Genomic DNA, 576,716 nt, shown 5'->3' with positions numbered 1-576,716 from the left:
CTGCCCCAGCTGACTGCAGAAACCAACTGAACAGTAGGAGGTGCCAAATTAGTACAGTATAAGCTGATGAGAGTGTAGAGGTCACCAGCCATGCCAAAACAGCCACTGCAGAGTGCATATATCCATCTAATACTAATGTTGCAGAAGTTACCAAAGCAATACAAGAACTTGAAGGCTGATCAGACCAGTTTATAACTATGCATTTTTGCAAATGTAAAAATTAATTAAGATACAACATTTTGCTTGGTTTTCATGAAAAGTTAAGGGAGACCAAAGGAACTTATTTCCTTCATCTTCACCCAAAGTCAGCAAAGGACCAGCAAATCAGACACATGATGTGGGAAGTTCTTTTTATTTACAATTTACAGGAATTAGTGTGGGTAGTCAGAAGAAAAAGATCCAGCAGCATCTTCAGGATTTCTAGCAGACTGAACAAAACATTGAAAATTAGGCCTACCTAACATTTTTTTAAAGAGTTATCTACAATAGAATAATTAATGACTTGTTTCTGTTTATCCAAATCCCCAGGTTGCAGGGGAAATCGCCTAACAATCTGGAAAATTCCATGTCAGCAGGGCTGTGTAAAGTCAAGCTGAACAGTGTTTGTATTTCAGCACACAACTGGATAGAGGGGCTACACCTTAATAATACAGGCTTCTGGGACCTTCAGACACCACTGTTCCAAACGAACTGATCTTTCCTTCAGTTTTGTCAGTTGGCTATGATTTCAGAGTTCTCAAGATATCAATAGCAATTACCTACTGTATGAGAGTTTTCATCTTCTGTTGAAAATAACTTTTTAGCACTCTGTAACTAAAAAAAAAACATAAAAATTATTCTATTTTCTTGCTCACAGGTGGCTTAACCACTTGCCGACCGCACGCTTATACCGTGCGTCGGCAAAGTGGCAGCTGCAGGACCAGCGACGCAGTTCTGCGTCGCCGGCTGCAGGCTAATTAACTAGGAAGCAGCCGCTCGCGCGAGCGGCTGCTTCCTGTCAATTCACGGCGGGGGGCTCCGTGAATAGCCTGCGGGCCGCCGATGGCGGCTCGCAGGCTAAATGTAAACACAAGCGGAAATAATCCGCTTTGTTTACATTGTACGGCGCTGCTGCGCAGCAGCGCCGTAAGGCAGATCGGCGATCCCCGGCCAATCAGTGGCCGGGGATCGCCGCCATGTGACAGGGGACGTCCTGTCACTATATTGAATGAAGGAGGCACTCAAATGGCGTATAAACTTGCGTTTATCAAATAGTAGCAAAACACATGTTTCGGGGAAATCCCCTTCCTCAGGTGTACATGCAACCACGACTAACACAGCAAACTTATGAACAACAGTAGTGCACCACACCCAATTGAAAGCTCCTCCTCTTTGGTCACATGACCAGCATACATATTAACCCCTCAGGGTAAGTCCAAGTCCAAATTAACCCATCAGGGTTAAGTCCATCTTGTTGGGCACTACACATAGGTGTCTACCCAAAAGAAATAAACACCTAAGCATCATAAGTGTAAGCAAACATCAGGTAGCATCAGATAGCGTCCTGTGCAGCCCGGATCACTGGGCATGACAGGTAGGAGAGGGAGGGGGGAAATTTCGCCGCGGAGGGGGGCTTTGAGGTGCCCCCCCGCAACATGCCTGCAGGCAGGAGCGATCAGACCCCCCCTGCACATCATCCCCATAGGGGGGAAAAAAGGGGGCGATCTGATCGCTCTGCGTGCCCGCTGATCTGTGCTGGGGGCTGCAGAGCCCACCCAGCACAGATCCCAACAAACAGCGCTGGTCCTTAAGGGGGGGTAAAGGGTGGGTCCTCAAGTGGTTAAAGAGACACTGAAGCAAAAAAAAAATTATGATATAATGAATTGGTTGTGTAGTACGGATAATTACTAGAACATTAGTAGCAAAGAAAATATTCTTATATTTTTATTTTCAGTTACATAGTGTTTTTTATAACATTGCATCATACTCTAATATTTGCAGTTTACACCAGTGCTGGTCGTAATGGAAAAATCTACGCTTACGGATCATTACGCATAATTTTACGCTATTGCGCATTACGCAATTACGGTTACGGCGTAGGAAATTATCTATGGTTCATCACTGTAATTACGCGTTAACTTACGCAGTTACGCGTAAGGATACCGTAATGTAGGCGCTTACACTACGATGTTATGCGTAGTGCCGTAATACCCATTCATGCGTATTTTTTGACGCATACAGACGATGTGTACGCAATAGCCGTCAATGTGACAGCTATTGCGTACACATCATTCGTATGCGTCAAAACGTACGCTTATATACTGAAGGGCGGGAGAAGATACTATTGGTTGCTTAGGATGTTGACTGATTGGCTACTCTTAGAAAAGGGTAGTTTTATCGTTAGTAATTACGCGTAAAATTACGCGTAAGTCTTCGTAAAATTACGCATACCTAGCAATTACGGTAGACAGCATAATTACGATACCACTTAACTGCTTACGCGTAAATAATTACGCGTAAGACCGTAAGTTACGCATAGCGCTTACGCGTAAATTTACATTGAATTACGATGCGTAATTACGCTCATGCGTAATTTCGGCCCAGCACTGGTTTACATACTACTCAGCATTCTAAATGATTTTGCAGAGCAGCCCAGTAAACTTTTGACTTGTCCTCAGGAGAGAAAAAGAAAATACAGTGACTGACACTTGAGATAATAGGCTTCAGAAGACAAAGCTCTCTGCGAATTTGAAAGTCATGGAGCTCAATGGCTTTTTTGCATAGATAACAACTGGAGTTTCTTAACTCTTCCTGTACTGGAAACATTAGACGTATGTCTCTGCTCCTATTGCTTTATTTCTTAGCTGTACTACACATACAAATCATTATATCCTAATTTTTTTTTTCGCTTCAGTGTCTCTTTAAAAGGTGTGAAAGGTGTGAAAATTTCACTTGGGAAAAAACTTAGGAGACAAAGTGAATTACATATGGCCCATTGACTTGATGATAATTTTGTTGTATAATTATATGGCAATTATGCGTTATGTGTCTTTTATTGACTCTAAAAAAAAGCTTAAAAGAAAAAAAAATAATAAAAAGAAATAGTGAATTAGATTGGGCACATTGGCCCTTTTTCAATTCACTTTTTGTCCCAATTTTTTTCTTAGGAGATCATTTTTTATCTTTTGTTGAAAATAAGGTAATACTTTGCAACTGAAAAACTATCAAAAAGTAGGTGAAAATGAACTGTCAAAATTATGCTAGTATTTTCTTTCTTGATGGTGGCTTAAAAGCCATTTTATTAATAAAGTGTAAAAATATCACCTGGGAGAAACCTTAGGAGAAAAAGTTAGTTGCATAAGTGCAAACTTAGCCCTAAGCTTTGTATACACTTGCACTGTTAGCTGAAACAGTCATTTGTGATCATTCTGGGTGACAGTTTAGTATCAATGGCAGTAAATTCATGCTCACAGCACAGATTATGCAGTAATGCAAGACTATGGGGATGCAGAATAATTAAACGATGGGAGCAAGGTGCAGCGTCTACATGCAGACCAACAGGGGAGCCAGGCCTATGCATATGACCCTGTTGGCGCACTCAGCTTCAGGGTTATATGAAGTATGGAATTGTAAGGTGTGGGGATGATCCCGTGTTAGGCTCTCCTGCTGTGGAATCACTGCACTAATGTAAAAGTGGCCTCAAACATCAGGTCAGCAACTGCAGTTCTGATGTTACTTTTACAGCAGGTCATATTTAATAAGTCAAATGAAAGTTCCCATATTAACCTTCCTGGCGGTAAGCCCGAGCTGAGCTCGGGTTATGCCGCGCAGGAGGATTTCTCAGGCCCTGCTGGGCCGATTTGCATATTTTTTTTTGCAACACGCAGCTAGCACTTTGCTAGCTGCGTGTGCATTCCGATCGCCGCCGCTACCCGCCGATTAACCGCCGATCGCCCGATCGCCGCGCCGCCCCCCCCCCCCCCCCCCCAGACCCCGTGCGCTGCCTGGCCAATCAGTGCCAGGCAGCGCTGAGGGGTGGATCGGGACTCCCTCTGATGTCACGACGTCGATGACGTCCTCCCGCCCGTTGCCATGGCGACGGGGGAAGCCCTCCAGGAAATCCCGTTCTTTGCCCTATGCTCGCTACATGATTTAACAAAAAAAAGAATTAAAAAAACAATGCTGCGCTGCCCCCTGGCGGTTTCTAATAGACCGCCAGGAGGGTTAAAAGTAGTGCTGCTATGATTTTTGTGGCCCCAAGCGGCACATAAATGGATCCACTCCCCCTCCCCTTGGAGTCTGTTCTCCCATTATAATTGGTACTCCTCAGTATAGATAGCCACCCCCATTAAAGGTTGCCAAAAGTGTCTCCTCCCGTAGAAGGCATTGGTGTCAGTGGGGTTGTGTTACTTCATGCCACCTCTCCATTCCCAAGACTCACAGACCTGCAGAACAGCGGCAACCCAAGGAGAGGGGAGCAGGGCACAGTAACTGTGTGGGAATGCAGGAAATGAGCAATGACCTCTTTTCTGCATCTGAAGTGTACTCTGTGGTCACTGCACCGCTGAGATCTGTGTGTGTGATGGGGAGGCAGCGGCGGCCATACAAGTCACAGACATGTCGGCCTTGGTAGCATGGGAGGCCTCTGCTGTGGGTGAGGCCCCAGGCAGCTGCTTGATTTGCCTGGGCCAAGCATCACCCCCTGTGATTATTTATTGGGTTACCAATAGCGCAGAGAGATACCTGCCATCACCAAACTGTGAGAGCCTTTAAAAGGTTAGCTGGAGTCTCAGCAATTGGTTCGGCAGTCATCAGGCACGGGATCCTCTACAGGGTTAACAATGAACAGCAATGTGCCAGGCGGATGTGAAACTGAAGATTGCAGATTCAGACATATGCTGGTGGGCAGCAGTTTGCAGACGCATGTGTCACAGTTGGATCTGATTGGCGATGTTTGAGAAACAGCACTGCCATAAAATATTATACTTCATTTCCCTCAGCATATCTTTTTGCTGTAAAAATAATTGTAAAGATTGCAGAGACTTACAGATGGCATGTAAACACTTTCAACGCTCAGATCTGGCTTTGTTAAGAAGTTGAGAAGAGATATGATACGACGCGAGTTTTAGTGGGATTTAAAGCGCCGTCATATTTTATTAAGACTTTTCCATGGATGCCCGTGCTTTGCACACATTGCGATTACTGAATAAAGCTGTTTGCCAATCAAGCAGACATCCTGATGAACTCTTCCCCTGCGGAGGAACATCTGCAGTTTCTTGGGCTAATACAATGGCCATGTTACAGCAGAAAGTGACTGGATAGTATTTAAGGCCAGTTGTTCCTCTGTCATCTAAATCAGTGCTTACATCTATGATGACTTATTGGAAAATATTAACAGGAATCCTACAGACAGACATTAGCCGACTGTCACCCTAAAGTATCAAAGTCAGCAGCCCTTATTCAATTAACTATTTCTCTTAAAGCAGGAGGGACAGCCATACTATCCCAGGAAAAAAAACACACATATATAAGTAGATAAATACTTGTTCTACTTACATAACATATTTGTTGTGTATCAGAAGAGATTGAACAACCGGCACCAGATGCTTAGACCGGCAGGTCGGGAGCCTTGGGTGCAACACCAATGTGCCTCCAGACGAAGGTAGACCAAAGTGCACAAGAGAAAACAATGGTTCCGGGCACCAATGGTTTGCAGTCACCCTTTAATCAGTTCCCGACACCTTCCCAACATATACATCAGTCTTAGGCCTTACAGCCGTTTCGCAGGATAACCTGCTTCTTCAGAGGCAAGATAGTTACAAAATTGTGATAAGTTACAAACATTATATATACATATAGGTAGCGTAGATCAGGTCTTACCCACCTCTTCCAGATCCTCCCACTGCCGAGCGCGCGTCCCATGTGAGGCGCCGCCCCGAGCCGGGCCGTCCGTTTGCGAGGGAGAGACACGCCCCCTTGACTGGGAGCGTGCATCGGGATTTCCCCGTACGTCACATGACAGCCGTCATGTGACCACAAAGACTTACGTCACTTCCCTCTTTTGCTGATAGGTCGCCGGTATATGTGAGAGGCTGGAGCGTAGTAGCGTAGCCTAGCAACCAGGCACGCTGGTAAGACCTAGAACGAGAAAATACATACATTTAAAAACATTAAAATCACTGAAGCTAATAACATGAAAGGAAACATTTGGTTATAAGTTATAATGCCCAATAAATATCAATAAAGATTAGACCGTAGCATAGATAAGGAGGAAAAGGTAATGTTAACCCTTACCATACCAAGAGTTACAAAAAAGAGATAGAACTAAAAACGAATTCCTTACACAAATAACCAGCAATGAAAGAAAGCCAGAGCATGAGCATATAATTAGGATAAAGGGGAGAGATTACAATTCACAAAATAGCAACCGGGACATTACACTGCTGGATGTCATATACACATGTATATATCGCCTTGCCATTAAAGTCTTTAAGGAGATGAAAGGACCAGTAGTGTGAACTCCTGGAGGACCGTGGATCCCCTTTTATCCCATGCAAATCCACTAGGGATTTCCCTGTGACCCCGGGATCTGATTTTGAAGCATTTGACATTAAGACAAGGGAGGAACTCAAAGCCCTGATATACCCAACGAGTGTGGCCAATTTGACTCGGCAGGAAACCATTGCACTCAAATGGCTGAGTGAGAACCCCCAGGTCATAGTAAAAAAGGCTGACAAGGGGGGTAACCTGGTCCTAATGTCCAGAGAATATTATTTGAAGGAAGGTACTAGACAACTGGAAGGCCCTGAAGGTTTTTATGATAAGTTGAGGGGGGACCCTACCCACCAATATAAGAATATCTTAAGAACCCTACTCAGACAGGGGGTGGAAAGGGGCTAGTTGACTAAGAAATTGGGGGAAGGTTTGTTTTCTGAGTTCCCAAATAAACCGGTCTGGTATTTTCTACCTAAGGTCCACAAAAACCTAAAACAGCCTCCGGGTCGTCCAATTGTGTCTGCCAGAGGGTCGATTACTGAGCCGTTGTCCAGATATCTTGATTTTTTTTGCTAAGACCTCATCTAGAGGAAGTTCCATCTTATCTGGCAGACACATTGGTGGTACTAAGGTTGTTATCAACTATCGATTGGAAAGATCACTACAGATTAGTGTCTTTCGATGTTGAAAGTCTATATACGCATATCCCCCAAATCTTGGGGGTAGAAGTAATTAAATCCCTCTTGATCAACAAGGGGAAGGATTCCGATTGGGTGGAGTATATTGGTGAATGTCTATTATATGTTCTTACTCATAATGCTTTTCTCTTCAATGACAGGTGGTATAGACAGGCCTTGGGCGTTGCTATGGGGACCTCGGTAGCACCAACATTTGCAAATTTGTTTCTGGCGTATTGGGAGGACCAATTCGTCTATAGCCGAGACAACCCCTACTGCAATGCAATTATATCCTGGCATCGTTACATGGACGATGTACTCCTGATTTGGAATGGGAGTGAATCCCTTTTCCATGCTTTTGTGGATTGGCTGTGTGTCAATAGCCTGAACATGCGATTTACTGGCGTATGAGGGGGGTACGGGTTTGGAGTTTTTGGATCTGGTCATCTTTGTGGATGAGGGGCGTCTCTTATCCATACTAACTCCATTCTAGCATATAACAGCTATCACCCCCGCCACGTGGTCGATGGCATCCCATACAGCCAGTTCCTTCGCCTAAAAAGAAAAAACAGCAAACAGGGGGATTTTATCTTTCAGAGTAGAGAGCTGGGTTATAGGTTGCTGGCCTGGGGCTATCCTCTCCCTCTGTTGGTAAAAGCCTTTAACAAGGCAGATGGCCATAGGAGAGAGGATGTCTTGAGAAAGAGTAAGAAAAAGAAAAAAGACATTGGTAACAATCCCAATCAGGAGAAGAACAATACCCCCCTGATTTTCGATTTTTCACCTATGGCCAAAAGGATTTGTAGTGCTATTTCCCGTAATTGGGCGGAATTGCGCAGCGGTCGGGAGTGGGAAAATCGTCTCACTGAGATCCCGGGGTCACAGGGAAATCCCTAGTGGATTTGCATGGGATAAAAGGGGATCCACGGTCCTCCAGGAGTTCACACTACTGGTCCTTTCATCTCCTTAAAGACTTTAATGGCAAGGCGATATATACATGTGTATATGACATCCAGCAGTGTAATGTCCCGGTTGCTATTTTGTGAATTGTAATCTCTCCCCTTTATCCTAATTATATGCTCATGCTTTGGCTTTCTTTCATTGCTGGTTATTTGTGTAAGGAATTCGTTTTTAGTTCTATCTCTTTTTTGTAACTCTTGGTATGGTAAGGGTTAACATTACCTTTTCCTCCTTATCTATGCTACGGTCTAATCTTTATTGATATTTATTGGGCATTATAACTTATAACCAAATGTTTCCTTTCATGTTATTAGCTTCAGTGATTTTAATGTTTTTAAATGTATGTATTTTCTCGTTCTAGGTCTTACCAGCGTGCCTGGTTGCTAGGCTACGCTACTACGCTCCAGCCTCTCACATATACCGGCGACCTATCAGCAAAAGAGGGAAGTGACGTAAGTCTTTGTGGTCACATGACGGCTGTCATGTGACGTACGGGGAAATCCCGATACACGCTCCCGGTCAAGGGGGCGTGTCTCTCCCTCGCAAACGGACGGCCCAGCTTGGGGCGGCGCCTCACATGGGACGCGCGCTCGGCAGTGGGAGGATCTGGAAGCGGTGGGTAAGACCTGATCTACGCTACCTATATGTATATATAATGTTTGTAACTTATCACAATTTTGTAACTATCTTGCCTCTGAAGAAGCAGGTTATCCTGCGAAACGGCTGTAAGGCCTAAGATTGATGTATATGTTGGGAAGGTGTCGGGAACTGATTAAAGGGTGACTGCAAACCATTGGTGCCCGGAACCTTTGTTTTCTCTTGTGCACTTACATAACATATGTATTGTACTGTCCACATTTTGATTTCAATTAATTTTATACAGTAAATAAAGTGAAAACTGTTCCAGTCATTTTCCATCTTTAATGTCTCTCACTGAAGCCAATCCTGATGTCATTCCCTCCCTTACTCTTTTTTTTCCCCTAGAAACTGCACTATCATATCTAGCTTGCATTGTAAACACATGTGAGCACAGCATAGATTGTATTTCAACAGCTTCTGCAGAGGGGTGAGGTGTATTTCCCTTCTCAGCCTCGTGTCACACTGAACTGCCCTCAGCCAATCAGTGAGGAGCAGGAATGTGGGGAGGGAGATTAACAAGCTTCTCTCTCCCTGGCAATGTACCAGGAGCCAGGCTGACTGAGATAAGATTAATTACAGCAGAAACATTTATGATTATATTGGAATGCTTGCAATGCATACTGCATGTAGACCTCATAATAAACACAGAGCAGTGGACAAGGGCATATTCACAGTGGGACGTTGCGTTGTAATGTGACGTTAAAGTCACAATGCAGCATTACAGGGCAACTAAAAAAAAAGGTGGTAACGCACATTAACGCTGCGTTACCATGGCATACAGTAGAGCATACAGGCAATGAAAAGTATGCCTCTCTGTATCTGCTATTGTCTGCATTTAGAGGTAACGCACTGCAAGCAGTGAGTTACCATAACGCAACATTTACAACGCAACATTAACGTCCCACTGTGAATGTCACATAACCTACGTTAACCTACGTTGCGTTAACCTGCGTTATAATGACTTTATAATGCAGGACAAAAACTTCCCACTGTGAATGCGACTTTAATGGAATTTTATTTTGTGGCTGACAGTCCCACCTTAACCACATAAAGACCGCCTAATGCTGATAGGCGGCGGCAGGTCGTTTGGGGTTTTACATGGGAACGGCCTTTTGATGTCAGTTCACGGAGGGTGTCTCCGTGAACAGCCTGCGAACCTCCGATCGCGGCTCGCAGGTGAAATGTAAACACGCGAGGAAGAAATCCCCTGTGTTTACATCATACGGCGCTGCTGTCGCAGCAGCGCCGTAAAGGAGCTCGGCGATCCCCGGCCTCTGATTGACAGGGGATCACCGCCGTCTGATAGGCTAAAGCCTATTAGAGGCGGTACAGGACAAATCTCTGACCTGTGCCGCCCATAGCCAGAGGGAGAGGGAGGGAAGGAGAGGGAGGGAGGAAAATCGCTGCAGAGGGGGGCTTTAAGGAGAGCCCCCCCCCCCGCTCGTCCACACATAGCGGCGGCGATCAGACCCTCCCAGCAGGACATCCCCCTAGTGGGGAAAAAAGGGGGGAAGTCTGATCGCCCTGCAGCAATCCTGATCTGTGCTGCGGGCTGGAGAGCCCACGCAGCGCAGATTAGTGAAAAATCCAGTGGTCCTTAAGTGGTTAAAGGGAACCTGAATTGAGTTAAAATATTTAGAATAAACACATGACGTAGCTGCAAATTAATATTACATACTAACCTCACCGTCAGTTCCTCTCAGAAGCTCACCATTTTTTTTCTTACAGTGATCCCTTCCAGTTCTGACAATATTTTGTCAGAATTTAAATATACCCGTTGCTGTCAGTTATATATCAATTGCTGTCAGTTACCGCTGAATGTGCAAGGTAATGTCCATGTTTCCCTATGGCTCAAGTGGGTGATATTACAGTTTAACAGTGTGCTGACTAGGAAGCTGTTATGGGGTAATGGCCATTTTTAAAATGGAAGACTGAGCATTCAATCGATCACAGTGGACAAATGGGACACAGGAGATTAGAAAGAGATTGAGTAGTAGACTACACAGCAGGTAAGTATAACCTGTGTATGTTTATTTTGACTTTTTATTTTCAGTTCAGGTTCTCTTTAAGTTTTCTTCTAGCAGATCATTTTTCATCTTCTGTTTAAAATAAAATTTCCGTACCCTGCAATAGAAAAAGATCTACAAAGTAGGTGGCAAAGTACTGTCAGAAATTGTACTGAGTATTTGCTTGCTTGCTGGTGGCTTAAAGCACATTTGAACTCAGACCTCTCTGCTCTAAAAGATACACACGAGTATAATAACCTTTGACCAAAAAACATTTCCTTGTTACAGCTGATATGAATCCTAAAATAAATCTGAACCATTTCTACTTCCTGCTTTCATGGAAGCAGACATATTGTAAACATCCTGTACTTTTAAATGAGCTTATCTGCTATCTCTGCCATGGCAGTCAGGTGACACAGGGGACAGATCAAATTACAACTTGTGATTAGACACAAATGACAGGGAATTAAACGGGCTAAACGTTCCAAATACATACAGGTTGCAATTATCTGTTTTCCTTCTGTCCTGTGCAAGAGTTCAGATCCACTTTAAAGTACACTTGAACTGAGCAGTATTTGGAGGCTAACATTCGTAGCGCACCCGTAGGTGTAGCTGTGTTAGATGGGTCCTGCTCTTGGTCAACTCCGGTAACACCCCCAACCTCCAGTGATACACATGAACCAGCAGTATGATGCTAAGCAATTTTATTGGATCCGGAGACCCAGTAATAAAGATAAAATTAACAATTGACCTTCTAGCGATATGTTTTAACAGATAGGTCAAAGCATCGGAACTCACAGTTATGGCAATAATGGAATACCAACAGTTGCTTGAAAAGCAATGCAATAGAAAATGATACCTCCAAAGTCTCTGGAAAGGGTTTGGACCAAAGAAGCACCAGAAAATCCAGAAATGTCAAATCCCAAAAATCACAGTAACTCATTAAGTGCACTTTAAATGGCAAATGTACAAACGGTCTGTTATAAACTCAGATAAACATTTAAGCTAATTTCTCTCAGTCCAATGTTAAGGCTTGTACACACTTCCAACATTTACATAACCACATGACCAACACAACATACCACACAACCTGACGAACCACATGACCTGTATGTCCACACACCTAGACGGCTAAATAACCAACTCAACTGACATACTGCGCATGCAAGAGGAATGACAGACTACACATTCAAAACAAGTACAAGTCTTTCAAACAACTTGTACTCACGCACCAACTGCATAATATCAGACCAACATAAATCCTACAGTTGGATCGGACAAACCGCCTGTTATCAGTTGCTCGTCAAGTTGTTTGCACACGTACACATGCCTGATTATCGTCCAACAGACTAAAGTCAGATGATAATCAGGCTGCAGGTCGGTCCGTGTTTACTTAACTTTAGTCTAATCAGCAGGCCGGCAGTTGAAGCTCATATATAAAACAGTATTTGTAATCGACAAGGAGCTTCACTTAGGAGAGTTAAGGTGTAAAAAAATAAAATAAAATATATATATATATATATATATATATATATCCTACTAATATAATAAATGGGAAAGTTCGGATGTTTGGATGTTTGGATATTTGGATGTTTGGATGTTTGGATCTTTGGATGTTTGTTACTCGATCACGCACAAACGGCTGAATGGATTTGAATGAAATTTGGCACACACATAGTACATTACCTGGAATAAAGTATAGGATACTTTTTATTCCCATCACCAAAAAGGGGGCGGAGACAAATACAAATTTCACTGGAAAATGTAAACTGCAGCCATTCTTACACTGTTAATGGCAGGGTTCTCAAACTTTGCACAGTTGGTCGCTTGGTGACTGGGATTAATATTCAGAAAAGTGGGTGGAGTCTATAAAAGCCAATCAAAATTAACCTATTGATTTTAAAGGGGAATATATACATTGCTGCCATTCTTGCACTGTTAATGGCACAAGCCTCAAACCTGGTACAGTTGTTCATTGCGTGACTGGGGTTTAAATTTATAAAAGGGTGTGGAGCCACAAACGTATGATTTGTTTCATTTTAATGCAGGTTATTGATGCCAAAGACCGCAAAGCTCACAAATGTGGTCATTGAGTTATTGATTAAATGTGTGTTAGGGTTAGGAAAAGTGGGCGCAGCCAGCACCTGCAAAATATATAATCGGGCAATGCCGGGTCATCAGTAGGCAGAGACAAATGCAAATTTCACTGAGAAAATGTAAACTGCAGCAATTCTTACGCTTGTAATGGTAGGGTTCTCAAACTTTGCACAATTGGTCACTGGGTGACTGGGATTAATATTCAGAGAAGTGGATGGAGCCTACAAAAGCCAATTAAAATTCACCTATTGATTTTCAAGGGGAATATGTAATTGCTACCATTCTTGCACTGTTAATGGCACAAGCCTTAAACCTGGTACAGTTGATCATTGGGTGACTGGGGTTCAAATTCAGACAAAGGGGTGGAGCCACAAACAGCCAATCAGATTTGTTTAACCTCAATGCAAATTATTGATGCCAAAGACTGCAAAGCGAAAAACTTGGTCATTGAGTAATTGTGTTTTAGGGTTAGAAAAAATAGACGCAGCCAACACCAGCCAATTAGCGAAATACATACCCGAACAATGTTAGGAAATCAGTGGGTGGAGAAAAATACAAATTTCATTGGGAAAATGTAAACTGCAGCCATTCTTACACTGTTAATGGCAAGGTTCTCAAACTTTGCACAATTGGTCCCTGGGTGACTGGGATTAATATTCAGAAAGGTGGGTGGAGCGTACAAAAGCCAATCAAAATCCACCTATTGATTTTCAAGGGGAATATTTAATTGCTGTCATTCTTGCACTGTTAATGGCACAAGCCTCTTGCACTGTTAATCACCTGTACCTGGTACACTTGGCCATTGGGTGATTTGGGTTCAAATTCAGAAAAGGGGTGGAGCCACAGCCAATCAGATTAATTTTATTTCAATGCAAATTATTGATGCCAAAGGCTGCAAAGCTCACAAACTTGGTCATTAAGTAATTAATTAATTGTGTGTTAGGGTTAGGAAAAGGGGGCGGGGCCAACATCAGCCAAATACATACCCGGGCAACGCTGGGCGTCCAGCTAGTATATATATATATATATATATATATATATATATATATATATATATATATATATATATATATATATATATATATATATTGCCATATATTACATTCTTTGTACAAAGTACACAATTCACATTGATAGACTTTTATGTTATGTGTTTGTATGTAATAGAGATGAGCGAGATCTGTAAGCTAAATCTCGCTGCAAATTAGAGCCTTTCTCACTTACCGAATTCTCTGCGAGAAAGGCCGTATTGATTCGCCTTGCTGCCACTTTTTTGCTGAATGGTCGCAGACAAAACTTGAAGGTGGTACAGAGCCAAAATGTTGCTGGGAAGCGCAGAATCATCGTGCTGTGAGTGAATCATTTTCTACCAGAATGCACAGCAAGCCCCAGAAGCCCCAGGCAGGCAGATATAAGGAGAGTGGATGTTTGTGGATGTCTTGAGATGTCTGTGTGATAGGAGCTAGAGACAGAGACCCATATGCAATTACATTTTTCACCTGTGTTATCTCCTAGGAGATACTTTTTATTTTCTCTTTAAAGGGATACTGTAGGGGGGTCAGGGGAAAATGAGTTGAACTTACCCGGGGCTTCTAACGGTCCCCCGCAGACATCCTGTGCCCGCGCAGCCGCTCACCGATGCTCCGGCCCCGCCTCCGGTTCACTTCTGGAATTTCAGACTTTAAAGTCTGAAAACCACTGCGCCTGCGTCGCCGTGTCCTCGATCCCGCTGATGTCACCAAGAGCGCACAGCGCAGTCCCAGTATGGTCTGTGTCTGCGCAGTACACTCCTGGTGACATCAGCGGGAGTGAGGACATGGCAACGCAGGCGCAGTGGTTTTCTGACTTTAAAGTCAGAAATTCCAGAAGTGAACCGGAGGCAGGGCCGGAGCATCGGTGAGAGGCTGCGCCAACACAGGATGTCTGCGGGGGACCATTAGAAGCCCCGGGTAAGTTCAACTAATTTTCCCCCGACCCCCTACAGTATCCCTTTAAACTAACTTTTCAGCATTTTACAATTGAAAAAGTAGCCAAATGTTGATGAAAAAGTACTATCAAGACTATTTGGAGTATTTTCTTGCCTGCCGGTGGTTTAAAATGGATTCTATGAGAGGGTGTGAAAAGTCAGGAGAAAAAGTGAATTGCATATGGGCTATTGTGTACATAGGTTATAACTATGTGTGCTTAGTGATGAATTACAGCAAGGTGCCTATAGGCCTCTATAACGTTCCTTGAGTGCTGCTGTGCTAAGGTAGAAGAGTGTGTACACATTGGTTAGGCACTGTACTGCAGGGTTACATTGTCCCGTAATTAGCTGTATTGTACTACCAACATAGAAAACTGTCCTTTCTAGGAGCTATTACATACTACTTTAGTACGTATTTAAATTACTGTACAAGTCCGACATAGCAGTTGTGTTATACTGTGTCCATTGAAAAAAAAAATCCACCCACCCAAAAAATAACCTTGACTTCATTCCATTTTTACATTTTCACTTAGGGTGACTGATAGTTGCATATTGTGGCTTTTAGCCTTCCACAAATTATCACCCCAAACATTACACCTCTGCCAGGTGTTGAAAAAAACTGTATTTTACTGTTTGAGACACTGAAGTCTTGGATAACACTGCACCAGCACTGATCACACTAGATAGGTGTTAATAATTCTTGCTTTATTTACTACCTGAAACCTGACTGGTCATTCTAGGCAGCTGTTCTACTTTTGCTCTAGTTTTCTTTGCACCCCTCTAAAATTGACTATAGACTATGGAAGGGATTAGATAGAGTGACCAGACGTCCTGGATTGGGGTCCGCTGTCCCAGGCTGCATGAGGTCCCGGGAAACGTCCCGCTTTTAGCAGCGGGACGTCCTGGCCTCGGGACTCTGGCCACTGTTTCTGCATGAACTGGCAGCGGCGTCTATAGATGCCGTGACAGTTCATTGCCTGCAGCCCCGCTCCAGCCTCCTTAGTCTTCCGGTGTTCCGACCCCGGCAGGCGAGCAGGGCTACGGCAAGATGGCTGCGGAAGCCCTGTACTGGAGACTATTTGTGTCTCCAGTACAGGGCTTCGGGCGCCATCTTGCCGTAGCCCTGTCAGCGCAGGAGACAAGAGCAGGAGGAAGGTGGTCCCGGGAGCAGCGCGCCAGAGGCCGGAGACTTCTGCCAGGTGAGTAAATGCTTTCTTTTTCAGGTGAAATGTGCTCCCATTGCATTTATTTTCTGGTGAAATGTTTGCCTGCATTGCGTTTATTTTGTACTGACATGTTTGCCCGCTTCGCGTTTATTTTGTACTGACATGTTTGCCCGCATTGCGTTTGTTTTGTACTGACATGTTTGCCCGCATTGCATTTATTTTGTACTGACATGTTTGCCCGCATTGCGTTTATTTTGTACTGACATGTTTGCCCGCATTGCGTTTATTTTGTACTGACATGTTTGCCCACATTGCGTTTATTTTGTACTGACATGTTGCCCGCATTGCGTTTATTTTGTACTGACATGTTGCCCGCATTGCAGTTATTTTGAGCTGACATGTTGCCCATTGCGTTTATTTTGTGCTGACATGTTGCCCATTGCGTTTATTTTCTGATGTCTGGGGTAACTGTTACTGCATTTATTATTTAATGGTCATAGATGGCTATGTTTGCTGCTTTGTGGTTACGGTATACTATTAGCATCACACAGTGCCTGCACACACTTATGATGCGAATCCTCGTTTGACCACATCATGGTGTAAACACTGCTTTCTTATGCCTCGCTGTTACATAATTATGTTAGCTCCGCCCATACAATGTCATGGCCACGCCCCCCCCCCCCCCAGTCTTCGTCGCTGCGCGCTCCTCAGTCTCCCCACTTGTCGCCATGGCGCGCTGCGCGCCGCCCCCATCCCGGATTGGTCCCGCAAAATTCTGGTCACTCTAGATTAGATTGAGAGCCGATTTGAGGAACCGTTAGTGATATGATTATAAACGCACTGCGGAAGATGTCAGTGCTATATAAATACTAAATAATAATATATTATTCTCATGTACTGTAAAATTACTTTTTGCACAATACCATATAATACCATATAACTGAAATAGAATGCAGATGCATTTCAACATTCTGGTTCATCAAATATTCCTGTGTCCAGCTTCCAGCTGTGGCTAACAACATTTTCCAATTATATCCTGCAGTTGAGTGTATTTATTTATCAGACTCTAATAACTATGATTGACAGGCATAGAATCATTCTAAGAGCCAGGCAGGTAGCATTTTTTAGAAAGAGATCAGCAGTAACAATGTACATAAATGTACATAAATCTGTAAAGGACACATTTCCTTTGAATAAAGAAACAATTTCTTAAAGCAAACCTGAACTGAAAATAAAAAGTTAAAATAAACATACACACATCATACTTACCTCCTGTGTAGTCTACTCATCCATCTCTTTCTCCTCTCCTACGTCCTGTTTGTCCACTGTGATCAAAGGAATTGTCCATCCTCCATTTTTAAAATTGCTGTTACCCCATAACAGCTTCCTGGTCAGCACACTGTTCAACTGTAACATCGTCCATTAGAGCAATAAGGAAACATGGACATTACCTTGCTCATCAGTTGTCCCTTCAGTTATAACTGACAACAACTAATATAAACCTGACAGCAACTGATGTATTTCAGTTCTGAATCATTAGGAATGATTAGGAATCATTTTAAGAAGAAAACGGTGAGCTTCTGAAAGGAACTGATACAAGGTAAGTATGCAATATTCCTTTGCAGGTATATCGTGTGTTTATTTTAAATAATTTTACTTGGTTCAGGTTCACTTTAAGTATTCACTTCTTCATTTCACCCTTTACTTTAACTGTTGCTACCATTTTCATATTTGTTACTTATAACATTTTTTCGGTAGCTTTAGTTCAATTATTTAATTTTAATAAAATGACAAAAAGTCATTTTTTTTTTGCAAATAACATTTTATTGAAGATTTTTACACAAAAACATTTCAACAGGAAGGAAACCATACTGGTCAAAATGTCATTTTCTGGCTGTTACCTGTTACCACAGATCGAAATCTTGTCTTTCTGGAGAGATGCTACCCAGAGAATCGTATTGCTTTAGTAAAAATAGGTTGTGTTAACCTTTTTCTTTCTGCAGTCTTAGAATCAGTCAGAAGCGACCTTTACCCTTATAATTGAAAGGTGGTGGCAGTGTGCCCATAAAATTGTGCACAGTAAATTGTTGGTGTTTACACATGTTCCCTCCTGGCCTGTCTGTTTGCCCAATTCCAGCTACTCTGGCACATCGACTGCATCCACGGGATTGGATGGTATGTGGGCTGATACAGATTGGGAGGCACTAAGCGGTCTGGCCAGTATGTTGTGTGTGACATAGCCTGTTATCCAAAATCAGTGGATACTAAAACAGAAGTCCAGAGACCCTAAACTTCAGGGTTTTGTTTTTATTTGTGGAACCTATTTACATAGTTAGCTTGGTAAGAAAAAAACAATATAAATAAAAACTACTTAGAATGCTTCTTCAGAATTCGAAACCACAATTAATTAAGAGGGGGAGAAAAACCCTAAGCATGGGCCATTTATTTTATAATGGATGAACAATTGGTGTCTCCATATGTAACCCAGATCCCTGTATCAACACATTGATATTTTTATTTTAACATAGACATATCAAACATATACATCACATTTATTTAAAAATGAGACAGATCCCCCCCCCCCCCTTACCCACTCCCACCACCAATCCCTCATCTCCCTTTTCTACATCTCTCTCTCCTCTCTTTGGAAGTAGGTGTCTCCTGACAGATTTGATGAACTTATGATTTGTCATATGTTTGGCTACAGGTACATGCATCCATATGCCAAATAAGAGCCAGGCACACCTCATGAGGAAGTAAATGTACACTGTAGTTCACGAATCACACTGAGCCAAGTGTTAATGATTGTTCTTGGTGGCATTATATGTAGGGGGTCTGTTTATCCCTCCCTAAGACCAGGAAGAATACATGATTGTCTTACCTATATAGGGTTTGTAAAGATGAGTACTTTGTATGTGACATGTAAATGTATTATGACACTGAGTATTGGTAATTTTTAAATAAATGTGATGTATATGTTTGCTCTGCCTATGTTAAAGTTTTATATGGTTTTATCACAAATGAAGGATATGTGACTATTTATACAGATTGTGTTTATTAACATGGCCATACATGCACTTTGAAGTCCTGGAGACCTTGACCTCCTACATATGCTCTGAAGATGTCCCAAGCTCTTCAGATACTGGTTGTGTAAGATCCTCTTATTGGCCAAGTCTTTGTGGTCCAGCTGCGAGAGATGAATTCTCCCATTTGCTGTCTTCTTTGGCCATTGTGGCAGCAGATGACTTCACCTCTCAAGCAATATTTGATTGCAGGCAAGGTTACTCATTTTATGCCATTGGAACGATGAGCTTCACCTGTCCTATGATATGTGGACCTCTATTGTTAACAATGGAAAAGTTAATTTATCTGCATTGGAATTGTCCAGCCAAATTCGAGAAGATCTGGTGGTCCTGGCTAGACACTCCTGGTTTGGTTGATTGGGATCTTGTCAAAGACAGATTGGGTCTGTAGTAGTTTTTGCTTTAGTGCCATTTTCTGTGCCAGCGATAAAATGGGGTTTTGGAGTATCCCCTTTTGGCGCGATCAGGCAATCCTGCTCATATGCAGCTCTGTGATCTAGTGAACATGGCTAAAACAAACAAACAAACAAACAGAGTGCTCTGAGACTGGCAGTAAGTTACCCTCACACTGTCCTATCCAGGACAGGTCTAACCTGGAATGTAGTGGCTGTCGGTAAGCATCAGCCTGAGTCAGCTTGTGTCCCTCTTAGATGGTAGCCGAGGACTGGACTCTCCAATCAGCAGCGGGCACTCAGCGAGGAGTCCAGGATGCAGGAAGGGAGGTGCGGTGTAGCTAGATGTAGCTAACAGCTGTAAGGAGGGCTGATAAGTCAAGCAGTTGCAAAGCAACGCTTACCATGACTGTATCAAAGGACTAAAGGGTAACAGAAAGGGACTAAAAAGTTGCTTTGTTGGGCTGACAGACGACGCGTTTCCCGGAGGAGACACCCTCCGTTTCTTCAGGTCAAGACATTATATATATATATTTTCTGTGCTAGGTTCTTCCACTCTAGGCACACTCCTTGCTTGCTCATTGTTCTGCTGCTTTCTCTTTATTACAAGGCTGTATGGTGCTACCTTTTCCCTGACCCATCTTCTTTGCTGTTTGCTGTTTTATCTTTGTTAGAATTGCTTTGTGTACTCTGAGTGATTGGTTTCGTTATTCCTATATGTACTCAACTCTTGTGTGGAGTAGGTGTATTTTATTATATCTTTTCTCTAACCTGGGGGGGGAGGTTTAATCAATAAAACAGGAATCAGGAAAAAAGGGCAACTGGGGCTAACGGACTGTTTGGGCGCCCCTAGGCACTAATGCAAAATATTAGTTATTGGGCACCAAGGAAGAAATTAGGGCGCCCGATAAATTTTGTTTTGATAATTTGATAATTTGTAAATTATCGGTTTAAGTTAGTATACCATTTCTTCATTTTTATAATTCGTAAAATATCATTTAAATTTTTTTTATATCATTTTCATTTGTTTTGATAATTTGTAAATTATCATTATAACTTTGTATAGCAGTTTGAAATTTGTTTTGAGAGTTATAATTTCATTAAATATCATTTTTTGTATTAACGTTATTTGCAGCGGAGAAAGGGGGTGTTAGGGTTAGGTGTCAGGACGGGTATTTTAGTGTTAGGCACCACCAGGGGGGGGCCTTAGGGTTAGGCACCACCAGGGGAATCTTAGGGTTAGGCATCACCAGGGGGCGGGTGTTAGGGTTAGGCACAAACAGGGGTGTCTTAGGGTTAGGCACCACCAGGGGAATCTTCTTAGGGTTATGCACCAACAGGGAAGTCTTAGGGTTAGGCAGTAGGCACCAACGGGGGGGGGGGGGGGGTCTAAGGGTTAGGGATAGGTAGAGGGAGGGTTCTGTTTGAGAGTAGGGTTAGGTTTAGTTGTAGTCAAATATCGGTAATATTTACCAATGTTTTACTATAGCTATTATGATTGTACATATATTTTCATTTCATTGTTATAGACAATATTTTCAGATTTTATTACATGAAGAAATGCTAAAATATGGTTATAGACAATTATTATTATAACATTTCGGCTATACCCTGCGCCCTTTTATCCAGACGTCCTTATTTGATGTATACAATAAAATGTGTTTCTGGTTGAAAAAAGTCCAGGTGACTTACTGCAAACTACATGGGTTTAAATAGGGTGTGAGGAAAAATGTACTCAGCTATAAAATTGTTTTTTTCTGGTTGAAAAAAGTCCAGGAGACTTACTGCAAACTACATGGATTTAAATAGGGTGTAAGGAAAAATGTACTCAGCTATAAAATTGGTGTAAACGCGTTCATAAAATAGGGATGCGAAGAAAAATGAGTGCCCCTTTTCGTTCGAAAAATTATCAATAATATCTACCGATATTCTTTGTTTTTAAAGTATAATTAGTGTAAATTACCGTAATAAATATATATTGTATTTTACTACAACTTAACCTAACCCTGCTCTCACACAGAAACGTCCCTTCCTGATGCCTAACCCTAAAACTCCCTTCCTGAAGCCTAACCCTAAAACCACCCTTCCTGGTGCATAACCCTAAAACCTCCCTACAACTTAACCTATCCCTACTCTCACACAGAACCCTCCCTTCTTGACACCTAACCCTAAAATCCCCTTCCTGAAACCTCACCCTAAAACCCTCCCTTCTTGACACCTAACTCTAAAACCCCCCTTCTTGATGCCTAACCCTGAAACCCCCTTCCTGACGCCTAACCCTAAAATCCCTTCCAAACCTTATAATATTGAAAACGATACATTTCAAAACAATAGCTTTCAAAATTAATGATTTATAAATACTAGACATTAAAAACTATAATGTTTGAAATTTTAGAACAGTACAAAATTACAAAAACTATAATGTTCTAATTGTTAAAATTATAATTATCATGTGTCCACATTTCTGCTTTGGTTGCCTTATAGCCAATATTCGCCCAAATCGTCCCAAATTTCATGCTCCGGGTGTAGATTACCTTGGGTCTTACACATATTCCTTTCTACAATAACCAATTTTTTTGTAATGGATGTAGGCTATAAATACAAAATGGCAAACTGATGAAAATCTATTACATTAATAATTAGTAGTAGTAGTACAATACAATAATACAATACAATAACATTTGTAAAGCGCTTTTCTCCCATAGGACTCAAAGCGCATTAGTAGTAGTAGTAGTAGTAGTAGTAGTAGTAGTAGTAGTAGTAGTAGTAGTAGTAGTAGTAGTAGTAGTAGTAGTAGTAGTAGTAGTAGTAGTAGTAGAAAGAGCAGTATTATCAGTAGTAGTTTTATAAGCGTATTCTATATGAGAGATAGGCCCTCCGCCACTTATCTTGCCAATCCCGTCCAAATATCTCCAGTGAAGGTGATTTATTGAGTGTAATATCAGCACATTATTTGTTAAAAGCCTTGTTCTCCAGACTCTTTCTGGCTTTCCTATCTGAAGGCTTTCTGTTGTGAATATTTCTTTAGCAAATCTGCATCTTTCAGAGACTTATAAGAATATCACTCTAGAGGAGTTTAAGACCTGACTCATAAACGTCACTCACAGTATCCACTGCTGTGAATTTTCCCATTTATTCCTCAGCAATAAAATGCAAAACGCTCTGTAAAATGTTATCATTTCCTTTAATGTGATCAGATGGCGCTGGGATCCTGATCCATCAGATTGGAACAGGTCTGTGACTATACAGCTTTTCTCCCTTTCACTTCAAACAGTCTGACCCCTCCTTTATGGAGAAGCTCATACTATGAATGAATTTGATTTATTAATGCACAAGTTTTGCTTTGGTTGTCAGAGCTGCTCTGTCAAGGCAGAAAATCATGTATTCATTTTGTTGTGATTCCTGCACTGACTTTTTTTTTGTTTATGTGTCATTTTTCTTTTTTTTTTAAGTTGACATGGTAGTCAACTCAACTGCCAAGTGCCAACAAAATGGATAAGTTTCTTCAAAATTAGATATACCAAAGTTTCTTTCACCACCTGGCCTACCTTGAGCCAGTGCTTGTCTTGTACTCTTAGTTTACTCCTGACTACTTTAAAGAGAACCTGTGATGAAGACAACCCAGGGATTGATACTTACCTGTGGCTTCCTACAGACCCCTGTAGTCCATGGGCTCCTTGTTGTCCGTCTGGTCCTGTTCTCCTACAATGAGCCAGTTGGGGACTACTATGCATGGGCATCCCTGGCCACACACCTCCTTACTCTCTGCACCTTCTCTTTTACAAGCCTTGACTAAGTGTGCAGGCCCAGAACACTCATGGCCAGTTGACCACAGGAGCATGAACAAGGAGGTGCATGGCCAGGGCTGTGCATGTGTAGCAGTCCCCGACTATCAGGGCTCACTGTAGGAGAATGGATGGGAGCAGACGCACACTGAGGGTGGCCACGGGCTACAGGAGGCTGGAGGAAGTCCCAGACAAGTATAAATTCTTATGCTACCTTCGTTACATGTTTATTATAAGAGTTCTTTTACATGGGTGGCTGACTGTACAGTTTGCCATCTGTCAAGCTCTTGCAGGAAACTGGAAGCATCCAGCACCAGCAATTATCCCATGTTTGTACATCTGAGCAGACAGCAGCTGTCCTCTAGACATGTCAAGCAAATTTTTTTTAACAGACAATAATTTTACCACATGTCAAATGCCGACATGCGTGTGGTTACAAATGCTCCCATTCAGCTGCATTATAGCAGTTGAATAGTGTGGTGAACACGTTATTTTGCTGTCCATGGGGAAAAGCCTTACTGCCTAGATTTGAGGAGTTCGAAATGGTAGATTTTTAACAGAAGCTTGTAGTGGAAGGAATATGGAGGCTGACATCTTTAAAGAAATGCTGGTTGCCTGACTCTCATGCTGAACTTTTAACTTCAATAACTTCTGAGTTAAACACCTGCCATAAACATTTAGCCAGTGAAGTCCCAGATTTGAGTCTGAGGAAGATATATGGATTCTTATTTTGGGTCAGTCGTCCAAATACGGTACCATTAGAGTTAGAGGATCAGTATGTCGATCAGTATGTCAATCAGTCAACAACCACAACTCAAAAAGAAAGCATCAGCAGCATCCACATTTCCTTTACATCATGTTTCCTTTAGGGCTCTTTCACACACAGACGTTGCGTTAGAGGGGACGTTAAGGTCGCATAACGTTCCCCTAACGCAACACATGGTGATGCTAATAGTGGACGCTAAATTGAGCCGCGTTACGTGGCTCTTGGTGCGCCGTTAGACTGTGGAGACCACGTGATCGGAACACTCCACATCACGTGATCCCGCTAGTGACGTCTGCACAGTGCAGTGAATAATAATTAGCCATGTGCCTACTCACAATAGACATTACTGCACATGTGCACACAGTCTAACGCAGCCGAATACGAGTATAACGCACAGCACGCTGCACTTTCCTTTACCGTGCTGCGTTATACTCCAACGCAACGTAGGCACTGTGAACAGCCCATTGATTTACTATTGCTGTGAGTTGGGCTGTGTTACAGGCTGCTGTAACGTCAGCCTGTAACGTCCAACTGTGAAAGCAGCCATAAAGTGTGTAAGGTTGGATAACTGTGCAAGATTATCAAAAACTGGTCATGTCTGAGGAAAACAGACCCCACTGTGCTGGGTGGTTCCAAATACACAGGTTTAATAGGTACTAAATAGCAATCTAGATTGTGCAAGGACATGGTCCATCTTAGGTAGGAGAATGTTAAGGGGCTAGGACCTTTTTGGGGTCTTTTTCTGTCTGTGAAAATTTACATAACTTTCTCCCTACCTATAAACGAAGGAGGGAAATTACTGCAAAAACGATACAGACAAAAACAAATAAGCCTTTTTTATACAGTGGAGTAGGGCAAAGCCCCCATAGATACGATACATAGAAGCTGTTCAGGGCCATCTCAACGTAGAATCTAGTGTGTGCACAATTGTCCTCTGTGCTCATTTAAAGATCAGGCACTCCTCAAATTTCGGTCCTATACTGGATGAGACCTGGCAGGGGATTCTGCAAGCAGTACCTAGTGTGTCTCTAAATGCTTTCCAGAATCTTTCTCAACTCAATATCGTACATAGATCCCTCTTGAATATTGACCCCAAAGAGGCTTCATCACATGGGATATACTGCTAACTTTCTTTGTTCTCGATGCACATCCCATACTGGAGGCCAAATTCTCAAGCTCTACAGATGTCCTAAGCAATACATGTCAAATGGGGGGCTGTATAGAGGAGAAAAGGGGCCACTAAACACCAGGTAACTGTGTAAGTGAGTGAGGTGGCCACTAGACATTGAGGTTAGGGAATGTGATAACGAGAGGCGCGTGGCATGCCTGTGCAGGCACAGAAATTCTCGACCCATCTATGGGTCACGATCTTACAGAGGGCATAGCGGGGAAAAGCCCTAGGTGATTAATACTTTTTTATTTTGTCACTTCAGAGCTTCACTGACTGCTGTGACCATGCAAGTCACATGAAGAAGGCTGATGGGAGAATGGCCGATGATGTGCACAGGACAAACTGCAGTCTCCAGGCTATGAAAGAGCTTTTACTGCGCATGTGTGAATACTTTTGGTCCGATACTTTGTTCCGACCAGCTGGGTCAGGGCCTATGGAGCCTTTTACAAGAAAACGGGGGGGGGGGGGGGGGGGAACAGAGGCCGTGGTCCTCCACTGCTGTACATCACAAATACATGGAGGTAATAAGGGCTCATTCACATTAGTCAGTGACTAGAGTGCATGGAAATGCATGAATAAGAACTCATGAATGGGTGTGAATGGGTTTGTGAGTTGCTCTGCATTTCCATGGATTTTAACCCCCGACAAGTTGAAATGCACTGCACAGCAACTCACTGTTGGGCCTAGTGCACACCAGAGCGGTTCTGCTGCGGTTTGCGATCCGCTTGCGGGTGCGGATCCGCTAGGGTAATGTATTTCAATGGGCTGGTGCACACCAGAGCGGGAGGCGTTTTGCAGAAACGCATACTCCCGGGCTGCTGCAGATTTTGGATTGCGGATGCGTTTCTGCCTCAATGTTAAGTATAGGAAAAACGCAAACCGCTCTGAAAAACGGCACTTCAGAGCGCTTTGCCAGGCGTTTTTTGTTACAGTAGCTGCTCAGTAACAGTTTTACTGTAACAATACATGAAATCTACTACACCAAAAACGCTTCACAAAACCGCAAAATGCTAGCTTAAACGCTACAGAAAAATAACAAAAAGCGTTTCAAAATCTGCTAGCATTTTGCGGATCTGCTAGCGGTTTTTGGTGTGCACCAGGCCTTGTAGTGTGAATGATATCATGAAAGTCTATGGACTTTCATGTTCCATTGTAAAATGCACACTATGGCCTGGTGCACACCAAAATCCGCTAGCAGATCCGCAAAATGCTAGCAGATTTTGAAACGCTTTTTCTTCTTTTTCTGTAGCGTTTCAGCTAGCGTTTTGCGGTTTTCTGAAGCGTTTTTGGTGTAGTAGATTTCATGTATTATTACAGTAAAGCTGTTACTGAACAGCTACTGTAACAAAAAACGCCTGGCAAACCGCTCTGAAGTGCCATTTTTCAGAGCGGTTTGCGTTTTTCCTATACTTAACATTGAGGCAGAAACGCATCCGCAATCCAAAATCTGCAGCAGCCCGGGAGTATGCAAAACGCCTCCCGCTCTGGTGTGCACCAGCCCATTGAAATACATTACCCTAGCGGATCCGCACCCGCAAGCAGATCGCAAACCGCAGCAGAACCGCTCTGGTGTGCACTAGGCCTAAGTGCAGCGAGTCAAAACTCACTGCAACTCACTAGTTTGAATGAGCCCTTATTCCATATGCCCGCCTCTTGTATCCTAATCCTAATCATTGGTGTCCCTAATTTTATTGGTATCCTGCAATATAGAGCCACGCATGCTGATCGCGATTCAAACCTTGCGCTAACAAATGTTCTGCATGTGAACCTGTGCAGTGCCTCAGACCACAGACTTTCAACCTTTCCAGACTTTGCAAGGAATAGGAGCACAGCCATATTTGATTATTGCATTTTTACTTTATTTATTCTCCTTCATGGGCATCACACATATGCATTGTAAAAAATAATTAATAACATGTCACTTTTAAGCAATTTATCTTCAAAAGTCCTACATATATTTCACAGATTCTATATTACAAACTGTAGAGGGTTTAGTAAGTAAAGGCTGCTTCCAAAAGTACAGCTTCAACGATTATGCAATGCTATAAGTTTTCAGTCTGTGACAGAAAAAAACTTTCAATGCCTTGTATATATTATACATTATAATTATTATAAGACATTTTTACAGCTGAAATGATTTAGTTATTGTTAAAATTATTTGCGGCGTTTAACCACTTAACGACTGACTAACGCCGATAGACGTCAGCAGGTCGAAGTGGTGTTTCAATGGGTTCCATGTCAGTTCACGGAGGGTGTCTCTGTGAACAGTCTGCGCGCCGCCGATCGCGGCTCGCAGGCTAATTGTAAACACGTGGGGAAGAAATCCCCGCTGTTTACATCAATACGGCGCTGCTGGCGATCCTTGGACTCTGATTGGCTGGGGATCGCCGTCATTTGATAGGCTGAAGATTTCCGTCCTGGGCAGCCCATAGGGAAAGGGAGAGGGCGGGAGAGGAAGGGAGCGCAGAAAACGCTGCGGCAGGGGGCTTTGAGGAGCCCCCCCGCTCGGCCACACGGAGCGGTGGCGATCAGACCCCCCCAGCAGGTCATCCCCCTAGGGGGGGAAAAAGAGGGGAAGTCTGATTGCCCTGCCTTGTACACGATCGGTGCTGTGGGCTGGAGAGCCCGCGCAGCACCGATCATCCACAAATCCCCTGGTCCTTAAGTGGTTAAAGAACCTAGTCCCATTATTTATCTGTTTATTCATTTATTTTAGTTTTCAGTAGTGTGAAAACAGATAATAAATGTTTGGAGGTTTTATTGATGTCTATACCCTCAGTGGGGAGATTTCCCCCTGTCCCCTGGGTCTCCATGGAGATTTCTGACTTTAATAATACTAATGATGCTTTATTTACTGCTGTCTCTGTCACTCTTGAAAGATAGTCTCACTTTCTGGATGGAAATTCTCAAAGATGGGGACCCAGGGGGAGTAATAAGGATTTAACCCTTTGACAGTCAAATTATTTAGAGGCTTACTAGTGCTCCAGGCCAATTTAGTTTAGCACATTTTTTATTTCTTGTTTGTTACATTTCCCTTATTCTAATTAGTACTGCTGTTATTTGTATTCATGGAGACTTGTCACTATGGGGCAGTGTGAGACAATAACTGCTTCCTGCTTTCAGTTTCTATATTTTCTGTTAAAGAGGAGCTGTCATCCATACTATCTCAGTGAAAAAACACTTATATAAGTAGATAAATACTTGCTCTACTTACATAACATATGTATTGCACTGTCCATGTTTTGATTTTAGTGATTTTTCTACAGTAAAAAAAGAGAAAATCCTTCTTAGCATTTCCAAATTTAAGTGTGGCTATTTTGAAGCCAATTCTGATGTCATTTCCTGCCCTACTCTCCTCTGCCTAAATTTGCCTGCCCTTCACTATAGAAAGTGCATTGCCTCAGCATGAGAAATATTGGCCAATCAGAGAGGAACAGAGGTGTGGGAGGGGAAAACAGAAGGGAAAGAGGCTTCAGCAAATCAGGCTGCATTAGATGTCTGAGGGGAAATAGAGAATGTAAAAAAGTACAACCCAGCATGCCCTGCAACTTCCTTTTTGTGTACCAAATTTTGTGTGTACCAAATAAGAGTCAGGTAAACTGGGGAATGATCATTTATCAACAAGAAAAGTAATAGTGATTTTAACTTTTGGATTGCCTGGTTAGCATTCTTATTACTTGTTTACCAGATAAAAATAAAGAATTGATTTTTGATTTTATGCTCGACAGTTATACTTTAATGGAGAGAGATCAAAGCATTCCAAGAATTTGCAGTGCAACAAGTTCTGCCCACTGAGGTCAAATGCAGTGCACTTATCTCAAATGAGATGACTCTATTAAAGCTGCTAATGGGTTAAAAGAGGTTGTAGCCATTTACCACACTATTCAAAACTATTAGGCTAGTTTCACATGTGAGGTGTGATTTTCCTGTGGCATAAGAGCCCATCGCATGACAATTGCACTGTACCATTTTGTACTTAAAGGAAACCTGAGATGCCAAAAAGAAACAAATTAGACATAACTGGGGCTTCCTTCAGCCCCCTTTAGGCTTATTGTTCCCTTGCTGTCTTCCCATGACGCCTGGATCTTCCGCTAGGCGGCCCGGTAATTCTGGCAGGCGGGGCATTCTGCGCATGCGTGGCCCAGCGTAGAATAATACCGCCCACGGGATCCCAACAGGGGAGCGCGTGATGCTGAACAGCGCCTGCACCGACTGATGCCGACTAGTAGAATTACTGGGCTGCCTAGCGGAGGATCCAGGCAGCATGGGAAGACAGTGAGGGACCGATCAGCCTGAAGGGGGCTGGAGGAAGCCCCAGGAATGTATATTTTTTTCTTTTTTTGGCATCTAAGGTACACTTTAGGACACCCTGCAGCAGACTGTGCTGATAGGGTAATTTTACTGCAGAGCGTGCATCACATACAAGGAAGGGGGTCTATGCTCACCCTGCTCAGGGACCATGATTTTAAATGGAAACACAGGTGCTGAGGTTAGTGGTCCATTTACATACAAACAATAATTAACCCTCTACATTCATGACATCAAGCTGGGACACTGGAAGCATTAAAAACAGCTAGGTTGCAAAAATATGCAGTTGAAGAAAGGGAACATTCACTTCCAAAATGGATAGCATGCAATAGCATTCTGTACTAGACCCTTAACCCAGCAATGAGTTTTTGCCGTTATGGTAAGGGATCCTACTCTACCTATACCAATGTTTGCTTGCATGCTGACTGGTATACATAGAGTAGGGTCCCTTACCATAATGGGAAAACCTCATTTCTGGTGTAAGGGTCTAGTACAGAATGCTATTGCATGCTATCCATTTTGGAAGTGAATGTTCCCTTTCTTCAACTGCATAATTGTGTTGCTCCTAGTGTTCCAGCAGCTTTTTTTGAGTGTCATAAGTGCAGAGGGTTAATGACTGTTTGTATGTAAACTGACCATTGCAATTAAAATTATGGTCCCTATTCAGGATGAAAAAGTACCTGGAATGGAGCAATGTTTTATCATGTGATTGACTAACAGTGAATAGTGTCCGAACTGACGGATCAGTCTACATGGACAATAATTGTTGCAATTTACCGTATTTGGAACACTTTTTTTTAATGTTGTTTGGCCGACCCGTCATTCCTTGCCAGCTTTGAATAGTGATGGTTGAACACATGTACAGAGCTTAAAGCATAACAAAACATGTGACATGATGCGATAAACATGTGTTTGAACAGTGCAAAACATATTAAGAACCAGGCTGTTTTACTTGCTTTTTTTGCTGCCTGAAAGAGTTAATTTTTAGGCATGGAGGTGACAGCTTCCTGTCTTGTTGGTACCTTGTCAGGAATATAGTAAACATCACTGATAAGCTAATTACAGCCATAAAGTTTTCCTGGCAGATTACAACTTCTGAGAGCAGAGGGAGATAAAATACTTTTTCTAACTCTGGAACACTTATTAGGGTGCCACGGAGCAAAAGCAAAAAAAAAAATCAATGTAGTTTGTAAATGTTTAAATATAAAATAAAACCATTGGATATCTAAAAAAAAGGTCATTTTTAGGAGTAGGAGCATAAGTACAATTGTTGATATCATCATTTTATTTTCACCTCGGGTCCCTTTAAGGAGAAACGCTATGAGTTTTATATCATCCCATTCATCTATCAGATTTGTTTGACTAAGTGTATCAGTTTAAATGACAATGCTATTTGCATGGAGGAGATGCCTACCCCTAGTGTTCCTCAAACTTTGTCCTCCCACTCCTTACTTGCACCTCTTCTGGCTTCTGGCTTGTGTCATTGTTTTCTTTTCACTTTGAGGACTGACTGTGTTTGAGCCCCCTCACATGAAGTCTTATGTTTTGGAATTCTTTTGCAGTATTTACAACTTTTTATATTCTGCACTTTTACGCTCTTTGTATTCTTGCATTAAAATGTATTGTTAAAGGGTTGAAATATAACATTTCCAATGCAAAAGATGCTTCGGAAAAAGATACTACAACTACTACGGTAAAGTCTACATGCACAAATAGCTTACTGGGAGTTATGCAGATTGCATAGCACGTGTTAGGGCCCGTTTCCACTAGGGCGGTTTTGCCGGCGATTCGGCAGAGTTTCCCCGCACATCATTCGCACGGGGAAACTCTGCCATAGGGGATGACGGCGCCGCGGCGGAATCGCTTGCGGGAGTGATTCGCCCGGAACCCCCCGCAGATTTCGCCACGGAGGCTGCGAATCCCATAGCCGTGCATGGCACGGCTCATGGGATTCGCCTGCGATCCCGCCCACCGGCTCAGTGCGGTGTGCGTCTGCGAGACGCACGCCGCACTAGTGGAAACGGGCCCTACATAAAGGCACTACTCATTCTATACACACAACAACAACAACAATGAAACATTTGTAAAGCACTTTTCTCCCATATGACCCAAAACACATAAGCTTGTCTCAGATCAGTACATACAGGTGAAAAAGTTACGTGATCATAAATGCAAAACTAAACAGGTGGCTTTTCAGTCTAGATTTAAATGTGTCCAGGGTTGGAGCTGTCTTAATTAAGTTTGGCAAGGCATTCAACAGGGTAGGGGCAGCATGACAGTAAGCTCTGGCTCCAAAGCTTTTTAGTTGGACTCTGGGGGTGGTCAAGTTATTGGATCCTTTTGATGTGAGGTTGTGTGTGGTGTGACACCTTCAGGTATCCAGGGTCACAACATATACAGTACATTGGTTGTGTAAGGTGCGTTTCTGGCTGTCTTACTCTGACCAAGTCAGCTAGTAATGAATGTTATACAACCAACATATCCATTCTGTGTATAATGCATTGTGTAGTTTGTGTGACTCCCAGTAAACTTTACTTAGGCTGTCTATGCAGGGATTTAATAGCACACACAAGGTGAAAGGCCGTTTTGATTAATACACAAGGCAAAAGGCCAATATCTTGCTCATCCAATGTCAAATATCTAATCGATATCTGTCTTACATGATTATTAACTACTTAAAGGGCCAGCCTAAAAGTCGTCATAATCAATATTAGCCAGTAGTGGATGCGTAGCTCACTATAAACAGAATATTTATAGGTTAACAGGTTTGCCTCTGGAAAAAATATGCAACACTCATCAGTTGAATTTTATAAAATTGTATTGATATATAAAATAGATAAAGCATATTTACGGGGATATACATCTCTCCAGTTGTTGTCCATCATCCACTATACATTGTCAAAACAAATCCATATTAATATAGCTACTCTTCTTTAGATTTTATCCTCCATCGATAATTGTTATCTTAAGATTGTACAATGTATGGTGCACACAAATATAGCTTTATCCTTATCAGTAGTATATAGAGTTCTAGTCTTGTATAAAGAACTTTAAGTAGTTATATCTTAATCAAACAAAGCTAGGTAGTTGTCCCTAAGCTTGCAATTGCATTTAAATAGTAATGCTTACTGATTGGTATATAACAATAACATAAACAAGTTATCTAAAAAACTTTAAAACTGCTGAAGTTTGAAATGACAAGTCTTTAGCGTTTATATAAGTTATTTTCAATTTATATACTGTAAGTTATTGTCAATAAATTCACCAAGAATAATGCATATTACCTCTCTTGGGTTCTAGAATCACAGTGGAAGGTAGTCTCTAGGCCTCAGTCGATCTCAGTAGAGTTTCAGGCTCAATGAAAAAGATATACAGCCTGGTAGGCCTTCTTATAGTAAAGTTTCTAAGATTGTGTCTGTTAGGGGGTGTTATGGTAATGCAAAAAAATTCAAACTTATTTTTAACTAGACATTTTAAACTATTGGGTTATCTGAGTAGGTGCGTACATGTATGACGCTACTTGGCTTATTAACGTAAGAAGTCTACGTCTTTTCTAATCAAAATTACATCAATAACATTTTAAATAGATCTTATGACCCACGTGGAGTTCTTATGACTTCTTTCTAGATCTGATACTCCTAACTGGAGTGAGGTAAACCAAAATATATCACGTATGTTCTTATCTTATTCTAGGAAATTCGCATGTTCTTTGGTATATCATTAATTAATGGGGATTTCCTGCCCGCCCCCCGTGGTCACAGGTTGTAGTGTTTTGATCATATGCTTTATTGTTTTCATAACAAACAGCGATTTGTTTTAATTCATGCTAAAAATATATAGAAAACAAACGTATTTACCTTAATATATAAGTCTATGATCAACTCATTAATAACGATGATCACTTTACATGATTAATATATCAGCGTATAGCAGGTTTAGTTACTGCTGTGCATGTGGTTGGCCTTGCATTGCATTGCAGCAAGAACTGAGTAAAGTCAGAACATTTCTCCAGCGCTATCTTAATATAAACATAACCTTGTACAGGGAACAGACGGCCTACTGCAGAAAATGACACTAAGGATTACTCTAACCAAGAATCTAACGCTGATTAAAGAATAACTCTGCTTATAATCATAAAATCTTGAAATTCACTCCAATAATTTGCAAAACATTTTAAACATATATTATCAATATAAAGCAAGATGGGGATCATTTCTCTACATTAATGTGAGATTTTCTGACACCATGAATCCCACTTTGCTAAAGAATGTTTTCTTACATTTTTGAATAATATCCATTAAAGATTGTACTCTGTCATATATACCATTGAGTCTTGTGGCACAGCCAACAGGGTTCCAGAAGAAGTCTATAAAGTCTGCAGAGTTGCCATAAATAAGTAAATGTTGAAAGGCATCTGAATAGTATTCCCTGCAGTCTTCCCCAGCTCAGTTTTACAGTGACTTTTCTTTTTATAGAGTATAGATCTTTACTCCACTCAACACATAATTATGGTAGTCAATTATAAAGGGGTCTGTAATTGTTATTTGGATAGAAGTAAAGGTTTCCCTCACCAAAATAAATAAATAATGACTAATATGAGGATGCAGGGAATACAACAGACGATTGTTAATATGGTTGTTTATACTTTACAAGGATCAAGAACATTGACTATGGCTATTGGTAAAAAGACAGATCCAGTTTAAAGAATATATGAGATGACCGTATACCTGTAAAGCTGCATAATCCTTCTAGAATGCATCCTTCTTTTTCCCCAGATTGTATCCAAAACCTGTTTAATGACCAGGCCCCGACTCTCTCCTGGGTCAGCATCCTTAACCCGGAAGAAGAATTCTGACATAGTTGCCCGAGCCTGCACAGTTCGCATTGTTTCTTGTGCACAGCGCAAGTCGGGAGTTATCTGCCACCACTACCTCACTCCCAGTGGCCTCCAGGACGCACTGAGCGTGCAAGCTCCCGATCTGCGCAGGATTATGCAACGTTACGGGTATTTTTCTTTTTCTTTACCCCGGTCACCTCGTATATCCCTTAAGACTATGGGCCTGATTCACAAAGCGGCGATAACCAAGTTATCACGCCTAAAAGACTTTAGGCGTGATAACCTTTGCACCGCTGAGTTAGCACCGCTTTGTGCTGGTGATCGCGCGCAAAGTCCCGCGTGCAATCGCGCAATTCCGCGCGCAATGCCCATAGGGTTTAATGGCCGCATCGCGCGCACTGTGCGCTGCACCTTTGCGCGTGGAAATTTCGCGCGAGTTTCTTCTTATCACGCCTAAACTGAGTTTAGGCGTGATAAAGGGCTTTTCACTGCCGTGCAAACAGTTTGCACCGCTTTGTGAATCAGGCCCTATGAGTGACAACATGGAGAGTAGTGGCTTCTGACAGAAATGCCTGGAGAATAACTGTGAATGAGGCCAATACCAGCGGGGAGATAGTGATGACTGATGAGCATAATGACCTAATTACGATTACAGGGAATTTCACGTAATTTGCAAAATTACGATTATGGCCGTAATCAAAATTTCGTGAATTTCATGAAATTACGCAAAATTTTGCATTTATGGGGAATTTCGTAATTATGATCTTTTTGTAATTATGATCGTTTATGTAACACAAAAAAAATCAGAATTTCGTGTTTAACATGGAAATTCGTCCGTTTTTTGAAATTGTGTTCCAGTCCAGAGCCTCCTGATACATTTAAAGCGACAGCACTTGCAGATACCTTTTGCATTATCAGATATTGTAAGGCCCAAAACCAAGTGTCTCAACATGACCGCTAAGTGCACCATGACAAAGAGCACCTGTCTTATAAGTGGCTGCAGATAGGGCCTCCTGATACATTTAAAGTGACAGCATGTGCAGGGGCCTTTGCATTATCAGTAATTGCAATCAATGAGTGACTTTCCTGAGTTTAGTCATTACCTAAATGTGCATAATTACTATTAGATATGAAATTACACCCATTTTCATAACTAAAATAACTTTGTTTCTATAGAAAACATGAAATTATGACATTTTGCGTTAAACACAAATTTACGCCAAAACGCGAAATGTGTGTGGAACAGGGTTAGTATCAGAACTTTATATAATAGAGCTATATTTTATTTTAATAATGTAATTTGGTTTATAGGTTCCGATCACCTTACTTCCAGGTCTCACCCCCTTCCACTGTCCTAATTCCTACTTTCTAGTCTACTATGATGTAGTATCACATGGGAACCACTGTGAGGGTGCTGCATGCTTGTTCAGAGTCTATGGCTGAAAGTATTAGAGGCAGAGGATTGGCAGGACAGCCAGGCAATTTGTATTGTTTAAAAGGAAATAAATACAGAAGCCTCTATCTCCAGTTCAGTTGTCCTTTGAGCTGAAATTCATGTTAGCAAAATATTTGGTTGATCAATGTGTAGATTAGACTAAAACACACTGAAAGGTGACTTACACTGGAGGTGCAGCTTTTCTCTTTCTCTGCCAGCAAAGTCAGTTTACTGCATCCACACAAAGGTGTTTTAGAGAGTGATAGTTAACTGCAAATCATTTTAAAAGTTATATAAAACATCAATTTATGATGAAGAAACTTTATAAGCAAACCAAATAAAAATGTTGTAAAAGATTACACACTTTAAAGCTTAAGTTGAAGCACAGATTTTATAAAAATTGAATACAACCTACTTTGAAATTAATTATGTATAAAAAAAATGCTTGCTGCACTGAAGCCTTGTAAACAGGTTCTATCAATATCCCCAGGGGTGTAACTAGAAACAGGCGGGCTCCCTAAAAACACTGAGCTGGCTGGCCCTACTGCAAAACCCTCTTCCCCTCCCCATCAACATTTTTGCCGGGCCACCTACACTTGCTCACTCCTCTCCTTGGCTGTACAGTGTAAATCCTTGTGGCTCCTGTCTCCCATCTATGCAGCTGTGTCACTAGGGGGTTAGATCTGGGGCTTGTGCCCCGGAAGTATTGCAGAGTGCCCCCCATATATGTCCCAAATATTTTGGAGATGCAGCGACGATTGCGCCACCATCGTGGGTGGCACCCAGAAGTTTACTCTCCCACATCACCGGTGCCACCCATTGCATGTTGGCACCACCCCCTGCCCAATTGTTTGTAATTGAAGCCAGGTGAGGGAACTCTAATCCTTACTCTCGCCTACAAAGCTCTACAACATAGCTCCTTCCTATCTAAATCAACTTATTTCCAGATACCATCTTACACGCAATCTCCGCTCTGCTAAAGATATCCTTCTGTCTCCTTCCCTGATCACCTCTTCCCACTCCCGCTTGCAAGACTTCTCTCGATCCTCTCCCCCTCCTCTGGAACACTCTCCCTCAACACATCTGCCACTCACCCACACTTACTATTTTTAGACGCAATCTGAAAACTCACCTCTTCAGGCAAGCATACTCTCCTACCTAGGACCCTGCCCACTTACCACCATTTTTACTACTCCACACACAGCTTCCCTTTACTTACTGTCCTATACCTTAAATGTTTAGACTGTAAGGCCTTTTAGCCAGGGCTCTCTTCCCCTTTGTCTCACAATGCTGTGTAATGGGTGTACATACCCCCCACCTTTTGTAAAAACATGTAGTTAATTTGTTCGCTGTATTAGCTGTTATACCCTCTTGTCTTGTATCAAATGTTGTATTGTATACTCTGTATTGTTATACCTTGTATGCTATTGTACAACACCACGGAAGATGCTGGCGCTATATAAATCAAAATTTATATTCACATATATATATATATACATGGTGGTGCATAGAACACCGGCCCAGGCTGCCTGAATATACTATATTTTTGGGACTATACGATAGACTTTTTCTCCCCCAAAAGTGGGGAGAAAAAGTCCAAATGTGCCAAGTGTGCTCCAAGTCCTTTGTCACTCACCTCCATCTGCAGCCGCTAGCAAGATTCCCTACATGCCGATGCCCAGATCCTCCTGTTTGCCCTTAGTCTGGAGAAGGAAGTGAACCGTGGGTCTGTGTGATGCTGAGCCCCGACCCTCCTGACAGACTGACAGACAGGCTGCCCGCCACACTGCTGATGCACACATAGCATAACTACCAATCAGAAGGGGGGGGGCGGCCAGACCACCTATCACAGCACTCACTGCTCCCTGCTCGTTTAATAACAGGCACAGATGGTCTTAAGGCCGGGACCATTGGGGCCAATCGAGCAGGGAGCAGTGAGCGCTGTGATAGGTGGTTTGGGGCAGCGCCCCCCACCTGATTGGTATTTGAGCTAAGTATATATCGGCAGTGTGGAGTGTCTGCACGGATTCGTACTGGCTCCTCATTTACGAGCAGGCAGCACAGGGGGGAAAACAGGGTACTTTGAGCTGGAGTCTGCGAGTATGTGGAAAGTGGATTTGTGGTGGGTCCAGGTGGGGTGTCAGAGATGTTCTGCCTCACACAGATCTCGCCGGCTCCATGCACCCAGAGGTTTCCACAGCGTCTCCAACTGCTGGAAGACAATATTCTCACAGCCCTGCCTGGCCCACTCACACAGCGAACAGCACTAGGGGATGTGCATGTGGAAAGACTACTTTCTTGGATCCATGGAGCACGTGACTGCTGTGTAATTATGTGCAGTGGGACAGAGACAAACTATGGGAATGGGGACAATGGAGAACACAGGGAAAGAAGACGGGAGTGGTGGCACTGGACACAGGGGGACACTGGACACAGGGGACACAGGAGGACACTGGACACAGGAGGACACTGGACACAAGGGACACTGGACACAGGAAGACACTGGACACCAGGTTTAGTATATATTTTTTCCCTTGGTTTTTGTCCTTGGTTTTTGTCCTCTAAACCTAAGTGCATTTTATAATCCAGAGCGTCTTATAGTCTGAAAAATACGGTAGTGGGATGCTGGCCAGTCCATCCCTGCTTGCCTTTTCCACTCTTCCACCCTGGTGTGTGTGGTTTTAATTGCAGCCTGTGTCACCTGTATTCGCTGCCACATAGACAACTTGGCAGCAAATAAAGGAAACACAGGCTACAATAAAGCCAGAGAACACACACACAGCAGGGAGGGAGAGAGTACAGGCGTGCAGGGACAGGGCTGGCCACCTTCTGCTGATATGTACACACATGCTGGAGGCAGGTAGCCTGGCTTTAAATGTGCCATCCTGTATTTTGAGTGTAATGCAGAGCTGTCCCATTCAGTGTAGTTGAATGGCATCAGCTCTGTAACAGAGAGTAATGTAGGTGCCCAGTGTTTCCAGAAAACTCCCTGCCACCTGTTGCACAGCAATGCAATTGTGTGCAGCATGAATGCAACAGATCGTGAAAGAGGCGCAGCATGTAGCCACGCGTTGCATCAATAAAAAGTATGCTTCACTGTTACTGTTAACAACTGCATCTTGCTGTAATGCACTGCATGCCATTATACCGCACCTCACTGGCTGCACTGTGAACATTACACTGGAGGTGCCATGCAGCAAGCCGCGTTACAAAGCAGGCGTTATGCAGCACCATAATCAGGGGCGTACCTAGAAATCCCCGGGCCCCTCTGCCAAAAAAAAAAATCTGGGCCCCCCCACCTCCCGCTCAGGGACTTTTGTGGGGCAGGAGGGGTCGCAGCATAAGAGGAGAGCGTGGCCGCAGATCGGTGGGGAGGGGGGACATTCGTCCCCCCCCTCCCTCACCTCGGGCTCTCCTCTCAGCGCTCCCCCTCCTGCAATCATTGGTGGAAGCGGGCAGGGAGCGGCGGCGGCAGGCTGAACACATTACCTCCTTCTCGCCGGAGGTCTTCCGATCTCTAAGAGCTGCATGCAACTTCCTGTGTAAACAGGAAGTTGCTCTTAGAGATCGGAAGACCTCCAGCGAGAAGGAGGTAATGTGTTCAGCCTGCCGCCGCCGCTGCCTGACCGCTGCCACCAATTATTGCAGGAGGGGGAACGCTGAGAGGAGAGCCCGGGTGAGGGAGGGGGGGGGGGGGAATGTCCCCCCTCCCCACCGATCTGCGGCCACGCTCTCCTCTTATGCTGCGACCCCTCCTGCCCCACAAAAGTCCCTGAGCGGGCCCTAGGGGGGCCCGGGGCCCCCCGCAGCAGCAGGGGTCGCATCCCCTATTGTTACGCCAGTGACCATAATGCACCACTGTAACCATAGCCTAAAGACGAGCTGCGGATCCACAGAATGACACGGCAGATGTTTTCCTTTATCTTTCTTTTTTTAACACTATGCTTTTTGCAAAAAAATTTTTGCAGAAGTAGTTTAAAGTAATGTTCTTTTAGGCTCCTTTTCACTATGGCCATTGCGTTGTGGCACAACAGACAATATAAATCAGGGATGGTCGTAGTCAGCCAACTTTGCTATGCTGGAACTACACATAGTTTTACGCAATTACGCTTTGCCAAACTATGGCTTCAAAAGCAAATATTCGCTTTGTATGCATTTTGTAGACTACGCGTTAAAATACGCAATTACGCGTACTGCGAAGCGTAGTGTATGCGGATGCTTATGCTCGTATGCATAAAATTGTACACATTAATTCCACTTTAAACTCTTATACTGGGGACTCTTCAATGCGTACATTCCCCTTTCCAATGCGTAAATTTGTAAGCATACAATCGCACGCGGAAAATTAGACGCGAGTAACGCATTTGTAGTTCACTATGCATTACACATGTTAACTACGCATAGTGGGCGTAAGCGTAGTTTTGAAACTTCACCTACGAACTACGATGCATTAGATGCGAACTACGATGCGTAAATTCGCACTGGCGTAGTTTCTGCTCATCCTTTCTATAATTGCTTCAAAATGCGATGCAATTATATTTCAATGGTGTTTTTCCACTTGCATGTTTGGGGTGTGGTGCGATGCATCCCTTCAGAATAATGCTCTGCTGGCATTGCGTTACAGAGCGACGAGCATGTTACTGGGTGCAATGCAAGCATACATCTATGTACTCTATGCTGCACTGTATGTGTCGCATTGCATTAAAATTGTGTGATGGAATTTTGCATAATCATTTTGTTTAATACATTTAGAATTAGCATCACGTGAATGTTTACATGCCATATGCACATTTTCTGCATTTTCCATTGCTAATGTGATTATTGCATTGTATGCAAAAAAAAAAAAATACAGCATTGCCCATCATTTTATAAATGCAGAAAATCTGGATCCAAAAATTATAAGTACAATGCAGAAAACCAATCCTACCATAAAACCCTGTCTCCCATCTCCTAACATGCCTTTGACTCAAAGTAATGTAATTTTTATAAAAATCGCAATTCACTGTGGTCACATTCCACTAGCTCTGGAAGCTGCCATCTTGCATAGTAATGTAATTTCCAGTTCACTCTGTAAGCACCCCACTTTTATTTTTAGACTGCACAGCCTTGCACACCAAAGCTCTTTAAGGCTGCATGCACACTGTATTTTTTATGGCCCTTTTCTCATCAGTTTTCCCTAATGAAAAAACATCCAATGTATTTAAGTGGCACTAGAACAGCACTTTTTTAAACGCACTGCCGATGGGATTTTGTGTAAGTTGTCTGTACAGCACCATTCAAAAGGCTGAAGAGGGAACACAAAAAGTAACTGCAAAACAGATAGGGCGGTGTTTCTCAGTCCTTATCAGTATCTGATATGTACAGGGTGCAGTTCAAGACTTATCTCCTAAATTCAGAGATAAAAATACAATCTTGGCAGCATGTAGAGCTCAGTGTTGTGGCTCAGTACCACACAGTTCAGCAGGCAAAACTAAAAGTAAACCTATTAACCCTTTCAGGCAGGTTTTAACCAAGAGTTTGTTCTTAGAACTTAGAATACTAATTTGTTGGAAAAGAGGAAACAGTTTAACTATTTTTGTTTTAATTGCAGACAATGGGGATCGGGAAGCAAGCAAGTGGTAGAACAGAAATTGTCAATACGCTTTGTAAAATACTTGTAAAGTAGATAAACTTTCACAACTAGTTCTGTTTCAGCAAAACTATAGGAGAGCGCACACTGACAAAGCCTATTCTTTGAACTCTGCAAACAACTGCCAAGGATCATGTGACTCAATTTTTTTTTTAATGTTCTTGCTGTGAGAATTATACATTTAATGCTTAAACTATTGATATTGGTATCTTGCATTTTAACAGCAACAGATCTAAGGATGATACTCATGTTTTTTTCCTAGAACGAGACAAATGGGACACAGACTTGACACTCTTTGCTGCCATGTACACCACACGCAAGAAAGTTTTTAAAATACATCTCCGAGTTCAGCATGCAGAGCCTCTCCAAAGAAATGTGTCCATATAAAAATGATGAAGGTGAAATTATGCAGACAGAGGAGGTAAGGCGACCACAGGGGCATGAAGTGGGAATGAGGCAACGAGACAGAGAGCGAAATAGACACAACCGCGGAAGGAGAGATACAGCGAGCCGAGCGTGTAGGTAAAAATAAAACATGAGAAAACCCAGGTGGATTTTGGGCAAGCTGTTCTCATCAACTCTGCTACTCCCTCCTGTCACAGCAACTGTCAGACAGGCCCTGCTCGTAATGAAAGGAAAAATATTTTATTCAGATTTATTAATTTGAAAATGAAGCACGCCTGTCGGCGGAGGGACAGCTCCTCTCAATCTGTCATCGTTGAACCACGCGGCGCTGACACGGGGAATCATTCGTCTTGTCTACACTGACAGGCGGATCTCTCCCTTAGCTCTTCCTGGGGGATCGCCCTGGGATTAAAAAAAAAATACGAATAAAACACATTCCGACGCAGAACAGCCTCTTTATTAATGCAAATTACACGGGGAGGGGAAACGGGTAGCTGGAGAAAAAAATAAATAAATAAATAGGGGAGTGACAATATAAATAAATAATTGCGCCGTGCGCAGCAGAGGTGTTCGTGCCTGGCGTCCGTCCTTTCTCATTTATATCTAGAGATGTTTTGGAGGCTTTAATAAAAGCAGAGAGCTTAATGTGACACTAATGGACAGTTTCTTATTTACAATGATGTCGCTAGCAGCTCTGCATACGAATGAAAGGTGTCCACGCCGCTCCTGATGTCACCGCGCTGGCTTCTCTACTGATGTGCCAAGGGACATCTGTAAATAAAAATGAAAAGGGAAACTTGCAAAAGGATTGTTACGCGGGAACCTTATAAATATAAATGGGTGCCTTAAATTAAAGCGCCTTGCAGGTTTATTCTACCATAAACTATATATATTACCTTCTAATCATAACAGTATAATTACAGGTCTGTTCCAGTTAGTGCACTCCTCCCTCTCAAATTCTGAGGAATATAAAATATAAACTTGCGTGCCAATGGTATGGAACTAGAGGTCTCATATCTCCAACCTGACTTACATCAATTAACCCAAACAAGGCATATAGCGGATTTATGCATTGTGTATTAGCTTCATTGTATTTCTGCGTATTGCCATCTGTTATAGTTGTGCACCAACAGGTTGTGGATACTTTGGGCCATATGCAATTCACCTTTTTTCCTGAGTTTTCTCCTAGGTGACATTTTTACACCTTATCAATAAAATACCATTTAAACCACCAGCAAGCAAGAAAATACTCTAAATGATTTTGTAGTACTTTTTCACCAATATTTGGGTACCTTTGTAATGGCAAAGTGCTAAAATTACTTTAAAGAGAAGATGAAAATTATCTCCCAGGAGTCTAAAGCTATATACAATTCTTCCAATACACTTTTGTTGCCTGAGATGATTATCCATGATTATATCTGGTGACAGTACACTATCTTTACAGTGACCCCCTGATGTTGTTCTCTGAAATATTGTGTGGTCTTCCTTGTTCCTGCTCTTCCATTCATGTACTGCACCTGAACTCCTGATATCACCACATGAATATGTATGAGAACTCATAGGACAGTGCAGTTCTGGGGAACTTTGATCCTGAAAGGATTGCAGTCCGACATAGGGCTGCAGTACACATGGGAGTGCCGTGGACCTAAATAGTTTAGTGTGATAAAGTTTAAGATTTTCTTAACCTTCTAGAAGATGCTGTTGCTGGGGGATACTGCAGGAGGAGGAGCTCTTGTGGTAGCTGAGAAGTGGTAGTTACCTGGGATTGGGTGATTCAATTAGTCCCTCCAAAAATGTTCTTGCAATAACAATTAGTTTAAGTTAACTCATATTACTTTCACATCTGTCCAGTGTCACATAGTTCTAAACTTATGGTGGTTGCTTGAGTCATGTGACCAAGCACTTGTTTTTACAAGTTAATGGTTGGTTAATATTTGTCTATTATATTCTGGTTGATGTTTTGTGAACCCCCAATAACCAAATGTCCGCAGCTTTATAAATGGCAAATAAATTAAGTGCAGTTAAATGCATCATGAAGCATACACATGCATTCCCATGTCCATATGATCACTTCCTGCTCCCACACTGGAAGCAGGAAGTGATCATATGTAAACATTGGGAAGATAGGGAGGATACCTTGATCAACACTTTATTAGCTGTTGAAGAATAAAGACAAGGGGCTGAGCTTAGAAGAAAAGAACATTATGGCAGGTATGTATTTTTTTATATAATCATTGTTATCCTCCCATATCAATGTCAGTATCAAAGCAGCTATCAAAAATTGCAGAAACAATGCAAGTTCAAAGATGTTTTAAGACAATAAACTGTACCAAATTTCATGACAGTGTCAGCATGCTGATGCTGAAGGGTTGATGGGTTTGCTTTTGTTCTTGAAATGCATGACAATATGAACCATAGTTACATGTCCCATTAACAATTAACAAAATATTATTTTAGAATTATTCATATTTTACAGAGTAACCACAGCAACATATAGAACAATGTAGTAAATTATTCAGGATACCCAGTTTACATGAATTATCCTGGTTTCAGGATCAGAAACACTTCCTATATTTATATATTGCTGAATGTTGGTATGTAACCCCGCCCACCTTGTGATGTTAAGCTAGGATGTGACTCCTCCCGGTGCATTCTGGGAGACGAGATGTTGTTTCTGCTCACTTCGAAACACACAAAAACAAAAAGTTTAGCTCCTTGCCAGTAGTAAACATGTCACTATCTGTGATAAATATAAGAATGTACATCAGAGTGAGGAAAGATTTTTACAATGGACACATATATCGGCTGATTTCTAAAGTAATATTGTAAAAAATAAGCAATTTTTTTATTAAGTTATATTTAGATAAGCTCATCCTTAAAACGTCAACATGTGCGACAACACAGAAAAATGTAAGATACAAATATGGGAAAGCGCGTACGTTAAAAAGGGGCGCTGGGAAAAAAGGGCGCCGGGTTTTAAACGATAAACATGGATAACGTTTAAAAATATAATGTACTATATTTCGTTTAAAAATAATGTTTTATAAAGTTATAAATCATTAAATAATGTGCATGAAATTGGCAATTGTGAAAACGTTAATCTTCCGTTTAAAAAGTGAAACGTATAATAACGTTTAAAAAAAAATAGTAAGTAACCCTCCCTGTACCTACCCCTAACCCCTAGACCCCCGTGTTGGTGCCTAAACCTAAGACCCCCCTGGTGGTGCCTAAACCTAAGACTCCCCTGATGGTGCCTAAACCTAAGACTCCCCTGGTGGTGCCTAAACCTAAGACTCCCCTGGTGGTGCCTAAACCTAAGACTCCCCTGGTGGTGCCTAAACCTAAGACCCCCCTGTTGATGCCTAAACCTAAGACCCCCCTGGTGGTGCCTAAACCTAAGACCCCCCTGTGATAAGCATTAATAACGTGTGAAAAAAATATTGTGCTGTTTTTCGTTTAAAAATAATGTTTTAAAAAAGATTGTACTGTTTTTCGTTTAAAAATAATGTTTAAAAAATTATAAATCATAAAATAATGTGTAATCATGAGAAGCAGTTATAAAACAGTAAAAGTCTCCGGGCGCCCCTTATAAAACGTTATTTTTCTCCGGCGCCCTTTTTTCCTGTCGGGCGCCCATTAAACGATATTTATTATGGGAGTGAATGGCGGCGCCCGATTTGTCCACTTGCCTCAGGCGCCCGAATTTACTGTTCCCATGGGAAAGCTGGGTGGCTAATACTGATAATACAAATATGTAAATATTATAGTGAAAATTAAATGAAAGTTGCAAATGTAAGTTGAACAGCAAGGCTCGGTTAAGATTTGTATGCAAATCATTCAGTTTGCTGCATTGGAGAACAGTGGATAAATATTAGACATATTAACCGATCATATGTTAAGTGCAGGATCCATTCTTACATCTACATTGACAATGGCTCCACTATCTCTGCTCAGGTGAGCTCAGGTGCAATACACAATTTCAAACACTGGACGAAAGTCAGACATGTCATAGGATACACACACCTCCATCTCAGGTCTCTGGGTTCCCCTCTGTGAACATATGATTTTGTGGGTTGAGGGTGCTGGCCACTTACATAGTCACATGTGGGAACAGGGTTGGCCATTTTGGGGGCAGCAGCACTGCAGGACAACCCGGCAAAGCCTACATGAAAAAGAGTACTTATAACAAGTATGGGTCTGCTGTAGCTGTTGCATCCTGTAGAGGGCACTACCACAGCATTGCCTATCCAATAAACGTAATGTTTGATGCTAAATTTCTAGGCTGTGGCCTAGGGTGGCTGCTACACAAAGAGGTGACTGGATATAGTACAGTGGGCTACTGAATATGGAACTGGGGGCTGCAAATGGGAAGCACCACATGGAGGAGAAGAGCTGCCATGAAAAAGAGGGGCTACTGTACATAGATCTTATATATTGAACAGAGGGGTGCACATGGACTGGAAGAAGGAATATACATTTATTTATTTTTTAAATTGCCCCTGGACAACTATTTTTGGGGGTGATTTTTTTATCCACAGAAGATTGTTCCTTTTCATAGTGCAGTGAAGACCTTAATGTCTAGGTTTGTGTACATCTAGAGCTAAGCTAAGATGAGATGATGTCATCATACCGTACGTCTAGACCTAAGTGTGATAGTGTCATCATACTAACCTTCTCTGGTCTAGCTGGAAAGGCATTCTGGTGAAGAAGTAAATGAAGTAAATCATTGTGGGAGGTACAGTTTTACAGATTTTCTGAAATAGTGCAAATACAATTGTGGTATTTCTATTTTAAATACAGATTGTTTCTAAAGAAAGATCGCTGTTTAATATCAATAATTGACCTTTGATCTTTTATCTGTAAAAAATCAGTCCTATAAATTAGTTTATTTATAATAAGCAGCTGGAACTACCATTTTAGATTCCATCTATTGATTTGTTTTCCATATATCTTTGACATTAACTTCCTAATGACATTGTTGACATCAACTGTCAATATATGGAACTGTGACCACTTATAGTGACAAGTCAATGGAGGCAGGGCAGTATTGAGCTGTACACAGGGCTAAGCTGCAGAGATCAAAAGGAACAGTCTCTGTAGGATCATGGTATAAAATTCTCAAAATTTTACTTTCAACTATACACAGATTGATAGCTTATTGAAGAATACATTTTATAAAATTGTTAAAATTGGTTTAACCAGACGCTGGTAGATAGGAAGTTGTCAAAACAATCTATTGAAGAATGGGGGAAGGATTTAAGTCTATTGTCTGACTAGGATAACCCCCCTAACTCACTCACTATATTAATTACAAAACACATATAAAAACACCACCAACCCAACATGTTTCACCCCCTCAAATGAGGGGCTTTGACAGGGGAAAATAATGCAAAAGAACACAGTGTCAAAATCACATTAAATATACATTTCAATCACAGACAGACAGCCTTGCAGCTCTATCAGCAGCCGCTGAAACGAGGGGACTGAGAGTTCTCCAAAACTGGTTGTCAATGACTACCCCCCACTGAGTTTACAGAGTACAGCAAGTTGAGCATGATGGTAATTTCTCAAAGGAAATCAACATGGGAAATGCTAGAACATACCGTATACAAACCTAATGTCTCCCTAGTCTCACAAAGAACCCTCCCATGCTGGTGCCTAACCCTAAGACTCCCCCTAGTGATGCCTAACCCTAAGACCCCCCTTGTGGTGCCTAACCCTAACCCCCCCTTGGTGGTGCCTGACCCTAAGACCCCCGCCCCAGTGGTGCCTAAACCTAAGACCCCCATCTGGTGCCTAACCCTAACCCCCCTGGTGGTGCCTAACCCTAACCCCCCTGGTGGTGCTTAACCCTAACCCCTCCCTGGGGTTGACCTAATGTCTCCCTAGTCTCACAAAGAACCCTCCCATGGTGGTTCCTAACCCTAACACCCCCTGAGGATGACTAACCCTAACCCCCCCCCCCCTGGTGGTGCCTAACCTAAGACCCCACCTGGTGATTATTATGACCTAACCTCTCCCTACTCTCACACAGAACTCTCCCCTGGTGGTGCCTAACCCTAAGACCCCCCTAGTGGTGCCTTAACCTAAGACCCCCCCCACACACACACACACACACTTGTGATGCCTATACCTACACCCCCCCCCCGCACCCCCGAATCAAAAATCTTACCTATAAGAGGGTGCCCTTTTGTAGCAGAATCAAAAACCTTGTAGCTGTAGACCTTGTTGCTGAATCAAAAATCTCTGTACAAATGGGCGCCCTTTTGTAGCCGAATTAAAAACCTTGTAGCCAAAAACCTTGTAGCCGAATCAAAAATCTCAGCTATAAAAGGGCACCCTTTTGTAGCTGAATTAAAAACCTTGTAGCCGAATCAAAAATCTTGCTACAAAGGGGCACCCTTTTGTAGCCAAATAAAAAACCTTGTAGCCGAAAACCTTGTAGTCGAATCAAAAATCTCGCTACAAAGGAGCTCCCTTTTGTAGCAGAATCAAAAACCTTGTTGCCGAAAACTTTGTAGCCGAATTAAAAATCTCAGCTACAAAGGGGCGCCCTTTTGTAGCGGATTCAAAAACTTGTAGCCGAAAACCTTGTAGCCGGATAGAAAATATTAGTTCAACCTAATAAAAATACTTTTATACAATTTTCCTTAGAAGACCTAATAAAAATTCCAAAAATACTTCAAAACAGAATCTGCATGAATTGGCATATGTCCTTTATCTCAATGTGCAGATATGACCATAAGAGCAATCTCTGGGGTGCATATATATCCCACCAAAGGGTCAGAGCTTGATTATGCACACTAATGATTAATAGTGTCCGCTATCCAAAAAACAATTACTATATTATCCTCACCAACCAGGTTCTCCGAATGGCCACTCCTGAGGGATGTGTTCTGGATGCGTACTGTCTGGAGTTGCCGCTCTCGTAGCCGCAGCTTCACTAGTGTCTCGCCGTCCCGGCTCAGATAGTGGACTTCCGTTCTTCCGGTCCCAGTGATGACGTCACTTCCTCCAGTGCGTCTCACTGTGCTGTTGTAAGCACTTCCTTGCGGTTCACCTCAATTCTCTATATGCCGTCCGTGGCAATATTAGTTTTTCAGGTCTAAGGAATAACTCACTACTTGGTAGATAGAATGGGGCACCCCACTTCTCCCACAGAACAGCTTTAGATTGACATGTTTCGACGGAAACTCGGCCGTCTTCATCAGAATCTATTGGACCATTCAGACCAGTCACCATATTTATATCCCACAACTCTTAATACATGCTCCTCCCCTCTCTCTTCCTTAAAGGGACATCCATATCCATATTCTTGCCATTCCATGTCCAGGATTCTTCTTTCTTCTTTATGATAACAACTCTCACACTGATAATAATGCATATGTTCCTATCCAGAGTGTATCATTCCTAATTTCTGCTACTATCCTTAAGACACTCCATATTATCTAAAAAATAGGAATAAAAAATAATAAAAATAATCCAACAGGGGACCAGTTGCTCAATGAGGAACCAGGAAGCTCTTTTATACCTATTTCATAAAACCAAAAAGTTCCATCTCTTCATTCAGACCTCTGGGTACAAGGGTATCCAAATTAAAAATCCACCTGCTTTCTTGTCTTGACATTTTGGCCATATAATCGCCGCCTCTGCTATCCCTATGTACTATCTCTAATCCAAAATAAATGACATTTCTTGCACAACAATTATGTAAAGTGGCAAAATGTTTGGAGAGTGGTTGTCCCTGCCACCCCTTCCCTATATTGTTAAGGTGCTCACCAATCCTGCTGGAGAGCACCCTTTTTGTACATCCTATATATTTCTTTCCACAGGGGCAGACCAAGCAATAAATAACCCCTCTGGTGTCATGTAATTAATTCTCTTATTTTAAAAATGTCACCTCCCCCTACAACCTCAGTGATCTTACTATAATCCCTAGTTTTCCTGCAATTAATACACCTCCTGCACCTCACAAATCCCCGCTATTACTAACCAAGGGTCTATGAATACAGTCGCCAGCCGCCAATGCCACCCAGAAGCTCACATTTTGAGACTTCCTATAAGTGATTGCTGGTCTTGGAGGTAAGATCTCATTAAGGACCTTATCCCCCCTAAGTGTGGCCCAATGTCTCATAATGATGTTCTGCACCAATCCACTACGTGGGCCATACCTTAAATTTAATTTGAGGGAGTGGTCCTGCCTATCCTTCTACCCCCTTTTAACCAATAGTTCTATTCTGTCTATTCCCTCTACTTTTTTAATGGCTCCTTCTATAATAGCCTGCGAATTCATGCAGATTCTGTTTTGAAGTATTTTTGGAATTTTTATTAGGTCTTCTAAGGAAAATTGTATAAAAGTATTTTTATTAGGTTTTTTTGCCCTAAATTTTTCTTTTTAGGGGGAACCAGCATGCTCTACAGTGAATGTGGATGGATGGATGTGAATGGAGTGTGAAATTATTTGTACTTTTCAACATTTTAGTATGACAATAAAGTCTCCTATTGCGGAAAGAATTGACTGTGATTTTTATATCCAACGCACCTTTTTAATTATTTGGTTATGTTTTTTGAGGTGGGGGTAAGAGGTTAACCCCATCTGGTAAGGTTGCAGCAGGAGGAAGGCTTTTCTGTATATTATTATATTTTGGGCAGCGCCCTCCCTCCACTATCTATTGCTGGATAGAAAATATTGGCTACAAAGGGGAACCCCATCAAAGACCTTGTAGCCGAAACAAAACCTAGGGTGCCCTTTTCACCACCTTGTAGACACATTTTTCAGAAATAACACTGAAGTCTATGGCGGCGCCCTTTTAAAACAGATGGCTTTTCAACTGATTCCATGTTTGGGTCAGTAGATCCTTGGCAATGACTATAAGTCGGGGTCCACTTAATCTATATTTTAAAGGAACAAAATCAAGCAACCACCACTCTTTGAGGGAAAAAAAACAATAACATAATGTAGTGGCAATGACTATTGTTGAGAAATTGTGAAGCTTGCAATCAATCACAAGCAGGAATGCATGATAGGTGGAACATAAAGACATTAAGGGCCTGGGTGCAATGTCGCATTTTAATACAATGCAGGTTGATGCATTGTAATTGACACTGTTTTGCACACTGTAATGCAGTGCTATTCAAAGTCTATGAACCTCATCAGTTGTGATGGGATGCAAAGGATTTCATTGCTACAACATGGAGCATGCAGTGCTTTGCTATAATTGGTGTATACAATGTGAGTCAATGGAGGATCACATTGGTTAATTTCTAGTTTGTGTATGTTACGTCACATGCCACTGCAGATATTGTTTTTGGTTGTGTTATGTGCACATTATAGCACAATATAATGCAACGCATTGCACCCAGTGTGAAACTAGCGTAACTGAAACATGGCACCTATGCTGCTCTCCATTGCCTCCATTCAACTACATTCAATGGGGCATCGCTGCATTGTGCACATAAATGCATGCAGTAGTGCATTGTCAGAATGTACTGCTGTGCAGCACATAATTGTGTCTATCAGACAGTGCTGTCTATGCACCGTCTGATGTCCCATCACATCGCTTAATGATACACTTTGCTGAAATCAGCTCAGCAATCCAACAGTGTGTCTAGGCCCTAAAATCTCTATCACCACAATAAATGTGTCGCATGTAATAGGTGATTTAATGAAGAGATGTGCAGTAAAGAGAAAAAAATGAAGCAATAACCATCCAATCGTGGAGGGTTGGATATCACACATCCAATCGTGAAGAATTTTGATTAACAAAAAACTCTTTCCACGTAACTGGATGTGTGAATAGAGCATAGCCACTTCTGTGTATCTCCCTTAAAATCTATAGCAATACTCCTAAAAACACTCCACAACCATAGGGGCTGCAGTCCCCTACGTGAAAAAAGGAACCTGTACCATGAATAGGATGAACATTGGCACAAAATGATGAATGTGGTACCACTGTTATTGATGAAATGGAGAGGCAGTGAAGTTTAAATCAAACATGCAAAAAAGCAGCAGATGGCACACGGATGCAAGCATGACACACTATTGGTTTTCCTGAAGCGTGAAGTAGACATAGGTACATGGTACAGGTTCCTTTTTTCATGTAGGGGACTGCAGCCCCTATGGTGGTGGAGTGTTTTGAGGAGTATTGCTATAGATTTTTATTGGGATTTCTAGGTTTTTATGGGATTTTGTATTCATGTTATGTGTTTGATATATGGGATCTATATTAATAAAGGTTTCTATCTTTTTCATGCACCCAAGAGCCAATTCTCATTTAATTTTGGTTTGATATTCAGTCATGTTGGCATGTGCATGAGAGGGATATATATTTATATATTTTACAAGGGGCTTTGTTGAGAGGTGGAGAGAAGCTTTTTTGACCTGTCCCTACTCCTTTTGGCCATGCTACAGTGGGATGAGATTGTGCAACAGGTTGGGGAAGAATGTGCACGGGAGAGAGGGGCTAGGGGGGCAGAGCAGCTGATTAATTCAGGCTTTAGGAAACTAGAGAAACTTTATGAACAAAAAAGCAGAATATGGTGGAATATTAAATTTAATAAGAATTACTTGTCTGAGGGCAAAGTTCCCTTGTGGCTACGTATCCAGATTTTTCCCTTCAAGAAAAATCTACCTGATGGTTTTAAATCAAGATGGGAAGATAATTTAGAAAAATGCTCTAGGGTGATGCTGGAGCTGATGCAGGAGCTTGAGGAGGTGGATTTAGTTGATATTGAGAAAAACATTAATGTGACTTTAGAGTCCCTCCAGGTTGTGAAGGAACTTCCTTTGTACATTACAAGGAATAATAATTTAAAAATTCATATTGCAAAATATAACAAAGAGATTGTCACTAGAAAGGACAATAAATTTGAGCGCGACATGGTCGCGTATAAGTTTGGCCACGCTTACAGGTGGGATAAATTGCCTTTATCACATAGACATCCTCCTAAAAAGCCATCACCGCAGGCGCCTGCTGAGGGTCCAGTTAGCTCTAGTGCTGTTGAAGATTCTGATTCATCAGTTGGGGGCGTCGATAAAAGTTTGGTGTCCTCTACTGATCCACATCCTGACGTTCCGCACCGCCCGGTAACAAGATCAGTTGGTGGCAAACACTTACCAAAAACTATCAAAGATAAGGATAGCAAGAAAAAGAGACAGAAGCAAAGCAAAAATAAACAGGTGGGCCCGATTAACAAGTATCTCACAAGTGCTACAGATTCCCAGGGGGAGGAGAGTGAATCCGATCTAGGGGCATGTGGGCCTTCTGGTTCCCAGTCCTCCTCTGCGGGTTTTTTAGGGGAGGACGGGGAACGGTATGCACAGATGTAGTATATCCTTCACTTCAGACCCAATCCACACTTTCTGGTAATTTACAAGTGATCAACATTTCAGGCTATAATTTATCTCAGGGCACTATAGACCTTTTAAGTAAGGGCCTTGGTTATTGTCCCAACAATAGTCTGGATAGGTTTGAATTTGTGAAGGACCTACACCTGTTTGGCTGAAATCTGACATTGAGAACCCTGCACAAAAGGAAGAATGATGCCCCATTGGGGGGAGCTATTACAGATTGGAAAGATTGGTCTAATCAGGACTACAGAGCGCTAATGGATTTGGTAAAGTTGAGTGAGGAAACTGATCAGAGTGACAAAGAAGATCTTTTTGGGTTCACTGTCCCCAGGAGGACTGTGAGTGAACAAATCAATCAACAATTTAAGCCCTGGCCCGCCTCGTTCCCTCCCTTTTCCCTGTGTCCATACGTTTGTCTCGCTGGTTGAGAGGGACATCCGTAATTTATGGATAACGAATAACCAAACACCTAACTTGTCTGACGATGAGCGCCGTGCACTAATGGAGTTGCGTGACAGTAAGCACATTGCCATTAAACCTTCAGATAAGGGAGGGAATGTGGTGGTCATGAGGGCAGAACAGTTTACATGTGCCAAAAGATTCTCAACAACAAGGAGTGGTACCGGAGGGTTTCCGCATCCAGGGTCATCACCAACCAGCGTATGCTATTTGATTTCATCGACACCGCGATTGGTCGGGGCGTTATCACGGCGGAGGTGGGATCCACTCTCAAAGTAGAGAATCCGACTATGCCCACGTTTTACGCCCTGCCCAAGATACACAAAAACGTCAATAGAACACCGGGACGACCCATTGTCTCTGGCAATGGGTCATTAACCGAGCGCATAAGTGTATATGTGGACAAGCATTTGCAGCCACATGTCCACCGGCTACCCTCATACGTTCGTGATACGTTGCACCTTTTGGGTATTCTCGAGGGGTTGCAGCTGCCTACTGGTTCCTTGTTGGTGACCCTGGATGTGGAGGCCCTCTATTCCAGTATCCCACAGGAAAGGGGGGTTGAGGTTGTGGGTAAATTCCTTTCAGAGATGGAGATTGGTGAGATGCCCCACAATCAATTCATCCTTGACCTATTGACATTCATTTTACAGAACAATGTGTTTGTTTTTGATGGCGTTTACTACCTCCAGGTGCAGGGAGCCGCGATGGGGACCACATGTGCCCCCTCGCTGGCAAACCTGTACCTGGGGGATTGGGAGCGTCACCTTTTTGGGAATGATGCCCTCGTCATGTATCTGTGCCACATTGTTGCGTGGCACAGGTACATAGACGATGTGCTCATGTTCTGGACAGGCGGCATGGATCTGTTGTGTGACTTTGTTGCCACACTTAATCACAATAGTTGGAATCTAAAATTTACGATGGAATGCAATGAACGCTCTATAGCATTCCTTGATCTCATGATCAGTGCCGGGATGGATGGCTCCTTGTCAACCAATCTGTATCGTAAACCTACTGCATCTAATGCTTACCTTCATGCCAGTAGTGCACATCCCATCCACACTATCCGCGGGATTCCCACGGGTCAATACCTGAGGGCACGCCGCAACTGTAGTGACGAAATTACTTTTGAAAAAGAAGCAAAATTACTACGCTCTCGTTTTAGAGAGAGGGGTTATAAGGATCGTTGGCTGAAAAAGGCCTATAAACGAGCGAAGACGGCGGATCGCACGGCCCTTTTGACTAAAAAAAGTGAAAAAAGTAAGGATCTCTCTAGTAGTAACTATACACGTTTAATTACCCGGTTTAACGATCAAAACAGAGAGGATGATAGGATACTCCGCCGACACTGGCATGTGCTGACAAATGATAAAGTGGTAAGGGATTTTGTATCACCTCTTCCACAGGTGACGTTTAAACGTAGTAAAACATTGCGAAACCTTGTAACATCCAGTCACTTCTGGGGCAAAAATGGTCCCCAGAGGCACTGTACAGTTACGGGTACATACAGTATAGCTGTGGAGAGTGTGTTTATTGTCGTTATTTACAAATGGGTAAGGTTGTAACGTTACCCAATGGGCGACAATGGAAATTAAAGCATTTTGTTAACTGCAATACTGTGGGTGTTATTTACCTAATGTACTGCAGATGTGGATGCTTTTACGTTGGTAAAACATCAAGAGCTTTTAAGGAAAGGATTCAAAATCATGTGGGTGACGTTACCAACTGCAACTTCAAATCCCCAATTTCCAGACATGTGCATCTGGAACATAGAGGGGATCCCAGTTTCATTAAATTCATAGGCTTGGATAGAGTCCATGCTCACCCTAGAGGTGGCGACATTGATAAAGCCCTCTTACAGCTCGAATCCCGCTGGATCTTCAATCTTAAAGCCTCCGAACCAAAGGGTTTAAATGACAGCATCAACTATCGGGTGTTTTTGCCCAGTTAACTCCCTAAGACCGTTTACAAAGTTCCTGGAGTTTGATAGTATGTCTCTGCTTTGGTCCTCCCATACTGCTTCTTCCTTTTCTTCTTTTCTCCTCTCTTCCTCTCCCGTTTCCCGTCTGTTCTTTTTCTTTCTCTTCCTTCTTCTTCTTCCTTTTCTCCCTTTTTTTTTTTTTCTTCCTCTCTCCCTACTCCTGTGCACGTTTACTACCATCTACAAGGGTCCCGTTCTTTTTTGAGCCCTATGATCCCCTCCTGTTTTGCTCTCTCTTCCTGTCTGTGGCAAAATTTAGATTTTTGGCCAATATATATACGTGTGGGTGTGTATGATTACACCCACGCAGGTGCTATTATTATATGGGCTGGTCTCTCTTCGCCTCTTATATATATATATATATATATGCATTATGGGGTTTATCAGGACCCGCGTTTGTGGACATGGCGCCCCTGATTTTACGGGGTGTCCGTGCCTGCAGCACGGATCTCTGTATTGTTAGATTGGAATTTATAATTATTCATTTTTAGAATTTGATATATTTTTTCTCCCCGTGTCCTGCCATTGCTATTTAAGGGATGGGGGTGTTATTTTGTATTTATTCTGTATTTTCTGTGTTTATTTACATGTATCATATGCTCTATGCGGCTGCTCTGCCCGCACTTGCCCGCTGCTCCACTCCTCCGTCTTCCCCATTGGGCGGCTACTCCTCTGACGTCATCCTTTCGGCGCCTGCGACGCCGTCTGTGATGTCTGTTGGTGGAGCACATCCGTGGGCGTGTGGCGATGGCGGGCGGGACTGGGGGCGGGGTGGGTGTGGCTGCGCAGCCGCATTCAGTATTTATGGACGCCATAACGCTGTCTGCCTTTGAAAAGGACACCAGGTGCGGCGAAACATGTCAGGCCCTTCCTGACAGCGACTCCTCTCCTCCACACCCTTCGGAACCTGTACCCATCTGCACTTACAACATTCGGATGACTCTTGGCAAGTTTGGCAGTATTCGGGACCTCCAAGCTCATATCCACACCTCTGTCCGGATCTCTCCATTCAAAGTCTGGTAAATATGAGAGGACAGCGCTACAGGCATTCACTGTTTTTGATCAGCTGCACATTCCCTGCGAGCGGGGGACTGCTTGTTTGACCTGTTACATGTGCCCACACTTTGTGAAGATTGTCTGTCCTGCATCAGCCTATACCCTGCGATTAGGGGGACTCCGTGCATACTTATGCATGTTGCATGCCATCAGCTTGCCCTATATGCCATTAGCTTGCTTCAAGTCTGTGCTCATCAATGTTGCAATTCTATATGGACCTGCCTTCCTATGTCTACTTCACGCTTTAGGAAAACCAATAGTGTGTCATGCTTGCATCCGTGTGCCATCTGCTGCTTTTTTGCATGTTTGATTTAAACTTCACTGCCTCTCCATTTCATCAATAACAGTGGTACCACATTCATCATTTTGTGCCAATGTTCATCCTATTCATGGTACAGGTTCCTTTTTTCACGTAGGGGACTGCAGCACCTATGGTGGTGGAGTGTTTTGAGGAGTATTGCTATAGATTTTTATTGGGATTTCTAGGTTTTTATGGGATTTTGTATTCATGGTATGTGTTTGATATATGGGATCTATATTAATAAAGGTTTCCATCTTTTTCATGCACCCAAGAGCCAATTCTCATTTAATTTTGATTTGATATTCAGTCATGTTGGCATGTGCATGAGAGGGATATAGATTTATATATTTTCAGTATTTTTCTATTCATGGTTAAGAGTAATTATTTCCCTAATTGACGCTGCCCTTTAGGTTTGAGGTATTTTTCGCATATATATATATATATATATATATATATATATATATATATATATATATATATATATATATATATATATATATTATTTTGGTAACTATGGGAAAGTGTGGAAGGTGTAAACTTTAATAATTTTATATCTTTTTGTTTAATTGAATGTACTAGGGTGCAATTTTACTATTTGAGCACTAGATGTCCCGCACTTTATATTCCTGGTACTGTTAACAGTACACAGGAAATAGTTAGTGTATGTTTTTACTTTCACTTTCTCAATGATCACCAACATCTCATTGATGCTGGTGATCATTGATCACAGGCACTTTGACCAGTGAATGGAAACATGCATTCCCATTCACCGATCAGTCTTTTAATGGGTGGTGACATGAACGCGTGCGGTAGTGCACGTGGGACTGTGCGCAGTGGTGATTGCGGGGAGGTATGTATATCTACAACCTTGGGGGCATATCCGGATCTCCGGTGCTTTAGATATACTGTATGAAATACATTAAGTGATTAAATCCACTTTTTAAGTTTTTGCAGTTTCCCTGTCTCTACTTAATGAAACATTCATTGAGGTATGCCAGAGCTAAAATGTATGGACTATTGAACCTTTTTATCTCTTTTCTGCTCTCATGTGCCATTTTATGGTATGAAAGTGTTTTATGGTTGTAATTCCTTATCATTGGGGGTTATGGTATAGTCCGTCCCAGTCCTGACCCAGCTATATACATATAATTGGGTACAGTCCTTTATAAAGTGAAGGATCTAAAACACATAGTCCTTTTAAAGGCAGTCCACCTTGCCTACATGTACATCAGTTAGGTTATAGAAAGGACTCAGGTTCAAAGACGAGGAACTAGAGTGCAGTCTTGTAGTATCAAAACTTTGTAGAAAAAACTTTATTAACACATATAGCAAAAAACATTAAAATGGTTTCTTCAATTCCACATAATTGACCTCCATATAATCAATAATATATCAAGGAACATCAAAAAATTGAGACTGATGGAACTGGTAATATTGTGATCTGGCTTGACTTGACTGTGACCTTAAATAGATGTTGTGTTTTTAAAGGCAACGACACATGTTCGTTTCGGGCTCTCTATACAATATATGTGCCCTTCATCAGGCCGCAACACAAAAATTCAAAAAAATAAACAGTAAAGAAAAAACATTAAAATCACAATTCCATACAAATATCTTAAAAAGAAAAAGAAGACCCACCGAAATGATTGAAGGTATGTATTGCACCTGGTTCACACAAATTCTATGAACCAACATACCAGTCAGAAAATGTGTTAAGTTATAAGATTCAGATCCTAAAAAACCAGAGATAGATGCTACAAGACTTCCACCGAGAGACCAAAAAGATGACTCTCCACAACAGGTAAAGAAAAGAGAAGAGGAAGAAATCCATTAGAAAGTCAATAGCCATAGAGGCTTGCATCATGGGCTAGTAAATATCAGTCCATGTATCCATGCACATGCCTGAAAAATAACACAGAAGGCTGCATGAAGTCTTAGGTGAAAGACAAGAAATGACCTTAAGATACCAAGGCATCAGTTATCAAGAGATGCACATTTAAAGAAATAAATAATATATAATGCAGAGCATAAAGGGTACAAACCTGCATGGCTCAATCAAGAGGCACAAAGGCCAGATGTATATAAAGAACAGGCATCTGAGCTCACCAAATGCACAAAAACGGTCTGAAAAAATGCATACAAAAGATATCTATAAAAGACTGTAACAAATAAATCTATGTCTCAACATATATTGCCCAAAGTAATCCCCCTAGAACAGGGCGGATCCATGTGCAAATGCATCTATGTCCACCATGATATCACAATGCAGCCCCTCATATATGCGGCAACAACATGTGCCCTCAAATACATTAGGGTAAGTCCACATGCCATATGTATATCACAATATTATAATGCAACCCCTCATAAATGTGGCAACAGCATGTGCCATCAAACAAATAAGGGTAAATCCACATACAAATAAAACTACGTATTCCACCATATTGTAACATAGTTCCATATCTAGAGAGCCCCCACAACAAGTAGCATGGCTATTATGAAATATTCCCTAAATGGGACACATAAAAGAGGTATATACTTACTCTCCCAGGGCGAAATGAAGAGGAACGCTGCTAAGTTGGGAGTCCTATGGAAAATGGCGTTCAGCGCTGTTTAAATATTGTGCTCGGCGTCCTACGCATCGCTCTGCGCCTGTGCCGTTGTAAACCAATCAAGGGAGTCCACAGTACTTTCCTTCCGGATTGGATACCAACGTAACCACGTTGGAATGCAGCGTCACATGCCTAGAAGTGACGTCGGCGCAAGGATGCGCCAATAGGAAAGGGGCACGGTGAGAAGTGGAAATAGAGCAGTAACCATGGCGAGGGGAAAGAGGAGGCCACCACAATTACCAGGCAGCTCCTCCCTACGCCGGATGACGTGAATGGAACTAGCAGCGCCCATAGAAACCTGCCTGAGAGGCAGGAAGTGGCATATGATCCACGGTGGAACGCATAATAGCAGCGCAAATGCGTACAGTGACATAAAGTCACAAAATAGGGCACGCCATAAACATATATCAGCCCAAGGACAAAAACTCACCAACAATGGGGGACATAGCAATGAAACATATCATGAAGTTAAGGACTTATCAAAAAATAAAATATATAATAGAAACGTGGCATCATAAATGGAAACATCCCAATTAGTATTTAAACTAGGTTGCATATCCAAGATACAATGGTGGAACAATCAGATACACTTAAAAAATGTGAAATAGGCACTATACATCGAGACACAAAATCAGAAAGGAAAAAATTACCACATATCGAGCCATACAGTTGTACCGATGTAACTCCTCATAGATGATCCAATTTTCTAAAAGACACAAAGATAAAGAACAAAAAATCAAATAATAATAAACATTTCCACGGTCACTCATTGGGGTCTATAAACAATATTTAATCCAGCGGGGCGTAAGGTTTGTAAAAACCTAATCCACCAAGCCTCCTTATGAAGCAAGATCGACCCAGACAGAAGCTGTCACTTGCATACCTGATGTTTAACTCTTTTAGGCTGAGAAAGAAAAAAAAGGAACACAGCACATTTATTTGTGTGCTTTACACTGTATATACACATGTCTATCTCATCATGTCACATGTCACCCAGTCTACCTGATAATTTGTCCTGTAGCCAGCAATAATATCAGCCAGGTGTGAATGAGGTGTAAATATGCAGTCAAATGACATCAGGCCATTCTTACAGTGTTTTATATTCTTTTTTTTTTTTTTGCTGATGTTTTAAAGCAAAAATGTAATTTTGAGTTAAAACCCACGTTATATCTTTAATATCAGTGCTAGCATTATAGTCCCATTAATGATATGACTTGGTAACTGATTTTATTTCTGCCACCACTCTACTTACTTAAGCTCACTCTAGAATACCTCTCTCCCCTGCTAGATCTCTATTATTAGCCCACAAGTATCACTTTAATTATGCTGTGTGCTAGTAAAATGTTCCTGTTGCTTTTTAGCAGCTGAGCTAGAACAAAGCTTGGAGATTGAATCAGCTGGGTGGTTTTGTTCAGAAACCTGTGCTGGTAAAAACACGAGCGTAACAAGGTCTCCATGGACTGAGGAATTAATATTTAATGCAGCTTGTCAGCAAGATCTTATACTTTTCAAAAAATTCTTGTTAACACAGGAGTCCTTTACCCTCCTCTATTTGACGTATTGCTTTCTATACGCTGCTGTTTGCACTGTATTTATTTGCATTACAATAGGAAAGCCACAGATATGGAGCCTGAAAATCAGATGTCTTTCTCACACCTTGCAGAATGTGTTATGAGCTATTTATACCTTCCCATGAAGGGAATTGAACAGCCTTCGGAGCGCAGAGTTATCTGCACTTTCTACTCCTCAAGTGCTAGATGTCTACACATATATATCTCACTGCATTGTGATATCTACACACTCCCGCCTCTTGTTAGGTATTGATATCTACAGCCCAGACTGCTGCTCAGCTGCCATTCTTATCATACCTGTACACACCTGCTTGTTAGAGCTTGTCGAAGCAGGCACTCCAGAAACATTTCACAAATCTTTTCATGTTCCGTTACTAAAAGAACAAAGAAGGTATATGAAAAGACCTATGTAGTGGGTCCTTAAAGGGAAGCTCCGCTAATGTACGTTGTCAAGGGAGGAAATAATGGAAATGGTCAATGGTTATTATCTACTCTCTGAAGAGGCGGAATTATTCGTCATAAAAGTCCACAGCCAAATACTGCTACAAGCTAAGATAATGACTAAGACCCCTTTTCCAGCAAGAAACGCATTTCTATTTTCCACTGCCGTGATTACACCGCAATCCGTCAGGTGTGCAACACCATTGTGGTCTGTTTGCATTTGCAATTTGCGATAGGAAAACCAAAAGGAGCAGGAATATATTTTGAATTACAGAATCACGGAAAAATCGCATAGCAGTGCAATTTCTATTCAAATTTTTTCTGCGCTCCTATTGAAAGTATAGGAGCTTGAGCACACTAAAAATGTAGCAGGATGGCAATTGTGATCAGGAAAAAAAATCACATCACAAATGTATTGCACTAATGGAAACAATTACCGCAGATTTGATTTACTTCCCTGTACCTTGTGGCTCTTTCTCTGGCACGGGTTCAAATCTCAGCTCTTCCTGTTCAGTAAGTGTCCTTTTACATGTAATCAGTTACTCTCAGTTATAACTGGCAGACAACTGATTTTCAAAGTAATGTCCATGTTTACCTATAGCTCATTTCCTCCTATACATGTTTTAACTGAAAGCTTTTTCACAATGCACTGCTATGGAGAAAAAAAACTGTACTAACGCACACCAATGCATTAAATGTAAAAGGGCCCTAAGCCAGTACTTATTCAGTAAGGAGTCCTTGTGCTAGACTCCCCAACACTACAAATGCCTACTGAGCCCGCCCTAGTAGTTGCAGCTCAAGCTCTTTGAGTCGATCAGGAGAAAAGAGCATTATAAATGTTATTTGACTTGCTGTGCTTTTTGATCCACAAGCGATCAGAAATCATATTGCAAAACGCTGATGGTGGACTACTTGATATTATTACTGATTTCAATCTATATATAAAATATACAGCATGTTTACTATTGTTGTGCAACATGTTGCAGACAGTGCACACATACCGATACAATGTATACATGCTTCTGTCCCCTATGATTACCTGCTGTCCGTTATCTAAGGAAGCATAATATAACGGGCTCTAGGTCTGTCTCACAACCCCCCTCCTCTCACTCCCTTGTGACCGCCGCCACCGCCCAAACGCGCCCGCCGCACACAAGTCTGCCAGCACACAGGCCCGACCGGCCCCCTGGCCCTGTCCTCCTCCTGTCCTAATGGCTGTCCGTGCTGCACATGCACAGTAGTGCAAACACACGGACACGGGGACAGGGGACGCAGAGACACTTGAGGATTATTATAAAGGATTGTATCTCAATATTATTATTGAGTAGAGAGAGCAATTTATATTAGAGAAATACTTCTATCTGTACGGTGAAATTACAGAGATGATTGATTCGTTTCTTAGTTATATTTATATATCTGTTCTACATTCTATGTTGCTTGAGAAATTGATCCAGTTGCATAACACTGGGCTATTTATACTGAGATGGATCAGAGCTCCTTTTTGTTTCTTTTAACGTTTATTTACCTGATGAAGTGGCTTCAGGTTACAAAATGCATTGTTTTGTCATTAATAAAACTGTCTAAACTTTGAAAGTTCTCATCATCGAAGGATTGAAGGTAAGCTTATAGTTACCTTCCTTTTAAGCAGTTTTTAGTTTTTTATAAGTCACTAGCCACATATGTTTACAGAATAGGATGCGCTTACATGTAGGTGTAAGCTAACAAAAAAGACTCACAGATGTACAAACTAAATAGGAAGTCAAACCTGAAACCCAAGTGCTAGCCACACAGATCAGTCACCCATCTGTCCGGCAACAGGCACTGTCCAAATGCATAGTAATGCAATTGAGATTGACAAGGATATGCGGGATGTTACGTCTAGGGGCAGTTGCCGTCAGGATCGAATGAATGTACATGCCTGGATGGAAGACACCAACAATTGCATGTAGCTGCCCAAAAGCCAATCCACAGGAGAAGCTGATAGGTGGCAGATCCACTGATGTGAAAGAAGCCTAAAGTAGGTCCAGGCCAGGCACTCAGGACATGCCCATACATCCATCCACCACACCACAAACAGGCATATTGGACAATTATCAACTGATATTTATATTTAGCAAAAGTATATAAGAACAATCAGAAGTCTGTTTCTTTTTTTTTTCCTACAAAACCAGCATACTAAAAAATATTATACCCAACCTAAACATTCTCGGCTTTATCGCAACCCTCTTATGTTGGGTAAGCTTTTGCATTGTTTGGTTGTCTCTCTTAAGTGTTTACTCCTTTCCCTTATTAATTGTTTTGTTTTACAGAAATGTACACAAAACACGGCTCATCACCATCAGGTGTGCTTACCTCATTGGGCCACATAAAAAAGAAAAAGAAGAAGAGAAAAGAAAAGCAAAAAAAGAGACCCCTTGAATAGCCTATATCATGCAAACTCTCCTACAGTCACACGCTCTTTTCACAAGCACCTTTTCCTCAGTTCATATCATCCCCTCTCATTATTGCCCTTAGTTATTAGATTTTCCCAGATACGCTTCCACCCAATATGTCTCCAGGGGAAAAAAACATCTTCCTGGTTGCATGCTACTCCTATTAGCCATTCTATTATAGTAGGTGCCTCTGGGCTCTTCGACTTCTCTACAATCAAGTCATCAGCATCCAATCTCAGCATCTCTTTGAGTATTTTAATTACACTACTGTCTTCCCCTTGTGACATACTAAAACTTGCTGATTTTTATATTAGCTTAAAGGGATACTGTAGGGGGGTCGGAGGAAAATGAGTTGAACTTACCCGGGGCTTCTAATGGTCCCCCGCAGACATCCTGTGTTGGCGCAGCCACTCACCGATTCTCCGGCCCCGCCTCCGGTTCACTTCTGGAATTTCAGACTTTAAAGTCTGAAAACCACTGCGCTTGCTTTGCCATGTCCTCGCTTCCCCTGATGTCACCAGGACCGTACTGCGCAGGCACAGACCATACTGGGCTTGTGCAATACACTCCTGGTGACATCAGCGGGAGTGAGGACACGACAACGCAGGCGCATTGGTTTTCTGACTTTAAAGTCTGAAATTCCAGAAGTGAACCAGAGGCGGGGCCGGAGCATCGGTGAGTGGCTGCGCGGGCACAGGATGTCTGTGGGGGACCATTAGAAGCCCCGGGTAAGTTCAACTCATTTTCCCCAACCCCCCTACAGTATCCCTTTAACTTTACTTGTTCCCAAGTTCCTACCAAATTTCATTAACTTCTCCCAAAATGTTTGAATAATTTGCCATTTCTCCACTTATGCAATTCTGATCCCTTATACTCTTACACGTTCAACACAAAACACCGTGAAGCCTGTTTCCTGAGGTCATAATCATAAAAAAATAATTGTGACTGGCCAACATGATCACTTCATTTTCCACTTAAGCTACCTATACAGTCATTGATCACCCAAGCCAATCATTTATGAACAGATTAGGCAATGATTGCTTATGCTTCCATTTCCTGGCATCTGGAGCCAACTCTCTTTGGGGGATTATCGAAACCACTGAGTAAGATTTGACTAATTTTTACTGTATTCCCCCCAGTGATAAATCTCCTGCCTCTTTTGTTGTGTGTCTGGTTATTATATCTAGCATCCATACGTAGCTTGAGAACTTCCCTCTATCTCATTTCTCCCATTCATCTGCTTCCTAAACAATAATGGCAATAAAAGAACACTCAGTTGACGATTCACACGTGAAAGCACAGCCACTGATTGAGTGCTTTAGCTAATGCCTCCTTCAAGAAGGTTAAAGCAGTAGGATTAGCCATATTATGCCAGGGAAAAAACACATACATAAATAGATAAATACTTGATCTACTTGCATAACGCATGTATTGTACTGTCCATGTTTTGATTTCAGTTAATTTTATATAGTAAATGAAGAGAATTCTGTTGCTGGTTGGAACCATGTCTTTTGCCCACAGTTTAGCCTAAATCCTGATGTCATTTCTGCCCTTTTTTTTCTTTTCTCCTCACTTGTAAGCACAAGTGAGCAGAGGATCGTGTTTCAGATAGGCAGCTAGGCAGGGAAATAAACGGAAGAGGAGGAATATATTATAGATAAAAAGAACCCCTAGCATGCAACTGTTTGGCACTGACTACTAAAGGGCCAGTGCTCCTAAAGTATGTGATAACTCCAAACCATAACAGCAGAAAAACCTTTGAAAGTTTTCAATGCATGATTAGCATCTTTATCACTTTATACACTTAGACCAGTTGCTGTTGAAATTTGATTTTTATGGTGACAATGCCACTTTAAAGCCAAAGTTAAAGTCCAGGCAGAAACAAAACTTAAAATATGAAATGTTGAATTGTGCTGTTGTCAGCATGGTTAAATGCTCTTTATGACTTTCTATATAATAATTCCATCAATGTCTTCACATTGTCTCAACTGTTACCTGGTCCAAACCTCCAGAGTTCTGACACCAGTGATTAAAGTATGATTACAGTTATCATACAGTATGTGCTTTTGTGCACAAGTATTGTCTGTTTACAAATTACAAGTTCCCAAAGTACAGTTTATCTGCACTGAAAGTTATCATTGCATTTTATTGCACAGCTGCTGTATTTATATATTAAAATGTATCCAGTGAGAATGTGTCTTCTCCTGTGCACACTTTTGGCTTGTATTCGACACTGCTAGCAGTATTTATATTAGCTTGTTTGTTTTCTTATCAGCTACTTTTGTAATCACTTTCTCAAGTTCGGCAATGGTGCTAAGCTTCCCACTGAAGAAGAAAGTGCTGTGTTTAACTGTTTGAATGCTGTCTTCTACCAGTGTTTTTTTCTGGTAGTTCTTTTTTTTTTTTGCTGTAAAGAATCTTTTAGAGCAAAGAAGAAATGCTAAGTTTCATACCATTTTAATGGCTGTTTAACTTCCTGCAGTGGTAACAGATTTATTACACTGCAAAGCATTATGGGAGCTGAGTATCTAGAGAGCTATAGATTGTCCATGATGAGACAGTGTTCAGCATTTCCGTGCAGAGATTAGTGCAGTGACTGATAGTATGCAACAGCCGGAAAATCCTGCCCATCCCCAAACTGAGCATATCTATCAAGACAGATGTGAAGACACCGCAGCAAAAGTGGAGCAGTTGACAAGAGCAGCCAATGAAGTTCACCTTATAAATGAAATCAGGATCCTGATTGGCTGTCGTAAATATTTGCTTCCCTTTCACGCCAATTGTCTTTACAGTTCTCATGATAAATCAGCCTCAATACTTCCTCCTAGATAGCATTATTTAAATGAAGAACAGAACATTTGACCATTAAAGTATTTCATAGCCTTTATTAACCTTTATTTTATTTTTTGTATTAGGCCCTGTTCACACTTGCGTTTTGGCAAATAAACGGACCGGATCCTGACCTGATCCTGATCAGAACCGTACGGTTCCGATCCGGATCCGGTCCGTTTGTATCAGGCATGCATCAGGCTGCCATCCGGATCCGTGGGCAAAAAATAGCGAAATTTGAAAAAAAAAATGTTGGGGTCAGCAGAAGGTGCACCTGGTGCACGTGTAGAATCAGGTTCCTCCGCTGTAGGCCTCACCTCCACCTCCGACATTCTGCCAAACAGCTCCAGCACGTCTGTCACTGCTGCTCCACTCCAGACATGCTTGGCCCATGTGTCCCCATCCGAAATGGCCGCTTGCATACGCATAGGAAGTGGGGTAGAACATCAGGTTTTTGTAGGCAGTGTGTTCTGTGCCTTCCGTTGCCCATTGGTTTCTGTGTTCCTGATGGTGCTGTCAGGCTCAGGTCCGGCTCCGGTCCGGGTGCGTGGGCCGGAGATCCAGACCCAAAAAATAGCGCATGTTGGAAAAGAGTCCGGAGTCCGGATCTGATCCGGCTCCGTACTGTACGGAACGGACGCGTGTGAATGTCCGCATAGACTTTACATTGCTATGCGGAACGTACGTTCCGTTTGTACAGTATGCGGTCCGGATCAGATCCGGAAAATCCGGATAGCGAACACTAATGTGAACCGGGCCTTACTGTCAATAGAAGGAATATTTGACCCTGGCTCATATGCAATTATTTTTTTCTCCTGAGTCCTCTCCTATGGGATAATTGTTTATCTTCTCTTTAAAATAACTTTCAGCACTTTGCAATTGAAAAAAGTACTAAAAAGTAGTTAAATAGGTATCGTGAAAAATTATTTTGAGTATTTCCTTGCTTGCTGGGGTTTAAAGGGCATTTTATTGACAATGTGTAAAAATAACACCTAGGAGAACACACAGGAGAAAAAGTTAATTGGATATGAGCTACTGAGTGATTGTGTATGTGACAGGTGCTCCTTATGGAAACATCAGAACTCTAATTAGATGATCGATCTCTCCATGGTATGCAACAAAAGAGACTGAGAATAGGGTTATGTGTAGCTTCTGTTGCCTAGTAACCAATGAAATTGCGGCAGCCACCTAAAGTGGAAATAGTTAGGACTGACAACTTCCTGTTACATGAACTACCCCACAGGGCAATGTCTTTCTCAGCTTTACTGAACTGCCTCCTTTTCTCTCACCTATTCCACTGGCTGCTCTAGTCCTTACTACTGTGTCTTTTGCACACATATGTGCATGTGCATGTCAATGATAATTTGCCAGGCTGTGCTAGCACTTCTGCTGTATCCTCTGCATCAGTCCAAGCATGAGGGGGCATTATATCAAGGAAAGGGTGGGCCACACACCAGGGAAAGACAAGACAAGACAAATAACATTTATATTGCGCTTTTCTCCTGGCGGACTCAAAGCACCACAGCTGCAGCCACAAGGACGCGCTCTATAGGCAGTAGCAGTGTTAGGGAGACTTGCCTAAGGTCTCCTACTAAATAGGTGCTGGCTTACTGAACATGCAGAGCTAAGATTCGAACCCTGGTCTCCAGTGTCAGAGGCAGAGCCCTTAACCATTACACAGCCCAGGCACCTACACCATACAGCCACTGAGACCATTTGCTTTGGGTGGCTACAAGTGGCCCTTATAGAAGGGTGAATTGATGGTAAATGACGGGTGCCAAGAAAGTGGATAATGCCACAAAGTTCCACTGCACCAGCTTTTCAGTTGTCATATGAGCTTAAAGTATGAGTCTAGACCACAGGTGCCGAACTCCAGGCCTGGAGGGCCAGATCCGTGCCAGTATTTAGGATGGACTGAGAAAGAGAGGAATGTGTTCTACCTGATGGACCACACCGTTCCTAATTCAGACCCATCAATTAATTTAAGCTGTGTCAAAAATATGTGAGGACCTCGGCCCTTGAAGGACCACTTTGACATCCCTGGTCTAGACATAGTTAATAGTAATATTGTACATAATAAGGTCGACATGCCTGTACCTAAAAAAAAGATACGAAGTTAAACAAAAATATTGGAAAATTATTAACCACGTTTTCTGTGTGAAATTTTTTGCACTCGTGCAGTTTTCATATTGCTGCAAAATACATTAAAATTCAAGACCTGCATCCAATTTTTCAACACAAAAAAAACATTGGACGAACATAAAAAATATGCAATTTCAAAGCAGCCCATCGACTTCAATAACCAGTGCGGCATTGTGCAGCATGCAAATCTAGTAAATGTGTTCCCTGCCTTATATAGAAACAACATATTTCATGGCACTTTACAATAGCAGTTACACCGATGAGCTATACATACAGCTACATGATACAGACATGGGTAAAAGAGAGTAATAAAAAGTATACTTCGCTGCAACTATAAATGTGCATGCTGTCCGGTAATGCTCTGCATGCCTTGCGTTATGCCAACAGATCCGTCGCACCACACTATTACAATATGCTTTTGATTGTAAGCTCCCAAGGGCAGGGATCTCTAGCCCTTTTGTGGCGTGGAATGTGTTAGTCATTTTGTTTCTTGCAATCTGTTATACATTTTATTCATCATAGTGGGCAGCACGGTGGCGTAGTGGTTAGCTCTCTCGCCTTGCAGCGCTGGGTCCCTGGTTTGAATCCCAGCCAGGGCACTATCTGCAAAGAGTTTGTATGTTCTCTGCGTGTCTGCGTGGGTTTCCTCCGGGCACTCCGGTTTCCTCCCACATTCCAAAAACATACAGATAAGTTAATTGGCTCCCTCTAAAAATTGGCCCTAGACTACAGTACTTACACTACATAATATAGACATATGGCAATGGTAGGGATAAGATTGTGAGCTCCTTTGAGGGACAGTTAGTGACGAGATATATATATATATATATATATATATATATATATATATACACTGTACAGCGCTGCGTAATATGTCGGCGCTATATAAATACTAAATAATAATAATAATAATCATGTTACATTTGTCACTGTAATTACCAATTCTGTATCGGTCTCCATATTGGGTGTGTACCATTCTGTATTATTATACACTTCATGTTTGCTTCTCTTACTTTGTACAGCACCATGGAATATGTTGGCACTTTATACATCAATAATAATAATACGCGAGTGTATTGTCCGATGCAATGCACAGCAACATGCTAGTGGGAATGTAGATCTACAGGTATTGGCCAATGTTCCTGGCTACCTTCTAGCACTTCAGCAGGATGGCTGTCACATGTTTTCTACTGTCTGTGCATGTATGAATGTGCAAATGTTTGTGTTGTTTGGAATCTCATCTAGTCCCTTTAGTCTCTTTTCCCAATTTACCCTAATTAATACTAACATTAGGGGAATAAACCTACATGTTTTGTATCCAGTTATTATGTATTCAGATTGCATTTGGTGTTCTTCTCTAGACCCATTAGGCCATTGGTATGCATCAACATAGTTTTCTGTATTATATACATTATATGGTGGTACATATGATGCTTCCTAAAAATTGGTGAAAATGTCCTAAATTCAATTTTTGTATTAGGCTAAACGTATGTACACACGTGCAATAATTGTTGGACAAAGTGGCCAATAACAACCGTTTTATGGGTTACTAAGGATCATGCTAGAACCTCAACGAACCCCGATGCCTGAGCCAGACCAATCGCAATGTTATTTCTGCACCCTCCACCCTCAGGAATACTCTCCGTCATGCGCTGATCATTGTCCCTCCACCCACTCCATTGCAACAGAATTCTTTTCTAGCCTAAAGTGTAACAATACGTCTGTATAGCATTGGTCCCAGATTTGTTGCCCAAGAGATCATTTCCTGATCCCCAATGGGCGACAACTATCCCATATTTGTACTTAGCTTAAGAGTCTGGATATGTGCTTGTTATAAGGTTGATGCATTTCACTTTTGCGTCGAGTACTTTACAAGTTAAGTGTTAGACTAACAAACGTTCTTTAGCATGGCATGCACAACTACACGGAATAATGCCTCTCTCTCTCTTATTTAGCTTAGCTGAATTTTTCAAGTTATAGTGGTTGTGCGTTTGTTTGTTATACGGATGGGTTAATGAAATGTGCTGTCTGAAAAACTGGATGTCTGTTGGGAGCTAATTAGTACATTTTACAGACACATTTACCAAAATGCAATTTTAAGAAATCTCAGGCACGTAATATATATTATTTACATTTACATTTTTATTGTAACTTGAATACTTTAGCAAGAAATAATACAAATGGAAATGTCTTAAGCAGAATAGATGCAACTCTCTATCCTAAGTTCAGCCAGTGATTTTCTATAAGCAAAGCAAAACCCCCAAAAGTGACAGGGGCTCTAAATAGAACTACAACATGGAAATAATTGGTTGAAAATTCCAGTAAGGTTCGAGTCCAGATTGGATTGTATGTGTATGGAAGGGGCTCGAAATATGCCATCCACAGTGAGGGAAAGGCTCACCCACCGGTTTTTATTCCTTTCAAGTGCAAATGCCAATCAGTGGCATAACTACAATTCATGGGCTCCCCCAGCGAAATTTTGTTGCCTCCCCCCCAATGTTATTATTATTATTATTTATTGTATTTATAAAGCGCCAACATATTAAGCAGCGCTGGACAATAAATATATACAATGATACAAGGATGACAGACATAACAAGGTTATGCAACATAGAACAAAGTTATACATGCAAATTGTACAAAATACATGATCATGCAATATGGGCTGGTTAGGTAGGCCCAGTAATACAAGTACAGGCTGCATAGGACAGGAGTACATGATCCTGTAGATTACACTAGGGAATGGAGGACCCTGACAGAGGGTTACAATCTAAAGGGTGGGGTGGAAAAACTAGGTGGGGCTGTTAAATATTCAGTAGAGAGTTACTGTGTGGTAGGAGGTGGGTAGGCCATCATAAAGAGGTGGGTTTTGAGGGCTTGCTTGAATGTGTTGAAAGAGGGAGCAAGTCTGATGGGTGGTGGAAGGGCATTCCAGAGGGTGGGGGCAGCTCTTGAGAAATCCTGCAGGCGGGCATGGGAGTGTGAAATGCGTGGGGTGGTGAAGGGGGTGTTAACACCCCTTTCCTTGCCCCCCTTTCCCCCTTGGTTCCCTTCATGGCCCATCTGACGAGGGTCATAAAACAAGTGTGGCCATCGTGATATTTACGCCCATAACAAGTGTAGCCACAAAAATACATGGTCTGGAGTATAGTCCCCTGTATCTGAGGAAGGGAAGGTTAGTAGTTGGGCCCCTCACAGCCCTGGGCCCTCCTGCTGATCTCTTTTAGTTACACCCCTGATGCCAATAGAGCTTCATATGATCTGAGGACCACAGGGAATTAAACAGTAGGAATGATGGCGCCGAATATCTGTGAAATTTAAGGAAAACATAACAGAGATAATCAGTGAGATGCAAATCATTTTGACTTGCATACAAATTTCTAAGCAGATTGAACGCAGCTTCAAATTGGACAAATCAGATTGACTTCCTGCTGAAAGTGATTGGGCTAGTTTCAAGATGCATATAATCTGCATGTAAATCAAAATTATGTGAACTTATTTGTCCATCTCAGTCCAGCAGGTGTACATTATTCATCGTCCCTTTTGTTTTGTTTTTTTTACTTTGTGCCAAGTTACTTTTTTCAGCAATATCTCTGCCATATTGAAGTTGTAGCTTGGACCCCCTTATAGCTCTGGTCCCCATTGCGGTTGCAGAGACTGCTACCCTGTAGATAGGCCCCTGCGCCAGGAGCCATCCGTCTGAGCCGGCCTTTAGGCATTTACAACTAAACTTTCTAAGTTTCTAGAGTGATCACCATGGTGATGAGGCATGTCGTATTCAGGAAACATTTTACCTCAGGCAAACCTAAAGTTAACTCTTTTGTCTTTAAGTTAACTCTTCAATCCATAAAATAACTCCACAGTTAAAGACAGGCTGTTTATTAACTGCGTGTGAAAATAGCTACAGAGGAGGTAAATTAACTACAGAGGAGGTAAATTAACTACAGAGGAGGTAACTGAAGGAATGAAGACATAAGATAACTCTCTCACTGTGTGGAGGTAAGTTTTCTCGTGCCTTATTATCTCCAGCATGATCTTAGTGAATTGAGGCCAATGACTTGCAGTACTGACACATAACATAGCAATGTCATTATGAAAACAAAATTTCATTTTCAATTGGATCATGCAGACTTGGATAATGCAAGATGCAGTAAGGCACAGCAAGTTATCAGAATGTATCCATCAGTCATCAGGCCCGAAGGAACCCATTGCTATGGATAATCGTGAAACACGTAATTTAGGTGCTGCACGGAGCCTGGTGGTTTGGCCATTGGGTGGTGTTACATGTAAAAAAGACACCCACTGTAACCCTCTTAAAGAGAGTATTGTAATGTGGGAGTTTAATGTACATGTGTAATGTGAAATTAGCATGTTAAGTGAACTGTGCCTTTAAAAAGGGGTATTGTGAAGTAGGAATGTAATTTGCCTTTATTCTGGGAAATTGACATACTGTGTGCACTGCGCCTTTAACAGCAGTATTGTAGAATTGAAATGGCGCACAGAGAGAGACCAGGCGCTCAGATAGTCACATAGACTGGGTTGCTAGGCAACCCAGTACACAGAGCGGGGAACCTTCTAGAAAGAGGGAGGAGAGGACAGAGCAGAGGCAGAGGGGGCATGGCAGAGGCTGAGGGAACTGGTTTAAACCAGTTTTCCTCACAGATTTTCAGTCAGTCGGGAGGCAGTGGTGAGGGAGGAAGGAAGCCAGTGAGAGCAGCCGTAGCAGCCACCCCATGAGGCAAAGCGGGGGTCCAGCAGCAGCATACAGACCACCAGCAGAGCGGAGGGCAGCGGTGACAGAACCAGGCAGTTACCGGAGACCAGGTTGAGGTGACAGCAGGCAAGATCCGAGCTAGTGCGGAAGGAGAGAAACCCGGTCAGGCCAGATGAGTATAGGTCTTGCGCCAGCATCAAGTCACAGTTGTGTTCAGAAAAGGGCCAGCGTTCAGTGGAGGTTTTCTGAGTATAGAGGCAGTTAACCTAAGTTACTGAAGGGCATATAATGATGGAAGTGTGTGACTAAAATCTGCCTGTCTGAAAAAGCCTTAAAGAGATAGTAACATTGTGATGATAATCAGCTTATTGGTGCAAGATAGTGCTGCCCTGCCAAAGAAACAATGACTGTAGCTAAGTATATTAAGTGTGAGTGCCTTTTTGTCATCAGAAAAGTGAATAGGCTCTAATAGCCCCCTCAGAACTAATAAAGCTCTAGCAATGATCCTGACTCAGAGACATTTTTCGTGTCAGCTTGCTCAGTTATAAGTCATCAGTTCTCCAGTTGATGTGTTCATCAGTTGTTTACTAAAAGCCTGATATGAAAAGTGAACCAAATGGCTATTTATGTGTTACCTAAGTGCACGGCTTAAGAGAGTGAAAGAGAGCAAAAGCCGTGGAGATAAAGAGAACCTGTCAGTGAGAAATAATTAAATCTGTTAACCTGTCAGCATTAAAGAAGAAGATTGGAGGAGGAGATTCACTGCATCTTGTGTAACTAAGTGAACTACAGTGAAAAAGCGGAGTGACATCTGAAAGAGATAAAGAGTCAACAGAGTGAAGATACAAGATTTGCAATATAACAAAATTAGAGCTTATTCAGCATAGTTCAAATAACATAAGAAAAGAGAGAGATTGAAGGAGTGAGATATTGATGGTATAGCTGGGTGCATTTGGTCAATTTTGTGATTTTATTTTGTTTAGTTTTGTTTCTCTAACCACTTTTTGATTATTTGACTCTTTCTTTATTTTGTTTATTATTTTGGGATTCCCTATGCAAGAAAGTGGTGCCTAAGAGATACAGTAGTTTGAGTATTATGGTACAAAGAGCAAATGTCTGAGAGATTTTCTGAGTAAAAGTGAACATTCTTGTGGATGCCAAATTGCCAACCAACGAACTGTGGAAATTTCTTCAGTACCATAGTAAAGAGAGTCACGAGTCCCCTAAGATTTTGCTGAGCAATATAGCTTGAACTTGGCTACAAGGGACTGAGACTGTATAGGAACTTATTTGCTCAGTAGACCTGTCCCTACCCAAATCCATATGCCACAATGAAGGGTACTGTGATAAAAAAGTGTTGTATTGTAAAGTGGTTGATGATTGTACAAGAAGACCTGTTGTAACTCAAATATTATTTAAAAGTTTCTGTGTAACTTAACTTTTTTATACTGCAGCTTTTACTGGTGCACTGACTGTGAAGATTGTATTTTGACCTGTGATGTGCAAGGAAAGTGTATTTTTGTGTTGAGAGTTACGCTGGTTGTGAGAAGTTGCCAGTTGACCACTGTTAGGTCACAAATAAATCCTTGATATTCGCATCTGAGTCAGTGTCTGGTGGATTCCTCTCAGACGGGGCCGAGTGATAAGGATAAATCAGGTTACACCGCTACCAGTAAACACTATCCATGCCACCAACCGAGTGATAATTGATAAGTTGCGTAAGTGGAGGTGGTACCTACAGCGAAGTATGACATGCATGTTTACAGTTACAGTGAAACATATGCAGGGCCGGATTTCTGGAAAGGCCTCAAGGGCCTCGGGCGACTGCAAGCCAAGGGGCACCTGGACATGAAGGAGGGGTTACTACATATGAAAGAGGAGGCTGAAAATGAAGAGTGTTATAATTTAAGTAGGCCTCAGTTATTTGGCCTGAGTTTAGGTAAAAGGCTTGGTGTGCAGAATATACCTTTAAGACGGGTTTCTCACAGAAGGGATAATGCAAGCAGTTACCAGGAACATGTCCCTGGTGAAAGGCCACAGGCCTAAACTGCCCCAGACCAGTAGACGGCAGAAGGGTAAACATAGCCAATATTTACCAAACATGGCATACCTTGTATGTAGGGTAAAAAGCACTCAGAATATTAATTAAGTAGGTGTGTGTCAGGACACCACAAGGGGTCTGAGCCAATTGTAGGTTTGGGAGGATGGCTCAGATGATGTCACATTTAACTCTTTGGTGACCGGTATTAAAAGGGGGTCACAGGCTGAAGAGAGACACGTCTTCTCTTTGCTGGCCTCCAACCCTTGACTTCTATTTATTTATGTTGTGTAATGTTATAACGTATGCTGTATATACATAGTGTAGATGGAACGTAGGATAGACATAAGAAGATAACCTGATTACCATTCACCAGGAAGGTAATCAAGAAGCTGCAACGCAAAAGACTTACTACAGAATAATCTGCTTGGCTAAAGATGTAACAAACTGTATCTGTTTATCTGTTTACTGAATAAACACCTGAAACTTTGAAGACGCCTTATGCTGGATACACACCATGCGTTTCCGCGTTCGATGCGGCCGTCGATACGCGTCGATTTGATTATTTCCGACATGTCCGATTCAAACTTTGATGGATCGTTAGGTCGATTTGCCATACTTTACATGGCAATCGACCTAAAAATCATCGAAATTCGTTCGGAAATGCTCGGAAATAATTGAATCGACGCGTATCGACGGACGCATTCGACGCGGAAACTCATGGTGTGTATCCAGCATAAGAAGTTCTATCTCCTATACTGCTTGCTGTGATGAGAGTCGTGTTTGCAGCTCTTACTAATGAGTTGCTGGTGCCAAACAAAGGTGTTGTGTTGTGTTGTTGCCCATAGCAACCAACATATAGTTTCTTACAAAGAGGAACATATGAAAAGGAGAAACGGATGCCCAAGGGAGCTGCTCATAAAAGAAAGGGGATACAGTACATGGATGATACACATGAAAGAGGGGGCTGCACATGGAATGGAGGAGATCTGCTGCACATAGAAGGGGACCCACAACATACTTGGCCTAGGAGCACAATAATTATAAATACGGCCTTGAACATGCGTGAAGATGCCAGGAGCGCAGCCAGAGCGGCATCACTGACACACTGTGCATGTGCAGACAAAACTAGATCCGAGTCAAAGGATCTTTGGAAATCAAACGCCGCAGTCAGTGTCTGGAAATCTTCAGGAAACTATGCAAGGGCTTTTATCCACCTTTATTATCCTTAAACTCCATGAAACGATGCAAATGTTCAAATCACAAGTTGTGAAATGCTGCTAAAACCCCTGGATAAAGAAGGTAATCCATGCTGTCCTAATTGTATTTAAAAAATACATAAATAAATAATAAAAAAAAAAGGTTCATTGCGTGAGTGAGCATGTGACTGCAATATCACAATAACCACTTCTCCAACCTTTGCATTTCTCATTCTGGTCTGATATGACCCAGCATGCGAGGGTTTTGCTGGGCAAGTTTTGCTGGTTCATTTATGTTTACCAGTGATTCCCAGCCCAGCAGAAAGATGACAATCTGCCTGACTGCGGCACTAAATGTCTTTAGTGGTCTACTTATCACATGAGGATAACACAACGCATTGTGAAACGGCTTTGTCTTGTTTCCCAGATAAAGAGACACAAGACACAAAATGTCTTTGTTTTACTCATCACTGTACAGCTGTCAGTTTTCAGGCATTCATATGTAGCTGGATTCCTAATCCTCCAATCTTCCCATGATTCTTCACATGCTGCTTCCTCACAGAGATGAAAAAAGAAGCACTCTCCAGTCCTTGCTGCTAGGGTGGCTAATGGATCAGTAGAGGATTGCTGAACGAGCGTCATTAAGATACAGCATTTATTGAATACACATTAAAGGGAACATTTCTCAGTTACTTAGTAGCTCCTTTCACAATGGATCTTTGTAGCTAAGACATGCTGAGTCGACTAGAGCTGTTAACATAGCAGCACTCAGAATAGATTGGGTTTTGTTCTCGAGATGTTCTTCTGGCATCATTACCTAGATCTAAATAAAACCTACTGTTTCCTCTGCACCTTTATTATGCCCATATTTTTCTCCATCTACACTAAGCTTCATTCACGTAAACCTCCCGGCCAAAAATCAAACAGCTATCTCAAGATTCTTACAGTGGTGAGAAACTCAACCAACACATCATTTGGAAGGAGGAAATGAGCTAACGGGGCATTTAGTTCTGTCTGCTCACTATTTAATTAAAACTTCAACATGTACCTGCTATCATCATTTTATATCTTCTGATTCAGTTGTACCACAAATCACTGTATATTATACTATTCGTGTCTAGCTTTTCCTACGGTCTCTTTCTTGTTTTGGTTAGTTATTTCTGTTTGTATCTCAAGTGTGGGAGACGTAAAAAACATATACAATGGAAACACTGATTAAAGATGAAACAAAAAAGCCAAAATTCTTAAAATACTTATGTACAAAATAGGACAGAAGTATTAGGAAGTTACTAGCACTACTGTCTGCATATAGAGACTGGACATCTCCCAAATTCCCAATAATGAATATGAGTATCAGAGTAGCTGCTCAGTCTGCACTGAGCTCTCTGTTGTTTCGCCAATGGGAGGGTTAGGCTTTACCAATACTACAATGCAAAACAGAAATTCTTTGGACATATTGCAGGATCGGAGCCAACACAAACATGGAGATGACAATGGATCCTGTTATACACAGCATTTATTCACATCTACCCTTTACTAGTGGATCCACTGCTTCCGTTCTGGTAATTGAGACGCAACTGGAATGCAGTTCCGAAATGCATGATAATTTCCTGGTGTGGATGCATCCTCAATAGACTAGACTGCAAATTACAATATAAGTATTGCTTGTGTTGTTATGGAAACGTGACTTGCATGACGCACATTACTTTAGCAATGTGGACGTTACCAATGTAATACTCTACTGTATTGGCATAAGTACCTTCTGTTTTACTGTACATTTGTGAATTAACCCCAATGTAACGTGTCAGAGTGAAAGTACCCTAAAGGTGGCTATGTACGACATATATAAAAATCCATTGCATAGCACAAAATAAAAGAGTGTTCAACTGTATAAAGGGGGAAGGGGGGACCAAGTGCATATTAAAGTTTGTTGTTTAGTATTTGAATTTGTCATCTTTGAGGTAAGCCACCTCATTTTTTTTTAATTTTAGTCGTTTTTAACCCAGTTTTATCATACCCTAGGCACCTCGTTTCCCCCCTTTCTGTTACGTACCCTCCGTTAGGAGGGATATTCTATTTGGTCAGATGGCTTATACCATCCCCACGACCATCTAGAACCTTTTGCATCAAGAGAGCGACGGTGTCCAGTTTGACTGGACACCTAAGTGGAATCATGTTTGTGCATCTCCACCTGCCTACCATGGTTGGTTGCCACCCTGCAACCTCCCTTTGTGAGTACCTCTACACGCTCTACTTCCATTGTCCATTTTTGTGACTTACTGCACCATCAGGGCTCCCGTTGTCTCTGTGTTTTTTGTTTCCATCCATGGTGTTTTCTGTTCACCCTACCCACCCGTGTTCAACCATATGGATGTTTGTATAACACCTACTAACATCTTAGGTACAACTCAACTTGTCAGTCTCAGATTTCAACTGTGTTTGAAAAGTTTTGTATTTTGTAGTTATTGCTATGCAGCAATTGTCTATGAGGGATTCACCTGATGACTAAAAACACCAGTGCACATAAGCACCGATATACTAAATAATAATGATAATATTTAGGAGGCCTACAAAAATATAATTGTACAGTAGAATCCCTTTATAGAAAACTCCAAAGGACCTGGCCAAAAAGTTTACTGTATGGGAAGTTTATTATACAGTGTCAGGATTCGTCATAGATTGAATATTCATACAGGTGCATGGTCGGGACCTGACCTGGGGATTTAGATTACTATAACCAGTGGTTTACTGTATCAGAGTTTACTACAATGAGATTCTACTACACAGGGAGTTAAACAGTCAGGGATATTTGTGAATTATAACTATTAAATTTTTTTGTCCTTCAAAAATAAATTACTGCATAGCCTCTGTCTTTAGTCAGAATTGAGCTAATACCTGCAAATTAGTCAGAGAGATAAAGTGAGAAACATACTTGACTAAAGGGGCCCATACACTGGTCTAATCAGCTAGAAATCAATGCAGCAGAAAACATAATCGATCTGCAGATCGATCGATTTCCGGCCGATTACAATCGATTTGCTCGATCGGTCCAGACGGAAAATCTGGGTCGATCGGCTACTGGCAGCCGATCGATGGCCCATAGGGTTGCATTGGATCGAATGGGGCAACACTGCATTTCTATCGAATTTCAATAGATTTCATTCTGAAATCTATTGGAAATCTGTTCCTACTGTGTGGCACACATCAGATACATTCCTGTCCGATTTGACCTGATAGGCATCTGACAGAAATCTATGTGGTGGTCGAATCTGCTGCAAATCTATAAGTGTATGGCCACCTGAACAGATCCAAAGATAATAGAGTCTCTCTGAGAAACCATAGATCCTGGCTGAGAGAACTTGCTTATCTTTGTTATGATAGCAAAAGGTATAGAAAACAATTTTCACAGGTCATTTAAAATGATGAAGCAGATTATTTAAGTGATGTTTTTACAAAGAAAAAAACTTTGTTTGAAAACGAATTGCAATAATTTACATAATGTAGGCAGACTTTTAATTAATGCTTAACGTTGGAATTATTCTCTAAAACATCACCAGCATAAAATATTTGAACCATTATGTTACATATGTTGCAGACAACTACAGTGCACTCTGGTTGCATATCATTATTATTTAAACAACTTCTGCATACGGTTACTCCACTAGTATGCACAACCGTTATTTAGTAGCATTTGAGTGGTATTGGCAGATTGCAGTGCTTATCCTGTGCTGTGTCACTGCAAATTGTTCAGTGACTTGATACATAAACTATGCAATATACCCTTGGCTTAAGAACTGGCACCATAATTCTCCTAGCTTGTTTCCTCTCTACGCATCCTGCGTGTCAGTTCCCAGAAGCCCTCAGGATTTGCCCTGTGACCCTGAAATATAAATCCTGCATCGTGTTTATTTTTACTTTAAGCAATAGGGCTTTTTCCCCTCTCCCCACAGGATAGTTATTCTTAACAGGGTCAGCGACTCCTACCCAACTAAATTGCTCTATAAAAACTGAATTTTATTGCACACAACTTTTGCAAGCTCCACTGGGGGCATTTTTGGCTATCGATCTGCACCTGAAATGGTGGCTGTATTTTCTCTCAGAAATAGAGCTGAAATAGGCTTTGCGTAGCAGGAGAGGCATTGTGCGCAATGCAGTTCAGTAGTAATATATATCTGAAAAGACTATACATAAGTTTTCTGCCACATAAACACTGTATACACACTGGAAGATTATTATGGTAAACTGGGAACCTAATATGTATTAAGTAATCACTTTGTAAGTTTGAAAAATCCAGTAGGCAATTGGCATTAAAAAGCTAAGCATGGAAAATATAAACAGTTAATGTCTATCTAAGTTTACAGTGTTTGGCCAACTCCCTGAACTTTCTCCCGACATGGAGGAATTAAGAGTAGAATGTCCTGAGCATCTGGTTTTATTTTTTTTTTTTTTTTTAAATTTCTAGGATACTATATCTAAACAACCCCCCCACATACACATACACCTCAAACTAGGTTGGTTACCCCACCCTCTAGAACCTTACTAACAGGATCCTCTCAAAACTCCAGTAATGACGTCATGTTGTGGCTTCCAGATCCATCTTCTTTTGGAGAAGGACCACATCATTGCAACAGCCCAGCCTCCCTATTTTAGTACTTACCAGGTCCACAAACCAGTGTTGTCCCATTCATGCACATTTCCTGCTGCCACATGCTGGACATGTATAAATACAGTAGTAGTGTGCTGTGACTGCTTTTATATGCTGGGCAGCTCAAAGAAGGGCAGGAGCCCGAAACAGCGGTCTGTTCTGCCACTCAGCATGCTTCTGCCTATGAGAGCCGATCGCTCTCTTGTCCCCCAGGGGGACAGCTGTGTCACACGGCTGTCCCCAGTACATCGCTGCCGCTGATCGCAGCACTGTACATGGAAATAGATGGTGATTACGCCATCTCACAGTCTTCCAAGCGGCGCCGCTCGGAGACTGAAGAGGGGGCGGTGCTCCGCCCCCCCGAGCAGCAGATGCGCGCACATCCTGCGTGCGATCTCCTGCAAACTGCTGCCCCAGGACTTGACGCCAATCAGCGTTAGGCGTTCCTGGGGCTGCCGCCGCAACCACGCCCATGGGTGTGGAGCAGTCTCAAGGTAGTTAAAGAACACACAGATGATAGAGAGGTCCTACTTTTTTTGAACCCTTCTCCCTCCCCCAGGATGTTGCTGTTGTTCAACTTCCCATTCCCCTGCCCAGTGCTCTGCTGGTGCCTTGCTTAAACTGATGTTAGGTCACGCACAATACTACCCCCTTCTTCTCTTGCCACCCCTTCTTCTTTTTTGCCAAGAGGTGGTACCTATTTCTTCATGCTTGTGGTCCCTCCCCTGTGTCATGAGAGGGAGAGAAAGAAGACACAGCTTAATTCCAGAAGGAGTAAATAGGTTGAGTCAGTTGCTCTTAGAGATGAGCGTAATGACCTAATTACGATTTTGCGAAATTCCGCGTAATTAGTGTAATTACGATTATGGCCGTAAGTACATAATCGTAATGAAGAAGGATTTCGCGAAACTTCGCATAAGCGTAATTTTCGCATTACAGTCGTATCATGCCGTAATTTCGCATTAAACGCTACCGTAATTTCGCGTTAAACCGTAACGCTCCGTATAATGTAAAAAAGCCGCCGACTTTAAGGGTTAATAGCAAAGCCCCCTTAAATGCTAAGAGCCTCAAATTTGGAGAATATATTAAGGAGATCAGGAGGAATAAGAGGAAAACATTTTTTTTCAAAAAGACCTTATAGTTTTTGAGAAAATCGATGTTAAAGTTTCAAAGGAAAAATGTAAACATTTAAAAACCCGCCGACTTTAACGGTTAATAGCTAAGCCTGCTTAAAGTTTAGGAACACCAAATTCCCAGGGTATATTAAGGGGATCAGTGGGAATAAGAGGAAAAAAATTTTTTCAAAAAGACTTTATAGTTTTTGAGAAAATCGATTTTTAAGTTTCAAGGGCGAAAATGTCTTTTAAATGCGGAAAATGTCAGTTTTTTTTGCACAGGTAACAATAGTGTATTATTTTCATAGATTCCCCCAAGTGGGAAGAGTTTTACTTACTTCGTTCTGAGTGTGGGAAATATAAAAAAAAACGACGTGGGGTCCCCCCTCCCAGACCTCTTTAACCCCTTGTCCCCCATGCAGGCTGGGATAGCCAGAATGCGGAGCACCGGCCGCGTGGGGCTCCGCACCCTGACTATACCAGCCCGCATGGTCCATGGATTGGGGGGTCTCGGAAGGGGAGGGGCAGCCAAGCTTTCCCCTCCCCCTCCGAGCCCTTGTCCAATCCAAGGACAAGGGGCTCTTCTCCACCTCCGATGGGCGGTGGAGGTGGAGGCCGCGATTTCCTGGGGGGGAGGTTCATGGTGGAATCTGGGAGTCCCCTTTAAAAAGCGGTCCCCCAGATGCCCACCCCCCCTCCCAGGAGAAATGAGTATAGAGGTACTTGTACCCCATACCCATTTCCTTTAAGAGTTAAAGTAAATAAACACACAGACACTTAGAAAAAGTATTTTAATTGAACAAAAAACATAACCACGAAAAAAGTCCTTTAATATTCTTAATTAACCATTAATACTTACCTGTCCCTTTAAATAAATGATCCCTCGCAATATCCTCGGAAATGTTCTATCAGTTACAATGTAACAAAGTTATTACAATGTAACAACTTTGTTACATTGTAACTACACCGCACCCGACGCCACTCGCCACTCAGCCGCCGCATACGCGTCCGTGCGGGACGCTAAGTCCCCGCAGCTCCCGCTGTCCACCCCGCCCACATCTGTCACCCACATGTCACCCACATGTGGGTGACATGTGGGTGACATGTGGGAGAGGCGGGGAGGGCAGCGGAGCCGGCGGGGACTTAGCGTCCTGCACGGACCCGACAGAGCTCTGAGCTATAGCTCAGAGCTCTCTAAAGCATCTTTGTATTTGGGCTCCAAGGAGCCCCATTGGTCCTTAGCAGACCAATGGGGTTCCTTCAAATCAGAAGGAACCCCATTGGTCTGCTAAGGACCAATGGGGCTCCTTGGAGCCCAAATACAAAGATGCTTTCGAGAGCTCTGAGCTATAGCTCAGAGCTCTGTCGGGTCCTGCAGCGCAGACGCAGCGGCGGCGGTGAGTGACGTCGGGTGCGGCGTAGTTACAATGTAACAAATTTGTTACATTGTAATAACTTTGTTACATTGTAACTGATAGAACATTTCCGAGGATATTGCGTGGGATCATTTATTTAAAGGGACAGGTAAGTATTAATGGTTAATTAAGAATATTAAAGGACTTTTTTCGTGGTTATGTTTTTTGTTCAATTAAAATACTTTTTCTATGTGTTTGTGTGTTTATTTACTTTTAACTCTTAAAGGAAATGGGTAAGGGGTACAAGTACCTCTATACTCATTTCTCCTGGGAGGGGGGGTGGGCATCTGGGGGACCCCTTTTTAAAGGGGACTCCCAGATTCCACCATGAACCCCCCACCCAGGAAATCGCGGCCTCCACCTCCACCGCCCATCGGAGGTGGAGAAGAGCCCCTTGTCCTTGGATTGGACAAGGGCTCGGAGGGGGAGGGGAAAGCTTGGCTGCCCCTCCCCTTCCGAGACCCCCCAATCCATGGACCATGCGGGCTGGTATAGTCAGGGTGCGGAGCCCCACGCGGCCGGTGCTCCGCATTCTGGCTATCCCAGTCTGCATGGGGGACAAGGGGTTAAAGAGGTCTGGGAGGGGGGACCCCACGTCGTTTTTTTTTTATATTTCCCACACTCAGAACGAAGTAAGTAAAACTCTTCCCACTTGGGGGAATCTATGAAAATAATACACTATTGTTACCTGTGCAAAAAAAACTGACATTTTCCGCATTTAAAAGACATTTTCGCCCTTGAAACTTAAAAATCGATTTTCTCAAAAACTATAAGGTCTTTTTGAAAAAAAAAAATTTCCTCTTATTCCCACTGATCCCCTTAATATACCCTGGGAATTTGGTGTTCCTAAACTTTAAGCAGGCTTTGCTATTAACCGTTAAAGTCGGCGGGTTTTTAAATGTTTACATTTTTCCTTTGAAACTTTAACATCGATTTTCTCAAAAACTATAAGGTCTTTTTGAAAAAAAAAATTTTTCCTCTTATTCCTCCTGATCTCCTTAATATATTCTCCAAATTTGAGGCTCTTAGCATTTAAGGGGGCTTTGCTATTAACCCTTAAAGTCGGCGGCTTTTTTATATTATACGGAGCGTTACGGTTTAACGCGAAATTACGGTAGCGTTTAATGCGAAATTACGGCATGAACGAAACGCGAAATTTCGCGTTGAAAATTACGCTTACGGTATTTTCAATTACGATTTTAATGGCAATTTCGCTACGCTAATTTCGCATCGTAATCGCAAATTTCGCATGCGTAATTATAGTAATGCGAAATTACGAAAATTTCAGCTCAACTCTAGTTGCTCTGCCTCACAGTCAAGTGTCTTTCACTCAGCTGTGTGGTAGACCCTCATACTCACGAACACAGAGCCCAGGTGAAGGAACATTCTTTCCCCATTTAAAATGCCACCAACAGATACTGGAGATGACCATGGTTTGATAAGAGTGTGCTACGTATTGGTTCCATTCCTCTAGCTAGTTCTTTCAATTCCACCTACCCTACCACCCCCACGTTTACCACTGTAACATCTTAGGTTTGGTTTGCCTAACAAGGCATTTGATTAAGTGCTGAATGTCTCTAGATTGTAAGCTTGCAATGGCATGGACCTCCTCCTAGTGTTTCTCATACTGCTTTAATTTTAACTTATGCACATGTACCAACTACATATCAACTATGTATGGATTTGCATTTTCACTATTCAATGTCATGACTGTACAGTGTCTTGTAATTCTTATGTAGCACGGTGGCGTAGTGGTTAGCTCTCTCGCCTTGCAGCGCTGGGTCCCTGGTTCGATTCCCAGCCAGGGCACTATCTGCAAAGAGTTTGTATGTTCTCTCCGTGTCTGCATGGGTTTCCTCTGGGCACTCCGGTTTCCTCCCACATTCCAAAAACATACAGATAAGTTAATTGGCTCCCCCTAAAAAATTGGCCCTAGACTACAGTATTTACACTACATAATATAGACATATGGCAATGGTAGGGATTAGATTGTGAGCTCCTTTAAAGGACAGTTAGTGACAAGACAATATATATATACACTGTACAGCGCTGCATAATATGTTGGCGCTATATAATTAAATAATAATAATAATAATAGTAATAATGTATATTTGTTCCCCATTATTTGATTGTACTATGTACAGTGCTATGGAAGATGTTGGCGCTATATAAATAAAAAATAATAATAAATAATAATAATAATAATGTACAGTATTATAAAAATAGGATGGCCTCCAAGAGATGCGTACTTTATTGTTGTAGTTTTTTTTTTTTTCCTAACACTAAAGATTATTTTCTGTTGCCTGACTGCCTGACCGACAGCTATACTGCTTGTTTGTTTGTCAGACAGTTCTGCCTCCCTCCTTCCGGCCAGGCGCTCACATCCGCCATCAGGCTGCAATTACATGCAGCCAAATGACAGCATTTTGTAACACCACACATGTCACGTTTAACACGCAGTGGTATTATTCGGCAGTAAAAAGAAAAAGTCTCATGCTGTGTCTTAGGATGGCAACCACTTTGCTCAGATGCAACTCCGTAGGAAGATGCCTGTTCAATGCCCATGCTGTGGGCTAGCAAGCACATGGTCGGTGAATGGGAGCAGCTGACAGGTGGTGAATTCACTGCTTTCCTGGAAAAGAGGCCTAACTTGTGTTAGCAGTCTGAGAATGGTAAGAATGGTAACAATAACCTGCAAGTAAGACACTAAGCAATTGATAGGAACCTATGCATAATTGGATGAAATGTTTTTTTTAATAAAAAAAAATAAGTTTATTAACACAAAGTGCTATTAACTTGTCATACAGTGATTAGTAACATATACTGTAAGCATGCATTTAAAAATATACAGTAACAATAGTAAAAGAAAAAAAATAAAACATTTTCATTCATTTCACTTTATTCAGAATAACAAGTATAAAGGCAGTAAGGGCGAGGGCATAAATCAATAAATCAATACCATGCAAAGTGAGAAGTAAAAAAATAGAAGTTAGCTCAAGAAGTTTTTGATACTCACTGTGTAATTCATTTATGTTGTTTGATCCACCGTGACCTTGCAGGTTATCATCATTACTGCTGGCAGACAAGAAAAAAGATACAGCAAGCACCAACTGCCATTGTCTATATAAACACCCACTAACAATGTAATAGGCTAAGAGGATATATATATATATATATATATATATATATATATATATATATATATATATATATATATATATATATATGTATATATATATATATATATATATATATATATACAGGATCTCCTCAAAAAATTAGCATACTGTGATAAAGTTCATTATTTTCTGTAATGTACTGATAGACATTAGACTTTCATATATTTTAGATTCAAATACACACAACTGAAGTAGTTCAAGCCTTTTATTGTTTTAATATTGATGATTTTGGCATACAGCTCATGAAAACCCAAAATTCCTATCTCAAAAAATTAGCATGTTTCATCCGACCAATACAAGAAAAGTGTTTTTACAACAAAAAAAGTCAACCTTCAAATAATTATGTTCAGTTATGCTTCAATACTTGGTCGGGAATCCTTTTGCAGAAATGACTGCTTCAATGCGGCGTGGCATGGAGACAATCAGCCTGTGGCACTGCTCAGGTGTTATGGAGGCCCAGGATGCTTCGATAGCGGCCTTAAGCTCATCCAGAGTGTTGGGTCTTGCGTCTCTCAACTATCTCTTCACAATATCCCACAGATTCTCTATGGGGTTCAGGTCAGGAGAGTTGGCCGGCTAATTGAGCACAGTAATACCATGGTCAGTAAACCATTTACCAGTGGTTTTGGCACTGTGAGCAGGTGCCAGGTCGTGCTGAAAAATGAAATCTTCATCTCCATAAAGCATTTCAGCAGATCGAAGCATGAACCCACTTTTGAACCAGAAACAGCGGCAGAAGCGCCAGACCTGGGCTACAGAGAAGCAGCACTGGACTGTTGCTCAGTGGTCCAAAGTACTTTATTCTGATGAAAGCAACTTTTACATGTCATTCGGAAATCAAGGTCTGGAGGAAGACTGGGGAGAGGGAAATGCCAAAATGCCTGAAGTCCAGTGTCAAGTACCCACAGTCAGTGATGGTCTGGGGTGCCATGCCAGCTGCTGGTGTTGGTCCACTGTGTTTTATCAAGGGCAGGGTCAATGCAGCTAGCTATCAGGAGATTTTGGAGCACTTCATGCTTTCATCTGCTGAAAAGCTTTATTGAGATGAAGATTTCATTTTTCAGCACGACCTGGCACCTGCTCACAGTGCCAAAACCACTGGTAAATGGTTTACTGACCATGGTATTACTGTGCTCAATTGGCCGGACCACTCTCCTGACCTGAATCCCATAGAGAATCTGTGGGCTATTGTGAAGAGAAAGTTGAGAGACGCAAGACCCAACACTCTGGATGAGCTTAAGGCCGCTATCAAAGCATCCTGGGCCTCCATAACACCTGAGCAGTGCCACAGGCTGATTGCCTCCATGCCAAGCCGCATTGAAGCAGTCATTTCTGCAAAAGGATTCCCGACTAAGTATTGAGTGCATAACTGAACATAATTATTTGAAGGTTGACTTTTTTTGTTTTAAAAACACTTTTCTTATTGGTCGGATGAAATATGCTAATTTTTTGAGATAGGAATTTTGGGTTTTCGTGAGCTGTATGCCAAAATCATGAATATTAAAACAATAAAAGGCTTGAACTACTTCAGTTGTGTTTATTTGAATCTAAAATATATGAAAGTCTAATGTTTATCAGTGCATTACAGAAAATAATGAACTTTATCACAGTATGCTAATTTTTTGAGAAGATCCTGTATATATATATATATATATATATATATATATATATATATATATATATATATATATTACTAGCTGGTCGCCCGGCGTTGCCCGGGTATGTAATTGGCTAGTGTTAGCTCTGTCCACTTTTTCTAATCCTAACACACAATTACTCAATGATGACCTAGTTTGTGTGCTTTGCAGTCTTTGGCATCAATAATTGGCATTGAAATGAAATATATCTAATTGGCTGTGGCTCCACTCCTTTGAAAATCAATAGGTGAATTTTGATTAGCTTTTGTAGGCTCCACCCACTTTTCTGAATATTAATCCCAGTCACCCAGTGACCAACTGTGCAAAGTTTAAGAACCCTGCCATTGACAGACAGTGTAAGAATGGCTGCAGTTTACATTCTGGCAGTGAAATTTGTATTTTTCTCCACCCACTGATGTCCTAATGTTTCCCGGGTATGTATTTGGCTGCTGTTGGCTGTGGCCACTTTTTCTAACCCTAACACACAATTGTCAATAGTCAATTACCAAGTTTGTGAGATTTGTGGTCTTTGGCATGAATAATTTTCATTGAAATGAAACACATTTGATTCGCTGTTTGTGGCCCCACCCCTTTTCTAAATATTTAACCCCAGTCACCCAATGATCAACTGTACCAGGTTTGAGGCTTGTGCCATTAACAGTGCAAAAATGGCAGCAATTAAATATTTGCCTTGAAAATCAATAGGTGAATTGTGATTTGTTTTTGTAGGCTCCACCCACTTTTCTGAATATTAATCCCAGTCACCCAGTGACCAACTGTGCAAAGTTTTAGAACCCTACAATTAATAGTGTAAGAATGGCTGCAGTTTACATTTTCCCAGTGAAATTTGTGTTTGTCTCCACCCACTGAAGACTCGTCATTGCCCAGGTATGTATTTGGCTGGTGCTGGCTCCGCCCACTTTTTCTAACCCTAACATAAAATTACTTAATGAACAAGTTTGTGAGCTTTGCGGTCTTTGGCTTCAATAATTTGCATTGAAATAAAATAAATGTGATTGGCTGTGGCTCCACCCCTTTTCTGAATTTGAACCCCAATCACCCAATGGCCAACTGTACCAGGTACAGATGATTAACAGTGCAAGAATGGCATCAATTAAATATTCCGCTTAAAGATTAATAGGTGGATTTTGATTGGCTTTTGTAGGCTCCACCCACTTTTCTGAATATTAATCTCAGTCACCCAGTGATCAACTGTGCAAAGTTTGAGAACCCTACCATTAGATCAAACACAAACCGAAAAGGAGGTACCAGGGAAAGAAGATTACAAACACACTTGTCAATATGACAAACCCTATAGGTACTGTACAGGTATTATATACCCGCTAATTATTAAAAATAAATGTAAAACATTTTTTATTTTTAATAATTAGCGGGTATATAACACCTGTACAGTACCTATAGGGTTTGTCATATTGACAAGTGTGTTTGGAACCCTACCATTACCAGTGTAAGAATGTCTCCGCCTACTGATGACCCAGCATTGCCCGATTATGTATTTGGCTGGTGTTGGCTGCACCCACTTTTCCTAACCCTAACACACAATTACTCAATTACTCAATGACCAAGTTTGTGAGCTTTGCGGTCTTTGGCATCAATAACCTGCATTAAAATGAAACAAATCAGATTGGCTGTTTGGGGCTCCACCCCTTATATAAATTTAAACCCCAGTCACGCAATGATCAACTGTATGTACCAGGTTTTAGGCTTGTGCCATTAACAGTGCAAGAATGGCAGCAATGAAATATTCCCCTCAAAAAAATCAATAGGTAATTTTTGATTGTTTTTTGTAGGCTCTACCCACTTTTCTGAATATTAACCTCAGTCACACAGTAACCAACTGTGCAAAGTTTGAGAACCCTACCATTACCAGTGTAAGAATGGCTGCTGTTTACATTTTCCCAGTAAAATTTGTATTTGTCTCCGCCCACTTATGACCCTGCGTTGCCCGCTTATGTATTTGGCTGGTGTTGGCCTAACCCTAACACACAATTAATCAATTACTCAATTACCAAGTTTGTGTGCTTTGCGGTGTTTGGCAACAATAATTTGCATTGGAATGAAACAAATCTGATTGGCTATTTGTGGCTCCGCCCTCTTTCTGAAATTGAACCTCAGTCACCCAATGATCAACTATACCAGGTTTGAGGCTTGTGCCATTAACATTGCAAGAATGGCAGAAATGTAAATATTCCCCTTGAAAATCAAAAGGTAAATTTTGATTGGCTTTTATAGGCTCCAACCACTTTTCTGAATAATAATCCTAGTCACCCAACGACCAACTGTGCAAAGTTTGAGAACCCTACCCTTAACAGTGTAAGAAAAACAAAAGTTTGCTTTCTTAAAACAGAAAGAATTTGCGATAATTCAGGTTGGAATGAGCTTGAGATGTCTCCCAGGGCATCACTGCTGAATATATGCAAATTTACCATTGATACCCTTAGAAGCTAAACACACCTTCAGAACCGCTGGAATGCAATGATGTGTCAGTTTGTTAATTTGTACAGAGCCATAACAATCCAACATGCATACAGACTGTTTTGGATTGTTTGATCCTCATCAGTGCATGGCATGGATTAATTTGGCTCTATGCAGTAGGGCTTGTAACACCGAGGGGTACAGACTAACCAGCAAGCTCATGGTGACCCAGAACTGATTGGAGTGTGTAGGGGACTACAATGGTCCTAAAAGCCCCTTTACTAAGATGTTAAGAAAAACAAAAGTTTGCTTTCTTAAAACAGAAACAATTTGCGATAATTCAGGTTGGAGTGAGCTTGAGATGTCTCCCAGAGCACCACTGCTAAATATATGCAAATTAACCATTCTACTCTTAGAAGCTAAACACACCTCCAGTGTAACAGTGTAAGAATGGCTGCAGTTTACATTTTCCAGTGAAATTTGTATTTGTCTCTTTTTAGTTATGGGAATAAAAAGTACCCTATACTTTATTCCAGGTAATGTACTATGTGTGTGCCAAATTTCATTCAAATCCGTTCAGCCGTTTTTGCGTGATCGAGTAACAAACATCCAAACATCCGAACATCCAAACATCCGAACTTTCCCATTTATTATATTAGTAGGATACCTGGGGGTTGTCTCATTTGTTCAGTGCTTCAAAAGCAATAATCTGCTTGGGAGAAGGTCTGTGTGTGTATGGCTAGGTCTTTTGTGTTTTAGAACTGCAAAGTCCTTCAAACTGAGAATACACATGTCAACTGAATTACTGATTTCAGCCTGAAATATTAAACTGAGAATATTAGCAATCTTAACCTAATATCTATGTGACTTGGGACATTTCCATATCCACATTTCCACCCATCAGTACCCCATCAGCATACTAAAAGACACCAAACTTAAGTCTCATCTACACCATACAATTTTTTGTGTTGATTCAATCTGACATGTCCGATTGGGATTCGTTTTGATAGTGTGGTTGAATGTCATTGTAAAACAATGGCAAATCGAATCCCGATCAGACATGTCGGATTGCATTGAATCGAATCGATGAATCGAATCACACAAAAAATTGTATGTATGTGTAGATGGGGCTTAACATTTTACTATAGTCTATCTTTAGTAATGTTAAATATCATTTCAGATTAGACACCAGCTTTTTTCATCTGTACTTTTTACCCAGGTAGCTGGTGCTTACATGTACATTGTGTACCTGTGCATTGTGCGTGTTTGCAGAGCGTTGAGACAGTCAACAAAACTAAAACAATTACAAGGTTAATTAGCACATAAATTTTGCCGGCCACACCATTGTTGCTGTCACCAGAATGCCTTGTAACACAAATACAAAATACCCATTTAGGTGTTAACAAATTACTGGGCTGGTCAGGTGTTATAGTATATTTTGTGAACTTTCTGCCCATCGCTGACACCATGTAATCAGCACAGCAGCAGTGTAATTAAATGAAAAATATTGGGTTTAGCATTAATCAGGTAGTGCCCTAGGCAACTGCTTAGCTTGTAAATGCATAAAATGGCAGCTATTATATAATCAGTGTTCCTCCCCTGTCTGTCTGCAGTACAGAATTAATTTTGAGGTACTGAAAATGCAATATGTTCAGTAAGATGGTTTTCAGTAAAGTAAAAAGTATTTTTTGAAGATGTTTAATTCCACCTAAATTCCTTCATGGGGGCATGACGCTGCAGCTCTGGCTCTGTGCTTCTCATCACAGAGCACAGACTGTAGACAGGTGAAGAGAGGTGGACTTAGGCAGGGGTCTAGTCCTGGAAAAAGAAGTGAGTGGACTCACCCTAAAAACCTCTCAGAAATGGGCGTGGTTAAGCATAACGTGGGCGTGGCCATGGGTGGGGCCAAATATACATGGCCTTAGCAGTGGTATAAAAGGTCTGCCAGGGGAAGTTTGAGCTCTGTCGTAGAGTATCCCCAAAAAGTAGATGTAATCTGACAGCATTTCACCAAAAATACACAATCTGGCAGAGGTTCCTCCAAAATACAGATAATATGGCAGTGGTTCCCCCAAAATAGACAATCTGGCAGCAGCAGTTCCCCCTACATACACATAATCTGGAAGCAGTTCCCCCAAATACGTGTAACCTGGTAGTGGATCACCCAAAATACATGTAACACCCAAAATACATGTAATCTGGCAGTAGTGGTCCCCAACATACACAATCTGGCAGCGGTTCCCCAAAATACACGTAATCTGGCATCAGCGGTTCCCCAAAAATATAGATCTGACAGCAGTTCTCCCAAAATAGGTACCCCCAGTATAGCTAGCCAGGTCTATATGTGTCCCCAGTATAAGTAGCCATGTGTATAGTTGTCCCCAGAATAGGTGGCCAGATGTAGAGATGTCACCAGAATAGGTAGCCAGGTGTATAGATGTCCTTAGAATAGGTGGTCAGGTGTAAAGATATTCCCAGAATAGGTGGCCAAGTGTATAGATGTCCCCAGAATAGGTAGCCAGGTCTATAGGTGTCCCCAGTATAGCCATGTGTCCCCAGTATATCTAAACAGGTGTTCAGGTGTCCCCAGTATAGCCAGGTGTATAGGTGCTCCCAGTATAGCCAGGTGTATACTGTAGGTGTCCCCAGTATAGCCAGGTGTGTAGGTGCTCGCAGTGTAAGTAGCCAGGTGTATAGGTGTCCCCAGTATATGTAGCCAGGTGTATATGTGCCCAGTATATGTAGCCAGGGGTATATGTGCCCACTATATGTAGCCAGGTGTATAGTGGCCCCCAGTATATGTAGCCAGGTGTTTAGTGGCCACCAGTATATGTAGCCAGGCGTATAGTGGCCCCCAGTATATGTAGCCAGGTGTATAGTGGCCCCCAGTATATGTAGCCAGGTGTATAGTGGCCCCCAGTATATGTAGCCAAATGTTTAGTGGCCCTCAGTATATGTAGCCAGGTATATAGTGGCCCCCAGTATATGTAGCCAGGTGTATAATGGCCCCCAGTATATGTAGCCAGGTGTATAGTGGCCCCCAGTATATGTAGCCAGGTGTATAGTGGCCCCCAGTATATGTAGCCAGGTGTTTAGTGGCCCCCAGTATATGTAGCCAGGTATATAGTGGCCCCCAGTATATGTAGCCAGGTGTATAGTGGCCCCCAGTATATGTAGCCAGGTGTATAGTGGCCCCCAGTATATGTAACCAGGTGTATAGTGGCCCCCAGTATATGTAGCCAGGTGTTTAGTGGCCCCCAGTATATGTAGCCAGGTATATAGTGGCCCCCATTATATGTAGCCAGGTGTATAGTGGCCCTCAGTATATGTAGCCAGGTGTTTAGTGGCCCCCAGTATATGTAGCCAGGTATATAGTGGCCCCCAGTATATGTAGCCAGGTATATAGTGGCCCCCAGTATATGTAGCCAGGTATATAGTGGCCCCCAGTATATGTAGACAGGTGTATAGTGGCCCCCAGTATATGTAGCCAGGTGTTTAGTGGCCCCCAGTATATGTAGCCAGGTATATAGTGGCCCCCAGTATATGTAGCCAGGTATATAGTGGCCCCCAGTATATGTAGCCAGGTGTTTAGTGGCCCCCAGTATATGTAGCCAGGTATATAGTGGCCCCCAGTATATGTAGCCAGGTATATAGTGGCCCCCAGTATATGTAGCCAGGTATATAGTGGCCCCCAGTATATGTAGCCAGTTGTCCCCCCCTCCCCCTCCCCGGCTGGAGGGAAGCAGCGCAGCAGAGAGGAACATTGCGCGCAGCGTGGGGAAGGGCGGACGTTTCCCCCCCCCCCATCCCTCACCTTGGGGCTCCTCTCCCTGGCTCTCCCCTCCATAAAGATGCGGCGGCGGTGACTGGCAGCGGCATCGGTGGGCGGGACTTACCTCCTCCAGTGTTCCGGGTGGCCTCTGTGCGTGCAGCTACTCTGGTCTAGTGAAGACCAGAGCAGCGGCACGCACAGCGTCCACCCGGAACACTGGAGGAGGTAAGTCCCACCCACCGATGCCGCTGCCAGTCACCGCCGCCGCCGCCGCATCTTTATGGAGGGGAGAGCCAGGGAGAGGAGCCCCAAGGTGAGGGATGGGGGGGAAACGTCCGCCCTTCCCCACGCTGCGCACAATGCTCCTCTCTGCTGCGCTGCTCCCCTCCAGGGTGCTAGGGGGGACGGCGTTCACTGTCTAAAAAAAGTAAGTGGACGCCGTCCCCCCGTGTTCACGCAGGACTCGACCCCTGGACTTAGGCCTGGAACCCACTAGCAGTGCTTTTCTGAGCGCTTTGCTATGTGAAAAGCTCATACTAATGCCATGCTAAGGGTGTGATCCCACTTGAGCGATGTGATTTTATAAATATCCCCCATAGCATTGCATTAGCAAGAGCTGTTTCAAATCACTAGCGCTTCTAGCGGGTTGGAGCCCTGAGGCCTGGAACCCACTAGAGCGCTTTTTTGAGTGTTTAAGGAGCGCTGTAAATTGCTAGTGATTTCCCTAAACGCTCTGCCAATGTAAATACATGTAATAAATTCCACAGTAGCGATTGCAATTAACAAAATAGCAATCACAGGGTATGCAGCATTTTGGGAGCGTTTTCCCTTCAATGTAAAGTATTGAAGCGCTGGCAAATCGCTCATAAATCACTACACATAGCAATTTGTGTGCAAGTTTAAATTACTGCAAACTGTAAAAAAATGATAATAATTTGAAAGGACCAATCAGAATTAGAATCACTAATCGCAAATCGCTACACAATCACAGGCAAAAAGCTTACACTTTTTAAAATTGCTACCAAAATCGCCAGAAAACGCTCATGAAATCGCTTACAAAACGCTAATTAAAAATGCTAGCGATTGCGCTAGTGGTTTGCGATTTGTAGTGGGTTCCAAGCCTGAGAGTTTCTATGCAGCTGCTATGTGTATACTATTGAAGTTTTATGTATAGGATAACAAGTTATGTTTAGATGTGATAGGACATATCCTCAGGAAAGTGTTTATAATATATTTCCCAGCATCAACCGAAGCATTTTTACATTATTTGAGGCTAAGTTTCACGGGTGTAACTAGAAATCACTGGTCCCCCTGCAAAACTTTGGATGCAACCCTCTCTCCCTGCCCCCCCCCCCCCCCCCCCCATCCTTGCTTTCTGCACCGGTAAACTGAGAACCAGTGTTATCCACTGACTGTGTTTTCCCTATGCAGAAAAAAAAAACAAGCACTGCAGGCATTTTCTCTGCCACTTACATTAGCTCCTGTGATAAAACATGCATGTTTTCACACATACAGACAAACTTGGTGTGCAGAAAAAAACATACAGAAAACCGACAGATGAGTGTGCTCCCAGCCTCAGCTTATTACACTCACTCTGTCCATCTCTGATGAAGCAGAACTGGCTCAGCAGACTTCTCCAGCATCACTAAAGTACACAGCACTAAGGGAGGGGTAGAGAGTTTGGGGGCTGGGCACTGTACACAAGAGACTGCTGCACATTCAATAGGGACTGTCTACAAAACTTTGTATGATTTGTTATCAGTGGCTGAGCGGACGCAGTCATTAGGACTATGTTTAGATGTGATAGGGCATATCCTCAGGATCGTGTTTATGATCTATTTCCCAGCAGAGATCAGAAAGTTGTGCAGAGATCAGAACGTGTTTTCTCTCTGTGCCTTTAGTTGTCAGTCTTTCAGGACAGGGAAAAGAAAACTGTTCATACTTTATGTCCAAATCCAGAGCTGTCCAAAAGTAAATCATTTATCTACGTTTCACCATGTTTAATATATGACAGGACAGGACTCAATTTCGGGAGTATTAGGGATGGTCAGTGAGATGCAAATAACTCAGAACTGAAACAGAATTGTGCAAGTTCTGAATTCAAATTTATGTAGCTTGAATAAGGACCAGCCAAATGTCACCTTGGTGGGCGACTATATACAGTTATGATCATAAATATTAGCACTCTTGCAGTTATGTCAGAAAAATCTCCCAACATGCATCTTTCTAGGCAATATCATGTAGAAATAAACACGTGATCAAGAGCACAGACAGAAGATTTTAACTTTTTTTTTACCATTATAGGTAAGGAAAATGACTGATTAAAAACTGTGTACCAACAAGTTACTGATGTTATGTGCTGTGCACATAAGTCCGCTTTAAAGCCAGATAAATGAACAGCACTTTTCAGGTAAGCTGTGTCTTGCTATCCATTTGAATGTCATGTAGCTTGTATTTTTAGTATACTGCCCATTTTACAAAGTTTGTTTTTTATATAGACTTTCCTTCAGTCATGGTACAACTCAAAGGATAAACCTACAAGTCTTGAAGTCACATAACTATACTGTTATTGGGGCTATTCTCTTATAAAATATTTATTGCCATGTTAGCACGGGATGTTGAATTTTTTACACTTATCACCCTTAGGAGAGGCACATTTTAGATATGTGTACATTAAACTCCTCAGAGCCTCTGAGTTCATGTCAGGTTTAGTGATGCATCTAAAGTGTGCTAGGGAGATATGCCGTCGACAGAATGATTCCCAGAATGCCCTGGGCACCTGACACAGCAGAATTCTCTCCCCAGTTAATCAGCGTTGCTTCAGCTGGTTCTGTCAGTGTGGCTGTATGTGAGAAGAGCAAACGAGATCCAGCACAAGAAGGGTCTCCTTACACCTCTGTCTTTTTATATTATTATTATGCTAAGTCTTGGTGCAGTTTTTTATAGCATCCTCAGGGCTGAGTGAATAGTGACTGATCGATCTAGCATGTAAAACCAGTAAGATATGGAAATCTTATATGTAAATTTGCTCCCCTGTTTCTTCGAGATTAGTGTAAGAACACTTGTGATTCTGTCCAATGGGCACTGAGAGTACTCTGCATGCTGATTACATCGTTAGCGTTTCTTTTTTGAACAAATGATTGGCTCTGTAAGCCTAGCACACACACAGACCAGTAGTCAGGTCCAGTCTGATCAGCAATCTGGTCAAACCATCGGCTTGCATGAGAATCAGATGTGAGTTCAATTGAAGGCAAATCAAAACAACTGATAATTGAGTCTTTGGTCTGTTGTTGACTGACCGGATATGCTGGTAAATATCGATTGATAGTATTCAAGGTGCATGGAGGGTGAACAATTAACTCAGTATGATGGGAACAGGATTTTGCTTTGGAACAAAAGTCCAGATGGTGGTGCTATTATACACATGTGTAGGTTGATAAGGCATTCTGGTCTGATCGATTACCAATTGGAAAATGCTGTGCAATGCAATGGTGAATCCTCCATAACACTGAATGTGGATTTGCCTATGACTACAAATAGTAAAGAATGCCACTCACAGCTAGCTGAGCCAATTTATTTCATGGAAGATTTGGTCATTTTGATAGGCTCTGCTAGAAATGTGTGCCCTGTATCAGTGGCGTAACTACAATTCATGGGGCCCTTCAGCAGAACTTTGATGCGGCCCTCACAATGTTCACACCCCTTCCATTGCCTCCCCTTGGTGCCCTTCATGGTTTGAGGGCCCATCTCACAAGTTGTACGTGTTATGTGGCCGGAGAGTTGGGCGCAGGGCGAGCTGAATGGTGGCTCTCCCTGCTGATGCTAAACTCCCCAGTGGCGTTACATACTATTCCCCCGTCAAGTTGTAGCAGCACAGAGGGAGATGTAATGCAGGGTCTGGCGATCGCCGGATCCCAAAATTACTCTTGCACATCATAGAGTTGTTGCTAAGACTGTGCCCAGCTTCGGCCCTCGGAGATAAGTTACCTGCTTCACTCACAAGGGTCATAAGTGTGGCCATCATTATCTTCACATCGATAACAAGTGTAGCCACAAAAACGCCTGATATGAAGCATAGTCCCCTGTATCGGAGAAAGGGAAGCAGTAGTTGGGGTAGCTCTGGAACCCCCTGCCAGGTTCTGCTTCCCTCTAGTTATACTCCTAGCCTGTATCAAAACTGATAAGTGACGTTGAGTATTTGAGTACAAATGTAATTTTTGAAGATGGGTCGTTTCATTGCATCAAGCAGCACTTAATCTTACAAAGTTTGCATAACCAGTCGCATCACACCATAGCAAGGGCTACTGACAGATCAGTGATTTATTGGTTATGCAACTGCAGTTGTGAGCACTCACCCATAGCAAGAACTTCTTTTTCAGTACAGCCAGTCATTGTATTATTTAACCACTTTAGTACCAGCTTCCATTTACATACAGGGATCTTCTGACAGTTATCAGCTATTCGGCTGTGTGCATGATGGTGGTACTACTACTGATGCTACATCCAAAGATGTATAAAGAGCAGCTATTTGGTGCCCTGCATATCATGTAATCTCATTTTCACAGTGAGATCACATGATAAGGAGACACAAACGCTGTTCCAAGTATGTTCTTCCCTTAGTACTTTGTAGTATAAGGAGAGAACAGGCAGCTGGAAACAGCATATGTGTTTATTTGCTAAAAGTAATACAAAATACATTTTAAAAAAAATAAAATAAAATAAATACTCCTTAGTCCAAAACATAATAAAAAAAATATTAATTTATTAGTAAAATCAAAAACAAAAAATAAATAAATGGACTTTACTTTCTAAATATACAGTATCAAATTAAATATCTTCCCTTGATGTTTAATGTATGTCGGGTAATCAATGTACGAAGTTTGAGGGGTAAAAAGTGTCATGTTGCTTCATATAACATAGCCAAAAGACAAAAAGGCTTAGTTCCCTATTGGCCCTCACAGTAAGAAATCCATATCCTATTGCAAAACGATATGCCTGTAGTTAAAAAATGCCTTAAAGAGACAAAATGTTGATAGCAGAAAAAAAAAGAGCTTGAGAAGGTGTGTGTATGTGTGTGTTTGTGTGTGTGTGTGTGTGTGTGTGTGTGGGAGGGGGGGGGCAGTTTAGCTTCCCTATTCCCTATCCCCTTTTTCTGATCCTGTAACAGTCCATCAATTTTCTCGGGGAGTGTGCTCTCACATGACACTCTAACCATTACCCATACAGCCTTGAAATGAAATGAAATGAATTTCCTAAATTAAATTTGACTCAGCTTGTTTGTAACAAAGCAAACAGATCTCAAAGTACACAATTATACTGATTTTCTGTGGACCTATGAGTGCAAATAAAGGCTTAGCCACCCCGATGTAGTAAAAAGTAGAGTACCTGCATTTAGATCTATCCAAAATGTAACAGTTGTTTTCTGCCATGGTCTACTTCCCTTATTTACAAAGCGTTTGTTTCTCCTTCAGTCTAAGGAATTATTTTGTCATTTTTATCCCACAGCACAGTCCAACACACTGATTTTTTTAAGCACCAGTCTTTCTGACAATCGAAATCTCACTGCCCTCTATATTCACTGGGGCGCCTACAATTCTGAGTGTAAAGATAAAGACTGTGTACTTTATGAAGCTTTTATGCTGATCCTTATTCTGAATTATTATTATTATTAATAATAATAATAATAATAATAATATTGACTTATATGGCACAGTGATCTTCTTTAACGATGTACAGAATAAAGAACAAACAAGAGCACAGAAAAATATAAACACTGTATGTAAATAGTGTTAGCAGATAATATAGATATCACAGAATCAGAATTATTTGTTTCGCCAAGTACAGAGGAGCTGTACCCGGAATTGGTTTTGGCTCATACAGGTTCTGGAAAGAGGGTGGAGCTGGGGGGGGGGGGGAGTTGGACTAATACATTGTGACCAACAAAATGTGTAGTAAGTTACAAGTAACAAAAATGCTGAAACTTTCAAAGACAACAACCCTTGAGTGCGGTGTTCTCCCCAGAAATGTTTCCCAGCCAGGTGGCATGAAAAAGTAGCCGGGTGGGAAGTGACTGAGGAATACAGGGCTGGCACATGTCTGCTTACAGCATAGGAGGAGGATGAGGATGGAAATTAGCCAGATGGAACAACCAGCTAGCAGAGCCTGGGGAGAATACTGTAGTGTAGTGTATTGTTTCCCTTATTACCGCACCCACTAGAAGCTCCTACATCTTGCATCATGCAATCCTCCCTCCTCCCCTCGCAATAGCAACATTAGGTGTCACTCTGCTATAATGATACCCAAGAAGAGTGGTGCCCTTTATACCTAGCTATGAGAGTATTTGGAGGAGTACAGTGTAGTCAACACTATAAAACGTTGCCATCAGAACATGTGGAGAAATGGGCTTTAGATTTAACTGTTTGGGGATCACCGGCTACTTTAGTAGGGGTCATTTCTGTGGAGTGGTTGAAGCCACAGCCAGACTAGAGCTGATCAAACAACTTGAAGATAGATAATTAGCTAATTCCACATGGACATTCCAGTAATTTGAATGGAAATGAGTAAAGTAAAACAGGCCAGTAGCTTGGGATGGCTGCGGGATCTAGAGATGGTTTTTAAGGCTGGTTTCACACCAGGACGTTGCATTTTAGGGGACGTTATGGTCGCATAACGTGCCCCTAACACAACGCCTGGTGCTCCCTGCTTTGGACGTCCGAGTGAGCCGCGTTGTGCACCTCACTCTGGTGTCCGTGATGCCGTGATGCGTACTCTTGTGCGCATGCGGCATCACGTGGTCCCGCCGGCCAATCGCTGCACAGAGAGGCCGCTCCAGGAAGTAAGCACTGCACGTCACTGAGTGCAGTGAATATTAATTAGCCATGTGCCTGGCCGCTCTCCGCTCCTCCCCAACGTTACTGAGCATGTGCAAGCAGTCTAACGCGGCTCTGCCGCTTAGATAGTACTGAATGCAGTACGTTTTCTGCTGGCGCAGCGTTACTATGTAACGCAACGTGGGCACTGTGAACAGCCCATTGATTTTTCATTGCTGTGCAGTGGGGTGCGTTACAGGCTGCTCTAGCATGCGCATGTAACGTCCCACTGTGAAACCAGCCTAAAAGCATAATAAAAAACAAAAATTTCACCTTAGAATAATTGTGATTTAGCAAGATGTGTCAAAAGACGGCAATGATAATAATAACATTGAAATTGACTCCAATCATTCAGTTCAGCACCAGTTGAAAAGAAAAAAAAGTAGCGAAGATCTTACCTTTCTGATGGAAGCACTGCAATCATTATGTCAACCTGATAGAAATAAAATGAATGGTAGCATTGCCTGCACGAGACTTCTGTGTGTGTTCATTATTGGTGCTCTCTGCATTCCTTATAGTCGCCCCATGCATACATGTAGTGATGTAGAAATTCATGTACATGCAGAAATAAGCATAATCATAATTTCACTTCATAATTGTAACGCAAAATTTTGGGAAAAATTGTAATGCATTTTGTATGTAAACGTAATCGGGAACCCTAATTTTACAGAATTTTTGCATCATTTTGTGTTTATTTTAGAGGTTAATAGCAAATCCTCCATATATACTATCATCACCAAAATCACTACATATGTTAAGAGGAAGAGTGGTAATAATACAAAACAATAATAATTTTTCAAAAAGACCTTATTAATTTTTGAGATAATCAATTGAAAAAGCAAAGAAAAAATGTTTTTTAAACTCAAAAAATATTACAGTTTAAAAAACATGTTTCCTTTGCATTTTTAAAATCAATTTTCTCAAAAACTACAAGGCTTTTTTTGAAAAATAATTTTATGACTTGTTCCTAACATTGCCCTTAACAGACGTAGCAAATGTTGATGATAGCATATACAGGGGCTTTGCTATAAACCACTACAGTCATCACAAAATTAAGTGAAACTTTGCATATATACGTGAAATTGCAAATGGGTTACGCAAAATCAATTGAATGTCCAAATCGTAATTAGCTATGACCGTAATTGGGAAAAATTTTGCAAAATTTTGCATAATCATAATTAGCAGATTACGATCACTACATATATGTTCTCTTACCAGGGAGCCACTTCATTTGGTCTTATATCAGTGGGGAACTTTATGAATTACTCCACTACATCTGCAAATTCTTACAACCCATCTACTAGGAATCTGAATCATATCGCCACCTGGAGACCCTGGGACAAGCCCATGAAAGATAATTATTATTATTATTATCATCACTTCCCCTATTATAAGTAGAGAAATTGGGTAGTATCCCCACATCCTGTATTAGTTTATATTGTATATATTTCATATGTCTAAACAGCATTTTAACAGGGATCAATTATAGCAACAGAAGATAATTAGGCTAAAATGGATGTTTCATTTTCCTGCACCACACACACCGTGTTACAGGGTAAAGGGCATATTCTCCAAAACAGGGCGGATTTGCACATATCCAGCGGTCACCCCAAATTTGGAGTAGTGAGCCCATCCATTAACCATAAATCAAATACACTATTTAAAGCCGAGGTATTACAAAAATAAAAAGACTCAATGGGTTTTGTGAACTAAACAATAAAGTGATGTGTACTTCTCTAGAAGTATAATTCCAGCTTGGGAAGTTCTTGAACCAACTCTTGTTTCTTCAATCAAACAAATCAAATAAATATGATTTCCCAAGGAATACGCCGTGGCATAGATTGGGTGCCATCTTGTGAGTACAAAATTAAAGGTATTTTAAAACAATGTCCAACCTATTGACACCATATACTCCTACTTCTGATTATTCCCTGTGAATGTCTGTTGGATAGTTGGCTAAAAGGTATGGCATTGAATATACATATCACTCAATTCTAGGGATGCTTATTTGGATTCTGCGGAAACAAAATCAGAAAAACGGAAAACAGAAATCGGATTTCTGAAGAAATCCTGCATTACCGTAACTTGGTCATTTTAGCTCAATCACAGATCATTGGACCAATCAGAGAATGCAGATTCAACTCCAAAGTGTTTTAAAACAATCAGAGATTGCAAAAATGACCAAATAAAGACCTCAGAAATTGGAAAACGGAAAGTTGATCTCTGCACAAATACCGCATAACCACAACTCCGAATACAGAGTCAACTTGGGAGTATTTGGCCAATCAGAGAATGCAAAAAATGACCAAAAAAGGACTCCTCAGAAATCCGAAATCCGTCGAATCTGTAATCAGCATTGTCAGAAATCGGAATTTCGCAGAATTGGAAATCGTCATTTCTAACCGTCCTCACTTAATTCCTTTTTTTTTTTTACATTAGAAACTTTCCTGTAAAATACAAGACAAAAAGACACTTTCAGTAAAGCCGATTGCAGTTAGAGAAATGTATATTTCCATTTAAAAGAAGATAAAGCTAAGGTAGTTAATAGCACAAGAGAAGGAGAGACAAAGCTGAAGCTAATTTAAGTGCCACGAGCTCAGAAAGGGTAATGCAATACAAAAGGTCTTATTATATTATCAGGATATGAAGTATAGAAGGAGATGTGTGCCAAGGGCTGAGGCTTCTGGGATGCCATCACAGAGCCAGAGCTCCACCTCTGGTGAATTCTCCTGCTTGGAAGGAGCTACATTTACCCACAAACACAGCATCAGCTGCCACTCGGCCTCTTCCTTACGTTAATCTCTCTCTTTCCACTTCATCTCTCTGTGACTTTCTCAATTATGTTTCTGGTAACAGGCTGGTGAGAATGTAGCAGCAGCTTCATTAGGCCCTGCTGCCTGTAGCAATGTGTGTGTGCTGCACATATTGATCCCCTGCCACAGAACTGAGCAGCACAGCGATCTTCGCTCACTGTGCCCAGAATTGGCACAACTTACAAGTGGAAACATTTTGGCTTCAGCACAATTTGCAATTCTAACCCTTTCAGTACTTTATTATATGTGTAACAGGACTCCTGCCAGAACAGACAGATGCAAAGGCAGAAACTTATTTGCATATTTTTTGCTGGGATATTCTGCTTTCTGTGGGGTGTTAGTGAGAAGGACTAAATGAATGAATATTGCCATTCCTGGGGTAACAAATCCGACCAAATCACATGTATGGTCAAACCTAAAAGAATCTTGCTACGAAAAGAATATAAAACCGAAAATGAGATCCAAGATAAAAAGTAAAAACACAAACTCCACCAACCATTTTGTAAGTATTTTGTACTTTCCTGACTGGAACAAATTATATACATTTACATAATTTACTCTATAATAACACTTGAACCTCTTTGCATATTAACATTTAAAAAATGTTTATTGTTCAAAGAAATACTAAGGACGTTTAGGACGGTAATACATTTTTGTTAAATTTCTCCTACAAGATGTAATCAACAGTTATATGTAAGGCGGCCATATATTGTCAGATGGTCACCAGATTCGTCCATCTAATGGATCTCTCTATGATCGAATCTGATCAGAGAGGTATCTATTGCTGCCACACGTTGCAAACAGATTTCCAACAGATTTCAGCATGAAATCTATTGGAAATCTGTGGAGCTGCCTCGATCTGCTGGCCCTCCAGATCTCACCACAGGTAATATGTATCCCGTGACCCTTCACATGTACTAATGTCACATACATATGAAGTGGTACAGGTGCCCCCAGTGGGACAGAGGAGGAGACATGCCATTGGGTCCATTAGTCCTCAGGAAATCGAACGCTGGTACTGCCATGCAGCGATCGGGAGCTTTCGAAATACATTTTTCCAGCATGCTGAATCGATCATTTCAATTGATTTCAGCCGGAAATTAATCAAAATGACAATCGGGCAGCCATATTGTGCACCAGTCTCCGCCAAAGTCAATCATTATGATCAATTTGGTCAGATATGGATGCCGCAAATCCAGTAATGTATGGGAATCTTTATTATCCAGGTACAACTGCTAGGGGCTCATTTATAAAGCAGTGATCAGATTGTCTGCCACAAAAATAGCATTATTTGTTCTGAAATAACAGCATTTAGATATATATTGTAATATATTGGAATGTTTGTGCTAACAATTGTCACATGTGTAAAACAGTGAATTCGCAAGTGTACCAGAACCCCGGGAAACAAATCAGGGTTCTTTGCATTTCACGGGGCCCTGCAAAGTTTTCAGAAGCTCAATGCTGTTCTCTACTTTGAATTTGTGAAATGCTGGATGCTTAAAGGGACTCCGAGCTCACAATAAAAAAGAAAGTTGAACTCACCTGGGGCTTTCTCCAGCCCAGTGCTGGTCGGGAGGTCCCACGACGGCGTCCTGGCTCCTCTCCAACACCCCGATCCGGAATGGCTGACAGGCCGCAGCCCGGGCGACACTCTCCCGAGTGTCGGGCTGCTCCTTCCGCGTATGACGCGGATGCCGTCACACGCCGGCCGCCTCGCGTCATCACGGCGGCCGGCGTGAAAGTACTGTGCATGCGCGCTTTAATCGCGCATGCGCAGTACTTTCACGCCGGCCACCGTGATGACGCGAGGCGGCCGGCGTGTGACGGCATCCGCGTCATACGCGGAAGGAGCAGCCCGACACTCGGGAGAGTGTCGCCCGGGCTGCGGCCTGTCAGCCATTCCGGATCGGGGTGTTGGAGAGGAGCCAGGACGCCGTCGTGGGACCTCCCGACCAGCACTGGGCTGGAGAAAGCCCCAGGTGAGTTCAACTTTCTTTTTTATTGTGAGCTCGGAGTCCCTTTAAGTTGATCCTTAAAATGGTGTGAAAATCAGATTTAATCTATGATATAAAGCAGTGGCTTCCCAAGCCAATCCTCAACTAGCATCAACAGGGCATGTTTTGTGGAAACCCACAGAGGTAGTTATTTAGCACTAGAGGCCCAAACAGTTCACCGGCAAACATTTCCTGGTGAACTTGGGCTGTTCAGATTTAATGCAAATTTAAAAAATAATAATAATTTGTGTGCGAATTTTTTTAATCAAAGTCAATGGCCGCTGACTTTAAAGGTTAATAGCAAAGCTAGAAACACCAATTTTGCAGGGTATGTTTATCTTTCAAAAAGACCTTATATTTTTGGAGAAAACTTTAAAGCTACAATAGTAAAAAAGTATATATTTAAATGCGGTAATTTAAATGTGTGTGATGGAATGCATTGCCACAGGAAGTAGTTATGGCAAATTCTGTATCTGCGTTTAAAGGGGGCTTAAATGCTTTCCTTGCATTGAAAGACATCCCTGGCTATAATTACTAGGTAATGCCCAGTGGTGTTGGTCTAGCTATTAAGAAGATAATAAAGTTCATATATAAAGTTCAATCCAATCTGGGTAAACTCTTCCACAGCCGAAAACAGTATATGCAAGTACGCTCACCAACAGTGATGGCTTGATTAAATGACAGATCAGCATATCAGGCAAAATGTTGCAGCAAAAATCTTCAATTATCTCCTCTTGTAGTTAGCAGTCTTCCCTAGGTGTTGTACTTTGTTTTCTGGTTGAACTCGATGGACATATGTCTTTTTTTTAAACCCAAATATCTATGTAACTATGTAACGAAGTGACAGATAATGTATCAACCTAACCGTATTGTAAATTCTCATGTTTCAAAAAAAAGAGCAGTGGATTTCATGACATGGTTTCCAAGGGGTCCATATACACCCTCTGGAAACCCTGTGTAGGTGGCAACGATTTGGCCAGGGATCACTATATAGTCGCAATATGGCTGTATAAGGATCCCTGGCAACTTTACCTATTTTTGGACCATTTTTTTTTTGCTCAGAGTGTGGGAAGTTACAAAAAATTATGTAGGCCCCTCCTCATGAGCCTCTTTAATCCCTTGTCCCTCATGCAGGCCGGGATAGCCAGAATACGGAGCCCCAACCACGTGGGGCTTTGCACCCTGGGCTATGCCAGCCTGCATGGTCCATGGAATGGGGGGTCCAATCCATGGACAAGGGGCTTTTCCCCACCTCCGTTGCCCCAGGAGGAGGTGGGGCCCGAGACACCCTGGGGGGGATTCATGGTGGTATCTGGGAGTCCCCTTTAAGAAATGCTGTGGGTGCTCCACGGTGATGGCGTGGGTGGGAGCGCTATATGTGCGGTGGGAGAAGGGGGAGCAGCTTTAGCTATACTAAGCAGTGGCGTAGCATTCACTATAGCTACCATAGCATTGCTATGGGGCCCCTACACCACAGGGGGCCCGTGCGAGTCAGGGGATTTTTTTTTTATTTTTTTTAATTTTATTTTTATTATTATGCCGTCCGGACACCCCCCCCCCCCCCCTGGGCCCCCCCGCCCCCCGACTAATTTCAGAATAGCACCAGGCTCCCCCGGCCCCCCTCCTCTGATAAGGTGGCTGGGGAGGAGGGGGACTATGTGGCGGCGCATTGATCCTCCCTGGCGGCCGGGCCAACACTTACTGTATAGTTCCGGCCAGCCAGGGAGGTAGAAGGAGGAGGACTCGAGCTGCGAGCCTGCGACCAGGAGAGCTGCGAAGCTGCGAGCCTGCGACCAGGAGAGCTGCGAAGCTGCGAGCCTGCGACCAGGAGAGCTGCGAGCCTGCAACCAGGAGAGCTGCGAGCCTGCGACGAGGCTGCGAGGAGCGGAGCACTGACCCGACCCCATGCGCAAGGCGTGGTTGTGCTGATTGAGCAGAGCTGCAGCAGTGGACGGAGGTGGGTGGAAATGGGGGCTGCCCGACCCGGGGAACTTTCTGGCTACATCTACTGGGCACATATATGCCTGACTACATATACTGGGCGCACATATAGCCCTGACTAGCATATACTGGGGACATATAACCCTGACTACATATACTGGGCACATATAAACCCTGGCTACATATACTGGGCACATATACCTCTGACTACATATACTGGGCACATATACCCCTGACTACATATACTGGGCACATATACCCCTGACTACATATACTGGGCACATATACCCCTGCCTACATATACTGGGGACATACCTCTGGCTACATATACTGGGCACATATACCTCTGGTTACATATACTGGGCACATATACCTCTGGCTACATATACTGGGCACATATACCTCTGGCTACATATACTGGGCACATATACCTCTGGCTACATATACTGGGCACATATACCTCTGGCTACATATAATGGGCACATATACCTCTGGCTACATATACTGGACACATATACCTCTGGCTACATATACTGGGCACATATACCTCTGGCTACACATACTGGGCACATACTGTATACCTCTGGCTACATATACTGGGCACATATACCTCTGGCTACATATACTGGGCACATATACCTCTGGCTACATATACTGGGCACATATACCTCTGGCTACATATACTGGGCACATATACCTCTGGCTACATATACTGGGCACATATACCCCTGGCTACATATACTGGGCACATATACCCCTGGCTACATATACTGGGCACATATACCCCTGGCTACATATACTGGGCACATATACCCCTGGCTACATATACTGGGCACATATACCCCTGGCTACATATACTGGGCACATATACCCATGGCTACATATACTGGGCACATTACATATACCCCTGACTACATATACTGGGGACATACATCTGGCTACATATACTGGGCACATATACCCCTGGCTACATATACTGGGCACATTACATATACCCCTGACTACATATACTGGGCACATATACCCCTGGCTACATATACTGGGCACATATACTCCTGGCTACATATACTGGGGACATATACCTCTGGCTACATATACTGGGCACATATACCCCTGACTACATATACTGGGCACATATACCCCTGACTACATATACTGGGCACATATACCCCTGACTACATATACTGGGCACATATACCCCTGACTACATATACTGGGCACATACCCCTGACTACATATACTGGGCACATATACCCCTGGCTACATATACTGGGGACACTGGCTGTTTGTCATTATGTGCATTTACTTGTGAAAAGCTGTCTCTTATTATGTGCATTTACTGGTGAAAAGCTGTCTCTTATTATGTGCATTTACTGGTGAAAAGCTGTCTCTTATTATGTGCATTTACTGGTGAAAAGCGGTCTTATTATGTGCATTTACTGGGGAAACGCTGTCTCTCATTACGTGCATTTACTGGTGAAAGGCTGTGTGTCATTACGTGCATTTACTGGTGAAACGCTGTCTCTTATGTGCATTTAGTGGGGAAACGCTGTCTCTCATTACATATATTTACTGGGGAAACGCTGTCTGTCATTATGTGCATTTACGTCATTTTTTTTTATTTTTTTATTTTTTTATTTTTTTTAATGTAACTACACTAGCTAGTATAACTACATGTTGCCCCTACCCATTTCTGACTGCCCCCTCATATGTGCCAGTCTAGAACCGGCCCTGTACCCCTGCCTACATATACTGGACACATATACCCCTGGCTACCTGCTCTGGGGACATCTCTACCCCTGGCTACCTGTTCTGGGGACATCTCTCCCCCTGGCCACCTATTCTGGGGACATCTATAGACCTGGCTACTTATACTGTACTTAGAGGGGTGTGGGAATGTTGGGGTGGAGGGTCCTGGAGGAATGTTTGTGTGAGAGGTCCGTGGGGTTGGAAGGTCGGGGGGGGGGGGGGGGCATAAAAATGTTTTGATGTGGGGCCCAGTCATTTCTAGCTACGCCCCTGATACTGAGTACAGCTAAAGCACAAGGCATCTTTAAATTTGGCTCCAAGGCTCCCCATTGGTCTATTAACAGATGAATGGGAAGCCTTGGAGGCAAATTTAAAGATGCTTTTGCTCTAGCTATACTTAATATAGCTAGAGCTACGTGGGGAACAGCAGTGTGTGACGTTGGATACACGGCCGAGATCTTCAATCAAGGTACCAGATGATATTGACGTGGGATCATTTCCGGGGCTATTGGCGTGGGAACTTTTTTTAAAGGTAAGTATTCATGGTTAATTAAGATTAATAAAGGACTTTTCTTGTTATGTTTTTATTTCTTTAACCCTTTGTGGAAGTGAGTAAGAGGTACTATGTACCCCTTTACTCATTTCTCCTGAGGAGGGGGCTGGGGGGACTCCCAGATGCCACCATGAACCCCCCAGGCGTCATTGGCCCCCACCTCCTCCTAAGGCCCCCGGAGGTGAGGAAGAGCCCTTTGCCCATGGATTGGACAAGGGCTCTGGGGGAGAGGGGACCATGCGGGCTGGTATAGCTCAGGGAGTGCAGCCCCACGGGGCCAGGGCTCCGCATTCTGGCTATCCCAGCCTGCATGGGGAATAAAGGGTTAAAGAGGCTTGGGAGGGGGGACCCCACATATTTTTTTTATTTCCCATATGCCAAACATATAAAAAATAAATAAATACATTTATATACATTGATAATAATAAATTCATTTATATACGTCTGTCATACGTCTAGACGTTTTCCCTTTAACTTTAATATCAATTTTCTCAAAAACGATAAGGTCTTTTTGAAAAAAAAATTTGCTTGTTTGGGATCTTTGCTATAAACCACTAAAGTCAGCAGCCATTAAACTTTAAAAAACAACCATAACAAAAAATACATATTTATTTGGTGAATATTTTACAGTTGATCCACCTTTGCCATGCCACAGTCCGGGTTTTGGTACACTTTTTTCACCTTTCTTAAAGAAATTGTGGCTACAAACATGCCCTGAAAGTTTTGAAGTTCTCCTACCCATTAAAGTCTATGGAGCCCACTGCCATTTCACTCAACCGCTAATTGATACATTGAACATTTTATGCTGTATCCGAGGGGAGCAGAGAAAGTACGCTTTATTTGCTCAGCAATTACCTAATTACAAAACAATCTGATAATTTGCCCTGCAATTTGCAGTGTTATCAATTAGCTTTAGTGAGGTATAATTTAGCCTTCCAGTGATATTCAGTGATATTATACCCATCTTTTTTATGTTTTCTATTAGTTTGTTTTGTTTTGTTTTTTGTGTTTAATGTTTTACAACAACAAAAAATCAAATTTAGAGTTTAATAATTAGGTTTCCTAACCCAGTCCTCCAGGCCCATCAAGAGTGTATCTTTTTGTGGAAATCCACAGAGGTAGTTATTCAACACTGCTGAAACACTTATTACTCCACCTGTGAATATGTGCAGTTTCCTGTAAAACATGGTGAACTTTGAGGACAAGTTTGGGAAACACTGTCGTAAACCGAAACATTCTTGTGAAGAAACGCGGAAAAGCCGCCGCATGGACGCAGGATGGGGCGGCTGGCATAGCGGTACGCGGAGAAACCGCCGCATCGGACGCGGCAGTTTGTACGCATAGGCCTGCTTCTCTCAGTGGGGCGGGATGCGGAGGAAACGCCGCACGCTCAGACACCGTGGCGGCGGATTCCGCATCCCATACAGCAACAACATTACAACACATGACTGGTGTGGCTGGGACTGATAGTCCACACTGGTTTAGGAGGACGCGTGCGCGCGCAGAGAGGCAGGGCCTTTATGGCAGTCAGAGGAGGGTCAGCTGACCAGGCCAGTCAGCTGACAATTGCAGCAACTTTCATTGGTCCAGCACTTAAGGGAGGTGCTGGAGAGCACTGGTGTATATATACTGGGTGCTGGTCATTTCTCTGGTGTCTGGCGTTGTGATCACTACGTGGTAGCACTCAGGCCTTGTCTGTATCTGTGTTCTAGCATAGTTTCCAAAGGTGTTGACGATCATAGACCTCACACCTTAGCGTTAGGAATAGTGTACTGTATTATTTGTTATGACCTTCTGCCTGCCTGACTATTCTCCTGTACTCTGATCCTACCTTGCTATCTCTGATATCCTGTTGCCAAACTCTGCTCGTTCCTGGACTCTGTATTTGCCTTCTGATTCTGTACCCAGCTATTCTGATACTCCGTTGCCAAACCCTGCCTGTTTATTGGATTCCGTATCTGTCTCCTGAATCTGTGCCGTATCTGTCTGTGTGTTAACGACCTGGATTGCCCGACCTCGAGAACAGGCCTTACTTACGGTTCAGCAGTAGTACGGTACTACTGCTGAACCGCCCGCTGCCCGGCCTCCCTCAACGCGTCACTCTCCGGACTCCTCCTCCTCAGTCACTCACTTCACAGTGCCGCCCACTGCCAGCCACCCACTACCACCGGACCGGTACTTCCTGAAACTTTTGTATGGGGAAGCGGGCAGAGGGGGGAGCGCTAGCGGAGGGGGTGGGGGGAATTTCCGACACCCCCCCCCCCCCGCGATCGGGGCATGCTCCCCCCTTATGCCTGCGACCCCATAGGGGGGCAGTATTCGGCCGAACAGTGCCCTGTTCGGCCGAACAGGCGCCCTGTTCGGCCCTGTTCGGTGGCCATTTAGTAGTTCGGGGCGAACCCGAACTTAAAAGGCCGAACACCATCAGGTGTTCGGCCGAACGCGAACATCACCCGAACAGGGTGATGTTCTGCAGAACCCGAACAGTGGCGAACACTGTTCGCCCAACACTACTGCAGATCATCAATAATCGGGTATATTCTGTATTCTCGGTGATACTGCAGTTCACCGGTAATCAGACCCTCTCTGTGTTACACCGATCGTTACAATTCTACATTACTACTTTGGTTAAGTAGGAAAATAGAGTGTAAGCAGGATAAAAGATGCCCAATGGAGTGATACACTAATATGGGCATCAAAATAAAAATTGTGGCTTACCTCAAGAAAGGTGTCTGAGCTTGTGGCTTGTGTTCACAGTATTTATTTGCAGGATAAAAGACAATGCATTTTTTGAGCTATAAGGCCCATACACACGTCGGATTTTTCCGCCTGGCGGATCGCTCGAAATCAGTCTTATCACCCGAACAACGGACTGTACACACGCCCGATTTGGCGTGCGGACGACTGAACGACGGGACGTTCAAATGACCCGTCGTTCGGAAAAATCTGACGTGTGTATGGGCCTATACACTCACTTTGTCAGGTCAATACTGTCACAGGATTACGGTGCTGAGGTAACTATGAGGTGGAACCTGGAGTCGGAGCAGTGCTTTTCAGCGCTGGAGACTTGGGTGCAGCCGGCGCCACCATAGGCTATAATAGGAATTACGGCTATAGTAGCGCACAGGGAGTAACTTCGGCGCTGTCAGAAGACGGAACTGAAGTCGCTTTTAAAACACAATAATTAGGCTTCCAGCAATTGCTGGAAGCCGAATTATTTCATTCCCTACCATCCATGGTGGCCTGGAGGGGGAATAGTATTTAATGGCTGGGAACTTGTGCAGCAGCAGGATCAGCCATATACTGGCTGTATCCAGCGCCCAAGTTTTCCTGCACCGATTTCAAATGTATGCCCTGGAGTGCCTCTAAAGTCAATGTATACATGTGAATGTGATACTAATATTCTACAAATATTCTCAAAAAGGTACTGGAGTACCTTTCAAGGACATTAGTAAAATATTAGTATTCTACTAATATTCTAAAGTCTATCAAGAAATTATGTTTAGTCCCTTTCTGTTTTCCATTACAGGAAGAGTTAAAATTGCTGTTATTATAAAGCACCAACAGATTCCGCTGTTATCTGTGCAAAAGAGCTTCTCTTCTTAACTAGTCGACTAAATTAGTGGAAGTCAGTCCCATTTTCTGAAGAGTGTAAACAGCCAGGAAATGGTAAAAGACAGCTTGAAATAAGATTGTACTGCAGGAAAGTTCAAAGGGTCATTAGCTGTGCTTGTTTTACAGCTTAACCTCCCCGGCGGTATGATTATTTCTGGATTTTTAGTTGTTTTTTTTAAACGTTTAACCCTAAAATCAGGAAAAAATTATGCCAGAGTCTCTGCAGCAGCCCCGGCTCTCAGACACCTGCCTGGGCTCCAGCACTGCAATTTTATCTCCGTCCTCCGGGTGGCACTATAACTCTGTAGTGAGATTGATGACAGCAATCTCACCAGAGTGATTTAGAGCCTCGGAGTACAGGAAGGAGAACGGCTACAGACATCTGGATCTGGTCTGGATCCCCCGGGAGGTGAGTAAAAGCGTCCACTGCGTGCTATACTCTGCATTGAGCTTCCGGCTGCTAGCCCGAGCTACACTTGGGATTACCGCCAGGGAGGTTAAACAACAAGGGCCCATATACTATTCATTTTTTCTCTTAAGTTTTCTCCTAGGTGATACTTTCACAACTTGTCATAAAATGCCTTTTTAGCCCCCAGCAAGCAAGAAAATACTCAAAATAAATGTTATTGTACTTTTCACCAACTTTTGGGTACTTTTTCTATTGTAAAATGCTGAAAAGTTAGTTTAAAGAGAAGATGGAAATTATCTCCTAAGAGATAATTCAGGTGAAAAGATTAATTGCATATGGATGAAAGTGTGGATTTTAATGTGCAACTGTGACAGTCTGATGCAATATTATAAACAAAGCTATATAACTGCAAATAAAAATATGAAACTCTTTTCTTTGCTACTAATGTTTTATTTATTATCCATACTGCACATACAATTCATTATCTTTTATCTCATAAGTTTATTTTCACTTCAGGTTAGCTTAAATGTATCTATTGTCTCCATTGCAATAGCAGGTTCTCTCTTACACAACTTTTCTGTACTCCATTCGGAAAACAGGCATGATGAACGTCGCAAAAATCCACCCCCTCACCAAATCAGGTTTACCGTGTCAAAAAGCTCAACAGACACCAAAATATATATGGGTGAACACAATGGATGGTACATTATACTCACTGTCACTGTTTACATTTCCAATCCAGCATAGTGTGGACCTATACTAATTTATAGGAATAGGATCCATCACCCCCTATATACAGTGGGTTGCAAAAGTATTCGGCCCCTTTGAAGTTTTCCACATTTTGTCACATTACTGCCACAAACATGAATCAATTTTATTGGAATTCCACGTGAAAGCCCAATACAAAGTGGTGTACATGTGAGAAGTGGATTGAAGATCATACATCATTCCAAACATTTTTTACAAATAAATAACTGCAAAGTGGGGTGTGCGTAATTATTCGGCCCCCTGAGTCAATACTTTGCAGAACCTCCTTTTGCTGCAATTGCAGCTGCCAGTCTTTTAGGGTATGTCTCTACCAGCTTTGCACATCTAGAGACTGAAATCCTTGCCCATTCTTCTTTGCAAAACAGCTCCAGCTCAGTCAGATTAGATGGACAGCTTTTGTGAACAGCAGTTTTCAGATCTTGCCACAGATTCTCGATTGGATTTAGATCTGGACTTTGACTGGGCCATTCTAACACATAGATATGCTTTGTTTTAAACCATTACATTGTTGCCCTAGCTGTATGTTTAGGGTCATTGTCCTGCTGGAAGGTGAACCTCCGCCCCAGTCTCAAGTCTTTTGCAGTCTCCAAGAGGATTTCTTCCAAGTTTGCCCTGTATTTGGCTCCATCCATCTTCCCATCAACTCTGACCAGTTTCCCTGTCCCTGCTGAAGAGATGCACCCCCCGAGCATGATGCTGCCACCACCATATTTGACAGTGGGGATGGTGTGTTCAGAGTGATGTGCAGTGTTAGTTTTCCGCCACACATAGCGTTTTGCATTTTGGCCAAAAAGTTCCATTTTGGTCTCATCTGACCAAAGCACCTTCTTCCACATGGTTGCTGTGTCCCCCACATGGCTTGTGGCAAACTGCAAACGGGACTTCTTATGCTTTCTGTTAACAATGCCTTTCTTCTTGCCACTCTTCCACAAAAGCCAACTTTGTACAGTGCATGACTAATAGTTGTCCTATGGACAGAGTCTCCCACCTGAGCTGTAGATCTCTGCAGCTCGTCCAGAGTCACCACGGGCCTCTTGACTGCATTTCTGATCAGAGATCTCCTTGTTCGGCCTGTGAGTTTAGGTGGACGGCCTTGTCTTGCTAGGTTTACAGTTGTGCCATAGTCCTTCCATTTCCGAATGATCGCTTGAACAGTGCTCCGTGGGATGTTCAAGGCTTTGGAAATCTTTGTGTAGCCTAAGCCTGCTTTAAATTTCTCAATAACTTGATCCCTGACCTGTCTTGTGTGTTCTTTGGACTTCACGGTGTTGTTGCTCCTAATATTCTCTTAGACTACCTCTGAGGCCATCACAGAGCAGCTGTATTTGTACTGACATTAGATTACACACAGGTGCACTCTATTTAGTCATTAGCACTCATCAGGCAATGTCTATAGGCAACTGACTGCACTCAGATCAAAGGGGGCCGAATAATTATGCACACACCGCTTTGCAGTTATTTGTAAAAACAAATGTTTGGAATCATGTATGATTTTCGTTTCACTTCTCACGTGTACACCACTTTGTATTGGTCTTTCATGTGGAATTCCAATAAAATTGATTCATGTTTGTGGCAGTAATATGACAAAATGTGGAAAACGTCAAGGGGGCTGAAAACTTTTGCAACCCACTGTATTTCAGTAGTTATAAGCCAATATTCTATGTAATCCTAGATACTACTAGCACTATCCTAACAACCCTTAACACTATAGTTATTCTCCTACTATTCTGCCTTTACATTGTCACACTATAGGGTCATGAAGTATTGCACTGAGATTACAAATGTGATGTCACCACCCTGTTAACAAATGGAGAGGTTAGATATATCCTGAAGTTACTGTGGAGACGTTAAGGCGGGTTTTAGCTGAGAAAGAGGAGTAATAATAAAGGGTGACTTGTAATTAGCATTAGTGATAAGACTGGTATGGAAATGGATAAAACATTTTGATGGATTGTCAGTACTAATTGCCAATTTTAACAAAACACTGAATGTCCACCTATGAGCGTTGGAAATATAATAATGATTCTGTTAAAGACCATCACTTGAAATCGTATCACCAAGGACAGGTACTTCATTATATTTGAGCATGCATATTGAAAATCTGCATATAATTAATTTTCCTGTGAATTATCCAGGAAGTGATGAAAATGATGCTTGGCGTTGTTGCTAAAATGGTTGAGGTGTGCAGAAGGTTAGGGTGACCACTGAATTTATCAGTAGATTTAATGAATGGATTAAAGTTTTGGATGATAAGTTTGTTATGCAGTGTAGATAGAGAAAACAAAGTTTTGTAAATTTAATGGTGAATTGTTAAATTAAAGCTAGCCAACAGAATGTGGATTTCTTGCTTTATTTTCATGAAGGCTTTGTGATTAAAAATTGCATGCGACTTTAAAATCTTAGCGCAATGAAGCCAGTGTGTATAGGCCCTTATGCGCAGGGAGCGTCTGTGTGCAAGAACACAGCCGCTGGTTCCCCACATGAATGCAGTGCTCTCTAACTCACCCTCCCCACAGTGGAAGCGTCTCTCTCTGTGATCAGTGACGGAATGGTACCATACCAAAAACATTGGCTCATTTGTGGACACCATAAGTATGCAACAGTATAAAATAATATATGCTAAACTGTTGATGTCATACTAAGCAAGTTTAACATATACCAAAATCTACACTTTCTACAAATTCTACACCAATTACAAACACAGATCAATCTGTAACATTTCCATAGCAAGTAAAAAATGACAATCTATCCACAATATTCCGATTTATCAATGCATCAGTTCTATTTCAATACTAATATGTGCAAATTGTATACACAAGAAAATCCATTTACCAGAAAATAGGCATGTGATTTCTTAAGGTAACTGATTGCATCTAAGCTTATTTAGGGGTTTGCAATAAAGGGGATTACTCATTCAGCCAATACTTCTCAGTTATTTCTTTGTTAATAATAATATTAATAAAAACAACTATGCAGATTAATTTCTCTAAGCTGATGAAGAGTAAATGCTGTGTAGGTGATAAACACATCACTACCGTAGCACAAAGGGTATAACTAGAAGACTGAGATTTCTGTAAAATTTGGTACCCTTTGAATCACATGTATGTCCCTTCACAAACTTAAAGGGGCATTACAGCGAAAAATTGTATAATGTAAAATATGTGCAAACATATACAAATAGGAAGTACGTTTCTTCCAGAGTAAAATGAGCCATAAATTACTTTTCTCCTATGTTGCGTTCTCTGCATGCGGATTCGCATAACCAATACAAGTGGATGGCCCTGTTTCCACTTGTCAGTTTTTTCCTGCGTTTTTCTGTGCAGGATTTTTCTGCACGGTAGAGCCTGCAGAATTCGCCTGCGTGAGGAATGCAGGCGATTCGCAGGCTATGTATTTAATAGGGAAAACGCGCATGCGTTTTTTGCCGCGATTTCGCGTGCGAATTCGCATGAAAACTAATGTAAATTGAACCAGGCAGTGACATGGTTAAATTCGCATATACACTGCCTGTGCGAAATCGCATGCGAAATCGCGGCAAAAAACGCTTCGTCAGCGGTGGAATCCCGGTGATTCGCACCGCACTAGTGGAAACGAGCCCTAATGGATGGCCACCAGATTTAATCATCAGATAGATCCGCATCAGATCAAATCTGATCTGACAGGGATCTATTACTGCCACACACTAGGTACATATTTTGAATAGATTTAAGTTTGATGCAGTGCAACATTACCTTCCATCTGGTATGATTGACTGATTTAATTGATTTCAGCAGACAATCAATGATGGGACAATCAATGAGGCCACCTTCAGAAATTATTTCATATTGACGGGAAAAATTGATAAGTGTATGGCCACCTTTAGGCTCCCTGACAATTACAGCCATAAAACTATTTAGTGACAGAGGAATGAAGGAGGCAGATAAAAAAAGGTCAATAGTTCATATGTTTTAGCTATGGGACACACGGAAAGACTGTGTCATTGAGCAGAGACAATAAAAAATTAAATTTAGTTTTTAAGCATAAAATAAAACCATGGGACATGTTTAAAAAGTCATTTTTAGGAGTATGATGATGGATAAACTTGTTGATCTTATCAGTTTATTTTCACCTCAGGTTTGCTTTTCCCTTTTCCCTGCCGAATTAAAAAAAGAAAAAAAAAAGAAAATTATGTGTGCTGTGGCGTCACATATTTTCTTGCCTACCCCAGCCTAATGCAGAGTGGGACAGGGAGCACGTTGATATTTACCTGGTCTGGATACAGGAACTGGTCTCCTCTTTCAGGATCGGCTCTTTTTTCCACCACCGAGTGGCGTTGTACTGCTGAAATCTTCCTTCAAGTCCCATAATCCTATTATATGGACCTGTAGGAGGATGTCAGCATTACAAAGCTTCTCGGTGGTGGAAGAGGAATCTTGCATACAGATTAGGTAAATATCAAGCACTCCCTGCGCCACTCTGCATTAGGCTGGGAGAGGCGCGAGATAACTTGGGCGGGGCTGCAAAAAGGTTATGTGAGAAAACGCGGAAAAGCCGCCGCGAGTACTCAAGGTAAGGCGGCTGATTACGCGTTCAACAAGGCGGCGGATTCCGCGTCTGACGCGGCGGTTTGCATGCATAGGCCTACATCTGTCCGCATGGCGGAACGCGGATAAACCGTCGCGTGCTCGGATAGCGGTGCAGCTGGTTCCGCGTCCTGCACAGCGGATACATTGCAAAACAGGTCTGGTGTGGCTGAGACTGATAGTCCACACAGGTTCAGAAGGACGCGCGGGCGCGTTGAGAGGCAGAGCTTTTATGACAGCCAGAAGGGTGTCAGCTGACCAAGCCGGTCAGCTGACAATTTTACCACTTCCTATTGGTACAGCACTTAGGGGAGGCGCTGGAGAGCGCTAGGGTATATATACTAGGTGCTGGTCATTTCTCTGGTGTCTGCCGTTGCGATCACTATGTGGTAGCACTCAGACCTTTTGCTAAAATCTGTGTTGTTATCATTCTGTTATACTTCAGACTAGTTCCAGGGTGTTGATGATCAAGGAACTCACACCCAAGACTAGGGAACTGTATTATCATTCTGTTATACTTCAGACTAGTTCCAGGGTGTTGATGATCAAGGAACTCACACCCAAGACTAGGGAACTGTATTACCACTCTGTTATATATCAGACTTGTTCCAGGGTGTTGATGATTACGGAGCTCACACCTAAAGAACAGGCATTGTTATTATTTGTTATAACTTCCTGCTTTCCTGACCACTCTCTTGATCTCTGAATTGGTACTTCGCTATATCTGATACTCTGTTGCCGAACTCTGCTTGTCCTTGGATTCCGATTCTGTCTCCTGTCTTTGTACCTGATCTGTCTGTCTATTGACGACCTGGCCTGTCCGACCTCGAGAACTATTTCCCCAGTTGGGAGATAATTCACAGACCTGTCAGTGACACTTCACCCCTGGTGTCACTCACACTCTGGTCCTTCCCACTCTCAGCCTGGCTCCGCCCCTTGGGGAGTCTCAGGCCATTGGAAGGAATCTGTTCTTTAGGCAGTACCTCCTACTGCCTTGCACCCTCTGTACGGGTGCTCTCCTCAAAGTATTACTGTTGTACCAAACACTCAGATATTACTCAGGTGTCCAGAGGTTAGAGATATATCTGATTATCGGTGATACTGCAGATCATCTATAATCGGGTATATATCTGTATTCTCGGTGATACTGCAGATCACCGGTAATCAGACCCTCTCTGTGTTACACCGATCGTTACAGGTTAGAGTAAAATGCCACTTTTGTTGAGAAAAAAATAAGCTAAGTCAGTTCTATGTATCAAGGAATTTAGTACATTACTTTATGGATTTGTACCTGTGTTTTCTGAGGATATGAGTGAGCTCCTGCAAGACAGTGATAAGGGGAGTTTCAGTCTGCATTACTATACTCATAAACAAAATAGAAACAAGACATTTGAACATGCCTTTGGATATGATCAGAGTTAAAGATAACCTCAGGATTAGCAAGAAAACCTTTTGCTTCCTGCTTTGAGTTGCTAATTACAGATGTAGGGAAACAAGCATTCTGGAACTCCTTTACAGAAAACCACATCCCCTTGTTATTGGCTGGATAGTGTAATAGTAGCTGGATAGTGTAATAGTGGCTGGATAGTGTAATAGTTAAGGGCTCTGCCTCTGACACAGGAGACCTGGGTTCAAATCTTGGCTCTGCCTGTTCAGTAAGCCAGCACCTATTCAGTAGGAGACCTTGGGCAAGACTCCCTAACACTGCTACTGCCTATAGAGCATGTCCTAGTGGCTGCAACTCTGGCGCTTTGAGTCTGCCAGGAGAAAAGCGTGATATAAATGTTCTGTGTTTGTTTGCTTTGGCAATCTTAGAAACGTGTAGGTAGCTTGATGCCCCACTAATACATTTGCATTTAGAAGATTTGAGTCTATACACACCACACATCCCCTTGCTGACCTTCCTTAAAGAGACCCTGTAGAGCAGCATTTCTCAACATATATTGGAATGTACCCCTTTTGAAATCCTGTGCTCACCAAGTACCCCTTGACATGGATATAATTGCACATGGTAACTAACCCATTTCCAAGTATTGACTATTTGTTTTAATATGCTAAAATATCAATTTAGAGTTGTTTATAAATTATTTGTCATTTTCTTAATTTATTTTGCTTAAAGAGAATCTGTATTGTTAAAATCGCACAAAAGTAAACATACCAGTGCGTTAGGGGACATCTCCTATTACCCTCTGTCACAATTTCGCCGCTCCTCGCCGCATTAAAAGTGGTTAAAAACAGTTTTAAAAAGTTTGTTTATAAACAAACAAATTGGCCACCAAAACAGGGAGTAGGTTGATGTACAGTATGTCCACACATAGAAAATACATTCATACACAAGCAGGCTGTATACAGCCTTCCTTTTTAATCTCAAGAGATCATTTGTGTGTTTCTTTCCCCCTGCAGCTATCTTCCACTGAAGTGTCAGGCTGTTTCTTACTACAGAGTGCAGACAGCTCTGCCCGTATGTAATTCCTCAGTATGTGAAAGCCCAGCCAGCTCAGAGGAGGATTTATCCAGCTTGTAAAAGATAAGAGAGAAGAGAGAAGCTGCCCTAATCTAAATAACACACAGACAGTGTGCAGAGAGGGGCCTGGAGGGGGGAGATGCATCACAGAACCACAACACTGAAGAACTTGGCAGCCTTCCAGAGACAGGCTGACAAGTCTGACAAGAGAGAGATAAGTTGATTTATTACAGAGATGGTGATAGTAGAACGTGCTGCAGTAAGCCAGAACACATTAGAATAGCTTTTGGAACTTGTAGGATGATAAAAAACAGGATGCAATTTTTTTTACGGAGTCTCTTTAATTAATTATAGCAAGCCTTAGTAGCCCCCGGACCCATCAGAAGTTCCCCTGAACCTAAGAACCTAAGCTGCAGAAGATGCACAATGAATCCTAAAAGAGAAGTGCTTACTAAAAGTAGTGTTGCTGTTTCAAGTCTGTTAATGTGATTAACTTCCTAATCCAGCCAGCTGAAAACTATTAAAGTTTGACCACAGCATGGCTGCATCTGCAGCTCTGCCCAGCCGCTCTGCTTACTCCATCCTAAGTCCTCCGTGATCAGTTATGGTCCAAATGTGCTCACAAGACAGCTGTTCTCTGTGTTCAGACCTGTCTTAAACTGAGCCAAGCACACTTTTTAGCACCAAGGGTATCTCAATAGCACATAATAAAATGCATGCCAATAATGCATCTCATTTATAAAAAAAAACCTTCAATTTTACTTCTTCTTTTTAAATTTAAAAGTTTAGCAAAGACCTTTTACCCTATTTCCGAGGCCTGCCTGACCGCAGAAATTTCAGGCAGATAAGGACTGATGTAATTATTTTATTGCACACATTAGCAGAGAGCACAGAAATGCTTTCATCAGCAGGGGTGGGGACATAGGACACTATGCTTCAAACAGTTTAGAGAAGTCACAGATGCTATTGTCACACCTCCCTCTGGATAGATGCTTAGCAACTAGAAGCTAGCTGTTAGAAACCAGGAAAAAAAGTGGCACTTGGTTCCCTTTAAAGCGGTATCGTTACCATAAAAATCAAATTTCAACAGCAACTGGTCTGAGTGTATGAAGTGATAAAGATGCTAATCCTGCATTCAAAACTTTCAAAACGTTTTCTGCTGTTATGATTTGGAGTTATCATATACCTGAGGAGCACTGGCTCTTTAGTAGTCGGTGCCAAAGAATTGCATGCTGGGGGTTCTTTTTATCTATAATATATTCCTCCTCTTCCCTTTATTTCCCTGCCTGCTGCTTATCTGAAACCTAATCCCCTAATCACTTGTGTTTACAAGCAAGGCTGAGGTGACTCAGCGATTGGAGGAGACAAGAAAAAAAGTAAAGGGCAGAAATGACATCACGAGTTAGCCTTTACTGTGGGCAAAAGACATGGCCCCCACCAGGAACAGAATTCTCGTCATTTACTATATAACATTCACTGAAATCAAAACGTGGACAGTACAATACATGTGTTATGTAAGTAGATCAAGTATTTATCTACTTATATATGTGTTTATTTTTTCCCTGGAATAGTATGGCTGATCCTACTGCTTTAAAGGAATACTGTAGGGGGGTTGGGGGAAAATGAGTTGAACTTACCCATGGCTTCTAATGGTCCCCCACAGACATCCTGTACTTGCGCAGCCACTCCCCGATGCTCCGGCCCCGCCTCCGGGTCACTTCTGGAATTCCAGACTTTAAAGTCGGAAAACCACTGCGCCTGCATTGCCGTGTCCTCGCTCCCGCTGTTGTCACCAGGAGCGTACTGCACAGGCATAAACCATACTGGGACTGTGCAGTACGCTCCTGGTGACATCAGCGGGAGCGGGAACATGGCAACGCAGGCGCAGTGGTTTTCAGACTTTAAAGTCTGAAATTCCAGAAGTGAACCGGAGGCGGGGCCGGAGCATCGGTGAGCGGCTGCACGGGCACAGGATGTCTGCGGGGGACCATTAGAAGGCCCGGGTAAGTTCAACTCATTTTCCCCCAACCCTCTACAGTATCCCTTTAAATAAGTACCAGAACAACAGAAGATTACATACACCTGAGAAGACAGCCCACAAGGTAGGGGGTGAGGAGGGAGTTGGGGGGGAGGAGTGGATTCTACTGTAGAGAAAAAAGTAGGAAGTGTGTGCAATAATGCAGCAAATGAAAAAAAAAAATTTTGACTGCAACCTCCTTGCACATGCTTATGTGATAATGATGGTGACAGAGGGAAGAAGCAGAGTAGTTATAAAATGCGTATGTAGGACCAATTGAGAGCAGAGATAAGAGGAGGCCTAGTCTGCTGTAAGTACCAACCAGCAATGCAAAGACTGGACATCCTAGACGATATCCCTCTGGACCCAGCTCTGAAAATGGGCCAGTGTGGCATTTTAAAAGTTACCATCAGGATTTAAAGAGTAAAGAACAAAAAAGTTGAGAATCTTTTTTAGATGACTACATTTTTATAGATAGACCCTTATGACATTTCTGTGCACAAGGGGGTGTACTGTCATCACGGTTGCATGAAAGGAAGGCAACATGCATACATTAAATACCTTGCCATGTCAGCAAAATCATAGCAAACTGAGTGAATTGAAATTTTTAATAACCTTATTCAACAAAATAGTTTGTGCCCCATTGATATACGTACCGTATAACATTTTTTAATAAATGTTACATTTTAAGAAATAATTTCCAGTGCTTGGACAAGGCTTCTTCAACCCACCGGTTATCTGCTAAGAACTTTATTTATCTCCTTCGGAGGATTTTTCACAACAGTGAAGATGTTCCTGTGAAATGGTGTCAGTGTCTGTACTGAAACCTCATCAGAGGCTATACTGAAACTTCATCTCTTAAAGACTGTATCTCGGGGAAAGGTAAAACAGTAGTTTATTTTTCTAGGTTGGAAAAAAAAAAGACCATTTCTGAGTGTGAAAATTAAAGGGGAGATTTACCATCGAGAGACAGAGAGGATCCGGAGCTGGAGTCAATAGCAATTTCCCTGTATAGATCGATACATGAACTGCCTGAAATTACTTAGTGGGTTTCGCGGGGTACAGAGAAGAAAGAGAGGGGGAGGGTGAGAGGAAAGCAATCAGAGATTATTTTTTTAAAACGGAATATAACCCTGCATTTCAACTTTGCTCTAAAACATTATTTACAGCATATTATATGCAAAAAGCATTTTTTTTTTACTAGACCAGCATTGGAAGGGTTAAACACAGAGGTTTAAAGTTCCGTGGAGAGATATGCAGAAGTTCAGATTGTTACATTCTATTTAGTTATATGTATCTATTGAGAAATGTTACACACTCTTTGGCTGTCCTCCAACTCCTTCTCAGTCAGAGAGATGAGTCACATTCAACACTTAGATACATTTATGTAAACAAAATGTATCTATGTCAGCTTCGGATGCGTCTGCAGAAATCTCCAGGAACTTTAAAGCACTGTGTAACCCTTCCAATGCTGGTCTAGTAAAAAAAATATGCTGGTTGCATATAATATACTGTAAATAATGTTTTAGAGCAAAGTTGAAATGCAGGGTTATATTCCGCTTTAAGTGCAAGCTGTTCTCTTACAATAAAACTGTTTTCACAGTCAGGGTATTTTTATACATTGTTATACATTATGTCAGCATTTACATAGATACATAGCATGTCCACAATATACAATGAAGTACAGTATACAACATTATCTTATAGCAGGGGTAGGGAACCTATTGCCCGGGAGCCAGATGTGGCTCTTTTGATGGCTACATCTGGCTCACAGACAAATCAGTAGGGGTTGATTCACAAAGCTACACTGTTTAAGCAGCGCAGCTTAGTGTGGCAGCGCAAGTAAAATGTTCAAAGTAGGCACGCTACTGCTGTAGCATGCACTACTACTTTACTCGCGCTTCCTCCAAAATGAACAGCTGCTCCAATTGTCCCACTCTGGACTCTGTCAGGTCCGGTGACTTTGTAGGACAAGATCCCTGCACTTCAATTAGCCCAATAGGCTGCTTGTCACTTTACAGGCAGCCTATTGGGCCAAAGTGCGGGGATCTTCTCCTACAAAGTGAATCAACCCCCAAGTCAGCTAGCTAATTGTACAAGCTGTCTCTATACCAGACCAGCGCTCCGACCATAAATCCTCTTTGTATAGATTGTAGCCACCACCAAGGACACCCTAAAAGATCCACACTCACCAGCTGCGATGGGCCAGTAATTACAGTGGCCTTAATTCGCCTTTGGGGTACTTGCCAGGCTCCTCACAACCTGTGGCTGACACCACTCAAAGATCTCTCTTTATCTTGGGTCACATATACACCTCAATATAAACAAAGGCTATCATTGCGCAGATATCATATGATAAAAGACGGTTTATTAAAAGGTTCCACTCACATATCACAAGCAGATGGTAAGCCTGTGGAGTATAGGAACGGGCTCCACCCCGTGCGGCCTCCCGGGCTGACCGCCGATATGATGTTAATCCAGGGTTATGCTCGCTCCACCACGCCACCGCGTCCCACTGCTCCCACTCCTGTTAGTTCCGCATGTGGCTCCTCCCTATCGATTTCGTCATGAAATGACTCATTCAGGGGATGGAGCCACTATGCGGAGATCCTAGTTGTATAGGCCATTAGCTCCGCCCCCTGCTGCGATGTCAATGCGCCTCCTACGTCACACGGCCTAACAGGAGTGGGAGCAGTGGGACGCGGTGGCGTGGTGGAGAGAGCATAACCCTGGATTAACATCATATCGGCGGTCAGCCCGGGAGGCCGCACGCAGCTGGTGAGTGTGGATCTTTTAGGGTGTCCTTGGTGGTGGCTACAATCTATACAAAGAGGATTTATGGTCGGAGTGATGGTCTGGTATAGAGACACAGTATTTACAAAAAAGGACCGACTCAAGCCTTTTTTCCAGAAGCGCACCCATAGAACTGTGTGGCATACAGGAACTACATTCAATATACCTACTGTGTAGATTCACCAGATTGGTGTATGCCTGTTATATAAGGGTTATATGTGTGTCATAGTTGAAAAATCATATTGATTGTATATAATATATTTGAATCATATTGATTAGGTAAAGTGTAGGCATCTGAGCGCTGTATAATTTTTTGGTTAATTGTACAAGCTGTTAGTCAGTATTTCTCCTGTCTCGCTCTCGGAGAAATTGTTGATGTTGCTGAAACCCAAGAGAAGCAGAAGACGTGTCTGACACTTCCGCTGCCCGGTGGATCAATTGTATACACATCACCATGGCAACAGAGGCATGAGCCCTCTGCTGCGCATATGCACTGTCCGAGTTTGAAACATATTGTATGGCTCTCACGGAAATATATTTTAAAATATGTGGCTTTCATGGCTCTCTCAGCCAAAAAGGTTCCTGACCCCTGTCTTATAGTATAGTCTAGATTCATTTAAAATTATAAAAACACACTACTTATGCAAAATAATAGGTTTCCTGAATTGACAGTCCCGGCTGGCTCTATTCCTTTTAGAAACGCCAGGGTCTGATCAGCACTGCACTGCCGACCAGACCTGACAGCGGCGCCCTCCTTGTCACACACTGCAGCCCACGCTGTCATCAAATAGATGACAGCCGTGGGCCGTCTGTGGTGTTAGCGTTGCTAGGCAACACTGCAGAAAGACGGCACTGCATTTGAAAGAGAAACCGGCTTCCTGCTATTGGAGGAGGTATTCTCCTAGCGCGCGAGGATGGGACTGACTTCGTTTCTAGATGTGCAGGTAGCAAATACAGGATGGCTGCAGGGGGGCTGGTAGAAGCACCAGGTAAGTGAAACTCTTTTTCTATGTGACAGTTAAGGTTCCCTTTAACCTTCCTGGCGGTAAGCCCGAGCTGAGCTCGGGCTATGCCGCCGGAAGGCAACACTCAGGCCCCGCTGGTCCGATTTGCATAATTTTTTTTTTGCAAAGTTAGCGTGTGCAATCCAATCGCTGCCGCTACCCGCCGATCTGCCGCTATCCGTCGCGCCGCAGCCGTCCCCCCCCCCCCCAGACCCCGTGCGCTGCCTGGCCAATCAGTGCCAGGCAGCGCTGTGGGATGGATCGGAGTCCGGTGACGTCATCCCGCACGTCGCCATGGCAACGAGGAAGCCCTCCAGGAGATCCCGTTCTTTGAAGGGGCTGGGGGGATGCCGCTGAGCAGCTCTATCATGTAGCGAGACCTTGTCTCGCTACATGAAAAAATAACAAAAACAATTTTAAATGGCTTTGCTGCCCCCTGGCGGATTTTGATAAACCGCCAGGAGGGTTAAGGTGCCCATTCAGTACAGTTTTTCCTCAGATGTGATCGATCTATCAGATTTTTTGGATCGAATTGTAAAAAAAAAATTCAGTATCAGTAAAAATTAAAAATGAAACAATTTTTTAATTGATGGATTTGAAGAGTTTTATCGATCCAATCCTAAAGTGAAAAAGTGCTCAAATTGACCTATTTATGTGAACAATTGACAATTACCTTCCAATTACATTAGATTACATTTTTTTTAATAATTTTAATATGAAAATTGTAATTATGAACACAATGCAGGGAATGTGAATGAGGTAATGGTAAAATAATACTGAATACAGTGTGTGTGTGTGTGTGTGTGTGTGTGTGTGTGTGTGTGTGTGTGTGTGTGTGTGTGTGTGTGTGTGTGTGTGTGTGTGTGTGTGTGTGTGTGTGTGTGTGTGTGTGTGTGTGTGTGTGTGTGTGTGTGTGTGTGTGTGTGTGTGTGTGTGTGTGTGTGTGTGTGTGTGTGTAGCAATCTTCTGAATGAATATCTCCACAGCTCTATACTCCAAAGACACACCAATGCAAAATTTGGCACAGACACACGGAAGTACTAAACTTTGTCTTATATTCTGCAGTACTTTATGATTATTAACTTCTGATTAATAAGGAATTGCACAGAGAGCCCGATATAGTGTAGTATGTACTGGTAAGGATGAATTGATGATAGAGTAAGTATCTTTATACTTACAAGCCAGGGTTACCACTTAGGCAACCACTATAGCTGCAGGTGGGGAGATCAAGCCTGTCCCCACTCAGGGTTAAGATAAGAAGTCGCTCTCTGTAGATCAGACGAAAGGGGTAACACCCCTTATTTTATAGTACAGGACTATAGTATAGGACTCACATAGTACAAGTGAACAGAGGCACCAAAACAGATAAAACTTTTAAAACATGGGGAGGCAGTGGTGGACTTACCTCTTCCAAGTAGACACAAAAACGTATTAACGTTTAAAATGTAGAAAATGTATTGATACACTCAGAGCCGGGACAAGGTCCTCCAGCACCCAAGGCTGAGACACCAAAGTGCGCCCCTCCATCCCTCCACCCCAGCCGTCACACACTGATTGCTATTAGACTAAGAAGCACCCCAGGGCCCCCAACACCTTAATTTCTAGTTATCTGGCTTGTAGTCACTTCCATGTATCTCCTTTTCTTATTTCTTTCTGCTTCAAACACAATTAGGAATGACAGCTGAATGAATTGTGCGCCCCCTGCTACACTGCGCCCTGAGGCTGGAGCCTCTCCAGCCTATGCCTCGGCCCGGCCCATACACTCCAAAGTTCTTTGCAACGGGTTTCACAAGTATGACCCTGCTTCATCAGGCAATGGGGTAGGAGTATATGGCTAATGCAGGTCTCAGTCTAGGCCAAGCACCTCTGTGAAGACAGACACACACAATCAGAGTTGCTTGGCCTAGACTGAGACCTGCAGTTGCCATATACTCTTACTCCATTGCCTGATGAAGCAGGGTCATTCCTGTGAAACGCGTTGCAAAGAACTTTCAAGTATATCAATACATTTTCTTTGTTTTAAACATTTTTGTGTCTACTTGGAGGAGGTAAGTATACCACTTCCTCCCAGTCCCCATGTTTTAAAAGTTTTTTTTAACTATTTTTACTCTTTTGGCGCCTCTGTTCAACTTGTATTAACTTCTGATTATTTCTGACATCATTTCCTGCCATTAACTTGAAATAAAAATAAAATTTGCTGTTCTTTTGAGAAATATATAAAATCGAACTGTTTGTGGGAACAATCGATAATTACCTTCTGATTACTTCCGATCCCGCAATTCTGATCAAAAGATTGCATCTGAGGAAAATATTGCACTGTTAATGTACTGTTAATGGGTACCTTAAACACTTATGCTACCAGGACGTAGCTACTATGTCCATAAAAACAGTTGCTCATGCCGGCTGGATGTTGGAGCTACAACCAAGAGAAACTCTCCCAATGGTGGAAGATGGCGCGCTCTTCTGCACGCATACCCATGGCACCATGTGGTCCCTCTACCTGATTGATGCCCCATTAAGCCATAATGATCACTGTTACAATGAGTAACAGTGATAATTGTAAACTGTGCAAAACAAGTACACTACTTCCTTTATTGTTTGCGCACGCGCATGCATGTGACCCTCGTACTGCACCATAATCAGAATCAGATTCCTTTATTTTGCCAAGTACAAAGAAGGGTTGTACCCAAAATTGGTCTTAGCTCATATAGGTTTTGATAGGAGGTGGGAATAATGTCTGAAATCCAAGAGCCAAGGCTGCCATACTATGGTGCCACCAGTCGCACTTTGCATCATCTATTATCCCTAAAGAGACCTCCCGGGGTGGGGTGGGGGTACAGAGGAAGGCAAAAGTTCAGCAGTGATGACCCAGTTCTTCATGAAAGAAACCTGCAGTGATAGCTGACACTGCTGAGGATCCCGATTGCTGACATCTGGCATTGCTGGCCAAGGTTTTCCAGTTCAAAAGGTTCAGTAGTGTCCATTTCTATAGTGGGCCCCAACTCCTGGGCAGCCTTCAGCAGGGCTGGTCAAGATAATATGGCATCCGGCAGCCCTTACTTCCGGATTAGCGGCTTCAGGGCAGTTTCTAGGCTAAAATGTACCCAGGGCGAGGGTGTAAAAATTGCGCCCCCCCCCCCCCCCCCCCCCCCGCAGAGCCAGGTATAGGTGCCCCCAGTTTAGTCAGGTATAAGTGCCTGCCGTTTAGGTTAGCCAGGTCTAGTTGCACTCAGTATAGGTAGCCAGCTATAGGTCCCCCAGTATAGGTAGCCAGGCATAGGTACCCCTGTCAGGAACCGGCCCGCGGCACGCCTGCGTATACGGTTCCCGACTGCGGGTTTGACCAGATTAAGCGGGGAACAGCCTTATTTAAGCTACAGCCAAGGCTGGAACCCCTCAAACACTTCCCACTGCCACCACTAGCGTTGCTAGACACGTTCACTCAGCTATCGAGTGCTCAGCGCGCACTCCGCGTTTTCGGATTTGGGTCAGCTTTGCGCTTAGGCCAAATACGGGAACGCCACGCACCCACACACACACACAGTTGCAATCTTACACTGTCGTGAAGCAAAGACCCACTAACAGTCGTTCCGAACGATACTGTTAGCCACTCTGCTGTCGCTACTCGCACTGGCGTTGTTCGTACGTTGGGTCAGCTGCGCGCTTAGGCCAACGTATGACAAACGCCCCCACACACAATGCAATTACAATTTCATACGGTAGTGTTGCTCAAACATACAACTAGGCATGAACTTATACACGGTTACACTTCAGTCTCTTCTAGGCTATGAGTGTTAGTTTAGTACAGCAGAAGTCAAACTTATTAAATAATAATTTAATATTCTAGAAAAACATAGAACAGTGCAGAACTTAATATATACAAAAAGATTACAAACAACAAAGTAAAAATGTTACAAGATAAAAGTTACAAAAATAAGAGGTTACAAAGATAACACACACGGATATTTGCATAAAAATAAACGGGGGAAAAAAGAACGTTACCAGCTTAGGTTAGAACGTTGTTTGACGGGAGGACGCCGTTTCGACCAGGAGTCGCGATCCTCCCTAGCTATTCGCTACCTCCGAGAGAAGATACCGGTGGCTGTCCTGGGCCAGCTTAAATAGTCCGAAGTGTCCCCTGGCGCATTTCATGTCCTGCCCCCAGGAACTAATGCAGTTTCCCCGTTTGTGACATCACCGAACGCTTGTCATAATCTTTCTTGTGATATGCAAACTTCAAAGGGGTTCCTGTTTTAGCTTCTTGAAGTTTGCAGAATTCAATAGGTGAGATTGTATCCTATCAGACATCAAAAAGCTTCCTCCACATTATTTCCTTGGTTAAAGTGTATTTTCGCACATACATGAAAAGATGGCCTTTTGGTTACAGGTAGCAGTTTGCCTGTATTTGCCTGTAGACAGACGCAGACAATCACACCTGGGACAGTAGAACAAAAGTGACTGCTAGTGGCTTAATGAGCTGCTTCCTTGCCTATTGAAGGTGACTGGTCGTATTCACTGAAGACCTCTTTAGATGCAAATGTAGGTCTAGTGACCCACCCACACAAATACATGAACAGTCCATGAATCTAGCCTGCATCTCTACACCTTTGACATACCACAGCAGATATAAAAATGGGAAAATGAAAATATATTACTGTATTATCCTTAACAGCATCAGCACCCCAATATATCTCCACACCTCCGCCGTTAACTTGGTGCAAGGCAGATGATCTTCCCAGATTATCCTGCCAGCACCTACATTGTTGGTTCTGCTTGACGGGACAGTCCATCAGCATTCCCATGATTGCTCCCCTTCCAGATGGCACTGGCAGGTGGTTCTAACGAAACATCCTGCCAAAGCCTACATTGACGGCCTGACCGGGTGGGGTAACCCTTTAGCATCCTCAGGAGGGTTCCCCACCTGTCAGTTAGCTCCAAGCTACACGAGTAGAAAGCTAGGTCAGGTTGCTGAAATGTGTCGTTGTCCTTGGCAACCTGACGTAACCAACCAGGGGAATGTGGGTCAGTGACGACCGTGAATTCGCGACCATAGAGACAGTGCTGCAGCTGGGGGAGGGTTCCAACCATCGCTACACGCACTTTCTCTATAGTGGCAGGAGCTATCTCTCGGTCCCTTTGGGGAACGATTCTCTGCCGGGCTGCCTCCTCCACTTCGGACAGCTCCGAGGGAATAACTTCCCAGAACTCTCTCAGCCCGCCCCTCCCAGCTGGTGACCTGCTGGCTAGCCCCCTGAGCTCTTTGCTGGTTAGCCCCCTGAGCTCTTCCAGGGTGCTGTCAAATCGAACAGCCCCAGAGAGCTCAGTGCTGCCTGTCACACATTCCAGGAAGGCTGCAGACGGAGAGGCTCCTGGGTCCTCAGAGCCAGGTTCCGAAGTGGATGTGGCTGACCCAGCAACATTTGCCACTTCGGTGGACAGTCCCTCTGCTGTAGACTCGCTAGCGCTGCGGGTTACCACGGCAGCCGAGGGAGCGCCCACCTTACACATATCATAAACCACATCACCTTTGGTCTTGAAACCATCTGAAGGGGAAGGATCTGGCCTGGTGCCATCTGCCCCTTCAGTGGACAGTCCACCTGCTGCAGCCCAGCGAGCGCCGCTGGTTCCTCCTGCATCTGACGGAGTGTCCACATGACACACAGCATTATCAGCCCTACATATATTGTCATTTGGGACATCACATAAAACATCAACATTATCTGTATCTTTACACACATTGCTACTCAGCACTTCACAAGTAGCATCAACAGTTCTTGCATCGATCGCCTCGATAGTCCGTGCGTCATAAATGACATCATCAATTTCTGCATTCTTTGTATCAACATGTCCCACTCCAGGCCTAGGCACTGGAGACTCACTAGGGCTGGCTCCTAGCACACAGTCCGTAGCCCCTGGGGCCTCACCAGCACTCCCCACTTGCACAGCATTATCAAACAGTACCTTGCAAGAGTCCTGAACTTCTGCTGGGGGTGCAGGCCCCACAGGGTTTGGGGTAGGCTCATACCGGGCCACTAACCGTCCCAGGTCAGTACCCAGCAAAACGTTGGTGGGGATTTTGTCAGTTACCCCAACTTCTTTCAGTCCACTGCCGGCCCCCCAATCCAGGTGGACCAAGGCGGTGGGTATGGCTGGGGTGACACCCCCAATTCCTCTGACAGCAATCATTTTCCCAGGTATGTACTGCTCTGGGTTCACAAGCTGGGGATGTATGAGAGTCACTTCTGCTCCAGTGTCTCTCAGCCCAGTGGCAACTGTACCCCCAACCGTGACAAGCTGCAGATTCTCTGCATAGCCAGTGGCATTCCTGGTAGCACACAAAGCCGTTGGGACTTCACTGGGGTTTGAGGCCTCACTGGATTTTGGGGCCTCCCTCTTCCTCTCTGGGCAAGTCGTGCTGATATGACCCACCCTGTCACATACAAAGCATTTCCGAGTGTCAGGTTGCTTGAATCCAGGAGACAGCGGTGCTTGCCTCCTCTGGGTGCTGGGTGACACAGGTTTAGCACTCTGTTCTCCCCTCCAGCTGGGCGTAGTAGTCCTCCGGGACTCAGGTGCTCTATGGGCGGTGTAGGCATCGGCCATTTCCGCAGCCTCATCCACTGTCTTTGGTTCTCGATCCAGCACAAACAGCCGGACCTCAACAGGACAGGTGTGTAGGAACTGGTCTTTTATCATCAGCTCCTGCAGGGCATCCAAGGTTTTGACTGACAGTCCTTTTAACCACGGCTGGAAAGCAGTGCGCAGGTTGCAAGCATGATCCAGGTAACTGTCATTAGGACCTCGCTGCACTGTCCTGAAACATTTGCGATACACCTCTGGCGTGAGGTGGTATCGCGCAATGATGGCTTTCTTAATTGCCTCAAAGTCTGTTTCTTCCTCCTGGGGGAGACTCACAAACGCCTCCAGGGCCTTGCCTCTCAGTCCTGGTGTGAGGTATCTTGCCCACTGCTCACGGGGCACCCCATACTGCCGACAAGTCCTTTCAAACCCCTGTAGGAAAGTGTCTATGTCAGAGTCCTTGTCCATAGCGGGGAACTTATCCAGGGGGATTCTGTGGACTCGCTCACCTTCGCGTTCTGCGGGTCCAGCAGACCGGTTCTGCTGCTGAAGTTTAGCCAGCTCCAGCTGGTGTTGCCGTTCAGCTCTTTCCCTCTCGGTCTGGTGTCTTTGTGCAGCTTGTTCCCTCTCGGCCTGGAGTCGCTGGGCAGCTTGTTCCCTCTCGGCATGGAGTCGCTGTGCCGCTTGTTCCTTCTCTGCCTGTCGGTGCAGTAGGATCAGCTTTAGGCGCAGTTCAGGATCAGCCGAGTTCAGTAGCTGTAGATCAGCTTCCAGAGATGTCATCTCCGTGTTCGGTGGATCATCCAGGACATCGTCTCCCCTCGCATTCTGTGGCGGGAGCGATTCCTCCTCTGGCGTGTCGTGAGCTGCATCCGCTGACGTTGAAGCACGGGCTCGCTCTGCCTCATCATACTCCTCGAGCGCACAAACTAACTGCTCCTTAGTCTGGCCGCTCACCGTCTCGATGCCTTTGTGCTCACACAGGTTGAGTAGTATCTCTTTGTTCTGCCTTGCATAGCTGGATGCTTTCTGAGCCATCGTGTTGCAAAAAAAAAAAAGAAAAAAAAAAGGGGGGGGGGGGGGGAAGGGAAAACAAAATACCACGTGTGTATCTTTGAACAAAAAAAAACGTATATAGATTCTGCACTGAGTAGACTTCTGTAGGCTAGTTGCTTCTAGCAAGCTTCCAGCCTTTAGTACTCAGAATAGCAAGCTAAACTGCGTACTAATGTACTAACGATCCCACCACTGCCAGCCAATTATGTCAGGAACCGGCCCGCGGCACGCCTGCGTATACGGTTCCCGACTGCGGGTTTGACCAGATTAAGCGGGGAACAGCCTTATTTAAGCTACAGCCAAGGCTGGAACCCCTCAAACACTTCCCACTGCCACCACTAGCGTTGCTAGACACGTTCACTCAGCTATCGAGTGCTCAGCGCGCACTCCGCGTTTTCGGATTTGGGTCAGCTTTGCGCTTAGGCCAAATACGGGAACGCCACGCACCCACACACACACACAGTTGCAATCTTACACTGTCGTGAAGCAAAGACCCACTAACAGTCGTTCCGAACGATACTGTTAGCCACTCTGCTGTCGCTACTCGCACTGGCGTTGTTCGTACGTTGGGTCAGCTGCGCGCTTAGGCCAACGTATGACAAACGCCCCCACACACAATGCAATTACAATTTCATACGGTAGTGTTGCTCAAACATACAACTAGGCATGAACTTATACACGGTTACACTTCAGTCTCTTCTAGGCTATGAGTGTTAGTTTAGTACAGCAGAAGTCAAACTTATTAAATAATAATTTAATATTCTAGAAAAACATAGAACAGTGCAGAACTTAATATATACAAAAAGATTACAAACAACAAAGTAAAAATGTTACAAGATAAAAGTTACAAAAATAAGAGGTTACAAAGATAACACACACGGATATTTGCATAAAAATAAACGGGGGAAAAAAGAACGTTACCAGCTTAGGTTAGAACGTTGTTTGACGGGAGGACGCCGTTTCAACCAGGAGTCGCGATCCTCCCTAGCTATTCGCTACCTCCGAGAGAAGATACCGGTGGCTGTCCTGGGCCAGCTTAAATAGTCCGAAGTGTCCCCTGGGGCATTTCATGTCCTGCCCCCAGGAACTAATGCAGTTTCCCCGTTTGTGACATCACCGAACGCTTGTCATAATCTTTCTTGTGATATGCAAACTTCAAAGGGGTTCCTGTTTTAGCTTCTTGAAGTTTGCAGAATTCAATAGGTGAGATTGTATCCTATCAGACATCAAAAAGCTTCCTCCACATTATTTCCTTGGTTAAAGTGTATTTTCGCACATACATGAAAAGATGGCCTTTTGGTTACAGGTAGCAGTTTGCCTGTATTTGCCTGTAGACAGATGCAGACAATCACACCTGGGACAGTAGAACAAAAGTGACTGCTAGTGGCTTAATGAGCTGCTTCCTTGCCTATTGAAGGTGACTGGTCGTTTTCACTGAAGACCTCTTTAGATGCAAATGTAGGTCTAGTGACCCACCCACACAAATACATGAACAGTCCATGAATCTAGCCTGCATCTCTACACTAGTGTTGGGCGAACAGTGTTCGCCACTGTTCGGGTTCTGCAGAACATCACCCTGTTCGGGTGATGTTCGAGTTCGGCCGAACACCTGACGGTGCTCGGCCAAACCGTTCGGCCATATGGCCGAACTAAGAGCGCATGGCCGAACGTTCCCCGAACGTTCGGCTAGCGCTGTGATTGGCCGAACGGGTCACGTGGTTCGGACCCGAACGCGCTCTGATTGGCCGAACTGTCACGTGGTTCGGGTAAATAAATACCCGAACCACGTCATATCTCCGCCATTTGTCTGTGGGTTTAGCTTTGGGTAGGCAGGCAGGGTAGTTCGCGCTCCAGCCACGCTAGCCAGGGTCCCCCCCAGTCATTGTGTGTCACTGCTGGGAACAGTAGTACACCGCTCGTTCAGCCACACTATATAGCATTCTGTGTACTGTTCTGTGTCTGCTGGGAACAGTGGTACACCGCTCGTTCAGCCACACTATATAGCATTCTGTGTACTGTTCTGTGTCTGCTGGGAACAGTGGTACACCGCTCGTTCAGCCACACTATATAGCATTCTGTGTACTGTTCTGTGTCTGCTGGGAACAGTAGTACACCGCTCGTTCAGCCACACTATATAGCATTCTGTGTACTGTTCTGTGTCTGCTGGGAACAGTAGTACACCGCTCGTTCAGCCACACTATATAGCATTCTGTGTACTGTTCTGTGTCTGCTGGGAACAGTAGTACACCGCTCGTTCAGCCACACTATATAGCATTCTGTGTACTGTTCTGTGTCTGCTGGAAATAGTGGTACACCGCTCGTTCAGCCACACTATATAGCATTCTGTGTACTGTTCTGTGTCTGCTGGGAACAGTAGTACACCGCTCGTTCAGCCACACTATATAGCATTCTGTGTACTGTTCTGTGTCTGCTGGGAACAGTAGTACACCGCTCGTTCAGCCACACTATATAGCATTCTGTGTACTGTTCTGTGTCTGCTGGGAACAGTAGTACACCGCTCGTTCAGCCACACTATATAGCATTCTGTGTACTGTTCTGTGTCTGCTGGGAACAGTAGTACACCGCTCGTTCAGCCACACTATATAGCATTCTGTGTACTGTTCTGTGTCTGCTGGGAATAGTGGTACACCGCTCGTTCAGCCACACTATATAGCATTCTGTGTACTGTTCTGTGTCTGCTGGGAACAGTAGTACACCGCTCGTTCAGCCACACTATATAGCATTCTGTGTACTGTTCTGTGTCTGCTGGGAACAGTAGTACACCGCTCGTTCAGCCACACTATATAGCATTCTGTGTACTGTTCTGTGTCTGCTGGGAATAGTGGTACACCGCTCGTTCAGCCACACTATATAGCATTCTGTGTACTGTTCTGTGTCTGCTGGGAACAGTGGTACACCGCTCGTTCAGCCACACTATATAGCATTCTGTGTACTGTTCTGTGTCTGCTGGGAACAGTGGTACACCGCTCGTTCAGCCACACTATATAGCATTCTGTGTACTGTTCTGTGTCTGCTGGGAACAGTAGTACACCGCTCGTTCAGCCACACTATATAGCATTCTGTGTACTGTTCTGTGTCTGCTGGGAACAGTAGTACACCGCTCGTTCAGCCACACTATATAGCATTCTGTGTACTGTTCTGTGTCTGCTGGGAACAGTAGTACACCGCTCGTTCAGCCACACTATATAGCATTCTGTGTACTGTTCTGTGTCTGCTGGGAATAGTGGTACACCGCTCGTTCAGCCACACTATATAGCATTCTGTGTACTGTTCTGTGTCTGCTGGGAATAGTGGTACACCGCTCGTTCGCCACTGTATAGCATTGTGCTCTGTGTCGCTGCTGGGAATAGTGGTACACCGCTCACCCGTCACTGTATAGCATTGTGCTCTGTGTCGCTGCTGGGAATAGTGGTACACCGCTCACCCGTCACTGTATAGCATTGTGCTCTGTGTCGCTGCTGGGAATAGTGGTACTGTATAGCATTTCTGTACTGCCACTGTACTGCTGCCAGTCAGCGTGTACTGTAAGGATAAGTGAAATGAGGAAGAAATCCGGTGAAAGAGGGAGGGGCAAGGGAAGAGGTGTTTCCCCTGACGGTTCACGTACAGGCCACAGGGGAGCACCCAAGAAAACCCACTCAATACCGCCCATGTTGTCCAGGACAACAACCCTCACAAATCCAAAAGAACAGGACCAGATAATTACTTGGATGACCTCTCAAGCGTCCAGCAGTGGGTTAAGCAGCACCAGCACATCACGCACGAGGTCCGAGTCCTCAGCCAGTTACAAGGAGCCAGTGGGCACAAAGCTGACACAACCGGCAGCGACACCACGCACACAACTGCCAGATAACCAGTCCGATGAATTACCTCAGGACACAATGGGGTATTCGCAGGAGCTATTCCCAGCCCAACAAACTTCCACCTTTCAAAGGTCAATGGAGGAACAGCCAGAAATGTTGTGCCTGGATTCACAACCGTTAACTGTGGGAAATGCACCGCGCACTGAAATACAAGGCGAGTCCGAAGAGGACTCGGAAACCCAAATCCCAGAGCAATTTGGGCAGGAGGGGTTGCAATTGCAGGAGGTCGGCCGACAAGATCTGGAAGACGACGTTGGAGTGTGCTGCGCAGAGGTTGTTGTGGGGAGCTCTACTCCACGGCGGTGGCCCACAATGACATATGACGAGTTTGAGGAGATGGAAGAGGAGGGTATGGACAATGTGGACAGAGACCCAGATTTTGTTTGTGAACGAGAACATCGCCGTCGTAGCAGCAGCACAGATGAGTCTGTTGAAGAACACACTGCTGCACGAGTTCGCCTTGTGCCACAAGGTAGGCGGCGCGCAATTTCAGGCACCACAAGCGTGGAAGTTCAAGTGAGAGGCAAAAGAGGAGCAAACAGAAATCGCCAGCAAGGAGGCAGGTGCTCCAAAGTCTGGGCTTTCTTTGAAGACTGCACTGAGGATGTTACCATGGCGATTTGCAAGGTGTGCAAGACCCGCCTGAGCAGGGGGAAAAATATTAACAACCTCTCCACCACCAGCATGAGCCGTCACATGCTATCCAAACATCCCACTCATTGGGCAAACGCGTCAGGACAGGGTACCAGAAACAACACTGCCTCCCTTGGGTTCACCAGACTCACCACCAGACCCGCCTCAGCAGCAGCAGTAGCCCAGCCATTGCGTGGTTCACAACATTCACAAACATCAGACGACGCTGACACTGTCACTTTCCGGAGTAGTGCTCTTGAGGTCTCCCAGTGTTCATCAAACACAACAACCAACAGCCCTTCCGTGTGCAGCGCTACGGTTCAGTTGTCTGTGTCGGAGATGTTTGAGCGCAAGAGGAAATTGCCAGCAAATGACCCCCGGGCCGTGGCAGTAACAGCCAGCATAGCCAAGCTTCTGGCCTGCGAAATGCTGCCATATCGATTGGTGGAGACAAACAGCTTCAAGGGCATGATGTCAGTGGCCATCCCACGTTACGTGGTTCCCAGCCGCTACCACTTTGCGCGCTCTGCAGTGCCTGAGTTGCATGAGCACGTGGTCAGCAAAATAACCCGAAGCTTGAAGAATGCCGTTGCCTGCAAGGTTCACCTCACCACTGACACCTGGACGAGTGCGTTCGGCCAGGGTCGATACATCTCCCTTACCGCGCACTGGGTGAACCTTGTGGAGCCTGGCAGCGATTCCTCACCTGCTACGGCACGGGTGTTGCCCACGCCACAAACAGCTGCACCGCCGTCCCTCCCACTGGATAACAGCAGCACCTACCTCTCTGACTCCTTCTCCTCCAACGCATCTCAAAGCTGTACCTCATCCGGAAACGCTAACCCAGCAGCAGTAGGATCGTGGAAGCAGTGCAGCACAGCTGTTGGCATGCGTCAGCAAGCGTTGCTGAAGCTAATCTGCCTTGGGGATAAGCAGCACACAGGGGAGGAAATTTGGAGGGGAATAAAGGAACAGACGGATTTGTGGCTGGCACCGCTGGACCTGAAACCGGGCATGGTTGTGTGTGATAATGGGAGTAATCTCATTCGCGCTTTAAGGTTGGCTAAGCTGACACACATCCCTTGCCTGGCGCACGTGATGAACCTAGTAGTTCAGCGGTTCCTGAGGACATACCCAGGCGTGCCCGATCTGCTGTTGAAGGTGCGTCGAGTGTCCAAACATTGTAGAAATTCCAGTACTGCTTCGGGGGCACTCGCCAAGATGCAGGAGCGCTTCAATCTCCCCCACCATCGCTTGCTGTGTGATGTCCCTACGCGCTGGAATTCTACGCTGCACATGCTAGCCCGCTTTTGCGAGCAGAAGAGTGCAGTGGTCCAGTACATGACGGCGCAGTACCGAGGCGCATCCGGCCAGCTGCCAAGCTTCTGTGGATCCGATTGGGCCAACATGTTGGACCTCTGCCAAGTCCTCCAAAATTTTGAGCAATCCACGTTGCTTGTGAGCAGTGACAACTCTTCAGTCAGCATTACCATACCACTGCTGTGTTTACTGAAGAGGTCGATGTTAAAAATCAAGGAAACAGCTGTCATGATGCAACTGGGGGAATCTGAAGGAGAAAACGATCAGCGTGATGGTACCAACATCAGGCCATCCGCCTCAGGGAACGCTGGCCCCAGCAGCTATGACGAAGAAGAGGAGGAGGAACAGCTGGAGTTGGAGCAGGAATTTCATGCCACCACTGACGAGGGCCAGAGCGGTGCACGTTGGACTTCCACAATTCAACGCGAATGGTCAGCAGAAGCAGACCAGGAGGAAGGTGACGACTATGATGCATCACAACAACTATCACAACGCTCACAAGAGGATGATGAGGATTCTGGTAGGACTCTGGCACACATGGCTCAATTCATGCTAGACTGCATTGAACGTGACCCACGCATTGTGCGCATTCTGGACAACACCAATTACTGGGTTTATACCCTTCTGGATCCACGGTACAAACACAATGTTCCAAAACTGCTTGAAGAAAGAGTCAGACAGGTCAAAATGGAAGAATACCAGCAGGCCCTTGTGGAGACTTTAGAGAGGAGATTGACATCCTCCCCCTCCTCTAGCCAGTTGTACGCAGACAGACTGACTTCCGCAAACCCAGGACGACCAGGAGGGCAGCAAACAACGCAAGCCGCAGCTAGTACCCAAAAGGGAATGGTATCGGCAGTGTCCTTGGAGTGGGAAAATTTTCTGACACCCATGCAGCCGCAGCCCACTGAACAGCAAGCGTGCAGATCCACCTCCAACACCGATCGCCTGGAGAAGATGGTCAAGGACTACATGTCAGATGGCGTAGCTGTGTCGAACCATCCATCTGCACCCTTCAACTATTGGGTATCGAAGCTAGACACCTGGCACGAACTGGCAATGTACGCAATAGAGGTGCTGGCTTGCCCGGCAGCCAGCGTTATGTCGGAACGCTGTTTCAGTGCTGCCGGAGGCATCGTCACAGATCGGCGTATCCGCCTCTCTACAGAAAATGCAGACTGTCTGACTCAAATTAAAATGAATCAATCCTGGATTGGAAATGACTACGCAACACTCCAGGACCCCAACCAAGTAACATGACCAATGAACATCTGGGATGGTGTTGCGTTTCCGGGCCCTGTTTATTAAACCTCTCATCTGTATTACATTTATGACTGCATGGCGGCAAAAAGCATTGCTGCTATATCCGCACGCTTTTTGTCCACATGCAAGGCCTGGGTTGTTGTGTCTCACAAAGCGTGGCCTTCTCCTCCTGCGCCTGCTCCTGTTCCATCACGTCTGCTGCTGCTGGGTTAGCGTTGCCGCGTGGTCCCTGTTTATTGAACCACTTATCTTTATTACATTTATGACTGCATGGCGGTACAAAGCATGCTATCCGCACGCTTCTTGCCCTCATGCAAGGCCTGGGTTGTTGTGTCTCACAAAGCGTGGCCTTCTCCTCCTGCGCCTGCTCCTGTTCCATCACGTCTGCTGCTGCTGGGTTAGCGTTGCCGCGTGGTCCCTGTTTATTGAACCACTTATCTTTATTACATTTATGACTGCATGGCGGTACAAAGCATGCTATCCGCACGCTTCTTGCCCTCATGCAAGGCCTGGGTTGTTGTGTCTCACAAAGCGTGGCCTTCTCCTCCTGCGCCTCCTCCTGTTCCATCACGTCTGCTGCTGCTGGGTTAGCGTTGCCGCGTGGTCCCTGTTTATTGAACCACTTATCTTTATTACATTTATGACTGCATGGCGGTACAAAGCATGCTATCCGCACGCTTCTTGCCCTCATGCAAGGCCTGGGTTGTTGTGTCTCACAAAGCGTGGCCTTCTCCTCCTGCGCCTGCTCCTGTTCCATCACGTCTGCTGCTGCTGGGTTAGCGTTGCCGCGTGGTCCCTGTTTATTGAACCACTTATCTTTATTACATTTATGACTGCATGGCGGTACAAAGCATGCTATCCGCACGCTTCTTGCCCTCATGCAAGGCCTGGGTTGTTGTGTCTCACAAAGCGTGGCCTTCTCCTCCTGCGCCTCCTCCTGTTCCATCACGTCTGCTGCTGCTGGGTTAGCGTTGCCGCGTGGTCCCTGTTTATTGAACCACTTATCTTTATTACATTTATGACTGCATGGCGGTACAAAGCCTGCTATCCGCACGCTTCTTGCCCTCATGCAAGGCCGGGGTTGTTGTGTCTCACAAAGCGTGGCCTTCTTCTCCTCCTGCGCCACCCTCCTCCTGTTCCATCACGTGTGCTGCTGCTGGGTTAGCGTTACCGGTCCCTTTTCCTGGAACCTCTTATATGTATTACATTTATGACTGCATGCCGACAAAAAACATGTTACCTGTGCAAAGAAAACAGACATTTCCCGCATTTAAAAGACAGTTTTCCCTTTGAAACTTTAAAATCGATTTTCTCAAAAACTATAAGCTCTTTTTGCTAATTTTTTTTTCCTCTTGTACCCACTCCCAAGGTGCACATACCCTGTAAATTTGGGGTATGTAGCATGCAAGGAGGCTTTACAAACCACAAAAGTTCGGGTCCCCATTGACTTCCATTATGTTCGGAGTTCGGGTCGAACACCCGAACATCGCGGCCATGTTCGGCCTGTTCGGCCCGAACCCGAACATCTAGATGTTCGCCCAACACTACTCTACACCTTTGACATACCACAGCAGATATAAAAATGGGAAAATGAAAATATATTACTGTATTATCCTTAACAGCATCAGCACCCCAATATATCTCCACAACCCCAGTATAGTTGCCCCCAGTATAGGTTAGCCAGGTAGGTGCCTCCAGTATAGGTAGCCAGTATAGTTGCCCCCAGTATAGGTTAGAAAGGCAGGTGCCCCCAGTAGAGGTTAGATAGGTAGGTGCCCCCAGTACAGGTTAGATAGGTAGGTGCCCCTAGTAAAGATTATATAGGTAGGTGCCCCCAGTATAGGTTAGATAGGTAGGTGCCCCCAGTACAGGTTAGCTAGGTGGGTGCCTTTAATAGGGAGCCAGAATAGTTGCCCCCAGCATAGGTTAGTTAGGTGCCTCCAATATAGGTAGCCAGTATAGTGGCCACCAGTATAGGCTAGGTAGGTAGGTAGGTGCCCCCAATATAGGTTAGATAACTATGTGCCACCAGTAGAGATTAGATAGGTATATGTCTCCAGTATAGGTTAGATAGGTAGCTGCCCCCCAGTATAGGTTAAATAGGTAGCTGCCCCCCATTATAGTTTGGATTGGTAGCTGACCCCCAGTATAGGTTAGATTAGGTAGCTGCCCCCCCAGTATAGGTTAGATTACTTAGCTGCCCCCCAGTATAGGCTAGATAGGTAGCTGCCTCCCAGTATAGGTTAGATTAGGTAGGTGCCCCCAGTATAGGTTAGATAGGTAGGTGCCCCCCAGCAGGGCCGGGCCGAGGCAGGGGCTGGAGAGGCTCCAGCCTCAGGGCGCAGAGCAGGAGGGGGTGCACAATTCATTCAGCTGTCATTCCCAATTGTGTTTGAAGGAGAAAGAAATAAGAAAAGGGGATACATGACAGTGACTGCAAGCCAGATAACTAGAGATTAAGTTGTTGGGGAGGTTGGGGGCCCTGGGGCACCTATTACTCTAATAGCAATCAGTGTGTGGCGGGTGGGGTGGGAGGGATGGAGGGGCGCACTTTGCTGTCTCAGACTTGGGTGCTGAAGGACCTTGTCCCTGCTCTGCCCCCCAGTATAGGTTAGATTAGGTAGCTGCCCCCCAGTATAGGTTAGATAGGTAGCTGCCCCCCAGTATAGGCTAGATTAGGTAGCTGCCCTCCAGTATAAGTTAGATTAGGTAGGTTCCCCCCTAGTATAGGTTAGATTAGGTAGGTGCCCCCAGTATAGGTAAGATAGGTAGCTTCCCCCCAGTATAGGTTAGATTAGGTAGGTTCCCCCCAGTATAGGTTAGATCAGGTAGCTACCCACCAGTATAAATTAGATTAGGTAGGTGCACCCCAGTATAGGTTAATTAGGTAGGTGCCCCCTTTATAGGTTAGATAGGTAGCTGCCCCCCAGGGTAGGTAGGTAGGTAGGTGACCCCCCCCCCCCCCCCACCAATAATAGAGGGGGAAGTCAGTCGCAGGGAGGGCAGCCCGACCTCTCCCTCCCTTCCTCTCCGGGCGCCCTCCGTGCTCCCCCCTCCAATGCAGAGCGCAGCAGCCAGCAGGGAAGCGCTAATAGTAACAACTCACCTCCCTGGTTCCAATCGCTGGTCACTAGCCGCTGGTCTTCTCTCTGCTATTAGCAGCGTTTTACATGAAAGCCTATGGAGGTGCCCATGAATGATTGTTATAGGTTAGGAAAGATTAGTGTTAGGACCCTGTATAGGGTGACTACGGTTAGGCACAGATAGGGGAGAGCTAGTGTTAAGCATAGATAGGCCATATCTATAATAGCGCCTTGAGGGGTGCAAAAATTATGCTGATAGGCACAAAATAGCAATAATGGAATATTTGTAATTTAACCAATATTCTATCACCCACTATACCCCATTGTTCCCACTGTTGTTTCTAGCATGTATGGGGGCTTTGCTATTAACCACAAGTTGGAGGCCATTGACATCTCTTTTAAAAAAAAACATTTAAAAAGCAAAAATGTATATTTTTGGTGAATATTTTGCCATGCCACTGTGTGTTTTTAGACACTTTGTACATCTTTTTTAAAGAAATTGTGACTGAAAAGATCCCCTGAAGGTTTTAGAAGTTCGTCTGCCAATAAAGTCAATGGGGTTTACCTTGAACGAGCGGTAAATGGTCTGCAAAGTTTGTCCAGCACTACAAGTCCATTGCTGTCAGCTGTAACGTAACTGATAACTGGTGCAAAAGAATTTTCCATGTTTTCCTTAGAGATGGCCCGAACGGTTCACCGGTGAACTTGTTCGCGCGAACAACGGGGGTTTGTGTTCGCGGCAAACCGCCAACATATAGCGAGTTCAACCCACCCTCTATACTACATCATTGGGCTAAACTTTGACCCTCTACATCACAGTCAGCAGACACATGGCAGCCAATCAGGCTGCACTCCCTCCTGGACCCCCCCCCCCCCCTTTTAGCAGCAGCCTCTGCCATTTTCTCACTCTGTCTGCAGCTTGCTTTAGTGAGAGAAGGGAGAGGTTGCTGCAGAGACAAGGAAAGCGTTAGTTAGGTCTTGTTAGCTTGCTCCTTGCTGATATTTGCTGCTGAAAAGCACCACAAAAAGCTTTTAAGAGGTAATGTTCTTGTGATGTGTTGTTTTTTTTTATGTGTGTGCCACTGACACTGCATATACAGTCCTGTCTGTCACAGCTGGCCCTTGCTAATTTCTATACTGTGCCAGGCCCAGCACAGTCAGTGTATACTTTTCACTGCATCTGTGTGACTGCACATTGTATTATACCAGCAGTCAGTCACTGCATCTGTGTGACTGCACATTGTATTATACCAGCAGTCAGTACGTTTCACTGCATCTGTGTGACTGCACATTGTATTATACCAGCAGTCAGTACCTTTCACTGCATCTGTGTGACTGCACATTGTATTATACCAGCAGTCAGTGCATACCTTTCACTGTATCTGTGTGACTGCACATGGTATTATACCAGCAGTCACTGCATACCTTTCACTGCATTTGTGTGACAGCACACTGTATTATACCAGTCACTGCATACCTTTCACTGCATCTGTGTGACTGCACATTGTATTATACCAGTCACTGAATACCTTTTACTGCATCTGTGTGACTGCACATTGTATTATACCAGCAGTCAGTGCATACCTTTCGCTGCATCCGTGTGACTGCACATTGTATTATACCCGCAGTCACTGCAAACCTTTCACTGTATCTGTGTGACTGCACATGGTATTATACCACCAGTCACTGCATACCTTTCACTGCATTTGTGTGACAGCACACTGTATTATACCAGTCACTGCATACCTTTCACTGCATCTGTGTGACTGCACATTGTATTATACCAGTCACTGAATACCTTTCACTGCATCTGTGTGACTGCACATTGTATTATACCAGCAGTCAGTGCATACCTTTCGCTGCATCCGTGTGACTGCACATTGTATTATACCAGCAGTCACTGCAAACCTTTCACTGAATCTGTGTGACTGCACATTGTATATACCAGCAGTCACTGCATACCTTTCACTGCATCTGTGTGACTGCACACTGTATTATACCAGTCACTGCATACCTTTCACTGCATCTGTGTGACTGCACATTGTATTATACCAGCAGTCAGTGCATACCTTTCACTGTATCTCTGTGACTGCACATTGTATTATATCAGCAATCAGTGCATACCTTTCACTACATCTGTGTGACTGCACACTGTATTATACCAGTCACTGCATACCTTTCACTGCATCTGTGTGACTGGACATTGTATTATACCAGCAGTCAGAGCAGGATGCAGCACTTGCACAACAAGCTGGCCAGTATGCTTTACAGTGCATTTAAGGGTGATGTCACAGCACAACAGAATAAAGATACCACTGCCAGTAATCTTCCTCCTCCTCCCATGTCCACGCAGGCAAGGAAAGGATGCTCTAGCGATCTCATGGTGATGTTGGACATGCGGACATTCTTTAGTCCAATGCCTCGCCTTAGCCCTTCCGGATCCGCCCTCCACCAACGCCTTGAACGGCAGGTAGTGACTACCTGGCCTCAAATGCGGATATAGACACTCTGAGCAGCGATGAGCCCCTGGACTACTGGGTGCGCAGGCTTGACCCAGTAGTCAGAGCTGTCAAAATTTGCCATCCAACTTCTGGCTTGCCCTGCCTCAGGCGTCCTGTCAGAAAGGACCTTGAGCACAGCTGGAGGCATTGTCAGTGAGAAGAGAATTCGCCTAGGTCAAAAAAAGTGTTCAGTACCTCACCTTTATCAAAATGAATGAGGCATGGATCCCGGAGGGCTACTGCCTGCCTGAAGACTAAGTCAGTCCCCACACACAGCATTAGTGGTGCTCAGCAGAGCTCGAATATTCGAGTAGCTCGAATATTCAAGCTCTTTTTCAGCTATTCGAGCTCGGTATTCGAGCTCCGAATAGCTGGAGCTATTCGAATGGGCTATCCGAGTACACTCGAATAGCCCATTCACTATTCGAGCTATTCGAGCAACCCGGCGCTATTCGAGCTCGGTACCGAGCTCGAATAGCGTCATAGCCCAGATTGATGTCCTTAGAGCCAATCAGAGGGCTCCCAGGCCCTCTGACGGCAGCCAATCACAGAGGGGGACCCTGGCCAGCCCCTACCCTATAAATAGCGGCCGCCATGTTCCGTTTCTCCATGCTTGCCTGAGACTTGTACAGAGAGAGAGTTGCTCCTTTGTGCTTTGGCTTAGCAAGTGCTCTATTGTGATCATTTACCTAGCGTTTTTGCTCACCTACACCTGCCATATACACCTATATTGTTGTTAGTTAGATAGACATTGTATTTTAGTTAGTAGCTTGTGTGTTACATTAGAGACAGGCAGCTGCTGCAAGCTTACAGGTTTAGGCCTCAGGGGGGCCTTGCCTCTGTGGGCAGCTGTCCTCTGTTTATTTCTCTCATCTATACCAGTATTTCTGCTGTCCTTTACTAATAGTATTGTAGTTATACTGTACTAGGAGTAGGACACTCACTGACTGTCACTGTTTATAGGCTACTAGCTAGCTCCTGCGTGTGTGCACTCACTCACTGTCTGTGTGTACACACACTCTATTTCCTTCTGATTACTGATAGATTATTGTTAGTTAGTTGTACTTACTTACTACTTACTCTTACTGTACCCGTAGGGACACTCACTGTCACTGTTCATATAGGCTACTAGCTCCTGCGTGTGCGCACTGCACTCACTGTCTGAGTGTACACACACAACACACACTCTATTTCCTTCTGATCGCTGATTGATTATCGTAATTAGTTAGTTTTACTTACTGTTACTACTTACTCTTACTGTACTAGGAGTCTAGGACACTCAGTCACTGTCCATAGGCTACTAGCTCCTGCGTGCGTGCACTCACTGTTTGAGTGTACACACACCCACACTCCATTTCCTTCTGATCGCTGATTGATTATCGTAATTAGTTAGTTGTACTTACTGTTACTACTTACTCTTACTGTACTAGGAGTCTAGGACACTCAGTCACTGTCCATAGGCTACTAGCTCCTGCGTGCGGTCACTCACTGTCTGAGTGTACACACACCACCCACACTCTATTTCCTTCTGATCGCTGATTGATTATTGTAATTAGTTAGTGCTACTTACTGTTACTACTTACTCTTACTGTACTAGGAGTCTAGGACACTCAGTCACTGTGTTCATAGGCTACTAGCTCCTGCGTGCGTGCACTCACTGTCTGAGTGTACACACACCACCCACACTCTATTTCCTTCTGATCGCTGATTGATTATTGTAATTAGTTAGTTCTACTTACTGTTACTACTTACTCTTACTGTACTAGGAGTCTAGGACACTCAGTCACTGTGTTCATAGGCTACTAGCTCCTGCGTGCGTGCACTCACTGTCTGAGTGTACACACACCCACACTCCATTTCCTTCTGATCGCTGATTGATTATTGTAATTAGTTAGTTCTACTTACTGTTACTACTTACTCTTACTGTACTAGGAGTCTAGGACACTCAGTCACTGTGTTCATAGGCTACTAGCTCCTGCGTGCGTGCACTCACTGTCTGAGTGTACACACACAACACACACTCTATTTCCTTCTGATCCCTGATTGATTATCGTAATTAGTTAGTTCTACTTACTGTTACTACTTACTCTTACTGTACTAGGAGTCTAGGACACTCAGTCACTGTCCATAGGCTACTAGCTCCTGCGTGCGTGCACTCACTGTCTGAGTGTACACACACCCACACTCCATTTCCTTCTGATCGCTGATTGATTATCGTAATTAGTTAGTTGTACTTACTGTTACTACTTACTCTTACTGTACTAGGAGTCTAGGACACTCAGTCACTGTCCATAGGCTACTAGCTCCTGCGTGCGTGCACTCACTGTCTGAGTGTACACACACCACCCACACTCTATTTCCTTCTGATTGCTGATTGATTATTGTAATTAGTTAGTTCTACTTACTGTTACTACTTACTCTTACTGTACTAGGAGTCTAGGACACTCAGTCACTGTGTTCATAGGCTACTAGCTCCTGCGTGCGTGCACTCACTGTCTGAGTGTACACACACCCACACTCCATTTCCTTCTGATCGCTGATTGATTATTGTAATTAGTTAGTTCTACTTACTGTTACTACTTACTCTTACTGTACTAGGAGTCTAGGACACTCAGTCACTGTGTTCATAGGCTACTAGCTCCTGCGTGCGTGCACTCACTGTCTGAGTGTACACACACAACACACACTCTATTTCCTTCTGATCGCTGATTGATTATCGTAATTAGTTAGTTCTACTTACTGTTACTACTTACTCTTACTGTACTAGGAGTCTAGGACACTCAGTCACTGTCCATAGGCTACTAGCTCCTGCGTGCGTGCACTCACTGTCTGAGTGTACACACACTAAATTTACTTGTGATTACTACTGATTATTGTAACTGCTAGTTGTACTTCCTGACTGTTACTACTTACTTACTGTACTAGGGGACACTCACTCAGTCACCTCACCAACCAACCCACTCCATTAAAGTACCCCACTTTTCACCCGCCCTTTTACAAAACTTTTGTCTATACGCCCAAAACATTTAAGATGTCTGGAAGTGGCAGCCAGCGCGGTTTGGGCAAGGGGAAGGGCAGCAAGGGAATCAGGAGGAGAGGGAGCAGCATTGTGGCAAGCCGCGGCCGCGGGCGCGCCACCATGCACAGTTCCGCAGCAGCAGCAGCAGCGTCAGTGGCTAACATTCCTCCCATAGCCACTGGCCGTGGACGCCTTGGGCGCCGCCCAGCAGGAGCATCTGCAACTCACGCTGCAGAGACACAGCAGCAGCAGCAGCGTGTAGCACCTGCTCCCATTTTCCTCCAGCCGGGTCGGAAACGTCCCATTGAGGAAAAGGATGCAGACACTGTGGTGCAACTCATGACGGAGGATGAGCAGCCCGCCATCAGCTCTGCATCCGAGGCCTCCACCCTCACCACCACCACCACCACCCCTGTTCGCAGCAGCCGCCCAGCAGGGCCTGGGGAGGAGGCCAGTTCACCGTCAGTTGGCAACCTGTCATTCAGCAGTCTTTTGACCCCAGGCATCATGAGTCAATTGTCTGCTGTTGTTGGCGATTTTGAGGAGGAGATGCTGATGGGCACTTTGGGGGATGAGGGATTGGACAGCAAGACTGTGGCGACAGTCAAGCAGCCCATCCATGCATCAGGAGAGGAGTTTGGGGGGTCCTCATCCCAGCAGGACATGTTTCAGGAGGGGGAGGATGATGATGACCCGGTGACAGACAGAGACTGGGTGCCACCACCTCCAGGGGATGTCGTCCTCAGCAGCTCTGAGGAGGAGGAGGAGGATGCTCTTGTGGGCCTTGCAAGGAGGCGCATCATTGCAAGCATTGGCAGCAGCAGTAGGCAGGTCCCACAGCCTGCTGGTGTCTCAGGCTCAGCAGCAGCAGCAGCAGCATCTGCCAGTACCACCACCAGCCGCACCCAAGCCCCCCAAGCCCCCCCCCCCCAACCACCACAGGGAGACAGGCAGCAGCGCTTCCATGCCGTAGGGGGATGTTTAAGTCACCAATCTGGCGATATTTCACCATGCCCACTGTGTACAGCAAGTACGCCACTTGCAACCACTGTCAGCGGAAGTTGAGCAGAGGTGCAGACCCCTTAAAGTTCTGCACCAGCTCGCTCATCAACCACCTTGCGGCTAAACATTTCCACCAGCATGAGGAGTTCCAGAGGCTGAAGGCATCTGGTGCTGGCAGTGGCACCACACCCATCACTGCACAGCCTTCAGCAGCAGCAGCAGCAACAGCAGCCACCCGCCCTCCTGCTCCTCCAGCAGCACCAGCAGGAGTGCGGAAACGCACTGCTCCTCCCCCCTCTGCAACTCCTGCCGCCGACACTGAGGCCTGTTCTGACAGCCAGTCCTCAGTGGCCTCCTCTGCTGTGTCTGCTGATTCCCGTGTCAGCAAAAGGCCACGCCAGAGCCTTTTGAGCGAGTCCTTCCAGGGTGTGGTTAGGGCTCTGCCTCCCAGCAGCCGTCGCGTGCGGCAGCTGAACGGCTTGCTGGCACGGGCCATGTGCTCCCAACTCCTGCCGTACACGCTCGTGCAGGAGGGGAGCGACATTCGTGCGCTGCTTGCTTGCGCAGCCCCAGACTGGCAGCTCCCCAGCAGACACTTCTTTGCCCGCAAGGCCATTCCTGCACTGCACCGCTTTGTGATGGCCAATGTGGAGCGAGGGCTGGAGCACGCGGTTGGTGAAAGGGTCCACGTCACCATGGACTCCTGGAGCAGCCGCTTCGGGACAGGCCGCTACCTGTCCTTCACTGTCCACTGGGTCAGCTTGGTGGAAGGGGGTGAGGATGGGAGAGCAGCAGCGGGCACAGCAGCAGCAGCAACACAGTGGGTGGTGCCACCCCGCAGGGTCAGGGGAACTGCAGCAGGTTCCTCCGATCCTCTGCCATCCTCCGGCACACCTGGCCAAACCCCCCGCCTCAGCAGCAGCGTGAAGGCCCGCCACTGCCAAGCGCTGCTGCACTTGGTCAGCCTTGGGAAGACCAAGCTGACGGCAACCCATGTGTTGGCCAAACTCCAGGAGCAGGAGAGGATTTGGCTGACCCCCAGAGGCCTCAGAGTCGGAGAGGTGGTGGCCGACAATGGGGCCAATCTGGTTGCCGCAATAGACAGGGGAAACCTGACCCACATCCCCTGTCTTGCCCACGTGCTGAACCTGGTGGTGCAGAAGTTCCTGCGCACCTACCAGGGGATGGGCGAACTGCTGGAAACGGCAAGGAATGTTGTGCGTCACTTCCGGCGCTCGGCTGCAGCCTGTGCGAGCCTGGAAGACGTGCAAAAGGAGCTGGATCTGCCACGCCATCGGCTGATCCTTGACGTTCCGACTCGCTGGAACTCCACCCTGGCGATGTTGGAGCGTCTGGTTGAACAGAGGCACGCTGTCAAACAGTACCTTGCCCTGGCCACTGTTTCCGCAGCTCAGAGAAGGGACAAGACCAGCAACATCCCGTCCATCGTCCCCGATGATGACTGGAGGCACATGCAGCAGGTGTGCTTTGTGCTGGCTCCCTTCCTGCAGGCCACAAACATGGTGAGCAGGGACCATGCTATGGTCTGCGAGTGGGTGCCCCTGGTTTCTCTGCTGAACAGGGCCCTCGATGCTTTGCTGGAACAGGGAGCGGCAGCCTTGGACCAGCAGGAGCGGCAACCAGCTGCGCAGTCCACCTCTGAGGGGGAGGAGGAGGAGGACTTGGTGGAGGTCCCTGACCTGGCTGCTGATGAGGGGGATCAGCACAGCGCAGCTGAGTTGGTGCGGGGGTGGAGAGAGGATGAGGCGGCAGAGGAGGAGGATGAGGACAGCACTGACGTCGATGTGCCAGCAGACGTGGCCCGCCTTTTCCCAATGGCAGCGCACATGCTGACGTGCCTGCGCAGGGACCCCAGGGTGATCCAGATGAAGCAGAGGGAGGACATCTGGATCAGCATGATGTTGGACCCACGCCTCAAGGGGAAGTTGAGCCAGTTCCTGCCGCCTGCAGGAGGAGACCCAGCGCAACAAATAAGGAGCTTGCAGCAGGCCCTTGTTGAGCGCTTGGAGGAAGCCTTCCCCCAGCCTTCCACCCCCACTGTCCAGCAGCGAGCACAGAGGCAGCAGCAGGTGCCTGCATCCAGCAGCAGCAAGCGCCCCACAGACCTGCTGTCTCTCAGCCACGAGCTCTACAGGACTGTAGAGGCTCCGGCAGCAGTGACTAGAGAGGAGATGCATGCAGCAGCATCCTCCTCCGGTCACAGCCAGCGCCTGACCCGCATGGTGGCTGACTACATGGGGTCGTACAGCGGGCTTGACAGCGATGCCCCTGTTGATCCCATGGAGTATTGGGTCAAGCGCATGGAGATCTGGAGCGAGCTGGCGCAGTACGCCCTGGAAGTGCTGTCCTGCCCCCCTTCCAGCGTGCTGTCCGAGCGCTGCTTCAGTGCAGCTGGTGGCGTGGTCACCGAGAAACGCTCACGTCTGTCTCACAAGTCTGTGGACAGACTGACGTTTCTCAAGATGAACCAGGCGTGGGTGGAAGGCGAGTTCCTGGCCCCTGTTGTCGGCGAGAGGGGGACATGAACTGGCTGCTGGAACCATCGTTAATGTGCCTTACCACCCTTTACCACCTCCTGGCTCCTGCTCACTAAGCCAGCCTGGTTCACTTTGACTATTACGTCGCCTGCAGCCACACATTTTACACCTACAGTGGGCTGCTGTGTACTGCCCTTCTGCTGTCTGTCTGTGTTTCCCACTGCCAGGGTACACAGAATTACCTTCTTCTGCTGCCACTCTGCCACCAGCTATTACGTCAAACAATAGCTATATTGGTTGCAAAACCAAAAACCAAAAAACCATAAAAAAAAAAAAAGGTTTAATTTTTCTGAGGTGCCCGGGTTGAAAACTGTGTTGTCCCAGTTGTGTATTGGACACAATGTGGGCTGCACGACCGCTGTCTGGGACCTCCTGTTGTGTTTATTTACAGCCCTGGTATCACCGCTAGGTACCAGGGCTATTATGTCACGCTGCCTACCTGCTGCCACACTCACACTACTCCTCCATACCTCCTCCTGCTGCTGCTGCTGCTGTCTGTCTGTGTTTCCCACTGCCAGGGTACACTACACAGATGATTTACCTTCTGCTGCCACTCTGCCACCAGCTATTACGTCAAACAATAGCTGCTCACATTACTCCTCCATTCCTCCTGCTGCTGTTGCTGTCTGTCTGTGTTTCCCACTGCCAGGGTACACAGAATTACCTTCTGCTGCCACTCTGCCACCAGCTATTACGTCAAACAATAGCTATATTGGTTGCAAAACCAAAACCAAACAAACCATTAAAAAAAAAAAAAAAAGGTTTAATTTTTCTGAGGTGCCCGGGTTGAAAACTGTGTTGTCCCAGTTGTGTATTGGACACAATGTGGGCTGCACGACCGCTGTCTGGGACCTCCTGTTGTGTTTATTTACAGCCCTGGTATCACCGCTAGGTACCAGGGCTATTATGTCACGCTGCCTACCTGCTGCCACACTCACACTACTCCTCCATACCTCCTCCTGCTGCTGCTGCTGCTGTCTGTCTGTGTTTCCCACTGCCAGGGTACACTACACAGATGATTTACCTTCTGCTGCCACTCTGCCACCAGCTATTACGTCAAACAATAGCTGCTCACATTACTCCTCCATTCCTCCTGCTGCTGTTGCTGTCTGTCTGTGTTTCCCACTGCCAGGGTACACAGAATTACCTTCTGCTGCCACTCTGCCACCAGCTATTACGTCAAACAATAGCTATATTGGTTGCAAAACCAAAACCAAACAAACCATTAAAAAAAAAAAAAAAAGGTTTAATTTTTCTGAGGTGCCCGGGTTGAAAACTGTGTTGTCCCAGTTGTGTATTGGACACAATGTGGGCTGCACGACCGCTGTCTGGGACCTCCTGTTGTGTTTATTTACAGCCCTGGTATCACCGCTAGGTACCAGGGCTATTATGTCACGCTGCCTACCTGCTGCCACACTCACACTACTCCTCCATACCTCCTCCTGCTGCTGCTGCTGCTGTCTGTCTGTGTTTCCCACTGCCAGGGTACACAGATGATTTACCTTCTGCTGCCACTCTGCCACCAGCTATTACGTCAAACAATAGCTGCTCGCCTACTCCTCCATTCCTCCTCCTGCTGCTGCTGTCTGTCTGTGTTTCCCACTGCCAGGGTACACAGAATTACCTTCTTCTGCTGCCACTCTGCCACCAGCTATTACGTCAAACAATAGCTATATTGGTTGCAAAACCAAAACCAAACAAACCATTAAAAAAAAAAAAAAGGTTTAATTTTTCTGAGGTGCCCGGGTTGAAAACTGTGTTGTCCCAGTTGTGTATTGGACACAATGTGGGCTGCACGACCGCTGTCTGGGACCTCCTGTTGTGTTTATTTACAGCCCTGGTATCACCGCTAGGTACCAGGGCTATTATGTCACGCTGCCTACCTGCTGCCACACTCACACTGCTCCTCCATACCTCCTCCTGCTGCTGCTGCTGCTGTCTGTCTGTGTTTCCCACTGCCAGGGTACACAGATGATTTACCTTCTGCTGCCACTCTGCCACCAGCTATTACGTCAAACAATAGCTGCTCGCCTACTCCTCCATTCCTCCTCCTGCTGCTGCTGTCTGTCTGTGTTTCCCACTGCCAGGGTACACAGAATTACCTTCTGCTGCCACTCTGCCACCAGCTATTACGCCAAACAATAGCTATATTGGTTGCAAAACCAAAACCAAACAAACCATTAAAAAAAAAAAAAAGGTTTAATTTTTCTGAGGTGCCCGGGTTGAAAACTGTGTTGTCCCAGTTGTGTATTGGACACAATGTGGGCTGCACGACCGCTGTCTGGGACCTCCTGTTGTGTTTATTTACAGCCCTGGTATCACCGCTAGGTACCAGGGCTATTATGTCACGCTGCCTACCTGCTGCCACACTCACACTGCTCCTCCATACCTCCTCCTGCTGCTGCTGCTGCTGTCTGTCTGTGTTTCCCACTGCCAGGGTACACAGATGATTTACCTTCTGCTGCCACTCTGCCACCAGCTATTACGTCAAACAATAGCTGCTCGCCTACTCCTCCATTCCTCCTCCTGCTGCTGCTGTCTGTCTGTGTTTCCCACTGCCAGGGTACACAGAATTACCTTCTGCTGCCACTCTGCCACCAGCTATTACGTCAAACAATAGCTATATTGGTTGCAAAACCAAAACCAAACAAACCATTAAAAAAAAAAAAAGGTTTAATTTTTCTGAGGTGCCCGGGTTGAAAACTGTGTTGTCCCAGTTGTGTATTGGACACAATGTGGGCTGCACGACCGCTGTCTGGGACCTCCTGTTGTGTTTATTTACAGCCCTGGTATCACCGCTAGGTACCAGGGCTATTATGTCACGGCGAGCTGCCTGCCTCATTGACTGCCTGCTGCCACACACTCATCCTCCTCCTCCTGCTGCTGAATTTACCTCCTGCTGTCTTTGTGTTTCCACTGCCAGGGAGCACATACAATGGCGCTTCCAACATGCGTGCGCCCACCAGCTATTTGTTACGCTCAAAAATAGCTGCATTTCTTTAAAAAAAAAATTGAAAAGAGAAATACGTGAAGAAGAAGAAGACGATATTGAAAAAGAAGGAGAAGGAGAAGATGAAGATGAAGAAGAAGATGAAGAAGAAGATGAAGAAGATGATGAAGAAGAAGATGAAAAAGAAGAAGAAGATGAAGAAGATGAAGAAGAAGAAGATGAAGAAGAAGAAGAAGATGAAGAAGAAGAAGAAGATGAAGAAGAAGAAGAAGAAGAAGATGAAGAAGATGATGAAGAAGATGAAGAAGATGAAGAAGAAGAAGAAGAAGAAGATGATGATGAAGAAGAAGAAGAAGAAGAAGATGAAGATGAAGATGAAGAAGAAGAAGATGAAGAAGAAGAAGATGAAGAAGATGAAGATGAAGAAGAAGAAGAAGATGAAGATGAAGAAGAAGAAGATGAAGAAGAAGAAGAAGAAGAAGAAGATGAAGAAGAAGAAGATGATGAAGAAGACAATATAGAAGAAGAAGAAGAAGATATAGAAGAAGAAGATCGAGAAGAAGAAGAAGAAAGATAAAGAAGAAGAAGAACAAGTATATACAGTAACACTACTGAACAAAATTAAGGACACAACTTCTCTTTCCACATTTTTTTTTAAAGGAACATCCCCACATAATCACTTGCTGTTGTTACTTGGAAAAAAAGATGTTTCTTGCATCATTCACCCTCAAAACAAGTGTTGGAAGCTATTTAAGGCCAATTCGAATAGTCAGCTCGAATAGTGAGCTCGAATACCGACTCGAATAGTGAGCTCGAAGTCCGAGGTCGAATCGAATAGTAAAAATTATTCGACTCGAATATTCGACTGACCTCGAATAATTTACTATTCGAATTCGACCAAACTCGAATTTTAAAAAGGGGTATTTGAGCATCACTACACAGCATCTCTGCCTGCACGCCGTGTGACTGCCTGCCCCAAGAGTAAGTCAGTCCCCACACACAACATCTCTGCCTGCCTGCCAGTCGCTGCTGCCTGCCCCAAGACTAAGTCGCTCCCCACACAGCATCTCTGCCTGCAGGCCGCTTGACTGCCTTCTCCGCCACCACCAACAGGGTCCAGGAGTCCAGGTGGATTCCTGAATTTTTAAGGCCGCTGCTCGCAGCAGCCGCTAACAGAAAGAAGAATTTTTCTGGTGCGTGTACATGCCTGCCTAATTTTTCTGGCTGCACTGCGGCTGCAACAACAAAACAAAAGACACGTACAAGTGTCAATTTCGTTACCTTGCCGCGGTGAAGGGGCTTGCGTATCACAATGAAGCAATGACCGGCTATATGAGTGTGTTGGGGGGCACACTCAAGATAATAAGGTCGTTGCTTCATTGTGGACAGACCAAATTTGATCAGCTGGACAGTCACTGTTGTTCTGCCATTACTGATGAGGATCAAACAATCCGAAACAGTCTGTATTCATGTTGGATTATTACGGGTCTGTACAAATTAACAAGCTGACACATCATTGCATTCCAGCGGTTCTGGAGGTGTGTTTAGCTTCTAAGAGCAACAATGGTTAACCACTTCCCAACCGCCTAACGCACAGAGGCGGCCGGAAAGTGGACCCCGCAAGGACCAGCTCATGCCCAAAGGCGGCGGTCCTTGTAGGGGCATGGGCGGCGCGATCTCGTCATTCGTGACGCGATCGGCCGCCGGCGCCTGGCTCCGCCCCCCTTGCACTGTAACCCGCCGGCCGTTCGGAAGCGCCGGCGGGTTACTAGCACCCGGATCGCCGCATACAAAGTGTATAATACACTTTGTAATGTTTACAAAGTGTATTATACAAGCTGCCTCCTGCCCTGGTGGTCCCAGTGTCCGAGGGACCACCAGGGCAGACTGCAGCCACCCTAGTCTGCACCCAAGCACACTGATTCCCCCCCCCCCCCCCCCGCCCCCTGATCGCCTACAGCACCCCTCATTTTTTTTGTTTAGGTCCTAACTACCCCCTGGGGACTCCTGATCACCCCCCCCCCCCCTCAGATTCTCCCCAGACCCCCCCCCCCCTGTGTACTGTATACCTCTATCCCCCTAATCACCTGTCAATCACCTGTCAATCACCCATCAATCACCCCCTGTCACTGCCACCCATCAATCACCCCCTGGCACTGCCACCCATCAATCAGCCCCTAACCTGCCCCTTGCAGGCAATCTGATCACCCACCCACACCAATAGATCGCCCGCAGATCCGATGTCAGATCACCTCCCAAGTGCAGTGTTTACATCTGTTCTCTACCCTAAACACCCACTAATTACCCATCAATCACCCCCTATCACCACCTGTCACTGTTACCCATCAGATCAGACCCTAATCTGCCCCTTGCGGGCACCCAATCACCCGCCTACACGCTCAGATTGCCCTCAGACCCCCCTTTATCAATTCGCCAGTGCAATATTTACATCTGTTCTTCCCTGTAATAACCCACTGATCACCTGTCAATCACCTGTCAATCACCGATCAATCACCCCCTGTCACTGCCACCCATCAATCACCCCCTGGCACTGCCACCCATCAATCAGCCCCTAACCTGCCCCTTGCGGGCAATCTGATCACCCACCCATACCAATAGATCGCCTGCAGATCCGACGTCAGATCACCTCCCAAGTGCAGTGTTTACATCTGTTCTCTCCTCCAAACACCCACTAATTACCCATCAATCACCCCCTGTCACTGCTATCCATCAGATTAGACCCCTATCTGCCCCTAGGGCACTCAATCACCCGCCCACACCCTCAGAACGCCCTCAGACCCCAGCCCTGATCACCTCACCAGTGCATTGCTTGCATCTATTCCCCCCTCTAATCACACCTTGAGACACCCATCAATCACCTCCTGTCACCCCCTAGCACACCTACCCATCAGATCAGGCCCTAATTTGCCCAGTGTGGGCTCCTGATCACTCGGCCAAACCCTCAGATCCCCCTCAGACCCCCTTCCGTTCACCTCCCCAGTGCATTGATTGCATCTATTTTCCCCTCTAACCACCCCCTGAGACACCCATCAATCACCTCCTGTCACCCCCCTAGCACTCCTATCCATCAGATCAGGCCCAATACAACCTGTCATCTAAAAGGCCACCCTGCTTATGACCGGTTACACAAAATTCGCCCCCTCATACACCACCTGTCATCAAAATTTGCAGATGCTTATACCCCTGAACAGTCATTTTGAGACATTTGGTTTCCAGACTACTCACGGTTTTGGGCCCATAAAATGCCAGGGCGGGATAGGAACCCCACAAGTGACCCCATTTTAGAAAAAAGACACCCCAATGTATTCTGTTAGGTGTGTGACGAGTTCATAGAAGATTTTATTCTTTGACAAAAGTTAGCGGAAATTGATTTTTATTGTTTTTTTTCCACAAAGTGTCATTTTTCACTAACTTGTGACAAAAAATAAAATCTTCTATGAACTCACCATACACCTAACGGAATACCTTGGGGTGTCTTCTTTCTAAAATGGGGTCACTTGTGGGGTTCCTATACTGCCCTGGCATTTTAGGGGCCCTAAACCGTGAGGAGTAGTCTAGAAAACAAATGCCTCAAAATGACCTGTGAATAGGACGTTGGGCCCCTTAGCGCACCTAGGCTGCAAAAAAGTGTCACACATGTGGTATCGCCGTACTCAGGAGAAGTAGTATAATGTTTTTTGGGGTGTATTTTTACACCTACCCATGCTGAGTGGGAGAAATATCTCTGTAAATGGACAATTGTGTGTAAAAAAAATCAAACAATTGTCATTTACAGAGATATTTCTCCCACCCAGCATGGGTATGTGTAAAAATACACCCCAAAACACAGTATGAGTACTGAGTATGGTGGTACCACGTGTGTGGCACTTTTTTACACCCTAAGTGCGCTAAGGGGCCCAAAGTCCAATGAGTACCTTTAGGATTTCACAGGTCATTTTGCGACATTTGGTTTCAAGACTACTCCTCACGGTTTAGGGCCCCTAAAATGCCAGGGCAGTATAGGAACCCCACAAATTACCCCATTCTAGAAAGAAGACACCCAAAGGTATTCTGTTAGGAGTATGGTGAGTTCATAGAAGATTTTATTTTTTGTCACAAGTTAGCGGAAAATGACACTTTGTGAAAAAAAACTATTGAAATCAATTTCCGCTAACTTGTGACAAAAAATAAAATTTTCTATGAACTCACCATACTCCTAACGGAATACCTTGGGGTGTCTTCTTTTTAAAATGGGGTCATTAGTGGGGTTCCTATACTGCCCTGGCATTTTAGGGGCCCTAAACCGTGAGGAGTAAATTGTCATTTACAGAGATATTTCTCCCACCCAGCATGGGTATGTGTAAAAATACACCCCAAAACACATTGTACTACTTCTCCCGAGTACGGCGATACCACATGTGTGGCACTTTTTTGCAGCCTTACTGCGCTAATGGGTCCAAAGTCCAATGAGCACCTTTAGGCTTTACAGGGGTGCTTACAATTTAGCACCCCCCAAAATGCCAGGACAGTAAACACACCCCACAAATGACCCCATTTTGGAAAGTAGACACTTCAAGGTATTCAGAGAGGGGCATGGTGAGTCCGTTGCAGAATTAATTTTTTTTTGTAGCAAGTTAGAAGAAATGGAAACTTTTTTTTTTTTTCACAAAGTGTCATTTTCCGCTAACTTGTGACAAAAAATAATATCTTCTATGAACTCACTATGCCTCTCAGTGAATACTTTGGGATGTCTTCTTTCCAAAATGGGGTCATTTGGGGGGTATTTATACTATTCTGGAATTTTAGCCCCTCGTGAAACATGACAGGGGGTCAGAAAAGTCAGAAATGCTTTAAAATGGGAAAATTCACTTTTTGCACCATAGTTTGTAAACGCTATAACTTTTATCCAAACCAATAAATATAGGCTGAATGGGTTTTTTTTTAATCAAAAACATGTGTGTCCACATTTTTCGTGCTGCATGTATACAGAAATGTTACTTTATTTGAAAAATGTCAGCAAAGAAAGTTAAAAAAATCATTTTTTTGCCAAAATTCATGTCTTTTTTGATGATTATAATAAAAAGTAAAAATCGCAGCAGCAATCAAATAGCACCAAAAGAAAGCTTTATTAGTGACAAGAAAAGGAGCCAAAATTCATTTAGGTGGTAGGTTGTATGAGCGAGCAATAAACCGTGAAAGCTGCAGTGGTCTGAATGGAAAAAAGTGCCTGGTCCTTAAGGGGGGGTAAAGCCCACGGTCCTCAAGTGGTTAATTTGCATATATTCAGCAGTGATGCACTGGGAGACATCTCAAGCTCACTCCAACCTGAATTATCGCAAAATTATTTCTGTTTTAAGAAAGCAAACTTTTGTTTTCGTTCTGTCATTAAGCTACCTCAGCCCAACCATATGGGCTTGAAAATCGCCATTGTCTGCACTCTCGCCATCGTGCGCACCAGTCCAGCACGACCATCACTACACAAACAACTGTTTGCAGTGCGTTACACAGTGAGTTTTGTCTGTCAGTGTGAAGCAGTACACTACTTACACGACCTGCTGATCCATGTATACACACGCAAGATGTTTTCAAGCACTTTATGCCTCCAATTTAGGAATGCAATGTGATTTCTGCCCTTTAGGGATTATAACTCTGCTGTGTGTCAAATCCGTAATTTTCCCAGGGACTTTTGGCGTGTATCCCACTCCTCCATTTCCCCCTCCAGGTGTTAGACCCCTTGAAACATCTTTTCCATCACTTTTGTGGCCAGAAACAGTGTTTGTAGTTTTTCAAGTTCGCCTGCCCATTGAAGTCTATTGCGGTTCGCCGAGTTCGCCAGTTCGCAAACTTTTGCGTAAGTTCGCGTTCGCGGTTCGTGAACCCAAAATCGGAGGTTCGAGCCATCTCTAGTTTCCCTATGTTTCTCTATTTTATGCCAGTTTATACCTATTTGGACAGCAGAGTGGCATAGTGGTTAGCACTCTTGCCTTGCAGTGCTGGGTCCACGGTTTGAATCCCACCCAGGGCTCTATCTGCAAGGAGTTTGTATGTTCTCCCCATGTCTGTGTGGGTTTCCTCTGGGCACTCTGGTTTCTTCCCTCATCCCATAAACATACAGATAACTTAATTGTCTTCCCCCAAAAATGTTTTACCATGGTCTACAATACATGTACTCAGGGGAGCCATCAGGGGGGGACAACTGACACTTCAGTGAGGGGCCCAGAGTTTCTGGGGGCCCTGGACCCCCCAGAAATGCTGGAAGGGCCACATGTGCTGGCTGCGGGCCTGTGGCTCACTACCCAGCAAACCGCATTCCAGCACTGAGAGAAGAGTGACTTCAGCTCTTGAACGTGGGGGACCACCTATATCTGGCTACAGGCTACCTATACTGGGCCACCACCTATACCTGGCTACCTACACTGGGGCTGGAACCACCTAAGCTACCTAAACTGGGGCACCACCTTTACCTGGCTACCTATACTGGGGCACCACCTATACTTGGCTACCTTTTCCTCCACTTTTTGCCACATCACGCTGTGCATGCCACTTTCTTCAGTGTCGGAGCCATGCACATTTTTCGCTGCAGCGCACTTCGCGCACAGACACGGGTGTGGGGTGGCTAGTGAGCAGGCTCAGCACCCAGTGGGTGGGCCCGGGGAGGGGGGGCCCAGGCCTGATGATGTGTGAGGGGCCCCAAAATTTCTGATGGCGGACCTGCATGTACTACATGAGTCATACATAGATGTGACGTGATTAGACTGTGAGCCCCTCTGAGGGACAGTTAAGTGTCAAAACAAAATACTCCGTACAGTGCAATGGAAGATGTTGGTGCAATATAATAATAAATAACTAATAATAATAATAACTGGAAACTTTTCGCAATGCAGTGCTGCATTAATCTTTTTGTCTGTTGTGGAACCAATACATACAAAAGCAGGTGAAAGTGTGTAGTACCTGAAAGAGAAAATGTAGAACAACTGATCGGTTAAAACACATCAGTTGTTATCAGTTGCCAGTGTAAACTCAGCCTAAATGCTAGTGTAGTGGATAGTACTCTCATCTTGCAAACTGAGTATCTTGTTTTGAATCTGGGCCAGGAGACTATGTGCATGTAGTTTGTATGTTCTCCCTGTATATCAATGGGTGTCTTCCATGCACTTTTTTCATTCAGATAAGTTAATGGGCTTCCCCAAAAAATTGGCCTTAGACTATGATGGACATATGACTACGGTAGGTATTAGATTAGCTCCTCTGAGTGATAAAAAAAAGACTACATAATTTGTAACGCAATGTGAAAGATCTCAGTGCTTTATAAATACAAAATAATTGCGAAAATGTAAACTAAAGCAACATGTGATACTTGTTTGGAGCTCCACTTGGAGGTGTGACTGAAAGACTTTGGTAATGCATAAAGGGTTTGATTTTATTGCTGTGGCCTAACAGTCATCAAGTCAGAAAACAAAAGGCTAGAGACATGTAGAGATGGCTCAAACCTTCGGTTTTAGGTTCGCGAACCTCGACAGCGAACCTCCGCAAAAAGTTCAGTTTGCGTAAACTTTTCAAACTGCAATAGACTTCAATGGGGAGGCAAACTTCGAAAACTAGAAAAATTGATGTGGCCACAAAAGTGATGGAAAAGATGTTTCAAGGGGTCTAACATCTGAGTTTTTGCATGGCAGAGTGGGATACACGCCAAAAGTCCCCGGGAAAAATCTGGATTTGGCGCAAAACAGCATTTTAAAGGCAGAAATCACATTGCATGCTAAATTGGAGGCCTAAAGTGCTTTAAAACATCTTGCATGTGTATACATCAATCAAGTAGTGTAATTAGAGTACTTCTTCACACTGACAGACTAAGCTCACTGTGTAACGCACTCCACACAGCTGTTTGTGAATGTGTAGTGACGGCCGTGCTGGACTGGTGCGCACCATGACGAGAGTGCAGGTGATGGCGGCTTTCCAGCCCATATGGTCGCCGGGCTAAGGTAGCTCAATGACAGAACAGAGACTGTCCAGCTGATGGAATTTGGTGTGTCCACAATGAAGCAACAAACATATCATCTTGTGTGTGCCCCCCCCCCCCCCCGAGACTCTCATATAGCCGATGGTCATTGCTTCATTGTGATACACAAGCCCCTTCACCGCGGCAAGGTAACAATCACTAAGAGGAATTGACACATGTACATGCCTTTTGTTTTGTTGTTGCAGCTGCAGTGCAGCCAAAAAAATTAGGCAGGCATGTACACGCACTAGAAAAAATATTATAGCGGCCGCTGCTAGCAGCGGCCTTAAAAATTCAGGAATCCACCTGGAGTCCTGGACCCTGTTGGTGGTGGCGGAGAAGGCAGTCAAGCGGCCTGCAGGCAGAGATGCTGTGTGGGGGGGCGGCTTAGTCATGGGGAAGGCAGTCACACGGCGTGCAGGCAGAGATGCTGTGTGTGGGGGCTGACTTAGTCTTCGGGCGGGCAGTAGCCCTCCAGGATCCATGCATCATTCACTTTTGTGACCTAGGCGACTTCTCTTCTCAGTGACAATGCCTCCAGCTGCGCTGAAGGTCAGGACGCTTGAGGCAGGGCAAGCCAGAAGTTGGATGGCAAATTGTGACAGCTCTGGCCACAGGTCAAGCCTGCGCACCCAGTAGTCCAGTGGTTCATTGCTGCTCACAGTGTCTACATCCACACTTAAGGCCAGGTAGTCGGCTACCTGCCGGTCGAGGCGTTGGAGGAGGGTGGATCCGGAAGGGCTAAGGTGAGATGTTGGACTAAATAATGTCCGCATGTCCGACATCACCATGAGATTGCTAGAGCGTCCTGTCCTTGCCTGAGTGGACATGGGAGAAGGATTACTGGCAGTGGTACCTTTATTCCATTGTGCTGTGACATCACCCTTTAACGCACTGTAAAGCATAGTTGCCAGCTTGTTCTGCAATTGATGCATTCTTTCTGCCTTCTGTTGATTTGGAAACATCTCCGCCACTTTGTGCCTATACTGAGCATCTAGTAGCGTGGCCACCCAGTACAGCTCATGTTCCTGTTCACGCTCCTCCACAGCTTAATCCACCACTCTACGCATTGCATGCTCTAGGAAGAAAGCATATGGGATCAAGTTGCTGATGGCGCCTTCACTGTGGTTCACAAGGTTTGTCACCTCCTTAAACAGCCGAATGAGCCTGCAGGCATTTTGCATGAGTGTCCAGTACTTCGGCCAAAACATCCCCATGTCCCCAGAGCATGTCCTTTGACTGTAGTTGTAGAGATACTGTTTTTCTCCTGTTGTAGTAGGCGGTTGAACATCAGGAGCATTGAATTCCAGCGAGTCAGGCTATCGCAAATCAAGCGTCTCACCGGAAATTTGTTTCTCCACTGAATATCGACAAAGCATGCCATGGCCGTGTAAGACCGCCTGAAATGCCCATACACCTTCCTGGACTGCTTCAGGACGTCCTCTAAGCCTGGGTACTTAGACACAAATCTCTGAATTATGAGATTCAGCACATGTGCCATGCAGGGTACATGTGTCAACTTTCCCAAATTCAAAGCCGAAATGACATTGTTGCCGTTGTCACACACCAGGTTGTTGATCTCATCTCTAGTTTGTGCAGGGTCAGCCACTGATCCACCTGTTTGTTTAGAGCAGCCAGGAGAGCTGCTTCAGTGTGACTCTCCGCTTTGAGGCCAGACATGTCTAAGATGGCATGACACCATAGTACCTGGCATGCAGCATAGGCCCTGGGGAGATGGGGCTGTGTAGCTGGATAGGAGATCGCAGCACCAGTGGAGTTGAACTGCCACTCAGCCAAGGAGGAGGAGGAGGACGACAGTGAAGAGGATGTAGCAGGAGGAGAGGAGATGGCAGCAGGCCTGCCTGCAAACCGTGGAGGTGTCACAACTAGGTCCGCTGCACAGCCACGTACTCCCTGCTTGCCAGCGGTCACCAAGTTGACCCAATGGGCTGTGTAAGTAATGTACCTGCCCTGACCGTGCTTGGCAGACCAGGCATCTGTGGTCAGATGGACCCTTGACCCAACGCTGTGTGCCAGAGATGACACCACTTGCCTTTCAACTTCACGGTACAGTTTGGGTATCGCCTTTTTTGAGAAATAATTGCGACCTGGTATCTTCCACTGCGGTGTCCCAATGGCGACAAATTTTCGGAAGGCCTCAGAGTCCATCAGTTGGTATGGTAACAGCTGGCGAGCTAACAGTTCTGCCAAGCCAGCTGTCGGACGCCGGGCAAGGGGGTGACTGGCAGACATTGGCGTATTTTGCTCAATGATTGCCCTCACAGACACCAGGCTGCTGCTGTGTGCAAAGGAGCAGGAACCGCTCAAGTTGAGTGGCGGAGTAGAGGAGGGTAGCTGTGAATGTTAAGGTGCAAGGGAGAAAGCACCTGAAGGAGGAAGAGGAGAAGGAAGGTGGCTTTGCTTTTGTGTGCTGCTTTTCCTCAGGTGGTCTTCCCATTGCAGTTTGTGCCTTTTCTCCATGTGCCTTCGTAAGGCAGTTGTCCCTAGGCGGCTGTTGGCCTTTGGAGAAAACAGATGGCATTGCTCTGATCTGAGGCAGACACGAAAACATTTCCACACCGCTGAACCCAGGGGTGTGGGCACTATGGTGGCATCAGCAGCTGACGTTGAAGGGCATGTGTGCTGGCTGTCTATAGGTGGCGATACATGGCGCTGGACACTGCCACCAGCTGTTTCTGACGACGAGCTCACCCTGCTTTTTTCAGGAACTCGTCTCCTCCTACTCCTCTCTGACTCCCCCTCTGAACTTTCCCCTTGGTCATCTTGTCTATTAGGATTCCACATGGCATCCGTATCATCATAATCATCATAATCATCCTCCCCATTTTTGCTTGCCTCAGACACCTCATAAACTGCACCAACAGCAGGTACTTCATCCTCCTCCTCCTCATACCTTACGTCCATAGTGTCGCCTAACTCAGACATATGAGGTGGTGTAACTTGTTCAGCGCCTTCATCTTGTTGTAACAATAATGGTTGCGAATCAGTGAATTCCCCACCAATTAACTCCTGCGAAGTGTCAAATGCAGCGGATGTGGTGCTTGTAGTAGCGCTGGTGACTGTGGAAGATGAGGTGTTCTGTGTTAAATAGTCAACCACGTCCTGACAATCTTGGGAGTTGATGGGACGTGCCTTCTTCAGAGCACTATACCTTGGGCCAGGGCTGCACGAAATCACGTCAGCACGACCTTGAACAGACTTGCCGGATGGCCTGCCTCTGCCTGTTGTTTTGTACATACGGGGGGGGGGGGGGTGAAGTGAAAGGTATGCACAGACTTGACTAATATAATGTGCAGTCACACAGGTGCAGTGAAAGTTATGCAGTGACTGGTATTTCAATACAATGTGCAGCTGTCGCACAGGTGAAGTTAACAGGTATGCACGGACTGGTATATTAACCCGGAGCAGTGCTTTTCAGAGCTGCTAGATTTGGGCGCAGCCAGCGCCTCCATAGACTTCAATAGGAATCATTCCTATTGAAGCGCTCAGTGAGTAACGTCGGCTCCGTCAGAAGACGGAGCCGAAGTTGCTTAAAAACATAATAATTCGGCCTCTAGCAATCGCTGGAAGCCGAATTATTTAATTCCCCCACTATCCATGTCGCCCTGGAGGGGGAATAGTAATTAAATTGTGCAGAAGCAGGATCAGCTATATACCGCTGTATCCTGCGCCCAAGTCTACCGGCGCCGATTTCAAATGTACTCTATTAACCCTCTGGCAGATAATCCCGACACTGCTTCAGGGTGAAAAAAAATGCCCATTTAGATAATCCCGATACAGTGTCGGGGTAAAAAAAAAAAGAAGTTCCCCAGCACTTTACCATGTGTTGCCCTGGTGAACGGTGTGTGGTCCCCATCCTCCGGTCGGTCCCCAGTGTCTCTGGTGCCTTCTGATCGTCCCTCCACCTGTCCTGAACCGTCCGATCCCGTCCTCTGGTGCTCTCCGGTTCGTCCATCGCGTCTCATTCCTCGCTTCTCCTTCCACCTCTCATACCGTCTACTGATCGTCCCTCCACCGGTCCTGGGCCTTCTGATCCCGTCCTCTGATCCTTCCAATCTCGTCCTCTGGGCCTTCCTATCCTGTTCTCTGGTCCCTCCTCCTTTCGCTTCTCCTTCCGTGTCTCCGCGATACGTAATGACGTCGCATGTGAGGTCGACGCTAGGTGGCGTGGTGGTAAATTTGAATTTGTATTGGATTGAATACACCTGTATCCAATCCAATGCAAAGTAAAAAATAACAAATTTGAAAAAGTATAAGCAAAATGACACAAAGAAAAAAAAACACCATTTGCTCTTTGGCTATTGCTAGTGACACTTGCACTGATATATTTCTGCTGATTTTTCTGGTTTTGACCCTTGCTTTGGACTATCGACTATTCTATTGATTGCCGCCTGGATTTGACCCTTGCTTTTGGATAATGACGACGCTTTGATTGCCGCCTGGATTGACCCTTGCTCCGAATAATGACCGCATTTTTTCTGCCGGCTGCCCTGCTATGGCTTCCAGCTCCCGTAGACGCCTCTCCCCGCGAACCCTGATGCAGGAGTTTGATGACAGTGAGGATGAGCAGCTGTTATTCTCAGACTCAAGTGACAGCTATGTAACGAACATATCATCGTCTGACAGCGATGACTTCACCAAAGAAGTTGAGAACATCCGCACATGGATCGCTATAGACCCTACCCAGAATAATCCTGCCCCCCCCCCCCCGCCCCTCATGATTCCCATTTACAGGCGAACCTGGCCAAAAAGTTCCCTGTGACCCTAACCCCCTGGCCTATTTGAAACTTTTTTGGGACGAGGCCACAATCCAAAATATAGTGGAGGAGACCAACCACTATGCGGAACAGCAGCCTGGTCCAAGCAGGAGGTTTGCTAGGGGAAGAAGGTGTAAACCAGTCACCCAGGATGAGATGTGGCTGTAGATTCATAGAAAAGCAGATGGTTGGCACTACAGTAAAATGGCATGCACACATCAGCTGCGGCAACAGGCAGTTTGCACAGGAGGACTACACATACACCTCTTCTTTAAACCTCTTCAGCGTGCTCAAGCAACAACATCAAATGGCAAGCAGACAAAGATAGCAGGAAAGCTGGCACTGCTGCAAGTGTTCAATTTATTGTAGCAAAGATGAGGTGCAAACGTGCAGCATCTTGCAAAACCATGGCAGACCATGTGAAGAGGGTAATTAGAAGGAATTGGGACATTCTGACCAGGGATCCTATCTTGAAACCCCTGGTGACGGAGGGACCATTATTCTCTTTCAGGAGGTCACCCACAATAGGCTCGTTGGTGAGCAGGAGCGAGTTTAAAACGGCAAGTGGGAGTGATTGGCTACGAGAAGGCGGCCCTTGGGGTAACCATAGGTGTGGGCATTGCAAATCGTGTAGCCAGATAAGAGTGGGTTGCCAATTCCATATTGGCCCACTTCGACGAAATGTGCGGTCGTTTTTTACATGTCAAACGCGATTTGTGGTCTACACAATATGGTGCCCCTGTGGGAGGTTCTATATAGGAGAGACGACGAGATCAATTAACCAGCTGAGCGGTCTGGACGAGCTCAGCTCGTCCAACACCGCCAGCGGCTGCCGCTCAGGCCCTGCTGGGCCGATTTTGATGAAATAAAAAGCAGCACACGCAGCCGGCACTTTGCCAGCCGCGTGTGCTGCCTGATCGCCGCCGCTCTGCGGCGATTCGCCGCGAGCAGCGGCGAAAGAGGGCCCCCCTAGCCGCCTGAGCCCTGCGCAGCCGGAACAAAAAGTTCCGGCCAGCGCTAAGGGCTGGATCGGAGGCGGCTGACGTCAGGACGTCGGCTGACGTCGATGACGTCACTCCGCTCGTCGCTATGGCGACGATATAAGCAAAACAAGGAAGGCCGCTCATTGCGGCCTTCCTTGTTTATTCTGGGCGCCGGAGGCGATCGGAAGATCGCCTCCGGAGCGCCCTCTAGTGGGCTTTCATGCAGCCAACTTTCAGTTGGCTGCATGAAATAGTTTTTTTTTTATTTAAAAAAAACCCTCCCGCAGCCACCCTGGCGATTTAATCAGAACGCCAGGGTGGTTAATGAACGGTTCAGGGAACACTACAATTCCTTGAAATCTGGAAAGGGTTCTCCAAGAATAATCCAACACATGCGAGAAAGTCATGGGAATGACCCCAACAAATTGAAATTCGCAGGAATCATTCATGTCCCACCCCCGTCTAGAGGCGGAGATAGGGAGAAGCATTTGAAAAGGGAGGAAGCTATGCTAATCCTACAGTCAGGAGCTATGGGACCCTTAGGTCTTAACGACCATACAGATTTATCTTGCTTCCTTGATCCTTGAACCTCCCTTCCCTTTCTGTGTGTGTCCGTTGTTTCTCCCCCTCCTGTCCCCTTGTTCCCTGGACCCCCCTGCAATTGACATGCTATTATGTGTTCTGTTTGCCTTGATGCTTTATGCTTTGTATGCAATTTGTCATCTTTTGTACTGTCATTATTTTGGAAGATGGTGGGAGCATATATTAACCACTCGCCTACCTTCCCTCTTTCACCTTCCATGTTTAGTCTATCCCAGTTGGTGATATCTCACCATGGGATATGGGCTATTTTACTTCCCTCCATTTTTGCCCCCCTACCTTCCTTCCCCTTCTATTTCCTATAGCAGCACTATATTTAGCTATTATAGCACTGTGTGCTTTGTACTTAGGACTTTCCACCCAGACGGAGCACGATTTGGCCACACTGACACTTAGGGTTCTATGATACCTTTTCTATTCAGGATCTCCTGATCTTTTGTATCCCCTACCCCCCACTCCACCTTCCCTTCCTCCCCCTTTTTTTCTACTTTTCCCCTCCTCACCCAAGGTGTGAGTCTGGCCGGGTCGGGCCCTGATCACGTTTGGCCGCTGGGGTGAGTGTTTCCACTCACCCTATGCGACCTTATTGACGTGTGCGCCGCATGCATAATTATGCAGTACGCATGTATCTAATTGGCATGCGTACGTTGTAGGCGCCACGCGGATTTTCGTACGCATGTGACGTACGTTGACGCAACGCGTCAATGCGTACGCACACGTGACGCGGAAGTAGGGGCGGCGCAGCCACCGGAAGTGACGCTAGACGCTGGCTCTGAATAGTATTTAACCAGCAGCCATTGCCCAACAGTGTTGCAGCCTCCGTAGAAGCGCTGTTTAGCGCGAAACGGCCTTCAGGCATCCTGTGCCCAGCACCCACCATCCTTCACGCCTCTTCTCACCAGGGTATGTGTTTTTTCATGCTATACTTTTTGCAAGATGCTGCACGTTTGCACCTCATCTTTGCTACAATAAATTGAACACTTGCAGCAGTGCCAGCTTTCCTGCTATCTTTGTCTGCTTGCCATGAGATGTGGCTGTTCCTGGGCATCCTCATCCTCCAGGGGGTGGTGGGGAAACCCCGCCAGACAACATATTGGAGCACCAACCGACTGATTGCTACACCTTTTTTTGGGACTGTCATGTCAGAAAACAAATTTAGCCTCATCATGAAAAACCTGCATTTCATGAATAATGAGACCTTTGATGAGGCCACCCATCCTGCCTCCAAATTGTGGAAGATCTACGACCTATTTCAAATGGTCATACGCGAATTTCAGTCCGTGTATGTTCCAGAAAGCGACGTTAGCGTGGATGAGAGCCTAATGGCAAGGGGAGACTTGCCTGGAAACAGTATATCTCTTCCAAGCGTGCCAGATTTGGGATTAAATCGTTTCTATTGTGCGAATCTAATTCCGGATATATTTGGAATGCCATTATATACACTGGCAAAGGCACACAATTTGACCCCAGATACAGCCAGTTTGGCCTTGCATCCGCCTCTGTCCTCTCCCTCATTTCACCGCTTCTTGGTCAGGGATATTGCCTGACCACAGATAATTACTACACCTCCCCTGAACTATATGAACACCTCATCAGACACAATATGGCACTGTCCGGCCTAACCGTCGTGATCTGCCATCAGCCTTTTCAGCCCAGAAGCTGAAGCCAGGGGAAATCGCAGCATGGCAGAAGGGTAAACTGATGGCCCTCCGCTGGAAGGATAAGAAAGATGTTGCCCTTTTGTCCACAGTCCATAACACTGACACTGCTGCAGCCAAGAATCGTGCTGGGAAGACAATCCAGAAACCCCAGGTCATTCTGGATTATAATCAGACAATGGGTGGGGTGGACCGTGCTGACCAGTGCCTAACATTCTACCCCGTTGTGCGCAAACAGCAGCGCAAATATTACAAGAAAATCTTTAGACATCTGGTGGAGCAGTGTCTTTGAAATTCTTATGTCCTCTACAAGAAACAAGAGGTCCCGGCTAGAGCCAGGCATACCACACCCCATGTCACTGGACCGCAGGTGGCGCAGGATCAGACTCAAGGGAAGCAGAGTGGTGCTAGCGCTGATTCGAGTTTTCTTGGTGAGGCATGCACCAGCAGCATGGCATCTCCTGGACCTAGCACCAGTACCACCATAGACCCTGGTGAAGTGGCGAGCACCAGCATGGTAGTAGAAACTGGTTCGTGGCACGTGCATTAAGACCCGAGTCGCAGCCACCAGCAAAACGGGACCGTACTACCCATAGTCTCCCAGAGGTGCTGGCAAATCCCAATTGGCACTCCCCTGGTTCTGCCGCACCTGTACTGCCCCCTTTCACCGCCCAGTCTGGAGTCCAGATGGAGACAGATAATCTAGGATAGGCCCTAGACTTTTTTCATATGTTCTGCACCGTGGATCTCTACGACTTAATTGTGGCTGAGATCAACCGTTATGCCACACAATACGCAACCGCCAATCCGAGAAGCTACCATGCCCAGTCTTTTCGGTGGAAACCACTCCAAGTTTCCAAACTTTTTTTGGGCCTTCTCCTTAACATGGGTCTAGTCAAAAAGAGTGTATTGCGGTCTTATTGGTCTACGCACCCAATACATCACATGCCCAGGTTCTCTGCTGCCATGTCCAGGTCATGATTTGAGAACATCCTTCGCTTCCTGCACTTCAGTGTCAATACAACCTATCATCTAAGAGGCCACCCTGCTTATGACCGGTTCCACAAAATTTGGCCCCTCATAGAACACCTGTCATCAAAATTTGCAGATGCTTATATCTCTGAACAATCATTTTGAGGCATTTGGTTTCCAGACTACTCCTCATGGTTTTGGGCCCCTAAAATGCCAGGGCAGTATAGGAACCCCACAAGTGACCCCATTATAGAAAGAAGACACCCCAAGGTATTCCGTTAGGTGTATGGTGAGTTCATAGAAGATTTTATTTTTTGTCAAAAGTTAGTGGAAAATGACACTTTGTGCAAAAAACAATAAAAATCTAATTCCGCTAACTTGTGACAAAAATAAAACCTTCTATGAACTCACCATGCTCCTAACGGAATACATTGGGGTGTTGTCTTTCTAAAATGGGGTCAGTTGTGGGGTTCCTATAGTGTCCTGGCATTGTAGGGGCCCTAAACCGTGAGGAGTAGTCTGGAAACCAAATGCCTCAAAATGACCTGTGAAATCCTAAAAGTACTCATAGGACTTTGGGCCCCTTAGCGCACCTAGGCTGCAAAAAAGTGTCACACATGTGGTACCGCCATACTCAGGAGAAGTAGTATAATGTGTTTTGGGGTGTATTTTTACACATACCAATGCTGGGTGGGAGAAATATCTCTGTAAATGGACAATTGTGTGTAAAAAAAAATTGTCATTTACAGAGATACTGTATTTCTCCCACCCAGCATAGGTATGTATAAAAAATACAAACCAAAACACATTATACTACTTCTCCTGAGTATGGCGATACCACATGTGTGACACTTTTTTGCAGGCTAGGTGCGTTAAGGGGCCCAAAGTCCAATGAGCAACTTAGGCTTTGCAGTGGTGCTTACAATTTAGCACCCCCCCAAAATGCCAGAACAGTAAACAAACCCCACAAATGACCCCATTTTGGAAAGTGGACACCCCAAAGTATTCAGAGAGGTGCATGGTGAGTCCGTAGCAGATTTCTGTAATGATCCGCTCAGCTGACTGCACAGGCAGACAGCTGTTTGACCATTCCTCTAGTCTGTGGGCTGCAGGTCTCTGGAAGAGAGACCTGTCTTTCCTTTGCAAGTTTCTGATCTGCTCTGCTGCTGAGGAATTTGCATACATTGGTTATGCAAATCACCTAGCTAGGCTGGCAGTATATAAGCCAAGTTTTTCCCAGAGTCCTTTGCTGGTCATCCTTTCAGGGTTTGTTGAAACACTCCTAGAGTGTCAGCCATGCTATTTCTTGTTAAAGTTATCTTAGAGTAATTCTTGAGACTGCACTAGGCAGCTTCCCTAGTGCAGTTAGCTTGCTATCTGTTTTGCTACTGGTATCTACTGGTAGCCCCTTCTGTTAATCTGTCTGTCTTGTTTGGATCGCACTAGCCTCTAGCGGTAGCGGTTGTGGATGCTTCTGATCTTTGTTCTTGGAGTGTAAGCTGGAGCAGCAGCTGCTACCGGCTACCTCATCTGTCTGTCGTGTTTAGATCACACTAGCCTCTAGCGGTAGCGGCTGTGGATCCTTCTGATCTTTGTTCTTGGAGTATAGCTGGAGCAGCGGTTGCTCCCTGCTATCTCATCTGTCTGTCGTGCTTGGATCACACTAGCCCCTAGCGGTAGCGGCTGTGGATCCTTCTGATCTGCTTTCTTGTTCCTGAGCTCGGATCGCACTCGCAGTGGATCTTTCCTCTCGTATTCCTGTTTTCCGTTTGTCTGTCTTGTCTGATACGAACGCTTGCTGTAGGCTCGGTGAGGTAACCGTTAAGCAAGCGCTCGCGTTCTTTTCGTGTTTGTCTGTCGGTGCTTAGTTAGGCGTGCTTGTCTCTGTTGCGCTTAACGTGCAGAGATCGCGCTGTAAACGCGTTCGCTGTTGCGAATGAGTGCGGTGCTCGCGTTTAGCTAGCGTTTGTTATTTTCGTTATTTTCTCATTGTCGTTTGCTGTGCCTTTGCTATTCTCGAGTTCTGTTCTGATCAGTCTTGTGTCACTTCTGGCGATCGCCTCTCTCGCGATCAAATTCATACTTTGTTTCTGCGAATGTGTGTTCACCGTCGCTGGGTGGTGACTAGATTGGGGAACACACATTTAGCCTATCTCTGTGCTCTTCTCTTTAAGGGCTGTTCAGCCCCGCACTGTCTTAGATCTGTACAATTCCCATCTGGCATTTGTGGCTGTGCAGAGGCTGCGCCATCTGCCGGTGGGAGTTGCCCTCTGCTGGTGCATCGCACCTAGCTTGGGTTCACTTAATTATACGCTTGTGGAGGGTTTTCGTTGTGTCAGTGCGCATCTCGTGCGCTGACCACGAAAACGATTCCGCAAACGTTACAGAATGACCAGCTAAACCAAAATTCCCAGGGCAGAGGGAACGTTCGATTTGTTTCAGATGTCATTGCCTAAGACAAAAGCATATGTGGATCATATTATAGGTAGGATCTTACATTATATTAAAGCAGTTCAAAAATCTGTGCAAGTTCCTGATTCCAACCCATATGAAGATTACCTTGATAGAGGGTTGTTTGAACCGCCATTTGCCTCATGGGAAATTGGGGCTTTGATGGAAGAATTTGACTTTGATTGGAAGGCTTTTTGCGATTTTTACATCACAAGAAGCGAAGATGTTCTGAATGATTGTCTCGATTCTATGTACGATTTGATTGATTCTGATGAGTGTGACGAGGGTTTTGTGGATCCGGTGATTTGTGTGTGGCAGACTATTTTGAATGAATTGCACACACACCAACCAATTACTTCCAATAAAGAGACACCATTGTCACATGATTATTCTTGTCTTTCTGGGGTAAAGCAAGTGAGTTTAAGCACTGTGCGACCTGAAATGAATGGGTGTGCCTCGTTTGTGGACACCTGTGTGAATTCTGCTGGAGTTTCTTCTGTTTGTTTGGAGGTTGAATCTGTGCGATCTGATGCCTGTTTCTCAGATGTTCCTGCCGATTGTGATCGGCGTGAGTGTGTCAGTTTTGTAAATGATATGTGGGATCCCTTGTCATGTAAAAACAGATCTTCTTCTCCCAGTACTACTTTAAGATCCTCCATCTATGATCTTGCTATGGGGAAAATTCCCAAACTATGCAGTTTCAAGAGTAAGGTTAATATGATTAATAAACTTTCTCATGTTGTTGTCACGACTTCTTCTTCTAATATTGTTCAGTATGAATGCTCAGACCTAGTCAGGTGTGAATGGGAGCCCCCGTTCCAGAAAGTAGCTTAGAAGAATACAAAAAAGAAAAAACCGAGAGCCCAATATAGTGTAGTATGTCATGTAAAGGAAATATGACAAAACGAATACGAGTATTATACTCACAAGTCTGGGTTACCACAAAGGCAACCACTGGATGTGCAGGTGGGGAGAATTATGACCTGACCCCACTCAGGTATTAAGAAGTCGCTCTCCGTAGATAGAAGTGGGGATATACCCCTCCACCAGGGGTGGACTAGATCAAAGGATAACTGTTCCAGAAAGAGCAGCTCGAAGCTCTGGTGTACGAATTGGAGAACGATTCAAAGTCGTTTTGTGAGTACTACATTACCAGAAGTGAGTCTGTCGTGAGAGCATGCATAAGTTCTGCTTCCGCCTTAAGAAAAGAAAAGGTGTGTGAATTTGACTTTGTGAGCCCGCTGATTTGTATGTGGAAAATGATTCTGAATGAACAACGTGTACTTCACTCAGTTGATGTTTGTAAAAGCACATTGTCAGCTGGCGTTTCTGAGATCCAGCAATCCAGCCTGGAGACCTCAGAATCCCTATCTTCGAAATGTCCAGTTTCGCAATCGATTACGATCTTGGATTCGCAAATTTTGCATTCTGACTCCTCGAATTCGACATTGTTAGCCAAGTCTAAGAGTGAGACAGCGCCCTGGGTTTGCGAATTTGATACTGAAGCATCTTTGCTGGGTCCAGAGAAGGTTTCTCTGAGCCTGCCCTGTACCATGAACAACAATATGATGTCCAATCCCTCTGACATTTGGGAGTCCCTTTCTTGCTTTGAAGAAAGTACTGACTCTCCACCCTGTACTCTGAATGAGTCAATATTGCCTTGTACAATATCTCCTGCAGTGACCCTAGAGGCTCGTCTAGGTGTTGCTACTATTCTCACCTATTTCTCCGCTATTTTAGAGTTGCAGTCTGGTTTGACTGCTATGGAGGATTCTGCCTGCAGTGAAATGAAACTCATAGAGTCAGAGCTAGTCTCACTAGATATTCCTGTGTCTTTTTGTCCTGATGATGAAATTCAGTCTCAGCTTATGGTTGAACCATTCCTGGGACATCTGCCCTGCTTGCAGGAGGTATTTAATGTGCAGCCCTGTAACATGGATAGTTCAGAATCCTTCATAGAAAACTTGGAAAATTACATTTCTGAGGTCTTGGTTGATGTTTTGGAGGTTTCCAAGTCCCTCCTAAAGGGTGCAGAACTTCTAGGAGATGCCTCCTGCCCCACAGATTCGTCTGAGGTTTTGCCCACTTCGGTAGGCATTGCTCTTGTGCTGACTACCTTTGCAGCTCTCGTGGAGCTCCACTCACGTGTAGTCAATGATGATATTACAGTCACAGAAAATTCTGAAGTTAAGTCCGAGTTTTATTTTGAAAGACCAGTACCTGTGACCTCTACTCGTGATGATTTTCTGCCCGGTCCTGGTTTTGGTCTTGTCGTGTCGGATTCTGAGGTTGGCAGTTCCTCGACATGTCCTGAGGTTTCTCCTGTGCTGGTGTACCCCAATGTGCTCTGTGACCCAGAAAGCCCAAGTGTGCCTCGGTTACCAGCATGCTCAGATGCTTCCTCGGTGGAGACATGCTCTGATATTGCCTGCCTGGTTGCATGCCCAGAAGTGGTCCCTGAAAGTCCTGATCTTGATGGGTGTCCTGGTAATTCTGAATCCAGAATAATCATAGGTTCCATAGGGGTTCTTGGTAGTTCTCCATGTGAGCCTGGTGAGCGTTCTGGCCTCTTGGGATCTCTGTGGAGCTTCAAAGGGTTTTGTGTTGAAAGGGACACTTCGAACAGGTATTGTGGCAGGTTTGGTATTTTCGGACGCTCCCTGGAAGGTGGTGGGTTTGTCTGGAGGGTGTCGATGGCTTCTTCTCTGGCATTCACAGTCCTGATGGGTGTTACACTGAGACTTGTAGTACTGATGGGCATGTTTCGGTGGCTTCTGCTTCCGATGAGGTCAGTTTCGGGTGGACTGACTCTGGAATTGGGCCTTGTCGGGCTGTCCCGACCTTCATGAGTCTTCAGTTAGAGTTTTGTGGAAATACCAGTTTTGAGGGACGTCTGGAAGGGATACCTGTGGGGTGCAGATCTCTGGAAGGGAGACCTGTCTTTCCTTTGCAAGTTTCTGATCTGCTCTGCTGCTGAGGAATTTGCATACATTGGTTATGCAAATCACCTAGCTAGGCTGGCAGTATATAAGCCATGTTTTTCCCAGAGTCCTTTGCTGGTCATCCTTTCAGGGTTTGTTGAAACACTCCTAGAGTGTCAGCCATGCTATTTCTTGTTAACGTTATCTTAGAGTAAATCTTGGGACTGCACTAGACAGCTTCCCTAGTGCAGTTAGCTTGCTATCTGTTTTGTCTGTATTGCCTCTCGGTTGCGATTGTCCTGTCACCAACGGTGGTTGTCAGGAAATCTTTCTGTCTGTCTAGGGTGCTAACCAGAGCAGCGGTCGCTACTGGTAGCCCCTTCTGTTAATCTGTCTGTCTTGTTTGGATTGCACTAGCCTCTAGCGGTAGCGGCTGTGGATCCTTCTGATGTTTGTTCATGGAGTGTAAGCTGGAGCAGCGGTTGCTACCGGCTACCTCATCTGTCTGTCGTGTTTGGATCGCACTAACCTCTAGCGGTAGCGGCTGTGGATCCTTCTGATCTTTGTTCTTGGATTATAGCTGAAGCAGCGGTTGCTCCCTGCTATCTCATCTGTCTGTCGTGCTTGAATCGCACTAGCCCCTAGCGGTAGCGGCTGTGGATCCTTCTGATCTGCTTTCTTGTTCCTGAGCTCGGATCACACTCGCTCTGACGGAAAGAGCAGTGGATCTTTCCTCTCGTATTCCTGTTTTCCGTTTGTCTGTCTTGTCTGATATGAACGCTTGCTGTAGGCTCGGTGAGGTAACCGTTAAGCAAGCGCTCGCGTTCTTTTCATGTTTGTCTGTCGGTGGTTAGTTAGGCATGCTTGTCTCTGTTGCGCTTAATGTGCGGAGATCGCGTTGTAAACGCGTTCGCTGTGGGAATGAGTGCAGTGTTCGCGTTTAGCTAGCGTTTGTTATTTTCGTTATTTTCTCATTGCCGTTTGCTGTGCCTTTGCTATTCTCGAGTTCTGTTCTGATCAGTCTTGTGTCACTTCTGGCGATCGCCTCTCTTGTGATTGCATTCATACTTTGTTTCTGCGAATGTGTGTTCACCGTCGTTGGGTGGCGACTAGATTGGGGAACACACATTTAGCCTATCTCTGTGCTCTTCTCTTTAAGGGCTGTTCAGCCTTGCACTGTCTTAGATCTGTACAATTACCATCTGGCATTTGTGGCTGTGCAGAGGCTGTGCTCGTCTGCACTCCACAACGCCATCTGCCGGTGGGAATTGCCCTCTGCTGGTGCATCGCACCTAGCCTGGGTTCACTTAATTATACGCTTGTGGAGGGTTTTTGTTGTGTCAGTGCGCATCTCGTGCGCTGACCATGAAAACGATTCCGCAAACGTTACAATTTCATTTTTGTTTGGTTACAAGTTAGCAGAAATGGAAACTTTTTTTTATTTTATTTTATTTTTTTTTGTCACAAAGTGTCATTTTCCTCTAACTTGTGACAAAAAATAAAATCTTATATGAACTCACCATGCCTCTTAGTGAATACTTTAAGATGTCTTCTTTACAAAATGGGGTCATTTGGGGGGTATTTACACTATCCTGAACTTCTAGCACCTCATGAAACATGACAGGTGCTCAGAAAAGTCAGAGATGGGGAAATTCACTTTTTGCACCATAGTTTGTAAAAGCTATAACTTTTAGCCAAAAAAAAAAAAATCTAATAAGTGTCTATTTATTGATCAATAAACAATAAATAAGATAAACAATAGACAATAAATAGACAATAAATTTAGCCAAAATTTTATATAGAAATTTTACTTTATTTGAAAAATGTCACCACAGAAAGTTAAAAATTCATGTCTTTTTTGATGAATATAATAAAAACTAGACATCGCAGCAGCAATCAAATAGCACCAAAAGAAAGCTGTATTAGTGACAAGAAAAGGAGGTAAAATTTATTGAGGTGGTAGGTTGTATGACCGAGCAATAAACCGTTAGGGCCCTTTTCCACTACAGCGTTTGCGATTGCTTAATCGCAAAACCGCAAACCGCTAGTGATTTTAAAATTGGTACGGTTTGTTTTTTAACATAGGAATCGCGGTAGGTAGTTTCCACTACCACGATTCGTGTTTTACTTAATCGCGATCGCGTCGCAGAACGATTTTTGCCGCGATTTTGCTATGCAGTGCATAGCAAAATTGTGATCGCAAACGTCGGGAATTCGCCGGGAATTTCTTTCCTTTTGCTGAATCGCAATCGCTAGCGTTCAGCGATTGATAGTGGAACAGGGCCCTTTAAACGCTTGGGGACCACAGTCTTTCTACCCCTTAAGGACCAGACTCTTTTTTTCCATTCAGACCACTGCAGCTTTCACGGTTTATTGCTCGGTTATACAACCTACTATCTAAATGAATTTTACCTCCTTTTCTTGTCACTAATACAGCTTTCTTTTGGTGCTATTTGATTGCTGCTGCGAGTTTTACTTTTTATTATATTCATCAAAGAAATTGTCAAAAAAATGATTTTTTTTAACTTTCTGTGATCACATTTGTCAAATAAAGTAAAATTACTGTATACATTTTTGTCCAAATTTATTGTGCTACATGTCTTTGATAAAAAAAAACATTCAATGTATATTTATTGGTTTGGGTAAAAGTTATAGCGTTTACAAACCATGGTGCAAAAAGTGAATTTTCCCATTTTGAAGCATCTCCGACTTTTCTGACCACCTGTCATGTTTCATGAGGTGCTAAAATTCCAGGATAGTATAAATACCCCCCAAATGACCCCATTTTGGAAAGAAGACATCCGAAAGTATTCACTGAGAGGCATGGTGAGTTCATAGACGATTTTATTTTTTGTCACAAGTTAGCGGAAAATGACACTTTGAGACAAAAAAAAAAAGTTTCCATTTCTGCTAACTTGTGACAAAAAAAAAAAATGAAATCTGCCACGTACTCACCATGCCCTTCTCTGAATACCTTGAAGTGTCTACTTTCCAAAATGGGGTCATTTGTGGGGTGTGTTTACTGTCCTGGCATTTTGGGGGGTGCTAAATTGTAAGCACCCCTGTAAAGCCTAAATGTGCTCATTGGACTTTGGGCCCCTTAGCGCAGTTAGGCTGCAAAAAAGTGCCACACATGTGGTATTGCCGTACTCAGGAGAAGTAGTATGTGTTTTGGGGTGCATTTTTACACATACACATGCTGGGTGGGAGAAGTATAATGAGTACCTTTAGGATTTCACAGGTCGTTTCGAGACATTTGGTTTCAAGACTACGCCTCACGGTTTAGGGCCTCTAAAATGCCTGGGCAGTTTAGGAACCCCACAAGTGACCCCATTTTAGAAAGACAACACCACAAGGTATTCTGTTAGGAGATTTTTTTTTTTTGTCACAAGTTAGCGGAAATTGATTTTTATTGGGTTTTTTTTTCACAAAGTGTCATTTTCCACTAACTTGTGACAAAAAAATAAAAACTTCTATGAACTCACCATACTACTAACGGAATACCTTGGGGTGTCTTCTTTCTAAAATGGGGTCACTTGTTGGGTTCCTACACTGCCCTGGCATTTTAGAGGCCCTAAACGTGAGGAGTAGTCTGGAAAGCAAATGCCTCAAAATGACCTGTGAATAGGACTTGGGCCCCTTAGCGCACCTAGACTGCAAAAAAGTGTCACACATGATGCTTCTCTGATACAGGGTGATCTGCCATTGGTGGAGACTGTGCTCCTTTTAAATACAACCTCCTTATTTAAGAGGCTCTTACAGAGTAGTCTGCAAGTGTGAAAGAGTTCTTTATTGTGAAGGAAATTGAAATGTGAAATATGCCTCTATCAGAACAAGTTCTAGTGCATACAGTAAAATCAGCAAGGGTTTTTTTTTCTTTTTAAAGAAAATTGGATCATACTTTAATTAGTCTATTTACTGTACATTTTAGGCATTCATAATAATTTGTATAATTGTGTATCATAGCAATTAGCATAATACTCAATCATCTCAAATGTATTTGCACCTCATTGACAATCCCTACTAACTAATGTGGACTTTGGTAAATGCAGATTTGAACAAGACATTTAAAAAACACAATTTAAACATATCTGGCACTGGCATGCAGCTTTAAAAATATAATGGCTGGCAGCCTAATGCTGGGAATACACCATACAATTTTCTGTTATGCTGGGCATAGAAGGTTCGTTTTTCTTTATCAATCGAGCCGCTGATGGCTCGATTGATAATTTCTGACAGGTCCGATCATCGCGCGGATCGATTCCCCACTCGATACCTGCGGGCGGACAATAGCGGAAATCGAGCGGAAGATGAGGAAGCGCCCGTGGGGACAAGCGGGAATCGATCCAGGCGCACACGCGGGGACAAGCGGGGACGCGGCAGGAGTCGATCTGGCGGCTAATCGAGACGCAGAAACGAACCATCTATGCCCAGCATTAGATTCTTCTGTTAGATTTTTCTGTTAGATTTTCTGTTAGAATGCATAATTAGATTATTTTCTGTAAATAATGGTCATTATCTCTGGTGCATTGTCTTCTGTTTATCTCCTGCTGAGTAGAAGAACAATGCCTAATTGCTCGGCAGATAGATGGTAAGATGAATACATTTCCAACATGTTGAACTTTATCTATCTGGCAGATAAATCTAACAGAAAATTGTATGGTGTATTCCCAGCATAAGGGTTAAACGCAGATATAGAATTTGGCATAACTACTTCCTGTGGTAAGATATTCCAGATTTGTACCACTCTAAAGGCTCGTACACACGCTTGATTTTATGGAATGACGGGTCTGTCAGACCCTCCTGCTGGGCGGGCGTTCCAGCGACAGTCCAGCATGTGCACAGTCTGTCAGGCAGACTGTACACACGCTGGACTTTCGCTGGAACGCCCGCCCAGCGGGAGTGTCTGACGGACCCGTCGTTCCATAAAATCAACTATTGTAAGTCGAATGAAACAATTGATAAATCACGTCTTCTGATTGAATTGTGTAAAGGCGGCGCAATAATAAGACAAGCTGCTCAAAGTTCTCAGGGCCAGTCCACAATGCCCCCTGAAGTGGAAGTCAAATAAACGGAGAAGAACCGAGCGCTAAATCATGTACACTATTCAGCTGAAAACGTGATGAAAAAAGTACCTGATCTGTGACGAAATCTCAATTACGTCCTGTAAACAAATAATAGGCAGATATGTGGTGTGTTTCAGTCCAAATATACTGCGCAATATCTGCGGGCGTGTTTGAACAAACTGTTTCCACCCAATGCATCGGCCGGAAATTATGTCAAACGTCTTGCACTCCACAATGCGATCCGGGCTCTGTTGGCCAAGATATCCTGGATACGGGGGCAAGCAAAAGACAAACCAATAGTGCAGACTGCTCCTATAGTTGAAAGGCTGCGCATACACATATGCACTTACTTCAAAGCTTCTTGGTTTAATACCATATAACAATACAAAATTCCCTTGTACAACAATACAAGGGAATTTTGTATTGTTATATGGTATTAAAACAAGAAGCTTTGAAGTAAGTGCATATGTGTATGCGCAGTCTTTCAACTATAGGAGCAGTCTGCACTATTGGTTTGTCTTTCGCTTGCCCCCGTATCTAGGATATCTTGGCCGATAGAGCCCGGATCGCATTGTGGAGCGCAAGAAGTTTGACATCATTTCTGGCTGATGCATTATACAATACAATAATAATACAATACAATAACATTTCTATAGCGCTTTTCTCCCATAGGACTCAAAGCGCTTAGGCTCTCTCAGATTCAGTAATTAGTAGGATGAAGTATTCACACAACAAAAGTTATATTTCTGCAAATGCCAAACTGAACAGGTGGGTTTTCAGTCTGGATTTAAACACGTCCAGGGATGGAGCTGTCCTGATCTGTTGAGGTAAGGAGTTCCAAAACGTAGGGGCAGCATGACAGAAGGCTCTGGGACCAAAAGTTTCCAAGTGGACTCTGGGTATGACTAGATTATTAGAACCTGTTGATCTGAGAATGCGGGGATTGCTACGCAGCTGCAACATATCTTTCATGTATCCAGGGCCTAAATTATTCAGGGATTTAAATGTCAGTAGGCCGATCTTGAATAGGACCCTCCATTCTATAGGTAGCCAGTGAAGGGAGTGCAGGACTGGCGTTATGTGGCAGTGACGGGGTTGGTTGGTTAGCAGTCTGGCAGCAGTATTCTGTATCAGCTGTAGTCGGTACAAGACCTTTTTTGGAAGGCCAGTGTAGAGAGCATTGCAGTAGTCCAGTCGGGATGTGATGAAGGCGTGGACTAAGGTTGGCAGATCTTCTGGGGGTATGAGGTGCTTGATTTTTGCAATGTTCTTCAGGTGAAAATAGGATGATTTCACCACAGCAGAGATTTGAGTTCTGAACTTTAAATCCCAATCAATTAGAACTCCCAGGCTACGCACATGATCAGAGCTGCGCAGATCCGTGCCTCCTATTCCCAGTGGTGAAGACTGCAAGTTAAGTTGTTTTGTTATCATGCTCTGCCCTCCTATCAGAAGGACTTCAGTTTTGTCTGCATTTAGTTTCAGCCAGTTGTCATTCATCCATTGCTGTAGTTCACGTAAGCAGGCGTTTATAGTTAGAGTTGGGTCTGTCACACCAGGCTTGAAGGAAAGATATAGTTGAGTGTCGTCTGCATAGCAGTGGTATGTCAGGCCATGTTTTTGGATTAGTTTTCCCAGCGGTAACATGTAAATCGTGAAAAGCAGGGGAGAGAGGATTGAGCCCTGGGGCACCCCATACCTAAGTGATACAGGTGTGGACAGGAAGGGCCCCATAGACACTTTTTGGGTTCTGCCACTCAAGAAGGATTGGAACCACTAAAGAACTATGCCATCAATGCCGCAGTATTCCTGTAGCCTGTTTATCAAGATGTCATGGTCAACTGTATCAAAGGCTGCAGAAAGGTCTAGCAGTATGAGGATGGAGCACTCTCCTCTGTCTCTTGCCATGAGCAGGTGGTTGCATATTTGGATGAGGGCCGTTTCAGTGCTGTGGTGTTTCCTGAAGCCAGACTGGAATGGGTCATAACTGTTGTTTTGTAGGATTTTGGCTTCTAGCTGGAGGTAAACAGCTTTTTCAATTAGCTTGCCCAGAAAGGGAAGGTTAGAGACAGGTCTGTAGCTGGTCATTGCATCTGGGTCCAGGGAGGGTTTTTTGAGGAGAGGCCTGATGATTGCTTCCTTCAGTAAAGCAGGAAATATCCCTGATTTTAAGGAACAGTTAACAATTTTTAGGAATACCGGTACGAACAGGTCGGGGCAGTTCAACATGAACTGTGTTGGGCCAGGATCTAGGTCACAGGTAGTTAGGCGGACGTGAAGGAGGATGCTTGATGTGACTTCTTCATCAATTTCTTTGAAGTTTGACCAAGGTGTTACATTGTCTCTGCTAATGGTCTTCGGCACTATATTAGGCTCAGATGCTGTAAGTTGGATGTCGGACCTTATAGCGGAGACTTTGTTTGTGAAGAAATGGGCAAATTGGTCACAGAGGTCCTTTGAAGACTCGATGTTAAGTTTTTGACATGCCGGGTTGCATTGGGTGGAAACAGTTTGTACAAACACGTCCGCAGATATTTCGCAGTATGTTTGGACTAAAACACACCACATATCTGCCTAATATTTGTTTACAGGACATGAGTAATTAAGATTTCGTCGCAGATCAGGTACTTTTTTCATCACATTTTCAGCTGAATAGTGTACATGATTTAGCGTTCTTCTCTGTTTATTTGACGTCTTCTAATTGTTTTTAATAAGTGCTAAAAATCGATCACAAGATCCTACTAACTCTTTACTCCTATTTACATAATTATTCTCCTGTTTACTATTGTTTTTATGTAGTATATCTGCCAGGGATCCCTATACAGTCCTATTGCGGCTGTGTGGTGCGCCTCAGGAAAAGCATTGGTATTTGCCAGGGATATATGTGTACAGCTGCAATACCGAGTGGTAAGGATCCATTTCATTTAACCAGATTGACCGTTATTAAAGGCTAAAATCGATCTAAAGACTGTGCTAATACTTTTACTTCTATTTATGATCGTTTGCACAGAAAATCCTTGTTCTAACCTAATGTGGTTTCATGGGAAGATCTTGCGAGACTCTTGCCAAGCAACATTGGGGCCAATTTGCTGTGTGACCGAAGTTGAAAATTTTGCTCGCTCATCCCTAGTTGTCATATGACAGCAAGAAAGAGCAGCAGCAAACACTACATTCAGATGTTTAGGGGCTTTCTTTTATACCATTACACTGTTACTGCCAGCCTAGTGAGAGGGGGAGTAGTAAAGACGGGTAATAAAAAATTGTTTGGACAGAGGCTTTAAATCATGAAGATCACATTTAGCAAAGCCAATAGGCTTTCTTTCTCTTCGAAACAAGACACAGCGGTAGAAAACAGTTTAAATATTTCCCGCATCTTTACTGAGACGACGCAGTATAGTGGGTTACGGTGGCCTGTAAAATGTAATGGCAGTGATATTTCTGCTCACAGATACTTGTTTGAGAGTGGCTGTAAATATACCCAGCGGCCTGCACCGATGTCTCTTTTGTGGCTGATTACAGACTCAGTTATGGGTTCGCCAAGGGGAAAATAGTCCTTAGCAAAGAGAAATTATCATTTGAAAAGGCTAGAAATGAACAGATCAGGTCAGCAGCATCATCTGTGCTGCACTACAATTGTCTGCTGAAACAATTATCCGCAAGCATGATGCAAGCACTGCTTTCAGCGTGGAGCTGGAATTTTTGTTAATGTTTACTTATTTTCAAATGTAGTATTTATTTGTATCTTCCTTCCTATTTCTCTGAAAATAATGCAGCCCGCCATCAGAAAATGAAATCTTTTACAATGCAGAGTGCATCAATTTACATGTTGTGCTAGAGGAGAGGGAGGCAGCCTGTGGGGCAGAATGATAATAACAGACCAAAGAATTGCTACCCCTAACCACCAATCAGGTGAAATGCTTCCTTCTCTTAAAGGTTATTTCCATGAAAAATGTAAATGCTGGTCTTTGAAATGTTTGGCGATCTAAAGTTAGATCAGAATATTGCAGTTGTTTCCTCAAGGAATATTTGTATGTATTGCCTAGTCTTTCTTCAAGATAATTTGTAACAAAAATAACCCCCCCTTCCCCGAGGGTTACTTACGTCGGGAGAGGGAAGCCTCAGGATCCTAATGAGGCTTCCCCATCCTCATAAGCCTCAGGGATCCAGCACTGTCTCCCCCAAAAACACACCTACCTCGATCCCGCGCAGACGCAGTAGTGGCTTTCCGATCGAGCTCAGGTGTAAATAGGCAAGCCCAATCCGGTCTGCTCTACTGTGCAGTATAATATAGTGCCTGGCACCATGATACTTGTCAGCCACTTTTTAACCTGTTACCAATGAACTTGCCTGTCACTGGATTATCTGCCTTTGAATCTGTTGGCTGCTGTCTATGTTGATATTTGGATATCACTGATATATAATGGACACTGGTATTATATGCAAGTTATTAGAATTTGACTATTGTTGACAATATCTGTATGACGTTGATATCTACAAGATTTCGCACTTGCTTCACCCCTTCTCTGGAATCCTTTGCCACAGCACATCCATCACTCTCCGACCTTTGATATTTTTAAACGTGCCCTAAAAACTCACTTTTTCCATCAAGCATACGCTCTACCATAGGCCAGTTCTCCTTTTGACGTCTGGCCAAGTTGTACTTCCTACCAGATAACAATACCATTTCTATAGCGCTTTTTTCCCATAGGACTCAAAGAGCTTATTCAGATTCAGTGACTGGTAGTAGGATGAAGTGTTAACACCACAAAATTATATTTCTGCAAATGTCAGACTGAACAGGTTGGTTTTCAGTCTGGCTTTAAACACGTCCAGAGATGGAGCTGTCCTGATCTGCTGAGGTAAGGAGTGCCATAATGTAGGAGCAGCATGGCAGAAGGCTCTGGGACCAAAAGTTTTCTGGTGGACTCTGAGTATGACTAGATTATTGGAGCCTGTGGGTCTGAGATTGCAGGGTGTGCTACCCAGCAGTATTTCTTTCAAGTATCCAGGGAACAGATTATGAAGTGACTTGAATGTCTGTAGGCTGATTTTGAATAGGATCCTCCATTCTATAGGTAGCCAGTGAAGGGAGTGCAGGACTAGTGTTATGTGGAAGTGATGAGGTTGGTTAGTTAGCAGACTGGCAGCAGCATTATTATTATTATTATTTTTAGTATTTATATAGCGCCGACATATTACGCAGCGCTGTACAGTGTATATATATCTTGTCACTAACTGTCCCTCAAAGGAGCTCACAATCTAATCCCTACCATTGCCATATGTCTATATTATGTAGTGTAAGTACTGTAGTCTAGGGCCAATTTTTAGGGGGAGCCAATTAACTTATCTGTATGTTTTTGGAATGTGGGAGGAAACCATAGTGCCCGGAGGAAACCCACGCAGACACGGAGAGAACATACAAACTCTTTGCAGATAGTGCCCTGGCTTGGATTCGAACCAGGGACCCAGCGCTGCAAGGCGAGAGAGCTAACCACTACGCCACCGTGCAGCATTCTATATCAGCTGTAGGTTGTACAAGTCCTTTTTTGGAAGGCCGATGTAGAGAGTATTACTATAGTCTAGTCGGGATGTAATGAAGGAATGAATTAAGGTTGGATGATCTGCTGGGGGATGAGGTGCTTGATTTGTGCTATGTTCTTAAGGTGAAAATAGGATCATTTCACCACAGCAGAGATTTGAGTTCTGAAGTTTAGATCCCAATCAATTTGAACTCCCAGGCTACGCACATGTTCAGAGCTGTGTATATCTGTGCCTCCTATTCCCAGTGGTGAAGACTGCAAGTTAAGACTTCAGTTTTATCTGTGTTTAGTCTCAGCCAGTTGTCACCCATCCATTGCTGTAGAATGGCTAAGCAGGCGTCTATAGTTGGAGATGGGTCTGTCACACCAGGCTTGAATGAAAGCTATAGTTGGGTGTTGTCAGGTAAGTAGTGGTAAGTCAGGCCGTGTTTTTGGATTAGTTTTCCAAGTGGTAACAAGTAGATTGTGAAGAGCAGGGGAGAAAGGATTGAGCCCTGGGGCACCCCATACTTCAATGGTACAGAGGTGGACAAGAAGGGCCCCACATACACTTTTTGGGTTCTGCCACTCAAGAAGGATTGGAACCACTGGAGAACTATGCCATCAATGCCACAGTATTCCTGTAGCCTGCTAATTAAGATGTCATGGTCAACTGTATCAAAGGCTGCAGAGAGGTCTAGCAGAATGAGGATGGAGCACTCTCCTCTGTCTCTTGCCATGAGCAGGTGGTTGCAGATTTGGATGAGGACAGTTTCAGTGCTGTGATGTTTCCTGAAGCCAGACTGGAATGGGTAAAAGTTGTTTTGTAACATTCTGGCTTCTAGCTGGAGGTATACGGCTTTTTCAATTACCTTCCCCAGAAAGGAAAGGTTAGAGACAAGTCTGTAGCTGGTCATTGCATCTGGGTCCAGGGAAGGATTTTTGAGGAGAGGCCTGATGATTGCTTCCTTCAGTAAACTAGGAAATATCCCCGATTGTAAGGAACAGTTTACAATTTTGAAGAATACCGGTATAAACAGGTCAGAGCAGTTCAACATGAACTGTATTGGGTCAGAATCCAGGACACAGGTAGTTTGGCGGAGGCGGAGGAGGATGCTTGATGTGACTTCTTTATCAATTTCCTTGAAGTATGACCAAAATGTTACATTGTCTCTGCTAATGGTCTTTGGCGCTATATTAGGCTCAGATGCTGTAAGCTGGATGGCGGATGTGTGAAACACACTTTCTCTAGGCAGTGTCGTAGCTAAGAAGCTATGGGCTCCGGTGCAAGGTTTACATTGGGCACCCCAAGCACTCTACACATAGCAATTGATACGGCACACCGAAACCTGCCAATGGCAACCACAGTGTCAGAAGTGCAAGGAGGGGATATGGAACAGTTTGTTAATGATTACTACTAATAAAAGCACCTATAGAATTGATTATTACCAGCACAGGACCCATAGAGGGCTAATACTGTGGTTGAGGTGAAGCCCCTCAGGGCCCCTCTGGCCCAAGGGCCCCGATGCGGTCGCTACTTCTGCACCCCCTATTGCAACGCCACTGCCTCTAGGTATGAATATTGTATACTTCCCTACCTCTTCTTCCCCCCTATTCCTTTAGATTGTACGCTCTCAAGGGCAGGGTTCTCTCACCCTTTTGTGTTTTGTTACACATTTATTCATATTAATTCTGTCACTGTTATTACCGATTCTGTACTTTGTAATGATTCTGTATTTTGTACCAAGTCTGTATTTTGTATATTGGTGTATATTATTGTCTGTATTATTTTGTACCCCATGTTTGTTTCTTAAATTGTACAGCACCACAGAATATGTTGGCGCTTTATAAAACAATAATAATAATAATATTTAGCTATTGTTCACATTATTTGTACTATCTGTCTGTCATATCTATTACAAACAAGGGCCATTGGACTCTAGGGGATCCTACACAGCCAGCAAGGGTGTGTGTCCTACAACTCCATAAAGGCATCCTGTTACAAGATAGTCTATATGCTTGGTGAAGTGGCCTGTGCGGTGACGCTAAAGCTTCTTCACAGGCCCCACAAAAGCTATTACTAGGTGTTTACATTTTTATTCCATTATTAGACAAGTGGTGGCAATTTTAAGCACTTTAGGGTAGAAGCACCCTTTAGGTTTATATTGTGATAATAACAAAGTAATGACTAGTATTACTTGCCCATTGATGTATTTGTTTCTGAGGATGATGACTATTTTAATCATCATCATCATTACTATTACCTCTGTCACTGCTGTATGCCTCTAACATCCTCATGATGCCATTGGTAAGCACTCTTTTTTTTTTAAACTGGCTTCCATAAGGTGTGATAAATATTATGTATAGACATCTGGACTATCTGGTAGTAACCTGTAACAAGATGCAAATGACATGTAAATCAAAACAAATCTTTTATTCTACAATATCACACATGCTGCTTCAGTCACATAAATTATGTAGAAGAAAACACGGCATCGACATCTTTGCACTGTGAATTTTGTAGACAAATTCTAAAAACTACTGAAATCAAGCTTTATCCCTGTTTAATTTCTCTGGCCGCTCCAGCGCCATTGAAGCCCCCTCCTAAACCAGGAACATGCTGGGAAAGACTGTAAACCTTGAAGTAAGTGCAGAATTATTCCGATGTTGCTAAATGAAACGCTTTTCTTTGAAAATCAGTTCCATGGCTTTATTTGTTGCCTTCAATCAATATATAAACCATCAATTTATTTTACTAACTAGATAGCATAAACAAATGCCTTTGTGGCTCAAGGAACTATTCATCCTGGAGCAGTTTTGTTTTTCCACAAAGCATTTTCAGTGGGAAGAGCCCAAAACCTTAAAGGACATCTGAGACCAAAGAGGTCTCAGGTTTACTTACCTGGGGCTTCCTTCCTTGAGGCCACTCGGTCCCTCCCATCTCCCCGTGCTGCTATTGAAAGCGAGAGGCTAGATGACCCGGTACTATGGCTGAGTCATGCTTCATTGCACATGTGTGGGCTGGCCACACGCTCCCTGACACATTCCTGTAGTCAGGAGCGTACTGCACCTGCGCAGGAGTTACTGCGCAAAGGCAGAACACTCCGCAAGAGTGCGGCGGGGGAGTGGGGGGGGCTGGACCCCATGCGGGATGAAGCACGGCTTGGACAGAATACCGGGCTGTCCAGCAGGAGCAGCCCAGGGAGATGGCAAGGGACCGAGTGGCCTCAAGGGGGCTGGAGGAAGCCCCAGGTAAGTTTAAAACCTGGGTCCTCTTTGGTCTCACGTACACTTTAAGCCAAGTACCTACTGATGGATCAGAGCACTCCACAACCAATGATCCTTCCCCGATCCATATTGCAGAATCGCGGTAACAAAAAACAAACGACAGGCCGTGAATGATCATTTAAGCAATCAACCCACTTTTCTGTAAGAGTCCAGCCAGTGACTTTTGCGGAGATCTGAATGAGTGGTTGTGCCATGATCCGACATGATGGTCATTCAAAACTAATGATCGTCTGCCATCATTAAACATTGTTTGAGCGCTTCTGGACCAGTGCAGTTGAAATCTACGTCCTGCTTGTGGCTACACAGCTCTCACAAGATGTAGATTTCAACAATTCAACCGCCGATCACGCCGCTCTGTCCCCACCGCAACCCACTTGCCCTGCCATCAGTATGATAGCAGAGCTATGTGAGCCGGTCAGGGGCCGATTTCATTGGCTCCTGACCCTTTCATCACTATACGCCAATCCCATTGGCTTACGTTGATGGACAAGGTCAGGAGCCAATGAAAGCGGCTCCTGACTGGAGCACAGAGCGCTGCCGTCATAGAGATGGCAGAGAGAGGGACCTGTGGTGATGGAAGAGTGGCGTAAACGGTGAGAGCGGCGATTATGTGTGGCAAATCATCGGGAGGCTGCGTTTTATGGTACCAGCAGTCTCTGGTCCTTAAAGAGAATCTGTATTGTTAAAACCGCACAAAAGTAAACATACCAGTGCGTTAGGGGACATCTCCTATTACCCTCTGTCACAATTTCGCCGCTCCCCGCCGCATTAAAAGTGGTTAAAAACAGTTTTAAAAAGTTTGCTTATAAACAAACAAAATGGCCACCAAAACAGGAAGTAGGTTGATGTACAGTATGTCCACACATAGAAAATACATCCATACACAAGCAGGCTGTATACACCCTTCCTTTTGAATCTCAAGAGATCATTTGTGTGTTTCTTTCCCCCTTCTGCTCTCATGCACTGAAGTTTCAGGCTGCTCTTTTCTTCCTGCAAACAGCTTTGCCCTTGTCTGAATTTTCTCAGTATGTGAAAGCCCAGCCAGCTCAGAGGACACTTTATCCAGCTTGTAAAAGATACGAGAGCAGAGAGAAGCTGCACTAATCTAAATATCACACAGGCAGTGTGCAGAGAGGGGCCTGAACGGGGGAGTTCATAGCAGAACCACAACACTGAAGAACTTGGCAGCCTTCCAGACACAGGCCGACAAGTCTGACAGGGAAAAGATACATTGATTTATTACAGAGACTGTGATAGTACAAAGTGCTGCAGTAAGCCAGAACACATTAGAATAGCTTTTGGAACTTATAGGATGATAAAAAACAGGATGCAATTTTTGTTACGGAGTCTCTTTAAGGGGCCAGAAGTAGTTAATGAATTTTCATTAAACATTGTTAGGTAATATTGTGAAAACAATCATTCCTTGCGAAAAAATTGTGCTGGCTGACTTTCAGATAATGCTGTCTATGCACTGTCTGCTATTCTGGCGTATCACAGACTGCGTATCAGTTCTGTGTGAAATGATGCAGCTGAAAATCCCTTTTTTAATTGGTTGCTACCTAGCAGGAGGAGGTAACAAGTGCAACCAGTGTAGTTCCTGCTGTTAAGCACAGCTTCATCATGTTACTTAGACTTCAAGGGGGTAAGCCTCAGACAAAGCTCTCCTAGAATATTGCAACCTACAGCTTTTGTGTGCTTCAGGAATTGGCCGCCATTACACCTGTATGTGTCTGTTGTACCTGGGGGATGAAATAAAGTGGTGGGAACTTTGCAACTCAACTGGTGCCCAGATTATTTTTCCTTTTTGAAGCTATTGGCTTTAGGAATTGGATTGTGAAATGGATCCTGGCTAAGAGGTTATATAAATACCGCTGTCCATTGGTCAAAACCAACATTACAAAACAATGGATTTCCTCTATCTGCATCACCAAGTGACAACAAAGGTTGTTTAGGTAATATGTTGAATTACTACTTGTATAAGATTTCCTTGACAGCTTTCAAAACCTTTAACTTTTGTCTTCAGGCATGATACAGAACTGGATCAGATTCAGAATCATATAAAGCTATTTCTTACATGCACACACTTATACAGTATATGATTTTCTGGGAGTACACAGCGACTTGAAACTTGATACAATAAAGTTCACTTTCTTTAAAAAAAATGGAAAAAGGATATATGAAACTAATGACTGCACAAACATTGAGAGTAAACACTGTCAATTAATAACTATTGGTAGGCCAGGGGACAGAAATAGATTGGAATGAGTGAAAGTTTTTATCAGGTGTGACTGTGGGCTCCACACACTTCTGAAATTAGTGATTGTGACCAGATAGACTCTTAAACATGCACAGGGTGACCTGGTGGTGGGAAATAATGTCTGATCAGGTCGTTTTGGCATAGCGACTGTCAGGCGTCTCATGGATGCCTGTGTTAAATTTTGGCAATAGGTCTCCCAGCCAGTCATTTGGGTGCCAGCTGCAAGTAGTAGCCGATCGGCTACTACATAGAATTTAGTGGTTGTAAATGATCAGCTGCAACTATCTGTAATTTGGGCACCCTAGTTTACACCAGGTTTAGGCACTTGGGTGGTGGTAAAGGTTAGGCAATAAATAGAGGGGGTTAAGGTTAGGCCCATCCTGGAGGGTTAGGTTAGGCATTATGTGGAGGGGTTAAGGTGCTGGGTAGGCTGATATTTTACAATTAGCGGTTTATCCCAGCGCCCAACTGATGCAGTGCTGCAGTAATAATCCTGGTTTGATGTTCAGTCCTTCCTCCAAACTTCTGAGTAATTTCATAAACTTGTATTCAACTGCCCATCTTTAATTTGTGACATAAATCCTGGCCCCCTTAATATTGTAAACTTTAAGCCTTCCATACTGTGGGCAGGTGTGATGAAGTGCCCTATGGAGGGTAGTGATGGACCGAATATCAAATGTTGGGTTCGTGAATTTCGAATGCGAATCTCCGCAAGAATTAATGAATCTGGCAAATCTGCGAATCTCCGTAGACTTCAATGGGCAGGAGAATTTTAAAACGTACAAAGAACGTACAGTTTCTGGTCACAAAAGTGATGGAAAAGTTGTTTCAAGGGGCCTAACACCTGGACTGTGGCATGCGTGAGAGCGATCCATGGCAAAAGTCTCACTAAAAATTACGGAGTTGGCGCAGTGTCATGTTTTAATCGCTAAAGGGCAGAAATCACATTACAATCCTAAATTGGTGGAATAAAGTGCTTTAAAACATCCGGCATGTCTACATGTCGATCAGGTAGTGTAAAAGTTACACCCTTCCAAATTCCAAAAAAGCTGCGCACTAATGTTCCCTTGAACAGATTCCTCTCATGTAAGCATAAGTTCAATCCTGGTTTCCTATCAAGTGTACTGTGTTGCTCCTGCAGTTGGTGATCACTGTCTCCGCTATGGTATTACACCACCACCACACCCCAAGCAGTGGGCACTCACCAAATCGTATTGACCCTCTATTAGATGGGTCTCCAGCGCGTGGGAGGAATATTTTGATAAATGCGGGGTAGGATTGGTAAAAATTCTTATGAAAAGAAAGAAAATAAAGAAAAGAAAGCTGGCCAGAATAGAAAGAGAAATTAAGGAGATTAGAGTAAGATTAGAAATTTATAAAGGAACGGAGGAATATATCAGAAAGACTCAACGAATTAGTGAAATTTTACAGAAAGCGGAAAAGGAAATTATAGTTACAAAAAGACAAAAATTCCTTAGAGACTATCAGGCTCATAGGGGAAAAGAAGCGTATAGATGGCAGATAAAGAAGAAGCAAAATCAACAAAACGTGGTAGAAACGGGAGTGGGAAACTCCCATAATCAGGCACCTCAGGGCCAGACCCAGGGAGCAAACCCGGATGCTGGGAACCAGGGGGCAGAGGTGGGAAGTGGGGGAATCGGAGGGGGTGGGAGAGGAGGAAGAGGAGTACCAACCCCAAGAGAAAACCCCAGACCAACCTATTTAATTAATGCACAGTGCCCAATGGGACCTCAACCTATGGGACCTAGGCCAATCCAAAATAGAGGAAGTTGGAGACCATATGGGGGGATACCCAATAGGGGAAGGGGACGAGGTGGCCAACAATATGGGCATAATCCCACTCAATATCAAGGATACATGTTACCACTAAGTAACCGATATGATCCCCTCAACCATCAGAACCAATTTGAACCTTTTTTAGAGGGGGGGACGAGATATCATCAAACAGATTGGGTGGGAGAAAATACATATGGAGTAGGAAAAAGAGGAGTAGAAGGGGCACAAGGGGAGGGAGAAGGAAGTGCCAAGAAGAGAAGAAAATAGAAGGGAAGGGTATCTTCAATCTGAGTGGTGTTGCCCTGTCCAACAAGGAATTAAAATTGTTGGACGAGGGATTGAAATTCGCCCCCAAACAGGGACTTAACAAATTTGGTACCTATATAGATTTGGAAAAGTTCACAAGGAAACTGAACCTTAAAAAGTATTTTATGAAAAGGGAGGGGCCGAACAATAGAGTAAATCCCCTAAGAGACACAAGTGGGAATGTGCAATATAAACATACGAATCTTAAAAATAATTCCACCTTCCATCCCCAAGAAACAGGCTTTCATGCAATTGGAGCCTTTAAGAAATTGGTAGGAAATGAAATCCGGGAATTACCAGATATGAAATTTCCTGGTGTAAAGAACGTGGCCAGGGACCTGATTGAAAATAAGGGTCTGGTGGTTCGACCAGCAGATAAGGGAGGAGGGGTGGGGTGCTAAACAAAGCCCAATACGGTGAAGAATTGGACCGGTTGGTAAATGATGAGGACACATATGAAAAACTGAGAGGTGACCCCACCCAGGAATATTTGAGTCAACTAAGAACATTATTGAAAAAAGGACTTGATGGGGGAGTACTGGGAGACGCGGAATTTAGATACTTAATCCCAAGTGCACCAAAAATCCCGGTCATTTACCAGGTCCCTAAAATTCATAAAAGCCTGACCCAACCTCCAGGGAGACCAATATTGAGCGGTATAGGCTCGGTGACCCATAGGTTGGGACAGTACTTGGACTCCTTCCTCCAGCCCATGGTGGGTAGGTTGCCCCACGTCCTAAAAGATACCAAACACACCATCCAACAGGTAGAGGGAATTGATGTGGAGAATGGAACGCTGCTGGTTACAGCGGACGTTTCATCACTCTACACCAGTATTCCGCAGGAAAAGGGTATAGAGGCAGTAAGGTACTATATGGAAAGGGGTGGAGATATAAAAAATGAACAAGTGGAATTTTTGATGGAAGTTCTGGAGTTCGCTCTACAGAAAAATTATTTTTGGCACAAGGGGAAGTTTTATAGACAACACAGGGGATGTGCAATGGGGGCGGGGTTTGCACCAAGCCTCGCAAATTTGTACATGGGGAAGTGGGAGGAAGAAGTATTGGCACAAGAATTTTCAAAGGGGGTTATGATTTGGAAAAGGTATATTGATGACCTGCTTATCTTTTGGAGGGGTACAGGGGCACAATTACAGGAATTTTTCACAAAATTGAATGAAAATGACTTAAATATTAAATTAACGTATGAAAGTAGTTTAGAAAATATACACTTTTTGGATTTGGATCTAATGGTGAAGGAGGGGGAGATTAGAATTAAGACGTTCTTTAAGGGCACAGACAGAAATGGGTATATATCCACGCGGAGTGGGCATCACCCACGGTGGATAAAGGGTGTCCCTAGAGGACAACTCATGAGAATGAGAAGGAACTGCACGGACATAGTTGATTTTGATACACAATCACACATTTTGAAGGAGAGATTTTTGGAAAAAGGATATGAAGAACACTTTTTAGATGAAGAAATCAGAAGGGTGAGGGAGCATGATAGAATAGAGCTTATTAATAAAGAGAGAAATGGGAATTTAAGGGAAAATGAACACAATTATGCGTTCATCACAGAATTTAATGTACAGTATAAACAGGTGGAGCGAATAGTCCAGAAACATTGGGAAATACTACTATCAGATATAGAGTTGAGCAAGATTTTACCTCCTAGGCCAAATTTTATATATAGGAAGGCCCCAAACCTGAAAAATCATTTGGCTCCAAGTTGCGTGGAACCCAAAAAAGGACCGCCTAGATTTGAGGGGTGGCAGAAACCGGGGTTTTTCCCATGCAGGGACTGCAAGGAATGTAGGGAGGCCAAAGCAAAAAGAATAAATGGGGTGACGGGCCATTCAAATAACAAACAGATTAAACTAAGAGAGATCATAACATGCAATGATAGATATGTGATATACCTGGCTTGGTGCCTGTGTGGGTTACAATACGTAGGAAGAACCACCAGACCCTTGAAAGAGAGAATAGGGGAGCATATCAGAAATATCAGAAAAGGTTTTATGAACCACACTCTGTCTGCACATTTCAAAAAGGTACACAATGGGAATCCAGCTCTGTTGTCTTTTTGTGGAGTAGAAAAGGTTGGTAGACCATGGAGGGGGGGTAACATGGTAAGGGAAATATCGCAGAGGGAGACAAAGTGGATCTACTTGCTTAACACACTAAAGCCTGGGGGGCTGAATGCCGATATAGATCTGGTGTGCTTTTTGAGTAACGATTAATATTAAATACTGTAAGTGGAGGGCAGTAGCACCCACGCCTAGAAGTCCCAAGTTGTCACAAAGTTTTTTTGGGGATATAAAGAAGTGGGGGGTTGTGTTTGATATTATATAAAAGGGGTTTATCTACATTATTATCGCTAGGGGAGTGTGTTAAAATCATAAGTTACACTATCAGTTTGAAAGGTTAAGGGCTGAGAGGCGGGGTGAAACAGCTACTCCACAGTAAAAATAAAAATAAGGAATTAAAATTATATCTGTATGATAAGTTGGCTGTCAGAAGAATATGTAAAAGTTTTTTATGATCAATGATCAATGTGAGGGTGATGCCCCAGAGGTGGCCAGTGGGACGGCTTCATCTCCATCACCGTGAATGTAACCATGGTGATGGACACAAAGGAAGCGCGCGCAGCACGGATAGCTGACGCAGGGAAACCGCCGATGGGACGCGTATGCGTTCCATGGCGGAGGGGGTAAGCGTCAGTTTGGACGCGTACGCAAGCCCGCGGTGAAGCTACAGTCATCCAACCAATTGGAGGGAAAGGGGAGGCGGGGAAGATAGGCGTCATTTGACGCGTGGCGGACGCGCTTCCGTATACGGAAGGGGGAGGGAAGAGTAAGCGGAAGGGGAGAAGGTATAGGGTATATTAGAAGGGAATCACAAATGGCTGCTGATGCTTCTGATGAGTCGCATATAGCGACGAAACTAGTAAAGCTAGTGGCCAAGGAGGGACCTGGAGGCAGAGGGGGACGCAGGAAGGAGCTGACCATACCAGCGCAACTAAGCCCACCCGGCGGCCACCGATTGGGGTAGAGCCCACAAAAACTCTGCGCTCTGTGAATACCTCCATGCTTGTGAGTGCAATTTTCTTTTATTAATAAATAGTTTTTATGGTGTTACGCTATGGCTGTCCCGAATATTGTCTTTTGAGGTGTGATGATCCCATGAGAAAGGTTGAAACGAGTGGACAAGGGTGCTCGAGAAGGCAGGGGGTGGCCATACAACCCCACAGGCGCTGGAGACCCATCTAATAGAGGGTCAATACGATTTGGTGAGTGCCCACTGCTTGGGGTGTGGTGGTGGTGTAATACCATAGCGGAGACAGTGATCACCAACTGCAGGAGCAACACAGTACACTTGATAGGAAACCAGGATTGAACTTATGCTTACATGAGAGGAATCTGTTCAAGGGAACATTAGTGCGCAGCTTTTTTGGAATTTGGAAGTGGACTTTGTTTTTGTAACGTTAGCTGGCGCACCACCGTATTGAATACACCTGAGCTCTGATATCAGCGCGGTTTTTGCGAGATTTTAAAAGTTACACCCGCTTCACAATGACAGATGAAACGCTGTGTTTAATGCACCACAGTCCGCAAACAACTGCAAAGACCATTCGTGATTACGTCATGTGAGCATATCTTTGTTTTAACTAGTTGACACCTCCAGGACATAAATATTAGTCCTCTCACCAGCTATCTTTGTGTAGTGGTGTGTAGTGGCCGCCGTGCTTGTGGGAGTGCAGGCGATCACGGTTTTCCAGCCTCTATGGTCAGGCTGAGGTAGTTCAATGACAATTAAGTGACCAGAAAAACACTGATTCTGCACTGAGGCCTTATACAGAGGCAGTAGTGGATACCAGTAGTGGTGGTGAAGGATTATTGGGTTAGGGTCGAGCACTACTAGGACCAGCAGAGCAGACCTGTCTCCAATAGAATTGAGGTCTTATACAGGAGCCAGTAGTGGATGCTAGATGCTAGTAGTGGTGTGAAGGATTACTGGGTTATGGTCAGTGCACTACTAGGACCAGAAGACCTGTCTCCTACAGCACTGAGGATTTACACAGGGGCCAGTGGATACTAGAAGGCAGTAGTGGTGGGAAGGTGGGTTATGGTCGGTGCTCTACTACGACCAGCTGTTCTATCACCTACCAGCAGACCTGTCTCCAACAGCTTGTGCACTGGCCACCGAAGAGCAATACAATAGCAAGAAAAACAATGAATCAGCCCTAAGAAGCGAACACAGTGAATCGAGCGCAGGAGACTTCGGCACCGTCAGAAGACGAAGCACAAAAATTCAGCTTCCTGCAATTGCTGGAAGCTGAATTATTTAATTCCCCACCATCCATGGTGGCCTGGAGGGGGAATAGTATTTAACACGGCCGGGACTTGTGCAGGAGCAGGATCAGCCATATACCGGCTGTATCCTGCGCCCAAGTCTCCCGCGCCGATATCTCTCATACGCCTAAGAAGGGCTTATCTGTTCAAGTCAATGTGGTAGCAACAAGAATCTGCACCAAGGACACAGAACAGAGACCTAGCTAACCCTTTCCCTATGAGCAGCACCTCCCTCCCTGCTCTCACTAACACTGCAGCCACAGAATGAATATGGCTGCCGTCCTGGCATTTTTACAGGGGGTGGTGGGTCCAGGAGGGGGTGCTAGCTGATTGGCTCCCCCCCCCCCCCCCCCCCCGGGTATGCTCTCATCGGATAGTTGCTTTCACTTTTGTATGTCAGTACTCAAAGTACTTGGCTCCGTCTGGTCCTGCAAAGATCAGCCTCCAATCTCCAGATCAGGTTGACCGGCATACAGCATAACACCAGACAACAGCGGCTGTACCGCGGAATACAGCAGTCTCCTCCCTGTTTGTTGGGAGGAGACTGGTGACACACTGACGTTGAGTTGGCGGAGAGGCTGTGCACAGCGATAGCAGGATGTATTCTGCTGTGCAGCCGCTGTTGTCTGGTGTTACGCTGTATGCCAATCCCCCTGAGCCACATATATATTTTTTTATGGGAGGAAAGATTGTTTATTTTTAATAAAATAACTTTTAATCTGGAAATTGGAGGCTGAGAGCCTTAATTCTTAGAGCCTGATGTCCTTATGGAGAAAGGGCTGTAGTTCTCTGGCTATTTTTCGCTGCACACCCAGTTGTTGGTGGTATGTTACCACTAGGGGCACTCTGTCTGGCTACTGTTTCTCTCTGTACTGTAAAACAGGACTGGGTATGCACGCGGCTCTCCAAATTTGTTTGAGGTCTGTTGCCTCTGTTCAAGAAGTCTCTTCTGAGGTTTCGGAGGTATCTGAGCGAATGCGGTTGTAGTGCAGGGCTTGGCTTAAAGGGAACCCGAACTGAGTAAAATTATTTAAAATAAACACATGATGTAGCTGCAAATGAATATTACATACTTAACTCGCCGTCAGTTCCTCTCAGAAGCTCACCATTTTCTTCTTACAGTGATCCCTTCCAGTTCTGACAATATTTTGTCAGAACTGAAATATACCAGTTGCTGTCAGTTATATATCAGCTGCTGTCAGTTACAACTGATGTGCAAGGTAATGTCCATGTTTCCCTATGGCTCAAGTGGGATATATTACAGTTCAACAGTGTGCTGACCAGGAGGCTGTTATGGGGTAATGGCCATTTTCAAAATGGAGGGCAGAGAATTCGATTGATCACAGCGGACAAACAAAAGGAGAGGAGAAAGAGATTGAGGAGTAGATTACACAGGAGGCAAGTATAACATGTTCATGTTTATTTTACTTTTAATATTCAGTTCAGGTTCTCTTTAAGATGACCTATTCCTTTTTGTGGGGTGGGTGGAAGCTATTGGTCCTAATGTATGAGGGCTGGTTGTGAGCTTCTGGGATACAATGTTCTGAATACAATTGCTCTTTATCTGGATAGTTGTGTCCAGAAAAAATATGTGTGAGGTGGAGTGGCTCATTTTTAGTCTGCTGCTATGGTGAAACCTGTTGAATTCTCAGTGGAACTAAAAAAGCCGATTAACAATTATGGTAGTTGGGGGTGAAGGAATACACCCTAAAGGAAAAAGCACAGAGACAACAGGAGCCCAAATAGTGCAGTATGTCACGACAAGTGATGAATAAATGAAGGGCAGATGAGTAATACTCACAAAGGCAGGTTGCAGATGGGCAATCAACCACTTTAGGCAGGTGGAGATGCACAACCTCGACTCCATTCGGGTTACCAGGGGACCTGGAGATGGTCGCTCTCTTGCAAAAGGCACATACACTCTGATAACCTATGTGGTGGTGATAGCCACTAGGAGTCAGGTGTACAGGACCCCCCTCTCTCAGAGGGTAGTGAGACACAGGATAAGGGCAAAGAGGTACCAAGGAGGTGTAAAATGTATTGAACCCCAATAAAAAGAAAAAAATGAAGTGGCTTACCTCAATGATGACAAATTTATATAGAATTAATTCTTATTAGTATAAAGCATAGGCAACGCATTTGTGAGAACTCGCCCACTTACTCAGGCCAAATAAAGTGCTACTATGTGCCGGTAGCTGCATTTATATCATTGATGAAGTGATTGTAGGAGAGGGGTTTGTGGGTGTATATTGACAACAAATTGTTTTCTAAGTTAGCCATGGGCAGGTTAGGTTGGAATACTGTGGTGCAAAGCATGTTCCCATACTGGTCCCTGTCTTCAGTAGGAATACAATATGTCCTGGCCAAAGTTGAAATAATTGTGTGGGAGGATGTACCTCATTAGAGGTATCACTGCTTATGTGGGGAGGTACCGCTGAATAAGAAAGTGTTCACAGGCTGCAATGCCATCCTCCTGTGGAATATTGGTGTACAGTGTCCACATCCTCCTTTTTGTGTATCTTGACTAGCATGTAAAATGTGCCCACACAAGGTGTGTCTGGTACTAGTTCCAGGAGGTGTTGTGATGAAGCTCGGAGTTATTTTATAAGCGTCCTCGGTTGTCTCTTGTACTTAGAGGTGGAATTCTGGTTCAGTTGCTCAAGGTGACTGGTTTTTGAGAGTTGTCTTTCTGCCTCTTTTTTCTTCTGAATTTCTCCATGGCTAACACCAGACAACATGCAACAAGTGACTCAATCATCTTGTTAACTCAGTGTTAGGCCTCATACTCACCAGATGTTCAATGAATATAGTGCCATGCATACCATGTATGTTTTAGAATGAATACAGTAAAAACTTGGACTGAGAATTGGTTTAAGAGCACTTTGCAAGACAAGCAAAATTATTTATGAAATTTTGACTTGATAAGCAAGCAACATCTTGATATACAAGCACAGTGCGTATATACGCATCAGGTCATAACAACTGACCTGATGGTTCTTCTCCATTTGATGATGTAGGGTTGTACTTAATCCTAGTGTAGGGATGTGCAATGTCACATTTCCATGAAATCATCAAAAGGAAGCAAAAGCAACTGTCATTGGATAACTTCCTTGTTAAAGCCACATGAAAAAGGGTTGGGGTGAGGCAACAGATAGCAATGATTCTGTTATAGTTAGTGAAAGTCTTTTTTACATTTTAATAGAAAGGCCATTATAATCTAGCTTCTTAGGCCCGGTTCATACTGGCAATAAAAAATCGCAACGGACCTGATCCTAGCGGATGTGAATGGATCCAATGTTAACCTCTGGATCCATTCACAAGTTGGGTACTGCATCAATTATTATGGACAGCCGAGCCCAGCGTAACGGAAACGGGCGTTGAAGCACTGCAGTGGGGGTAAAGAGAAATGGATCCTTAACAACACGCTGGCTAAAAAACGGACCATTGTAGCAAGCAAAAGAAACTTTGGGAATAGGGGTCTGGGGGGGATATGGGGAAACGGAACTGAGCCAATTGAACGGCAACGGATCTGTTCGAACGGAAATCGGGTGTGTTTATGGATCCGGTTACCACTTAAAGAGACACTGAAGTCTCTAAAAAATCAGCTTTTTATTACAAAACCCTGTGTAACACTACTGTCTTAACTAAAACGCCGCATCCCTGCGGCTGTAAGCTAACTAAATCCCCCCTAACTCCCCCTCCCTCTCCCCCGCAAAAGCCACGACTTTCTTGGTCGTGGATTTTGCTGCTGCTGGAGGCAGAGCTTTCAGCCGCAGCTCTGCCTCCTTACGCGTCTATCAGCGGCGGATCTCCGCCTCTCCCCCGCCCCTCTCAGTGATGGAAGACTGAGAGGGGAGGGGGAGAGGTGGCGATTTGGGCTGACAGACTCGCTGAGAGGCAGAGCTGCGGCTCATAGCTCTGCCTCTCACGGAGTTTAGAGGGATTTAGTTAGATTACAACGGCGGGGATGAGGCGCTTTAGGTAGGGCAATAATGTGACTCAGGATTTTGTAATAAAAAGAGGATTTTTAAGAGACTTCAGAGTCTCTTTAAGTGTCAGTGTGAACCGGCCTTTAGTGTGCAGCAATGTAGAATGCTGCTATTTAAGACTATAGAGGTGGTTCTCCCTTAAAACAGGAACCATACAACCACATATCTACACATTGCAAGCAACTAATAAATGTCAGGCCTCCATTTTTTGCACAATTCGTTGTGTACTAGGTGGAACCTTTGAACTGGATATACAATGCTTCATGCATGCACAGTTTGATCATGGACACTGCTGTGGCCACGCTCCCGGCTGCTTCCTTATTGCGGCGCTGTAGTTCTCTGGCTATTTTTCGCTGCACACCCAGTTGTTGGTGGTATGTTACCACTAGGGGCACTCTGTCTGGCTACTGTTTCTCTCTGTACTGTAAAACAGGACTGGGTATGCACGCGGCTCTCCAAATTTGTTTGAGGTCTGTTGCCTCTGTTCAAGAAGTCTCTCCTGAGGTTTCGGAGGTATCTGAGCGAATGCGGTTGTAGTGCAGGGCTTGGCTTAAAGGGAACCTGAACTGAGTAAAATTATTTAAAATAAACACATGATGTAGCTGCAAATGAATATTACATACTTAACTCGCCGTCAGTTCCTCTCAGAAGCTCACCATTTTCTTCTTACAGTGATCCCTTCCAGTTCTGACAATATTTTGTCAGAACTGAAATATACCAGTTGCTGTCAGTTATATATCAGCTGCTGTCAGTTACAACTGATGTGCAAGGTAATGTCCATGTTTCCCTATGGCTCAAGTGGGATATATTACAGTTCAACAGTGTGCTGACCAGGAGGCTGTTATGGGGTAATGGCCATTTTCAAAATGGAGGGCAGAGAATTCGATTGATCACAGTGGACAAACAAAAGGAGAGGAGAAAGAGATTGAGGAGTAGATTACACAGGAGGCAAGTATAACATGTTCATGTTTATTTTACTTTTAATATTCAGTTCAGGTTCTCTTTAAGATGACCTATTCCTTTTTGTGGGGTGGGTGGAAGCTATTGGTCCTAAGGTATGAGGGCTGGTTGTGAGCTTCTGGCATACAATGGTCTGAATACAATTGCTCTTTATCTGGATAGTTGTGTCCAGAAAAAATATGTGTGAGGTGGAGTGGCTCATTTTTAGTCTGCTGCTATGGTGAAACCTGTTGAATTCTCAGTGGAACTAAAAAAGCCGATTAACAATTATGGTAGTTGGGGGTGAAGGAATACACCCTAAAGGAAAAACTACAGAGACAACAGGAGCCCAAATAGTGCAGTATGTCACGACAAGTGATGAATAAATGAAGGGCAGATGAGTAATACTCACAAAGGCAGGTTACAGATGGGCAACCAACCACTTTAGGCAGGTGGAGATGCACAACCTCGACTCCATTCGGGTTACCAGGGGACCTGGAGATGGTCGCTCTCTTGCAAAAGGCACATACACTCTGATAACCTATGTGGTGGTGATAGCCACTAGGAATCAGGTGTACAGGACCCCCCTCTCTCAGAGGGTAGTGAGACACAGGATAAGGGAAAAGAGGTACCAAGGAGGTGTAAAATGTATTGAACCCCAATAAAAAGAAAAAAATGAAGTGGCTTACCTCAATGATGACAAATTTATATAGAATTAATTCTTATTAGTATAAAGCATAGGCAATGCATTTGTGAGAACTCACCCACTTACTCAGGCCAAATAAAGTGCTACTATGTGCCGGTAGCTGCATTTATATCATTGATGAAGTGATTGTAGGAGAGGGGTTTGTGGGTGTATATTGACAACAAATTGTTTTCTAAGTTAGCCATGGGCAGGTTAGGTTGGAATACTGTGGTGCAAAGCATGTTCCCATACTGGTCCCTGTCTTCAGTAGGAATACAATATGTCCTGGCCAAAGTTGAAATAATTGTGTGGGAGGATGTACCTCATTAGAGGTATCACTGCTTATGTGGGGAGGTACCGCTGAATAAGAAAGTGTTCACAGGCTGCAATGCCATCCTCCTGTGGAATATTGGTGTACAGTGTCCACATCCTCCTTTTTGTGTATCTTGACTAGCATGTAAAATGTGCCCACACAACGTGTGTCTGGTACTAGTTCCAGGAGGTGTTGTGATGAAGCTCGGAGTTATTTTATAAGCGTCCTCGGTTGTCTCTTGTACTTAGAGGTGGAATTCTGGTTCAGTTGCTCAAGGTGACTGGTTTTTGAGAGTTGTCTTTCTGCCTCTTTTTTCTTCTGAATTTTTCTATGGCTAACACCAGACAACATGCAACAAGTGACTCAATCATCTTGTTAACTCAGTGTTAGGCCTCATACTCACCAGATGTTCAATGAATACTAGCCGACCCGCGGCGTAGCATACGCCGCATAAGAGGGTAGAGGGCAGGAAGGGGGTATTGGGCACAGCGGCGGGCGGGGGGTTGAACCCCCCTCAACTGGGTCCCCCATGTGTGCTCTACCTCCAGCTTAAGCTCAGCAGGAACCGTGTTCCATCGTGCGTTCCACTGTCATCACTTCCTGCAATGCCGCACACTGTATTGGTGTAATTTGCCTTTTTAAAACAGAAGGAAATCTGCAATAATTCAGCTATAAGTGAACATTTGTGGTTAGCCACAATGAACTGCTACTAAATATGCAAATTACCCTTTTTCCCCCTTGGTAAGCCAAGCAAGCATCCAGAGCCGCTGGTATATAGCAAGCATATAGCTTTAAATTTTACACAGTCATATCAAACCCACATGTAGACAGCCTGTTTCAGACTTTTGGCCCTCATCAGTACATAGCAGGGATTGATACGGCTGTATGAGATAGGGCTCGGAGCAGTACAACAGAGTAACCAAGCAGCTCAGGGTGACCCAAACCACTCGGAATGTATAGGGGATAAAAGGGACCAAAAAGACCTCCTACTAAAAAAAGCAAAGCTTGGTGTAATTCACCTTCCTAAAACAGAAGGAAATATGTAATAATTCAGCTATAAGTGAACATTTGTGGTTAACCACAATGCACTGCTACTAAATATGCAAATAATTCCTTTTAACCCTTAGTAAGCCAAGCACGCATCCAGAACCACTGGTGTATAGCAAGCCTATAGCTTTAAATTTTACACAGCCATATCACACACACATGTGACAGCCTGTTTCAGACTTTTGGTCCTCATCTGTGCATGGCAAGGATTGATATGGCTGTATAAGATAGGGCTTGGACCAGTACAACAGAGTAACCAAGCAGCTCAGGGTGACCCAAACCACTCGGAATGTATAGGTGCATAAAAGGGACCAAAAAGACCTTCTACTAAAAAAATCAAAGCTTGGTGTAATTTGCCTTCTTAAAACAGAAGAAAATCTGCAATAATTCAGCTATAAGTGAACATTTGTGGTTACCCACAATGCACTGCTACTGAATATGCAAATTATCCCTCTTTGCTCTTGGTTTGATTTGACACTACTTCTTCTTCTTGCTTGGACCAGCCCCTTCTCCTTGCTTGGACCGGCCCTGGGGGCAGGGCACTACTTCTTCTTGTTTGAAGGTTGAGGCACTTACTCTATTATATATATAGATAGTGCCATGCATACCATGTACGTTTTAGAATAAATACAGTAAAAACTTGGACTGAGAATTGGTTTAAGAGCACTTTGCAAGACAAGCAAAATTATTTATGAAATTTTGACTTGATAAGCAAGCAACATCTTGATATACAAGCACAGTGCGTATATACGCATCAGGTCATAACAACTGACCTGATGGTTCTTCTCCATTTGATGATGTAGGGTTGTACTTAATCTTAGTGTAGGGATGTGCAATGTCACATTTCCATGAAATCATCAAAAGGAAGCAAAAGCAACTGTCATTGGATAACTTCCTTGTTAAAGCCACATGAAAAAGGGTTGGGGTGAGGCAACAGATAGCAATGATTCTGTTATAGTTAGTGAAAGTCTTTTTTACATTTTAATAGAAAGGCCATTATAATCTAGCTTCTTAGGCCCGGTTCATACTGGCAATAAAAAATCGCAACGGACCTGATCCTAGCGGATGTGAATGGATCCAATGTTAACCTCTGGATCCATTCACAAGTTGGGTACTGCATCAATTATTATGGACAGCCGAGCCCAGCGTAACGGAAACGGGCGTTGAAGCACTGCAGTGGGGGTAAAGAGAAATGGATCCTTAACAACACGCTGGCTAAAAAACGGACCATTGTAGCAAGCAAAAACAACTTTGGAAATAGGGGTCTGGGGGGGATATGGGGAAACGGAACTGAGCCAATTGAACGGCAACGGATCTGTTCGAACGGAAATCGGGTGTGTTTATGGATCCGGTTACCACTTAAAGAGACACTGAAGTCTCTAAAAAATCAGCTTTTTATTACAAAACCCTGTGTAATATTACTGTCTTAACTAAAACGCCGCATCCCTGCGGCTGTAAGCTAACTAAATCCCCCCTAACTCCCCCTCCCTCTCCCCCGCAAAAGCCACGACTTTCTTGGTCGTGGATTTTGCTGCTGCTGGAGGCAGAGCTTTCAGCCGCAGCTCTGCCTCCTTACGCGTCTATCAGCGGCGGATCTCCGCCTCTCCCCCGCCCCTCTCAGTGATGGAAGACTGAGAGGGGAGGGGGAGAGGTGGCGATTTGGGCTGACAGACTCGCTGAGAGGCAGAGCTGCGGCTCATAGCTCTGCCTCTCACGGAGTTTAGAGGGATTTAGTTAGATTACAACGGCGGGGATGAGGCGCTTTAGGTAGGGCAATAATGTGACTCAGGATTTTGTAATAAAAAGAGGATTTTTAAGAGACTTCAGAGTCTCTTTAAGTGTCAGTGTGAACCGGACTTTAGTGTGCAGCAATGTAGAATGCTGCTATTTAAAGGGGAGCTTCAGCCTAAACAAACATACTGTCATTAAGTTACATTAGTTATGTTAATTAGAATAGATACGTAATATATTTTTTACCCACCCTGTTTTAAAAGAACAGGCAAATGTTTGTGATTCATGGGGGCTGCCATCTTTGTCATGGGGGCAGCCATCTTTTTGGTTGAAAGGAGGTGACAAGGAGCAGGAGACACAGTTCCAACTGTCCTGTGTCCTGATAACCCCTCCCAGCTGCGCACCCTAGGCTTCAAATGTCAAATTCAAAATGTAAAAAAAAAAATTGCACCAAAACAGCAGAACGAGAGCAACAACATCAGAAATCCCATCATGCTTTGCACAGCATCAGGGGAAAAAAGCCCGGGCAGTTTTCTTCTGTGCAGCTAAAAATGAGGCATGGATAAGAGAAACAAAGTTCTGATGCTGTGAAACTGTTAAAGAAACACCAGGCATTTTCAGTTCTGCTGAGTCGATTTTTAGTCCGGAGGTTCACTTGAAGACTATAGAGGTGGTTCTCCCTTAAAACATGAACCATACAACCACATATCTACACATTGCAATCAACTAATAAATGTCAGGCCTCCATTTTTTGCACAATTCGTTGTGTACTAGGTGGAACCTTTGAACTGGATATACAATGCTTCATGCATGCACAGTTTGATCATGGACACTGCTGTGGCCACGCTCCCGGCTGCTTCCTTATTGCGGCGCACACTCACAACACTAACAGCAGTGGATGAGAAGACACGTGCATACAACTGCGCATGCGCAAAGCACAGTATATCCAGCTCAAAGGTCCTGATGACAGATGGTCGAGTCCTAGTATTAGACTAATTGAGGAGAAATGTTGGCTTGCAGAAGGGGGTTGAGAATGCAGTCCTGGACTGGATACCATTGCTGAAAAATGTACAGTATGTACTGTATTAAACTTCATTTTTTAGCTTAGATATCCTTTGAAGCACACCTGAAGCGTGAGGGATATTGAGGCTGTCATATTTATTTCCTTCTAAACAATGTAGATTCCCAGGCTATCCTGATTCTCTGCCCCAATACTTTACCCATAGACCCTGAACAAGCACACAGAACAGATGTTTGACTGAAGTCTGACTGGATTAGTTTCATGCATGTTTCAGGTGTTTGATTTAGACATTCCTGATGCATGAAAGATCAGCATGATCACCAGGAAATGGGTACTGTTTAAAAGGAAATAAATATGGCAGCCTCCATATCCATCTCACTTCTGGTATCCTTTAAATAATAAAGGTGCCCAATAATGATACAATGTTGAATGTACAATCTTACCGCTTATATCAAGGACTACCTAAAGTATCAATTAAAAGTATAGTCTCCCTAGAAGTTTACCCTTCTACTACACCAATTTGCTAAGATTGCACAATCAAAATGGTATCATTTGTGGGCACCTGTAAAAGAAGGGAGCCTGTGGATCCACAAGAAGAGGGAAGCCTCTGGATCCACTAGAAGAGGGAAGCCTCTGGATCCACTAGAAGAGGGAAGTCTTTGGATTCACCAGAAGAGGGAAGCCTCTAGATCCACTGGAAGAGGGAAGCCTCTTAATCCACCAGAAGAGGGAAGCCTCTGGATCCACTAAAGGAGGGAAGTCTTTGGATCCACCAGAAGAGGGAAGGCTCTGGATCCACCAGAAGAGGGAAGCCTCTGGATCCACTAGAAGAGGGAAGCCTCTGGATCCACCAGAAGAGGGAAGCCTCTGGATCCACCAGAAGAGGGAAGCTTCTGGATCCACCAGAAGAGGGAAGCATCTGGATCCACTAGAAGAGGGAAGCCCCTGGATCCACCAGAAGAGGGAATCCTCTGGATCCACTAAAGGAGGGAAGTCTCTGCATCCACCGGAAGAGGGAAGGCTCTGGATCCGCTAGAAGAGGGAAGCCTCTGGATACACCAGAAGAGGGAAGCCTCTGGATTCACCAGAAGAGGGAAGCCTCTGGATCCACCAGAAGAGGGAATCCTCTGGATCCACTAAAGGAGGGAAGGCTCTGGATCCACTAAAGGAGGGAAGTCTCTGCATCCACCAGAAGAGGGAAGCCTCTGGATCCACTAGAAGAGGGAAGCCTCTGGATACACCAGAAGAGGGAAGCCTCTGGATCCACCAGAAGAGGGAAGCCTCTGGATCCACTAAAGGAGGGAAGGCTCTGGATCCACTAAAGGAGGGAAGTCTCTGCATCCACCAGAAGAGGGAAGCCTCTGGATACACCAGAAGAGGGAAGCCTCTGGATCCCCCAGAAGAGGGAAGCCTCTGGATCCATTAGAAGAGGGAAGGCTCTGGATCCACTAGAAGAGGGAAGCCTCTGGATCCATTAGAAGAGGGAAGGCTCTGGATCCACTAGAAGAGGGAAGGCTCTGGATCCACTAGAAGAGGGAAGCCTCTGGATCCACTAGAAGAGGGAAGCCTCTGGATCCACTAGAAGAGGGAAGCCTCTGGATCCACCAGAAGAGGGAAGCCTCTGGATCCACCAGAAGAGGGAAGCCTCTGGATCCACCAGAAGAGGGAATCCTCTGGATCCACTAAAGGAGGGAAGTCTCTGCATCCACTGGAAGAGGGAAGGCTCTGGATCCGCTAGAAGAGGGAAGCCTCTGGATACACCAGAAGAGGGAAGCCTCTGTATATACCAGAAGAGGGAAGCCTCTGGATCCACTAAAGGAGGGAAGGCTCTGGATCCACTAAAGGAGGGAAGTCTCTGCATCCACCAGAAGAGGGAAGCCTCTGGATCCACTAGAAGAGGGAAGCCTCTGGATACACCAGAAGAGGGAAGCCTCTGGATCCACCAGAAGAGGGAAGCCTCTGGATCCACCAGAAGAGGGAAGCTTCTGGATCCACCAGAAGAGGGAAGCATCTGGATCCACTAGAAGAGGGAAGCCCCTGGATCCACCAGAAGAGGGAAGCCTCTGGGTCCACCAGAAGAGGGAATCCTCTGGATCCACTAAAGGAGGGAAGTCTCTGCATCCACCAGAAGAGGGAATCCTCTGGATCCACTAAAGGAGGGAAGGCTCTGGATCCACTAAAGGAGGGAAGTCTCTGCATCCACCAGAAGAGGGAAGCCTCTGGATCCACTAGAAGAGGGAAGCCTCTGGATACACCAGAAGAGGGAAGCCTCTGGATCCACCAGAAAAGGGAAGCCTCTGGATCCACTAAAGGAGGGAAGGCTCTGGATCCACTAAAGGAGGGAAGTCTCTGCATCCACCAGAAGAGGGAAGCCTCTGGATACACCAGAAGAGGGAAGCCTCTGGATCCCCCAGAAGAGGGTAGCCTCTGGATCCATTAGAAGAGGGAAGGCTCTGGATCCACTAGAAGAGGGAAGCCTCTGGATCCATTAGAAGAGGGAAGGCTCTGGATCCACTAGAAGAGGGAAGGCTCTGGATCCACTAGAAGAGGGAAGCCTCTGGATCCACTAGAAGAGGGAAGCCTCTGGATCCACTAGAAGAGGGAAGCCTCTGGATCCACCAGAAGAGGGAAGCCTCTGGATCCACCAGAAGAGGGAAGCCTCTGGATCCACCAGAAGAGGGAATCCTCTGGATCCACTAAAGGAGGGAAGTCTCTGCATCCACTGGAAGAGGGAAGGCTCTGGATCCGCTAGAAGAGGGAAGCCTCTGGATACACCAGAAGAGGGAAGCCTCTGTATATACCAGAAGAGGGAAGCCTCTGGATCCACTAAAGGAGGGAAGGCTCTGGATCCACTAAAGGAGGGAAGTCTCTGCATCCACCAGAAGAGGGAAGCCTCTGGATCCACTAGAAGAGGGAAGCCTCTGGATACACCAGAAGAGGGAAGCCTCTGTATATACCAGAAGAGGGAAGCCTCTGGATCCATTAGAAGAGGGAAGGCTCTGGATCCACTAGAAGAAGGAAGCCTCTGGATCCCCCAGAAGAGGGAAGCCTCTGGATCCACTAGAAGAGGGAAGCCTCTGGATCCATTAGAAGAGGGAAGGCTCTGGATGCACTAGAAGAAGGAAGCCTCTGGATCCCCCAGAAGAGGGAAGGCTCTGGATCCACTAGAAGAGGGAAGCTCTGGATCCGCTAGAAGAGGCAAGCCTCTGTATCCACCAGAAGAGGGAAGCCTTTGGATCCACTAGAAGAGGGAAGGCTCTGGATCCACTAGAAGAGGGAAGCTCTGGATCCGCTAGAAGAGGGAAGCCTCTGGATCCCCCAGAAGAGGGAAGGCTCTGGATCCACTAGAAGAGGGAAGCTCTGGATCCGCTAGAAGAGGGAAGCCTCTGGATCCCCCAGAAGAGGGAAGGCTCTGGATCCACTAGAAGAGGGAAGCTCTGGATCCGCTAGAAGAGGGAAGCCTCTGGATCCCCCAGAAGAGGGAAGGCTCTGGATCCACTAGAAGAGGGAAGCTCTGGATCAGCTAGAAGAGGGAAGCCTCTGGATCCACCAGAAGAGGGAAGCCTCTGGATCCACCAGAAGAGGGAAGCCTCTGGATCCACTATAAGTGGGAAGCCACTGGAAGTTTCCTGTGTCCTTCTGCAGCGAAGCAAGTAATTTGGTCACCTGACCTAGGCTGTGCCATAGACTTAATGCTATTACAATTATAGCAGCGCAGTGCGATTATCTGTGCAATTCAGATGCAGTTAATAGCCCGACCCCGAATCACGGCTCTCGGAGGTCCCTCAAAGTTATTACAACTCGGAGGGGAATAGTATTTAATGCCATCCTGAATTCGCTTCACCCAGCGCCCAAGTGACCGGGCACAAAACCATATGTACTCCTTCCCCAGACCACTGCCGCTGCCCAGAAAAGTTTCTGCCCACGCTCCTCTCCGTGCATCTCTGTACTGCACCCATATAGCCGTACTAACATAGAGCCGCTTGCCTATAAGCAGCTTCAGCTTACTGCGGTGGCGATACTCGCGCAGGCGCTGTACAGCTGCACTCATACACAGCAGACAGCATGACTACAAGAAAATAGCCAACAAGCTCTTCTCAAGCATGAGAACCATGGGATGGTGGAGGACACCTCTACCCAGGTATCTGTGTTTTGTTTTATATTTTTGTCTCGGGTTCACTTTAAGCGGCTGAGGCTCCTCTTTTCTTCTCTCCTCACATTCTCCACCTCTGAACCGCGCTGACTGACAGCAGAAAGGGAGAGGGGGGGAGGGGAATGACCCGCTGAGCCGCCTATCCCAGACCGAAGAGGGCGGTGCCTCCTGCGCCTCTCCCCCAATGGGCGCGCAGGAGGTGGGAGGCCGCTCTCCGTTCTGTCAGCTCTGGAGGAGAGGAGAAGAGAGAGAGGGATAGACACGGGAGGAGGAGGGGAGGGAGGAGAGGCTGACTCCAAACAAAAGCAGGACACCGAGCAGTGTGGAAGTTGCCTGCCTCGGTACAGACCCCACCCTCCGGCCGGCTACCCTGCTGGACTCGGGACGGATTGCTGCGCCCCGGCCGGGAGGGATTGTCACACAACAAAGGCGGCAGGCAGGAGAGAGAGAGCGAGAAGAACAATAAGAGTTCCCTGCGCGCTGCCAGCACACAGCACGGGGGGAGCGGAGGGTGCTCGCTGCTGGAGATGGATGATCAGCCCAGGCTAATGCACAGCCACCCCGGGGTGGGGATGGCAGCTCACCCCAGCCTGTCCCAACACATGCAGGACGGCACTGGGGCCCCCGAGGGGGAGGGGGGCAGGAAGCAGGACATAGGGGATATATTACAGCAAATCATGACCATCACTGACCAGAGTCTGGATGAGGCACAGGCCAGGTGAGCACCCCAAAACCTGCATGACTTCTTCCCCCTGTGTGTGTTCCCCATGACTGTTCCTCAAACAGCTGTAAATGCACTTTGCATGACATCTTCCATCCATTCCTGTGAGTGCTGGTGCCAATCTGATTCCTATTGCTGTGCAGGAGAATGTCCAGCTCTTTTTTTAACCTATTATTTATTTACTGTTCATATAGTGCCAACATCTTCTGCAGATCTGTACAGAGTACATATAGTCTTGTCAGGGAACTCGCAATCTAATCCCTACCATAGTCATGTGTCCATTTTTTAGGGGGGAGCCAATTAACTTATCTGTTTGTTTTTGGTATGTGGGAGGAAACATGGGTGTCTGGAGGAAACCCAATTAAACACAAGGAGAACGTGCAAACTCCTTGCAGATAGTGCCCTATGCTATATGCCTATACTGTATATACATCACATAAACAATCAGTATCTATGCTTTAACCCTCCAATAAACTCCAGAGCACCGTGTTTGCAGAGCCTGACCTGCAGAACTGTTTGTTTATTTTGATTTTCCAACATGTTGCCCTTTTACAAGTCGGTAGAGAGCAAACAGCTGTAAATGTTTCCTTATGGCTGTAGTAGGTGAAGGGCCGCATGCATGAAAGTTACTGGCGGAGATGTAAAAGCAGGCGTCCTCTTCATCAATAGAATGCTCCTGGGTTTGTTTGTTTTTTAACAAGCGTAAAAATAAATACAAAAAGTTGAATGTGACTCCTCACCTAATAAAGTGGAGGAATACAGGTTCTCGTAAAGTTTTAGTACAGTCATAGAAGTACTATAGAGGTCAAGTTGCTGCCAGGCCTGCTACGGTGCCCCACAGCTAGAAAACCTGGCTGTCGCCCAATGTGAGAGTACGGTGCAGCCTGAACTGGCGAGCACATGCCATCCTGAAAATCACAGTGATTTATCTAAATTGTCAAGGAAAGTACCATTCCTGTTTGGTTAGATATTATCTCTGACACATTGTTACTTGGGGACAGGCCATTACAGGTGACAATCGTGGGCTGAGGTGTGCTTTGTTTACTGTGTATACCTATCAGGATGCCTAAACACATTTAGGAACTGTCTTGTTTGAACTCCCATAAAGTGCCTGGGCTGACAGCGGAAGAGACCTGCACTATGCTGATGAAAATAAGTGCATTGCTAAATTTAATCACTGATGTGATGACATTTACACAACTTATTACTGAAGTGTAAAACAATTCCACAGTCGGCTGCCAGGTAAACTATATCCTTTCCTGACTACCCCATTTAGGGTATCCCTGTCCTTGCCCTTATATATATTTTTTTTCAGTTTTGTACATCATAAGCAGTACCTGGTCCAGGGAGTCATTGATACCTAAATATGACATTTTATTGCTGTGTACAAAATCACCCTTCAGCACTGAAACTGTCTGGCTCACCTATAAATATATCCCAGGCATTTTATTTTAAATTGCATTTCATTTTAGGCTTGACAGATTCTAGTGCTAGGCCTCTAAATGGGTATTGTTTTTAGTTTGTCAATGTAATGGCATTAGATCTTATGTTTCCCTATGCATTTTACCTTTTATACTACTCATTCTGAGAAATAAAACGTTTATTTCTTTGTACATTAAGTGGATGGAGCAGTAGTAAGACTTATGAAACACATGATCATTATCAGCAGGGTATCCCATGATTGATGTCACATTATTGGCACACACATTATTTGTGGACCAGTCCTAACAATGTTGCCCCATTCAATAAAAGTGACAATAATGCATTGAAAAAATATAATGCTTCCAGTCTGGGTCAGAAGTTTCTTGGTAATACTGTAGAATGTTAAGTAACACCAAATAATTATTTTATGTTAGTGCAAACCTTTTTTTTTATTTGACCATTGGTGTATATTTAATACATATCTGTGTTTGTAAATTACTGAGTTGTGTTGTGTGTATTATTTTTTATTATTATTATTATTTATTAAATTTTTTTTCACTATTTCCTTGAATACTACTTTTTTTTTTTTTTTCTTTGAATAATTTGTATTTGAGATTTCTATATATGCCATTTTCTATTGACTTGCGCTGTCTTCAGGGATGTTGCAACAGGCAGTATGTGCACTGCTTCCTATGGTTTTCTCCTGGAGCCGGTTACACACCACACACAAGCATCCCATTTTTCATCACAGTGAATGGTGGCTGTTGATCACTTTGTGGTTGGTGTCTTAGTTAATTCACTCGCAATGTCATTTGTTGGGTCTCTGCAGCGTTCTTGAATGACATGGAGGCTGGAGTGCAGTGTCACCGTGTGAAAAAGCCATAAGGGCAGTTACGTCGTAGAAATCCTTCCAGTGTATTTTTGTTTTCCTGCTAAAGCACGTTAATTTGCTGCTGCTGTAAATATAGTTGACAACTTTCTGACCATTTTTCATGTAGCTATTTTTGGGGGGTTTATGCTGAATATTTCCTTTCTCTGTTTATTTACCTTTTTCTCTGCAATTCTTTGCTGTAAACATACATTTTTTTTTTTTTAACCTGGTTATCCATCTAATGTTACCCGAGTCATTATGAAACCTATTTTTGTGTAGCCCTTTTTTCCCCTTTCATGAAAAGGCCTTCTTCTTTTTGTTGTTGTTGTAGAGTAAACGTAAAGTACAAGAATAACGTTTACAAGATTTTTATCCCACATTATTCAGAGTGCAAGTTGAAAAAGAGCATTGTTGTGGTGAAAGACACACTAGCTACACGCGCAACCCACTGTTTACAAAACACAACAGAATTGTGCACAACATCCAGAGAATACAAACACACATTACACATTTTTGTTATAAAAGACAAAACTAACAGCTACTTATTAATGTTAATTTACAATTTCATGGAAAATCCTTCAACAAACATGCAGACGTATTATAGAACATGGAGTTGGTATGTTCTGTTTCATGTGACGTTAGGTGTTCGATATTGTGTACAAAACAAAAATAAATAAAACACAGTTCTTGCTTTAAGCCATGAGTATACGAATATAAAGAATCCCATAAAATGGTCAATATCATTTTATACCTTCACATAACAATGCACTAGGTGCATTTATATAGGATACTGTAGATCACATTCACTGTATATCTTCCAGTGCACAGTGTGTAGATTTTTAGAGTCATGTGCATATAGCATTTTCCTGATACAGTGAACGGTTATTTGACACAAGGACTAAATGAAATTGAATCACAAGACCTGTTTTTCTCATTGGTTTCTTCCACACATGTAAATCATGATAAACTTACAGAATGTATAGTAAAAGCTGTATATTTTCAGTTGTGATTTGATAAACAAGAGTTCTGCGCGGTCATGTCAACATTGTGAAATGAATACACTAGTGTAAGTTGTTCAGATACAATAGTGAGGGGAAAAACACACACAGCGTATTATAATGTCCTCATTTCAGATAGATGCGACATTGGGCTATAGCAGTATAAATTACAGACTATTGCTGAATTTTCAGCTGAGATCACAGCAATGTTTGAATATCCTGGAGTGATGCAGTGCTGTCTATAGCAATAGAATGGGGCTGGGAAAATGACTTGGATGGGAATATTTTGAGTGTGTAATTGGCCGTGGCAGATCTATGTGAGTTTTGAGTTGTGAATAGTTGCTCATGAACTTCTATTTTTATTTTTTTTGTTTTATTGTTCACACTTGCTGCTCCTTGGAATGAAACCCTTTTAAAATAATGTGGCACAGCCTGTTTTTAGGCCACTAAGGTCCTTGGATGTATTCATTAGTATTTTAAGCTGACCTCAAATAGACAGCTGTTCTAGGACAGAGGAGGGTTGTAAATGACCAGGTTTCCTTTTGTCGTTATTTGTGATGGGCTTCCACCCAGACTTGTCCCGTACAGCTCAGAGATGTGACGTCCTGCGTGTGTGTTTTTTAATCTTTTTATTTATTTATTTTTTTTATTGTCTCCATGCATGCTCTATATGAATGAAGTTGTAGCAGAATTCACAGACCATAAGAGAGACTTGGCATTGCTCTCAGTGCAAGGTGGCAGAAGGCACACATATTGTACACCTACTCCATATGCGGGAGGCTACAGATGTAGGTAAATGCAGTGACCGAGAAATTGCAAGTGGCAGATAGCCTGAATGTAACTTATTACTGTCAGTGGAAACGCCTGTCAAAATGCCTCTTGGATCCTACCGAGCCTGAATGGCTCCTGAATTCTGCATCATCTATACATCACATAGTGTATATGTTAATATCTTACTCAATGGTGTACAGGAGAAACAGACACCATGTTAAAGTGCTTATGCCACAGAAATAGCTTTTCTTGTGGCCGGGCTGAAATCAAAGTCCTTTTATTTATCATAGTTTAAATCATATCCTGAAATTCTGATCCTTAAAGAAAACCTAAACTGAAAATTAAAAGTCAAAATAAGCATACACAAGTCATACTTACCTCCTGTGTAGTCTACTCCTCAATTTCTTTGTCTTCTCCCGCGTCCTGTTTGTCCACTGTGATCAAGGGAAGTCTCCGTCCTCCTTTTTGAAAATGGCCATTACCCATAACAGCTTCCTGGGCAGCACACAGTTAAACTGTAACATTGCCCACTTGAGCCATAGGGAAACATGGACATTACCTGGTACATCAGTTTTCCTCTCAGCTATAACTGACCGCAACTGATATATTTCAGATCTGACAAAATATTGTCAGAACTGGAAGGGATTATTGTCAGAAGAAAATGGTGAACTTCTGAGAGGAACTGATGGCAAGGTAACTATGTAATGTTCATTTGAAGTTACCTCATGTGTTTATTTTAGATATTTTTACTCAGTACAGGTTATCTTTAAGTGGTTGTATTGGTGTCCTTTTTCAGCTGTCTGATCCATATTATTGTTTATATAGCTTTACAGTAGTTATACGAAATGCTCGCTCTAGTCACCTGTTGCCATGTTCTTTGGTCACCTGCATCTGTCATGCCCTTTCTGACTTTGTGAATAGGAACAACTGCAAAAAAGGACAGTAGTAAAGTGGAAGAGGGGCTCTTGGTGTATTGGAGGAAACTGTGGTTACCCCCAGAGAGAAGCTGCCAGAGCCCAGGAGACATTACAGAATTACCCTTTTCACTCTTCAGAAAATTGAATTGAACAGTGCATCCTTTATTATGTTTTTTTATTTATTACACATATCCATATTAATAAAAAAAAATAAATCATAAGTTTTAAAGTTGTTGAAAAGATCACTTGTGTGGTTAGGTAACTGTAGCCGCCATTTGGAAATCATTAGTTTTAGTCTTTATATTTTAAGTTGCTGAAGAAAGATTTTTCTATTGCTAGCTATTGCATTGTCCCGTTTTGTTCTTTTTTCTGAAATAAAGAAAATAATCTGCAGCATATAGTTTGGGCCCGGCTTGGTGTTTTTTTTTTTTTTTTTTTTTTTTTTTTTGTAGATATTTTTTTGAAAAGGAAGAGTATGTGTTTTAGTATATGCTTCTTTGTGTTCTATGTACTGTACACCTTTTATAGGAAGTGTACCTACTCTATCATCCTGAAGTGTACTCCTTGCATCCTGATATAAAACCTCATACATGTGTGTAAAAAGATAGTAAACACCCTCAGATTTTTGCATAACTTTTAGTTTGATTTTGATCTGCCAAAACATTAAATTACCAGCCTAATGTTGTGTGGGTCTATTGAGCCACAGCGGGAGGCGCAGTATGTACTTATATAGTTATGGAAGCGGACTTGTTTTATTCCAATGCATTTCACAGGTGCACAATTAGATTCAAACATGAGGAATTTGAATACCAAAGACAACTTGATTCGCCAGGCCATCTTTCTTCATTGCTGCATGGTGCAGATCTGATGCTCACGTGGTCCACTGTAGGCACTTCAGGTGGTGGACAGGCATCAGCCTGGGCACTCTGACTATTCTGGGGCTATGAAACACTATACACAGCAAGTTGCAATGCATTGTGTTCTGATTCCTCTTCATGGCCGTTAGTAGCTCTTCTGTGGGATGGGACTAGGTTACACTGCTGTCCTCCTTGCTCCACTCTTGGTAAGTACTAACCCCTGCATAGCAAGGGCAGCCCATAAGACTGGCTATTTTGTAGGGGCTCTGACCCAGTCTAGCCATCACAATTTGGCCCTTGTCAGTCCTTTTTTTTTTTTTTCATAATCTGGCCTGGCCGCAGATTTCTTCCAATCTGAAATGTTATGAATTGCATAGCGCCTGACTGGTCATAAAGTGTGGATTGGGCAACAGGATGGTTATGTGACAGTGGTAGGGGCATACGCTTGTGAGCTCCACTGGAGTACAGAAAGCAATGAATAATGCAGATAGATAGATATATATATCTATCTCTATCTCACTAGGAGAAGACAAATTGAGCTTGACTAGATATACCATAATCTGGATCGATGAGAAGCTTCATAGACCTTTCTAAAGCACTGTGCAGTGTGCCAGCTATGTATAATTAAATACAGTATAAATAGTATTTTGCCTATGTTGTCAAGGCTGTAGAACTCCCAGAAGCCTGTGTTGCTATACATTTATAACTTATCTACATTTTACCTTCTGTCAATGGAAGTGTGTGTGTGACCTCTGCCCTCCTGGGAACTACTCAAGCATCTTACATTTGGCTAGCTGGCTATATAAAGCTTTTGGGGCACTATCTCATAACAGAATAGGCCATATTAAAGTGTGGACTATGTTGTTGATGCACAATATATTGTTCCTGGTACTTTTGACAAGACTCTTAAAGGGACACTTAAAGAGGAACTCCAGTGAAAATAATTTAATATAAAAAGGTGCTTAATTTTTACAATAATTATGTATACATGATTTAGTCAGAGTTTGCTCATTGTAAAATCTTTCCTCTCCCAGATTCACATTCTGACATGTATTACATGGTGACATTGTTACTGTGGGCAGATTATGTAGCTGTTCTGGCTTTAACAGACAGCTATAAACAGCCATTTCCTGTGTGTGTCATTGTTACATTGTGGCAGTTTGCCCAGAGTACCGTACGGTACCAGAGCCTCTTGTGGGAGGGGTTTCAGCACAAAATCAGTCATACAGCGCCCCCTGATGGTCTGTTTGTGAAAATCATTATATTTTTCATGTAAAAGTGGGTATCAGCTACTGATTGGGATAAAGTTCAATTCTTGGTCGGAGTTTCTCTTTAAGTCAGAAAAAAAAAATGAGTTTTACTCACCTGGGGCTTCTACCAGCCCCCTGCAGTAGTCCTGTGCCCTCGCAGCCACTCACTAATCCTCTGGTCCTCCGCTGCCAGCTAGTTTTGTTTTTGCCGACAGGCCCATCAGGACTGGCCACACGTAGCTTTTTCCGCATTCCCGACTGTAAATAGCGCTATTGCGGGCCGCAACGCGTACAAATATCTATGCGTTCGTAATGCGGCAACGCGTATTTTTGTACGCGTTGCGGCCCGCAATAGTGCTAATTACAGTCGGGAATGCGAAAAAAGCTACGCGTGGCCTGTCCTGACGGGCCTGTCGGCAAAAACGAAACTAGCTGGCAGCCGGGGACCAGAGGATTAGTGAGTGGCTGCGAGGGCACAGGACTGGTGCAGGGGGCTGGTAGAATCCCCAGGTGAGTAAAACTCTTTTTTTTTTTTCTGACTTAAGGTTCAATTTAAGCGAGATATTAGTTGGGGATTGTAAAGTATTTATATGAGGTTGGTTTTTTTGATGTGCCTTAGTAATAATTTTAAGTCAGTAAATGTATGCCTATTATTACTATAATGGGCTTTTCTGTTTTGTATGAAAAAATAAATATATAAATATATATATATTGGCTTATATTTAAAAAAGAACATCCTAACCTTTTCATAAGGAGGTCCTCCACACTACACACACTTTATTTTATTTTTTCTCTCACCATGTATTTTACATTGACTTGTGGCTTCTTCTGGATGTAGTTCATGAGATCATATGATTGATACCTGTTGATCCTGTGCAGCCCAAAGTCTGGTTCACACCATGCAATTCCCTCATCATATCAAGGGATAGGATTGATAATTTCTGACATATCTGAGAACGGGATCATTTTTCAGATCATTACTACACATAATCGATCCCGTTCTCAATCGGTAGCAATCGCAGATCAAGCATGTCCAATTATCAATTTGTCTGTCAATCTGACAGAAAATTGCATGGTGTGTTCCAGTCATAAGGCCTTGTCCGCATAGGCCTGGTGCACACCAAAAACCGCTAGCAGATCCGCAAACTGCTAGCAGATTTTGAAACGCTTTTTCTTCTGTTTCAGCTAGCGTTTTTTTTCGGTTTTGTGTGGCGGTTTTGGTGTAGTAGATTTCATGTATTATTACAGTAAAGCTGTTACTGAACAGCTACTGTAACAAAAACGCCTGGCAAACCGCTCTGAAGTGCCGTTTTTCAGAGCGGTTTGCGGTTTTCCTATACTTAACATTGAGGCAGAAACGCCTCCGAAATCTGCAGCAGCCCGGGAGTATGCGTTTCTGCAAAACGCCTCCCGCTCTGGTGTGCACCAGCCCATTGAAATACATTACCCTAGCGGATCCGCACCCGCAAGCGGATCGCAAACTGCAGCTGAACCGCTCTGGTGTGCACTAGGCCATAGTGTTTGTTTTTTTTTCTACGTTTTGCCGCAATGAGGGATGTAATCTGGCATCCCATGTTAATCTGAGTTTGTTCACTTGTAGCGTATTTTCGTATTCATGATTGTTATAAAATGGAATGCATTCTGCAATTTTTTTATTTTTTTTTTAATTTTTTTTATTTCTGAATGGTATGCATGTTTTTTGTATTTAATGTTTTTGGCCATGCACATTTTAACTCATGTGAACGTACATGTTAAATGTCAAAGCATGTAAGTGTCTTAGGAATTAAATATATCTCATCAGTATAATTTAAGCACAATAATCCCCTGTACCCATTACCAAGCAGCAAGAACCATTTACTCTTCTGTGGCATTATTTTCAGTGAACCAGTCTCCACAGTCACTGCACATAAATGGGGCACACTCACGGTGGGGACAGCCATCTTTGTGGACTTGTGTGTTGGTTGTTGTGTCTCAGAACCTATTTTACCTTATTTTGATGTCTAGAGTGGCCAGATTTGTTCTTTGTTTATACTCCTGAACAGAAAATAGATTGGAGACTAGTGATCTGTTTTCCACTTTGTATGCTGCGTTGTAGTTGGAATTTTAGCAGAAAGTTTGATAATCGTAATGCATGGTTTCTATACTGCTTAGTGCAAAACCAACGAATGCTCCACCACATCCACTGACTGTGCCATCCTTCTCTTCTTCTACTTCCAACACGGTTTGCTGTGATAATTGAGCAACTGCTAAGCCTTGTACACACATACGAGGACTGTTACCTGGGAGGGATCAGGATGCTATTTCACAGGTGACAGTGTGGGGCCAAGGCTGTACAGACATGTCGCTAGCCTGCATGTGTCTGTTGCACCCCCTGTAGTAGCCCCAAGTAGGGCTGATGCAGCAGAGTAGGTTAGGTGAATGGGGAGAACCGTGCCCTCAGCCAGTGGTCGGCTGAGTTAATCCGCCAGGGGGAATCATGGGCTGCTGTACATATGGTAGATTGTTGTCCGAGGTTAGTATTAGCCATTTTGGCCGAGTTCATTTCAGTGTGCGTGTGTTCACAGTGGGATGGGGGGAGGACTTTAACTCAAGTAGACTCTATATAGTGGAAAATAACAAAAAAATCTACTGTTGGAACATCTGTCTAACATTTAAACACACTACATACAGCATTTGGCAGGTATATGTACCATCATCTTGGGTTGCTATTTTCAGTGAAACATGTTTGTAGCCTAGGTGAATAAAGGCCTAGGCCTTTACTGACAGCTTTTATATTTGATGCAGCTATTCCCAGCAAAACACCTTTATAAAAGTCAGTCATGCTGTGAACTTTCCCCTGCTGCCCAACTTTTTCGTCTGCTGATGAAAGAGATATAATTATTATTTATTTATTTTTTTTAACCGATATTGCGACTAAACCATCTTATGACTAGACTCTCTGAGCTGTAGTGCTGACCACAAGTTAGTCAGGGTGCACACGTGTTTGAATCGCAGAGAGAAGCGCACTGCTACACTCATTACAAACGCATAGAACATTTGCATTACTTAAATTAGCAATCGTATGCTTTAAAATATAGTAGGCTGAACTAAAGCTTTAAAGCAGGCTTTCTCAACCAGGGTTCCCTGGAACCCCAGGGTTCCTTCAGTACTCTGCAGGGGTTACTTGGCATTTTCCCCCATCGTGGGGGAAGTGTGATAGAGCACATTAAAATAGGGAGTACTGTAACAAGAAGCATTAAATTGGGGGGTCAGGAGACAGTATAATAAAGGGGCAATATAATAGGAAGTAGTGAAATAAACAGATACACATACTTTTAAAGACCATGCCTCCTGCAAAATAAATGCAGGGGTTCCTCAAGACCAAAAACATTGTTTGCAGGCTTTCCTTGAGATCAAAAAGTTATTTGCAGGGTTCCTCCCGAGTAAAAAAGGTTGAGACAGGCTGCTTTAAAGCATACCTGAACTGAGTGATATGGGGGCTATCCTATGTATTTCCTTTTTTTAACGATACCAGTTGCCTGGTGTCCTCTTTCGTTGCTGTAGTGTCTGAATCACCTGATACACGCATGCAGCTAATCCAGACTTAGGCTTTGTTCACATCTAAAATCGCAATTGCTGATGCCAGCGTTTTGCGATTTTGTGCCCGATTATTTTTACATCTCCTAGTGCTTAGTTATATTTATTAAAAAAAAAATAAAAAAAAAATATTTGTTTTTTGCGCTTTTCTAAGCGTATTTGCAGAGTGCCTGTTGCCTCAGAGTTTAGATACTTGCATTTTTTTTGATAGTCATATCTACCACTATAACAGCTATTTTGGGGAAGAGGGCTGTGTGTGTTGTGACTTATAGCCATAATCTTCACCTCAGCATAACACATAATACTAATTTACCTTGCAATACTGATGTTAAGCCTAAACCTTCTTGCAAAACTTTTTTTTTTTCAAATTTTATTATAATATTTAATCTTGGTGCTGTGAGAGAATAAAAGGATCTGTGGCAAGATTGGCCATGTACTGGGTCAGCGTGGCACAGAAACGACGTGTCCATCCTAGAAAAAGGCACTATATCTGAAGTCTGATGTATAGGACCTGTAGATCTTCATGAAGGGGCCTAGGAGCTTGATGGGAAAACTCACTGCACTCTCTATGGTCCATCTAGTTCTCCCAAGATCTGCTCTGCTTCTTCACAAAGACAGAATAATCACTTCTGCCACTATTACTCTTTTATTCCAATACACTTATGGGCACCCTATGAACCACAAACTACAGGACACTAGCTGTGTACCAGAAATCCCTGTTATACCATCTTCCATGTATATCAAGCCTTATAACACAAACTACTGTCTTCTATAATTTGAAGTTATGTTCCCTTTATTTGAGCAATGCTGTTAAGCTTGGGGGTGTAATCTCCACAGTCAGCATACAACACATAAGCTGACGTGAAGGAGGTACACACACCAGCACAAGGGATCAGGATATCCCCAGTTTAGTGGAGGAGAGGACTGACTCCAATAGGAGATTGTGGTGCACAGAGCCGGTGCAGATCTGAACAGCCACAAACACTTTCGTAATAACGTCTCAGCGCAAGGCAGCGCTGAGCGCATAAACCAGGACTGAGGAGATCAGGACAGGTAGACAGAATGAACGCTTGCTAGCTAGCGATTACTTAGCGACAGCAAGCGTCCAAAACCAGACAGACTGGAATGAGGCAGCCAATGCGTTGCGGCGATGGCGTGCCTCACAAAGACAGGACAGGAGAGACAGGAAATAGCAGGATCGAGATAGATGAACGTAACACAGATAAATATACAATAAGTATGTTTTCCTAGCGTATTACAATTACAGCTATCAATGAAACTATTCGTAACGTCTGACTAACATATGTATATATTGGCAATGAACCGATATATGACATAAGCAGGAACTCTGACTAAGACTGAAGTAATACAGGGAACAGGACTCAGAAGGATTCGCTATCTCTTCGCAGAGATGAACGCAATCCACAACAGGACCAGGAACAGGATTCAGAAGGATTCGTTATCTCTTCGCAGAGATGAACGCAATCCACAAACAGGACCAGGAACAGGATAACTAGCTCAGCACGGGTGTTCACGATACGCGCAAACTACCAAAACGTGCTGGAAAACTGACTAGCTGAACACAGGAAATAAACAGTTCGTGTACGTATATATCAGCGACACTGATATATTAACGTAACACGAATACAAGGAAAATAACAAAATGCGCAAGTATGCGTATATATTGGCGATGAACCAATATATGACACAAGACAAGCAAGTAGCAACTTCTAGAACAAGAGCAGAACTAGGAGGACTCGCTGACCCCTTCGCAGGAGTCAGCGCAGTCCACACGGACCAGGAACGAGGTGGGGCACGAGCAGAGTAACAGATAGAGTCTGAAACTATGATAGCCCATGAGGCATTGCAGGAAGCAGTTCTTTATACTGAGGTCATCCAATGGGAGCAGACCTGCAGACTCCCACACAAGTGAATGGTAATTAATCACAGGCTGATAGCAGGAAAAGGCAGACAATGATATGCAGCCTGCAGGAAAGGGACCGCCCCTCCACTGCAGCAGACAATGTTTGTTTACACAAAAGCATATTAAACTGTCATAAACTTCAGAGCGACTGCAGATGGAATCAGCAACTAGTTTAAGTGCAAACCAAACTATGCAAGCAAATGCATGTAATGACATTAGAACTGCTTGGTTTGCAATACCAGTGCAGTCAGCAGTAAACGCTACAGAAGCGATCATAACAGTACCCCCTCCCTTAAACGCGGCCTCTGGACGCCTATGAAAACTGACATATTTCTCCTGAACCACCCAAACCAAAAAATCAGAAGTGGGAAATCCAGCAAACTGATCTGACTGAAAATTCATGAAGGTCGGATCCGTCCGACAAAACCAAATTCCCGAATCAGTCTCACCAAAACTAGACCAATTGGAACCAGAACCTACCGAACCATGCCCGTCAGCACTACAAGCCTCAGTGTGACACCCATCAGAACCACGACTTCCAGAAAACAACCCCAAGAAACTCTCTGCGCGATACCCACCGCCTTCCAAGGACTGTCCAAAAACGCCAAAGCCTTTGCAATGCCCACCGGAACTGTCCCTACCAACACAAAACCCACCGTTGAACCAGTCCAAGGTACCAGGACAAGTTTCCTCAGAGATCTCCCAGAACACTTGGAAGCTCCAAAAGAGATCCCCACAGGTCAGAACGCCCCTTAGGCTCACATGGAGAACTATCAAGAACCCCTATGGAACCCAGGGCAACTCCAGAGTCAGGGTCACAAGGACAAACATCAAGATCAGGGCTTTTAGGGACCAGAACCATCTCCGGGCATGCAGGCCAACCGGCAACATCAGAACATGTCTCCACTAGGGAAGCACGTGAGCACGCTAACACAGACACATCTGGGCAGTCTGGCATACGAAGCACATCTGGGCACACCGGCACAAGAGAAACCTCTGGGCATGTCAAGGAACTGCGAACCTCAAAGTCAGTCAAGACAGGACCGAAACCAGAACTGGGCAAAAAAAATTCATCATGACTAGACTTCATAGTTACTGGATTCTCACTAAAAACTGCAGGATCAGACTTAGATGTCGCTGATTCCAGCAGGGTTATTAACAAATCATGTTCAGGGGCATTTACAAGACAGGGCAAATCTTCTGATGTATGCACTGAACTAGACAGGGTTCCCATAGCTTCTTCTGGACTAGACAGAGACTCATCAAATACACTGGACTGGAGCTCATGAAGGGCTGCAAAACAAGTCAATATTGCAGCAATCCCCACTGAACTAGGCAAAACTGAGTAACTCACTGGACAGGAAGGGGGCTCTGGAACTTCTGCCACACCGGCCAGAGAACCAGAATTTTCCAGGATACAGGGCTTGGTTTCAGAAACACTCATTAACCCGGACTGAAATTCTGAGATTTCTATTATTTTTTCCAGCGAGTCAGAATTATCCATGTTACAGGGCAAGACTTTTGAAACATTCAGAGGACAGGGCTGGAGTTCCTCGGCTGTTACAACACTGGAGAGGGACTCAACAACATTGGTTAAATCAGACTGTGTACAGGGCAAGGTATCTAACACACTTGCTGACGAGGACAATATTTCAATGGCTTCTGCTTCGCTGGGCAGAAATTCATCAAGTTTTATTAGAGCAGACTGTAATTCCAAAACAGCTGCTAGACAAGTGAATATTACTGCAACACCAACTGAGGTAAGCAGTGCTTCAGCCTCCTCTGCTAAAGGGTTTAAAGTATCCAAAGTACTGGGTGAAGCATAAGACTCTGCGACCACAGCTTCACTGGACAGGATCACTGAACAGTCCATATTGCAGGGCAAAACCATGGAAGCACCTGCTGGACAGCATAATGATTCTGTGACCTGAGTTTCATTGGAGAGATCTACTGCACAATTCATGGTACAGGGCAAATTTATTGGAAAATTTTCTGAACAAGGTAATAATTCTGCGATTTCAGGTTCACATAGCAGATGCTCTGAGCTATTCACGAAACTAGAGCGAGGTGTAGAAACAGGAAGATCAAGACACAATGTTTGCGCATCTGAATCACCATTCATTTGTAAAATTGGAAAATTCAGATGCTGGGGTTCTGAGTTTACTAGACAGGATTGCTGGGACTCGGAAACTGATGTAGTGCATCTATTGGCATCTGCTGGATCAGACAGGAGTTGAACTTTATTAACACAGGTAATTTCTGCAGAAGTGTTTGCAGAGACAGGCAAGATTTTTCTGGTGTCTGTTTCACTAAACAAAGAGTCATGAGTACTGGCTAGGCTGGACTCGAAAGTCAGCAGGACCTCTGGGTCCTCTGCTGAGAAATTTGTGCAGGGCAAGATTAAGGAAGTATTAGTAATTTCTGTCTTACTGGGAAGTAACACTGAGTTATCCATGGTACAGGGTGGAATTACAGGAACTTCAATTTCACACAAAAGGAGCTCAGAATCACTCGCTGAATCAGCCAAAGGTGCTGAAGCAGGCGAGTCCTCAGGAACTGAGGAAGTGGAACAATCTCCACTTGACAGTGTGTCTTCCCTGGTATCAACTGATTGAATTGCATAAAAATCGTCCAGAATCATTCTCCACACATCGATCAATGGAGCCACAAAGTCATACCCACACACACCAGTTTTTATTAGGTTATAAGCAGACTTAATGCATGCATTCAATACTAATTCACTTTTTGCACTGTAAAACTGACAAAATGAACTTGCATCTTTCTTCCATTCATAGACCAGAGCTTCCATCTCTCCTTTCTCAAATGGAGGATCCCATGCATATTTAACAGCTGAGCATTCCGGCTGATCATAGTTTGCAAATGTGTTAGTGGCAGAAACATACATTGGGTTATTTAGCAGGTGATTGGCCGATTTCTTATTCCTAAGGGTCTCCAATACCTGTAGCAAGTATTGAACTGTAGTGTATGCAAATTTCCCTTGCTGCACGAATAAATTGATCTGTTCAATACTCTGTAATATATCTTCATCATCATATTCAGATAATTCATTTAAACAAGAACCTTTATTTTCCCTGGCTAGCAATGAAAGTTCATTAGTAGTTTCATAGGTCCATTTGACTCCCCTGAATGGTGACTGAATTTCATTATCTGCTAATGGTGGAGTCTCGTTACAGATCTGATGCGCAGTCGCCAAGGGCAACGACTCCGCTGATTGTAACGCTTTTCTTTTGGAGCGTTTACGTTTGGCTTTAGACCCTGCTGCCTTAGCAGAAGAAAAGTTATCAGAACAATTATCTGCTTGCTGATTATTTTTGTAGGCAGTAGAAGGAGCAGCTGATTGACAAGCTGCCAGGAGCTTATCAAAAGGGCTAGGCAAATCGGTTTTGCGCAGCCAGTTATGGATCACAAACGCTAGAAATTCCAGTGGTCTTTCTTTTAAATTGGTATGATCCAAGACATCGTAGGCCCACTGAAACAATCTTCCCTTAAATAAAACATAAACTAGCTGGGGGGCCCACGTTGAAACAGGAGTAGCCTGGAGCTCAGGATTGGCCAGGAACCTGGCACATTCAGAAAAAAACTCATTTTCTGTTTCAGAATTGAGCTTCTCAAATTTCTTAAAGGAACAGGAACCATAACAAACAGTGTCATTTTTGCTGGGAACCCCCCCCCACAATGGGGATTGGTAATGGGGCTATCATAATGTTAAGCTTGGGGGTGTAATCTCCACAGTCAGCATACAACACATAAGCTGACGTGAAGGAGGTACACACACCAGCACAAGGGATCAGGATATCCCCAGTTTAGTGGAGGAGAGGACTGACTCCAATAGGAGATTGTGGTGCACAGAGCCGGTGCAGATCTGAACAGCCACAAACACTTTCGTAATAACGTCTCAGCGCAAGGCAGCGCTGAGCGCATAAACCAGGACTGAGGAGATCAGGACAGGTAGACAGAATGAACGCTTGCTAGCTAGCGATTACTTAGCGACAGCAAGCGTCCAAAACCAGACAGACTGGAATGAGGCAGCCAATGCGTTGCGGCGATGGCGTGCCTCACAAAGACAGGACAGGAGAGACAGGAAATAGCAGGATCGAGATAGATGAACGTAACACAGATAAATATACAATAAGTATGTTTTCCTAGCGTATTACAATTACAGCTATCAATGAAACTATTCGTAACGTCTGACTAACATATGTATATATTGGCAATGAACCGATATATGACATAAGCAGGAACTCTGACTAAGACTGAAGTAATACAGGGAACAGGACTCAGAAGGATTCGCTATCTCTTCGCAGAGATGAACGCAATCCACAACAGGACCAGGAACAGGATTCAGAAGGATTCGTTATCTCTTCGCAGAGATGAACGCAATCCACAAACAGGACCAGGAACAGGATAACTAGCTCAGCACGGGTGTTCACGATACGCGCAAACTACCAAAACGTGCTGGAAAACTGACTAGCTGAACACAGGAAATAAACAGTTCGTGTACGTATATATCAGCGACACTGATATATTAACGTAACACGAATACAAGGAAAATAACAAAATGCGCAAGTATGCGTATATATTGGCGATGAACCAATATATGACACAAGACAAGCAAGTAGCAACTTCTAGAACAAGAGCAGAACTAGGAGGACTCGCTGACCCCTTCGCAGGAGTCAGCGCAGTCCACACGGACCAGGAACGAGGTGGGGCACGAGCAGAGTAACAGATAGAGTCTGAAACTATGATAGCCCATGAGGCATTGCAGGAAGCAGTTCTTTATACTGAGGTCATCCAATGGGAGCAGACCTGCAGACTCCCACACAAGTGAATGGTAATTAATCACAGGCTGATAGCAGGAAAAGGCAGACAATGATATGCAGCCTGCAGGAAAGGGACCGCCCCTCCACTGCAGCAGACAATGTTTGTTTACACAAAAGCATATTAAACTGTCATAAACTTCAGAGCGACTGCAGATGGAATCAGCAACTAGTTTAAGTGCAAACCAAACTATGCAAGCAAATGCATGTAATGACATTAGAACTGCTTGGTTTGCAATACCAGTGCAGTCAGCAGTAAACGCTACAGAAGCGATCATAACAAATGCCTACAAACATTCACCTGAGATGGTGTGTGTGTATACCCACCTAATGCTGTACATAGTGTGTTTAAATGTTATACAAATGTTCGTACAGCATTTCTACTGTTTCACATGTCTGTGCTATATGATCCCCATAATGCTTTGAAAAAAGTGTAGACTATTAATAACCACTGTTACATTTAGGTATATATTAGAATTCAGTGGAAAATATTGTACTTGGGTGCTTTTTTTTTTTTTTATTTTTTTTTTTTTTTTATATATATATATATATAAACAGGCCTTTTACAGACCAGCTGGTGAGCTGTATGAGCTGTATGTTTTAGTCTATGGATAGAATGAGTGAGAGGCACATTGCTTCAGGATGTTATCCATTGGGGTTCATCAACCAGCACCAAAAGAGCGCTGAAGGGGGAGGCCAGTGACATATGGGGACACCTGTACATGCTTAAGATTTTTGGCTGAGGAAAGCCAGAGGTGTGTAGGCAGCTTTTGGTAGGTTGTATCAAGCCATGTAAACCTACCATATGAAGCTGATTGTTTCCAAATGACCCTAACTGTACCACATATTATTATTATTATTATTATTATTATTTATTTATAAAGCGCCAACATATTCTGTGGCGCTGTACAATGTAAGAAAACAAACAAGGGATACATAATGATACAGACAATGATATCCATGAAATATGAACACTGATACAAGATACAGCACTGCTGATTACAACTTGATTTAACATGATGACTAAAATGTATAAATTTCTAACAGTGTGCAAGCAATTGAATTAATAACATTCCATGACACAAAAGGGTGAGAGCCCTGCCCTTGCGAGCTTACAATCTAAAGGAATGGGGTGGAAACAAGAGGTGGGGGAAGTATACAGTATATGTACAGGCAGTGCGTAATTAGGTTATTTAGTGGGTGCATGGCCTAAGCTAGAGAATATGCTTGTCGGAAAAGGTGGGTTTTGAGGGAACGTTTAAAGATTTTGAAGGTGGGAGAGTGGCGGATGTGTTGTGGAAGGGCATTCCAGAGGAGGGGTGAGGCACGTGAGAAGTCTTGTACACGTGAATGTGAGGAGGTAATTGTAGAAGAGGATAGAAGGAGCTCGTGTGCAGATCTGAGATTGCGGTTGGGTTGGTATCTGGAGGCTAGTGAGGAGATGTACAGGGGAGAGAGATTGTGGAGAGCTTTGTAGGTTAGGGTTAAGAGTTTGAACTGAATCCTCTCATTAATTGGTAGCCAGTGAAGAGCTTGACAGAGAGGGTCAGCAGAGGAAGAGCGAGAGGAGAGATGAATGAGTCGAGCAGCAGAGTTCAGTACAGAATTGAGCGGTGTTAGTCGGTTAGTTGGAAGTCCACCAAGCAATATATTGCAATAGTCCAATCGAGATATAATAAGAGCATGTACTAACATTTTGGTTGTGTCATGGGAGAGAAAAGGTCGGATACGTGCTATGTTTTTCAGTTGGAAATGGCAGGAGCTGGTTAGGAAGTTAATGTGAGTAGTAAATGAGAGAGAAGAATCAAATATTACCTCCAAGCACCGTGCTTTGGGAACTGATGTTATAGACGTGTTGTTAACATTTATTGTAATATCAGGCAAAGGGGTGGACAGGGATGGTGGAAAGACTATTAGTTCAGTTTTATTCATATTAAGTTTTAAGAAGCGAGAGGACATGAAAGAGGAGATAGCGGACAGGCAGTCGGGAACCCTTGTGAGGAGGGAGTTAAGGTCTGGGGCCGAGAGGTACAGTTGTGTATCGTCTGCATATAGGTGGTATTGGAAACCAAATGAGCTGATTAAGTTACCAAGACCGTGCATGTAGATGGAGAAGAGGAGGGGACCGAGGACAAAGCCTTGAGGTACCCCTACAGACAGAGGATGTGAAGAGGAGGCCTGATCTGAATAAGAAACAGTGAAAGACCTTCCAGACAGGTAGGAAGATATCCAGGAGAGAGAGAGGTCCTTTATTCCTATAGATGAAAGGATCTGTAGGAGTAGAGTGTGGTCGACAGTGTCGAATGCTGATGACAGATCTAGAAGGATGAGTATGGAATAATAGCCTTTGGATTTAGCTGTGAGGAGATCATTAGCTACTTTGGTGAGGGCTGTTTCTGTGGAGTGGTTTGGCCGGAAGCCAGATTGGAACTGATCGAGCAAGGAATTTGCAGATAAATACTGACTTAGTTCTGCATGGATGTGGCGTTCAAGTAATTTAGATGCAAATGGAAGAAGTGACACTGGGCGGTAGTTAGCAAGTTCGGTGGGGTCTAGAGATGGTTTTTTCAGTAGTGGTGTTACAACAGCCCTCTTGAGTGAGGATGGAAAAATTCCGGTGGAGAGGGATAGGTTAAACAGCGATGTTAGGGCAGGGATGAGGGATGTGGATAGCTGTGGAATATATTATATGATCATCACAAACTCCTATAGTTTACTATGTCGACAATGTTGAGAGGGACCCAACGCTGGAATGGAGAGTTATAAAAAGACTGGGGAGCCCGCTGGACAATCCTGAGGCTTCCCTCTACTACGGAATCTATTTTTTGCTGTAGTTGTTTGTTTTTTAGACTTTAGATACGCTTAATAAAAATATTTTGATTTTGCTTCTATACATTGCAAGTCTTAAAGGCAAATACCTGGTCTGTATGCTCATTCTGGGTCTACGGCAAAAGTCTTAAAGTGCGTCTCTGGTGACTGTCGGCAAACTGCATTAGATAGAAGTGTCATAAGAGCCCCATATTAGCTGGGCTTCGGCACGCAGTCCCACCCCCTTGAAAATAGGCTATAGGCACACATAGGTTTGTGCACACAATAGATAACCATTGTTACAAACCATCAAGACACGATCCCATTGCACATATAATACTTACAAATCAATAAAAAATCGCAAATAAGCAGGAGGTTAAGCCCATATAGTGTGACAGATGGTAGGAAATAAGGGATTTGTGAAGGTGCAAGTGCCAAGCTAGAGTCAGAGGATAAGCACCACTTGATGCATACATTTGCTCTCATTACAGGTTACTATTAAAGCTCTCTGTAGTTCAGTGTGCCATTTTTTTTTAACAATATTTGATTGGTATATTGGTATTTTGCATTTAGTGGCAATGCACATTTGTTCTTTTTTGCTGGGTACTAGTTTGGGAAAACCAACTCTGCTGCCAGCTCCATGCTTTCTAGAGATGTACAGAGCTTTCTAGGTTTGTACAGAAGTTTGGGTGACGTGATTAACACCTCCAAATGGAATGCCTTTGGAAAAGCTGCAACAATGCCTTATGGCATGCGCTCTTATTAACTGCTACTAAACATGCAAAACCTAGGAAAGTGAACATGTAAACAATACACATGAATAGGGCTGAGTGGAGAGGGGGAGAAAGTTGTACACTTGGGAGATGTAGTCCATGGATGCGAGTACAGAGCTGTATTCACAAGCACGGACTACATATCCCAGCATGCATAGCGACAGCCAAGAACTACAAAATGTGCACAGCTGCGTTTTCTCTTAAGGAAAATAGCAGATCCCATCAGGGCTGTGGAGTCGGAGCAATTTTGGGTGCCTGGAGTCGGAGTAGGGAAAAAAATGCACCAACTCCTAATGAATTTGTAACTGTAATTAGAACATTTTATCATATTTTGTATTTCTCAGATAATAGTCATCATACATTTTTTATATATATATATATATATATCTGTGCTTAGTCCACAAAAATGAAATAAACCAATCAAAATTAGTTACTCGTGCTGCTTCAATAAAGCAGTCCCTGTATTTACATATCTGATTGTGACTGTACAGTATGTATGATGTGTACACAGGAATCTCTTATATTTACTAAATAACATCTATGCTGTAAGAATAAAGCTGGATGTGTAGCTGTGTCAGTAATAGAGATGGTCAATGAGATGGAAATAATTCTGCATTGATGCTGATTTATGCAAATGTATGCACTCTCTTTGCTCATGAAATCAAATAATTTGATATGTTGTTAAAATTTGATGACTACGAATTAAAGGGTACCTGAGATGGATGAAAAGAAAGAAATGTATACATACCTGGGGCTTCCTCCAGCCCCCTTCAGGCCAATCAGTCGCTCGCTCCAGGTGGCGGACAGCGAGGGACTGATTAGCCTGAAGGGGTTCTGGAGGAAGCCACAGGTATGTATACAACTTTAATTTCATCTGTCTCAGGTTTACTATGTTACACAGTAGTACTATACATTTGCACTCGCCAGAGCTGCAGGGAATCCACTGAGAATGTTGTGCACATTGAACACAGGTGTTGTCTATCACCTATAAACCTGGTTCAGATTGTGCATGACGAATGTGTAATAGAGGAAGAATCCCCTCATTACCCTGCAGAGTACCTGCACATCAATCTTAAGCTTAACACACACCATACAATCTTGGTTGTACAGATTTAAGCAAATCTATGTAATATAAGGTCCAACAGATTGAAAATACCTTGAAAGATTGATTGGATAAGCTCTTATACTACATGAAAGTGGTAAGATTGAACAACCAAGATTGTATGGTGTGTTGAGCCTTACATGTACCCCCAGTTACATTGCCTAGGGCCTGATAGATGTTCTTTGTTCCGGTCTGTACCTTTTACAAGTACTCTTACCAAGGACTAGTTTTAGTCTAAAGGGAATAAATATAACAGTCTACATATCCTTCTCACTTCAATTGTCTTGTAAAATTCCTAAGCGAGGCAGTTAAGAGACGAATTTCATGTTGCGTACTTTCAATCAACAAGATTGTAATATGCAAATTGAGGAGTCGGTGGAATCCTAAACTTCGGAGTTGATGGATTTTTGTACCAACTCCACAGCCCTGGATCCCATACAGACCGGGAGAAGGAGGGCAGAGGAAGAGCACACTCTGTAAGTTATGACGCTGACTTAACCACTGCCTGCCCCATCCCTCCAATTATTGCGATTGATGGGGAAACAATCATTTGGGCCCACCAACGAGAGGGGATATGATAAGCAATCCGATCAGACCAAATTAACCAAACCGAAGGTCAGATCCATCAATCAATAGAACGATAATTTTTCATTGTTTAGCTCCATTAAAGTGAACCTAAACCGAAGGAAATAAAGAGTTTCCTGTGCCCACACCGGTCCTCAGAGATCCTCCAGTCCCCTGCTGCGGCTTAGTTTTGATTCCAGTGACCAGTTGGAGGGCCACTGCGCTTGCAAAGCCTTGGTCGCACGCAACCTCATTCTCTCTTCTGTCGGCAAGAGTATCCTGAGCAGACGCAGGACGCTCTAGCCAACGGGAGTGTGAATGAGGACATGGGCGGTCAGGGAGGTGCAAATGCAGTGGCCTGCCAGCTGATTAGTCAGCAGAACCGAAACCAAGCCATGGCGGGGGACCGGTGTGGGCACAGGACGGCTGCAGGGGGCTGGTAGAAGCCCCAGGTAAGTGAAACCTTTTTTATTTCCTCAATTTAAAGAGACCCAATGCAATCAATTGTATGGTCGATTGTATAAGCGATTGTACCATTAATGAGTTGAATTCTGTCACGTTTTACCTTATCGTAGTACAGGTACGCTTTAAGTCATTCTAGATACTCTACAGGAATTAGTTTCCAAAACGCCCTGTTAGGGCTCGTTTCCACTTGAGCCCCGTGCGTCTGCAAGAGACGCGGAGGCACGTCCGGGTCTTCAGGTATGCAGACGAATCCCATCAGCCGCACCATGCATGGCTATGGGATTCGCAGCCTGCCGCACCATTTCGGATGGAAATGCCGCCCGAATCGCTAGCGCAAGCGATTTGGCCGGCGGCGCTATAGTTCTCTATGGCAGAGTTTCCCTGCGCAATTGGCCTGCGGGGCAAACTGCGGATTCGGCGTGGAAACGGGGCCTCAGTTTTCTTGATTAAGAATACTTGGTCTTGTAGTTCTTCAGATGCTGGAGGAACACATCAGTATAATGCATGATTGCTTGTTAACTTTCTGTGAGCTAGAGAGATAATAAAACAGCAGATGATCTGTGAATGAATGTGATTCTATCGCACGGGGCCATTTCCTGCGTCGCTTATGATCACTGCATAAATTAATAAATCGGTGACCAAAGATGTTTGTCTCTGGCCTCTGAGAGGTTTTCTTCATGAAAATTGGATATTTATTTAGCTCTGAATATGAAGTAAGTAGTGAGAATGAGTATGAGTTGGGTACTCTCATCTGAATTTGCCCTTGCTTAGCTTAATTCTGGTCTAAATGATGACATATATTTCATTCTGTCTGAAAAGATAATGATGAGATTGGAATGTTGCAGACAATTCATACACTGGACTGTTCTTTACAAAGTATGTCCTGAAATAACCTTTTTCCTGCTGATTGATAAGTGTGGGCAGCTTTAAAGTCACACAGAGGCGGAAAAAACAAATGTATGATGAATTGTATGTTTAGTATGGATAATTAATAGAACATTAGTAGCACTTTCTTTCACTTTTTCTTTGATGCATAAGTGCTTCAGAAAATAGCACTGTAGCTGACTAAATTAGGAGAGCTCAGAGAAGCTCTTTTGCATAGATAAGAAATGAAGTTTCTTAACTCTTCCTGTACTGGAAACAATGAGACTCATATCTGTTTTATTTTACTACACGTACAATTAATTATATCAGATGTTTATTTTCATTTCAGATTCCCCTTAAAGCAGAACTGCATATATACAGTTTCTTGTTTGCCCCCCAAAAAAGTGCTTTATAAAATGAAACTGAACTGCTAACCTAGGATGTTTGAATACACAGATCTGGCTATTGTGGCTTATTCACCCTCCTGTTCTTGTATACAATAGCATTAACGTGGTCTGAAACTCCAACATAACTTTCATTAAAGGACTTACGAGGCCAAATTAGGGAAAAAAAAGTTAATTACCTGCTTAACCCTTTACGGCACGGAGGACGCCGTCCGCGCCCTCCGTGCCGATCCGCCGGGTCCCCCCGCTCGTTTTCCTACTTTTTATTGCCCATACAGTTATCATATTTGCTTTTGTGCATAAGTAATATTGTCTGTTTACAAATTACAAGTTTCTAAAGTGTAGTTTATCTTGCCCTGAAACCTGCCATTGCATTTTATTCAAACTGCTTTTCATTATAAATTAACATCTTCTAATTAGCTATTCTGAGCTGTTTGTGGGCTTGAAGCACAGAGAACTTCACAGAGAGCTCCTTTTCACTTGTTACACTGCTTACACACATGTATCAACATTGGAATGCAAATAATGATACTGTTACCTCCAGTTTGGATGCGGATTTGAAGCTGAATAGCAGGACAAAGTGCTTTGTTTAACAATTTCAGTAAAAAAAAAAAAAATTCTGGGATAGTAGCTTTCAAGCTATGAGAAATCTTTTAGAGCAAAGTAGAAATGCTGGCTTTCAGACCACTTTAATATAATTTATGGTCTACCTAAAATACAATGGGAGGTAAACAAAATGGGTAGATAAATGGCAGTTTATGGTGTTAAAAACACGTCCCTGACTAGTGGAATACTGGGGCAAACCGCAGTAGAGGTGGTCAATGAGATGCAATTAAGACCTGGGGCCCTCTGGCAGAGCTTTTGCAGTGCTTTTTGATCGCCAGTGATCTGCAACAGTGGAAGCCTATGGGGGTAGCTCCACTTGCAGCATTTTGGGAGCGATCCTAGAGCAGTCTCAGTGGTTGTAGAGCCAAATTGTGATGGCTCTGAGAATCGGGTTTAAAATCAGAAATCGCATTGTTTCACAAGACAGACAGGCTGCAGGCCTAATTTTACCTTGTCAGTGCTATATAAATAGAAAATAATAATGATGATACTTTGGCTTGGTGAAAGGCCATTAGAGAGCACCTACTTTTTTTTTTTTTTTTTTTTTTTTTAAATATATATACATGTGTGCATGCTTTGTTAAAATATACCTTTCACTCTTTTGTCTGCAGCCAGCTATACTTCTTAATTGTGTAGCACATAATTTAAAAGATGCTTACTTGCAACCATGACTTGCAATACCACACTCAGGTCTTCCTCTGGAGAGTCTGAGCACTTTGTAAGTAAATACAGTTCTCAGTCATTCCACCTGCCTTTAGGAATTTTTTTTGTTTTGTTTTTAAGGCACACAAGCAGAAAGCCTATAGAGTGGATTAAAGTGGATGCAGTGGCAGCCAGTTGCTGCTGCTGCATATTCATGAGTATTGTCTTCAAGGAACTGTTATTGGCTGCTCCTTTCTGCTTTCAGGACAGATATGCAGAGATGTATTCACACTGTATTATCTTGGCATTCGCAAAGTGTACTCGAGCCGAAGCTTGGGTACAAAATTGCATACTTACTTGCATAAAGTGAACCTCCGGACTAAAAATCTAGTCAGCAGAACTGAAAAGGCTTGGTGTTTCAGAACTTTGTTTTTCTTACCAAAGCATAATTTTTAGCTGCATTTTTAGCTAAGCTCCACCCATCAAAGAAAACTGCCTGACCCTTTCCCACAAATAAAACAAAAAGTCAATGACTTACTTGATGAAGCTCTGTATACTGGGGTCATTGATCATAAAGAATGGGAATATTTAAGGGTGGTGGAATATAATGAGCCGACGATTTATTTTATACCTAAGGTGCACAGACAAAGCCAAAATCCCCCAGGCCGCCCAATAGTATCTGGGAACGGTGGACCAACTGAAAGGTTAGGACAATACATAGATCTCCGTTTGAAACCTATTGTCATGACACTACCCTCCTTTGTCTTGGACACTGGAGATGTCCTTCGGACACTGTCGGGGTTTAGGATGCCAGTTGGGTCCCTCCTGGTGAGCATCGATGTTGAGTCATTGTACACGTCGATTCCTCACCAGGAGGGACTCAGGGCATTAGAATTTTACACATACCAGCATTACCCCCAGGCATATGCCCATAATGCTTTTTTGGTTGAGGCAATGCATCTCATTTTAGGTAATAATTGTTTCTCCTTCTCGGGACGATACTATCGACAGATGCGGGGGACCTCGATGGGGGCGGCATGCGCTCCAATGTATGCTTGCCTCCATCTGGGCCTCTGGGAACGGCAGGTGGTCTATTCTGACCCAGCATTCCTGGAGGGAGTGGCCCTGTGGATCAGGTATATTGATGATGTGCTGGTGGTGTGGAGGGCGGGGACTGAAGAACTTGATCAATTTGTGAGACGTATCAGTAGTGTTGAGCGGAACATAAAGCTTACCTACAGTTTTAGTCAGGAAAAACTTTCTTTCTTGGACCTGCTGTTAACCATAGAGGGTGATCGGATATGTACATCATCATACCGTAAACCAACAGCGGGTAATAGTCTCCTCCACGCCACCAGCCACCATCCAAACCATCTAATTAGAGGAATCCCGTATGGTCAGTTCTTGCGTTTACGCAGGAACTGTTCCACTGATATCCACTTCAGGAAAGAATCCAGAGAAATGTACCAGAGGTTCCGGGAGCGAGGTTACCCCCATAAGATCCTTAAGAGGGCACTGAAAAAGGCCTGGGATAAAAATCGAGAAGATCTTTTAGAGGGACGAGCCGAGCGAGATGCGTCAGGCCATGATATATCGGGTGGGAAGGATAGTGGCCCGCCCGAGGATAAGATCAAAGTTATCACTACATTTGGGGCGCACTGGGACAAACTACACCAATTGATGGAACGACACTGGTATCTGCTGACAGGCTCAGCTGAGATTGCAAGAATAATTGATCCTACCCCTAAGATAGTGGCCAGAAGGGCTAACAATTTGAAGGATATGCTAGTCAGCAGTGAATACAGGAGTAGCCCACCCCCGAAAACCTGGCTTAACCACCCTGGCGTTCTGATTAAATCGCCAGGGTGGCTGCGGGAGGGTTTTTTTTAAATAAAAAAAAAACTATTTCATGCAGCCAACTGAAAGTTGGCTGCATGAAAGCCCACTAGAGGGCGCTCCGGAGGCGATCTTCCGATCGCCTCCGGCGCCCAGAATAAACAAGGAAAGCCGCAATGAGCGGCCTTCCTTGTTTTGCTTATATCGTCGCCATAGCGACGAGCGGAGTGACGTCATCGACGTCAGCCGACGTCGTGACGTCAGCCGCCTCCGATCCAGCCCTTAGCGCTGGCCGGAACTTTTTGTTCCGGCTACGCTGGGCTCAGGCGGCTGGGGGGACCCTCTTTCGCCGCTGCTCGCGGCGAATCGCCGCAGAGCGGCGGCGATCAGGCAGCACACGCGGCTGGCAAAGTGCCGGCTGCGTGTGCTGCTTTTTATTTCATTAAAATCGGCCCAGCAGGGCCTGAGCGGCAGCCGCTGGCGGTGTTGGACGAGCTGAGCTCGTCCAGACCGCTCAGCTGGTTAATAGGACCCCAATCTTGGGGATGCATAGGTGTGGAAAATGCAAGGCATGTCCCTATGTGCATAAGGCCAAAACATTTTGGGACAGTGGAGGCACTAATGAATTCCAAATAAGATCTTTCATAAATTGTGATACTGAAAATGTTGTCTATATGATATCCTGCCCATGTGGCCTTATGTACATAGGGATGACTGAGAGGCCCTTAAAAGCCCGCATCCTTGAACATATGTGCAATATTGTGAATGGGGATATGGATACGACCCTGGGCAGACATTATGCCATTAAACATGGGAGTAGACTACAGGGCACACTATTCAAGGGTATTTACAAACTAAACATGTCGAGGCGGAGAGGTGATACCACCAATGAATTATTGTGCAAAGAGGGGATGTGGATCTTTCGACTCCAGACACTTAGTCCCTACGGTTTGAACAATGACTTTAATTTAAGGTCATATCTGAAAAAGCAGATATATACTGGAAGGAGACAAAAATGCAACTGAAATCTCCCACCTGTAGTTAGTAGTAGGTGAGTGATTGCTCAAACCTATGAGTGAATGGTGGTATGGCAGATGAGAGTGACATGCCATTGCGCGAGTGGAGTTGAAGTATATATATGCTGAGAATTCAACCCACCGTGATGATTTTTTCTCTCCCTGTCCCTCCCTGCCTTCCCCCTTGCTTTGTTTAAGTGAAATGCCACTATAGATATTGTAAGTGGACTATTGGACAATTCGATTAAGAAGAATCATGATACTATATAGTCACTATCACAGGGTAAAGTGGAATACTCTGTGTCTGTGAAGGATAAATTGTGAGAGTGTGGCGATCACTTAGAAGTCTCACTACTTCCATGGAGCTACGGAGCTGCCTGTTGACTAGCAACAGTTGCTGGATGGGAGGCGGAGCAAGGGACTGTGCATGACATAAAGGAAGGAAGGAGTACGCCTACCAGTACATCCTGACGAATCGCCTGTAAGGGGCGGGAAACGCGTCGATGGGCGGAGCCTAGTGCATCACATGCACGTCATATCCACACCAGCGGATGCTATTCACTCTGGAGCCGTCACTTACTCCTCCATGCGTGCCGCCATTGCTGATTGCGGCTTGTAGCAGCGGTATAGCCGACAGTTAACAGCTGATGCTGACGCCGAGCACAGTATCAGGACGCTGCTTTGACGGAGCAGATTCCATCACGGCCAACCGCTCCAAGAAGCATTGCTCAAGCGCACACTTTGTACAGATGGAAGAGCTGACTTGTCCGTTACCATATGGGACTTTGTGAAACACCACCAAGTGGGTACCCACACGGCCAGTTATCACGGAGGTGGTAAGAGTGACTCTCAAGTTGCCAATTATCTTATATCCCTGTGGAGAATATTGTTTATCTCATTGAATATCGCTGCAGTGCAGGTGGACTCTTATAGCCCCTATGGGAGCAGCCCTCCAAGCAGTACGCACAGCAATGGAGTTTAGCAACGCTTAGGAGTGAGTGGGCGCCATTTGCTTGGTTGTATGAATGGACGTATGATGCCGGCTTAGATTAGGCTAGTTGCAGTCAAGGCAGAGCATCTCTCAGTGGTTGCCTAGTTGCTCCGCAAGTTTTTATTGGGTAATTTTATGAAGCTGATTTTTGCATGCAATCAAGCTATGTAATTGTGTCTTTTTGTATTATCAACAAATTTTCTACTATTTGATTTACACATCCTGAACCCTAGCCAAAAATTTCTTATAGTGCTTTTTTCCCCTGATGCTGTGCAAATCATGATGGGATTTCCTATGTTGTTGTTCATGTTGCCTAGCAACTGGGAGGGGTGATCAGAACACAGGACAGTTGGAACTGTGTCTCATGCTCCCTGTCACCTCCTTTCAACCAAAAAATGGCTGCCCTCATTAAATCAAACATTTGCCTGTTCTTTTAAAACCGGGTGGGTAAGCGCTTATATTACCTATCTATCTTAATTAACATAACTAATGTAACTTAATGACAGTATGTTTGTTTAGGCTGAAGTTCCTCTTTAAAGAGGAACTGTAACGACAAAACGGCCCCTGGGGGGTACTCCCCTCGGGTGGGGGAAGCATTAGGATCCTAATGAGGCTTCCCACGCCGTCCTGCGTCCCTCGGGGGTCTCGCTGTAGCCCTCCGTACAGCCGTGACGCAATATTTACCTTCCTGGCCCCTGCGCAGGCGCTCTGATGGCTGTCGGCTCCGAAGTAGGCGGAAATACCCGATCGCCGTCGGGTCTGCTCTACTGCGCAGGCGCAAGTTTCCGGTGCCTGCGCAGTAGAGCGGACCCGACGGAGATCGGGTATTTCCGTCTATTTCCGTGCCGAAAGTCGCCACAGCGCCCCCGCTGGAGCCAGCAAAGGTAAATATTGAAGCTACAGTCGGCTCTGTCGCCGGCTGTTCGGAGGGCTGCAGCGAGACCCCCGTGGGACAGAGGACGGCGTGGGAAGCCTCATTAGGATCCGGAGGCTTCCCCCACCCGAGGTGAGTACCCCCCAGGGGAGGTTTTTGTTGTTAGAGTCTCTTTAAAGGAAACCAGAGACTACTGATACTTACCTGTTTATACATCGGGCTTCCTCCAGCCCCATGGGCACGGATCGCTCCCATGCCGCCATCCTCCACTGCCCGCAGCTCTGGTACCGGGTCCCGGAACTTCAAGTCGCGACCAGTCTCCGCAAGAGGAAGTGCGCTCTTTATGCATCCCTCTAGTGGCTGCTGGAGAGATATGTAAATAGCGCACTTCACTTGTGTCAGACTGGCCGCGACTTGCCGGCTTTGTGCTACTGCACAGGTAGCTCGTGCCAAAAGAGGAGCACAGCCCCGATTGGCTGGAGGTTCTGCGAGCGGAAACGAGGGATCAGAGCACACTGTAGGAAGCCTCATTAAGATCCAGAGGCGGCCCTCTCCTTAGGCAAGCATGTGTTTCTCAGCTTAGGCTCAGGTTTTTTTTTTAAAGCAGATGTATGACTATTATTGTAAGTGTTTTACTTGTTCCTGTGTATGGGACTTCTTTCTCCTGTGTGTTATAGTACCGGTACTTGTGATATGTTTTTACATTTTGCAAATCGCATGATTATATATAAAAATCTATGCATATTTTTTTAGAAGGTAACTTTAACCCGCCTCTATGATTTAGTTTTGTGTGTCATCATTCAGATTCGTAAAAGAATGACTGATTTTGAATGATGTATTATGAACATTTTCTGTGATGGAGTTTGTAACTTTCAGTTGAATAGCTTTGTGGAATCCCAATCATAACAGATATGAAACTGAAACTTGAAATGTCTGTTGAATCCTAGGTTTATTATCCATAACCATTCCTATGTATGGAATTATATAGAATTGATATTTTTGTCTTTGCTTGTAGACAATGGTAACATTTATATAATTTGTTGCTCAATTTGACTCACAGCTTAGAGTCTCTACCCCAGTTTAGGACCAGTTAAAGTGTTTTCACCAGGCTCTTTTAGCTGGGTGCTCCACCCGGCTAGATTTGGTGAGCACCCGGCTGTCATCGGCTCACCTCCTTTTCTGCTGCAAGCTGAGTTGTACAGGGAAGCTCCGGCCCTGCATTCTCTTATCTTGCCGCACCCGGCTACTTTTTCATGCCACCTGGCTGGAGAAAAATTCTGGGGAAACCACTGAGTTGTACTAGAATCCATTTAACCTAATAGAGTATTTTGGGGGTATTTAAGAAGAAACGCACATTAACAATGAAAATACATGCAAACTTCATGCAGATAGTGTGCTTGCTAGGATTCAAGTCTGGAATTTTTACCATGTCCAGGTAAACAAAAAATAAAAAATTCTAGTTTAGTGACACAGTGGCTGACAGTATTAGAGATAAATTAACTGGGGGGACCATCTAGAGTAGTGGATCATGGGGATTGGCTGGCTGTGGGGTGAGTGACAGAGCAATGTGCATTGGGCAGGACAAAACCACTGCATAGTTATGGAACTGATAAATTCCAGTCAGCTTTTCTACTAGAAATCTGGTACATCAGTCAGTATTCCCTGAACAAGTTTCCAACCAGGAAATATCAATTGGGAGATTGAACCTTTCTCGTTTTATGTGTGGCATTTTAAGAGTTTTTATAGAGGTCCATTTTGTTTACTGGCTGACAGTAAAATGTCACTATTGCTATAATGAACAGCTAGGATGTATTTCCACTTTATTGTGATGATTAGATACTTTGTGATGTAGAATGTCACTCAGTGTCCCTTACCTTTTTACATGGCGTTGGCCTATATATTTGTTGGATCTGCTGTGCATAGAAGCCTTGCCGTGGATGGCCATCTGTGTGTTGGCGCTCTTGTTTATCTCACTAATTCTTTGTAACCCTGTCGGTGCTGGAGAGCTCCATTTTCCAGGACCCTGCAGCAGTATAAATTATGTGTCATTTGTCGGTGTCTTGTGGAGGACTACCAGAAGTGTGAGAGGTGCTAATAAGCACAGTGTGATTGATGATGACTTGTCTCTGTGAGAGATTTCCCCTTGGTGTAAGCTGGCAATGTCCTGGGGCATGAGGAGGTAAAATGAGAAGCGCTCCTCTTTCCCTATGTCTGACTGGCTTATATGAGGTGTGTTAGCTTCTCCTCACACCCTATCTACTGTAATATTTTCATACTTCTTTAGTTTTTTCTTGTTTTCCATTTTCCTCCAGATGCTGAACGTTTAAAGCTTGACTGTACATAGTAGTGACATACATAGCAATGGCAGAGGGCTGCTTATATATATATATATATATATATATATATATATATATATATATATATATATATATATATATATATATATATATATATATATTTATATTTTTTATTTTTTTTACATTTTGGTAGTTCCCGTGTTTGTCAGGTTGCGACTTTCCATCTGTTTATGGAGGCAGTGGACAGTTTTAGAAAGGAGTATGGCGCTCACACCGCTCACATTCTTCGTTCTTCGGCGTTTAGCTGTAGGACCTGGATAGTGTACCAGGCTTCAAACCTTGGCTCTTCCTGGGAAAGACTCCCTAACATTGCTACTGCCTATAGAGTGCGTCCTAGTGGCTGCAGCGCTGGTCTTTTGAGTCCACCAGGACAAAATCGAGATATAATGTTCTGCGTCTTGTCTTGTTATTGCCCTCCCGAGTGGGGGTGTGGCTTTAGGATGTGACTTCCTTGGGATGGCATGGAATTTTCTAGGATGCCTTTCATTCATGGTCTTGTGAGAGGAAGGCAACTTGGGACAATCTGAGGCAAACTGTCTCCTAGCAGTTGAGAATCATGGTTCTATGACCCTGGGGTTGAGGACCCTCAGGTGGTGATTGGGGGGGGGGGGGATGAAATGGAGAGTGTCATGATAGTTGGTGGAAGGGGGGGGGGGGGTAGTTAGAAAAAGTCTTAAATCAGACCTGTCACCGACATTAATAGCTGTTTTTTTAATTAGTCTGGAGTCATCTTATGTTAATTTGTACAGTGCCCCGGAATATGTTGGCACTTTATAAATCAATAATAATAATAATGTAAAATTGCATGTCAGACATTCCCGAGGTTTCTGTTGCCGAAATCCGTTGTCAAAATCGAAGTGAAAGTTAGATGAGATTTGCTTTAGAGCTTCCCTGTCAAATGAGTGGTCAAAGTGACTTTTTATGACATGTATAAAGAGCTTTGTAAAATAAAGGGGAAGTTTTTGTAAAATAAAGTCAAATGCCCGCTGCAGCAGTTCACAGCTCTCTATTGCCACAGGCAGGTCAGTCTGTTGTTTAAAGCATTTCCATGAAGTTTGAATATCACATAGGTGACCACAACCTACAGTTTAGTGCAGTGGACCACCAACAGTACATATTTTGTAGGAAACCACAAACCTGCACAGGTGAGGTAATAAGTGTCTCAGCAGAACTGATGAACTTTCCCAAACCATGCACATGGTGGGGCTTGAGGACAGGGTTGGGAACACTGGTTTAGTGTACAGACTATCTGATATTTGCCACTTTTGTGCGCAAGTAATTTTTAGTGGTATAGGCAGTGAAAACTGTGCTAGCAAAAGCAAGCCACCAGCTGCTGCTTAATTTAGCGTTTAATAATAAATACACAGTTAGTGGCTTATATTTGCTAGCATGACTTCCAGCTCCATGCTCTGTGGAGGTGTGTGTGCATGTGTACTAGGAGATTGTGCAGCTCATCTCTGGAATCCGGTCCAAGTAGTATACTGGAACATTCTAGCATTTCCCAGGAAACCTCCTATAGGTATCCTGTTTGACGAGCCAGCTGATGTTGGTCTCCCACTTTGATGGCCTATACATTGCAGACAGTAAGATACTCAGTTTACCAGAATAGAATTTTTGCATGTAATCATGGGTTTGCATGCCTATTGCCGTGTTCTCCCCAGGCTCTTTTAGCCGGGTGCTCCACCCAGCTAGTTTTGGTTACCACCCGGCTGTCATCGGCTTACCTCCTCCTTGTAACGATTGCAGAATCGTCTCCGTGGTCAGCGCACCAGACGTGCGCTGACGCGGCGGATTTCCTCCACAAGCGTATTATTGAGGACACCCAGGCTAGGTGCTATGCACCTGCAGAGGGAAATTCCTGTCGGCAGGTGGAGCTGTGGAGTGCAGAGGAACAGCTCCTCTGCCCTACCACACACGCCAGACAGGAATTGTACGAAGGGAAGAAACGCAATCGCAAGAGAAGCGATTGAGAGTGAGCACAGAGACAGATTGTGTGTGTGTGCATAAAATTAGTCGCCAACCCGCGACTGTGCACACACCACAGCAGATAAGAAGCAGGAACGCGATCGCGAGAGGTGCGATCGCCAGACGTGACACAAGGTTACAGCAAGGCGGAGCACGAGAGTAGCAAAGGCACAGCAAATAATACAATAAGGAGATACGGAAAATAACAAATGCTAGCTAACCGCGAACACCGCACTCATTCGCAACAGTGCACGCGGTTATGCGCGGTCTCCACGTGATAAGCACAATAGAGACAAGCACGCCTAACTAACCAAAGACAGACAAACACGAAACAGAGAACACGAGCGCTTGCTTAACGGTTACCTCACCGAGCCTACAGCAAGCGTTTCGAATCAGACAAGACAGACACACGAAAACAGGGACAAGCGAGAGATAGGATCCACAGCACTAGCGAAAAGTGGCTAGCGCGATCCCAGAAGACAGAACAGAAGGATCCCCAGCGCTAGCGAAAAAGTGACTAGCGCGATCCCAGAAGACAGAACAGAAGGATCCCCAGCGCTAGCGAAAAGTAGCTAGCGCGATCCCAGGAGACAGAGTAGCAGAACAGAAGGATCCCCAGCGCTAGCGAAAAGTGGCTAGCGCGATCCCAGAAGACAGAACAGAAGGATCCCCAGCGCTAGCGAAAAGTGGCTAGCGCGATCCCAGGAGACAGAACAGAAGGATCCCCAGCACTAGCGCTAGGGCGAGTGCGATCCAAACACACGGCAGACAGAACAGATGAGGTAGGCAGAAACAACCGCTGTTTCAACCTACACTCCAGACTCAATCAGAAGGATCCACAGCCGCTAACGCTAGGGCTTGTACGATCCAAACACAAGACAGACGGAACAGGCAAAACAGATAATACAACCTGACTGGACTAGAAGGGGAGCCTAAAGCAACCCCCAGGAATTAACTATACTAGATAGCAATGGCTGACACTCCAGCAGTGTCCATCAGGAACAGACCATGGAAGGGAAATGTCCAGCAAAGCATTCTGGGAGCAGAATGCTTTTATAGTGCTAGTCATCAAAAGAAGGCAGGTAACGGATTTGCATAACTAATGTATGCAAATTCCTCAGCAACACAAGCTGCAGAACTGACAGAAAGTCTCTCTTAAAGAGACCTGCAGAATGCAGACGTGAACAGTGGTCAAAACGCTGCCTGTCTGCACAGGCAGCTGAGCAGATTCTCACACTCCTATGCTGTAAGCAGAGTTGCTCACAGAAGCACTGGCCCTGCATTCTCATCTCGCCCCACCCGGCTACTTTTTCATGCCACCCGGCTGAAGAAATTTCCTGGGGAGAACACTGCTATTGTAATACTAACCAGTGACTAATGGTCTTTTTGCTGGGTACACACGATACAACTTCCCATCCAATTGATGAGATTGAATTTATTTTTTCCATATGTCCGATCTGCTTCCGATCGATTTAGGGAAGTTATCATCGGAAGATCAATCTCGTTATTGATCAGGAGCAGTTTGGACACGTACACTTTATACAACTTCCTGTCAGATTACCCGTCAATTGAATGGTAAATTGCATGATGTGTAGCCAGCATTAGTCATTCATTCCTGCATCTTGACACACTTTTACCCAAAGTTTGTGTGCTGAAGCATTGCCTCTTGGCACTATTTCTGAATATAGTGGTGTGTGCAATGTTTATGACTTAAATTTCCCATAGATGTGATACTTTTACATGCATGTGGTAGTCAAGCAAAAACACTGTCAGTCTTCTGTCTGCAGAGGAGCCCCTTATATGTTAGGCTGATATCTGCTGATACAGTACATACAGATTTTCCTTTCAGTTGGAAAACCTTTGCCTGAACATTTGGCAATGTATGGAGAGGATGCATTCCCGCTGTCTCGAGGTCATAGATATATGGTGTTTGCCTAGTGCTCAGCTGAAGTGATCTGTAGGAATTCATTCTTTTGCTGGGAACAAGCATGTGTTTGGTGCGACGTTAGGTCAGGAGATGGTACTTTGTTCTGTACTTTCAGATAATCAAGACTATGGGCACCTTTTATGTCCTGCTGATGTCAGATGTGTTTGCTCACCCATTCATCTGCAGTCTAAATTTCAAGTCTATGGGTAGACTAAAATAGCTTTACTAAAATAAAGTTGTTGTTTTTTTTTTTTCTTTTATGGGGATTTTCAAATGCAATCCTCTCTCATAAAGAGCTGGTATCCCGAAAGGGCTGTAAGCTGAATTGCTTGATAGCTATTAGTGTGAAGTTGTGGCTCCCACAAGCAAAAAGGAAAGACTTGCACTGCTTTGCCCACAGTCCTGAAGTATGCCGACATGTGCCATATACATAAACCAAGCCATGTCCCCTCAGGCTTACCTCAGTGAACAGGTGAAAATGGTTGCATCGAATAGAAACCAAGAGGATGTTTTCTCCTCCATGGCACTCTATCTCCATATTGGTGTCTCTGCTTTTTGTCAACCCTGTCGCCATTATGGTGGTTCTCGCCCCCCCCCCCCCCCAAAGGGGGTCACTGTTTGCTGCCACTAGTGTCCACTTGCAGAGAAATGCACCATTGTGCAGTATATGTTACCCCTAAATATAAATTGAGAAATGAGAGGCCATTTTTTTTTTGTTTACTCAAGCATGTAGGTTTTTATGTGATTATAAATGGTATGTATTTTGCATGTTTTTGCTATAGAATAAATGATATTGTTTCCAGTGCCTTTATACATGATCTCCTGCAGCTCTGTTCAGTCTCATCACTTTTACTGCTGTGATGAGCACAGCATAAGCCTTTTTGTTGTATATGCCAAATGAACCTTCGTGTTCTTGTTCTCAAGTTGAGGTTACAGATTGCTGGATTTTTTTTTGTATGTTGGTCCTGCCCACTGTTCTGATGTTATATGTGTAATATGTTGCACATGTTCCTTTTTTCTTTTTAATATTGATATATAAAAGCAAAAATGTTGACATTCAGGTATAAAATGAAAAACCCTGATTGGGTTAATGGAGCAAAGTGTGCATGTTTATATGGATGGATATTGCTGGGCTTGCTGAAGATTGCAGCTGGATTGTTTGTTTGCATGGCCCACTAATTATCTGGAGTATATGTGGAACTGTGTTGAGCATCCCAGTTATTATTTACTGCTGCACAAAACAACACCCAGCTGAAATTTACCTCCTAGATGCACTTGAATAATCATCATTTTGTTGGTTCCAGTTGTCTTCACGTATGTGCATTCATGCCAGCATTCTGTGATTTTTAAGATGCCAGGCAGACTATGCCAAGGTGATGAGTTACGACTCTTTATTGGCATCCAAATCAAATGCGTAGATGGCCTGGAAGGCTGAAGCATTCGCCTGAAAGAATGAGACTGGATGAATATGGTAACCTAGAGGGATGGCTAGAGATCTTCAATAAGATGCTAATTTTACTGTCTTGCATTCAAAGTAAATGCAGGTTTGAAATCACTTATCTCTAACAGGTATGCAAGCCATTTGTTCTGGCTTTCCTTGTGTGCGTACTTTGTTCCAGGGGAATAACTTTAAAGCATTTTAGCCAGAGCAGGAATCTAGTTACCCTATGTAATAAACTTTTTCTCCTCAGTTTTCTCTTAGGGCCCATCCTCACTAGAAATCGCTAAACGCTAAGGGCCCGTTCACACTTAAAACCGCAGCGTTCTGCGGGAGTGATTTTCCCGCGATTAGCGCGGAAAAATCACTGGACACTGCGGCGGGTTTGGAGCGATCGCGATTAGCGCGCTATGCACGCTAATCACAATCGCAAATCGCGGAACGCTCGTCGCCTGCAAACCGCTGCATGCAGCGCGGTTGCGGTTATCGCTAACCGCAACTGCGGCAGTGAGAACACTGCCACTCGCTACATTGTGTAGCGGTTCTTGCAGAACCGCTAGCGGTTTGCCATGAGCGGGAATCGTGTGATTCCCGCTCAGGTGTGAATGGGCCCTAACGCAAAACGCTGAGCGTTTTTCTGGCGGTTTTTCCTAGCGATTTTTTTTTTTACTGTATAGAAAGTGTTTTTCCAGCGATTAGCGTTTTGCGATTTCTAGTTCAATTTAAATACTTTTATTTAATCGCTCCAGAATCGCTCAGAAAACACTGCATGAAACGCGTTTGCGTTTCAGCAAATCGCTAAACGCTTAGATGAGAACACTTCCATACACTTTCATTGTGCACACGTTTTTCAAATCGCTAGCGATTGTCAGCAAAGCTGAAATCACTCTGAAAACGCACAAGTGTGAATGGGCCCTTAGGAGATAATTTTTCATTTTCTGTTTAAAATAACTTTTCAGCAATTTATCAAAAATAGATGAAAATTTACTCTCAATGATTTTTTTTTTTTTATTAATTTTCTTGCTTGTTGGTGGTATACAAGGCATTATATTGACAAGGTGTTCAAATAACGCCTAGGAAAAAACTCAGTAGAAATGTTAATTACACATGGGCCACTGTGTCCTGTAGAAAATGTAACTGTCTGAACTCTATGTATAGAGACGCCTGTAGGGCATAAAATACAGAAAAGAACCGGTAAAAAAAAAAAAAAAAAAAAAAAAAAAAAAGTAGCAATGGACTTACCTCTAAAAAGTATTTACACAATGGCCTCAATTTACTAAGCTTTATCAAACACTTTATCAAAAACTTTATCAAACGTTTGATAATTTACCTCATGGGTAAAATCTAATTTTGAATTCACTAAGGTGTTATAGATTTATTGAACGTTTTATTGATAAAACATTTGATAAATATATAACACTTTAGCAAATTCAAGATTATATTTTACCCATGAGGTAAATTATCAAACATTTGATAAAGTGTTTGATAAAGCTTAGTGAATTGAGGCCAATATGTAATGTGTTCGCAAATGTGCAGTGTTTTTCGGCAAAACAATCCACATCATCAGACACACAAAAAGAAGTATCTGCCATTGATGCTTTATGTGCCTGATGAAGCGGCTTGTTTGATCAAGAAACTTATTGCAAATTTGAGTATAATTGCATATTGTGTGAATACCTTTTTTTGGAGGTAAATCCACCTTTCCCTCTTTTTAAGCAGCATGAATTTTATGCCCTACTGGCGCCTCTGTATATAGAGATCTGGCAGGTTTTTTGTCCACCCCTGGTGGAAGGTTGTATCCCATCCTCCTGCTACAGAGAGCAACGTTTAACACAAGCTGGGTTGGGATTATTCTCCCTGCATGCCTGACAACCGGTTGCCTTTCTGGTGACTTTTATTTGTTAGTGCAGTATCATAATATACTGTATATTAATACTATCATCGGCTCTCAGTCTCTTTTATATATTCCTTCCATCCAAGTAGGAAATTTGAGGCACTGTTTGTGCTTATAGGGTTTACCTTAGTTTAGTAAATACACCCCATTGTCTGTCAGAAGGCCGTTACAAAAAAAGTAACATTTCTTAGGCATTATTTCCACCAGAACACAAAGCAAACACTTTTTGTCCGTTTTGCCAGATAGGAACCAACACAAATAGCAGATGTCAGTGGATCCTATGATATTCATTTGATCAGTTCAAACATGTGGATTTGCAACAGATCCTTTGCGGTCAGCGTAATGGAAAGTCCTGACCTACACAAGGTTTTTTTTCCAGGCAAGCGGACTTGCAATGGATACTGCACTGTCCACTGCGGGAGATCCGGCTCAAGTGTGATCCGAGCCTGAGAGGGTGCACAAAATCTCAGACTCCATGGTAACTCCTGTAACTCGCTTTTCAGGGGGAAGATGCCTGATAATGTAATGATGTTTTTGTAGACCATTTCCGTGTTAAAAATGAACTCCTTCGCAATGTCAGCTTTTCCTTCATGAATATTGTAGTGTGTCATCAGCTATGTCTATCATGTCTGCCAGTTAATCTAAACATAATGAAACATGTATGTAATTTATTTGAAGCCGTGTGTAAACTGACTTCTTTTTTTGTCACAGTTGAAATGTGTAAAGCGAGAGCGAGAGAAGCTGTTGCTAAGCTTTGCTGATATCGCGTGCAAATGACTCCCCAGATTAAGAAAAGGCATCTGTATAAAGCGGGCTTCATTTCCGAGCCACCAAAGCAAAGAGCTGGGCAATTTGATTCCTTTCTTGCTTGCGCACATTTAGAAGAGAAAACTATCATTTCATCTCAAATTGCAGCTGGGCTTTTTACCTTTGGAGATGAGTTAAAGAAAAAAAGAAATATATATTTATAATGCATGCAGATCTAAACGGCTCGACTGTGTAAAAGGCGCCACTTAATAGTCTTGTTAACAAATTGCTGTTGCATTCTGCTGGGCAGCGAGTTGTGTATCTCTAAACTGACCTGTTCTGTGTACAAAATGAGCAGTGACCATTGTTGACACCCCGATCTGGTTTCGTTTGAGTTTACCCATGTCAGGAAAGGGGGTGTGATTGATGAGAAGGAAATGGAGACAGTGCTGTGGGCACAGGTCATGTATTCTGTCCAGCGTAGCAGCTCCCTCCACTAGTTTGGATAGCCACAGTTTCTGCACCATAGAAGTGAGATTGTCACCCAGTTTGGGCTAACTACTGTCTGTGGATTAGACATACTTGGGCTTTCTTGCAGAATTTATTTACAGCTGCTTTTCTTTACAGCTGCTTTTTGTATTGGCAGACTGTGCATTCATGTCCATGGGAGAGTAGCACTGTTTGTATCAAGAAGTACATTCAAGTCATATTTTAATCATCCATTTGGCAAAATTGATAATTTGGTCCCCCTTAGGATACACCTTTTAAAGGACATCCGAGGTGACAAGTGACATGAGATAGACGTGTGTATGTAGAGTGCCAAGCACACAAATAACTAGGCTGTGTTGCTTTTTTTCATTCTCTGCCTGAAAGAGTTACAAATCGGGTATGGAAGTGACAGTTTTTGTCCAGGTCGGACTATAGTGTAACCCTCACTAATAAGGAATTAAAGCCATAAAACACTTTTCCTGACAGAAAATGGCTTCTGAGCAACAGGAAAGCGATTAAAAAGGGTTAATAGTTCATAGATTTTAGCTCTGGCATACTTCTATGAATGTGTCATTGAAAGGAGGCCATGAAACAGTAAAAACTTCAAAAGTTGATTTAAATATAAAATAAAACTGTGGGAGTCATTTTTAGGAGGAGGAAGAGGAGGATAGATACAATTATTTAGCTCTTTAATTTATTTTCACCTCGGATGTCCTTTAAGGGGCAGATCTCCTTGCATGGCCACAGGGAAACACATTGTAGTTGTGCCAAAAAATGTTATTCAGCTGAGCTTTATAGATGGCAAGGAATAACAGTAAATACTATACATAACTGCCTTATTTGTTTGTGCCTATCGGATACAGTCATTCCACGATATTCCTGTCAGTAACTGATAAATCAGAGTGTGGAATTTTGCTGACTGTCAATGGATTGGGCAGATGTTGAAAAGAATATGAGCAGTCTGTACTCCACAGTACTGCATAAGATGGGCCCTAACTGATATACAGTATAATATTGTTCTTATTACTATCATTATTATCCATTTGCATTAAATAATGAAAAGACTTATGCGGCATCCATCTATATCTGGGGTCCTCAAACTTTTTCGGTCAAGGGCCGGGTCAACATACTTCAGACTGCTGGGGGGCCGGAGTGTACATAACATGATGTAGAAAAACATGACATTGTATCTAGGCATTGTAGACAGCTCCTATTAACATGTGCAGTCCTAATGTCTCCCATTTTAACCAGACCATTTTACCATGTGCAGATAGTATGCCCCTCAACTCAACAAGTGCAGTTATGTCACCATCACAGCAAGTGCAGATATTGTGACCCTAACATAGCAAGTCATATATGAGCCATAATGTCACCGTATGGCCTGCAAAAGCCTGCAGCATAATCCAAATAAGTATTTACGTGTCAGACAAAGAAGCATACCCAGGTGACAACCTGCCGTCCCATTGGACAACAGTGAATGATTGGAAGCCAGTGAATGACTTCTTTCTGGCTTCCATGTGGAAGGGTGGTGTCAGCACTGCTATTCTATATGTTGGCTGCCAATTTTTAAAGATACAGCATTCCGCATCTATAAGTAATACATTCTGTGTGTGGAGGGCCGGTAAGAAAGCCTCAGGGGGCCGCATTTGGCCTGCGGGCCTTAGTTTGAGGACCAGAGCCATATGTTTTCTCTCATAAGTATAGAACTGGGGTCAACACATTTTAAAGCAATGCTGAATCGAAAAAAACCCTCATACAAATGATACAGTATAAATAATTGTATGTGTAGTACGGATAATGAATAGAACATTAGTAACAAAGAAAAGAGTCTCATATTTTTATTTTCAGTTATATAGCTTTTCTATAACATTGTAACATTCTTTCTCAGTTGCAGTTTTAAAAACACACTCTGTCTTTTAAGCTATAAAACAAAGCAGAAGTAATGACCCTTTGAACTTTCCTGCTGTGTCTCACTGTTTCTTGGCTGTGTAGGTGCTTCAGAAAACAGAACTGTATTTGACCCAAGTTGGGTGGAATAGCTCAGAGAAGCTCTTTTGCATAGATAACTGTTTTTTTTTTTTTTTAACTCTTCCTGTACTGGAAAACATTTTGACAATATCTTCTTTGCTACTAATGTTCTATTTCTTAGCTGTACTACACATAAAATTCATTATCTCGTTTTTTTTCTTCACTTCAGGTTTGCATTAATATGGAACCAGTCGCTCCAGTTCATAGAAAATGTTTAGGAACCAGTTTCATTGCCACCAGAAAAAAAAACTCAGCTGTATACAGGGCTGTGGAGACGGTACAAAAATCATCCGACTCCAGGTACCCAAAATAGCTCCGACTCCTCGACTCCGACTCCTTAGTCTAATACTTACCAGGGCTGTGGAGTTGGTACAAAAATCACCCGACTCTGACTCCTCAGTTTTTTGAAACCACTGACTCCAACTCCAGGCACCCAAAATTGATCTGACTCCACAACTCCAACTCCGACCCCACAACCCTGGTTGTATACTAGCCAGGACACCCCAGATTCTCAAAAGAATTGCACGTTTAGTGTGCACACCACAACTGCCTCCCATACTATGCTGGACAGCTGGCAGCAGTGCATTCACTGCCTGTCCTCTGCTCCCATGGATCTACCAGGGGCTTGCAGGCAGCTAGAAGGATTTTTTCCACAGGCATAAACCTCTAGACGGGGCAATCCACAGCTCTGTGCTGTACAATAACACTGCCACGTGTCAGCTGCAGCAAAAGCGCACAGTTAAGCCATTTGTGTGAAAGGAGCTATATGGTGCTTGTGATTCATTTTTTTCCCCCCTCCGTCTTCCAACAACAGTATGGAGGTTGTAATGAATGCTCTTGCTTGTTGCACAATGGACTAAACACTGGATTTTAAAAGCTGTGAATTCTAGCATCCATTTGTCATGGAGATGACTAGCTGGTGGGTCGGCTATTATTGACTAATGCTCACAACAGAAAGATAAATGCCTGACAGTCACAGTATGCACTGTGTACACTACTGGGGAGTCCAGGAGCACAGGGGACAAAGTTCTGCCTAGCCTAATGATGAACAATCCATACAGAAAAATCATTTCATTCACAAATAGACCCCACCCCCAAGGGAGCTTGCAGTGTGAAGGTACACTGCGCCATACCAGCAATCTGATCTCTAAATCTACTTTTTTGTTCACAGAAATAGTTTTATAACTTTGGTGCAGCATACAGATGATCCCCAGTAATGCTAAAAGTCTGTCTGTCAATTATTGTGCAGTCAGGTTTTTAATCAAACAATGTAACCCATGGGTTGGAGCAGTTTCATTTCAAATGTTTTTTTTTTAATTCAATTTATAGCAGAAAGATACAACAGTCATCATTTGCATAAAATATCAACCATAAGAAACCTAGAGGGTAAATGAGTATGTAATGTCAGAGAAAACATACTAATCAACATCTCAGACATTGATGAGAAACGATCGTAGGCAAAATGAATCACTAGGGTACCAGAGCCGAAAAGATGATGAGAAATGGGGTGAGCAGGCATATACGGTGAGCTGTCCTGATGGCCACCGCTCCCCCCCCGTTCTCCTCCGTTCCCCTCCTTTACCAGCTAAATGCCCTCTGGCAAACTTTGGGTCACCGGAGTTGGGCATCAGAGTGCAGATGCTGGCCTAGCTGTGCGCGTCCTACAGTGCGTGACCACGACCCGGGAGCGATCTGAGCATGAAGCCACGACCACGCGTTGTAGGATATGCGCAACCGGGCCAGTGCCTGCACACTGACGCTTGACTCCGTTGACCCAGAAGAGGTTGCCAGAGGGCATTTAGCTGGTAAAGGAGGGGAACGGGGGGAGCGGTGGCCATCAGGAAAGCTCACCGTACATGCCTGCTCTCCCCTGTTCCTCATCTTTACAGCCCTGGTATCCTTTAATAATTAAGCAAGAGAGCAGCAATCACATAGTTAGTAGCAGTACACAGCCTCAGTCTTAAGCCTCATACTCACGATACACAAATGTTGCCAGTCGCAAAAAAAAAAAAAGCTGCGACAGCTCGTCGCCAGGTCCCTCTGTGCAACAGCCGTACACACTGCGCGCAGAGGGACACAGATTCGGCAGAAGCTGTCGCCGAAGGTCCCTCCCCTCCCCCCGCCGGAAGCTCCGCTCACTGTGTGTGTTTTGCTGTCGCTAGTCCGCATACACACGGCAGAACTAGCGACAGTTGCGGCGACAGCTGTAGCAGGCGATTGACCAAGTCTATCGCCTGGCGGCAGCTCTATTTAGCGACGGTTCGGGGCGCGAGCGTCATACACACGGGCGACCTGTCGAAGCAACACGCGCGCCATGTGGTTGCGGCGACAGTTGTAGCCCGTATGTATGGGCCATTAGAGCCATCCCTAAAAACCTCCAAAAACATACGGATAAGTTAATTGGCTCCCCCTAAAAATTGGCCCTAGACTACAGTACTTACACTACATAATATAGACATGTGGCAATGGTAGGGATTAGATTGTGAGCTCCTTTGAGGGACAGTTAGTGACAAGATATATATATATATATATATACTGTACAGCGCTGCGTAATATGTCGGCGCTATATAAATACATAATGATAATAATAATAATAAAGGGATCATATGTCTCTAATCAAGCTTGTAAGATGAACTGGAGACCCAGCCCTCACCTATACTCTATCCAGGTTCCCAGATTATGGAAAACTTGTCCATTTTATCTTGAACTAGAGCGTTCAATCGCTAACGCACCATAAGGTGATCAATATTAGATCTCAGAGCAGCTAAGTGTGAGACAACGCGGAAGAGCCGCCGCCATGACCCAGCGGCAGGCGGCTCTTTCCGCGCACGGACGCGCCACACACGGAGAGGCAGCCGCCTCCCCTCAGCATGAGGCGGCTGTCTCCGTGCAGGTGTCTGCGGTTAGTGCCCATACCCCCGCTGCGGAGACACCGCAGAGCGGGGCTGCTGTGGCTGGGACTCGTAGTCCCTCAGGTTTCAGAGTGACGCGCGCGCACTCAGGCAGGATTTATGACACTTGGTGGGGAGTCAGCTGACCAGGCTGGTCAGCTGACTCTAGCTCCACTTCTCATTGGTCCAGCACTTAGGGAGGTGCTGGGGGGACACCTGTGCATATATACTGCTACCTGGTCATTCCTCTGGCGTTGCGATCACATATGTGGGAGCACCCAGATCCGTAGTCAGATCCGCAAGTGTGCTGGGACCAGCTGGAGCTGTAATCCTACACTTAGCTAGATTCTGTTGATAGCTAAAGTACTAGTTTGATTGTGATTATCTGTTATGACCTATTGCCTGCTCGACCATTCTCCTGAACTCTGATCTTGTACCTCGATATTTCTGATACTCTGTTGCCGAACCCCGGCTCGCTCCTAGACTCTGCTTCTGCCTCCTGATTTTGTACCCCGATATATCTGATACCCTGTTGCCGAACTCTGCCTGTACTCTGACTCTGCCTTTGCCTCCTGATCTTGTACTTTATCTGTCCGTGTGTGTACTACCTGGCTTGTCCGACCTCGAGAACCGACCTTACTGATGGAGGCGGTTCCTCGTTCTGTTAGTGACCCTTCCGTCAGAGGGTTACTTTCAGTATATCCTTCCTGCTGGCAGCCTGACTCCTCCCGTCTTGAAAAGCTCAGGTTTGCGTAAGGAATCTGTACAGTACGCCTTGCTGTACTGAGGCCTAGTCCTCTAAGTGTTACTGTTACACCTAAACACTACACTCTACTCAGGTGAACAGAGATTAGCGAGTATATTGGATTATCGGTGATACTGCAGAGCACTTATAATCTGGTATACATCTGTATTCCCCGTGATACTGCAGATCACCGGTAATCAGATCCTCTCTGTGCTTCACCGATCGTTACACTAAGGTAAGTATTTGGGTAAGCCATTGGGAAGCTATGTAAGCTATGTATTACCTACGCATAGATATGCGGCAACGCATATTTTTGTACGCGTTGCGTCCCGCAATAGCGCCAATTAGTCGGGAATGCGGAGAAAGCTACGCGTGGCCAGTCCTGACGGGCCTGTCGGCATAAATGAAATTAGCTGGCAGCGGGGGACCAGAGGATTAGCGAGTGGCTGCGAGGGCACAGGACTGCTGCAGGGGGCTGGTAGAAGCTCCAGGTGAGTAAAACTCCTTTTTATTTTCTGGCTTAAGTGTCCTTTTAAGGCCTAGTAAGAAAAATGTTGGATCTTTAGGTATGTGAACTGTTAGTACCCGTTGACCATAGATTGGAAGGCCAACCAAAACCTCAAGATCAATGGACAAGTCCACCATATATGGACCGTAGCACCTTTTACTTGGCAACCCCGCATCACACTGCGCTCCCGTTGTGCACACTTGATTTGTTGCTTATTGACTTGCTGCATAAACCGTGCTGTAGGAAAGTATCATGTGCTAACTCGCTGCAGACTGCGTTGGGAATATGGCGGCTTTGATACTTCCAGCTCACCGTACTGTATCCCTTGCACACACTCTGCCGTATCGATTGAAGTGTGCAAGTCTCCACAGACTTGCATGGCCCTTGCGGTGGGGATGCGGCAGGGAAGTGTAACACGGGGTAACGCAGAGCACAAGTGTGAAAAGGGCCTTAATATTTTGCCACGTTTATAAATATGGTGATCAGCTGGTTGCCAGGGAAGGGCTGTTTCTACAGAAATACCCTAGAGATTTCCATCTTTGTAAATCTTCCCCATAGTGTATTTCTGTGTGTGTTCAGCAGCGAAGGCCCCTGCCAATGTACACTCACAGCACATGGGTAGCCAGTGAATCCCAGAAGCTGCGCTGTGCTTAAACTGCACTAATCACAGCTCACAAACACTCAGTGCATGAGGAACTGTGGCAGCATAAATCACACATTATAAGTGTTAGAAGAAAACTGGAAAAGTGTTAATTATATCGCAGTATCCTCTGTGCTTACTTGCATGCCAGGCCTTCCAGGATTTGGCTGTACCATTTTACGTCGGAGATTACTGTGGTGGTTTTATTTCTATTTATTTGACCTTCTGCTCTTCCATTTTGATCACCTACATTTCAGTGTTCTGTTATTGAAGATCAGCGTCCTGAATTCCTTATCACACAAGCCATTTTTTTTTTTTGCTGAAGCAAATATAGGAATCTGCCTCTTCAATCTGACACAGATCGTTAGACAGAGAAAATAACTCCAATGAGCAGAATTTGTGTCATCAGAGGATCCGCTGCATTCCAAGTAACTCTTTATTGGCTGGGATGCTTTCCTGCCATTATGGTAGTGTTTGATATATAGGACTGCTCCTGCCTGTTCTGATGGAAGCTGGCAGGTGAATTACGTGAGTTATATTTGAACAGTAAGGTCCAGTCCAGGCAAAAATCTATGTCTAGACCTACGCAGGAACTCGGCTGCAGAGCTTGGTTGTGTCGATCTAGACCAGGCTTTCTCAACCAGAGTTCCTTGAGGACTCTGCAGGGGTTCCTTGGCATTTAACCCCATCGTGGGGGAAGTATAATAGAGCACACTATAATAGGTGGTACTGTAACAAGAAGCACTAAATTGGGGGGTCAGGAGACAGTATAATGAGTGGCAGTGTAATAGGAGATAGTGAAATTAGCAGCCTAACCTACTTAAAGACCATGCCTCATGAAAAATAAATGTAGGGGTTCCTCGAGACCAAAAAATTGTTTTCAGGGGTTCCTTGAGATCCAAAAGTTATTTACAGGGTTCCTCCAGGGTAAAAAGGTTGAGAAAGGCTGATCTAGACGCTTCTTGATAACTGATTTCCCATGATTATATTAAGTACTTGTTACTAGGCACTCCCTGCATCACACTTCTGCCATCTTCAGAGATTCAGCATGTGCCTTCCCTCTCTACATCTAACCAACAGTATACTGCAATCCAGGTACCAGCAGTGGGTTATGCTGAAAAAGGTGTCCAGTAATTTGGGCACCTGGAGATGCTGCTGGTAGAATATCGGTAATACTAATGATATTCTCTTATTGGACGGTGGCTAATGCCGTTAGTTGAATATTGGTAAAATTACTGATATTTACTACTTCCTACACCTAACACTAACCCCCTTCCCATCGCTGCCTAGCCTAACACTATTAGCGCTTATGTGCACCGTATTACTTACACCTGCGCCACTATCTGTGCCATCCCTCTACCACTATTCTTCAGTTTCTGGGATTTTCTGAGAGACGGCTAATTGTGACACAGAGCTGCACAGATGATTTGGGTGTCGGCATAGGCTGTAATGAGAATTACGGCTATAGGGGCCCTCCGTGACTTCTTTGGGCTCCGGTGATTGTCAGTGCTCAAATTAGAAAAAAAAAAGTGCGGTAATTCGTCCACCAGTTCCAGAATTGCACCTCCCCCAAGCTACAACAATTCAGAGGGAGGATAGCATTAATGCCACCCTGAACTTTCAGCAGGCGCAGGGTGAGTTGTCTTTCGTCTTCACCCGCAGCCGAAATTTGGCTGCGCTCATTTTAAATGTGTGCATTTTGTGAGCCTCCGACACCCTAACTGTACAGCAGTCACCCTTAGAACCGCAATTACCAGCTGCCCGGAGGCACCCAAATTACCCGCTTTACAAGTAGTGGCCACAGAACATGAAACAAACTAGCTTCTGGTCACATGATCACATTTTTACACAATTGTGAAAAATTGTAACATTTAAAATACATGTAAACATAAAAATCAGAAGCAGATTTTCTTGCAGAGTAAAATTAGCCATAAATTACTTTTCTCCTATGTTGCTGTCACAGTAAAGGGGCCCATACACTCAGCCGATTTTCTGGCCGATCGATCGATCGATTGATCGTTTGCAAATCGGTTGGCCAATCGACCGATCGATGGCCGATTTCGATCGATTTCCATCGAACTAGCAGGGTGGAAAATTTAGGTCGATCTGATGAGATTGCTTATCAGTTTGCATTGGCCTTAATGGAAATCTGATGGCAAAAAAATGCCATCAGATAGAATTTCAATAGATTTCAAACTGAAATCTATTGGAATTCTATCCTGGTAAAAAATGTTCTAAAAACGCATCAGATAGATCATCAGATGCATTTCTTATCTATCTGCTGCCAATCCGACGAGTGTATGGGCACCTTAAGTTGTAGTCCATCTTTTCATGGGGGACTCTCGGCAAGGCTTTTATTCTTTTTATAAAGCTACTGCCTGAAAAGGATTTATACAATGATCCTGGCCAGCCTCCCTGCTTGCTGTACACTTTGTTGGCAGTTGGACAGAGCAACTGCCATTCACTAAGTGGCTTTGAAAATAAACAGAACCATCAGAATCCCCCATGAGGAGATGGGCTAGTCCAAAACCTGTTGGTTCTGTCATATTTCTACTACCTATACTGTGACAGCAACTTAGGAGAAAAGTAATTTATGGCTTATTTTACTCTGGAAGAAACATACTTCTTACTTACACGTGTTTACATGTATGTAAAATTTTATGATTTTCGTGATAGTGGTTTTTTTAAGTGAAGCTTTAGCTTTGGAATCCTCATTTACACAAAAAGTTAAGTTTAGAACTCTCTGATTACAAAACGATTAGGCTTCTAGATCTGTGTTTGGAGACCGAAATTAAATCTGAAATGTTAACAGCTGTGTCTGCAATCAATGCAGATTTAATGTTTGTCTTATCTACACTCATTTTTGGTGTTTGGGGCAGTTTCCCCCTAAATAAATTATATGGATTTCAGCAAACATTTGTACTGATGCTAATCTTAGTTTATTGTAGACCATTTGATTGCATTTCATTGTGGATTGTACACTTGTAAAGGCAGGATTCTGGCCCCTGCTGTTTCTTGTAATTGGTATAGATTGTCTTATACTTAGCCTGTGCTACTTGTAGTTACTGTCACATTTATGTTTTATACCATCTCTGTATTATATACCAAGGAAGATGATGGTGAGAGGAAGTGTTACTTAACAAAATGTTTGTGATCATTCATGCGGCAACTAAAAACTGCACCAGAGAGTTTGGTGCTGCCATAGCCTATAATAGGAATTGCGGCTAAAGTGGCGCTAAGACAGTAATTTGGATGCCGTCAAAAGACGGAGCCCAAATTTACTATAAAATATTGTAATTCAGCCGCTAGCAATAACTGGCAGCTGAATTACGCATTTCCCTGAGTCCATGGCAGCCTGGAGGGGGAATAATAATTAACCCAGCCTGCAGGAGCAGGGTGAGCCGCTTATCTGCTTTACCCTGTGCCCAAATTTCCTGGCGGCTTAATTATATGTACACTTCTAGTATCCTTTCACATGTGCACCCTTCCTCCCCATGGAAAAGTAAAATTAGTTGTTGCACATGTATTTTGCTTGTGGATATGAAATAGTACTGTACTTCCTGCTCTGGGCATCCAATACCATTTGTAGAATTAGTGCCATTATTGCACAGATGTAAAAGGGAATCAGAGATGCGGCCGGCAGATCGCTCCAAAAACCGCTCGGTGTGCACTAGGCCTGACCTAGCAGTTTTTAAATGACTCCTGGGTTAGGAAGAGACAGCCTAGTGTGGATTTTGAAGGGAAATTTTGGGGTTTACCCATAAAAATGCGTTTTGTAAAGAAATGAATTAAAAAGTATTGAGCATGACATATTACAAAAGAGAATGAGATATGTAGAGCTGAGTCTCATGTTTGTAAAGCATAAACCATTCTTCTTTTCCTCCTGTGTAATTAAGGCAAGTCCATAGTGCAGTAGCATTTCTGCGTAGTTCGAGACTTCTATTGCTTTTCTACTGTTTTGTTTGAAATACCATCCTGATAGTTTGACTGACAAGTAATTCAAACCTCAAATTTTAATTGGCAAGTCATATTTTACATTTTTTAGAAGTCTTACATTTTCGATTCTCCTTTCTAATAAACAGAAATGGGGAAAAATGACTAGAAAACGATATATTTAATTGCATACAATAAAAAGGTTTTACAGTTTAAAAAAAAAAAGAAAATGGAAATCCCAGTTGCAGTGGATCATTGTTGTAGATTTTGCTCCTGATGTCCAGGTGCCGGCATATCGAGGAGAAAGGTGCAACTGTTCTGTTCACTGCAGCCAGTTAGTATGGGGGTGTGGTTAGAGGAACTGCAGTGAAAATAACATAATGAATACAATTGCTTATTTTTTTACAATATTAATTTATAAATTATTAAGTCAGTATTTTGCCCATTGTAAAAATCTTTCTCCCTGATTTACATTCCGAAATTGATCACAGGTTACAACCTCTTTAGTGCTGTCAGGTGATCTCTGCGGAATGTTTGTTTACTGGGAGTTCTAAAGCATGAAGAAAATGTACCTGGTCACTCAGTATGCTCTGGAAGGAGTATTCCGAAATACCTAAATAGCCTAGGCTAGACATCACTGGGAGGGTGGGGCTACATACCAATATGCAGCAATATGTAGATATAGGAAGTGCTTTTGATGCTGAAACCAGGAAAATTACTATAAAAGCGGGTATCCTGAATAACTTACTGCATTCTACTATGTCACTACAGGGCCTCTGAGCTAGAAGATGCTTTGCATTTTCCCTCCTACCATATGGACCACATCATCATGGGGGTTGCGGTGTGTGTGTGTGTGGGGGGGGGGGGGGGATGGGGGGCAGGCAGTTCAAAAATAATCATGAAGAGTTTGGCTAAACCTTTGTATTAGGTGTTATGAAATGTTTATTTTAAAATTAAGGCCTCTTTCACAGTGCGACGTTAAAGTCGCACGTTAGAAAATTTTATAACACAGACTAATGCACAGCAATACTAAGTCTGTGCGACATTCACAGTGCACACATTGCATTGTGTGTATTGTGTAGCAATATTTAGAAAGTGCTGCATGCGTTTAGCAATACATTTGCTGAGTTACGTGTGTTGCACATGCTCTGTAAGATTTGTAAAAAAAAAAAATCTAACGCTTGCGCCGTTTTCGTTCCATCACTGTGCGACAAAAACGGCGCACCAAACGCAGGGCTAAAGAATGTACTATAACATCCAAGTTATAGTCTTTCAATGCGTTGCATTAGGGGCACGTTATGCGACCTTAACGTCCCATCAAACGCAATGTCCCACTGCGAAAGAGGCCTAAATCTATATATGAACTATAGAGTACCGTAAGCGTCTAGTGAATGCATCAGTATGGGCCCGTTTTCACAATGTGTTCTTGCATGTTTTTCACACATGCAAATTTGCATTAGACGGAATGGTAGAACGAAAGTGTATGGGGTAGTTTCCATGCTATGCGACTTTCAAATGTGTGAAGAGAAATTCGTCAGTCCTCAGCAGACACAGCTGAGATGTAAACACAGGATATTAACCCTTTCTCTGCTTCCATGAAAGCAGGAAGTAGGCACAGTTCTGTAAGCTGTAACAGGCATGTTTGTTTTTCTGGTTATTATACTGATGCTTATGTTTTAGATAGGAAGTTCTAAATGCAGGTCCGCTTAAATGTGTAATGTATTTCAATAGATACTTTTTCGGAACAATTGACCAGAGATAGACATTGCCTTATGTAGAATTGCATAATGAGGAAAAAATGTATCGCATGGAAAAATGCGTGTGTTTTAACCCCCCTTCCCCCCCCCCCCCCCTTTTTTTTCCCCATCATATCTGAGAATGGTGTCTTTATTTTTGAATATTGCTATTTTTACTTCACTCCCTTGATCTACAGATTTGTAAATTGCCACTTTCTTGTGAGCCTGACTAAGGATATTATCTATCTATCTATCTATCTATCTATCTATCTATCTATCTATCTATCTATCTATCTATATATATATATATATATATATATATATATATTGTCTTATATATTTTTTTTTCTTTCAAAATATGTGCTAGGGCTTATTTTCAGGGAGGTCTTATATTTTTGTTGGGGTAGCCAGATCCTCCATTAGTATTTAGCCAGCGTCCCCCTGTGTGTAGCCAGCGTCCCCCTGTGTATAGCTTGTATATAGCCAGAGTCCCCCCTGTGTGCAGCCAGAGTCCCCCTGTGTATAGCTTGTATATAGGCAGAGTTCCAATTGTGTGCAGCCAGAGTCCCTGTGTGCAGCCAGAGTCCCTGTGTGCAGCCAGAGTCCCTGTGTGCAGCCAGAGTCCCCCCCTCCACAACGCACCCGCCCGTCCGCTCGCCTGCTTTACCTTCTCTCTGTCCATGCTCCTGGCCCCTCCTTTAGAAAGTCGGATTCCCATGAAGTTTATGCCCGGCATAATTGAAACCGCAGATCTGCGGTGAAGGCAGCTAATGCAGTTCAGTAAGCGCTGCCATGTACAGGAAGTGATCTATGTTTACTTCCTGTACAGGGCGGTGCTGATTACGGAGCTGCATGAGCAGCCTTTCACTGCTGATCTGCGGTTTCAATTATGCCGGGCATAAACTTCACGGGGATCTGACTTTCCCAAGGAGGGGCCAGGAGCGGGGACAGAGAGAAGGTAAAGCGGGCGGGCGAGTAATCGAGGGGGAGGGGGGTGTTGGATGGCCGAAGGGAGCAGGAGCACAGCACCCCGACCGTGTCCCCGCCTGGCCCCCTGTCTTATTTTTAGGGAATGTCTTATATTTCGAGTACACTCGAAATATATACTAGGGCTTATATGAAGAGGAGGTCTTAAATTCGGGGAAACACGATATATTTTTTTTCAGCTTAAAGGAATACCGTAGTGAAAATAAACTGATGGGATAGACAGACAGACAGACATGTGTATGTATAGTGCCAAGCATACTAAGAACCATGATGTGTTCATTTTTTCTGTCTCTGCCTGAAAGCGTTAACATGCGGGTATGCTAGTGACAGTTTCTTTCCATTTGGGACCTAGGAATCTCACTGATAAGGAATTACAGCCACAAAACTCTTTCCTTGCATAGAACATCTTCTGAGAGCGGGGAAGAGATAAAGCAGGTCAATAGTTCGTAGATTTTAGCTCTGGTATACTTCAAAGACTGTCATTGAGCAGAGAAAATGAAACCTTAAAGAATTAATAATATTTAAACATAAAATAAAGTTGTGGGATATCTCAAAGTATATTTTAGGAGTAGGTGGATAGATTCAATTGTTTATCTCAGTGTTATTTTCACCCTGGCATTCCTTCAAGGTAGAGTTGGCATTTTCTATATGAATAGTTCAGGTTTACAGTTTGAGGCCAACTTTTGAGCAGAAACGGATATGTCTGGAGACCTTGCTCTGTGGCTTGCCATCACATCAGAACATTTTGTTGCTGAAGTTCAGGGTGAGGGCTTCTTCCAGATAGAAAAACGCAACAACACCACGAACAAGAAAAATAGACTACTCCTGATTTGTCTGATTTTTTTTTTTTTTTTTTTTTTTCACTCCCTAACCAGCATTTCAGGCTTTGTTGCATTGCCACTTCCTTCGCACAGGCTGAAGCAAACTACATATGCTGTCAGAAGCCTGCTTTTAGAAGTTTCATATTGTAGGCTGTGCTGGCAAGCAGAGGCGCTTCTAGAGACCAGCTGACCAGCTAATTGCCTAGAGCGACAGATTTATTGCAGGGCGGCTTTGAGGGGAAAAAAAGTTTATTTTTCCTGTCCTTAGAGGCTGAAAACTTAGGGAACGGAGATAAAAAGTTCTAATGAAAGCCTCTACTGCTCAGCCTCAAATAAGGAATCTACAAACCTTTTATCTACAACACTTTGTATGGCATTCCCTAATGCTAGTGTTATCTCAGGATCTAGAGTGTGTCTGTGTGACTCCTGTCCTGCCCGCCCCTCCTTATGACTTAAGAGGAGGATGGTGTCTGTGTGTGCATTCCAGAAAGGGACTAGCCAGGAGGAAGGAGGGAGATTTTTTTTTTTCCCAGGCTGCTGGTACAGTGTATAAGTCTGTGGTTTATGGAGAGCCAACAATGTGAAGCGCTAGGCTGGTTGAGGGAAATAAATGTACAATATGATGGCAAGCTGGTAAATGTACACAGCATGATGCAGAAGAGAGGCTTGCCTCCTACAGTGTCCTTAAAAAAAAAAAACTGTCTGCTTTCGCACCATTGTAAAGACTGCATGTGTTCAGCTAGATAAGGTCATAGCTCTCAAATGTCCCTCTTTTGGAGGGACCGTCCCTCTTTGGGAGCCCTGTCACTCTGTCCCTCTGTCCCTCTTTCCTCCTCATGTGTCCCTCTTTCAGGATTTTGTCCCTCTTTCTATGTAAAATATATATATCTCTACTAAAAATGTTTGACTGTAAACTTTATTCCCATCCTTTACATTGATATATTACTAATTTAAAAATGTTAATATGAAGGAAAATGACCCAGGATAGAAAGGACCAGTGTGGTTTGAATTATAAAACAACATATTTTTTTTATGAAATCTGTATGGTATGCGTGACTAGGGGTGTGACGGGGGCGTGATCAGGGGCATGGCAGAAGTGTCCCTCTTTTTTTCATCTCAAAAAGTTGGGAGGTATGTATTACACAGGTTGAAAAGATTTAGACAGTCCTTAGACTCCAGGAGGGCTGCTGCAGCCTTGTGTGAGAGACTGGCAGGACAGGAGTCACATTACAGGCTGTGTGATGTAGCTGCAATACAGATAAGCTGTCTGCTCCATCTCAGGCTATTCTCAGTCTCTCTCCACTCCTCCTCTCTCCCTCATTCACCTTTGTTCCCCCCCTCCCCTTCCCCTAGTGCTGGCTGTCTTCTTGTCTTAAAGGGAAGCAAAATAAAAATGCTTTTCCTCCTCTCTCTGGATAGTGTAATTGTTAAGGGCTCTGGCACAGGCAACCTGGGTTCAAATCTCTGCTTCTTCCTACTCAGTAAGCGAGCACCTATTCAGTAGGAGACCTTGGGCAAGACTCCCTAACACTGCTACTGCCTACTGAGCGAGTCAGCACTGAGTCTGCCAGAAAAAAAAAATTATAAATGTTCCTTGTTACTCTCTACTTTGTCCCCCGCCGCCGATTCTTACCCTTACAATTGAATCACCCAATCTTGTTATTAGTAACCCTAGCCTATTGCTGTCAATACATGCATTCATTTTTACAGACAGATTCTTTCAAAATGTTCGAATCTGGCGATTTATCAACCACCACATCGATCAGAATTTCAATCAATCCATGGCAAAAATGTACCAAAAGTACAATCAAGCAGTACATTTTTACAATTGGACACAGTGGTATAGTGGCGGTAGATCAGGGGCGCGTAGTATTGCGCTGAACCACTACTGTAATACGATTATTTTCTGGTGAAATATAAAAAAATAATAATATTTTCATGGAGAGGGCGGGGGGGGGGGGGGGGCTACAGGATTCCTTGCCTGGAGTGACAAAAGGGCCAGAGGCGCCCCTGCTGGCAAGGAAATGTTAAAAGGAAGAATAATTGTACAGGCAGATTCAGCTTCAGCCTGTACTTTTAAAGCTTTACAACTCCTGCTAAATTGTTACTGTTGCTTCTTTTTAGAAAGTTTGTACATTTCCTGGTTACTCCAATTTCCCTGAGAGGCCAGGCTGACCAGAAATAGAGGGAGGCTACAGTAAAAACTGGTTCTGCCTCAACATCTCTACATATTTAATTTTTTTAAAGAAATGTAAAGAGGAACTTTAACCAATGATTGAACGTTATCCTAATCAGTAGCTGATGCCCCCTTTCCCATGAGAAATCTTTACCTTTCCTCATTTAGAGCACCAGGGGGGTCTGTGTAGCTGATATTGGGGTGAAACCCCTCCCACAGTGTGATATCACGACCATGGTCCTGACAGTTTGCTGTCTGTGAAGCTTGTTGTATTGTGGGAAATAATGGCTGTTTCCAACTGCCAAGCAAGCAGTATCTCCTGCAGAGATCATACAGCAGGCTAAAGATGTTGCCACTGGTGACACATTTCAGAATGTAAATTGGAGAGTAAAGATTTTACAATGGGCTAACACTAAGTAAATATATAAATCAGCGATTTTCAACCATGGTTCTACTGAACCCTGGGGTTCCGTTAGATTTCCCCAGGAGTTCTGCGGCATTTTCCCTCTTCTGCGGAACAGATCGGTCCCGCTTTCCCCTTCTGCTTTCCCCTTCCGTGGGACAAAATAGTCCCACTTGTCCTCTGATTCAATCCGCGGCACATCACGCCGCTCTCTCACAGAGCGAGCGTAGTGGGCGTAAGGAGGCAGCAGCGAAGGAGACGACAGGGAGCGAGGCAGTCACCTGGTGAGTATGACTTGCACTGCAGTAGTGTGTCAGCGTGTAGGGTGGCTGATAGACTGAGGCTGCACGGGACTCTGGTGGCCACTTGTTACTTCCCCACACACACACTGACACCTGGAGACTAGGGGCTCATATTCCTGCTTACTTTTACTGGGAACACCTATGCCTGCCTACCTATGGGAACACATATGTCTGGTTACCTATACTGGGGGCTCCTATTCCTGCTTGCCTATACTAGGAACACCTTTGCCTGATTTACCTATACTGGGGGCCCCTATTCCTGCCTACCTATACTGGGAACACCTATGCCTGGTTACCTGTACTGGGGGTCCCTATTCCTGCCTACCTATACTGGGGGCCCCTATTCCTGCCTACCTATACTGGGGGCCCCTATTCCTGCCTACCTATACTGGGAACACCTATGCCTGGTTACCTGTACTGGGGCCCCTATTCCTGCCTACCTATACTGGGAACACCTATGCCTGGTTACCTGTACTGGGGGTCCCTATTCCAGCCTACATTGGCTGGATAGTGTAATGGTTAAGGGCTCTGCCTCTGATGTAGGAGTCCTGGGTTCAAATCCTGGCTCTTCCGACTCGGTAAGCCAGCACCTATTCAGTAAGGAGTTCATTGGGCAAGTCTCCCTAACACTGCTACTGCCTACTGAGTGCGCTCTAGTGGCTGCCTCGCAAGCGCTTTGAGTCCGACAGGAGAAAGGCGCTATACAAAAAAAGGAATTATTATTATTACATATACTGGGAACATCTATGCCTGGTTACCTATACTGGGGGCCCCCTGTTGATTGGTGCTATTGTATATGGGGGTGATAAATGCATGTATTATGTGAGATGATTACTGCATTTGTTATGGTAGTCGATTGGTGCAAGTTCTATGTGGGGTGATTGGCGATGGTGAAGTTTCTCTGCATCGTTTTCATGCAGGGGTTCCCTGAGGTTTGAAAAAAAAATTAAGGGTTCCTCGGCCCAAAAAAGGTTGAGAAAGGCTGCTATAAATGAATATTGTTAACAATAAGCAACTATATTCATTATGCCTAAAATGGGGATTACTTTATTTATAAGTGAAATAACTTGCTGTGGGAGTTGAGGCATTGGGTCATTGAAACTGAAACTGATTTGAAGGACAGTTTAGTTTGTTACAACAATGTATATCTACAATACAAAGGATCTAAAAGATGTAAGGGCAGCATCAGTATCTCCTCTTTTATTCTATTACCGCCTAAATGCTAGCCTTGTCATTATGAGCTAAAATAAAGAGACACATTTTACATAAGTAATACTCATGCCTGGGCATCTGAAACAGAGGACCTATTTGTGGGCTGTTGGGGAATTCGCAGTGTTCAGAGAGTCTAGAGAGACGACCCATCATTTGCACTGCTAATCATGTTCTGCAATTGTAATCATCGCAAGTGATGCCAGGTTAATAAAAAAGAGGGACTGTAATAATGCAAAGCAGGAAATGCCATATATGGGTAATATAGATTCCACAGGGACCTTCTACAGTAGAGGTGGCTATCCACTCACTATGCAGTGCGGCCCAATCCAGCAAACTAATCACTCTGATTGTAAATAGTATCATCTTGATTGAAAACTTACCGGCTCAGTAGATTACTAGCAGATTTGATCAGAGTGATTGAATTTGTCAAATGTCAGTCAAAACTATTGACTATTGCCTCGGATGCTTAAAGAGGAACTGTAGTGAAAATAACATAATGAAAAAAAAAGTACTTACTTTTTACAATAATTATTTATTTATAAATGATTTAGTCAGTGTTTGTTGTAAAATCTTTCCTCTCCCCAACATTCTGAAATGTATCACACGGCGACATCTTTACTACTAACAAATAGAATTCTCCGTGCGCATACACTAAATACACTCCAGTCAATGCTGCCGATCTAAATTGATGCTCAATATCAATTAAAATGTCAAAAACAATGTCTATGTTGATCGGCGCAGAAATCTCTCAATCTGTTCACAAGCTTTAGATCTTAAAGAGGAACTGTAACATAAAAATATCCCCTGGGGGGTACTCACCTCGGGTGGGGGAAGCCTCCGGATCCTAATGAGGCTTCCCACGCCGTCCTCCATCCGTCAGGGGTCTCGCTGCAGCCCTCCGTGGAGTCCGGGCAGCGGTGACGTCATTATTTACCTTCCTGGCTCCTGCGCAGGCGCTCTGACGGCTTTCCATTCCGAACTACACGGAAATACCCGATCGCCGTCGGGTCCGCTCTACTGCGCAGGCGCAAGTCTCCTGCGCCTGCGCAGTAGAGCGGACCCGAATGAGATCGGGTATTTCCGTGTAGTTCGGAATGGAAAGCCGCCACAGCGCCCCCGCTGGAGCCAGCAAAGGTAAATATTGAAATGACAGTCGGCACAGTCGCCGGCTGTTCGGAGGGCTGCGGAGAGACCCCCGTGGGACAGAGGACGGCGTGGGAAGCCTCATTAGGATCCGGAGGCTTCCCCCACCCGAGGTGAGTACCCCCCAGGGGATGTTTTTAATGTTACAGAGTCTCTTTAAAAATCCACCACCACACCGCTTGTAAGATCACTCACTGGCTCTTTGGATCATATAAAATGATCATATGCGCTCAGTCAAATAAACCAACAGCCCTTCTGGTCATAAATGGGCTCTTCTCTGCCACCTCTTCATATCCTCATGTGCATAGTAAAAAACATAAAATGCTCCACATAGTGTAATCCAATTCTGATAAAATTTATTGTACTTAAAAACAATGTATCACACTCACGTGTAAACCATATATGTCTATGACAGGCATACAGGTAAGCGCAGGGTAGGAAAGGTAGCGGGCCGCGTCCGGCCGTTCACTCCACGCAACACCGCCATCCTGCTGGCATCCGCGCACTTCTGAAATCCCTCGCCCAGCCTGTAGCTCCTCCCCAACCGGTTTCGTCCACGTGACTTTCTCAAGGGGTCCACGGCGGTGTTGCATGGAGTGAACGGCCGGACGCGGCACGCTACCTTTCCTACCCTGCGCTTACCTGTATGCCTGTCATAGACCTATATGGTTTACACGTGAGTGTGATTGTTTTTAAGTGCAATACATTTTATCAGAATTGCATTGTGCTATGTGGAGCGTTTTATGTTTTTTACTATGCACAATAGGATATGAAGAGGTGGCAGAGAAGAGCCCATTTATGACCAGAAGGGCTGTTGGTTTATTTGACTGAGCGCATATGATCATTTTATATGATCCAAAGAGCCGGTGAGTGATCTCACAAGCGGTGTGGTGGTCGATTTTGAAGATCTAAAGTTTGTGAACAGATTGGGAGCTTTCTGCGCCGATCAACGACATCTTTACTACTGGCAGGTGATGTCTGTGAAAGGCTGCTTTTTTGGCAGTTGGAAACAGCTGTTATTTCCCACAATGCAACAAGGCTCCCACAGCGTGATGTCAGTACCTAGGTGCTGGCATAACACAGCGGGAGGGGTTTCACCACAATATCAGCCATAAAGATTTCTAGTGGGAAAGGCGATAACGGCTACTGATTGGGATGAAGTTTAATCCTTGTTTACAGTTCCTCTTTTAAAGGAATACTGTAGGGGGGTCGGGGGGAAATGAGTTGAACTTACCCGGGGCTTCTAATGGTCCCCCGCAGACACTGTGCCCGCGCAGCCACTCACCAGTGCGCCGGTTCACTTCTGGGCGGATATTTCAGAAACAGCCTTATCAGTCCACCGACAGACTGTACACACTCTGTACTGTCTGCTTAAAACCCGCCCTGCGGGTGGTGCCGACAGACCCGTCCTTGGCTGCAGTCAGGCGTGTGTAGCGGCAAAACCTCAGCACAGAAGCCAAACAATTGGCATTGTTAAAGAATGTAGATGGCATCCTCCATATTCCTCTCATTTTAGGTTCCCTTAAAATGCACTATAAACAATCTACAAGCAGTGTATCCCCTTCTAGATGTTAATGCATTAATCTGGGACTTTACTTATCTTGGATGATTGCAGAACATCCATCTGTAGCTCACATCTGCAAAGTGTTTTTGTTGGCCTTTTATGTGTCTTCCTGGTAAGACATTCCTTTTCCATTAGTAGTCAATAGAGGTGGGGTTGTTGCAGTGATGTGGAGAGAAAGGAGTAAAACACTGGATGGATGGGGGTCTGATCAGGAGGAGATAATAGCAGAGTAGCTGCTGGTGTGTCAGGAAGGTGGGGGGCTCATAGAAATGCCAGACCAGGCTGCTTTTCAGAGAATACATGATCTGTGTAATGAGGATTTAGCTGTAACCTGGCAGCCATAAAAAGTCAATGAGGGACTATTTTCTCTGACACTCTGAACAAACTTTCTTTTGCTGCCTGTGGCGTTCCTTCCTTTCCACTTTTGTTCCATCTTTATGGCCTTTGACTTGTTCCGACGGCCCCATTTTCTGCTAATGGAATTACCTTCTCACCTGTGAATTCTGTAATTAGTGTGTTTCTGTTCTACAACACTTTTTATGAAGTATATAATGGCAAACAAGGGATTAGCAGTTGGACATAGTGGAGCTGTAGTATGATGAGAGGAGAGTGTGTGTGTGTGCACTTTTTTCTTTCCAATTTTTATTCGTTTAAATTTGTATTTAATTAATGTAAGGCTAGCAACACACATAATGCTTCCCAATGCACAATCGCAGTGCACTGGGAGCAATGTGCGGCTTTCCGCAGCGGGGGGAAAAAAGCCGACACTGTTGCTTTCTATCGCTACAAGTAATCATGATTGAATAATGGTAAGAATTTGCAGTTGATAAGATGACATTGTAAAGAGGGAATCCATCTTTTTTGATATCCTTTACAATAAATGGATATCTCCACACAGCGTTTCTCAGCTTGGTCCACCGTTTTATTGTAGACCATTCTTGTTGTGACAGAATGAACACCAGATGTTGTTCTGAAATCCACTTCTTCAGTTTCCACTGTTCTCAGATCTTTCATCAGGTCTATAGACTGTGTGATGTACCCACAGACAACATTCAACAAAATAACATATAGCAATACTATTGTTCCGTTTCACTTGATAAAAGCTAGCAGTACTGATTGCATTGCTCTTGACAGCTGTTTTGGGTACAGCCTTCGTACAGGCGGTGGGATGAAGTATGATGGGCAGATAAAGTAACATGGAGGGGTCTGTAGGAATGGAGCTATCTTTGACAATACCCTCCTATATCGCTGAGTCTGATGCTGTGTTTGATCATGGTTTGTATATGTGTATCCATATTGATTCCACTTTGTTTATGTCTCTTATAGGAAACACGCTCTTAACTGCCACAGAATGAAGCCAGCGCTCTTCAATGTGCTCTGTGAAATTAAAGAAAAGACAGGTAAGGTCATCTTGCCTACATACCGGTGGACTCAATAATTGACCAGCTCACCTGCGGCCAGGGGCGGAGCATGACAAGCGACAATCACAAAACCTAGTTTACCATTTTCCGGGAGCTATTAGCTGGTTGTGAAGTGCTTGCAGAAGAGAAATATGCAATTATCAGGGTGAACATCATGCTCTAGCAAGCATTTCAAGTATAGCAAAAAGCATGAAGCGGAGTTTTTACAGCAAGATGGCTATTTAGTATGTCAGTGGACCTGCCAGCTAGCCCTTGATTACAGCTCGGCTTAACTCCTAATCAAAGTGAAAGCTTTAGCCGAGCACATGGTAAAGGTGAAGGAGGATGCTGCCGTAAAATACAGAGAGCTGCGAAATGCAAATAAAACCTGGCACTTTATGTTCTGCTTGAGCTCATTTATATTATGCTGATGTCCATTTAGGTTTCAGGACAAATACTGCATTTAATCTAGAGTTGAAGTGTGTGAAGTGGCGCAGATATAGCTGACTGGTATATGTCATTTCATTCATAATAATCAGTGATAATAGCAGCAAAGGGGGGCAGGTGGCTGTTTGTATTTTGTGGCCCATGCCTGCTCAGAACACAACACATTCTTCTGTCTTGTAAGGCTGTTGCTATATCTCAGTAATTGTGATCTCTTCTTATTTTTAGAAGATAATGGTTTTGTAGGTGTGTGGTTGGCTTCACAGCCGTGTGCCCATCTTCTGCAAAAAAGTTAAGTTTGCTGAACCAAAAATTGAACAAGGCAAATTCTTGACCCAGTCATGTTGATTTGTGTAAATTCTTAGCCATTGTGTATTGGGCTTGGAAAGTACTTAAACCGTGAATTCCAAATACCGGTATGATCTCCTAATGAAAACACATGGGAAATATAGGCTGGCATCCATTGTTCTTCCTACTTTGGGTGCCACATGGTCATGTGTGACTGACCTGCCCTCCAGCTGAATCCTGACATGTAAGGGGCAAGCTGCCCTGCAGTGATCAGCACATTTGTTCCATAAGGGTATTATGTCCACCACTTTGCCTCTATACACAGTTAATATTGATGAAGTATTGTAGTGACGTATAGTAGAATGTAGTAAATCATTTAGGACCCCCCACTTGTATGTTAATTACCCTGGTTTCAGCATCAGAAACCCTTCCTATAGCTATACAGTATATTACTGTATATTTTATGTAATCCCACCCTCCCAGTCATGTTTGGCTTAGGCTGTTTAGGCTCATTGTGTTATTATACTGGTTGCTGTTGGATGTTGCCTTGTTTAGTTTTATGTTTATTTGGGCTTGTAGACTGTGACATGGTAATGTTTGCTTTAACAAAACAAAAGCACTTGATACCAAGTTTGTTGTATTTTACTTCTCCTTATAATTGTTGTCTCTGTTATTTTATTGGAAAAGGGCAATATACACCATGAAATCAGGTAAATGATTTAATAACTAAGGGATATCAGTCTTTTACCCTCTTACCATCTTGAATTACTTGCTATTGGATCAGAACTTAGCAGCAATCTGATATCATTCGCATTGCTGCCACGGCTAGCAAGCTGAGGAAAGAGGCGACTGCATACTGTTGCCGCTTGAGGCCCTCCCACAGACCATAATAGGTAAAGAGCGGCCTTTCTGGAACAATGTTCCATCAGTAAAATAATCATCAATCGAAGCACCTTCCTTTTGCGCTAGATTTCTGTTTTTTTGTATGTGTTTTTTTTTTTTTTAAATAAAATCTAACGTAACTTATTCAGAATGACTTAGTAGTGTATGATGCTCTTTACTTGTTGTTTTTTTTCCATATGAGTTTGTGGTGGAAGCACAACCATAATTGGTTTGAAGTGCACCGTAACTCTTGTTATGTAAATTGATACAGTCTGCTTGTTATGCAATGCAAAAATGCGTAAAAAATTGTGTTCTCACATGATGTTTGTCTGAAATGCTGTTGTTGTTGTTATTATTGTCATCATCATTATTATTATTATTATTATTAGATTGGGAGGGACTGTTCTTCCTTGGTTGCCAAATCCCCTGTCCCTCTTTTAGGCTTTGGGTGTACCCTCAACTGAAATGCATTTGCACTTGAAGTTAACTGTTTAGAGCCATGGGCCTCCAGCAAAATCCACTTCCTGATAGCTCATTGTGTACAGTCTGTCATCCTCCAGTGTCTGTTTTCTGTAATCCATTGCTAGGTCATATGTGGATACTATAGGCAACTGCAGTGCTTGCTGACATACGGAGTAAGCTAATGGCATTTAGTAATGCTGAATGCGGTTTAGCTTTTATTCGCTCTTTTAGAATTATCCACCATCCTCTCTGTTTAATACATGGATTCCCTCCGGTTTAGCTCCTACACCCTCATTACAGCCAGTGTACATTTTCTTCTCTTCCTCTTGATTTTCTCCCCATGCAGAGTAGTGAGGCCATCAGCCCATTGAAATCGGGCATGAATTAGTGTGACAGGCAGCTTGCTGGAAATGTTACCTGTTCCTCTGCATTCCAAGCTCTCGCTTTGCCTCCAGCTTTTTTTAACCCCTTTGTGCCACGCACATAAAACCCTAATGACATTGCATGCATAATGTGCTGAAATGTATTGTTTAATATAAATGTAAATCTGCACTACAGAACATTGCAATATGTTAAATTTGCTGAAGAGGAGTAAATCACATGAGCGGTACATTAAAAATTGCATTACAGCAGAATGTGTTGTGCTTGGCCTACGGCATGTAAGGGGGTCCTCCTGGATGAAGACTGCTGCGGTTCTGTGCAGCAGGCTTGCCTTCATCTTAAGGGATCACCAGACAAAACCATCATTGTCTGGTGTGATTTGTAGTCCCGATCATGTAACATTGAGGGTCCAGTGATTGCTGCAGAGACAGTCCATGTCGCCTGGCCAAGATCTGAGTGGAGGCAGAAATACACTGACAGTCAAATTCCAGCTTCTGGATACAAGGTTCTCTAATCATCGCCTAATTACAGGCAGAAGCAATCAATCGGATGGTCATTCAGAGCTTGGCCTGGGGCTACATTATGAATAGCCATTCGCTGTGGCCACTTACATTTGTTCCTATCCTCATTTCAGGCTTTACATATACAGTAATTGGAGTATTCCCTGAGTTGCCCAAGGGGCCCTCTTGAGGTGAGCTGGGAGCTTACACTTGGGCTCGGTGTAGCAGGCTCATTAGCTGAGATTACTTTGCATCATTGAGGGGTTGTTTATTCATCATTGGAGGAACTTAAAGATCTCCGGGTAATGTCTAATAATCAAGTCAGTTACATGTAGAGATAGATATGGAAAGTCATTAAACCAGGGCTTATTTATAGAGTCCTCTGGTCAGTCCTATCATTCATTTTCTCAAATGCAAAACTCACCTTTCTTTTGCAAGTTTTTCTCTCCTCTAGCTGTTTATTTGTGACTAATGTGCCCGAGGTGCAAACCTTATACATCGCTGTATCTTTGGTGACGTGCAAAACTATTTTCAGTGTCTTGAATGGATATTGTTTCAATGGGCTTTTTGTCTTGGCCTTGATCTTGATGGGGACACAAACCTCCTCCCCTCTCTGTATGTTTTTTGACTTGGGCTGTTGAAATCTGTACTGTTTTATCTTAACTCCTTATGTGCTGCCCTACTCTTGCTCTACCTCCGATACAACCAAAAAGCTTCATTTCTAGGTTCAGAAGGATTTAAAAGCTGTTATTTTTAAGCTCCCAGACTCCCCTCCTCTGTCTAAGTTCATCCAAAGTTCGCTTGCTGTGGTTTAGGCTTTTCCCTGACTTTTTCACCTTCTGTCATCATAACTCAAGGGCAGACAGAACTCCATCCAAAAGAGGAGGAGAGGCAACTCTGCAGAGCAATCCTCCCTTATAGATCTCCACGGGAACATTACAGAGGAAGACGTGTCTTCTCTTTCTCTGCAAATCATTACAGAGGGAAGCAATGTAAAACTTTGTCTCTATTAGCTCTATGGAAATGTTATTCATGAGCAATCAAAGAAAGTCTGTGCTCACCTCAGTACCAGAAAGTGTATTGGTTCACAAAATGGAAACATAAGGATATGTTAAAGGACCACTATGGGAAAATAAAAGCAGTTAAAATCTGACAATTAGTTAATGTCCTCATGGGGGGTTGTCAGGGTTTTCTTTGTTTTTCAAAAGCATTTCCTGAATGGTGTTTTAACTGCCAAAATAGTAAGATTCCAGCCATCCTCCCTACTCCCTTGCACACTATTTTGGCATTTAGAATTAGCAACTGCCGTTCAGGAAATGCTTTTGAAAACTCAGAGAATCCCCCATGAGGAGATGGATTTGTCCAAAGCCTGTCGGTTTTAACTGCCTACTTTTTTTGCTGTAGAAGGAAAGCTCATCCGGTCGCGTCATGCTGGTTTATGGAGCACAACCCCAGCTGGTACCTTTTGGTATGGAAATCTGTGAATGCATATAACCTTCTTAGTCAGCCTTTTTAATGTGGCCTTTCTTCTTATTGGTGAAAATTTTACAGCAGTTTCAAATTTGCCAGTAAGTGAAGTCGCCAGAACAGGAAATGGATGGAGAATTCTCCAGTGAGTCAACCAGCAATAAATAAAAAAGAAAAATAATAGTCACATGAGAACGATATAGTACTTTTGTCACGTTTTTATCCCTGTCTGTGTTTAGCTGTTCAGAATTCTTCTCACTTTTGTTTTCTCAATAGGGGAAACAAAACAATAACAGATTGAAACTTTTTAGAAAACCTGCCATACTAGTGTTTTATGCATACTTACTTTAGAAATGTTTTTGTTCTCTATTTGGGTAAAAGTTGCATAGTTTTAGTTCTTGGTGTGGATATACAGGAAAGTGTGTTATGGCACAGTGTAACTTTTTACTTCTAATAATGTGGATGATGCACACCTTAACCCTAATTCAATTCAATTTTCTCCTAAACTTTCATCTTGGAGATAATTTTTCTTGTAAAATCTTTTATTTAAATAATTACATAGAATAACAAAACAGCACAAAACATTATGTGAAAATAACCTCATATAAATCATGTGAAGGCATCCCATGCATAAAATGGAGATAATTTGTCATCTTCTGTTTAAAGTAACTTTTTAGCGCTTGAAAAAAAACAAAGAGTTGGAGAAGCAGTACAGTAACGATGGACGTGAACAAGACTTTAAGCGATCGCAATAATTAGTGTGGGGGTCTATGGTGATCGACGCAATCATTCACAAAGTGCTCCTTCATGGCAGTTGTTCAAAACAAACGATTGTCGCAGGTAGTCTGCCATTGCTGGACATCATTTCATTAATTTTTGTTAAATGTCACGCGATATTGCCAAAATGGTAATTTTGTGAAAAGATCGCTGAAAAAATTGTGTTGTGGGTATGGATCTTAAGAAAGATGCAACGTGGCTCTGTTGTGTTGCTAGACGGGACAAGCATAACCCTTTCCTGAACTTTTCTGTCATGCTTTTATGGCCAGGTCTCAATTTATAGAGCTTTCAAATTCCAAGTCTGCAGCAGAAAGAACACAGAACCCAAGCCTGCTAAAACTTTCCTTTCAACTCCCCCACAAAGTCTAATCCCTTAACCGTTTCCTGTTCATCTTCTTTCACGCTGCATTCAGAAGTTTAGTTGTCCTCAGATTTCAACTGCTTATCACAAGAGAATTTCATTCAGGTTCAGCGTTCACTTTGAGGCAAGAACCTCTCCTGTAGCCAAAAACTTCCTGTGGGTAATTCCAGTGGCAGAGCACTGTGCCCAGACAACATTGCCACCATTGCATAATGTGTGGCCTTTCCCCATGATCTTAGTCAGTCATGCTAATGACCACAAAACAAATATACAGAAACAGTCAGATTCCAAGTATTTTTCATGAAACAGGAAATATTTATCAGTGTGATCTCCTCAAAAAACCATAATGATCTGTACTATTACCCTGCTTTTAGTTGTTTATATTCAAAACCAAAATGGGAAGCTTTTGAATTGTTGTTTTCTTAGCAGAAAAAAAACAAACATTAACAGTAAAAAAAAAATAGAAGTATTGGGTGCCCATAAACCTACAATAACATTTTGTACTGTATCGAGACATGTTTGGTTCTCAGGCTGAGTGATGCTGAGGAATAAACAGTTGGATGGGGTGGTAGCTCTTCACAATTTGCCATTACATTCCCCTCAATAAGTATGGTCTGCTTTGTCTTCGCATTACTCCTGCTCCATAATTTATTTAAGACCAGCTCTGACCTGTGATAACTAGCAATCAGCTTGTGATAAAATTTACAGGCTAAAGCAGACAGCCAATAGGAAGATCCTTCACCTCCTGCTATTCACCAAATTTGATTTGATGCACTGCTGGGCAGGACATGAGACTCACAGTCTCGCAGGATAAATTGGCCTTCAGAGAGGCTTTCCTGTATCCCTTTAGATGTGCAGATCTATATACTGATACACAGAAGAGAGCCCTCTAGTGGCATGCATGCACATCTAATGCTGAATACACACGATGCGTTTTTGTGTTCGTTTTTGCAGTCGATTCGCATCGATTCAATTATTTCCAATGCTCGATTCGGATTTCGATAGTTTTTGCCGTCGATTGGGCATCATTAACATGCAAAGTCATAGGAATCAGGAACGTCTCATGCAGACCAGGAGAAGAATCACAGCTTTCTGCAGGGACTTACTCCACTGGTGAGACTTCTACATTACCCGGCTTGTGAATTGATGCAACTTGCTTCGGTGTATTACCAAACTATTACCTGCATGTGTGGACATCACTCTGTGGACTGCTAAAGTCAATGCAGCGGGTGTTTTTAAACTAAGGTGGGAAAGTGGGCATGTACCTGGCTAGCAAGCTCTTTTGGTGAAATCCTGTGTGTGAAAATGTTCCATTCTCTGAGGGAGGAAGAAAAAATTCTTGGAATTGGGCTCTATTTTACAAAGTGTAAATATGTTTGTTGTATGAAAATTTAATGCAAGGATGTCAGTATATTATATTTGAATTTTGAATAATGGGACCTAAAATTTGTGTATGAAAGATTCACTGTGTGAGAGGTTGCTGTTTACTTGGCTTCCCTTCACTCAGCCGGTCAGTTTGTGCAGTGTTTGTGATGGTCCACAAAGCTGGTTCCCGGCCAAGAGTTAGGGAGGGCGAAAACATGTTTGGGCCAGGATTTGCCTCTTAGCAGTTGTACAAAAGCAAATCATCTGACAATGCAAGGTATTGTAATTTTACTATGGGGGAAGAACAAGGGAAAGTTCCACAAGAGAGTTGGGCAACAGTACTGGAACATGATTATCCTAGTATAGTAGTGCATCTGTATACATCTGATCAGACTCCACACCAGCTGTAGCTGTGCATTCTGGGAAATTGATGGTTTGATTTAGGCCATCTTTAACCACTTAATGACCCAGCCTTTACCCCCCTTAAGGACCAGCGCTGTTTTTTGTGATCTGTGCTGGGTGGGCTCTGCAGCCCCCAGCACAGATCAGGGTGCATGCAGAGCGATCAGATCGCCCCCTTTTTTCCCCCTATGAGGATGATGTGCAGGGGGGGTCTGATCGCTCCTGCCTGCCTGCCTGAGGTTTGTGGGGGGGGGGCACCTCAAAGCCCCCCTCCGCAGCGAAATTCCCCCCCTCCCTCTCCTACCTGTCCCCCCTGGTGATCGGGGCTGCACAGGACGCTATCCGTCCTGTGCAGCCTGTGACAGGATGTCTTCTGTCACATGGTGGCGATCCCCGGCCGCTGATTGGCCGGGGATCGCCCATATGCCTTACGGCGCTGCTGCGCAGCAGCGCCGTTCAATGTAAACAAAGGAGACAAATGTCTCCTGCGTTTACATTTAGTCTGCGAGCCGCAATCAGCGGCTCGCAGGCTATTCACGGAGGCCCGCTCCGTGATCTAACAGGAAACGGCCGCTCACGCGAGCTGCCTTTCTTGATTAATTAGGGAGGCACCTGGCGACGCAGATCTGCGTCGCTGGTCCTCCAGCTACCACTTTGCCGCCGCACGGTATGAGTGCGGTCGGCAAGTGGTTAATAATTGTTAATGTGTATGGAAGCATGTACTGTATAATTGATTATCCAAGGCTTATTGGTAATGTAAATGAGCAAAATCAAAGGTCATGAAGAATAGCTGTCTTAGCGCATACCTGAACTATCTCATGTGACATGAGATAAACATAAGAACATGTAGTACTTCCTTACCTGCGTTCACTTTTTGTTTCATTTTTTTCTTTTTGCATGTCAAAAGTTAAAAACAGTGCTTTTATCAATGCAAATGAGGCAGTCACATGCAGCTCCTATGAAAAGCAAGTAGAAGGCAAGCATGCTATTTTGCCTGCATAAAGACCTCTGTGCTGAAAAGTGCAAATAACAACTAAATGTCTCCTCTGGGAGCTGAATGAACCAGATTTTGCATCAGGCTGTCATGGCTGCTGTATACACACATAAAATTACAGCCCTTAAATGTACCCTATTTTCAGTTCTAGTTTGTTGTACGGTTAGTTTCACACTATAAACCAGGAACAACTGGACAAGTGTCAGAAATTAAAACTTGCGGTATCAATGTGAACGTGCATTTGGTGGAGCCTAGTTTTGCCTGGAATTTCCCCTGGGGGTGTCCACCACACATGATGCTGAGCAGAGATAGAAATCAGTGTTTTGTATTTCTTTTTGCTGGCGTTATCCTGTAGTTTTCTAGTTTATAAGAAAATCGTGAAAATGTTGTTCAGTAATGGTGTGAACCCAGCCATAAGCCAAATCCAGCCACAAATATTTTTCTAGTCCTGTGTGCACAAAGTGGCAGAGTTTTCACCTGTCTAAAGCATCTTAATTGGCTTATGTCAAATACCTCCTTTTTTTACTGTACAGTTCTATTGTACCTGCTCAGTTGTTTTCAGCTACATACACACTTTCAATGATTGTTGCCTGGAAAGATCTTTACTGATAGTTTGTGGAAATCCTTTACACAAACTAAAGCTGCGTACCCACCTTGCGATTTTCCCAACGATCTTACTGACGACTGGCATTTTTTAAACGACGTTGTAAGGTGGGTACAGGCGCATGATCGCGAATGTCGTGCCACTGAGGATGGACCGACACGGAGGATCTTTGAAACCCCTGACGCCACGCAAAGTACCACAATCGCGGAAATCTCGATCACGCCGGCATGTACGTTGCGTGACCTTCGCTTTAACCCGCCTACAGGAAGAGACATCACTGACGACCGTTGTCAAGGGGATGTCGCGGGAGCGGTGCCCCACAGCCCCGGTGAGTATGAAGCTTAAAGGTACCCATACACTCGTCAGATTGGCAGCAGATAGATAAGAAATGCATCTGATGATCTATCTGATGCGTTTTTAGAACATTTTTTACCAGGATAGAATTCCAATAGATTTCAGTTTGAAATCTATTGAAATTCGATCTGATGGCATTTTTTTGCCATCAGATTTCCATTAAGGCCAATGCAAACTGATAAGCAATCTCATCAGATCGACCTAAATTTTCCACCCTGCCAGTTCGATGGAAATCCATCGAAATCGAGCGAAATCGGCCATCGATCGGTCGATTGGCCAACCGATTTGCAATCGATCGGGATCGATCGGTCGGCCAGAAAATTGTATGGGCCCCTTAAGAGTTGCAGATTGCCCAGCAAGCTCATGGTGAATCAGAACTCCTAGGCGTGTGTAAGGGGCTGAAAGAGCCCAAAAAGCCTCCTTACTCAAATGTAATGCAAAACAAAGGTTTGCCCTCTTAAACAGAAGGTATTTGCGATAATTCAGGTTGGAGTGAGCTTCTGAGGTGTCCCACAAGGCATCACTGCTGAATATGCAAATCATCTCTTTATTGTCCCTGATAATTAAACACACCTCCAGAACTGCTGGAATGCAATGATGTGTCAACTTGTTAATATTACAGATCCAAAGTAATCCAACGTGCATACAGACTGTTCCGGATTGGTTGATCCTCATCATTGCATAGCATGGATTAATATAGCTCTATGGGGCAGGATTGAAACAGTCAGTTACACAAAGTCACACTGGTTGCTTCCTCTTCTATGGAGTGTGTGTGTGTGGGAGGGTCGTCAATAGAGAGAGGTGCCACACTGCAGGGCTTAAAATAGTGGAACAGTAGAGCTTTGTCATTTAGCAATTCAACTCGATGAATCTCTGACAATATCAGTGGTGTTGGGCGACACTAGTACAATCTTTCTGTCTTTCTGCATGTAACACACTGATAAAAATGTAGTGTGTGTGTGTGTGTGTTGTGTGGTGTATGTGTGTATGCGTGCAGCAGGGTGCCATTTGGGGTTGCACTGCCCCGCCTTCTTGCAGCTTGAATAGCTTGTTTGTTACACTGACCTAAGCCGTGACCTGCTGTCGACCCACAGCTACCTAGCTGAAGAAGTTATATGGACAGATTTTTGAAGCAGGATTTTGAGTTGAAAAAAGCCTCACCTACAGATGTTTGCATTTGGATGCTCTGTTTTATTTAAGCTCTCCTGTTACTGTCCTTGTTGAAACCCCAAGTGTTGCTCTTTGAGTGAAAGAACCATCATATGTCTGTCAGGAGTCTGGAGTCCCCCATCACTCTGTCAGGAACTGGACTGTTATTTATCCTCACTTCCCATGTCTGCTGCAGAATGCCTGTCTCCACTCTTTCCTCTTCACAGCACTGGCCTCCTGTTCCTTCATGACATCACCCATGTGGCGTATCCAAACTCTGTGCACCCTGCGATTGCTCTATTAGTCACACAGCAGACTAAAAATGGAGCTTTTGTGGCTTTTAAAAGGAATGGAATAAAAATGGAGATTCTTTAGATATTCTAAATCCAGAGCTTTCATTTAGTCAACATACGCAGAAATGGTGAGGCCTAAGCCCCTCATTTAGTTCCTAGTCTGTGGTTAGGACTCAGTAGGAGTCGCTGCCTGCGCTCTCGCACGATGTAATTCTGTAGATCAAGAGCGCAGTCTGATGTATAGAATCTGCCTGGATAATGGGGCTTGGGAGAGAGGCAGCTCCCGACGCTGCATTGTTATGCTAATAGGCTCTCTGCAACACTCATTGTGAGGGCTGAGTGTTTTATTAACACTATAATATTGTTATTAATACATGCAGAGAACAGCCATGGAGAAGCTCCGATCCCTCAGGCATCAGATCAGTATTCCAGCTGTGCCAGCCACTAAAGAATGGAACACAAAAGAAATGCTGTCTCCTATATATGCCTCTTTATACGAGGGCACACTAAATGGCCCACTGTGCAGAACGAAAACAAAGCACTTTACCGGCAGCCCCCTTTCCTGTGAAAGGCTTATGAGAGCGATATGTTCTCCTTTATAGAAGTTATCATTATGTAGGATATGAGTATTGTGCTCTAGTTGTCTCATATGTACACATGAAACAATCATTAACTTAATGATTGATTATTTAGTATTTATATATCACCAACATCTTCCACAGCACTGTACACTCTGTATATGTAGTCTTGCTCCTTAGAGGGGCTCCTAATCTAATCCCTATCATAGTCAAATGTCCATCATAGTCTCTAGGGTCAATTTTAGGGGAAAGCCCATTAGTTTATCGGCATGTTTTTGGGATGTGGGAGGAAACCAAAGTGCTCAGGAAACCCATTTAGAGAACATAGAAACTCCTTGCAGATAGTTCCCTGGCTGGGATTGGAACCGGGGACCCAGCACTGCAAGGTGAGAGAGCGAACTGTTATGGCCCATACTCACGGGCAACTTTTCTGCACTGTCGCTAGCACACGGGAGCATGTGCGCGACAGCTCGTCGCCACGTCCCTCCACGTACACAGGCGGAAGAGGGATCAGCGGTGCGACGTAAGCTGTCGCCGACGTTCCTCCTCCCCCCCTCCCCCCCCCCCCCCCCCCCCCCCCCCCCCACCCCTGCCGGAAGCTCTGTGTTCTCTATAGAGGTTGCTGTCGCTGGCGACAGCAGCGACGAGCGACGGTTCAGGGTGCGCGCCCATGTTGTGCCTCATACTCACGGGCGACCTGTCGCCGCAACACGTGCGCGACAATTGTAGCCCGTGAGTATGGGCCATAACGCCACTGTGCTGCACAGTTAGTTAAGATGTTTTTGCTTGACATTTCACCATGCAGTATATGTAGATGGGGAACTGCCATATTTGCTCCTGTCACATGCAGCATTGCTACCTGATTCTGATCTGGTTACTTTGCCACTTAGTAAAATGCCCTTTCCAAATTCACACCTCTGCCGTAGAGCGGAATGTGTGCCTGCTCAGCACATAAGCACCTTTATAGAGCAGTACTGCCATTTGCAACAAAAACAGGCTCCTGACCCAAACCTTTCCAGCATCCCGCTGTTATAATTTAAGTAGGCCTCAGTTATTTGGACTGAGTTAGTCAAAAAGGCTTGGGGAGCAGACCTGCCCTTTACGGGGATTTTCTCTTAGAGAGAAAATCTTCAGTTCTGTCAGAACTAGAACATACCAAGAAGCTGTTCTATGGACAAGGCCACAGGTCTCCCTGACCTGTGCATGTACACCACTAGAACAATAAACATCAGCCATATTTACTAAACACCAAATTCTTGTATGTATGTCAAAAGCCTCATTGAATATTAATCGAGTAGGTGTGTATGATGACACCACGAGGGGGTCCACCAATAGTCTGATCTAGGGGATGGCGAAGATGAGATCACAGTTAACTCTTTCCTGGTCGGTATTAATAGCCGGACGAGCTGGAAAAGGGGGCTCTCTCTCTGATTCCTGCTATGCTTCAATACTGACTGGAACCTCTAAGTATTTTTCATTCTATATGTAATCTGATATAATGTATGCTGTACATAGGTAGTCTAGTGTAACGTAGGTTAGAAAGAAGGTACCTGATTGACTTCAGCAGGAAGTTTAATCAAGAAGCTTGTAACGCAACATGAAGATTGGCGTGGCTAGGATATGATGAACTATCTGTATTTCTGTTTCCTGAATAAATAACGTGAGTATTGAAGAAGCCTGAGAAAGTCTATCTCCTGCTTGCTGTGTTGAGAGTCAAGTTATCTTCTGTTTTTTTTTTTTTTTTTTTTTTTAAAGTGGATTGCACATCTATGGCTTTCAAGCCTTCCGCTGTGTGCCTGTATGCCCGCCTGTCACTACACTACATTGTTTATCAGCTATACTGATACAGAGGGATGAGGGACATCAAGCATTTGTATGCGTTTTTTTTTTTTTTAATTTGTGTGCCTATAGGTTATCTTGTGTCTGCGTTGTGAAATCATGTGTGTCAGATCAGCCTTGTTTGTGCTTCTCTAATGACTCACTATCCAGTCAGTATATCCTGATTTATGTTATAGTCCAGTAGTGTTGTGCCTGTACAATAATGTCCATGTTAAGACATAGTCACACAAGCTGTGCCTGGATAATGTCACCATGTGCAGAGCAGCCTGCACTCAAGAATCTCATCCATACTGTGTTCACAAGTACTTACTGTGTATATGAAACAGTATTTGCTCTGCATTTAATCCAGTTTCTGTTTATTTAGCGCATATGGCAATTTAACGTGTGTGTGTGTGTGTGTGTGTGTGTGTGTGTGTGTGTGTGTGTGTGTGTGTGTGTGTGTGTGTGTGTACAAACACGTATATATTCCTTCCCTTCCTTTTCGCACTTCTAGAAGATATAGGCAAAGTTGCTTTTGATGATAAACAATGTTTTAATGCTTTTGTCCTAAAGTACAATCTTCTCTTTGTCAATGCTTGTGTTGGAAAAATAAAGCGGTGCAGCCATACAACTGTAGTGTTTTCAGAGGTTAGGGCCGGTTCACACTAGAGCGGATGCAAATCCGCTCTAGTCCTCTTGCAACAATTTTGCCCCGTATGCTTCAATCACGTCCGCCCGTACGCATCAGCGCTCACCTGTCCCGCCGCTGCTTGGACCGTCTAGACTCTGCCCGGAGGCCACCAGGCCATGGGGATTTACATATGCTGCGTTAGGCCAATTCTCCATAGCAACAGGGAGCATTGGTCAATCATGAACCAATGACAATTTTTCCCTGTTGATGAGGATTCCCATTGGTCTTTTGCAGCCTAACGGAGACTTCCATGCTTCTGCGGGACGCTGGGTATGAGGGATGGAGTGGCAGCGATCAGTGGTAGGACACGTGAGTATTACCTCACAGTGGCGACGCTAAGCAGAGCTTAAAAATCCTAAACTGGTACGTTTTTTAAGCAAGTGTGGGCCGACCCTTACCAGTAGGGATAGTCCATGAAATGCAAAGTTTCTGCAGCTTCATGCATCTTAGAAGTAGAAATGGCAAAACAAGTGTACCGACAAGGGTCTCCTCCAAGAGCACAGTATATAAATGAATGCGTTCCAAAGATTTCCCTGTGCTTTACAATAACCACTTACTCAGATCTTTTTATATATGATTTTACTGACCCCTAAATCTCTTAACCGCTGTGATGAAATTAACTTTAGCAAGTTGAGGCCCCCCTGGGGTAAGTGTACCAAAGGTAGAGAACCTGTGCTGTGGCGAGCTCATATCACATTGCATTTAGTATTGCTTTCAGTATGTCATATGGTGAATTGAGCTGATAAGGCCTTGCTAATAGTGTTTATTGAACACCATGGGGAGTGTGACTATTGTGTAGATTGATGCTTGGCTTCAGAGCCAGATGTAGATGCTTAGGACTGCCAGACACACTCCTTAGCAGGCTGAAACAACCCTATAAGTGGCATCAGTTCAGCTTCCCAAATGACCTGCATGCTTTGCAGCACACACATTTTTGCAGTGGCTTTTCATCTGTTGTATAGGTTTGGGGAATGTATAGATGTGGTCAGCTGAGCTAAACTGAAAATATGTGCGCTGTGTATTTGGCCTGTATGAATAAAGCAAACAACGGATTTATAAAGCGGCTATAGATTGCCACTTACAGCTTACCCCCAGTAACTGCTCATTGCTAGAATCACAACTAAACACTTTAGCGTACCACCTCAATAGGTTTGCATTTGCTTTCTTTGCCAGTCACAAATTCTTTTGTGGCCTATAGGCTTTGCCACTGGTAAGGCAGTAAAGCTGTTTTTGTGGAGATTATACACTAGCCATGTGCCCTGCCACATCAATGCAAGCTAACAGTTCACACTATAAATGCTGTTCATAAATAGGCCCCATGTTGTCATTCCATCATGGGTTAAAAGTGAGGAGACCTGTTCATGCCCAGCCTGAAACGTGTGCCTCAGCTGGTCAGAAGGCTCAGTGATGGCGTGTTCCAGCAGACCTGACCTGGAACTTCACATGGATCATATTGGTGTGTCTAGTATGTCTCTTCTACTGGCACACAGGCCAGTCACAAACGTGCAGTTCACTTTCGTGTTATTGGTTGTATGAATGAGACCAGAGTGAGTAGGGTATACAAGTAAGGAACTACAAATGTTCTATAAATGGAAACAAATTATTTATTAAAAAAAAAAATCCTAAAAAGATACTTTGTGAGATCATGGACACACCATTTTACGGATTCTTATTCGATTTGGGTAGGCATGCTGGAGCTTGCTCTGTGATCCAGGGCTCAGTATTATTATTTAGTATTTATATAGCGCTGACATCTTACGCAGCGCTGCACATAGTATATGGTCTTGTCACTTAACTCACAATCTAATCCCTACCATAGTCATACGTCTATGTATGTATCATAGCCAAGTATGTATCGTAGTCTAGGGCCAATTTAGGGGGATCCACTATATTGCTGCTCTGCATGTTGATGGTCCAGATAGCAGATTGAAAATGGGCAGGTTGAAGACTGCAATACTTTCCTATAAGCCAGTTCACAGATTGATTGCACTAATTTTCCAGACACTGGAACCCATTGCCATTCACTTGATGAAATGTCAGGCCTTGGCTCCTGATTGGCAGTGGATCCTGTCAGCTGTATATTCTGGCATGGTAAGGGTCTCAACGTTTTAATGAAAGGACTGCAAAAGACAAGAAACAGGACATTTATATCATGCTTTTCTCCTGACAGACTCAAAGCAACAGAGCTGCGGCCACTAGAGTGAGCTCAGTGGGCAGTAGCAGTGTTAGTTTGTCTTGCCCAAGGTCTCCTTCTGAATAGGTGCAGGCTTACTGAACAGGAAGAGACCAAGATTGGAACCCTAGTCTCCTGTGTCAGAGGCAGACCCCATAAAAGGAATCTGAAGTGGAAATAAACTTATGAGATAATGAGTTGTATGTGTAGTACATTTAAGAAATAAAACATTAGCAGCTGAGATATAAGTCTAATATTATGTCCAGTACAGGAAGAGTTAAAAAATTCCAGTTGTTATCTATGCAAAGGAGCTTCTCTGAACTCTCCTACTTTGACAGAGCTGTCTTTTTAAGCTTATTATCTCAACTTTCTGTCACTGTATTTTGTTTTTTTGCAGAGGAAAGTTCAAAAGGTCATTAGCCTGCTCTGTGAAATCATTTAGAATGCTTAGTGTGGTGTGTAAACTGCAAATATTAGAGAATGATGCAATGTTATAAAAAAAAATATAACTGAAAATAAAAATATGAGACTAATGTTCTATCAATTATCCGTACTGCACAACCAATTCATTATATCATATTTTTTTTTTCACTTCAGTGTCACTTTAGGCAGCACACTATCCAGCCTAGCCATCCGCATGTATAGAATGTCAGTGGTTATCGCATGTGTACCACACTTGTATCTACATTCTGGACAGATGTGGAACATATAGTTTTGTTTTAAGTCAAACTGCTATGTGATAATAATCTGGAGCGCCGTAGCTGATAAACATTTGTCCATCAGTCCAGTTGAATGGTTTGAGCATTTATGGTAAGTCTTTATCACTGGATCATCTTCATGAGATGCTTGCTTACATTTCATAACTTGTAAAAAATCTCCCTGCTTCCCTGCCTTCCTGCTGCTCGGATAGTGGATTCACCCACACACTTTTGTTCCCTTCTCTTCACTTTATTCTTGGTTGCTTCTTATTGTTAGACATTCCAGGAATTCAGAAGGCTCAAGAGTCTGTCCTGGAATTATAAACCATCTGCTTCCAAGTTTCTGAAAGCATTTTTGGAAGAAACAGATGTGGCTGAATTTTTTACGCTCCTCCTACCCTGCTTGGAAATCTTCTTTCTTTAGAAGTACGCCTTTGTATTGAACATACACACTAGTGCAAAAAGGGGCTTTCACTTCTGCATTAACGTAATGATGGAGCCATGGCCTGCATGAAAAGACTGTGATAGTATGTATTTGTGTACAGTACATTGTAATGCACCCTCTGTAAATATACTGTAGTGACTGCATGAGACTCTGTATTGAGGAAGGAAAACTATGTTGTGCTGTATGGTGTACTGGCAGTGTGGAACTCTATCCCCTGCTCACAGGATGGGTGGAACTCTACCGCCCGTGCACAGGCATAGCGGAGCTCTATCCCCGGTGCATGGGCAGTGCGGAACTCTATCCCTGCGCACGTGTAGGGTGGAACTCTATCCCCTGTGCATGGGCAGTGCGGGACTCTATCCTCCGGCATGTGCGAGGCAGAACTCTATCCCCTGTGCATGGGCAGTGCGGGACTCTATCCCCCGTACACATGAAGGGTGGAACTCTATCCCCTGCACACGAGCAGGGTGGAACTTTATCCTCCCACATGTGCAGGGCACAACTATATCCCCTGCACACGAGCAAGGTGGAACACTATCCTCCGTAGACGTGCAGGGCAGAACTTTATCCCCGCGCATTTATCCTGCGAGCTCAGACATTTTCATGCAGTCAGGTTTTAATGTACGTTTTATCCCCATGTGTCCTCCTGAACGCACATGTTGGTACTGTGTAAACCATCCATAAGGACTTTAATATTAGTTTCAGTTTAGTGATGTCAGGTTACGGTGGAGTGAGTAAGTGAAGACTGGTTGCTGAGTTACATCACAGAACACCATCACAGCTGATCGCACTCTGTCTTCCTGAATAATCCTGTTTGCAGCCCATTGTGTTAGAGTTGTACAGTCTGCCTGTTGTGGAGCATTCTGCTAGCTGCACCCTCACAGTAGTGATGCATTAGCGTATTGTGACTTTTCTGACTGCGGCAGAGTGCCAAGTCTCACTGCACGTCCATTGTGAACCCTCTGCTCTAACCTCCAAGACAGAATGTGATCCATTATAACGCATTATATTACTTACTGTTTGTCTGTGTTTTCTTATACATAGCTGTGCAAACTTTTTATAGCCACTTGGTGTATCCTGCAGGGAAAAATGTTGCTTTTATTGGTGTATAGAAGTCAAAAGGAAGCTTAATTGCAGAGGTTGGCAAGTAAAAGGTGCTCAGAAAGCATGTAATGTATGTCGTCATAGCACTTTACCTGATGGAGCTGGCGAGCAGTGCTAAAGATTACTCGAGTCAAAGGACACAATGGAAACTTATTGCATTTTTTTTTTCAATCTATGAATATGAAATAAGTGTAATCTGAGCTGGAATGCTTGAGGGACATAGTATAAAGGGGCTTGGAATGGAATGTGCACTGAAGAAGTAAGCAAATCATCCGCTACCTGCAGTTTCAGCAAGATTGCCTTACAGTTGGGATGTTGTTTGGATTTCGTGTTTCTATGTAACAATCGGCAGTGCTTGGCATCTGCGTATTGTCCTTGTAGTATAAAGAAGTTATAATTGTATATCATGTAGAAGCATACAGATTTCCCTAGTGTATGGTTGTAAAGATTTGTAGGTTTGTACAGTATTTAAATATATCTGAACTCATATTTGCAAGTGGCTATGGGTGAGTTCCTAGCACAAGGTTATTCCCACTGATTTCTCTCACTTCCTGTTCCTTTGGGCAGGGTTCATATTCAAGCCTAAGGGCCTGTTTCCACTTGTGCGGTGCGGAATCGCCGCGGATTGCCCGCTGACGAAATCGCATGCGGGAGCGAAATTGCATGTGATTTTTACTGCAATTTCGCATAGGTTAGTGTATATGTGATTTTAACCATGTCAGTGCCTGTGTGATTTTTACATTGTTTTCATCCGAAATCGCGGTAAATATCGCATGCCAAAACCGCATGCGTTTTTCCTATTAAATACATTGTAAGCGATTTGCATAGCGGTCTGCGGTATGCAAATTCTGGGGGCTCTGCCGTGCAGATTTTTTCTGCACAGAAAAACGCTCAGAAATCCTGACAAGTGGAAACCGTCCCTTAGATGTCCTTGAACATCCCAGGGACAGAAACTGAGAGAAAATCTCCCCACAAAGTATAGGGCAATAACAACCAAGCAGTGTTTCAAACGCCTTAAAGTGTACCTGAGATGGGCTGTATGTGTGTATTTATACTTACCTGGGCTTCCTCCAGCCCTAATAAGTACATGGGGTCCCTCACTGGCTTCTCTGTTCTCTTGTTAATCCCCCTGGTAATCTAGCCAGGGCAGTCGTGCACTTCTGAGCCTGCGCAGTACTAAGGTGATTATACGAGGGTGATTATAAGAGGACAGCGAGGGATCCCACGCTTCTCTTGGAGCTGGAGGAAAGTAAGTATAAATACACACATACACCCTATCTCAGTTTTTGCAGGAGATTTCTGTGTAAAAAAAATGGTTTAATTCATTTTCATAAAATTTGTGCCTGTAACTTACCAAAATGTGGCAAGCAATGGTCTAGTATACATTTGGAGCATAATAAATGTTCCAAACTCAAAATTATGGATGTAAGGAAATGTTGGATTTGTCCCACCTCTATTGTATACACATTTTAAACCGATGCCTTAATGTACAGACATAGGGCTTGATTCACAAAAGAGTGCTAACTGTTAGCACGGCCGTTTTTCGCGCAAATTTTCACGCTAAACGATAACGTTTTCGCGCGCAAACGCGAATTTTCACGCGCAAACGATATCGATTTTGCGGTAAAATTCGCGTTTGCACGCGAAAACGTTATCGTTTCGCGCGAAAATTCGCAATCGCGCACAATGCGAAAACGGCCGTGCTAACAGTTAGCACTCTTTTGTGAATCAAGCCCTAAATAGTATTGTCAACTAAAACGGGCAATCGGAAATATTTGGTTCTGTACTATGGAGAGAGGAGGGGTCAATAGGGGCTTACCCCAAAAATTCTCCTGCAGACAATTGTCACCTGCTCTTTGATGGGCGCAGAAGACAGGAGAAGGCTGTATAGACATCTGACTGACAACCAAAACTGTCACAGATTCTTGCCATTAAATTCCCAATGTACAATGTAGTACGTCATGTCTGGTCTGCTATAGATTGTGATGATAATGTTTATACTTTACCTCTGTTGTAGTATTCTTCATAGGATTGGTATTGCTGCTGTTCATTTCATTTGATGGCCTCGGCATGTAAATTTATGGAAGTATCACTGCAGGTAGTTACACAGTGCATGGATAAGCTGTTTGAGCAAGCCCTGAGCAGTTGCTTTGAATCGCCAGGCTCTTGCATACTTGAATATGCATTTTTGAAAAGGAGTTGTGGATGCACAAGGCCTGCTGTGCGAGTTCTAACACGTGCCCCAGTGTGTTTTCTTAATGCCGTGTTCCAGGCATGGAAGGGGCGACACGATGTCATGTTGATCTGTGGGGAGGGTCGTACTCTATTTCATGGAGCCCTGGGGAACCTAGTTGCATTTTTTTAACCTGAATTCTGCTGTCCTGACTTTCTTTTTGTCCCATTGAGCTGTCATGCCGGTGAGGGGGGGGGGGGGGGGGAGCTGTGCTGTTCAGATCGACATGTCAGAGGGATCAACATCATCTAAATAATCGTGAGTATGAGCATTTTTAAGAGTCTTATCTCTTTTTTACGCTATTGTATATGTGCCTGGCATATATTTGCTCATATGAAATGCGGCTTGCTATATAGTAGGGGCTTCACCCCCTCTGTTTATTTCACTGTAGCTGGTCATACACTATTCCACCATGAGGAGATTTGTTTTGTTCAGCTGACACATTGGTCGATGCCTAGATCGAGAACATGTATACGTCATCGGTCATAAGAATACTATAGACTGGTTTGATTGCACGTTGATATTTAAACTGGGATAATTTTTTTTTTTTTACTAGAATTGTGCTTAAAATCCCTAGTCCAGCTTCCTGGTTTTTAAAGACAATCTGTAAGAGAGGTTTGTGTCCAGAACTGCAGTGATAGCTCAGCCTTATAATGAATAGTATCTACTGAGCTGCAGTGCTGACCACAAAGTGTTAAACTCAGCGGTACAGGGAGGAGCTTTACAGTTATGGCTGCTCTCCTTCTGGAAATTCCATGTCTGCTACCTGCTCCATGCTTTCTAGAGTGATCTCTGGGTGACATGACTGACTTTACTAATGTAACCACTGCAGCAAGTACAATACTGAAATTGTACGCGTAATGGCATAATCCCCTAGTCAGCTTTCACAAAGGGGTAGTAAGGGGGCACTAAGGCTTTATCTGCTACACCTGCCCTTTGCCTCAATGTGCAGCAGAAGTTTTTCTATTTTTACATACAAGAATAATAAGTCCTCCTCTGCTGCATATGTGTTTACATCAGTTGCCATGGCTTCCCGTGTGCAGTGCTAGGTTTACCTGCCACTCGTTCCTATGCCATAGGTCTCCTTCCTGGTGCATGTTGGGATTTCTTTCTTGCAAGCCCTGTGTCTGAATTTTCATTACCCACTTAACAAACTCGAGGCCTGTCTAACCAAGGACGCCTCATACATTATGCTAATGATCAAGAGACATGTTAATGATATTTTAGGAGCCTAATTAGTGGAATATATAACTATATGCAATTTGGTAATGGGCTGTGAAGCAGTTGAGAGGGCGGCAGGAATGTGCTAGGAGCACAGTGTGGGGGATGGTGGGGTGAGAATGTGTTCTGGGTGTGTTCCAGGTCATGATCAAATTTAATATCTCTGTCCAAGATAAACAGCAGGGGAACACTCACAAGGTGAATCATCTGCAGGGATGTACGGTATCAGCAAGGAAGACAGGCTGCATCTGGAACTTGCAAGAGCCAGTGTACTGTCACAGGGACTCTGTGCAAATATGAATGATTTCAGAGGTAAGGAATGGATCAGTGTTCTGTAAACTGACCAATCCAAACTATTTTATTTCTGGTATGGACTAGTCAGTAAAAATGATTCAGCTCCTGCGGATGTACATTTTTTTTTCTTTTATTTGATGTACTGGTACGCAACACATTCTTGATTTTTTTTTTTTTAATTTACTTTTTTAAACCATATTGTTTAAATGACACTTTTATTATTAGTTATGGTTTGAGATCTCACCAATACCGATGCATGTTCATATGATAAATTACAGAAGAATAAAAAACCACTTGCTAGCTTACAATCTAGAGGGTAGTGGAAGACATTAGGGAAGGAGACACAAGGGTTAGCGGATGAGGCAGTGAACCTCCAATGCTACCCTATAGCAAATTATAGGCTTGTCTGAGCAGGTTTGTTTTGAGAGAGCATTGGAAGGTTTCCAGGCCTGGAGCATGAGGGACTGGCCGTGGGAGAGCATTCCAATAGAGAGGTGATGCTTGTGAAAAGTCCTGGATGAGTAGGTGACTAGGCTAGAGGACGAGAGTGTCTCCTGGAAGGAGGGAAGGTTCTGGGTGAAATGGTATCTGGTGATTAGTGAAGAAATGAAAGAAGGTGACAACAAGCTTTGTATGATGGGGTGAGAAGTTTATCTGGATTCTTTGGGTAATAGATAGCCAATGGAGAGCTATGCAGAAAGGCACTGCATTAGATGAGCAGAATAGGTGGATGAGGTGAGCAGCATAGTTCAGTAGGGACTGAAGAGGTAGGTGCCAGTCTGGTTTTTGGTAGACCACAGAGTAGGTTGTTCTAGTAGTCAAGACTGGATATGTTTAGTGCATGTACTAGCATTTTAGCAGCCTCCTGCGAAAGAAAGGGACGAATTTAGGAATTATTTTTGAGATGGAAGTAGCAGGAGGCAGTTAATATGTTTAATATGTAGTTCAAATGAGAGTAGAGTCCAGTTACCCCCAGACAGCGAGCTTTAGGAGTTGAGGTTATTGGAGAGTTTTCTACATTGATGGTCACTATGGGTGGGGAAGCAGAGAGTGGATTCACAGAAGAGATGTACAGGTGTTTATGTGCATTAAAGGCTAGCTAAACATAAGCATACTCGGGGCATTAAAAATTGCTCTAGTATTATTATTTTTAAATAAGAATACAAATTAAAAACACATGGGTCCAAATTAAATATGGCACGTTCTGTACAGACGTTAATAGCGTCGCGGCTTACTGGTTTTTGGCAACTTCCTTTTTACATATGTTCCAGATAACAGGCTGAGGCGGCAGCTCTGCAGGTTGAAAAATGTGGTGAATTCTTCCTGTTCTGTACAGAGTGCAGGCATGACCAGCAAGATGGCCCTTCCCATTAATATGCCATAGTCATAGTAAGGGTGCCTGGAAGGGTTGGATAAGCCAGAATTGGTTATTTGTACTTTATTGAACGTTTCTAGCAGACATACCACTGTGAGCGCCCCTCCATAATGTCCTCTCCAGAGCACTGTCACGTGAGGAAAGTGCTTGGAGACACTTGCAGCTGCCGAGAAAGATTGGTTTTATAACACTGATGCTACAGATGCAGCCTTTTACTTTAGTTGGAAATCTTTTTTTTTTTTTTTTTTTTTTTTCCTGATTCAGGGCTGCTTTCAGCTTGAAATCCCCCCCCCCCCCCCCCCCCCGAAAAGTGAAGGTAGTATTTTTTGTTTTATTTTTATTCCCCCTTCTTTATATTGTTGCCCAAAGAGGCAAGCCTGTGAAATTAAATGTTCATCGCACAAAAGAGAAGATCTTTTCTGTGGTAGAACTGGCTTCCAGCTTCAAAGGAAGGAACACTCTGCTTCAAACACTAGCAGGGAATACATATTTATCAGTATCGCGTAGCCTTCACACCTCTTCGGAAACAGCCTGCTTATTCATTTTCTCTCGCATGTGGATTCCACATCCTGCACTCAGGGAGGTTAAGTTTGGCATGCAAGTTCTCCCTGAACTCCAAATTCCAGCCTGTCCCATCAGGAGCTGGGGCCTGCCAGGACTGGCAATCCTCAGCAGCAGCCACAGGAAGTCTGTCAATGTCAATGGATGGGAATATATATATATATATATATATATATATATATATATATATATATATATATATATATATATATATATATATATATATATATATATATATATATATATATATATATTATACTGTCTTATGCACGCACCCCACTAAGCTTCACATCACATATCTCCTCCGCTTAGAATCTTTTGAGACTACCACAGCACAGCGGTCTTACTCTGCCTGCCGCTTGCCTCGCCGCCAGCAATGCGTTCTAGATTTTCTGTCTGTTGCTTCAAGTTGTGGTATTTTTTTTTTTTTTTTTTGTCTTGAAATCAATTTGATCGAATGTAAAAGACTTCAGGCAGATTTGATCAAAGTCATTGAACCAGCTGTTCCCAAAAGAGCTTTGCTGCATGTGTGCCCACCTTTCTTTTGCTTTGTGTGTATTTGTATTGTAGACATTTTCTCATGGTGTGATTCATGTTGCCACAGGTTTTTTTTCTCCTTTTGTTGCCTGTGTGAATTTATTCCACTGTATGCCTAGAAGCAAAGTTTCAAACTTGTTTGTGTTTTCACTTGTTTATCCTTTAGCGGACTACCAAGAAGACTTTTTGCAGAATTACCGTAGTATTTACTCGAATATATACAGACAGCTTCCATTTTTTTTTTTTTTTACGTTTTGTTTTCCTCCCAACTGCATGAGGCAAATGGTGGATATTTGAGATGAAAAACCGGTATACAGTAGTTGAGTACGCCTGGGACAGACCAATAGCTTGCTTTTTGGTTTCCTTGGTTTAAGAGTTATGACATTTTCTGTTGTTCAAAATCACCCAAACTCTACTCAAGTAATTTAATCTGAAAATGGGAATGAACTCCTTCTGCTATGCCGTATCTTCTTTTCTACTGTTTATCTGTTGTGTATCACAGCTCTATCCACTGACCTAATCATAAGTCAGCACACTGAAAGATTTTTTTTTTTTTTTAAGGCAGCCATACACTGGTCGATTCCCACCAGATCGACCAACAGATAGATTCCTCTTTGATCTAGTCTGATCACAGAGGGATCTATTGGCTGCCTATACACTGCACACAGATTTTGAATCGATTTCAGCCTGAAATCGATTCACAATCTGTGGAGCTGCCGCTGCCCACCGCTCCCAGCAATACATTACCTCTCCGCCGGCGTGAGTCCCCCGCTGTTCCTTCTGTCTGCGCTGGGCATCTTCTCTTTACTGCCTGTCACGTACTGTGACCAGCAGAAGTTCAAACAGTAGAGGGCGCTCTATTGTTTCAATGTTGCCAGCCGGAGAAGGGACAGCGGGGACTCACGCCAGTGGAGAGGTAATATATTGCTGCCGCTATGCTGCTTCGGGCGTCGGCCAATTGAATGCAGCTATAGACGCGCTTCTGACCCGCCGGCGATCGAGAGAAATTTTCCGCCGGGACAGATCGACGGGATGAATCGATTTTGGATGGAAATCGGTTGATCGGTCAGAGTTTGCGGTTTTTATATCGAGTTAACAACAGATTCAATCACAGTGATTGAATCTGCTGTATATCGGCAGGAATTCGATGCAGTGTATGGGCACCTTTAGACTTGGGCAATTATGTGTAAAAAGAGTTTCTAATACAAGAGAGGACGATTAGAGGAGAGTGTAGACGAGATGACATTCAGAGTAGAGTCTAGACAAGCATTCCCGGTGACTCACTCCAGTAAAGGCTAGGCGAGGAAGAGAGCAAGTCAGGCACCAGCAGGAGACACTTTGTGAATCAACATTTCTGGATATAATTAAAATAATGTCTACTTATAATTGTCTGTTACTTTTCCTGCAGCAACGGTGAACTCTAAAACCATTTCAGTGACCTAAAATACAAGTTTGCTATTTACCGTACATTACTAAAAGTACCTTGCTTTTTGCTCTGGACCACATTGTCAAAGTAGCATACATGAGTCAATATTTGCAATAGATCTGTTTACCTTATTTTACCTAATCGTTAAACTCTTTGGGCATATGAAGTCAGAGATTCAGAAGGGTATGAGGATACATTGATCGCTACTACACAATCTATTGCTTTCAAGATTGGGCGGTTATCAACCTAAAGGTGGCCATACATGGTACAATTTTTCAATTAGATAATTTAGTTCGATTATTCTGTTAGATCGACTATAAAGATTTTTCCAGCATGTCCGATCATTTTTCCCAAAAAAACGGGATAATCGTTTGAATTTCTTGATCGAAAAAAAAATATATTTTCAACTTTCATTCAATTCGATCATTTAGATCGAATAAACGGGAAAATCAAACGTTTTTATTGTACCGTGTATGGCCACCATATCTGTGATGTATGAATCGGTGCAGATTTTTGGCACATCTATGAACCAGCCTTGTCATTGCAAGTCATGTGGAGTTTCTGCACAGATTATTACCTTTTGAAAGGAAGATTATTCTACCTCTGTTACACGCAGGCCTGAGTAGAAGTTTCCTATGATGCATCATTGCTGAATATGCAAATTATCCCTGTAAGCTAGCCACACCTCCAGGACTGCTGGAATGCAATGATGTGTCAGCTTGTTAATTGTGCAATTAACAAGCTGACACATCATTGCATCCCAGTGGTTCTGGAGGTGTGGCTAGTTTATATGGACAACAAGGGATAATTTGCATATTCAGCAGTGATGCATCGTGGGAGACATCATATGCTCACTCCAACATGAATGATCGCAAATTCCTTTTTTTTTTTAAGAAGGCAAACTTTTTGTTTTGCAAAACATTTTAGTAAGAGGGCTTTTTGGTCCTTTGTAGCCCCTTACACACTCCAATGAGTTCTGGCTCACCATGAGCTTGCTGGGTTAGTCTGTTACATGTAAGAAATGCTGCTTTGTACAGGTGCTAGTACAAGTATGCTCTGTATTAACAAGACTCGTGTGCATCACCACGTTCATGCCTGAAAAGGCCATTCTGCCTGGTCTAAATTTTCAGAGCAAAGACCTCTTTCATATTCCTGCCAATACTTTCTTTTTCTGTTATGTCATTATGCCATGTTTGTATTCTGGCCACCTGATGCAATGAACAGGAAAAAAAAACTCCATATCTGTTTCCTTGTAGATAAAATTATGTGGTCATAGCAAGATTATGGCCACAGTAATCATTCATTATTAATGCTGACCTATTGCTAGAATATCTTTTCACATTAATATGCAAGAACATCGGCTGGTTACGTATGCTAATCTACAGAGTTATCCATAGTTTGTGTGAGGAAAGGGTTAATGTGATGGTTTGTGTTAAGCGGACCTATACCCAGGAACTGACCTCTGCCTATATCCTTAACAGACATCAGTACCTCCTGTAAGCAGATTTTGTTTTTATAGGAACCGTGAAAACCTCTGGTTTAGCTTCTGATCATGTAAATATGCCTAATAAAATGCATGCTGGGAGATTTACAGCAACCGATGCTGCAGGCAGCTCCGCTCAGTCTCTGCCTCATTGTACTTCTGCAGTATGAGGAGTGTTTATCTAAAATAAAGATTTGTTGAAAAGGAAAAATACCTGAGTGGAGTGAGTGCTGTTCCTGTCCAGCTCCTTCTGTCATTTCCTAGTTTAAGCTCAGTTTAAACAGAATTGACTTTATGTAGATCCTCTCATATCAGTAGGATGTGTTTACACATGTGCATTTGCAATGGACAAGACAAGACAAGACAAATAACATTTATATTGCGCTTTTCTCCTTGCGGACTCAAAGCGCCAGAGCAGAGCAGCAGCCACTAGGGCGCGCTCTATTGACAGTAGCAGTGTAAGGGAGACTTGCCAAAGGTCTCCTACTGAATTAGTGCTGGCTTACTGAACAGGCAGAGCCGAGATTCGAACCCTGGTCTCCTGTGTCAGAGGCAGAGCCCTTAACCATTACACCATCAGCCAAATGGAGCTATTTGATCCAATGCGACCAAAAACGCAAAGCCCTGACCTGCACACGTTTTTCAGATAAGTAGATGCGGTCCCCATAAAAGCCTATAGTGGAAATGTATCTGTACTGGACTCTACAGGGACTTGAATGGAGCACTAGGGCAAATCTTGCACTGTTCACTCCGGCTGGCCATTTGGGATCTGACCCCAGTGTGGACCGAGCCTCACACCAAAGCATTGTTCCTTACTATCTTTTCATTTGCACTACCACTCTATCAGTTGTACATTACTATATGACAGTGTGATGCACACACTCACATCCATAGGCTCATAATGCAGTCAGTGTAATGCATACACACATCCATAAGCTCACAGTGCAGTCAGTGTAATACACACACACACACACACACACACACACACACACACACACACGCGCACACACACACACGCACACACACACACCCACAGGCTCACACACACACCCACAGGCTCACACACACACCCACAGGCTCACACACACACCCACAGGCTCACACACACACCCACAGGCTCACACACACACCCACAGGCTCACACACACATCCACAGGCTCACACACACACCCACAGGCTCACACACACACCCACAGGCTCACACACACACCCACAGGCTCACACACACACCCACAGGCTCACACACACATCCACAGGCTCACACACACCCACAGGCTCACACACACACACACACACACACACACACACACACACACACACACACACACACACACACACACATCCACAGGCTCACAGTGCTGGCATTGTAATGCACACATACTCACACCGATAGGCTCACAGTGGAGTCAGTGTAACGCATACACACATCCATAAGCTCCCAGTGCAGTCAATATAATGCACACACACACCCACATCCACAGGCTCACAGTGCAGTCAGTGTAATGCACACACACTCACACCCATAGGCTCACAGTGCAGTCAGTGTAATGCACACACACATCCATAGGCTCACAATGCAGTCAGTGTAACGCACACACATTCACACCCATAGGCTCACAGTGCTAGCCCTCCCTTTCCTGTGACTAGTATGCAGGAACTAATACAAGGATTATACTAGCTGCATTAAATGCCAATGTTATGGGTGCATACCTAGCTTGACAAATACATAACGGATTTTGATGGTGTATTCTATCCATAGTATTCTATCTATACAGGATGGGCCATTTATATGTGTACACCTTAATAAAATGGAAATGGTTGGTGATATTAACTTCTGGTTTGTGGCACATTAGTATATGTAAGGGTGGAAAACTTTTCAAGATGGGTGGTGACCATGTCGGCCATTTTGAATCCAACTTTTGTTTTTTCAATAGGAATAGGGTCATGTGACACATCAAACTTATTGGGAATTTCACAAGAAAAACAATGGTGTGCTTGGTGTTAACGTAACTTTATACTTCCATGAGTTATTTACAAGTTTCTGACCACTTATAAAATGTGTTCAATGTACTGCCCATTGTTGGATTGTCAATGCAACCCTCTTCTCCCACTCTTCACACACTGATAGCAACACCGCAGGAGATATGCTAGCACAGGCTTCCAGTATCTGTAGTTTCAGGTACTGCACATCTCATATCGTCACAGCATAGACCATTGCCTTCAGATGAGCCCAAAGATAAGTCTAAGGGGGTCAGATCGGGAGACCTTGAGGCCATTCAACTGGCCCACGAGGACCAATCCACTTTCCAGGAAATTGTTCATCTAGGAATGCTCGGACCTGACACCTTTAATGTGGTGGTACACCATCTTGCTGGAAAAACTCAGGGAACGTGCCAGCTTCAGTGCATAAAGAGGGAAACACATCATGTAGCAATTTCACATATCCAGTGGCCTTCAGGTTTCCATTGATGAAGAATGGCCCCACTATTTTTGTATCCCATTTACCACACCATACCATCAATTTTTTTGTTCCAACAGTCTTGGAGGGATTTATCCAATGTGGATTAGTGTCAGACCAATAGCGGTGGTTTGTTTTGTTAACTTCACCATTCACATAAAAGTTTGCCTAATCACTGAACAAAATCTTCTGTGTAAACTGAGGGTCCTGTTCCAATTTTTTGTTTTGCCCATTCTGCAAATACAGTGCGCCGATCTGGGTCATCCACGTTGAGATACTGCAGTAGCTGGAGCTTTTAAGGGTGCCATTTGTGAGTAGCTAATATCCGCCAAAGGGATGTTCAACTAACGCCACTCTCCAGTGACATGCGGCGAGTGCTACGCTGTGGGCTCTTGCTGAATGAAGCCAGGACAGCCACTGATGTTTCTTCATTAGTGACAGATTTCATGCGTCCACATTTTGGCAAATCTAACACTGAACCAGTTTCACGAAACTTAGCAAGCAGTTTACTAACTGTAGCATGGGAGATGGGTGGTCTTGTAGGGTGTCTTGCATTGAAATCTGCTGCAATGACCCGGTTACTGCGTTCATCAGACATCAACACAATTTCTATCCGCTCCTCACGTATTAACCTCAACGACATGTCAATGGCTGTAAACAAAGAGAAACTTGTAAATAACCCATGAAAGAATAAAGTTACGTTAAGACCAAGCACACCATTGCTTTTCTTGTGACATCTCCAATAAGTTTGATGTGTCACATGACCCTCTTCCTATTAAGAAAACAAAAGTTGGATTCAAAATGGCCGAGTTCAAAATGGCCACCATGGTCACCACCCATCTTGAAAAATGTCCCCCCTCACATTATGTGCCACAACCAGGAAGTTAATATCACAAACCATTCCCATTTTATTAAGGTGTATCCATATAAATGGCCCACCATGTAGTTTGTAAATGTATCTACAGTACCTTAGTAACGAAACAGAACTTCTATCCATATAACAACACTCCTATCCATGCTTGCTTCTATTAAAGGCTATGGTGTAAGTTTCACAGGTGCATACACACACACCATTACTGTTGTCTGCAGGGATCTCGCTCGATTCCTCTGGCAACAGTTCAGGGTAGAATTCTGTATGTTCTAGCAGTGCATTCTGCTGCTATGGAGAAGGTAGTAGGACGGTGCACAGAGGAATGGCATGAAGTAGGAGAGATAAGCATGAAGAACAGTAGACAAACCCAGTGCCCGAGTGATTCAACCCGGAAGTTCAGATTTCTCATCAATGCATCTTAGGTCTCCATAGCATGTAAGCAGGCGTCAGAACTCAGTTGGGTGTTTCAGGCAGTACATGTGCATTAGGCATGTACAATTCTGCATTTAAAAACACTCCAGCTTGAAGCGACCTAAACCACACCTACTAAAATGCTGGTCTTAAGGTGGCCATACTAGTCCTTATTTTCAATAGATTCAATTTAAATATTGAATCTAATGAAACTGTGACACTTTCAAATATAGAATGAACATTTTGGTGCAAATGTTTCCTGTAGCTTTGTGCAGCTTCTGGTAATACACAGCCAGTGGCTCCAGCAGTCTGTCCACGTCTTGTCTAATATCCAACCATACAAGGTGATGCAAAGTTGGGCACCAGAAAGGTATCGGTCATATACCTGATCTGCATCACATATTGTATACGGGCCTATAAAGAGGAACTTTACCAAAAGATAGTGGGGAAGGGGAATAAATCAATACATTGCAAAGAGAGAAGTTAAAAAATAGAAAATAGATTTAAGAAATTATGGATACCTGCTGTGTAATTAGTTTGTTTGATGCACCCTGAGCCTGCGGGGGATCATCCTTAGTACTGGCAGACATGAAAAAAATGGCACCAAGTGTACACACACACACACACACACACACACACACACACACACACACGTATACACACACACACACACACGTACACACACGTACACACACACACGTACACACACACACGTACACACACACACGTACACACACACACATACACACACACACACACGTACACACACACACACACACACACACACACACACACATACACACATACACACATACACACATACACACACACACACACACACACACACACACACTCGCACACTCACACCCCGGGAGATACTGCTTGCAAACAGGTAGAAGCAGTAGTTATTTTCCACAGTACAATGAGGTTCACAGATAGGAATCTATGGCCCTGACATCACACTGTGGGAGGGGTTTCACCACAATATCAGCCACACCAATGTCTCGGGTGAGGTTAGGAAAATGGGTGGGAAAATGGGTATCGGCTGCCTATTGGGATGAAGTTCAATCCTGGGTTAAAGTTCCTCTTAAAGTGTGAAAAATACTGTGCATGGGAAACCTAGGCATCACTACTAGGAAACACTTGGTGCTTTTTCCATGGCTGCATCAGAAGGCTTTGGCTTTGACACATGGTGAAAATGCATGCTGTGCTGAAATCTCCACAATACAATGTGAAGCTGAAACCTATACAGATGCCCCATTGCTTTTAATGTAAAAATGTGACCATGAGTTCAAGGAGCCTTTCATAAGCTTCAACAGTGTCACATTCCTGTCATGCAGCCATGACTGAAGCCTGTGGAGACAAAAGCTTCAGATAAACGGTCAAATGCTTTTTTCATAGATTCAGTGGATGGGGTGTCGGGACACCCTGGAAAAAAGAGACAAAACAAAAATCGGGAGCCCAAATGGTGTAGTATGTTAGTAACACTGAAAACAATATAATGATAAAAGGGCTAATCACAAAGGTGGGTTGCTGGGGGCAACCGAATACAGGAAGCAGGTGGAGATAATGAACCAGTCCCCACTCAGGTTGTTCCAGACTGGGACTGGCTGTGGTCGCTTCTTCTTTAAAAGACTATAACGGCTTCAAAAATGGTCTGTTTTTGAACCCCACCCTCAACAGGTGTGGGGGGTTGACTAAGCACAATGAGTGTAAAGAAGCGCCCAGGAGTTTATAAAATGGAGTTAAAAACAACAGTAAAAACGATAAATGAGGTGGCTTACCTCAATAAGGACATTCTCATAGGGGAAAAAAATGGAAATTTTATTTTTGCACAGGCAACGCGTTTCACGGGTCCAAGCCCGCTTCCTCAGGTATGTAGAGCCAGTAGCCTGGAGCGCTACTGCCCATGGCATTGTGTATGGCACGGCTGGACAAATCTCAAGACTCAGGTAGCCGTTGTGGTTGGAGGTGCAGTGTATAGCAGTGCTGGACAAATCCCAGGAATCGGGTAGCCACTGTAATTGTTGTGCACTGTATAGCAGTGCTGGACAAATACCAGGAATCGGGTAGCCGCTGTAATTGTTGTGCACTGTATGGCAGGGCTGGACAAATCCCAAGACTCGGGTAGCCGCTGTAATTGTTGTGCACTGTATGGCAGGGCGGGACAAATCCCAAGACTCGTGTAGCTGTTGTGATTGGAGGTGCAGTGTATGGCAGGGCTTGACAAATCCCAGGAGTCAGGTAGCCATTGTGGTTGGAGGTGCAGTGTATGGCAGTGCTGGACAAATCCCAGGAGTCAGGTAGCCATTGTGGTTGGAGGTGCAGTGTATGGCAGTGCTGGACCAATCCCAGGAGTCAGGTAGCCATTGTGGTTGGAGGTGCAGTGTATGGCAGTGCTGGACCAATCCCAGGAGTCAGGTAGCCATTGTGGTTGGAGGTGCAGTGTATAGCAGTGCTGGACAAATCCCAGGACTCTGGTAGCAGTTGTGAATGGAGGCTCATTGTATAGCTGGGCTGTGCTAATCCTAGGACTTGGGTAGCTGTTGTGGTTGGAGGTGCAGTGTATAGCAGTGCTGGACAACCCCCTGGAGTCAGGTAGCCGTTGTGACTGGAGGTGCCGTGTATAGCAGTGCTGGACAAATCCCAGGAGTCAGATGGCCTTTGTGACTAGAGGCATCAGGTAGACTTTTGTGACTGAAGGTACACTGTATGGCAGTGCTGGACAAATCCCAGGAGTAAAGTTTGCAATCCAAGCAGTGAAAATGTGCAGCTGTCCAGAATCAGAAACTTGTATAGCATTAGTTGTAGTTGTGTCTGTGACGTTCTCACCATGTAGGATTAGCGTGTTTATTCAGTTGGAGCTGAACAGACTGTGATCCAGAGGCACGCCTTGTCATATATTAAATGTTTATGATTGAGTTAATATTTTATTTTTACCATATGCTTTTATTTTTCTTTATCACATGCAAACATCTCTTCATTATCAGTCTCTTATTTTCCCATCTGCTAGTATTTTCTTGTATCTCTGGAACTCTGTTTAACATGATATCAGGCATTCACCAGGCCTCTGAGACTTTAACTGCACTCTCAGAATTGTATCTTCCTTTTTCTCTTACTACCCAGCACTATCCACTACTACACTGCATGCAGAGGGGATCACTGCTGCTATCCCCTCTCCTTTACCCCCTGGAGGTAGCTGTCCTCTTTTTAGATTGTAAGCTCTGGGGGGGAGGGTTTTCATTTTTAGGTAGTCAAACACTCCATAGCTGTTTTACCTGTGCCCTGGCTGAAGACTCCCTCCAGAAGACTATCCTGATTAGAAATATCTTCATGTCCAGAATGCTTTGATGCATCCAGTGCCGTAGAAGACCTTCCTCTTTAGCTGCCCAACATACAGTATTTTTCATTTGGCCTCAATTTGGAGTAAACTATAAGATGCAAAAGGATTCATCACCTGAGTTTGATAAATTCTTTTGTATCTTTTGACTTGTAAGTAGGTCAGTGAGTAGAGCTGTGTTAAACAGCCAGTAAACAGAGAAGAGGGGAGAACTCGAAAGCACTCAATTCACTTCCACTTAGTTTAGATGACTTCCTTTGAGTTTTGCTGAGACAGTTAAGTGGCAGTTTGGAGTTATGGGAAGGTTTTTCGTGTTTTTTTTTTTTTTTTTCAGACCTGTACTATTTATTTCAAGGCTCAAAGGTAAAATAAGGGCCCATTTCCACTAGAAGCTGTGCGATGCGGCTACATAGCCGCATAGTACCGCAGGTGTCCTGAAACACATGCACGGCAATGGAATAGTTCCAACTGCGTGCATGTGGGGCGGAGCAATCCAAGAATCTGCAGCATGCTGTAGACTCTCGCACGGCCGCATCCGCCTGCAGTCGCATCCCATCTCCTCAATTCACTTCTGCATCGAGAGGCGCGTAAGTGACCCGCCCAGCAGCGGAAGTGATGCGATGCAGCTACCTAGCCGCATTTGCATCACTATTCCTGTGGAAACGGACCCTAACCTTGGAGAAAGTCGATATGTTTTGTAAACTGTGATGTGTGTCCACATAAGAAACCATTTCTTCAAAACCTTCTTAATCAAAATTCTCCAGTTTCTCCTGTAGATTTTCTGGGCATAATTTATTTGACATTAGTTGAGAAAAAAATAGGATTTTTTATACTTGATTAATTGACATGATTAAATGTATTGTCTAATCTAGCTATACAGTATGTGGCAAGCATGACGCTTCGTGTCATATAGGCCCAGATGAGTTGCTAGAAGTTCATACAGAGCCCGAAGTTGTCTGCTGCTACAAACACCCATTCAGTGCTCTCAGTGTGCTGTCCTCTCATGGCAGGCAAATGTATAAACCTTAATTTCTGCAGGTGACCCAGTTCACTCATGTCCTGGAATGTCCCTGCCACAGTCAGTGACACACATGCCCCAGGGTGGCTGGATCAGGTATGTCCTTTGATTGCTGGAGGAAATTGAAGCAAACTCAACAATGTAAAGCATAAACTCAATTGGTGTCACTAATGATGATTGATTCTAAGACCTAAACACACTTGTCCCTCTTTTTTTTTTCCTTTTAGACATTCAAGTAGCCAAACTGAAAATGTCCCCATGTACAGGGTTAACTGTACTCATAATTTGCATTATCTGTTTATTCCTCCACCTTGGTGTAGTGGAATAATCCCCTCTATTAAAGTATAATGATAAGCCATATAGAAGATAAATATTAATTTAACTTCCATAACCTATGATTTGTACTGTCCACGATCTGGTTTTTGATATTGTATAAAGTAAAAGAGGGAAAACTGTTTCTGACATTCCCCATTTTTAGGGCCTCTGATTGAAGCCAATCGTGATGTCATTTCCTCCCTTACTTTTTTTCTCTTCTGCGTCGGTGTTTGTGTACATTTGCCCAGTGTTCTCCCCAGATTTTTTTTCCAGCCGGATGGCATGAAATAGTAGCCGGGTGGCATGAAAAAGCAGCCGTTTGGGACGAGATGAAAATGCAGGGCAACTCTGCTTACAGCATAGGAGGAGGTGAGCCGATGACAGCCGGGTAGTCACCAAATCTAAAGAGCCTGAGGAGAACACGGTTTGCCCCACCCTCCTCCCAGAGTTTACAGACACTGATCTCGCTGAGATCTCTGCACAAGCAGAGTGTGTTTGGACAAGGGAATTTCTGAGCTATACTGATTGGGTTTCAGCAGCAGCTTATCTTATTAGTCACCTTATACCAGCTGCTGTCAGCCTCTTACTGACAATGGCAGGATTAAGAGCCAGGGTACCTAGGTATATTATGTAACTTATACTATTTGCATCCTTATAAATAAGAGGATTGTAAAGCAGGGTCCTATTGATGCAAGTTTAGTAAATACATTACAGTGGTTTTCAAAATTTAGATTTTTTGCAGTTTAATACCGCTTTAACTGGCTTGGGACCACCGCTAGTTAAAACTAAGCCTGGTGCGTCATGGTTTTAACGATGCCCACTCCCATGCACGGTACACAGTTGCTGGTTCCCGTCAGTACAAAATTCAGAAGTTTAAAAACCGCTTCATTTCGTATATTAGTCAGGAGTCAAATTCATTGGCTCCTGACCCCTGGATTACTGTGAGCCAATCAGGAACTTAATAGAGCCAGAGCCTGTCTTCCCAAATGAGTTAAAGGATACCTTAGCCTATAAAAGAAATTAAGAACAGGGGGAGCAGGCATGTGTGGTGAGCTCTCCTTATGCCTACTGCTCCCCCCCCCCCCCATTCTCCTCAATCGCCCTCCGTTTTCATGCACCAACCCTTCGAAGCTACTTCCTGGTCGGGTGATGCGTGTCCTTGATTACCTGCCTATGGACGGGACGCACTACATAGTTGTGACGTAGTGCGCATGCGCAGAGCATTCCCTGCTGCAAGCGCACAATCAAGGACGCACGTCGCTGGGCAGCGTCTGCAAAGTCTTTAGCGACCCTCCCAACCAGGAAGTAGCTTCGGAGGGTCAGTGCACGAAAATGGATGGCGATGGAGGGGAGCGGTGGGCATGAGAAGAGCCTACCACACATACCTGCGCCCCCGTTTTTTATTTCTTTTATGGGCTAGGGTATCCTGTAAGTTCTAGGCCAACCCAACTGTCTCAACAGTTGTGCAAGAGTTCTCTCTACCCACAACTTGCCATAAATCCCCTCCCCTCTTCCTCTGGCTGCATAAGAATACGGACCTGCATCAGGAAGGTGTGCTTGATTTACGTCCCTGAGTGGGCAAAGAGAAGGTGGCTTGCTCTGTCATCATGGTAAGTTTATGGCTGACTGCTCAGTCTGGTCTGTCCAGAGTTTGACAGAGGGGCTCAAAAGTTCCGAATTAATAGAATGATATAGAATGTTGCAAGTGCCTCGGCCTGTGTACATGGGTGCATTTTTAAGTTTGGTACTTTTTTGTGTCACCTCTGTTTCATGTTAAGTAGAAATAAATATCCTACTTAAAGGACAACCGAAGCGAGAAGAATACGGAGGCTGACATATTTATTTCCTTCTAAACAATACCAGTTGACTGGCAGCCCTGCTGATCTATTTGGCTGCAATAGTGTCTGAATAACACCAGAATCAAGCATGTAGCTAATCTTGTCAGATCTCATAATAATGAACACCTGATCTGCTGCATGCTTGTTCGGGGTCTATGGCTAAAAGTATTAGAGGCAGAGGATCAGCAGGATAACCAGGGAACTGGTATTGCTTAAAATGAAATAAATATGGCAGCCTCCATATCCATCATACTTCAGGTGTCCTTTAAAGGACAACTGTAACAAGAGCTATATGCAGGCTGCCTTATTTATTTCCTGTTGAACAATACCAGTTGCCTGGAAGCCTTGCTGGTCTGTTTGGCTGCAGTAGTGTCTGAATAACACCAAAACAAGCATGCAACTAATCTTGTCAGATTTGATGATAATGTTATAACACCTGATCTGTATTTGCTTGTTCTGTGTCTATGGCTAAAATTGTTAGAGGCAGAGGATTAGCAGGACAGCCAGGCAACTTATATTGCTTAAAATGAAATAAATATGGCAGCCTCCATTTCCCTCTCGCTTCAGTTGTCCTTTACATACCTAAATTGTCCAACCTTTGTACCACTGCACTGCTTATTTTAAGATGGAATATGCTTTTCTGGTAACTTTTTTTTTTGGGGGGGGGGGGGGGGGGGAGGGGGGCCAATGAAAACCATTGTAAGCATGATGAAATTGTACTCTTGCCCATGTACCAAAGTGTTATGTGGGTATATTTTTATGCTTATAGTGGTCTGAAAGCCATCATTTCTACTTTGCTCTAAAAGATTCCTCGCAGCTTGAAAGCTACTATCCCAGAAAAAAATTCTAACTGAACATCACTGAAATGGTTAAACAAAGCACTTTCTTCTGCTGTTCAGCTTCAAATCCGCATCTAAACTGGAGATAACAGTATCTTTTTTTACTTGTTTAACACAAATGTATCAACACTGGTATGTAAACAAATGCTCTCTGAGAAACTGTCTCTGCTTCAGGCACCCCCAGTGTTCAAAATAGCTCATTAGAAGATTTTAACCTCCTTGCCGGTTATCCCGAGCTCAGCTCGGGGTAACCTGCGCAGGAGGATTTCTCAGGCCCCGCTGAGCCGATTTGCATATTTTTTTTCCCTACACGCAGCTAGCACTTTGCTAGCTGCGTGTAGTACGCGATCGCCGCCGATTCGCCGCTACCCGCCGCGCCGAGCCGCCCCCCCCCCCCCCGCCCCAGACCCCTGCGCAGCCTGGCCAATCAGTGCCAGGCAGCGCTAAGGGGCGGATCGGGGTTCCCTCTGACGTCACTGACGTCATCCCGCCCGGTCGCCATGGCGACCGGGGAAGCCCTGCAGGAAATCCCGTTCTCAACGGGATTCCCTGCATACTCTGATTGCCGAAGGCGATCGGAGTGGGTGGGGGGATGCCGCTGCTTAGCGGCTATCATGTAGCGAGCCCTGGGCTCGCTACATGATTTAAAAAAAGAAAAAATTTAAAAAAAGTGCGGCGCTGCCTCCTTGCCGGATTTTTTAGACTGGCAAGGAGGTTAATATATAATAAAAAGCAGTTGTAATAGAAAAAGAATAAAATGCAATGCCAGCTTTCGGGGCAAGAAAAACGACACTTTGGAAACTTGTAATTTGTAAACAGACAATATTACGTGTGCACAAAAGCAAAGATGATAACTGTAGAAGTAATAAAAAGTAGGAAAAAACATTTTTATCGAATGTTATGTCAGAGTTTAAGACCACTTTAAATATCCTTGTGGTAAATGGTCCCATTTAAAGGTTGATCCTTTCAGCTAACCATCTGCTGCCTGAATGATTGACTGGTTTTAGGGTAAAAACCTGTTTCAATGGGCTGAGTACTGAGTGTGGTTATTTCCTATCTCTGGCTATGTTGTTCAGCAAATCACTGTGATAATTCTACATCTGTGAAGTCTATGGACATTGTTTCAGCAGATATTGCTCTGCGGTGTATAGGAGCTGGTCTGAATATGATGATGTGTACCCGGCAGTGCAGACGGGAGTATCGCGTCTATGGCTGGCTGCAGAAAGTTTTTATTGGCTCTGTATGTCCATTTTTAATACAAAGTTGTGAAAGCTTTGTGTAAGTGTATTATTTGTATGCCTGTCATAATTATTAGCGACTTAGCAGAATTGAATATTTAGCTGCTGTTGTGCCTTTCATGGCATTAGTTTACATCCCAATGTATTTTCTGGTTAGTGATTAGTGAATAACTGATTATCCACCCGATGATGTATATTTTCCTAGTAAGCAGGGTGGTAAATCACAGACCTGTTACAACAATACTGGTTCCCGATTGCACAATTCATAAAGCTTGTGGTTATTTTCCATCCTTTCTCCCTGTTGCTCTTCTATATTGTCTCAGATCTTCCCTCTTCAGTGTTCTCTTCTCACTCTCTCTCTCTCACTCTCTCTCTCCTGGTTTCTTCCTTTGTCGTCCTCTGTCCCCCGCTACCCCTCCTGTTGTTCAGTATCAGCGGCTCTTCTCCCTCTAGGCCTTTTATCTGCTGCTTCTTTTTGTTCCTTGTAAAGGAAATGTTAATTTCTTAATCACTGCGTCCCCCCTTTGCTCGTGGTTGCTATGCCAACACCCCGGGAGTGGATTTTGCTAATTCATGGGAGCTTTGTGTTGAGTCCTGAGCCCTCCTGCTGTTCCCATTTGAATATCCCCGTGGTCTGGATGCGGGAGGTGGGGATGGGGGTTGGGGGGGCAGCATAAGAGCGAATCTGTAACCGTCTCCCCGCGACTTAGTAAAAATGACACAAATTAATATACAGTATTTAAACCAGAGCGAGATTAATGGATCCCTTCACTGCATCTTAGCTTAACTGTCAGTCGCTGGGTGTTTGAGCCCCTAGGTCTGAGATGGCTGGGAATCCCAGCACACAAGCAGCCACGGCGACCGTCTTGATTTCTGACAAGGAAAACTAGCCAGGCTATAGAATAGCATGACAGGACAGAGTAATGCAAGCCTTGCTTTATTACTTCTGCAGATCGTATTATGTGTAATAAAATAGACAGGTAATATAGTGGCTAAGTCGGTCAGGTCATACATGATATGGTCTTGATTGTTCAATCTTACCTTATCTATGTATTATAACAGACTGAAAGTACTTAGAACAGATTTTTGTGTGTGAAATTACAGTCATTGAAAGTATATTAACTTTGGGGGAGAGGTAGAACCTGTCTTTAATCACAGCAAAGCCCACAATCGCCCAACGAAATTGACCTTCACCGGCGATTTGTGCTGATTGGTTGGTTGACACTGCTGGTTAGTTGCGTTTCGGATAGACAAACTCTACTGTACATGGAACAGCAGACAAGACTGTGCAATGAAGATTGTATTCTGTATGGATAGCTTTAAATGAAATTAGTAAATCGGAAATGCAGATTATATATTTATTTACAACTCACATTTTATAGATTACTTATAGTGACTTCTTTCCAAAGAATGTGAATATGCAGTCTGCCGGATAAGAACCATTACTTCTTCAATATAAATGCATTTGTCAGATCATTAGATTTATAAAAGTGGAGATCAGCTGACAAGATCACCACTTTGCCACCGCCGCCACTTTGCTATTGGTTATATGCAGTTTACTGATGATTGGCATATTTATGAAGTGGTGATCTGCATGTATGCCACTTGCCAAATATCATTCACCAAATTATAAGGGCTACATGGCGTTGACTACAATGGAGAACATTAGTGTTTGCTTCACACTCTGCCTGCCATGTTGCTACAGAATAGCTGCAAAAGTGGAACAGTCGGTGGGTCGTGTACCACTACTTTACTGGTGAATGGCCATGGCTGGCAATCTGTTATCCCATTCAAGTGAATACGCTGTGGATCGCCAATCTAGGGTTATTTTGGTACAGTGGTCACAGCTCCTCATCACCAGCGAACAAAATGTCCAACTGTTCATTTTATTGTTGTCAAAAATTGGCAGTGTGTAGCAGAGTACGAAAAAGTACAATCAGAAATCTCCACTTTTTTGATACAGAGTGGGATCTGGTAGCCAGGAGTGTTCAATGCAATTAACGGTTTCTCATTATTCTCACCTCTATATTGAATTGATCCTGTTGGCATTATTCTTCCTACTGTGCCTGATTGCCAGGCTTGAGCAGTGATGGGAAGGTTTTCTATACAAAAAAGGTTTGTACAAGTTTACGTTAAGGCATTTCAGCTTATCAAGTGAGTGGGTAGAGCCATACAAATCATTAATTTACACACATGTAGCCTTAAAGTAAACTTCTAAGCTGCTTTGTAAAAAAAAAAAAAAAATGAACTTCCCCCTAATGGAGGTACGTAAATGGTGTAGGCTTTGAGATGTAGTCCATCAATGTGACTACATCCCTAGGTTGGGAGAAGTAGTCACATTAATGGACTAAATCTCCTGGCATGCATTGCAGTGGGTTTGTGGGACATCGCCGCAAGCTTGTTGGTCTGCGGCGGAAGATAGATTGGATGTTTTCTGACTGTTAGATCCGGTTCACCCTGGCATTAAAAACGGTCCGTTTAGAAGAACTCAACGGACCCGATCCTAATGGATGTCAGCGGATCCTATGTTAATTACATTGCTCCATTAGAATCGATCCATTCATCCCGTTCTGCCGAACAGACCGCAAATTGGGGGTTGGAGAGATTTTTCCATATTGACGGATGCATCACATTGACCAATAATGAAACTGAGTGTCACGGATGAAAAACTGATGACTTTTAAAAACTGATCTTTCATCTGTGCAGTGTGAACTGGGCCTTTGTGTGACAGTATTGCTAGGGATCATTAGTGTTAAGTGGGGAATTTCCAAGGATTAGGAGTAGGCATGCCATAGGGTGAAAGATTAGTTCCTGTCTGACTCAGTAGTTTAGTCATACAGACCTTCTTAGGGTTCCCATTAATGACATTTACAGAGTGTATATAGTCTTGTCCCCATCTTTATTTCAGAGGGGTTTACAATCTAATCCTACCATAGCCGTAAGTCCATAGTAGTCTAGGGCCAGTGTTAGGGGGAAGCTAGTACACGTCTGTATATTTTTGGGATGTTGGAGGAATACAGAATGTGTGTAGTAGAAGGGAAAACTGAGTGGAAATGCTTTGAATCTACACATTAGGTAGCCCCTTATAATATTTAGAAGTGGGTAAGATTGCACAATCAAAATACTGCTACAGGGCTGCAGCTATTTATGGCACCCTCCACGGGCGACCAGGATCTTTTGAGACTGTTCCCCAAAGACTTTTACTGTTTTACGTTCCGGCTAGAGCCAGTAGTCAATCCCTGATCAAAGTCTAAAATCCTACATCACTATCCAGCCGACCCTGTCTTGTCTAATTGATGAAAATTTTAGGCTCTGCCAGTCTTGAGCTTCCCCATCACTGCAGTGTATCCCCTCTGTTTATGCCCATTGCAGAGTCTGGTTGAGGCCTGTGCTGAGTAACTTATCTCACAGTTGCCCACTTCCTTTCATGAGACTGCCATGTGACTATTGCAGTAGTATAAGAAACAAAGGCCAAATGTTACAAATGTGGGGAGCCTTGCTAGAGAAATGTTTAAGTATGCTGCCTTGTCAAACCTGACAGGGCAGGAATGGGGTGAAGGGGTTTGACGACTCGATATGCAAATGTCATAGAGTAAATGCAATGTGCTGCATATTTAACAGTGAACATGTAATGGATTAATTTGGTGAAGTTGGAACACTGTGGGAGAGCACTAGAATAATTCAGTGGGCAACGGAACTTTGGTGCTCCTTGGACCTCACATGTTCTGCCACCCTGACATTCGGCCTAGGATTGCATTTACAGTTTAGGTGATAAAAGGCAGTCTGCTTTACCTTTTGTGTGTGAGTAGTTAGTAGTTTGAGCTAAGGAGTCACAACCAGACATGCCCCAATCCTGATGGGTGAGGACTGTGCAAACATAGCAAAACATGTCTGGAACTTCACTTAAAGGGGCACTATGGCGAAAAATTTAAAATATGTGCAAACATATACAAATAAGAAGTATGTTTTTCCAGAGTAAAACTACTTTTCTCTTATGTTGCTGTCACTTACAGTAGGTAGTAGAAATCTGACAGAAGCGACAGGTTTTGGACTAGTCCATCTCTTTATTGGGGATTTTCAGGGATTTATTTATTTTCAAAAGCACTCAGTGAATGGCAGTTGCTCTGTTCAACTGCCCAAAAACTGTGTAGCGAGCAGGGAAACTGGCCAGCATCATTGTTTAAATCCTTTTTAGGGAATATCTTTATAAAGAATAAAAGCCTTTCTGAGAATCCTCTACAAAGAGATGGACTGGTCCAAAACCTGTCGCTTCTGTCAGATTTCTACTACCTACTGTAAGTGTCAGCAACATAGGAGAAAAGTCATTTATGGCTCATTTTACTCTGGAAAAAACATACTTCTTATTTTTTATGTTTGCACATATTTTAAATGTTACAATTTTTCGCTGTAGTGCCCATTTAAATTTTATGGGGTTGAAAACCACCCATTAATTATCATGCAAAATTAATAACAGGTGCTATTAAGGTCTCTGACTAAAACACTTTCCATTTTGTAACGAAATTGAATAAATGGATGGATTTTAACCCCACGACATTCAAGAGAAATCCCAGGCATTGGGTTTTTTCCTCATCTTTTTTGGTTGGAGTTTAGTCTAGGGGTAAGTGGTTGTATGGGAGCCAAAAACAAGACCAGCTATGTCTGTGTAAGAAAAGTCTAAATACAGATGAGATGTGTATTTGCTGTTGCACTTTGTACAACTCAATGAAGGTGGGCATCTGCACCTGGCAAGCAGTGCTGATTTTGCTATCATTCTCTATGAGGAAGTGTGCCGCAGACTTTCCCTCCCTTTGCAGCTTGGCACAGGTGTTAGCCTGTGGTGAGACTTGGAGCTCTCTGGAACAAGCAAACCCAGGCGAAGTGTAACACTGTTATGGAGATTTGTCTAATTTATTTTTTTAAATACTTTTATAGCATTTTATTCACAAACTCGCTAGAACAGATGTGAAGGCATCATTTAGCAAGCATTTGCATAACAAATTTCCATTATAGCAGTGTAATGGTAGGGCTGCATGTGTGGCTTTGTTGTGGCTACGACAGAGACACACAGAGCCTTCAGTTATCAGTTTCACTGTGTTCCAAGAGGAGACGCAGGTATTAGCCGGTGTGGCTGGGTGTAACCAGTCTGATGCTTCATCCTTCACTTGACAAATGTTCTCATAAGACATTCCATGAATCCACAACTGAGCAGGCTCTAGGAAAGCCATGGAGATGCTCAGAAAGACCTGCATTGGCTGCTTAGGGTGTGTAAGTAACTAATTGCACAAGTGGCATGTGTTCATTGGATTGTGTATTGGTAATACAGGCATTCGATTGTAGATTTTTATTAGAAAAATATTATTTACAATTATACAAATAAATAAATAAAATAATTTGATCAATCATACCAATTGTAACAAAAAACAAGATCAAAGAAAGAAGAAAAAACAATCAATTCTGCATATACTGTATGCGTAAATAAACACAGGACTTCTATGTCCAAAAACAAACAAAATCATAATATATAATAATCATAATACAATATTAATTCGTAATGAAGACCTGAGCAGAAGAATGCTCAAACATACCACCGATTCAAACAACAAGACATGACTAAACACAGACCCAACACCTGAACGTATGCCACAAAAAACAATAACCAACAACCAACACCACACAATACCTGACATCACCTGACAACAATCATACAAAATAAATGCACCAACACTTACAATCAAACTACCACATATTCAGGAAAAGGGCAAGTGTACACATACGACGATAAATAATCAAAAACCTGCACAAGACACAAAAAACAAACAAACAAAAAAACACCCTTATCTCCAATACAATAAGAATAAGCTGAAAGGAAAACACCTCCAGTATGTCTGCGGCCAGTCATTTTACAAAAAAATTTAGAAAAAGATTCAAAATCTAAGCAGTCTGTGATGAGAAATAGAAAGCTCACCCAGAAGAGACGTTAATAGGCTAAGGAGGCCTGATGTTCTGCCAGGCAAGAACCCAGGCACCTCTGCCCATCCTACGCCTCTCCAAGCACCGGATCCTAGAAACCTCACCCAGAATACTGTTCACCACCACCTTCACAGGGAGGAATTTCTGCCTAATGCAAAGCTGACACCGTGCTAACCATGTGTGATGTCTGACAGCTAAACTAACTAAATACAAAGTGCACAAATCAAAACCCTGGCGACGTTTGAATGCTCCGTATGCCCACTCAGCATAACTCAGATGCGCCAGGAAAGGAATACCTAGGCTCCCACCCACCTGTTTACATACTTCCACATTAAAGGGGCAGTGAAGCAAAAAGTGATCCATGGACTCCTCAGCACCACCACACTCCTCACGAGGACATCCACGTGCTTCCACCTTTAGACATTTCACGTTACCCTTAACGTAAAGCTTGCCTTGAAAGGAGAGCCAAGTGATGTCCCACAATTTGTTGGGAATCCGCGGCGAATTAAAGAGCGGCAAACCCTCCTCCAGGTGCGTGCTTGGGCAATCTCTCAAGTACGGTGAGTCATGAAAGTATGAGTCTACCACCCAGACCGTGAGGGCACGCCTGTCGACCGAATTGATATCCTTACCAGTCAATCCCCACTGCCTTAGCTTTCTCAGACACGGGGCAACATAGGCCGGAAGATAGTCACGACGCGATGCCAAACTCTTCACTGGACCACTACTTTCCCAACTCGTGAGAGAAGTCCCAAACCAGTCACGAAAAATGCCTACCCAGTCAGGCGGGTTCTCTGCAAGCATGTTACCAAGATTATGTTTGATAAAAAGCAGAGAGAAGAAAACAATCGGGTTGACCATACCTAAGCCACCCTCCTGTCTGACTTTGTAGGTAATGTTTCTGCGCACAATGTTTAACCTGTTTTTCCAGAGCATCTGGAAAAACAGGTCACATATCCTCAAATACAGGGATTGAGGCAAAATTGCAACATAGCTAACATATAACAGTATTGGTACCAGATGACTCTTGATCAGATCAACCCTTTCTCTGAAGGTCAAATGCCAACCTTTCCAGCGAGCCACCTTAGCGCTGACATCATTTAGGCCTCGATTCATAAAAGTGCTGTCGGTAAGGTAAATTCGAGCGGGGAAACACCACTGTCGGTATTTCAGCCTTCAGGGTGGTAATTCATAAAAATGTTTCTAGTTGTGATAGGCATGCGGAGATATTCCACTGTAGGCTAGCGTTAGGCTGACGGGAGACATGCGGAAACAGGAGAAGCAGGCGGAGTCCCTCCGTGCGGTGTTCTCTCTGCAGCTGCTTGGGAGGTCTGTCCCATTCACTGCAACGTATTCCGCACGCTTCTCGCCATATCAGAGGTAGCGGTAATCCCCGTCTGCATACCGCTTCCTCTAACCTTTATGAATTGACATTTGTTACTTCAACATGTAGAAGTAGTTCTTTTTTTTATTAATTGTTTACATTTGCCTTAATTCACTAAGCATTTTAGAGTAGTCTACTGATGGTTTTAGTCTACTGATGGTTTGTTGTCAATCAGTCTCTTCAGAAGGGAATTCACTAATAATTACCGAATGTTTTAGACCTGTTTTTAGACCTGGTTTAAACATTCAGTAATTACACAATTCACAAAGGCAAATGAGGAGTAACCACGCCCACTTTTTCTGACAGAGATTAGACCAGCTGATTTCTGTCGGTTAAAGGAGTTATCAGGCTAATCGCTCAAAATGAGCTTGAATCACCTGGGGCATTCTCGAGCCCCTTGCTGACGACTGTCCCACGCCGACCGCTCCCCGCCGCTGTCCCGGTCTCTGTTCTCGGTCTTCAGGACGACGCGGGGTCGTCCTTACTGCAGCTGCGCAAAGCACCGCTGTCAATCATGGCCATGTGGGCCGCGGCGAACTGCGCAGGCGCAGTAGTTCTGCGCCTGCGCAGTTCACCGTGGCCCACGTGGCCATGATTGACAGCCAATTTTGACATTTAGGGTTGCACTTACTTTTGTTGGAAGTGGTTAAGGCATTAATGGTTGTGTGTTGTTTAATGGGACAGCAGAATTACACTGTTATACAAGCTGTACACTGTCCACTTTACATTACATTGAATCAAAATTACAAATCTTCAGTGTTGTCCCATGAAAATATATACTGTACCGTGCAGTGTTCTTTCCAGAAATTTTTTCAAGCCAGGCGGCATGAAAAAATAGGTGGGTGGGGTGCAACTGTGGTGATGTAGGGCAGGTGCTTCTCTGTGTAACTCTGCTTACAGCATAGAAGGAGGATTAGGAGGCAAGCTGATGCCATGTGCTCACCAAAATTAACAGAATTGAGCCCCTGGCTAAAAGAGCACTGCCATAATAAAATATTTTCAAAAATGTCAGAGGTGTGCTTTTGTGAGATACTGTACTTGCTAATAGGGATATATGATGGTAGGGAACCGGAAGCTGGTAAGTTCTCAAGATTCATAACTCCTCTCCCCCGGTGAATGATGTCAGCACTGCAGTAAGAAATGTCCCTATAGGTCAGCATAGCCTTATATTCAGCAGTCCAGTATTTCCCAGCAGGAGGCAGTCCCTTTTTAAACACCATACACATGGGGGGGGGGACTCCAAGGTACCGATCCCTGCCGGGCGACAGAGTATTGCCAAAACTTTACAGACGCGTCATCAGCCTTCTGGCTAGTAATACATCTGTTGCTATGTGGGAGGGGGACAGAGTGAAGATGAAGCGTACAACACAGCAGATTCCCATGGACAAGGTAAAAAGGAGAACAATGCGATTGGGCGTCGGGGATCGCTAAAGATCCAGCATGGTCTGACTCACTTTACACGCGCTGGTCTAACTTACGATTCTCGGCCGTGCAGTCATTATCGGCTGCGGCCGAGTGCAGACCAGCATTTGTATGTAGCTTAAGTCCTAACATCCTTGCACGGTCCCCTTTCCCAAAGATGTGAGTTTACCCTTGACAGAGAGGATCCTGCATAGCATTGACATTTTACATTAATCAGTTGGGGTTGTCCTTAAAGAGAACCTGAACTGAAAATAAAAAGTCAAAATAACCATACACAGGTTATACTTGCCTCCTGTGTAGTCTACTCTTCAATCTCCTTCTCCTCTCCTGCGTCCTGTTTGTCCACTGTGCTCAATGGAATTCTCCGTCCTCCATTTTGAAAATGGCCAATACCCCATAACAGCTTCCTGAGCAGCACACTGTTAAGCCATAGAGAAACATGGACATTACCTTGCAGATTCAGTTGTAACTGACAGCTGCTGATATATATATATGACAGCAACTGGTATATTTCAGTTCTGACAAAGTATTGTCAGAACTGTAAGGGATCACTGTAAGAGAAAAATGGTGAGCTTCTGAGAGGAACTGACAGTGACGTAAGTATGTAATATTTATTTGCAGCTACATAATGTGTTTATTTTCAATAATGTTACTCACTTCAGGTTCCCTTTAAAGACAAACTCCGACTAATATCTCCGTGCTGTATGACTGATATTGTGGTGAAACCCCTCCCACAAGAAACTCTGAGGACCGTGGTACTCCTGGCAGTTTCCTGTCTGTGAACCTTGTTGCTTTGTGGGAAATAGCTGTTTACAGCTGTTTTCAACTGCCAAAAAAGCATGCAGCAGCTACATCACCTGCCAATAGTAAAAATGTCACCACGTAATAAATGTCAGAATGTAAATCAGGGATTTAAAAGATTTTACAATGGTCACACACTGACTAAATAATTTATACATAATTATTGTAAAAATGAAGCACTTTTTTATTACATTATTTTCACTGGAGTTCCTCTTTAACCTCTGTGGGGGTTTGTATAAGGTCTACTGTTTCTGAATCCAAATAAAGGCCTGAGGGCCCTTTTCCACTAGCTGAGATCCACTTAAAAAAACTGATCCCAGCCGTTTTGTGAATCGCAACAGTACTGCAATTCACATGTAAATTGTGGTGCTCATTTTTTATTAGCGTGATTCTATTTTGCAAGATTTTTGGTGTCATCACGCTACGTTCTCAATGGCTTCATGGTGCAATTGCTGCAAGAAGAAATTGCCGGTAGCGAATTCGCAACGTAGGGCATTTGCACGTGCGATCGCGCTTCATAGTGGAAAAGGGCCCTGAGTGTCCATCCTGTCACACATTTCTCCAAGACCTGTTACATATGTGTTTATAAACCGTATAAAGTTACATACTCACGAGGGAATTGTCCCCCGTAGCATGTGCGCACGCGAACAGGGAGCGACAGCTGTCCACACGTCTCGCCAGAAAGGCAGAGACGCGGCGGAAGCTGTTTATGAATGGAGCATCCCCCGGCCAGATGCTCCATTCACTCGCGTAGGTCTCCTGTCGCTAGCCCGCGTGCTTACGCGGGACTATCGACAGTTCCGGCGAAGTCGCGGCGACAGCTGTAGCCGGCGATTGAACATGTCAATCGCCTGGCGACAGCTCCGACGGGCGACGGTTCGGGGCGCGCGCGTTATACACACGGGCGACCTGTCGCCGCAACACGCGCGTGCCACGTGGCTGCGGCGACGTCCGTACCCCGTGTGTATGGGCCTTAAATCTAATCTAAGTACCAGATAAGACTCTATGGACTGTTTTAACAATGACAATCTGGTACTGTGGACATTTGAGGCACATTCAGCGCCGGGCCGAGGCATAGGCTGGAGAGGCTCCAGCCTCAGGGCGCAGTGTAGGAGGGGGCGCAAAATTCATTCAGCTGTCATTCCTAATTGTGTTTGAAGTAGAAAGAAATAAGAAAAGGGGATACATGGCAGTGATTGCAAGCCAGATAACTAGATATTAAGGTGTTGGGGAGGTTGTGGGCCCTGTGGCGCCTCTTAGTCTAGCAATCAGTGTTTGATGGCTCGGGTGGCAGGGATGGAGGGGCGCACTTTGGTGTCTCAGCCTTGGGTGCTAGAGGACCTTGTCCCGGCTCTGGGCACATTTAATCTATTCCTTGCAAATGCTACATTATCCTGTAGTCCTCAGTAAACGGTACACCATAATGGCCTATTCTGTATGTTGCATGCAATTCTGAATTCTTCTGGAGTGCTTTTTAAATACCACATACTTATATTTGTATGCAGCAAAATGTTTTTTTCCCTTTATGTTTTAAGATGTCTTCCCTCTCTCCCTCCCCCATTTGTACATCTCCTCGTATGCTCGGAGGATGGGAAAAGGCTCCTCATTAGACAGGACACATTTTCTGTTTTAATTTCCATCTATTATGCCTTCTTAAACCCCAGGAGACTGTAGTGTGTCCTTCCTCTACATAGCCCTAGGAGATTCTGTGCACTAATATGTCCCACATTGTCTAGCTCTTGTGTACAGCAGGGCCTCGGCACAGCAAGCAAAGCATGCAGGATAGTTAGGAGAGAGTGCACACTGCTGGATTCCAGTGCTGTACCGGGCTGCCGATGTGATCCACTGTCAATCCCAGCTCTGCTACTTTTCAGCCTAAGGCTGCAGGAATTCCTGTCAATTATTGTTCCCATAATTCTCTGCAGTCTGTCAAATATTTGAGGTCCATGTCACCTGTTGCGCAAGAAGTGAGTTGTTGTTTTCCATCTTAGTGGTATTAAACACGATGTCTGTTATAATTTTATGGAACTGACAATGGGTTTTTATTGCTTATAAAGCTCATACAGGAGGAAGGTCTACAGCAGGGGTCTCAAACTCAATTTACCCGGGGGCCGCAGGAGGCAAAGTCAGGATGAGGCTGGGCCGCATAAGGGAGTTCACGTGTCCCCGCCGCAAAACGAGGGCTGCAGAGCCCCCAAATTGCCCCGGGGGCAATCCGCCGGCATTTCCTGGAAGGGGCAGAGCTTTCAGCTTCAGCTCTGCCCCTCCTGACGTCAATCGCGGCGGATCGCCGCCTCTGCCCGCCCACTCTAAACATAAAAAAAAAAATTGGGAAAATAGGAAAAAATGCCAGGAATCTTCATACAGCCATATTACGGCTGTATAGCGATACCTGGCCAAAGCGCTGCGGCTGCGTATGGACCCCCTGGAAACTCTGTCAGGAAATGTATTGCTCTTTCTTTTGATACATGTAAAATTACACTACCGTTAGGCTTGCTACTAAAAGTGACATTTACCGCATTTAAAAGTATACTATTTTCCTTCGAAACTTTAAAATCGATTTTCTCAAAAACTATAAGGTCTTTTTGAAAAATTGTTTTTTCCTCTTATTCCTAATGATCTCCTTAACATATCCTGCAAATTTAGGGTTTCTAGCATTTAAGGTGGATTTGCTATTAACCATTAAAGTCGGCGGGTTTTTAAATGTGTATTTTTTTCCTTTGCAACTTTAAAATCGATTTTCTCAAAAACTATAAGGCCGATTTGAAATTTTTTTTTTCCTCTTGTAGCCACTGGGGGCCCCTACAAGCTCTGGGGCCTTGGGGCCACAAAATATTGTATCGCGGGCCGCAAATGGCCCGCGGGCCGCGAGTTTGAGACCCCTGGTCTACAGCCAACCTGCATGCACCTCGTAACAGGAAATTCCACGTTTGTTGTGAAAAGCTCAGTGTTTCAGTTTTGTTCTATGTAGTGCAGGAATTAATAGCAAAGATTTCTACTTGATTACTCTTTTTGATTCTCAAATGGCCTGTGTTTATGGAGATGAAGGGGGGGGGGTTCTAAGTAGTGGGGGAACATTATGGCAAATAGACATAGATCTTAAAATTAATGGCTTGCTAAAGTGTAGGTGGCTGGTGTTGGGGAATATCTAAAAAAGGGCCTAAGCACACTGCACTTTGCTCATCAATACTGGTGACCGTGCCCTATTCACAAATGCACCCACATTGCTTCCCCATTCGAAGGGCGCTGAAGGGGACTGCTGTACGCATACCTCCCAACATTTTAAAATTAGAAATCGGGACACAGGCCACACCCCTAACCACACCCCCAAGTCACGCCAACCATAACGTTTTTGAAGATTTTTTTTTTAATATTGATGCCCTTATATTTTTTAATAAATATATCCCTTATATACCCTGCCTGTGGGTGGGGCTAACTGTAATGTAGTTATACCAGCTAATGTAGTTGCATAAAAAATATGAAGTAAATGCACATAATGACAGACAGTGTTTCCCCAGTAAATGCACATAATGAGAGACAGCTTTTCACCACTAAATGCACATAATAAGAGACAGCTTTTCACCACTAAATGCACATAAGAGACAGCTTTTCACCAGTAAATGCACATAAGATAAGAGACAGCTTTTCACCACTAAATGCACATAAGATAAGAGACAGCTTTTCACCACTAAATGCACATAAGATAAGAGACAGCTTTTCACCAGTAAATGCACATAATAAGAGACAGCTTTTCACCAGTAAATGCACATAAGAGACAGCTTTCCACCAGTAAATGCATATGAGACAGCTTTCCACCAGTAAATGCATATGAGACAGCTTTCCACCAGTAAATGCATATGAGACAGCTTTTCACCAGTAAATGCATATAAGAGACAGCTTTTCACCAGTAAATGCACATAATGACAAACAGCCAGTTGTCCCCAGTATATGTAGCCAGGGATATATGTGCCCAGTATATGTAGCCAGAGGTATATGTCCCCAGTATATGTAGCCAGGGATATATGTGCCCAGTATGTGTAGCCAGAGGTATGTCCCCAGTATATGTAGTCAGGGGTATATGTGCCCAGTATATGTAGTCAGGGGTATATGTGCCCAGTATATGTAGTCAGGGGGTATATGTCCCAGTAAATGTAGGCAGGGGTATATGTGCCCAGTATATGTAGCCAGGTGCATATGTCTCAGTATATATAGACGGGTATATGTGCCCAGTATATGTAGCCAGAGGTATATGTACCCAGTATATGTAGCCAGAGGTATATGTACCCAGTATATGTAGCCAGGGGGATATGTGCTCAGTATATGTAGCCAGGTGGATATGTGCTCAGTATATGTAGCCAGTGGGATATGTGCCCAGTATATGTAGCCAAGGGGATGTGCCCAGTATATGTAGCCAGGGGGATATGTGCCCAGTATATGTAGCCAGGGTGTATATGTGCCCAGTATATGTAGCCAGGGTGTATATGTGCCCAGTATATGTAGCCAGGGTGTATATGTGCCCAGTATATGTAGCCAGGGTGTATATGTGCCCAGTATATGTAGCCAGGGTGTATATGTCCCAGTATATAGGCAGGTGTATATGTAGGCAGGTGTATATGTGCCCAGAATAGGCAGCCAGGTATGTTCCCTCCCCCCCCCAGGAGGGGAGCAGCGCAGAGAAGAGGGAGAGCGGTGGGCAGTGGTGGAGAAGGGGGGCAATCCCCCCCCCCTTTCCTCACCTTAGGGCGCTCTCCCTCCCTCGCTGTCCCCTCCGGAACGAAGTGCGGTGGCTGGCAGTGGGGCGGAACTTACCTTCCGTGTCTCTGTCCCGTCTTTTCTGGTCTCGTCGCCGGCGCGGGATGATTTGCCACTACTCTGGTCTGATCCAGACCAGAGCAGCGGCTGCAGAACCAGAACTTCCCGGCCGGCGCTTGGAGCGACACAGAAGGTAAGTCCCGCCCGCTGCCAAGCGCCGCCACACTTAGTTTCGGAGGGGCGAGCGAGGGAGGCAGAGCACCCTAAGGTGAGAGAAGGGGGGGAGATGACCCCCTTCTCCGCCGCTGCCCACAGCTTTCCCTCCACTGCGCTGCTCCCCTCCTGTTATGGGCGGCTGTCAATACTGGCAGCCGCCCGGGACTTGGGGAGCTCATACCGGGATAGCGGGAGAGCCCCCCCAAATCGGGAGAATCCCGACCAAAACAGGACGGTTGGGGACTATGTGTACGTTGTACTCACAGTGCATAAGAAGTGCATTATGAGAGTGCGGTCCATGCATGGTCTGATGTCCTTGCACATCACAACCTGAGACACGTTGCTGAATTCCCATTAGCAACATGGCAGAGTGCTCGGGCCCTAAGGGTAACACACTATCACCTAAAACAAGCATGAACAACCATTTTTGGCCTCACAAGTCTGTTACAGTGTACTTATATTTGTAATGATCAGCTGACTACTATAAAGATACCTAGGGTTGTCACCTCATCCCTTTAAATACCGGCACATGTAAGTTATATAAGTTCTGGGACTATTTACACATAATCAGTGCCTAAACTGCATTTAACTTGCCACAAGGCATGTATAATTCATGTGTGCCAGTATTTAAAGGCATGAGGTGGCAACCCTGATTAGATACCCAGAGTGGCAGAATGCACATACCATACCATACCATGCTCCAGATTTCCATAACTTAAACACCATGCTTTCTAAATTTGCTCATATACAAGCAGATATGCAAGACTTCAGCATTTGCAGCTCTAGAAGCAGGGTGTGTTTGTTTTTATGATAGTTTACTGCAAGAGCTTGTTAAGAGACAGATGATGTAAAATAAGAAGTTTGCCCAGGAGTTAAGAAAAAGAAAAGAAGCCTATTTGTTATTGAAAACGACAGAAGAATGGAATAGCAGGGGAATGGCAGCCTGTCAGCAGAGCCTATCACAGTGTTGTCTGTTTCCCCCTCTGCAGTTGCATAACCAGGCATTGTTATTCATGTGTGATAAACAGTTCTTGGTACCCCCTCCTCTCTAGACCTGTTGACACCCCCCTTCTCTGTGGACTCCTTCCACCCTCCCCTCACCCTGGCACAGCCTTGCTGCTCGTTAGAATGAAAGAATGCTCCATTTTAATTAATGATATGTAAATATCCTTGAATGGGCCACATTTGCATATTAAGAGAGATTTGCCGAATCTGCGGAGTAATATATTTTAATTAAGGATTAATTAAAAATAATGTGGATTTCATTCTGCCTGGCAGGAGCATTTGGGCTGTGTGGCAAGTGTATGTCCCCCTAATTCTCCCATGGAAGAAAGAATGTTACAGAGACTGTCTGCAGGGGTACGGCGCACATCTGAGATTGGGGCATGGGGGGGGGGGGGGCATTGATTGGTCAGGTGCACAGGAATGATGCTGAGTGTGGGCTTACTTGTACTTCTCGAGCAGCTGGAGAACTACAAGCACCAGCATCTCTCCTTGTATGCCTGAGATTATATGCCGTTTTGGGACTTGTAATACCTTAGCAACCACTTAGTAACTATAAATTCCATAACTCGAGTAGTTGAAATGAAAATATAGTGAGGCTTATGGAGGCTGCCATCTATAATTCTTTCTTAAAACCTGTTGCTTGACTGTTGTGCTTTTTTTTTCTCTGACCCAGAACAAGTATGCAGATAGGAGTTCTGACTGGAATCTGACTACCCTGACTGCATGCTTGTTCTACATGTGTCACTCAACCTAAGAAGCTCAATAATTAGCATGATGGCAAAATACATGGCATTTTAATAAGCAAATAAACCTTCCTCCTCCATGCTCCTCTCACTACAAGGTCACTATATTCAAGGCTGAGAACTGATTGTCTGAGAGGAGTTTGTGAAATATGAGTGGCAGATTCTTTATCCAGCAGTGTCTCGCTAGAATAATTGCTCCACAAATGACAGCAGACACCACTGGCATTGTGGGTTCTGTTTGGATTGGTTCTGTCTGGTTTGCTGTGGCAGGAGCACATACTGTAACAGTGCTGTATGTAAGTGTCTACTTCTATAGGCCTCAATTCACGTAGCATTATCAAACGGTTATCAAACACTTTATCAAACGTTTGATAATTTACATCATGGGTAAAATCTCATTTTAAATTCACTAAGGTGTTATATATTTATTGAATGTTTTACCGATAAAACGTTCAACAAATATATAACACCTTAGTGAATCCAAAATGAGATTTTACCCATGAGGTAAATTATCAAACATTTGATGAAGTGTTTGATAAATGTTTGATAATGCTCCGTGAATTGAGGCCATATGTCTGCAAAAGCTGAGCAGTATGTACTTTACTTTTACTCTATGGGGAGAGGTTCTCTACCTCACGATTGAGTTTCTTTCCCGAGAGGTGGTAAGTTTAATTTTACTGCCACTATTTTTAACCTGCTTTTATTAATTTTATTTCACTTTGGTGCCTCTGAACCACATACGTAATCATACCACCTCGAATGGAGGGTATTGGTATCTCCCTTTGTTTTTTGTTGATAAATGCAGAGAGTGACATATTACCCTGAGTGGGGTAGATTTTATTCTCCCCACCAGCCTACTGTTGGGCTACTGCTGTGGCACACACATGCGAGTATAATTTATCAATTTGTCTTGCTCCCCATATCATAAACTTATTACACTATTTTGGCTTGACATCCTCAGATGTCATTAAAGATGCCACACATCAAGCGACTTGGCGCCCGATCGACCATTTGATTCGATTATTATAAACAAAAGAAAATCGGTGCTGCCAAGTGCATGCCCAATCGACTATGAATTGGTCGGACGTGCTGCACGATGTAGGGCCGACTTGCTCCATAGGGTGTGCAGCGGTAACCAGGGCTGTGGAGTTGGAGTCGAGGAGTTGAAATAATTTTGGGTACCTGGCGTCGGTAGTTTCATAAACTGAGGAGTCAGAGCCGGGAGTCAGATGACTTTTGTACCAAATCCACAGCCCTGGTAAGTATTAGACTAAGGAGTCTGAGTCATAGCAATTTTGGGTACCTGTAGTCTGAGTTGGAGTTTGTGGTTTCATAAACTGAGTAGTCGAAGCTGGAGTTGGATTTTTTGTACTGATTTCGGTAACAGCAAGCGATATTAGGACGCTGTGTCTCCCCGCCCCTTCCCCTCAGTGCACTATACATTACCTGTCCATGTCCGCACATACAGGGAACATTAGGGGGACAGTGGCGAATGCGGCATCACAAGACCAATTCTGGATCGATTTCAGCATGAAATTGATCGTGATTCAGCCTGAAGTCTATAGGCAGCCGACTGATCTCTCTCTGATTCAATTAGAGAGTATTTTGTCTCTTGGTTGAATCTGCTCATCATCCCTAGATGTATGGCTACCTGTATGTGCAGTCATAGCCTCACTTAGACTGTATTTAATTTATAATTTTTAGGGTCACTACAAGGACACTTTAATAAATCGGAGCCAGCATTTTCAATAGCCGTACTTTTTCAAAGTGTATTCTAATCAGGATTAATCAAAGATTAATTGCGATACCTGATATAACTAAGGGGGTTACTTGCATTTGACACACGATGCAGCCTTCCTTTTAATTACAAAAAACACATACTGTAGTATAGAGTTACGATACTCTTTGTAGTGCAGACTTTACTTTCTCTTGGCAGGTTTGAAGGGTATCCGCGGTCACACAGAAAGGGCATTATTGCTTTCCATGTGGCCAGGCTGAAATCCAATACTGTATTATTACTCCAAATTGTTTTCAGTCTAGCCTGAAGTTTGATGCACAAATTGCTGTATAAGCCGGACCTCTCTCCTGCTGCCTCACCTGCCGTCTTATTCCTTTAGCCCGGCTTTGGAGTGAGACACAGAATTGGTTATATATTCTATTCTTTAGGTATAAAAAGCACTCTAGTCTTTTAAATTGAGTCTTCTAAATCGTTCAGCCTCTTGATGTATAGTTTAGGTTAGTAAATAGAGCTGTGATGAACAGCAGATTAAGTGCCAGTAAAATGATGAATTGTCTTCTGATCAATAGTGGATTCTACCATTGGACATACTGATAAATACCTATTGGTTTTGCACAAGTTGCACAGTATACTGTATGTGTACATCTGGTTGATATAAAAACGCTGCATTCGGGTTGCATAGGTGGGCAGGATATGGTAGACTGAACTGCCAACAATTGCACAGTTTACCCTCCCTTCCGTCAGATTGACAGTGAAATCGATTATTTACGAAAGGTCCAATCTGATTTCCGATCATTTTTATGATCAATTTTCTATTTGTATTCAAAATCGATCCGAAAAACGACCAGATATCAGTTCGGACCTGTCGGAAATAATAGATTTGACCATCAATCTGACAGAAAATTGCAATGTGTGTACCAGCCATTAAGTACAACCAAGTTATTTGATTTTTAGGGCGATTCAGTAAAATGATTGATTTGTATCAATTGATTGAATGCATTTCATCTGTTTACATACAGTTTTGTAGAAATAATCAATCATAGCCAATAAGGCATTTGTTTAGTATTTAAATCGATACGAGTAAAAATAAATAACTCAAACTGGTTTACCTTAAAGAAACTCTGGTGGATCAGATTATATGAACCCACTACTACGGTATGTGCTGAAAGAGGAGTGTCCCAGTTGGTGCTCCAGTTAGCTTTTCATTTTTGCCGACAGTTATGCAGTAGTTTATAGTACGTCCAGTCTTCCAAAGTTTTTTTTTTTTTTTTCCAGCCTGTCACTTTTCCCCTGAGGTACATGGAGAAAATCCAATAGAAGCCATCTAAGTACTTATTCTATGAAGTTTACAACTGTGTAAAGTAACCTCAGAAGAGTTCAGGGAAAAAAAAGTAAATTTATAAGGGTCCAACCAGAAGCCAATGCATGTCAATGGAGTAGTTTCCATTGCATGCAAATTTTGCGATACGACCCAGGAAAAGAATCGGATGCATTCTGTAGATATCCGCAGCACGCATCTGATTCCCCTAGGCAGTAACTGACGGCCACATCTGGACTTATGGAAGACAACCGGAAGTCACCCGTGGGTAGTTGCGATGTGATTGCATCCGGGCAGAAGAAACGGGCCGTGTTTCACGCCACTTTATCTCATGATTTAGTAATATACAGTATGTTAGAACACCTATGAGACTAGTATGCTTATTATCTACATGAAATACTGCTTATGTGCTAGATGATGTAAAGTATTTCATTCATTATTGCTTGATTGATGACATTTGCTGGTAGAGTATTTCTGATGCATGACTTTAGGACTAACTTAGGATCTGCATGAAGCAGGTGCTAACTGATAACAGGTGAGCGTCGATTTTGTTATGATAAATAAACATTGTTCCGCTCATAATGTTTGTTTTTTTTCTTGTGTACACAAACCCACACATTCACCTGTCTGGAGAAACTGCTTGCCTGAGGATGATGTCTAGTAATGAAGCAACAACAGTTTATATTGCTATCTGAGCAATCACATCGGAACCATCAACCTGGTCAGTTAATACTGGAGTCTACTACTAGACCCTTTGCCCATTGGCCAGTAGTGTAAAAAGTAGTAAAACAGAATCTGAATGTTCTGGTTTATTTTTTCTTTTAATGTTGATTGAATTTTTCTGGGGGTACACTTCTGGAACTTCTACCTCCAACCTGCCAGCTTGATTGACGCCCCTTGTCATCTTCGTGGCAGCGGCACTTCTCTTGACTTGCTTGAAGCTTCTTTTCTTGTTTCTAGTTCGCCACAGCTCACATCAGCTCAGAGGAAGAAGATGCTAAATGCCATGTCAGAACTTCTCTTCAGTCAACCTACTAGACTGCAATCAACTTGGAAGAAGATAGAAATTCTTCAGGCAACTCCTAATGTGCGTTGCTTTAGTCAAGCTGACAGAACAAGAAAAAAAGAACCCTGAAGACTTTAATCGGCATAAAGAGAAAAAAAGAAATACAATAAGTGTTGTATGTGCATTTTATGTTTTACGCTACTGATCAATGGGCAAGGGTTCTGGTAGCAGATCCCTATACTCATTGGCTGGGGGAGTTCGTGATCATCTGATCTCTTGGTTGTCCTAGTGATTGGGTTGCCCTGAACATCACCACTAGTAGGCACTAGAACTTGTAAGCAATCACTATTTCTTGGTGCGTGTTTCAGCACTTAAAGCGGACCCAAACCAAAAAAAATTTTTTATTAAAAATATTTAGTTGCACCACTCTGACACATACAAAGATAAATAAACACTCCTTCAAGCCTATGAGCATTTCAGTGCATGCTTTTCACCCTTCTCTTTTCATAGCTAGGGTTATACTGGGGGCAGCCATTAGCAATTCCTCCATTGCCAGACACCATCTACTCCACCAGTTTGCCGGAAAAATCTCGGCAATTTGAAAAGAAAGGAGGGGTTCCTCCAATAAATGTAAAATATTTTATATTTGTCATCATGCAGCAAAAAAAAAGGCTGCTATTTATTATTATAATTTAGAAAATAGATTTTATTTCTGAAATCTTGTATTTTTAATTTGGGTCCACTTTAAGAAATGTTCTATTCTGCTGTAACTAAAATGATAGGTTCAGGTGGCTACTGGTATATAAGTTGCCACATCGGATTATGTGTGGTTTAGAGTGTTATTGCATCTCATGCCTAACTTTATAATTGTAAAGCTAATGTGCAGTACAGTGGTAATGTACGTGCAAACTACAGTGTCTTCCATGAACTATAGTGCTTGGACCTCCGTTTACATTAACATTCTATTGGGTTATTGCCTGGCCACACTAAGGGCGGTACAGATTTACTATGTTTGGCATGACTCTTTGTAGTGTTGAAGGTTACTGAAGTCCCTGTCCAGGTCACCTTTCACAGCCTTGATTTTCAATATGCTTATTTAATGCCATTCATCTCATCCATGCACCCTGGCTGTTTCTCCCTTCACTCATGTTGCGTTCATTCCCCTCGTATGATTTTTATCCTACCCCTGCTGCTGCACCTGCTGGCTGGCCCCCTTTCTGTAGGCTTGCTCATTACTTTAAGTGGCAATAAGATAATCACAGGGAGGTGATGCAGCGAGGAGTGCTTCTGGATTTGCACGGTTTTGATTAGCTGTGCATAGAGGAATCTGTCTTATAAAATACAGGATGTTGACATTAAATATCACAGCTTTCTCCTCCGTTTATTTATCTGATTTATGCAACATAAATCAGAGCTTTTGATTAATGACTGAGATCAGAGCGACTGCTCCAGACCCTCTTTCTCTGTCTCTGGTTGCAGATCGTTCCACGCAGATAATTCTCACCTAGCTGCATGTGCCACACTGTCAATGACTGTTTATTTCATTTGAATTGTTAAAGGTGATGTGTGCAGGGGTGACCTGATGCCTGGCAGAGACAGTGGCAGTATTGGCGTGCTGGAGCAGCTAGTTGAGCCAAGGACCACCATGACACCTTGTGGTCTATGTGTAAATGACTTGCTTTGCCACATAATGTGAATGAACGTGCAGGTACAAGAATGTTTTTAAGCAGTCTTATGGTCCCTTAAAGTACACCTGAACTGAGAGGGATATGGAGGCTGCCATATGTTTTTCTTTTAAACCATACCAGTTGCCATGGATCCTGCTGATTCCCTAAGGCCTCATTAACCACTAGCGATTTGCGTTAGCGTTTTCTGTGGGTGGGCAATTTAACATGGAAAAATCACTGTACATATTTGCATTTTTGGAGCGATTGAGATTAGCGTTTCTATATATGCTAATGGCGATCGCTTCAAAATCGGCGGAAAAATGCTGCATGTAACATGTTTGCAATTAGCGATAATCGCAGAACGCCCGCGATTATCGCTAATCGCTCAAGTGTGAACACTGCCATAGACTAAAATGGCACTAGCGCTTTAGCGATTAGCGGGAATTGCACGATTTCTGCTTAGGTGTGAACGAGCCCTAACTCTTAAAGCGCACCCAAACCAAACATTTTTTTTTATTCAAAATATTTAGTTGCACCACTCTGACACATACAAAGATAAATCAACACTCCTTCAAGCCTATGAGCATTTCAGTGCATGCGTTTCACCATTCTCTTTTCATAACTAGGGTTATACAGGTGGCAGCCATTAGCAATTGCACATTTGCCGGACACCACCTACTCCACCAGTTTGCCGGATTCTGTTCCGGCAATATGAAAGGAAGGGAGGGGTTTCTCCAATAAATGTAAAATATTTTATATTTGTCATCATGCAGCTGAAAAAAGGCTGCTATTTATTATTATAATTTAGAAAATAGGTTTTATTTCTGAAATCTTGTATTTTTAATTTGGGTCCACTTTAATACTTTTAGCCATGGACCCTGGACAAACATGTAGATCAACTGTTTCTGAGTGAAGTGTGACTGAATAAGCAGCATGCTTGTTTCAAGTGTGTGATCCAGATACCGTGTTTCTCCGAAAATAAGACACTGTCTTATATTAATTTGTCTTTCAAAATTTGTGCTAGGTCTTATTTTCGGGGGGTCTTAAATTCTATGATGGTAGCCAGATAGATTCCCCCTACCCGCCCACTACCTTTGCCTCACCTGCTCTTGCCGCTGTACTCACTCTGGAAGCCTCTCCTGATTGATTATGCCTGTCATTATTAACACCGTCTGCCCGCCCGCTTGCTTGCCCATCCGCTCCCTTTACCTCCCCTGCTCTGACAGGAAGTAAACAGAGATCACTTCCTGTATAGGGCGGCGCTGTTACCTGATACATTCCTGTAGCTGCTTTCACTGTGAGTCACCGCTAATCCGCGGTGTGATTAATGACAGGCATAATCAGCAGAGGATTCCGGACTTCAACGAGGGGACAGCGGCGAGAGCAGGGGAGGTAAAGGGGACGGGCAAGCGAGCAGGAGCCGGTCTGCCACTAGGTTTTTTATTAGGGGTATGTCTTATATTTTGAGCACTCTCGAAATATATGGGGTGTCTTACTTTAGGGGGAGGTCTTAAATTCGGGGAAAGACGGTACTACTGTTGCCAGTGATCAGCAGGACTGCCAGACAACTGGTATTGTTTAAAAGGAAATACATGTCTGACTCCATATCCTTCTCACTTCAGGTGTCCTTTAATTTGATACCCCTCCCCAGTGCCTCTAACTTCAAGACCACCATGTGAGATTTCCCTGCTCCTCTTTACTCCTCATTTGTTCTCTTTTCAAGTCTTCAGAATAAAATGAAAATCTCCTGTGAATTCATCCATAAATAGTGGAGTGAATTGGCAGTGTAATTTTAATTACATTTAATTATCAGATAGGTTGAGTATCATAGTGCAGAATCATTTGTAATGAAGGTGGATTTATACTAAATACAGACTTATAGTTTTTAATTCCGTATTCATAAATTGTTCAGTTTAAAATGTATATAAAAACAATTCTAAAATCAATTGAACATTTTATGATTGAATGCAATGTAATTGAAATTTTTCAGCTCGCCCATTCAACAAAAGTCTTTCATTGGATTGGAACCAATAAATCGATAGTTTTCTGAAGCATTTGTGATCATAACTCTAGTTGAAGTTCTCCAGTGTTCTGCGTAGGAGAATCTCATTTAGGCTAACTAGACCAAAAATTGAATAAGGCAACATCCTAATATCAAACAGGATCATAAGTGAGTATAAATAGTATGCAGAAACAAAGTCGTGGACCAAATACTCTTTTTGTGAGTCAAATGTGCGTGTTAAAGAGAAACTTTAACCTAGGAATGAACTTCATCCCAATCAGCAGCTGACACACCCTTTCTTACAAAAAACCTTAATATTTTCTCAAATCGATCATCGGGGGATCTGTATGGCCGATTGTGTTGTGAAACCCCTTCCACAGTGTGATGTCATGACCATGGTCCTGACAGTTCCCGGTCTGTGAACGTCTATGCATTGTGGGAAATAACGTCTGATTCCAACTGCTAAGCAAGCAATATCTCCCTCTGTGCATCTCGGCAACCAAACATTCCGAGATCAGCTGGCAGAGCTAAAGATGTGCCCACCTGTGATCATTTTTAGAATGTAAATCAGAAAGAGGAAACATTTTACAAACACTGACTAAAAATCATTAAGTGAATATTGTAAAACAAAAAGGAATCGGTTTTATTCATTATGTTATTTTCACTACAGTGAGTCAATGGAACTATGTGAGGCCAAACTACATTTCCCGGCATTAAAGTGGTGGCTGAAGGTGATGGCAAAGGACAGTGAGAGAAGCACTGACAAGGGTGAAGCACAGGGATAGTTTACACATTTGTCTCTTTAGCTGCCACCACACTCATAGTAAGTTTTCTGCACAAGAAATGGTGTGGAGCTTGTTTATGCTCACACACCATGCTATAGATTAGCAGTTTGGGCAGTTTTCATAACACGGTGATGATGTAAGAAATGGAACTTTTAAATAAAAGCTAGTTCTATGTTCCCATCTGAGCCAGGATTATATACCCATCTTTCGCGCGCTTCTGTGAAATGTAATTCATGAGATCCTCACCTGCCCCCCTACTGTTTATTCCTACAACAGTCAGCCATAATAACAAGCTCCCTGCCCAGCCCCCTCACTCCTGTGTAATCCGTGTCATCTCAGAGAAGCCTAGAAGCAGGAAACAACTGGAGGTAAAGAGTGAGAGGTACTCGTTATGCCATTTTGAGAATGTGCAGAAGAAGATGGCAACCCCCATGAGGAACACAGTACATTCTCCAGCTCCGGCCAGCTAGGTTAGATGGCAGTATAGATTAGTGGAAATATGTTGTTTATTTATTTATGTAGAACAGTGCTGTCCAACTTCATGGGCATGGAGGGCAATTTTTTTTTCAGACCCCATGGTGGAGGGCCGAAGGTACTTGCTGGAGCCGCAGCCCCCCCCCCCCCCCCCCCCCCCAGTAAAAAAAAATGCAATTAAAGGACAATTAGATTGGCAGCACTTTCCACAAAATGCAATCCAATTGGCAGCAGATCCCCACAAAATGCAATTCAAGAGGTCATTGAAGTTGCGCGCGCTGAAAAACAAGGGTTCCTTACAGCGTAGAGCGCCGCCGAAAAATGGGTGTGGCCATGGACCAGAATGTGGGTGTGGCCACGGGTGGAGACAAATTTACATGAAGTTAGCAATGTGGGACATTAGATCAGGACAGTGGTGGCGAACCTTTTGGAGGCAGAGTGCCCAAACTGCAACCCAAAAGTCACTTTATCGCAAAGTGGCAACAGCAATTTAAACTACATACAAACGTTTTAACTCATACATGAACATTATGGAAAATCCAAGTTGAAAATAAACTGTGAAGATAAACAATTTCATCCATCCTACTCCTGAAAAATGCAATCTTTTTTTTTTAGAACCTCCCAGTTTTATTTTCCGTTTTAGAAAGCTAAAAAAGTAGGTTTAATGCTATTGTCTCATATGATGATGATTCAGCTTTTCCCATAGTCTCGCAGTTAGCAATCATGAGGCCCCCAACAAATCATGAGGACCCCAACAAGATACATTCAGCAATCATGATGCCCCCAACAAGACAAATTTAGCAATCATGAGGCCCCCAACTAATCATGATGCCCCCAACAAGACACATTCAGCAATCTTGAGGCCCCCAACAAGACAAATTCAGCAATCATGATGCCCCCAACAAATCATGAGGCACCCAAGAAGACAAATTCAGCAATCATGAGGCACATAAATAGACAGCATTTTACATAAATAGGCAGAATGCCCCCTTAATATGGTTGACACCTCTCACCTGGCTTTTAAATTCTCAATTACTGGCTGCTGTGCCTGGCTATACTGTTTTTGGCTGGATTGGGGATGATGTGTGGGCTGAAAGGCCTTGCGGTGATGCTGTGGCCGGGCTGGCGGTGATGCTGTGGTGTGGCCAGCTGAGGTAGTGACAGGTGCCCCCCAGTTAGATAGTGACAGGTGTCCCCCAGCTGAGGTAGTGACAGGTGTCCCCCCAGTTAGATAGTGACAGGTGTCCCCCCCAGCTGAGGTAGTGACAGGTGCCCCCCAGTTAGATAGTGACAGGTGCCCCCCAAGTTAGATAGTGACAGGTACCCCCCAAGTTAGAGACAGGCGCTTCCCAAGTTAGAAACAGGTGCCCCTCAAGTTAGATAGTGACAGGTGCCCCCCAGCTAGATAGTGACAGGTGCCCCCCAAGTTAGATAGTGACAGGTGCCCCCCAGCTAGATAGTGACAGGTGCCCCCCAAGTTAGAGACAGGTGCCCCCCAAGTTAGATAGTGACAGGTGCCCCCCAGCTAGATAGTGACATGTGCCCCCCAAGTTAGATAGAGACAGGTGCCCCCCAAGTTAGATAGTGACAGGTGCCCCCCAAGTTAGATAGTGACATGTGCCCCCCAAGTTAGATAGTGACATGTGCCCCCCAAGTTAGATAGAGACAGGTGCCCCCCCCCCAAGTTAGATAGTGACAGGTGCCCCCCAAGTTAGATAGTGACATGTGCCCCCCAAGTTAGATAGTGACATGTGCCCCCAAGTTAGATAGTGACATGTGCCCCCCAGGTTAGAGACATGTGCCCCCCAAGTTAGATAGAGACATGTGCCCCCCAAGTTAGAGAGACATGTGCCCCCCATGTTAGATAGAGACATGTGCCCCCCAAGTTAGATAGAGACATGTGCCCCCCAAGTTAGATAAAGACATGCGCCCCCCATGTTAGATAGAGACAGGTGCCCCCCAAGTTAGATAGCGAGGTGTCCAGTCCCCGTTACCTTTCATCAGCGCTGTCCTCTCCCGTGTCCCCGCTGGCGCTGCCTCAGCTCAGACCTCACAGATCGCGGCGACTGAAGAGAGCAGAGTGCGCATAGCACCCGCGAGGAGGAACTTCACATGCGGAAGTGACTAATGATGTCACGTCCACATGTGAAGTACTCCGTGTATGCGGGTACTACACATGCGCACTCTGCTCTCTTCAGTCGCCGCGATCTGTGAGGTCTGAGCTGAGGCAGCGCCAGCGGGGACACGGGAAAGTGCACGTTTTGAGATTGCAGGCATGGCGCCTATAGCGGAAGCCATGCCTGCAACTCAGGGAGACGAGCGGGCCGCAGCTGGAGGCCTGGCGGGCCGGATGCGGCCCGCGGGCCGCCAGTTGGACAGCGCTGATGTAGAACATGAGAGGAGATTAAAAGAATGTAACTTCTTTAGTTTACTTGACTTTAATTTACCCAGCTTAATTGGAAATGTGTGTGGTGGTGTGTGTGTTGCATGGTTTGCCTGTTTTTTTGCACCAAATGTGTCCCGCCCCTCCGTTCCAAATCAGGTGTGTGTGTGTCAAAGATTTTACAGGCGACATACCGGAATATAAAACTTGATAGTAGTAGAGATTATTATTGCATTGGGGAAGAATGCATAGCGCCTGTATCTCCAGGCTGCCATGGCACTTCACCCTGCTTATTATCTGCTCTGTCACACTGCTGTGACATGCTACAATCTTCTGTTCAGGAAGCACAGATCCCTGCCTGCCATTAATGTGGTACACCAGCAGATAAGAAGGCCCAGGCAGCAGAGGTGAAATGTTGCAAACACATCAGACCCACCAGCTCGAGTCTCTAGTACTTGTTTCTTGCTGGGAACAGATGTGTTCACCTTGCTATTTTTTAATGTATTTCACAAAATCACTGCAGCATAGCCAATACACAGGCAGTAGTGTTGTCATTGTCACCTCCTGCACATGGCCCACTGACTGTGCTGTCATCGTAGACTCTCATTCTGCTCCCCCAAATATTGTCTACGTCTCTATTCTCTCAGGAACTGTGCAGGCTTGTACATAGCAGGTCTCAGATCTGTGTTCTTAGCAGCAGCCTGTGTCCCAGACAGCCCTCCCTGTCACTTAGTGGTGTGAAGCACTCCTTAGCACCAGTGTTTTCTTCCTGCAGTATGCTGGTATATACACACGTCTCAACACAATTCCTGCGCCTGTCTTTCATTCCTGTATAGGGTTTACCACTAACCGCACTATTCTGTGATTTGTGGATGACATTTGTGAAGTGTATCAGGCTTAACGTGTACAGTGTACATACCTGAGCTTTCTAGCCTTGTTTACCCTCCTTACCTCACCTCCCATCCAAATCTTTGTTTCTCTCTTTCTGTTCTCTTCTGTTTCTCACTCTGGCTCTTTCTGTGTCTCACTTTCTGTTTCTCATGTCTCTCTCATCTACATCTCCTTCCATTTCCCTTTTCTTCCTTATTCGGTCGTTTGTCTTTTCTCCATTCCCCTATCACCTGCTCCTTTATAATCTGTCAGTTCTGCTTCCACCATTCCTCTTGCTTTACCCCCACCATTACCCTTACCTTCCTGGCCTCTTCCTGGTCTATATTCTACACCTCATGGCCCCCTCTAACTCAACCTCTGGCTCTGCTTTAATGAGAATCCCTCCTAATTATTTCTTGGGCTGCTGCAGAGAAGCCGCAGAGCTTCAGATCCTGATATCGGGAACGTGACTGTGCTACTGATGGGGACGGGGGATCAATAATTTAGGACGCTGCTTTAATAGCAAAACTGACAGAGCTGGAGGAGGCAGTGATCAGACCCTGCCTGTGTGTCTGTTCTCAGTCTGAAGATGCCTATTCTCTAAATACACGTCTAGAGCCCGTGTTCTCACAACAGTGCTGTTTTTGTGCAGCTATGCATAGAAAAACATCATAGATACACATGAGGGTAGGCCATTCATAATTCCACAGTCTGGCAGGAGAATGAAAACCCACATATTTGCCTTCTTGCAGTAATGGGGATGTAGTGTAATTTACACTGTTTTGTATGGAAGCAGGCAAGTGATTTCTAATGATCTCATCCAAATGAAAGCGGTCTCTTATGGTATTCAAGTAGTGTCTCCTGTCATTGTTTCAGCAGCACCAAGTCATTCTGGCCATTTCTTACTGGCTTTTTTGTTGTTGTTATTGTTGTGTTAACTGTCTGATTGGAGGCTGCGCTGTCTCTTGAGCAATTGGGAGCTTATTTAAAGCTAAATACTGACCTGACGATGGATCGGGGAACCTCACAGCGACGCCTCCTGATGAATGAGGTACCCAGATCCATCTTCCTGCCTTTCGGAACATGCGACGGCACTTGACTGGTGCGAACAAGAGCTTAAACTATCGCGTTATTTTGTGCTGGAGTAGTAGGGGATCTTAAAAATCCGATCCGCCGTGGCGGTCGTTATCAGCGTGCGTGGCAAAGCCTTGTTCGTCTAGTCTTGCGCCTGTACCTACATCAAGAGATCGCAGAAGGGATCGTTCGTCGTTCAAGAAATCACCGGTTGTCTGAAAAACCGATGTGAAAATCGTGTAGTGGGTATGGGCCTTCAAGGACCACTATCACCCCAAAAAAAATTAAAATTGAAAACCTATTTATAAGACATACATAAGCAAGAAGTTTTAAATCAGTCTCTCGTGCGATCTCGTGATGTAGGTACAGGCGCATGACTAGACGAACAATGCTTTGCCATGCATGCCGATAACGACCGCCACGGCGGATCGGATTTTTAAGATCCCCTACTACTCCAGCACAAAATAGCTCTTGTTCGCACTCGTTGAGTGCCATCGCATGTTCCGAAAGGCAGGAAGATGGATCTGGGTACCTCGTTCATCAGGAGGCGTCGATGTGGGGTTCCCTGATCCATCGTCAGGTCAGTATTTAGCTTTAAATAAGCCCCCAATTGCTCAAGAGACAGCACAGCCTCCAATCACTTTATTGATGGCTAACATGGTACAATACCCTACTGCTACTACTAAGACATACATTTAAGACATCTATAATAAATTACCTTTCTGCTGTGTTGCTGCCACTTCCAGTAGGCAATAAAAGTCTGACAGGATTTGGACTAGTCCATCTTCTCACAGGTTTCTTGGTATTTTCTTTATTTACAAAAGCACTTCATGGAAAGTATTTATATATGGATGCCAGCCAGCCTCCCTACTCTCTTGCACACTATTTTGGCAGTTTGATGGAGCAACTGCCATACAGCAAATGCTTTTGAAATTAATGAAAACCCTGAGAACCCCCAAATGAGACCATGGTCTAGTCCAAAACCTGGCAGTTTTATCATATTTTCACTGCCTACTGTAAGCAACAGGGACATATGAGAAAATACATTTATAGTACATTTTACTCATTTTACTTTATACATATGTATACACATGCATTTTACATTTTATGATGTTTCATGATAATGGTCCTTTAACAGGCTGAAATGAATGGGATGCCAGGACCACTGTGTTAACAGAACATTAGAAACTGCACCTCTCATAGACAAATAGGTGGCACATGAAATATCCATCACAAAATGAGTGTAATGTGGAGCTCTAGTGACATGAGAAGCAGCAATGGGTCACTGGGAAATTTGATCTTCCATCCTTTATAATAGCTTTCCACAATCTCTCTCCCTGTACATGTCCTTATCAGATTTCAGATACCACTACAATCTCAGATCTGTTCATGATTTTCTTCTGTCCACCTCGAGAATCTCCTCCAAGCATGCACAAGCAGGGCAACGGTACTAGAGGAAAGCTCAAGAGGCTCCAGCCTCTGAGTGCATAGCGATGAAACAACCTCCCCCCCCCCCCCCCAAATGCCATCCCGGTCACAGCAATTGCAGAGATGTGAGGGGTTACCCCACAGGATCAGCTTCTTCTCCTCAGCGCCTCTCCGAGTCTGTCTGCATACCTGTACGCTGTTGAGTCTCTCGTTATGTGACTTGTCAGTATGTGACAGCAAGTCACATGGTGAGAGATGCCAAATGCAGCCATGATCTTTGGACAATAGGTGGCGCTGAGACGAAGAAGCTGAAGTTGTTAGGAGCCTGGAGAGGTGAAAGAAGACAGAGGGGATGAGGGGACTCTGACTACCTATACAAAGTAATGTCATCTTTGTAAGAATTGTCATTCACCCCATGGCACGGTGCTGCACTACTGAGAACAGCCACTACATGAGTACAAAATATACAGTACAGTCAAGAGTGTTCAGTGAGGAAAATGCCTTTTTACTGCTTCCAGTCACTGAGTCGGGGGAAGGTATAGGTCTGTTAACCCTTTCAGTTTTTCTATAAACAGGAGTTTTTTTTTTCTAAGAAGTTAAAATAGTTGGGCTAACCCTTTGGTGCAGAGAAGACATTTTTACTTTAAAGGGAACCTGAAGCAAGTAAAATTATTTAAAATCAACACATGTTGTAGCTGCAAATGAATATTACATACTCACCTCGCTGACAGTTTCTCGCAGAAGCTCACCAATTTCTTCTTCCAGTGATCCCTTCCAGTTCTGACAGTTGCTGTCAGTTATGTATCAGCTGCTGTCAGTTACAACTGAATGTGCAAGGTAATATCCATGTTTCCTATGGCTCAAGTGGGCGATATGACAGTTGAACAGTGTGCTGACCAGGAAGCTGTTATGGGGTAATGGCCATTTTCAAAATGAAGGATGGAGAATTCCATCAATCACAGTGAACAAACAGGACGCAGGAGAGGAGAAAGAGATTGATGAGCAGACTACATGGGAGGTAAGTATGATGTGTGTATGTTTTATTTTGACTTTTTATTTTCAGTTCAGGTTCTCTTTAAGGCTGGTTTCACAGTGGTGCCTTACATAGAACACGAGTTATGTGTGTGAACTGCAATGGAGACTGGACATAGACTTTAATACAAAGCCTGCATGCCAGGAGTTATAATAATAATGAATTATTTTGCAATTCAACTGATGCACTGTGAATAAAACCTAAGAGCCTGTACACACTGCTGCGCTTGGGCTGTGTTTTTAAAATAGCATGCGTTTTTTAATTGCAAGCTCTTTTGAAAAATCATGGAAATCGTGATGACCTGTACACATTGGTGCGATGCAATTTTTCTATTTTCATGAAGGCTTTGCGATTATAAATCACATGCGATTTTAAATTGTACAGGCCCTTATGTCCACCCTATGGCTGTCCCTGTCAGCTGCAGGAAGTTTATTTGTAATATGTAACTTTCTTGAATCAGTTGTTTCTGCAAGTCATAAGGAAGCATCAAATGTATCAGACCTAGCAATGCACTCTGAGGGTAGGGTCACACTTGCAGAAAACACCTGCAGAATTGCACAGAATGCTTCCCAATGCACAATCGCAGTGCACTGGGAGCAATGTTCCGCTTTCCGCGGGGGGGGAGCAGACCCTGTGTAGCTTTTTATCGCGCAAGGCGTGCAATTCCCTATTGCCGACAATCGGCTGTTCTCAGCTGGCTGTTGGGCAAGATTGCATATTCGGTGTGGCCTCAAGTGCGACCTGACCCTGAAATAGTTCACGTTTACTGGTGTGTTTCATTTATGTGTAATGGGGTCTACGTTAGGAAGCAAAACATTGAGTATGCTGAGCAAAATGAAAAGCCATCAGTTCATTTAGCTTATTTGTTGTCTAGGTCTTATCTGTATTCCCATTAAATTGTGGTATTGTGCAGCAGAATGAGATATTTTGTGGGCATTGGCAGTAAAACAAAACTCATGTATATGAAGTTGCATTGCAAAATTGCAATTGCAATGCAAAATTCAAATAATACGAAAAAAATGGCTGCCTATAGGAGAAGTCTTAAAAATGTGTGTACCCACCCTTTTAAATCAGTGCCCGATTTTAGCCAGGGTCATTTATTCAGATTAAAATTTCAAAGCACAGGAGTGTGATAAATGATTTTCCCCTCCTGATTTCCTGTATTTTGCATATGCACAACAATTGTTATTCCCCACAACATTGACATATAATTTAAAAGCTATTCCAAGTAAATACTATATAAAGTTTTTGACTGCTTATGATTTTTTGTGTGTGTGTGAACAGCAAGAAGTTAATCTACATGTAATAAAAGTAGAAAACAGATTATCTCCCTATTAGTTGTGTCACCTTTAGCAACATTGACATTAGATCAGTGTTTGGCATTGCTGTGACACAATTCTTACCTGCACTTGTTTCAGTTCTGTCATATTGGATGGTTTTCAGCTTTGAAAACATCACATCTCGGTGCATGGGATTCATGGGATTCATGTGAGGACATTCACTGGACCACACCAGAATTTGTATTGTCCAGTAGTGCCATTGACCTACTGGAAAAGTATTGAGTTCAGAACAGGAATTGATGACTTGACTGTATTTTTCAGTACTTTCTAACAGAGCTGAATTGTAGCATCCTCCAATTATGACAAGTTACCAAAGTCTTTAAGCTTACTACCACCGCCACTACCATGTTTTACCACGTGCTTGACATTTTTCTGTCGTAAGCTGTGTTATGTTTACATCAGATGGGAAACCAGTGTCTTAAAAAAAAAATCAAACCAGTATCTTCAAAAATGTGTCAAATGATAAATGAGCATTTTCTTCTTTTTATCAGGCAATCTTACCTTGCTCTTCATCCTTGAATGCCATTTTTGACCAATGTCTTTCTAATGGTGGAATCATGAATTTATGACATTACCTGAGCTTCCAGAGGTCTGCAGATTCTTACTAGCCTATAAGAGTCCTTCTGTGACTTCTCAAGAGAGTTCTTTTATGACTACCCTGATTAGTGATTTGTGGGCTTTGGGAATAAGAATGTTTGTTCCAAGTTGTCATCATTTCAAAATAATGGTTCTTGCAGTGGTTCACCGTTGTCCCATTCATGGCTGATACATTTCACTAACTTTTTCTCCAGTATTTTAGAATTGGGACATAATATGCCGTCAAACCTTTTAGGCAATGTCACGTTGCTGGGGAGGCTCTGATTAAGTGATGCTTAGATTCCACAGGAATCCTCAGGGTTTGTCTATAGATGTGTAGGAATAGTGTAGACCTTGCAGTAAAATTTCAATCTAACAAGATTGATTAAGAAAATTAGAATATAATGTGGCAACATATCTCATGAAGTCAGAATATTATAAAACTGTTAAACTGTTATCACTTAGGAGGGGGAGTGTCTGTCTTTAATTTTTGGCAGGATAGAAGAATGAAATTGAGGAGAAAGGCGTTTTTTTTGTGGACATTAACAATACGGTAAAAATGCTGTTTGTTGGTAAATAAAAATCATTCCTTTTTTAATATTTGCCCAGAATTTTTCTTAAAGCTAAAAGTCCACAGCCATCTTAGGCATCCTTCGTATGGAGAAGCACCTGTACACAACCACAGCACCAGCTTACCCGTTGGTCCTCTTTAGATTTTACACACCAGGTTGGTACTTGGTCATTGGTCCTCTTGAGAGCCTGAGAGTTTATGGGAAAAATCTGGGTGGTTCAACTGTGTCTTCATGTTTGTAAATACCCCTGACCAGCATTGCTCTGTTCCTATAGTACAAACCCTTATGTATGTGAACTCCTAGAGGCTGCCCTTTGCTGACTCTTTCACACAACAGGGATTCTCTAGCAGGGCAGGATGAGCGTTTTGTGGGTGCTGTAAACTAGTGTCTGAAGAATTTATTGTGGGTGATCTCTGTTGTTTATAGTGCACTGTGGGTTGTCGGTCTGTTTGTAGCATGACTCTTTTATTGAGTGTAGTTAATTGGCTTATTGTTGGCTTCCTAATTGCCCCTAATGTATTGGTGGGTTTATAGACTTCTACTTGATTGTGTATTATGCAGCCACTTCATTAGCAGTTTTATTTCTGGACCTTGTTTGTATTGTTTATTTCGGTGGTTTCCCTTAGTTAGGTTTTCTTCTTGCATTATGCAAAGCATTCAGTTTGGCAGCTTTTCCAGTTTAAGGTGTCGTGTGAATGCCAGTTTTAGACCTGACTTGAAAACTTGTATTCATTTCTCAAATGGATTAATTGAGGTGTTTTCTAAAATGTGGTCCAATAGATATGGATGTAAAATTTTAGGCAGAAGGACACAGATCAACCAGATAATGAAATACATTTGTGAAAATTACTGATTATCTATCTATTTATCTATCTATCTGTAATACGATGACACACTTTAATGTTCTACTGCACTTTTCAGTGGTAGTAAATATGACCACATATGGCTTTAGGTTTTCTGCCAAATTATCAGTTTTACCGACATAATAGTTTTCTCTAGATACCAGAAAGTTAAAGCAGAAAAAAACCCTTTCCTTTCTAAATCCCTAATACCCCTGAGGTGGTGACTCATAACATCCCATCCCACTACCTGCACCAGTAAAGAGAAGTATCCTTGGCCAGATGGATCAGGAATCTCTGCCGGCGAACAATCGTTCCCTGATCCCTCTTGCCAGATCTGCAAGTGTCGATTGCATCCACCAAAATGAATGATCGCGCAAACGAACATTTAAACTACTGCCGGAGTCTATGGAGATCTGAACGATTGCTGATTCAGTGATCTGATGTGATGGTCATTCAATATGAATGATTGCCGCAGGTGGTAACACATCATTAAACACAGTTCATTTTTGTTGAATGAGGTTGTGTGATATGGCAAATGCAATTGTTCGGTGTGAAAAATGTTGACACAAAAATCACGTAGTGGATACGGACCTTAATGCTGTATAACATTGAACTTATGAGGAGAGGCCTATCCTCACTGGCTAAGAAGGATGCATCCTATTGGACAAGGGTCTGTAAGACTACAACTTACGTTAACATTGGAAATTAATTTACACAGTCACCCATACAATTGTGGGGAGGTGCTGGGTTGTTATCAAGATGATTTTAGAACTGCAGGCCCATTCTGGTGTCTATATCTTTGGCAAGGCAGTAAGAAAGGCAGCCATTGGAGTCACTTTAAAACACACCTGTCATGATTGCTGCTTTTGTAAACGGACTCTACTGCTCAAAGTAAACTAGTCAGGTTTACAAATAGTATGCAGCCTTTACCACCTTCCCAGCGCTTTCTGATCCCCGGGTTATTCCACTTCTGAGTAGCTGTGCTCTTTTTTTTGACTGACCGTGCCTCTTCTTGATTCACCAGACTCCTCATAGGCCCAGTGCACACCAAAACCGCTAGCAGATCCTCAAAACGCTAGAGGTGTTTGGAGCAGATTTCAGAGCGATTCTAGGCATGTTTAGAGACGTTTTCTAAACATGCCTAGCGTTTTTGGTAGCGTTTTTTTGTGAAGCAGATTACAAATATTGTTACAGTAACAGTGTTACTGAACAGCTTCTGTAACAAATGCCTGGAAAACAGCTCTGATGTAGTGTTTTCAAGAGTGGTTTGAGCTTTTGCTATACTTTACATTGGGGCAGAAACGCTTCTGCAAACCTCAAAAGTGCTGCAGGACCCACGTTTGCGGTTTGCTAAAAAACGCAAACCGCTGGTGTGCACCGTCCCATTGAAATACATTAGCCAAGCGTTTTCACAGGTGGAAGCGGTTTGGAAAACACTACAAAAACCGCTCAGTGTGCACCAGGCCAAACTCTGCCTCAGTACCAATGTAAATGCCAAAGAGCACACACAGATTTTATTTTTTTTTACTTAATTGAATTTTGAAAATATTTTGCTTTTGCAAAACAATAATGCAAGGTTGGTGCTGTAAGCTGCCTTTCCCTCAGGATAAGCCATTTCATGACCGGAGGTAGTTGGGCTGACTTGTCTTGCAGCCTCTCTGTTGAGTGTCTGTCCTTCAGGAGGCTTGGGTGTGACAGATATTGTCGTGTTTTTCCTTTATATTTTCTGTAAATAAATGCATTTTCATAGAAATTCAACTTTTAAAAGTGAACCAACCTTTGGAGAAATTGTTAAGAAAGTCATAAAATTGAGCTTGCATAGTGGTGAATGTTAATCGGAATATAGACTGATCTTTTATGGTAGATCAGGGGAATTATCGATACCAGACATCCTTCTTTTTCCTTATTTGTCACCTTCCACTACTTGAACACACTACTGCTATATGTAGTACAAAGCTATGTAGCTGCTTGTGCATCTGCATAGCTTCTGAATGGAGTAGGTAAAGAACAGTGGGCCAGATTTATCAAAGCATTACGGACAGTTTAGCCTTCTAATAGGCAGTTCTGCATAATAAGAAACTTCTCAAATATTTTGTAATAGCAGCAGTTTTGTGTGGATTTCTAGAGCTGCACTATAGTTAAGAAAAGTGCAAATCCATCCCTAAACTGTGGCAGATTAAGAAGTGCTTAAAGTGAACCTTAAGAGTAAAAAATAAATTGAGTTTCACTCACCTGGGGCTTACCTCAGCCCCCTGCAGCAGATCGGTGCCCATGACGAGTCGCTCTGATGCTCCGGGTTCCGCTGGCGGCCACTTCCGGTTTCGCCGTCAGGACCCGTCAGGCTGGGGAACGCGGCTGATACTACGCGTTCCAAGCCAAAATAACACCCCTATGCGGCCACATGGCCGCATAGGGGTGCTATTTTGGCTGGGAACGCGTAGAAACGGCTGCGTTCTTCAGCCTGACGGGTCCTGCCGGCGAAACCGGAAGTGGCCGCCAGCGGGACCCGGAGCATCAGAGCGACTTTTCGTGGGCACCGATCAGCTGCTAAGGTAAGCCCCAGGTGAGTGAAACTCAATTTATTTTTTACTCTTAAGGTTTACTTTAATAGCAGTTCTACAGATAGTGCAGGCTAGGCATGATTTGTGAAGGGCTCCTCCCCCCCTGCTGCCAGGTGTCCTGTGAAGCTGTTCTATGCTTAACCCTTTCAGTGCTGGGCATTGATGCAATACAGCAGATGTATTGGTTACCTCAGCAACAGTATTTTCCTTCACCCTCTGCATTGTCAGAGAGAGCTTCCTAACGCCTCCTATTTAAGTATTTGCAGTTTAAGATGGACTCTGCACTATTTAGTTATTTCTTAGGATGTCTGACACAGTTCTGTACTGATTTCTTAAAACCTACCAATATTTTGTCCCAGACACGCTTGATAAATACCCCCCATTGTTCTATCTTTAGCTTTCATTTGATTGTGTTCACTAAATCCTGAGAAATCACAAAGAGTGCATATCTCATGAATCGCTGGGAAGTAGGGATAGTCTGTGATATGCAAATATTGTATGCAGCTAGAAAATGGACCAATCAAAATTCGTTGAGATGGAATTTTATTTCGGTAGTTCATTTTCAAGCTGCATAAATTTATATACAAAATGTGCATAATCCAGCAACAACTTGGAATTATTTGCATCTCATTGACCATCCCAACTCCTTTTTTTTTTTTTTTTTAAAGATATTTGAAATTGACTGAAGTTCTATCTCAAAGTACACCTGGCACTAGTTTACACTTATACATTCTCTCCTCTGGCTCTTGCTATCTGCATAGTTTTATTAGTCTGCTTAAAAAAATGGAATGCATTGGATTACATTAAAGTTAAAATGCAGTCACACGACTGTTAAAGGATCCATTTCCCAGCACTCTTTGTGTTAGCTCATGAGATTACAATGAGGACACACAGGGACTGTTTATGTGAATGATGAGCTTAAAAAATACCTATGGAGAGGGAAGGCTCTGGGACTTATAGAGCCTTTCTCTATTCTCAAGGTCCCCTCATTCCAGCGTGTTCACCCCCGTTAGCAGTAGATGAATGATTATATACTGCTCTGTGCCACCTCGGGATGCTTCAGAAGTCTCTCATGCATAAGCAGTACAAAGCATACGCAGTACGAGTGCTCCTAAAGACTTCCGAACCTTATCGTGGTGGGGGCTTCAAACGGGGGTGACATCACTAGAACAAGGGAAATGTGAGAGGAACAGGGAGGCTCTATAGGACCCAGAGCCTTACCTCTCCATAGGTATTTATTTTATTTTTTTTACATTAGCTTTAAAGGAATTATCAGGCAAAATCCCCACCCGCTCTACTTACCCGGGGCTTCCTCCAGCCCCTTGCAGCCAACACGTCCCATGCCTCCTCTCCACTCGCAGCTGCTGGTTTGGGGTCCCCGCCGGTGCAGAGGCCGAACGCCTGCGCAGTACATTGCGGACAACATGGGCTTGATTGACAGCGGCACTTGCACAGTCTCTGCACTGACGGGGACCCCAGGCCAGCAGCTACGAGGGGAGATGCGACGTGTCTGCTGCATGGAGCTTAAGCAAGCCCTGGGTAAGTAAGGGGGGGGTTGCCTGATGACTCCTTTAAGGAATTGTGAATGACAGTAGGGGTGTGTCCTATTTATACTTTTAACAAAAATCACATTATTTGCATGCTGCTGTGACAGCTTGGAACTCTGAAACTATTGAACCTCTTGACATACATACTGTACAATTTTCACTAAATGGTACTCTTTGATCATGTATTTTTTTAATTTGATCAGATTCTATACTCAGGTTTTTGAAATTAACTTCTGTCTTTGAACATTTTACAATGATTATAAAAAGGGTTTAAAGTGGGAATTTGTAAACATGATTTTAAAAGATTGCATTGAAGTTCTGGTATTACTGTTAAAGAACTCCAGTGAAAATAATGTAATTAAAAAAGTGCTTCATCTTTACAATAATTATGTATAAATGATTTAGTCAGTGTTTGCCCATTGTAAAATCTTTTAAATCCCTGATTCACATTCTGATATTTATCACATGGTGACATTTTTACTGTTGGCAGGTGATGTAGCTGCTGCATGCTTGTTTGGCAGTTGGAAACAGCTGTAAACAGCCATTTCCTACAATGCAACAGGGTTCACAGACAGGAAACTGCCAGCAGTACCACAGTCCTCAGAGTTTCTTGTGGGAGGGGTTTCACCACAATATCAGTCATACAGCGCCCCCTGATGGTCTGTTTGTGAAAAGGAATAGATTTCTCATGTAAAAGTGGGTATCAGCTACTGATTGGGATAAAGTTCAATTCTTGGTCGGAGTTTCTGTTTAAAGTCTACCTGAAGTGACGTGTGACATGATGAGATAAACAGATACACACATAGCACCAGACCTACCAAGAAATGATCTGAAGTCCCTTTCCGTTTTCCAGTACAGCAAGAGTTAAAAATAAATTGTTGTTATGACAACTTGTGGATGTCAGTCTGAACAGCAGAGAAATGGTGAGAAAATGATGGTAATGAGGGTTTACAGCAAGAAGGTTCAAAGGGTTATTAGTCCTGCTTCTTTTTCAGCTTATAAGGCAGAGTGTGGAAGTGTGACAGTCTGATACAATATTAAAAGTAAAGCTATAAGACGGAAAATAAAAATGTGACCATTTTTCTATATTACTAATGTTTTATTTACCATTCATACTATACATACAATTCAATATCTCATACGTTTAGTTTCACTTCAGGTTCACTTTAAACAGTGTCACATATTACCAAAATGTCTACAACCAGCGACTCTGTGGTCACATGACTGTCCCTCCACTACTGCTGTCAGACAACCAGGTAAAGTCTAACACCATTATGCTGTCTGAGGCCAGTGGGAGCGGATAGCAACTCCATTATCAGTTCTGGACTCTATGCCAGTCCACCAGCCCCAGAAAAGTTGAGTAGTCATGTGACCATGTAGTTTCCATTTCAAATTTGGTATTAACTGGTTAAACAGATTCCAGGGTAAAACGATGCCAGCGATGTTGGGACAGGCTTTAATGCAGTCTTAATTCCTAGACATTAGATGTACGGTAGTTAGGACTAACTTTGTTTTGCTTTTCAATGATCTTTCTTGACAGAGTTTTTCAAAAATTGTATCGTTTATGTATTCTGTCTGCTAAGAAAAAAAAATGCAGAGCAAGGGGGCACTCCGAAGATAAGCAGTAATATCCTGGCATTGTGGTTTATGTATTAGAACATCATTAGGGGCTTGCTGTACTTTATTGCATATGATTATTGTTAGTAATCATCTGATATCAAGAGGTGATATTTACACTGTACTCACATTCACTTGTCTCTTCTCTGATTCTGGAAGCATTTACGTATGAGATAGAAATGAACATACAACTCTGTTTTAGAGCAAACGGCATATGCCCATCTCCTTAGCTTCTTCTGTAGTGGAGTGGGGTCTTTCTTTCTTTTTTGCGGTTGAGGTAAGGGAGGGCTAAGGGGACTTTTGCTTTATTTATTCCCCTCCCTGCTTGTCTTGCTGATAACTCATAGCAAAGTGGAGAGGGGAGGGCTGCTAGTGGGGGTGCAAACTGCTGACAGCACAGAGGTGTCAGGCGAGAGGAATTGACACTGGCCAAGGGGTCTTGTGGGGAATATGATAATAACAATAAAAGAGATATATCGCTCCCCCGCCACAGCCATTCAAACCTTTTTACAGTCAGTTCAAACATATAAAACTTTATTGCTCCTGCGGATAACGGGAAGACTTGGAGGCAGCGTAGAATCTCGGGGCTGGCTGGATACGCTCGCTCTTATAGCTCTGTAGTGGCATTTTAAACTTTATTGAACAAGACTTTTAGAATTGAAGGAAGTATATAAAACCGTAAATTTATTAGATTCTGTTTTTTTTCTCTCTGCCTCTCTCTCGTGCTCTTCTGTGAAAGTGGTTGGTTTATCAGCGCTCAGATCCCAGAGCCGCCTGTTACTGAAGTGCTGACATTTTGGGTTCTTGAGCTAATGTGAAAGGAGGTGACAGACATTCCATTACAGTCAAAGCTGTTTAAAAAGATTCTATTGTAGGTACAGCTAAATATTGGGAAGCAGTGCAAGGTCTGAGCAGGCTTTATTATTTTGATTTTACATTTATTTTGAATTGAGTTAGTATGGTAAATTTTTGCCATGGTATTTTTTTTTTCCTTTTTGCCCAGTAGACTGGAAAAAAACTAAGTTTATATAGATCTATACAGGGCAATGGCTTTCTGTTTAGGTAGTGAATATTTGACCACTGGTATTTCAGATTTAGTAGATGTGTGGTGAAGAGTTAAGAGTTGCTGTGCAGTTGTTAACCCATCACACCTGACCATATCTGATTGAAATAAAATGGACAGCCTTATTATACCGGTAGTAGAGGTGATGGTTTTTAAATGGATTGAGGCATTTTTTCATTAGAGATGATAATTTCCTATTCAAAAACGGCCTTCAGAAAAATTCATGAAGCAGCATGTGATCGATTTATTCAGGTGACTGATTTGTAATTCTTTGGTTGCTGGCCTCAGTCATGTACTCACATCTCACTTCTGCTACCTGTATAGGCTAGAACAGGAAGTAGAAGTGAGACATGATCCATGACCAGCCAATCACCTGACTGAACTGACCACTACATTCTCCATAAATTTTCCTCATGCAGACCACGTCTGTGAACTAAACGTCTTTTTTACAGGTAGTCCCCGGTTAACGAATTAGATAGGGACTGTAGGTTCATTCTTAACCTGAATCTGTTCTTAAGTCGGAACACTGTGCCGTCTATGTCCCCTGTACCTCTTCTGTGCCTCCAGTGCCCCCCTCTGTGTTACATCTGCCCTCTGTCCCTGCTTTATACAAGTTTGAAAGCCATTTTTTCTTCAAATTTTTTTCAAATCGTCTTTTTTTTTTTTTTTTTTTTAAACTACAAGTCCAATTTGATTTTTTTTTTTTTTGACTTGTTCCAATGAAAACACAGAATCTGTGCCGTTCGTATCGGCATGCCTTTTGTAAGTCGGACGTTCGTAAGTCGGGGACTACCTGTATTTAGTTTTGGTCTTCCACCAGGTTGTTACTGCACTGATGAAGATAGGACCTCTGGCCACTCCTGGTACCTAGCCAGAGAGACAGTGCTCTGTTGTGAGCTGGACTATCTGATGTTGTTCTGAGAGGGAGTGAGAAAAACCTGGGCAGGAAGACAGACTGAGCTAGTATATAGAACTAGTAGACCTAAGCCCATTAAAAAACGGGCTCTAGGTCTGTGTTTTGAACGTGCACACACCACACAGGTGCGCGCGCACCCGCCCTTAATTTTCATTAAGATTGCACTGTCCCACAATGGGAAGCAGGCTTCTCTATTCGCTCCTCTACACAGTACAGTATGTGGAGTGTGTATGTCTGTATAGGGATGGCTATACCAACTGAACATAAGTCTTATTGTACTTGAAGTGGCTTCCACTAAGTCTGTGTAGTCTGTAGTCCACTGCCCCCTAGGTAAAGCATTCCTATATGTGTGAAAATTGCCTCCTTGGATTTAGATTGTCCTAATGCTGGGAATACACCATACAATTTTCTGTTAGATTCTTCTGTTAGATTTTCTCATAGCATGCATAATTAGCTTACTGTCTGTAGAGAATGGTCATTATCTCTGGTGCATTGTCTTCTGTTTATCTCCTGCTGAGTGGAACAATGCCTAATTGCTCTAGATAGATGGTAAGATAGATACATTTCCAACATGTTGAACTTCTATCTGGCAGGTAAATCTAACAGAAAATTGTATGGTTTATTCCCAGCATAATGCTAGGCATACACTGGTCGATACTTGTTATCAATCGAGCCGCTGATGGCTCGTTTGATTTCCGACAGGTCCGATTGACCCCCGGATCGATTCCGCGCTCGATACCGGCGGGCAAGACAAAAGAAAAAACGAAGCGCTGATAAGGAAGTGCCCGCGGGGACAAGCGGGAATCGATCCTGGGGGACGCGCCGGCATCGAGCCGCTGAGCCGCTGGCTCGATTCCGGCGCATAATCTACCCGTGTATTCCCAGCATAAGACACTACTCCCATGGCATCTATATGTCACTACCAATGTCCATTGTAAATGGATGAACAGAGAAAGCCTAGTATGCCTGGTATTTACCAAGGTCCCATGTATGACCCTGCTATGCATGGCTGACTGTATGGTAAATGTGTAGTGAGATGTTTTGGCAGTTATATGGAGCATGCATGTCTCACTGCCATCTAGTGTCTATAGGTATTTTACACAGCTGTAAATGTTTTCCAATCTGCACTTTTATGTCATGCAGTCAATTTTTACTATTATAAAACTGCGTTATTGTCAGGCTTCTCTTTGTGTGGTGACAGCTAGTTCTGCAGCATGTCGTAAATAAGATTATGGGCAGGGTTTTACTATATTGCTGCGATGCCAACTCCCTTCTGTGCAAGTGATGGCATGCCACCTAGGCGTACAGTGGCTTGTGGTACCTCCTGAGAGATGCATGTGGATAGGTGGTAATAGCTTTAGCAATCAGATGACCTCTTATTGTATGCCTAGAAATAAATGACAAATCTGCCAGGTGTCACGCTGTTAAATGGCAGCGGTTAAAACGCAGCCTTGCGTCTGATGCCACTATTCCCAGGACTGGAAGAGTTAACAACCGTTATTTCTCGGAGCCTATTAATATTCCCTTCTCTCTGTGTGTCCTGGACCGGCGCTCTGTCTCCAGATCGGGTGAAAATCATTTCCTTGCCCAATTCCCTCCTGAGATTTATTTGTCTGACCCACACAGGAGCCAGAGCAAGGGAACAAAACAGAGAGAGAGGAGCGCGAAGCTGGGAACATGAGCGGAATAGCAAAGAGGCTGATTGCACTGTAGAGCGTCTTGTGCCATGGACTTTTCCTTCCTTCCCTGTGTAAAGACAAGAGCGGGAGAGAGATTGTCTAGGGCAGAGGAGAACTCTGTATGTGTTGAATGTTTCATGAGGTGGATATTCTCATTGCAGCTCCTCTGACAATGAGATCAGAATACAGATTATAAAATAACGTTTATACCCATCTGATATTGTCCTTTCCTTCATTACTCCCCACCCATTTCTGAGGAGCATCTATAATCCTTGGAGATAACGAGCCTTGCCCCCCTTTGTTATTTTGCAGTCCCTGCATGTGTAATACATTTTCTTTCTGTAGAGTGGTTTATAATATGAACATTAGTCCAGAGAAACACTTGTGGGCTCCAGGTTGCCCACTGGGAGATTTAAAATGGCTACATCGTTTTTCAGCAAAAGAGAATTGGCTGCTCCATGTGGTCCCCAGCTTCTTTCTGGCATCCTCCATCATTATTTTCTCCTCTGTCCATAGTTCCGCTCAATATCTCCAGCCCCTGAGCTAATTTCCCATCCATAAACCTGCTGAATTACTCCTGGGAAGCTGTGCGAGCAGAGGCCTCTCCGCTGCTTCTCAATGCATGGCTTCCCATTCACCCAGCGGACACAATTACTGCAAACACTCACAGTGGCAGGGCATTGGTTCCCAAGCATTCCAGACTGTGACCACTTCCCCGATTTATCACCCAGAATGGGGAAACTGGGAGGAAGAAGAACACAAAAATAGCGGGAGAACAGACAGATACTCAATTTAAAAGCAAAATAGAAGACGCAACAGTAAATGCATTATGCTGTTGTATAAAGTCACAATATTTTAGACCTTCTTCCAAAAATGTAACTTTTGTGCCAGTTTGAAAAATACCTTCCATTAGTACAGATGACCGAGAAATTGGAAATTTCCCAAATTTATGCAAACGTCATTCCATTTTGTATGCAGATTGGATTTGGGCCAGATAAAATCAGGCATTTGCTGCTGATTTTGAATTGGCCCAATTTCAAGCTGTATACAAATTTGAACAAAATGTTCTTTATTAGTAACTACAGTTACTCCTAATGATGGACAGGTCCTTGGAAGCTCAGTCATTGAGGCAGGGATACGCGAGAACGTTCTGCAGAGTGCAGGAGGTGAGAGTGGGATATGCGGTGTTAACTCAACTGGCTGCCACCTGCATTTCGTGTCTGAATACGGAAGTGTACACCGATGGAACGCACTGGAATACAGACAGTAGCCAGGTGAGTTAATCCCACTCTCGTCTCTCACACTCTGAAGGATGCTCTTGCTTTTTCCAAAAGCGTTCTCGACCATCCCTATTCAGAGCCTGGCTGTTGCAGGCAGTACATGAATTGGTCCCTTGTTTGCTTTTTATCTAACCCTTACTTTTTGTTCTGGCTTTGTTTAACATTAACAGTCAAAATCATGCTGTGGTAAGTTGTACTAATTTATTTTACATTTTTTTTATTATTAAAATGGCAGCATGGTAGTTTGATGTCATAATATTGAGCATTGCATACCATGGTCTGAAAACATCATAAAAGTTGGGAGGCCTATTAAGAAGTGGAGTTCAGGTATACTTCAAAACTCAGAAGTCTTAATCCTGTAACTTTGATTACCAGACATGTTGAAATGGCTGCTGTATGCACGCCTGAATTGTCTGTTTCCTTTGTGGAAGAGAGTGCACAAATTTTTGCCCCACATTTTCACCATCCTCATGGCTGCCATGTCAGGAGATTGGATGATCATTGCAAGCCCCAGAAAGCCTGGATGAGTAGATGTCTTGTACCTAGTTACACTATGGGCTATGTTCCCTGTCTGCATATATACAGTATATATTTCACAAAATTATACTAGCATTCTTCCTTTGTCAAAAAATTGTATTTCATTATGGAAGATCAGTCCCAAACTTTGCGTGAGATGGTTGTGGGACGTCCAAAGCACTACAGTATTTTATTAACATTTCTTTTTTCTGACCGATGAGTGCTGTACAGACATGCTCTTTCAGTTGAGCTTAGCCAAGCAAGTGCATTTTTGACTATTTAAAGGAGGCCTTCCGTGATGAAAATGTAATATTGACCAGCCAAGGGATTTCCTGCTAGTGTTTTCGAAAGCTATTTTAACACTAAAAAGTAGTTTTTTGGAGCTCTTTTAAGGAATGAGATTTTGGGTCCTGCATTCCTTGAAAGAAATTGCTCTGAAAATGCTGCAGGCAATGCAGTTGCGAGTTCGACAAATCACAATCGCTCCCGTGGAATCACCGCCATAGGCTTACTTTGGTGAAGTGCTTTTGGAGTCTCTGGCAATTGCTAGAATGTGCAAATTGCTCCAGTGAACTCTCTAAATGGGCCCCGGGCTTTTGTATGTTAGTGTGTTCTCCTGGTTGTATTGGGCTTCCTCCCCTTCCAGGATGCACAAATAGGCAGGTAGTGCACGTGTGTGTGTGTGTGTGTGTGTGTGTGTGTGTGTGTGTGTATGTATATATATATATATATATATATATATATATATATATATATATATATATATATATATATATATATATATATATATATATATACATACAGTATACTATAAATATGCATACACACATATATATGCACACACACACACACACACACACACGACTGCTGTAGGGATATCTGTTAGCAGCATCTTGCAGTAAGTGACATGAATGGTTTGTATTTCTGAAATATTGAGTCAGACCTGGATGCATACATTAGGAAAATAATAGTGCAGATCTTTGATATATAGAAAGCTGCTATAAAATGTACACAAAAAGCTTTAGATCATCCACAGTAAAAAGAGCCTGGCTTATTCAGTGATTGGGCTTCAGGCCTCCACAGTGTGGTCCCGATGCTGATGCTGGCTGGATTATTGTGTCACAGGGACCCTGATAAGAGCTGTTTATAACCTTGGCTCAGACCATGGCCTAATCAGACAGCAGCACATTTCCACTGAGCTGCTGATAAGAAGTCACTCTTATCGCTAGCACAGAGGCAGCATCAGAACAGCATTATTATGTGGAGATGCCCTGTCCCTCTATCCCACCCCTTTCCCAGCTCCAGGGAGATCTTCCAAACCTCATCAATCTGCTGGGACAGATGGGCTGTGAAGACGATAGACCCCTTCACAGCCAGAAACTTCCAACATAAATGTATCTCCTGTAGAAAATGTGCATGATATTGACCCTTAGCTGAAACGGGTCATGTGTGAGAGGGGAGCAGACATCAGCACTGCTGCATATCTGTGCAACGTTCATAAATATTTATACATGTATTGTCTCTGGTAATGGACATATACACACTGCAACCAATATGTGTCCATTCTGTCACAGAGGTAGAGTTTCATATTATACCTACTAGCAGGGAGATGATTTCATATATATATATATATATATATATATATATATATATATATATATATATATATATATATATATATATATATATATATTATGCACTGATTACATTTCTGTGTTATACAATCATAACTGTCTTTTCCAGTCATAAGATTTGCCTAATTCTTTGTGTCCTTTGTCCTGAGATTCTGAGTGCTTCAAACATTATCGGGTGTATTAATGTAGTATGAAAAATATTTACAGGTAATCTTCTCATAGCTACAAAGCATTGATGGTGTAGAAGCCTTTGGACAAATTCTGATTATTTTTCATTTTTTGCAGGTATGTGTTAAAGCCCTATTCAGGGTTATGTTTTTATGCATATTATGTAAAATATATAAACATTTGGGCAATATACACAATCCTTTTTTGTACCAGTCCATTACCCGGCTTACTGGGCTTGTCTTCCTGTGACAATATCAGATGCTGATTGGATTGGTTAGACTGCACAGACGTCCAATTTTCTTCTCTTATCCTATCGTCACCCCTGTGACATAGTCAGGAAGATGCTGAGAGAGGACATCAGCCAGGCTCTGTTCCCACTTGAGCTGAGAACCAACATTTTTTCAGTCCGTTCTTCTGCTCATCGCAAAACTGACAGTGAACAGATCCTATTTTATAAATAGGAAGCGCTCACACGTCAACGGATCTGTTTGATCCATTGTAGTAAGCAGACTGCACTTCTGTGAAACAATATTGAGGAGTGTTGGCAGTATTAACAGAATGACTTCAGATTGCAGTATAGTGAAGCAACCACAAGATGTCACTGTCTGTAGAATGATGTGAATATCTCTATGGTATTGTGATTTTCCTGTATTCATTCTGTGTGTTCCTCTGCTCTAAGTAAGCTGCATTCCCTGATGGTGGTGTATGATCTATCTCTGCAAGTTTTTCTTCATTAAAGAGCTCTAACTTGTTATACTAGGTGCCTATCTGCATGTACAGACCACTTTGCTCCATCAGGGTGCAGCTGGAAAATTGGTTTAGCGGTCACTATAATGGATTTCCTGAGAAGTGTAAAGACTGCCACTAACTTATCCAGAACTGATGAAATACAAGCAACCTCATCAGAGTGATTCACAAATTAACTTTTACGCACTACATAGATTACTGGAAAGTCTGCAGTACAAATAGTGGGGTCACCAGACTGCAAGAAGGTTAATGATAACTTGAAGTAAAACCACCATAATAAATAATTATGATCCAGAAAAATGCTTCATTATTTTTTTTTTTTTAAAACTTCTGTTTCTATTCAATAATAGTTAAGGTTTTAAGCTGCACTCAAATATGGTCTTCATAATGTTACCATAAAATAATTATTACAAAGTCTTGGGCACTGAGATGTGAGACGCAGTTCATCTGTGATGACCTGTACTCTGAAGAAACACCAACATGGATAAATATTGCATAGCGCAATAGAATATGCTGACTCTATATTAATAAAAAAATAAGAATAATAAATACCGAAGATATGACTGCCACCAGTTGTTGCACCCCTTGTCCAGGCACTCCCAACACTGTTGACCTCCAGTAAGGGTAGGGTGACCTGAACGTTTGGAATGTTGGCCACACTCACCCCTGACAGAACCCACCTTGTCATTTCCAGCACTAAAAGGATTCTCTTCAATGACCAGAGTGTTGACTAGATTCAAATGGCAGTCTTCTCAAAGAAAACTTAAATATTCATTGCATTGTACAGTTCAGAGGTTAAAGGGTAACTGACCTGAGACATAGAAGATAATGATTTCCTTTTAAACAATGCAAATTGCCGGACTGTCTTAATGATCCTCTGCCTGTAACATTTTTAGCCATAGACCCTAAACAAGCATGCAGATCAGATGTTTGACTGCATTTGCCGCATGTTTTCTCAGACATGTGATTCAGACATTAATGTTGAATGAAAGCTCAGCAGGACTGCCACACAACTGGTTTTGTTTAATAGGAAATAATTATGGCAGCCTCCATAGTCCTCTCACTTCAGTTGTCCTTTAAACACCTGGCTAGTTGCACTTACAAGTGTGATGAGATCAAGTAATGTTTTAGCAAGTGAGCATGCCACTCCTTTATCTCTCTCACTCCCAGCATTGCTTTGTATGTCTCCATATGCTGCACTGTCAGCAAAGAAGGCTGTTGGCAAGTAGATATCCAGGACTCTTGGTGAATGCCATGGACCCATGATTAGTTGTTGAAGCTATAAAATGTGTCTTTTGGAGGTATTGGCAAGGAAGGGAAGGTGGTAGAGAGTTAGATTTGCATGCTAAAAGAGCAGCAGGTTCACTTGCTGTTGCGGTCTCCATGGAGTATTAGATGTGGCCTTCAATCTGATAAAAAATATTGACATCTGAAGATAATCAGTTACTTACCTCGATATCCTTCTGCACCATTAGATATTACTTCTGTCATCATTAGAGCTTAGAGTCAATACTTTTTTACTGCTCAAGCTAGCTTTCTACTGCTCGATGCAGTACAGAGCTTTGAGATACATAATCATGCACACTATCCACCATGCCTGCCTACATCAGTGCAATGTTTAATCAATAAAATCATCAAACATTCTTCAAGAGGGCCTAAACAAGGTTTTTAGAGCCCCAGTCTATTTCTCTTCGGGTCTGAGATTCACCACCCCCTTCAGACTACCATTTGTTTGTACATGTAAAGTGTACTTGAACTGATATGGGACATACATAGGTACCCACTGTATATCACTAAGCCCACTTAGAACCTGCCTATGCTTTTCATTGCAAGAGTTGATAAACTGGCGATTTGTGTATGAAAATGTGTCAGTTATACTGCAGGTGAATTCAGCCCCAGCTCTTCTGAAAAGTAAACCGAAGTTAAAACACTTCATCTAGCTGATTTCCTGGTAACTCCAGCCTTCTGAAAAGTTAAAACCTAATTACCTTTTTTTTGAATTAACCAGATTTTGTGTCACAATGACATGACAGCTTTGCACACTTAGGAGATCAGATGAAACCCCTGAAAGTGAACATAAGAATGTGAGACAGATATAAAAAGTTCTATATACCATTGCTACTACCAGGCATGGGCTCACAAGTCCCAAAGGACTCAAATTTGTGATTTAAATGAGGCTTAATTGCCTCAGCTGTGCGGCTGGATGAGAGGGGGATACTTACCCATAAGTCTGTTGTCTTGTATGCGTTCCAAACATCTTGCATGCGTTCCAAACATCTTGCATGCGTCCTATTGGGCGCATTGCAAGACTTACTACCGCGCACTTCCTCCTTCAAGCTGGAAGGAGGAAGTGCGTGGTATTGAGTCTTGCAACGCGTCCATAGTGACGCGTGCAAGACGTTTGAAACACATAGAAAACAGCGGACTTATAGGTAAGTAACCCCCTCTCCCCCAGCCCCACAGCTGAGGCAATTAAGCCTCATTTAAATCATGAATTCGAGTCCTTACAGACTCATGAGCCCACCACTGGCTACTACACATCGGATTATCTGTTTCCTTTATTCCCAGTACAGATGTGCTTCAAGCTGACCATACACTGTGCAGTTTGCGGCATCAGGAAAGCAATCAGAATGTTCCTGGTAAACGTTTCTTATGTCAGTATTTCACTTGGTCTACCTCCTTACACCCATAAATAATAGACAGGATTTCATCAGAAGTCTTGTTTAATATTGATTGTAATGATGCAGCTGCTAGCTTTGTATTGCCTGATACATTACAAAGCAGGTGCTACTAGTGTACAGCACATGAGATGTATAAAGATTAAGCTTTCTTAATTAATACTGTATGTGGTCAATATTTTTACCAAGTAACAGTTTGGGGGTGGCATATTGGTTGATTTTTATTAGATTCATTGTCTTTATGGAATCTATTGTCTATTTACTGCATCTTCAGCTTTAAAAACGCCTAACAAACCGAAGCTTTGGATCCCTAGTCGTACCCCCCTGGGATCTCTCCCAATCGGAATAAATTCTAATAGAGGGTAGGTGAGGACCTTCAGTTCTGATCCGAAAAACAAAAACGGTAATTGACAAACACAGATGAAGTTTGTAATCTTATTACTTAAACTACCTACTGTGATGAAGGGGTGTTTTTTCTTGTTAGAAAGGACGGAACTGGTAAATCTGGAGATTAATCATTAACCCCTGTTATTGGGGGAAGGTAGAATAAGGGAGGTGTTGAATGACAACCTGGAGATCTAGGCATGTGCAAGCTATGTGGAGTTATTCGGTCTTTTGTATTCTTATAAAGATTTATACGGCTCTGCTAATTATTGCCGTAGTTGCCAACTAATTATTTTCACTTGAAATGAGCAATTAAAATTAGTAAGTAATTACATTTTGTGTGTAGTTAGCATGTATGTAAATCCCACTCTGGAGACACTTAAAGACAAATGCTGTTAAGTTGTCTCAGCTGTAATCTACGCAACAAGGGTTTTTTGTCCCGCTAGTGCCCCCCTTAAAAGGAAATTATGCTTTTCAGTCTTCATCTTTTTTGAATGTGCTAAAATGGATGCTTTTAATGCTTTTAATACATAAATCTTTGAAACCAGGTGCAGCTATTTCACTTAATTCTTCAGAGCTGTGTCCCTAGTAGTGTTCTTGGTAACGCTGAAAGCCCAGCTAAACCCAAAATTGGAAAAAGGAATATTCAAATACCAGTCCCAGTCAGGATGATAAAGAAATATCAGCAGAGTATTGAAGTAAATTGGTGGACAGGCATTGGCCCGATAAAGACTTGAAGCAGAGGTTGAATACAGGCTTGCTTGGAATTCAGTTGTCCAGTGGGTCACTCAGGAGTGGCCACGTGTTATTTAAAGTAGATAGAGCAATGGGAGACAGACTACATTCTTTATTTTGTTTGCACTATCTGAAGAAGGGGACCCGCCGTGGCCTCGAAACAATTGTAATTTACATGTGCTTATGAAGCAATAAATTGAAAACTTTGCATCTCGAAAAGGTGTGCTGACCTGGAACTCTGTGCTTGTCTATTGTGCATTCTTTATTTTGGTCACTATGTTGGCAGGGCCTAAAGTAGTTGAGAGGAAGCATGATTTTAAGGTGGCCACTAATGACTCAATTTACCAAAAAATGGACCGACCAATGCCGTTAGGACAGAGGACAGCCTCTGTTGTCTTAAAAATAACACAATTGTTCTTCAAGCTGTAAAGCTCCATACCCACTGGCCGATGCCTGTGGCGATGTTACTCGACGTCGGGAAACATTGTTAAACAGAACCATGTTAAATGAAGTTGCCCCCTGCGGCAATCAGGCATTGTTAAGAAAATGACGCAGCGGTTCAGAACGGGTAGATCCCTGAGGACTCCCGCGCAAAGTGCGCAATCGATTGAACTCTGGTTCAAGCCCGTCATGTAATGTCCCGTATACCTGCCAGCAGGTAGATGGATCGGGGTCGTTTGTCGTGGGACTTCGTTGGAAGAGCCATCTTCCAACGTCGTTCGGTAAGTATGTAGCTTAATACATATAATTGCTTTCTCTGCTTTTTTTCTAGACTCATTCAAACATGAGTCAGCCATGTAGCTAGACAGAGCTTAAATACCAGTTCAGCTCATGTATGCTATATTGAAAAGGTATAAATTGCAAATTCAGTCCCTGTAAAGTACCCAATACAGTGACATTTCATGGAATGCACCTTTAAATTTCGTGTAGACCCTATCACAACTCTAATTCCTTATGTAGGTTCATGAGGAGGAAATGTTCTCAGTGATTGATTTGCTTATTGTATAAATAACTAGAGAATGTTTTCTAGTTAAGAGTAAGTGCAGCCACTCATGTGACTTATTAGACTAGAGTAGTTTCTTTAGCAAGGTGTGACGCTGGAAGGTGGAAGCCACCATAGAGGTGAAAATGGCCATACTTTGTCAATCATATCATGGTGAAAATGTCTGACACCTCAAGGACCTTCCCTCACTTTCTGTCCCTGACACCTCCAGGACTTTCCATCACTCTCTGTCCCTGATACCCCAAAGACCTTCCCTCACTTTCTGTCCCTGACCCCTCCAGGACTTTCCCTCACTTTCTGTCCCTGACACCTCAAGGACCTTCACTTACTTTGTCCCTGACACCTCCAGGACTTTCCCTCACTTTTTCTCTGGGACCTCAAGGACTTTCCCTCACTTTATTTTCCCAAAGTCTTAAAGGACTGAGAACCTTAATTGAATGTTTATTACTGAACCTCAATTTGTCATCCGAGTTCTACAGTGGTTCATAACTGCAGAAACATTTTCCACAGACCATAAATACCTTTGTGTACAGTTAATATTTATACATTCATGAGAGAAGTAGGAAGCAGCCATTGTTTACCTCTGTCAAAAATGTATAAAAATGATAGTTTCCTGACTGCAGAGTGGATATTCTGTCTGCAACGGTTTCTGAGACCTTGACCTGCAGAAAGTGGATTAGGTTTTCTGACTTTCGTTATATACACTTCTATTCCAGGTGGGAGACTGTTGTTGTATCCAGACTTCCAGTGGTACACAGGCATCCAACATTTCCTATTCAGGAGTGGCAGCCTAATATTTCTCATGACATTTATCTGTGGGCAGTGCTGCCGGGAGAGTCTGCTCAGAACATGAACAGGTTGGCTTTGCCAAAAATAAAGTGCATGTTAACAGGATAACTCTATTGAGATGTGATATTTTGATCCCTATTGCAAGTAGATTTGCACAAATGGGAAATTTGCCAGTTGAATACATTAATTTTGTGAGCTAAATACACACCTAAAACAACCAGTCTGATCATGTAGGGTGCAAATGTGTGCCTTGACATCTGCATATCTCCCAACTTTTAAACATATGAAAGAGGGACCCTTAAGCCACGCCCCTTTTAGGTCTCATGATGTCCCACCACAGCCTAATGCTGGATGCACACGATACAATTTTCTTATCATAGAGACTGATTGTGCAATAATTTTTAGCATGTCCAATCTGCTTCCGTCTCTCTGCATAGCAGCAGCATTTCTTCAAACTGGCCAGCCACTGCCATTCTGCAGCCCGGGACTTCATAGTAAAGGGTCGGGTTGTGGGACAGAGCCTCTAAAAACAGGACTGTCCCACCAGAATTGGCACAGTTGGGGGCTATGATTGTGTGATCTGCCAGTTTGACAAATGCTTATCCCACTGCTATTTGTTTCACTGCAGTTAACATTTGTCTTCTGCTTTTCCCCATCCCTTCTCCATAGGTCATAACAAGCTGTTCAGTACAGGCTAAGCAGCATGTCTGTATGTCCACTGGTAGCCTGAATCCCCAAATGACTGCTTGGGTCAACAGGTTTCTTCTTGCATCTGTACATTTGCTTTACACACAGCCTTGTGCTGATGTAAACACATTGATAGCCACAGCCCTCTCCCGTATTTTACCCCTCCAACCAGAGCAGTAATATGGATTGTCATTACTTACATTACTGTCCTTTAAATTAGTGTGTTCTGTGGAAGAAGTAGAAAATTGTGAGCCTGGAAATCAGCAGTTTGTTTCCTTCTCCTGTTTGTATGGTTATTTATCTTACCTCTTTGCAGCTGTGTGCGAGCCATACGTATACTGTATTGTATGCATGGCTGGTAAACCTCCAGTTCAAAAGCTGCAGTCACATGAGTTTATAGAAGACAACTGGGCGCAGGAAATGGTGCACACTAACCCGTGGCTAGCTTTCAGGAATAAGCGTGTGTCTGCATAAGGATGGCCAGGCTAACCAAAACTGCTTCTTGACCATTGGCTGCACACTGTTGCATTTTGCACTAGGTTTGACAGCCCTAGTGTAAGTAAATCTTGTAAATCCAGGTGTACATAAAGGCTACAGAACCATTATGGGCCACTGCTGTGCTGTCCCAGTAAGGATTTGAAATGTCCATGTGTGATCAGTGTAATGAGTATTTGTGGCTGTGCATCCAGCCAGAGTTGCCGCATCTTCAGGCTCTGACCTTTTCACGGCTCGTTATAATCAGACGTGGCTGTGTCAGTAACGCCTCCTCACAAGGATATCTCCCACTTTAATTGTGCTCCTACCCCGAGGCTGAGATTAAAGGGCCGATTCATTTCCTTACCTCACATCCCTGGGGCCTGTACACGCTCCTTCCATCCTCCAATGGAGGCAGGCACTGAAGGCAGCACTAGCTCTATCTGATTAGATTGCTAGCTTCTCTGACTCTTGAGTGGGTGACTTTAATATGCTGTGACATATTCTTACCGAATAGAATGGGTCATCGCACAAGGTCACCGCAACTCAGGGGTCTCACAACACATCTGTCAATCGGGGCTGCGGTGGTCTCTGAAGGGGACAGAACAAATGAAGATATTAACATATTTATGGGTTGTAGGCACATACTGGAGATAGCACTACTGTGACCTGGGTCATTTCACAAGGACAGTTGGGATATGTCATTGTCTACGCTGAAGCTGAATGATTGTATGTATAGAAATTGCTCTGGCTACTCCAGCCTTGCTGCATAATAAGCAGTCTAATGGCATGAGGGCATTTCACCATAAGCAGTATGTCTAATAACACAGCCAGTTGTTTAGGGCAGTGAGGGCTGTTTTGCTAGATTGCTGTGTAAAGGAATAAGTGTAATAAGAGCATATTGTGTTATTGAGGCCTGTGCTGGGTATTCTCTGCCAGGGACATAATCTGATTATTGCTCTCACTATTTAATGCCGGTCTGGGAGGCAGCTGGTGATGTTTTAATGAAGCTGGAATTGTATAGTCGGCAGCGCAGGATAATCAGAAGCTGCAGAGTCAGAATCAAATTAATAATTCATGTCATTAAAGTGTGTAATTAATTCGAACAGTCCAGATGAGGGAAAACCTTTTCAGCTTTAGAAATGTATCCCGAGGGTTTGGCGAGATGTGCCAGGCGGACTCGCAGTCTGGGGAGAGGTGGGGGTGTCTGGTGGTTAAAATAAATAAATAAAGGAGCCTTATCCAGGTCCCTTTGTTCCCGACATTATTTCATATGTATGACATTCCTTCAGTTTGGCCAGACGCTTACTGCTTCCCTCCATACATCATTGTCATTTTGTTTCATTTGAAGTTGCGTTTTTTCTGCAGCGTGGCCTTTTACATAAATAGGCAAAAAGGGCACATGCCACGGTCCCACCAGTAGCGGGGTTAAACCAGCAGGCATGCAATTAACACAGGCCTTGTATGTGCCATTTATAACCGCAAATTGGAGCCCATCAGACATGCATTACTCATGGTCATCCTGCATATAGTGAGCATCATAGTGAGCTCTCCATAGAAAAGTCATGAACGGTCATTCACACTACAGTGGCTTTAGGCTGCATTTTCTGCCTGAGGAGAGGAAGGTCTGAGGCAGTGGTCACACTTGCCAAAAATTGTGTGCGTTTTTTGCAATGTGAAAATGCATATAATGCTTCCAAATGCGCAATCGCACATAATGCTTCCCAATGCGCAATCGCACATAATGCTTCCCAATGCGCAATCACACAATCGCACATAATGCTTCCCAATGCGCAATCGCACATCATGCTTCCCAATGCGCAATCGCACATAATGATTCCCAATGCACAATCGCACATAATGCTTCCCAATGCGCAATCGCACATAATGCTTCCCAATGCACAATCACACATAATACTTCCTAATGCACAATCACACATAATGCTTCCCAATGCACAATCGCACAATCACACATAATGCTTCCCAATGCACAATCGCACATAATGCTTCCCAATGCACAATCATAATTCTTCCCAATGCACAATCATACATAATGCTTTCCAATGCACAATCACACATAATGCTTCCCAATGCACAATCGCACATAATGCTTCCCAATGCACAATCATACATAATGCTTCCCAATGCACAATCACACATAATGCTTCCCAACGCACAACTGCACATAATTTACTTTGTACAGCGCCACGGAACATGTTGGCGCTTTATAAATCAATAATAATAATAATGCTTCCCAATGCACAATCATAATTCTTCCCAATGCACAATCCTACCTAATAAAAGCTAAGTGTCGCTGCGTCCAGCAGTTTTGTCCCTGTGTTCCAGGATTTTTGTTACTGCGCATGTGTGCAGTAACTGACAGCTGGGACCAGGGAGCTGGGCGGGCGAGCAAGGTGGGTGCGAGCGAGCGAGGTGGGCAGGTGCGGGTGCGCGTCTGCATCAAGCGCACGCTCGGCGTGCGGCGGTTGCGTGCGCACTGGCCGCGGCGGCCGTAAACCTAGAGCCCGTTTTTAAACGGGCTGGGTCTACTAGTCACACATAATGCTTCCCAATGCACAATCACACATAATGCTTCCCAATGCACAATCGCACATGATGCTTCTCAATGCACAATCGCACATAATGCTTCCCAATGCACAATTGCACATAATGCTTCCCAATGCACAATCACACATGATGCTTCCCAATGCACAATCACACATAATGCTTCCCAATGCACAATCGCACATAATGCTTCCCAATGCACAATTGCACATAATGCTTCCCAATGCACAATCACACATGATGCTTCCCAATGCACAATCACACATAATGCTTCCCAATGCACAATCGCACATAACGCTTCCCAATGCACAATCGCACATAACGCTTCCCAATGCACAATCGCACATAACGCTTCCCAATGCACAATCACACATGATGCTTCCCAATGCACAATCACACATAATGCTTTCCAAAGCACAATCACACATAGTGCTTCCCAATTCACAATCACACATAGTGCTTACCAGTGCAAATCACACATAATGCTTCTCAATGCACAATCACACATAATGCTTCCCAATGCACAACAGCACATAATGCTTCCCAATGCACAATCCTATATAATAATTACCCAGTGTTGCTGCGTCCAGCAGTTATGCAGGGTCCCTGTTATAACAGCTGGACGGGACCAGGGAGGAAGGTGGGTGGGTGGACGATTGTGTTCGCGCGGCGGGTGCGGGTGGCGGATGCGGACGTGCGCATGCGCAGTGACTGGCGGCAGCAGTAAAAAGACCTAGAGCCCGTTTTTAAACAGGCTTGGGTCTACTAGTCATGCATAATGCATCCCAATGCACAATCGCACATATATAATTCCAGCAGGTGTGATAAATTTAATAGATTTTGATTAACTTTTGAGTAACTTTCAGATAAATTCTGGCTCTTTTTTTCTATCAAAAGTATGATTGGAGCACAAGTGAATGTGTCAGCCAAGGTAGTTATTGATCAGCATGTCCTTGTACTGCACCAAGAATTAGAAAATCAGCAGAGCAATCGCACAATCAGTCTTTCAGGAGAAATCTGAGGGAATTTGATTAGGCATTAACAATCAAAGTACAGCAGTAGCATACAATCAGGAGCTGCTTTTATTGTCCATGCTTGGCTCGCCTATGCTGGGAATACAACATACAATTTTCTGTTAGCTTTTTCTGTTAAGGTACATACATACGTCGGATTTTCGTAAACGACCGGTCGTTTGGAAGTCAAATCGGGCGTGTGTACAGTCTGTCATTCAGCTGATAAGACTGGACTTGAGCGATCCGCCTGGCCAGATTTGACGTTCAAATGACCGGCCGTTTACGAAAATCCGACGTGTGTATGAGCCTTTAGATTTTCTGTTAGATTATCTCTGGTGCATTGTCTTCTGTTATCTCCTGCTGAGCAGAACAATGCTTAATTGCTAGGCAGATAGATGGTTAGATCATTTCCAACATGTTGGAAATCATCTCTCCGGCAGGTAAATCTAAAGGCGCGTACACACGCCTGATTCCTGCAAACAACGGGTCATCAGATCCGCCCCGCGGGCAGGAATCGGGCATATGTAAGCGCCTTAACAGAAAATTGTATGGTGTATTCCCAGCATAAAGATGACCATACACATATAGAAGGCCACCAGATTCAACCATCAGATAGATCCCTGTCAGATCAAATCTGATCTGAGAGGATCTATTACTGCCACACAAGGCATAGATTCAGCATAAAATCAATGCAGTGCAAAGCTATGGGATTGTTTTCACCAAGAATCGATTGAACAAACGATTGCTTGGGTTGCTCGCAGCATTGATTTCTGGCATTGTAGTGATCTAATCTGCTGGATATCGATGGGAAAAATTAATGTGTTTGATCGCCTTATGGGAGAACTCCATGAACTGTAATTGGACTGAGCATTAAATAGCAATAATATTTCTCATTTATAACTTTAAAAAAAATGTTTTGTGTTTTTCTTTAGCCAACAGGCCGAGTCTATTTTGAGTCAGGAAAAAAGGAAAGAAACATATTGTTTATGCTACAGCTTCAATAGCAATGGTGTTGTTTTAATTACAAAATCCAGTCTGTGTCTTAAGGCCCGTACTCACGGGCTGCAAATGTTGCCTGTCGCCAGCACACGTGAGCGTGTGGGCGACAGGCCGGCGACAGCTTCTCGCCAGGTCCCTCCGCGTACACACGCGGAAGAGGGACCAGCGGCGAGGCGGAAGCTGTCGCCGACGTTCCTCCTCCCCCCGCCGGAAGCTCCATTTGATACAATGGAGGTTGCTGTCGCTAGTCCGCGTACTCACGCGGACTAGCGACAGTTGCGGGGGAGGTGCGGCGGCGACTGTCGCCATGCGATTGAAACTTTCAATCGCATGGCGACATGAGCGGCGGGCGACAGTTCGGGGTGCGCGCGCGTGCGACGGCCCATACTCACGGGCGACCTGTCGCCGCAACACGCGCGCGCCGCGTGTTGAGGCGACAAAAGTCCCTCGTGAGTATGGGCCATTAGCTGTAAATGGCTACTTACTGCCTAAAGCCTTCTAGCAACATACAAGGACCATCACCTGGCAGGGATCAGAACTCAATCCCTCCAGCAAAGACTTTATCGGCAACCGCAGCCAAGTTTAAAGGACCCCTGAACTTAGAGGAGTATGGACGCTGACATATGTCCTTATTCCCTGCCTCCAGGATTTATAGACATAGACCCTGAACCAGCATGCAGATTAGGTGTTTCTGGCTGAAGTCTGACTTGTTTCAGGTGTGTGATTTAGACACTACTGCAGCTAAAAAGATAAGTAGGGTGCCAAGTGACTGGTATTGTTTAAAAGGTAATAAATATGGCAGCCTCCATATCCCTAGAAGTACAAGAATATTTATTTAAAAGTATTTTTGAAGAGACAAAGAAGTTTCAAGACGATCTTACATTTTAATGTATCAAAGAGTTCACAAATCTTCAAGCGAAATCATCTTTGCAAACAACATCCCATTATCAAGTACCAAAGACATATGTTGAAATATGCTATTGTTTAAAAAGGTGACAATTGCATATTTCAACATAAGTCTTTGGTACTTGATAATGGGATGTTGTTTGCAAAGATGATTTCGCTTGAAGATTTGTGAACTCTGTTTTTACAAAAGAACTTTTTGATACATTAACATGTAAGATCATCTGGAAACTTCTTTATCTCTTCAAAAATACTTTTTTTTACTATATATCCTTGTACTTATATGGTTATATTATTGGTATTGTAATGCACCATTGAGGATATGGTTTTTAGGTCTCCCAATTCTTCCAATTACAGCCTCCATATTCCTCTCAGTTCAGGTGTCCTTATCCTAAGATGAAAGTTCATAGAGGTGGTGGAGGACACACTCCAATCTCATAGCCGTTGTAAGTCCTCTACCCACTTCCACCCCTTCAAAACTACTATTGAGTGAACCTAGCTTAACACAACAGGATGCGTGGAGAAACTTCTGAAAGGCCATTTAACTCCCCCATGTACATACTGTGTTCAACAGCAGAAAGAAGTTTTCAGAAATATTTCTAAATCTATTGTAAGCATGCAAAACCGGTATTCAGTCATATTTAATACCCATGAGTTCCCATAGGTTTATTGTCCGCATACCTGTCCAATATGAGTGTATAGGTCTGAACACTTTGGTGGCTTAGTGACGAATATCTGTAGTAAAATTCAGTTGTGTTGGCTTCAAATGTCCAGCTACAGGAAGAGCGTAATTCTGTGACTGGATGCTTGTGACCCAATTTATAAAGAAGTGTAACCTCCATACCAATCGCTGCCTTTGTTCACCTGTTATTAGATTGCCATACTTAAAGTGGTGGCCACTAGGAGTCAGATAGCCAAGTTTCTTTCAAAACTACAGCAGGCAGCTAACTTATACATTTTTGTTGTTTTCCTCATAGTCACTGGAACTGGTTCTTCTGTACTTGTGGTAAATATATATATATATATATATATATATATATATATATATATATATATATATATATATATATATATATATATATATATATATACACACACACACAATAACAGCCTCCATTATTTTTTGTAATTACTAATTGCAAAAATATATGTAACACTTCCTAATATGGTGGTTTTACAGTCTCTGTAGTATGCCAGTAGTTAATGTGAACATGGGAAATGGGTTGCAATTCTCGGAGGTGCATAAGGAAAGGTTAGCCCCTGAGGAAGTGTCATAACTGCAGTGTACCCAGTGACTGAGGCTGCCCAGTTGTGGAGAGAATATATTGTGCTGAGTCTTGACACAAAGAGCCAAAAAGAACATAATGGAAGCTAGAAGGGGGCGGATAAAATATTAACTTTTACAAGAAAAGTCAAAATTAACATAGTATTCAGCAGCCAGTATCTTATGAACTTTCCATTTTCATTTAGTTTTCACTGCAGGGAACCTTTGTGTTGCATTTTATTACCATATGCTCAGTTTGCATTGCTCATGTTTGTAACAGGGGCACTTTAACAAAAAGAAGCTGATTTTTAAGATCCCCGACAATTCCCGTGCAAAGTACTGTGATGGCTTGAACTCTCGTTCACACTCATCATGTGACGTTGTATATGTCCGCCGGCAGGTAGATGAATCAGGGTGCGCTCGTCATCGTGGGTCATCGCTACCTTCTTGCCTTGGGAGGGGGGTATTCAGCTTAAGATCTGGCCTAAACACACAACATCTTGCCAGACAGTCCAGCAGGCTTATTTCTCAAAGAAACATTCATTTGCAATATTTTAGGGTTTCCTGATTTAAAAAAAAAAATCTGTTTTTGGAATTACCCCTGACAGATACGTTAAAGAGAATCTGTATTGTTAAAATCGCACAAAAGTAAACGTACCAGTGCGTTAGGGGACATCTCCTATTACCCTCTGTCACAATTTCACCGCTCCCCGCCGCATTAAAAGTGGTTAAAAACAGTTTTTAAAAGTTTGTTTATAAACAAACAAAATGGCCACCAAAACAGGAAGTAGGTTGATGTACAGTATGTCCACACATAGAAAATACATTTATACACAAGCAGGCTGTATACACCCTTCCTTTTGAATCTCAAGAGATCATTTGTGTGTTTCTTTCCCCCTGCAGCTATCTTCCACTGAAGTGTCAGGCTGTTTCTTCCTGCAGAGTGCAGACAGCTCTGCCTGTATGTAATTCCTCAGTATGTGAAAGCCCAGCCAGCTCAGAGGAGGATTTATCCAGCTTGTAAAAGATAAGAGAGAAGAGAGAAGCTGCCCTAATCTAAATAATACACAGGCAGTGTGCAGAGAGGGGCCTGGAGGGGGAGATGCATCACAGAACCACAACACTGAAGAACTTGGCAGCCTTCCAGACACAGGCCGACAAGTCTGACAAGAGAGAGATAAGTTGATTTATTACAGAGATGGTGATAGTAAAACGTGCTGCAGTAAGCCAGAACACATTAGAATAGCTTTTGGAACTTGTAGGATGATAAAAAACAGGATGCAATTTTTGTTACGGAGTCTCTTTAAACAAAAATGATCTCTCCCTTCCCACTCCCAGTTATATAGTATTAAAAAAGTCTAATTAAAAATGCGTAGCATGCTTATGTGATCACTGATCTCAGTAATCCTGTTAGGTGTCTGTAGTAAGAGAAATACCTTTTAAAGAGAACATGAAGTGAAAGGGATATGAAGGCTGCCATATTTATTTCCTTTTAAACTATAACAGTTGCCTGGCAGTCCTGTTCATCCTCTGCCTCTAATACATTTAGTCGTACACCCTGAACATGCATGCAAATCAGACAAGATTAGCTGCATGCTTGTTTCAGGTTTGTAATTCAGAAAATACTGCAGCCAGAGATCAGCAGGACTGCCAAGCAACTGGTATTGTTTAAAAGGAAACAAATATGGCAGCCTTTATATACCTCTTGCTTAAAGGTAACCTAAACTGAGGAGGTGGATTTTTCCTTTTAAAATAATACCATTTGCCTGACTCTCCTGCTGATCCCGTGTCTCTAATACTTTCAGCCACAGCCCCTGAACAAGCATGCCAATCAGGTTCTCTGACTGTAGTCAGACTGGATTAGCTTTATGCTTGTTTCAGGTCTGTAATTCAGCCACTATTGCAACCAAAGAGATCAGCAGGACTGCCAGGCAACTGGTATTTCAGCAAGGCTTGGTGTACAGAGGCGCCAGAGTAGAATAAAAACGTTTAAAAACCGTCTAAAAGAGGGGGATGTTCAGGTGGACTTACCTCCCTCAAAAATATAAAACTCAATTGAGTCACAATATATCAATACAAAAATATTTTATTGAACTCAACTTAGTGCAACGCGTTTCGCAGGTGTGGTCCTGCTTCATCAGGCAAACAGGAGTATAACTCAATGGGTCTAGATGCAGAAGTGAGCGCTCACTTCTGCATCTAGACCCATTGAGTTATACTCCTGTTTGCCTGATGAAGCAGGACCACACCTGCGAAACGCATTGCACTAAGTGGAGTTCAATAAAATATTTTTGTATTGATATATTGTGACTCAGTTGAGTTTTATATTTTTGAGGGAGGTAAGTCCAACTGAACATCCCCCTCTTTTAGACGGTTTTTAAACGTTTTTATTCTACTCTGGCACCTCTGTACACCAAGCCTTGCTTAAATCTTGAGTCCACCCTCGGTGGAGGGGTGCTACCCTGTTTCCTATCTACAGAGAGCGACATCTTAAAAACCTGAGTGGGGTCAGGTTCTAATACTCCCCACCTGCACTTGAAGTGGTTGCCTATGGGTAACCCATGTTTGTGAGTATATCTAAATATTTTGCTTTTAACCACAACCAACTTAACAATACTACACCATATCGGGCTCTCGATTTCTCTTTGTTCTTCCAGGCAACTGGTATTGTTTAAAAGGAAACATCCATATCCCTCTCAGATTAGGTTTCCTTTAAAGAGAGTCTGAAGCGAGAATAGATCTGCCCCACGCGTGTCTGTCAGACGCGTATCTCCACCTCTCCCCCGCCCCTCTCAGTCTTCCTTCACTGAGAGGGGCAGGGGAGAGGCGGCGATGCGCGTCTGATAGACGCGACTGGAGGCAGGGCTGCAGCCGTTAGCCCTGCCTCCAGGAAGGGCTAATCTACGACCAACCTAGCGACCAACTTTTGCAGGGGGTGGGTTGGGGGTGAAGGGACCCCCGTTTAGCCGCGGGATAGCGGCGTTTTAGCAGGGGCACATGTGCCCCTGCTATATATGAGAGCTGAAGCGAGATTTAGTCTCGCTTCAGTGTCTCTTTAAGCTGGTAGTATACTATTAAACCGCACCACAGTTCATCATCGAGATCAACATTACAATCAACATCTCCAAGAACTATCATTGCGGTTCTTGCAGTGTTGATTGTAATGTCATTCAGTGTGCCTATGGAAAACACAATTTTTGCCCAATACCATGTTTTTGTCTAATCGAATGTTCAATTGGGCAAAAAATAATATCGTGTATGACCAGCTGTAAGAAGAGGTGGTGAGGCTTATGCTTCATACACACTTGAGATAAAAGTCTTTGGAAAAGGCAAGATCACAGACCAATTTTACCCCCTTCCATGTAGTATGAGAGCCATACTCTACACAGTATATTCTATGGAGCTGAACTCCCCATCAGATAGAAATCTTTGCAAGATGCTGCACACAAAGATGCCCGTACACATTCAAAAGATCATTATCTGCAAAAGATCGTTTCCTGCAAAAGATCCGTTCCTGCAAAATGCATTCATAGTCTGATATCTGCAGATCCTCATACACACCTTGTTTAACAGACAATCGTCTGCAGATCAGATCCACCAGGATGGATTTTCAGATCTGCAGATGATTGCCAGATATGCAGATGAAGTCTGTTAAACAAGGTGTGTATGAGGATCTGCAGATCTCATAGACTATGAATGCATTTTGCAGGAATGGATATTTTGCAGGAACAGATCTTTTGCAGATAATGATCTTTTGAGTGTGTACAGCATCTGTGTGTGCAGCATCTTGCAAAGATTTTATCTGATGGGGAGTTCGGCTCCATAGAATAGACTGTGTAGAGTAAGCTCTCTACTACATGGAAGGGGGTAAAATTGGTCTGTGATCTTGCCTTTTACAAAGACTTTTATCTCAAGTGTGTATGAAGCATTACTCCCACCTCTCCCAATCACAGCTCAGGAGAGTGGTATAGCCAAGGGATTTGTCAACCCCTCTCCTATTGGAGACAAGTGAGGAGGTTGGTTCTCTGGCCTCCCAGTCTCTGAGGGTAAAAAGCTGGTCATTTTGTGATCTCATTGCGGATCCTACAATTAAAGGACAACTGTAGTGAGGTATATATGAAGGCTGCCATATTTATTTCCTTTTAAACAATACCAGTTGCTTGGCAGCCCTGCTGGTCTATGTGACTGCAGAAGTGTCTGAAACACACCATAAACAAGCATGCAGCTAATCTTGTCAGATCTGACAATGTCAGAAATGCCTGATCTGCATGTGCTTGTTTAGGGTCTATGGCTAAAAGTATTAAGGGGCCCATACACTGTTCGATTTCAGCCATCGATCCATTCTATAGAAATCTATTCTTTAAAATCTATTAATCGATCGTTTTGCGGCTGATTTCGATCGATTTGATCTATCTGACAGGATGGAAAATCTAGGTCGAGCTGATGCTGGCAGCAGATCCATGGCCCATAGACTTGATTTGGATCTAATGGTCCAATAATGCATTTAGGGCTGGTGCACACCGAGCGGCTTTTTCAGCGTTTCTGCAGCCGCTTGCGGCTGCGGATCCGCTTGGTCAATGTATCTCAATGGGGTGGTTCACACCAGAGCGGGAGGCGTTTTGCAGAAACGAATCCTCCCGGGGTGAGGCATTTTTTGGATTTCGGATGCGTTTCTGCCTCAATGTTAAGTATAGGAAAAACGCAAACCGCTCTGAAAAACGCCTGTTCAGAGCGGTTTTGCCGGCGTTTTTGTTACAGAAGCTGTTCAGTAACAGCTTTACTGTAACAATATATGAAATCTACTACACCAAAACCACTACACAAAACTGCAAAACGCTAGCTGAAACGCTACAGAAAAATAAGAAAAAGCGTTTCACAATCTGCTAGCATTTTGCGGATCTGCTAGCGGGTTTTGGTGTGCACCAGGCCTTAGATCGATTTCCTATAGATTTCATTCTGTGCATCCTAGTGTGTGGCACACATCAGATTCCTGTCAGATTCCACTTTACAGGCATCTGATAGAAATCTATCTGATGGTCGAATCTGCTGCAAATCAATAAGTGTATGGCCACCTTTTAGAGGCAGAGGGTCAGTAAGATAGCCAGGCAACTGGTGTTGTTTAAAAGGAAATAAACACAGTTGTCCTTTAAGTTATTTCTGCACTTTTTTTTAAATATAATTTTTTATTGTTAAATTAGTAGTTTTAGAGGAGGTTTGTAACATAAAAATACAAAGCAGCCTAGAGAGGGGTTTTGAGTGGTTAAAGTCAAGAAAGTAAAGCAAAAGTAGCAGAAGTGAGGGCATAGGGAGAAAAGCTACCTACAGGCATTCTGTATTCTACTGTATATGGGAAAATGTGATTTGACTGCCATAAAGCATAAGCTATAATTGTACATACCAGTACATGTAGGCTCGGCTGATTCCTCATGTCTTTTTCTAAGGATGGGGAGAGGAAGATAAGCAGACAAGTAAATATAGCATTGCAAGTTGGGAAAATCCATCCCAGGCCAGTCATTTTTCCTGGTGTGGGGTCATGGCTGACAGGTTAGGTGCACCTACAGGACTCCAGTTGTCTGTATGACCATAAACAGCCAGATCACCCAACAACCAGTGAATGTCTTGCAGGTAGCTGAAGACAAAATTTACTTTTACAAAATTTACATTTCTTGATCACGTTATATCAATAGTTTTATTAGCAGCATTGTGAAGGTGTAGTCAGTAAACCGTGAAATGTGATTTGTGTAAATATAAGTCCTGCTTAGTTGTTTTTCAGCCTGACTGTGTTTTTGCTGCCTGACTCTGGTGGTGTTGTTGTCTTGCTGCTTTTATGCTGTATTACAAGCCTGGGCTCTTCTATCCCGATATCTCCTCCTCACCTAGCCTGTAGCATCCATGCCATTCAGAAGCCCTCATCTGCTCCAGATGTGGCTTAATTTACTGCGACTCTACTAATTACTGTAATTAAGGATTAATTACTGTTAATTACTTTCACATAAACTCAATGCCAGTCAAAAGTGCATAGCCTTGTGAAAGCTGCCACACACATATACACATGATGCTGAATATTACCCATAGCAGGAGAGAGGGCTCGGGCAGCTGGGAAGCAGTGTCACTTCGCTGTCACCTCTACATGTCTTGTGCAGTGACTGGTGACAAGGAGGCTTCCCCCAGTGTCTCCTCTGAAATGCCAGGAAGCTGCCTACCTTTGCTAACAAGACAGTTGCCATTAAAGAGCCCACACCAGCCAGAGCGCAAGACTCCAGATCCGGTGTGACAGTCATTCAATCTGGTGGCTTCCTGGAGTGTTTTACTGATATTTATAAACAGAGGCATCCGTACCAACAGAGGCTTGTTTAATTGCAAATGACAAGATAGGTCTGTCTGATTCTCCAGACCAGCTGTCTATGGACACTATGAAATCTGAATGATGGTGTGAAATTCCTCCAATGGATCCTCAATAATGTGTAATAATTAAATGGCACCAACCTGTAAATTAAAACAAGTGACAGGCTTTTATTGAAATTGGAGGAGGCAGGAACCATACCAGAGAAATGTTATCATTAGTGTTCCCAAGACATAAGCTGGGGCCAACTGAGACCTCTGGTGGATGAGGGTTTGGAAGTATTGAGTCACTTGGCAATAGGCACATCACTGGCAGTAATTCTACTAAAGGTGCATGTGTGATTAGTTTATCACCTGATGTGGCCATTTTATGGTTCATTTGTGCTATGTCCCTATTCCTATACATGCTTTACCGCTGGGCAGTGCTACATGCAGTTGTTACTTATGACAGTGGCATGACTCAGAATCCGGCAAACCTGTGTCTATACCCAGGAAGGTCATGCAAGTGCATTATTGCTTTCCAACACAATCCCAATTAATATACTGTTGAGCAGTGCTGGCTATAGGTGGCTTGTTCCGTTTTCTGTGCAGCACTCTGCAGCCTGTCTGACACTGATGACTTGTGACTTTGCGCTTTGTCTAGGTGGTGTGTTAGTGTTCCAAATCTCAGCTAATCAAGTTGTTTATCAAATATAAGAAGTGTGAGCCTGTCTGGGGAGGGGATGTTGGAGTGACGAGAAGGATGTCTGCACTTGTATATGTGTAACGTTTCTGCATCTCCTGCTGGTAAAAACTAAGCGGCGCTTATTGACTTTTGCGCTGCTTAGTTTATGGCATTTTTGCCGTCTCCTTCTTCCTCTTGCTCCATCTTTCCTTCTGCTTGTTCTTCTGTTCCTTCTTTCTCCTCCTCTTTTATCTCCCTGCTAATCCCCCGTCTCCCTCCCTTCTCCTTTCTCCTCTGGCTGGATATTTTCCCAGCAGACGCCAGTAATACAGTATGTAGAGCTGTGCCCCAGCTCTCAGCATGCAGCAGACCAAATTATTCTCATGTATTCATGAAAAGCTGCCACCGATCCGTCCCTAACACAGAAATGGCCTTTGTTAGTGTTTCTCAAGTGGATTGGCACAGAGAGCGACCCATGCAATTTGGCTTCAAAAGAAACAAAAGATTTAACCGCGTCACCTCAAGGAAATTTTATTCCTAACACACAAAAAAATACAGATATAGCAATTTGCCTAAATTGCTAGGCTTTTTTTTTATTGTACAATTATGATTTCTACCTTCTTTTTTGACAACAACATGAAGAGTTTCCTGCAGGCAGCGGCCGGCCTGTTCTGCGATGTTATTGTCTTCAGATACGTGAACAAGCGAGTGGATAATGACAGGAACAGAGCAGCGATACCGGCTGGGGGAGTGGACAGAATTTGATTCATTACAGAATCTGTCTGCACAATGGAATAAACAGCCAAACATTATATATATATGTGTGTGTTTTGTGTACTGTCTCCATTTCACACGCCAAAACAGAGATTGCTAATATTTTTCACACAAGGCAGTCTTAAGGTGGCCATACACTGGTCGATTTGTCATCAGATTCGACCAACAGATAGATCCCTCTCTGATCGAATCTGATCAGAGAGGGATCGTATGGCCTCCTGCAAACAGATTGTGAATCGATTGCAGCCTGAAACCGATCACAATCTGTGGAGCTGCAGCTGCCCCCCAACCTCCAATCCCCCCACCCCTCGCATAAATTACCTGTTCCGGCCGGCGCGAGTCTCCTGGTCCTTCTTCTCTGCTCCGGGCTCCAGACCGTTCCTGCAGCTACTGAACTTTCTGTCCAGGGGAAGTTTAAACAGTAGAGGGCGCTCTACTGTTTAAACTTCCTGCCGGGACAGGAAGTTCTGTGTAGCAGCAGCCGGTCCGGAACCCAGCGCGGAAAGAAGACCGCGGGGACTCGCGCCGGCCGGAACAGGTAATGTATACCAGCTGTATTGCGTCGGTCATCGGGCATTCGAACGCCGCTATCAACGCACTCCCGACCCGCCAGCGATCGAGAGAAATCTTCCGCACAGAACGAATCGACAGGAACGATCAATTTCGGACGGAAATCGATCGTTCTGTCAGCGGTGTGCGCAGCGATTTCACAGCCAATTCGATCACTGTGATCGAATCGGCCGTATATCGGCGGGAAAATCGTTAGTTGTATGGGCCCCTTTAAGTCTGTTAATGTAATCAGGGTCTCCTCATCTCATCAGAAACTTTATTGTAAGCACTTGAGCTTAGAGTTTACCCACCACATATCAAACTTAAGGTGGCCATGCACTCGTTAGATTTTCAGCAGATAGATCAGCAGATAGATTTCTGATCTATCTGATGTGTTTAGGAACATTTTTTACTGGGAACAGATTTCCAATAGATTGAAAATCGATCTGATGGCATTTTTATGCGATCAGATTTCCATTAGGTCCAATGCAAAATGATAAGCAATCTCAACAGATCGACCTAGATTTTCCAGCATGTCAGATCGATTAAAATCTATCGAAATCGGCCGCTAATCGGCTCAGTGTATGGAGCCCTTTAGTTCAGATTTGAGAAGATCAAGGAAAGATTTCTGCTTTTTAAAACACCTGGTGGTGTTGTACTAAAGGCAGGGGTCATGGCTGACTGGCGGGCCAGGCAACAGAGATGCTAATCTTGCTTGATCAGAGGGATGTGTCTGAGCATTTTTACCCTTATTGGTCTCCTCCCGGTTCCAAGACCAAGCAAGCGATTTCCGTGTGTCGCCTGTATAAACACCACTTCAATTGCTCCTAAAAATGTCCTGGATTGTTATAATTGTTTTGTCCAGACCATAGTCTTACATTGAAAAGAGGTTTTTTTGGAGTGGCACAGCTTACCCGTGCAGGGTTGCATAACCTTGGGTGCTAAGACACGTCAATAGGAAAAATCCAGATAGGTTAGCACACATTTAAAAGCAGTAATGGTTTATTGCATTTGTCAATACAAGCTTGACAATTGTTTTGGGGCTCTGGTGGATCCCCTTCTTCAGAAAGAAAAGTGCAGACAAGTGTTTTTGTTATGTTTTTCTGGAGAAGGGGGGTCCCCATCCCCACCAGGGCCCCGTAACTATTGTCAAGTTTGTGCTAACCTATCTTCAGACTTTTCATATATAGCTAAATTAAAATAGTTTTACAGTAAAAAAAAAGTTTCCAGTGAGATAACGTGGGTAATAGCCCAATGTCCTGAGCTTCTTAGGGGCCTCCAAGTACATTGCTAACATGTAAATGTTGACCTAAAACCATCCTTGCTGAGAGAAACCACAATTCCATGTGAAACAGTTAAATCCATATAAGCCAGTGATGGCTAACCTTGGCACTCCAGCTGTGGTGGAACTACAATTCCCATAAGGCATTGCAATACTCTGACAGCTCTATGCATAACTCAGGGAGGCAGAGGCATGATGTGATTTGTTGTTTTGTCACAGCTGGGGTGCTAAGGTTAGCCATCACTGATATAGGCACTGGCCTCTGGTTATTTAGTACTATTGTAACTCTTGTAGTGCAGCTAGCACAGATTTTGCTGTAAGTACCCTGTGCCATGCATGCATTGGTTTGTTCCTATGGATATAATGGTAGTATTTGTTTAACCATATCTTTATAGTTAGTTTAGATTGCTATTCGGCCACATGCATGTGAATTTTTCAGGGACTGGACAGATTAAGGGTGGGGCAAACTTAAAGTCATTGTCTTGGGTGCAAAAGTATCTTGTTCTTGTCTTGGGACACCTCAGCCATCCAGTCATGTGCTAAAAATCATCAGAAAGGATCTTCTCTGCACTCGATTTAAAAGACACCTGAAGTGAGAAAAATATGGAGGCTGCCATATTAATAATGCAAATTGCCTGGCTGTTCTGCTGATCATCTGCCTCTAATACTTTTACTGTAGTCATAGACCCTGAACAAGCATGCAGATCAGATGTTTGAGTGGATTAGCTGCATGCTTGTTTCAGGTGTGTGATTCAGACACTGCTGTAGAGTGATCCTGCTGAGATCAGCAGGACACCAGGAAACTGGTATTGTTTAATAGGAAATATGGCATCCTCCATATAACTCTCATTTCAGGTGCCCTTTAAATGTTTCCCTCTGTCGCTGGCCTTTGCTGCCATTACGGTATCTGTATTTTTAGACTTCTCAATCACCTCATAATAAGGCCTAGCTATTCTATGGGTCTTCATAGTTATGTGCAGGACTGAGTGGGCACTAGAAATATCAATTGCAGTCTTCCCAGGAGATCAGTGTGGATTGCTGAGCATTTAAAGGGAACCAGAGACTAAGCACCCTCATGTATTTACCATATATATCAGTGGGAACATTAGAGAAAACACCTACCCTGCTCTCTGTTTCATTTTTAACTGTTCAGCTTGCTTCTAATCAGCCCTGATAAAATCCCCGACTGAGCATTCAGTCTGGCTTTGCTATAATGACTCAGCTATAATGATTGCTGAGCAGAGCCACAAGAGGGCATGCTTGGGCTTGAAAAGACACCAGAGAACACAGACTCAGCTATAATAATTCCTAAGCAAAGCCAGACAATGCTCAGTCGTGGATTTTATCATGCCTGATGAGAAGCAAGCTGAACAGTTAAAAAAGTAGCAGAGAGAAGGGTAGGTGTTTTCTCTAATGTCCTCACTGATATATATGGTAAAATACATGAGGGTGCTTCGTCTCTGGTTCACTTTAAGGTTTTTTTTCCCACTACAAAATGTGAAGCCCACAGGAAAAACGCAATCACTTTCCTGTACGTTTGATTTTTGGTGCAATTGATATATGCTCAATGAATGGAGCTGAACACTATCACACCAACAATGCAGTATTCAGTGTGTGAACTGAAAGCAAACTAGCTACAGGGTGTGCTGTAGAGAGATTATTGGGGACATCTAACCATCCCTTCTTATTTTGTATTCATCTTTATTGAGAGGAATGTGTTTTGTACTGGTAACTAAATAGGTGACTCAGAAAACTACTTAGATTTAACAGGAAATGGTGTGGTCGCTTTTTTGGACAGGGGTGTGCAGATCACAAGCATGGCTCACGTGTCACTTTAGGACTTGAATAGTCTATATTAAAAGCTGTCCCAGGAGCAGCCTTTCTTGCCCCTTTTATGCTAAGCTGTTGTCAAGTAAGGGCCGGCCCCTGAACAGTCTTCAATCTAGTATACAGAAGAAGGGAAGTGAGCTTTGGCTAATTATTTATTGACATATTCTGCTTGGGAAGGGGCATGAGGACTATTTACTTGTGATTGGAAGGTAGACATGGTGGAGAGGGGTGAGTACTGATTAGTTGGCAAATGGTGCTGGGTAAGGGGACAGAGTTCTGATGGATTTAGATAGACCTCAGATGTGAGGAAGTGGTGGTTAGTTATTGCTGGAATATAAAGCAAGGGAAGTGGAGAAAGTACTAGATCCAAGGAAGTGGAGTGATCACTGCTAGCTAGGTGTGGAGTGAGTACCAGTTGGTTGTGGGCTAAGTACCGGTACTGCTCAGTTGTTGATGAAATGCAGGGCTGTAGAAGGGGATGGAGTAGTGCTCAGGTGTGGATGAAATGCAGGGCTGTGGAAGAGGATGGAGTACTGCTTACTTGTTGATGAAATGCAGGGATGTGAATGGGGATGGAGTTGTGGATGAAATGCAGGGCTGTGGAAGGGGATGGAGTAGTGCTCAGGTGTGGATGAAATGCAGGGCTGTGGAAGGGGATGGAGTAGTGCTCAGTTGTGGATGAAATGCAGGCCTGTGGCAGGGGATGGAGTACTGCTTACTTGTTGATGAAATGCAGGGATGGGGATGGAGTTGTGGATGAAATGCAGGGCTGTGGAAGGGGATGGAGTAGTGCTCAGGTGTGGATGAAATGCATGGCTGTGGAAGGGGATGGAGTAGTGTTCAGGTGTGGATGAAATGCAGGGCTGTGGAAGGGGATGGAGTAGTGCTCAGGTGTGGATGAAATGCAGGGCTGTGGAAGGGGAGGGAGTAGTGCTCAGTTGTGGATGAAATGCAGGGCTGTGGAAGGGGATGGATTACTGCTTACTTGTGGATGAAATGCAGGGTTATGGAAGGGGAGTGAGTACTGGTTGTTGTGATGTGAATGAAATCCTTTATAAATCTGGCTGATCCTTGTGACATGCTAGTAAGTGAACCGATGCATTTCTATGCATGCCGTGATAATAGAAACAGAGACCCCTAGTGGAGGCTGCGACAATAAGCTCAAAACAATACTGAAGCTACATTGTAACACTGCCATCCATGCTTTTTCTGTGAGATACTAGAAAACTGATTGTGTTCACTAAATGAACAGTTTTGTCAGAACATGCAGAATTGTACCAGAAAGTTATATGTAACTTGGAGATTGTTCCATGCCAGGACTCCTGTGTGTGCTGTTACCTTGTATTTACTCCACTGGGGCCCGTTTATCAGAGCTGCTAATCCACTCCACACTTTCTGACTTTACAGCCTCACAGGTCTGCTTTTGCAAGGTTGTCTGTTCTATTTATAAATCTAAAAGTATATGTGGCCTAATAACTGCAAGCAGCCAGTATTTTTACATATGTAGAATGAGGGCTTAGCTTATCTGAGCAATTTAACCACTATTGCAGTTATAGGGCATTACTGAATTTATCTTTTTTTATGAGATTCGTGTCTGCATAAAGTCTGACTGAAAAATGGCTTCAAGTTTCCTCCTTTATGCCACAATCAGGGGTTTCTGTAAAGCCTCAGAGAGAAGAGTACCTGTGTTTTTTTAGTCTTCCAACCTATTGTTTCTGCATTCGTTCACCACTCTGTCAAGATAGCTGAAAGGTCCTCTGGACTGACACGGGAGTGCATAGTAGATGACTGAAAGCCCTTGGCAGGATAGCTGACAAGTGGCATATCTCTGAAGAATACTTAATTTCTGGCAAATACAGCGGTGGACTTACTTTGTGTATCTAATTGGGAGGTCTGGGTTCTGTAATGTGTTTTTCTTTATTGATCAGGCTGTACTTTAAGGTTTTACAATTTAAAGATTGCACTTTAAAGCTGTAGTTGTAAATGTATCATTGGTTCTCTGTACTCATGAACCCCTATCTCTCCTTTCCTTTCAGTGCTGAGTATTCGGGGCGCACAGGAGGAGGAGCCAGCAGATCCACAGCTGATGAGATTGGATAACATGCTCCTGGCGGAAGGCGTAGCGGGCCCTGAAAAGGGAGGCGGATCTGCAGCAGCCGCAGCAGCAGCCGCTGCCTCAGGTGGAGCCGGGTCAGACAACTCAGTGGAACATTCAGATTACAGAGCAAAATTATCCCAGATCCGACAGATCTACCACACAGAGTTAGAAAAATATGAACAGGTAAAGGATGATCTGAGGAAGATGAGTCTGTCTAGATGACCGTGCTGAAATACAAGATTGGGTGACCCAAACTGATAATATGATCTACGACCACACAGATTGTGATGCATTGATTTCATTGCTTTAGTTTCTGCCAGTGTAGTTTCACTAAACTTTTCTGAATACTGAACTTGAGGTAGACCGCTAAATACAGGCAGTGTTCTCCCCAGGCTCTTTTACCCGAGTGCTCCACCCCGCTAGTTTTGATAAGCACCCGGCTGTCATCGGCTCACCTCCTCCTATGCTGTAAGCAGAGTTGCTCACAGAAGCACTGGCCCTGCATTCTCTCATATTGCCCCACCCGGCTACTTTTTATTGCCACCTGTCTGGAAAAAAATTCTGGGGAGAACACTGTACAGGGCTGAAATATTGTATATGAGAAGACTATGGAGGCTAATATGGAGTCTAAAGAAAGCTAAAGGTGTTATTTTACTATATTGCCTCTAAAGTGGGGGGAAAATGCCTGTATGTCTTATGGACCAAAGAATACATTGTAGTAGGGCCAGCGCCAGGTCGCCTCACAAACTGTCTCTACCATCCCAAGCTAGCAGTGCTCCCCGGGGCCCCTGCAGAATATAGTGGCACTTGTTCGATGCACTCCTTCCTGTCTTCATTCTTACTGGTGCCCCATCATCATTACCCAGCAGCACGCACATACTTTTATACTGTAAGGGGCGCCAACAAGAATGAAGATTGCAGATACAGACAGGAGGGAGCATGCTGGGCAGATAGGTGAGTGCGCTCAGCTACCGCTACTCAGCTGGGGCCCCCAGGGGAGCACTGTTAGCTTAGCAAGGGGGAGATGCTTCATAAGATTCCTCTGCACCCTGAAGACACACTAGGTTTAGAATATTTTTCTCCTGGTCTACCTCCGCTAAACCTAGGTGTGTCTCGTGGTCAGGTGAGTTTTATGGAGTGAAAAGTATGACATATTAACAAACCATGCAGGAAATATTTACGATATTTACAGACAGCAGTATGGAACCCCTTACAGAAGGCAAAGGCTGCATATTATGCATCTCTGGCCAACAAAGTGTAACTACACGATGCATTAGTAAAACTATGTTGGGCCCATATGCAATTAACTTTTTCTCCTGAGAAAAGAAAATGCTCAAAATAATTTTGAGATGACTTTTTCACCTACTTTTTGGTACTTTTTTTTTTTAGCTTGAAAGTGATGGAAAGATATTTTAAATAAAAAATGAAAAATTATTTCTCAGGAAAAAACTCAGGTGAAAAAGTGAATTGCATATGGCCCTTGGTGTGCTATAAAGCTTTAGTTGGGCACAAAAAGTTCTGAAGTGATGCATTATGGGTTTGCTTTTTGGACACATAAAAGGGTTATGTAGCTACCTTTTTGTTGAGGGCTAGTTTCCATATGCGCACTTTCAGTGCAGGGTTGCACGTATTTTGGGGCAATTGCGCGCACGATCCCATTCATTATCATGAATGGGATCGCAAGTGCCATACCCGGGGGAGTCTCATGCAATGCAGAGCTGCGCCAACGCATGGCTCCTGCGCTGCACTTGTGGAAACAAGCCCTAAGGAGGGCCATACCGATTGTACATCGCAGGGGATAATGAAGCAGATAAAAAGACGTTTTAAGGCACCGACACCAGCTGGATTTAAAAATTAACTTGATTATCATTGAATACATAATTATATCAAATGGTTATTTTTGTTTCTTTTGGCTACATTGACACTGGGGCATTATCAGGGCCGGTTCTAGACTTTTTGCTGCTTGAGGTAAACTTGTGAGATGCATTCCCCTACTACCACCCCAATTGGAATTCTTGCACAGCACCCCGACAATTTGCACTGCGCGTTATAGCTGCGGTGAGCCCCCCAAAAAACACCCTCAGTATAGGTAGGTAGCCACTACAGGCCCCCAGTGTTAGTAGCTAGGTACATTTGCCCCCAGTATAGGTTAGCCAGGCACAGTTTCCCCCAGTATAGGTTGGCCAGGCACAGTCTTCAATGCCTGGTGCTGCCCCCAGACTTCTGCCACCTAAGGAAGTTGCCTCACTTGGCATCATGGGCGAACCTGGCCTGGGCATTATAGTGCGTTGAGTCAGGCAATATCACATTGCTAACTCACTGCAATTATATTACAAGATACAAGATACAAGATGGATTTATTCGCCAAGTACGGTGGTGCCGTACTCAGAATTGCTTGTGGTACACGTGGCTTAGGCAAAGTACACAATACAACAGTTATACATGTTACATATACAGCCAGATTACACATATTGACAAAACAAGTCAGGGGTCGGTGTTGTTGAGTAGTAGAACTGCCTGGGGGAAGAAGGAGTTCCTGCGCCTGGTGGTCTTGGAAGGGATAGTTCGGAAACGCCGACCAGATCGGAGGAGCTCAAAGAAGAGGCTGCCCGGGTGGGAGGGGTCACTAGAGATCTTAGTTGCCCTCTTCCTCATCCTAGCCGAGTGGAGGAGATCAAGAGGTGGCAGGGGCGAACCGATGATCTTCTCCGCCTCACTAATGATTCTTTGCAATTTGTGTCTGTCGCTGGCCGTTGCGCCGGCATACCAGACAATGACTGATGAGCAAAGTATGGACTCCGTGGTAGCAGTGTAGAAGCTGGTCAGCAGCTCCCGAGGCATGCCAAATTTTTTGAGTTGGCGCAGGAAGAATAGCCTCTGCTGTGCCTTCTTTTGAATTTTTATGGTGTTTTGCCCCCATCTTAGGTCAGTGGATAAGGTTGTGCCAAGGAACCTGACTGATGGTACTCTGGAGACCTCGGTCCCACCTATGTGGACTGGTGGGGGAGTGGGAGGATTTTTCCTGAAATCAACAATCAGCTCTACAGTCTTAGTTGCGTTAAGGACAAGGTTGTTGTTCTTGCACCAATCGCAGATTCTCTCTATCTCACTGCGGTAGTCTTGTTCTTGTGAACTTATACATTCACATCAGTGTATCAGTGTAGTGCAACAGAAAACTTTGGCATAGCGCATGGCATGCTGGACAGTACCAGACAACACGCGTGTGTACAGTTGTGGTGAACCTTGCTTTTCATGAGCTGTATGCTTCACTGTATACATTGCATCACATGTGTAATGTTCTGTGTAACTCCCCCCCCCCCCCCCCCCCACTGCGAATGCTTCGAGATCAGTTTTCTAAAGTCTCAAGAGATCCTAATCAATACGGATGAGTAAAACAAATTCTCTTAATACAGTATGCAAAATTGTGCTGATCCAGGAAGGGAAAGAAAATGAGCCTGTCAAAGCCTGCAGCTGCAGATCAGTTAGCTGGAGACTGGTTAATTGACTAGCAGCTTAAGGCTTTGGTTAAAGGACAACTGAAGGGAGCGGGGTATAGAGGCTGCCATATTTACTTTCTTTTAAACTATAAGCATTGCCTGTCCTGCTGATCCTTTGTCACTTATGCTAGGTACACACAATACAATTTTTTGGCAAATTTACTGCCAGATCAACTCCTTCCAACAGGTCCGATCTGATTTCCGATCAATTTTCTGATCGATATTTCCATAGAAGTGAATGTAAAATCGTTGGACCTGTTGAAAATAGTAGATCTGGCAGTAAATCTGCCAGAAAATTGTATCGTGTGTACCTAGCATAATACTTCTAGCCATAGACCCTGAACAAACCTGCAGATCAGGTGCTCTAACTGGATTAGCCTCATGCTTGTTTCAGGTGTGCGATTCAGACACTACTGATGCCTGAAAGATGAGCAGGACTGCCAGGCAACTGGTATATTTTAAAAGGAAACAAATGAGGCAACTTCCATATCCCTCTCACTTCAGGAGTCCTTAATTTACAACTGAAGTTGGATGGATATGGACGCTGCCATATTGATTTCCTCTTATACAGTACTAGTTGCCTGGTAGTCCTGCTAATCTATTTGGCTCTAGTAGTGTTCAAATCGCACCAGAAAATCTGACAACAATCTCAAACGCCTAATCTGCTGCAGGCTTGTTCAGGGTCTATGGCTACAAATATTAGATGCAGAAGATCAGCAGGACAGCCAGGTAAACGGTATTGCTTAAAAAGAAATATGGCAGCCTCCATATCCCTCTCACTTCAGTTGTGCTTTATTAACATTTTTGGCTGTTTCTGGGTGAGATGACATTTGGATGTTGGAGAATTGATGCTGATCAGTGATGATGGACTTGCGGAGAGATAACAGGTTACTGCTGAATTACATTGTTTACATGGAGCTGGGCTGTCTCAGTAGCCCACATTCCTGTGAGTTACTTCTGCCCCTGTACTAAAAAGAACCCTCTTGTGTGTACAAAGCTCTTTTCATGGCAGTGCTGCCGCAATCTCTGAGTTCCAGGAGGGGTACAGGTGTAAAACTCCATCTACACGATACGATTCTTTGTACGATTCGATTACGATTCTATTTACGATCCAATTAAATCCGACATGTCCGATCGGGATTTGATTCAATTCGATTTGCCATTGCAAAACAATGGCAAATCGAATCCCGATCGGACATGTCGGATTTAATCGGATTGTAAATAGAATCGTAATCAAATCGTACAAAGAATCGTATCGTGTAGATGGGGCTTAACGTGTGAGAAGAAAAGGAGCTTGTTGAAGCAGTAAATCCTGGCAACCCCTCTTTGTAGCTGTAGGTGCTGTTGTCTCAGTTGCAATGGGGAAAACTGGTCATGCACAAAGCCATTGTTCATGGGTTATACGAGGTTCAGATGACAGCAGTAACATACCCTTGGCACGCAAGACTGCAAATCAGCAGACAATGGGAATGAAATAAATCATAACGTCAGTTCTCTTATTACCTTTTAGGCCTGTAACGAATTCACAACACATGTCATGAATCTGTTGCGAGAACAGAGCCGGACCAGACCCATTTCCCCCAAAGAAATTGAACGCATGGTCAGCATTATCCACAGAAAGTTTAGTTCTATCCAGATGCAACTCAAACAAAGCACATGTGAAGCTGTAATGATTCTTCGCTCCCGCTTCTTGGATGCTCGGTGAGATTACAGTGCATTTCTACACCTGATCTTTTATGCAGGATGCTGAGGATACTATGCTGAACACCGAAGGCCGTGTAAAGGCAAATACTACTGTAAAAGCTACATTTGCATATGAGAAGTCTGTACATCATTGTAGTCGTGAACCTTAATTATGTTATTTAATGCCACACTGCAGCACAAATGTTTTCCTAAGTCTGTATAGGCACTCTAAAGTATGTGTAGAACCTATTTCATTAGTTGATGTAAAATCTCAAAGTACTTGGTAAGGAGTGTAGACATTGAACACTTCCTGTTCACCGGACTATCATTACTATAGGCTGCAGCGTTACATCTATTTAGTCTAAGCGCCTCCCATTCCAGTATGAACAGCAGGATGATGCAGTAGAAACATCAGAGGCCTCTTCCACACAAACAAACCAAGCTTATGTACTGTTGCTTTTGGTCATGTGACCCTAGTTCCAAGAAATTATTTTTTTAGCTGCAGAATCCTTATTTCATACAAAAATGGTACCATTTGAGTATAACAAATCCCAGATTAGATTTTTGCCTTGAGATGAATATAGAGAGTTGTGTACCCTTCCAAATGTATTAAATCCTATAGTTATCATTAACAACGAGCATAATGCAGCAACACGTATAAATCAATTTACGTCTACTGCAGCTTTATGTTGTTCAGATTCACTCCTTTGAGTTTTTGCTTTCTGTACATGTTTAAGTTCATTTTTGCCTTGTGAGGAGGTGTTGCATTTTAGCAAGCTTTATTATGTGGAAATGGCACCAGCTATAAAGCTGCCTATTTACCTTTACATGGGATCATTATTGTACAAATACATGTGGTGCTAAAGCCAAACCTGTATAGAAGCATCCAAATATACAAAGCTTTGTGTGCCAAATAAACCAAATGGATGTAACTGCAAAAGAACAGGTGCCATCTAAAGTTTGCATGTACTGTACAGATATACAACTGTGCCAATCTTTGTTTTTTGGTTTTTTTTTTGTTCTCTAGATCACACACACACACACACACACACACACACACCTCTACCACCCCTCTTTCTCTCTCCCCCTCTTATAACCCCACCACCACCCCTCATTCCCCCCCCCTTCCGCACTTATCCCCCAACCCCCACCTCTTTTTTGCTCTGTTTATTCCAGTCTTGCTTTTATGCCAGTCTTGCTTTCTGTACCTTCTTTTCTAATGCGGGACTCTATGTGTCCTAAGAATGTATTTTTGTGCTTATCTAGACGGAAGAGGAGAAATTTTAACAAGCAAGCAACAGAAATCTTGAATGAGTATTTCTACTCACACCTCAGCAACCCTTACCCCAGTGAAGAGGCCAAAGAGGAGTTAGCCAAGAAGTGTGGCATCACCGTGTCACAGGTAATGTTTGCCCCGTGATCACGTTTCTGAATACATGGATCTTACTGAACTAAACTTTATCTTTACTTTTTCCAGCCTTAGTAGCCTGATAATCTAATGTGATACACCTTTGATGCTATGCTGACTTTGTAGGTATCACCTAGCCAAAATAGTCTTTATGTTCCAGTCCACCTACCACCTGCTGTTATACTGTATGTGGTTCTCCCTCCATTATTTCCAACATCAGTGGCACGATTCTTTGGTGGCATACATAAGAACAATCACAGTTTCAACGATTAAAGAAAACTGAATTTTAAAAAAGATAAATGAAAGCGGGACTTCGAGCAAATAGAGAAATAAAACCGCTTTATTCTTATCAATTATACAGTGCTGAGATCTTCTGCAGCGCTTTACAGAGTCCATAGTCATGACTCTAGCCTTCCCTGCCTAATCCCTACCATAGTCATAGATTATTGTCCCTATCCTTAACTAATGCCAATTTTACTAGGAATCAATAACCTATCTACTTACCTGTATGTTTTTGGGAAATGGGAGGAAACCAGAGTGCCCAGAGGAAACCCATGGAAACAAGGGGAGAACATACAATCTTCATGCAGGTAATGTCCTGGCCTAGATTTAAACAGGCCACCCAGTGCTGCAAAGAGGAAAGCTTTAACTTTATTCATGCCACACAGTTCAGCAACTGTGTTTGACTGGGTCAGCTGTCAGCCTACTTCCTGGTCACTGCTCCTCTCCCATTGCAACGCAGGGCAGGGTTTTTCTTCTCATCTGTTCAGAATGTGGATTGGGCAGTCTTGATCACTGGCTGCACTCCCACAAGTCCACCTTGCTTGCCATCAACCGGGAACCAATAGGTAGGTGTATTCAATAATTTGAATCCTCTCATCATTTGGGAATTGTACAGGAAGTTGCCAGTTGGAATTATGGGAGGATAACTTTTACAATTATTATAAGGATACCAGAGGTAAAAATAAATCGTGTTCTTTTACTTACCTAGGGCTTCTTCCAGCCCCCGTAGGCTTGTATGTGCCTCACTGTCCTCCTCCTTACTCAGTTGTTTGTCCCACTCCTGCAGCTGAGTTGCACAATACTGCACATGCGTTCGCCTGGCTGCTGGAAGAAGCCCCAAGTAACTATAAGAACAATTTTTATTTTTACAGCTGGGATCCTTTAAAATCTCCTTATTTATTCACTGAGATCAAAAACAGGAAAATGTGCAGTAAATCTATGAAGATCCATTTTAAAGGATACCTGAAGTGAGAGGGATATGAGGGCTGCCATATTTATGTCCATTTAAATAATGCAAATTGCCTGGCTGCCCTGCTGATGCTCTGCCTCTGAGGGCTCGTTTCCACTATTGCGGTGCAGAATCGCCTGGATTCCACCGCTGTTGAAATTCCATGAATTAGCATGCGGATGCGAATTTTTGCGCGTTTTTTGCCGCGAATTCGCATGCGAATTCGCATAGGTGAGGGTATATGCGAAATTAACCATGTCACTGCCTGTTTGAATTACATTGGTACCTATGCGAATTCGCATGCGAATTCGCATGAAAATTCGCATACCATAGCCGCATGCGAATTTCCTATTAAATACATTAGCGGCGATTCGCATGCATTCCACTCGCAGGCGAATTCGTTGGCTCTTTTGTGCGTTTTTTTACCGCTGAAAAAAACGCACCTCAACAACGCTACAGTGGAAACAGGCCCATCCACTTGCATTACATGTGCGAATCTGCATGCGTTGGACGCATGCAGATTCGCGATAGTGGAAACGAGCCCTAATACTTTTAGCCATAGACACTGAACAAGTATTGCGTATGTCTGACTGAAGATTAACTAGATTTGTCACATGCTTGTGCAACTGGTATTGGCCCATTTCTACTCTCACACGCGATTTGAGTACGGGTTTGGACGTGCGATTTTTATCCGATTTTGTGAAAATTCATTCGTTTTTATGCACTTTGAATGCAAATTTTCACATCCAATTTTTAATCTCCATAGCAACGTGACAACACTGATTTCACAGGAAATGGAAAGAAGCATGTTAGATGGGAAAACAAGTTTGTTTTGTTTTTTGCATGGAACACAGAAAAATTTGCATGCGGGACCATTGATTTTCATTACATGCGGAACAATGCGGGGTGTGAGTAGTCCAATTTTTTTTTCTCATCAGAAAGAAATGCATTGAATGGAAACTACTCCAATGAAATTGCATTGATGTCAGTTCTATTGTGAATTTTCACAATGCAAATTCGTATGGGCCCAGAAACGAAATAAATATGGCATCCTCCAAATCTCTCTTACTTCAGGTGTCTTTAAGCCATAGCTGCTGAGCACACAATTTCTTTAGAGTATTCACCACCTTCTCACACTGAGAACCCAGTTCGTCACCAAGTCTTATGTAAACAATGCTAGTATGTCAAACTACAAATTAGTGTTATGGTCAAAAATCCTCTGAGTTAAATACAAATATTAAGCTATAGTTAAGTTGGCTGATGGTGTAATGGTTAAGTGCTCTGCCTCTGACACAGGAGACCAGGGTTCGAATCTCGGCTCTGCCTGTTCAGTAAGCCAGCACCTATTCAGTAGGAGACCTTTGGCAAGTCTCCCTTACACTGCTACTGCCAATAGAGCGCACCCTAGTGGCTGCTGCTCTGCTCTGGCGCTTTGAGTCCGCAAGGAGAAAAGCGCAATATAAATGTTATTTGTCTTGTCTTTGTCTTATACAAGTGATAAGATAGCCATACATTAGGCAAGATTTAATCAACTAGGCACAGGGCCCACGAGCAGCACTTTCCCAACTTCAAGTACCAGGATTTTAAACGTGATTCCCAGAGTGAATGTGATTTGCCCCTGCACACTCTGAATGCAATTGCTCTGGGATCGCTCCATAAATTCTGCAGGCATTGCTTTTGTGACTTGAAATGCTGCAGTGAAACCACCTCACTAGGGTGAGTGCTGCAAGTGGGCTTTAGTGTTTTTTGTTTTGTTTTTTCAAATCAAATGTCTGACTGAATCAAATAAAAATCAATTAAATATTAGGGCCTAGTGAATTGATTTTTTTTTTTAAATATTGATTGAAAATCAGAAAAGATAATGTTATTTATAGATCAAGAGCGGCAGAGAATTAATAGTTGCATAAATAAATTGATTGAAATGGTGCCAGCAATAGCCTTCCACTAGTCAATACAATACAAACAGGTTTCTAGTGAAATCTGATCCATACCAAGTGATGCTAGGTAGTAAATCCAGCAAACAATCCATACCAGGGAAAATATCGATCATCTGCTGAATCAAGTAGAAATCTTATCCTGTCTTTCTAGCTTATAGAACTTGGCACCACAGTTGAACAAACACCCACAATTTAAAAGGGAGTAGACTAGGAGATGTAAAAAGATCACCGTACAGTCAGGAGAGACATCAGAAAGCTACAAAGAAAGAACATACAAAACATAATCCGACATAAAGTATACATAATTAAAAATGCTGGCATAAAGTTCCAGCCTAAGTAAGTTACAAATGGAAGGAGAAGGCATGGGACTGAAGAAAGACTACTCAGTATGATGCTTTGCAGAAACTGTGACCAGGGAGTGGCTCTATGCGCATTGCGGCTACATGGCCACTTCCTCTACCTACAAACACAGCATGCTCTTCTATTTCCTTTTCATAGCCACTACAGTGTAAGTACTGCAATACGAATCACAGTCTCTCTTGTGCTCACTACAGGTATCAAACTGGTTTGGAAATAAGCGAATCCGCTACAAGAAGAACATAGGTAAATTCCAAGAGGAAGCTAATATTTATGCTGCCAAAACAGCTGTGACTGCTACCAATGTGTCAGTTCACGGAAGTCAAGCCAATTCGCCCTCAACTCCCAGCTCGGCTGGTTAGTTTGTTTTCTTTCGTTTGTTGCAGTTTTATTATCATTTACCTCCAGTCTTTCCTTACTATGCTGTTTCTCTGCTTCATTTCTACTATCACACTACTGTGCGTCTCTTGCCTTCCCCAATATGCCATTATCTTCTGCTTCCCACACTCCCTCTCTTCTCCCACCTCACCATTTTCCATTTTTTGCCTGTAGAGGTTTTTTTTTAAATTATTTTGCTTTACCCTGCTTGTTCCGGTAATCTTCCTGCTGTGTCTGTTTGAAAATGGCCTCTGTTCAGTGTGTAATTTTCCTATTTACCTATTTTTATCCCAGTGATATTGGTGTTTCAGTATACAAAGTGAAACTGACAACTATTTCTATTTAATGAAAGTGTTTCCTAGAGATGTGGACTTATAAGGACAATCCTACCTTCTGGCCAGAACTCTGCAGTATTCTGATTCCTGCGCTGAAATCTTAACTGAAAATCAGAAGTTAACATAAGCCTACTCCCCCCCCCCCCCCCCCACACACACACACACACACACACACACACACACACACACACACACACACACACACACACACTGGAGAAGCCTGCTGCTGGACCCACATACATTGGGGTAGAGATTGCTGTAAGTTCTGATTTTCAGTCAAGTTCATGCTGGAGAGAGGATTGCAGGGAGGAGCTGGGAATCTCCACTGATGATTCATTGGTCAAGTCATTTAGCTGCTGTGAATGGAAGTGGTGGTAGTGCTGCATACTGTGCAGCCTTACTAGCTGACACTGCTCTCCACTTTCACATTATCACAAATAGGGCACTTCAAAGGCTCAGCAGTCAGAGGAATATCCCACCCAGGGCTGAGTTCTGCCTCATCCTCCACCCCGAATCCACATGAACACTGCTTGGTCTCTGCATTGGTGTAGAGGTCAGTCAGTGATGCGGTCTGGGCAGGAAAGCTGTGGCCAGACTTCCATTAAGGTCCAGCTTAATCTGGGGAACTGCTTGGGTTTAGAAGAGCCTTTTCAGTGTTGGTGAGGAGCACTGCTGAGTTAACTCTGCATAGTATGCATCTTTACCACTAGTTACATTTGCAGCAATCCACTATGGATTCACTTTAAGTCAAGCAGCTGTTTGGTTAACCTTAAAACTTTTCAGCGCGGCCCTCAGCAGCTACCATTTTGTGAACCGCAGAAGCCTGATGTATGAATATGACACAGTGCCCAGTATGACACCTTCCCATTGATGAAATTCTAATAACCGAGTCCATGTGTGATGAGTGACATGATATTTCTATACCTGAGCTTCCTGCAGCTGTGCACCTATCCGTACAGGCGAAAGACTCCTAGAGCCTGTTAGTGTCCTGTTACCAGACTTGGGGTCTTTGCACGATTCCTGTGACTGTACAGGTCTCACATCCTCATATAGTCACATGGCTTCTGCTGGGATTCTGGGAATGTAGTCTGATGTCAATTGTTCTTCATACTTTATTTATCAATTGATTGACCAAAGGTTTGTACACACGCTAGATAAAAGTTGTTGAACACAAACAGGAAGTGACATTTCACACGACATGCACGCATGCTCTGGCACAATGTTACTTGAATGACTTTTACACATCGTCCGGCATTGGCTAATATCTGGCCAATAGTTGTTCTGCCAATTGGATCAAGCAGAATACCCAGTATCGGTTGTTGGCTTTTAGCTACATTTTTTTACAATTGTTGTCCAAAACGGTGAAATGTGTCGTTCATCAGACACTTTAAATTACTTTTATCTAGTGTGTGTGCAAGGCTCTCCTTAGCAGCTGCAGCATGAGCAGAAGGGGCTGCCTGCAGTAGGACATCTGGCCCACAAAAGCATTTTGTCCACCACTGTGCTTCACTTGTTGTCTTGATTGCTATTAGATCTAAGGTAAAAAATATATACAGTATATATTTAAAACAATATTCATGCTGTCGGTGTAGTCAACAGAAAAACATATAACCGACACTAGGTACTGAATCCAAAAAATACATTTTTATCTCATCCATTTAGTCACAGGCCACATAGCATCCTACTTGGGCCTCTGGTGAAGCAGTAGCACTGGTGAAACAGCTGATAGGCCATTAGTCACATTTTTGCAATGTCTTAAGTGGATCGCGTAAGTGCATTTTTTATAAGTTCAGTGTCTGGGTTTTGCTATATTTTTGATTGCTATTAGAATTTGCATAGTTAAATTTTGGTTTGGTTGAGCATTAAAGCCATCTACTCTAGTAAAGGGCAGAAGACAGCAGGAAATAAAAGTAGGAAAATGTTACAGGTATATGTACAAAATACACACAGTTGTCTTCCCCTACACTGAACCATAGGTTTTTAGGATTATTAACTCCATAAGTCATATATTTATTAAACATCTATCAGTTCATCTATCACTACATATGTGGTATATTAGCCTATTTGAGCAGATGAGGTTTACAGTAACCCCAACATCTGCATTCATAATTTTAAATATCCCTGATTCCTGAGGCTTGCATGCTACTTCTGCTACGCTGTTGCTTCAGATGCTTGTTTTACTGTGATTTGTTGTGAGTGTGTGAATATATTGAGCAGTGACAGAAACCACTACCTGCTCATATCTGTGAGAGGAGTACTCGGTGCAGAAACCATGGAATGTAATTACAAACAGAATGAAGATCTGCTGTACCTTGATAAAGAAACACAGTGTAACAGCAGAATATTTTCTGGTTGTTTTTTGTTTTTTTTTAATTTAAAAAATATATATATATATTGACTGCTTGAAGAAACCGCTTTGATACCAGAGGAGCGTGTCATGACTGTAGATAGTGTAAATGAAACCTGAAACAAGACGAGCATGGAAATTGTTATTGTTATGCTTCCTATAACTCAGTCTTGTGTATGCTTTTCATAAAACATTATTATAAATGAATTATGCAAAACAAGGTAAAAAAAAAAAAAAAGCGTTGCAAAAAAAGTGTTGCTTTCGAAAAGAAATGGCCAACTCCACTGGTGCATAGATCCTCAGTGACTGATATCTGCCTGCTCACACCCAGTCACATATAGTCACATGGGCATTTCGGGGGGGGGGGGGGGGGGAATAGTGATTGCTTAATCAGCTGAGGCCATGCTACCTGCTCACTGCCAGCCTATCATGGCTTTAGAATGACTGGGTTAGTGGGCTTGGTGTAGGAACAAAGCAAGCAGCAGGAGATGGATAGTTCTGTCAGAAATTAGGGGCTTTGAATTTGGGTAGCAAGTTATTTAATTATTTTTATATAATAATCCGAACATTTGTATAGCGCTTTTCTCCTGTCAGACTCAAAGCGCTCAAGAGCTGCAGCCACTGGGACACGCTCAAGAGGCCACCCTGCAGTGTTAAGGAGTCTTGCATTGAACTCCTTACTGACCTGATATGCATATTAATTTTGGGTCCGGAACTCAGTGCACCAAAGGGAAAAATAGCACAACAAATAGAAAAGGTCTACAATAACCACCTTTATATTCTTTTAAATCAGTGCTGACCATCTTTGTGGACGTGGAGGGCCAAGCTCCCGGGAGTCTTGGTCTGGAGGGGACCAAGCAGCAATGTCCCAGTTTGAAGGAGGGGAGGGGGGATCTTAGTGGGGAGACAAGTGGGTGTGACAGAAGTATTGAGAAAGGAGGGAAAGTGACACAGCAAACAGACTGGCCACAGCAAGAGCTCTTGAGGGCCGGATGCTGCTGCCATTAGGACAGCCCTGATTTAAGTGAAAGTGGAACCCCAGGAATTTTTAATGTCTGCAATCTTTTATCATCCTACAAAATGCATAAATCTTAGTGTAACTTAAAAAGAAAAGTTATGCTTTACTTTAAAGAAAACCTGTAAAAAAACAAAAAACAATCCCTCTGAGTGATACCCTGTCCTCCTCCATCCCAAAAGGTCCAGCGCTGTGACCCCTGAACAGGTGCGAGGTAAATATTTACCTGCCGCAATCCAGTGTAGGTGCAGTAGCAGCTCTTTGTTAGGACTAAGGCGGAAATAGCCGAGCCCGATCGTATCAGCTATACTGCGCAGGTGCAAGTCCTTTACATCTGCGCAGTACAGCGCATGCGATCGGGTCTCTTTAAAAATTCAGAGGGAGTGTAAATAGCAGTGTAGGCCACACCCCTTTGGCAGCTTGTCCTATTCTCCCTCCCTTAGGATTCTGCAGAAGGGTATGTGACATTACTGGCCACATCGTCTTGAAGTGGTACAGTAATTACAAATTTGCGCAGTCATCCCAGACCGAAACACTTTCCAATGCCAATTGTAAAAGAACCTGGGAGCCTAGAGGGAAGCCAGACGAAGCCCCGGGTATGTATATTCGCCCCCCCCCCCCCCTCCACCAAGTTTACTTAAGTTATGATTACAGACTTTTTTTTTTTTTTAAAGGGAAAAAAATGTAAAGTTTTTCTTTGGTTATATTTTTACAGTACCATACACCTGTAATTTTTGGTTTTCTTTGATGTAAAAGGGGGTTCTTGTATGCTTATAAAGCATTAGTGAAACCCCACGTGTGTATTTCAGAGGAGCAGACTTGGAGGAGTGGTGGCGAGGTTGTCTCTCTCTCTTCCTCCCGGTGATTTACTGCAGAGCAGAGGCTTGCTGGCTTCTTCAGTGCAGTCTGATACTCTGGAATGCACAGATGTTCACATGCCTGGGGTCATTAGGAAGTATAAGCACTACATTACAATTCACTCTACACTTTAACATGTTTGTTCACACTATAAGCATTCTCTAGGCTCATCACTTTTATTATGTTTATTTACAAAAAAAATCTAAACATTACAGTTTCCTTTTTACCATCAGTGTGAAGTGTTGGTGTCGTTTTAAACTGATATTTCCTCTAAGACTTCTTATTTCAGTCGTAGCATAGGGTGTCTGAAAAATATCAAGCTTTTATTTTTATTTAGTTGTAGACCTTCCTCTCATTTGCTGTCCTAGTGACGAGATAAAAATCTCTGTAATGAGGTGACTGACCACCGAAAAAACAGTCTTTTAAAATGTTATTTATTACTGTCTTTGTACCTATTCAGAATCTAATTTCCTGTCTGTTAAAACAAGACGGAAACCTCTCCAGTGGGGATACGGACAGCAGTGAAGAAAGGAAGCAGGAAGTTAGGTCACCGCCATCGGCGCCCATACAAATTATGGCTATAAGGGCAATTTTGGGGACTTGTTTGCATAGAGGCCGGTCCTGGCACACAGATTTCCCCCTATAGCTGTAATTTGTATGGGCGCCTATGGCAGTGCTTAAACTCTGCAGCATCCAATATGTTTTATTTTTTGCAGCAAATATATATCGGTGGGCTTGCGATGCGGAGAGTGGTTAAAATTAGGCATTGGTGAGGGGGTCTTTGAAGGGTAGGCTATGCTGCAGGCAGGGGTTTGGTTATGGATTAGGGATGGTCCTGCCTAGGAAAACTCATGGAGAAGTGTTTGATCAGCTGATAGATTTCTGTGATGGCTTCCTGGTTTAACACATGATCACGACCAGCAAATCTGAGCTTTAATATCAGATGATCAAACCGATCACGTTTCTCTGTGGGTTCTCCTGGGCAGAGCCATCCCTATTAGGGATCGGGGGGGGGGAGGCATCCGAAGGGGAAGGGCTCTGTGTGAGAATAGGGTTAGGTCTAGCTCTAGTAAAATATTGGTAATTGTTGACTACCATATATTTTATTATTGGAATTAACACTGCACAATATTAGAATATTGGTAATTGTACCGATATTCTACTAGTGGCTTTTTCTGGCGCACTGTTTGCATGTACGTGTAAAGATACCCCTGAGAGGTGTTTTAACCTTTGCCCACTGTATACCAGATTGGAGTTCCACCTGAAGGAAACTCACCAGCTTTTTAGTTGTAGAACTTCCCCCAGAAAACATGTAGGAAATTTCTAGTGAGGAGGACAATAGCAATGCTTTAGTAGCCGGCTTGCCACTGAATTGTCCTGGATTCTGTCGGAATGATCTATAATTTAATGCTGTTGGCTGCACAATAATTAGATCTCTGTAGCTGATCACATGTTGATGTCATCATTAAGTCATTTGGCTAATGAAATCTGCAGGAATTGATTCAAGGATTGCTGGCAACTCTCCAACAAAGAGATTAAGGGTGAAGCAATGGGGAATTGCATATTGCAGGGATAGAAGTTATGGATAATGGGCAAAGAGGGAGACCGGAGCTAAAGAGCTCAGCTCTGAGAAAGGAAATCCTATAGATACACATAGAGGATTCTGTGATCTTACAATGGGATGTTTTACTCGATGCATCAGTCACTTTTATAATTTTAACATTACTTTATATGGACATTGCTTTACTGTGTCAGTTTATGGGTACAAATACACCAACAGCAATAGCAAAATAAGGTTACATTGGCCTCGATTCATAAACAGCAGTGCAATAAAAAAAATCTTGTCGGGAAAATACCGCACTCGGTATTTTCCCGGTCTGTGTGCTAATTCATAAAGATTTCCCCAGCTGTCCTTGGAGGTCGGTAAATTACCGCAGCCCATTGAGCGGTATAGTAGAGCAGTGTCTCGATTCTCTTTTTGTCCTGCAGAAATGACTCACACAGACGGCTCTCTGGCTCTCTCCACTGATGACTCAGACAGATGAGTCACACAGTCTTTCCCTGCCTGCTCAAATGATTCACACAGAGGGCTTTCTGGCTCTCTCCACTGATGACTCAAATAGACTTCGGCTCTCTGCACTTTTGCATTCGTCAGAGCTGTCGGTAACTTGTTATCGCCTCACTAGAGGTGTTGGTAACTACCGCCAGGCTTACCGCTTGTTGAAGGCTTTATGAATTGACATTTGCTGACAATTTACTGACATGTGTTGTCGGTAACTACAGCCAAGTCTGTAATTTATCTCCCTGGTCGGTTATGTCAGCTTTTCATGCGGTAACAGCCTTTATGAATTGACATTTTGCTAAGTGGTCGGTAAAGTCTGCTGTTTTCAGCATTACCGCATGAGGTAATGCTTTATGAATCGAGGCCTTTGTGTTTATGGAGACTATGATACACATAGAACAGCCACATACATGTGCAGTTTGATTATGGATCTGGTCACATGACTACAATTCTTGTGTTCTTAATTCATATCATGCTATCTAGGAGTAGAGATTGTGTTTGCAGCTAATAGGCAGTTCAGCATCTGCTAAAGGCTCAGAATAAAGGGGGGGGGGGGGGGTTATAGATTCCTGCACACTGTTAGAATCAGGATTGGTTTCTAAGTGCAAAAAATGATAGAAAGCGGAAGCGCATGTCCAGCATATAAAAACAGGCATAAGTACCACATAAAATGGATAGAAGTACAGGCAGTGTGTGGGGTCAAAATTCGGATCGAAATGCACCTAGTGGAAAAGTGGAAATGCACCTAGTGGTTTTATTTGTTACTGGATAGTAAAACACAATTTCAAAATCTTCAGTGGCACGGTTTTAGGCGGGAAAACTGCACATGAAGTAAAAATATTCAAGCATTATGACTCGCGTCAAAAGATTGACTTTTAGGGGTAACTACCTTCATCAGATTGCCAGAATCGGCACAGCAGATTTATCAACATCACCTCAAAGAGAACTGGAGCTAAGCTGGTGCAGAAGAGGAGCAGTTGATTAAAGTAAACCTGAGGTGAGAGGCATATGGAAGCTGACATAGTTATCTCCTTTTAAACAATGCAAATTGCCTGGCTCTCCTGCTGATCCTCTGCCACTATTACTTTTAGCCATAGACAGTGAACAAGCATGCAGATCAGATGTTTGACTGAAGTCTGACTGGATTTGCTGCATGCTTGTTTCAGGTGGGTGATTCAGACACTACTGATACATGAAAGCTCAGCAGGATGCCAGGCAACTGGCATTGTTTAAAGTGAACCAGAGATGGTTCACTAGTACTTATTTACACTTACCCGGAGCCTCCTCCAGCCCCACGAGTAGCGATGAGTCTTTCGCCGTCCTCTTCGGCCCCTCTGCTAAGCCGCTATGACTCCCGGTAATCCGGGTAGTCGTGGCCTTCTGTGCATGCGCAGCTTGGCCGCACGTGCACCCCTCGACCTGTAGTACTGTGCAGGCACAGAAGGCTCCGGGAACGTGCGGCCGAGCTGCGCATGTGCAGAAGACCTCGACTGGCGGCGACTGACCAACCCGGCCAGAACAGAGGGGCCGAGAAGAAGGGTGGCAAAGGACTCAGCGCTGCTCATCGGGCTGGAGGAAGACCTGGGTAAGTATTAATAAGCGCTAGGGAACCATCTCTGGTTCACTGTAAAAGGAAATAAATATGACAGCCTCCATATCCCTCTCACTTCAGGTGTCCTTTAAGCAGGGTACACATGCACGATAACTGGACCTAATCCCTTGTGCAACAATTTGGAGCAGAGCTAACGCTAGCCCAGAGGCTAGTAACGCGTCTGTTTCTTTGGAGGGATGACACGTGGTGCATGACAGAGCAACTTCCTATGGGCAGGGTGAAGAGCAGAACAATGCTGTTGGTGGCCCATTGGGCGTCCCTGTCATTGAAGATCCTTAGGTGACATTGGAGCAGGGGTTGCTTTGGCCAAGTGTCATCTAGTATGTGTATCTACTTTTTACAGCAACCAGTCCTAGATCCTTCTGTACATTTACTTCACTTGTGCACTAATTATTTTTTATTTGCACTAGATTTAGCTAGATAAATCTGCCCTAACATTAAGTACTAGATGGTAACATGCAGTATAAATCCGGTTATTTTTGTGTTATGCTGGGCATACACGCTTAGTTTCTGCCGCTCGATTCTCCGCTCGATCGTTTTTGCCACTCGATTCTGCAGTCGATCCTCTTATCTTCCACTCGTTTTTCTTATCTTTTTCCATTCACTTCTATCAGGAATCGAGCGGCAAGACGATCGAACGGGAGATCGGACATATCGAAAATTATCTGTCTAACCATCTATCTGCCTCAAAAACGAAACGTGTATTCCCAGAATTACAGTTTAGTACCAACTATTGATTCTCGCAATATGGCAAAGGAAGTGACTCCCAAAAGCCAACCCTATACGGTTTTTGTAGGAGTACTGTGTGTCTTGCTTGTTTTATCCACACAATATTTTTTGATACTATGAAGGCAGTAACTTGAAATCAGTCATCTTGTATATAAGAGAGACAGAGGCGCTTAATTTGAATCCTTGTGCAGATTGTTTGATACTCCTCCCTATATTGCCTGATGAAGCGGGGTTGAACCTGCGAAACGCGTTGCATTTCTTTTTGGAGTTCCTAATAAATGTGTTTGACTGTCTGAATCGCAGTCGTTGTCGTGTCTGCTTGAGGGAGGTAAGACCACCACTTCCTCCTTCAATTTTGCCATTTAAGTTGGTTTTTAAGCTCATTTAATCTAATCTTATACTTTTAGCGCCTCTGTTCATTGTATACAATCTTGTATATAAGGTGTGAGAAACTGTCTTCCATAAGGCATGCATACAATGCAGTTAAAGTATGTCTCCCATATAGAAACATTTAAATGTAATAAAAATAAAAGATTTTTGATCACACCTCATATCTAAGCCGTGTCAGAGAAGGAAAGGAAGAGGGGGAGGGGCAATCATTTTACAAAGGTCAGATAGACTGTAGGAAAAGCTTTAGGGGGTTGTAACAGAGAGTTTCGTAAACATGGAAGAGGGAACGCTGCACACGGAAAGCGTACGCCATTTTATTTGCCTTTCAGATTTGATAAATCAGAAAAAGGTTTGTTTATATAAAGGGAAGAATAAAAAGACTCTTGCAATACTCGGCTGCTGATGTTCACCCCTTGTATCTGGTAATGAGGAGATTGTGTTATATTAAATTGCAGGAAGCCTAGTAAAGGGCCAGATGCACAAAGCCGTAGTAACAATGCCACGCGCAGACAGCACACGCTAATCTCGCCAGCACGAACGGTGAACGGGGGCACTATGTGTTACGTGCATGTTACCTCAGCAACCTATGCGTAACTACCAGTCAAATTGCTGTGCCCTGCTTGTGCATGGCAACGTTACCACTGCTTTGTGCACCAGGCCTAATGTGTGTCCTGTTACATAAATCCAAACTAGTTTTATGGAGAAAGTACAAAGGCCCCTATAAAGAGAACCTGAAGTGAGACCTATAGAGGCTGCCATATATATTTCTTTTTAAACAATACCAGATACCAGTTGCCTGGCAGTCCTGCTGATCTTTCTGGCTTCAGCAATGCAATGAAATGTGCATGCAGCTGATCTTGTCAGATTTTTGTCAGAGACCTCTGATCTGTCTATGGATACAAGAGAGCCAGATGATCAGCAGGACAGCCAGGCACTTTGCTTTGGTTAACAGGAAATACATGTCAGCCCCCATATCCTTCTTAGGTTGCCACTTGTGCGAAAAGTTTAGGTTTCCACTTGTGCGAAAACGGGCCGATTCCCCGGCCACTAATTCAGATAGAATTCGGCAGCCTTTTGAAGTTAATGTTGCACATCCGAATTCGTGGCCGGGGAAAAACCTGACGGCCTGCAGCATATTATTGCGCAACTTATCCTTATCACATAGCCATGCATAGCGGGGCTAGAAGGATTCGGCTGCGAGGCGCGTCACAGCTGTACCGGCATCGCCTTTCGCAAGATGCATGCCGAGCACAGTGGTAAGGAAATGACTTCAGGAAGAGTATTGCAGGAATTGTATACTGTATGCACCACACGCTGCTGGTGTTTGGCAGTATTCTTAGTCTGGTCACTTTTTTTTTTTTTTAGTACATACCGTAACATGTTCTCTGTAAAGGTAAAATAGAAATGATTTGCCATACAAGACAAATCTGTTTTGTATAAAGGGTTAGATGAGAAGTAATATTAAATTACTTTTAGTTTATCATAATAGTTTACTTAGCTTTCATAATACAATTTACCCATGGCCTTTTCTGTGCATTCACAGGAATACTATTTGTATCCCGATTTAATAAAGTGTCTGCAGATTTGCCTTCACTCCTATTTAGCTTGTCTAATTTGTTTTATTTATGTGTGCTGTGCCATGTATCATAGCTTTCACCTCATATTTTCACGATGCTACACTGTTGATTTCCTTGAATCAATCATTCTAAATATAAGCTATCATATTCCACTCATCCACCAATCACTCTCTCCTTGTGCCATTGTTAGGTGTCCCTTGCCTGATCCATCTCTTTCTCTGTTCTCTCCAGGCTGCTACCTGGCATCTCTACATGCAAGCATTCCCTTCTCAGGCAGAATTTCAAAGTGACTGTAATGGCATATTTCATGTTTTCACTCTGTGTAGTGGGATTAACATATGCTGTTTGTGATGCACATTATTGCATTTGTTAACTAGATGACAGGTATATGGTGCTTTTATAATCAAGAAGAGGGATTTTCCTCTCTGAAAGAGTTGCCAGTGTAAATAGGAAACATGAGGTATCTATTTAAATATGCAGTGTTATGTGCTATAAGGCTGCCTCTCCAGAAGGTTGATCTTTTGAACACTAGGAAAGGCTATAAGGCAAGAGTCATCCAAAGATATGGATGTGTTATGGCACTTGTGTCTCTGCTGCTTTGTCACATTCATGCAGTGAGAAGAGGAAGTGGCTTGACTAGCTGGTGCATACAGCAACCTGCTCTATATCTGCTTCCATTAGCCTTTCTGCACCATTGGTAAAAGCTGACTTCTTGTTTATGCAGTGATCGTAAAGAATTGCAGCTAAACGCAACAGAGTTACTTAAAGCCTATTACTGGGATTTTTTCTAGCCAACTCCTCCCTGCCCCACAACTTACCCCCTTTCCTCCAAGTCTGAGGGTCATAAAGTTAGAATGCACAGCCAAGCCACTCTGAGCAAGAGTGTACCTGTAAATCATGGGGCCCCCAAGCAAAACTTTTATGGACTTTTATGGTCCATCGCCTCCCCTTGATTACCCCCACAGTCTGTGGTACCAACTTGCAAGGGTCTTCAAACAAGTATGCCCATCATAACCTTCACACCCATCACTAGCCACAAACTCACTTGATGTGGAGGATGGACCCCTGTGTCAGAGGGAAGGTTAGTAGTTGGGTGAGCCCCCACAGCTCTGGGCCCCTTGCAGTCGCAAGAGTTGCTTCCATATAGCTAGACCCAGCATCCGGAGCTACTTCACATCCAATTGGAGCTGTTTCTGGTGATAGTGAGTGTATTGGCGAGGACTCCCTAGTGGTCAGTGGGCCAGGTCATGCAGCACAAGGCAAAACCTCTCTCCTATCCCTTGTTCTCCTACTGCATTCCTCCTTGATGTCTTTCCTCATGCAGAAAATGGGGCCTATTTCTGTATATGTCACATATCGGGGAGAGTAAACTTCAACAGAAGGCCTAGCTAAGCTCTAGGGACCACACCACTGAAGAGAGGGCATTAATTGCATACCCCACCATTAGAGGTGGCCTCACGCCTGTGCCTACAAACAGCCCTAATTACAGATTATCTTATCTGTTGTAGGCTAGGTTATTCAGGACTTGTGTGTTGAGGCCTTACTTGTAGCAATATTGCAAGTGCCTTAAAAAGTGGCAGCTCACTGTGAGGAAATGCAGCCATCACCATAGGATGCCATGTGGCAATAAGTTACCTGCTTAATTAATGTCTGACATCTTAAAAAGCTCAACTAAACTTAGAATCAGACATAGCAAGTCATGTTGATTTGTGTAGCTTATCAGTGTTACCCTCACAACTGAACTTCTCAAATACAAACAGCTACAGTATATCTGCTTCAGCAACACACTTACCCATATAGGGTCACAACCTCTATTGCCTGGTTAGTTTTCTTCTTGATTGAGATCCTACAGTTCTTCCCCTATTTCTTGTAATAGACAAGTGAACAATTCTAAATTGTTATTTAATGCCTTCCTTGAGAGGTCTAAGAAATCAGCTGTCTTTTTACAAACACCGCCCCTTCACATTTTGCATCCTCAACACTAAGGTGCTCACTTATAAAGAAGTTGTAATCTGTAAACAAATCAACACTTTCTTGTTCATCAAATTTAGAAACTTGAGCACCACTTTTTGAATGTATAGCCAAAACAAAGTGTCCTTCGAAGTGTCTAATTTATTAAAAACATAATAATCCCGCTGCGTTTACTAAAATGCATAAATGTAGCGAAGGGATAGTCCTGCGAGGCGTGCTATGGGAAGTGCTACCTCTGCTGGTGTCTCCTCCAAATCCTCGCAGTCAACATCCTAGCCATGGAGTGGATGACTTTGCACATTGTCGCCTCCTCCAATCCCCCACGGTCGATCCTTCTAGCCATGGAGTGGATGACTTTGCACATTGTCGCCTCCTCCAATCCCCCACAGTCGAGCCTCCTAGCCATGGAGTGGATAACTTCAATATGGTTTTTGAGGGCATCATCCTTCATTAGTTGTTCCTGATGACCCCAGCAACTGCCAGCAGCACGTCTTGCTGTCTTATCCCTTCATCACAGACACGCTAAGTGCAATTTAACAGAGTTTGTTTTTAATCAATGAAACACTTTGAAGGGCTCTCTTTGCTGTGTTTTGTCTATGCATTGTCTGTGGTTTGCACCTTTCTTTTGGAGCAGCCTTGTGACAAAAGTAATTTGTTGGAGAGTCTTGATTGTTAACAAAAAGCACAGCCAATTTGTCATATCTCTTCAAGGGAGCAAAATCAACAATCCATGAACTGGCATCTTATTAAGAGGGCAAAATAAGTGATGAATTATACTTACTGATCTGAGCAAAGTTGTAACAATTTAGTGTACTGTATTCCTATTAAAATTTCACTTGCCCTTTAATGATGATTCCACGTTATCTGCAGATATTATCCAGATCCCGTCCCCTTGAGCTCATTTTCCTGGTTGAAACAAAGGTGCTAGCTCCTGCTGGAGTCACGTTTATCACCCACACTAATGAAGCCCTCTCACATTTGTGTTTCTCTGCATAGCAGTGGGTAGAAAGCTAAGCATGGCACATCATTATCTAGGATGTTCAGGGAATGGCTTCTTGAGTACCTGAAAATCTTCTAAAGAACAGAAACATGTTTATTTTTGCTACTAGAGCAGAGAAGGTCATGTGGGTCTTATAAACGCTAGTAGTATGGAGGAGTGTTTCAAGATCGCAGACCTCAGCAAATCTTCTCCTTATAGAATTTAAGTAAAAGCTTATATACCATATGTGGTACCTGTATGTTGAAAGCCTCAGCTAGTTTTAGGGCCAGCTTTTACTACTGCGGAAATCTGGCTGAATACGCAGTTTCCCCACAGGCAAATCACACGGCGAAACTCTGCCATAGTGGATAATGCTGTCTCTGTCCGAATCGCTTGCCTTAGTGATTCGGCTGACATTACAGCATTTTTCCGTGCAGCTGGCAGCGAATTCATAGCCATACATGGCACGGCTTCCGCTGCGTACTCGCTGAACAAGGAAGTGCCACCGCATGTCTCGCAAGATGCACGGCGGCTAGTGGAAACAGGCCCTTAGTATTAATTTACCACAAGGTTTCAGCTGTAATTTTCCAATTAATAAAACGTAACTGGTTAGTTGCACTGCAGTTGTTGGGCACCACTACTAGTGCAATTCTTGTGTTTCTTATTGTAAATGTTACATGCCTTTGCTGTTTATTTTGTATTTATATAACACCTCTTCTGTAGTGCTCATCCTGCTGACCTAGAATACCCTTTGGGAAATACAGCCACATAGCAGTAATTGTTGCACCATGCGTGTCATCATTTGATATGCAGCGGTGTTACCTGATGGCAGACTGAGCTAGACCGCAGCCATGCTTAGCTATGACTCCATGTGGTGGTGGCAGCTCTTCACCACCCATACTGAGCGCTAGCAAGTGCCAGGCTAGTGCACAGGAGCAGCTGACTGGCAGCGAACTCATAGCCTTCAGCCTCCCATGTTAAAGAAGCCGTACAGAGTATATGGTCTTGTCACTGTCTGTCCCTCAGAAGAGCTCACCATTTAATCCCTACCATACTCATATGTCCATCGTAGTCAATTTAAGGCCAATTTTGGGGCGAAAGCTATGGTATTAAACTTATTTGTATATTTTTGGAATGTAGGAGGAAACTAGTATGCTTAGAGGAAGCCGACGCAATACAATATCAGCATACAAACGCCATGTAGATCGTGTCCTGGTATAAATTATTAACCAGGGAACGAGAGGTGCTGCAAGGCAAGAGTACCATCAGATACCTTGTATGCATGGACCATCTTCTGCAGCCTCAGATCTTTTGAAGTATTAAGACAGCTGCAAGTAAAAGTGAAGTGAAATGGGAGGAATTTTCCAAAGCAAAAAGGCTTTCTGTACAGCCTCACTTTTTTATTGTTTCCTCTAGTAAACTACCCTGTTAAGCAGATAATTATAGGAAAAATGGTATTTCATGAAAAAAAAATGACCAGTTTACGACTTAATGTTCGATTCAATTCCAGGTTTTTTTCTTTTGGTTTTGGAATGTGTGGCTGTTTTTTTTTCTTCTTTTTGTGCTGTTATTACTCCTGGCAGCGGTTTTCCTCCCTGTCTTGATTAGAATTGGGGGTGGGAGATTATTAAGTGGGGAAGTGAAAGGCAATTAAAAAGAAAAACTTAAGTACAACATCTTGAAAATCGTTGTCTGGCATTTGCTGCTACAGTGTATATCACTTTCAGTATTTGATAAGAGTCTTGGTAATCATCAGGATGGAGATGCAGACAGCTATAAGGGCCCATTTCCACTAGCGGTGTAATGCGATCATTGTATCGCATCCTATCGTGGGTACTTCCGGTCGTGATCCGGAGTTCCGGATGCGGCTGCCTATCAGCGCTTATGGGATCCGGATGCGTGCTGCGAAAATCAGCAGTCTGTTGCTAAACCTCAGACCGCACAAGCAGCACAAAATAAACTGTTCCATTGCAGTGCATTTGTTTCAGTTCGGGTGCGGCGCGGTCCGGTTATCACACCGCACCAATGGAAACTGACCCTAACAAACTAAGATTGTAACCCTGCCCAAAACAACTTCATCTGAAGTTGAGCTGTTTAGCCCTAATTCATTTTTTTTTTAATTCTTTATCTTTTAGTTCATTATTTCTATAAAATTCTGTTAAAATTGATGGTGAAATAGCACTGTTTACATTGCAAATCTGAAGCTGTACATGCAGATTGTCACCCATTGTCTGTAAAGGTGCTGCTGTGATTGTAAAATGTATTGGCTAAACAGGCTTATCAGATGTCATTTTACTGTAATTACTTTTCAGAATGCATTTTATTTCACTAAACTCTATATAGACACTGTAAATGAGTTCCCAGAGTTAGGTTGTTAACTTTGCATGTCCTCAGCTGTTTCGCTCAGTTACAGCTGTGGAGCTTCAGGTGTCTAGCCTTTAGTTCATAGGTCTGAGAGTATGATGAGCCTGTATCATCCGTATCTCTCCTAATTTAATTTGACTGAAGAGCATACAAGGTTCAAGGAAAGTCCTTTGGTCAACCAGTCTGCAGCTGTACACACTGCTCACTAACCCTGCAGTCAAATGTTTTTTTTCCTTCCTATGCCAATGCTGAGCTCAGGGCTGATATCCTTGAAATTGCTGGTTTTGTGTTGTGTTTCATTCAGGAAGCAAACAGACGGAACGCGGGGCAGTGCAACCACAAAACAAAATGCAGTTCCTGTCACCGCAGAGCATCGGTTAGTACGCATGGTCTTCAGGACACGCGCACGTCAGTTTGGTTTCAGTCATGTGGCTATTTTGTGGTTCCCACTGTCGGTGTTGTCACAATTTTTATTTTAGATGCTTGTTTATTATTTTCATCCATCTGTGTCAGTCCATGGTTCAGTTTTAGTATTTGGAGGATGCTAAGTTGTTGATCGATTTAATACTAATGTATATATCAATACACTGTAAGTATAACCCCCTTCTGTTTAAAATAAAGACATTTCTCCATGCTCTACCAATTAAAAAACAAAACAACAATTACCACTACTGCAAATATGCTGCCACTTCACTTCTTTGCATCCATGGTGCCCGATATGTAAATCGCTCCCCTTGGTGTGGAACACAAATGAATCCCCCACCCCCCTCCCCGCGCAGGCTTGTGTAAATGTCCTCGGGAGCTACTAAAGAGTCCACAACTCCCGAACAAATTCAGAGAGTGCAAAGAGTCGGGGCTCAACCCGTGGTGATGTGTTCACAAGATAATCGGTTTTATTTTAAGCAGAATACAGGAATTACCACTGGCAAGACTTTTCGGGCTAAGTCGCCCTTTATCAAGTGCCCCACTTGATAAAAGGCAACCCAGCCCGAAAAATCGTGTCAGTGGTAATTCTGCTTAAAATAAAACCAATTATCTTGTGAATACTTTACCACTGGTTGATCCCTGGCTCTTTGCATTCTCTGTTACACCCCTTAGATCACATCTTTTTGAACCAATAATTTGCTGCACATCTCAAAGGATTAGAGATTAAAAAGAATATGGAGAAATGAAAGACTGATCGCCAGTAGTTATCAAAGTGCACACTACTCCATCTATAATCTAAAGGGATCTATAAAGCAGAGAAAAAAAAAGCAAGGTCATGCAACCCAGACAAAAGGTATGATGGGCTATTGCAAGAAGACAAAATATGAAACTGGTCAACAGTACCTTATTAATCACGATTCTACAGCAGGACTGTGCTTCGTCCGTACAAGTAACGCATTTCCAGTGGGGTGTGCAGTGTAACTCTCCACTATTTCTTCTCCACCACTGTGTGATATAGGTTTACACTCTTCAACCTGATGTCTCCTCTTCCCTATGGATAATGACTCACAGGATTAGATGGTCTATGCTAGCTGGCGCCAGTCTAGTTTAGGGGACCCAGCAGAAAACCTCATTGTGAAATTCTGCTAATGTGATTGGGTGGACAGCACCCTCTCAAACTGCTGGATTTCAGAAAGGTTGTAGTAAACTAAACCTACGTTATTAGGCCAATTACAACACTTTGTGCTGTAGAGGGTGCTGTGATTGGAGTACTGTTCCCTATGAGGTTTCCTGCTAGGTCCGCCAGACTAGAGCCTATAGTCTTGTGTAAGCAGGTGGGGTGTTGGTCCCCCTTGCCTCTCTCGAACACTCCACCCACCGGTTAAGAGCTCTTGTTTAGTAATGGCAGCCAAGACATCGTTACCAGGGTTAGAGTGTTTATCTATATCACGAGGCTGTGGAAAGTTGCCTTGCGTTCCCAGTGGACATTTTGTAGACTGTTGGATAGCTGTATGGATGTAGCAATGTCCTGTTGTACAATTGTGATTTGTTTACTAATGGTTACCTCGTAGGAAGGGTGACTCACTAACAATCTACTATTTGAACTTTTCAATTTTACTGTGAAATTTTATTTCTGATTTTCAATGTTTTATTTATAATTAGCTGAGGGAGAGCTGGTTATACACTTACATTGAGCACCTTATTAATGCTCATAGTAATCTTTTAGTTAAAAAAATTTAATATTGAAAGATGACTATTGTAGCTAATTCTTGAATAAGGTATTGTTGACCTATTCCTTGTTTCCTTGCACTATTCCAATTTCTCGGGTCTGGGTTGTTTCTGTTTCCTTCCTTTTCCTGATTTCTGGTACACCTAAGATAAAATGCTGTATTTTCAATGTTTTTTTATTTACAACCATGGACATGATGGAAACAGAACAGGCTGATTCTCCCATGTAATGGTTAGTGTAGGTACAACAACAGCCAAAGCCTCTGGAATGTTGTTTGCTTTGACCCGGTGAGGCATTAGCTCTCAGTGAAGTAGAGTTTGAATTGTTTGTGGAATCCCCATTGACCTTGAAATCCTGTAAGACCACACAGAGCCCATAACCATTATATTGTTTACATTACAGGTCACAAAGTACTCCCTGCTACTACTGACCAAACCTGATGGTTTTACACACTAACATTTCTTGTGTGTTTGTCTATAATGCTATTTCCCGTACTAATTATGAACATGCTTATGGCTTGGTGGTGTGGTGTGTGATATTAATCAGAACTGGTAAATGTAATGTATGCTGGTAATAATTACCATATTTCTCTCAATTGCAAGTGTTTTCACCTCCAGCTTAGTTGGTGTCTCCATGACGCAGTTGACAAAACTGTCTCTTCTCCTTAATACTCCTATGTAGCTGTCATTTACAATAGCTAGTAAAACTCTGACACATCTGACAGGTTTTGGACTAGTCTTTTTCTTCACGGGGGATTCTCAGTAAATTTTTATATTATTTTCACTCCTTCTCGGAAAGGATCATTACAAAGGTGCTGGAAAGCCAGTGTCGTCCTGTGCACACTATTCTGGCACTTGGAGCGTGCCACTGCCATCTATGGGGTGTTTTTTAAAGTAAAGGAATCCCTGAGAATTCTGCATGAGGAGATGGCTTAGTCCAAAATCTATCAGATCTGTCACGTTTCTAATGCCTACTGTAAGTGACAGGAACATGGGAAAAAATAATTTATAGTGTATTTTATTCTAGGATATTTGTCCCATGAATACACATATATTTAGAATTTTACAAATATTCATGGTAGCTGTCCTTGAACTAGTCATTCAACTGCAGCACCATCTCCTGGAGCAGTAAGCTGCAGTTATCTATGACAGTTATGTCTGTGTTCCGCCCCTTCGCTGTTTCAGCACCATGCCGATACTGAGCCAAGTAACTCCACCCACCAAGCCTGCTGTTAACACCTGTAGCTTCACTGCATTGCATCAAATGACCACATTTTTAAAAGTGGATTTTTAGCTCAGAAACCTTGTTCCATACAAACGGATAACATTTGAGTGTTCTGCCAGCTAAGCTGCAAGATGGTATATTTCAGGGGTCTCAAACTCAATTTACCTGGGGGGCCGCAGGAGGCAAAGTCAGGATGAGGCTGGGCCGCATAAGGGATTTCACAATCGCGGCGCATCGCAGCCTCTGCCCGTCCCTCTCACTCTTCCTTCACAGAGAGGGGCGGGGAGAGGCGGCGATCCGTGCGGCGATTGACATCAGGAGGGGCAGAGCTGAAGCTGAAAGCTCTGCCCCTTCCAGGAAATGCCGGCGGATTGCCCCCCCCCCGGGCGATTTGGGGGCTCTGCAGCCCTCGTTTAGCGGCAGGGATGCGGCGGTTTACTTGGGAGCACTGAAGCGAACTATAAGGAAGCTTTTGCCGGCGAGGGCCACAAAATATTGTATCGAGGGCCGCAAATGGCCCGCGGGCCGCGAGTTTGAGACTCCTGATTTGTCTTGACGTTGACTTCAATCCAGGTACAGACGTACAATGGTTCCCACACAGACCTATACACTGATCAGCCAAAACATTGAAACTACCTTCGTATTATTGTTTTGGGCCCCATTGTATGCCAAAAAGAGCTGTGTATCTATCCAGGGGTGAATGCCTTAAAACCTCTGAAGTCCTATAAGTTGCAAGTTGGGGCCTTTTTTTAAGCACACTCCAGAGATGCTTCGTCAGAGGTGGGGAATAGTTGGTCCAAAGACAACAATATCCATCAGGCCAGGCCCTCTTCCATTCCTCCATGCTGTAGTTTGTATGCACATGCAAATGTGTAGGCACTTCCAGCAGGGGGCATGGGTCAGCAGGGGCACCCTAACTGCCTATCTGCTGCACAGCCTCATACCAGGCAAGCTACAGCGCTCTGATCAGAGTTGGTGAATGAGATCATCCCAATTCCAGCACATGTGCAAATTTCATACAAATTGTTTGCAGCTTGGCCAGTCACATGCAGTTCCCGATGACTTTGATTGGCCAAATTCCAAGCTGCATACAATTTGCATGCAAGATAGAATTATTAGCATCTCCTTGACCAATCTCTAGTGCTAATACGTATATATCATGGCCATTCGGGGATTGAAGCATAAAGGGGTCCTTCATTTTTCCCATCACAGGCATCAGGTAGCTCTGAGCACTCATGACCATCATTGGGTCACCAGTTGCCCTTACTTGACCTCACAAGGTTTGGAGATTCTCTGACCTCATTGTCGAGCTGTCACAATTCAACCTTGTCCAAGTCACTCAAGTCCTTAAACTTGCCCACAGCACATCACTTTCATGAATGTACTGTTCGATTGTTTCCTGATGCATCAGACCACCTACCTGGTGCCATTGTAACAAGATTATCCATTTTGTTCACTTGTGAGTGGATGTAATATTGTGGCTCATCAGTGTACAGACTAGCCTCCATAGCATTCAGTGTACTGTATAGGAAGAGACCCACAGGAGTCACCCCACTAAGAGGGAACGCAGTAGCAGTTAGCTGGAAATAGTCCAGTGATGCTAATTGTTGTGCAGAAGTGAGGGGGAAGATAGTACAGACATCAGTTACCTTAAATAATCATGAATGATCATTTTGTAATATCTGTATGACATTGAGTGAGGCTAATTGAGCTGGAAGTAGGTGACCTGTATAAATTGTGCAGTTATCTAGTGAACTGGCTTGTGACAATATTATCTTAAAGGAAATGTCAGCCAAATGAAGCTATGCAAGCTTTACTTACCCGGGGCTTCCTCCAGCCCCTTGCAGCTGACATGGCTCTCGCCGCACCTCCACTCTCAAACACCGGTCTGGGATCCCCTCCGCCACCTAGCGAGGTCGTCCTCTACTGCGCGAGCGCCACTGTCAATCACTCGCACGTGGGACGGAGTATTCTGTGCAGGTGCAGAACTACTGCGCCTGTACAGAACACTCCAGCCCACGTGCATGTGATTGACAGCTGAGAGCGAAGCTGCAACAAGGGACATGTCGGCTGCAAGGGGCTGGAGGAAGCCCCGAGTAAGTAGAGCTTGCATAGCTTCATTTGGCTGACATTCATCTTAGAAAGTACTTTATATTTTTCCACAGTTTGAATTTTTTTGTTTTTGGAATAACACATTTAAAGGGAAGGGAAAAACCATTAGAATCCAATCAGTGTAACTGAAAACGCATTCTAGCTACTTTTGGAGTCTAGCGTTTTGTACACACATCAAGATTCTCCATAGCCATATTATACAATCTAGTAAGCAGTGCATGTGCTTTTTGTAGCTTGTTGGTATTTTTACTTCATTGTCTCACTTTTTTGTCTAGAGGGATATAGTGATACTGCATGCTGTTGCTTTATTTGAAGTCTGAAACATTTTAAAATTTGGTGCAAGAAACATGGGGTTAATGTGAGTTTTGTGGATGTATTTGTGTTTTTACATTATTTAAACTAAAGCCAGTCAGTCAAATCTGGGAGTCTGAGTGTTTTATAAAAATAGGTACAAAGGGGACCCGTTAGGTACCTCAATGGCATAGCAACTTTTGAGACTGGTCCAACCACAGATTATTATACATTACAACTATTTTTTTTATTGAGAAGTTTAACTTAGAGGACTGTTTTGCTTTGTGTTTAGCTGGACTGTGTAACCTATCATATGTAAGACCTTTGGAGCTTAACGAATACATTGCATAATTGTATATTCCATTATTTCCACTTTTGTTAGCACATTCTGGTTTGTGGCAAATTTGGAATATTTGAGTTCTATTTGTCTGCGCTGCAGACTGTATCTCTTGCGATTACTATATTACACATAAGGCACCAATTAGTGCTGTTGATGTGGTGTTAATGTTGCTACTTATTTGTGTTTTGGCTTTCATTTACATGGAGGAGGTCCACAGTGAACACCGTTGTGACCATCTGATAGGTGTAGAAGGTTAGGGCTGGAACTTTCTCCGTGCCTTTGTAGTACACACTTGACCAGTAAGGTTAGTCTTATTAGAGATGCATTATCTCAAGGTGAACTTGCTGAGTGCAAGATCAAGGTGTCCAATAGTCTAGCAATAAGTCATGTTGGTGGTTCCAACTTTGGTGCTTGAAAAACATTGAGTTTTTACTCCATTCTGATGCAAATTCAGTGAACAAATCCTTCATACTAACACAGCCTAGAACACCTAATCTGACAATGACTAATCCTCCTTGTACTAAAAATGGCCTTTCTTTACCTGTTGCTCTCCCTCCCATTTTTATACTTATGTAGCCTTATTTCATACTTTATTTTTCATTTCCTTACCTCCTATACTAACTCTTGTTTATCGTAACCCCCGTCACCCTCCTGCCTCACTTCAAACTGTGCATGTCAGACCTCCTTTCTCCGAGGTTTGAGCTTCTTTCTTTGATTCAGGTGCCTCGCTCTTTCCTTTCCAGGTTCTTCCAGTTCTTTTAACATGTCAAACTCTGGAGATTTGTTCATGAGCGTGCAGTCTCTCAATGGAGATTCATACCAAGGTGCCCAGGTTGGAGCCAACGTACAGTCACAGGTAGGGATCATCCTATGATTTGCCAAATGAAAAACTCAGTCATGAGTAAAGGATGTTGGAGATCATATGGTTATGCACTTATCTTGATCATCTGCATACAGGGTTATGTGATTGATCTTTCTGAGGGTTTGTTTTGTTGCTGTTAGATGGAGAATTGGACAAGCCAAAGTGCCCAAACCTTGCAAGTATCATTGCATGTTTGGTAGCTTTGTCTAGTGAGTTAGTATATATCCGATATTTTTATGTTTTGGATTTTACTGGCTGGCTGTTAGTTGATTACTATAGGAGGGAGTGATTACATCATATCATTGTGGATTTAACAAATTGCTCGCCAGTTGTGCTTACTAAAGGTGTTTTCATATCCCCATAGATGGGTGTTGGTGGTTCCATGACCCGAGCTCCCATGATCACTAATGGAAGATTATGTCAGCCATAGTTGTGGGCAGGGGAAGTGCTTGTTGTGCGCCCGCAAGTTGAATTGATTTTATTTTCTTGCTGTAAGCTAGGGAGGTTAATTGAGCATCAAGACCTCATACGAAAACAACGATGGAGAAAAACATCTTTTGTACAAGAAATGTAACCTCAAAACTAGCTATTTATATCAGCGCATAATACCCAATGCATGTTAACAGTGTTTTATACAAAGCGTTATTGAACTCATTTATTTATGGAACCTATCAATATTTTAAGCGTTTTGGTTGTTTTTGTATATGAAGTAGAATATAATTCCTTCCACCACAACAATGCAATAATACACTCCTCCTGGAATAAAAATACAATATATTTTATGGCCATTGATGGTTTTTTTGAGAACAGCATCTAGTTTCTAATTTAGCTTGATAGCTGCTGTTTTATATCATCCTTCAGGTGATGAAAGTTGAGCTTAAAGGCACAAATTATCCCACTAATGAATACAGCATCATGTAACCTTATTTCCCTCATTTTTGAATCTGCTCCTAATGGGGATATACAATGCCTTTTTTATTTAGGTTTTAATTATTGGATTTATTAAAAATGATTGTATTTCTCCTTCTCTCCTATGAATTATGCATCACAGTTCTAAATACAATTAATATACCCAGATCTGTTCACGTTACAAAATATATTCCCTTTAAAGTAAAATTCCAATTTCATAAAATTGCCTTATAGCTGCTTCACACTGCAAGAGCTTTTTCTATGCGCTTGTGATTTGAAAATCTCTTGCTTATGTAATCTTTGTGTGTCTTCTCACTTGAGTGATGTGATTTTATAAAAGTTGCCCATAGCATTACATTATCAAGAGCTTTTCAAGTCATTAGCGCTTAAAAAGCGCTGGTAGTGTGAACAAGCTCCTAAACATAGATCGCGTTGCACAAGTGATTTAGGGCTCGTTTACACTATGAGCATTTGCTTATTTTTTTTTTTACTTTAAGCAAATCACCCTAAGGCCTTGTTCACATTATAAATCGCTATTGCGAGCACTGAGCGATCTATTGAGCTTTTTTTAAAGCGCTTTTCCCTGCGCTTTGCGCTTAGAAAAGCGCTTTTGCTCAGCGATGATTTTTTTCACTTCCTGACGTCAGTCAGGAAGTGAACTCTTGTAGCCGGAAGTGAATAAATACAATGTATTTATTCATAAAAGCGCTCATGAAATCGCTATACAAAGCGCTTTTTCAAGTGCTTTGCAATTTTCCTATACCTTCCATTGAGCAAAAGTGCTCAGAAAATGGTACATGTAGCGCGTTTGCGATTTCAAGAAAATCGAAACCCTTGTATGTGAACACTGTCATAGGAAAACATTACACAAGCGCTTTAGCTCTTAAAAAAATAAAATCAAACGCTCATAGTGTGAACGAGCGCTAAAAGTGCTTGTGTAATGATTTCTTATGACAGTGTTCACATGTAAGCATTTCGATTTTCTTGAAATTGCAAATGCGCTACATGTACCATTTTCTGAGCGCTTTTGCTCAATGGAATGTATAGGGAAATCGCAAAGCACTTAAGAAAGCACTTTGTATAGCGATTTCCCGAGCGCTTTTATGAATATGTATTCATAAAAGCACTCGGGAAATTGCTATACAAAGTGCATTGTATTTTTTCATTTCCGGGTACTAGAGTTCACTTCCGGAAGTGAAAAAAATAATCGCTGAGCAAAAGCGCTTGCAAAAATGCTTTTCTAAACACAAAGCGCAGGGAAAAGTGCTTTAAAAAAAGCTCAAATCGCTCAGAGATGGCAATTTATAATGTGAACAAGGCCTTCATTTTATTAGCTTAATTTTTTTTCTTCAGTTTCCAGCCAGTAAATTTCCAGAATTTCCAAAACTGACAATACGCTCAAACTGCAATTCGAGAATCTATACTTTTTTTTGGAGGGGGAATACCGATTGTAGTAAAACCTTCACTTACTGCAATGGTAATTAGTTGGCCAGACTCTGTTACTCATTTTAAGAATTTAATTACTGAGGATAATCATTTAAGGGGCAGCAAATTTTGACTTTCTATTTCTCCAGTTTCCGTTAAATGTGCTATAGCTGTGTTTTACATACAATTAAAGTGAAATTCGGGATACTAAATAAGGTTTGCTGTTGAACCTTGCAATATTTTGAACTGAACTAAATGTACAGTAGAGTTCCAGTTATTTAGAACTCCACTAACCAGCAGTCTCAACCAACCAGCACAAATCGCCGGCAGTACTCAGTGGTGAAGGCCAACTTCTTAGGCTGTTGTGAGCTCTGCTGTGCTTAAAGACTGTGTTTCACGCCTCCTCCGAGGCTAACATACTTTCAATTTCTGTATTTTAACATTTAATACAGAGTTTTTATAATATGTATGTAGAGTAGGGTATAGTACTGTATTAGTAGGGCCAATTATTAACATTGAGACCCAGATGCACTTAACGTTTTCTTCTGACTTTTCTTCTAGAAGATAATTTTTCAACTTCTTTTTAAAGCGGAATGAAACCCAGCATTCCTTCTTTGCTATAATAGATTTACAGCATATTATATACAACCAGCATTTTTTTTTTACTAGAACAGCATTCAAAGGGTTAAACACAGGCCTTAGAAGCTCCCCTGCAGGGAAAGCTGGGGGAATCCAAACTAGAGATAATGTTATTTTGTGTTTAATTGTATCAAGTGATAAATGTAAACAAACCCTTCTCTGACACTGCAAACTCTCCTGAAGACAGTGAGACCGTCAGAAAGCATTTCTGCTTACGTTAGAAGATGAATGAAGCAACTATGAATTAAATGCAAAGTCAGCTTTCAGAGCAAAAAAAGTGTACTTTGGGAACGTATAATTTCTAAATGAATAATAATACTTATGCACTAAAGCAAATATGATAACCGTATGGAATAATAAAAAGTAGGAAAACATGTTTTTTATTGAATATTATGTCTGGGGTTTATACCGCTTTAAAATAATGCACTTTGCAATTTGAAAAAGTATCAATAAGTAGGTGAAAGGGTACCTTAAAAAAATAATTTTGAGTATTTTAAGGTGTAAAAATATCACCTAGGAGAAAACGTGAATTGCACATGGCTCTGAGTCTCAAGCAACCAGAAAGCAAACATCAGCCGATAACTGTTAGTGCCGGATAACCGACTCTACTGTATTGTTTTTTTTTCCAAACCAAAGTGTGAACTCCCAGTAATTGTCCATATCTACAGTGTTGTTAGAACCTATTTTTCCTTCCCATTAACATAAAGACCATATATAGTTTTTGAATTACAGCTGAGCACAGTTTCCTAAATTTTGCTTGGTGGTGTCATCATCAGAATCTAAAGCAGGTTCATGGCAGCTGTCTAAAATTGACTTTGTGATGAGCTGGTATTGATTTATTATTTTGTAATCCCTTGCAGTGTCCTACTAGAATAATTTGCTGATGTAAGAAGTTTGGAAGAAAAGGGTATAGTAGGAGCACTAAATTATGGATTTTCTGCAACTGTTCATCAGTGCAGGAAATCGAGAGGTGCATGGACATTGATAAATAACAGAAGTATGAAAAAAGAGTTGGAAAGTTGAGCCTTTAAAGTGTCCCCGAGGCGACATGTGACATAAGATAAACATGTATGTACAGTACTAAACATATTAATAACCAGGGCGTTTTACTTGTTTTGTTTTGCTGCCTGAAAGTGTTAATTTTTAAGGATGGAAGTGAGAGCTCCTGTCTTGTCGGTACCTTGTCAGGAATGTAGTAAACATCACTGATAAATGAATTACAGCCATAAAAGTTTTCCTGGCAGAATACATTTTTCTACATATTCTGAGAGCAGAGGGAGAGAGAAAGGGTCAATGTATTTTCATTTAGGGGCACTTAACATACGGCAACTGAGCAGAAACAACAAAACATTAAATCTACTTTTTAAATGTTTAAATATAAAATAAAATCCTGGGATGTCGAAAAAAGTCATTTTTAGGAGTAGTAGGATAAATATCAGTGTTCTCCCCACAATTTTTTTTTCTAGCTGGGTGGCATGAAAAAGTAGCGGGGTGGGGCGAGATGAGAATGCAGGGCCAGCGCTTCTCTGCACAACTCTGCTTACAGCATACAGCAGTGGAGGAAGTGAGCCGATGCCAGCTGGGTGCTCACCAAACCTAGCCGGGTACTCGCCAAAACTAGCCAGACGGAGCACTCGGTTAAAAGAGCCTGGGCAGAACACTGAATATAATTGTTTATCTCATCAGTTTATTTTCACCTCGGGTTCACTTTAAAGCCAAACTGACAGATCTGTAAAAAAAAAATTCTAAAGCATCTCTTGAATTTCTGTGTAAGCTGAGAGGGCTGTTTTTGCGTCTGTTATTTTCCATGATGTGTGGAGACAAAAAACAGTCACTGCCCCAGAGCTCTTGCCTTGTAACACTGTAATGTCATGTCCACCAGTGGTTTACTTCTACTGTGTCGCAGATTAGTAAAACCTATGGAGAAAATCCTGCTATTTTTCACCAGCAAAGTGACTGCTTTTGGAAGAAAAATAGGAATGACTCATTGTTTTCTTTAAAGTGGGATTTTATTCACAATTACATTTTTGTTTTAAAATATGCAACACTGTAAAAATTAATATTCAACACAATAAGACTGTAAGACTGGCCTGATGTCATTTGAATGTATATTTACATCTCATTGAAGCTGACTGGATAAATTATCAGTTAGAATGCTTCCTCCAGCGCCCTTCAGACTGATCGCTACCTTGCTGTCCTCCTGGGCTACCTCGATCCTCCGGTAAATCTGCCAGTCAGGGCGAGTCGGCAGAAATGCAGCTGTGCGCTCACTCCCATTGAGCTCCTGTCATGGGGAGAGTCTTGCACCTGTGCAAGTAGTACTGTGCAAACTTAGAGCATTCTCCGTGTCGAGTGCATGATGGGGATGCGCACAGTATGCCCAACTATCGGATTTACTGGGCTGCCTAGCGAAGGATCGAGGCTGCCCGGGAGAACGGCAAAGGATTGATCAATCTGAAGGGAGCTGAGGGAAACCCCAGGTATATATATATTTTCCTTTGTATACCTCAGGTTTCCTTTAAGCAAGCAAAGAAAGAAAATAAACGTATCTGCTTCACTTGTGCCAGATGTGAGAGGGGATTTCTCCAGCCTAAACAGGAATAAAAATCCACTCTTGGCTGCAATTTGACTTTAGCTGAGATCTGTGCAATTGGCTAAATTATCATTTACATGCTCCCAGCCGTCCATGCTGTCTCCAGAAAACTGCATGTGTTTGCCATAATGCACCGGCCTATATGTGGCTAGGGGGCGTGCTGATGCAAAACGTCATGTCAGTGGGAGAAGCTCAGGGGCGAGTCCCAGGCCATACTACATTGTTGGGTGTAGCTGAGTGTCTGAGTTTCACAGATTGACCAGTTTGAGCAACTTATGAGTCAGTAGACAAACTTCCAACATCCAAAAACAGGCAAGGCATGGCACCCCTCTTGCCATCCCAATAAATAAAACTAAATTCTTAAGTACAGTTTTAAACGTAAACCTTGAAAAGTCCGACAAGTTCTGTAGAGTGTTTGCTGAACTTCATTCCCTTTTGGTAAAATGTGGGTAAAACAAGTATGTTGTATCAATGAGCAAAATGGCTGGCATACAGATGGAAAAGCTGGCGCCCAGAGGTGCCTCCACATGCCTTCTGTTGGTGTCTGACAACACCCTGCAGCCAAGTACTCAGCTGTTATGTTTCTGGCACCTTCTATATCATTATGTCCTCTTGTGTCACCCACCGTACTTCTGACCAACAGAGAGGCCAGTTTTGCAGATACCTGATGGGTATATTGGTGATTAGGTTGGTCAATGAGATGGAGATAATTCCAGGTTGATGCAGGATTATGCTTATTCTATGTTACTGTATGTGGCTTGGAAATGGACCAATCAAATCCCACCAAGGTTTAATTTGATTGGTCCATTTTCAAGCTGCATACATTTACATACAGAATTTATATAATCCTGCATCTCATTGACAATCCCTATTGGTGATCTTCTAGGGCACTGTGTTGTTAAAGGTACACTTTGGTTTGCTTGTTTTAAACTAGTATTTTGGCTTATTTCACTTTTGTTTACCAAAATCTGCTGTTCTGAAGTGTTCTTTTCAGATGCTGCAGATATCTGTGGATTTCTATAGCAACTGCGCTTTATCTCAAAGTGGTGGCTGCTGTAGGCTCTGAATAGTCATTCAGTTGTGTTTTTTTTTCTGTTTATCCCATCATTGCAGATCGTTATTTATTTTTACTTTGTGCTCCTTTTGGTATATCTGTATTCAACCTTAATTCCCAGGCTCTTGTCTCTTTATTTTTCCCGTTTTGTTTTAATGTTTACATTCCCTCGTAATGGCCTTTCATTCTTTATATCTCTATCGTGTCATATCTGCTTTTCTCTGATCTTCTGCTACTTGGTGTTTTATATCACAAAGCATCACTTCTGTTGTTGTCCTATACTGTATATCTTACTGTCATTTGCTGTACTTCTGTGCTCATCCTTATTAACATCTTATCTCCAGTCTCCTCCTTCCCTCCTCTCTTTATTCATGTCTGTCCTAGGCTGTTTTTTGACTCCTAGCTTCATGCCCTGCACAGAACCCTGTCCTCACCCTTACTGCTGTCTGTCTTCCAGGTGGATACCCTTCGCCATGTTATCAGTCAGACAGGCGGATACAGTGAGACTCTGACAGCGAATCAGATGTACAGTCCGCAGGGCATCAGTGTAAGCAAAGAAACCTCTTGTTTCCTTTCTGTTTTTTTCCCAATTATTTCAGGTCCACGGGGCCCTGACTGCCACATTGCACACTCTCCTCTCCCTTTCATGGTCACCTATTTTCCGTTGTGCCGGTGATGCCAGCGGCCAACGCTCTACCCACAAATGATGCTCCGTGCAGGCAGCTGGAGCCCAAGCCTGTCAATGACAATCAGCTTCCTTGTGCCACCTGCGGCCACTTACAGTCAGCTGAGGGAAACAACCAAACAGGTGACACATAGCGTGGCCACAGCAGATCAAGCATGGAATCCCATCTGCATTAACCCATTTATTGCTAGGCTAACTGTAGAGTCTCTCTGTGCACTGATGGACGAGTTCCAGTTGTGACCACCTTACGACCCAATGTCACAGACGTGTGACCTCTGAAGCTCTTGTCCAAATGTATGTCCATATTGTACACAGATAATACATTTCAAGGGATCTTCTAACAACCCATCCCACAACGTGTCTGAGCAGAAAGACCAGACCACACATACGTACGTGGAAATATTTGTGTGTTTGTTGGAGGGCGACAGAGAGGAGCAAATATTCCTGGCAGTGCTCGCGGCTGGGAATGACATGTAAATTCATAGCGACAAGCCGTGTCGTATGGAGTGAAATCAATAAGACAGACACAGAGAGAGCGGCTGCAGATTTGGGACAGCAATCCAAATACATTTCTCAGATCAGCCATCCACCATCCAAAGGCCGTGACAGAGGGAGGGAGGAGGGGGGGGGGGAGCTGACATAAACACAGAAATAGCACAAGATGCACACAATGCTGCGGGAGGGGAGGACCCCAGGCTTACATAGGTAGACCATTATTTTATTATCATCGCTCTGACAAAGAATGGTTCTGCACGCATTTCTGTCTATTGTCATCTTTCCTGACACGTATGACCCAATGTACCAAGTGGCAAAAATCCCGTCCACTTTACAGTGTGTAAGGCCGCCCGCTCAGTCAGGAGCTTGCTGCATTGGGCTAATTAAACGTTTATTCTTTTAGCTGTTACAACTGATTCATGTCTAAAGGTTCTTTGCAGTGATTGTCATAAAACTGTCATTTTGATAAATGAGTTTCACTCACATTTTGTGCTATTGGAATAGAATCAGTTTTCATTTACCTGTCATTGACATTTGCACGCAATAATAAGTGGCCACACTGGTCTTAAATGCCAGGTCTGCCAAAAATGAATGTTTTTTTGGGAGTGGGGAGCTGGCACCGGCAGCTCCTAATCATGTAAAGAATACTAACGTGTTACAACGCTGCCACACAGACCAACCAGACAGATCTCAGAACGTGTGCATGAAATAGAGGCGCGAGGAAAAATGGGCATGTGGTGAAGCCGAAACGATAAAGATTGTTTTCAACTGGCCGCGAAGTGAAGCAGAAAACCTGTAAACGATAAGCATAATTTTAAAACCGATGAGAACAAAAAGATATCTACTTTAAAAACCCGTTTAATTGTTCAAGAATACAGCTTAACCTGACCCTACTCTCACACAAAACCCTCCCCTGGTGGTGCCTAACCCTGACTCCCCTGGTGGTGCCTAACCCTAAGACCCCCCTCCCCCTGGCGATTCCTAACCCTAAGACCCCCCCCCCCGATGATGCCTAACCCTAAGACCCCCCCCCCTGATGACGCCTAACCCTAAGACCCCCCCGATGATGCCTAACCCTAAAACTTCTTGGTGGTACCTAACCCCCCCCCCCCCTCCTAACACTAACTAACCCCCCTGCACAAACACCCTTACAAACGTAGAAACTATATCATATTTGATAACATAAAATTTGTACACACAAACAAAATAATATGACAAAAACTATAACGTGGCAAGTTTCAAAACCATAACATCTGCTTTGGGCGTCATATTAACGATATTTGCGTTAGAACCAATGGGGAGCTAAATCGTCCCCTAGCCACTGGCGCCCAAATTTCCTGCTTCCATCAGAATGCTGTAGCTAAATGTGAGAGGAGTTCTGAACTAATTTCTGATTGGTTTTTAGGCTTAGAGGTTCCAGGCTGTCACTACATCCACAATTCATACCGACCAGTAGGAGACCTGCCAGTGGTACATAGTTACATTATTCCTTTGAATAAGAATACAAATACCCATTTCTAATCCACGAGTGAAATGCTTTACTCCTCATCGTCTTCAAACTGAGATGAGGTTGTCATGTTATTAATATAAGGAACATTTATATTTAAAGCATAAGAGACTGCAGGTATAAGAGACCGGTTTATAAAAAGGATAATGATTCATCAGAGATTTTTCATTGCAAATGCCACATTCATTCTAAAAAAAAATGACTGAGCATCGCTTGTGAATGCCATAAATCCTGTGGCAGGGGATTGATTGAAATGGACTTACCCGTATCCTGGCCACCAATGCAGAGGCTAGAAGATAATGACACAGTGGGGAACACTAGATGCCAACCACCCAGAAGTGCAGGCAGAGACAAGACACGCCACACCAATAAGGCAGGGTTTACACTTATCAAAATAATCGCATGCGTTTTCTCATTAACAATCATTAGCTACTGTAGCAAAATGCATGTGTTGTAGCACAGACAAATGCCCATAGTGTGTGAATAAATTATGTGTGGAAAAATGTACCTTTTTTTTCGCATGGTCAATTGTGAAGCCTGCCTACTGTTGGGGCATTTGGATTAGTTAAGGCTGCTTTATCAAGCTGGACGAAGACATCAGAGGCCAATCAGTGGTGAAGGTCCAGTTTGACTATCTGTAAAGCTGTCCATAAATGTACAATGTACAATAAATAGATACTGCACACAAGTGACAGGGACCACACTTGCAAAAAATGATGTGCGTTTTAGCATTTCAATGTTCTTTGGGACACACGAATATGTGACAGATTTGCGATTTTTCATTTGTGACTCCAATGCATTTAAAAAACCCTACAGGATAATATCGCAGACCATGTGCGATTCCTATAGCTGAAGATGATCTTAGTGACATGCTCGTTAAAAGGCACATATACATCAAAAATAGTATAGAGGCTGCCATTTTTATTTCCTTTTAAACAATGCTAGTTGCGTGGATTTTCTATTGATCTTTCAGGCATCAGTAGTATCTGGATTAAGCATTAGGCGCAGTTCCCATTTGCAACGCATCCAGTCGGCACAGCAGAGCAGACATTGCGCTCCCATGTATTTTACCGTCACATCCGGGGGTGGATGTGTTGCACCAGAAGGGGCTATGAGCTATACACCTGTCGTCTGGAAAAATGCAGCAAGTTTGGACTCTGCGTTGCGTAGCAGAAAAGGATCCTATTTTTAATAGCGGGATCTAATTCCTGCCCGGAGTGGAGCTTGCAAAAACGCACCCAAGGGGTATGTGTTTGTGACAAGTGGGAACCGAGGCTGAGAGAGGATCAGCAGGACTGCTAGGCAATTTGCATTATTTAAAGGGCAATAAATATGGCAGCCTTCATATCCCTCTCACTTTAGGTGCCCGCTAGCTGGTGTCTCTTTGTTCTAGTACAGCAAAGTACACGCCAGTGTTTCCAATGTAGGTGGCATTCTGAGAATTGTGTTGTTCACAAACAAGAAATCTTATGTGAGCCTTGGTGATTGTGCCTTTGCAGAGAGGTGGAGAGGGAGGAGTGTGGAGAGCAGGCTGCCAGTAATCCTTACTCAAATGACATGACAGGTTTTCTCATCTGTCAGAATCCTGCAGCTGTTGTTCAGATGCTGGTTGCTCTGTATAGACACCGGACCTGGCTGCTGTTATCTTCATCACATCTGTGGGTTATTGTTATGGTTTACAAGCTCCGTTAAGAGTAACTACAGGTGTGAACAGTAAAGAGCCAGGGAATATCTTATTGTTTTTATAAAATGATAAAAACAAATTGAGCCAGACAAAGGTCAAGGCCACAGGAAAGCCCCGCAGGCTGCTGTAAAATTTCATGTTGTCAGGGAAAATGTTAATCCGTCATACAAATCAAACAATAAACATGACTAGGAAGCTATAGCTATTCTCCAGCTCGGCTTGTAATGTCTCAGCCAGTTACTATTACAGTATGCATTGCCTGCAAGCCATGGAATAGGCTAAGTTTTTCGAGCTTTATGAATGACCTATAATAACTTTCAAGGCTTCTGACTATTTGATCCATCCCTTTGCGTCCCCAGTGCTCTCTTTGTTTGCTCACAATGACCCCACATAACATGAAGTGTCATTTGTGTGCATTAAAGAGATGCTAAAGGGAAAGAAATGAATGATCCTGTGACATGGCAATTACAGTTGTGAGAGAGATGGGACGCAGGAGAGGAGGGAACAAGGCCAGGCCACTGTGATTACACAGAGTGGCCGCCACAAAATGATAGGCTGGGAAATAAGAGGCTGCCAGGTTCTGCACAGAGGTGGATCCCGAAATCCAGGCTGTGTCCTTGAATTGAGAAATGTGCGGCATTAAGAGAAGGGTCTCACCTTTTCATACAGGCACAGCAGAATAAAGCAGAGCACATGGCGGATAGGCTGCAGACAGCAGAGGTAGACAGGAAAGGTGAAACTCACAAAGCAGCAAATCCAGCAATTCACGGTTAATGACAGTAGTGTGTTTGGCTTCTGCTGTCACACACACCATATGTAAAGATGAACGCTGTAGCACACCTGCTTCATTGAGCAGCATTCCGTTAACATCAACAGTGTTGTAATATAAACCAGATATTTAAAGTGTACTCTTGATCTTATACATTATTGAAAACACAGAGCTATTTTTAAATTCATCTTGAAACCGAACGTTTTCATACAGAGACACAGGTGGTAAGGCAGCATACTCTGCAGCATCACCACCCAAGGGGCACATTCACGATCACAAGCCCTTTTTAAAAGAGCTAGTGTAATGTAAACTACAGGGAGTGCAGAATTATTAGGCAAGTTGTATTTTTGAGGAATGATTTTATTATTGAACAACAACCATGTTCTCAATGAACCCAAAAAACTCATTAATATCAAAGCTGAATATTTTTGAAAGTAGTTTTTAGTTTGTTTTTAGTTTTAGCTATTTTGGGGGGATATCTGTGTGTGCAGGTGACTATTACTGTGCATAATTATTAGGCAACTTAACAAAAAACAAATATATACCCATTTCAATTATTTCTTTTTACCAGTGAAACCAATATAACATCTCAACATTCACAAATATACATTTCTGACATTCAAAAACAAAACAAAAACAAATCAGTGACCAATATAGCCACCTTTCTTTGCAAGGACACTCAAAAGCCTGCCATCCATGGATTCTGTCAGTGTTTTGATCTGTTCACCATGTACATTGCGTGCAGCAGCAACCACAGCCTCCCAGACACTGTTCAGAGGGCTGTACTGTTTTTCCCTCCTTGTAAATCTCACATTTTATGATGGACCACAGGTTCTCAATGGGGTTCAGATCAGGTGAACAAAGAGGCCATGTCATTAGTTTTTCTTCTTTTATACCCTTTCTTCCAGCCACGCTGTAGAGTACTTGGACGCGTGTGATGGAGCATTGTCCTGCATAAAATCATGTTTTTCTTGAAGGATGCAGACTTCTTCCTGTACCACTGCTTGAAGAAGGTGTCTTCCAGAAACTGGCAGTAGGATTGGGAGTTGAGCTTGACTCCATCCTCAACCCAAAAAGGCCCCACAAGCTCATCTTTGATGATACCAGCCCAAACCAGTACTCCACCTCCACCTTTCTGGCGTCTGAGTTGGACTGGAGCTCTCTGCCCTTTACCAATCCAGCCACGGGCCCATCCATCTGGCCCATCAAGACTCACTCTCATTTCATCAGTCCATAAAACCTTAGAAAAATTAGTCTTGAGATATTTCTTGGCCCAGTCTTGACGTTTCAGCTCGTGTGTCTTGATCAGTGGTGGTCTTCTTTCAGCCTTTCTTACCTTGGCCATGTCTCTGAGTATTGCACACCTTGTGCTTTTGGGCACTCCAGTGATGTTGCAGCTCTGAAATATGGCCAAACTGGTGGCATCTTGGCAGCTGCACGCTTGACTTTTCTCAGTTCGTGGGCAGTTATTTTGCGCCTTGGTTTTTCCACATGCTTCTTGCGACCCTGTTGACTATTTTTAATGCAACGCTTGATTGTTCGATGATCACGCTTCAGAAGCTTTGCAATTTTAAGAGTGCTGCATCCCTCTGCAAGATATCTCGCAATTTTTGACTTTTCTGAGCCTTTCAAGTCCTTCTTTTGACCCATTTTGCCAAAGGGAAAGAAGTTGCCTAATAATTATGCACACCTGATATAGGGTGTTGATGTCATTAGACCACACCCCTTCTCATTGCAGAGATGCACATCACCTAATATGCTTAATTGGTAGTAGGCTTTCGAGCCTATACAGCTTGGGGCAAGACAACATGCATAAAGAGGATAATGTGGTCAAAATACTCATTTGCCTAATAATTCTGCACTCCCTGTATATGGCCGTGATCTCACTGCTGTGATCGTTGGCAATCCGTGGTAAACGCAAACACGCTACATGCAGCAATATATCACAATTTTAGAGCGATCATGATTGCAATGTATTTAAACTGCAAATCGCAAAAATGTGCAGTAAAATTACGCGATAATCATGAAAAGAATGCTGCAGCAAAACATAATGCTAGCGATAATCGCTAGCATTTTGCAATCCCCAGTGTGGCCTACTGCTGTTATATTGGACCCATCTGCAAATTATTCTGCTATTATGGATCTCTCCTGATGGTCGACTTAAACCGTGCTTACGCTGCATCATTTCTTTAGAGATTGGACTTTATATGAACAGAAAAACTAACAGTTATATGTTAATAATAATTAATAAGGACATGTCATTTGATTTTTGGCGTTTCGCACATGCCCATCCTTTATTGCATCCAGTAGAGGAGTGCAGGGCATACGGATAAAAAAGCTGCAATGAAATTTGGGAACAATTATAGCCGCCAAGAGCTGGGTGCCAGAAATATAGGGTAGTATAATATTGGTAAATGTAGCGATATTCTACTCTCAAGAAATGCAAATTATCATAGTAAAATATCGGTAAATAAACCTAACCTTATTCTGACACTGAACCCTCCCTCTGCTGATGCCTAACCCTAAACCTCTATCCCCTATGCCTAACCTTAAAGTGTACCGGAGACAAAAAAAGGTTTATACACACTTGTGGCTTCTCCAGCCCCGTGCGCACGGATTGTTCCCACGCCGCCGTTCTCTGCTCCGTCCAGCAGTAAAAATGTCGCCATGTGATAAATGTCAGAATGTAAATCAGGGAGAGGAAAGATTTTACAATGGACTAACACTGACTAAATCATTTATACTTCATTATTGTAAAAATTACACTTTTGTTCATTACATTATTTAATAATGTAAATAAATAACCAATAGTTTATTCTGCTATGTGCTTGTCTATGATCTAACACCAGCCCCCACAATCAAATTCCTAATCTAAAATCTATTAGCATAACACAAACGCCGCCTCCCAAAGCATACCCCTATCTAAACTCCTAACATAGACCACTTCACTTAATGTATGTTTATCTATACACCTAGCTATCTACATGCCACATGCTAACCCACAGAGCTCAACTATATCATAACTGAGCCCTGGACCATTCTCCTAACACTAACCTATGGAGCTCCGGCGGGTGCCAATATCCAGGGCTTGGTTATTTAGTAGCCGAGCCCCGGGGTTACTTAGCCAATGCTCTGCTACATTGAAGCCAAGCAAGTGACATTGAATAGATCCACTGCTCAGCTACATTGTAGTCATTCACCAGCTACTGAATAGTTAAGTGCATCTGCCCAAAATAAGCAGCCAAGTATGTACCTCGACCATCAGAACCTGTGTTCCTTTATTGCCTTTAAAGAGAAACTCCAACCTAGAATTGAACTTTATCCCAATCAGTAGCTGATACCCCCTTTTACATGAGAAATATAATGCTTTTCACAAACAGACCATCAGGGGGCGCTATATGACTGATTTTGTGCTGAAACCCCTCCCACAAGAAGCTCTGAGTACCGCGGTACTTTTGGCAGTTTGTTACAATCTAACAAGGTTCACAGACAGGAATTAGCTGTTTACAGCTGTCTCTAACAGCCAAAACAGCTAGCAGCAGCTACATAACCTGCCCACAGTAAAAATGTCACCATGTGATAAATGTCGGAATGTAAATTGGGGAGAGGAAAGATTTTACAGTGAGCAAACACTGACTAAATCATTTATACATAATTATGGTAAAAAATGAAGCACTTTTTTTATTACATTATTTTCACTGGAGTTCCTCTTTAAGTTCACTTTAATAAGACAGGTACCACCCATAACTGATATGGGCAGATGACTGTTGGCTTTATCACTGCGGAAACCCAGCAGTCAGTTCTTCCCAGCTCGGCAAAACCCAGCCATAGTATCTCATGTCTTCTGAAGCGGAGTGACTTAAAGAGGAACTCCAGTGAAAATAATGTAATACAAAAAGTGCTTCATTTTTACAATAATTATGTATAAATGATTTAGTCAGTGTTTGCCCATTGTAAAATCTTTTAAATCCCTGATTTACATTCTGACATTTATTACATGGTGATATTTTTACTGTTGGCAGGTGATGTAGCTGCTGCATGCTTTTTTGGCAGTTGGAAACAGCTGTAAACAGCTATTTCCCACAATGCAGCAAGGTTCACAGACAGGAAACTGCCAAGAGTATGTACTCAGAATTTCATTGTGGGAGGGGTTTCACCACAATATCAGCCATACAGCACCCCCTGATGGTCTGTTTGTGAAAAGGAATAGATTTCTCATGTAAAAGGGAGTATCCGCTACTGATTGGGATAAAGTTCAATTCTTGGTCGGAGTTTCTCTTTAAGACAGACTTCCCTCAATGCATCTCTCCAAAATATAATGCAGGAGGATTGAGACCTCACTGTAATGACCATGGCTGGTGCATAGATTTTAGGTAGTTTTAGAGGTCTGTGTCCTCAAAAGTCATTGAGAGACACAAGGAACAAGTCACCGGCAACTGCTCTTCATTGGAATTCTCTGTCCTGAGCATACTTTGCTTTATCCTGAAGTATTTCGTGTCCACTATTAGATCATGCTGCCTTGACTGAAACCATTGGCATTTATTATTAATTATTGCTGTTTCTAAAAGCCTGAAATTGTACAGGCAAAACGCCTGTGATTCTCTCTGCTTGTCAGTTACGAGGGAAAGTAGCTTTTTATAGCACTGCTTTAAACAACACTGCCAGGTTGTCAGGTGATCATGTAAATGACAGTAATCACCAGTGAGGAGCTGACATGTTCTGTCCCAGCCCCTTTATTTCTTGAGTTCCAATATTGTTTATTACACATAGTTAGTCCTCAAAGCTATCTGCTAAGGTGTTCTATAAATTCTTAGGTGTAGAGTAAAATGCTAAAAATGTAGTGATTGGTTGTCCATAAGTAAATAGTAGATGCCATTCCAAGTATTAGAATACTAGGTGCCCAGAGCAGCCCTGGTATATATAATACACCATTCCAAAATAGCCAGTACTAGAATAGTGGGTACACAGTGCAGCCTTGGCATATATAATACACCAGCCCAAATCCCCAGCACTAGAATACACAGTGCAGCTCTGACATTTATAAAACACCAATCTGCAATCATTACCATGGCCTGGACTATTTATTGTTCATAATTCTTAAGGGCCAGTTGAGACGGATTCTTGGTAGCGGTTGTTTTCAGCAAGAGATGAAGCAACGCTTAAAGGGATCAACCATTGCTTCCATCTAACAACAATACAGACGTTTACAGTAACCACCGCAATAGATCCCTTCATCGCGTAGTGTCCAGGATCAGCTACTTTTGGTGGTTCCATGTCCCCTAATGGGGGTAGAAACACAACAATGGAAAGTGCCATCTAACGTCTGCTACCGAGCAGAAAAAACATTTAGCATCAGCTGAATATGCCACTGCTGCATCCTGATGCCCATGTGAACTAAGGCTAACTATCTTTAGACTTTATACAGTCCTATAGACCATGTCTTTAATATAGGACTTGATTGAATGTTTCTGTTTTGTTTTTGTTTTTTTAATTCACTCAGTTTTTTAAGCTGGCAGTCCATAGGAGCTTGAATTAGCCAAAAGGTAACACTACTACCACGTTACTCTGTAGTCCACATGGTTTCTCCTGGTTTTATATCATTGACTGTGTGAAACTTAAGTACCCAAGCTAAATACATTTATTATAACACTGTTAGCTGGATCATGAAAGTGTTGACATGTTGCCATTTTTATAGTTTGTCATATTGCTGGGCTAACATTATTGCTTTCTGCTATTTTACAGGCTAACGGAGGGTGGCAGGATGCAGCCACTCCTTCGTCTGTGACTTCCCCTACGGAAGGACCTGGCAGTGTCCATTCTGATACCTCCAACTGAGCAGCCGGCTCCTGAATTTCCACTCGAAAGCCAGATTCCATCCCTTCCCTCTCACTCCAGATGACCACTGTGGGAATGCAGCGAACACAATGACCTCTGTTGGCACACCCATTGACAACTCCCCCACTTGTCCATTCTTAATTCCTTCTACTTCATATTTTTCCATGGCTAGATTATGTTAATGATTCATTTATGAAGTCCACATTATAACTGATTGTTTTATGTGAGTAGCAGATGGCTACCAACACTTATCAATCAATATACATTAAAGTGCATTTTGAATATGGCTGAGGCTGTGTAGCAGTAGCCACATTTAAAAGAGCTTTTCTAATGTCCAACAGAGTGATACTTACAAAGAAGACTGTGCTGATCTGACTATTAGTTCCCAATCTTTTATGTAGCTGTGGGCCAAAAATTAATCCCGAGACAAACTTAGTTTTAACTTTTGCTTTTTTAGTCATGTACCTTATTGATTCATAGGACTGAGCTGCTGATTCGGCAATAACTGTGACCTCTGTTTTCTCCCTAAATGTTAATCCAATCATGTTTGGCTTATATAAATTCTACAGAGAACCCTGTCTGTCCATCTACAACTAGTGCTGAGAGACAATATCAAGGAATCTCTATAGAAGGTTCATCCCAAGGAAATATTTGACAGACACAAACTGACTGGGTACATTGGTCCCTGGATGTGTTGCTAGGGAAAATATTTCCATGGTTACTACTTACCTCCACTGGGGTGTGGATGGTTCTTCTCTCCAGGCATTGGTTCATCCTGCAAGAAACCCAGCACAGCTTAACTCATCAGTAAAGATCTCTCAAAGCCTTGGTCCCATACTACTGTTCCGTCCACTGAAACTGCACCCAGAATTGTAAATTATCCCACTCACTGGAAAATCTCTTTCAAGACTTCTGTGATGTGGCTCTAAGAAAAGTAATGAGATCTTATCTTGCCTTTGATGTGCACTCCATATCATGTTCTGGAATATCACTTTGTTGCTTCACCAACTGAATCTGGACACACCTGTTTTTCATCGAGAGTCTCTTCCACAATGATGATGTTTTGTCATTTCAAATTAAGGCTTTCTCCTTCCGTCCAGACCATTTTATACCACAACCGCTTTCCGTCCCAGATATTGGCCGCCTGCAACTCACCTTTTCCAAAATTTTCTGTTATTTCCATGAGTTCTGATTCACCCGAAGGAATAGCACCATTTTCTGGACATCATTATTTCATTGATTAATCTTACTCTGGCAGATCTCCAAAGGCACCTCCTTTGTGGTGCCCCGAATCAACGTTTGATACCAAAAATCCGCATGTACTCGCACAGAGGAAAGAAGGACACAGAGGGAAGTGCTCAGCTTTATTAACATTCACCACGGTTTCACATAACTTGTGTATCGTCGATTGTTATATTTGAGACAAACACTTGATGCTGGATGTTCTTGTATATTCTGAAGAAAACAGAAAAAAAAAACACAAGATAAAAAAAAGACATGAAACAGCCAAAAATTGTCCTGGGTTTAATAATGTTTATTACTAAAACAAGAGAAAAAAATATAAAAAAAAAATTGTCCTGTTGCAGAGATCACACCCGTTTAGCATGGAAATAGGTTGTTGATTTCTATTTTATGTCTTTCATATTTCTTGCTTAGTTTTAACACAAAAAAACAAAACTACCTACATGTGATTTATTTTATTCTTTTTAACACCGCGCGTTTGTGAGTTATAATGCAATGCTAGATAAATGTAGTTGGGCACCTTTTTAGTTTTTGTTTTATCTTATTTTATTTTATTTTTTTCTAAAGGGTGGGGAAAGAGGGGGCGGGCACAGGGTTTTGGGCAAATTTGAAATGGTTACATGGGAAAGGGTATGGGCATTTTCCTTACAAAACCCCTTTACAGCCAGAGGAGCCTGTGATATATATGTTGTATTTCCCCTCTGGCAGAAATGGGGTTAAGGAAGTGGTCACAGAGATTCTGCAATATAAACCCAGTTTTGTACACTAAAGTCAAAAAATAAAAAAACAAAAAAGTATGAAAAAAATGTTGGAAAAAAGTTGGAATAGTTAAACAATAATAGGTACATCATAAAATGTACATTTAATAACTTTTCTGAGAACCAGAAATAAATTCTTTTTTTTCCTGTTTTCAGCTCTTTTTTGTTTCAAAGCAGGTGGGATAAATTGAGAGAAAGCAAGACTGTCGCACTGAAAACATGTTTTATGAAGACTGGTGCTCTGGCAGGGTCTAAACAGTTCTCGATGATTGCAACCATGCTATCCCTCAGGCTCCTTACACACACGCTCAATCTATGAAACTTCAATCGTACCACAACATTGCCGAAAGGTCGCATCACCTTTAAAGTATGCCTGACTTCCAATGTAAATGTACACGTTGTTCTGTTAAAGGACCACTATTGTGAAAATAGTTACATTTAAAAAACACGTAAAAACATACAAATACGAAGTACATTTCTATCGGAGTAAAATTAACCATAAATTACTTTTCTCCTATGTTTCTGTCACTTACAGTAGGTAGTAGAAATCTGACAGAAACAGGTTTTGGACTAGTCCATCTCCACATGGGGGATTCTCAGGGTTTTGTTTAGTTTCGAAAGCACTTAGTGAATGGCAGTTGCTCTGTCCAACTGCCAAAAAAGTGTGCAGCGCGCAGGGAGGCTGGTCAGCATCTTTGTATAACTCCTTTTCTGGTAATGTCTTTATAATGAATAAAAGGCTTGCTGAGAATTCCCATGCACAGGTGGACTAGTTAAAAACCTGTCAGTTCTGTCGAATTTCTACTACCTATTGTAAGTGACAGCAACATAAGAGAAAAGTAATTTATGGCTCATTTTACTCTGGAAGAAACATAAATCGTATTTAATGTGTCTTTGCATGTATTTTAAATTTTGCAATTTTTTCGCAATAGTGGTCCTTTATGCTACTTGCACACCAAGTCGTTGCGTTAGGTGCCACGTTAAGGTCGCATAACGTGCACCTAACACAACGTATGGTGCTGCAAGAAAGGACGGTAGAGTGAGCCGCGTTAGGCGGCTCTATCCCTATAAGGTCTCCCAGAGTGGCGCTGATTGGCCGGCGGGACCACGTGATGCGGAGCGAGACACTCCGCATCACGTGATCCCGCCGGCCAATCAGCTGCCGCCAGTGCAGTGAATATTAAGTAGCCATGTGCGCGGCTACTGTAGCTGGCTCTCCCCGCCTCCTCGCTGCCCCCCACTGAGCATGTGCAAACAGTCTAACGCGGCTATAGCCGCTCTAACGCCGTAGCATGCTGCACTTTCCGGACAACGTGCAGCGTTACATGTAACCATGTAACGCAACGTGGGCTGTGTGAACAGCCCACTTGTGTTACATTGCTGTGCGTTGGGGGAGCATTACAGGCGCACTAACGTGCGCCTGTAACATCCCTGTGTGTAAGCAGCCTTAACGCACTGCATGTAGTATGTTACTATATCAGTACCTTTCAATCCAAAGAACCGCACACTTGTCAGTGAGCTTGCTGGTGCCAGATACCTATTGCAGCAGTCAATCCAGTAATCCAAAGAGGGATCCGCACACAGACTTCAGGAACACACTGGGTTTATTGTTCCATATGCACACATGTAAGACATCAACAGTCGTCTACACCGACGATCGTTTCTGGGCCAGTGCGGTCCTCTTTGTCAAGGCATTAGCAGACTGACATATATACAGTGTATATCAGTCTGCTAATGCCTTGTCAAATGGGACCGCATTGGCCCCGAACGATCGTCAGTGTAGACAACTGTTGATATTTTCCATGTGTGCATATGGAACAATAAACACAGTTTGTTCCTGAAGTCTGTGTGCGGATCCCTCTTTGGATTACTGTGTCAGTACCTGCCGCACCGTGATCAATGTGATAGCCCCATAGGACTATCAATGCATTTGTATCGCTTCAAAACAATAGTGTGAAAGGGACCTTAAAGTTAAGGACAATTGTACTGTGATATGTGGAGGCTGCCATACTTATTTCATTTTAAACAATATTAGTTGCCTGGCAGCCCTGCTGATCTATTTGGCTGCAGTGGTGTCTGAATAACACCAGAAACAAGCATGCAGTTAATTTTGTCAGATATGACAATAATGTCAGAAACGCCTGATCTGCTGCATCATGCTTGTTTTGGATCTATGAATACAATTTTTTAGAGGCAGTGGAGCAGGACAGCCAGGCAACTGGTATTGCGTAAAAGTAAATGAATATGGCAGCCTCCCAATACCCCTTGCTACAGTTTATTCTTCCAAAATACCATGATTGCTCAGGTTCCGCAGAGGCACAGGATGTGTGCTCAGGGTTAAAAACAGGAAAATTGTATACTTACCTTTCAGCAATGTTCCTTTCCTGGTGCATCTCCATGACAGCATACAAATGGGCAGTTCCTTCTCTCGTCTGCCCCCCAGGTCCTCCCTAAAGCCTAAATGTATCCATCTCCCATATCCCAGTAGTATTAAACTTTGAACACCGAGACGTCCCAGGGTAGGTTCGTATGTTTGTATGCTGTCATGGAGTTGTACCAAGAAATGAAAATTGCCAAAAGGTAATTAGACAATTTTTTTGTTTCCCTGGTACCTCCATGACATCATACAAATGGGCCTCAACTAGCATACAAACAAAAATGGGAGGGAAAATACTTATGGTGCTGACCACACTTTTATTTTAATTCAACTCTTTCTTTTTTTTTAACATAATTTACACAGTAGAATGTAGAGAAGTAGAAATAACTGATTTACCAAAATCAACAGTTGATAATGTGAAATAAAGGTATTACTGGTAGCCCAATTGGCCGCCTTGCAAATCTTCTCAATAGATACTTGTCCATAAGCTGCCCAAGAGGTGGACAGCCCTCTTGTAGAATGTGCTTGACAGTTCTTGCGGAATGTCCAATCCCAGAACTTTGTAAGCTGTCTCCGGGGAACCTGTCTGGCCGGCAAGGACACAAAAAAGAATACTGGTATATGGGAAGTGGATACATTTAAATGTTTCAGGGAGGTCCTGTAGGGCAAATGGGAGGAGGAACTGCCCATTTGTATGATGTCATGGAGGCACCAGGGAGACAGTCTTTTAGATCTGCATGCACCACCAACACCATAACCAAATTCATCTTGCATTGAAAATAAAGTGGAGAATCCCTTACCACTTGTTTACATCTCTACGTTTCACCAGACTCTTGATCTCCCTGCCTGCTTGTCACTACCTAACCTTTTCATGCTCCTCTTGCTCTTCAGGCACTTGTTGATGATATCACTTTTTAGTTCTCTACAGCCTGGAATCCTGTCAGCAGCTGTCACTACTCTCCATACATATTCCTCGTTCCCAATTCTTCAGTAAAACAAAAAGCAAACTTCACCTGAAGTGAGAGGGATATTTGCCTGGCTGTCCTGCTGATCCTCTGCCTCCAATACTGCATGCTTGTTCAGGGTTTATGGCTATAAACCCTGAACAAGCATGCAGTTCAGATGTTTGACTGCATTTTCTGCATGCTTGTATCAGGTGGGTGATTTGAACACTACTGATGCATGAAAGATCAGCAGGACTGCCAGGCAACTGGTATTGTTTATGAGGAAATAAATAAGACATCCTCCATATCCCACTCAATTCAGGTTCCCATTAACTCCCTTCAGTTAAGTCTTTGGGTTTTGTGATGGATACATCTAAATTCGTGCGCCGGGAGACTTGAGCGCAGGATACAGCTGGTATGGCTGATCCTGCTGCTGCACAAGTTCCCGGCCGCGTTAACTACTATTCCCCCTCTAGGTCCACATGGGTGGTGGGGAATGATGTAATTCGGCTTCCAGCTATTGCTGGAGGCCGAATTACAGTGTTTTAAATGCAACTTCAGCTCCGTCTCCTGAAGGCGCTGGAGTTACTCTGTGTGCGCTGCTATAGCCGTAATTCCTATTACAGCCTATGGTGGCGGCTGCTCCACCCAAATCTTCCTGCGCTGTAATTAAAGTGCTCGTTTGTGATACCATCAAGTACATAGAGAGGAAAGCACCCTTCACAAGCTAAGAAGAGATAGTGAATGTGGAGGTCAGATGTCCATTGTCAACCATAGTGGAGAATGGGTGTGGCAGTGACTGACCCTTTCCTCTTCTGTGTCTTAGGGCAGTGGATTCATTTGTGATGCATATAGTGTCCACAGACCTAAAAGACATGCTACACCCAATGCATAAGAAATGCTTTAATGTGTACCTGAGATGGCAAGGAGGGGGGGGGGGGGGGGGGAATATACATACCTGAAACTTCCTCCAGGGCGAACGATCTCTCGCCGTCCGCTTCCTGGATCTTCTGGAATCCTCAAATCGGGGCCAGCCGATGCTGGTGCAGTCTGTCCGGGAGCGTTCTGTACCTGCGCAGTACACCATGAACCGGAGGACTTTCCCTGGCCAATTTCAGCAGATCCAGGAGGCGGAGGACCGTGAGGGAGCGGTCGGCCTGTAGACAGCTGGAGGAAGCCCCGGGTATGTATATTATTTCTCCCTTGCTTTCTCAGGTTCACTTTAATTATGTCTTAAAGTATACCACTAAACCGTAACTATAATTCTACATCAAAAAGTATTAAAATGCCTAAAGTAAATTATGTGTGCATTAGAGTTGGCATTCCAGCAGCAAAATGTTTCGACATCTCACGCATTCTATTTAAATAACGCATACCAGTTTGCATGCTGCGTGGCTATAAACGCCAAACAGACATTGCCCATGTGGTGCAAATTATTCTGGGTTGCATGCGGACTTACTGCAAATCTTATGCAGCTTGGAAGTGGCCCAATTAAATACACTTCCTGCCAGTTTGAATTGACCAGATTTTAAGCTGCATAGAAAGTGCACGAAATGTGCATACAAGCAGGAATTATTGTCTAGACACGAGTTTGATCATTAACTCCCCTCCTTTCCATGGCTGCCATTTCCATGCCCCCTTTTCCCAGCACAATCTTGTGCCCAGGACTGCTCAGCCTGGACTGTTTACCTCACACATTGCTTAAAAGGAAATAAAAATGGCAGCCTCCATATACCTTTTGCCCCGGTTGTCCTGTAAAGCAGGGATCCCCAACCTGTGGTCCGCGGCCCACTGGTGGTCCGCAGGACGCTTTCAGTTGGGCCGCGGGACTGTCCTCTTGCCCCCGCCCTGCCCCCTCTGCAGCCGCCGCTGCTGTTATCTCTGGCGGCCGCTTGGTATCTTACATTCCCCTTCTCTCCCTCTTGTCAGCGTGACGTGTGAGTCACAGCAGCGCGCCCTGCAGCTGCTGTGATAGAGAGGGAGAAAGCAGGAGAGAAAGAGCGGCTTCCTGTAGCGGCGCGCCGTTACTATGGGAACCGCTCTCTCTTTCCTGCTTCCTCCCTCTCCATCACAGCAGCAGCGGGGCGCGCTCCGGCGAGAGAGAGAGGGGAATGTAAGACACCGCCGGCCAAGGTAACTGCAGCAGCGGCGGCCGCGGGGGGGGGGGGGGGGGGAAGTGGGGGCTGCTATACTGGGGCACTATACTAGCTATACTTGGGTACTATACCGGGGCGCTATACTGGGCACTATACTGGCTGTACTGGGGCACTACTAGCTATATTGGGGCACTATACTGGCTATACTGGGCACTATACTGGCTGTACTGGGGCACTACTAGCTATACTGGGGCACTATACTGGCTATACTGGGCACTATACTAGCTATACTGGGGCACTATACTGGCTGTACTGGGGCACTACTAGCTATACTGGGGCACTATACTGGCTGTACTGGGGCACTACTAGCTATACTGGGGCACTATACTGGCTGTACTGGGGCACTACTAGCTATACTGGGGCACTATACTAGCTATACTGGGCACTATACTAGCTGTACTGGGGCACTACTAGCTATACTGGGGCACTATACTAGCTAAACTGGGCACTATACTAGCTATACTGAGGCACTATACTAGCTATACTGGGGCATAATAACTATACTGGGGCACTATACTACCTATACTGGGGCATACTAGCTATACTGGGCACTTTACTACCTATACTGGGGCACTACCTACCAACACTGGGCACTATACTGGGGCACTACCTACCTATACTGGGCACTATACTAGCTATACTGGGGTAACTGTACTAGCCATACTGGGGCAACTAAACTCCCTATACTGGGGCAACTATGCTAGCTATGCCCCCCCCCCCCCCCCCGGTAACCCGCTGTGCACGACGCTGTCCACTAGGACGCTACACCCCCCGCGGACCCCGGAGAAAAATTTGGTCAGAAAGTGGTCCCCGGGCCGGAAAAGGTTGGGGACCTCTGCTGTAAAGGACCACTATTTTGAACAATGTAAAATTTTAGTGTACACATACTTATAAGAAGAACATTTCTTCTAGCCTAAGAGGCACTCTAAATTAATTTCTCCTATATTGCTGTCGCTTACAGTAGGCAGTAAAATTCTGGCCGGTTTTGGACTAGTCCACATCCTCTTGTGGGATTCTCAGTATTTTTTTTTTCCATACAAAAGCCCTCCCGGAAAGTATCTATACATTTGCTCTCTATTTTGTCAGTTGTCATTCAATCAGCACTTTTGAAAATGTATTTATTGTATTTATAAAGCGCCAACATATTTTGCAGCGCTGAAAATAAAGAAATCACTGATAATCCCCCATGAGGAGATGGATTAGTCCAAAACCCTTCATAATTTTTACTGCTGACAGGAACATAGAACCAAAAAAAAATAATTTATAGTGCATTTTAAACTGAGAAAAACTTTTTGTAAACGTATTTTAAATTTTCGCCATAGTGGTCCTTTAATTCATTGGAGAAAACGGGCAAGCTTTCAGGTAGCTCAGGTAACATACCTGCTTCCCTGCTCTCTCAGTAATCACCAGCAGTGATGTGGAGCTCTGGCCTCTGCAGTGCGTAGGCTACTGGATAGATGTGTGCAGCTGAAGAGCTGGTGATACCCATAATTCCTTTGTCAGTATGGCGACTTGCCAGGCAAGCGTGGTAAGCCTAGAAAGCAGCTTTACACTTACTTTTTATTGTCCCCAGTTAGCTTAAGAAAGCTTTACAGCTGAATTCCTGGCAGATAGGAGACCGCCTCTAAAAGGGGTTCTGCATCTTCAGAGAACAGCGTTTTCATCAAAATCCTCTCCCTGTTTGTAATATAATCTACATTTATAATTGCACTTCATCCAGCAATCTGAGTACTCCTTCATTTCATACAACACAGGACTTAACACTCTGCTAGATCTACTAAGGTTGTAAAATTGGGGAGAACCAAAGGAACCTCTAAACCTGGACTGGATTTTTTTTTACCTTCTACGCATTTACTGTCTGAAATGGTTTAGTGAAAATATGCACTGTTTAGGGGCAGGCCTCCACAAAGCAATTGATCATCGACCAATCAGCACAATATTTAAAGCGCACCTGAACTCAGAACTTCGTCTCTGCTCTAAAAGATGCATAACAGCATAATAATCTTTAAAGAGGAACTGTCAGCCATACTATCTCAGAAAAAAACACATACTGTATATAAGTAGATAAATACTTGTTCTACTTACATTACATGTATTGCACTGTCCACGTTATGATTCCTGTCAATTGTATAAAGGAAAAGCAGAGAATCCTATTCCAGACAGGTTCCATATGAACTGTGGCTATTTTTAAGCCAATCCTGATGTAATTTCCTCCCTTACTTTCCTCTGCCTGATTTGCGCGCCCTTCACTATAGAAAGTGCTCTGTCTCAGCATGAGAAATATTGGCCAATCAGAGAGGAACAGAGGTGAGGGAGGGGAAAACTGGAGGGAAAGAGGCTTCAGCCAATAAGGCTGCATTAGTTAAGTCTGAGGGGATGTAGAGCAGCAAAAAAGGACAATACAGCATGCCCTGCAACTTCCTTTTTGTGTACCAAATAAGAGTCAGGTAAACTGGGGAATAATCACTTATCAACAAGAAAAGTAATTTATCAACAAGAGTTAAAATAGTGATTTTAACTTTTGGATTGCCTGGTTAGCATCCCTATTACTGGTTTACCAGATAAAAATAAAGAATTGATTTTATACCCGACAGTTACACTTTAAAGAAAAACTTTTCTTTGTTACAGCTGATATAAATCCTGTAAAAAATCTACAGTGTTTCTGCTTCCTGCTTTCATGGACGCAGACATTGGCCTCGATTCATAAAAGTGCTGTCGGTAAAGTAAATCCATGCGGGGAAACACAGCGGTCGGTATTTCAGCCTTCTGGGTGGTCATTCATAAAAAATTTTCTAGTTGCGATAGGAGTGCGGAAATATCCCACTGTAGGCTGTCGGTAGGCATGCGGAAACAGGAGAAGCTGGCCGAGTCCCTCCGTGCGGTGTTCTCTCTGCTGCTGCTTGGGAGGTCTGTCCCATTCACTTACATGTACTCCGCATGCTTATCGCTATTACCTCAGAGGGAGCGGTATTCCCTGTCCGCATACCGCCTGCGCTAATTTTTATGAATTAACTTTGTTACATTTCCACATAGAATCACCGCACAATGCGGTAATTTATCGCTCTGCTAGGGAAAGTCCGCTTCGCATGCGGAAACAGCCTTTATGAATATGCATGCGGGAATGCTTTATGAATCGAGGCCATATTGTTGCCATCATGTGCTTTCTAATTAGCCTCTCTGCCATGGCAGTCAGCTGACACGGCTGAGGGATCAAATTACAACTTGCGATTAATCACAGTTAAAGAGACTGAAGTCTCTCAAAATTCAGGTTTTTCTTGTAAAATCCTCTTTAAAGCCAATGGGTACCGTTTCTAAAAACAAAAAGTCAGATACTCACCTAAGGAGAGGGAAGGCTCGGTCCTAATGAGCCTTCCCTCTCCTCTCCCGGTGCCCTCGTTGCTGCGCTGGCTCCCCCGTTCGCGTCCGCCGCCGCAGGGACTTCGGAGGTCTTCGGGAGCACTCGGGCTTCCGAAGACGGGCCGCTCCATACTACGTACGCGCGAGCGCGTCATAGAGGGTGCTCGCGCATGCGTAGTATGGAGCGGCCGCGTCCTCGGGAGCCCGAGTGCTCCCGAAGCCTTCCGAAAGCTCCCTTCGGCATGCAGAAGTGGCAGTATTTGACCGAACTGGTCGAATACTGCCACGGGGGATCCTGCGCGGGACCGGGCACCGGGAGAGGAGAGGGAAGGCTCATTAGGACCGAGCCTTCCCTCTCCTTAGGTGAGTATCTGACTTTTTGTTTTTAAAAACGGTAAACATTCACTTTAATATCATTGCCCTGAAACGCCACATCCCCGCGGCTGCACACTAACTAAATCACCCCAAACTGCCAGGCAGAAATCCACTACTTTTTTTTGCATGTGTGTCAATCCACGCGTATCTCCGCCTCTCCCAGCCCCTCTCAGTGAAAGAAGACTGAGAGGGGCGATCTGTGCAGATGGACGAGTTTAGAGGCAGAGCTACATCCCAAAGCTCTGCCTCTTCACAGACGCGTTCCCTGCAATGTGCCCCAGGAAGTTTGGGGTGATTTAGTTAGTGTGCAGCCGCGGGGTTGCAGCGTTTTAGTTAGGGCAATGATATTAAACAGGATTTTACAAGAAACACCTAAATTTTGAGAGACTTCAGGGAATTAGACAGGCTAAATTCTAAATACACATGGTGCATTTCTCTCTGCTTTGCTTCTGTCCAGTGCAAGAGTTCCGGTCCACTTCAATACTTTTTTTTTTTTTTTTTTTGCAACGTCTCCAGAATTCAATGTTTCTTTGGTTACCTTTTCTTGCTCTCTAAATTCAGGGGCTTGGAATTTTACAGACAATGCATCAACCAGTTTTATTTTAACTTGATTAAGCATGGCTCCTAATTTAACTAGGTATCATTTTAAAGGGGAACTGATGTGAGAGTGATAGGGTGGCTGCCATATTTATCTCATTTTAAACAATACCAGTTGCCCGGCTGTCCTGCTGATCTATTTGGCTACAATAGTGTCTGAATCACACCAGAAACAAGCATGCAGCTAATCTTGTCAGATCTGAGAATGTCAGAAACCCCTGATCTGCTGCATGCTTGTACCATTGGCTCAGCTGTAATGATGTGATGTGTGTGTACGTTTTGTGCTTGTATATCAAGGCATTGCTTGCTTATCAAGTCAAGATTTTATAAAAATGTTTCCTTGTCTCACAGACCGCTCTTAAACTTGCAATCCAAGGTTTTATTTTATAATATTTGAAATCTATATGGAAGTGGTAAAATTGGCCAATCAAAATTGCATGTGTGTACACAGCCTTAGGTCTGCTCACTTTAACCACTTAAGGACCTCCCCCAGCCGATGGGCGGCGGCAAAGTCCGGGCCCAAACGACCGCAATACGCCCATCGGCGGGGGGCGGCTGCGGGAGTGGTTATGCGGCGATCGCGTCATTCGTGACGCGATCAGCCGCCGGGGACTGGCTCCGCCCACCGCTCGTAGTAACCCGCCGGCCGTTCGGAAGCGCCGGCGGGTTACTAGCACCCGGATCGCCGCATTTACATTGAATAATAGGCTTTGTAATGTATACAAAGCCTATTATACTGGCTGCCTCCTGCCCTGGTGGTCCCAGTGTCCGAGGGACCACCAGGGCAGGCTGCAGCCACCCTAGTCTGCACCCAAGCACACTGATTTCCCCCCCCCCCTGCCCCCTGATCGCCCACAGCACCCCTCAGACCCCCCCCCCTGCCCACCCCCCAGACCACTGTTTGCACCCAGTCACCCCCCTAATCACCCATCAATCACTCCCTGTCACTATCTGTCAACGCTATTTTTTTTTTATCCCCCCCCCCCCCTGCCCACTTCTCCCTCCTGATCACCCCCCCCCCCCCCCGTGTACTGTATGCATCTATCCCCCCTGATCACCTGTCAATCACCTGTCAATCACCCCCTGTCACTGCTACCCATCAATCAGCCCCTAACCTGCCACTTGCGGGCAATCTGATCACCCACCCACACCAATAGATCGCCCGCAGATCCGACATCAGATCACCTCCCAAATCCATTGTTTACATCTATTCTCTCCTCTAAACACCCACTAATTACCCATCAATCACCCCCTATCACCACCTGTCACTGTTACCCATCAGATTAGACCCTAATCTACCCCTTGCGGGCACCCAATCACCCGCCCACACGCTCAGATTGCCCTCAGACCCCCCTTTATCAATTCGCCAGTGCAATATTTACATCTGTTATTCCCTGTAATAACCCACTGATCACCTGTCAATCACCTATCAATCACCCCCTGTCACTGCCACCCATCAATCACCCCCTGTCACTGCCACCCATCAATCAGCCCCTAACCTGCCCCTTGCGGGCAATCTGATCACCCACCCACACCAATAGATCGCCCGCAGATCCGACATCAGATCACCTCCCAAGTGCAGTGTTTACATCTCTTCTCTCCTCTAAACACCCACTAATTACCCATCAATCACCCCCTATCACCACCTGTCACGGTTACCCATCAGATTAGTCCCTAATCTGCCCCTTGCGGGCACCCAATCACCCGCCCACACCTCAGAACGTCCTCAGACCCCAGCCCTGATCACCTCGCTAGTGCATTGCTTGCATCTATTTCCCCCCTCTAATCACACCTTGAGACACCCATCAATCACCTCCTGTCACCCCCTAGCACACCTTCCCATCAGATCAGGCCCTAATTTGCCCCGTGTGGGCTCCTGATCACTCGGCCAAACCCTCAGGTCCCCCTCAGACCCCCTTCCGATCACCTCCTCAGTGCATTGATTGCATCTATTTTCCCCTCTAACCGCCCCCTGAGACACCCATCAATCACCTCCTGTCACCCCCTAGCACTCCTATCCATCAGATCAGGCCCAAAACATCCTGTCATCTAAGAGGCCACCCTGCTTATGACCGGTTCCACAAAATTTGCCCCCTCATAGACCACCTGTCATCAAAATTTGCAGATGCTTATACCCCTGATCAGTCATTTTGAGAAATTTGGTTTCCAGACTACTCACAGTTTTGGGCCCGTAAAATGCCAGGGCAGTATAGGAACCCCACAAGTGACCCCATTTTAGAAAGAAGACACCCCAAGGTATTCTGTTAGGTGTATGATGAGTTCATAGAAGATTTTATTTTTTGTCACAAGTTAGCGGAAATTGATATGTATTGTTTTTTTTTCACAAAGTGTCATTTTCCGCTAACTTGTGACAAAAAAAAATCTTCTATGAACTCACCATACTCCTAACAGAATACCTTGGGGTGTCTTCTTTCTAAAATGGGGTCACTTGTGGGGTTCCTATACTGCCCTGGCATTTTAGGGGCCCTAAACCGTGAGCAGTAGTCTAGAATCCAAAGGCCTCAAAATGACCTGTGAATAGGACGTTAGGCCCCTTAGCGCACCTAGGTTGCAAAAAAGTGTCACACATGTGGTATCGCCGTACTCAGAAGAAGTAGTATATTGTGTTTTGGGGTGTATTTTTACACATACCCATGCTGGTTGGGAGAAATATCTCTGTAAAAGGACAATTGTGTGTAAAAAAAATCAAACAATTGTCATTTACAGAGATATTTCTCCCACCCAGGATGGGTATGTGTAAAAATACACCCCAAAACACATTATACTACTTCTCCTGAGTACGGCGGTACCACATGTGTGGCACTTTTTTGCACCCTAAGTGCGCTAAGAGGCCCAAAGTCCAATGAGTACCTTTAGGATTTCACAGGTCATTTTGCGACATTTGGTTTCAAGACTACTCCTCACGGTTTAGGGCCCCTAAAATGCCAGGGCAGTATAGGAACCCCACAAATGACCCCATTTTAGAAAGAAGACACCCCAAGGTATTCCGTTAGGAGTATGGTGAGTTCATAGAAGTTTTTATTTTTTGTCACAAGTTAGCGGAAAATGACACTTTGTGAAAAAAAACAATTAAAATCAATTTCCGCTAACTTGTGACAAAAAAAAAATCTTCTATGAACTCACCATCCTCCTAACGGAATACCTTGGGGTGTCTTCTTTCTAAAATGGGGTAATTTGTGGGGTTCCTATACTGTCCTGGCATTTTAGGGGCCCTAAACCGTGAGGAGTAGTCTTGAAACGAAATTTCTCAAAATGACCTGTGAAATCCTAAAGGTACTCATTGGACTTTGGGCCTCTTAGCGCACTTAGGGTGCAAAAAAGTGCCACACATGTGGTATCGCCGTACTCAGGAGAAGTAGTATAATGTGTTTTGGGGTGTATTTTTCCACATACCCATGCTGAGTGGGAGAAATATCTCTATAAATAGACAATTGTGTGTAAAAAAAATAAAACAATTGTCATTTATGGAGATATTTCTCCCACCCAGCATGGGTATGTGTAAAAATACACCCCAAAACACATTATACTACTTCTCCTGAGTACGGCAATACCACATGTGTGGCACTTTTTTGCAGCCTAACTGCGCTAAGGGGCCAAAAGTCCAATGAGCATCTTTAGGCTTTACAGGGGTGCTTACAATTAGGCACCCCCCAAAATGCCAGGACAGTGAACACACCCCACAAATGACCCCATTTTGGAAAGTAGACACTTCAAGGTATTCAGAGAGGAGCATAGTGAGTCCGTGGCAGATTTCATTTTTTTTTTGTCGCAAGTTAGAAGAAATGGAAACTTTTTTTTTTTCTTTTTTTTTGTCAGAAAGTGTCATTTTCCGCTAACTTGTGACAAAAAATAAAATCTTCTATGAACTCACCATGCCTCTCACTGAATACTTTGGGATGTCTTCTTTCCAAAATGGGGTCATTTGGGGGGTATTTGTACTATCCTGGAATTTTAGCCCCTCATGAAACCTGACAGGTGCGCAGAAAAGTCAGAGATGCTTGAAAATGGGAAAATTCACTTTTGGCACCATAGTTTGTAAACGCTATAACTTTTACCCAAACCAATAAATATACACTGAATGGGTTTTTTTTTATCAAAAACATGTTTGTCCACATTTTTCGCGCTGCATGTATACAGAAATTTTACTTTATTTGAAAAATGTCAGCACAGAAAGTTAAAAAAATCATTTTTTTGCCAAAATTCATGTCTTTTTTGATGAATATAATAAAAAGTAAAAATTGCAGGAGCAATCAAATAGCACCAAAAGAAAGCTTTATTAGTGACAAGAAAAGGAGGTAAAATTCATTTAGGTGGTAGGTTGTATGAGCGAGCAAAAAACCGTGAAAGCTGCAGTGGTCTGAATGGAAAAAAAGTGCCTGGTCCTTAAGGGGTAGAAAGACTGTGGTCCTGAAGTGGTTAACTTAAATCTGACATCAGACTTTGTTGTTTGGTATCTTGTTCACAGCTGGAACTCAGAATAATCAGCTAAGCGACCAAAGGAAACACTGAGGCCTGGTGCACACCAAAAACCGCTAGCAAATCCGCAAAATGCTAGCAGATTTTGAAACGCTTTTTCTTCTTTTTCTGTAGCGATTCAGCTAGCGTTTTGCGGTTTTGTGTAGCGGTTTTGGTGTAGTAGATTTCTGATATTGTTACAGTAAAGCTGTTACTGAACAGCTTCTGTAACAAAAACGCCGGCAAAACCGCTCTGAACAGGCGTTTTTCAGAGCGGTTTTTGCGTTTTTCCTATACTTAACATTGAGGCAGAAACGCATCCGCAATCCAAAAAATGCCTCACCCGGGAGTATGCGTTTCTGCAAAACGCCTCCCGCTCTGGTGTGAACCACCCCATTGAGATACATTGACCAGGCGTATCCGCAGCCGCAAGCTACTGCAGAAACGCTGAAAAAGACGCTCGGTGTGCACCAGCCCTGAGAAGGGAAGAGACGGGGCCTTAAGCTCAGAAAGCAGAAATTGGTTAGACATTCAGAAATGGTATAATGAACAGGATATTCATCTAAAACGAAGTATTTGGGGCTGATGTAAAAATAGCATGTGTATAGCGTGAAGTATGCAAACTCTCTGTACAGGATTAGTACAGATCCATCTCCTAAAATGTATATTTGACAAAATAAGATTTCTTTTACAATCCTACACTAATCTACTGTCCCTACCATTTTATGGACTCTCGTTGCATTTAGCAAATCACTGACAAGCACTTTTTTTTTTTTTTACTTTTTTTTTGTTTTCCTTTTCAGCGGTATATTCAGTAAATGAGGATTGTGCATGAAAACTTTTCTGGGCTTTATGCAAAGTACTACATGTAGTTTGCATAACTTGTGTGGTGTGTATTAAGTGCTGTCTAAACTGATGTTCAGTGAATATGTCCTATGACTAGTGAAAATTTTAGGTCTCTGGACTCCCCACAGAAACAAAGACCACTATTGCAAAAATCTTCACATGCAGATAAGAAGTACATTTCTTCCAGAGTAAAATGAGCCATAAATGACTTATATCCCATGTTGCTATCACTTACAGTAGGTAGTAGAAATTTGACAGAACCGAACTAGCCCATGTCCTCATGGGGGATTCTCAGGGTTTTCTTTATTTTCAAAAGCACTTTGTGAATGGCAGTTGTTCTGTCCAACTGCCAAAAAGTGTGCAGCGAACAGGCAAGCTGGCCAGCATCTTTGTATAAATCCTTTTCAGGGTGTAGCTTTATACACAATAAAGGCCATTCTGAGAATCCCCAATAAAGAGATGGACTAGTCAAAAGTCTGAGCTGTGACTCCAGTCTGATTGGATTAACCATATGCTTGTGATTCAAGACACTAATGATGCCAGAAGATCATCATCATTTTAAAGGAGATAAATATGGCAGCCGCTATATACCTCTCACCATGGGTTCACTTTAAAACACAAAACGGACATCATATTTTCCAATTACACCATTACTGTGTAATTTGCTGAGTTTCAACTTAATGTGACAAAATGAGCTTTGCTTTTGCCCACAATCCCTATTATACAGGAATTTGTTAGCCTGCAGTCAGTCCTGTGTTTATTACTGATGGAATTGTTATTATTATGGTTACACATTTATACAGCGCAAACACTTTTTTCCAAAGTGCTTTTCAGAGAACATTGAACAATTCATATCACTGACTGTCCCTCAGGGGGCTCACAATCAAGTGATACTGGCCTTGATACTATTTGTTCGCTTTTCTACCCGGAGGGAGCCAACACTAAACTGTATTGTTTGAAACCTAAAAGGGAACTCGATTTTAGACTATATATATATATATATATATAGAGAGAGAGAGAGAGAGAGTCCGAGGGGAGTCAGCAGCTCGCACAGGTAACAGGAAATGCGTGCTCGCAACTAGGGGAGCCCAATCCCCTGCAAATATTCAGAAAGAAAACGAGGAGTTGCAGCACACAGCTCTTTTATTGAGCAGTAAAGATAATACAGGCAGACGTTTCGGTTGTGTCCAACCTTCCTCAATGCCAAAGAAGTATGAGTAACATCATCAAATATATACCCGCCCACACAGGAAGTGACATGCAAGGTATACACCCATCACATTGACAGCAAAGCACATAATTCCAAACAGCAGATAGTGTTTGATTCACACTTATCTGTTCCAAAGGCAGTCCATATATCACATTCCTGTGTCTTTATCCAATCCATGTCGTCCAATTCAAGTAGTTCGTATAGATATACAATCTGCAATATCATAAAAAATATGTATCATAAGTACAGATGTAGGTCAAAATCCCTATTTAACCCATGGGGGTGTAGGGTCCCCATTTTATGAATCCACATGACCTCTCGTTTTTTGAGGAGCAAAACTCGATCCCCCCCCCCCTCTCCTGGGTTTTGGTATGTGGTCTATAACCATAAACTTAAGGTCCGTGTCCCTGTGGCCCACGGACCTCCAGTGTCTGGCTACTGGAAGATCAGACGGCTCTCCCCTGACAGAGCTCCTGTGTTGGCTAATGCGGTCCCGCACTTTCTGTGTAGTCTCACCTATATATCGTAAGCCACAAGGGCATGTCAACATATACACCACAAAGGAGCTCTGGCAGGTGAGAAAGTGTCGGATCTGAAAGTTGTCCCCAAATATGGACCCCTTAGTCATGTGCTGGCACTCAGTGCATGAAAGACAGGGAAAGGACCCCTTCCGTTTAGGGCCCAAAAAGCTGGTGTTATCACCGACAGTGGGTACAATATCAGCCCTGACTAACCTGCTGCCTACTATGGTCTCATTGCGCCTATAGGCTGGTATAGGCAGAGTGCAAAATTCTGGAATCTCTGTATGCGCTACCCAAAATGTGCCAGTGTCGTTTGACACATGCCATGACCTTATTGGATAAGCTATGAAACTGGCACACAAAGGGCAGTCGCACACTCTGATCTCTTCTGACCGTCCCGACCCCATCCCCTTCAGACTTGATCCTGTCCAGTTCTTCCTTAATCAGATCATTGGGATATCCAAGCTGGGAGAGTTTATCCACCATCTGCTGTCTTCTGTTGTCAAGAACATGACAGTCCGTAACTATTCTCTCAACGCGGAGCAATTGGCTCCTTGCTACCGATTTGAAGACAGCAGGTGGATGGAAGCTCTCATAGCGCAATAACTGATTCCGGTCAGTCGGTTTTTGGTAAAAATTTAATACCAGGCTGTTCCCACAGCGTATGATCGTGGTATCTAAAAAGTGCAATTCCACGTGATCATATGTGATTTCAAATTTAATATTGGCATGGAACCGATTGAGATCCTCGTGGAAGGACAGAAGGGATCCAATGTGTCCCCGCCACACCGCGAAGATGTCGTCAATGAAGCGCCACCAGACGCCACAGTGTCTGGCGTACGCCCCATTGTTATAGACATACATATTTTCAAAACGGTGCATAAAATCCCCTGCAAAGGACGGGGCCACATTGGATCCCATCGCTGTCCCCCGCAACTGTAAAAAGAAATCGTTCTTGAAAAGAAAATAATTGTTTTGCAAGACAAAATGTAGTAAGGTGTCAAAAAAAGACAGTTGCGGACGTGAGTATGTCCCACTTGATTCAATCAGCTCCAAACATGCCAATATACCCTCAATTTGTGGAATGGATGTGTAAAGGGACGATACGTCCCAACTCACCAACCAGATCTCATCAGTTGGATCAAACTTCAAAGATGATACTTTAGTAAGGAAGTCAGAGGTGTCACGAATGTAGGACGGTGTTGTTTGTATGAGTGGAGACAACACTTTGTCCAATAGTGTGGCACATGGGGTGAAAATTGACCCTATGCCAGCCACTATTGGACGTCCCGGGGGTTTCTCAAGATTTTTGTGTACCTTGGGGAGAGTATAAAGTACCGGGGTAATAGGATGTGCAACATACAAATAATCGCTCAGATCCCTGGTGATTACATGTTCAAAAATTGCTTTATCCAAGATACTGCGTAATGCAGTCTTAAGCTGTGGGGCGGGGTTACCTGGTAGTAATTTATAAACTTCACTGACAGAATGTTGAGACCTAATCTCTCATAGCGCAATAACTGATTCCGGTCAGTCGGTTTTTGGTAAAAAACGAGAGGTCATGTGGATCCATAAAATGGGGACCCTACACCCCCATGGGTTGAATAGGGATTTTGACCTACATCTGTACTTATGATACATATTTTTTATGATATTGCAGATTGTATATCTATACGAACTACTTGAATTGGATGACATGGATTGGATAAAGACACAGGAATGTGATATATGGACTGCCTTTGGAACAGATAAGTGTGAATCAAACACTATCTGCTGTTTGGAATTATGTGCTTTGCTGTCAATGTGATGGGTGTATACCTTGCATGTCACTTCCTGTGTGGGCGGGTATATATTTGATGATGTTACTCATACTTCTTTGGCATTGAGGAAGGTTGGACACAACCGAAACGTCTGCCTGTATTATCTTTACTGCTCAATAAAAGAGCTGTGTGCTGCAACTCCTCGTTTTCTTTCTATATATATATATATATATATATATATATATATATATATATATATATATATATATATATATATATATATATATATATATATATATATATGTATATCATTACATCAATAAACTATTTTTCTAATTATTAAATGTTACACTTACATTCTTGAGGCCATAGCTTCAGTATGAGGTTTTTTTTACTGAGGCATTGCCCCCCCTCCGAAATCAAATTGCTCTCCTAAGTGCCCCCCTTCCTTTCAGTAACATTAAAGTGAACAGAAGAGGGTTCTGTGAAAAAAAACCTTTCCATATCAGTCTGAGTCTATACAGGTGTTAAGTAAACCAAGAGTCTTACCCATTTGCCATATATACCTCACAATCCTTGCAAGATCCCTTTTAATTAATGTATATGGATGACACTTATGTTTGCAAAATCTCTACCTCCTGATTGTATGTTCTAACATTCTCAATCATCAGGAATAGAGTCTGAAGGAGGCTTACAAGATGAAAGTTTACTGTTTATCTTATACATTAGAGCTTGTATTTTACAGACAGGTAGTTTTGAATCTTCCTGTCTGTAAAATATAAGCTCTATCCTCCAGCATGCTTAGCTACTTGGATAAGAAATTACACACACGGGGCCAGATGCAATTCTCTTTTTCACCTGAGTTTTCACCTAGGAGATAATTTTTAATCTTCGATTGTAAATAACTTTCCAGCACTTTTTAACTAAAAAAAATACCAAAAAGTAGGTGAAAAAATACTAATAAAATTATTTTGAGTATTTTCTTGGTTTCTGGTGGCTTAAAAGGCATTTTATTGACAAGTTTAAAAATATCATCTAGGAGAAAACTCAGGAGAAAAAATTAATTGCATATGGGCCACGGTGTTTCCCTCCTGCCTTTCCCCCCTCCACTTGCTTGTAGAATCCTGAGACATAGACTGGGCATTGGAATGATTTGGCTGTGAGGCTTAAATCAGGGCTTTTCACCAATTGTACCACTTCTATCCCCTGAAAATTTACAAGTACCACTAATGTGCCTCCGCAGTAGAGTGGATCCGCTCAGGCTCAGCTGCTTCTGCCAGAGCCTGAGCGGAGAGCTGCTACTGCGCATGCGCAAATGCCTACAAGCCCTGACAAGGAGACATTTGGGGGTCCAGAGGCTTCCCCCTCCCGAGGAAAGTACCCCACCAGGAGCACTTTTTTTCTTACAGATACACTTTAAGAAAATGGTAGCACATGGGAGGAGAAAAGGCGGAGGCATTGGTAGGGAAAAGGCTTAAAATCAGATTGCTAGCCTACAGATTGCCATTATTGGAAATCTGTAGGTAGTTTAGCAATATAGGTAGCCTTTCCAGTTCCTCCATCCCCCTGCTTCAATATAGGTAGCCTCCCCTCACCACCAGTGAGCTGGGCAGTGACTCACCACAAAGTTTGGCTTCCCTTCTCTCACTCCTCACTGTGCTGTCCTGTGGAATAGCTCAGACTTCAGATCAGTGGTAACCCGGTAGCAATGAAGAGATGGGAACGGTGCACAGTGACGGCGCATGTATTTCAAATACAAGAAGTGAGCCGTGATGTCACTTCCTATATTTGAAGTATATGTGCCATCAATGTGCACCGCTTGACTGGCTGATCTGAGGTCTGAAGTATTCAGGGCAGCCCAGTAAGGAGCAAGCGAGGGGGAGCCCAGATTTGTAGAGACAGGATCAGGACAAGAACAGGCGGGCAATTAAGTGGCAGGCAAACCTGTTGCATACCACCTGGCCAACAGTAAAGTACCACTGGTGGTATGTGTACCACAGGTTGAAAAGCCCAGGCTTAAAGTATGCCACCAAACTAGCCAAGTACATCTGTAGGTAACTTTTCTACCATAATAATCTGCTCTGCTAAAAAGCCTCTGCGTTCTGTTTGTGATGTTTACATTTGGTTCCTATCATTGCTGAATAAGGTGGCCTTAATTTTATCACCTGAGCTAGGCAAAAAAAATATCTAAAGCTTACCAAATAAACATTGATTTTGATCACCCAAATGGGCCCCACCAACCAGCCATCGTGCCTCCTTTTGAAGCTGGAGCCGCCATGACCGCGGGCTGAATCCGGCCCACTACACTATTTTATGTGGCCCTCAAGAGCATCAAACCTGCATGAAAAGAAAGTAGGAAATTATGCATGTAAAAGGAAAAGCACGTGCACCATCCATCCGTTGCTAGTAGTGCATTTAATGGCAGTGGCTTCAAATCCATACAGAAGAAAAGTTCACAGCAAGGTCACATTCATATACTGGCCTGTGTGGCAACCATGGTGGAGGAGGTGGGTGGCGGGCAGTAACGGGTGGAAGGCAGCGTTACCTTCTCACTTGATGCATTGAATATGTAGAAAATGCCGCACTACTACTTTTCTTGTACACAGACCAAAAGTAGGAAATGAGTCCATGCTGAATACTTGTGTTTGCGCCGATGGTCTTTGACATTTCCATGGAGATGGCAGCCATTGCAGATGTATATACGTAATTTTTTGACTTGTGCATGTGTACCATTTATCATTTTTTTATTAGTTTTCGGGTAGAGTGACAATATATTTAAGTAACAGTGCCTATCCTTACTTTTTTTTTTGGGGGGGGGGGGGGTCTCTAAATACATGACCCTCCCCATCTGCCATTGTGATTTGTCATATAGGTCTACTGTTTGCACACATTCATGGCACACATTTAAAAGCATTGCCTATTTTCCCTTCCTGCCCAAACCAGCAAAAGCTTGAGGCGAGCATTCTTTTTAACAGCAGTTACTGTAGCTGTTTGGAGTCGCTATTCCATACTTTGTCCACTGGCCTGGGTATCCCACAGTACACATGTAACTTCCAGTTTGCTGTGAGCAGATTTGTGGAATACTGCTCTCAATTTCCACCTCTCTTTTACTGCTAATGACAGCATGGTACCTTCTCATCCAAAGGAGCACCAGTGCAGTGGCCACATTCAAGTATTACAGCTGACGGTCTAAGGGTGCCCACCGGTAGAACCACACACAGGTCTTCCACCTACCACCCCCCCCCCCCCCCCCAATTAAATTTTAAAAAGCAATGCCGCCCTCCACTAAGTTCATATCTTCGCTCCTTTTGTGATTGTAACATCAGTGGATTGAGACTGCAATATTTATACCCACCACACGATGGCAACCTCACCCCTCTTGCAGAGTTAAAGGAAGTGGACAGAGGGGGGTGATGGGGGGAGGACAGGAGAAAGGAGGAAGTGAGAGGACAAAGGGGAGAACAAAGGACAAAAGCATAGAGGCTGGAGGGGCATGTGGATCTCTCTGTCCCAGCCTCTGCGTAAGCCATTTTCGTGTGGTTCAGAGGAACGGACCAGGGCAGAAAGAGGAGTACAATCAGGCTCCAATTGATGCGATTAAACAAGGATAGCAGGAGTTGGACGCGAAACAAGCCACCAGCGACCAGACAGGAGGAATCGTCTCACCTAGCCCAGAGGACAAGCCATTCCTGAGTGTTGCTTGCTGCAGCGACGAGACTGGTGAGGGGCCTGTGGCCACAGTACTTTGGGTTTAACTGTTCCTTCACCTGGCGAGCGAGAAGGGGCCCCTGCCCCTCTCAGCTCAGAGTCCTTTGGAGAGCTGGTCGTGCCATGTGGATTACAAATACCTTCTCTTGAAGGTCTGAGCGCTCCAACATTAACTTGAATGGGCCCCATCGCTAGCAGACTTTATAGCAGTTTCACCACTGGCCAGTTGTTAGTCAGGGTTTGAAATGTTTTAGCTAAGTGCAGTAGCTAGTTGCACCTCCTCTGCTATTTGTGTGAATTGCATATAACTGTTTGTCTGTTTGATTGTAAAGAAATTGTACAGCAGTCTGTCTCTCTCTCACCCAGTGCATTAAGGGGCAGAGTCTCTTCACGGGTGGACAGGGGAACAAACTCTATTTATGACTGTTGCACTATTGAACTGCTGTTTCTGCTTCACTAACCCATTGTCACTAAGCTGTTGCTTTTATTTGATGCCATTGTACCCCTATACCATTGTGAATCCTGTTTGCCCACACCCTTCTCACAGGGCATCTTGTCTGCCACTAATAAAACCCCCTTATAGTTATTGGTGTGTCGGAGTATTAAAGGGTCCTTTCACAGGACGGGTCATCACTGGGGACAGTAGGAAAACCCAACTCTTACAGCAGCTCCTGTGGGAGTCAGTGCTACACGATTGAGTTTGACACCCCTGAATTGTAAATTGTTTTTTTTTTGCGCAAGCTGAAATCAATTAAAAATCAATGTACAGTGTGTGGGCAGTTGTAGCTCCCTCTCTGATCAATCTTTTGGGCACATTGGGGGAAAGTCTGCCGGTGTATGGCAGACAATACAGCAGGGGAGTGATGGCTTGATCTTTGTATTGCACGCCCTCACTGCAAGTCAGTATTTCATAGAAATATTTTCTTCCAGGACACCTATACATATTAATTAAAGTTTGTAGCCGACTACTCCAGCAGCTCTACCGTTTCTGCTCTCTCCTCCCAGGCTTGTCAGACTGATCATTGCAATCCGCTAATGAGAGGAAGTGGTGTCTGGGAGTTTGAGCCCAACATCAGCCTAGGGGTTGTGAAACAGACACTAGGCATTCTGATATACCATTAGATATACATACTCCTCACCCATATAAATAAACTGCCCAATACAGAAAACCCAAGAGCCTCATCTTGTCTAGAAAATAATTGCTGGACTGAAGAGAAAAGGCAATTATTTATCAACTAAATTAAAGGACCACTATTGCAAAAATTGTAAAATTTAAAATGTAATTTTTTCCAACTATAAATTACCTTTTCCTATGTTGCTTATACTTATAGTAGTTAGTAAAAAAATGGACAGCAAAAAAGGTAAAAATAATATACAGTGCATTTTAACCTGGGAGAAATCTAGATTTAAAAGTTTAGAATTTATCATGATAGTTGACCTTTAAATTACAAAAATAAATAAATAAATTACAAAAAAGTCTTTTGTAAATGGATTCTTTGATGGATTGTAATGTATACATAAATATAAAGTTATATAGTGCTAAACACTCTTATTACGTTTGAAATACATCTAACAAGTTCTTTTTTAAAAATATTTTAAAGATATTTCAAATAAAAAGCGAGTGTTCCTAAAAGTTCAGAATACATTTCTCTTTCCAAAAAGATTGTAGTTCTATTTCAAAGTGTGAGCGGCTGCAAGATGTGACTGAGCGGAATGTGGTGACAAATTAGCAGTTGAGGGAAGTGCAGCTAAAGGCAGTAAAAGGACCGGGGATGAAAGCAGAGGATGGCTGGGAGAGGAGGTAGTTGGACTGTCACTGAATGACAGGCGTCAGCCAAGTTTATGTCGGAGCCTGTGCAAAATATTTCCTACAGACCTGTTAGGAGGTGATAGAAGCCAGGCATTGAACTTCACTGAACCCAATTTTCCTGGCTTTATTTTCAAGCGACTGAAATTTATAACTGAAGTTGTGTCTATCTGTGAGAGGGGGCTTGAGAGGTATTGTGCCTCTACCCCATCACAGATGCACTATGCCTTTGTAGAACAGGCACTGCTCACCGCAGAGCCATGATGTATGCCAGGCAATAAAGGAAATCAAGGCTTCATGGAATGTTTTTTTAGGTAGTTCAGGCAAAATTTTCTATATGTATTTGATAGAATGTTCTTTTAAATGTATAAACAAAATTATAAAAAAAATGTATTAGTTTTTGCAAAATAAAAAAGGAAAATACAGTACATGCTGCATTGATTCATAGATCCTCAGCAACTGGCAGCTCCTTGCCCACACCCAGTCTGTCTGAGGGTCCTTTTACACTTACCGCCTTGCGTTGCGGTACTCTCTCAGCTTTTGCAGTGGCCTTTAGATTCAGTGAGACAAGATACACTGCCTTCGGTATGATGCGATATGACAGATGTGCTCCAGGTAATGCACAAGCTGCAGTAATCCCGGAAGTGCGCGTTCATTTTTTTTCTTGGGTCGCACCGCGACTAGAACACCCGGTGTGACATTTCGGCTCTGGTGCGATGCATGATAAGGTGCGTTTGTTCCAAATCGCACCACACCAATGTAAAATGACCCTAAATCATTCCACCTTTAATTACATGGGTATCTGGGTGGCGGGATGCTTAGAATTCTCACTTGCATGCAAATTCCACACTTGGCCTCTTATAGCTTGGAATTATACCAATGTTACGCACTACCTGCCCATTTTGATTGGTCAGATTCCAGTCTGGCTTCAGAATGATAGGAATTGAAGGGTCTGAGAGTAGGAGGGAGATCTGAGGACATATGGATTGGTGCAGCAGGTATTTTCCCATTTATATTTTTCAAAAACATGTTAATTATTGTATATACTCGAGTATAAGTCTAGAATTTTAGGTCTGATTCACTTCATAAAAGCATAGTGGTCGACTTATATATGAGTCACTGGCAATACTGAACACACTGATGTGTGTACCAATAGTGACCTTCCCATTTGCAGCAATTTACCCTGTGGTGAGTGATACTTTGAGGAAAGGAAATGCCAAGAAAACACAGGTCTGAAAGTCCTGGCTACAACAATTAACAAGGAAAGGGGCAGGAGGGAAATACTGGGTTGCATAAAAGGGAGAATATAATTGCAGCACTTGGGAGCCTGAAGGAGGTATTGGCTGCACTTTAGGGACAGGAGGGTTTAATTACTTCAAAACTGTATGCATCGCAGTTATTAACCCCTCCAGAGCCCCAAGTGCAACTATTAACTTTGATGGGTAGACTTATACTTGAGTAAATAAAAAATCCAGCTTAAAGCGGTATTGTCACCATAAAAATCAAATTTCAACAGCAACTGGTCTGAGTGTATTACGTGATAAAGATGCTAATCCTGCATTCAAAACTTGCAAAACCTTTTCTGCTGTTATGGTTTGGCGTTATCACATACTTTAGGAGCACTGGCCCTTTAACAGCCATTGCCATTCGGTTGCATGCTGGGGGTTCTTTTTATCTATAATATATTCCTCCTCTTCCATTTATTTCCCTATCTAGCTAATTATCTGAAACACCTCTGCTCACTTGTGTTTACAAGCAAGGCTGAGGTGACTCAGAGATTGGAGGATAAGACCGTGTAGCTCCTAGTACACACCTCAGTGGGAGTGTCTGAAGACTCTGGGAGGAGGGCAGCTAATGAATACACAATGAGCAAGAGAAGGGAGGGGGGGGGGAACAAGAGTCAGGGAGGATATGATGTCAGCATTAGCTTGGCAAGCTGGCAACTGCAAGAGATATAGGATTTTCTGCTTTTCCTTTATACAATTCACAGGAATCATTACATGGATAGCACAATGCATCTGTTTTGCAACTAGAAGTAGTATTTATCTACTTATATATGTGTTTTTTATTTCTATGTTAGCATGGGTGTCGCTTGTTCTTTAAGAGGGTTGAATATTAGAGTCGACTTATACATGAGGTTGAATTGTATTCGAGTATATACAGTAAATGCATATAAATACTGTGGCTGACACATTGTGTTGTGTCAGATAAAATAATCTCATAACAGAGACACAATTATTCACATCAGCGCTTGTGCAGTGCCGTGCAGTGCAGCAGAATCCGCCCACTCGCCCAGTAACATGAGGCATTCTGTGTGCTACCAGACAATGTGCGTGTTTACAGTTGCAGTGAAGCATATTTTTTATGCATGCGTCCAACACACTATGATTTTCTCCTCCATTGCGATCCTATTAGCCTAAGGATAGGCTCACAGTGGTGCATTGCCGTGCAACATAACGTAGCATAAAGCCTAAATCCTGCTCCCTGTGTGAACACAGCTCTCTGGAGGCCGTGTGAAGGCTGGGTAGAAGTACAGACATGATGCATAAAATTTATGATAAATAAACAAACGTAAATAATGTAGAATAATATGCAAAAAAAAATGGCTGAAAAAAGGCTTTAAAAAGTTTTGTGCACTTTGGAAGGCAAAGAATTTTAGAAAAGTGTAAGTAACATTAATATGTCAGTACAGTTTTATGCTCAATGAAACATTATGGAGTTCTACTTTAAACTGACGAATTACTGAACAGTATAGTTTCTTGTTTCCTGGCATTTGTATCGGAGCAATAAGCAGTGTACTCTGTACTGTCTTGTCTGTGCTGCTGCTAGGAATTGCTGATACGCCAGCAACAGCCTGTCATCTGCAGCAAGGACAGCATGGTAAGTAAATTTATGCAATCCCAATAGAGCTGACTTGAGAGTAAAAGTCACTGTGGTGGCCTTTGAAGGCTCCATAGCCAGTGACGTAAAAGTAATGTGACTATGGTGGTCTCCAAAGCCAGTCAGCACTTTGTTTACCAGTCATTGTCTTAAAGCAGCAGTAATGGCTTTAGTGTTGAGGTCTGCTGACTTTAGTTATGCATAAAATAAGCATCTCCTGCCAACAGTCATACTGGAGACTCAAGCTGCTGGCTAGGAGCTATATAAGTTGGAAGGGTCAACACTACTAATACAAGCTCTTTATTTATAACTTTAAAAGGTCCCCAATTGAACAAAATTGTAAAAAACTAAAACTAAAATACATGAGGTATATTTCTCCCAGATTAATACACACTATGACTTACTCTTCTCCTATGTTCTTGTCAGACAGATTTTGGACTAGTCCATCTCAGTAGGAGGGATTCTCAGTATTTCCTCTAAGCTTGATTCGCAGTGGTCTGTTGAATAATGCACAGGATACAATGAGTTTGAACTGCAAGACTGAACATAGACTTTAATACAAAGCCTTTATGCAGCGAGAATGATACCAGTTGCCTGGCAACTCAGTACTAGGGATGCTCGCTGGATTCCGCGAAATTCAAAATTCCAAGATTCCGGCCGAAATTGGGCCAATTCCAATTCTGCCGGTCGGAACGGAATTGCCATAGCTCTAAAACGGAATTCCGCGGAAATATTTTTATTCCGCGGAATGTTATGGAATTCAAATTTATTTCCTCCCCTATCTATTGAGAGAGAGAGAGAGAGAGAGAGCTCATTTTTCTCTTGGGTATATTACAATGGTACATGCTAGGCTGGCTTCAGCATGTAGTGTTGGTGGTATAGTGGTTAAGTCAGCTACCTACCACATACTGAGACCTGGGTTCAATTCCCAGCCCAGCCTGGGTTCAATTCCCAGCCAATGTGAGTTGGCTTTTGACATGCTACAAATCCTTAAGCACGCTAATTTTTCTCTTGGATTGATCATAATGGTACATGCTAGGCTGGCTTTAGCATATAGTGTTGGTGGTATAGTGGTTAAGTCAGCTACCTACCACACACTGAGACTTGGGTTCAATTCCCAGCCCAGCCTGGGTTCAATTCTCAGCCACGGTATGTAAGCTGGCTTTTTGAAATACTACAATTCCCGGGAGAAGGGAAGGACTAAGTTAATAGGGACTACGGGTCACCATATGGGATAAATAAGGTTACTTTAGTGATTATTTAAATTTTTCAGATGGAATTCGGAATTTTGCGGAATTTTGTACAAATCCGGCGGAATTTTCATAGCGACGGAATTTAACACTGACGAAATCCGTGATTTCCGGCAGAACGGAATTTGCTCTTTCCGATCATCCCTACTAAGTACTGTGAACAGGGTCATAGAATTGTATGGGCAGTGAGTTGCCGTTCACTGTGACCTAGTCCTTATTCTCTACAAAAGCACTCCCTGGAAAGTATCTACACAAAGATGCCAGCTGGATTCCCTACTGCCTTGCGCACTAATTTGGCGGTTGGACTGAACAACTACTGTTCAGAATGTGTTTTTTAAATAAAGAAGACCCCGAGAATCCTGCATGAGAAGATGGAGTAGTCTAAAATCTTTTTACAACTTATTGTAAGCAACAACGACTTAGGAGAAAAAAAATCATAGTGCATTTTACTCTGAAACAAATGTACATTTTATACATATATTCAAATTCAATTTTTTTGCCATGGTGGTCCTTTAAAAACTGCCATTACCTGCAGTATTAGACATAGCAAATAGGCACGGTGACAGCACCCTGTTTTGGGAGCAACCTCTTTATAAAGCTCTGCTGATGAGCTCTCACTACATATTTTGCACTTTTGCCGTAGAAAGTGCACAGGCGTCTTGGGACCGAGCACACCACTAAAACTTTCTTGGACTGGGAAGCCATTTTGAGTGCCGTCTTCCGTATATATGCAGCTAGGAGGTGTATAATAATTCCAATGGAAACGTACGATCACAAGAAGCAGATTTAGGATAGATGTGCAGGATGGTTGTGTTTGAGCACCAAGCGCCGTTTACATCAACGGCGCTTGGTGCTCAAACACAACCATCCTGCACAGAAGCTGCTCTCCAGATGCCGAGATCCTTCTTATCAACTGCAGGCCTCAGTACTCACCAAGAGAGTTTACCTCCTATGTCCTGGCAGGCGTCTACATCCCTCCGGATGTGGATACCAAGATCGCCCTGCGTACACTCAGCGACACCATATCAGCGTGGGAGACCTCCCTCCCGGACTCCCTCTTCATCATCTTAGGAGACTTCAACAGAGCAAACCTTCGCCAGGAGCTGCCTCGGTGCAAGCAACACATCACCTGCCCCACCAGGAACCGAAACACCTTGGACCACTGCTACACGGTCCTTAAAGATGCGTACAAGGCTACTCGCCGGGCTGCCCTAGGCAACTCCGACCACTGCCGAATCCACCTGATCCCCACCTACAGAAGGCTTCTTCAAACCTCCAAGCCGACGGTCAGGACTGTTAAAAAGTGGACTGAGGAGGCCAAGGGTCAACTACAGGCCTGCTTCGACAGCACGGACTGGTCGGTCCTGGAGGCTCCCTGCCTAGATGAATGGACGGAGAATGTCACCTCCTATATCCGCTTCTGTGAGGAGGCATGCATCCCAACAAGGAACATCAAAGTCTTCCCAAACAATAAACCTTGGTTCAATGGCAGGCTACGCCACCTACGGAAAATCAAAGAGGAAGCACACAAAACCGGCACCCCAGAGGAGTTTAGGGAAGCCAGGAACTCCTTAAACCGAGAGCTGAAGGTGGCCAAGCGGGACTACTCAAACAAACTAAGACAGGACCTTCAGTCCAACAACACACGGGAAGTCTGGAAAGGCCTCAGGGCAGCCACAAATTTCAAGCCCCCTCCCCAACACACACTTCCTAGCATTGCGCTAGCCGAGGAGCTCAACAAATTCTACTGCAGGTTCGAGCACCTACCCACCCACTCCGAGGACCTAGCAATCTCATCCCCACCCGAGGAGCCTCCTGCCACACCTCCCCAAGCGGCCACTGCCCTCCAAGCACCGGTAATCGTCCGGGAGGCTGACGTACTAATGTACCTTCAGAAGCTCAACACCAGGAAGGCTCCAGGCCCGGACGGCATATCCCCAACTTGCCTGAAAATCTGTGCAAGCCAGCTGGCCCCGATCCTAACCTCTATCTTCAGCAGATCCCTGACAGTGAGCAAGGTCCCTTCCTGCTTCAAGAAAGCGAATATCATTCCGGTCCCCAAGAAGTCTGGTGTTACGGATCTAAACAATTACAGCCTGGTTGCCTTAACTCCGATCATCATGAAAACCTTTGAAAGACTGGTCCTCCCCTATCTGAAGGGGTACACCGTCACCAAAACAGATCCCCTGCAATTTGCATACAGGCCCAACCGGTCCGTGGAGGACGCTATCAACATCAGTCTAGCACACGTCATGAAACACCTGGATAAACCCAACTCCTACGCCAAGATCCTGCTTCTGGATTTCAGCTCTGCTTTCAACACCATTTGCCCGACCATCCTGTATGACAACATAGCACGACTTGGCGTTGACCCTAATCTGTGCGCCTGGATCAAGGATTTCCTTACGAACAGGTCACAGTTAGTCAGGATCGGCGGCTGCTCTTCCAGTGCCAGAATCACCAACACCGGTGCCCCGCAAGGATGTGTGCTGTCCCCGATTCTCTTTTCACTGTACACAAACAGTTGTACCTCATCCGCTGACTCTGTCAAGGTCATCAAGTTTGCGGACGACACCACCATAATAGGCCTCATAGATGAAAACGGTGAGCATGAATATCGCAAGGAGATTGAGCGGATCCTCGGGTGGTGTAAGGAAAACAAACTCGTATTAAATACAGCAAAAACTGTGGAACTAATTGTAGACTTCAGAAGAAACGCTACGTCTCCCAGTCCGGTCTCTATTGATGGTACTGAGGTCTCAAGAGTACACAGCGCTCGGTTCCTCGGTACCACCATCACGGACAATCTGAAGTGGGATGCGAACTCCTCCGTAATTCAAAGGAAAGCCCAGCAGAGGCTGTTCTTTCTCAGGCAGCTGAAGAAGTTCGGGATGTCGCAGGAGCTAATGATCAGCTTCTACTCTGCCACCATCGAGTCTGTCCTTTGCTCCTCCATCATTGTCTGGTACTCCGGGGCTAATGCAAGGGACAAACACAAACTCCAAAGGGTAATCAGTGCTGCTGAGAAGATCATCGGGTCACCCCTGGACATCCTTCAATCATCAAGAATGAGGTCCAGGGCAAACAAGATCACTCAAGACCCCTCCCACCCGGGCAGTTGCTTCTTCGTTCCCCTTCCTCTAGGTCGCCGTTATAGGTCCATCCTCACCAAAACTACGAGGCATAAAAACACCTTCTTTCCCCAAGCGGTTGCCCTACTTAACTCATGCACTCTCCCAACCGACATCCCCTAATCTTCCTCTGCCACCCTCGTGTGGGATACGAGCACGGAAGGAACTATCTCCAGCTGGCCACGGTGTACCACATGTCACCGTACAAACGTATGTTTTGCATAAGATAGTCCTGCCCATCTGATCTATGAACTGCTGCTGTCTGTTAAATTGACGTCAGGGTGTCTCTGCAGCTAAGATCTGTACCAAGTGCTGTTTGCCAACTGCTGCTATTGACTGTCAAAATGCTGTAGTGTGCATGTAGCTATTATCTGTACCATGTTGATGTTGTTAAGCCAATTGCCGTTGTGTCCACAAAAAATTCCAGGTGCGGCTCCTGCTGTACTTGGCGAATAAAGTTGATTCTGATTCTGATCTTAATTGGAAATAGACTTCTTGGTGCCTTTCCTAACAAAAAGACTAAAAAGATGAATGTCACCAATCAGCAGCCTGTAATCTTTGTGCAGAGCAGAATATGTTTGGAGCAGCAACCCTTTCCCCCCACTCCCGAAAAAATGTTCCTAATATCAGTTACAATATCACCTTCTTAAAACAGAAGGAATTTGCAAATATTCATTTTTACATGAGCTGGAGGCTGCTTTGGGACAGTGAGTAGTTCTGGCTCTCTGATACTCAACTGGATGCTTAGTTGCTAATACTCTCCTATTGGGCAATGGGTAATATGATAATAGAATATTGGTAATTTTTACTGACAATTTACTATCTCTAAACCTAACCCTATTCTCACATGAAGCCTCCTTCTATTAATGACTAACTCTACCCCCACAACCACAATTTCCACCTTTGCTGCTAAAACCCTCCTCTGCCGATGTCTGTACTGCCTTATTACAACATTTCTTGTGCACCGCTGGTGGCCAAACTACCTTTTTCGCACCGCAATTAACGTTGCGCTCTTTGCAGCGCCCATTTTACCGATCCACCGCAGGCGCCCAAATAACCTGCTTCGCTGGATGTGTTTCTGGCCTTCCAGGGACATAGAAAACTGATTTAGATATTCCCTCAATGTCCAGAGATAATGTGTTATGCGAGTAAGGCTAGATACTTGCAAATACCTTATATTTTAAAGTGTAACTAAACTCAGAACATCCTCTGCTCTTAAAGATTATCGACAGCATGGTAAACGTTTTGAAAAAAAAAATCTTCATTACAATTTATTAAAAGCTTAAAAAAACCCTTAAATTTCAACTTCGCCTGTAGTCTATTCACAGCTAACGATAAAAACTGATTAGACACTTTGATCAGGCTAAACACATACAGAACACAGAGCAGTGATTTTCTTCAGAAACTACATGTTGAATTAAGACTTTTCATTGTGTCCTGTGCAAGAGTTTGGGTCCACTTTAAAAGGCAGAATTGTACTTTGTAAAGCAGAATTACACCTTTCTTTTCAAGGCCGGCACGTTGGGGCTCCGACCCATTGGATAAACATCAAACCAAGCAAATAATGATGTGGTCATAATTAACCTCTCAGAACAAGTATTCCTCATGTTCCCTGGGCGTCTGTAACATCTCATGCATTTACAGTCCACTCCATAAGTTTGTTAGATCTTCAGTGTCATGCTGACATTAAAGTCAGGGGCGTAGCAATAGGAGTTGCAGAGGTTGCGACCGCATCGGGGCCCTTGGGCCAGAGGGGCCCCGAAGGGCCCTCCCTCAACTGCAGTATTAGCTCTCTCTTGGTCCTGTGCTCATAATAATCACTTATATAGATACATGGAATGGTAGTAATCATTGACAAACTGTTTCCCATCCCCTTCTTGCACCTCTGACACTGTGGTTACCATTGGCAGGTTTTGGTACGCCGCATCAATTGTTATGTATAGAGTACTTGGGGGGCCCCATTGTAAAATTTGCACCGGGGCCCACAGCTCCTTAGCTACGCCACTGATTAAAGTAATTTGTGCATTGGAAACCATGTTATTTCTCTTACTACGGGGCTATTGTGCTGGAAGTTGTTACTGACTTATCCCGTTTTATTTTATATTTTAAGTTGCACAATTACATCACACTTCACTTAGATTAACACACATGAGAAAATGACTTTTGGCACATATGCAGAACATTGTGTAACGGCTTGTACACACACTGCTGTGCTGTCAGTTTCCATGCAATGCAAAACCACATCAAAACTGACAGCACATGTTAATCAATGGACTCATTCAAGACTTTTCTATGTCCATTAAAACATCATGACAGCAGCTGCATTTTTTGAACAGCGCACTTGTTTTATTTTGTGCATGTTTTAGCGCCTAGGTTCTGAACATGTGGCACATGGACCCCCAGGGCCGGCGCTGCCATAGAGGCAAAGGGGGAATTGCCCCAGGGCCCCCGACCTCTGCAGGGGCCCTGCGCCATCGACCCTACTAAATTCTGCCTGCTCCCCCCGCTCGCACTGCTCCCTGGGGCCCTTGCGTGACGAGCCGCAGCAGTATTTAATCTGTCCCGGTAGGTGGCGGTGGTGGCTACACATACGCATAACACATGCCGGGTCTTAGAGAAGGAAGAGGATAGCGTAGAAAGAGTGTTTGGACTGGGTAGCCTCTGCGCCCGCCAGGACAGTTTAATTACTGCGGAGCAGAGGGGAGAGGTCATTGCCGCGGGGGGGTGTTCTGGCAGGGGGCCCCCCAATTCAGTTTGCCCCAGGGCCCCGGAGCCCCTTAACCGGCTCTGTGTACCCCAGGCAGGCCCGGATTTACATCACAGGAGCCTGTAGGCATATATGTCCTGGCACCCTAGACTTCACCCTCCATGAACCTACAAACCGCCAAACTGCACCGCAAGTGTGCTGGCTGGTCCAGCTGTCACTTCTACCTTAAATTCCATGTACATCATCAGGCACCTGTAGGCATGTGCCTAAAGTGCCTTATGGCAAATCTGGCCCTGACCCCAGGGGTATTACTGATGAGTAGAAGGGTGCATGGGTGTATTATGTTTCATTAAAGGACACCTGAAGTGAAAGGGATACGGAGGACCATATATTTATTTTCATTGAAAATTGCCTGGCTGTCCTGCTGATCCTCTGATACTTTTAGACTACGTTCTCAGCAGTGTGTTGCAGCATAACAGAACAGCCGTTTTGTAACGCAGTTTGCCGCACTGCAATGCACAACCTATGCAACATTGACAGTGCAGTGGCTGCGCTGCAGTACATCAGTGGTCAGCATCATAACACATTGCATGCAGTGCGTTACTGAAAACCATGCACGTTAACAGCAACAGTGAAGCATATTTTCATAGAATGCATGCTTCCCAGTACTTAACTGTATGCGACGCAACATGTGGATAATGTGTGGTGCCGCTTTCCTGATCAGTTTCGTTGCATACCTGCTGGCACAGAATGCAACAGCCGCTGTGAACTTAGCCATAGCCCCTGAACAAGCATGCAGATCAGATGTTTCTGACTGAGGTCTGACTGGACAAGCCACATGTTTGTTTCCGGGGCCTTTCACATTGGGGTGGTGCTGTAATTTTACTGCAGCCTAATGAAAAACTATGGGGCCGTTCATACCAACGCTGAGCAGCGAGATGCGACAGAAGTGACGTTTTCGCCACATCCCCGATGCAAGGTCAGATCTACGTTGCCGCACGGTTCTGCGGCAACGTGCAGTGGACCGGAAGTCAGGTAAGTCTATGGCGATATATGTGTGTGTGAAAACCTGCTGCAGGTTTTACGCGTTGCGCCTGTGCGGAAGTGTATTTTTAGCAATACGCTTCCGCACAAGTGATTGCTTCGGCCACAGGAAGTGAGCGTCAATTCCTGCTTTGCCGACTGCCAGATGGGGATTACTGCATACTAACGCGGTAATCTCTGAAGACCTGTTTTTGGTGGTGCAGCCCCCTGGGGCCGCACCGCACTGCTGCCACCAATCTGCAGTGTGAAACCAGCCTCAGTTGTGTGATTCAGACACTACTGAAGCATGAAAGATCAGCAGAACTGCCAGGCCACTGATAATTATTAAAAGGAAATATATATGGCAGCCTCCATATCCCCCTCACTTGAGGTGTCCTTTAAATACAGCAAATGTTGAGTTTTAGAGATCATATATACACAATGTGGGTATACTGCTAATAAATGTATACATACCTCAGGGTATGTAATATAATTTAACTTGGTAGGCACAGAGTAGGGCGGCACCTGCAGCTCCATGCTACTGCATTGGCATGGCGGTGTTCATGCGGATGAAGCAGATCATGTTTGAGCATGAAGAGGAGCTTGGTCGTGATCTTCACAATGGTTCTGGGTAGTGCTGGTGGTCTCCAGGAGGACATGGGGAGCCTCTGGAGCAGGGATGTCATACTCTAGTCCTCAAGGGCCGAGGTCCTCACACATTTTTCACACAGGTGTTGTTCATCAAGAAGAGCACATTTCTCCATTTCTCAGTCAGTCCTAAACACAGGCATGGATATGGACCTCGAAGGCTGGAGTTTGACATCTGTGCTCTAGAGCAGAGATTCCCAACCCCGTCCTCAAGGCCCACCAACAGCACATGTTTTGCAGGAAACCACACACAATCACAGGTGAGGTAATTAGCGTCCCAGCAGAGCTGATTAACTACCTCTGTGGATTTCCACAAAACATGCACTGTTGGTGGGCCCTGAGGACAGGATTGGGGAACACTGGCCCTAGAGGATACAGAGGCTTCTCTCCTCGTAGGTAAGTATCTAATTTTTCCATTTAGGTTTTGCCTCAGGTATTTTAAACAATACCAGTTGCCTGGCAGGCTGCTGGTCTATTTGGCTGCAATAGTGACTGAATAACACCAGAAACAAGCATGCAGCTTATCTTGCTAAATCTGACAATAATGTCTTGTTCATAGTCTATGTCTAAAAGTATTAGAGGCAGAGGATCAGCAGGATAGCCAGGCAACTGGTATTGTTTGAAAGGGAATAAATATGGCAGCCTCCATATCACTCTTGCTTCAGTTGTCCTTTAAGGTCTCCTCTAGGATGCTGGAGCACCACCTGTGCTGTATTCCTAATATATGAAAGTGGCTGAATGGTGTAATGGTTAAGGGCTCTGCCTCTGACACGGGAGACCTGGGTTCAAATCTCGGCTCTGCCTGTTCAGTAAGCCAGCACCTATTTCAGTAAGGAGTTTCTTGGGCAAGTCTTCTTAACACTGCTACTGCCTACTGAGTGCGCTCTAGTGGCTGCCTCGCAAGCGCTTTGAGTCCGACAGGAGAAAGGCGCTATACAAATACTGCCATTATTATTATTATTATGAAAGGCAGAGGATTTGCACTGCAGCCAGACGAGGCACTTTTTTCAAAGGGGGTTTAAGTGGCATTTGCAGTCTATTACTTCCATATGGCCAAAGAGCAATGCTCAGGTGATGGACCCATGCAAATCATTCCTTTATGTCCTTGTAAACATGGTCTACATCACTCCTAGTTCTCCAGATTCATTTGACCCTCACCTGCACAAGTTATGGATTTGTTCTGACACTCTAAGAGAAACAAATATCGCCAGCCATAACCACCAGCGCATTATTTTAATCTAGGATATCATTTAAAGGACACCTGAAGTAAATTTACACAAGAAAAAAACCCAGGCTTTCTGGATCCTCCTGCAGCCCACCGTTCCAGCACAGATTCCCTGTATACCTTTTCCTCAAAAGCTTGTCACAGGTTTCTTCTTTAGCAGTGAATCTGGCCATGGACTAGGTCATCCAGACTGGGCATGTGTGAGTAAAATCTGCACATGCCCAATAGAGCAAAGCTCTAGTGCATGGAGGAAAAAAGCCATGCACAAGCAACTTTCATCTTCTGGGCATGCGTGGACCTTACATGCCCAGTCCAGATGTGCTCCGGAACATGGCCAGAAAATGAAGAGGGACCCTGCACTGGAATGGTGGCCTCTACAAGGATCCAGTAAGCCTTTGGATTATTTAGAGGCTTCCCTATTGAGGCAAGTATCTTTTCCCTCTCCCCACTACAGACTAGCACTTTAACATTGACATTAACTTAGCATATTTAAAGGATGGGTTAATTCTTCTGCTAGTGAATGTATAAATGACAATTAGGAGGCATTCTGTAGAATGCTGTGTGGATTAATAGTGGCAATTCTATAGCATGGAACAAAACGTGCACGCTATGTGGTAGCCATGGCTCCTTTCATGCTGCCTGTGCATTGTATGTGCCACAGTGTGATACGTGTGAGCTGATATTACCATCTCTACATGAATGTCACCGGTACTCTTCAGCCGGCTGCAGGCAGCTCTTTGTGTGTTTCTGCTTTTGTGTCAGTGTATCAGCTACACGTCCCGCTGCTTAAACACAGCTGCACTTGGGTTAAAATACCAGTTGTTAGAAGGTAATTTTACTGTAGTTGGATGGAGCACAACGTCGCTCATTACACAGGAGGAATGGAGCTATTCATTTGCCAGATATCTGATGTGTCTATGCATTAAGTGAACAATGTTGGAAATAAAGACAGAATAAAAAAAAAAACCCTCCATAGATCATGTAATATGTGCACACTACTGCAGGTTTTCTTACTCTTTAATAGACAGTGTAATGCATACCCAGACCCTACATAACTGGATTATGGAGATATTCAGTTATCACTTTATCCATTTAAAGTCGGATTGTCAACCATAAAATCAAATTCCTATTACCCACTGCTCTGTGTTTATTATGTAGTCCACATATTGGCCCTGCATTGCAAGTATTCCAATATAATCATAAATGTGTCTGCTATAACGAATCTTATCTCAGTCAGCCTGGCTATTTTCTCATACAATGCCAGGGAGATGGAAGCTACAAAAAATGCCTTGTTATCTTCCCTTCTTCCCCTCCTACATCCCTGCTTCTTATTGCCTGAGGGCAGTTCAGTGTGACTGAGGCTCAGAAGGAAAATAGAAGATAAATCACCTCACCGCTCTGCAGAAGCTGCTGAAATGCGACCTATGTTTTGCTCACATGTGTTTACAAAGCAAACTAGATATAACAGTGCAGTTCTGCATACATCATTTCAGGAAGAGGAGTAAGGGAGGAAATTACATCAGGCTTCAGTCAGAGGCAATAAAGATGGGAAAAGCCCGGAACATTTTCGCTTTATTTACTACAAAAAATTCACTGAAATAAAGATTTGAAAAGTACAATACATATCTTATGTAAGTAAAACAAGTATTTATCTACAAATATGTGTTGGTTTTTTTTCCTGGGCTAGTATGGCTGACCCTCGTTCTATAAAGTGTGAAGGCTGGCATACCCTTGCCACTTAACCACTTCAATACGAAGGGGATTTTCCCCTTATGAGCCAGAGCAATTTTCACAATTCAGCACTCCTCCCATTCATTCGCCAGTAATTTTATCACTACTTACTGTATTACATCTAATTATCTATACTGTACATTGTTTTTTGTTTTGTGTTTTGCCACAAACTGTTCTTTCTTTGGTTTTTACTTTTTTGCTAAGAATTATTTAATTTTTTATGCATTTCAATGGGAATAATAAGAAAAACAGAAACATTATTTCTCAGTTTTCAGCCACTACAGTCTTCAAATAAAATGACTGTAGATATGACGGTAGATAAAACCCACACTTTTTTTTGCCCATTTGTTCCTGATCTCTGCTGTTATTACCTGCTGCAGACTAGAGATGGCCCGAACGGTTCCCGGTGAACTTTTGGTGGTTCGCGTCTGCGATCGAACGTGAAATTTATGGCGGTTCGACCCGCCTCCTATACTACATCATTAGGGTCAACTTTGACCCTGTACATAACAGTCAGCAGGCACATTGTAGCCAATCAGGCTACACTTCCTCCTGGAGGAATGGCCCGAACGGTTCGACCGCGAATGATTCCCAGCAAACTTTCGGTGGTTCGCGTCCGCGATCGACCGCGAAATTTATGGCGGTTCGACCCGCCTCCTATACTACATCATTAGGGTCAACTTTTACCCTGTACATAACAGTCAGCAGGCACATTGTAGCCGATTAGGCTACACTTCCTGGAGGCCCCCCCTTATAAAAGGCAGGCAGCGTCAGGCATTGGACTCACTTGTGTGCCTGCAGTAATCAGAGAAAGGAGTGCTGCTGCTGAAGATGCAGCGAGAGCTATAGGGAAAAATTAGTTAGGCTCTTGTAGGCTTGTGAGCTTGCTCCTTGTTGATTCTTATTGCTAAAAAAGCACCCCTCAACAGCTCTTTTGAGAGCCAATCTTGTTCTTGTGATCTATTTTTTTTTTTTGTGTGGCCCACTTGCATTATATACAGCCCTGTCAGTCAGTCGCAGCTGGCCTTTGGCACCTTAATTCCTACTGTGCCACTGCCAGGCCCAGCACATTCAGTGACTACCTGTGTGTGTGACAGGCAGCTGCACATTTGTAATCCCATCCCAATCACTGCACCTGTTCACTGTTCAGTGCACCTACCTACCTACGTGAGCGCACGCATTGTTAATACCACCAGTCATTGCACTTCATGGTACGTGTGTGTGACAGGTGCACATTTGTAATACCCATCACTGCATATACCTACCTGTTGTTCAGTGCACCCACCTACCTACGTGAGCGCACGCAGTGTGCTATTTAATACCACCAGTCATTGTACCTGCCCCAAGACTAAGTCGCTCCCCACACAGCATCTCTGCCTGCAGGCCGCATGACTGCCTTTTCCGCCACCACCAGGACTACAGGTGGATTCCTGAATTTTTAAGGCCGCTGCTAGCAGTGGCCGCTATAATAATTTTTCTGGTGCGTGTACATGCCTGCCTAATTTTTCTGGCTGCACTGTAGCTGCAACAACAAATCAAAAGGCATGTACATGTACATTGGGGGGGGGCACACCCAAGATAATAAGGTTGTTGCTTCATTGTGGACAGACCAAATTCGATCAGCTGGACAGTCACTGTTGTTCTATCATTGAGTTACCACAGCCCAGCGACCATATGGGCTTGAAAACCGCCATGGCCTGCACTCTCGCCATGGTGCGCACCAGTCCAGCTCGGCCGTCACTACACAAACAGCTGTTTGCGGTGCGTTACACAGTGAGTTTAGTCTGTCAGTGTGAAGCAGTACTCTAATTACTCTCCCTGATTGATGTATACATATGCAAGATGTTTTAAAGCACTTTAGGCCTCCAATTTAGCATGCAATCTGATTTCTGCCCTTAAAGTGGTCTAACACCCAGCATTTCAACTTTGCTTTAAAAGATTGCTTACAGCTTAGAAACGATTATGCCAGATTTTTTTTTTTAGCAGAAATTCACTGAATGGATTAAACATGACATTTTAGTGCTGCATTTAGCTAGAAATCCTCCTCCGTGCTTAGGTTTAGTTACAAATGTATCTATTTACAAAGTAATAAACAAACACTGCTCTGAGAGGACAAAGAGGGCTTCCCTGGCAGGCTTTTCAGAGGTCTAATTGCATTCCAAACAAAGATACATTTGTAACTAAAGATAAGAAGGGATGCGGATTCCAAGTTAAATCCAACACTAAAATGTCATGTTTAACCCATTCAGTGAATTTCTGCTTAAAAAAAAATATCTGGCATAATAATTTCTAAGCTGTAAGCAATCTTTTAAAGCAAAGTTGTAATGCTGGGTGTTAAATCGCTTTAAAATGCCGCTTTGCGTCAAATCCAGATTTTTCCCCCAGGACTTTGGGCATGTATCCCACTCCGCCATGCTCCCCTCCAGGTGTTAGACCCCTTGAAACATCTTTTCCATCACTTTTGCGGCCAACATAAGTGTTTATAGTTTTCAAAGTTCGCCTCCCCATTGAAGTCTATTGCGGTTCGCGAAAGTTCGCTCGAACTGAACTTTTGCGGAAGGTCGCATTCGATGTTCGTGAACCGAAAATTTGAGGTTCGAGCCATCTCTACTGCAGACAACAGCAGCTCACTCCTCCCCATCCAGTCCCCTCTTTGTATTGCTCAACAGATAGCCTAGCTGTGTGTTTTTATGGAAAAACGCCAAGTACGTTCATTTTATTATCGCTAGGTGTACGGCTTTAACTCTAGCTGCAGATTCAGTGTGGCCAGGATGAAATCAAATGGCTGATTATTACTTGTAATTGCTATCATCAGATCTTGCCATTTCTATGACAAAAATCACACAATTGTTTAGTTCTGCTATCCAACCCAGACTACTATTGTTGTATGTTATAAATAAGTAGAGCTAAGGAACACTTACTTTATCTAAACGTACAAGGGTCATACAGAAAACATTTATACTTGCCTGAATTACATTGCCATTGATGCTTGGAGCATCCAATATACACAAAAGCCATTTCTACTTACTCCCCCTGGACAGAGATGCACAACTGCCATCTTTGCAGAAATGTCCATATTGATCCACAAAACAAATATCTGGGACTGCTGTGCCTCCTCTCCCAGGAAGCTGTTTGTATTCTTTGCCAGTTACAAATGGGGCCGGTTCTCTCATGAAGCAAGGTGAAACATTTGCATTAGGCGGCAGAGATCACAGGGGCAGCATGTTTGTACTGTTTACACTAACAGCATGCAGTCAGAGTAGGAAGAAAAGCAAGGGGAGAGCAAGGTGAAGTGGTCGTCATTGGGGAAAAGAAGCTTGTTGTGCTGTGTGAGGAGTATGACAATAAGTGAAGAGGGGGGAGGCAGGAGAGCAGCAGTGTTTCTTTTGACTTGCCAGCAGAAGGGAGGAGGTGGCACCACTGGATGGAGTGACTCACAGCCAGCCTGTGTGCTATTGAGTTGATCTGCATCATGTCATGTGAGAACATTAAAGTGGACCTGATCTCATGCACAGGACAGAAGGAAAACATAGAGAAATGAACCCTGTATGTATTTAGAGAGTTTAGCCTGTTTAATTCTGCCTCATTTGTGTCTAATCACAAGTTGTAAGTTGATCTCTCCTGAGTCACATGACTGCGACGGCAGAGATGGCAGATAAGCTCATTTGAAAGCACAGGCTGTTACCAATATGACTGCTTCCATGAATCAGGAAGTAGAAACAGTGCAGATTTATTGTAGGATTTGTATCAGCTGTAACAAAGAAGTGTTTTCTCTTGAAAGGTTATTATGCTGTTATGTATCTTTTAGAGCAGAGAGGATGTTCTGAGTCCCAAACCGCTTTAAATGAAGCAGAGTGAATTGTCGTATGCTGTGTGATCATTCAAATCGTGGTCGTCAGACACGCAGTTGGAAACTGATGCAACACTGAGGCACCATCACCACATACAGACACTAAACACCATTATCACTCGTCACGCAGGAATCACGCAGTCCACTTCTGTCTGTGATAATTACTTTCCATATTTTGTCAGCCTTTTCATTGAAGGTGCCAAGATAGTGCTGTAGTTGTCCCCATGCTTGCCACTGTGGTTTGAAGAAGGAGCTACATGCTGCCTCTTTGTGTGCATTTTTTTAACGGTACATGGCTACCTCATGATGTGATTCGGGCTCTACATGCTGCTTTATATTCAGGGATACATGCTGTGACATGATATTTGTAAATACATTGCTTCATTAGTCTGTTGTATTGTGGGTATATGTTACCTAACTATGTTATTTGGAGGTATTTGCTGTTAATGATGTTGTTTATAAAGGATATGCTGCCTAAGGTTATTTTAGTAACTTGGCTAATTATGGTTAGAGGATATGGTGCCTAACTATTTAAGGGGGAGTTACGTGGAAGGGAGTAGAGATGGCCCGAACGGTTCGCCGGTGAACGGTTCCAGGTAAACTTCCGGTGGTTCGCGTTCGCCATGTAACGCAAACTTTTCCGGAAGTTCGGTTCGCCCCCATAGTGCGCCATTAGGGTCAACTTTGACCCTCTACATCACAGTCAGCAGGCACATTGTAGCCAATCAGGTTACACTCTCTCCTTGACCCAACCCCCCCCCCCCCTTATAAAAGGCAGGCAGCACTGGCCATTACACTCACTCGTGTGCCTGCATTAATTAGTAATGGGACAGCTGCTGACTTTCATAGGGAAAGATTAGTTAGGCTCTTGTAGGCTTGTTAGCTTGCTCCTGGCTGATTGTTATTGCTAAAATAGAACCCCTTAACAGCTCTTTTGAGAGCTAATGTTCTCCTGATGTGTTTTTTCTTTTTTGGGTTGGGCTTGAAAACCGCCACGGCCTGCACTCTCGCCATGGTGCGCACCAGTCCAGCACGGCCGTCACTATGCAAACAGCTGTTTGCGGTGCGTTACACAGTGAGTTTGGTGTGTCAGTGTGAAGCAGTACTCTAATTACACTCCCTGATTGATGTATACACATGCAAGATGTTTGAAAGCACTTTAGGCCTGCAATTTAGTATTCAATGTGATTTCTGCCCTTAAAACGCTGCTTTGCGTCAAATCCAGATTTTTCCCCGGGACTTTTGGCATCTATCCCACTCATCCATGCCCCCCTCCAGGTGTTAGACCCCTTGAAACATCTTTTCCATCACTTTTGTGGCCAGCATAAGTGTTTCTAGTTTTCAAAGTTCACCTCCCCATTGACGTCTATTGCGGTTAGCGAAAGTTCACGCGAACCGAACCTTTCGCGGAAGTTCGCAATCCAAAAATCGAGGGTTCGGGCCATCTCTAGAAGGGAGGAGGGATGATGGTGAGGCAAACGATGCAGCAACTTCTGGGTGGTGTGAGGAGGGGGACAATGGGATTGTGCTTCACTCATGCATGACTGTTGCTAAAGATCTGGTGTGCTGGATGTTTCTGCATCATAAGCGAATGTCTGTACACATAATATATATTCTCCACTGAGACAATCCTGAATGGCTGCTTCACCTGAGTCACATCTAGCATGTGTAGCCAGGTTGAAGAACACCTGAAGTGAGAGGGATATGGAGGCTGGCGTATTCATTACCTTCTAAACAATGCAGATAGCTTTATACCCTGAGCAAGCATCCCATTCAGATGTTTCTGACTGAAGTCTGACTGGATTAACCACATGCTTGTTTCAGGTGAGTGATTCAGACACTACTGCAGCCAAGGAGATCAGCAGGACTGCCAGGCAACTGATATTGTTTAAAAGGAAATAAATATGGCAGCCTCCATATGCCTCTTAGTTCAGGTGTACTTTAAGACATGTACAATATTCCAGCAATGTAGTCAGATGTTTCTCAGGAAGTCAGCTTGAAGCACATCACTTAAAGAGACACTGAAGCAAGACTAAATCTCGCTTCAGCTCTCATATATAGCAGGGGCACGTGTGCCCCTGCTAAAACGCCGCTATCCCGCGGCTTAATGGGGGTCCCTTCACCCCCAACCCACCCCCCGCAAACCTTGGTCGTCATTTTGGTCGCAGAATTTTCCTTCCTGGAGGCAGGGCTAACGGCTGCAGCCCTGCCTCCCAGCGCGTCTATCAGACGCGCATTGCCGCCTCTCCCCCGCCCCTCTCAGTGAAGGAAGACTGAGAGGGGCGGGGGAGAGGCGGAGATACGGTTAGCCCTGCCCCAACCAGGAAGCGCTCCCCCGCATTACGGAGGGGATTTGGGCAGACAGGGACCCCCGTTAAGCCGCGGGATAGCGGCGTTTTAGCAGGGGCACACATGCCCCTGCTAGCTATGAGGTCTGAAGCGAGATCTATTCTCGCTTCAGACTCTCTTTAAAATGGCTTCTTATTGGATGCTGTGGGTTATTGAACACTGTCCATTACTGTTCTCCGCACTGTGCCTGTCAATGTCTCACACATCTTTGTAGGAGAAGAAATAATTGAAGCATTGCCGTTTTGGTCCAGTCATTTCTCCCTGCAGTGTACATGTGTTCCATTACATATAATGGTACCCTAATTCTGCTCTTCCTATATGGCCGCTGCAGCAGGAGAGGAAATGAGAATTCTGGACACTGCCTGCGCAGTCCCCAAAGAATTGATGTCAATTTTCATTCTATCTCAGCCCTGACCTTTCCATTCTAAATAACACGGTGGTATCACCGAGTCCAGCCACAGCTGCTGCAGAAAATTAACTGTATCAGTAGGGAAAGCTGAGGGGAGAAATCAGCACTGGGTATTATCTATGTCTAACATGCCCCATCTAATACCAGTCCAAATATCACAAAGATCCCAGCTGCTCTGTCCTCATAAACACTCATCTATTCTGGTACAATACAAATGTTACATCTCAGGTGGCCCCATTCTTGGTATGGAGGAGCTTTAGTACTGCAGCAACCACACATAATCCACCACAATCCATAGCGGCGAGCCTGTTTAGCAAGCTAGATTGTCTGCAGAAAGCCGTGTCCTGCATCATTCATATAATTTGTACACAACATGACGTCCTATAAGAAAGATAGGGATTAGCTGCTAAAGCTACAGGATTCTATATAATAAAACCCCTGTATCCCTGCGTCCTCCTGTGTCCGTGCTTCCAGACATTACAGTTTGTTGTCTGTGAACCTCATTGAAATAACAGCTTTTTCCATCTGCCAAGCAAGCAACATCTCCCTGTGTCCATATATTTCGGACAGCGGTGGGGGACAGGCAAACGGGACGTGTCTGTGCACACGTCGCGAGGGGTAGCAGCCGTGGCCTAGCACCCATTCTTTAACAGTTTATGTATAAGATTTTCAGGGGAAAAAAACACAGACAACGGCATCACCGCTACATGTGCTTTTTATTCCTAAAATGAATTGTCAAAAATATTTTTCCAGTTTGAAAATGTTCTCCCCAAGTCTTTTATACTTATGTCTGGTGAGGTCAATAATGGCCTAAGCTCCATATATGATTTCCTCAGCAGCCATGAGGTGACAGACTCCTCCCCTCACCTCTGGGACTGCAGCTACTGGTATGATTTACCACTGACATAAGTGACTGTCTGGGAGGAGGACGCTTCTTCTAATAATTCAGATAAAGAATGTTTTCTAGTGAATGCCTAACCTGACAATACAGAAGCACTGATTACACTCTGTACAATCCCCTATGGGCAGGTGGAGATGGACGTCAGAAACAAGTCGGGAGCTCTGGAAAATGAGAATGCGTTTGACCTGTATTAGAAATATATTAGAGCTGTTTAGCCAAGCATTTCTTTTGAGTTCCTACTAAAGTTCAGTCGCAGTCTCGCAGAAGCGCTGTAAAGCCAGTGCCAGAAATATTTTTTCCATTTAAGTTGTGACTAGTATGAACAGTCAATAAGGTTGGTTTTGTTGTCATTTGTGGTCCCATCCAGTGATGAGCGAAAATGCCTATATAGGAGAATGATCCGCACCACCTTTAAGAGATAAGCTTAATCTGTTTATTGAGGTAAAAACATACAAAATTTAAAAGAAACTTTATGGCAGAACAGTCCACTGTTTGGGCTCCTGCTCATCTTCATGCTGCCTAGTTCTAAAATGACATATAAACACACCCAAATATATATACAAATATAACCAATCACAGATCATATACTAATTAGAGGACCTGATGGGAAACAGCCTATTTAAATATTTAAAAGATCCAGAACCCAATATTCAAATATTAGCAGTTGTTAAAGGCTAAAAAAGTAATCAGGCATACCTCAAGAGTGTAATAGTAGAAGATCTACCAGATTGCACTGATGGTAAAAGCCGATCGGCCATAGATTATCAAAAACAATATCATAGTGCTAATGTAAACAGAACGCCAAACGTACGCATCAAAATGACGTATGCACATAGACGTATGCATCAAAAAGACGCGCCGACGCAAGCCCGCCAAGCGTACGCATGAAAATGACGCAACTACGCATACCGTCTGTCCGTAACAATAGAGACCAGATGTACGCGTCAAAATGACGCAACAGCGCATACCGTCCATCTGTAACCATAGCGACCAGATGTACGCGTCAAGATGATATAACGACGCATGCCGTAACCGCGGCAACCAACGCGTATACAAAAAAAAAGCTGGCGTGGGCATAACAATCCACTGCCATCGTCCTATCCGTCAAAAAAATTGCATAAAAGTAAAAAAGAGCGTTTACATAAAAAAGATCCAGCACCATTCTAGATAAATCTAGCACCACCAAGAGAATATAAAAATATTGCAAATTCACAGGTAGGCCAAATCCGCATATCCCATCAGTGCAATCATATCTGTGAATTGGTTAAATAAAACTAACCTAATAATCAGAAAAAAACTCATAGGGCCCCCAAAAAATATACACATGAGCTATCAAAGTTACCATTCTAGCCTCAGATCATATTCTTTATTTAACCCAGTATTCACAGTGTCAAAAAAGTGTCTAAAAGGGTCATGGGGGATTTAGGTAAAGTTGAGAAAACGTTTAAAACTGGGAAGTTAGTTGTCAACCACAATTTGAGTTCAGATGAAAGGAATGCAGTTGGATCTCTGGAACAAAATTTGTAAATCATTATTCGTCCAGCAGATAAGGGGGGAGCAGTGGTCATACTTGATAGGAATTATTATATTTAGGAAATTGAGAAACAGCTATCAGATGCTAAAGTGTATCGCAGATTGGATTGTTTCCATTATGGGCAAAATTGATACTTTGGTGAAAGAGGCCCATGGTGGTGGTATTATTAGTGATGATTTATTTAAATATCTTATTAATCAGCATCCGTCTACCCCGCTGCTATACACTTTACCTAAAATTCTTAAAAATTTGTCTTTTCCTCCAGGTCGACCCATTGTTGCTGCTACTAACTCTGTTTTCTCTCCTTTAGCCTTTTTTCTGAATCGGATCCTCCAACCATTTGTTTCTGGCCTGCCATCATTTATTAAGGACACTGGGGCTTTCTTGAATGAGATCGGTAAGTTTACTCATGTGGGAGATCATTGCATTGGCTGTTGGTGACACTGGATGTGGAAAGCCTCTACACCTCCATCCCGCATGATGGGGGTGTAGAGGCGGTTGAGCATTATTTTTTTACATCGTCTGATTTTGGCGATTCACAAAGGGCTTTCCTGTTGGCACTCCTCAATATTATTTTGAGAGAGAACTATTTTCTTTTTGACGGTTCTTTCTATCTTCAGTGCAGGGGCACGGCGATGGGTTCGAGTGTGGCCCCTGTTTATGCCATTCTTTTTATGGGCCTCTATGAGGAGACTTTTGTATATACTAACTACCTTTTTCAGGAACATGCCAGATGTTGGCTTCATTACATAGACAATGTTTTTTGTCTGTGGGCGGGGCCACACTCGACCCTTGTGGAGTTCATCGAGTCCCTGCGCTTGAAGTGTCCATATATAAGATTGACCATCAATTTCAATTTCTTATTTGGATACCATGGTTATTAAGGATGATGGCCATTTGGTCACTGGTCTTTTTCATAAGAGACCGATAGGAACGCGTTTTTACATTTCAGGAGTTTTCACCCACAGCATATGATCCATAATATCCCCAGTGGACAGTTCCAACGGGTTGACAGGATTGTCAGCCAAGAGGACAAAAAGAATTTAAGGTTGTCCGAAATGGTGGTACGCTTTAAACAAAGAGGATACCCTACCAAATTGCTTCTTAGTCACCTTGACAAGAGATCGGGTAGTGACAGGAGAAATAAAGTTTCAAATAGACAAAACAAACAGGATAGGGTTACATTTATTTCCACTTACAGTGCAATCAGTGGGCAAGTTGAACGTAGTATTAAACGACATTGGAGTATACTTAAAGTGAACCTTAAGTCAAGGGGGAAAAATGAGTTTAACTCACCTGGGGCTTTCCTCAGCCCCCTGCAGCCGATCGGTGCCCTCGCAGCCCCGCTCTGATGCTCCTGGACCCGCCGGCGGCAACTTCCGGTTTCGCCGTCACCGGCCGACAGGCATGGGAACGCCAGTGATTCTTCGCGTTCCCAGCCACAATAGCACCCCCTATGCTGCTATTGCGGCCTCCTGTTATTGCGGCCATTCGTAAAAAGAATATGGATCAGGCTGTATCAGAACACTTTACTAGTTTTGGGCATAATGTTAGCCAACTAAGGGTTTGTGTTATTGATGGGGTCAAACAGGACAACAAGGGGGGCGATCGATTATCCAGGTTATTGAAATTAGAATCCACATGGATTAGACTAGAGAACTTGACACTGTGAATACTGGGTTAAATAAAGAATATGATCTGAGGCTAGATTGGTAACTTTGATAACTCATGTGTATATTTTTGGGGGGCCCTATGAGTTTTTTTCTGATTATTAGGTTAGTTTTATTTAACCAATTCACAGATATGATTGCACTGATGGGATATGCGGATTTGGCCTACCTGTGAATTTGCATTATTTTTATATGCTCTAGGTGGTGCTAGATTTATCTAGAATGGTGCTGGAACTTTTTTATGGAAACGCTCTTTTTTACTATTATGCGACTTTTTTGATGCATAGGAAGGTGGCAGTGGATTGTTATGTCCACGCCATCCTTTTGTTGTATACGCGTTGGTTGCCGCGGTTATGGCATGCGTCGTTATGTCATCTTGACGCGTACATCTGGTCGCTACGGTTACAGATGAACGGTATGCGCTGTTGCATCATTTTGACGCGTACATCTGGTTGCTATGGTTACGGACAGACGGTATGCTTAGTTGCTTTTCATGCGTACGCTTGGCGGGCTTGCGTCGTCGCGTCTTTTTGATGCGTACGTCTACGTGCATGCGTCATTTTGATGCGTACGTTTGGCGTTCTGTTTACATTAGCACTATGATATTGTTTTTGATATTCTATGGCCGATCGGCTTTTGCCATCAGTGCGATCTGGTAGATCTTCTACTATTACACTCTTGAGGTATGCCTGATTACTTTTTTAGCCTTTTTCACCTACTAATTTTTGAATATTGGGTTCTGGATTGGATCCACCAATGGGGGTGCTGGAGGTGTGAATAAATATTTAAATATGCTGTTTCCCATCAGGTCCTCTAATTAGTGTATGATCTGTAATTGGTTATATTTGTATAGATATATATTTGGGTGTGTTTGTATGTCATTTTAGAACTAGGCAGCATGAAGATGGGCAGGAGCCCGAAACAGTGGACTGTCCTGCCATAAAGTTCTTTTTAAATTTTGTATGTTTTTACCTCAATAAACAGATTAAGCTTATCTCTTGAAGGTGGTGCGGATCATTCTCCTTTTTTGCTACAAGTTTAAGTCCCTTGGTGTCCAGGACTATTTGATCTGCACACCTGACCATCCAAGATTGATTGGTGACCAGTGAGTGCGACTCCACACCGAAAACTATATATTTTTTTTCACATTATTTTTCACAAAAATACAGACTTTTCAAGCAAAAATGCCATTGAAATTTTGTTACGGTTTTCACGCTTTTCAGGAATTTTCACTGTAAAATATATATTTTTAATGTTTTGATGGTAAAAATGTACACAGTAAAAATATTGTTTTTCTGTTTTCACGCTTTTTGCAGTAAAATAGCAAGTTATTTTCATTACAATTTTCTCAAACGAAAATAGCATTTTTGATGCAAAAATAATTTTGGTGAAAATTTGCAAGAAATACTGGTCCCATCACAAGAAATCCTCCCCCTCCTTGTTCCTGGGCTCTCCATGGAGGGCTGTGCTTTTAACTACATCAAATTCTGAGGAGAGAAGGCAAGCTGTACTGCAGTGGCAAGCATATCCAGCCAATGAAATGGCTATTCTGTCTCAGCAGTAGAGTTGGGGCGAACCTCCGATTTTAGGTTCGCGAACCTGGTTCGCGAACTTCCGCGGAAGGTTCGGTTCGCGTTAAAGTTCGCGAACCGCATTAGACTTCAATGGGGATGCGAACTTTGAAAAAAAAAATAATTATGCTGGCCACAAAAGTGATGGAAAAGATGTTTTAAGGAGTCTAACACCTGGAGGGGGGCATGGCGGAGTGGGATACATGCCAAAAGTCCCCGGGAAAAATCTGGCTTTGACGCAAAGCAGCGTTTTAAGGGCAGAAATCACATTGAATGCTAAATGACAGGCCTAAAGTGCTTTCAAACATCTTGCATGTGTATACATCAATCAGGTAGTGTAATTAAGGTACTGCTTCACACTGACACACCAAACTCACCGTGTAACGCACCGTAAACAGCTGTTTGTGTAGTGACGGCCGTGCTGGACTGGTGCGCACCATGGCGAGAGTGCAGGTTTTGGTGGCTTTACAGCCCATATGGTCGCCTGGCTGATGTAGCTGAATGACAGAACAGTGACTGTCCAGCTGATCAAATTTGGTCTGACCACAATGAGGCAACGACCTTATTATCGTGGGTGTGCCCCCCGAGACACTCATCTAGGCGCCGGTCATTGCTTCATTGTGATACGCAAGCCCCTTCACTACGGCAAGGTAATGATCACGAAGGGGAATGGGCGCATGTACATGCCTTTTCTTTTGTTGTTGCAGCTGCCCGCAGTGCAGCCAGAAAAATTAGGCAGTCATGTACACGCACCAGAAAAATTATTACAGCAGCCGCTGCTAGCAGCGGCCTAAAACATTCAGCAATCCGCCTGGAGTCCCGGACCATGTTGGTGATGGCGGAGAAGGTAGTCAAGCGGCCTGCAGGCAGACATGCCTGTTTTGTCCATGTCGGGTATGCACGGAGTGGTATATCACACTGCGTGCACTCACGTAGGTAGGTGGGTTCACCTAACTGCACAGGTATGCGCACTGATGCGGTGGGTTCACTGAAAAGAACAGGTATACAGTGGCGGGTTCACAGAACAGGTATGCAGTGGCAGGTTCACTGAACACAACAGGTATGCAGTGGCGGGTTCACTGAACAGGTATACAGTGGCAGGTCCACTGAACAGAACAGGTATGCAGTGGCGGGTTCACTGAACACAACAGGTATGCAGTGGCGGGGTCACTATACAGGTATACAGTGGCGGGTCCACTGAACAGAACAGGTATGCAGTGGCGGGTTCACTGAACAGGTATACAGTGGCGGGTCCACTGAACAGAACAGGTATGCAGTGGCGGGTTCACTGAACAGGTATGCAGTGGTGGGTTCACAGAACAGGTATGCAGTGGTGAGTTCACAGCACAGGTATGCAGTGGTGGGTTCAATGAACAGGTATACAGTGGCGGGTCCACTGAACAGAACAGGTATGCAGTGGCAGGTTCACTGAACAGGTATGCAGTGGTGGGTTCACAGCACAGGTATGCAGTGGTGGGTTCACTGAACAGGTATGCAGTGGTGGGTTCACAGCACAGGTATGCAGTGGTGGGTTCACAGAACAGGTATGCAGTGGTGGGTTCACAGCACAGGTATGCAGTGGTGGGTTCACAGCACAGGTATGCAGTGGTGGGTTCACAGAACAGGTATGCAGCCAGACAGGAACAAGTTAAGCCTAACTAATCTTTCCCTGAGAGACAGTCTGCAGCAGCTCGCCCTACTCTCACTAACGCAGGCAGCACACGAGTGACCGTAATGGCCGCCGCTGCCTGCCTTATATAAGGGGGGGTGGGGCTCCAGGGGCTAGTGTAGCCTAATTGGCTACACTGGGCCTGCTGACTGTGATGTAGAGGGTCAAAGTTGACCCTCCATGTGCATTATGGGGCGAACCGAACTTCCGCAAAGGTTCGCCTGCGGGATGCGAACGCGAACCACTGAAGTTCGCATGGAACCGTTCGCAGGCGAACCGTTCGGCCCAACTCTACTCAGCAGTTCAGGAGACATCTAATCTGTTGGCACTATCAACAGAATTACTTTAAACTGCAGTATAGTAAATCAACCACAAGATGTCACTGTCTGTAAAATGAAGTCATGATCTCTATGGTATTGTGTTTTCCTGTAATCATTCGCTGTGTTCCTCTCTGTTCTAAGTAAGCTGCATTTCCCAATGGTGTGTGTATGATTTATCTTTGCATGTTTTCCTTCAGTAAAAAGTTCTAAATTGTTTTTTTTTTATAATTATTATTATTATTATTATTATTAAAGCAAGGTTTATTGAAACAAAATGCAAAATACAGATTGCCAAAAGTATGAAAACTAAATGATTATACTAGGTGTCTATCTGCGTGTACAGACCACTCTGCTCTATCATAATCAAGACTCTAGCTAAAGCTCGTAGCATGACTCCTCCAGCTCCCACCCCCCTTGCTATAGGACAGAACCTACTGCTCACTGGTAAATTTCACTTGAAATGATCAAATGGTTGTTTTGGGCTGAAGTTCTTTAACATATGTACAAAACTTTTTTTTTATTACTGTTTTTGGTGTGTCCTTCATCCCCCTCCCCCAGCCTTCTTGTTAAAACAGCGTTAACATAAACTTGGATGCTTGTCACAGAATGCCTCTATGGGGCCCTTTAAGAGCTATCCAAGAATGTGGCATAGTGGATAGCACTGTCACCTTGCAGCACTGGGTCCCCGATTTGAATCTAGGCTAGAGCACTATCTGCACAGAGTTTGTATGTTCTCCCCGTGCCTGTGTGGGCTTCCTCTAGGCATTCAGGTTTGCTCCCACATCATAAAAACATACAGATAAATAATTGGCTACTACAAATAAAATGGCCATAGGCTATAATTGGTGCATGACTATGGTGGGGATTAGACTGTGAGCCCCTCTGAGGGACAGTTAGTGACGAGACTGTGTGATGGGCTGCAGAAGATGTTAAATGTATAAATTCTAAAACACACAAAAAAAGGTTTATAGTAGGCTAATGTGATGCGTGGGGCTTATGGGTAATGCAGTTTGCGTGGATAGCCCAGAGGTTACGGGCAGGAGGCTCCAGTACGAGGTAAGCCGGATACTGCGCAGCACCTAATTAGGGGGCGGGTGATCTGATGAGCAATCTGTTAAAGTCATTTTTAAATACAGGGATAATGCATGCAATCATATGTATTTTATTGGGAGGGTATAATGGACGCTGCACTGGTGACCAATGGGCTCGCGCGGGTTTAGAATAGAGGGCTATTGACTACTTGAATATGAGGCGGCGTACCGGAAGTGGCGAGTTCAAGGACTGTGGGTAGTGTAGTTCACTTAGTGCCAGACCGGATATAACGTCAGCGGGATGTATGGGTAATGGAGTATAATTTGAACAGTTTCAGATATCGGGGAGGAGGTTCCAGTACGAGGTTAGCTGGTCACTATGCAGCGCTCACGTAGGGGTGATGGGCGGGTTTATGCATATATATAACCTCCGGAGTGCCGTCCAATCAACAGTCCCTGATGAGTCTGAGGAGGAAACGCTTTGGGCGGAGCTTGTGACGGCACACAGAGGTGTTTGGTATCCACATCCAGGACGCTGGAGTGATGCGATATGCGTTTTTTGTTGTGACAAAACGTGAGTGTGATATCCCAATTTTTAGCCTTATTAAAAGTCTTTTATTGCGCTATGGAGGCGTGTGTTTAGTTTTAAAGGGGATGTGCTTATGCTGTGGAGAGGATTGAACAGGAGGCTTTGCCCAGATATGACTACATGCGAGATTGCTGTTCATAATTGAGCAGCCATATCTCACCGTAAGGGAGGTCCAACTGGCTTGGAGGTTACTGTACTATTACCGTGTCTTTCACTTTTTGAGGAATATTGCCCATATCTGTGACAGAAGATGGATAGAAACCAGTGAAGATGGATTGTGGTTCCATGATTCATGCCCTTTAAGCTGTTTGTGATTGAGCAGCATATGCATCTGGTGAGCGCATGATTTTACTGACCATTGGGTGCTATATGTAAATTCCACTATATATTAAGGTGGAGGTGCATATGATTTGAGGCATACTACACTATTATGGTCGTTTTGTTCTTCTCTTGTTATGTTTTCTTTGTGGAGCATTACTGAAGTTACAGTGGAATCTATGACTGTTATGAAACTTTGTTCAGTCAAGTGAGCCGTTTGGAGCGCATACACCTTTAAAGGATTATTACTGAGTGGTGTCTGCCAACCGGTGCAAAAACTGTTTGGCTATATAAAAAACTTTCTGGTGAAAAAACTGTGTGGAGGAGCGCAACATCTTTATTGATTCCATTATAGTAGACCAATGTTCTATGGCATTTTTTCCTGAGTTGGTCCTATTTTACAGTATTAAGATTTTCTATGCATGTATTACACAATGGGCCTGATGCACTAAATTCCAATAATGCTGCGGTGTGCAGTGAGCCTAACGCAATTTTACCACTACTAGCCCAGAGCCCTTAAAGAGAAACTCTGACCAAGAATTGAACTTTATTCAAATCAGTAGCTGATACCCCCTTTTACATGAGAAATCTCTATTCCTTTTTACAAACAGACCATCAGGCGCTGTATGGCTGATATTATGGTGAAACCCCTCCCACAAAGAAATAAAGAAATTCTGAGTACGTACTCTTGGCAGTTTCCTGTCTGTGAACCCTGTTGCATTGTGGGAAATAGCTGTTTACAGCTGTTTCCAACTGTCAAAACAGCAAGCAGCAGCTACATCACTTGCCAGCAGTAAAATGTCACCATGTGATAAATGTCAGCATATAAATCAGGGATTTAAAATATTTTACAATGGGCAAACACTGACTAAATCATTTATACATAATTATTGTAAAAATGAAGCACTTTTTTATTACATTATTTTCACTGGAGTTCCTCTTTAAAGGGTGAACTGAGTAAAATTATTTAAAATAAACTCATGAGGTAACTTCAAATGAACACTACATAGTTACCTTGCCATCAGTTCCTCTCAGACGCTCACCATTTCCATTTTCTTCTGACAATGATCCCTTCCAGTTATGACAACATTTTGTCAGAACTGAAATATATCAGTTGCTGTCAGTTATAGCTAAGCAGACAACTGATGTGCCAGTTAATGTCCATGTTTCCCTATGGCTCGAGTGGGCAATGTTACAGTTTAACAGTGTGCTGACCAGAAAGCTGTTATGGGGTAATGGCCATTTTCAAAATGGTGGATGGAAAATGCCCTTGATCACAGTGGACAAACAGGACGTAGGAGAGGAGAAAGAGATTGATGAGCAGACTACATGGGAGGTAAGTATGACTTGAGTATGTTTATTTTGACTTTTAATTTTCAGTTCAGGTTTTCTTTAAGCCTTAGCGCCACATGTGTTACACAGTAACACACACATGACTATGGTAACCCGTGTAACACCCCACGTTACCGTGGTAACACATGTGGTGCTAAGGGTTAAGGGCCGGTGCTTACCCTGGCCTAGTAACGGTAAAATTACAATGCACTCCCAGCACAAGGCAACTTTACCAAAGTTTAGTGCATCAGGGCCCATGGTCCCCAATATTTTACTGAACTGGTAATTATAATACGAATTATGCTTGGAACACAGGATGCAACTTCTGATCAACGGGAATCAGACGATTCTTTCTGACTTGGCGCAAAATCGATCCCTTTATCTGGCGGGAGCAGTTTGAACATGTACACATTATACATCTTCCCGTCAGATTGCTCGTCGATCAGACGTGACATTGCATTGTGTGTTCCCAGCATGTCAAATGATTCACAAATTCCATTTACACACTCATGGGAACATGAGAGCTAATCAGTGCATCTGTTAACGTCTCTGTCTCTCTGTGTCAGAGCAGTCTGACTCCTTTAAGTGGTCTGTGGTAACAGAATGCTGCTGTGTGACCACTTTAAGCTGGTCTGTTTTTCTACTTGATATACAAACTGTCTGTTTAAAGGGGAACTGAAGAGAGAGGTATATGGAGGCTGTCATGTGTATTTCCTTTTAATCAATACCAGTTGCCTGGCAGCCCTGCTGGTCTATTTCTCTGCAGTAGTATCTGATTAAAACCAGAAACAAGCATGCAGCTAGTCTTGTCAGATCAGACTTATAAGTCTGAACCACTGAAACACCTGATCTGCTGCATGCTTGTTCAGGGGCTATGGCTAATAGTATTAGAGGCAGAGGATCAGCAGGGCTGCCAGGCAACTGGTATTGTCTAAAAGGAAATAAACATGACAGCCTCCATATACCTCTCTCTTCAGTTCCCCTTTAAACTTTAAAGTAATCTGTATGAAGGTGACCACTAATGATCCAATCTTTTTCATCTGATTTTACCAAATCTATGTAGTATAAGGGTAAATTGGGTGAATATATGGAATGGGCAGTTTAGGGCAGTTCCCTTTTACATAGAAATGGTAAGATTGGATGAAAAAGATTGGATCATTTGTGGTCACCATTACTACGTGACAGCAGTGACCCAATCTGCCCACAGACTGCTGGGATTTTAAGGACTGTTACTTGTGTAACCCAAGTCTCAGACTGCCGATCTGCCAATGAAATAACCTACGTATCGAATCTGCCTGCGTGCATTGACAATGCATAGGCAAAGGGATAGGGTAAGGGCCCTTTTACACTTAATCAGTTGCTTTCAGTTATAACTGAAATAAAACTGTTTTTTAAAGTAATGCCCATGTTTTTCTATGGCTCAGTTCCGACTATACGCGTTTTAACTGAAAGCTTTTTCACAATGCACTGCTATAGAAAAATCGCACACTAAGGGCCGTTTTCCATTAGCGGCGTTTGCGATGCTGAATCGCAAAATCGCAAACCGCTAGTGATTTTGAAATCGCTACGGTTTGCCTTTTAACATAGGAATCGCGGTAGGTAATTTCCACTACCGCGATTCGTTTTTGACTCAAACGCGATCGCACCGCGGAGCGATCTTTGCCGCGATTTTGCTATGCAGTGCATTGCATAGCAAAATCGTGAACGCAATCGCCGGGAAGTTTCCTGCACTTGCGATTCAGCAATCGCTAGCGTTTAGCGCGAACGCTAGCGATTGCTAGTGGAAAAGGGCCCTAACGGGCACTAACACACACTAACGCATACCAACGCATCAAGGGCGGGTTTCCACTTGTAAATGATGCGAATGCGGCTACGTAGACGCATCGCATCACTTCCGCCGCTGGCCGCATCACTTCCGCATCTCCCGATGCGGAAGTCCATGGGGGAGATGGGACGCGGCTGCAGGCGGATGTGGCTGTGCGATAATCTGCAGCATGCTGCAGATTTGCGGATCGCACCACTCCGCACAACATGCACGCAGTGGAAACTGTTCCACTGGCGTGCATGTGTTTCAGGACACCTGCGGTGCGATGCGGCTATGTAGCCGCATCGCACCGCTCCTAGTGGAAACGGGCCCTAAGTGTAAAAGGGCCCTTAGGGAGGGAGATAGTAAAGTCAATGGGATGCAGGTTAGTTCAACAATGTAGGCTATTGGAGCACCCTTTATGTGTTTATGTAGCTGAGCACCACTAGCCCAAGTATTGTGGAAAGGCACTTGATCATAAAAGCTTCACTTGATAGTGCTTTGATGCTGTGGGGTTGAATTTTTTTTAAAGTACTGAATCTGAAGGGGAGTGAGTGACTCCTTAATGGAACAACATGCAAGTGGCTGGTTGTCACCATGATGGTGCAGCAAGCCATCTCCAGACAATCCCAGGAACTAAGAAATGATTGCAAGACCTTCACTCTGGATTTATTGATTATGCGTGTTTTTTTTGTTTTGTTTAGGATTGGGAGCATTTGGAGATGCCCACGATAAAGATCATAGCCTTTCTACAGTAGACTATCAGGTAGGCTAGACTACCAGGGAATCCTTAAAGTGGACCCAAACTAAAAATACAACATTTCAGAAATAAAATCTATTTTCTAAATTATAATAATAAATAGCAGCCTTTTTTCAGCTGCATGATGACAAATATAAAATATTTTACATTTATTGGAGAAACCCCTCCCTTCCTTTCATATTGCAAATAATCCGGCAAACTGGTGGAGTATGGTGTCCAGCAAAGGAGGAATTGCTAATGGCTGCCACCTGTATAACCCTAGTTATGCAAACAGGAGGGTGAAAAGCATGCACTGAAATGCTCATAGGCTTGAAGGAGTGTTTATTTATCTTTGTATGTGTCAGAGTGGTGCAAGTAAATATTATGAATTAAAAAAATGTTTGGTTTGGGTCCGCTTTAAAGTAGATGAGGCAGTAGCACTAGACTATCAGGAAATGCCTTAAAGAGAAGCTGTCAGCCATTCCATCTCAGAAAAAAACCCACACATATGTAAGTAGATAAATACTTGCTCTACTTACATAATATACAGTATGTATTGCAATGTCCACATTTAGATTTTCTACAGTAAAAAAAGAGTGAAATACTTCTTAGCATTTTCCATTTTAAGTGTGGCTATTTTGAAGCCAATCCTGATGTAATTTCCTCCCTTCCTCTCCTCTGCCTGATTTGCACACCCTTCACTATAGAAAGTGCATTGTATCAGCCTGAGAAATATTGGCCAATCAGAGAGGAACAGAGGTGTGGGAGGGGAAAACAGGAGGGAAAGAGACTTCAGCCAATCAGGATGCATTAGTTAAGTCTGAGGGGAAGTAGAGCAGCAAAAAAGGACAACCCAGCATGCCCTGCAACTTCTTTTGAGTCAGGTAAACTGGGGAATGATCATTTATGAACAAGAAAAGTAATAGTGATTTTAACTTTTAGATTGCCTGGTTAGCATCCTTATTACTTGTTTACCAGATGAAAAAAAAGAATTGATTTTTGATTTTATGCCCGACAGTTACACTTTAAAAGGGAAGGGGGAGGGCCACTAGACTACCAGAGAGAGCTATTAGGGTGGAGAAGGAGGGGCACCAGATTACCAGGGAGAGTTGTGGAGGGGGAGGCGCACTAGACTACCGGGAAAAGCTGTGGGAAAGAGGGGGCCACTAGACTACTAAGAAATGCCTTAAAGGGGTTCTGTGGTTCTTTTTAAAAACAAAAACAGACACTTACCTGGGGCTTCTACCAGCCCCATGCAGCTGTCCTGTTCTGCGCCGTCCTCTACGATCCTCCCTTCTCCACCGCCGGTCACCGTCCAATTATTCGTCTTATTAGATGAATGCAACTGCGTCTGCGCAGCCGCGTGTCCTAGCTCCCACTCACGTCTGCGTTCTCTCAAACTGCGCCTGCGCAGTAAGCTCCCGGAGATGCGAGCGGGAACTAGGACAAACACCGGGGGCGGGGGGGGGGGTTGGGCGTTCATCACTATTTAGGGAAGAAAGAGGTCAACATCCCATCTTCAACCTACTTTGATCATTTTGCCCAAACTTTCAAATAGGAGATATAGGTAAATAGTGCGAAACCATCAGAACACAATTAAATACAAAATTAACCCCAGAAAAAGCACTTATATAAGTGAAGATATTAAGAAGGTCTCCTATAGGGGACAGAAAATGCTGGGTGAGGGAGAAACCACAGTGAAAGGGTGGAACCGGTACAAAAAAATAATACTAATGCTAAACCAAACTTTAATTCTTTCTGGCTCGACCAATCACTACGACATCCAGCACTTCATCCATAGCTACACTGACTTTTGCACCCCTAATAAAGAGTTGTTAAACCAGACCGCACATCTTCATTCCATACCCCTGTTGGAGCGGAGGGGGCCACAGGATACAATATGACAAAGAGGAGTCGGAAGGAAAAACTCAACACTACATTGCTTACAAAAATACACCAAACTCCACCTTGTCATTAAATCCCAATGAGTGCCTCTGTCTCCAACCGTATCGAGAGACCGCCGCCGCTGCTACCAGGGAAGGCAGGGAGTGACCTCGGGCACACGCGAGTCCACCCTGGCCCTCCATGCAGGCTGCAGATAGGGGTTAGGCCAGATACCTACTGGTGTTCCGACGGTGTCTGCAGGGCAAACTACATGTGGACCTTTGTGCCTCCGGGCCTCTTCCCCCCCCCCCGCCAATGTTGTCACTGCTGCCCAGGTGAGCTGAGGTAGCCAGCCCACCACCATCTTGTCCCCTAGTAAACCCGGCCCTCCACCGCTGAACTTGCTGGGGTGATACCCGGCTGCCGGACCCAGCTCCACTAATCTGCCCAACTGCATAGACCTGTGCGTCTCCTTCTCCACTGTGGGCCAGCCACCCTGGTCCCCACATGGGTCAACCAATTGCTCTGGCATCTCGTGCTGTCATCGGAAGGTCCCTCCACACAAAGTTTGATGCCGGACCAAGCAGCCATGGACCCATCACAGCCACAAAGCCAGTCATCAGGGACACCAACCGGCCAGGTTTACACTGCAATCCCAAGGGATCTCACTTTCACTGCTCTCTCTCCTTCTGTCTCTTTTAGCTTTTCCTCTCTCCCTTTCCTCTCCTCTCTCTCTCTTCCCAGGATAGACTGTGAGGCATTTGATCCAACGTATCGCTGCAGAAGCGTTTTGAGTGCCTAGATGGCAGCGGATTTCCCCCGGTCCTTTATCCTGGGTTCATCTTTCTACAGCTTCTCTACCTATGCCTTCACTCTATAATCTATGCCTATATAAGTGTAACATCAGTGGATTGAGACTGCAATATTTATACCCACCACACGATGGCAACCTGACCCCTCTTTCAGAGCTAAAGGAAGTGGACAAAGGGGGGTGATGGGGGAAGGGCAAGAGGAAGGGAGAGAACAAAGGGACAAAAGGATAGAGGCTGGAGGGGCATGTGGATCTCTCTGTCCCAGCTTCTGCGTAAGCCATCTTCGTGTGGTTCAGAGGAACGGACCAGGGCAGACAGAGGAGTACAATCAGGCTCCAATTGATGCGATTAAGCCAGGAAAGCAGGAGTTGGACGCGAAACAAGCCACCAGCGACCAGACAGGAGGAATCGTCTCACCCAGCCCAGAGGACACGCCATTCCTGAGTGTTGCTTGCTGCAGCGACGAGACTGGTGAGGGGCCTGTGGCCACAGTACTTTGGGTTTAATTGTGCCTTCGCCTGGCGAGCGAGAAGGGGCGCCTGCCCCTCTCAGCTCAGAGTCCTTTGGAGAGCTGGTCATGCCATGTGGATTACAAATACCTTCTCTTGAAGGTCTGAGCGCTCCAACTTTAACTTGAATGGACCCCATCGCTAGCAGACTTTATAGCAGTTTCACCACTGGCCAGTGGTTAGTCAGGGTTTGAAATGTTTTAGCTAAGTGCAGTAGCTAGTTGCACCTCCTCTGCTATTTGTGTGAATTGCATATAACTGTTTGCCTGTTTGATTGTAAAGAATTGTACAGCAGTCTGTCTCTCTCTCACCCAGTGCATTAAGGGACAGAGTCTCTTCACGGGTGGACAGGGTAACAAACTCTATTTATGACTGTTGCACTATTGAACTGCTGTTTCTGCTTCACTAACCCATTGTCACTAAGCTGTTGCTTTTATTTGATGCCATTGTACCCCTATACCATTGTGAATCCTGTTTGCCCACACCCTTCTCACAGGGCATCTTGTCTGCCCCTAATAAAACCCCTTATAGTTATTGGTGTGTCGGAGTATTAAAGGGTCCTTTCACAGGACGGGTCATCACTGGGGACAGTAGGAGAACCCAACTCTTACAGCAGCTCCTGTGGGAGTCAGTGCTACATAAGCTTGAACCTACTTTAGGTACCTATTGTATGTATTAGCAGAAGCTGTATGTATCTACTGTGTATCAAATGTACCTACTGTATGCTATGTGTACTTTTTTTTGTTACTGTAACATCTCCGACCCTGTTTGTGCCAAAATCAATTCCGAGTACAACTCACGTTGTACCTGGTGAAATAGATTCTGATTCTGATGATCCATTTATTTTCAACTTGTAATAGCAGTCTATTCAAATTCTCCCCACCTCTTCCAGAGGGTATCACCCTATCTATCACCATGAATCTCAAACAGTCCAGAGAACTTCCATGTACAGATCTGATGTAATCAATCAGTCTTTTGGAACCTTTACCATTGCCAATCGATTTGTAATGTTCATGGAATCTTTCCCGCATCGTTCTAGTGGTTTTGCCAATGTGAAGAAAGTCACATGGTCAAATTACTCCATATACTACATTTTCCGTCCTACAATTGAAGAATTATTTGCTCTTATATCTTTTTGCCATATGAATGAAACTTTTTCCTTTCTTTAGGAAGTCACATTGTGGGTATGTAACACACCTAAAATTTCCATTTACTCTAGATCGGTTTAGCCAAGTTCTAGTACTTTGGGATTTAACCTCCCTGGCGGTAAACCCGTGCTGAGCACGGGCTATGCCGCCGGGAGGCACCGCTCAGGCCCCGCTGGGCCGATTTGCATAATTTTTTTTTTTGCTACACGCAGCTAGCACTTTGCTAGCTGCGTGTAGCATCCGATCGCTGCCGCTACCCACCAATCCGCCGCTATTACTTGCGCCGCGGCCGCCCCCCCCAGACCCCGTGCGCTGCCTGGCCAATCAGTGCCAGGCAGCGCTGTGGGGTGGATGGGAGTCCCCTTTGACGTCACGACGTCGATGACGTCATCCCGCCCGTCGCCATGGCGACGGGGGAAGCCCTCCAGGAGATCCCGTTCTTTGAACGGGATCTCCTGATCTCCGATCGCCGGCGGCGATCTGAGGGGCTGGGGGGATGCCGCTGAGCAGCGGCTATCATGTAGCGAGACTTTGTCTCGCTACATGAAATTTATTTTTTTTTTAAAAACACTACTTTGCTGCCCCCTGGCGGATTTTTTTAAACCGCCAGGAGGGTTAAATTCCCTCCTCACCAACATGTCTTTCAAATTCTTGCATCTTTGAGAGTAAATGCATTGAGGTTACTCACATTTTCTTTTTAACATAGGATCGTTCTGTAACAGGCCCCAATTGCGTTTGATTGAGAAAGCCCGCTGGACGAAACAATCGTCGACCATCCTCCGCACCTCCATCCGCTGCCTGTGTCTGATAAGTATTGTGAACTTTTTTTATCATTGTTTGATTGCCACAAGCATTTTTATGAAGATTAAATTAAAGTATTGGAGTTTTATGACGGGTGCTCCTTGTTGTAAAGGATGCTGGGGCAGATGGTATTGATGGCAGAACTGAAGTCTACGTAGTGGATTCTGGCGTAGGTGTCAGGTCCATCGAGGTGTTCTGTGATGTGCGACAAACTGATGTTGATAGCATCCTTAACCACTTGAGGACCTAGGGCTTTCTACCCCTTAAGGACCGGCCACTTTTTTTCCATTCAGACCACTGCAGCTTTCACGGTTTATTGCTCGCTCATACAACCTACCACCTAAATGAATTTTGGCTCCTTTTCTTGTCACTAATAAAGCTTTCTTTTGGTGCTATTTGATTGCTCCTGCGATTTTTACTTTTTATTATATTCATCAAAAAAGACATGAATTTTGGCAAAAAAATGATTTTTTTAACTTTCTGTGCTGACATTTTTCAAATAAAGTAAAATTTCTGTATACATGCAGCGCGAAAAATGTGGACAAACATGTTTTGGATAAAAAAAAAACCCATTCAGTGTATATTTATTGGTTTGGGTAAAAGTTATAGCGTTTACAAACTATGGTGCAAAAAGTGAATTTTCCCATTTTCAAGCATCTATGACTTTTCTGACCCCCTGTCATGTTTCATGAGGGGCTAGAATTCCAGGATAGTATAAATACCCCCCAAATGACCCCATTTTGTAAAGAAGACATACCAAAGTATTCACTGAGAGGCATAATGAGTTCATAGAAGATATTATTTTTTGTCACAAGTAAGCGGAAAATGACACTTTGTGACAAAAAAAAAAAGTTTCCATTTCTTCTAACTTGCGACAAAAAAAATGAAATCTGCCACGGACTCACCATGCCCCTCTCTGAATACCTTGAAGGGTCTACTTTCCAAAATGGGTCATTTGTGGGGTGTGTTTACTGTCCTGACATTTTGGGGGGTGCTAAATTGTAAGCACCTCTGTAAAGCCTAAAGGTGCTCATTGGACTTTGGACCCCTTAGCGCAGTTAGGCTGCAAAAAAGTGCCACACATGTGGTATTGCCATACTCAGGAGAAGTAGTACAATGTGTTTTGGGGTGTATTTTTACACATACCCATGCTGGGTGGGAGAAATATCTCTGTAAATGACAATTTTTTAATTTTTTTTACACACAATTGTCCATTTACAGAGATCTTTCTCCCACTCAGCATGGGTATGTGTAAAAATACACCCCAAAACACATTATACTACTTCTCCTGAGTACGGCGATACCACATGTGTGGCACTTTTTTGCACCCTAACTGCACTAAAGGGCCCAAAGTCCAATGAGTACCTTTAGGATTTCACAGGTCATTTTGAGAAATTTCGTTTCAAGACTACTCCTCACGGTTTAGGGCCCCTAAAATGCCAGGGCAGTATAGGAACCCCACAAATGACCCCATTTTAGAAAGAAGACACCCCAAGGTATTCCGTTAGGAGTATGGTGAGTTCATAGAAGATTTTATTTTTTGTCACAAGTTAGCAGAAAATGACACTTTGTGAAAAAACACAATTAAAATCAATTTCCGCTAACTTGTGACAAAAAATAAAATCTTCTATGAACTCGCTATACTACTAACGGAATACCTTGGGGTGTCTTCTTTCTAAAATGGGGTCATTTGTGGGGTTCCTATACTGCCCTGGCATTTTAGGGGCCCTAAACCGTGAGGAGTAGTCTTGAAACGAAATTTCTCAAAATGACCTGTGAAATCCTAAAGGTACTCATTGGACTTTGGACCCTTTAGCGCAGTTAGGGTGCAAAAAAGTGCCACACATGTGGTATCGCCGTACTCGGGAGAAGTAGTACAATGTGTTTTGGGGTGTATTTTTACACATACCCATGCTGGGTGGGAGAAATACCTCTGTAAATGGACAATTGTGTGTAAAAAAATCAAAAGATTGTCATTTACAGAGGTATTTCTCCCACCCAGCATGGGTATGTGTAAAAATACACCCCAAAACACATTGTACTACTTCTCCCGAGTACGGCGATACCACATGTGTGGCACTTTTTTGCACCCTAACTGCACTAAGGGGCCCAAAGTCCAATGAGTACCTTTAGGATTTCACAGGTCATTTTTGTTTCAAGACTACTCCTCACGGTTTAGGGCCCCTAAAATGCCAGGGCAGTATAGGAACCCCACTAATGACCCCATTTTAGAAAGAAGACACCCCAAGGTATTCCGTTAGGAGTATGGTGAGTTCATAGAAGTTTTTATTTTTTTGTCACAAGTTAGCGGAAATTGATTTTAATTGTTTTTTTTCACAAAGTGTCATTTTCCGCTAACTTGTGACAAAAAATAAAATCTTCTATGAACTCACCATACTCCGTACGGAATACCTTTGGGTGTCTTCTTTCTAGAATGGGGTAATTTGTGGGTTTCCTATACTGTCCTGGCATTTTAGGGGCCCTAAACCGTGAGGAGTAGTCTTGAAACCAAATGTCGCAAAATGACCTGTGAAATCCTAAAGGTACTCATTGGACTTTGGGCCCCTTAGCGTACTTAGGGTGTAAAAAAGTGCCACACATGTGGTACCGCCGTACTCAGGAGAAGTAGTATAATGCGTTTTGGGGTGTATTTTTACACATACCCATGCTAAGTGGGAGAAATATCTCTGTAAATGACAATTGTTTGATTTTTTTTACACACAATTGTCCATTTACATAGAAATTCCTCCCACCCAGCATGGGTATGTGTAAAAATACACCCCAAAACACATTATACTACTTTTCCTGAGTACAGCGGTACCACATGTGTGACACTTTTTTGCAGCCTAGGTGCGCTAAGGGGCCCAACGTCCTATTCACAGGTCATTTTGAGGCATTTGTTTTCTAGACTACTCCTCGCGGTTTAGGGCCCCTAAAATGCCAGGGCAGTATAGGAACCCCACAAGTGACCCCATTTTAGAAAGAAGACACCCCAAGGTATTCCGTTAGGTGTATGGCGAGTTCATAGAAGATTTTATTTTTTGTCACAAGTTAGTGAAAAATGACACTTTGTGAAAAAAAAACAATAAAAATCAATTTCCGCTAACTTTTGACAAAAAATAAAATCTTCTATGAACTCATCATACACCTAACAGAATACCTTGGGGTGTCTTTTTTTCTAAAATGGGGTCACTTGTGGGGTTCCTATACCGCCCTGGCATTTTACGGGCCCAAAACCGTGAGTAGTCTGGAAACCAAATGTCTCAAAATGACTGTTCAGGGGTATAAGCATCTGCAAATTTTGATGACAGGTGGTCTATGAGGGGGCGAATTTTGTGGAACCGGTCATAAGCAGGGTGGCCTTTTAGATGACAGGTTGTATTGGGCCTGATCTGATGGATAGGAGTGCTAGGGGGGTGACAGGAGGTGATTGATGGGTGTCTCAGGTGGTGGTTAGAGGGGAAAATAGATGCAATCAATGCACTGGGGAGGTGATCGGAAGGGGGTCTGAGGGGGATCTGAGGGTTTGGCCGAGTGATCAGGAGCCCACACGGGGCAAATTAGGGCCTGATCTGATGGGTAGGTGTGCTAGGGGGTGACAGGAGGTGATTGATGGGTGTCTCAAGGTGTGATTAGAGTGGGGAATAGATGCAAGCAATGCACTGGCGAGGTGATCAGGGCTGGGGTTTGAGGGCATTCTGAGGGTGTGGGCGGGTGATTGAGTGCCCTAGGGGCAGATAGGGGTCTAATCTGATAGGTAGCAGTGACAGGGGGTGATTGATGGGTAATTAGTGGGTGTTTAGGGTAGAGAACAGATGTAAACACTGCACTTGGGAGGTGATCGGACGTCGGATCTGCGGGCGATCTATTGGTGTGGGTGGGTGATCAGATTGCCCGCAAGGGGCAGGTTAGGGGCTGATTGATGGGTGGCAGTGACAGGGGGTGATTGATGGGTGGCAGTGACAGGGGGTGATGGGTGGCAGTGACAGGGGGTGATTGATGGGTGATTGATAGGTGATTGACAGGTAATCAGTGGGTTATTACAGGGGAGAACAGATGTAAATATTGCACTGGCGAATTGATAAGGGGGGGTCTGAGGGCAATCTGAGCGTGTAGGCGGGTGAATGGGTGCCCGCAAGGGGCAGATTAGGGTCTGATCTGATGGGTAACAGTGACAGGTGGTGATAGGGGGTGATTGATGGGTGATTGATGGGTAATTAGTGGGTGTTTAGAGGAGAGAATAGATGGAAACACTGCGCTTGGGTGGTGATCTGATGTCGGATCTGCGGGCGATCTATTGGTGTGGGTGGGTGATCAGTTTGCCCGCAAGGGGCAGGTTAGGGGCTGATTGATGGGTGGCAGTGACAGGGGGTGATTGATGGGTGGCAGTGACAGGGGGTGATTGACGGGTGATTGACAGGTGATTGACAGGTGATCAGTGGGTTATTACAGGGAAGGACAGATGTAAATAATGCCCTGGCGAATTGATAAGGGGGGGTCTGAGGGCAATCTGAGCGTGTAGGCGGGTGATTGGGTGCCCGCAAAGGGGCAGATTAGGGTCTGATCTGATGGGTAACAGTGACAGGTGGTGATAGGGGGTGATTGATGGGTGATTGATGGGTAATTAGTGGGTGTTTAGAGGAGAGAATAGATGTAAACGCTGCGCTTGGGTGGTGATCTGATGTCGAATCTGCGGGCGATCTATTGGTGTGGGTGGGTGATCAGATTGCCCGCAAGGCGCAGGTTAGGGGCTGATTGTTGGGTGGCAGTGACAGGGGGTGATTGATGGGTGATAGGTGATTGGCAGGTGATTGACAGGTGATCAGTGGGTTATTACAGGGAAGGACAGATGTAATTAATGCACTGGCGAATTGATAAGGGGGGGGTCTGAGGGCAATCTGAGCGTTTGGGCGGGTGATTGGGTGCCCGCAAGGGGCAGATTAGGGTCTGATCTGATAGGTAACAGTGACAGGTGGTGATAGGGGGTGATTGATGGGTGATTGATGGGTAATTAGTGGGTATTTAGAGAAGATAACAGATGTAAACAATACATTTGGGAGGTAATCTGACGGCGGGTTTGCGGGCGATCTAATGGTGTGGGTGGGTGATCAGATTGCCCGCAAGGGGCAGGTTAGGGGCTGATTGATGGGTGGCAGTGACAGGGGGTGACAGGGGGTGATTGATGGGTGATAGGTGATTGGCAGGTGATTGACAGGTGATCAATGGGTTATTACAGGGAAGAACAGATGTAATGAATGCACTGGTTAATTGATAAGGGGGGGTCAGAGGGCAATCTGAGCGTGTGGGCGGGTGATTGTGTGCCCGCAAGGGGCAGGTTAGGGTCTGATCTGATAGGTAAAAGTGACAGGTGGTGATAGGGGGTGATTGATGGGTGATTGATGGGTAATTAGTGGGTGTTTAGAGGAGAGAATAGATGTAAACAATGGATTTGGGAGGTGATCTGATGTCGGATCTGCGGGCGATCAATTGGTGAGGGGGGTGATCAGATTGCCCGCAAGGGGCAGGTTAGGGGCTGATTGATGGGTGGCAGTGACAGGGGGTGATTGATGGGTGATTGACAGGTGATTGACAGGAGATCAGGGGGGATAGATGCATACAGTACATGGGGGGGAGGGGGTCTGGGGGGGGTCTAGGGAGAATCTGAGGGGTGGGGGGGTGATCAGGAGGGAGCAGAGGGCAGGGGGGGGGGATAAAAAAAATAGCGTTGACAGATAGTGACAGGGAGTGATTGATGGGTGATTAGGGGGGTGATTGGGTGTAAACAGGGGTCTGGGGGGTGGGCAGGGGGGGTCTGATGGGTGCTGTGGGCGATCTGGGGCAGGGGGGGGGGGAAATCAGTGTGCTTGGTGCAGACTAGGGTGGCTGCAGCCTGCCCTGGTGGTCCCTCGGACACTGGGACCACCAGGGCAGGAGGCAGCCTGTATAATACACTTTGTAAACATTACAAAGTGTATTATACACTTTATATGCGGCGATTGTCGGGTTAACATCCCGCCGGCGCTTCCATATGGCCGGCGGGATGTTGCGGCGGGTGAGCGGCGCCAGGCGGAGGCGGAGGATCGCGTCACGGATGACGCGATCGCTCCGCCCATGCCCCTACAAGGACCGCCGACATTTGTCTATACGGCGGTCCTTGCGGGGTGCACTTCCCGGCCGCCAATTGTATATACGGCGGTCGGGAAGTGGTTAATAGACCTGTTTGCCCTGCATAGAGATGGCCGGAACGTCCGACTTTTGGTTCGCGAACCGCAAACGCGAACTTCCGGGAAAGTTTGGTTTGCGCTAACTTTCGCAAACCGCAATAGACTTCAATGGGGAGGCGAACTTTGAAAATTATAAACACTTATGCTGGCCACAAAAGTGATGGAAAAGATGTTTCAAGGGGTTTAACATCTGAGTTTTTGCATGGATGAGTGGGATAGACGCCAAAAGTCCCAGGGTAAAATCTGGATTTGACGCAAAGCAGCGTTTTAAGGACAGAAATCACATTGAATGCTAAATTGCAGGCCTAAAGTGCTTTAAAACATCTTGCATGTGTATACATCAATCAGGGAGTGTAATTAGAGTACTGCTTCACACTGACACACCAAACTCACTGTGTAACGCACCGCATACAGCTGTTTGTGTAGTGACGGCCATGCTGGACTGGTGCGCACCATGGCCAGAGTGCAGGCGATAGCAGTTTTAAAGCCCATATGGTCTCCAGGCTGAGGTAGCTCAATGACAGAACAACAGTGATCCAGCTGATCGAATTTGGTCTGTCCACAATGAAGCAACAACCTTATTATCTTTGGTGTGCCACCCCCCGAGACACTCATATAGCCGGCGGTCATTGCTTCATTGTGATACGCAAGCCCCTTCACCGCGGCAAGGCAAGGTAATGATCATGAAGGGGAATTGACACATGTACATGCCTTTTGTTTTGTTGTTGCAGCCGCAGTGCAGCCAGAAAAATTAGGCAGGCATGTACACGCACCAGAAAAATTATTATTGCGGCCGCTGCTAGCAGCAGCCTTAAAAATTCAGAAATCCACCTGGAGTCCCGGACCCTGTTGGTGGTGGCGGAGAAGGCAGTCAAGCGGCCTGTGGGCAGAGATGCTGTGTGGGAGCGACTTAGTCTTGGGGCAGGCAGTCACACGGCATGCAGGCAGAGATGCTGTGTGTGGGGACTGACTTAGTCTTCGGGCAGGCCTGAGCGAGCTTTGCAGAGCAGGCATCCGTGGTCAGATGGACCCTTGACCCAATGCTGCGTGCCAGAGATGTCACCACTTGCCTTTCAACATCACGGTACAGTTTAGGTATTGCCTTTTTTTAGAAAAATTGCGGCCTGGTATCTTCCACTGCAGTGTGTGGCTTTGCTTTTGTGTGCTGCTTTTCCTCAGGTGGTCATCCCATTGCAGTTTGTGCTTTGTAATCATGTGCCTTCATAAGGCAGTTGTCCCTACGTGAGTCTTGGTCTTTCCACAGCTCAATTTTTTGGTGGCAAAGAGCACAGATGGTATTGCTTTCATCTGAGGCAGACACACAAAAAATGGCCACACCGTTGAGCCCTGGGGTGATGGCACTTTGGTGGTGGCGGCCGACTGAGTGTTAAGTGGGGTGCCAGAATCAGAGCAGGAGGCGAAAGATATGTCACACTTCCGTGCGGAAGCTGAGAGAGATGAGGTGTTCTGTGTTAAATAGTCAACTACGTCCTGACAACATTGGGGGTTGATGGCACGTCCCTTCTTCTGAACACTGTACTTTGATCGAGGGCCGCACAAAATCACGACAGTTTTGTCCATATTGGGGGGGATGAAGTGAAAGGTATGCACTGACTTGACTAATACAATGTGCAGTCACACAGGTGCAGTTAACAGGTATGCACGGAGTGGTATATCACACTGCGTGTACTCACGTAGGTAGGTGGGTGCAGTGAACACAACAGGTAGGTATATGCAGTGATGAGTATTACAAATGTACACCTGTCTCACACACACGTACTGTGAACAGGTACAGTGACTGGTGGTATTAAATATTACACTGCGTGCGCTCACATGGGTAGGTGGGTGCACTGTGAACAACAGGTAGGTATATGCAGTGATGGGTATTACAATGTGCACCTGTCACACACAGACAGGTACCGGACAGGCACAGTGACCCTGCGTGCGCTCAAGTAGGTAGGTGGGTGCACTGAAGTGAACAACAGGTAGGTATATGCAGTGATGGGTATTACAATGTTCACCTGTCACACACACAGGTAGTCACTGAATGTGCTGGGCCAGGCAGTGGCACACACAGTAGGAATTACCAAGGCTGTCTATGCAACACAAGTGTCAGTGGGACACACAAAAGAAAAAAAAAATCACAAGAACAAAATTAGCTCTCAAAAGAGCTGTTGAGGGGTGTTTTTTTTTAGCAATAAGAATCAGCAAGGAGCAAGCTAAGAAGCCTACACGAGCCTAACTAAGCTTTCCCTATAGGTCTCTGCACAGCAGCTCTCCCTTCTCTAATTACTGCAGGCACACGAGTGAGTGAAAAGCCTGACGCTGCCTGCCTTTTCTAAGGGGGGGGGGGGGGGAGTGTAGCCTGATTGGCTACAATGTGCCTACTGACTGTGATGTAGCGGGTCAAAGTTGACCCTCATGATGCACTATGGGGGCGAATCGAACTTCCAGAAAAGTTCGAACCACTGAAGTTCGCTGGGATCCGTTCGCCGGTGAACCGTTCGGGCCATCTCTAGCCCTGCATGCAAACTGAAGTGAGTCCAGGAGGGAATCGGTGGATCGCTTTAGATGAGAGAGGACCAGTCTTTTAAGGATCTTCATAATGGTGCGAGTGAGGGCAACAGGTCTGTAGTTATTTAGCTTACTAATGGACATATCATGGTATCCATGATATGTCCGTTACAATGGACACCATGATTTCATGGACTGACACAGTAGATCATGCTTTGGATCCGCAGTGTGAACTCAGTCTTACCCAAATGAACTAATTAATCAGCATTTTGTGAATCTGATTTCTCTATCCAGTTCAACTAAACTCTGCGTACAGAGCAGACTATTTACTTATTACTTGTTCTGAGTAAGACCCCATTCACAGTGAAAGGTTGTGGTGCTGCATAATGGCCGCTCTGTAACGCATCTCACTGCAATGCACCATCTATGTGATGTTCACAGTGTGGTGGGTGCATTGCAGTACAACGGAATGTGGCTTGGTAGCGCTCTATATGTAGTGCGTTACAAGCAGAAATGGATTAAAATGTAATGGAGCCCCAGACAAGGTAATACATTTGGGGCCCCCTTGTGGTCTTTTTGGTAAGCTGAAGTGGAGAGAGGTGAGAGAAGTTGGCAGGTGGACCCCTTGACACCCACTAGGCCCCAAGCACCTGCCTAGGTTGCCTGGTGGACGATCCTGTGCTGGTTACAAGGTCCTGTGCGCATTCACCGTTACAGTGACGCATGCTTTTATTGACTGTATGCTTCATTGTATGCGACACAACATGCAGGTACAGAACCGGATTAAGGCTAAATGGGACCCTAAGCAAAGTAACGGATTTGGGCCCCCCATCATGTCGTAATAGAATCAGAAGATGCAGCTGCACAGTAACATGCCGCACACACCGGGGCAGCCGAGCTACTGGTTGCTATGGGCAACAGCCTGGTTTCCTCTGTGGGTGCACAATGCAGGGAATAGCAGCGGCAAATTGCAGAGTGAGAGAAGAATGGCTGGGACATTTGCACTCAGGGGCTGGGGCACCCCTGTGAAGAGGGCGCCAGATATCACAGCAGCAGCACTTTCCCCCTGCATCTCCAGCCTGGCAATTGCAGAAAGCTCTGGACACCGCCAAACCGGAAGCCGTTCCCCAGACAGAATTACATAACCACCCCCACCACCGAACAACCGATTTCCTCCCAAACTAGACAGCCACCATGCAGCCTCCATCCCAGTGAATACGATAGTCCAGCAGAGAAGGCAGCCGCAGCGGGGGAGAATGACAGCACCAGATGACTAACATTCACCTATTGCGATCCAAGCAATAGAGGTCCCGTCATCCGGAGCCCATCTGTCTCCTCTAGAGTGCTGCCTCTCTGTTACTACTACTATTACTACTTCCTACTTCCTGTCTGATCTGAGAATCAGGAAGTTCAGAGCGAGCGGCTGCACTGTAGAAGAGACAGATGGGTTTCAGATGACGGGATCTCTATCGCTTGGATCATGGATAGGTGAGTGAGCGTTTGCCATCTGCTGCTATCATTCTTGCTGAAGCTGTGGTTCTCTGTGGGAAGGGAGGGAGGAGTGGGCAGCGACAGAGCGCAAAGTAGCAGGAGGGGGACCTAAGAGGAGAACCTGGCTCTGAAGACAATCAGCAGCGCACGGCATCATTTGACAAGACAAGACAAATAACATTTATATTGCGCTTTTCTCCTGGCGGACTGAAAGCGCCAGAGCTGCAGCCACTAGGACGGGCGCTATAGGCAGTAGCAGTGTTAGAGAGACTTGCCTAAGGTCTCCTATTGAATTGGTGCTGGCTTACTGAACAGGCAGAGCCGAGATTCGAACCCTGGTCTCCTGTGTCAGAGGCAGAGCCCTTAAAGGGACTCCGAGCAGTGCCTGTGGGTATGCCTTTAAGCATACCCACAACTAATTAATTACACACCTACCAGCATGATGTTTGTAATTATATCCCCCTGGGTTCCTTAGGCCTGGAACCCACTGAAATCAGCAAACGCAAAACGCAACCGCTAGCGTTTTGTCTGAGCGGTTTGCAAGCGGATTCATGCGCGTTTTTGGTTGTGTTTTGCAACATTGTATTTTTTTGCCCAGCGGGTGCGTAGCGTTTTGCGTTTTTATCCTGATTGGTCCTGTGAATTATTTTTCATTTTGTTACAGTGTGCTGAACCGCAAAACGCTAGCAAAACCGCTCAGTTTAGGTTTTGCTGAGCGTTTCTGCTAGCGTTTCAATACTTTACATTGAAGCGCTAACGCTCCCAAAATGCTGCAGGTCCTGCGTTTGCGTTTCTGGGAAACGCAAACGATCCTGTGGAAGTTGCCCCATCCATTAACATTAGCCCAGCGTTTTGGCAAACTGCTAGCGTATCGCAGTGCTGCCAAAACGCTGCCAAAAGCGCTCCTGTGGGTTCCAGCCCTCATATTTCATTGCATTGTGCTGAATCGAGCTGCCGACTTTGGAGAAAAGTCGTCCTGTGGCCGCGATTTTGATCGCAAAAATAGCGAAAACTAAAAGGCATAGGGTGGCCGTTTATATATCATTGGAAAGAGGAGAAAGAGAGCGTTAAAATGATATGCATCTTTCCATAGTTACTGCACTGCTCAGTGTCCCTTTAACCATTATGCCATCCAGCCACCGCTGACAGGATGGGAGGGCTGGTTTATGTGCTGATGGTGCCCCTTTGACTCTGAATGGGGGCCCCAAGCGACTGCTTTTGTTGCCTGGTCGATAATCCGGCCCTGTGCAGGTAACATGCATTGCCGCTTTCCTGATCCATTGCATTCCTGCTACCAGGGCCGGCGCTACCATTAAGGCAAAGGAGGCAGCTGCCCCAGGGCCCCAGAGCTTGTAGGGGCCCCCAGTGGCTACAAGAGGAAATTTTTTTTTTCAAATCGGCCTTATAGTTTTTGAGAAAATCGATTTTAAAGTTTCAAAGGAAAAAAAAACACATTTAAAAACCTGCCGACTTTAATGGTTAATAGCAAATCCACCTTAAATGCTAGAAACCCTATAATTTGCAGGGTATGTTAAGGAGATCATTAGGAATAAGAGGAAAAAAATATTTTTCAAAAAGACCTTATAGTTTTTGAGAAAATCGATTTTAAAGTTTAGAAGGAAAAAAGTATACTTTTAAATGCGGTAAATGTCACTTTTAGTAGCAAACCTAACGGTGTAATTTTACATGTATCAAAAGAAAGAGCAATAAATTTCCTGACAGGGTTTCCAGGGGGTCTATACGCAGCCGCAGCGCTTTGGCCAGGGATCGCTATACAGCCGCAATATGGCTGTAGGAAGATCCCTGGCATTTTTTCCTATTTTCCCAATTTTTTTTTTTATGTTTAGAGTGTGGGAATGTTTTTTTAAAAAAAAATTATGTGGGGTCCTCTCTCCTGAAACTTTTTAACCCCTTGTCCCCCATGCAGGCTGGGATAGCCAGAATGTGGAGCTCCGACCGATTGGGACTTCACACCCTGACTATACCAGCTGCAAAAAAGGTCCCCTAATGCCGATTTTTGTTCCGGGGTATATGTTGGGGGGGCCCCCCAGGTTTATTTTGCCCTGGGGCCCCATTGTTGCTTAAACCGGCCCTGCCTGCTACAGTGAAACACAACGGTCACTGTAAACGTGGCCTAAAGCATCACTTGTTGTAGAACTAATAAGTGAGTGGTCACTGTCCCCTGGAACCAGCTTCCATCTGAGGTTTCTCACACAAGCATTTTAGTTTTTTTTTAACTGATTCTTGTCCCTTGGATTGTTGTTAAAGAAGAACCCCAGTGAAAATAATATAATAAAAAAGTGCTTCATTTTTACAATAATTATGTATACATGATTTAGTCAGTGTTTTCCCATTGTAAAATGTTTCCTCCCCCTGATTTACATTCTGACATTTATCACATGGTGACATTTTTACTGCTGGCAGGTGATATCAGTGGAAAGAGATGCTGCTTGCTTTTTTGGCAGTTGCAACAGCTATAAACAGCTGTTATTTCCCACAATGCAACAAGGCTCCCACAGTGTGATGTCAGAACCATGGTCATGACATCACACTGTGGGAGGGGTTTCACCTCAATATCAGCCATACAGAGCCCCCTGACGATCCATTTGAGAAAAGGAAAGGATTTCTCATGGAAAAGGGGGTATCAGCTACTGATTGGGATGAAGTCCAATTCTTGGTAACGGTTTCTCTTTAAACTGTCTATTGTTGCATAGGGCTTGGTCATTACAAATCACTGCAAGGATATTTCCGCAGTGTGATCTTCACATCCACTTATCATTTGCTGACGATGATCATCTCTGAATATTCCATGATAACATTACTGGCCAACCATGAGAAAACAGAATATGTCAGAAAGTCTCATGTAAAATGTATTTCAGCAATTGACTCTTTCAGAATTGCTAATGTAATTGCCCACAGCCATGGTTGGCCTAATCACCGCGCTGAGGGAAACCGTCAGCCACACATAAAGATACCCTCTCTCTCGGCATCATTAAACTGCCGCTTTTATGTCCAACTGGATTGTTTTTGGCATGAGGGGCAGCTGCCTTTTGTAAAAAGGAAAACTTAATTGAACTTAAAATATTAATATACATGACAGCCACACAAGTCATTTGTAATTGTACCTGTTTGTTGTGATCTGCAGCCAGCAACAAGCTCCTAAAACTTCATACGTTTCTCCTTACAATTACGACAGTACTCTGTTTGTAATCAAGACAAGGTATTAATTAAATTCTAGTCCTTCTGCAATTGGCTTTCTCCTTTTCCCTAAGGTCAAAATGAAATTACAGGCACAACATACTGTACATTCTCTAAGGCCTGGTACACGCTTTCAATTATGATTGGCCAATCATTGACCAATGTAATCACCTCAAAGTAATATTCATAGTTTTCAAAACCTGTTGGACATCATACTTTATGAAGATGGTAAAATTGGCCAGTCATTGCCCAATCAAAATTGTATATGAGTATGTACCCTTTACTTGGACATTTGTGAAAGTGATTTGGATTGTATTTGGGCTGACCCACTTTGTGCATATACAGTACATGGACCTGGTCTGAACATATGAGAAAACGTAACCTTTACTATGGACAAAACAGATACCCTATTACACAAAGGAAAAGTTGCCAAGAAATTCTTCAAGAAGTGGAAGTCTTTTATTAAAATTGCGCTTTTAAAGGAAGAAAATTACAAATTGATGGAACCCTTTAAATATTCTTCTTGGTATTGTAATGAACAATTACAGGCACCTTGGGGCACCTGGCGCTACCCTCCTAATGTGAAACTTGGTTCTCTTCACTGGACATTTCTTTTTTTTTTTTTTTTTTTTTTACTTCCACCAGTCCCTACAGAGAGAGCATTGGAATAAGGGTGGGGGAGGGAAAGGGGAAGTTCTTTATTGTGGTTTTAGTTGGGATGGGCTGGGGTTTTTCTTTTGGGGTTCTTACATTGATTATCCAGACTGGTTCCCATGCTGAGCAAGCAGGCCTGCTGCACAGCTGCCTCCCAATGACTCAGTATGCAATGCTGTATCTTTCTATGATTCATATACAGTATGTTTACATGAGTTGTGTGTTATCTACTGATGACTTGATATACTGAATCTTTTTCTTTTCAGAACATTTCTAAAAAGTAAAATAAAAATATGTTTTAAAAAAACATAACCTAATGTTTGGCAAACACACCCTTCAGTGATTGCATTGGGCAAACTGGATGCTTTTTGTTGAAGATCTTCTGAGTACTGACTACTGACCTCGGAAGCTGGACAATGACCTACTGTATATAGATTCTCTATCTAATCTACCTAATCATTGAAATTGTACAGCCTCGGGCCTGCATTGTCACCCAAGGGATCGGCTTCCGATCACCATCTGATCACTATCGGGCGACACTGATTGAGCATGTCTATGAGGCCTTAGACACAAAAAACTGCTCAAAAGAGAATCCCATTTTGTAACATAATCAGTGACAGATCGCTTCCTCCTAGAAAATGGTCACAGGTCAAATAATCTGATCATATCGATCCTCCTCCACTCATGTCCTGTCCCCATCACATGGTGATTTTCTAACCTGTCCAATCAGACTTTCCATCAATAAACTGCTTAGAATTAATAGAAACCGAATCATTCGGTATACTCAGGGAATAGTTGACTGGCAGAGTCGATTAAAGTGATCAAATTGGATGGAAATTGAACCGGAAAAAAAATGATCCATGTGTGGCCAACAGACTGATATAAACGCTGCACTTTCTACAAGCTGCAGAAAATGTTGGTGATATATAAAGGAACAATAAAAATAGCGATCCATCTGATTAAATTATGCTTCTATAATTAACTCAATAAAGTTGAAAACCACTTAATTGTAATGTCCAAAAAGCTATTATAAAACACTGTAAGTGCATTTACAGTACTTTAAACACGCCTGGCAAATGCGCTTCCACTTAATTAATGCTGGAAAAAATATGTATGCCAATTAAGCAGTTTGTGCTTACCCTGTCCTTCCCATCCCCCAACGATTTTTTTTTCTTTTTGAGGATTGACACATAATGTCAGTATAATCCCCAAGGTTCATTCATTAAAGCCCCACATAATTAGCAACCATGAGATTATGGTAATTGTCTGTTTTGTTAACTACTGTGATGCTGTTAATGATAGCTGGGGACATCCTAGCATGTCACATGCATCTCCTTGCTGCCTCCCCCTCTTTCTGCTTATGTATGGTGATATGTTTGGCCTTGTCCTCGCCTGATGAGGTTTGCGAGCGCACGCACATTGCCAATCACAAGGTTGCTCTTCTTACATAGCAAACTGATGTATCCTGTTACCACAAGTGCAATCTCAGTTTCACCAAACTGAAAATGCACCGGATGTTACATCGTAAGCACAAATTATTTTGTTTGCCATTCAGTACAATTGAACAGGACTTTTCAATTGCAAACGGATATAAAAAACCATATGAATTTTGTGTTCCAGAATTCTAATTGGAATCAGGCATTAGAATAGGTCATACACAGCACAGCATTATCTTTAAAAAAATCCCTTATAAACAAAAGCTATGGATGCAAGACATTGGGCGTGGCCATGCAGATTGTTATTTGTTGCAAGCAAAAGCATCTAGTATTTGTGAGAGGCATCTAGAATTTGTGGTGTATAGGTAATACAGGCGTACTCATACACATACATACTCTAGCTTTACCCGTTTGTTTCACATGAATGATTAGCTATCATCAATGTAGGGCGTGAAGATACATAGCTCCAGTTAGGATATGGAGAACCACAGTTGGCTTTGTGTGATTGGACAACTGGAACTCATTAGCCCTCTGCCATATGCACTGCAAATTACAGCATTTGCTTTCTAAACATTTCCAATTTATACAGATTATCGTATTTTCAAAGAAAAATAAGACCCTTTTTTCCTGTTCTAGAAGATCACGGCTACGTGGTGCTTTTTTCAGTTCTAATGAGTGAAGGAGAACCCTGGGTATTTTATAAGTAAAGGCAATCCATTTATTTTATCCAACAGTCTAGTGAATTGATGCTAATATGCAGATGGTCAGTATTTATCCACTTCTGAACTGGATAGCTTGGGCCCCTTAAGGACCAGAGCCTTCCTTTTCCTATTTTGCTGTGTTATTATTGTAATTGTCTCACAATAAACACGGGGTCCAAAGCCAATGAAATCGGCACCTGACCGAGATACAGAAGCTCTGCTGTCAGCGTGACAGCAGAGTTAGTGGGTGCAAGAATGGCAAGAGCGACATGACCGCTGATTGAAATCTACGTCCTGGCAGGAATAACAAGACACAAACAGGATGTAGGTTTCAATCAGCAAGGTCCGGTTAAGAACCCCCAGAGTAAAATAAATACTGTATCTCACTCATCGCTAGAGTGTTGGAGTAGCTTTAAAGCACATCTGAATTGATCTAAAAAGTTGTGAACCACTTATCGTGGTTTGTAATCTGAAGAGGTATACTTTCCTACCTATTTATTTATTGTATTTATAAAGCGCCAACATATTACGCCCCCCTTCTCCATCGGCCCTTTGAACAGGATATAGTATATTTCGCACATGCGCAAGTTGATGCAGTATGCCGCTGTGGCAACGCTATTCATCATCAAAACTTTAGGAATCTTGCCCCCATCCCACCTCCAATCTATATTGATTTCACGGAAGTCATAAGAGTACTCTGCCTTCACCTACTGGGCACAACCATCTCAAATGACCATAAGCTGGAAGGTCAAAACTGTCTTCATCCACAAGAAAACCCAGCAGAGACTATTTTTTCTTTGCCAACTTAAGAGGTTTGGCATGGTCAAGGAGCTTCTGACGAGATTCTTCTCCGCCACAACTGAATCTATCCTCTGGAGAACAGAGGCGCCAAAAGGATAAAAGGAAGCTAAATGAGCTTAAAAACCAAATTCTTGGTAAATAGAGGAGGTAGTGGGGGACTTACCTCCTCCAAGTAGACACACAACGACTGTAGTAAAGACAGTCAATATATTTTATTTATGAACTCCAAATATGCAACATGTTTCGCAGGTTTGATCCCGCTTCATCAGGCAATAACAACGGAGCAATAGCATATGTGGTCAGTAGAAGAGCCAGGCACACAGAGTCGTTGTGTGTCTACTTGGAGGAGGTAAGTCTACCACCACCTCCTCTATTTACCAAGAATTTGGTTTTTAAGCTCATTTAGCTTCCTTTTATCCTTTTGGCGCCTCTGTTCTTCTGCATGATATTGAGTCCACCCTGGGTGGAGGGTTGAACCCCCTTTTTTCTCATCTACAGAGAGCGACTTCTTATTCCTGAGTGTGGTCAGGAAAATCTCCCCACCTGCCTTTACAGTGGTTGCCTAATGGTAACCCTGGTTTGTGAGTATTAATATTTACTCTATCTAGTAACCATTTACTAGTACATATTACACTATTGGGGCTCTTGGTGTTCCTTGTTTGAATATGTCCTCTGTTCCTCCATCCTGGTCTAGTATGCTAGCTCTGCCACAAGCGACAGACACAAACTACAGATGGCCATCAGATCAGGGGAGAGGATCACTGGGAAACTCTTCCCTCCTCTGGACCTTCTCTACAACTCCAGACATCCGGAGCACTGAGGATTGCCAGCGACCTGTCACACCCAGGCCATTGCTTCTTCAGTCAGCTTCCATCAGGAGGTTTCAGGCCAGTTTTTTCCCTTTTTTCCCTTTCCGATTCTTTGGCCGCTCGTTTTCTGATAGAAGTGAATGGAAAAAGATAAGAAAAACGAGAGAAAGATAAGAGAATCGAGAGATGAATTGAGCAGCAAAAACCATCGAGAGCAGAAACGAACTGTGTATTCCCAGTATTATGTCTCTACAGATGCAGTCTACCACCCTGTGAGGTTACTGGGGAGATCCCAGCTGTGGTTTATAAACAGGCTCACATATTAAATATGGTCCAGGGCAGGATTTATTTCTATGCAAGTCTGTTTCTGAACTCCAGAGGAGAATTTAACTATTCCAGCTGTGGCAATAAATCTCCCCCCACCAAATTATGATGTTATCCACCCACTCATACCTGCTCTACCTCCACTCATGTGTTTGCACTCTCCTAGAGACATTCTCTGCCAGTTTAAATTCCCCTTTCTCAGTAAGTATACATCGGGCTGGATTTATTGATGGTCTTCTAGTTTGGAGAGCAGAAGTGATTATATAGATCTGCCCTGGATTTATTAAAATTGTCTGCTGTAAGGTGGCAGAAGTTTGCAAACCTTACATGTGTCATATCAGAATTTCAGAGAACTATCAGTTGTGCAATTGTGGCTGTGCAAAGACATTACTTTACCTTAATAAATTAAGGCTGTGCTGGAGTTAAGAGTGTAGTAAGTAATGGAAAGCCTGAGCTACTTATCAATGGTATTTCTATAAGCTGAGATCCTGATATTTGCTTGCGTGCCAAGCTATATACAAACATGAGATGACAGTTTCATAGAGCATGATCCATTTGCAATCCCTTTCTCTCTAAGAACCCATAGACTGCCTAAGCCGTCATGCAACTTGTTTCCTATGGAGACGATATAGGGTCTATTAGAACTAGGTGCAAACTCCATTAGCAGGGTCATCATAAGGGGGTTTATATGTAGCACTCCAGGTTTTGGCCCAAAGAAGGGAGGCCCAGAATTTTACCTTTTAGGGAACCAGGAAGAGCACAGAAGTGCACCTTGTATGAGGCCCACAAAAGTGTTTTGGCCTCTGATGTAGGCTCTAATTATTAGTCTTTTGTTGAATGGTCGATAGTCATATGTGTAATAACTTGTTTGCCAAATGTTTGTTGCAGGCAGCTCACATCCTTGCTCACCTGTTAACCTTGTACACTGCATGGGGCGAAAAAGAGCAAGACCAAGCAGCACCTGACTTATACATGGCTGCAGGTGCTGCCTCATCTAGCACTTGCTCTTTGTCTCCCTAAGTATTGTACAAACCTTAAATCGTGTAGATAGCCTCCTAAACAACAGAATAATCAGAGTATTAAACTCGTAACCTGGAACATGCAAGGAGGTTTATGGAGACCCTTGAAATGCACACAAGTTCATGGGCACCTACACAAAATGAAAGTCAATCTTGTGTTATTGCAAGAAACTTATATGAGCTAAAAAAAAAGAAAAAAAGACTTAAAGTAAATGTGCCAACAGAGGGTGGGGAGAGCAATATAGGCTCCATACAGGAAGTACAAAGCAGGGTATAGATTATAATAAATAAATCTTTTCCACACCAGATACTGTGCATCAGTACAAATAAACCCATCTACAGATAAGCGCACTCTCCTCTTTTGGCCAAAAAATAGTCAAAATTCAGTAACTTACCAAAAGACCAACCTACCAATGCCTCCGATGCAGAGTGTGTGTTGGCAGCGAGCCGGAAACCATAGCTACATCTCCTGGCTCCAGAACTGGTTCTCACATCTCCCTTGCAGCTTCAAAACTCACCACAAGAGCTCCAAGCTCGCTGTCATGTAACCACAGTAAAGTCCTGGAGCTCTTGCGGTGAGTTATGGAGCAGGAGTGGAGACCCAAAGACTGTAGCTGGAGCAAGGAAAAGTAGCTATTGTTATGGATACTATTTCAATGTGTTCCCTTTGAACTGGACAGCAGCATTGGGACCAAACTGCCCATGCTAGAAACATACTATATCCAGTTAAAAGGGTGTCGGGGCCTAGCCAGGAGAAATTACAGAGAAACCAAGGCTTGCGAGGGTGAACAGAGGACACAGTCCTCGACTGGATAAAATTGCTGACACATGTATGTGCTCTATTTAAGTCTGTTTTTCTTTAACTCGGACATCATTTAAGGCTTCAGTAGCGTCTGACACTTGTGCCTAAATCAAGCATACAGCTAATGTGGTCAAACTCTGTTCAGAACATCTGATCTGCATATCTTTACAGACACAACTAGCCTTCCTATCTTCATTGCAACTGGCAGCATCTTCTCAGTGACCTGGGATCATGTTATTTCGTACAGGGCCGGCGCTACCATAGAGGCAAAGGAGGCAGCTGCCCCAGGGCCCCAGAGCTTGTAGGGGCCCCCAGTGGCTACAAGAGGAAAAAAAAAATCAAATCGACCTTATAGTTTTTGAGAAAATCGATTTTAAAGTTTCAAAGGAAAAAAATACACATTTAAAAAACCAGCCGACTTTAATGGTTAATAGCAAATCCACCTTAAATTCTAGAAACCATAAAATTGCAGGATATGTTAAGGAGATCATTGGGAATAAGAGGAAAAAACAATTTTTCAAAAAGACCTTATAGTTTTTGAGAAAATCAATTTTAAAGTTTCGAAGGAAAAAAGTATACTTTTAAATGCGGTAAATGTCACTTTTAGTACCTAACGGTAGTTTAATTTTACATGTGTCAAAAAGAAAGAGCAATAAATTTCCTGACGGGGTTTCCAGGGGGTCCATACGCAGCCGCAGCGCTTTGGCCAGGGATCGCTATACAGCCGCAATATGGCTGTATGAAGATCCCTGGCATTTTTTTCCTATTTTCCCAATTTTTTTTTATGTTTAGAGTGTGGGAATTTTTTTTTTTTTAAATTATGTGGGTTCCCCCCTCCTGAAACTTTTTAACCCCTTGTCCCCCATGCAGGCTGGGGTAGCCAGAATGTGGAGCTCCGAATGATTGGGGCTTCAAACCCTGACTATACCAGCTGCAAAAAAGGTCCCGTAATGCCAAATTTTGCTCCGGGGTATCTTTTGGGGGGGGGGGGGGGGCCCTCAGGTTTATTTTTCCCTGGGGCCCCATTGTTGCTTAAACCGGCCCTGATTTCGTAATAACATACACCGGGTTTTGGAGGAGAGGCGCCATTATGAGGATGAAAATGGGAAGACAACTACTTCTGATCAAGAGACAACCTCACCACTTCAGCAGTGACCATAAACAGGCCCACATAATAAATACGGTCCATGGCAGAATTTATTCCTATGCAAGTCTGTTTCTAATCTCCGGAGGAGAATTTTACTATTCCAGCTGTTGCAACAAATCTCCCCCCACCAAATGATGATGTTATCTAACCACTCATACCTGCTCTACCTCCACTCATGTGTTTGCACTCTCCTGGAGACATTCTCTGCCAGTTTAAATTCCCATCTCTCTGTGAGTATACTTTGGGCTTGATCTATGAATGGTCTTTCAGTTTGGAGTGCAGAAGTAATTATATAGATCTGTCCTGGATTTATTAATATTGTCTGCTGTAAGGTGGCAGATGTTTTCCATCCTTATGTGTCATATCAGAATTTCTAAAAAGGTAGAGAACTATCAGTTCAGGAGGGCCCACAGGTTATTTTTTCCCAGATGCCCCATTGCAACAAGAACCAGCCCTGTTGGACTACATACTTGTTTTGGGCTAGCTGCTTAAAGCATTAGGCCTGGTACACACTACACACAATAGAACTTTCACTTCAGGTCCTACATCCGATCAAGAGATAACCTCACCAACCCAGCAGTTACCAATTCCAAGCTCAAAATCTCTTTCCTGATCTAAAGCAGGTCTGACAGGCTGTAGATTATCAATCAAAATACTGGTAATCATTCTTTGTTTATATCCAACTGACGTTCTTTCACCTAGACGTTTCTGGTATTTATTTTTGACCGAGAGTCAATTTGGAAAATTATCAATATTTGAAAAAAATGATGCGTGTGTACTCTAGCTTTCTGTTATGTCTGAGAGATGTCCGATCTATCTAACAATCAGATCTATCTCTCTTGCTCGAAAGCATTGTCTGCCATGACATCTGCTTGTTTGTAGGAGACAGAGGCTCAATAAAGCAGCCAGTTACTTGGAATTGTTAAAAAGGAAATAAATGTAGCAGCCTCCGTATCCCTCTCATGAAAGGGTCACTTTAAGAATACATTGGGCAGAAGGAAGGCAAAATTTGCTGGCTCTTGAATTCACAGAAATGACCTCTACAGTTATTGAACCTGCCAGTGTCCACTCAAGACTGAATTATCTGCATTTCACCCTTTTTTTCTAAACAGATGATTAATCTAACATTAAAGACAAGCTGTCTGAAAGTGGGGCCAATTAGTAATTGGATGAAGGAATTTTTGGAAAGGCTTCATGAGTGAAAGTGTAGGTCCGCCGAGAGGAGATTCCTTCACAGAATACCCTTGAATTATCCTGGGTGAGATGTGCTTTCCAATTGTCTGCAGATAAGTATGATTAGCAATTCTGTAATGTAACATTAAGCAGCTAGTAAACCAAATTTAGCCGGAGCTGGCTGTGGTTCAGACCAGCTAATTGAATTAGCTATTGTTGCATTACCGATAAGGGCACTTTGGGGAGAGAGAAAGAAGCACAGGCTTCGTAACACAGACTAAACCGTGAAATGGGATCAACAGGAAATGTGCAAGTAATGCACAGGAATTCTCAAGCTCCCTCTCATGTGAAAGGGGAGATGCTGCCGCTGAGCTCATATTGAGAGGATTCATTCTATTACACACTCATTTACTCACTCACCCGTACTGAAGTGTTGTTCCTTTCTGGAACAGAGAATATGCTCCTAAATTCCATTAAACACATCACAACTTTTTTTTTTATAACACAAGTGCACTTGGACTACAATTTATGGGGGTTAAAGGCAAATGAGCAAAAGGAATTTTTTTTTAAATGTACCTCCTCATTAGGAAGGTTTGTAATGAAGCATGCTATTGGGGGGAAGGGGGAGCATCATTACTTCCATAGGGGGTGCGTCTCCTTTGGCCCCGGTGTGTCCATATGGTATCTGCCATGTTCTGCAGAGAAAGACCCCAGTTGCCAAGTTTTCAACTTCCTGGCAGTGTTTCACGTGCGCAGTGAATGCCGGGACATGTTGTCCATGGATGCGAGTAGTTGCATCCACAGACTACATCACCCGGAATGCATTGCCACGTGAGCGACCTTGCTAGCATGTTGACAATTCGGCAGCTGTGCTCTCTCTCTACAAAACAGGACAGATGCCATACGGACCGGGGGCCAGAGGAGCAGCACCCCATAGGTAAGTAAGGATGCTACCCACTCAGCTCTCCCAACAGCACACTCCATTACGAACCTCCCTTATGGGTAGGTTCTTTGCATAATATTTTACTTTCAGGTACACAGTTGCGTTTAAACACATAGGCCTCAATTCACTAAGCCTTATCAAACACTTTATCAAACTATTGATAATTTACCTCATGGGTAAAATCTAATTTTGAATTCACTAAGGTGTTATAGATGTTTTGAATGTTTTATCGATAAAAAATTTGATAAATCTATAACACCTTAGTGAATTCCAAATTAGATTTTACCCATGAGGTAAATTAACAAACGTTTGATAAAGTGTTTGATAAAGTTTAGTGAATTGAGGCCATACTGGCCCTTGCTGACATTAAGAAATCTAATAACAGACAGCAAGTATAGGAGTATATTGTAAGCACAAATTAGCCAACATATTACAAACTAACTGTTAATATTGTGTGAGTTCCCTTTATGCCACCAAAACAACTCTGGCCTATTGAGGCATGTTCTCTGCAAAACCTCGGAGACTGTTCTGTGGTATTTGGTATGAAGACATCACATCACCAGAAGATTGTTTAAGTTCTATAAGTTGTGAGATGGGGCCTCAATGGATTTAACTTGTTTTCCCAATGCATCCCATTGAGCATCTGGGATATTTGGCAACCCTCCAACACTGGCATGGTGTGGATAGACTGTAGAAACAACTGCCCACCACTTGTAACAGTCCATTACTTTAGCTCACAGACTTCTGTTGCTTAAAGCCAAGGTGAGACAAATGAAATATGGCAGTCTTACTTATGATACCATCACCTCAAAAACTGACACAGAAACTTACATACCTAATAATTAAATCAAGCAACAATATTGAAGCACATTTTTGACTACTAAGAAAACACCACCCACTTGCTGCATTTCAGCTGAATTTGAATAATTTGTAACTTTTGTCCTTTAAGTTTATGGATTGCCGAGCCAAGCCAAGAACTTTGAGAAAACTAATTTCACCTATGGCGGCACCTATGTACCGGATTAAGAAGCCCTTCATCTATAAAAGCGCTAGTACATACTTGCTCCAACGTAACCTGCAGAGCTAACTGTCCACAGTCCCTCCTTCAGGATCATCAGACACCTGATGAAGGTAAGTGTCAACTTTGTATGAAACTGACTGGTTTTGTACTAATGTCTTTTTTATATAGTGTGTTTTTATGAAGTGGAGTAGCTATACATTTGTATGGTCTGTATGGGCATTTGTGACAAATGGTCCTATAGTCACATTTATCCAGAAATCTGCAGTTTGCATATCTTTATAATAGCTCAAATGACTTACTATAAGTCAAAGAAAAGGATGACTTGATGGCAGGTGTGAAGAATTACTGTGTCACAAAACAATGTTACCTTAGTGAAGTTGCTGAATATTTTATCCTTATTATAAAGTCAGATATAGATATTTTTGTGTACAGGAAACTTGTTGTCTTTTTATTTGCATTTACCAAAGAGAGGAAACAGTTGCATTGATTATTCTGTCATCCCCATAACGTGATAGTATTCTCATCAGGTCTTAAGAGTGCTGAAATGCCACACTGCCACAAAGGCTGCCCTGTAAATATAAAGCTATAGCTCAGGTATAAACCATCATATCTGGATAAACAATTTGACTAACAGTACATAAAATGATGATTTGTTTAGCTCCACCCTCTACCCTGAAATTACAGACTGATGCTCAAATAAGATGGACGCATAAATAGGAATGTTCCCACAGCCCTATAATAACAATCCAAGCATCTTTCTGTTTGTGTCTGGGAAAGGCATATGTGAGATTTCTCTCCTCTGCACTGCCATTTTAACAAATCCAGTCCAGGATTTAAAGCTCTCTCTGAGACAGGTGCTGCTCAGGTGAGATAAAAAGGCTGACCTGGTCAGCCCAGTGAGTACTGCTGTAGAAGCCACATATTGGATGTTGTGATAAAGAAGAGTATTATTCATTTATGTTGCTGTGTTTTGGACAAATGTTAGGTTTGCACACAGTAGAGAGAATTCTCAGATTTAAGTAATAATTATTCACCCATCTACTGTCAAGAATTTTGTTTATGTTTGTTTCCAGTTTTCTTGTATATATAGTATATGGCCTGAAGAGCACAAATAAAGTTTTGGTGTTGGTGAGTGAGTGAGTGAGTGAGTGAGAGCATCTCCAAAGCAGCAGGTGTTCTAGGATGTTCCCAGAATGCAGTGGTGAGTGCCTCACAAAAGAGGTCCAAGAAAGAACAAATAGTGAATCAGCAAATAGGGTTATGGATGTTTGGGGCTTACTGGTCCATATGGGGAGTGAACGCTAACATGTCTGACTTTGGTCCTTTTCCACAGAAGAACTACTTTAACAGAAAATACTGAAATACTTAGTGGTACTTTTCCGTTAGCCGGGCGCAACCAGGGCCGGCCCTAGACTTTTTGCCACCTGAGGCAAACTTAGAAAAAATCGCTGCCCCCCCCCCTCCTCAAGCCATGGGTGGGGGGGGGGGGGGGGTGGCCGCCGAGCTGGAGGGGGTAGCAGGCAGGAAGGGGGTATTGGGCAAAGCGGCCCCCCGTCCCTCGCCTGGGTCCCCCGATCTGCGCTCCCCCTCCAGCTTTGAAAAGTTAAGTAGCAGCCGCTACTAGTAAGAGGCAACGGGTAGGGATCGCTCACCTCTTTTGTGTTCCATGGGGTGTTCCACTGTTGTCACTTCCTGCAACACCACCCACTGTATTGTAAGTGGACGACGTTACAGGAAGTGACGTCAGTGGAGCGCACGCTGGAACGCGGAAGAGGTGAGTGATCCCTGCCCGCTGCCTCTTACTAGTAGCGGCTGCTACTTATCTTTTTAAAGCTGGAGGGGGAGCGCAGATGGGGTACCCAGGTGAGGGAGGGGGGGTCCAACCCCCCTCCCCACCGCTAGGCCCAATACCCCCTTCCTGCCCACTACCACTCCAGCTCGGTGGCCGCCCCCCCCCCCCCCGCACTCACGGACAGGCGGGTGCCGCCCCCCCCAAAAGTGCCACCTGAGGCAAATGGTTCACCCCGCATTATGAGCGGGCCGGCCCTGGGCACAACTGAACTAAGTAATGTACCGATTCATGTATTTTCTGGCCATCTCGCTGCGGCCAAATGTATCAAAAGTAAGTTAATTTAATTAAATTAAGCCGGTGGCAATGTAACAGATGAAGCCGCCGGCTTTGGCTCTCTCTCCTCCCCCTGCCTCTCTGCTATACAATACTGGCAGCCGGGGACATGCGTTTCCCCCCAAAGTAATTCGTCGCGTCAGGGAATCCTGCCGTTCGTTCTTGCAGAGCGGTTGCTGGCAGAAGCAATGTCTGCAGCCTCCCCGCTCTGCTTGTTTCTTGCGACGAACGACTCTCGGGGACACGCGTGTCCCCCAGCTGCTCCCCCAGCTGCCAGTGCCAGGCAGGGGGAGCAGAGGAGGCGAGAGCCGAAGCCGGCAGCTTCATCTGTTACATTGCCGCCAGCTTAATTTAATTCAATTAACTCACTTTTGATACATTTGGCCGCAGCGAGACGGGCAGTAAAAACATGAATCGATACATTACTTAGCTCAGTTGCGCCCGGCTAACGGAATAGTGCCGACTTAGTTCTCTCCTTGAGAGGAAGGTGTCAGAACACGCAACACAATATCGGGGCCCAGGATATAGGGGTTCTACTGTGCCCCTTACCCATTTCCACAAATGGGTTGAAGTAAAAAAAAAAAATAAAACAACGCAAAAAAGTCCTTTATTGTTAAATGCTTACCTTTATTTAATGATCCCACACCAATATCCTCGGAATTGATCGCTCACAAATATCCTCGGAAATGATCGCTCACCAATATCCTATGATTGAAGATACCTGACGCATATGAATATTTTTAATGCAAATAATACGTTTATTTGTCGGGGATCCTTATTCAGCAATATTGTGGCTATTCAGCATTCCCCGGGAAAAGCATTGGAACTTTCTGGCAGAAGTCACTGCTGTTTCTGGCAATATATGTAAATTTTCAGTACCGATGGTTAGATACATTATTTGAAAACCAAAAAGCAAAAGGATATTATTCAAGTAAACACAGAGCATGCAATGATGTTTAGGAATGCTCATTCAGATTCTGCAAAACTGAAATCTCTGCATTTCTGATCGGTAAATGAAAAACAAAAATTGGAAATCGGAATTCTGAGGAAATCCGATTTACCCGCAACTCGATAATTTTAGCCCAATCACAGAACTTGGATGCATTGGACCAATCAGAGATTGCAGAATTTTTCACCACCGTAATTTTAGACCAATCACAAGATTTACTGTTTTTCCGATTTCCATTTTTCTGTTTTTTTTTTTTTTTGTTTTTTTTTAACTATTATTTTTTGCATTCTCTGATGAAAAAAAATGACTAATAAAATACTCCTTGGAAATCGGGAAAACAAAATCAGAAAATTGCAAAATTGGGAAAAAAGGGAAAAAAGGAAATTGGCATTGGGAGAAATCAGAATTTCTGAGGAAACAAAAATGGGCATTTCCAACTATCCCTAATGGCATTATATTACTAAAAAAACAACTACTTCAAAATTGGCAAACAGATTGATAGTCCATCCACTGAGATAGGACCTCTGAGGGACAACCTTCTCTTTGTCCAGGAAGAGAATGAGATGAGAGCCTATGTAGAAAAACTAAACAGAGAACTGAAAGCTACGAAACTTTAAAAACTTTAAAGAAACAAGGTCGCTTATAAAACCGGCTATGCCTATAAATGGACAGGCAAGAGAAATAACCCCGGACAGAAACCTGACCCTAAACCTAATCCTGTACCCACTCCTTCTAATAAACCTCCGCCCACTGATGAAAGTGGCACATCTGATGCCTTTATCAAAAACCATCACCCACACGTTCACAATTTCACAAACCCTAAGCACGTAACAAAAAAGAAAAATGATTCACCTAATGATGGTAGTGCACAGGGCCCGAGAGTCCCTCCTACACCCTTGTTTCAACCTAATTATGATCTGGTGCCTTATCCCCCTGTCCAATCACTTCCAACATCCACTGATAGTGTGTCCCCAAATGTTAATCAGATCATTCTATGGGCCAGTCCAAAAGAAAAGGAGAAGGACAGAGAGAAATCCTCAATAAACTCCAAAAACTCCAGTGCCGCTGGTACATTTGTCCAACAAACAGTTAGTGCTGGATCAATTTGTGAGAACCAAAAAGAATTAGATGACCATATACAAATCATCAATCTCTCTTAAAAATAACTAACACAAAGTGAGATTAAATTACTATCAAGGGGTCTTAATTGTTGTTATTTTTACAGTTAAGGCAAGTGTAGGAAGCTAGCTAAATAAATAGAAGAGCTCAAAGAGGATGGACCTCCACCAGCAAATGTTCAGGCAAGCTGACACGACTAACATAAACTGGATAGGAGCCAGATTGCAGACAATATGAGAAGCAGGCTGCAATCAACAAGAAAAGAGCCAGATTGCAATCAAAGTGACAGATCAAGAAGAGGAACCTGATGAAGAAATGTTAAGCCCTCTAGAAAGTTACAGATAATCAAATATTACAAAAAAAAAATCAGTAGAACGGCTTTACTTTTACACACTTTGGAGTGGACTAATATGTAAATGGTCTCTTGTATACTCTTAGCCAAGTGGAGGTGTATATGTGATCTCTCTGAGTTTGAGGTAATTGGATAGAGCTTTAAACCTTCATCCTTTATTTCCAGGAACCCCAGCAGGCCTGTGAGTGACTAAAGTGCTCTTGTGCCCATAAGCAATAGTCATAGTGCCTCCTTTTAAGGAGGGGTTAGCAATGTCACGCCTCCTTGTAAAGCACTTACACCCCATTATTATGGCTATGGAGAGAGTTGGTGTATTGAGTTGGATGGAACCACCATGCTCACAAGGGTTTCCTCCTGCTGATTGTCAGTTCTTACAACCATAGGTGACAGACCTGGCATATGGGGTGGTGGTGGCCCACTCTTTATTTATTTATTTTACTCACCAATCTTAAAATTTTCAAGTTAATAAAAAAACAGCTTAGATCTGCAGGGAGGTTTATTTTATGCGAGAGAAACACAGCACTACAGTACATTGCCAGTAAATGTGTGCTTTGTGCAGGTCTTTACCTAGTCCATAAGCAACACATGAGAGGCAGCTGAAAAGTATGTGGGTAATTAGGGTCTAAAACACAAACCTTTGTTCATGTAAAGTCATTAAAGGCATTAAAGGCACCAACGTTTTTTCTTCATTTTTAGCCAACCTCTACTGTACTGCTGGGATTCTGGGAAATAAAAGACCATATTTTCAAAAGTCCAGGAAAGTTGCCGTGTGCAGGTAGTACACAGCAATTTTACTGTTACTAACACTCACAATGTAGTGCACGTTGCGCAATTAGCACAACCTGTATTACCTAGGTAAAGTGGGTGCTGCTAGAGTAACCCACATTAAGCTACTAGCATTGCAACACTGACAGCACTTGTGTTACCCGGGTCAGCTAATCACATTACATTGTTAGTGTTAGGAATAGTAAAATTGCTGTGCGCTCCATGCGCATGACAACTTTACCAGACTATTGTGAATACAGCCAGCCCATAGTCTGTCTTCTTTTGTTCTACCTTCTTTTTTGTATCACATGGTCACTCACATCTGACAAAGCCGCCCAGCAGCTGAATGCAGAGAGGAGCAAAGTAAGCTGTACTGCACTGGAAACCACCTTTATCCTATGAAAAAGGTGCTCTGTTAAGCATTTTTCTTCTACACACAGTCTGCATTCACATATTATCCTGATTGCTATTAGAATTTGCTTTCCTCAGCTTTGGGTTTATATTTTAAAAGAGAGGCTCCAAACACCCCAGTTGTTGTTTGTTCATGTAAAGCAAACCTATTATTAAATATTAAAAAAAACTAAAATCAAAACTATTAACGTGAACCCAAGGTGAGAGTTATATGGAGGCTGCCATATTCATTTCCTTTCAAGTATCACCAGCTGCCTGGCTATCCTGCTGATCCGCTGCCTCTAATCAGGGGCGTAGCAATAGGGATTGCAGTGGTAGTGACCGCATCGGGGCCCGAAGGGCCCTCACTCAACTACTGTATTATCTCTATATTGGTCCTGTGCTCATAATAATCACTTCTATAGTACACTGAATAGTGGTAATCATTAACAAAACTGCTCCCGTCACCTTCTTGCACCTCTGACACTGTAGTTGCCATTGGCAGGTTTTGGTGCACCGTATCTATTGTTATGTATAGAGTGCTTGGGGGGCCCCATTGTAAAACTTGCATCAGGGCCCACAGCTCCTTAGCTACGCCACTGCCTCTAATAATACTTTCAGCTGTAGATCCAGAACAAGCATATGCAGATTTGCTGTTTCTGACAATATTGTCAAAACTAAATGCATTAGCTGCATGCTTTTTCTGGTATACTGCAGCGGCGCAGCCAAATAGTTAAGCAGGACTGCCAGGCAACTGGTATTGTTTAATAGGAAACAAATATGGCAGGCTTCATATCACTCTCACCTTGGGTTCACTTTAAGTGATACATCAGACCAATGTCAAAGCTTCCATATGAGCCGATTTGCAATAGTATTTCTCTGCCGTTGTGACATCAGCACCGGCAGTCCATTGCGACTCCTCTGACAACACCAGAGAAAGCTTTGCGGTGGAATTTACACAAGAACAGGTGCACCTGAGAGAACTGGCGGAGGACACTTCCTCTTTGGATGCAGTACATGGCGGCAAGCAAGATTTATGAATCAAGCTGCTCTCTTGTAAATCTGTTGCACGCTGCTCCAGTTTTGCACCGAAAGCCGTGTGACAGATTTAATAAATTCCCTCCACAGTCATATTAAAATGACACACGACCCTCAAAAGGGTCTTGTTGTTTTAAAAGTGAGAGATCTGAATGTGCGGAATCCTGGACCGGAGCTGTTTATTCTGGTTTGATTAGCTCGCTCATACAAGCCTAGAAGTTATGTTACTCAGTCCTCATGTTCAGCATATGCTTCGAGCCCTGTTCCTCTCATTACCTGCACAACGTATGCTTGAGCTCTGGCACACGCTATGCCATATGGTTAATGGGGTTACACAGTCCCAAATTACAGACTATTCTGGTGAAAACTGCTTCCTTCCTCCTCTGCCAAGACTGTTTATGGCTTTGTATTCACAGAACTGCTAACTCACAGTACAGCTGCCCTCCTATATCTGCGCTCTTCGTTTGCAGGCTTTTCCGTCTGCAGTATTATCAGTTTATGACACATGAGATAAATAACACATATTTGGGAATATGGCTATTCAGGCCATAGCAAAACTTTCAGTCGGAATGGTGAAAACTAACGCAAAATGACACAGAAGTTGCAGCAGTCGAGCAATTTGTACTTTAGCAGAATCAGCTGCACTCATAATCAGCAATGATTTGTTGCGCCATTACAAAGCGTTACATCTGTCATGGTCCTGTGGATCTATGGATGTGTACAGCCATGTTTCACAGGCCTAAGTGGCTTCATTTTAAAAGTGGCAGCTTAGATACACACGGGCTAGGGAGGAAAAAAAAAACCAGAAGTTTAGCTATCATATACTGAGCATGCATAGCGTATATATTTCAATCTCTCCATTAAAAATTAATTTAACAAAGCTCATTTTTATAAGTGCTTATTTAAAGTTTCATATAATCGTTTTATTTCTTTTTATAGCACTAACACCTTCCACAGCACTTTACATAGTAAGTACTCTGAGGCGCTTTAGGTATCTAATTACCAGTATGTATATCTAGGAGTATATAGACCTCCTTAAAGTGGACCCAAACCAAACATTTTTTGGAATTCAAAATATTTAGTTGCACCACTCTGACACATACAAAGATAAATAAACATTCCTTCAAGCCTATGAGCATTTCAGTGCATACTTTTCACCCTTCTCTTTTCATAACTAGGGTTATACAGGTGGAAGCCATTAGCAATTCCTCCTTTGCTGGACACCTTCTACTCTACCAGTTTGCCGGATTCTGTCCCGGCAATATGAAAGGAAAGGAGGGGTTCCTCCAATAAATGTAAATTATTTTATATTTGTCATCATGCAGCTGAAAAAAGGCTGCTATTTATTATTATAATTTTTTAAAGATAAACCCCATAAGACAGCGCGTTTCACAGGTGTTGGCCCTCTTCTTCAGGTTAATACTGATTAGAAAGGCTCTTACAACCGTGATACACTGCTCTTAAGGTACTTTTGTATTGACCTGAGGAAGTGGGCCAGCACCCATGAAACGCATTGTCGTAGGTGCATGAATAAAATGTATACTTACCTTTTGTGGTTTGTCCTTAGGAATCGTCAGGCAAAAAAAAATAAGTTTCACTTACCTGGGGCTTCTACCAGCCCCATGCAGCTATCCTGTGCCCTTGTAGTCACTCACTGCTGCTCCAGTCCCCCGCCGCCTGCTCGTTGCGGGCCGCATTGTGTACAGGGTCGGCAAAAACGAAACTAGCTGGTGGCGGGGGACTGGAGAAGCAGCGAGTGACTATGAGGGCACAGGATGGCTGCATGGGGCTGGTAGAAGCCCCAGGTAGGTGAAACTCATTTTTATTTTGCCTGACGATTCCTTTAACCCCCTTGCCGTTCCAATTATTTCGGCAAGGGGGCAGCGCAGCACTTTTTTTTTTTTTTTTAAATCATGTAGCTAGCCTAGCGCTAGCTACATGATAGCCGCTGACAAGCGGCATCCCCCTATCTTCTTCGATCGCCGCCGGCGGTCTGCGCAAGCAGGAAATCCCGTTGAAAACGGGATTTCCTGCAGGGCTTCCCCCGTCGCCATGGCGACGGGGCAGGATGACGTCACCGACGTCATGGACGTCAGAGGGAATCCCGATCCACCCCTCAGTGCTGCCTGGCACTGATTGGCCAGGCTGCGCAGGGGTCTGGGGGGGGGGCGGCTCGGAGAGGCGGGTAGCGGCGAATCGGCGGCGATCGCGTACAACATGCAGCTAGCAAAGTGCTAGCTGCGTGTAGGAAAAAAAAAATTATGAAGAGCAATCCTCCTGCGTGAGTTACCCCGAGCTCAGCTCGGGATAACCGGCAAGGAGGTTAAGGAGGTAAGATCTATATACTCCAAGATATACATACTGGTAATTAGATACTTAGGGTGCCTTCAACAGAGTACTTAGTCTATGTCTTACCCATCGTGGTCTTATACTGCAAACACTTGTGTTTCCAATAAATGCAAGGAGTGTGATCGACCAGAGCCTGCCTATCGGATCTGGAGTACCGAGCAGGGATGGTTGTTTTCCAGTAAACCTAAATGGTGGTTGCAAATTATTGCAACCAATCTTTGTGAGTATAGTACTTACATTTAACAATGCACTCAGCTAAGAAGAGCTAATGCTAGGTACACACGATGCAATTTTTTGACAGATTTACTGTCAGATCGCTATTTCCAACATGTCCGATCTGTTTTCGGATCGATTTTCCATAGATGTGAATGGAAAATCGATCGAAAATCATATCGGACATTTTGAAAATAGTCGATCTGACAGTAAATCTGTCAGATTATTGCATCGTGTGTACCTAGCATGACGCTATGGATCTTTGTGGGACACATCAGGGCAGCTATACACATTCTAGATTCTCAGCAAAGAGCGTCTTGTCATCACTATCATCAGGAACAGCTGTAGTCACTCTAGATTTACAAACAGTCTTTATGAGATGCTCTTTCCTACAAATCTAATATGTGTATGCAGCTTTAGAGGCAACCCAATAAAAAATAGTTCTGTATTCGTTGTCTTGTTGAAAGATCCAGCACCGTCACAGCTTCAGCTTTGTCACTGATTCTTGGACATTGGTCTCCAGAATCTGCTGATACTGAGTGGAATCCATGCGTCCCTCAACTTTGGCAAGACTCCCAGTCCCTGCACTGGCCACACAGCCCCACAGCATGATGGAACCACCACCATATTTTACTGTAGGTAGCAGGTGTTTTTCTTAGAGTGCTGTGGGTGGAGAAAAGGCTTCCTCTGCATCACTCTCGCATACAGCATCTCCTAGTGTAAAGCGCGTCAAAGTTGAGGGACGCATGGATTCCACTCAGTATCAGCAGATTCTGGAGACTAATGCCCAGGAATCAGTGACAAAGCTGAAGCTGCATCGGGGCTAGATCTTTCAACAAGACGATGACCCTAAACAATGCAGAGGAACAAGTACAACGTTCTGGAATGGCCATCTCATTCCCCAGACCTGAATATAATTGAAAATCTGTGATGTGAGGTAAGAGAGCAGTCCATGCTCACAAGCTATCAAACCTGAATGAACTAGAGATGTTTTGTAAAGAGGAATGGTCCAAAATACCTTCAACCACAATCTAGACTCTCATTGGAACCTACAGGGAGCGTTTAGAGGCTGTAATTTCTGCAAAAGGAGGATCTACTAAATATTGATTTTATTCCACTTTTTGTGCTGCCCAAATTTATGCACCTGCCTAATTTTGTTTAAACAATTATTGTACACTTTCTGTAAATCCAATAAACTTCATTTCACTTCTCAAATATCACTGTGTGTGTCTTTTACATGATATATTTAACTGACATTTTTTATCATAACAATCATTGATTTATACAAGAAAATCGTGACGATTAACAAGGTTGCCAAAACTTTCGCATCCCACTGTACATATATACATTTTTTTCCTTTCTGTTTTTTGTTAGATAACTGTGGCCCGTATTCACCGGCCCGTGTGCTGGCAGTGCATGGCAATAACTCATAAGTCATAACTTTTCTAGGCTAAACAAGTCCAGGCTGCCTAACTTGGTAAGTGAGAACTTCCAGCCTTGAAATAAATTAATTAATAAAATTGGTCATTTTTTATAATATTAATTTATTAATGATTTAGTCAGTGTTTGCAGAGAGTGTGGCGTCCTGTCTCTCAAGCCTCTTTAAGTGTGGAAGACTGGGAGAACCACACTGTCTTTTTATGAAACAAAGATGCATGCATTTAACATATCAGCTTTAGTTTGGTTTTCCACAACCGAGTTCCCTACCCATCATTTAGAAGACTTGTATTCTCCACCTTCCTTTTATTAAATTATTACATGGGCAAATATTTTTTAGACATCACTCAATAGTGACTTGTTCTAACACTTCCATTTTTACATGTGTGATTTACTTTTTTACAGTTTTTATGACACTCCTGAAATTTCTTTAACCTCCTTAGCGGTATGCACGACACTGTGTCGGGCATACCGCTATCAGTCCTCCTGAGTGCCCCCCGCTAGCTAGTAAATCTGTCCGGCACCCGCCACTCCCCTGCAATCCCCCCGTTTATACATTACCCCCTCTGGTTCTAGCGATCGCGCAGCCTCCCTGCACAGCTCCGGTCTCTCTATGGGGAGGATCGGGTTTGCGCATGACGTCATGACACCAGCGCAGTACAGCCTGGAGGACGTCCGATGACGTCAGCGCGACCGCGTGAGACGCACGTTGGAGCGCACAAGAAGTCGGCCTGGCCAGGTAGGGTGAGCCACGGGAGAAGTCCGGGAGCCTCCGGAGCGGCGTCGAGGGCACGTCCTGCCTGCCATGGGCTGGAGGAAGCCCCAGGTAAGTGGATTAGTTTTTTTTTCTCTGTGAACCCTCCCTTTAAGGATAGGTGCAGCCATGTGGAAGATGGAGTGTGCCCTTTATTGCTTATGATGCCTGGAATGTCTGTACCTGGAAATGGCGCTGGTCACTGCACAGTCATGTACTCTTAGGCTTGGGAGGGGGAGGAGCAGAAGGCTATGGAAAGGGGGGTGAAGCAGGAGGTTTCCCACCATGGCAGGAACAAAGCAACTCCCCCCCCCCCCCACACACACACACACATCCTGTTGGATGCATTAGAAGTGGGGGTCTGCCTACAGATCAGATAAGGGTCAGGATGAGTACTCCTTCCTTCCAGAATAGGCATTTGGAGGATCCATTAGGTGAGCTAGGTGAGTACAGAGAAGGGCTGTGGTGAGTGTGTCACAGCCCTACAGACTCTACTCCCCCATACCACCCCATACCACAGCATGATGTTTCGGGCCTAGACCTGACTGAGAGGACTTTTAGGAATGTTTTGTGTTTCATAGGGAGAGAGCCATAAGGTAAATGTGTAGAAGAGATGACAATGTCCTCTTGCCAGTGGTGTAGCTAAGGAGCTGTGGGCCTTGATGCAAGTTTTACATTAGGGCCCCCCCAAGTACTCTATACATAACAATTGATACGGCACACCAAAACCTGCCAATGGCAACTACAGTGTCAGAGGTGCAAGAAGGGGGTGGGGAACAGTTTGTTAATGATTACCACTATTCAAAGTATCTATAGAGGTGATAATTATAAACACAGGACCAATAGAGAGCTAATATTGCAGTTGAGGGAGGGCCCTTCGGGGCCCCTCTGGCCCAAGGGCCCTAATGCGGTCGCAACCTCTGCATCCCCTACTGCTACGCCACTGCCTCTTGCTGACTGTGTGCACAGATTGCTTGTATGAAAGATTAATGCTATGCCATTATTTGTGCAATCATATGTTAACCCTAAAAAAAAAAAAGCTTGGCCATTGTGGGCAACACAGTTACTTTACTCCTTTGCTAGATTTTATATTTTCAGCCAAGAGCGAAACCAGTAAAAAGGACGCCCGCTGCACTTTGGAAAGAAGGGTGCCGCCTTAGGTGCCCATGATTAAAGTTGCAATTAAATTTGGGCACCTGGAGCCACCCGATAAAATAACCGGTGCTGGGGCTACTTGCTATGCAAATTGTGGCTGTAAGTAGCATGTGCGGCAATTGACTTAGCAGGCAGCCCTGGTTTCCACCTATTGACGCTAATTGCAGGGTTATGTTAGTGTTGGGAGTGGGGAAAGGCCTTAGGGTTTAACCACTTAAGGACCATGGGCTTAAACCCCCCTAAAGACCACGCCATTTTTCACAAAATAGGCCACTGCAGCTTTAAGGCCTCGCTGCAGGGCCGCACAACTCAGCACACAAGTGACCCCCCCCCCTTTTCTGCCCACCAACAGAGCTCTCTGTTGGTGGGCAATGATCGCTCCCAGGATGTTTATTTTTTTGTGTAAATATTTATTTTATTTATTTCTAAATACATTTAGCTATTTTTTTTATAGCATCCCCTCCCTCCCCCGCCAACCAATCACTGTGATCGGCTGTCATAGGCATTAGCCTATGACAACGGATCACTCTTGTGGGTCCAGAGGGGACAGCTGTGTCACACGGCTGTCCCCAGTACAGCGCTTCTGTAGATCACATCGCTGTACACAGTAAATAGACGTTGACTGATGACGGAGCGGAGATGCACACGAATCAGCACGCGCAATCTCCTGCAAAATACGCCCACAGGACCTTACGCCGATCGGCGTTGTGACGCGGTCCTGAACAAGTTAAGGGTTGGGCACCACCAGAGTAGGGTTAAGGTTTAGGCACCATCAGGAGGGAGGGGGGGGAATAAGGGTTGGGCACCACCAGGGGGAGGTTAAGGGTCAGGCATTGGTAGAGGGAGGGTTATAGGTTAGGGATTGGTAGATGGAGTGTTAAGGGTTAGACATCGGTAGATGCCCAAGATGAGCAGAATAGCGGTATTTTTACCAATATTCTACCAGCGGCAATATTCGTGCACTTTTTTCCAGGCGTCTTTATTACATGCACTCGTATCTGAGTAATGTCAACATGTAGAATATAATGATAATATTATCCTGAAACTTGGGCACAGAGCTGGAGATTTTCCTTTTCACAGAATATAATTAACAAACAATATTACAGATACAGCTCGCTAAACCAACTAAATCTCTGCATAGATAGTAAAGCTGAAGCCTCCTGCATGACCTCTCTCCCAGCTGCAGACAACAAAGCAATACAGCACAACACCAATTAATAGGCACAGTACATTTCAGCTAATTTAGGGAATAACCTTCTTTTCCCCTTTAAGTTGTCTGAATTGCTACTGAAAAAAAAATCTGAACTGAGAAAGAAGTCCACTGGGGAAACAGACTGTGGCTTTTAATTATTCTTAACAAGCAAGAATTTTAATAATGTACCAGAGACATTGATGGGCCCTGTTGAATTTTTAGTCTGATTAAATGGGCTACTTGGTGCTCTTTAAGATATGTACCCATTAGCAGCATTCAGCCAATGCTTCATCTTTATAAACAGAATATTAATTCACATTGGAAGGAAATATTTTGTGACCTCATGGTGACATAATTAACCCACTTCTCTCCAGACTGGAATAGCTGCAGTATCAATCTGCTGTTTACATCTGATGTTCTGTCACCTCTCACAGGGCCGGGCCGAGGCATAGGCTGGAGAGGCTCCAGCCTCAGGGCGCAGTGTAGGAGGGGGCGCACAATTCATTCAGCTGTCATTCCTAATTGTGTATGAAGCAGAAAGAAATAAGAAAAGGGGATACATGGCAGTGGCTGCAAGCCAGATAACTAGATATTAAGGTGTTGGGGAGGTTGTGGGCCCTGTGGCCCTCTTAGTCTAATAGCAATCCGTGTGTAACAGCTGAGGTGGGAGGGATGGAGGGGCGCACTTTGGTGTCTCAGCCTTGGGTGCTGGAGGACCTTGTCCCTGCTCTGACCTCTCATATAAAGCCTGATTGCAAAAAATGGTGGTATCTGCATATATTAAAGAGAACCTTTATTGACTATAACTTAATATTAAAATTGCTTATTTTTTACAATATTAATTTATACATTATTTAGTCAGTGTTTGCCCATTATTTCCTAACCCGGATTTACATTTTAAAATTTGTCACAGGTGCTGACATCTATACTGCTGGCAAGGAGCATCACTGTGGTATGTTTGTTTAATGCGTGTTCCAAAGTGAGCAGAAATAACACCTGGTTTTCCAGAGAACTCTGGGGCAGAAGGCTGTATGACATCATAGCCTAGGCGAAGCATCACTTGGAGGGGAGGGTTGCGTACCAACATACAGCAATATATAGATATAGGAAGTGTTTCTGATGCTAAAACCAGGATAATTAAGGTAAAAAATTGGTATTTTGCATAATGTATAACATTCTACTATATGCTTTTAAAGCGGACCTGAACTCTCAGAACCCAGAACCGCTAATGCGTAAAAACGCACGCAAAACACTTGAAATAAGCATCTGCGGTAAAAAAATGCAAACGCACCAAAAACCTTGTAAAAACACAGCAAAAATGCACAACAAATGCAAACAACATAAAATAAAAACATGACAAAACGTAGCCTTTCATGTTATGTTATGTGTGCACCCAGCCTTAAAGAAAAAATATTTCTTTGTTACAGCTGATACAAATCCTGCAATAAATCTGCAGTCTGTCTACTTCCTGCTTATTTATTTAAGTATTTATATAGTGCCGACATATTACGCAGCGTTGTACAGAGTATATATTGTCTTATCACTAACTGTCCCTCAGAGAGGCTCAAAATCTAGTCCCTACCATAGTCTATGTATGTATCGTGTAGTGTATGTATTATAGTCTAGGGCCAATTTTAGAAGGAAGCCAATTAACTTATCTATATGTTTTTAGAATATGGGAAACTGACGCAGACATGAGGAGAACATACAAACTCCTTGCAGATGTTGACCTGGCTGGGATTCGAACTGGGGACCCAGCGCTGCAAGGCGAGAAGGTTCCTGCTGCACTGAGGGTTCTTTCTGACAGGACGCTTGAGGCGGGGCAACCCAGAAGTTGGATGGCAAATTGTGACAGCTCTGGCCACACCCAGTAGTCCAGTGGTTCATCGCTGCTCAGAGTGTCTATATCCGCACTTAAGGCAAGTCAGTCGACTACCTGCCGGTCGAGGCGTTCATGGAGGGTGGATCCGGAAGGGCTGAGGTGAGGCGTTGGACTAAAGAAAGTCTGCATGTCTGACATCACCATCACGTCGCTAGAGCGTCCTGTCCTTGCCTGCGTGGACATGGGAGTAGGAGGATTACTGGCACCTTTTTCCGTTGTACTGTACTGTAAAGCATACTTCACAAATTGTTGTGTAAGTGCTGCATCCTTTCAGCCTTCTGGCAATTCGGTAACATCTCCGCCACTTTGTGCTTATACCGAGGATCTAGTAGCATTGCCACCCAGTACAGGTCATTCCCCTTGAGGCCTCTCAACAGGCTGGACAGCATGAAAGACCCCATCTGCACAAGAGTGGATGCTGACCTACTAGTCATCTCCTCTTCCTCTTCCTCAGTGATGTCAGGGAAGTTCTCCTCCTCCCCACAGCTTTGAACAATACCACAATACCACGAGAAAGGTGAGCAGCACAAGCCCCCTGCGACGCCTGCTGCGGTTGTTCTCCCACCTCCTCCCCAAAGCCACCTTCCTCCTCTGACTCCTCTTCCCCAGATGACTCTTCCCCCTCCCCCCTCCTCTGTGGTCTTGACAAATCTGGTTCTGCTGATGATGGTTCCCCCTCTTCCTGTTCACGGCCCTCTACAGCTTGATCCACCACTTTACGCATGGCACGCTTCAGAAAGAAAGTGTATGGGATCAGGTTGCTGATGGCGCCTTCGCTGCTACTCACCAGGTTTGTCACCTCCTCAAACGGACACATGACCCTGCAGGCATTACGCATGCGTGTCCAATACCTCTGAAAGCAAATCCCCAGCTCCCCAGGGCCTGCCCTAGCACCATACCTGTACAGATACTCGTTGACAGCTTTGTCCTGTTGTAACAGGTGGTAAAACATGAGGAGTGTTGAATTCCAGCGAGTCGGGCTATCGCAAATCAAGCGCTTCACTCGCAAGTTCTTTTTCCGCTGAATATCAGAGAAGCGCGCCAGGGCCGTGTAGGAATGCCTGAAATGCCCACATACCTTCCTGGACAACTTCAGGACCTCCAGTAAGCCTGGGAACTTACACACAAATCGTTGGATTATAAGATTCAGCACATGTGCCATGTAGGGCACGTGTCGACTTGCCCAAACTCAATGCCTGCAAGAGATTGCTTCCGTTGTCACACACCACGTTGCCGATCTCCAGTTGTTGCGGGGTCAGCCACTGATCCACCTGCTTGTTCAGAGCGGCCAGGAGTGCTGGTCCGGTGTGACTCTCGGCTTTGTGGCATGCAAAATAGTCCCTGGGGAGCTGGGGGTGTGCAGTTGGAGAGGAGAGCGCAGCAGTAGAGTAGCACTCAGCCGAGGAGGAGGACAACAGCGAAGAGTATGTAGGTGGAGGAGTAGGAGGAGAAGGAGAGGAGGTGGCAGCAGGCCTGCCTGCAAGCCGTGGAGGTGTCACCACCAAGCCCGCTGCACAGCCACGTACTCCATGCTTGCCAGCGGTCACCAGATTTTCCCAATGTGTCTTATAAGTAATATACCTGCCCTGACCGTGCTTTGCAGACCAGGCATCCATGGTCAGATGGACCCTTGACCCAATGCTTTGTGTCAGAGATGACACCACTTGCCTTTCAACATCACAGTACAATTTGGGTATCGCCTTTTTTGAAAAATAATTGTGGCCTGGTATCTTCCACTGCGGTGTCCCAATTTTCAGAAGGCCTGAGAGTCCACTAGCTTGTATGGTAACAGCTGGCGGGCTAACAGTTCAGCCAATCCAGCTGTCAAACGCCGGGCAAGGGGGTGACTGACAGACATTGGTTTCTTCTGCTCAAATATTTCCTTAATGGACACCTGGCTGCTGTGGGCAGAGGAGCATGAACTCCTCTCTGACTCCCCCTCTGAACTGTTCCCCTGTTCATCTTGTCTTCTGGGATTCCACGTGACATCCATGCCTTGATCATCATCATCATCATCCACAGCTCCGCTTGTATCAGATACCTCCAAAACTGCACCAACAACAGGTACTTCATCATCCTCACACCTTACATCCATAGCGACGCCTAACTGAGACATATGAGGATGGTGTAACATCCTTAACGCCTTCATCTATTAACAATAATTGTAGTGAATCAGTAAATTCATCACAGGAATGTGTGAATAACTCCTCCAACATCTCAAGTGGAACAGCTGTGGTCTTAGTAGTAGCAGTGGTGGCTGCCGCCTGAGTGTTAAGTAGTTGTGGGATGCCCAAATCAGAGCAGGAGGAGGAAGATATGTCACGGTTCCATGCGGAAGCTGAGGAAGATGAGGTGTTCTGTGTTAAATAGTCAACTATGTCCTCAGAATCTTGGGGGTTGCGGGATCAATTGGTACACTCAGACATGACCCCAAAATCAACTTGGCTACAAAGCAGAATTCCAAATGGTATCCATAAGTGTGGTGGATGTTCTGTGTGTTGCCATGTGGATGTGTGCAGAACTTTCAGTACTTCCCAACGTGCAAAACAATGGGAGATTCACAGTTTTATAAATTGCAACTCTGAATGGACACTGTATGTTATTCAATGCCCATGCCCACTAGTGTATGTGGGGATGACGACAAGAAAGCTGAAGACTCACATTGGCAAACACTTAAAGGGACACTGTAGGGGGGGTCAGGGGAAAATGAGTTGAACTTACCCGGGGCTTCTAACGGTCCCACGCAGACATCCTGTGCCCGCGCAGCCACTCACCGATGCTCCGGCCCCGCCTCCGGTTCACTTCTGGGATTTCAGACTTTAAAGTCTGAAAACCACTGTGCCTGCGTTGCCGTGTCCTCGATCCTGCTGATGTCACCAAGAGAGCACAGCGCAGGCCCAGTATGGTCTGTGTCTGCGCAGTACACTCCTGGTGACATCAGCGGGAGCGAGGACACGGGGGTGCAGGTGCAGTGGTTTTCTGACTTTAAAGTCAGAAATTCCAGAAGTGAACTGGAGGCGGGGCCGGAGCATCGGTGAGTGGCTGCGCCAACACAGGATGAATGCGGGGGACCATTAGAAGCCCCGGGTAAGTTCAGCTCATTTTCCCCTGACCCCCCTACAGTATCCCTTTAAGTAACATCAATTGCGGTGTAAAACCGAATGGTGAATATCGCAGTGCGCTTGCAGAACACTTTTGCACAAAGCACAATGGGTCAACAAGAGGCCTGAGTTTCAAAGGCATATACAGATTGAATGGAAATAGGAGGGGAGGAGACAGGGAGAAGCTTTTACTGCAGCAAGAATGCAGATGGATTTATCTGCTGAACTCAGTGACACCAAATGGCCTAAATCAAGAAATTGACTATTCACCGTTCCTTTAAAGGAAGAGTTAGATGGTGTGAGTGAGTGGGGAGAGAGGAGAAAGCACCTTAAAACTCGAGGAAGGAGAATAATTGCATAAAATTGGATGGATCTATATGACAAACAACAAGGTTGGCTGAGAAACTAACCAGGAAGTGCAGTGCTCGTACTGCAATGGAAATTGTTACAGTGAAAGCCTCTAGAGCAGGGGTCCCCAACCTTTTCCGGCCCGGGGACCACTTACTGACCAAATTTTTCTCCGGGGCCTGGCGGGGGTGGGGTGGGGGTTGGACGGACGGGGGGGGCGCAGGTTATTGCACGCGCGACCTAGTGGACAGTGTCATGCGCAGCGGGTTACGGGGGGAGGGGCTGGGGTGTGGCAGAATAGCTAGCATAGTTGCCCCAGTATAGGGAGTTTAGTTGCCCCAGTATGGCTAGTATAGTTACCCCAGTGTAGCTAGTATAGTGCCCCAGTATAGCTAGTATTGTGACCAGTATAGCTAGTATAGTCCCAGTATGGGTAGATAGTGCCCAGTATAGCTAATATAGTGTCCAGTATGGGTAGGTAGTGCCCCAGTACAGCTAGTAAAGTGCCCAGTATAGTGTCCCAGTATGGCTAGTAAAGTGCCCAGCATGACTAGGCTAGTATAGTTACCCCAGTATAGCTAGTATAGTGCCCAGTATAGCTAGTATAGTGCCCCAGTATGGCTAGTATAGTGCCCAGCATGGCTAGTATAGTGCCCCAGCATGGCTAGCCCAGCATGGCTAGTATAGTGCCCAGCATGGCTAGTATAGTGCCCCAGCATGGCTAGTATAGTGCCCAGCATGGCTAGTAATAATAATAATAATAATAATCTGAACATTTATATAGCGCTTTTCTCCTGTCGGACTCAAAGCGCTCAAGAGCTGCAGCCACTGGGACGCGCTCAAGAGGCCACCCTGCAGTGTTAGGGAGTCTTGCCTTGAACTCCTTACTGAATAGGTACTTGACCTAGCCAGGATTCGAACCCTGGTCTCCCATGTCAAAGGCAGAGCCCTTAACCAGTACACTATCCAGCCAGTATAGTGTAGTATAGTGCCCAGCATGGCTAGTATAGTGCCCAGTATGGCTAGTATAGTGCCCCAGCATGGCTAGTATAGTGCCCAGCATGGCTATTATAGTGCCTAGTATGGCTAGTATAGTGCCCAGTATGGCTAGTATAGTGCCCCAGCATGGCTAGTATAGTGCCCAGCATGGCTAGTATAGTGCCCCCGCATGGCTAGTATAGTGACCAGAATGGCTAGTATAGTGCCCCAGTATGGATAGTATAGTGCCCAGCATGGCTAGTATAGTGCCCAGCATGGCTAGTATAGTGCCCCAGTATGGCTAGTATAGTGCCCCAGTATGGCTAGTATAGTGCCCAGTATAGCTAGTATAGTGCCCCAGCATGGCTAGTATAGTGCCCAGTATGGCTAGTATAGTGCCCCAGCATGGCTAGTATAGTGCCCAGCATGGCTAGTATAGTGACCAGCATAGCTAGTATAGTGCCCCAGCATGGCTAGTATAGTGCCCCAGTATGGCTAGTATAGTGCCCCAGCATGGCTAGTATAGTGCCCAGCATGGCTAGTATAGTGCCCAGCATGGCTAGTATAGTGCCCAGTATGGCTACTATAGTGCCCAGCTATAGTTAGTATAGTGCCCAGTATGCGTAGGTGGTGCCCCCGCGGCCGCTGCTTCTGTTACCTTATGAGCGGGCGGCCACTTCCGGATTCCCCCAGGTGCCGCTCTCCTTCATGCAGTACTATCTCCTCCTATAACAGCAGAGCGTCTTGCGTCTGCTGTAAGGAGGGAAGGAGGCGGGGCAGCGGCTTCCTATAGCGGCGATATGCATCGCCGCTACCATGGGAACCGCTGCCCCGCCTCCTTCCCTCCTTACAGCAGACGCGCTGCTGTTATAGGAGGAGATAGTACTGCATGAAGGAGAGCGGCGCCTGGGGAAATCCGGAAGTGGCTGCCCGCTCATGAGGTAACAGAAGCGGCGGCCGCGGGGGGGAGGGGCGAGATGACAGACCCGCCGCGGCCCACCTGGAAACTGCCAACGGACCGGCAGTGGGCCGAGGCCCGGTGGTTGAAGACCCCTGCTCTAGAGTGTTCATTGAGTGGGAGAAGGTGGGTCTAAGCCCTAACGTGAAGCGTGGCTGGTAACATGGCAACAGGGGAGTGACCTGAGAGGTGCATAAAAGAGTTTCCTGCCTCCCTGTCACTCATCCTGACAAAGCTCGCAGTGGGCAGGCGCAACGCATCGATGGGCGGGGTCACGTCCCGTCCTGTGTACTAAGCACCTCACTCTATGCTGATCCTTGCTGGGAGGACCGGGTAGACACTGAATCGCCGCTCCCCGCTGCTGCTCGCAGCATGGTAGAGCTTAGTGTGAGCAAACAGCAGTCTGGACATCTAGCTGGAACGGAGAGCTGAAGGAAAAACACTGGGCACCCAGGGAGTGGTGAGATACCGAACTGGCAGCGCTGATAATTGTGCAACCTTGGCTTGTTTGGCTATTTATATGGTCATGTCTGACCAGGGCTCTCATCAGTGGAAAATCAGCTTAACATCATAACATACATCAGCATTAGTCTCTTCACCCTCCCACACTCTGAAGAAAATCCAGAGTATGTGGTACCGGTACCAGTATGGGTGAATTTGGGTGACGTGTGCTGGGTCATGTGTGAGGAGTGCTCCTCAGGTTGTTTTTAAGTGGTTTTATGGTTTATTGGAAACTTTTTGTATTTGGAGTTTGTTACTGAATAAAGGCTAATTTAAATAGGGTAACCCTTGAGCGCTTTAATTTTGTTTAACACTGGGTTGAGGGTACGTGCCTTCTGAACACTGTGCTTTGGTCGAGGGCCGCACGAAATCATGCCAGCACGACCTCGAACAGACCTGCGGGGTGGCCTGCCTCTGCCTGTTATTTTTTCCATATTGAGGGGTATGCAGTACTACTAACAATATTCAATAGTGGTAGACAGTGTGTGTAATCACAAAGAGGCACACAATCAGTGTCAAATACACAGCAGCTGTGTGTGTGTGTGTATCACAGGGTAGTGTACTTTAACACACACAGAGAGATATCTTATAATACTTTCAATCGCAAATACAGTTGCAAGCTAAGCACTGCTTATGATAGACAGTGTGCTGGCTTGCTTGCAATAGTTAGAAGAGTATAGTAGAACTACAAGGGCCAGCAACTGACTGTGGCCTGTATGCAGTGTGTAACTCACACAGATATCAATAACAGATACAGTTGGAAGCTAAGCACAGCTTATGATGATAGATAGTGTGCTGGCTTGTAATAGATACAAGAGGATAGTAGAACTGCAAGGCCCAGCAATGACTGTAGCCTGTCTTCTATGCAGTGTCTCACACACACACACACACACACACACACACACACACACACACACACACACACACACACACACACACACACACACAAATAATAGAACAATATGAGCCTTCAAAAGGGCTTTTGTTTTGGGGTGCTTTCAGAAATTAAGATTAAAGAACAGCCTAGCTGACTGCCCCTCTCTTTTTGTGGGCTGTATGCAGTGTGTCACCCACAAAGAGAGCTATTGTATAGTAACCTCAATCACAAATACAGTGTAAAGGTATGCACTGGTGGTAATACAATGTGCTAGCGGACAGCAAGGGCCAGCTGAGACTGTGGGCTGTATCTATGCAGTGTCACCCACAAAGAGAGCTATGGTATAGTAAGTTCAATCACAAATACAGTGGGAAGATATGAACTGGTGGAAATACAGTGTGCTGGCGGACTACAGCAAAGGGCCATCTGAGACTGTGGGCTGTATCTATGCAGTGTCACCCACAAAGAGAGCAATGGTATAGTAAGTTCAATCACAAATACAGTGGAAAGATATGCACTGATGGTAATACAGTGTGCTGGCGGACTACAGCAAGGACCAGCTGATCCTGTGGGCTTTATCTATGCAGTGTCACCCACAAAGAGAGCTATGGTATAGTAAGTTCAATCACAAATACAGTGGGAAGATATGCACTGGTGGTAATACAGTGTGCTGGCGGACTACAGCAAAGGGCCAGCTGAGACTGTGTGCTGTATCTATGCAGTGTCACCCACAAAGAGATCTATGGTATAGTAAGTTCAGTCACAAATACAGTGGGAAGATATGCACTAGTGATAATACAGTGCATTGGTGGACTACAGCAAGGGCCAGCTGAGACTGTGGGCTGTATCTGTGCAGTGTCACCCACAAAGAGATGTATGTTATTGTAAGTTTAATCACAAATACAGTGGAAAGATATGCACTGGTAATAGAGCAAGGGCCAGCTGTGACAGGGCTGTATCTTTGCAGAATCAGTGTCACACACAAAAAAAAAAAAACATCAGAAGAATATTAGCCCCCCCCCCCCCTCCAAAAAAAATGTTGTTGTGGTTTCAGCAAAAAATTTCAGCGAGGAGCAAGCTAACAAGAGCCTAACTAATGCTTTCCCTATCTCCAACAATGTCTCTCCCTTCCTCTCACTAGAGCAGCAGACAGAGACTGAGAGCATGGTCGACACTGCTGCGTTTTTATGGGGGGGGGGGGGGGCGGGGGTCTTAGGGGGAGTGCAGCCTGATTGGCTACCATGTGTCTGCTGACTGTGATGTAGAGGGTCAATGTTTAACTCAATGATGAAGTATGGGTGGGGGGGGGGGGGAATCGAACGCGCTATGTGTTCGCTAGCCACCGCAGACGCAAACAGCTGAAATTCGCGCAAACTGCCCGCCGGGTGAACCGTTTGGGCCATCTCTATTTACAGTAAACCCAAATAACTTGTAGAATATCTTCTCTCATTAATGTGTGCTTAAAATAGATTTGGTTGTTTTCCCTATGTTGAAAGGATAGGGATAGGTAAGACAGTGATAATCAGGGCTGGAGCTTAGGTTTTCCAGCATCAAAGGCAGAGAATCCAAAGTCCCCCCTCCCCCCCCCCCCCACACATTTTGCCCACCGCAGTATAGGTAGCAGATGTGCCCCCAGTATTAGATAGCCACCTTTCACAGTATAGGTAGCCAGAAATGTGCCCCAGAAGGCTCTCCCCAGTGTATCTAGGTAAATGTACCCCTAGTATTAGGTAGCCCCCTCTGCAGTATAGCATGCCAGATGTACCTGTGGTTGCCACCACCCCAGTATAGGGCACAGGCACGCCCCCAGGAATGCTCTGGGAGGAGGATTATACATAGCTAAACAGCCTGGGCTGTGACATTACTGGAAGTAAAGGGCTACATACCAATACAGGATCTTCTCAAAAAATTAGCATATTGTGATAAAGTTCATTCTTTTCTGTAATGTACTGATAAACATTAGACTTTCATATATTTTAGATTCAAATACACACAACTGAAGTAGTTCAAGCCTTTTATTGTTTTAATATTGATGATTTTGGCATACAGCTCATGAAAACCCAAATTTCCTATCTCAAAAAATTAGCATGTTTCATCTGACCAATAAAAGAAAAGTGTTTTTAAAACAAAAAAAAGTCAACCTTCAAATAATTATGTTCAGTTATGCACTCAATACTTGGTCGGGTATCCATTTGCAGAAATGACTGCTTCAATGCGGCGTGGCATGGAGGCAATCAGCCCGTGGCACTGCTCAGGTGTTATGGAGGCCCAGGATGCTTCGATAGCGGCCTTAAGCTCATCCAGAGTGTAGGGTCTTGCGTCTCTCAACCTTCTCTTCACAATATCCCACAGATTCTCTATGGGGTTCAGGTCAGGAGAGTTGGCAGGCCAATTGAGCACAGTAATACCATGGTCAGTAAACCATTTACCAGTGGTTTTGGCACTGTGAGCAGGTGCCAGGACATGCTGAAAAATGAAATCTTCATCTCCATAAAGCTTTTCAGCAGATGGAAGCATGAAGTGCTCCAAAATCTCCTGATAGCTGGCTGCATTGACCCTGCCCTTGATAAAACACAGTGGACCAACACCAGCAGCTGACATGGCACCCCAGACCATCACTGACTGTGGGTACTTGACACTGGACTTCAGGCATTTTGGCATTTCCCTCTCCCCAGTCTTCCTCCAGACTCTGGCACCTTGATTTTCGAATGACATGTAAAAGTTGCTTTCATCCGAAAAAAGTACTTGGGACCACTGGGCAACAGTCCAGTGCTGCTTCTCTGTAGCCCAAGTCAGGCGCTTCTGCCGCTGTTTCTGGTTCAAAAGTGGGTTCATGCTTCCATCTGCTGAAAAGCTTTATGGAGATGAAGATTTCATTTTTCAGCACAACCTGGCACCTGCTCACAGTGCCAAAACCACTGGTAAATGGTTTACTGACCATGGTATTACTGTGCTCAATTGGCCTGCCAACCCTCCTGACCTGAACCCCATAGAGAATCTGTGGGATATTGTGAAGAGAAGGTTGAGAGACGCAAGACCCTACACTCTGGATGAGCTTAAGGCCGCTATCGAAGCATCCTGGGCCTCCATAACACTGGAGCAGTGCCACAGGCTGATTGCCTCCATGCCACGCCGCATTGAAGCAGTCATTTCTACAAAAGGATTCCCGACCAAGTATTGAGTGCATAACTGAACATAATTATTTGAAGGTTGACTTTTTTTTATTTAAAAATACTTTTCTTTTATTGGTCGGATGAAATATGCTAATTTTTTGAGATAGGACTTTTGGGTTTTCATGAGCTGTATGCCAAAATCCTCAATATTAAAACAATAAAAGGCTTGAACTACTTCAGTTGTGTGTATTTGAATCTAAAATATATGAAAGTCTAATGTTTATCAGTACATTACAGAACATAATGAACTTTATCACAATATGCAAATTTTTTGAGAAGATCCTGTATATACTATAGATATAGGAAGTGTTTCTGATGCTGAAAACAGGATAATGTAAAAGTGGATAATATACGGCATTCTGCTATATGTTACTACAGGGCCTCTTTAACAGCTGCAGGCCATGCTGCAGGATCACTCATGTTCTCCAGGTGGAGAGAAGCACAGTAAACCAGGTCCCGTGAGTGGATGCTGAAACTGAGATCTGCTTGCAGCCTACAAAGTTATGATTTCTAGTGCATTAGAAAAAAAAGGTAGCATGAGATCTATCTTGCTCTTAACATACTTAAACATCTTTAGTAGTTCCACCGCCTCTGTTCCTGCCGACAGCTTCTTAACAGGAATTCTTAACTGGTTTCATACTGTTCTGTGTTCTAAATATAGCTGCTGTCCCTGGCTTTGCCATTCCCTGTGTGCGCCAGATAAATATGCAGGATGAATAGAATATTTGTGGTTAAAGCTGACCCTGGAGCTCAGTACCTCCTTCCCCGAGATTCATAGCGCTCAGTCTGCTGCTCTATTCACACACATATTAATAAAGCATAATGTGCATCCTGTGTTAATGATAATGTGCTAGTTGGGTGTTATCATGTAAAAACACACCCGCAGGCACTGGAGTCAGGTAATTACACTGTACTTTTACTACACATTCTCATTGTCATCTGAAAACATTCACAGCTCGAAGGACAGATATTCATTTCATATTTACATTAAACCCACATCCGAATCCCCACGAACATTATTCTGCAAACACAAAGACCTTATAATAAGCTTTTATTATTTTTTTTTGCAACACATGAGATCATCTTGGTGGAAATAATGATATATTTTCATTTCAAGGCTTTAAAATAAGAAAAAAAATTAATCTGCTGCAGATGAATACAAATCTTTAACTTAATGTACTTTTTTTTAATAATCACTGTATAAATCTGCATTGCATAAAACATTGGATTGCTTGGATTTTTTTTGTTATCATGGTTGCAATTTCAGCCCAGTCAGATGAGAACCACAATGTCTGTTGGGGCCAGCAGACAATTCAGTCAGGCTAGGGGTGTAACTATGCATAGATTTAAAATAAGCGCTGCAGGAATCTAGGAGCCCGAGTTAGACGGAAGTGGAGTATTGGCAAATCATTGATATTCTACTACGAAATCAGCCTAATCTAACCATACTCCCACAGGAGCCCTCCCTCTCAATGCCTAACCTACCCTCTGCTAACGCCTAACCCTAACCGATACCGCTGCTGATGCATAACCCCAACTAATCCCGACCCTAACCGACCCCCCCCCCCACAGCCAATTGCTTAACCCTAACTGATCTCAGTCCTCCACCAACGTCAAATCTTAATCGACCTCCCCCTTTTGACGCCTTACCTTAGCCGCCCCCCCGCACCAATGCAAAACCCTAACCGATGCCTAACGCTAACCAACACTCCCGCCGATGCCTAACCATAACCAATTCCCCTCACTGCAACATCCAGCAATACTGATGGCTAACACTAACCTACCATCACCAGCAATCTATGCCGATACAACTGTTGTGTTTGCCACTGAATACGCGAATTAACGGGTGCCAGAAGCCTAATCCTGATGTTTATCAGGTGGCACCGGCACTCAAATGAACCCGAGGCACCACAATAACCGCAATTAATGGTCTATGCGGTGCCCATTCTAACAGTTTTGGTAACTTTAGGAAAGCAACCTGTGCGAGTGCAAGGGGGCCCAAAGCTGTGGGGGGTTTTCAGCTAGTAATCTTTTCTCCCTCCCATACAGGGGTCTATTCTCCAGATCAGGAGTTTAGATGGCTGCATTTGTTATAGGTGTGAATATGCCGATGGCCACAATCGTTTTATGACCCTTGCAAGATGGGCCCCAGTCTGTGAGTGTCATCAAGGGACGATGTATGAAAATCGGGGGGGGGGGGGGGGGGGGTCTTATCAAATTTTGCTGCAGAGCCCCATGATTTTGTATTTAAGCCCCTGTGTCAGGCCATGCTTAAGCAGGAGTGCTATAAGAATGGACAGGATTTCTGGTCTTCTCTAAGGTCAGTGCTGGAAGAGCTTCAAGCATGGAAGTTGTCCTGCTTGGACTCTCTGGGATCAAATATTGTCACGAATGTGGGGTTATCAAAATCATAGTTGCATCATGTTGAAATAAGATATGCAGCTTCAGATTGTCCCTCAGTCCTAAAGCAAACCTGAAGTAAAAATACCCTTAAATCCTTTTATCTGTTGATTAAAATGCCAAATAGAACTTTCTCTGAGACGGATATTTATATTAAGAACTAAAAATATAGGCCTGATGTTTGAGTCATATTTAACATCACATTTATATTACTGCTGCTTTTATTTTATGACCTCTAATTAGTTATTATGAGAACTTCCCCTCATATCTGACTTCCCTGCCTACACAGATAAGGCATTGTAAAAAGAACACTGAACACTGGCAAGTTCCAAGTTAGACTGGGAGCATACAAACACATTTATGTCATCAAGCCACATGTTACTTCAGGTACCCTTTAAATCCCCAATTCGGGCACAGCTTATGAAAAATATCTGAAAAAATATAAAATACCTGCTGCACCAATTTTTAGCAATACATGTCCTCCTCAGCAGCCTCCAGCTGACTGTTCATTCTGTCCCTCTTACCTTCCATTCCAGCCAGTCAAAAGCTTTGATAGGCTGTCAGTCAGGATGGAGGTGGAACTTCAGGTGACAGAGCATTCACTCTCTTCTCTTCACACCCAAGTGACTAAAGGATTTCTGGGGGTTTGCAGGCAAGAGTCAATCACTGACCATTCATGAACTAGTGCAGCAGTGACGAACCTATGGCACGCGTGCCGGGCCCGGCACGCGTAGCCTAATCTGCTGGCACGCCACCGCTGCTTATGAACTGGCCGCAGCGTCTACTAGACGCTGCCGCGCCAGTTCATAGCCCGCAGCCCCGCAGTCTCCCGGGAGGCAGACCAGGGCTACGGCAAGATGGCTGCCGTCCCGGAGCCCTGTACTGGAGACTATTTGTGTCTCCAGTACAGGGCTTCGGCGGCAGCCATCTTCCCATAGCCCTGCACTCTGCCTGTCAGCGGCAGCGCGGGAGACTCAGCTGCAGAAGATCCGGGGAAGATGCACACCAGAGCCCAGCCGAGAGGGAAGACTTCTGCCAGGTGAGTACATTACTTTTTTTTGCAGGTGAAATGCGGCCCACTGTGTTGTTTTCTGCTAAAATGTTTCCCACATTGTGTTTATTTACTATGAAATGATGCCCACTGCGTATGTTTTCTGGTGAATTGTGGCCCACTGCGTATGATTTCTGGTGAATTGTGGCCCACTGCGTATGTTTTCTGGTGAATTGTGGCCCACTGCGTTTATTTTCTGGTGAATTGTGGCCCACTGAGTTTATTTACAGTGAAATGCTGCCCACTGCGTATGTTTTCTGGTGAATTGTGGCCCACTGCGTATGTTTTCTGGTGAATTGTGGCCCACTGTGTATGTTTTCTGGTGAATTATGGCCCACTGCGTTTATTTTCTGGTGAATTGTGGCCCACTGCGTTTATTTACAGTGAAATGCTGCCCACTGTGTTTGTTTTCTGGTGAAATGTGGCCCACTGCGTATGTTTTCTGGCGAAATGCTGCCCGCTGCATTTGTTTTCTGGTGAAATGTGGCCCGCTGCGTTTGTTTTCTGGTGAAATGCGGCCCGCTGCGTTTGTTTTCTGGTGAAATGCTGCCCGCTGCGTTTGTTTTCTGGTGAAATGCTGCCCGCTGCATTTGTTTTCTGGTGAAATGCTGCCCGCTGCGTTTGTTTTCTGGTGAAATGCTGCCCGCTGTGTTTGTTTTCTGGTGAAATGCTGCCCGCTGCGTTTGTTTTCTGGTGAAATGCTGCCCGCTGCGTTTGTTTTCCAGTGAAATGTGGCCCACTGCGTCTATTTTCTGGTGAAATGTGGCCCACTGCGTCTATTTTCTGGTGAAATGTGGCCCACTGCGTCTATTTTCTGGTGAAATGTGGCCCGCTGCGTTTGTTTTCTGGTGAAATGTGGCCCACATTGCATGATTTTTTGCTGAAATGTTGCACACATTGCGTTTATTTTCTGGTGTCTGGGGTAACTGTTGCTGCATTTATTATTAAGGGCTCATTCACACTACAGAACGTATGCACGAATGCAATTTCATGCATGCGCTGCCAACGCACAGTGATCGCATGGAATGCACGTTGTGGTGCGCTAAACGTGGACGTTGGCAGCTGTACCCATCGGGGAAACGTATGCGTTGTGCGTTAAAATGTTCCCAGATGCGTTACAACGTAACGCATGGGAACGCACACCTGTAGTGTGAATGGTAACATGGAAGTCTATTGACTTTCATGTTACCATATGAATCTTACATTATGTGTGTTGCGTCAAAACTGACAGCGCAGCACATAGTGTGAATGAGCCCTTAATGGTCATAGTTGGCTATATTTGCTGCTTTGGGGTTACGGCGGGTATACTAATAAATAGCATCACACAGTTTCTGCACATCTATGATGCGAATCCTCGTTTCACCACATCATGGCGGAAACACTGCTTTCTTTTGCCTCGCTGTTACATCATTACGTTAGCTCCGCCCATACAATATCATGGCCACGCCCGGAGATAGATAAGTCGATGTTAGGTCTCAGTTTGGGCACTCGGCCTCTGAAAGGTTAGCCATCACTGAACTAGTGGAACCGATAGTCTTCTTTTTTTTGTCTTGCAAAATTGTTAAAAAAAATCTGCTTTTCTATACAGGATATAATTATTTAAAAATAATATTCTATCAAAGGCAGATTAAAAACTGTATCTGAGTTGGGGCTTCAAGACCCTTCATCCACAAAATGTTTTAAAATGATTTAATGTTTTATGTCCGATCGATACTAAATTTTGATGTACACATTCATCACATATCTAAAAATAAATCAAAGAAAAAATGTTTGATCTGTTGCACACTTGTGAAATAACTGATGTGTTGTAGGAGTGATATTGTCATTATTGCAATTTTATTATCGTATTATTTTCAATCATTATTTTCAATTGTGAAAAAAGTGTCTTTCAATTCAGTTTTTGGAAAACAAAAGTTTGCTTTCTTAAAACAGAAATAATTTGCGATAATTCAGGTTGGAGTGAGCTCCGAGATGTCTCTCAGTGCATCACTGCTGAATATATGCAAATTATCCATTGTTGCCCTTAGACGCTAAACACACCCCCAGAACCGCTGGAATGCAATGATGTGTCAGCTTGTTAATTTGTACAGAGCCATAATAATCCAACATGCATACAGACTGTTTCGGATTGGTTGATCCTCATCAGTGCATGGCATGGATTAATTTGGCTCTATGAAGTAGGGCTTGAAACACCCAGAGGTACAGACTAACCAGCAAGCTCATGGTGACCCAGAACCCATTTGAGTGTGTAAGGGGCTGCAATGGTCCTAAAAGTCCCCTTACTAAAATGCTATGGAAAACAAAAGTTTGCTCACGCCAACCTGAATTATCGCAAATTCTTTCTGTTCTAAGAAAGCAAACGTTTGTTTTCCATAGCATTTTAGCTTTGGTGATCTGCAGTGACCCGACGGGAGCTCTGGGGGTCTCCTTATTGAAGGAGACCCCCATATGCAGCCTTGATCATGTGCGTTAGCATATTTAGACCTGCTCTTTGCTGATTTGTGATTATATTACCCAAGTGAATTCCTTTCCGCCCGAGGGTGTGTGTTAAATTAAATAGGATTAGGCGATGCTCCCTCGTCTAAATTAAGAACTCGTCAGCTATAGGATATGGCTCCTAGTGAAAGTCTTTGAAGTATTCAAAAAAAATAACATTTATTGTAATGATATCAAAGTCAGGTGTGCAAACATTAATAAAACATCAATTCCATAATCATGTCAGCGTATCGATACAATATGCAGCCTACAGCTATTTTCTACCATAAACCCCCACCTTTCCTTATAACAATTCCTTCCGTGCCCTAGCAGTCAATCAATACTGTGCCAATCAACCTGTCTTCTCCTTCCTCTCCTTCTCTCCCCTCCTCTAGTGAGAACATACACTCAGCCATGCCGACACTTTTACCAAAAACTCAAATCCTAAAATGCAGATCAATTCTCAACACATTTCAGTGGATATTAATTGAGATTTAATGTCGTAAGGATTCACTAATATTTGAGATAAGGCCATAATTCACTAAGCTTATCTTCTGTCTTTAATAGCGATTCTGAGCTGTTTTTAAATTATGTAGTCTTCACTAAGCAATTTACTTCAGGCAAACCTTAAAGGACTTCCGAGGCCAAATGTAGAAAAAAAAATGAAAAAGTTATATACCTGCATCAGTTTGGAAGGCACGGAGGAAGCTGTCCGCGCCCTCCGTGCCGTTCCGCCGGGTCCCCACCGCTCAGTAGCCCCCCGAACGGCTCCTGACCTCATGGCCCGAGTCGGGCTCTCCTGCCTGTACAAAGATGGCCGCCGGAGCTGGCCGCGGCTGCGCAGTCCGCATAGCCGCGAGTGCGGCTGCGCAGCTCTAGTGCCAACCCTCCGAACCATGTAACAGGCTGTTTCCTGTAGCTTGGATCGGGGGGTTGGCCCTAAAGAATTCTCTCCTTAAGTTAAGGAGTGATTCCAGAAGTTAACCACTGAATCCTTATATTAAGGACTGAAACCAAAACTTAAAAGACAGGATGATAATTCACAGAAAGGAATGCAAGTGATAAAAGCTGTAAAGTATGTGAAGAATTATCACCTGGCTTCAGCTGTTAAGTGGAGTGTTATTATAGACAGCAATGAAAAGTGCAGGATTCTGAGCTGTCTGCTTAATTTTTTTGTATTTTATACAGAAGGGGTCTGTGTATAGAGAGAAATACACAGCAGGCACACAGGAAGGGAGGAAGAGAGAGACATCAAGCTTATGTATATTCACACACAGCCACAGGCAGCCACACACACTCACACACTCTCACACACACACAGTCTCTCACTCTTTATCCCTCCTTTGCTGACTGCCATACTCAGCGCCTGCAGGCTAGCTGTAATCATGCTGGCAGAGGAGACAGCAGGAGAGTTGGAGCTACATCCTGCCTGCATGTGGTCCTCCCCTCCCTATCTACTGCATGTGATAATAACTACAGAGGTGATAACTTAAAGCAGGCCATACACTGGCTCGATTCACGGCCGTTTCGACAGCAGATCCGATCCTGGGATCGGATCTGCTGCCAATCGCTTGCGCTAAACGCACCCGCCGATCCGATTCCCTCCCGAAATCGGATCGGACCGTCGATCGCGCCGTGCGGGAAATTACCCTCGATCGCCCGGCGGTAGGAGCGCGTCGCTTGCGGCGTACGATTCGGGCCTGATCCGAGCATGTATACATTACCTGAAGCTGGCTCCGGGGTCCTCTTCTCCTCGCTGCACCGCATTTCCGCATGTCCCAGTGTACGCTTATACTTCCTGTGTCACTCCGGTGACCAGGAAGTTGAAATAGAGGGCGCTCTATTTGAACTTCCTGGTCACGGAGTAACACAGGAAGCGCCGGGATGGAGCAAGAACAGCGGTGCGGTGCAGTGCGGAGAAGACGCCCGGGAGCCAGCCTCAGGTAATGTATACGGGGGGGGGGGACAGGCGGCAGGAGCAGCTGAACAGATTGTGATCGGTTTCAGGCTGAAATCGATTCACAATCTGTTTGCAGTAAAGGCAGCCATACGATCCCTATCTGATCAGATTCGATCAGATAGGGATCTGTCAGCTGGTCGATCTAATGGCACATCGACCAGTGTATGGCCACCTTAAGAACTGGGGTGATAAGATAACACTCTCACTGTCACTTTGAATACATATAACTACATGTAAAGGTGCCCATACACTCGTCAGATTGGCAGCAGATAGATAAGAAATGCATCTGATGATCTATCTGATGCGTTTTTAGAACATTTTTTACCAGGATAGAATTCCAATAGATTTCAGTTTGAAATCTATTGAAATTCGATCTGATGGCATTTTTTTGCCATCAGATTTCCATTAAGGCCAATGCAAACTGATAAGCAATCTCATCAGATCGACCTAAATTTTCCATCCTGCCTGGTCGACGGAAATCCATCGAAATCGATCGAAATCGGCCATCGATCGGTCGATTGGCCAACCGATTTGCAAACGATCAATCGATCGATCGATCGGGATCGATCGGTCGGCCAGAAAATCGGCTGAGTGTATGGGCCCCTTTAATAAGGCAAGCTTCTTTCATGAATTAACAATTAACCACTTAAGGACCGCAGTGTTAAACCCCTTTAAAGACCAGGCCATTTTTCTGGAAATAGGCCACTGCAACTTTAAGGTCTCACTGCAGGACCACACAACTCAGCACACAAGTGATCCCCCCCCCCTTTTCTCCCCACCAACAGTTATTTTTTTTTAAATAAATGTACCTATTTATTTATTTTTCCCTAACTAACTCCCTCCCTCCCCCCAGCCAGCCAATGACGGTGATCGGCTGTCATAGGCTTCAGCCTATGAGAGCCGATTGCTCTCCTGTGTCCCAGGGGGCCTAATTAGATATCAGTTTTGCCGTCTAACTGTCTCCAAGCGGTGATCGCCGCTGGGAGACTGAAGGGCGGAGATGAGCTCCACCTTCCAAGCAGAGATGCACATGCATTGGTGTGCCCGATCTCCTGCTAGCCCCATAGTAAGCCGTTCACGCCGATCGGCGTGGAGCGGTCCTGGGGCTGCCGCCGCGTTCACGCCAATTGGCGTGACGCGGTTGGGAAGTAGTTAAAATACCGGTCGATGTGTGGTGATAATGAGCGGTCATTTACACAATCTCGCAAAATCGGTACAGTCGCACAATCACACGACCATTGCATAGCGTCGCGCGGCGATAATGACCGTCATGGATGGTAGATCTTTAAGATCCCCATCGACTCTCGCTTTAAGTCTCGTCACGCCCGTCGTGTAACCTCGCACATACTCACCGGCAGGAAAATAAAGGAAGATGGAACGGCAGAGCGCTTGTTGTCAGGGAGACACCACTGCATCCATCTCCATGCATCGCGAGGTGAGTTCTTAGCTTTAATCATTTATAGTGCACTCTAAAAAGTATCACAACTCACAGAAAATTTCTAATTAACACAGTATTATATTTTCAAAGTAGATGGGAGGACTATCTTACTATACACTATCTCTTTGCTCCAAAATCTAGCATCTCTCTATACCCCTGCATGAAGGACTAGAAAGTGAGATGCATTGGAACTAAGGCCATTTATGGGTACAGGCTGTACAGGCAAAGGCCTGGGGTGTAGTGCAGTATATCCCAGTCTCCCTGTAATGTATTCCAGCATTCCAGGGTCCTCTGTGGTGTAGTGCACCCAGTTCCTCCCCTTCCATAGCGTATGTGTGTGTGCATGGGGGCGGGCTAAACCAGTTGCCTTGAATGGGGCAGCAAATAGGTCTGTATGCAGAATTCAAATCAGAGTATGGCAATGATGGACATTGCCATCACACTTCTCTGTCAGATAACCTATAACATGCATGAAAGCAGGATCAGGACAACAGCTGTATGATTCAGGGTGTGCTATGTGCGGAGCACTTATCAGAGTAACAGCTGCTGCATAAGGCTCGTGGCAGGTTTCCTGTAAACTCATAGCTCCATCACACATGCCAGATAAATAAATGTTATTAATGAATCACACCTTGCCCGGTTCAGGATTTTTCCCGTACCGCCGTAAAAAAGAAGTTTATTCCATTATACAGACGCATCAGTAATTAATAACGTTTTAATATGTTACTAGAATCCAGTGGCAGTAATTATCCACCAAATCTGCCTCTGTTTCAACCATGGAGCTGATGCTAATTAGGCTTCATTTTCTCATCTCATTAATAAGCTTACACTTCATTTACATACATACAAAGATCATTTTCATATTCGAGATGAGTTATTCTTCTGAAACACAGAGGGAAAAATGTCTGGAGCAGCTAGTCAGTAAATGCAGGATTACAGGCGAGCCGCTACAATAAAAGGCATTAATACATCCACGCTGGCGGGGTGTGACGTAATGCGCGTTATAAAAGCATTTACCTAAACTACAAACCTTACAAGAACACGACTGTACATCCAGCCTGCAAACGGTTAAGGCCTCTCACATCTCTCAGACGTGGAGCCATTTGTTTGTCAGTGTTAAACAGATAAAACAGCTGCCCTCATCTAAAAGCCACTCTCTGCTGCCAAGCGATAAATTGCTGCTATTATATGCAAATACCCGACAATCTGCACCCACAGAAGCAACAGCCTTCTGAATGCATAATTGTAGCAAGGCGCAGCGAGAAGAGAGAAGGTAAAGTAGTGGAAGGGGGCAAGAGCTAATGTGTCACTGCGACTGATGACTTGAGTACAGTATCTTGAAAGAGAACAGTTCAGAGTTTAACAGATGAAACAAGAAAGGTAGAGATACCTGGCTGTGAGGGAGGAGATGCAAGTTGAAATTTGAAGAGGATATAAAGCTAGCTCGACGCGTAAGACAGGAAGGGGATGTTTAAAACATGACCAGATTACCATATTTCTCTGTGGCCAGCAATCACTGTACAAACATATATGTTTAGCTATACCTACGCTTCAATTCACTGAGACGCGTTTGGTAAAAATGTCCTGTAATTTACCTCATGCGATAATTTAGACTTTTTGTTCCCCCAACTTCAGTAAGATTTTCACGCATGCAGCAATAGTGCAGTAATTTACTGAAAAACTGTATGGCAAATATGGAGCTCCCCCCCCTTCTCCTCACCGTCACTATAGTTACGCCACTTAATTTAAGACTGTTCAATGCAGTGCAGTTTCTAGGTTAAGATGCACCCAGGGCGAGGGTGTAAAAATTGCGCCCCCCCCCGAGCAAGGTATGGGTGCCCGCAGTATAGGTTAGCCAGATCTAGTTGCACTTAGTATAGGTCCCCCCACTATAGGTAGCCAAGAATAGGTACCCCAGTATAGGTAGCCAGGCATAGGTGAGCCAGTATAGTTGCCCCCGCTATAGGTTAGTCAGGTAGGTGCCTCCAGTATAGGTAGCCAGTATAGTTGCCCCCAGTATAGGTTAGATAGGCAGGCGCCCCCGGTATAAGTTAGATAGGTAGGTGCCCCAGTACAGGTTAGCTAGGTGGGTGCCTCTAATATAGGTAGCCAGAATAGTTGCCCCCAGCATAGATTAGATAGGTAGATGCCCCCAGTATAGGATAGTTAGGTAGGTGCCTGCAATATAGGTAGCCAGTATAGTTGCCACCTGTATAGGCTAGCTAGATAGGTGCCCCCTATACAGGTTAGATAAGTGCCCCCAGTATAGGTTAGATAGGTAGCTGCCCCCCAGTGTAGGTTAGATTAGGTAGCTGCCCCCCAGTGTAGATTAGATAGGTAGCTGCCCCCCAGTGTAGGTTAGTTGGTAGCTGCCCCCCAGTGTAGGTTAGATTAGGTAGGTGCCCCCCAGCGTAGGTTATATTAGGTAGCTGCCCCCCAGTGTAGGTTAGATAGGTAGGTGCCCCCCAGCGTAGGTTATATTAGGTAGCTGCCCCCCAGTATAGGTTAGATAGGTAGCTGCCCCCCAGTATATATTAGATAGGTAGCTGCCCCCCAGTGTAGGTTAGATAGATAGCTGCCCCCCAGTGTATGTTAGATTAGGTAGGTGC

At 43.8% G+C, this 576,716-nt stretch overlaps 1 protein-coding gene and 1 long non-coding RNA gene across 6 annotated transcripts; one reads left to right on the top strand and one right to left on the bottom strand.

Moving 5' to 3' along the window:
* Nucleotides 1-217,571: 217,571 nt before the first annotated feature.
* On the top strand, nt 217,572-451,052 carry LOC137521124 (pre-B-cell leukemia transcription factor 1). 5 transcript variants are annotated; one of them, XM_068239962.1, is made up of 10 exons: nt 217,572-218,064; nt 281,669-281,742; nt 397,531-397,775; nt 402,600-402,790; nt 404,039-404,174; nt 407,903-407,951; nt 424,627-424,698; nt 431,188-431,300; nt 438,384-438,473; nt 448,809-451,052. In XM_068239962.1, exons 1-10 carry the CDS (start codon nt 217,874-217,876, stop codon nt 448,899-448,901), a joined length of 1,254 nt encoding a protein of 417 aa, XP_068096063.1. In that variant the 5' UTR covers nt 217,572-217,873; the 3' UTR covers nt 448,902-451,052. The 5 variants fall into 5 exon arrangements, with proteins under 5 accessions (XP_068096063.1, XP_068096061.1, XP_068096062.1 ...); XM_068239960.1 differs by having other exon boundaries at nt 407,903-408,062; XM_068239961.1 differs by lacking the exon at nt 424,627-424,698 and having other exon boundaries at nt 407,903-408,062.
* LOC137521125 (uncharacterized) lies at nt 292,230-302,359 on the bottom strand. Its single transcript, XR_011022044.1, has 3 exons — nt 301,979-302,359; nt 299,886-299,945; nt 292,230-292,509 (listed from the first exon to the last, which is right to left on the bottom strand). It is a non-coding gene; the product is annotated as an uncharacterized lncRNA (long non-coding RNA).
* Nucleotides 451,053-576,716: the final 125,664 nt, after the last annotated feature.

Source organism: Hyperolius riggenbachi, chromosome 6 (genome assembly GCF_040937935.1).
Source record: "Hyperolius riggenbachi isolate aHypRig1 chromosome 6, aHypRig1.pri, whole genome shotgun sequence".
Classification (NCBI taxonomy): domain Eukaryota; kingdom Metazoa; phylum Chordata; class Amphibia; order Anura; family Hyperoliidae; genus Hyperolius; species Hyperolius riggenbachi.
Note: the sequence above shows the minus strand (reverse complement) of the source record. Positions and strands in the feature narration are given on the sequence as shown.

Coding starts and splice junctions, on each gene's coding strand:
- LOC137521124 (XM_068239960.1), top strand. CDS start 217,874: ATGGATGATCAGCCCAGGCTAATGCACAGCCACCCCGGGGTGGGGATG. Junction 408,063..424,626: donor CTCAACTCCCAGCTCGGCTG/GTTAGTTTGTTT, acceptor TGTTTCATTCAG/GAAGCAAACAGACGGAACGC. Junction 438,474..448,808: donor ACAGTCCGCAGGGCATCAGT/GTAAGCAAAGAA, acceptor GCTATTTTACAG/GCTAACGGAGGGTGGCAGGA.